Source organism: Rhinolophus hipposideros, assembly GCF_964194185.1.
Source record: "Rhinolophus hipposideros genome assembly, chromosome: 7".
Lineage (NCBI taxonomy): Eukaryota > Metazoa > Chordata > Mammalia > Chiroptera > Rhinolophidae > Rhinolophus > Rhinolophus hipposideros.
The window spans coordinates 95104293-95681008 of NC_138053.1; the positions used below are offsets into that span (position 1 = coordinate 95104293).

The 576716-nt window shown below is 41.6% G+C and overlaps 1 protein-coding gene across 3 annotated transcripts; it reads left to right on the forward strand.

Moving 5' to 3' along the window:
- Positions 1 to 46761: 46761 nt before the first annotated feature.
- Positions 46762 to 474279, forward strand: SEMA5A (semaphorin 5A). 3 transcript variants are annotated; one of them, XM_081053770.1, is made up of 25 exons: positions 47419 to 47436; positions 74696 to 74787; positions 151796 to 151890; positions 198059 to 198255; positions 243148 to 243247; positions 258270 to 258315; positions 323003 to 323065; positions 333661 to 333759; positions 335367 to 335580; positions 353726 to 354011; positions 358577 to 358712; positions 365985 to 366189; positions 385626 to 385833; positions 400294 to 400411; positions 409207 to 409388; positions 413838 to 413981; positions 423473 to 423490; positions 423721 to 423868; positions 453234 to 453459; positions 456678 to 456896; positions 462883 to 463053; positions 464195 to 464350; positions 465723 to 465770; positions 470136 to 470347; positions 472778 to 474279. In XM_081053770.1, the coding sequence occupies exons 4-25, from the start codon at positions 198135 to 198137 to the stop codon at positions 472895 to 472897; spliced, it is 3240 nt and encodes a 1079-aa protein (XP_080909896.1). In that variant the 5' UTR covers positions 47419 to 47436; positions 74696 to 74787; positions 151796 to 151890; positions 198059 to 198134; the 3' UTR covers positions 472898 to 474279. The 3 variants fall into 3 exon arrangements, with proteins under 3 accessions (XP_080909895.1, XP_080909897.1, XP_080909896.1); XM_081053769.1 differs by lacking the exons at positions 47419 to 47436; positions 74696 to 74787 and adding an exon at positions 46762 to 47183; XM_081053771.1 differs by lacking the exons at positions 47419 to 47436; positions 74696 to 74787; positions 423473 to 423490 and adding an exon at positions 46762 to 47183.
- The last annotated feature ends 102437 nt before the right edge of the window (positions 474280 to 576716 follow it).

Consider the following 576716-nt stretch of genomic DNA (forward strand, 5'->3'; position numbering starts at 1 on the left):
AAAAAAAGTTCCAGGATTCATTTGTTCTGTTACTGACTGAATCTTTTTTCATGAATGTCCATTTGGTGTATATGCATTCAGCATCTGAAAGCTAAAGTTAGCAGTTGTTAGAAGAAAGCACAATAGCATATGGTATCCCTATTAGAGAAATTGCTCATCTGCTCACAGACTCTTCCTGACCACACCAGGCCTCTTTACTAAGAAAATACTCTAAACTTCTCCAGCTTTGGTGTAATAAAAACCCACCAAATGTTTGTATTTATTTGTCTGGTGTCCTGTGCAGCAGAAAAATGTAGGCTGCTTAAAAAACATGCCCTAGTTACTTTTGGATTCTCCCACAGTGTACATATTAGTCCAAAAGTTGTATTCCATCTTGTTTTGGTCACCTCTTGGATTATTAAATCGAATGTCTTATTGTACCTTCACCTTTTGATGCCAGCTGCTACAAGGCGCTGCAGTTCAATCAAGCATGGAAAATAAAGGTGAACATTGTTCCATTCTTCATTCTGCACTTGACACAGGCTGGAACGTCGCAGGAGGAATGAAAAATAAGAATCGATGCCACAAAGAATCTGTGGTCAGGCAGACGGCTGGATGAGGTGGTTCATACCAGAGCAGGGAAGACAAACATTTTCACAGAACAGAACTTTGAAAGGAAGAGAGGACAGCATGCTCTGTTAGCCGTCCCAGGGACAGGAGCATCAGTGTGGAAAATAGAAAACCATGGAAAAATCAATTGATCTGGCACGGAATAAATAACAGGACAGCGACTGCAACCACGTTTGAGAGGAGGAAAGTACAGAGGAAATATGGTATATTTTTTGTAACTACACATCTTCTTACTCTCATAAGCATCTAGTTATAGGAGGAAGAAAACATGACCTATTTCTCCATCTACTTTCAGAATCCAACACCTTTTCAGGCTATACGTTGGGCAAAGGAAAAATGAAACCAGAGTAAGCCCAGAGGGAGGCACGTTGCCCATCCTGACAGAGCTGTACAGATACTGGTGTTGCCCATCCTCACCACCAGGAGCTGTTTTCCAGGCAAAGATACTCTGCCTACAGAGACGCTTTAAGCTCCAAGTTGAGAACTTCCTGGAGTGTCCTAGTTTTGAGGTCTGTAGCTCCGTTCAGCTCTTTTTGACTGTCCAGCACCTGCGCTCCCGTCCTGTGACTGGTACGTGCTTACTCTGATAGATGCTGATGTCCTTCCAGGCCCAGTGCCCTCAGCTGCTGTGAGCATTGGCTGCTAAGGAGTCACTGGTGTCCCCCCACTTTCCAGAGCTTCCACTGCCTGGAAATTGTATTGATGCCTAGAGTAGCTACAACAAAGTATACAGGGCTGGGTGGCTTATATAATGGAAAGTTATTTCTGGATGTTGGAATTCCAAGATCAAAGTGTCGGCAGGGTTGGTTTCTTCTGAGGCCTCTCTCTGTGGCATGCTGATGGCTGCTTCCTCCTGTGTCCTTGCAGGGTTTTCCTTCTGCTTCTGTCTGTGTTGCAATCTCTTCTTGATGTAAGGACATCAGTCAATCGGGTTAGCGCCCAACCATATGACCTCATTGGAGTTGAATCACCTCTTCAAAGTCCGTCTTTACATACAGTCACATTCTGAGGTTTGGCGCCCAACCATATGACCTCATTGGAGTTGAATCACCTCTTCAAAGTCCGTCTTTACATACAGTCACATTCTGAGGTTTGGGGGGTTAGGGTTTCCACACGTGAATTTGGAAGGAGCATTACTCAGCCCATAACAGACCGGAAGCCTGGTCTTTTTATTTTTTGTAATAACCCCCCCCCAAACTTTCTAAAGCCAAATATCGTCTGGTCATTTACAGCCTCTGAGCATTTGACACCCCCACTCCCCAACCCCAAGACAGTTAGCTGGTCCCTAAACCTGCAGCCACAAAAACTGCACTACTGAAACTCTATGCCCTTTCCCACGGAAAGGGGTGTTCTCCCAATGTCGACCTAAGCTGTGGCCAGGGAGGAACGTCATGCAGAAAAGGAAGCTCTTCCTAAGAAACAGGACAAGAGTCAGGGACAGAGCAGACAGGAGAGACCCACAGAGTTCAGAGAACCAGCTTGTCCCAGAGCCGCTGCACCAATAGGGCAGGGTGTGGTGACACCAACAGGTGCCCCCTGTGCCACTCACCTGTATTCTGAATGTGAGTTGAAGAAGAATAAAAGGTAGAGACTCTAGCCCAGACCAGTAGAGTTCCTTCCCACCAGTCTCCCATTCCTCTCCAGCAGTCCTTAGGGAACTGAAGATAATATCCAAGCTTTGCGGTTCTGTGGCGGGGGTAGGCTGAATATGACCCCCAAAGATGCCCATGTCCCGACCTCCAGCACTTATGATTATGTTACTTTACGTGGAAAAGAGACTTCACAGACATGAGCAAGGATTTTAAGTCTGAGTCGTTATCTTGGGTTATCTGGGTGGGTCTGGTGCAATCCCCAGATGCTTACAAGGAGGGGAGGGTCAGAGTCAGAGAAGTGACAATGCAAGCAGAGGTCAGAGAGAACATGCCATCCTGCTGGCTTTGAAGATGGAGGAAGGGGCCACAAGCCACGTAGTGCAGGTGGCTTCTGGAGGGAAACAGATTCTCCTCTCACAGCCTCCAAAGGAACATGGCCAAAACCTCGATGTCAGTCCAGTGTGACTGATTTTGGCTTTTGACCTCCAAGCTGTGAGATAATCGACTTGGATTAAGTCACTAAGTTTGTGATAATTTGTTGCAGTATCAATGAAAAAGTTAAATATATATATATATATATATAATAGAGATAAGGTTTCATTACAGTGCTGTATTTCAAGAAGCATCCCATTATTTAATTTCTAATATGTATGTCATATTAGAAACATAAAATATCTTAAATTCAAATCTAGAACTAAACTGGCAAGAATTAGAATGATGGGGAAATCTGTAATATTAGTCGTAATTGGTTCTTCCCCTGTCCTAGCATTGCAGAAGTATCCTTGAGGACCTGAGTGGTCCAGGAAATGCACAAAAGAGCTCCTGACTTCAGGCTATGATGAGAACAGCTGACACGCTCACCATCTAAACCCATAGTCCAAGCTAGCAGTTCAGGGTTCAGCAAAGTTTTTCAGCAAAGAGCCTGGTAGAAAATATTCTAGACTTTGTGCTCTCTGCCACCACTCTCTGCTCTTGTAGTGTGAAAGCTGCCACAGACAGCACAGGAACCAATGGACATGGCTACGTGCCAACAAAGCTCAATTCAGCAAAAGCAGGCTGCAGGCTGGAGGAATCACTGGCCACAGTTTGCTGGCTTCCCATTGGCCACCCAATGGTAGGCAAACCTGCTGTTCAAAACCTCCACTGCCCTGGGATGAATTTGGTGACTTGGATCTTTTATGCTGCCTCAGAGGTCACAGCTCCTAGGGGTAAGTCTTCCACCTTAATAGGTGACCACCAAGTGGTCTGCTCCCTGGACTCCAGGTCTCCCCAGCAGGGCTCTCCGTCACCACCCCTCCCCCATCCCCAGCGGCCCCCACTCAGTGGGTGGGTCCACTCTGCTCTTCCTCCCCCTTCTTGACACCTCTTCTGCAAGAATCAAGCTCTTTTCCCCCAAGACCTCTTTTCGCCTTTGAGAAAAGAGAAGGAAATAAGCTTCTCCTTTCATAACCACAGGAAAATAATGGTCTCCCTCACGTTATCCTGCACCTCCGTATTATCTACTGTCTGTGGGATCTACGGGTAGACTTAATTTATTGCTCAGTAAACTGTAGGTAGTTTTCATCCTATATGAATGTTCAGTCATTTGCGGTCAGTTCTTTCATTGCCTTCAAAAGACATGTTAAAGAACCCCAGAGACAGCACTGAAGATACACATCTGCATGGCATGCATGAAATTGGAAACTAGAGTCCAAATACTCACGGCCAGAGCTCGGAGGCTGGGTGACCAGCTTTCCTTGCATCAAGGCCCACTGACAAGGTTTATTCCTGTCAGGGTGCACCAGTCGTGCTGCCCTTGACCTTTCCCTGGTCCTCTGTCCTCCTCTGCAGGTCGTCTGTCTGGTGTTAGGATTCCCCGCAGTCCCTGGTCTGGCAACCATTGCATTTGTAGATGTGAACAAACAAAACGGACTGTCCTGGTTTTAGCCACCTGCCTTTCTTTAGTATGAAAACAAAACAGAACAAACGGAAACCAGCTCTTAGGTTCTAGTGAATGAATACACATCTATTCTTTGGTTTCCCACTTTATCAACCGATAGCCTATCTTTAGCATTGGGACCCATGTTTCCAATTGCTGTGTATCGGGCTTTAATTATAATGAAGAATGTGTTTCATGGGCTTATCTTGAGCAAAATAGTGCACTAATGGCAATTAAGAAATGGCAAAGTATGCTGTTTTCTTCCCCTCTTGTTCTCTAGCTACTCACCTGCTTCTCTCATCCATCCACACCTGCTGAAGGAGAGCCCTTTCGTACTGAAATGCTCGCTTACCGCCCTGGCAAGAGCTGAGGAACCACCAGGAGGGAAAAAGGCGTCTGGAAGTCACAGGTATGCTTGTCATCAGATCATGTTTCTTGACCATCTGGATGGGGAAAGCACTGGGCAAGGCAGGTACCAGCTGAGTGAACAGAAAAGCTGCAGAGACACAGTGGGGGCCAGTGAATCTGCTGCTTAAGAGAACAAGGTAATAATTGCTTCTTGTCCGAGTTTTCTACCATTTTTCTACAGGAAACAGTCCAAGTAAGATATTAGCAGAAAAAGATTTTTCTCACATTACATATGAAAATCTATTTCAATGAAATTACCTGGAGAATTTGAAAATGCAGATGTCTGAAAGTAGGAAGATAGACTAGCTCGTATTCTTTTCCAGTCTTCCAATATCATAGGAATTTCCTTTGAATGAATCAGAACAGGACAGTATGAGAGAGTCAGACTGACGTTGCTGATTAACTTTTGTCAGCTATTCCTTTAAATTAAGGGGAAGAATATTTGATGAGAACAAATAAGCATTGACTGTCCTGTAGAAAACATCAGAAATAAGTTTCAAGCTTATTCTTGTTAAGCAATAAATCATCCATTTCTCTTCTTCCAGTAATTGAGAAATTGGCACCCTGCAGTTTAATGGATGTTGTACCAACAATAACTGAGCAGAAAACTGGAATCAGGACAGCAGACACTGGGTGACAGTATTCACCCCTCACGTGGCATGTACCTGGTCCCCAACTAAGGCAAGACAATATCTGAGGGATCCGACGGAAAGTGCAAAAGTAGCCTTTGTCTCCAAAAGGATTATTTCCCCCTTAAGCTTATGTTTTATTTTATTCATCATGTAGTTGTGGCAAGTAGGATAACTGTTTTCACTGTGTGGGAACAGGCCAGCTGAGTGGGGCTGCTCAGGTGAGAGAGAGAAGACCTGCAGGGGACTCAGAAAAGCAGAAACAGCAGGAGTGTCTGGGAGTGATGGTCCTGGTGCACGCTCACCTTTTCAAGAGGCATTTGTCATTGTGGGGACTTTTTTTTTTTTTTGCCAACGACAAGTCAAAAATAGTTTGTTCTTTGTTGCAGTGCAGATACTGATAGAATTTTAATGCTCCTTGAGAAAAATGAAGACTTGGGAGACTGATATTTAATAAATCAGATTATTTAAAATATAGCTCAGTTTTGTGTATTTGCTAAATCAGGGAGATGGGGGACAAAGGGAGAAGAACAAAACGGAAGATGAGAGGAAGAGGGAAGACAGTGCTCAAAGAAGAACAGTGGGAATTAAGTGGAAGGAGAAGAGAAAAAGACACATCTTAGCTCCTTCAGGCTGCTGTAACAGAACACCACAGACTGTGTGGCTCTAACAACACACATTTATTTCTCACAGTTCTGGAGCCTGGAAGTCCAAGATCAAGGTACTGGCGGATTCAGTGTCTGGTTCCTAGATGGCTCACTTCTTTCGGGGTCCTTTGAGGACATGGCAGAAGTAGCAAGCGAGGTCTCTGGGGCTTCTTTCATCAGGGCTCTCATCCCATTCAATAGGGCCCCACCCTCATGATCTGATCATCTCCCTGAGGCCCCATTTCCTAATACCATCACCTTGGGGGTTAGGTTTCAACATATGAATTGGGGGCAGGGGAACACAAACTTTCAGTCTAGAGCAAGGCACAGAGGCAATGGAGAGAAGGAAGGAGACACTAAATGTAGAGACACTGGCAGCAGCAAGAGAAGAAAGGTCAGAAAAAGTGGGGGGCAGCATGAGACAAGACATAGAGGGAGGTTAGTGGAAATTGCAGTGTGAGGTCCCCCTTGTTTGGAGTAGGTTATGGTCTGTTGTCATTAAGCATGATGACACTGACTGTCGTGATGAGTTAGTCATCCTGCACGCGGGTCTGGGATGCCTGTTCTTTGCCAGGTGGTGTCCTGCGTGCTGGTGCATGGCAGCCAGCTCATGACCTGTGAGGTGAGACACGTCGTACGTTTGCCACGAGGACGCACGGTTTGTGTTCATTATGAAGTTCTGGAACTTATATTGTCAGTAAGGATCATTTTATCACAGATTTCTTTTTGTCTTGGCGTTCTTAGGGTTTATGATTAAGGGTTTAAAGTTATAGTTTGGAGCATTAGAAACGTCTAATTTTTTGGTAAAGATTAAGAGTCTTCTTTTATAATTGGAAGCAGCAGCTGGATGGGTTTGCGATGTGATAAGGGTTTTGTGGGAGGGGTGGGCTAGGAGAAGGACCAAATCATTTCAGGAACTTAAAGGTTACACTTCGAAAGACACTCATTTCATTGTCTTGGCCCTTTCTTTTTCTGAAATGAAATCCAGATGCCTTCTTTGTCCACCTGAGTCTCAGAAAGCAGAGTTCTTGGTACTCTTTTGCAGGGAATTAAAAGAACCTTCAGGTTAAATAAAGGAGTAAAACTCAGTTCTTACTTTCACAGCTGCTCTTATCAAAATGGCAAGCTTCTTGGTTCTGAAGGAGACAGCCATGGGGTACTATCCCATATCTGATGGATGAGATGGCAAATGACTTCAGCTAGACAAGGGGCTGCTCAACGGTCAATAAACACAGGTTTTTCTTTAGATCAAACTGTGCTCTGGACGTGTCGCTCTGGGGCTGACGAAGGTGATGGTACCATCTAAAGTGATGGTACCATGGGGAGTAGGATGGTGTCATCCCAGAGGTACCTAGATGGAGCATGGGGCAGAACTTGGGCAGCGAGCAGGATGTCCAAAGGAAACTCCCTATGATGTCCTGTCTCTGTGTTCTAGAAATTATTTCGATAAGAAAAGCATTTCATAAAATCATTTGGCAACAGATACTCATTTTCCATGGGAAGTGAGATTTCTTTGAACTATTAGGCATGTCCAATTTTCATCAGTAAAATTCTGGAACTAAATAAACATGATAATTGCACAACAATGTGAGTGTACTTAATGCCACTGAACTGTACACTTAAAAAGGGTTAAAATGGTCAATTTTATGTTATCTGTATTTTACCAAAAAAAATTTTTAATTGGTTGATTTTATTTTGAAACAAATTTCAGCCATAATTAGGCATCAATATAATAAAAATAATACCTTTTATTTTAAATCCATGGAAGGAATGAAATGAAATTTCATCAAATTTCAAACAATTTGCTAAAAAGCTCATATTTTAGTATGATTTCATAATAAAGAAATTTCACAATGGAAACTAATTCCTAGCAGAACCATAGCTTCTGAATTCTTCTTCTGATGCAAGAATATTAAAAGTGGGAGAAAAACAAAGGGACAAAAATTACTAAGAAAAATCCAGACCTAACCATTATATCAGGAACTAAGAAGCAAGTAACTGGCCTCCTAGGAGATAAATTGCACCATTTGGCATATAAGCACTTTGTTTAGGAAACACTACCTTCAGAGGGAATGGTATCTGGGAGGGAAAACATCCTTCTAATCTTATCAGTACTAGCTCTGCACCTGGAGTTTGGAGCCAGCGTCCTCTCTCTTCATTAGAAGCTCAGCTTCAAAGCCCGAAAGGACTCTGAGAAGCGGAGCTGTTTACAATCATTTCTCTCCCTTTGCAAGCAGAGCTGTGTGGGTATGGAGAGGCAGCTCTATCAGATCCTCAGGCAAAATGAGGGCTTCTACAATGTGCAGACGTTTACTCTTATGGTTAAATAATTCACCCGATAAAATTAACAACTTCTATTGACCCCCTACCATCGCAACTATAAAATTCATTTCTACGTTGTTTTCTTTTAAACTTTATAGAACTGCAGGGACCATGCATATGCTCAGTAGACTTTTCCTGTAAAAAATAGGTTGATTTTATTATATAATAAGCCCAGTAAATGTTTCCAAATTTGATTGCAGGATGGGGGATGGGGGAATCCAGAAATTAATTCAATGATACCACATTTACCAGGATCTTTAGACTCTCCTTAGACCATGAAATGCGAAGTCAGCTCCTTGTAATGCTTAACCTAAGATGCTCTACTGTTAAAGAAATAATTTCCTTTTGTCTCCTGTCTAGAAAGAATGAGGAAAAAACTATTTACATGTTATCAACTCATCACTTAATGGCTATTGACTGTTTTCCCCTGTTATCTTTAAGATAATAAATACAGAATCCCTCACATCTCTTCGTAAAGAGATTATTCCCAACAATTTGATCATGTTGTCATTTTTCTTTAGGTGTTCTTTAAGGTCCCCATTAGCCAAACAGAACCAAACAGAACCAAGTTACTTTTGATCACCTGGGAGCCCCTCTGAACCTGCAGAGTTAATACGTATATCATTGTTGGGATGCAAAGTTATTTGGCGGGACTATTGGTGTCATCTATTGAGAACCAGGGTTGATTCCGCCAACCTAGCTGACTGGGTGTGTGTCCTCCCCCTCATTACTAAAAGTGCCCCTCTCTCAAAACTATACCTAGGAAGAAAATGTATGTGATTGTTGTCAGTATCTCATGTTCCCCACTCCTCCTAGAGTGCCCCTCTGGGAGATTGCACCAGTGCCCACGCTTACTCAGTGCCACTCGCTGCAGAGGGCAGTGTGTCCTTGAGCAGGACCACATGACTTGCCTTTGCCAGTGAAATACAAGTGGTCTGGATAGAAGTTCTAACAGCCAGCACCTGCTCCCTTTTTCCTCATCTGGGATGATGGAGGGAGGGAACCCCTGGATGCCTCGGTCCCTGAATAATTAAAATGATCAGGGTCTGCAACGGACAACGTGAGCAAGAAACCAACTTCATCATGTAACCACTGAGCTTTTTATAGGATGTTTCTACTGCGTTACCCAATCTGTCCTGTCTGATACCTCACAGTCACAACTAGAAATATTGATGACTTTGTCTCTTTGGATTCCATGGAACAATAATGACCATCAGCGACTTTCAAGTTCAGTTGGTATCAGGAACTATTCCTGACCTACTGATTCAGTTGAAAGAGGAGCTGGAGTGTCTCGGGTCAGCTCAGTTGGCAATCTTCCATAGATGAGCAGCTCAAGTTCAGACATGAAAATGGAGCAGTAAATTTTGAGGGAAACAAACAGTGATGACAAGGTTTGGTAGATCTCTGGTTTGATGAGACAATAAAGACATTGCAGATATAAAACAGAGTAGGGCAGAGGACATCCAGAATGAAGTCTTATGTGGAGCAGCTAGAGTGGCAGCAAGAAGTTATAGCGCAGGAATGCTATTCTAGAACTCATGGCGATTTAATGTGGGACTAAATTAGTCAGGGTTCTCCAGAGAAACAGAACCAATAGGATATGTATATATAGGTATATATAGGTGTATATATGTATATGTAAGTATAATATTTACTGTGAGGAATTAGCTCATGTGATTGTGGAGGCTGGAAAGTCCCAGAATCCTTCCTCTGCAAACTGGCACTCATGAAAGCTGGTGGCATAAGTCCAGTCCAAGTCTTAAGGCCTGAGAACCAGGACTGGTGGCAGTGCTCAGATTGAGGGCAGAAGACCCAGGTCTCAATTCAAGCTATCAGGCGGAGAAAGAGAATTCTCTTTCTTTACCTTTTTGTTCTATTCAAACCCTCAACAGATGGGATCCAATCTGCTTTACTCCAGTCAACCGAGTCAGGTGCTAAGCTCTTCCAGAAACACCCTCAGGGACACAATAGGAATAAGGTCTAACTAAATATCTGGGCACCCTGTGACCCAGTCAGGTTGATGTATAAAATTAACCATCAGAGGCATGAGAACTCTTTCCCAAGGAGGTGTCAAGGAAATTGGGTGTGTGTGCATCTTGATACATACTGAGATTCTTAATCTACAGCGTCCACCCAGAAATGTACACAAATCATAAGGACACAGCTCAGTGAATTTTCACAGAGAACACACCAGGTAAGCAGTACTCAGAAGATACGATATTACCAGGACTGCCTGTCATGTGTCCCTCCTCCTGCTGAAGAATAGTTCTTTTTCTCATTTCTAAAACAGATTGCCTTTATCTGCTATGTCTGGTTTCTTTTTCTGAAGGTTGTGTTGGTTACATCCATCCATGTGTGGGTGTATAGTTCATTCCTTATCGTAGCTGCATAGCATGCTTTGTATGGATATATACTGTAATTTATTTATGGGCATTTGAGTAGGTTCCTATTACAAGTAGTGCTGCTGTTAACATTTTGATACATGTCTTTTGATGAACATACATGTACAATCCTATTGGGTACATGCCTTGCAGTACAATTGCTGGATCACAGGGTATATATTATGTTCAGTTGTGCCCGAGACATTTTCCAAATTAGTTATACTCCCACCAGCAATACACGAGGTTCTTGCCTATTCCATAGCCTTTCTAACCCTGGGTGGTTTTTATCTTTCTCACTTTAGTCATTCTAGTAGATGTGTGATGATATCTTACCGTGGTTTTAATTCACATTTCCCTATTGCCTCTTGGGCATCTTTTCATATATTTATTTGCCATTTGGAGTATTCTTTTTTAAGTGCCTGCTTGATTCTTTTACACTTTTGGCCATTGGGTTGTCTGCCTTCTTTCTTGAGGATTCCTTAATGTTCTTTACTCTAGATACAAGTCCTACTTCAGATGCATAATTTGCAAAACTAACTCTCACTCCATGGGTTTCCCTTGCAATCTGTTCATGGAGTCTTGACATACAAAAGTTTTTAACATTAAGGTGGCTCCAATTGATCACGTTTCCCTCTATGATTAGCATTTTGTGGGCTTTGTTTAGAAATCTGGGCATATTCCACTGTCATAAATATGTTTTCCTATATTTTCTTCTGAAATATTTATTACTATTTGCATTTAGATCTGCATTCCATCTGTAACTGCTTTTTGTGTTCAGTGTGATGTCGAGCTCAAGAATCATTTTTTCCATATAGATATCCATTTGGTCCAGCAAAATCAGTCAAAAGTCCATCTTTTCCTCCTGCCTAACTGAGTCACTTTGGGTCAAATATCAGGTGACTGCATATGTGTGGGTCTAGTGTCCAGACTTTCTGTTCTGATGCACGGATCTATTCATCTAACTATGCACTGTATTAATTGTCATAGTTTTATAATCATGGCACATATTGCATTTAAAAGTTATTTTCTTAACACAAATTCACCAGAAAGAAGCAATGGTTCAAAGGATATGGATCATATTTTGGGAGCTCTTAGCATATATAATCAAATGCCCTCAAAAGATTACACATCCTCTAATACTGTAGGTAGTTATTATTCTACTTGTTTGCCCTCATTTTGCCAACTTTTGGTTCTAGCATTTCAAAAAATTGCACCAAATATAGCCATCACCAGTGATGTTGACAACTACCATTTAGTCTGTTATACACCAGGCACTGTGTTAGCGATTCTCTCAAGAGATCTGCAGCTTGGTTTTATGTTCCCCATTTCCCATATTAAAAAAACTGAGGATCTGGATGGTCACCTGACTCATTCAAAGCTGCCCAGGCAGTAAGTGTCAGAGATGCATTTTCAGTCTCTATCTGCCTCTCTCCAGAGCCCTTCTTTTCCCCACTGTATTGTTGGATTCATTTGCAATTCTTTAAGGACAAAGTAGGTGAAAGTCTTTCTCAGTGGGGCCTCAGTGTCCCAGTACCTCCCATTGCTCTGATTCTTGTGCCCTTCTCAGGAGGAATGACAATTTGTGGGGCTTCTAACTGTCTGGGGAGCCTGCATATGTTATCCTCCCACCACCTCCTGCCAGGAGAGAGGGATTGTAATGATGCCCTTTGTGCCTGACACCCATTTATTAGAGGCCAGTGGTCTAAGGGAACTAGTTAAGGACAGATTCAGAAAATTTATTGGTGATTAAATTGCCATTCTTCATGTGTAGGTGAAGAGAAAGACGTGTGGGTAGCCATTTTGCAGGGGAAATTGAGAAAATGCTGAGGGGCAGCTGTTGGATGAGCGTGGGGGTTGCAAAGGCTTCTGGAAGTCCAGGGCTCTAGGCCAGTGCTGCCTAAACCTGGTGGGAATCCTTACAGACAGTAGTCACGTGGGGAAGACCAGCAGGCCCACCTTGGAGGTCAAGGGAGTCTTGCCCACCCTTTGAAGAAGGGTGCTCAAAACTCTGCTTGCCCACCCTGCTTCAAAGTAGAAGCAGGCTCCTTTGGAGCCTGTGAGGCCAATTCTGCACCTACACATTCTCTTTGTCTCACACACAAGCACCCACAGATCTCTCCCTGTTGTTCCCCTACACACTGACATTTGAGATCTTTGCCAATATTCTAAAAGGAGTTTTGGCTCTAGCTCCTTCCACGGCCTCTGACATATGTGCCTTGTTCTGAGCTGAGCTGGGTGAAGGCAGGAGATGGCAGGAAGTAGGTAGAACAAGACCAGCAGAGGCCATGTGCCCACTTTTGCCAGTGGCTTTGTTATGTAATTACCATGTATTTTGTCTGTTTTCCCCAGAAACATGAATGTCATCTGTAGAAGAGGAGTATGGTGAGAAGCTAAAAATATGGAAAACATGGTGTGTAGATCTGGGAAGAACAGTTCTTGGAGCAGACTTCAAGGGGCTCTTCTTCATTTAAACGGAGAATCATGTAGCCCTGAGCACCATGTTCATTAGCCCTGAAACCCTTGACCTCCTCCAGCCAAGGGACAGGAAAGGAAGCAAAGTCACCTAAGTGGCCCTATTGTCACTAGGACAGCTCAGCTTCTGGGTTCCGTAGACCTTACACTCACACCTGGAGATGAACAAGGACAAAGACTGTTGTTCAGAAGGACAGGAAGCCCAGCAACCTTCTGAGTCCCACAGGCCGTCCTGGAGCTCCCAAGCATGGAGAGATCCTTTACACTCATAACAAGGAGGGAGAACTGGGCCACGGCGTACCTGGACTCTTACCTGTGTCCCCTCTTAGAGTCCTGTGTCCTTAGCACCAGCCGCCGTTACCATACCATGTTCTTTAAATGCCCACGAGATAAGATGTTCCTCCAAACGAGCAGAAAGTAAAAAACCAAGAGTGGGACAAAGTGGCTCAGTCCTGCCACTAGTCTAGGACTTGCCTCCTGCCTCCTTGGAGACAACTGCTAAACACAAAGGAAGTAACTTTTTGTAGAATTCACGATGTTCAAACCTAGTTACGTTCTGACCCATTAAGTTCTTTCACCCTCGTAATCCTAGGAGGCAGACATCATTTCCATTTTACAGATGAGGAAACTGAGGCTCAGAGAGGTGAAGTCGTTTGCTGAGATTGTCCAAAGAGTGAAAGCTGAAGACAAGATTTATTCTAGGTCTGTTTGGCTTTAGAGTCAGTGATCTAAAGTGAAGCCAGTTTTGGTCTCAAATGTCATTATAGTCCTCCAGACTTAGATTTTTTTTATTGGTTCTGTAGACAGTCTATGGTTTGCTTCACAGGAAGCAATAAGGTTCTGTGTAGGGCAGTTATCACACTGGCCCTTCACATATTGCCATCTTTGAAGACTTTTAAAAATATTTTAAAAGGTTGGTTTTCCCATCATCAAAATGTAGATAGTCTCATAGTTTCTAATTGAACCAAAATATTCTTAGCAGACTGGGTAATTTTGACATGAGTCATTTCATCTCTGAACTTTATGGTAATAGAGCAATTGACAGTCTCACCTCATGGTTAAATGTGGCAGAAGATCCATTCAGAACGAGAAGAAAAAAATGACGCATTCAGCACATTTGTGTAGCAGATGAAAATGCCTGCTCTGTGCCAGCAATCAATAATCCCAGGTGTTCTTCATTCGCAGCTCAGCCCAGATCTGAGACTTGGAAATTGAACTTCCCAGAGCTTTGGTTGAACTCTCTCAGTTTTGTTTAATTCCACACGGTGTCCTAAGAAACCCGCTTCCCCAGGCCTTGGCTGCAAGTGGGTTATAAATGGGTTTCTTATAATGTAAGTACATCCGAATCCAAACACTTCCTTGAAGTTTTGAAGCTGCTGAGTCTGCAGTTGCTCAGATGTCTGGAGTAAGGAAGGCATGCCAAGCAAAGGACAGTCCAAGTGGACCGGCTGCACGTGACTGGGCTGGACAGAATTACCTCCATGGGGAAATGAGGATGCAGTCCTCAGAAGGTGAGGACCCCAGGGGTTTTCACAGCAAGTTTCCCAATTAATGCCGCCCATCTCTCAGGAGTACATATCAGATGGCAGGAGCCAAGCTTTGTAGAAAGTAGATACAAAACCAAAGACTTTAAGTAACTAGCCTGTGGCCACACAAATCAATGCTGGAAGCTGAGAATAGAAACCAGTCTTCTGACCTCCAACCCGTGACTCTATCCATCATCCCTGTCTCCGTGGAACTAAAATATACCCTTTTCTCTGAAAACAAATGGAACCAGCATGACCCAATGAAATTGAGTGTCGTTATTGTGGTTGTCATAGCAACCAGATTTAGAATTCAAAATACAGACTTTGATTTTGTGTTACTGGGAGAGGGTACTGGGGAGATAGTGGTAACCCCCTCTCCAAACAAAGTTTAATTTTTCTATGACTTGAATCCTAATGCTAGTACAAAAAGTTTTAGTAAGTTGAGTTTTAGAGCTTCCAGACGGGTAAACATAATTTTCTCTCACAGATTTTCTTTTTTTTCTTTTTTGCTGTTTTTCTTTTTTCAGCAAAATGAGAATTCTATTTTAATTCTATGGTTATGTTTATAGTGTTTAAGATTCTTTAGTAAGTTGAAGATTTAATATGTAATTAGCACATTTTATAGGATTTTAAATAATTTCTAGCCAGGATGTAACTCTGTGTACCATCATAATTTCTTTTGTATCTAGGGTTATATGATTGCTTTGAACAGGAAAGTTGTTCTCCAGAAGTGGTCCCTAATGAAAGTGCTTTACATGGTAAGAGGTTATAATTATATGCAGCACAAATTCCTAGTTGCTTCTCAGCATTCCCCTTTTTTTGAGTATTAAGAACCCCCATATTTTCTAATCCCTTTGCCATCCTGAATGACTGCTTGCTCACATCCATCAAAGGTAAATGTGGCCATGCATTTTGGCCAAGGAAATGGAAGTCGAGTGTTTTCTGTAAACTCCCAGGAAGTGCCTCTAACGGGAGGAGGGTCACCTTGTTCCTTCCCAGGCCACGGCTGTGATGGTGGGAGCTCTGGCACTTCGCTTGGGTTCTGAGGTCATGGGACACATTCTGGGAATAGCAGAGGTGTCAGCTGGACAGATACTGTATCCTGAAGATTTTGGGGAATGGGACCATGTGTGCCCTCACTGACTGCCTCTGGACAGCTTTTCTGTTTTATGTAAACCACTGCCAATCTGGCCTTTCTGTACCATACAGAGGATATAACATATAAAGCAGTATTACTGCTGTTGATTGGATTATTCTGTTAAAATCTGATCTTTCACAGCTAAAGGAAGGAAGTAAGCCATCTGGTCTTTTACACGCCTTCTTCCTTCCCATGCACGTCCCAAATAGTTCCCCGCAAGAGAGCCTACCTCAGAACATTTATTCACCGCACTGGTAAGAGGAATTTGAAGCCATCTCTGCAGAAAGCAAATAGTCTTTGATGACAAAGATGTATTCCTAATAAGCTGGCTGTCCAGGAAGTGTGGAGATAACCAGCTACTTCATCAAGACGCCATCTTCAGCCAGTGAAACATTCTTGTGCTTCGTCCCCCAGCACTGTGATACAATTAATTTATGATCAGTGCTGCCCTCGGGTTTAAAACAAGCACAGAATGGGGCTGCCTAAGTACATGGGTGGGGCTGATGTACTCCTGGTCTGCTCACAGTCACCCAGGTCCAGCCTGCACGCCTGGAGCAGTGCGGGGGAGGCCAGTGCTAACTACTTATGTTAACTAGTTATGGTCCCTTGTCGTTAGAAGACAGTGACCTTTAGTAGATAACAAGTTCCAAAAGGAACTGAGTTTTTGAGTCACTTTTTCAGGGAGACTGTCTCACACACGTGTTATTTCCTGGACCAAGTAGGAGAAACTGAGGCCCCAGCTGTGACCTGACCACGGGACAGAGGTGGAGGCGATTGTCCAGGAGTGGACAGTTATGATGAGCCTACCCAGACCCTCTCTGAGCCAGGGTCACACAGAAACACTCAGTACCAGCACAGACACACTGCTGTCCACCACGCACGGATACTCAGATCTGCAGGAAACCCCAGGATGATTTCCACTGTCAACACAGTTTACCTTCAAGATGGGAACATCTAAAGGCAAGTAGCCCTTTAGGTGTTTTTCTTTGCACAATAAAAGCAAGCAGTATGTAGGCAAATGCTTGTATTTCTTTTGAAACTGAAAAACGTCCGTTATTTCAGAAACTATTTTAGGACCAAAAAAAAAATAAATTATCAGAAATATGAGCTAAATACATGACCTCTGCATGAACCTAAATATGCATTTATACACAGTGCTCTAGATGTTAACCATTCAAATGGCAAAACGTGTGTTCATGTGTGAAGCTGTGTTATACATATAAATATTCACCTTATTTGTTTACATTAATTTTATGAATACAAAACCATAAACTTAAAAGCTCAGCCCCTAACAATTTAAATAGCAAGGGATGGGTGGGTATGATTCAGTGATCATTCTGCCTGATTTTTAAATCTGAGAGATTATTCCCACTCATTCAACTTTATCATAATTGTGCCCTAAGGGTTTGGTGTGGAGAGATTAGTACCTCTTTTCCTTGAAATCCTTGAATGTTGATTTAATTGAATCTTTTCTCTCTTCTGCATATTTTACAAGATTTAACAAATGGAATGCAGGTTCTCTTCAAAAGCATGTGCTCGCAAAATAAGGAGACCAATTATGTGTTGCAGGTCCAAAATCTCTGGAAATGTTGCCAAGTTGCACATTGTCCCAGTGTACGATGTCACAATCCAGTGCATTGCAAATTGGTTCTACTTGCTCACACGCATCTCTGGGGAGTCCACTCACACATCATTTTAAATGTGCTTGGTTGTTTTTGCTGACTTATAAATGTTCAGAAGAAAAAAGAACCTGCCTTCTGTAGAAGACAGGGTTATAAAATGGACAACTTCTCACCAGGAGGGAAAGTTTCTGAACCCGTTTCAAAGAGGAGGACAAAAGGTCAATGACAAGTTCAGGTTGAAGGGTTCTGCTGACACAAACACAAGAAAAGCAGACTTAAGGAGGACACAAAGGAGCCTTCGAGTTGGGCATTCGGACTTGGCATCAGAGGCAATTGGAGCATTGAGAAGGTCTGTGGCAGCCCAGAAGGGAGGAAAAAAAAATATAAAAACGATTTTGGTCACTTGTATCTGAAAAGCATTAATTGGGCATCCTTTGTTAGTTAGTAAAGCTTACGTTTTTTTTTACTTGGTGCTCTCATTGGACTGCACTGCTTTTAATAAGAGCAACTACTTTAATGAGTACAAGATTTATTTTCTTAGTAAAGGGGATTGCGAGCTTCTTCACAGGTGAGCTGGGGAAATCAAATGAGCAGTTTATTCGTTCAATGATTCTGTGTATTTCTATATCTGTATGTTTGACTTTGGAGTGATTTCCATGAGTAGTCAATCATCTTTGCACCACCTTGAGTAACGAATACAGTATTTTGATGCTTATTGGTTTGTGAAATGTGAGTTGATGTTGATGTTGGAATGATGTTGGATTGTGAAATATCAAATTTTGTAGGGTGAAAAAGCACAGGTTCACATAACCTCCTCTCACTTGAGAAATGCCTACTGCTGGGTGAAGCAGTTCAGGTGACGGCTTTCCAAAATATAAAACTGTATTTGTAATGCTCCAAAGCTCACATGCCTGGGTTCAAATCCAGGCACTGCAATTTATTAGCTGTGTGACTTTGGGACACTTACGTTATCTCTATGGGCCTCTGTTTCTTCATCTAAAGAAGGGGGGATAATTATAGACATATGAGGTCGGATAATTAAGTTTGCGAACTTGTTGCAATGATGTTGCTAAACTTTTTTGATATCAGAGGGATTATTCATTATGAATTTGTACTGACTGGGCAAACAGTTAACCAAGGTTACTAGTATTTGGAAGTGCTGAAAAGGCTGCCTGAAAAAGTTAGACAACCTGAACTTTTCGCCAACATTTCATGGCTCTTACATCATGACAATGCACCAGCTCACACGGCACTGTCTGTGAGAGAATTTTTAGCCAGTAAACAAATAACTGTATTGGAACACCCTCCCTACTGACCCTCCCTATTCACCTGATCTGGCCCCCAATGACTTGTTTATCCGAAGATAAAGGAAATATTGGAAGGGAGACATTTTGATGACATTCAGGACATCAAGTGTAATACGACGACAGCTCTGATGGCCATTCCAGAAAAAGAGTTCCAAAATTCTTTTGAAGCGTGGACTAGGCACTGGTGTTGGTGCATAGCTTCCCAAGGGGAGGACTTCGAAGGTGACTGTAGTGATATTCAGCAATGAGATATGTAGCACTTTTTGTAGGATGAGTTTGTGAACTTAATTGTCTGACCTCATATATCATATAGTAAAGCTGAGACACTGGAACACTTGGGAATGGCAACTTTCTACCTTGTAGATATATTTGGGTGCAAAGCCCAGTGCTTGGCACTGCCAGAAGGATAGGGGAGAAGAAAATGTCCTTACTTTGGGGGAGCTTATAACTTAGTGTGGCAATAAGGAAAGATACAAAAATTATGAGGAAAGGTGCCTCTGAGTGTGTAATTATGGCTATCTGGTTCAGATAGGTGTTATTAGTGATAGCTTTCTGAAGAATAGAAGGTTTCAGCTGGGTTGTACACTACGGGGAAGATTTAAATTCCTGTCAGTTGTACATATCCACAATCCCCAAATTCAGAATGCTCCACAAACCATTCTAACTCCAACTCGTGTGACTACAAAAATGACCTAACACACTTTTTAGTGAAAACTTGACATTAACTGATGTGAGGCTATTTATCATCTTTATTATCCCGCATTGTGACTATTTCTAGATTTCTCTGCAGAAATATTAATGTGTTAGATTCTTGGGTGCTGCTCTTCTCCACTGGTGGCATATACCAGTTATCTTATTGCGTTGCAATGAGCAACCCCAAAAATTATGACTTAAAACAACGATCACCATTTAATATCACCCATGATTCCATGGGTTGATGGGCTCAGCTTGGCAGTTCTTCTGCTCCACCTGATGTCAGCTATGGGCTGCCATCCTCTGGAGGGTTCCCGGGGCTAGAACTCCTGATATGGGTCACTCACTTGGCTGGCAGTGGGGGCTGAGAGAGGCCTTCGGCTCAGATGTCTCAGATAACCTGCACAACCTTCTCCATGTGACTCATTTGGGCTTCTTGAACATGGTGGTTGGATTTTGAGAGGGTGAAGTCCAAGAAGATTGAAGAAAAGCTACAGATTTCCTAAGACCCAGGTTCAAAGTTTACAGTGTCACTTACATTGCCTGCTGGCGGCCCAAACAAGTCAAATGCCAGCCCAGATTCAAGGACAAAGGAAACTGAATACCTCTCAGTTGGAGAAGTGGCAAAGAATTTGTAGACATTGCTGACCCAAGACAGGGTGTTCTGTACTCCATGGTGTAAGGACCGTATGACGTTTGTAAAGTGTGTTATGTCTCCCGCCCCAGGAACTTCACAGGAGAGGCAGAATATCTGTGTGTCTCCCCACTGCTGTCAGGTCAGTCTGGTGCATGTTGGTGTGGAAATACACCAGCACCATGACTGGCATCTTCAGATAGTTTTCCTCAAAGAATGCTGTGAGAATGTTCCCCTTCCCACGTGTTTAGGTTGCCATCCAAAATCTCTTATCATACATGTAAATAATTGCAAGGCTACAACTTCAAGAATCCTGTTAAACATTGAAGATTTACAGTACAGCCTTAATATTTTCTCTTTTAAACATATCCAATGAATCTAAATTCTAAAGTGATTTGATTCCAACATCAACTCTTTTTACACTACATGAACAAACTCTTCTTTTACAGGAGGGGTTTTACATCATTTCTTTTGCTCATGAAATTTGCATTTCCATTATACTGTTCTACAATGTAAATATGGATATGTATTTAAATTTAATTTTCTAAAATATCACATGATATCTTAAATACTCTGCTCTACATTTTGAATAATTACTTCTGGATTTAGTTATCATTACAATAATTACCATTGCATAATGGAACAAAAATGAAAATGTCTCACAAATTTTGAAAATTATAAGAGCAAAGATAACATTATATTGAAAAAATGCATCTTTAGAGAGACGGGTAATTTTTTTCTTTTTACTTTCAATTTTATTCTTTATTTTTTTCTTTTGGTTATATGTCTCTACATGAATATTACTTATTGCTAAAGTAAACAAAGGCTCAACATCAATTTTATTGCTATTTTTTCAGTTTTATAAGTTCAAGTGCTTAGAAAATTCATCCATATAAACAGATGGAAATGGAAGAAAACTGTTAGAACCATGTCACTCAATTCTTTGAACTCTTCCAAGCTATACTCCAGAAATCATACTATAATCTGTCACCAAAAATTGCTTTTAATGTTCTTTCAGATCACAATTCAATTAAGTTCTCCTTCAATTTAGTTGAAAACAAACAGGATAAAAACCCCACAAAAAAAAACAAAACAAACAAACAAACAAAAAACTAGAAACCAAACTGACTTATTGTAGTCATTAATCTTTCCCCGTTTCTCAAAGTGTGCCTCTCTGAGACAGACACCATGGGAAGACCAAGGGACAGTGACAGGTATGCTTTTGTTCAATAATTGCCCCCCACACCACAAAAGGCTAAAGAAGTGATGGATGAGTGGAAGTTGCAAGAAGGAATTAGGGGGAGGGAGGTGAAGAGTGTTGTCTCTGAGTCTGTGAGTCATTGCTTCACACCAGAAAAAACAGTTAAATGTTCTCACTTTAATACATGGAGCATTTCTGGGTGAATGGCTCCCTGGTTGACCAGTAAGCCACAGCGTTTTGAAGAGATGAATAACTAGGTCCACATGTTGGAGGGAGGGGTACTGAATCAGTTATTACAATTGATGTCCTTTTGGAAAAATCTTTGACAAATTTACATTAAAAATTAATCATGGGTAATTAAATATTTTACACTGGTAGAAATAAAAATGAGACTTCATGTCTGGCATCTAGTAGGAGGCTAATGATTATTTCCAAATAAATGAATGAATAATTGGAAACTATCTGGATTTTTTTCCTGGGCAATAAGTTTATGAGGTCATTAAATTTAATTTTTTATGGTGTCCGAGACAAGGAGTGTACAATTAGCACCATACCATGTTTTTCCTCAACCCCAAATCATGAGTGTAGATGGAAACTGTGCAAGTGAGCCTAGTAGTAATTAGATGAATTTTCATTTGCAGGTGTTACACAACAATGCTTTGAGAACTAGAATGCTAATTGTTTGTATAGAAAGATGGAGTCAGATGGTTAATAATTCAGTGCTGTATGTAGAAGTTACCATTTGAATTTTGAAATAGAATTAACATACTATTGGCAAAAAAGGAAGGCTAGTGTCTTTAAATATATGGGAAACAATTTTTAAAACTTCCTAGCCCACAAGGTGATGATGGCAGAGAACTGGCTGTGAACCCAAAATGGTGCTTCTTTTTCCACAATGTGGAGGTGTTGGGGTAGATAGTTGCTCAATTCTGGACAGCATTTTCCAGCTCAGGTTTATATCTAGGTCTAGCCTTGAACCAGCTCTCTCCAGCAAGATATGAGTGGAAGGGATGAATATCACTTCTTAGCTGGGGGATTTAAGAGGCAGATGAGCCTTCCCACTGTCTTCTTGCCCTTTTGCTGGTTAGAAACAGAATACTCTGAGGTGTCAATCATGGCATCTGTGAGGTGCCACATGATGGAAGTGTTAGGCTCTTTGGGTCACAAGTTAAAGGAAAACTGTCTACTGACCAGGAATTTCTCATTGGACTGTTACACGGACAAGAAAAACAATTTCATTATATTAAACAACCCAAATGTTGGGTTTATTTGTTATAGCAGCTAGCATTGTCCTAATGAAACAGAAGCATAGGTTGAAAACATATAGAGTTCAAAAACCACTTAAATAAATTAATGCATGGTAGGTTTATAGTGTATATTTGAGGGAATATGAGTGTTTAAAGAAGCCTAAGGTATATGTGTGCTTAAGTTTTTCCTATTTAGGAGATTCGTGCCTCTTTCAGTGTCAGGACTCTACTCAAACATGTTACCTTTCCAAACACTGCAGTTAAAAATGCCTGAAACTGGCACAAGAAAACTATGAATTTTATCACATTATGAATAATTCTCTAGACAATCTTGTCACTCCAGCATGTATTCAAACAAGAAAAAGCCCAATAAACAGCAGCGTTTCATGCTGTTAAAACGATTAAGAGTCACCAGATTAAGAGTAGCAGCAAAGTCCAAAGCCCATAAGAGTGATGGCATTGAATGAGATGAGGTACAGCCGTTTGGCTGTGCCATCTGTTCATTGCACTTGAGTGGTGCTGCTGCTGGCACATGTGTCGGCATCACAATTGGCAGTGGAAGAGTCTGACTGGACGGAGCCCGCCACCCATCCGTCTTCATTCAGCCTCCCTTCCCGAAGGCCGCGGTTATTGATGCTCTAACAAGCACACTGACAGACCCTATCCCACTTCTGTTCAGGGCCCACCAATCACAGGAGCTCGGCAGCTTTCCCTGAAATTCATACAAATGACTTTGAATCTGTGTTTTAATGCTAATGTTTGTTTAAAAGAGGCACCTGTTGAAGTCTTCATATTTTTATTTGTAGGTAAAAAGAGAGGACACAGAAGTGTTCTAGTCTGTCACATCCCCGCTACAACTAACTTATAGAAAACAGGAGAGACACCTAATAACACTTCCATCAGTTGAAGGTAAACATCCCACTCTAAATTCACAGACGTTCAGCTAACAAAACTTTAAAATTTTGCTTCATCTTTGAAGAAGTCAGCTTTGATTACTCCCAGAGAAAATCACATGCAGCACACATTACAGTTATGTAGAGTGCAAGCAAGTTATAATTACTAGGATTCTCCTGAATTCAAAAGCATTAAGAATTTTTATAACATGATGATTGTAGTCAAACACTTGCAGGGCAGCCAATGTCTTCACTTCGGTCCAAGTTTCAGTCTGTAATCCAGATGTTTTGTTTACATGCCACCAGTTCTTCATCTTTCAGATTCTTTAAACTTTAATTGACAAAATCTTTTGGCCATATTGACCTGATGCTTCCTGGGCTCAGTGTTACTGTTCTCCTTATGTGAATAATTAAGTAAACAAAGAGTAGGATAATTCCAGAACCTCTCCATCAGTTTTCACTACATTTTGATGCAGAAACAACCCCCAAATCTCTGGTTTATTTCCACTCACATTTGATGTCATCTGTGGGTTTGCTTCATGTATCTTCATTCTAGGACCAAAGAGAAAGGAGCAGCTCCTGTTGGGGACTTGCCATGGGCATGGCTGAAGGAAAAGAACAAGAGGAGTGTCACAAACACCCCCTCCCCAACGGAAAAACAAACAAACAAACAAACTGCTCTGATGTAGCCTACATCCCGTAACTCACCTGTCAGCCAAAGCAAGTCACAAGGTCAAGTGGGGGTGGGGAGGATAATCCTCTTACTGTAAGTAGGAGCCAGTAGTTGACAACAATAACACAAGCTATCGCAGTGCACTGTCTTGGTCACAAATGTTCACTTACGCCGTCTGCAAGCATCGTGTGGTGGGAAGTACCCCCTAAGTCCCCTTCAGTCAAATTCCAGGATTTCATATAGTCTCTCCATCCGCTCAGCATCTGATTCCTCTTGATCTAGTGACTTTTGAACCATAACCAACAAACAACAAAATGTTATCTTTGCAGAGACATGGCACAGTCATCACTCCCACTTGTAAAGGTGATGAAGGGGAGGCACACATCAGTCACCTTAGGCCCGCTGACAAAACTTGCTGAGTCTCCTCACCCTGGGGTACAGTAGGGTGTTTTACTTTTTTTGAATCCTTCATAGGATTTACTGATGCTCTGTGTTGTAAATTTAGTATGGCTCTTCTTTAAGCTGTTGAAATGCAGGTGGCTTCTTTAGCAAGTGTCCCAACTGGTTTTTAAAACTCCTTAGTTTGGGGTGTTTCCCCAGGAGCAGCTGGGTAGTGCGTGCTGATTTTCTTCTCTTGCTAATGTTACAACTGATACAGAAGCCCACAGACTGACATATTATGTAAGGCACAAATATCTAATTATGTAACCTTAAATGTCCAAGGGGAAAATTCATGATCATTTCTGGGTAATGATGCTTTTTGTTTTAATAAGTTTCAGCCTCAAGGGTAGAAATGAGAACTCTCTGGTGTGTCTCCCTTTTCCATTTTGTATAGAGATTGTCCCTCATCCGTAGAGAAGGCTACAGAACCAGGGCTCATAGTCTAGAGCAGGGGATGAAAACCTGAGGGCTTTCCTCCCAGGCAGAACAAGTCCAAACTCCAGAACCAGGACCAGCAAATAAAGAGATCAACTTTTACATGGAGCACTGGAAAGTGGAAGGTTGGGTCAGATGAACTTACTTTATTATCTCGTCCTCTTTTTTGTCCGACTTCTTTTTACTTTCTTCTCTTGCCCTAACAGGTAACTGTGAGAAGGCCTGTATGTCAGAATTTTCGTTCAGAACCCAAATAATGAAGAAACACCATGGGTTGAGTTCCATGGGAGCATTACTTTGTGGGGTCACGAAGAGCCGAGATACCACAAAAAGTGAGTATTCCAAAAGGCACTCTTTATTTGGCTTGCCCCCTATTTCTGAAGCTTAAGAAACCTGGACACCGCAAGAAAGATGAAGTGACATGGGACTGATTTTATCCATATACCTGAAATGGGATCTAAAGTCCATTGGACTCGGAGGGTCAGGCCTGGGGCTCAGGGTCCTGGGAAAGTGATAAAATCTGCCTTGATGCCTCCCTCCTACCTGGACCTTCCTGGACCCCTGGGCATTTCTCCTGTAATAGCCTCCGTCTTTCCCAACCCACTGCCCCACCCCCACCATTCCACAAGCACCTGGGTCCCTCCAGACAATCTATGAATCTCAGACTCCCTGGAGGAGCAAATCCTCTTAGAGCCAATCACTCTCTGCTGTAACAATCAGAGTGAGAGCAACATGACACTCTTCAGTTAATAGGACACAGTGGCGTCTGATGATGGCTTCTGTGAAATCAACTTTGAAATGTTGCTTATTCTTCTGCTCAGTGATCCTCTAACTTTCGCTGTTTTCCGTTTTATACTTTACAGGCGACGTTTCCACCACTCCTTGCTTTGTGAGTTGTTCTGCAGTCTGGGGCCAGAAGCAGTAAAATGCTCAAGCAAACTTAGCATCAAAGAGTGTCCTGCCCTTGCAATGTTTGCATTTTAAAGAGGACCACAGGAGAGGAAGGAGCTGGTTCCACGGGTGGAATTTAGACTCACACTCAAGAGGAGACAGATGTTCTGCAGTCGGGGACCTTCCCAGGGAGCCCTGACATCAGGGCTGATTTCTTATACATGATCCATTCATCGAGGAACAAATATTGAGCACTCAATATGGGTTTGACACTTTTAAGGACAAAACAGATGAAAACCCCTTACGGAGCTTACTTTCTAGTGACAGTGTTATTTTAGTTATTAAAGTATATAGTTTGTTATAAAGTGATAGGTGCCCTGGGGTGGAGGGCATAGAGCTCAGTAAGGGGAACTAGGTGTATGGGGAGAGAGGATGAAATTTTAAATGGGACCACCAGGGAGGCATCAGTAAGAAGGTGACATGTGAATAAAGACTTGAAGAAGGGTTAGTGTGGAATGAAATGTCTGACTGCAGTTTTGATGTGTGACTGCTGATAGCTTTCAATCCCCACCATTCCCCTCCTTTTCCCTTTCTGCCCCACATGTGGGTGCCTAGGGGGGACATAATGGTGCCTAGGGGACATAGACCACATAAGCCCTGGACCCGTGCTGGAATGGCTGTGCAACCCCGGCCGTCACACGGCGCCCTGTGCTCAGACTCTCCACACTTGGTTTATTTAATGCTCTGCTGCCGACGTCTTAAAATGCCTCATGAGTTTTGAAAGAGTGGCGCCATGTGTGGACAGGTCTGTGATAATGGGGGCAGGCCTTTCCTTTCGCCAGTATCTGAAGCAGAGCTGCCAGGGGTTTGGATGTCAGATTCCAAGCTGGCCTCCCAGGGTGTGGACAAAAGTCTCCCTTTTCTACTTTGGGGACAATCGTTTGCGACACCGTCATAGACTCCCGGCCAGTTGTAAGGAAACCGTCAGAGGGGCCCCAGCGGTGCTTTACTCGGTTTCTTCTAAGGCTAGCATCGTGCATCGAAAGTCTCTTTCTTCAATCTCTAAAGATGGAGCATCTTTTCTGTAACAACTTGCATTTAAATATTTAGTTAAGGAGTCCTTTTTTTACTGTTCTTTCTGTCTGCAAATGTTAGGATTCCAGCCATTACCCACGACCCTTGGCAGCAAAACTTTAAAAAATTGTCTCCACTCCTCCATTTCTTCTCTCTCCTTCTCACAGACTTTTGCCCCTCCATTCCCAAGAGCCACTCTCATCGATGATGAAATCCAGTGGACGAGCCTCCATTCAGCTGAGCTCTCAGCAGCATCGGTGGACTTAATTTCTGCCTCTTCCTAGACCTGCTTCTTTCTCCTGGCTTCCAGGATACTGAGCCCTCCCCGTTTGCCTCCTTTCTTCCCTGGGCACTCCTGAATCCATTGCTGGTTCCTCTCACCTCCCCCCATTCTGAGCCCCGGGACTTATCTGCACTCTGTTCTTCCCCATTCTTCCTCTCACCCCGTCTAATCCTCTCTGGACTGAAGACCCCAAGCCCTTCTTTTGAGTTTCGGATGTGAACGAGTATGTATCCCAACTGCCCACCTGAGGACTACTTTCTATCTCACTCTTATTTCAAGAGAATTAAATTTCATGAACCAACATTAAAAGCAGTATAATATTATTAAGAGAATGAAGATTACATGAAATAGTAATTGTCTGACCCATTTCTAATCATTGCCCAAGAGCTGTTAACATGTTTCTGCTCTTGCTTCTAGGTTACCTTTCATTTTCTTCTAGTCTGAGGACTCCAAGAATAATTTGAGGTGCGTAGCTCTGCTACTCCAATGTGAAGTATGTATTTTTACATTGGATTTTCTGGTTTTACATTATTTCCAGTCATCTATAGCTGTTAACATTTTGAATTAAAATTTATTTTTTTACATACCTTGCAAATCTAATCACTTTATAAAATATTGTGAAAGCCGATTTTTTTCTTTTTGGGCTTAGACTTCTAAAGTGAATGCAGAAAAATACTTTTCCTTTTCATATATATAGAGCCTATTTCAATATCAGTACTCTAGCCTGACTCTCTAAATTGATGATTTAGATTAATAGGAAAATATTATTCTAAAAATACCTAAGTAAAAGGCAACCAATTTACGTTTGTGCGAAAATGTCACTCAGAGCCCATGTAGCTTGGCCGCACTACTGCCTACTTGGGGCAAACAGTTAACTAGAATTTCTCATCAATCAGAAAAAAGATTTTTCCACTAAACGGGGAAGAGATGTAATTGAAGTAGGTCAAACCAGTTGAAAGTGCTTTCTCTGGAAGTAAAATATTGTTAAATATTGGCTCTTTCATCTGGTTTAACATAAGATGTACAGAAAACTCAGTATGAAGAGTGATGAAATTGCTAACAAAACAACTCAGAAAGAGATGATTCAGAACAAGGGAAATAACAAAACAAAAAATAATGAGAAATGCAGTTGTGGAACAACTCGGCACAGCTGGCTGGGAGGGCCCAGCCTGGTCACAGAAATGTCCACCCATTGAACATCTTGTGTCCTTCAGGGAAAAGGGAGTGAAAGCTCTAGAGCCACAAAACCCAGGTAACAAAGATGATATAACTGTAACAGTGGCTTTTGTTGACCTTTTCACTGTACATAAAGATAACCATGTTCATTGTGAAAAATTTAGAAAATAGAGAAATTCTTAAAGGAAGAAGTGATAATTGCACATCTGTGTACCTATTTCCTGTTGTATTTTTAATGAATGCATGTAAAATTACAAAATTAGGACTATGTACTTTACAGGTTGTCTTACAACCTGTCATTTTCATCGATATCATAACATAATTATGTTATAAACAACATTCATAAGAATGTCGTAAACAGTTTTCCATGTCTTGAAATAGGCTTTGAGAAGACAGTGAGATTCAGTGGTTCCATAATAGCTATGTAATAGATGGAATGAAATTGATTTGATTATTCTTCTATTGTGAGATATTTATGTTGCCTCTATTTTTTTACTGTATATGAGTGCTACAGTGACAATCTCTGTCCCCAACTTTTGTAAATCTGTATTATTTCTTTAAGTTAACTTGGAGTGAAATGGTGTGTTCATTTTAAAAGATCTTGCTAAGTATTTCCCTTCAGAACATGAATACAAATTTACCTGCCCATCAGTCAGACAAATAAGAGGGCAAAATACATATTTGATAATCTTTGTCAATTTAGTACATGAAAATGATATCTCATTGTTTTATTTTTTAATTTTTTTAAAATTTTATTGTTATGTTTGATATCTATTTTATTGCTCCTTTTATGAATTATCCTCCATTCATCTTTTATATTTGGGGTGTTCCTTTTCTTAAGCACTCTATATATTTGGCATCACCCAATGGTCCATGTCTTGGTAGCATAATGTCACCTTAGCTTTAGGGACCCGATCAGTTATGGGAGCTCAGTAGCCACCAGGCAGATTGCCAGGATCAGATCACTACGAAGCATCTGCTCCGTGCTATTTCTGGGAGACCCCAGAGGAGTTCTTCCATGTGCTAATAAGCCCAGCTAGTGAGCTGCCATCACTGTCTGCTCTCTGACCTCCTCTGTCCTTCCTCTGGCTCCCACTGGTCCATGTCTGCCATGAGAAGGCCATATAGGGGAGACACACATACAGCTTCCACCAGTGGTCCGGAATACTCTCGGGAATTAACAGAGAAACTGTCTTCTCCAGGGTGAGACATCAGTCATGCCAATCCTGTCAACCCTGTGGATGCCTGTCCTTCTAATGCAGGCACTTGCCAGGCTTCAGAGAGGGGTGAGTACGCTGAGTGAGAAGGGGAGGTAGGCTGCTGTCTGTACCTAGGAGCGTGTGTGATCCAGGTCAAATAGCCAACTCTGCCCTGTTGGTCAGGCACACTGAACTTTTGTCTGTGACAAATGCTGCAAATCTTTTCTTTCTGTCTGTTGTTTCCATTACAGTTTGTCAGGGTAAAGTATGTAACTTGGTTTGCTTCCACATGAATGGAATAAGGCGTTGACTTCTCTTTATGGAAACATGGTCCACTAGGTGTTCTGAAGCCCCTCTCACTGCAGAGCACCTGGAAAGGGGGAAAAAATAAACTAAATTTCTTTAAAATATATAGCTGAGCTCATAAGAAAGTAAGGAAACTCCCAAGGGCTAAAAATGGAGAGAATAAAAATTTTCTTCATGGCTTTGCATGAATTGGGGGAGAAGATAAGTGGGGGCGTGTCTATCTTAGTAACCAATCACCAAAGGCTTTGAATTTTATGGTCACAGGAAATAAGACATTGAAACCTGGAAGACGATGTGAGGAAATTGCTCCTTCACCCCAGCCCCTACCCCCAAAGCCAGCACTATTGGTTGGTTACATCCTTATTGAGAGGGTATGTGAAACACCCGTGCACCAGCAGAGACAGTAAAGCTCTCTGCTCCTGGATCATGGTGGGAAAAACTCTCCCCTTAAACATGATAACCGCCAGCTTCCTCTCATGAGGGTTTAGAGTTTGACATTACTACACTTAAGATCTCCAAAGGAAAAAAAATAATGCCAACAGAAAATAGCCCTAGCCTGGCATCACTCCTGGGATGCCCAAAACCTTCTCAAAGGGACATATTTTAATCCAGGACACTCAGAGTTTTCACATATGAAGCCACACGGAGCACCAACTTACAACCTACACTTTAAAGTCACAAAAGAACCACCTATCGTGTACATGAGTCAGCAAATAGAAACAGTGGATTCAGAGATTAGAGGAATAGGCTACTGACTATAAAATTTGCAGACTTGAGATGACTCACGCCACAGAAGGAAACACAAAATAAGGTCCACATTTTTACAAAGACCATGCACTTTCTACCAATGAAAATTATGTCTGTTGAAAATAAAAGCTTACTGGGCACGTTAAAGTAAGGAATGAAACCAGAGGTAGCCAAATGTGAACTTTGAGCAGTAGCGTAAGGAGTTATTCACTGGATTTAATATCATTTCAGTGGTAAGGAGAGCCTGGGCTGACATAATCCAGTGTGGATATCCATTGTTTGGGAGCAGAGGGAAGATCAAATGACAGTACAGGTCAGGTCGGCCTAAAGTTTTGGATGAGGAATTCCTATAATTTCCTTGCAGTGTCACCAGTATTCTAGATAAGGGAGATTCAGAGGTGAACAGTAAAGTGACAGTGCAATTACGTCTATAAACTAATTATAGGTTATTTTCTAAATATTTATGCTTAACAGTAAACATATTCCACAGAGTGTCCCTCACTGCTCAGATCCCACCATTATCGACTTCCCCTCCTTCTACAGTGATAAAAACCCTGAGTTTTGTCTGGGCACCAAGCCATGCTGAAAAATGAGTTTATTCTTGAGATTAAATTGTGAATAATGGGACTGAACAGAAATGATGTGTGAAATCGCCCCGTTGTGCCTTAATAGGCCAGGACATATGATCCCTCTCCTGCCTCTTTACTGGAGGACATGGTGGTCAGAAATGCTGGGCCATGAAGGAAGGATGGCATAGCCACAGGGGAGAGGAAACCGGGGAGCCTGACCACCTCACAGTGCAGAGGCAGCCCTTCAAATTTATGTGCGAAAGAACTATTCTGCTTCAGTCACCATACACGTTGGTCGCTGTCATGCTCGCCTGAATTATAGAACAGAATTCGGCACCTGGAAGAGCAGTGTTGCTTTCGTTAGAAAACTAGAACTGATGTCATTGGCCTAGAAGAGACATTTTCCCAGGGCACAGCAAGGACTCAGATCCTGGTGGCGGGGAAGCTGGTGAACCTTGTGTGGTGACAAAACGTTCAGTGACGCTGTCATTGGCAGTATCTTGGGAGGCTGAACAGACGCCACCACGAGCATTCAGAAAAGTGGTCAGGAAATTCAGCTGCTACTGAACACACGAAGAGGTGAATTTAAACTACGGAACCAAATATGGAAGGGCCACAGTTCTGCTCAGTGAATGGCAGAGCTACGGAGAGAAGGAACCGGGCTCCTGAAGGATTTCTGAAGTATTATATCATGACAGCTCTGGCTTCTCCTTTCACCTGAAACCTCCAGTGTTTAGGCCCTCGTTGTTTTGGGTCTCTGTCTTATACAGCCCAATTAAATCCTTATTACTCCACGTGGTAAGGTTCAGTCATTCTTGCTTAATTTTTTCATGGTCTTTGTACATACAATGTTTTCTTAACAGATCCAAGTTAATTATGAATTATCTCAAAATAGTGGACTAAACTAAAATTTATACCCAAATACTTGTAACTGTTACTGTCTCTCTCTGTCTCTCTCTGTCTCTCTCTCTGTCTCTCTCTCTCTCTCTCTGTCTCTCTCTCTCTCTGTCTCTCTCTCTCTCTCTCTCTCTCTCTCTCTCTCTCTCTTTCTCTCTCTCTCACACACACACACACACACACACACACTTTTGAAGGTGAAGCCGTGAAGGATAAATTAGATCCCCTTTCTTGTAAGGAGCTAAGGGCATAGGGGCGCATAGGTGCAGGACGGCTGGTTTACATGCCGGGAGGCTGGGCATGAGGCATAGCTCTCTCCCTTCAGGCTCTGTAAATCCAGGAAGGACACATTATCACTCCAGCCCCAGAGTCTTCATCTGTGTGATGAGCTTTAAGAATCGTGATCTTGAAAAAATCCCTTCTGGCTCTCAAATCTTGCACTGACATTAAGAAAGTAATATTAATTTTGCAGTTTCATAATCTGCAATTATGCGTTCTCGTCTTCAGCTCCATCTGCTTGCCGACCTCAGGAACGTGAGCCATTCAACTTGGAAGAAAAATGCTTAGAAGTCAAGTTTGCCTTTTCATTATAAAATAAAAGTGCCGAGAGTGTTTTGTCCGTTCAAATTAACATTTGGACACAGGCAAGTCGTGATATGTAGGTACCAAACACAGCGAGGGGTTCTTCACTCTCCTGCTGAGCTCAGTTTTTCTCAGAATTGGGGGCAAAAAAAAGGGGAAATTCACACTTTGAAAACAAATGAGTTTCTCTTTTTAAAAATTCAAATAGTTTGGAGGACATTTTTAATTCCCACTCATTTGTTTAAATTAAGGGAACCCTGGGGCCCGGAGGCTCGTGTGATCCGGTCAGAGCACTGAGATTTGTAAGTAGCGTGTTCCTTGCTTTATATCTGCTCTTTACCCCGAGCGAGTAATCAGTGCAGGCAGGTGTCCTTTGCTCGAGTTATTTCTAGACGTGTCTAGTCAGCCTGATCCCAACCTTTTAACTGTAAGGTCTGTTATTGCCTCGATTGGAAATGCCTTCTGTGAACCTCTAACCTGCAACTCCTTTTGTCCCCAATCTCTAAGGAACAATATCTTGATAGGCCAGGGCCTCTTCTTAAGGAGAATCAAAGAAGGGGCAGGCTTCATTTAATGTGACTTGGACAAAACTCAGGACTGTCTTAATGTGTCAACTGGGAAAAACAAGCTACTGGATAATACAAATGATTTCCCCACACTAAATAATGTCATTTGCTGAGTTACAGCAATTTACCCAAATCCTTAGTATGTTTGTCACATTTAAAAATGTTGTCATATTTAAAAATTGCTGACATAGCCTTACAGTCAGTCATTTGTTTTATTTTCATTCTACAAGCAAACATGTTTGGGCCCTTCCTAACAGAAGCCATGTGCCAGACAACTGTTAATGCCAAAAAGATAAAACGTGGTTCGTGTGCGAAGAGCTGACTTTCTAGAAAACAAAATTTCTGAGAATAAAGTCTGCAAGGGGAAGGAAATGATAGGGGTTTAGTCATGGGAATGGCAAGATTTTATATTGATGCTGATTTGCTTCCAGAAGATAACGTGCAGGCTGTGCGTGTCGGTATGGCTCCAGGCAGTGGTTCTCCCAGTGTGGTCCCAGGACCCACTGCGTCAGCAGCACCTGCAGGCAGGCTTCATGCACTGTCCCGTCCAGGGTTGCACCCACGATCTGCCGAATCAGAAACTCAGAGGCCGTCGGACACCAGTGTGATTTTCAGATTCCCTCCCAGTGATTTTGAAAATGCTCAACTTGGAGCCCCATTGATCTACAGCAGATGTCGACAGTCTGGGGACCAAGTGGGGCCTGCTGCCTGCTTTTATAAACAGTGTTATTGGTACACAACTCGTTTCTGTCATGTCTAGAGTGACAATGGAGATGATGGCTCACAAAGCCGAACTCTCTACGCTTTGGCCTTTATAGGGAACGTTCACCAAATCCTGGGCTGGTACAGAGCGGTGGTGATGGGCCATGCCGGTGGTGGTGCCCTGAATCCCATCTGCGCCTTCTGGTTGTTTCATCGTTGGGGAAATGACTAACCTCTCTGTGCTCAGTGTTCTCGTCTTTGAAGTGGTGATAATAACAGTTCCCAGCATTCAGAGTGCTTGTGAGGGGTCGACAGGTTAAAATAGTTTAAACCTCTGAGGCCACAGCCTGGCAAGCAGGAAATACCCAGTACATGTCAGTGATCGAAGGCAACACCTCAAAGACACATTAGCAGACACTTCACTGAGGATTGTCCGACCTCAGACATTTGTGACTTCATCGATGGAGTCACCACATATATAGGTGAAACACGTGCCATGCACCACACGGGGCTCTGAACAATGAAGTAGAAGACAGTCCAGCCTCCTCAGAGAGCGTGGCAGTGTTTATCTTGGTGGAGGCTGGAAGGTGTGGCACACTTATCTGGGAACGAGGCACTACAGGCCATTTCCTCACCACCCGCCCGAGGTCCTGAGATGATTCCCTGGTGTGAGTTGGAATGATATCTCCCGAGAGTAGGGAAAGGTGAAATAAATATTTCATGCTGCATGATTAAAAATCATGTTTGTGCTTGTTGAGCTGGGAAGTTAGGGTAGAAGGAAAATAAGCAGTGGTCACAATGGTCTATGCTCCTTATTCAGTGGAGAGTCCTTTCTCAGTTCACTTCCCACAGAAAGCTCCTGCCACTCATGCAGAAAGCTGTAAAATCTGATCCTAGCAGAAGACAAAAGGTCTGCGTGCCAGTGCATGTGTCTGCCTTTGTGTGTGAGGCAAAGAGTGACCCCATCACATGACAATTCCTAAAGTAATAAACTTGGCAACAAATACTTTTCAGAGGATATTATTGATAACCAAAACCTTTCATACAAAATCAACTGATAAAAGTTGATATTTTAGTGAATCTTTGACCGAGATAAGCAAATATTAGGACTCTTCTCTGATTACATTAAAACTCTAAACAGGAAAACATGTCTCTCGGTAGAGTTCTGTATGGAATGAGTTGCCAAATAGGACACTCAGAGGAGCAAAAACCTTACAGACAGGAAAACACTCACCATGCTGCTCAAGCCTTTGTTCTCTCGGATCACATCTTTCTCAGGATTGTCAGAACCATTCATGCTTTGCAGACAGATGAGCTTTTGTGCTGACAGTAATCTGAGGTCAATGGTTGGTAACGAGGCTATGTATCAGACTCATCTGGGGAACTTTTTCAAAGTCACAGGTCTGGACTCCGCCCCTAGAGACTGATTCTGTAGGTGTAGGGTCAGCCTGGGCTTGTTTATGTTGACAAAACTCCCCAGATAGTTCTGATTAGTCACACTGGCTAAGGGTCATGGTGACCAGTCCATCCAAAGGAGGCACTGGAGATTAATATCAAATTTCATTGTAGAGTTATTCAAATTTACTGTATTGAATCTTGTATTAGAAGATTGGTACAGTAGAACGAGTATAGAGTTCGGAGTCGGACACTTCTGGATTCCTCTGGTTATTACATATGCCTGTTGCTTTCTAGAGGCACATTCTCTCTGAACTACATTTTCAAGCTCTGTAAAATGAATGGTGCAGTGCCTTCCTGCTACTCTCTGTTGTCTCCTGAATGTCCTGTGTCACACCGCCTCATTCACTGGAGATTCCTCTTGGTCATTTCAACCTCTGCACTGGTCACACGTCTAAGATGCTGGCTTTCTGTCCCATGACACATCTGTCCCCCTTGCCTTCAGCACTTCTCCATGTGGTCCCCCATTGTCGTGGACAGACATACCTTGGACCACTGCACATCGTCAGTCTACCCCTCTGCTATGACAACTTCTCCTGTTCCTTTTCTCCAGGCTCCCATTGCAATGATTCCCTGACCTCCTCTTGCCCTCCAGTCCATTGAAACCATCATTGTTTTTGTCCCCATGTGTTTTTAATTTGCTTCCATTGCATGACCATTCTTAAGGCATTTCGTTGCAAACATGTTCAGCTTTCCTGCCTCACTCTTTTTCTGTTACCTGGTGAAACCATCTCCTGGTTGGACCCAATCATTGGCCTTGTCCACACGAGAGCCTGAGCTGCTGAACTTTGCTGGAGAAAATCTCACTCCGTGTGTGGATGGAGTTCATTTCAGGAGGATGAGCACAAGCCTCAACTAGTCATTCATTCAATGCACCATCAAGATGACAGTAAGTTTGTTTTCCTGATTGCCGAGATGTTGATTTCATAGCTTAGCTTCTCTTCTCTAAGGTTCATGACCTCTCCCTACTCCCCACACAAACCTGACCTCAAATAGTTGGCTCTCCTTGTCCACGGGTTCCCCATCCACAGATTCAACCAACCGCAGATAGAAAATAATTGAAAAACAATGTTCCTCTGTTGCTGCCGTGTACTGTGTAGGTTGTGTCTGTACTGAACACGTACAGACTTTTTTTTTTGGTCATTATTCCTAAACAATACAGTATAACAACTGTTTACATAACATTTACATTGTAGTAGGTATGATAAGTAATCTAGGGATGATTTAAAGTCCAGGAGGATGTGTGTAGGTTCTATGCAAATATGATGCCATATTATGTAAGGAACTTGAGTATCTGCAGATTTTGATAGTGGGGGCAGGGATGTCCTGGAACCAATCCCTTCCGGTACTAAGGGAAGACTGCACTTCATTAGGAAAACAAACCGAAGTTCTTAGAGGGGCGGGTCTTTATCTGCTTCAACAAAACTTCCATTCCCGCCTGTGCTTGGTCTCCCTTGGTCCTCTCTACCATGACAGTGTTAAGACAAACCCTGCTCTCTCCAGACACAAATCCTATTGCCTCTTATCTCGCCAAGACTTTTGTTCCTGGGATTACCTTGTGTGTGTGTGTGTGTGTGTGTGTGTGTGTGTGTGTGTGTGTGTGTTTGTTTTTTTACTACATAGTCAATTTCTCTCTGTCCATGAAGGTATTTCAATGAGTGTATAAATATACCTCGAACGACCCACTTTAAAAACTAGCCCTCTGTGCTCACATCCCTCAAGCTGCTACCAGGTTCTTCCTCTTCAGGACAAAACTGCTCTAATGAGCTTCCTCTGCCTACTGTCTGAACGTCCTTCCCATTAAGCTTCTTTATTGAATTAAGAAATTTTGTGAGCATACAGAAAAGGAGAGTAATCTAATGAACACTCACCAAACCACCTCTGTCCAATCTTAACATTTTTGTTTTTTCGCTGTTTGCTTCATATCTTAAGGTTTAAAAATGGAAAACAGAATAATAGATAAAGTTATCTTTTCACAATCTCTGCTCCCCCTCCCTGAGATTCAACACCCTGAATTTAGTGTTTATCATTTTCTGTGCTATTTAACTGCTGTGGATGTATTTATACATTATATAGGTATGATTTTTTGGGTTTAGTACTTTATGTAAACTGGCAGTATACTGCATATCCTCTGCAACTTTGCCAACTGGGCCGTATGGAATATACATTTTCAACTTTATAAGAGTGGCCAAAACATGTCTTCCCAAGGGATTGCACCAATTTACACCTCTAGAGTTCCCCTTGACAATATTTGATGACAGTCGGTATCGCCAGACTTTCTTATTATTGCCAATCTGATTGGTATGATATGGTGCCGTATTGTTTTAATTAAATTTCCATGATTATTAGGGAGGTTGTATTCGCTTCTTATGTTTATTGGCCACTGAGGTTCCTGTTTCATTTGCACAGTATTCTTTTGCTTCCTCCTCCTCCACTGGATTGGTGGGAGTTTGAAAATATATTCTGCCTCTCATCTTTTCTCAATTGTATGCACTGAAAATTCTCCGAGGCTATGGCTTGGTTTTAAGTTGTATTTCATCATATGGAAGTTCTAAACTTTAATGTTGTTTGCTGTATTGATTTTTTTTTTTTCTCTTTATGGCTGGTCTTTTATCTTGTTTTGAAAACTGTTCCCTATCCAGAGGTCATATAGATAGCTTCTTATATGTTTTCCTTAATGTTTTCTCACTTTAGCTTTAATCTACTTTGAAGTTATTTCTATGAATGGCTTGAGGGAGGCATCTAATTCCCTGTTTTTCCATCAGGGTTGTCAGTTGTCTTAGAACCGCTTGTTGAGTCCCCCCTCTCCCCAGTGAGTCCCTTTGTCACATGTCACAGTTGGCATGGATGTGGGTCTCTTTATGGGCCCTCTCTTACGTTGTCCTATTTGTCAGTCCTTGTGCCAGGCTCAGTGTCTCGATTTCTTTAGCTTTATGAACAATATTGGTGCCTCACGACTCCCACTTGTTCACCTTGTTTGTTTTCTACAGAAATTCCTTAACCACTTTGAGACCTGTAATCTTGCCTTGCTTATAACTTTCATGATCTTCAGTTCCATAAGCCAGTGAGATTTTCATTGTATCCACATTGTATTTAAGGATGAATTTGGGGAGCATGGAGTTTTTGAATGACTATTTCATGTTCAAGATATTATGTATCGAATCATTCCTAAGTAAATGTAGGATAGCATCAGTTTATTCAGTCCTTCTTTAGGATCTTTACATTTAGTTTTATAAGTTTTCCACAGAGGTCTAACATATCTTTGCCAAAATTATTCTTAGGTAACATATTGATTTTTTTGTTAATGCTATCTTTTCTAAATTATATTTACTCATATTTGCTGCTGGTTTATGGGAACACAATTGATTTGTGTATTGCAGTTCTATGTAGCAGCCTTACAGAACTTTTTCTTTATTCTAATTATTTATCTGTAGATGTTCTTAAGTAGTTTTACTGGAGACAATTATATTGTCTGTAATTAAAAGTTTGTTTCTTCCTTTTGTGGGGGTTGGAGCCAGTCTCCCCAGAATGTGACCCACTGGCATGCAGGTTAATTTGAGCTGAAAACAATGAAAGCCCAACAAACTCAGAAAGAGTTGTTTCTTTTCTTTTCTTTTTTTCCCACCTCCCCCTTACCTGCCTAATGGAACTCAGGAAAACCTGCTTCAGGAAGGAAAACAGCACAGTCATCTTAGCATATGTGAATTAAGCTCAGCAGACAGAGAGGATCCAAGCAAATATCTCTAACTGGTGATCCCCCTCTGCCCATTGTTTCTGGGTGACCCTGCATGAATTTGTTTACCAAACGTTTGCTTTCTTGTTTGTCAATTGTCTACCTCCCTCTCCTTAGTTTGAAATGACATACCTTATTTTGCCTCATGGTCTTTGGAATTTTCATGCTTATTTGAATTCCCCCATGGGGATGCATTAAAATTTGATTTTTTTCCTGTTAAACCACTGTATGTCATTTGAATTATTTGACCAGCCAAAAAGAACTAAAGGATTAAGGGGAAAGTTCCCCTGCCCAGACACTTATCAACCAACTATTTCAGTGTTGAATAGAAGTGTTGATGTTGGATGCTTGTCTAGATTGTCACTTTCATCTGAATATCTCCAGCTTTTCTTAATTAAATGTAAAGTTCCTTGACTGATTTTGTAGTCTACCAGAATAGGTAAATTCCTTCTATTACTAGTCTAATAGCTAAGAGAATTTTTCAAAATGATAAATGTTAATTTTTTTCAAAGCATGTTATGTAGCTGCTGAAATGATCATATGGCTTTTCTTTATTCTGTTGATGAGGTGATTTATATTAATATGTTTTCTAGTGCTAACACATCCTTGAAGTTTTGGAAGTTTGACTTATGACTTCTCTGTTCACTAGGATAACTTTCATAAAATAGGGATTACTTGTACCTTGAATATTTGGTAGAATCTTTCTTGAAAACCATCCAGGCCTGTTTATCTGTTTTACTTGTTAAGTTCTTATTGATGCTGCTTCTTTAATGAATGTTTGAATTCCTATTCCGTCTTTAGTTTTCTAAAGCTAAAATTTTCTAAGAAATTATGTATCTTTTCAGAGGTTGGTCTATTTTATTAAACTTATATATTATGTTTTTAAACAGCTTTGGTATTGCTGATTCTTTTTATTGTACATTTATAATCTTTCAGTAATCTGTGTTATTAACTATTATTTCCCTTTGCTCTTTTTCTGACTTTTTGAGTTGGACTTTTAGCTTGTCAGTTTCAGTCCTTTCCTAATAAGCCTTTCTCTGTAAATACTACTGTAGCTACATAAGTTTTTATGTTGGATTTTCATACAAAATATGAAATTTTCTGATTTCCATTGTCTTCTGTGTCCCACGTGTTATTAGAAATATAGCTTACAATGGACAAATATGAAGTATTTTAAATGATTAACCTGAAAACTAAATGTATGACACTGATTATTCACAATTCATCGGGGCTACTTTGTGGCTCCAGACGTGCTTAATTTTTGTAAATCTTGTATGAGCACTTGATAAGTCCATTAAAATAATCTTGCTAATTGTTTTTCTCAGGATATCTAAATTCATACTATTTTTTTTCCTGTGGAATTAATTAGTGAGAGAAATGTGCTCCACCAATCATTGTGGATTTGTGAATTTTCCTTGTAATTTTGCAGATTTTTACTTTTTATATTTTAAAACCATTTTGTTAGTTGCATACACATTTGTATTTCATAAAGAACTGAATCTTTTTTAGATAGTGAATATTTTTACTGAAAAAGATTTTACCTTCAAAATTTATATTTCTGATATGCATATTTGTAAACTATTTTGACTGATACTTGCCTGGTATATTTTTTCTCATTCTGTTATTGTGCTTTAGGATATAACTGGATTTTATATGTTTACTGCAATTCTACTTCTTCTCTTTGTACAATTTTTTTCTTTCCATCTGTCTTCTTTTTCTTTCCAGCCCTCTACTGGACTGATTGAGTTATCATTATTTTCTTCTCTACTGTTTTAGAAGATTGTATCTATTGCTTTTTTTTTTCTGCAATTACATTACCATCTTTGTTACTTCAACAATGTTGGAGTTAAATTCTAACGATATTTTCACTCTTCCGTGGAATCTCACTCCCTTTCCCCATTTTCTTATTAATTACAATTCATCCCTCAAATGTCAGCTCAAATGCCACCTCTAATGTTATCTGTCTTGACTCCCCAGACTAAATCAGACACCTTAAATGTGTCTTTCATAGCATTTATTAGGGCTCATGATGACATACTTGTGGGATCAGTCCTTGATACCTACCTTCCCCAAGAGACTGTAATTCCAAAAGGGCAGAGGCGGCTTTGCATTGTTCTCAGTCTCTTCTTAAAGTGCAGCCCAGTGCCTGTGCAACAAACTTGCTTGAAGGCAGAAAGCAGAGTGGGAGGGAGGACTGCATGGGTGGTAATGTCAAGAGATGCAGAAGCAGGGCTGCGAGATCTGGAAAAGCCTATACCTTTTGTCCTTTAGGAATCACATTCTCTTTCTAAGCCCAGAACAGAAACCATGATGGACAAAACCAAAGGGAAAGTTATTTCTTTCTCCTGTTATGAAGTCTGGGGATTGCAATCCATGGCTGAGATGGGGGTTCCATAGAGTCACCAGGAATTCAGGTTCCTTTTCTCAGCTCTCCTGTCCTTGGCTCATGGCTTATATCCTCCAGGTTACCTTACAGTCCAGGATGGTGGCTGGAATTTCAACTGTCACAGTCAAGTTCCAGGCAGGAATCCGGAAGTGGGAGGGAAGGCCAAGAAAGACGATACCCAGTTAGTTTTTGCCCCATTTTATGAAGCCTTTCTTGGAATCCCACCAACTTACATCTTATTGGTCACAACTAAGTCCTATGGTCTCACAGCAAGAAAGTTGCCTTTTTTTTTTTTAAGCCAGGCAGATTGCAATTCAAATAAAATAAGGTCTGTGTTTTTAAGGATGAATGGGGGTGTTGTTTGGGGACAATCACTGTGGGATAGTGCTATAGACTGAGGGCGCAGGGAGACTGGTTGACCAGTGAGAGGTGCTGGTATTTTGGGTGAGAGAAGTTGACACTCTGAATTAAGGCGCCAACAATGGGAATGGAAAGGAAGGTCTGAAATGAGAGTTGACAGAAGGGTGACAGGATCCCTGACAGCTCATCTTCCCACTTACTTGCTTCAGTAGAAACTTTGCCTACTGGTCAATTTCACTTAGTAGATATTCTCTTTATTGAACGCAAGGTCATTATGAATTAATCTCCCTGGTAAATGATGGAATAAACCAAGGCAGAGTAATTTGTATTTCTAAATCTACGTAGGATGAACATAATTTTTGAAAATTGTTTTCCAAATGTACTTATTTCCCCCCAAATCTATATTTCCAAAGACACAGGAATATGGAGGAAATTGATTAATGAGTGTCAAGCATATCTTTTTTAAAAGTACAGCCATTCTTCTCTTAGAGAGACTCAAGACATATACAAGTCTCCATGTCAGAAAATAACATTCCAGGAAACCATATGGATGCTTTATCTCCATGCCACAAACCATCTGCACTTCCTCTAGGTATTCCAAAAATCTTTTAAACTTAGCCTTTTTTCCTCTCCCCATACCTATAAAAAAGCAACTCTAGGTGTTTTGAGCACAACAATTTAATTTTAAGGAAATGGGTTGCTAGAAAATTGTACCTAGAAATTTAACCATAAAGACAAGTCAAAATACTTCCAGATTTCTAGACTACTTGGGTCTTCTGGATACCTAGATGAAGTAAAATACAATGTCTTTTATTAATAGCCCTTACCGAAAGTGAGTGAATCACTAAGCTTTTCTAAGGAAAAAAGAAATGACACTTGTGAAACGTATGCTTTGTTTGTTGGCTCTCTGAGTTCTTGCTGAGGCTCCTTGTGAATGGACTTTAAACAGGTTGCTCCCTTCAATGTAGCCCTGAGTGGGCAAAGGTGGTTTTCACCTGTGGAATGAGTTCAAGAGCGCTCAGAGGTGAGCAGAGCTCACCTGGGTTGGGTGGGGGCAAGGTCGCTCTGTATCAACCTCCATGGAACAACTGGCAGTGGCAAAACACGTTCCTATGCCAGATGAGGGAGGCACGAAGCAGGTGCAGGACGGACGTGGGTGGAGCTCAGACTTCAGAGGCGGGAACGTGAAGGAGTACCCAGTGTATAGGCTGGCAGAGAGCAGGCGAGCAGGTGCCCTTGTGGCTAACCTGATCCTTCTGTTTAAGGTCTAGGATGCTGTACTTTGTCCCGTCCCCATTGATGCTTCTTTTCAGATGTGCCATAACTACTTGCTTTCTATTCTGTCTTAGTTTCTGGGCTGTTCTTTCTGAGTAAAACTGGTCTGCTTACCTCTGCCATGGGAATGAGCATTTCTAAGGGTAAAAGGACCCTAAAGAGTTTCTGGTGAAGCTCAGGTCTTGATGAGGGGCTGATGGCTCCCTGAAGTCTCCCCACTTGGTGATTCTGCTTCTGTCCAAACTTTGGGGAGCATCACAGCGTTACCTGTAGCCATATCATGGGTCTTTCAAATATTTAAAGCATATGGACAAAAAGCAGCACTAGGCAATCTTCGTGAGGCATGAAACTGCCTATCGCTTTACCAATGTTTAGCCATTTTAAGAAAAAAAAACTAATGGGGCTGATCCGAAGACCTAGCAGTTCTTTCAATTCTTAAATGCCACAATCTAAAAGAAGAACAAGGAGTAAAAGAGGAACACTTGAGGATGAGGACTGTAATGTGGCCCCTGGCTCATTTGTAGGAAATCCAGCTAAGATGTACGCTTCCAGACGCCATGATTTCTGGACTGAGGTTTTCCCTGACGTGAGTGCAATCTCACACATCGTAAAGGTCACAGATATCAAGGTTTCCCTTCAACGTCACTCCTGATCCAGCAGCATCTTCATCTCCTCCAGGTGACATTCTCTTCGGATCCCTCCCTGCTGCTCCCTCTGAGGTGGCAGTTTAGCAGACATGGCTGGTATTCAAGCACGAGGGAGGGAAATAAAGACAACACAAAATGGATTCAATATTTCAGAGACATAAGAGAACCTTCATATTGCCCCATAGAAATTGAGGTGAATCAGGAAATGGATGGCGTTTTTCAAGTCACATGAATCAGCGCCCCAGAATTCATCACTTTCACCAATGCTTGGTTTCCTCATTCATTTACATTAGGAGCATAGCTAACCTAAAACACTGTAGGGAGAGCTGTCGGTTTTAAAAGAAAACTAAACAGTTTTGTTTTGAAATTAGCACGTCTAGTTCTACAATGTGAAGAGAAGCAGCTTAATGTACCGTGTTTCCCCGAAAATAAGACCTAGCTGGACAATCAGCTCTAATGAGTCTTTTGGAGCAAAAATTAGTATACAACCCAATCTTATTTTACTATAAGAGCAGGTCTTTAATATAAAATAAAATAAAATAAAATAAAATAATATAATATAATTATAATACTGGGTCTTATTTTACTATAATATAAACCAGGGTCTTATATATAAATAATATAATGTAGTATAATATAATATAATTAATATAATATAATATCAGGTCTTATATGAATTTTTGCTCCAAAAGACGCATTAGAGCTGATTGTCCGGCTAGGTCTTATTTTCGGGAAAACACGGTAGGAAGTTCTTCCATGAGTAAAAACTGACCCAGAAATTTCATTTGGAAAAAGGAAACACCTGTGGTTTCTTTAAAATAATCTTATCGTAGAGAGCCTCCTTCTGTGCTGGGCCCTGGGTGAGTGTTTACTTCTATCGCCTGCCTTCTTTCTCTTTCAATTCTTACAAAGGACTCACCTGGGTTTGTTTAAGCTCCAGCTGAAGAGACTCCAGCTCAGAAAAGTTAAGGAACTTTCCCTAGGTCACAAGGCGGAATCACAACCTCAGTTTTGGGTCATTTCACTTTAAGGATTCACTCTAAATGATTGATCCATTTCTTGTCACTCCTCATTATTAATTTGTTTATAATTCATTATCTTAAATATACGTATTTTAACAATGCTTGGGTGTAGCCTGTAAACTGCCTGTAAAATTGACCTCCCTCCCCCACGTACACATAGAGTTAACGTAATTTATCCAGTGAATCGTTATTTTATCAGCCTTCCTGCTTACCTCTCTATATGCCAAGATTTTTTTTTTAAGTGTACATGCCTTTAACTGTAATGTTGAAAGGTAAGGACAAAGATTAACTGAACACGTCTGGATCCTAATTTCTGTCTCCCTTTGCTCTGGTGGCCGGAGGCTCCAAAGGTCCACCTACCCACCCAAGAACTGCAAGGTCAAGTGTAAGGTAGAGCCTTGCCTCCCCTCCCCTCATAGGAGGAGAGGCTAGACCTTGGTCGGCCTCCTCCTACCAGGGCACTCCCAGGCCTGTGTGCCACGTAGGCAAGAGAATCGGAAAGTTAGGAATAGAGCTAGTGCCCCTGGTGCCAAGCACAGAACAGAGAAGCGTTAAGATGTTCAGTAAGGTCTCGGGAGCCAGGCAGCTGCAGAGCCCCCCGCCCCCCTTTGCTCCTCCCCTTGGAAGAATGCTCCTCCAAAAAGGCACTCAGCCACTAACATTTCCTCCCAGATGTCTTAAAGGAAATCCCAGTGAGGCCTCTAGTCCCCAGGCAGCTCATCCCCAGTGTGAGAGAGACATTGGAAACTTGGGGCTGGGTTTGGCTTCTATGGAAACCTTCAGAATGGCTTTCATTTAATTCTCTTATTAAAAAACAAAATTCTACAAAGACAGATCAATGTCAATTTGTATTTCTATTGTCCTCCTGGATCTGCAGGCTATGACACTTTCCAGCCAGTGATGGGTTCTTTGTTTCACAGATAAGCTCCATGGCACAGTTTTGGGCACACTGGGCCATTCCAGCACGGGGTATCCCAACAACCAGACACTGGCTCTGGAGCCTTGAGTGACTGTGAGCCATAGCAGCGTCCTATGTCACTAGCTAAGAGAGGGCAGTGGTGAGGCGTTCCTGCGTTTCCTTATGCAAGGGGAACTTCAAAGCCACCCTCTGAAGCCAAGATGGAGAAAAAAAGGGCCCAGAGAGACTGTCCCTACCCTCATCCAGAAGGAAACGGTGACTCGCCACCCTTCGGAGCTCTGAACTGACATTTTGCTGAAGCATCAAATTCTAGGAGTCTTGAAAGGTACTTTGCTTTCCAAGTATGAATCTTCACCAGAGTACTTGCTCGGTAAAGCCGGAAGATTCTGCAAACGTGCAACAAGTAACATTTGGCCCAGAATTGGACAAGTTGACTTTGTTCACCCAGGAACTGGGAACTCATCTCTGAGCGCTCAGCATGACTACTCGGGGATCCCCTGACCCACCTCCCTGGTTCGGCTGCCTTGTTCATTTCTCTGCTTGAACTCCGCTGAAGTCGACCCAAACAAGGAGGACACCCCACCCGCGGCAACTGAGTCCTGAAGGAGTTTCCATCTCAGCCCGTAATAGGATGTCACACAAAAAGAAAAAAAAAAAATCACAAACTCGGGAGTCCGGGGGAGGACTCGGAGGCCCCTGCCCAACCCCACCACACGCCGTATTCGGCCCGGGGACCCGCACGTACCTGGAGCCCAGGCCGGCAGAGTGGACGCGCCACGTCTAGGTCTCCACCCGCACCGCCTCCGGCGCTTTATACCTCGTCCCCCCCAACTCCCCAAGCAGCCACGTCTGAGCGGCGGGACAGGGGCGGGGAGCCACCGAAGGTCTGTGCGAGGGGCGGGGGATATGGGAGCCCTGGAAAGTCCAGGGTCAGGAGCTCTAGCGCCAGGGAGGGCGGAGTGGGGTTCCTGGGGGACAGGGGGTCGCCCTGAATGCAGAGGGGGTCCCGTCCCGGGAAGGGGCGGTGTCGGGGGAGGGGCCCGCGGAGGTCAAGCGCGGGGTGGAGCGCTCGGGTTTCACCCGGCCTGGGAGGGGGAGGAGGAGACGCGGCGGCGGGGGCGGGGCGGGGGCGGGGCGGGGGCGGGGCGAGGCAGCCCCGCGCTCCCAGCTCGCGCACCCAGCGCGGCTCTACTCGCCGGGAAGGCGGCGCCGGCGGCAGCTGTTCTCACTGCACCGGCTCCCGCGCGCTGCCCTTCCTTGGCGGGTGGGCTCCGCAGTCCTCCGCCGGTCGCTGCCCCTTTCCGGGGCCGCCCCCAGTCTCCGTCCCCTTTCCGCGGATCCTTGTAGCTCATCCCGGGGGCTCCCCTGCGGAGCTGGCTCGGGCACCCAACTTTGCCTCCTCGCCCATCGTCCCCTCTGGGAGCGAACCTGCCTCCCCCCGGCCAGGCCTGGCCGCACGCCGGAGGACGGCCACCCCAGCCCGGTGTGCAGCAAGTGGGGGGCGATTGCTGCCTCGACTTCCCTTGCGGGCGCTGGAGAGAACCCTCAGACCGCTCCGGGGCCACAGGCGCTGGGTGACTGGCACAAGGAGAGTGCATCGCACCTGGTGAGCCACCCCTGCCCCACCGAGGCCGCAGCCCCCACAGTGCCGCGTTGCTGGCGGGGACCTGGGGGCGGCAGTGGGGGGCGGGTGGGTCCTGTCCGTCCTGGGCAGGGTGGATGTGCAGGCCTGGGCGGGGGACGGCGGGTGGTGGCGTGTACAGGATCGGGACTGCCACCACTGCGGGGGCTCCAAGCTGGGCTAGCGCGCGGGTTGGAAGTTTGTGTCCCGGCCTTTGCCGAGGTCTGAGCGTGCAGAGGTAAGGGGCCAAAGCGACCGGATGGGCGACCGGGCGGGGGCGAGGCGGGAACCCTACCCGCCACCTCGCAAAGGTGCTCGGTGGAGGTCTGTGCCGGCACCCGGCGCGCGTGCAGGCTCATCGTTGGGAGCAAGGGGCAGGTCCGGATAGCTGGGACTTCGCGGTCGCATAGCCGCTGCTCCGCAGCCCCGCAGCCGCGACAGGTTTTCCTATTGGAGTTGCAAAGGTTTTGGGGCGCGCGTGAGAAACCGGGGGCAGTGGGACTTGGGCTCAACTCCGTCAGGCGCTTTGGTTAATGAGGAACCCTGAGGTCGGGGGCCGCCCCGAAGGTCGCTGCCTGGGATGCAGAGGCCTGGGGAACGGCCGACTCAGTGGGCTGCCGGCTGGCTAGTCCCTTTCCGCGGGCATCCCTCCGCCGCTCCACGGATTTCGTATCCCCCGGTTCAGGGTTTCCGGGCCGGAGACAGATCCGGGCCCCGGAGGGAACTGGTTCTCCTAAGATGTGCGGGCGAGCCACCGAGGAGGAATGATGTGGTTCGGTCGCTGCCCGCGGCGCCGGGTGCCGGGCCCAGCGCGGTCAGAGCCGATTCCCCGGGCTTGGGCGGGAAGCGCTTTCGCCTCCTCGCCTCTGCTGGTTCTGCACCTGGACGCGGCTGCTCCGAGTTGGGATTTAACTTTCCTGCGCCCGCGGCGTCCCGGGGATCCCCGGCAGGGGGCGCTGAGAGCGAGCGCTGGAAGAGGGACAGACGGTGCGAAGAGCCGCGACTCAGTCCTGGGGGAGCGGGTGCGAGTCCCATCCAGCAAATAGCAGGACCAGGCAGATCGCGCCATAATTTCACAGGGTGGAGGACGGGGGCAGCTGTCTGTGACTAGGAGGGGCTGTCAGCATTGCTGGAAGAAGGAACAGGGAAGGTGGTTGCCACACACAGCCCTCTACATAGAAAGGTTCCTTGCAAGGACAGACATGTCCCCGCAAACTCTTCCTGTCTGTGCCTCTGTCTTCCTCCCTGTGACGATTGCCTTCGCTCAGAAAGAAGTGGAAGTTGAGTGAAGGCAATGCGCGTTATGTTCAATACTGACAAAATTCTGCTCCTCCAGGGCACATTAGTTCAAACACTGAGAGTTACAGATGATTGTTGCAGCTTGTTATTAAGGAAAACAATCGTATGTCACCGTTAGGTTCTCCAGAAGAGCTCTGTCCTCATGGCCAAGTTTGGGAGCAGCAGATGTGTTATTAATTATAGTTAGTCTTTTTTTTCTAAGCAGACACAGAAAGACAAGAACAGAGTTTACTAGGGAAGATTTTTAATACCTAATTAGGATGGCTAAATTAATTACTAATTAATGCCAGTTTCATTATTGAAGAGAGGGCAAAGTTTATCATGTACTATCTTGAGTGAACCGTTCACAATTTCAGTTCAAGCAGAGAACACCTTAAGTTGTGTATCACTTATAAAATAACTTCTCTTGTCTATGCCTGTGTTTACACCAAAGGAAACATGAATCTTTTTACCCCAAAGATTTTTATCCATGTTTTAATGAAAAAGCAGTTTGAAATGTAACTGTTTGGGCCACTTGAAACACAGATATCCTTACGTTCCTTTCGTGTAGAAACTTTGCAAGGAAATAACCGATCCTCCAGGGTGCTGCACAGTCACACATCATTTGCATACTCAAGGAACCAAGGGACAATGAACTAGTACCTGCTTTTACAGGCTTTTAGCCTGTACACACTTTTCTTAACGGGGAGAAGATGGACGATGATAATTATTTTGTGCCTTTTACGAATTGTACTAACATATTTGATGGTTTTAATGGCAAACAGCTGTGAGATCCCTGCTGAGAGCAAAGACTTTAGTCTCCTGGGTGGTAAAGCTTGTCTCCGTCCAAAAAAAGTTTTTGAGATGTTCAGAATTTGGTAATAATAAGCCTGTGTTCTTCACTGCCATTTCCTTTTAGAATTACTTCTTCACTGTGTCTGGATAGATCAAAACATAGACACATACAGTGCAGTGGCTGTGGGACCCTAATGAATACATGCGCACAGAGGGAAACTTTGGCATGAGCTTTAGAGGGTTCACGGACCCCTCTGAAACCCCATCCATAGCTTTGCAACAAGAAATGTTGCATAGAGTCACTTTAGACTCTTGATCAGGGACAGATGTTAAAACCAACCACCTTTTCTCTGTACTGTATGAAATTGCTCAGAAATGCCCGTGATGTTAGAGAGAGCTGCTTAACTGGACCATTACATAGTTTTTATTAACTTGGTGATTATTTTTAATGATTCCATATGTCTTTCTTTCTTTTTTTTTTTTGGTTATAAAATCATTGAAATTGAGGCTTTGCTTCTGCTACACCTAAATGTCCAGCCAAAGGGATATAGGCATTCTGTCACATAAACAAGTAATCAGGAACTCTAGAGTTAACTAAGATTAGAAACTAATCCCTAAGAGGTTTGGATTACAAATCATATAGTTTGCAGGATTGAACAAGTCAAGTAGTTTATAATATGTCCCAGTCAAGGAATCCATTTTTGAGGTAGTTTGTATACAAGCGTTTGAGAAAAGTAGTTCCACATCCTGCAGTCACTCCTCCATAATTCTTGATTCTAAAATTATACTAAATTTGTATTTAAAAATGCTTCTGAAATTGTTGCTATAGTTACTCAGACAAAATACTTAGGGTATAATTTTAACACCGAGATGACACATTTTTAGTGTTAAATAATTTTTAGATGTACATTACGGTGTCTGACAAATTGCACTACATCAGAATGCAAAGTGTGTGATGTGGGACCTTGTACATTTCTGCCCACCTACATCGATTTGCAAATTTAGACAGAGATAGTGAACCATTTTCTTGAGTCCGAAGGTGAGTATCCATAAATACTTTAAGTTGTTTATGCTGTTTTCATATACCGATGTTGACAACACAGAAATTTTCCCATATGTTCCCAGCAAACTTTTAAAATTGAGACGCAGACGTTTTGTTGAAAATTACTGGTTTTTCTCACTGTGCATGCTGCCTTGTAGAAATGATCTGTAGAAATGATCGGCAGGAGGTCATCTGCTGTCTCTTATTCCTGATTTGTTGGTAGCATCATAAAGGTAAATGCAACAGGTGAGGAGGAGCTCACTGGGAAACAGTTTGAAGAAGCAGCTTTTCATATACTTGATCAATACATCACTTATTTCTTGGTTGTATTTATCAGGTCCTGGTTATCTGATACATGAAATCAATTTCTAATAGCATGTGAAGGAGAAAAAAAATGAAAGTAAGTTAGAACATACTTAGCAAAACTTTTCACTTCCAGTGAGCCTACCCTAAACTTGTTCTGATTCAGAATTTAAGCCAAACAGAACAAAGCCAATGAAAACTTGATCCCAGAGAAGGTAGTGTATAAGAAATGATTTATTGTAATGTACTAGTATTGACATAATTACTTTCTGCCATCTAAAGGTTCTAGACCCAAGGAAACCTGGCTCTGAGTTTCATAGAGTATTTTGAAGCCAGGCCACTTCAAAGACAAGTTGTATTTCACCTGGGGCATGACATTCAAAATGGGATTAACACAGCAGTGGGTTCAAGAAAACAAGAATTTTCCCCTTCTTTTTTTTTTTTGTTCAAGATTAATGGTTGTTTGACAGGAACAAAGATGTACGCACTATGTTTTCCTTTCCTAAGTTTTAAAATATATTGGCAGTACTGTTAAACTTGGAAAAAATAAAAGCATTCTATTCTTTATTCTTACCCCGCCCGCCTTCCCCCACATATACTAGAATTGGTGTCCTGCTTAATAGTGAAAAACGCTAATTTTAAGAGACTAAATTTTTTTAGGGGATGAATTTCTTTTACTTCTGGAAGGCCATGAACTCACTAATCATATCTTTCCATATTTCCTTCATTATCTGTCACTGTATCTCTGTGGAATTGGCTAACTCGAGTTCATGTAGAATGATGAGAAAGTATACATTGGAACAATTTTATTTTATGTTGCATTTCTGTGTACATTTGAGAGTAGATCACATTACTGCAATGGGTAATTCAATTACAGATATGTATGATAAGTAAGCAGGAGAGTGATGCTATCAGAAACCAACCCTACTGGGCAAACAACACTGGATTGCTGAGATGTGAAATTAAAGAAGTTCTAGGCAAGTGACAATCATTATTGAGCAAGGACAAATTGTTCACAGGAAATAGAACCTCTTTTCAGTCAGTTCAGATTCACCCAACATTTGACAACGATATATGATGTGCCTATGTAAAGAAAAGGAGTCCCCCCCCAAAAAAAAAAAGTAAAGAAAAATTCTGCTAAGTTTCCTGTAAAATTATAAAAAGGCTAGTGCTTGGCTAAAACTTCTCAGAAGAGGTGCGTTCTTACAAACTGAGTCCAGATAAAGTTCCACACAAAGAACTGACCTTTCTGTAAGAAAAACTGGAGAGGTGACACATCTCAGTGAGGGCTTCCCAAGCTGTCCTCCGCCAGCCACTGAGGGAAGTGGCTGCCTGCTGCCAGGACTTCTCAAGGACGCCATGAAAAGAGAACACATTGGAGGCCAGGGCCATTTATGGTTGGATAGCCTGCAACCGATGGATTTTGGAATCACAACTGGCTTCTGTGATTATGTACAGAACGGAGATTTAGGTCTGCCGTAAAACATTATCAATTGTAAAGCTGAGAACATTGTGGCTGGTAGCATACCGCAAAAAAAGTTGCTTGGATGTCCCACTTCCTTTCTTCAGCAGATAATCTAATTCAGCCATTGTTCATGCCAGTTGACACACAAGGATGAACTAAGTGAGGATTTGCTTTTAGACATCTGTCATGTAAATCCCCGTGTGCTCTAGCTGTGGGCTTGGCTTTAAGAGAGTTCTAGAAAGCGGGGTAGAATAACTACCAGAAGCCCACGGTTTAATCCAGCTGCTTGCCTAACTGGGCAGGGAGTCTGGAGAGGCCTCCACCTTGAATGGCAACGGACAGGTCCCCAGGGGACAGGCCCGCCTACTGAGCTGGAGAGATGTCAGCGGTGGTGGATGGATTCCTGGCCAGAATCAGGAAGCTGGAGAGGCGTGGTGTGGGCAACAGCAGTTAACAGGCGCATAACTGTCCCTGTGACTCACGGGTCGGAGAAAGGTCCTCCGAGTGCCCTGCCCGCGTATGTGGGTGAAGTATGTGAGAGGAGATGGTGGGACGTCAGTGGTGGCTCAGTCAGAATTCACATCTGCATGGGGTCTGTGAATCCTCACAGAGACAGGTCCTCAAGAAGATAAAGGGGGGTGGTTGTGGTAAAGATATGCAGCAGGGCAGGATGTCTCTACAGTAGTTAGGATGTGTGGTTACCAGTATAGGGCCTCAGGAATGAGGATGCAGAACACGTCACTAGCACTAAGTTATGACGTGGAGAACGGGCGAGGGACTGTGTCTGAAACAAGACTTTTGGGGCTAACTGTGGGAGATAAACACTATTCTTTCCAAGAAGAAAATGTTTGTTTCAAGTACCCCAAACACATTCATCAGCCTAGTCTTGAAATACAAATGCCTTTGTAAGCCAAGGGCTGTACACGTCACGTACCCCAATACAGGGCTCTTTGCACAGGAAGTAAATGATTCCTAAAGGCATTGATGACTTTGCTTGACTTAGACATCGGCATAAAATACTTCATGTGTATTAAACCGTTGTGTGCATATAAAAACATAGAAGAATTGAAACTCAGGGACGTTATTTACTTATTTAAAATAGCACAGCCGCCTCCCACTCCCCCACTCCCTTCCCCCATGCACACCAATTCCCAGGAATGCGTTGTATCCTTTGTAATGTTGACGCATTACAGAGATTTTAGAAATTCTAGAGTATTTTAGAAATATGGCATGGTTTCTTATTTTATTTTGGAGATTAGGCCCATAAGCCTGTCACTTAGTTGAATTTATAGATTTAATAAGCTGAAACAGATGAGTGGATAAACAAAATGTGGTAAAGCCATACAATGGAACACGATTCAGCAATAAAATGAGCGCCTGATCTAGGCTGCAATATGTGTGGACTTCAAAACATCACGCTTAGTGAAAGAAGCCAGTCACAAACAGTCACGTATCCTATGGTTCCATTTATATGACATGTCTTGGAAAAGTAAACCCAGAAAGACAGAAAGCAGATTCGTGGTAGCCTGGGGCTGGGGGTGGGCACTGGGCACTGCAAGTGGGCAGGAGGCTGTTTGGGATGGTGGAAATGTTCTAACACTGGAGTTTGGAGACGATTGCACAACCCCCCGTTTTCAAAAAATCATTGAATTGGATACTTACAGTGAGTCATTTTTATGGGATGTAACTTACACCTTAATAAAGTTGTTAAAAAAGTTAATCTGGGCCATAACCTCTAACGTTTGAGTGCGTCCAACTGCCAATGGCCTAACCAAAGAAAGCCTCCTGCCTTTGCAGAGAACTAGTCTGGGTTTCTAGGACTTTCCCAAAGCCTGGTGCTAGGGCACCAGATGCCAAGATGAGCAGTGTTTCTTTGGCACAGAGGCACCTCCTGGGAAGTGTGTCAGAGCTGTGATCTCTATAAGGGAAACAGGCAAACCCGGGTTGCTTCCAGATGAGGCCACATCACCGGATTTAATCAATTCATTAAACGAATCAGCCAGCCTAGCCACACAGTGTTTGGCCCACCCTGATTCCCAGTTATTTCTTAGAGTATACTTCTCTTCTGCCACTTTGACTCTTCCAGATGCAGAGCTCGGGGGGGATGTCTTTGATAACACAGAATCTCCTGGTCTCCTCAGAGCCGAGGGGTCTGGAACTCCCAGAGAACCACTCTGCTCACATGTGATGGGTGCCGCTTTCCTGTGATGGGGAGAGGTTCAAGTTATCTGCATCTAGGCCCTTGTATACTTTCTTAGCAGGGCATTGGCTTCAGCAGGTGTGGCGGGTAACTTGTCACAGCCAGACCCAGTGGCATAATGCAGATTTTGAAATGCCCAGAGCCTCACTGCTTAAAGGGGAGTGTGCTCTTTTTCTGCCTGAGATGAGGGAGAGTCATAGAATTGCTTCTAGCTCTTTCTATGTACTTTGGCATGTTTTGCAGTTAAAGTACAAGCTGAAATTAGGCTGTGGGTAGTGATACATATGAATTGCCTGTAATTGCCTTGCTCTTTGACTGCTGTCTCTGGGTGGAAGCAAGTGCCTTTAGTTCTCCCCTTGTGTTTATTGCAACTTCCATCTGTTTAGTGTGTGAAAAATCCTCTCTGCCTCCTGCCTCCGGGCTTTCTCGGCTCTCTCTCAGGCACCTTGCTCTCCCCACACCAGTTGGTTTCCACATGGTGACTTTCCGTGGGAGTGTTTATTTTGGCGCAGACAGTCTGAGCTCCAGATACCCCGCACGGCTCTCAGAAGCTCGCTGGACTGGCCAGCCTTCAGTGCTCCTGAGCCTCTCTCCATTAGTAATAAAGTATTTTGTCGCAGCCCTGTGATGTTTCGGACAAGAGTTTTTGACAACGTCTAATTTCTTCAGCCCTCGTAGTTGTATGCAAAAATGTAGACTGACAGTGTTTTAAATTCTTTTAAATTTTATTGACCCCTCAACCAACATAATTGCAGAATAGCTTATTCTGAATTTGCCTCCTCCCAAACTTGTGGTGTAACTTAGACACAAATTAAGAGTAAAATTTATAAAATGACCATGTTTTTCTATCATCAGTCCTAAATTATTACTCACCCTTGGTCAGTGGTCAGGAGTTATTTATGAGATTGCATTTTAATAGTTCCATTAATATTTCCTTCTGCATATTACATGACAAAGGAGAGGGTGACATTTTTATTTTTAATTTTATTTTTGATGGTTTTAATAGGTCAATAAAATAGTGTTTAGATCAGTATTATGTGTGTGTGTGTGTGTGTGTGTGTATGTGTGTGATTTGTTTGTTTTCTTTCAATGAGTCAATGTTCTCCAGATTTCAAGGAGAGCTAGTTAGGCATTCCACTAAATTGATTGACTGGTTACACGATTAGAGAAATTTCCATGATGCCAGGACATCTATTCAGTTTTGAAACCCAAGGAATGAGAAAGTAATGCACTTTCTGTTGTGGTAAGACCTCCTTTAGAGTAATTGTTGATTTGTATTGGATCTGATAGTTGGAGTTGATGATAAGTGAGTAACACGTAAGTGTTATATACTCAATAATTGAACAGATTGCCCTCAGTGGGGAAAATGTATTATTAGACTATTACTTTTGATGATTTTTACTTTTTCCTAACCAGTTCCTTTTCTGGGAAAGATCCAATGTTAACAGCATACGCGTATATTGATTTTGGACCCCCTAAAATGTATAGGATCCTAACCTTCTTTGGGTAGGCTGCAACACTAGGAAGAACCTGGAATGTTGACTTCAGAGCCTAGGAGTTAATATGTGCAGCCCCTTCTTATTAGCTGCTGTCTCCTCACCTCGTATCCTTCTGAAATTAAAAATTGGAGGATATTTGGCAACATGTCAGCAAAGGAAAACTCCTTTAAAGTTTAAGCTAGGAATCAAAGGTAGGCATTTTGTTTCTTTAAGTTTAGTATTTCTGGACTGTAACTATAGAAGAAAGATCATGTTTATAGGGGGCCAGTGCCCAGACATGAAACTTTTGCCCAAGGTAAGGTGGCCAGATGTCCAATGTGGAAAGAATACTGGACTTTGGATCCCTGTCCTTTCTGATAAGGCTGCTCCTCAAATATCCTTTGATGACTCCCCGCCCCCCCCATATCTGAGGGATTCTCCGTTTCTCCCTCCTTATCATTATCCTTCTCTGGTCAATTTTGCTGCTAATCCAGCAGTCTTTTAATTATGTTCCTCCTTCACCAGAAAGTTTTGAGTTAAGCCGATCTCAAAACGTCTTCTAGTTGACCTTTTATTACTAATGAGACCCAGCTCAGTCCCTTTCTTCTCCCTTCTCTTTTTCAATGTGCACCCCACGCCCTCATGTAAAATGGGACTTGCTTGGTTTCATATCTCTATCTGATACTCTCTGGCGTCTCCAGTATCTGGCTCTGTGCTCTGGAGATTCAGAGTTGCCTCTGATATGATAGGGACTCTATAGCCCTGTGCTTTTGCCCAGAGACTTGTTCCTGGGCTGCTTCATGTTGGCTCATGTAGACCAGACCTCTTCTAGTCAGTTCTGAGTAGGACAGAAATGTGATGGCTGTTGAGTTACATCCCAGCATTTGCTTCACATTTGATGGTGTTCTCGAGCTGGGAAAAGCACGCATCTGCTTATCAGGTAACTCTGAATAGTTTGTGGCAAAGCGTTCAGAACCCCCGTCATTCCTCAGTCTTGCCTCAAGATAGAAAAGAGCCAAAGTCTTGCAGCTATGCCTCTCAAGGCCTTCGGTTCTCTCCACCTTTGAATCACTCTCACTTCCTTGGTCCCTCGTTACACCACAAAGGTGGTGCTGGGCCAGTGGGCATACCTGAACCCAGGGGCTGGAATTGAAAGTATTTTCATTCAACTTATCCAGCCTTGTTTTGTTTTGTTTTTTTTACAATGCACATCTTAAACAAGTGTTTTCCTACAGCTTTCTATACTGAAAAATGCTGCCCTTGAATGTAAATTGTGTAGTGGTCAAGGGGGTGCAGGGGGGCGGTGGAGCTCTGCAAGCCCACGCAGGGCATGGTGACTGTCATGGCTTTCCAAGCAGACTCCACAATCAGAGCTGGAGCCAAATTTACTCTGTCTGCCAGCCGTGATGGAATTCTTTGGTCCTATCACCAGTTTGTGAAAAGAAATCCTTTAGGAAACTGCAGGCTGGCAAGTAAAAATTGCAAAGATTCATTCACTCGAAAGCTTACACCTGCTAATATTGTTTAACTTTGAACAGTATTTTCTCCAAGCCCATCTGCTGGGTTTCCATCTCATGGAGGCTTATCTTGGTACGGACAGAAGCCCTTGAAGATTCGCAGTGGGAATCTTAGGGAACACATCCCAGAGATGATATCCGAAGGGCTGTCTGGATGTCCCACACTTCACTTATCCCTGATCCAAGAATCTGTATCATAAGGGTCACATCTCTAGTAGAACTTCATGGAGTCAGTGTAAGTGTTGGGACTTTGGTTCTCAAGGCTATAAACTACAGTTAGGACAAGAGAGGGGAGAAGTCAGTCTTCACAGTGGTCAGACCCCTATCAATTAAAGTACTTAGAACACATTTTTTAGAAGAGTATCTACCAATGAATAAATTGTGTATTGAGGGAGGCTCAAGGAAATTATGCTTTGAACTTGGCTCATGGCTGGGGAAGATGGACTTGATCAACATGGGGAGGAAAGCAGGGAGAATAATGTACCTTAAGTTTTGGGTTGGAAAGAAGGGTATTTCCCAATGTCTACATGGTGTTGAAAAGGGACTTCTTTTCTCATACAATGGAAATTATAACAATTTAGAAGTACATGTGATTGTTTTGGTTGGTGGAAGCGAGTTGTATAGGTTTTGGAGTTGGTGAAAAAGAACACTGATAAACATTCTTCATTTCATCTTGTGACCCTGAATTCCTTCATCATCTTTCAGAAAAATCTGTTTTTTCCTTCAAATTTTTGCTCTTTTCTCTCAAGGGGTGGGAGAATCACAATGCCATCTCAGCCTGTGAGTATATGAGTGGGTTAGGGAAGAAACTCAGTCAGGTGCAGACCTTGTTTCATAATTCTCCAGTGACACCCACATACCATCCAGATCCTTTTCGTCTCTCAGAATGCCCGGCTCCAATGGTGGGTTGGTTTAGGGTCAACATGAAGGAGGGGGAGAAGAAAGGAAAGGATCCCCCTCCCTGATTAATGGAGACCCCCCTGAGCTCCAGAGAATGCTGATTCCATATCTCTCTTTGCTTTTAATGAAGTCCAACTCTGGCTTCTTTTGTCCTGTGTCTAAGACAGTGATCATTATTTGCAAAAGCAACCACAGTTCTGACCTTTCCCACACGTGAGCTTGTGATCTGCAGAAGAGTGTTACCACAAAGCCTGTGATACAATTTGGAGTGGGAACACAGCCCCAGTGGACTGGCACCCTGGCCAACCTGCCCCTTGGCGTGGCCCGTAAAATGCGGCTACATGTTCACCCCCAACAACCAGTAATCAAGAGTCTTAATTAGTGGTGGTAACACTTGAATTGTAATGCTGTTTTGGATTTGCCACTAAGTGCCTTTCAATAGCCTTTTGATTTTTTGTTTTCAAATTAAATGTGTATGTTCCCCAAAGAACAACAGGCTTTGGGGCCCATATTAACTGCCTTGAGTTTGTGGGAGATGGCACCAAGTGGGAAGAATCAGGGTTGTGATTGGAGGCTTGGCAAAGTCATCCCTAAGATGCCTGGATCAGGAGCAATGAGTGAATGGCTCAGGTTGGGGACTGAGGTGGGAAGCCTGCAGGGCCATGTGGCCTTGGTGGGCTCCTCTTTAATTGCACTTTTGAGTGAACACAGGGTGGGCTACCAGGCTTATTGAAGCCTGCAGGGTAAACTTAATGAAAACAAATCAAATGCACGTTGGAGAAGGCTGCTTGCCTGAGCGTGTGTGGCATTGCTCTTGTTGATCTTTGTTCCTCTTCAGAGAAAGGCTCCCGCGTTTTTGAAACCTGGCTGATGTGATAAATTTTGACTTCTGCCAGTTAGCCATATTGCCTGATCATGCATGGCAACCCAAATATGTCACAGTTTATGTCAGATATGTAAAAAGCCCCTACGAAGGGGGCCATCAGTGCCAGCCAAATTCATCTCTTGTGTCTTTCCTATGTGTGAGAAGAACAAGATTTTGTAGATGTATTTCTGTAAAAGAGTTCGGACATTACACTTCTGAGGATTGGTAGAGAGCTAAAGGAATTCATTCATGTAAAGACATAATTGGAAGTACATATGAAACTCATAAATATACGTGTCTGAAATGTTTGGTTTCTCTGAGCAATTGGGAGGTTGTCAGCTGTTTTCTTTTCCCATATTATCTTCCAGATGATTAATTAAATTTATTTAATTAAATGCTCTGTATTTAAATGGAGTGGAGGCCCAGGGAGTCTTCTGAAATAATATTGTTTCCTATTGATCTATGGAATACCACATGGCTTGCTTATACTTAGAGAAAAGACATTCAATTCTATATTAATTATCTTTTAAAAAATTATTTGCTATTATTTCTAAAGTGGAAAGTCTATTTAAAAAAGTGTTACGGACAATCTCAAAAATCCCATGCCATTGAAATTCTATTCCTTTTCTGCATTCCAGAGAAGCAAGCCAGTTTTGCAATTACCGTGTTTCCCCAAAAATAAGCCCTAATAGGAAAATAAGCTCTAGCGTGAGTTTTCAGGATGACATCCCCTGAACATAAGCCCTCATGTGTCTTTTGGAGCAAAAATTAATATAAGACCCGGTCTTATTTTCGGGGACACACAATAGAAAGACGTTCGGTTGCTGCTATAGTAAGTTGAAATGTTTGGAGGGGTAGCTGTGCTATTTTTAACGAGTTCAAATGTACCCAGTGGTGGCCGATTTCCAGTACTCCAAAATTAGTTCTGGGAACTTGGACAGAACAGTGTCAAGACCTCACACAATCGGCAAGCTCAACGTCTTTGAATTGTCAACCTCAATCTAACGCCAGGATGGATGGCTTTGGCCAAACCATACATCATTCTTTGGAGAAACAAGAGGATAACCTCTCACTGTGAACAAAGAGGTCAGAAGCTGTGAATTAGGTGTGAGGCAAAGTGGGTGCTGAATAAAATTGGAAGCAGTTCCAGGCAACTGGAAGATGACAATCTCTTGCTGATGAGGACATTTAAATACTTAACGGACATTTTTAGTTCATTGGTAGGGCCATAAAGGAGAACAGCTGAGATTTTTTTTTTCTCCCTTCTGTTTTGTTTCCATGAAAAGAAGTTCCAAGGAGAAGGTTGGCTGGACCCCAGGTCAAAAAAGCCGTCGTTATCACAGTGGCCTTTTATCTGTGGAAAAAAGGAGAAATACAGTTCCCTCCTGAAAAGATCTCTCCTTACACATTTAGCCCCTGTCATCCTAGAGACAAATAACCAATTTGCTTTGAAAGAATTATATTGACATTTCCCCACATCTAGAGAAACACTTCAATATTAAACATACACCTAGCATGCAGTTGTCCTTTGCAGTATTTATTGATTACAGGTTTTCTCTAAGGTGTTTTGTTTGCTTATAAAGTAATCCATAGTTTACAAGAGGATGGGCTAATTTTTGATAGCTTTATTTTATTAAAAATAGAAAATCCTGTCAAATCCTGTCTGTTATCTTAATTCAAATTGACCTGGCAGACAGGAGGTGGATTTGATTCAGAGGAAGTGAAATGCGCTTGGTTGAATTATAGCATCTTGTTTGTTGACTGTTGACTGCTTCCTAATTGATACAACTATTCCACAGAATTCCAGAATTTGGAAGACACTGTTGAGGCTGACCAGTACATCTTTGTCTCCAAGCACACAGCCTTTTCTAAACCCGCAGAGAGAGATGGTGATCATTATGTTATTAATGAGAGGCTTACGAAGGGCCTCTATTATAACAAGGGATGTTGGTTTTTACCATCGTTCAGCTCCAGGGTGGCCCTAGGGTGAAGAATAGCATTCAGTTAACCAAGAAGTGTTTGCCAGAATGTTCCTCTGCCAGACCCCAGGCGCAGCCCTGGGAATACAATGTGTAGAGGAAAGAGATCGTTTCTGCTCTCTTGATGCTCATTTTCCCACTGGCTGTCCCTTGTGTGGAAGCCATTTTTCTCCAGTGTTCCTCCAGAGCCTGAATTGATGCTTCAGGTGCAAACACTGAGGAGTTGCTAGACCCTGGAGCCAGGGTGGCCATGATGGCAGGTGGCAGAAAGAGTGGGCATGGGAGCAATTGGAAGACTTCAGGAGTCTCCATGCCCTGGCAGAGCTGCCTCACCTGCTGGGACTAAAGGGAGAGGTGGAGGCGTGGAAGGCGTGTCCCACTGGCATGGATACACGGTTGGTACCCCGGCCCAGGGCTCTGGGGGGGCCCTCCACTCATCGTGCACAGTGGCATGGTCAGAGCACGTGTAGCCAGGATATGGCGATCTTCAGAGTGGGTTCCTCCAACACAGATAGGGCCTGAGAATCAGAAATGGCTTCGAGCTTACGAAGCAAAAGATAGAACAATTCAAGGGTTCTGTTTCAGGGTCTTGGAGAAGTTTGCAGTCCCTCGTGTCTCCGTGGGATTGTGCAGAGCCCTTCCCATCAGGGAGCTGGATGCCGAGAGCTCTGTACAATGAGCTCACTCTGTCTCATCTCATGGCCCCAAATGAACAATGTTTTTTGATGATTTGTAGGGATGAAAATCACATAATCCACCTTCGTTGCAGGACAGTTTTTTCCATTGTCCAATGTGCTGTGCAGTCAAAATAGAGACAAAACCGACCTTTCTCGACACCGAAGAGCCTCAGGATGTGAACAGGAGAACTGGCGCAGAGGCAGATAACTAAGTGGTTTAAGACGCCTTCCCGCCAGCCTCCTCTGCCCAGTGCCAGTGCTCCATATCCTAATAGGACAGTCTGGGTTTTTTGTGGATACTCCTTTGTAGAGTAATTCCAGCATGTTGGCTAAGATTCCTAGTCCGAGTGTGTGCTTTTGCAGAAGGAATATTTCTCTCTTTTATCAGCTCCTCTGTGGACCCTAAATGCTGCTTTTACCTGCGTTGAGCCATCATCAGTTGAGTACCTAACATCTGACTGCCAACGACTATCTGAATATCGCAGGTTGTGTGCAAATGCGATCGATTTGTCATTTCTCATTACATAGTTGGTTTTATTAAAACTTAAATTCCTTGGGGTGACATTGGTTAATAAGATTATACAGGTTTCAAGTGTACAGTTCTATAATACGTCATCTTCATACTGCATTGTGTGCTCACCCTCGTAGCCTAGTCTCCCTCCATCACCATGTACTCGACCCCCTTTACCCTTCCCCTGGTAACCACCATACTGTTGTCTGTGAATATGAGTTTGTTTGTCTTGTTTGTTCCTTTCTTGCTTTCTGTTTTATATCCCACATATGAGTGGAATCATACGGTTCCTGTCCCTTCCTGTCTGACTTATTTCACTGAGCATGATACTCTCAAGGTCCATCCATGTCATCGCTCATCACGTAGTTGTTTGTGAACCAGAAGAGGTAACTCGCTTCCCTTCTATTTACTTCCTTTCATGTAAACCAGAAAGAGAAGCACCTGGTGTGGGGGATACATTTTGACAAATATTTTTGAAAGAAGAGAATATTATAAAGAAGGCTATTTATTTATTTATGTTGGCAGGGTTTGTTTGAGACTCATGGAGTTTGTACATTATGCGTGTTGTTTCCTTCTGGAAGTCTCATTTGGGTAAATGTGTTTATGTTATAATTACCTATCAAGTTCTATGCGGCTGTGAGAGCCTCTACACATAAAAACTGGCTGTTAGTCTAAATGGGAAAGCTGAACTGCCTGTTGTTACCTGCAGCCTTGTGAGAACATGGATTTTATTTTGTTTTATTTTTAACATGGGGTCTCTTCATGGTAGATCCCTGTGTAGCTAAGAACTGCCGACTTTGCTAGTGACACACGGCTGGCTCTGGGAACAGTCACTTCCAGGAAAGCTAGAGGAGACAGAGATCCAGACGGCGAGGGGAGGTGGTGAGGAAAGGGCTCCTGGTAACAGATGCCCCGAGCATCTTCCCAGCTATTGCCTTGACGTCCCCTCCTCTTCTGTGGTTCCACACGCCGTGGAGCCTTCGGGATACTATATTGAGTCTGTCTGAATGTGACACCTTTAGGGTTTCGTGGTGCTTAAGTTTCAGATAACTCTTCCAAAGGCTCCAGGCCCCATGCTCGGAGGGAGCGGATAAGCGGGGAGAATCTGGGTACTGAAGCAGCCATACCTCAGCTTGCCAAAAAGAATTTTACTTCGCAAATTCCCCACCTACTTGCTCAAGAGCTCTAAACAGACTGAATGAATAATTGAAAGCTAACTTCACAGTTACTTTCAAATATACCCATGGAATTTTATAAGGATTGACAGACATACCAAGAGGAGGCCAGTGTTCGAAAGCAAGTTACTCATTTATAATGTGAAAAAAATATGTATTTAATTCTGGCTCCAGTTCAGTGAATGTCCTCATGACGCTGGCGGAGGCCTTTAGGTCATGTGTGAAGTATTCCTGGCATAAAGAGCTTGCATGTTTTATTTTGTTTTAATTGAAGTTTATTAGTGGTAATTTTAGTTCAGTAGCTTGCCATGAAATATGTCCTGAGGCCATTGGGAGGAAGATTGCGCAGCACAGACAGGGGACAAGCGAGCTTGCAGCGGCCCAGGCAGAGGCAGGCTGCTGCCGGAGCTGGCCAAGTGGCATCCTGACCTCTTGGAAAGGTGCTGACAAGCCTGGCAGCCAGAGAGAAGGCGGTGAGGATTTTAGCTTCAGGACCACGGGGTGGAAACGATGTGATGCAAAGCTGGCATACGGAGGTGGGCCGCTCTTCTCGCCCAGGGCCTGGCTGCCATCCTTACGCGGTTCCTCAGACTGGTGTAGCCGACAGCTGGTCGTGCTTTCAAAGCTGGAAGGGAACCTTGTGGTGATAGCCAGAACCATTTGGGTACAATAGGCTGGAAACTCAGAAAAGGCTGCCCTTCTGCCTGTCCCTGTGGATTTTCCAGAAGTACCAAGGCCTGGAAATATAATTGCCGTCTATTACGAACTACCTAATGGCAACAAAAGCAGAAATAAACAGGTGGGACTACATCAAACTAAAGAGCTTCTGCACAGGCAAGGAAGCCATCCACAAAATGAAAAGGCTTTTCTTTTTGGAATGGGAGAAAATATATTTGCAAAGCATATACCTGATAAGGGGTTAATACCCAAAGTATATAAAGAACTCATGCAGCTCAGTAGCAAAAAGCAAAAGAAAAAACCTCCCACAAATAATCCAATTAAAAACGTCTGAATAGACACTTTTCGAAAGAAGACATACAGATGGCCAACAGATACATGAACACGTGGTCAACATCGCTAATTGTCAGGGAAATGCACATCAAAACCATAATGAGATATCACCTCATGCTTGTTGCAATGGCTATCATCAAAAAGTGTTGGTGAGGATGTGGACAAAAAGGAACACTTGTGCACTGTTGGTGGGATTGTAAACTGGTGCAGTCACTACGGAGTTTCCTCAAAAAATGAAAAATAGAACTACCTTATGATTCAGCAATTTCACTTTGGGATGTTTATGTGAAGGAATCAAAAACATTAACTTGAAAAGATACCTGCCCAGGCATGTTCATAGCAGTATTATTTACAGTAGCCGAGATACAGAAGCAATGGAGTGCCCATTGATGGATAGATTAAGATATATATATATATATTCCACACACAGTGGAATATTATTCATTCATAAAAAAGAAGGAAATGCCACCATTCATGAGAACACAGATGGACGTTGAGGGCATTGTGCTAAGTGAGGATCGGTCATTTCCAGAGGTGGGCAAAATGGGGGAAGCTGGTCAAAAGGTACAAACTTCCAGTGCAAAAACTAAAAAAAAAAGAAAAAAAAAGAGGACTAACTAACTAATCTGATGATAGAGGCTTGCCGGACCTCTGGAGGTGGGTCCTCCTAAAATGTCCCGGGGAGACCTGGCTCCCAGGTTACGTTTTCTACCTGAGAATGCAGGCAAACGATGTAGTTCTCTTATTTTCAGCTCAGGGCTGTAGATCCTTTCACTCTTCTCAGAAGGAAATGCGTTACGTGGAGGATTTCATTTGCGTCCTTGATTTATTGCTTTGTAGGTCCTAATCCCATAACTCAGTGGCTGAAGACAAGCCTTTGACATCGCCTCTCACTGTTCTTCTGGTGGGCTGGGGTCAGCTGGGTGGTTCTCCTTGGCCCCGCAGGCATTGCAGACCCGTGGTGGCTGGGGCTAGCGTCATCGGAGGCTTCGCACAGCTGAGTGTTCCAGATGGCTTCACTTACACGCCTGGCACCTGAGTGTCCTGCTCTATGACCTCCCTCTTCTTCCATGTACAAGGCATGGACTTCAAGAGGCAGGAAACACAAATTTCCCGGCCATTTAAAGACTGTTCCCAGAACTGGCCCAGTGTCTCTTCTGCTGTCGGCAGTCCCTGGGCTTGCTCAGATCCATGGGGCCAGAGAAATGCAGTGCTTACTGGTGGGCATGTGCCAAGGCTCACTGCCCAGGCACGTGTGGGAAGGGAGACTGTTGAGGCCATCTGTGGAAAAGGACCATCTGCCACACCATTCGTCATGTTCAGTGCACAGGAACCGACAGAATAAATGTGTAATCACTCGCTTCAGTCAATCATAGTTGACTTCACTTCTGGAAAGAGGATTTGGAAGCTAACGCGTGGGTACTCAGCAAATACAACATGCAAATGTCAAACTTACCAATTACACAATGGGTGATCCTTTTCTCTCAAGCAGATTTGTTTTTTCCACGAGGAAGATTGGTTGTAGGATTTCTTTGTATATCAAGGTCTTCTAGAACTTTTCAATATGATTATGAGACGGTATACATGTATTGGTTATGGGAGTGGGTTTTGGATGCAGGTGGCCGGGTTTGTCACTCACTTACGAGCTGTGAAAACTTGAGGATTGTTCTCAGTTTCTCTGCCTCACTTTTCTCAGTCCTAAAATGGTCAGAGTAGTTCCTACCTTGTCAGGGTTTTGTGAACATGAGCGACTGTTAATACATGTAAATTGCCTGCTCCATAGATAGCACCCTAACTGTTGGCAAGTATTAGTGTGGTGATTCAATGAATCGACTTACTCTTGATGAGCTGAGCTGCTGTGGGTTAACATCTGCCACTACTCCAAAGCACATCCCACAATGCATTTGTTGCAGCTCTCAATTAGGTCTGTCACCTGCACAGGGGGGACCCACTCAGCCTTGGAAGGGAGGTGGGGGGGAGTGAAATTTTCTAGAAATAAAAACAGGGCTGAGCACTGTTGCTTGACTCTGCATGGAAGCAGATATCTCTTGACATTAGGCAAAAATAAAGGGCAGTTTGGTGTTTTCTTATCTGCTTGTCCTGGCAGATCTTATTTGGTGACCCCCCTCCAGGCTCCGGGAGGTACAGTCAGAGGGACTGCATCAAAAGCTTGCTAGGCCTCTGCTTCTGGCTGACTTCCTCCCATGGGGGCCCTGCAGAGGATGGAGGGGAGGGCTTGTACCCTGAGGGGTCTCTGAGGGCTGGCTGCATCATTCCACCCCAAGCCTCAGCACCTATCACTGCTCTTCCACACAGTCTCGTCTTGGGCTCTTGGAAAATGCTCCCTCCTCCCAGCCCAGCAGGCCTAGAGGTGGCAGCTGAGGCATTGCAACTAGCCCTGGCCCTGACTTTGTGTTTCCCTTCCCTTTATTAGTATTCCCTGTGCTACACTCTCCACCAGCTATCCACAATACCCTGTGGAATGTGCCCCCTGTCTGTCCGGGACCCTGGCTGGATACCCCGTCCCAGGCCGATTACCAGTAACATCCATTTTCAGGTGGTTTTGTTATAACTGCTCCTGCCAGCAAGCAGAAGCCTGTGAGAAGTTAAAAACGGCTTTGCCTTTACTAATGCCAGGAAAGAACTTCCTAGATAGATGCATTCTTGTCGCAGTTGCTGATGCCCCTGAATGGTAGGCAGCCGTCCAATTATTTGACAAGTCACCTAGAACTCAGTCAGGGTGAAGCAGATCATGTGACCAGAATATGATCATGTGCTGAGAACAGGACCAGAATCATGGCTGTCTGCTTGCTCACACCTAACCAGCGACCAGGTAGGATGGAACCAGGGTCCTGAACCTGCAGCTAGAATCAGAGCCGCCCCCGGGCACCTGGGACCTTCAGGTGATGATGGCTCTCTGGGAAGAAATCACCTCTGGAGCTTAACTAAGGCCAGATAGTATTTCCATTAGAAAATTGGGAGCTTCTGTGTTTGAGGCCAGTCTCTAAGTTAGGTCATTCTCGTTTTGCAAGCTGACACCTTCATTGGGCAGTAGACAGCTGATTCATGTAATTAAAGGTGCCTGAATATGCTGTGAATTAGTTTTAAAAAAATCGGTAAACTACATTACCCTGGGACAGTCTCATAATGTGGGCTAAGATACATTTCACTTTTGATGTATAAAGACACAAATTTCTGTTTACATGCTGGTTTATACTCATTCATCCCACTTGGCTTTCTAGCTGTCATGCGGGGAGTCACGCGGGTTCTCTGGTATCGCTCCCCACATAAGAACGCAGGACATGGTGAGGCCAAAAAGGAACACCCATGGAGCCATAGATAGGGGAGTCACACCACTATATTCTTGCTGGCGGCTGGGTTGGAGACACAGGAGGCAGGAGCCACACTATCCACAACCCGCCATCCACTTTTCTCTGCCAAACAATCTCACTTGCTAGCAATCCGCTTCTCTACAATCTGTAATCCACACTCCGCCGCTTGCTAGCTCAGCCCCCATCTGCTTGCTAGCCCCCATTCCTTTCTGCTAGCGTAGCCACAGCAGTTATATTAGTGGCCAATGGCTCACTGGTTACAGCTGACGGCCAACTAGCCACAGCTGATGGCCATTCAATCACAGTTGATGGCCATTCACTACCTGAGCCAGCACCTTTCCACGTGAGGCCGAGAGCCTGGAAACTGCACTCCTGGCTCTGTCCCCACACTAGCTTAGTCCTAAACTTCAGTGTTTGTGATCACCAGTTTTTGCTGTGCTTTTGGATGATTGATGTGAATGGAAAAGAGGAGAATGCTCCTTACTCAGGCAAATTCCCCTCTTCCTTTTAGTATTTATATATCCTTGGGAAGCGTTTGGTAGCAAGAACTTTACAACTCAATGTACAATACAATTTTATAGCAGGTCTAATTTGGAATGAAGTGTGTGGCTTATCAATTAGAAGAAATGCTCATTTTGGTACTTTTAGTATATGTGCTGCCGAAGCGAGCACATTTTGGTACTTTTCTACTTGACAACCCCCAATAAGTTTCCAGTTGTCTGAAACTTCCCCTAATTCTTTAAAGTATAATTGTAACTGCTGCAATAATTATTCGTAATGATCTAACCCTACAAAGGGCCACATAGATGTTCCAAATAATAGTTTTTGCTCTAGATTCAATTATTTCACATGTAAGACTTAATCTTCCTAATAAAACATTTCTACTATACTGGTTTCCCACCCCTCTATTGATTTATGCTTAAACTGAAAAAAGCGTTTCTCAGACTTGAAGGACTGCTGTTCAAGGAAATATGACCTCTCTGAAAAACCTTACCAGACTCTTCTCGTTCTAGTTCCACTTGACCCAGGGATCTCAGTAGTGACAGTGTCTGGAAACAAGTGGGGGCATTTTTGGGTGCCCAGTGATTGGGGTGCTCCTGGCATTTGGGGCCTAAGGGCCAGCACAGCCAGTATCATCTGTTACCATGTCGAGAAGAGTCCTGTCCCTTCCAGCTCAGAATCCAGTTCTTTCTCAAGTCCCAGCTGAAGTCTGGGCTCTCAGGGAGTGCATTGCACTGACCTCGCCTGCTCCTGAAATTCTGTTGCCTTTGCTGTCACTGCCAATCGTTGGATGTAAATATTAGGTTGAACCAAGGGTAGACAAAGGTTTCTTGTGAAGAGCCAAATGGTAAATATTTTAAGCTTTGAGGTCCATATGGTTTCTGTCATGACTACTCAGTGTGCTGTTATGAAAACAGCCATTGGCAGAATGCAAAGGAGTGGACATGGCTGTGTTCCAATAAAACTTTATTTACAAAAACAGGCAGAGGGCCAGATTTGGCTCACAAGCTGTAGTTTTCCACCCCTGGCTTAAACCATATGAAACAGCTATTTTTGTAGTTTAAAAATGGCCAACTCTTGGCAATCTTATGTGATTTAAGCTAATACATTGTGTAATGTGTTGTAAATCTCATTATAATCCGGATGTGTGTCTCGTTTCTACCCCAGATACCTCTGAATCTGTCTCATTCTCCTCATTTTCTATCTGTGTCTTTTTTTGCCCCTTGGTTTTAGCTTCCCATGATGTCAGTCAAAGCCTCGGATATTGTGGGCATCCAATAAGTATATGTTTAGTGTATGAGTGAAGTACAGAGCCCTAAACTCAAAATTCCTTCACCGAAAGAAAACTTAGAGTTTATTAGATATTAAACACTTTTAAATATTTACTAAAAAGTATTTATATGTACATATGTATAAAGTATTTATATATACATAGACATATGTATATCATTACCTTAATAGTGGTTGAGAAGTCACTAAGTCCTTCTGCTGTGACCAAGGGGATTTTCATTATTGTGGTTGTTGATACCATGTGTATTTGTTTCCAAGCCACATACTTGGTGGCTTAAAACAGTAGACATTTATTCTCTCAGTCTGGAGGGCAGAAGTCTGACATCAAGGTGTGGGCAGGGCTGGTTCCTTCTGGAGCCCCTGAGGGAGAATCTGTTCCCGGCCTCCCTCCCAGCTTCCTCTGGTTGCCCGAAGTCCTTGGTGTTCCCTGATTTGCAGACAGGCTCTAGACTAACTCAGCTGATGTGGCATCATCCCTCAGTGTGTCCTTGTGTCTCCATATAAGGACACCAGCCATTGGGTTAGGGCCCACGCTAATTCAGTATGACCTCATCTTAATTTAACTATTACATCTGTACAAAACTTAAGTATTTCCAAATAACATCACAGTCTGAAGTTCTGGTGGACATACATTTTGGGGGACACTATTCCATTATTTAACCCAGTACCCCATCTATGGGGCAATGATGCAGAGTTCCTGGGGCTGCAGATGGCACCCTGCTGACATCCTGACAGAAGCTGTGACAGGTCTCCAGACACCTTTCTGCCCCTGGGCATGGTCCTGGGTTACTTGCTTTGGACCTAGAATGGAGAATTAAATTTTTGAGTGCTTAATAGACATTTGCTCATGTGATTACCTGTGCGTTTCCTCTTCCGGAGCAACTGCTGACAAAACGATGTTCACCCAGGACTTAGTATTATGTGGTATTTGATGGCTGTTAATTGATAAGCCCCTGTTGAAACACTGAGTCATGTCACCTTTCCTTTGGTCCCTCTATATCTTTTTATACATTTGTATGATGATTTAGAGGCACTTAACTTAGGCTGTATTTAATGGTTTTGATTTCTGAGCTTCATGAACAATTTCACACAATATAAAGTGGTCATGATGACAGTAAGATGTGAAACAATATGCTGTGACGTTTTCTCACTTTATAAATATTTACAATTCCTGCATTTGTATGGGATTCAGAGCATGACTAGGTTTGTCATTTTAAAAATGGAAACCACCTTCTTTTAAGACAGATGATAGTACAGGAGCTTGCATTTCTAACGGGACTACGATAAGGCTCTGGAAAAGGGCACAACATTTATTCAAAGAGTTGAAATCGCGCACCATGGCTCGTGTATTTATTAAGTTTTACTGAAATCATATTGTTCTTTGTGGGAGCTCAGTTTGGTGATTACGCTGTTCTCTTCGGTAGGTTCCATTTTTCAATTTCATTTTTCTCTTGATTGGAATATCTCATTCCCATTTTATCTAAATAAAGAAATTTCTTCAGCTTATAATAGATTGTAAACACTTTGATTAGCTATGTAAATCAAATAACCTTTATCACTTACTAATTGCTTTATCTTGTGAAATTGCTTATATCTGTATCTTAAGCTCAAAATAGGCATGCTCATATTGGTTTGGAAATGAAAAATATTACCTCTGAGAAACAGTTTAATGAGCAGCTGGCATCCATCCTAACGGTGTAAAAGTTGTGTGAACTCAATTTCAGTGGACCAATTTGATCAAGAACTGTGAAAGAAGTCTCACAACTAAAACATAAAAGGGAGGAGCTGAATTATATATGTAAAGCTTATTGTTGGAGACTAAATTTAGGAAATTTCACTTCCTGTTAAATATTAATTCCACAGTTATTCTGAGCCTGGAAGGCTTGGTTTAACTTTCCAGATTAAAATCTTTCATTTGGGAAGTCCAGGAATTAAACGGTTCAGGAGAGCTAGGTAGCCTTCGAGACTCATCTCCTGCTGTTTGCACACAGCCCATTATCTTGCTCGTTTTCTTTCTTGTGCATAGAACCTGGCTGCACCAGAGGTGTGAGATGTTTTATTACATAAGCCCAATCTTGTTTTCCTTCCTGCAAGTGGTCAGCATGCTTTGTGGAATAATCCATGGAGGTAGGAATGGGGTTAGCCTGGGAAGGTGACCAAGGAAGAAGTGAGGGCTGTTGAGAAGAGTCAGTCTGTGTACAGAGAGGCCACCTGAGCACATGTTCTGGAGCCCAAGACGGTTTTGGTCCTTAGGGAAGTGAAGGAGCCTCTCAGGGTGCCCTCACCCCTAGAGAAGGAGGAGGAGGGGCCTGGGAACAGGTGTGGGAGCAGCCCTACCTGACCATCTCCTTGGACACCTGTGACCCTGTGTGGATATCCAGCAGGCGCTCTTACCTCGACCTTATCCCTCGAAGATGCGAGGCCCCTCTGTGGGGATGGTGACAACCACAGTGACACCAGGCACACAGGGGCACACATTGTGGGGAAGGGAAGGAAGTACTTGGGTTATACAGCTCTCTCCCTGAAGCCTAGAAGGGCTGCTGAGAAGAAGGGAGGGTTTCTTTGTTATTTGTGCCCCTGATGAAAGAGTTAGGACCAGTGCCAGGGAAAACCTAATAATTTAGAGTCATAAAGAAATGGAATGGGCTGGCTTTGGGGGTTCCAATAGATTTGATAAACCACTTAGCAGGAATATGCTGAGAGGCGTGAAATCCTGAATAACCTCCAAGCTGTGACATAATCTATTATTATTTCTTGTTTTAGTTTGTATTCTAAAATCACTTCTAGACAAAAGAACTTGGCATAGTTTTAACAAAATAAACTTAAAAATATTTTTTCAGGGTGGTTTTAGATTTACAGAAAAGTTGCCAAGACAGCACCGAGCGTTCCCATACCACCCTTTCTTAACGTCTTCCCATAGCATGGTGCGTGCGTCACAATAAAACCCCACATTGATGCATTATTATTAATGAAAGTCCGTGCTTTATTTGGACTCCCTCAGTTTTTCCCTCATGTTCTTTCTTTGTTCTGAGACCCCGTCCAGAACGCCACATTCCATTTAGTTGTCATGTCTCCTTGGGCTCCTTGTGGCTGGGGCAGTTTCTCAGACTTTCCTTGTTTTTGATGACTGACAGTTTTGAGAAGTACTGGTCAAGGGATTTGTGGACTGTCTCTCAGTCTGGGTATGTGTGATGTACTTTTCATGACTAGTCTGTAGTTGAAGGTTTTGGGGAACAGGGCCACAGAGGTGAAGAGGTGACGTCCCATCCTTAGCACATCCTATCGAGGGCACATGCCGTCAACAGGACTCATCACTGATGATGTGGACCTTGATCACCTGGCTGAGATAGAAGAAAGTATGGAATAACATATAAATCCAGAGTCTCCAGAGGGTCCCAAGGCCCTAAGCAAGGCCTACTCTGCGTCCGCCCCCTACCCCCTTCACTGCCCAAGCCCCTCTGGCTCTCCTTCCCTCAGTGCTTGTTCCAGAGTCCTCTCCTTCCAGAGGTCATCTCGGCGCCCTCAGTTACCTCTTCCCCACCCACTTCACTGCCCTTTGTCCTGCCCTGTCCTGCACGACCGGCAACCTGTGTGTATTTGTCCTGTGGACGCCTCCTCCCTAGAGGAGAGGCCCCGGGGGGTTGGGTGGAGAGCCATCTGTGTTCACTCTACACTCAGCCCCTAAACAGTGCCTGGCACATAACGGGTCCTCAGAAAACATTGAATGAATGAATGAATTGCAAGAAAAGGGTCATAGCATTTAGACCACAGCCCTCTACATTGGAGGTTAGTTTGGGGGTGAAGAAAGACAGATGCTATTCCATGGTGATGGGCTTTACTCAGGTCCCCTTCGTGGGAGCCCATATCGCTTGGCTATTTTCTTTTATCTTCTCACAAACTTACATTCTGAGAGTTGTGGTGTGCTGTGGCACTCCTTTTTTCTCCAGCGCTTTTCCTTATAAAGGTTTGAACTTTTGGTTACTGTTTACGTTATGACAATATTTGTAGAAGCACGTTGTCTAGGAGGATTAAAATGGGTTTCAATCAGGGAAATGCATCAGTTTCCATTGAAACATACTGAGATCTCAAAAGGAAGGGGTAATGTAATGATGTAATAGATGATGATTTAGAGTGTAATGATGGGAGAGAATGCACTGAAACCCAATCAGCTTCATAGGCCTGTAAAACCTGCCCGTGCAGGTCCTAGCGCGGGCTTAGCTGTCTTAGCCCCAGCTCGTCTCAGCAGTTAATTGTTTGCCTTTTGTGATAGTTTGTAGTTCTGGCTTGCTAGTTCTTGGCTTCTGTACACGCATGGCGATTGGAAACATATCTAAGGGATTTTTCATTCTAAGACATAGAGCGCTCAGTGGCAAACCCCTAAAAAGCTTCTTTCAGCATTAATTATGTGGTTAGAGAAAATAAATGAGCAAATTAGAGCATTAGCACCAAATTAAAACGATGCTGGAATGGTTACAGTAGCTAGTTAGGTTGGTTTTGCATTTTGGTGATGAAAAAGCTTTTTCTCACTTTGTAAACCCAGAGTTAAACAATGGAAAGTTCAGGGGCCTTGTCCACTTTTAATGCTACATAAAAAACAGTATTAAATGTAAAACTTTTTTTTCATCAATCCATCAACAATGTGCTATGCACCAAGTAGAATGTAAACATTTAATTTTGAAAATGTTTTAGAATTCCCTTTAGATTTCAGTTGAAAGTGGGGCACTCACTTAAAAAAAGCCACAAGGGGGGGACTCCACAAACAATGTCAGCTTTTGTTTGTATGCTGTCAGTGCATAATAACATGGGTGATGATTAGCAGCAGCATGTTTTATAGAGAAAAAAGGAAAGCTAAACGCACACATATAAAATATGGCAAAAACTCACATTAATGTGCTTGGAGGAAGGGGGCTCAGAATTGAATTTATGACTTCATAATATGCCAGAGTTATTAATTTAATGCTAAGAGTATTTCAAGGGGTAGGTGCCCCAAATGAGCGTTCATTTATCGAGCTCAAAGCATGTTTTCTGTTCTGATGTGGAATAAAAAAAAAAAATAGTAGGTGAAAGATAAACATGTCATTCTGGGCTATAAAAGTATCATTGAGACTCATACATAAAAAAATAAAAATGTTTTGCTCCTTTCTCTGTGCGTCAGTATCTTCTCTCTCTTTTTCATAGAATGGTCACTTTCTCCTGTGGGTATCCATCAGGCGTGAGGCACTGCACAAGCTGATCTGAGCAGGGAAAGTGTGGGAGAGAGCACCAAACTGGTAAACAGAAGCTACAGAAATACAGGGGGGAGGCTTGTGGCTGTGCGGCTGGATGGGCATTTCCTGGCAGTGGGTAGCTTGGCAGTAGTCACGTTTTCCTCCTTTATTATTTCTCTGTAAATGTGTAAGATTCAATTGATCTTTACACTGGAAATGGATACAGGACCAACACAGGAAACGCAGGCAGTCCTTGAGATCATTCATCTTTCTTAGGTGAAAATGAGATATTTTAGAAGTTATCTGAATTTCTTAAGCCTTAAAAATTGGTTGAGTTGCCACTCTACTGATCTCCAAGAGTTACGTCACTTCCAAAAGAAAAGGTCTTTCACCTCAGCAATTAGCTGACCCAGGGAAGGGCCCATTTTGTCTTCAGAATGCACGAAAATCTAGATTTAAATTGTGTCACACCTAAATAACCCAATTGTAAAAACATATAATTTAGCAATTCCACAGCACATCGAATATCCATGATGGTGTCTGAGTAAAATGCGTGTCACTGTCTTCTGCAAATTCAGGTATTTCTGGGAAACGTTTTGGTGGATTTGCCTGTAATTACTATTTTGCTCCAAAAGATACATTAGAGCTGATTGTCCAGATAGGTCTTATTTTCAGGGAAACATGGTAGAGTTGCTCTGCCCTTTGTAAATTGCAAGTCGTTTTTGAAGTTTTTATCTGGTTGCCATAGTTACTGCTTATGTTTCTTTTTCATGCGATGATGCAAATCGTTGCTTCTTTTGACCTTTCTCACCTGTTGCAACCATAAACCATGACCAGAAAAGAGAAAACTCCTTTGTGTGAGTTTGCTTTTTTTGTGTTCTAAGGATGCAAATTTGAGTTGCTATGGTTACAGGCAACCAGATTGGAGAGAGTTAGCTGATTGGTAAGGTTCAGCCCCAAGATTCTTTTGTGACATTTCCTTCATAACTAGCTAGGACTATAATCTTTGTAAACTTTAATGATGCACAAAAACTGACTATTCCACAGACAATTACATTAAAATACCTTCTATTAGCCCAGTGATTCCAAGTCATCACTAGCTTCATTAATTATAGAATGTAATTAATATTCAATGGTTTGACCATGTGTACCATAAGAAGTGATTTTTTTGGTCTGATTGCAGTCAGGTGTTTAGTCACAGCTTCCCATACCAAAAGGTACCTACAGAGCACCTGGGGATTCTGTGAAATGCAGACCTGAGCCAGAGGAGCCAGGCAGCGCCCCAGATTCTGCAGCTTCTGCATCCTCCCCAGTGACATGAACACTGATGCCACTGGCCTTGGACCCCACTCTGAGGGGTCAGGATTATGCCACACAAAGCTTTTTCTCTGGCATTGACATTAGGGCACAGGCTGGGCAAAATTTAAACGGAGTCTCACTGTTCTGCATCTTAAAAAAAACAATGTGATTATTATCAGGCATCATAGAATTTAATTTCCGTTGGTGTTTGATTATTTGAGGGGTGGTAACAATGATGGGCTTTTATGTCCCCTCCACCTTGATTTGGGTTGTGTTTTTTTTTATTGAAAAAGAACGCACTATACTTTTTCTTGACTAAAATGTCACGTATGTTCCTGTGTTCATGTAGCTGAGAAGAAAGTGGTACTGAGGATGTGGTATGATGATGGAGTGAATTCTGTGTTCACATTGACAGTGTTTTCTACTTTCCTCCAAAGAAGCTGCTGGTTGAATACTGGGATTTCATAGAACTGAGAGATTCTTTTCAGGTCCTTATTCTGCCCCCTTTGGGATATGATGCAAGTTCAGAGTCTATCGGGTGTGTTGTTAGGTAAAGGTGTCTGCTCATCCATGGTCAGGAAATGCGTCCCAGGGCCTCCTGTCTCAGGTCCCATGACGTGTCACTCCAGAGTGCCTCCAGGACTGCCTGCAGTCACTGCTTCTCCAGTTGTCTGGCCAGGGCAGCCTAGGCTTGGTCCCACACAACTGCCGCTGGAACCCCTCCCGTGTCTGAGGCTCCAAGATGTTTTGAGGAGACAGGGTCTTCTGGAATGGCCAACCATTTAATAAACGGAAGGCATATGAACCATCGTGCCTCTTCGTACTTGTCCCCTTGGGTAGGATGATAAAGGATTCTTGTGTTCATATTAACATGGAGACAGTTTTCTAAATTTTAAAAATGTGTCTAATGTGGAGTCACCTACACAACTGAGTGTGGGACCGATGGCTGGGAGAGAGTAGAAATGAGGGACAGGAGGAAGCGCATCGTCCTGGAGATTCTAAGCCTGCCGCTACGCCAAAGTGCTTCAAGGCCCCGTCCAATTTCTGTGTCATTAGCAAGACAGCTCGTGCTGTTCATGGGCAAATCAGTGTGTGTGTGTGCGTGCGTGCGTGTGTGTGTGAGAGCTTCTGTCTGTGTGTGGTGTGTGAGGGTGTATGTGTATGTGTGTACACCTATGTGAGTTTGTGCATACATGTGCACATGTGTGCTGTGCATGGGTGTGTATGCATGCGTGTGGTATGAGCATGTTTTGTGTAGTGGATCAGTATCTGTGTGTAGGTGTGGTGTTTTGTATGCATATGTTTGTATATGTGTGTAGTGCCTACATGTGTGTTTGGTGTGTATATGTGTGTGCGCCTGTGTATATGACATGTTTGTGTGCTCATGTATGTGTTGTGTGTGTATGTGAGTATATGCATGTGTGTATGTGGTGTGTGTGTGGTGTGAGTGTGGTGTGTGTTTATGAGTGCTGTGTGTAGATATATGAGTGGTGTGTGCACATGTGAGTGATGTGTATGTGTGTGTGAGTGATTATATGAGTGGGGGGTGTGTGTGCGCATGTGAGTGACATGACGGGTGTGAGAGTGTGGGACACAAGTGTGTGGGAGAGTGTGTGTGATGCATATAAGTGGGGTGTGTGCACGTGTGTGTGACGTATATGAGTGGGGTGTGTGCACGTGTGTGTGACGTATATGAGTGGGGTGTGTGCACGTGTGTGTGACGTATATGAGTGGGGTGTGTGCACGTGTGTGTGACGTATATGAGTGGGGTGTGTGCACGTGTGTGTGACGTATATGAGTGGGGTGTGTGCACGTGTGTGTGACGTATATGAGTGGGGTGTGTGCACGTGTGTGTGACGTATATGAGTGGGGTGTGTGCACGTGTGTGTGACGTATATGAGTGGGGTGTGTGCACGTGTGTGTGACGTATATGAGTGGGGTGTACAGTCGAGCCCAGGCTCGCACCCTCTGCTGTGCATTGCAGGTTGTCTCACGCACAGCGTGTGTTCAGGAGATTGTTCGGTGACATTGCATTGCATGCCTGACGACTAGGTTTGACAGACTAACAAGAGACCGCCTTCATGTGATTCACAAGTCTCAGGCAACCAGAGTTAAGAAAGGAGCAGCTGGCTTCACACGACAATAGAATTCCTGTTGCTGGTTCCTCTGCGAAGGGCCACTCAGGTGGCACCTGATGGACAAGTGACATTTCCTGACTCTTCTTCACAATGGAACACAGCTGGAGTTTAAAATACTTTTTGGGGAGAGATTAACAGATTAAAATCCCATGATTAATTTATTTTCAGATTTTTACACTGCCATTAAAATACTTCTTCTCCTCACTGTCTTTTACTGTCGCGTTAGCTGCTAGTCACTCTGGCCCGGCCCGGAGTGAGGAAACCTACCTCGTTTTGTTAGAGCTGAAATCGCCTCTGTGTATGTAGTTCCCAGACGATCTGGGATTAATTGGGCACCCTGCACACACTCCCGCTTTCTGCTCAGCCCCTTATTGTCACAACAATATTTGGCATACCTCCTTCCCGCTTATTTCATCGATCTTCATGAAACTTTCCACACACTCTGTCACACAAGCTGCCCTGTATCAACTTTTAAAAAAAGTTTCTGTCAAATTTGTCTCTTGCATCATGGGTTTTGAAAATTGTATCTCGCATGTATGATGCATACTGCATGTGTCTTCACATGCCCTGTGATAACATGTGACTTTTAGATGTCCATCCTTTGGAATTTGGGGGCAGGGAGGAAGCACTCCATTTTGTGGGTGTGTGGGAGGAAGAAGAGGCATCCTGCAGCCTGGTGGCTGTCGTCCCCTGGCTGGGGCTCCAACTGTATGGCCAGGGGGACCTGTGCAGGGACCGGCCTGGCAGGGAGAAGTGGTGTGCCCCTCTTGATCTGTAGGAGGCCTGCCCTACTGGGGCTCGTGGGTTCTAGGGGAGCCCTCATCCCTGAACTGGAAAAGGCTGATGTGAGAGAGAACTTAAGGAGGAAACAGTCCATTTTTCTCCCATTTGTGCCCTGGAACAAGAGTTGCAGAGACCCACTGAAGTTCCCCAGGGTGAATATACACCGTCATGTCGTTTGCTGCTTACACCCCGTTGTGTTGCCATTTAGAGATGAAACTCTCTCATTGCTGTGCCCTTTTAGAGATGACAAGGCTAGAGTTTCCTAAATGAACCATAGGACTAGCAACCTGTAAGTCGTCACTGCTGACATTAAAAATAACGTGTTTTCCTGAAGAGTGTCTCAACCATATTTTAAACATTGAATAAGCTTTTTAATGTTTTTATGATATTTCACATTTTAAAAAGAACCCCATTATAAATATATGTGTGTAGGTGAATGTAATTCAAAATATAATTTTCAAAAAAGAACATTTTGAAGTTTTTTCTTTTCATTTTTAAAGCTAAAATCTTGCATTGAGACATTTATAGTTTTGTGTTTTAATCTTGTGTAATAGGGAAACATATGAATCTGTGTATTTATCCATAATTTTCCTTAAAAACGAATCTGTTGGGGCTGGCCTGGTGGCTCAGGCGGTTAGAGCTCCGTGCTCCTAACTCCGAAGGCTGCCTGTTCGATTCCCACATGGGCCAGTGGGCTCTCAACCACAAGGTTGCCAGTTCAATTCCTCGAGTCCTGCAAGGAATGGTGGGCAGTGCCCCTTGCAACTAACAACGGCAACTGGACCTGGAGCTGAGCTGCGCCCTCCACAACTAAGATTGAAAGGACAAATGACTTGGGAAAAAAGTCCTGGAAGCACACACGGTTCCCAATAAAGTCCTGTTCCCCTTCCCCAATAAAAAATCTTAAAAAAAGAAAGAAAGATTTAAAAAAACAACAACAAAAAACAAGCAAAAAAACGAATCTGTTGCCTTTTCTGTTTTTTCAGGTCTTTCTTTACATAGTACTTATATTTTTATTCCATTACTTATATTTACACATTACTTATATTTTATTCCATTACTTATATTTTATTCCATTACTTACTTAAACTTCTGGATTTTTTTTATGTGCCAATGCTAAATGTGCTAAATGAAGAAGTGGTTAGGGTCATGGTTAAAAGCCATGGATTCTGGATACCAGTTGTCTGGACCTTGCTCCGCTACTTAATAGCTGTGTGATGTTGGGCAAATGAGTTAATCTCTCTGTGCTCAGTTTATTTACCTATAAAATGCAGATGATAGTGCTGATGTTTTAGGGATTTTTTTTAATGATTCAATGAATGAGTATATGAGTTAATCTAGGAAAGCACACAGAACTGCGCCTGGTGCATACCATATACATATATATATGTGTATTATTGTTGTTATGGTCATCCACATTATTCTTCTCATTAAACATTAGAGACCATAATGTTACATAAAACATTTGGGGCGAGGAGACTAATTTGTTTGTTTGTTTGTTTTGAGCAGCAGTTATATTCTAGTCACAGTGATGTGTACTGTACTTATTTAATCTCAGTTAGTTGTCCCCTAACCCAGTGACAATTACTTCGTGACTTAGCTAGCATGCAAGAGAGAGCCAGCAGCATGGAGTGGAGCCTGCCTCTGATACCGTTGTCCCAGGAAACTGCAGGATAGGCTGGGTACTCTCAGCACAATGCCTGTCCTCTGCCCTCTGGAGCTGACCATGACATTGAAGAGATGGAGTGCTAGTTCCAGAAACAATTGAGGACCATGGCTACAGGACAACATATCACCAAGTACAAGCAGAGCAACCCCAGGAGCAGGGACATTTGCGATAACAGAACAGAGGCAACCAGAAGGAATGTGGCTGGCGGAGGTGATGGAGAGGGAGGAGCGAGTTTGTGCAGTGGGCACAGGCATTCAGATGATGGTCAGCAGCTGGGGGGAGAGGGCACAGCCTGTCCCCACCCCTGAGCTGTGGGAGGGAGCAGCCCCAGACCCTCTGTGTCCTCTCGCTGTGACTTTGATTTTCCTGTAGGAACGAGCTGGGGGCTATGGACTGGTGCCCACAGACCCTGTAGACACACCAGAGGGGTTGCTTCATTTGACCTTTGCTGAGATAATTTAAAATGAAATGTGGGAAATTTTATTTCTGCTGACCTGTTAATTAAAAAAAAGTTGATTAGCTTAGCAATACCTTGAAGCTAACCAAGGTCTGAGTGCAAATATCCAATTTCTTGGCTTTGCTCCCCAAATATCCCATGGTCACAGTCAAATGATTGTGTTTTACTCCTACAGCTCAAGACTGTAATGTCCTTGGTTAATTACTTGAGCAGCTTTTAATTTTTTTAAACATGAAATAGAAAAATGACTTAATAGTACCAATTTCTAGTTGGGTTTTGGCTGCTGTTACAGAACTATGATTTGAGTGTGGGAGGAAAACCTCCTGAGGAATCTGACAGAATGAAGGACTCATAGGACCCCATCCTGTAATTTTCCCCCAAGAGTTTCATGAGGCGTAGGGTGAAGGTTGAAGTCGGAGTAGGATGTGAGCTAACAAAGGTTTCAGAAAGCTGTCCTGAAGACATCTTAGAAAGCATGCAGTCATTTGTGAAGGTGACTAGGAAATAGTTTGGAGTGGCTGCGATTCAGAGGTAAACGTAGACTGCTGTGGTGGCCAAGAGTGGCCCCCAAAAATGTCCCACCATCATCCTTGCAATCTGTGACTGTCACCTTGTGTGGCAAAAGGAAGGTGGCAGATGGGGCTGGCTGAAGGGTCTTGAGGTGGCAGATGATCGTGGATGATCCATGTGGGTTCTGAGTGTAATCACAAGGGTCCTTTTAAAAGGGGCCGGTGAATATTTGCCAGTCATAGAGAGGAGAGGGGATGTGAAGATGGAGCAGAGATTTGAAGATGGTGTGCTGCGGCCCTGGAAGATGGAAGAGCTGACGCGGGCCACGAGACGCGAGAATACACCTCCAGAAGCTGGGAAAGGCCAGGAAACGGATTCTCTCCTATCGCCTTCTGAGGAGCCACAGCCCTGCCCAGGTCTTAGTTTCATCTCAGGAAAACTCATTTCAGATTTCTGACCTTCAGACAGGCCTTCAAGGAATATGTTTGAGGTTTATGTTGTTTGTTTGTTTGAGTTGTTTTAAGACACCAAGTTTATGATAATTTGTTCACCGCAGTAATTTGTTTACATAGGACACGAATCTGTCACTCTACTATTTAACTAGGAAGCTTTTGGCTTAAGGGCATTGAGTTTTAAAAAGAAACTTGAGATTCAAATGTATCATGCGCCTATTTCAAATCAATGGAGAATTCCAATGCAAAAATTCAAAAGTTGACTGGGGTATAGATTGTTTGGAAAATGCAGGGAAATACAGAATCAGTGATTCTTCAGTTTCTTGGCACTGTATGGCTCAGATCTGCATTGTACCATCTGTTTTGTGCGAGGAGCTGCTACTCCCACAATAGAGTACAAAGATGGTGAATTCTGCTGGGGACATAACCTCCTTGTTCCTCTCCTCTCTCTGCCTGCTTCCCTCACCACAAAGATGTTCCCAGTAGCTGAAGTTTTCTGGACGACTAGCCCTTAGGCTGTACATAGTTTTGATTTGATTTAATTAACACGTTCTAGGAAGAAGAAATATTTTATTTTTAAAGAAATGTGATGGAACCTAGAGGATCTGACACCTTGGATGAAGAATTTTCTCTGGATTATTCTTTTTTTTTTTTTTTTACCCTGTAAAGATAGTAAGGTTCTCCAGTTTAATGTTATATTGTGTGTCCCCTAAAATAAGACCGGGTCTTATATTAAGGTTTGCACCAAAAGACGCATTAGGGCTTATGTTCAGGGGATGCCGTCCGGAAGAACCACTCTTCTGGACAGTTCTCACTCAGTTAGGTCTTATTTTCGGGGAAACACGCTAGGAATGAGTCATTAAAGTCCTTAAATTTACTAAAATTTAATTTAACACATGTACCTGTGCTCTTTTTTTTTTTTTTTAAGTTCTTGAGATGGGAGATTTATTTTCCTAAAATATTTTAGTGGGAAAATTCACATTGACGACATTGAACGTACTTTAATTTTCATTTTGCATATTTTTCTTTTGCGTCTCATTTTGATGCAATAAGACAAAAAGAACATTTTTACAACTTGAACTTGGTTGGCTTCATTTTATTCTTTGTTTTCACTAATGCTTTCCTTGCTTTGGCACGAAACACTATTTGGTTCACAACACTCTAGGAAAACTGCCTCATTACTGAAAAATTTTGACAACTTCAGGAAGAACATGTAGGGGGACATATTTGTTCAGGTTAAGTTTATATGACTTTTGAAAACAGATTACAGTCATCTGCAACTAAACCAGATCGTTTCGTTGTGTGTGGAACAGAAAGAGATGGGGTCGAAGGCTCCCTTTAATTTAGAATGCCTTAAAAGGAAAAGCAGAATGCATCGCAGGGCTCCTGCTGGCATGAGACCAGCCTCTTCTTGGGGTCTTTCTAGAGTACTGCACACAGTGCAACAGAACTGAACATGAATGTTGACTTCTAAATCTACTGTGTGTGCACTGAGATTGCTCAGTTATTATTCATACCTAATCTAAAAAAAAAGAAAAGGAAAGGAAAAGAGAAAAAGCCACTGGATTATGAATTAGAAGACCAGAATTTCTACTTTAGGGTTCACCACCTGCTACCCACATCCCTCTAGATGAGTCCCTTCAGGGCACCGAGCCTCCATTTCTTCATTTGCAAAATAGCAATACCTGCTTTGCTGCCCACACAGGGTTCTTTGGAGCATTTAAGTTAGGTATGTGGAAACACTTTGTAAAATAGATTTTCATATAAAAAGACAGGCTTAATTATGAGGTGTTTTGATTATTACTGAAGTCGGAGAAAAACAAAGTTTTTGCTCACATGTTTATATTTTGGGTGGCATTGAGGAGAATCAGTTCTGCTCGCACACTGGGGAAAAAGCCAGGAGGATTGGGGCTATCTGAACTCCTCTTCTATGGACCATAGTCGTGACTTCCTCTAACTTTTGGTGCCAGGAGCCAAGACTAACAAATGCCCGCCCCTTCACTCATCCTCAAACTGTAAAGGATGTTTCCAGATTCTTCACCTTTAATCCCTAGCTCAGAGGACAAGATGTGTATGCAAAGAAGAACCAATAGGAAGAGAAATCACATTTTGGCTGAAGATGGTATTGTTTGCATTTTTGTTGCATGCTATTACTTGTCACAATTTCCCCTCAAATCATTTGATTCCTAGTTGTTAACAGGATGATTTAGCTTTGCTTTCAGATTATACCTGGGGCCCCGGTACACATCAGACTGTAATGTATTCACGTTAGATGGCGTCTTCTGAGATAGCCAGGTGTTCTCGGGTTCTTTCATTGGAGCTGTTATCTCAGTACATCATAGGCACTTTCCCTTGGGTTCTGAGTAGTGTGGAATGGTGTTGCACTGGTAATGACAGCACCGGATAGTTTTCACGCTTGTGATCGCCTCCTGAATTAGCAAGGTAAAAACATTAGACTCTGTTGTGAAATGAATGATCTCTGACTTGGTGTAAACTGACAACAGGACATACTCTGCTTTTGCCTCACAGTGAATAATGGAGATAGGAGTAACTTCATCGTATGACCACATCAGGAAATCTCTGGAATGTGGTACACTTTCGACTAGCTGTAGAAGGAGTGTGTTGCACAGTGGGAAATGCATCTGTAAAATTCATCACCTCAAGAGCTAAAGAGTCTATTATAATTAGTCATTGTACATGAATTTCGTAAGGGTTTGGATGACCTCGTGAAATGAAGAGCCATTAATGGCTACTGAGACATTCAGAAGATTTCTAACTCTTAAGATTGAGACCAGGAGAGACAGTATTTGATACTCATGCTCACAGAATGTAGACTGAAACTTGAATGACTTAAGAAAACAGCAACTTCTAATTATGTGTCTGTTGGAACTGACTGGGGATTCAGCTTATTGCGTAAATTTTGTGTGTGCGTGGAATGGTTGTCAGAAAAGTTAAACTTGTTTAACTCAGTTCCTTGAATTGACATGTGAAATTATATTTTACAGCACTCTTTCCTGAGGGATTAGGAACATCATTTTAGATTGAAATCTTAGTTGGGAGGTAAATGGAAGGAATTTGAATATATATTAATACATGCATAATGTTATAAACTTTGCATTAACTTGGGAGAAGAGTGAATTAAAATCTTTAAAAATAACATGCAGTTTTATTTATTTCAGCCATTAGCATTACATGGAACAAGATTAACAAAGAATTTATAAAAATTACTCCATAACCCAGAGATGAGACTTCTTTGCAACTAAAATTATTAATATTTTGTAATGGTGTATAAATGAGCACTTACAAGGGATGTGAAAAATCAAGTTTCTAAAACATGCTGTTTACCTCCCAGTAGTTTGTGCTGACCCATCCAGAAATAAAACATCACCTGCAACTCATATGAAGTTGCCATTTTGTAGGACAAAATCTGTCGTATTTGGAGAATTTGTGTGTTCAAATTCCCATTCTTCTAATCAAGCAACAAACATTTGCTGTAGTATTACTATCTGCCACAGTGCTTGGCATCTTGCAAATCCTCGATGAAGGAATGAATGAGATAGTGAGTGAAGACTGAATGAGTGAATGAGTGTGAGTTTTGGTCTCGGCATTGTGCCAGCAACCATGGGGGCTAAATGGCATGGCTTCTATTCACAAGACTTCTTTTTTTAAAGTTCTTTCCAGATTCCATGGAATTTATTTTTCCTGTTATCCTGGTCCCTCAGATGTTACGTCCCCAAGAGTCCTTCCTTGGATATCCTATCTGAAGTAACTCATTGCTGTCCCCACAGGAAACCTGCTGCTTCTTTCGCTGCCTTATTTCCTTCCTTCCTCTTATCACTATTTGAAGTAATATGCTTTCTAGTTTACATATTGTTTCGCATCTTCAGTGAGGTCCATGATTGGAGGCATCTTGTCTTACTGAATAATGTATCTCCAGTTCCTAGAAGAGTGAGTGGCACGTGGTAGTTCTCAGTACATATTTCTTAAATGACTGAATGAATCATTTGAAAAGAAACTGTCTAGTGAGAGCCTCTGATTTGCCCATAGTCTTACCTAGAAACAAAGCTTTAAGGTGAAATTCTGAGACTTGCTGAAGAATTTAGAACATTAGAATGATAAAACCTTGAGCCCCTGTGGAAGGGCTGACACCACAGTCCTGCTCTACAAGGATCCTGGGCTCTACAACCGATACGCATTCATTCAACAATTTCCTGCAGAATGTCTGCTAAGTGTGAGGCAGTAGACACTTAGTGGACCATGGAAGAAATGTCTTCTCGAGTCCTGTGCCCCTGTGTGCTGTCTCATGTCTTCAACCCCCATGGTCACCTGTCTTTCCCTGTTAGTAATGCAGTTCTGCTGAGTGGCAGTGGGCTTCTCCTTGCACCCACGGGATGCCCTCTGCTTGGCCAGAATTGGATCATGGTTGCAGATTACTTGGCTTCTCTTTTCTTCTTGAGGGATTGATTTCATTGCCAACCACTCTACTTTCACTGTTGGACCCAAAAAGGTCCTGATAAGCCTCCTCTAGGGTTGCCAGTGAGACTCTCTCTTGAACTTTTGTCCTTCATTGTAATTCACTTTTTAATCGTCATGTAGTTTTAAGCTCTCACTGTGTACCAAGTACACGGCGAAGGACAAGACAGATGTGGCTGTAGCATCTCTTGTACCAAAGAAAATGGGAAATCTTTTCTTTCTTTTCTTAGAAAATGGGAAATCTTAAAAGTAACTTCAGTGAAGTGAGAGGAGAGTTAAGGAAGGGAAAATAGAAAAGGTTCCCGAGTATATGGCAAGACGGAGGTGGCAGTTGGGGGGTTCAGGAAAGGCCTTACAAAGGAGGGCCATTATGTGGGCACCCACAGAAGGGAGAGGGTCTGGGTGGGGTGGCAGAAAGGATGTTCAGGCAGAGGGAGCTGCATGTTGAAGTCCACAGTGCGTGAGAAAGTTCCCTTACGATGAGCTGGTAACGTTCTGGCTAGCCAGCATCCATCCCACAGTAAGTGGCATGCTTCCATAGGAATGGAAAAAGCCATCCTTTCTGCAGCATTGAGAATGGATTGGAAGAAGGCAAGACTGGATGCTGGAAATCCAGTGGAGGAGCCTCTTCCAAAGCCCAAGGCTAATATGATGGTGGTTTTTATTAGAAAGGCAATGGTGGAGTGAGAGGAAAATAGGTCCATTTCACAGGAATTTAGGAGGCTCCATGTACAGGATTTGCTGATTGCTGGACTTGGTAAGAGAAGGGGGCTTCATGATGAAGAGTGAGATGACACTCCTTGGTTTCTTGCTTGATCTTTAGAAGAAAGGATTCTCCATTTTATCCATTCCAAGGTGAGATGCTGGAGAAGGTGGATTAGTTGCTGTTGGTGGGGTTTGGGGGATAAATTCACATTTTTGGATCTTAAGACTTGACCCACTCACCGTGACTCATCTCTGTCCAGTTGCTACTATAGCCTTATTGTCATGTTCTAGAAACGCTTCCCCACACTGCCTTTCTGAAGTTCCCCTTTGTGCTGGAAGAACAGCTTTCCACGGTGGACACTACTCAGATGGAACCTGACTCCTGCCTGGGTCACCATATGGCAGTTAATAGGAGGCTGTTTGCTTCCCTCCCAGACCAACTGAGAATTTATATCATAGGCTTTAGAGGTGCTGCATCAGGTATGGAAGCCAAGAAATAAGGAAAGACCTCAGGAATCCATCCTGAAAGAAGTAATAAGCACCGGTAACCATATTATGTAAAAGGCATAGGAAAGTGTGTTTGACGAGAAAGCCTGTTTATTCCTGAAGAAGGTGATTAAGGCATGTGTGGGAAACACTGGATGATGGCATTTGGATAAACTGTTAATGAGAAGTCCTACTGGGCCAGATGGCATTTCCTTTCTCTCAGGAACTAGTTAGCATGCAAATATGCACCAAATATTCCAGGATGGTTTGAACCTGGAAGTGACTTGCGGATAATAGAGCAGAGACCAGCTGGCTACTTGAGAGTGATGGTGAAAGCTCCGTGGCTCCCTCGTCTAAAGCACGTGCTCCTTTATTATAGCCATAAACATAATTAGAGCTAATTGTGATGGAACACAGCCATATAATTCATTAAAATTATTTCCTTTCCAGTACAGTAATACCTATGCTACCTCACGATTTCATCCCATTTCTCACAAGAATAGACATTGTTCTATAAGGAGTTGACACCCATTTCATTATTGGTTGTAGCAAACTTAAGATCAGCTTTACCAAATACTCAGTAATTGTTGAATTTTAGAGGTTATCTTGGCACAAGCTCATGCTTCAGAGTAGTGACAGGGAAGGGCTTCCTGTAAGGAAGGTGGTGATGGTGGCACAGCGTGTGGAGTGGGTGGAGTGACTTCAGTGTGGCTTGTGTTCCAGGATGTCATAACTGGGATCTGCTGTTCTGGAATCTCCCTGTTGGCCTCGGGTTACAAAGACTTTGTTTTGATGGGTTTTGTCCCCTTCTCAACATTTCTACTTGCCATCTTCGCCCACCATTAGTGAGGGCACAACAAAGCCACACAGAGTACTCACCTGTCAGCCTCTTTTCCCTTGGTGTGATGCTGCAGAGACCTGGGGCCTTTCCTTTCACCCCTGCCCCATGGGGATGCATGGTGTCTTAATTAAATATGGCCTCCTCCTTAAAAGGGATTCTTGGCAGTCATCTCTCCAAAATCCAGACCATGTAAGACTCTCTGATGATAGTTATTTGCAGCCCAAACCAAAAGTTTTCAAAAAGTGACCCTTTATATTCATGTTGGGTTTAAAACAATAATTTGGGAGTTGAGCAACAGAGCTGTTAAACAGCTTGTTGAGATCTTGATTATGTATGAATATATTTGCAGTTAAATGTAGTATGAGCCAGTTAAGAAGTCAGGCAATTTTAGCAACTTCTAACCAGTGGTTTGAAGTTGAAACAGTAGGTGTTACCTGCTAAAAGGGTGTCCCCATTACAGCTAATATAAAATTAAACTTTTACAATGATATTGGACCTTGTCTAATGCCAAGTCAATCTTTAAATGATTATAAAAGGAAGCCTGAATTATCTGGTCTCTTCTAGCCTTCGATCTGTCTATAGCCAGTCATGTACACTATTCTGGTTGGATGTGTTCATTTGGGGGCCACACCTCAAGACTCTTCTTCCCGGCGTCCTCAGACCTCAGAGACTAGTGTTATTTGTGTGGGCATGGGCTCTCTGACTGCTGGCTTTCCAAAAGAGGGTGATTAAGTAATTCTCCTCCCAGTGTTTTAGGGAAGTCAAATGGACTAGTCGAAGTTTAACAGCCTTCACTGTGTAATCAGAAAGAGTTTGGACAATCTGTGGACCAACCCCCAAGGGGGATACGAGGCTGCAACCCATCCAGCAGACTATTTCCTGTTCCCCCAAACAGTGAGGCTGTGCCAGAGATCTCCCACTGGTAATTAGTGAAAATAACTGATGAAGTGAGGTCATAATTTGAAAGCTTGAGTCATAGACATGTGAAGTATAATTTAAAGAAATTATACTAAACCAATTTCTCCATCGGATAAACCAAGCCCAGTGAGTTCTCTATTGAAAGCTCGATGCTTTCGTCTTCTGTGAACTAATAAAATGAGTGATAGTCCCAGAAGAGGGGGAGGAAATTGGGTATTCCATTCTTAGTCCCCCCACACCATGTGAAACTGCTTAATTGTTATTATACTAATACCAGATGTTCTTAGAACACTTTCCCCCAACAAATTATTTTTTTTCCTGCCCAAATAAAACATAAATAGGGAAGCTAAATTAGACTTTTAATTTTTTAGCATTCTGAACTTGGTTGCAGTTTTTGGTTAGGAGAAATTACTAGGTGATGGATTTTGATTTCACTCGAAAATGCAGTTATAGGAATGTTAAAGATGATTGGACACCAAGCATCGGGGATTAGGAAAACAATGCTGTCATTATTTGGGCATCTGTCATATGCCAAGCATAGTGCAAAATAATCAAGAAAATGTGCTCTCCGGAGGAAAGCTTTGTGACCCGGGCTGAGTAAGGGTTCAGTGTTCCAGTGTCCCTTTGAAAAAATATACAGGAAATCAAAGAATGGGAGTGAATCTGTTGATCCCTGATGTGTCCCTTCCCATTTTGGCTTCTCTTTCCTTCTCCTCACCTCTATCTGCCCCCAATTAGAACCATGTGGGAAGGGTATTTAATTATTGAGTGGCCTCTGCTTTCTCAGACAGCTTGGCTCTGATGGATTTCTAAGACTTAACTTGTTCCTCTCCTTGAAGTTGAGGGCTGCAGTGCCAGGGGCCTCCCGCCAGGACCTGGCTCTCTGGTTTCGCTGGGAGCGTGCCAAGTGACAAGCTCAGCACGTGTTTCCTCGTGCGGGAGGAGGCTGGCTGACACTTGAAGAACCCCTTGGAAACTCTATAAGCTTGAGATGCAGGATGTTTAGAGATAACTCACGGCTGAAAGGGAGTCCAGACCAGCTCTCTGCTATTTCTGGCATGAGGTTTTGCTGGGATACTATCAATCTCAGGCTTGCCCTGGTATAGATGTCTCAGTTACTTCAAATCACATGTGCTCGGGAACGTGGTTGGCACAGCCACGCATGCTTACCTGGAGCCAGATGGTGCCTCTGATATGTACATATATCATGGGAACAAGTCCTCAAACATGAGGACAACTTGGTCCATGTTGTAGGTAGGTGACTGCTCCTTCTTTTATTTAAATTCCAGCTATGCACGGAAATTGTTCCTGTCTTCCATTTTAGCTGCTACAGAGCAGTAAACTTCACCCTCCAGAAAAAATTAGCCATGTTGAATATAGAGATATATTACTTTTCCTCAATTTATAACTCAGACCCTTCAGACGCTTCCACAATATTGTCATTTTTATTTAAAAAATGATATTTAGAGACAGAGAGTGAGAGTTTACTCAACAGTTCTCATGGTTAGATATTTGTCTATTTTGGTTTCTGTGGTAGGTTTGATCATTTAAAATATTGTCCTTATGCTGTGGATTCCTGGTCATGGCATTGTACACCAGAGGCTGGACATTAATGAATGCCAACTATAATTTTATGTGTATAATGTGATGGCTTGGTGTGAGGTCGGGGTGGTGGTGGATTGGGGGGGGTTCATGGTGTGAGGGATGTAAAAATAAAATAAAATAAAATAAAACTATAAAAAAAAATATTGTCCCTACGGCATGAAAAAGAAATGTAGATATCTGAATTCTATCATGTGTTTAGTAATTACAGTCGAACAATCTAGAAATTGAACAAGTTACGTTTTCTATAGGTAGATTAACAGACAGTTTTAAGTTTCCCATTTTGTTACAGTTTGGACAATATTTAGCTGCATGCACCTGAAAACTCTACGGCAAATTAGCCAAGTAAGACCTGTGTTTTTTGTCATGTCTCAAACTGTATGTCCAGAGCTGGTAGGGTGCTGTTGGGGTAACCTTTGGGACCAAGGCTCCTTCTGTCTTTCCCTCAGCCATGGTTGGTGTGTGGCTTTTGTTTGGTGCTCAGGACTTAGAGGGCAAGGGAAGGAGGGCTGCTTCACCTCCAGGTGAGAGGCTGCGTTCCAGCAGGAAGGGGGAGGGCAGCGGGCTGTGGAAGGGGCACGCCAGCCAGGCCTCCCTGCTCTTGAGGAGCTTCCCAAAGTTCCACCCCAGGCCTCCTGCTTATCTCCCACTGGCCTGAAACTATCAAGGGTTAACCTGATGGTAAAGGAGGGGGAGATGGACGCAGGGAAAGCAGAAGGGCACATGGCTGCTCTGAGTTCAGTGGAGTTCAGGGACCGTGACTGCATAGGGGAGAAGGAGAGAAGGGATATTGAATAGGCCATCCGTGTCTGCTTCATGTTTCTGAACTCTTCCAATTACTGCCTTAGATTTTGGATGCTTTCCTTAATATTTTTTTCTTATTCTGCACATAGAAAAACTCCTAGAAGAATGTGTGTCTATATTTATGTATGTGTAGGTAATAATAGAGCATTTTATATAAACAGATACATGCACACACAGACTCATACACACACATGTGTAGTCATGTACTGCACAATGATGTTTTGGTCAACTGGCTGCCTATATAGTGCTGGTCTGATAAAATTAAAATGGAGCTGAAAAATTCCTGTTGCCTAGTGATGTCATAGCTCTCCTAACATCATAGCACTATGCATTAGTCACGCGTGTGTGGTGACCCTGGTGTAAACAAACCTACTGCACTGCCAATCGTATAAAAGGATAGCACATACAATTATGTACAATACATGATACTTGACAGTGGTAAGAAATGGCTATGTGTTTGGCTTATGTATTTCCCACACTATGCTTTTTATCATTATCTTCAAGTGTACTGGCCTCATACATACCATGTTTACTGTATCTCTCAATTGCATCATCTTGTGTGCTTTATTTAACCTCGTGTTGTTCTGCACAGTAACGTGCTCTACAGGCTTGTAGCCCAGGAGTAGTAGGCTGTACCATATAGCCCAGGTATGCAGTGTGCTGCACCATGTGTGTGTGCGTGCCCTCTATGATGTTCTCACAACAAGGAAATCGCCTCATGACACATGTCTTAGAACATGCGTATATCCCCATCGTGAAGCAGTGCATGACTACATTTCGACATTTGTCTTAAAAATAAAACAATTTATTGGCAATTTAGGTTATTATGTTTTATCTCAGGTGTCAATGTTTTAAAATGTAAATATACATGGATTTTATTTTTCTATGTTAAAATTTTAATAACAGGTTATAGTGTAAATTGTGTTAGCAGCCATTTCAACAGTTACATGAAACTGCTAATGTATTTTGTGAATTAAGCATGTTTCAACTGAAGAAAAACTGTCTCATTTGGAATGTTGCTAATTAATTTTTTTCCCCGTGGTCTTTGAATTAAATAATTATAACTATCAGGAAAATTAGTGTAAGAAATTCTAGCCTCACATAGTGGCCATTAAATAATCCATGTTAGGTTTCTGGGTTTTTGTTCCCATAAAGACAGGAATAATTAATATGTTCACTAGGGGATTAATTTAATTTGATCTTTAGTGAACAGTTTAGCTTCTGAAGATGTTGGGAAAAGATTCTTATGGCGTAAAGGCCCAGCTTAGAAGGGGTGTGTTGACAAATGCCAAAACAGGCGAGGGGAGACTCAAGAGGGAGGAAGAATACTTGGAACTGGATCGAAAACATTTTTGTCTTTTGAAACAAATAGCGTGGACATAGACAGGCACAGACCACAACTGGAAACTCTGTCGTAAGGTTGCCAGAGTTCACAAATATTTTAGAGTAAGTATATCCTAAATGTTGCTTGGGCTATAATTATACTCAGGTACTCTTTGTTACCTGCAGTGCACATTTAACTGGGCCTCCTGGATTTCCTTTGGTGCCCTATCCTGAGGCCACCTCTGTGGAGACCAGCATGCTCCCTCAGCCTGGATCAGCAATCCCGATGGTGGGGGCGTGATGTTTGGATTAGTGGCGATGAAATGAGTGCTCTTGGTTGTATAGCCAGGCACGCTTTGATTAAAAATGCATACATCAAGAGCTAGCATGATTAAAACCTTTGGAAGCCTTGGTGTTTTGCCAGCTAGCTCTTTACACGTCTTATGAGCAGAAGTTTCCCTGTCATTTGGAAAGAATATCGCTTTAGAGGCCTCATGGAGAAGATGTCTGCCCAACCGTCACCATCAATATGTGATGAATTTACAAATGATTGAATCTGAACCATGTGTTGCATTTATTAATACATTATAATAACACAAAACGAGTTGAGGATTAATCAAAACTTTATAAACTGGTGCTAAATTGACTTAGTGATTTGCATCTGGGTCTGTGTGGTCGGCTTGTTGACAATAACTTATTAAAAAAATTGCCTTGTAATTTCTTCTTAATTGCATATGTTGTGCTGCAGGGTGATACAGAAAATATTAAAATATGAGTAACAGATGGATGTTAGCTAATGGAGCTTCATATCCCATATATTTTCTCATTATTGTTTTCTATTTATTTATGTATCTATTTCTGTAAAATAATATTTTTTCCAGGAGAGCTCTAACTTCAGCCCTTTTTCTAACTTTTCCTATACTTTCTTATCTCAGTTTCTTGTTACCTTACTGTGTGATGGCAGAGTCTCTGCTCTGGAATACATTTGGAGTTTGGTTTTTGTCATTAGTAGATGGACATTGATATACCTAACCAGGCTGAAACACTTTGAAGGTAATGATAGCATTCGTATTTTGATGATGGTCGTTTTGTTATGTATCTGCTATGGCTGTTGTTTTCTTATCCTTATTTAAGATAACAGAAAAATGAAATACTAAAGAATCAAAGTGTCCATTTCTGGACCCTGAGAAAAGATGTCAATTGTCAAATTTCATTCTCTTACATGAGCTTATTTGTGGAGCCTACTGTGTGTAGGGCATTGGCTGATATTCAGAGATATAGGAGGTGTTTGTCTGATTTCAAATAGCCTGGAGTTTAATGGGGGGAGGAGAGAACATATATCCAAATAATCAGATCAATGAGGCATGCTGCATGTTCCACAAGAAGCAAGGTTTCTTTGTGCCATTACTAATAGTGCCATTCTTGTGATTTTGTAGTGCTTTCGTTACCAAACACAGTCATCATTTTTATCCATTCCTTGTTTTTGCTTTTGTTTTGCATTTGACAACTTTTTAATATGGAAAAGTTGACTCAGGTGGGGATAGAAAGAGGATAAAGAAACGACACTAAACTATTGAATATTTTCCCTTAAAATATATATATTTTTTCAATTGCCCCATAGAAGTCTGTGAAGTTTTAAGAGTGGTAACACTGATTCTTGTGAAAAGTCTCCTGGGGTTTGGGGTAGGGGTGGAGACAGTCATCCATTTTTATGACCAACTGCTCCACCAGGTGGCACCACAAAAGCACGAGCATCCTTTTGGTCCAAAGGAGCGACTCGGACGCCTGGGACCTTCCTCGCTGATATTTACACCTACTGCTTGGCGTTTACTCATTTGGTTGTGACATTATCATAATTGTGTCATGCATATGTTTTCATTACATTCCTCTTAGCCTGCAGTAACTAATATGTCTGTTTGATAGAGTCAGTTCTTTAGTTGTTAATCATACACACAAAACAAATACACAAAGTAAATACAGAACAAAAACACATGCTAATTCTGCTAAACCCAACCCAGCCCAAACCATGCTAAACGTTGCCTTTTATGTTCATGGTTCAAGTTCAACTCCAGCTATCCAGTCTTGAGTCATAATGGCCCCCAGCATGACTGGTTTATTGGGTCAGAGTTGGTTACTGTGTTACTTGGATGACATACCCGTTTCCCATGGGAAACGGGTAGCTACAGAGAATTTGTGCCGCTAGTTTTGGGATCTGAGGTTCATCTACTGCTCCACGCTGTTTTGTTCCCTGGTGCCATGTTGTGGGCTGGGAAATAGACCCTGGGGCCCCCACACCTCTGTAGTGGCCGTGCGTCTACAACAAGTACCTTCCGTGTTAGAATCCATGTAGTAGTCTGGGAGAGGTGAAGAGTAACTGCAACTTTGTCTTTAAATACATCATAACCTCCTGAAATCTGTGTTAGGTTTTTAAAATTTATTTTTGAACTAAAATAAAATATGACAAAGTTTGGTGTAATTTTCTCAAAAGAGCTGGGTGCATGGTGAATGAGTCATTTCCTTCTTGGTGGCATTGCTATATTTTTGTCTTTCTGTGTTCATTTATGATCATGATGTTCTGAAATACACTGTCACAATTGTGCTGTGATTCTAGAAACCTGTTTTTTGTGCTATAGGCAACAGACTCATCCTTGTGTGTAGGCCCAGAATTAGTGCTCGGTGGGCAGTGATTGCACCCCGTATCAGGAAACCGTTTCTCAATTCTAGATGAATGGATAAGGTGTTTCATCAGGGTTAATTTCGTAGTCAGCATTGCAGTATGCGTTGGTTGATAGCAGGTTGTTTAGGAACACCTGATTCTGTTTTGGTGTGTCTACCATCTACCAGGTTCTGGAGAGAAATAAGGGTACAGGAGCCAAGGCCAGGTACAGGAGTACCTAATTACCAGGTGGGCCTTGGCTCCAATCCCAACTTGGTCTCCATTCTCCAATCCCCATCCCCTTCATTTCCTCTCCTTCTACTCATAACTTCTATCTGAAGCAAAGATAAGCATTTGTTTCTTGATCAGGAGCTCGCTCCCACAGCAGGGCAAGCTGCTTCTTTTCCCCATTTCCTTGCAAACCTCTGCCTGAATCTTGACCTGACCCCTTCACTATCGAGGAAAGGCCAATCCAGGAAAAAAAAAATCACCCCACCTACATAGAAGAGCAACTATGCGAGCAGAAAGGAGGACAAGCCAGCAGCTCCCCAGTGCCCAGGACTTCTCTGGCTTCGGGGCTCACACCTGGCTTCTCAGGCCAGCATGAGCTCAGGCAGGCTGCTGGGGCGTACCTTGGTTCCAGAGAGAGAGACGAAGGAGCCCATGTGCCACCCAGAGTAGGTGGCCTGCAAAGTTCCAAGATTCTGCCCCCATGTCTCCTTCTCCATCACCTTGCCTCTTTGACTTAATAAAAACAAAAGCACTTTCCTAGAACACAGCGAGGCATCTATGCTCTAGAACACACCTATTTAATGCTTTGAACTTGAGCATTCTTGGCAGATTAGAAAGGGTGGCTTGGCGGAGCCATGAGTGTCCCCAGCCAGCATCCCTTACCTTTGTCCAATGTCTGTCCTTCCAGAGTGAGATGTCAGGGCGGAGGGTTCCATGACTGCCCATTGCACATATAAGGTGGTCATGACTCTCAGATGACAGTAGAATGCTGAAAAAATGGTTCTCTCCAACTAGGTTACACATCGAGGTTTTTAATAACATTAGAAAAATGTGTTTAGGCAATGGGAACATTGGAGGCACAGAGTTATTTTCAGTTACTCAATAATTTAAAAATCAGCTATTATTTTTCAGTTGAGGAGACTGAAGAGGCAGTTCAATGACCATTACTGTCTACTTCCGTTTGGAAGTTCAACATACTCCATGGCTTATAAGTCCAATGACCTGCGTTAGGGGTGTTGTCCCTTGGTTTTCATTCAGGTAACTTGGATGGTACCTAGGTATCCACTGCGGTGCCCAGTTTTGCATGCATTGTATCCCCAACACTCAGTGCATAATTGAACAGCTTTGAATCCAGTGACATGTATCTGCCTCTGAGAGCTAGCCGAGAGTCAAACCACAGTCTACCACATGATGAGGCAAGAGGCATTGCTGGGGAAGCATGACGTTTTAGCGAGAAATGAGTGCAGGTGAATCAGCCCAGTGGTTAAGAGCAGCAGCTTCCCAGATGGCTCACGGCTGAGCCACTGCTCATCACTTACTTTCCGTGTGACGTTGGGTGGGATACTGACTTCTCTGGCTCTTGTTCGTCTTCTGTAAAATGAGGACAACAGCACTTCTTCATAGGGCTGTTTTGAAGATGAACCATTACCATCAGTCGCTTGCTTAGATCCCTGGGGTCTTGAAGTGCTGGCTAAAAATCAGCAAGCACAGTCTGTAGACATTTGTTTCCAGAGTATTCTATGACACTCAGCCTCAAGTCTCAGCTAGCGAGGTGTGCCTGGTTATTGAGATGCACTGAAAGGTAATTGATTTCTGAGCTCTGGCTGTCTCCTTTATCACTGCCTCTAGAACAGTCTCTATTCCTAAGTATCTGTGTCCAAACATGGTCGACTCTGTATTTGAAAATATCATGGAAAGGCAGCAAGCACAAAAAATATGCAGGGATATTTTTGTTTTAAATAAAAAGATACTTGAGCATAATGGTTTTTGAGGCAGTGTGAAGAGTGGTGATGTTTTTCTTGAGAAATCAGTAATGTTAAATATATACAGGTCAGTTACCATTGGGAGGTCCGTTTTTCTCCATCGAGTATGAAAGCTGATTGTCTCCACATTGTTGTGGCTTCACAAATTCCCGGTGTGTCAAAGAAAACTGCTATTTGCCTTTAAGTCTCTAGGACACGGAGCTAAAGGGGAAAAGACAAATGCTACCACGTGATACTCTCTTTAATAAGGCATTGCGTTTGGAAGACGATACCAGATTAACTAATTTAAAAGACAAATATTGGATTCGTATGCCAGGCTATTTTAGGCCATTTTATTCATGCGTATTAAAGCACAAATGAAGTGATTATCTCAAACGGACTGGTCAAAATATTGTCCTTCCTAGTAGCAGGTTGCAGGATATGCATAGTTTTATGGGCTTTAAAAATATTTTTATGGACTGATCTGTGAATTATGGAAATATGTACCTAAAAATAAAAAAATTGAAGGATCAAGGCCATCCTGACAACCCAGCCTTCTTTAGGTAAATTACCGAATACCCCAGGATAATGGTTTTAGGTTGAGTCCTGTCTGGCAGGCTGGTTTATTGAGGAACAGAGCGCATGTATGAGATGCAGCAACTCTGAATTTCAGCAACTCTGAATTTTGACCCTGTTTTTCAGCTCTGAAAAATGCATCCAATAATATTTCTTTTGGCTGTGTTCGCTGTAACATCCAGTCAGGGCAGCTGCTTCAAAACAAGTTTCATGGCTTTTGTAGACCATCTGGGTAGAAGTTTCTTATGCTTCCTTATGAAATAAACATCTGTGATTATCTTTAAGCCTCCTCTAAAAGGCATTGTATGAGGATATGCAATTATCCATTTTTCGTTAATTGATCTTACTTTTGCAGAAATGAATGCACGGCACGCTGGGCACACAACAGCTGACCTTGGAGGGTGTGGACAAGGAACCAGAGGAGCTCATTCATGAGCTAACGAATGAATATTCAGTATGTCAGGGGCAAACAGACTCTGGGAGGAGCAATGAAGGTGGCTAAATGAACAGTCCCTCGTCTCCTGTCTGTTCTCCAACATGAACAATACGTTAGAAAATATCATCCTCCTGATTGTCCTCTCATTGACAGGAAAAGTGACACAGAGTTTGTGAAAGATGGTTTAATTGAAGTGTCTGAATTGAATGAATGTATTTTTGGTGGAAAAATGGCACTTGTATTATTTAGGTTGAGGGTAACCATATTTTACGCTTGTCTCTATTGGATGTATCAGGGAAGGTATTGGGGCCTGTTAAGCAAATCTGATGGCAAAAGTCTTTCTTTGCCTTTAAAATTGTAGAAGGATACAGGAGTAGAGCTAGTGTGGTCTCCACATGTAGTTTACAACAAACACAGCGACAGATTTGTTTTCTTTAGGTGAAGGTATCTTGGAAATAATCTTTTACATATTCTTTACTTTCTTCTCCCCCCAACTTCTCTTTACCAAATTTGATATGGTATAAAACTTGGGTATAAAACTATGGTATAAAATTTGAATTTTTCCCGGATGTGGGTTATACGGTCTGAGAAGGCAGGAAGTGACACATTTCCCACTGCATCAGGCTGAACTGTCCCAACTTGGGGTCATGCAATGTGCAGGGCCGTCTCTTTCTCTATCCTTATAATTACTGTGCGGTGAGCACTTGCTCTCACCTCCTTATGTGTCTCTTCTAAAGGCATTCCTGTAGGTGTGACTCTTGGAGGAACTGTGCTGGCATTATTTTTGTTAAGGAAGGAAACGCTAGAGATGAAACCCCAGCTACTCTCTCGGACTGCTGTTTGTTGAAACCACTCTGCTGCTAGAATCTCTGAGAATGCCCCAGCCATTCATGTAGACAGTCGTAAGATGGGAGGAAGAGTCTGTTAAATGGCTTCTCAGGTTTTCACATGAACTCTCTCCCTGCAAAGTGGATCGGCTTCCTGTGGTACCAAAAGAAAACAGTGCTTTTAGACTGTTTTAGACTGTTTGACACACTTGTAGAAAGTACATTTAAAACCAGGTTTGCAGGTCTAACATGTTGGATTGAAAACCAGGAATGTTTTGTGGACACACACAGTTTTTCATTTTTAAGTAGCAACGACAGTGTGCTGAGTTCCGACTGAACACTGTCGAGAATGAAAGCCAGCGTTTCTTGTCCACTAGTGGTTTACCGTTGTGGCAACTGCATTTCTCTTTATCGATACAAAATGTTGCTGTGCCCGTAGAAGAGACATGTTAATTCTTTTTCATCTCAATTTCTTCTCCACTCTAAGTCATCATACATTCCTTATGCAGTTGAGTGTTTGTGTCCTCCTAAAATTCATTTGTTGAATGACCTAAATCCCTAATGGTGATGGTGTTAGTAGGTTGGTGCAAAAGTAATTGCAGTTGAGAAGTTTAAAAATAATTGCAAAAACTGCAATTTCTTTTGCACCAACCTACTAGAAGGTGGAGCCTTTGGGATGTGATTTGGTCGTGAAGGTGAAACCCTCATGAATGGAAGTGGGGCTCTTATTAAATGGATCCCACAAAACTCTGTGGCCCCTTCCACTATATGAGGACACACGAAGAAGTCTGGAATCAGAAGAGGTTCCCTCATCTGACCAGGCTGCCATGCTGATTGTGGACTTCTAAGCCTCCAGAGTGATGAGCCTCCAGAGAATTCTGGGTTTTGTTTGTTTGTTTTTTTTAATAAGCCACTCAGTTTGTGGTATTAGGTTGGTGCAAAGGTAATTGTGGTTTTTGCAATTATTTTTAACCTTTTAAACCACAGTTACTTTTGCACCAACCTAATATTTTGTTATAGAAGCCAGAGTGGACCAAGACTCCTTAGTAACCATTGTATGTTTCAAACAAGTTAGAAAGTCCAGTGGCTGGATAACTGATTCCGGTTAGAACCTAAATGCTTTCATCAGTCGGGCAACCCACATGGATATGAGGCCACTATGCTAATTTTTTACTTAGTTTCTACGAAACTGAATATGGCGGATGAGGAATGCACTCACTAGCTCCCTGTCAAAAACTGAAGGGTTTTGGGTTTTACCCTAATTGCAAGTTAATGGTCAGCTTGCCACAATTTCATGGATGCTGGCAGAAGACATGAGACTCCCAGGTTAGAGACAAAGGACTTTAGTAACCACATCACACTGTGTTTGCACTGATTTCCCATTGCTGCCATCCCCGAACCCCCCAAGCCCCATGGAGTGAATTACTGTACATGCAGTGGACGTTCATAGCTGAGGAACTCCAAGTTTGAGAAACTCAAATCTTTTATACTGACTGCATGTAAACTCAACCAACGCTGGTCCCATAAGGAGACATGTTTGTTACATAGAACAGCAAATAAATCTGTCCTCTGTCCTTGGAATGAAACATTGGCTCTGCCTTCAATACTGTTTGCTATACAGACATCCTTGGAAAGGTTTTCCAGAACAAATGTTCCCTGCAGCTACACAGGTTACAAGTGCAGAATTGTTTACCAACACTCACCTGTACCCATTGATGGCTCTTCTGGGAAACTTAAAGGTTTGTAACTTGATTCATTTTTGCCTTCCACCAACTGAGTATTTCTGACCTTTAAAAGTTACTTCTTTCTTTGTTCTCACAAAACTGACCACTGTCGTCTTGCCCTAATACTGCATGTATTTCCTTTTTATTCACACCAGTTGATGTGTTTTTCGGCTTTCCTTGTTAGACCTTGAACTCCCAGAGGGCACTCATTTCAGTGTCTAATACCATGCTTGCTGCTTAGTAGGCTCATGCAAATAAGTGTTTGTTGGACAAATTGATGAATGAATGTGTTCTCCATTCTTGTTAACAGAAAGAAAAATTTGGAATATCCACTGTTTAATTATATTATTGATTCAAAGGATAAATAAAATAAAGCAGGTGTATTAATATAAAATTATTCTAAAACACTTGCAAATATATTTCAACTGCAAACCTTAGCTTGACCTGTTAAGGTTTAAGAAATGGTTAGGTTTTGCTCCTTTTAAAACTCCTTCCATATTGGTGATGTCGGATTGTCCCACCCACTGTAAGGAGAATTGCGCACCCTAAGACGATTGCCCTCCTGATCCTGATGGTGCTGGAGGGGAGGTGTCGGCGGTGAAGGAGATGCCAGCACGCAACCTGTTTAAGAGGACTGAGTTTGCCGCACACTGCCAAGGCCCTCTGATGCCCACTTCCACAGTCCGTTACAGAGCTGTGGTCCAGAGCTGAGCAGGACGATGACGAGGTTCTCTCTCTGATTCATAGGAGACGTGCTTCTGCACTTTACAGTTTACATGCATTTCTTTTACTCTGAGAATGAATTCTCCGTGCAAACCATAAGTACTCAGAAGATTCTTTACAACGTGAATTCATGTTGTAGCTTTTGAACTGGGAAGATGGGAATTTTTACTAAGAAATGGTTATTACATTTTAATTATCAACTAACAAGTCACATATCCTCTGTGCATTAACTGAAGCGCAGAGATAGGTTCAGAAATACAAACCAAGAAAATTAGATTCAAATTTGTTCCCTGGTTCTGATAAGTAGAGTTTAAGTAAAAAGGACAAATTGCTAAACTGGAAGAATTGTAGATAAACTTCAAATAGACTGATTTATCATTTACCTATTACTGTCCATTTTTTAAAAAATTAAAATTTATTGGGGTGACAATGGTTAGTAAAATTACAACAAAAACTCATAGACACAGACAATAGTTTAGTGGTTACCAGAGGGTAAGGGGGGTGGGGGGTGGGAGATGAGGATAAAAGGGATCAAATATATGGTGATGGAAGGAGACCTGACTCTGGGTGGTGAGCACACAATGGGATTTATAGATGACGTAATACAGAATTGTACACTGTTACTGTCCATTTTTGCATGTGAAAAATATTAGTTTGCTTTGTCAAGAGCCACTTAAACATTGTAGGAATAGCCTTTGAACATCCTGGCTTGGCTGGTCCCCTCTCCTGACCTCATAGGGACACTTCCTAGTCAGTGGCTCATCTCACAGAAGTGACATGGGTGGGTTGGTTACTCAACCACTCAAACTCCCTCACTGTAGACTCAGTTGTGTTCCCTCATATTCCAGCATTTTCTACCGGGCCAGACACTTAGTAGGGAGTCAACACTACAGATTTAATTAATGAACAGAGATTCTATTTTTAGCACCATTATTAGTACGAATGGAGGCCTGCGTCTTGTTTTGAGATGTGGTGACGTTAAGGGCAGTAGAGCTGTCTGCCTGTAAGGATCAGCTTGTCCCACCTGGACCATTTCCAGTTTCGGCTCATTTACTTGCTCTCCTGTGAGAAAGCTTTGCAGGTTCCTCTTGAATTTGCTTTTGTGTGATGATGTTCAGAAACCCCTGTCCCTGACCATGTGTACCTGCTGACTCCTCATATTGACGGTTTAATCCCTGAGTCTGAGTTATTTATCATCAAGTAGGGACCCCAGTGTACTCCAGGTATGACCGAAGGTATGGCAGCTCCATGGCTTAGAAGGAACACAGCTTTTTGTTTTACCTCAAGTCATGGCAGCCTCAGACAGAATAAAGAAAGAATTTAAACACTTTGAAATATCCTAGAACTCCTTTGGTTTCGAAGTAGGTTTATGCACGTATGTATAAATAATGCTCTTTGCTGAAATTCCTAGTTTTAACTTCAGAATGAATAGTTTAATATATATATATACTAAGTTCACTAGAATTTTTAAAGTAAAAATGGCAAAGGATGTGTTTATTATTTCTTAGATAGAAACTAACATTTTCACCAGATACTTTGGATAGCATAGATTTTTTGTATGTGGATTGATGTCATGAATATATGCTGGGCTATAGGACAAACTGTTTTGGAAATGTGTCTTACATAATGTCTCAGTTTGACCCATGGTATATATTAATCACTAGCTACAAACAGGGAGATGCCATATAATGTAAAAAAAGGACAATAATGATCTCACACAAGGTTAAAAGTTAGGAGGATCAAGGAAATGTTGCAAACTCTAAAATGCTATACAAATATTAGGTTGCTGAGGAGCCATGGGAGAAGGGGAATTAGCGGACTCATGAAAGACCTGGTAGTTGGCAAGTCAGGGGTTGGGAGCAAGGTGTGTTGGAAAGCATCCAGGTGAGTCTAAAGAGTGGCGGGTTGGAGAGTGACTGGCCTAGTGGATCAATATGTCTCCTGCATAGATTTTGTTCTGGTCAGGTGTCTAGTCTTTGTAAACTTACTTGGAGAGCAGAAAGATGATATTTATTATAGGTGATATTTATGATATTTATTATAGAAGAATAATATTGCTTTATTATTATTATAATGAAGTAATTCCTCCATTAAAGACCTTGCTAAGTTCAGATTGAAGATTGTACTGCTTTCAAGTTCTATGTCTATTGTCCTGAGTTTGAGAGTTAAAAGATGAACTTCATTGCACCTCTTTTATGTCCCTCTCTGCCTCCATAAGTAAGCACTTTGAGGTCAGGCTTTATGTGTTGAATTTAAAAAAAAAATTACTGTTATTCCTTTAACACCTGGCTAATTATGCAAAAGGAAAGAGCTCTGTGGATAGTTGCTGATTTAATTTTGTTTTGTTAAAAGGGAATCATTAAACTCAGTCTTTATGGAGAACATCTAGAAGGACAGATTCAGACAAGAATATGGCCCACTCATATTTTTAAAAAAATGTATTTTTTTAATTTAAAAATAAACACACTATTTAGCACATGCTAGAAATAGATCTACTTGTTAAGAGTATGGTAACCCTACATCTGTTGTGTTGAATCTAGACACCTTGAGAGATAAAAACAGCTGATTTGTTGATCAGTTCTGAGCTGTTGCTAGGGTGTGTGTGTCTCTTCACCAGGTGCTGGCGTCTTACTGACATTGCATCAAAGCCATCGTCTAGTTAGCATGTTTCATATTTGTTTCCCAGGAGTGACAGACTACTAGCATAAGAATAGTTCCTTGCAAAGACATAGCACGCATTTCTAAGAAGAAAATACACAACATTAACTTTGCGTATTTGTATTCAGGAGGAAAATAACTTTAATCTCATTATCAAGGGCTGTCAGGCCCTAATTACATTTTTCTCTCCTTCCCTGGACCTATGATTTTCAGTTAGTTCTGTTTTATAAATAGAGAGACTATACCGACATTCTCCCTATAGAAATGACTAAATTAATCGTTAATTATGAATGTTACCAGAGCATCGTTCTTGAGGAGTCTTACAGTAATCAAGCTAGGCATGTGTGGGCAAGATAGAGGGAAGCCATTTGGGAAAAAATATATGAATTTAGGATTTTGTAACTTTTTGTATAAACATTAATATGGTTGATGACAGTATACTTTTACATATATTAATAATTATATATCATATATTTAATGTATAACATATAATATATAGCATATAAGTATATGTATTATGTATTATTATATATATATGTGAATATTGAATATATATGTATATATATATTCAATAGACTTCTTTGTAGAGCAGTTTTAGGTTCACAGAAAAAGTGTGTGGAAAGTACAGAGCCTTTCCCTCTGGCCCCCTGCATGCCACAACCTCCTCTGCTGTCAGCATCCCAGCAGAGGGACACGTCTGTTAGGACTGATGAACCTCCATGTCCCATCATTATCACCCACAGTCCAACGTTACATTCGGTTCAGTCTCAGTGTCGTACGTTCTCTGGCTTTCACAGACGTACTATGACGTGAATCCCTCGTTATCGTATCACGCAGAGTAGTTGCACTGCCCTAAAATTCCTCTGTGCTCCACCTGTTTATTCTTCCCTATTCCCTGGCAAGCACTGGTCTTTTCCCTGTCTCCATAGATTGACCATCTTCGGAATGTCATAGAGTTGGAATCATACAGCATGTAGTCTTTTCCGATTGGCTTCTTTCACTTAGTGACATGCATTTAAGGTTCCTCTCTGTCTTCCAGACTTGATAACTCATTTCCTTTTAGCATTGAATAATATTCTGTTGTCTGAATGTAGCAGTCACCGACTGAAAGGCATCTTGGTTACTTCCATGTTTTGGCAATTATGCCTTTAAAGGAAGTCTCTTTTATGCTATTTTCTCATCAATAAAGCTTTCCATGAAAATGAAAAGCAAATGGAATGAGGGTGTTGCAGACATCAAGGAGATGGTAAGGAGCTTGGGAGTTGGGGAGATCTGCTGGTGTCCTGTTCCCATGTGTTAACTTCTAACCCAGAAAGCACTGGGTGTAGGGTCTGGTTTCCTCGTTCACATAGTTAATAGGGTCTCTCTCAGGAATGCCCAAGAGTCCAGTAGTGTAATGGTTAGACACTCTGATGTTATGCAGATGTGCCTTTGAATTCCCATGTCAGCACCTCCCATTTATTTGTGTGACGTTTAGCAAATTTGTTAATCTTCCTGAACCTCCAGTTTCTCTTCTAAAAAGGCATCGATAATGGCTTCATGGTAATGTCAGCACAAATCCTGGCAGAAAAAGTGGTCAATAGGCAATAATTGCTATTATTATTGCTCTTATCACGATCACTGAACTTACAACTTTCCAACTTATATTTTCTTATTATGTTTGTTTTTTCTCTATAAAAAGATGAGCTCCATGAGAGCAGATATGTTTACTTGTTACTGATGGATCCTCAGTGCCTAGAAAAGTGTCTGACGACTTAATAAAAGGCTGTTGAAGGAATGAATGAGTTTTCCAAATGAATCAGTGGACCTTTTAGAAGCTGCCGTGTGTCTTTTTTCTGTATTCCAGGAAGACTGACCACAGATTTGACAAGGAGGAGCATACATGGTAGCAAGTAGTGTTTACCCATAAATTGAGGGGCACTGCTACTGACAAATCAGTTACTTTTGTTTGTGGTTCCTTCTCTCAATAAATATGCTGAATAAGAATTTCTACTTACGATTGTAGAGCTATCCAGTTTATCTATCAGAAATTAGGGCACTGTGACCCTTTCTGATAGGTAAAATGGCAGTGGCAAAAAAAAATTCTTCATCTTTTATTATTTCTGTGTTTATTTTTTCATTTTAACATGTTTGCAGTTTAAATGTGATGTGATTAAAGTAAAACATTAAAGTTGACGGTAGAAATCTGAACCTGACTTGAATCAGAGACTTTGCCAATGCTTATTGCCTGTTGATAAACTTTAACTTCCTGAGACATTTTACCTGCATTTCCACCTATTCAAGTCTTTGAATTACATGTGCGATGTAGGCATATGAGTATAAAAGAACTTCAAAGCCCTGACTTACTAGGGGTCGAGTGGCTGCTATGGACAGAGAGCTGTGATGCTAGATAGGCCCCAGCTCTCCGGTGGGGGAAACTGAGGTAAGGGGATATGTGATACGAGTATGACTCTTTCTGTCCAACTCTGAACCAAATGACGTCATAAGCCAAGTGCTGGCCATGTTCCAGGGACACCTACGGAGGACAGCCTGTCACTGGTTTGGGACAGGAGACTCTTGGTTTCTCTCTTTTGGATCTCCCCCTTGTTTCTGAAAAATCTGGCTTTGAAGCCACTCGGTGAGGCTGGACAAGAATGAATGGAGCTTTTGCCTTAACCTCTTTACCTAGAAGGGGCCATAGTGGAGAGGCAAGTGCTGTGCCACAGTGGGGACAACGTAAGCTTTGGCGTTAGACCAACTGCCACTTAACCAGTTCTGAGAGAGAAGTTGGAAAAAAGCAGTTAGGTTTAAGCCTTGGGCAAAATGTGGGGTGATCGTCAAGGTCACTGTCCCCTTGCGTGGCATAGCAGCCACAGGCCCCCAGTGAGTAGGCTCATCCCAAGGAGCTGCCAGAGAGCGGAACACAGGCTCCTGCGAGGTTGGGATTAGGAGTGAGTGTCAGAGCTGTGCAGGCCACTTATTTTAAGAGCTGCACGTTACGCTCCTGTGTGAGTACAGTAACTCGATACCCCCCGAGGGAGGAATACATTTATCCACTTTAACGAATGCTTTTGAAATAAAATACTGATGACCAAGGCATCATTTCACTGTAAAATTATTTTAACAGGGTGTGTTTTTTTTTCTGATGCAGAGAAATTAATGATGGATCAGATGACAGAAGAAAATGATCTTTTTTCCTATCTTATTCATTCTTAAAAATCTGACTTAAAAAGTCTCTAAAAGCTGCGATGTAAGGATGTAAGGATGTAAGGATGTAAGGATGGGGTGATACCAAAGAAACCTTGTGTCAATTTAAATAAGATGTATTATGCTCGCCTTTGGTTCACTTCTCTGCTGTGTGAGGCCTTCGGTCCATTCACAGTGGGCCTTTTCCATGCTGGCTGATTGCAGACGGTGCTCTTTTTCAGTAACTGAGCAGAAGAAAGTTGACAGTCCTATGTGTTAAGTGCATGTATTTTGAAGAAATTTGCTCCGACTTCTTCCATGTTCGATCATCTTATTCATGCTTTAAAGGGACTCAGTTGTTTAGGAGAAAATGAGATTCATTCCCTGAATTGGTCCCTTCCATATTTATAAATGTCTCTGTATTTACATTACATAGTCTGCGTTGGTTGGCTCACTCATGTATCTTTTCTGTGATTACACCACAGGAAGAAAAACACCAGCCATATGTACGAGGGTGAGATGGTGCCAACGAAAAATCAACATCACACAACTGAAAATTGGAAATCTCGAGTGGTGCTTGAAGGCAGTGTATTTATAGCAAATACTCAGTTGGGTAACCTGCTAGATAGCAATTTGCACTTGGAATCATAATGGAGGATGATGTTAGAAATACCATATCTATGGGTTCATGGAGTTGTAATAGCCATTCCCACTCGGGGCTGCCCTTCTCCTCCTCCAAGCTGATTCAAGAACACTCTGTTTCTTAAGTGTTAAATACCTACTTCACTGTTTAATTCTACTTGAGTTATTTTGACTGTGCTATTTAAAGAGTGGTTTTTCTCAAAATTTCTGATACTCAAAATGAATATTATGAAGCAGGCATATTTGCAACGTAATCCACAATATCTAGTGCATTCCATCTAATTGTGGCCAAGTCCTCTGACCACCCCGGGTCTCTTCCCAATGGTGGCTTCTCCATTACCTTACGCTTCTCTCCTGACAGAGGCTTGTCTCCTAGGAAGGACTACAAAGGTATATGCTTTATGGAAAGGCTGATGTTTTGTCCCCTTTTGCGCAATTTTCATTAGAATTAAAGAAACCCTTGTATCCCGGGCCAAGCACAGCATTTAGTAAGTGTCGATAGACAAGTTTTATGAAAAAGCTAATATTTTGTTCTTTTTTGACCAGTTTCCATTAGAACCAAAGGAACCCACTGTTAGCTTAGATCTGCATTCAAACCTCGTTTTTCTTCTAGTTGGGCCAATGCTGCCTAAGGCCACCTTTTGGATGTCCAAAGGACACCTGGATGAGTCTGTTGCCTGCCTTTCTGGACTTCAGGAAAGCCAGGGAGAAACGGTGTGTGAACCCCGCCCAAAGTTTCTGGTTGTTCAAAGAGAGCTGACTGTCCTGAACATGTTAAGCACTTTCTCTCTGGAGCTACATGCAACACAAATAACCACCAGAAACCATACTAAGCACACAAACCGACTAGCCACCATTTCAACAGATGCTGTGTGAACGAGTCTGTGGGCTTAAGATGCAGAGGAACACAGGCGGGTAGTTCATACTGAAACTTACTGACCTCAGAAGGAACTTCATAGATTTCTACATAGTCTCCTTTCCACAGTTTTTTAACCTGGTGGTAGATGTCAAATAAAACTGAACGTCTCTCTGTTTACAGAAAAGACCCCCAACTGGGCAAATTTTATTCGAGATTATAACAAGTGATTGTAAGTAAACGCTTGTGATCTGAGGACACACGCAATAGAGGGCACAGGCCACATCAATATAGGAATTGATTAACCTGAGGACAGTGTCTTATGCAGGTGTGTGTGGCCAGCATGCGCCTCAGCAGAAGCTGGTATTCAATAGATACAGGTTTGAGATTAGTCACTGATTTCCCTGACCTGAGGGCAGTTGTGGGGACAGAGTCCAAGAGAGCAGTTTCCAGGCTCTCAGCCTCACGTGGAAAGGTGATGGCGTGGGTAGTAGATGGCCGTCAGCTGTAATCAGCTGGCCATCCGCTGTGGCTGGGTGGCCTTCATCTGTTACCGGTTAGCCATTAGCTGCTAATACAACTGCCGTGGCTACGCTAGGGGTTGGTTGGTTGGCAGAGAAGTGGACGGCAGATTGCGGATCATGTTGATCCTACTTGCTGTGTCTCGCCCAGCCACCTGCGAGACTGGGGTGCAGGAAGACCCCTCGTTGGGGTACTGGCGGATGTTTGCTTTTGTGTCTCGACCAGCCACCATCGAAACTATAGTAGTATGACTATCCTATCTATGGCTCCGTGGGTGTTTCTTTTTGGCCTCACCATATAGAGCGGGACCAGAGTTCCTGCATTACAGCAGTAATAAAAAATATGGTCACAGACCAATAGCAGAATATAGTGACATTAGAATATGACAGGACACAGTGGCCTTTCATAACAAACTTACCTGTGAAAGGCCGCATATTTGGTGTCTAGAGTCATTTTCTACGTGCCACTAACACATCATGCAAGATGCAGGATGCCCAATGGTATGGTCCTTGAGTGTGGTTATTCCAACTTCTGCTCAGTTCACGTGCAGATGGAGAAGCCCATGGAGACAGATTTTGCCTGCCTAAGGAAGGAGGAAAGAGTGGGTGATTCAAGCCAAGGTGAGGATGGAGAATCCACACAGATGAGCATTTGCAGTGTTCCCTGCAGAACCAACGTAGAACATAGACTATCACAGGCTCTCAGAGAAATACGGGGAGTAACCAGTTTCCTCCCATTAAAGGTGGGAACAAGATAAGGGTGCTGGGTACCCAGTGTGATTTAATGCTGTACTGCAAGTTTTATGCAATGCAATTGGATGAAAAAAGAGATAAGAAAATATGAATGTTGAGTTGGAAAATATAAAATTATTCCACATCTTGGCCCCCCAAAACACAAGATAATCAGTTACAAGCATTATACGAAATAAAAATTCAGTCAGGTTACAATGTTCGAAATAAATATGCAAAAGCCAAGAATTTTCTATTTACTGGCAATAATTGATTAACGTATAAGAGGATAATGTGATCCCGTTCATGATGGCAGCAAAAATACAAAATATCTAAGAATTAACTTAAAAGAATGTGTACGGCCCATATAGCTCTTCAGTACCTCTTTATATGGATGCTGGTTTTCCTAAGGTTCTAGGTTGTTAGGTCATCAGGAGAGCTTGCAATCTCCAAACTATGGTTGTAACTGTGCTTTATTTTCTTGGGGTTCACTGACTGAGGCCGATCGGATTGTGTATATAGTAGGTTCACATTTTCTGGTGCCTGCCTCCTGTGTCAACAGTCATTCAAGGTCACCTCCCTGCCTCTTTGGCCCAAGTACTGACCCTGGTGGTTCCATCCCTAAAGCAGACAGTCCTGCTGCTTGAACTGGGGCAGGGGTGACTGGTGCCATTGTTTATTTGTTCTGAATGGGGTTCCCCAGTTAATCCCCATGGCGCCTGTTTCTCTTGCTCATTGCATCTGTTGCTTCTGAACTTGGAGCAGCCCTAGAGGCACTACTGTGTTTCCTCGGAATCTTTTTAGTTCTTATTTGAGACTGCGATTTCCTCTTTTTGGGTGAGCTGATTTTCTGTCTGTCTTTTAGAGATTTCCTCAAGGTTTCTGGCCCATGTGGCACTCTCTCCTTGTCTTCTAGTCCTTTCACTAACATTTTTCTTTTAAATGCACAAATCCTCTCTGTCATTTCCAGGATCCAAGGATGGGAAAGGAGGCAGGGACATGTGCTCAGATGGCCCTTTTGGCCCCACCCAGGGACAGAACTTTGAACTACACAAGAGCTCACACAGGACCCGCCGGTAGGGTTACCACGAAAGATCCAAGATACCTATTTCAATCTGAACTTCAGATAAATAGTAATTGTGTTAGCGTACATCTGTCCTGTACTTATTCTAAAACACTGTATCCACTGTTTATCTGACATGTACATTTAACACAGAAAACTATGTGTTGTTTATCTACAATTCAAATTCAATCGCAAATCCTGTGATTTTATTTGCTAAATTTGGCCACCCCACCCATGGGTGTCTGGTGAATAGAAGCCACACCCACTGTACAGGTGCATGTGTGATGGAGGGTGGGGCAGAGGAGAGAATGAGCCACCCTTTAGGGACCCTTACCCATGGGTCTTTCTAGAGCCCCAACACTGCCGATGCGTTAGATATGATCCACCTTGGTAACTGGAGCAAATGAAATGCTCGTTGAACCGAGACTGACCTACCTCGTGTTGGTCAGGTGCTTTCTTAATGCCATCATCGCTGTCTTAGTCTGTTCGGGCTACTATAACGAAATACCATACACTGGGTGTCTTTTAAACAACAGAAATCTGTTCCTCGCAGTATCAGAGGCTGGGAAGTCCAAGATCAAGGTGGCAGCAGATCCAGTGTCTGATAAAGTCCCAAGTTTTGGTTCAGAGACAACATCTATTCACTGTGGCAGGGGCAAGCTTTCTTGGGCTCTTTTTATAAGGACACTAATCCCATTCCTGAGGGTTCCACCCATATGACCTAATCCCCTTCCAAAGGCCCTACTTCTTAATACCATCCCCTTGGGGACTAGGCTTCAAGATATGAATTGGGGGGCAGCGGAGACACAAATATTCAGACCGTAGCAGTAATTAAGTATATGGGTGATCCAAGTAATACTTTGAATTAATGAATTTCTAACAATAAATATATTAATGATAAATAACACTTCAAATGTGATAGCATAAAGTCTATTGAGTTATTTCTAGTACTTTGCTTGAAATGTGAAATAACTCTTCAAAAGTTTTATCAAAACGTGCTCTTTAATTACAGCTCTTCTAGTGTTTCCATTTCGTATCATTAACTTCAAAGATGTTGAATGTTGGCTGTGACAGCTCACTAACTAGCTATTTGCGTACAGCCTCCTGATGACATGCTAAAGAAGAACCAGTGTGTTAAAACAGAGATCACGTGAGGAATTTTCCTGACTGTGGGAGGCCAATGAAATGATGTCAGTGACTAATTATTGTTGACATATCTGTGAAATGATTGTAAGAACCTATAAACATAGCTTTCATTTTCATGTAACAGGATCAGGCTTTGCCTTAATCTTTGCAAAGAAGTTCTTTATAAAATTGCCTATGTTTTAATGGTTTCAAATGGGGAATCTGTTTTATTTTCCTCTGAAAGATTTGTGGATATCAACAGTTCATTTCTCATTTCTTTATTATCCTCAGGTGACAGAATTTTGATTTTGTACTTCCTGGGACCCCTGCATTGCAGAATATAATTCTGTGAATAAAACTTAGCTCCCAGGAATGGTCACGTTTAGAGTCATATTACTTCCTGTTTATGCACATGTTGGCCAAACATCAGACCAAAAGAAAGAAGTAATCAACCATGACATTATCTATATCTTTAATAGGTTTTTCATTCTTTGTGTAATCCCTCACAGCTGCTTTTTCCCTCTTCCCACTTAAGTCTTAGAATATATTTTTTATAAAGAGCACTCATTTTGTAACTTAAGCTTTTCAATCTTTGAATCTGATTTGCTTTTTTCTTCTGAACCTTTTGATATATAAGAATGTAATTTAAGGTCTTGCTGCGTACATACCAGCACAAGGGGAAACCAGAAAACAAAAGAAATAGCACTCAAGATTTTTTATTGCAGTATTGTTAGTTACCTTTATTTGTGTGGTTAGTAATGTACTCTCCTGAACCTCTCCATTCTTTTTGTCACGCTGTACATGTTTTTGGTACATAATATTGAGTCTGAGGATAATATGTACTTTTTTAATGCACTCAGAGCTTTGGTCAGGCTTTTGTCACGGATGGTATTTTGTTGTACTCTCTTTCATTTACTTCCTCCTACTAGCTCTGCAGTCTGACATGTCACTCTTTCAAACATGACTAGAAGCCAGAGCCTTGGTTGCCAGGTAGTTTTTGAATAGGAGCAGAAACCTTTGCCTGACTGAGAAAGTCAGGAAAAGAGAGAGAGAGAGAGAGAGAGAGAGAGAGAGAGAGAGAGAGAGAGAGAGAGAGAGAGAGAGAGAGAGAAGATCGGTTGGGAAGGGAAAGAGGAGGAGGAAGGGGAGAGGGACAGAAGAAAAGGATAGATTGAGAGACAGATGAAGAGAGAGGCTGGGTAATAGAGATGGAGAAGATATGGAAGGAACCCAGAAGAAAGAGAACATAGTGAGAGAGAAGGAGTGACAGAGGGCGAGGTGGAGAAGGGCCAAGAAATCTCAGAATGTGATGGTGAAAATCCTTTGTCACTCACTGCCATAAACAGCAAATCTCTTCATAATGAACATGCTTCTGAATCCAAATACGTGTCATGGTCATTTCAGGCAGTGTTTAATACAGTTGGGTCACAACAGGAAAAAAAGTGAATAGTCCTTTGAGGTTTGGATTTAATGAATTTTTAAATTCCTAAGAATTTTATAAAGGCAAACGGAGAGAGATAAAGTGAAGAAGCGTCATTTAATTTCCTAGAATAAATTATCAGTAAATCCCAGTTGTGTCAAGATTGAAGCCCCTACAGAGCCAATCCACAAACCTGGGAAGTGGTTCTTGGGCCCCCGCCAGGTGCCTTTTCACTCCCACTTCCTTGGCCAGTGGTGTGCGGTGCTGGAGTTGGTCCTCCCACCTCCTGAGAACCAGCTGTGTACATCTGTTCCCATCTCCACGTTCAATCTGGCCACAGTGGGAGCATTTGCACCATGGAAATTGGCAAACATTACAAATCAGGGCTCTTGGAAAGCCACTTAGTAAACATTGACCAGCACACCACTGGGCGCTCCTCCTGCCCTTCCCATGACTGGTATCTATGTCGCTTGTTTTTGGATGCCCACAGGGACTATTTCCCCTCCTGCCTCCCTCCCACCCAGAATGCTGACCTCCAGGGACACCCACCTAGGTAATGCCTGTGCTCTTGATTTTTTTCCCTTTCCTTAATTAAAATGTGTTTACTGTGAGTTCCATTCCTGTAAGCTGCTGCTCTGCATTAGAGGGCTTCCCATCCCCCCATATAAGGCCCCTGCACTTGTGTTCAACCAATAGGATGTTTTTCCTCCGTGTCACATGGAAAGATACCTGGGTCTTCCGGGGGTCAGACACCTCCATAACCTAAACGGAGGGAATGTCAGAGCCTGTTCAGACTGTAGGTCACAGCACTGTCATCTGCACCCCTGTGTGCACCACTGGCTTTGGTGAACACAACCAAAACCACGTTAAAAGATAAAAGTGTCAGCATTGCCAAATATAATTTTTGGGATCAGTGAAATTTCATGGGGAGCAGAGATTCTCTATGCTTTGTTTACTGAGCCATCAGTTCAATTTCAGTGAAATGAAAGTGGTTTGGAAATGTGACATCTATTTTGTGCCTCTGTGGCATGGGACTGACCTCGAGTCTCCAGGGAGGCTGACATACATGTGTCTGTGCCTTAGAAATCTTTCTGGGGGGTGGGGCTGTGCTCTTTATTCACATAGGAAGACAAGTCAATGGTAAGGACATCTTATTGGAACTTTGTCGGTGGCCTCCACTGATCACCTCTGTATAAGAATGACCTCTGTGGCATCTGAGAGCTTGTGGGCACGTCTGCTGGCACCTCCAAACCAATGAGTGAAACCAAAAAATGCAAAAGGAGAGAAAGGGAAAAGGAAGCAAAATGTACACTAGAAATGAAAGTGCTAAGGTTGTAAGCAATTAAAAAATGAAAAAGAAATCTTTAAATCTTTAAAGGGTAAGCAGAAATCTCTAGACTTTCCGAAGGTTTGCCCCAGAGAACAGAACAATGTAGCTTTGGGTAGTCATTTTAGGGGTGATATTTCTCCTCCCAATTTGGCCGTCATAGTTGTAGGGCTCAAAAATGACTGTGGACTGTCACCCCAAGGGGGACAGGGACACATTCCACATTGTGACCTAGACCAAAATACCCTGCCTCCCGCCAAAAAAAGACCCACTTCAGAGACCCATAGTTCTTAGACCCTAAACTGTGGAGCAAAGTGTGAACAGGAACCATACTGCATTTATGACAGCAGATGTGTATTTTGTCGCACGTTTTCCAGTCTCTCAGTGGTTATGACAGCACGGTTCACTAATGGTAATAAACTGGCTACCCACCTGTACATGGATCTAAATTTTACCTGCTATGATTCATCCTGTCTTGCCCTGGATTGAGTTTAGAAAGTTTGAAAGGAGTGGAGCAGTGGGGGCTGAGGCCCACACGTCTAATTTACACACTGCCCTGCGTCCCTCTCTTCCGTGTCAGGAGGGTGAGTTATGAGTCTGCTGCTCTCAGGAGCTGGGGCTGCTTCTCCCTCCTCTGCAGGACGGGGCACCACTCACACCACACTCTTCCCGCTGCGAGGCAATGAGAGCAGATTTGCGCCGTGTAATTTTCCTGATTAATTGAAGAATGCACGTGGCTTATGCATACTCACAGAAGTGGGTTTGCCACCAAAACCGACTCTAATTGGCTGAATAAATAACCCTAAGATTTTGTTGCCTGCAGCCTTTGCTTTTTTGAATTATTAACGCTGTGTCCGCTCCAGATCAGCAGCCGCTAATGACTGATCTGCTCAGGCCGTGAATGTCCTCAGATCCTGTTCTGAATGGCCTGGATGGCATATGGCTAACTTATAGCTTACACTGTTAGCTCAGCCTCGGATTCAGGAACATAGTGAAAATTAAGCCGTCTTTGGCATTGTATTTTTCTAACAAGCAATAATATACTTGGTTGCTTTTCTGTAGCCTCAGCCAGGGGTTCTTAACCAGGAGTGATTCTGCACCCTTCCTCAAGGGACACTTGGCAATGTCTAGAGACAGCTGCAATCGTCACAAGTTGGGGTGTGTGCTAGTGGTGTCTGGAGGGTAGAGGCCAGGAGGCTGCTAAATATCTTACAGGGCCCAGGATGCCCCTCAGCAGAGAAGTAGCTGGCCCCACATATCTGCAGTGCTGAGGATAAGAAACTCTGGTTTAATTAGATTCTAAGGGAGAAAACAAAATGAGCATTTAGGCTAGCGTTTCCTGGGCGGGCATTTTGTCCATTCTTTCACTGAAGCGGTGTTTTATGAGCATGGGTTATGTAGGCACCGTGCTGGCAACGGGGTAATGACATGAGCGAGCGTGAAGGTCACCACCCGGCAACCTTCTGTGAAGGTGGGGCTAGTGGGGATCTGGCCGTCACCAGGATGACCCCAGCCTGAGATGCCCCTTGGGACGCCTAGGCCATAGTCAGGACTTACGTGGAAACAGAGCAGATGCTGCTTTCGTTTTGTATGCCTGGTGTGAAGTGAGAAACGATGCTGAAGGGGGACCTTCCATGGGAAAGGGCTGCCTCGTCTGGCCAGTAATAACCACTTCCATTTTCGTACTTTATTTGCGGTCCTACACGATCAGTGTTGTTACAGGTGAGGAAACCGAGGCTCAGCAATGGTGACCGACCGCCTGTCGGGTACTCCCAGCTGACAAACTGCAGAACCCGCACCCATCCCACCCCTTCTGCTCTGTGTCTTCCCTTTGCACCCCTGGGACGAGAAGCAGCTCTGCTACTTTCTAATGACAAGAAGTTTTTTTTACTTCTAAAAGTTGTGATATGGTGTCTTATTAATGTTGTGATAAAGAGTAATGGAGATTTATTATAGCTGCAATGAGACGTACGCATTTAAAAATAATAAGGCATATTGTCCTGAAGCTTGGGTGAGGTTAGGGATGAGTTAGGCCCATTCAGCTCGAGGCAGAACGCGGCTGTTGGCGCTTCCTGGACTGGAATCCTGACTCCATACAGCCTGCAGCTCAGAAGGCTGTTCCTCCTTCCACATCCCTCCCAGGTGCTTAGCGACTCGGCATCGAGGCATCGGATCCTCATCAGCAGTTAGACAAGAAATGCAAACAGCAGCTAATCGTATGGAAAGCCGTTCAGCCTCACACATAACTAAGGAAATTTAAACTATCAGATAGGAGTTCCATTTTTTTTTCCTTAATCTTTATTAAGGAAAAAAAAAATGGAACCCCCCCCCCCCAATGTCTGCAAGGGTTGGTGTGACTTTAATGGCCAGTTGGCGGTTTAGGAAGTGTCTGTCACATTAAGTAACCTGGCAATTCCACATCTATGAACTTATCCTGTGTTTGTTCCCACTGAATTGTGCAATGGTAGAAAACGTTCTGACTTATTTTTTAATAGTGGAAAAATGTCCACAAGAAGAGACCTGGTTAAACAACAAAATAAGGAGTAATGCACGGTCTCCATAAAGTGTGGGGCATATCTGTTTTTGCAAACCTGGAAACGTATCTGTGGTATATAGAGAGACTGAAGTTGATTATAAACAGCACGGGCAGGCCCTTTGTGTGTGTAATGGGTCACAAGTACATGGAAAATGTTTGAAAGAATATACGCCAAACTGTTTTTATCAGTTACCTCCATAACATGAATTAGACTAGGGGAAAGAAGGAAGGTTTTCTTTTCATTTTATATAATTCTATACTTTTAGAGCTCACCACTGTATATTAGTTTAAAATGGAACACCTTTTAATTGAAAACACATTTATTGAACACCTGTTAATTGCTAGCTGTTCTGCTGGGGACTAATAACGCAAATATGAATGAGACATTTCTCCTGCTACAGAGTAGTTTGCAGTCTAACTTGAAAAATACCGTTTCCCCTAAAATAAGACCTAGCCAGACAATCAGCTCTAATACGTCTTTTGGAGCAAAAATAAATATAAGACCCAATATTATTATATTATATTATATTATATTATATTATATTATATTATATTATATTATATTATATTATATTATATTATATTATATTATATTATATTATATTATATTATATTATATTATATTATTATATTAATTATATTATAATATTATATTACATTATATTATATTATATTAATTATATTATATTAATTATATTAAAGACCCGGTCTTATATTATAGTAAAATAAGACCAGGTCTTATATTAATTTTTGCTTCAAATGATGCGTTAGAGCTGATTGTCCAGCTAGGTCTCATTTTTGGGGAAACACGGTACCTACTGGCCATATTAACCCCATTTTCTTTTGTTGGGTCCTCAGTTACATTGTTGCTCTGATAATTAGGTTACAACAGAAATAAAGTCATTTGGCAACTGTGCTGGTGGATTTTTTTTGCATATTTCTAAAATAATTTTTTGATGATTATGAAATAGAAAAAAATGTTATTTTAAAAGCTGCACTTTTTATCAAAACTTATTGTGTCGCAGTCTGAGATGCTCATGAGTTCTGCCTACCATGCTGTAGGCACCAGGTGTATGTTAGTGAGTAAGAAGTACATGGTATAGTTGAGGAAACAGAAAACAGATAAGGGGCAAAGACTTGAATATGTCATCAAAATTGAGATGAGGGCTGTGGAGGATGGACGTGGTGACGATTTGACAGGGCTGTCCACTTGAGCCTGTCTGAGATGACATTTAACAGTAGACGTGAAGATGTGACGAATGAGAGAAGCAGCCATACTGGATGTGGGAGCGGTATATGAGAGTCCCGAGACAGGAAAAGGCTGGCCATATTTAAGAATCCAGTGGCTCATGAGACGTGGCCGGAGGGGGCCGGTGTGGTTAGACTGGAGGCAGGACAGGAAGACAGGGCTGCGTGGCAGGAGGCAGATGGCTGTATGTTCTGTAGCATCACCACTGTGCGGAGTGAACTAGCCTTTTGTGCCCTGATGATGGAAATGATTCCAAGATGCTAGGCAAACCTAGTGAACTTAGCAGTAGAAGAAGATTAATTCCATACCACCTTGTACATGGTGGGTATTCCTCTTTAATTACTTAGTAAATGGATACATCTTTAAAACTCATTTAGCCTCTTCCAGATGAAATACAAGAATGTCCTAAAAAATAAAGTAAAAGAAAGAGGAAGGCGCTTGTCAGACGTGCCTATTTACTCCTTTGTCTTCTCCAAGCCAGATTCCTGTTTTCTGGTGGAAGGACTATCCTTGCCTTTGATTCATGTCTGTCACAGCTGGCATCCCTGTGTGTCTGGCTTCTCCCTCTGAAACCCTTCAACCTGCAGACATTTTGGCTTAAACGTGCCTTCAGGCTCAGCCGCACTTCGCATGCCGTGTTCAGACTTGGCCTCAGACAGGTGTGCGTGAGGTGCTCTGACTCAGAAACAAGTCATTTCTCCCCACAGACAAATCTGATCGTCAGGATTCCACCCGGAGGCACTGAACTCTTCACCTGAGAGAGCTTCTTTCTCTCAACGTCCACAGCTTTTATCAGCACCTCTCTGATCACTCTCTCTACCGTTTTTCCAGTATTGAAACTTTCGTATAATGTACCATAATGTACCATAAAACTGCTACTTGCAAATGTATTTTTTAAGTTCTTTTTATAAAATTGTTATTTTAAATCCTTCACCTGATTAGGTGATCTGCTAGTTCTTTTCCTGCTGACTTGTATCATTCATGTTAACTGTGGGAGAGGACAGAAAAAAAAATGAACAACTTAAAATATGGAGCAAAGAAATGGCCAGTAGTAAGGAAATTATTTAGTAAATAATGCTGTATACAAAACAGGAATATTTTGCAGTTGTTAAAAATCCTGCTTTTAAAGGATTTCACTTTATATGCATGAGGATGTATCTTATACATATCCGATTCAATAAACAAAATAATTATGAATAGATAAAAGACCAGAAAGAAATGCACCAAAATGATAATGGCAGTTAGCTCTTGGTGGTCAAATTGTGAATGGTTCTTTTCTTTATTATTTTATACTTTTATATATTTCTACAACGGATATATGCAAATTGTGCAATGAAGAGAAACAGGCCTCTGAAAACATTAAGCACATATCTGGAAGTGATAAAACATTACTGTGATGCGCTTTTCTTTGGCTGTTTCCACCTCACCTCCCAACTCTTGTATCGTCCTCAGGAGCTGCTGTTTTAGTTCCTTTGACTGTTGCCCCCGACTGAGCTAAGGATTATTTCTGTGCATATAGACCAGTACAGGGAAAAATATGATGCAGCCTCACTGGGACTCACTCTGCTCTTTGAACACAGGGCAGGAGCTGCTCATTTGTTGTCTTATTCGCGCAGCACACAATTGATTTCCTAAGCCACGTAATGTTATCAGGGGGTGCCAAAAAAGAACAAAAATCAAAACCCAAAAGCTTCCCAAGCACTGTATAATGCCTTTTCTATGTCCCAAAGTGTCAAGAGGCAGATAGAAAAGAAACAAAAGCAGAAACAAAAACCACGTACTGCCAAGCTTTTGGAGAAAAATTGCAAGAAAAATTTCCCCAAGGAAAGATGCCTTTAGAAAACATGACTGGCTGTACGTATTTTGAGAGACAAAAGCAGTGTGTCGATTGCCTGTTTTATAAATTAGAAAAGTAGAGTTCTGTTTTTAATAATTTGCTTTATAGATCTCGTACTGCAAAAGCATCCCCTCATTCTACTGAGAGTACCAGGTTGTTGCTTTTCTACTGTTCTGTGTTCCTTCTTCAGGTGTCGTTGGAAATAAAGATATAGCACAGAGCATTTAATTTTGAGTAAATGAGTTTGCTTGTAACTGTCATTCAGCGAGGGGGGTAATGGATCTTGTTAAAGGGAATACATACAGACTTACGGGTTAAGAGAACTCTATTCAGCATAATACACATGACTTATGAAACTTAGTTATGCGGCATGGTTTGGATATTTATAAAAAAAATCTCTCTTGCATAGTCTCATCAAACCAGAACCTGGTTGCTTTGGCAACGGTCTTTTTGAATTTTCCAACGCTATGGCTAGTTCTAAATCCGGCACTGTGTCATTTCCTGTCTCTCTGGTGGTTATGGATTGGTGGGGAGAAGCCACACCATTCTGCCTGACTCAGTCAATGACACAGAAACCTCGGGAAGGGGGGTATGCACGCAGGGCAGGGGGCAGATCTGATCCATCTTTGAGCAGCTTCCTCTGATGAGGTTTCTCTCCAGTGCCCCTTTGGGCAGTGCCACAGGGAGAACCACAGGAGGGGTCCTGCAGGAACTGAGAAATCAGCCCCGTTGCTTTCAGACCCATCACTTGTTCATCTGGGCCCCCACATCACCCTTTGTGTGGACTTAGGGGTATGATCTATGGATGTGAGGGAATTGGCTCCTTCTGATTCCTACATTAAACTCAGCCTCACGAAGGCCCAGACCTTCTCCTGGGGACAAAGCAGTGGAGTCCGTTTCCACGGGGTCCTGAACCAAGTTAGTGCCTCTAACTTCCCAGTGCTCTGGAAAAGTTTTTCTCCTTTCTAATTGAGAAAGTCCTCCTCATAATAATGGTTACTACTGCTTTGGTGAAATGCTAGGATGCTCAACTGAACAAGACTGAGAATTACTCATAGTAATGTCAGTATCCATCTGATGGACCAGGCTATGTAACAAGTTGCCTCCAAATCGCCGTACTTTAAACAACAAATGTCTGTTTCTCATTCATGCTCCCTGTGCGTCTGGGGTTGGTGGAGGCTCTGCGTGATACTTCCTCGGGGGTGGAGGGTGGGGTGGGGGAGGGGGTTGACTTCTGGGGCATTGCTGGTCATTGAGCACTGACTTGTGATGGTTTCAGAGGGACACGGATCCCTCCCGCTTACATCTCGCTGACCTGAGAAAGCACACAGCCATGACCAATTTCAAATGTGGGGAAGTGTGATTCTACCAGGAATACAGGTGAACAGCACTCAATACCTGTAATTCGTTTTCTTGTTCTTTATGTGCCGGGCATTGTCACCCTAAACTTGGCTTGTGTGGTGTTAGCTCCCTTCATGTAGGTTCTGTCATGACCCTTACTTGACACACAGCCTCATGGAGGATGAGTAAGTTCTCAGGCTGCACAGAGCGTTGGCAAGAGTTGGTTGTAGAGTCTAGCCGTGTCTGTTTCCCCAGAGCCAAAGCTTGTATGATTGCATGAGATGGCTGCAGAATTCTTCTGAGGCAAACACTGCATAGAATGTCCTAACTGTGCCTGCCTGGGAAATGCAGCCCAGCGCAGTCCCATGAAATCATGTGGATGGACTTGATTGTATGTGCAAGTTGGAGGTTTTTCTATCTTCTTCTGAGTCAGATACCTAAGCTGCATCTTCATTACCTTGTGGAAACAGTGGGCATTCCCCTACCATGTCCATCTTTCTAGCTGCCGTTTCCAGACATTGGGACAGCCCCTGCAGGTCCTTTCTCCTTGAACTCAGTCATCTTCATTTCACATATGAGTTGTGATCAACATTCCCAAAGTTAGACACACAGTAAGTTGCAGAGTCAGGACTAAACTCCACAGTTGTCTGACTCAAAGCTTGCCGTCTAATCCATCTGCGTATTAGGGATTTCAATAAAAGTACTGCAAATCCCCAAGGTTCTACAAAATGCTCCTTCAGTTTAAGCCTGTTGGGGCTGCTTTGGATCTAGGACTGAAAACCTTTCGGCCATTGGTAACTTGGAAGAAGAGGAGGGACAATAGGCACGAACTACCAGGACCTGCTAGCCACCCTGCTCAGGGTCCGCAGCACTTGTAGGGGTCCCACTTATATCTCATTGGGATGACGCAGACAGCCGAGGACTGGCATCCTTGCTTTATCACTTCAAACAAGTTGGAGAATGTCTGAGTCTCATTTTTCTCACATATAAAATGGGACACCTTCCTAGCAATGGCCTTATACGTGAGGTGTTTTGTAAATTGCTTATTGAGTACTGGTGGCTTTTGGGGGGATGGATAAATCTTAGCCTTCTCCATTCTCTGGCAGCCTTCCCTAGCCACCTCCAATAAGCATTCCATCTAACTAAAATCTGTGTTTTCTATAAACGTGGCTTGGGGCCAAATGCCCTAGCCATGATTTGCAACCCAGTGCCACTCTTAAGTCCCACCAGTATAGAAATTTTGGAGAGGTCAGAAAATCAACCTCTTAAAACAGGTGATATTGGAAATTGATACAGCATTCTGGAGAACAGTGTGGTCGTATATATAAAAAGATTTAAGTACGTATGAATTCATTAACTCCATGATTTATCATCTACAAATTTGTCCTAAGGAAATAATCAGAAGAGTCATGAGAAATGTTTATGTGGTGTTATGATAGCAGTAATTGGAAACCACCAAAATATCCAGTAGTTGGGGATTTGCTAAATAAATGGATACTATTATGCCATTTGATGGATTCCTTTAGCCACTTGAAACATCTTTTTTTTTTTTTAATATTCAAGGATTTTGGTAAAACTGGGTAGAGGAAACCCAGTTTTACATAACATAAATGAATTTACATACACGAAAATTTATAGGTAGAAAATACCCCCGCGTGTTACCAGACATCATAATCCATCACCAAGAGATCACTCATATTGTTACATTCTTTTTACTGTTTAGTGTTTTCCAAAATTTATTATAATAAATATATATTCAGAAAATATTACATTATTTCAAGGAAAATAAAGAAAACACCAAGGAAAGTTTAGTACTGATAGGTAAACTTTTTAAGTTGCCATGGAAAGCAGTAGAATGTAGGGGTTGCCGTCAGGGAGGAGGATTGGATGAGATTTGTTCAAATCGTACAGTCTTCATTCCAGTAATGGAAGAGTCTGCCAGCATCTCAAGTCAGACATTTCCAATTTGGCAGGATTACTGTCATTTACTGTTATTAAAGCTACAACGAAAAACAACGTCTACTTCTTTTATTGTAAATAAAATCTAATCACAAGTTCCCTTTGGAGTAATGACAGACTCCTAGCTGACCCTCCCTGAATTTTGAGTAGCAGCCTGAGTCAGCAGAGCAAAGGGCAGCCTGAGGTTCCGATTCTCGCCTTGGTCATTACGGAGATGTGAGCAACCCCCCACTTCCTATAGCCCTGAATAGAGCTTCTTACCTCTCTCTGTGCCCCATAAATGGCAATAATCATACTGATTTGCTTACCAAGCTCACTAGGGTGTTGTAAGGGTTAGTTGGACTTTGTCAGTAAAAGGACTTTGACGTTTTAGTGCCCTGAATAGTGTTATCACTAAAACAAAACAAAACAAAACAAAACAAAACAAAACAAAATGAAAAACCCTGTAAAACTTTCATATGCAGTGTTCCCTTATTTGTAGCACTTAGGGATTCTTCACAAGAAACTGGCCTCCCAGAGGCATGATGCCAGACCCATGCTGGGCCAGGACAGGCTCCGGCCTGCCTGCACCACTCCACCCACCCTGGCTGCCACCTCTGGGCACGGACCTGTGTTACCTGCCTTGGCTTGATTCAGGCTTAGGGGCTCCTTGGGGCTTACTTATCAAATTCTGTCAAGGAAGAAAGCCATCCATGCTTAGTCAGTGCTGGGAAACAAAGAACCTTTTCCTACATATGCCCACTTGCTTAGCTGGGGACATCTGCAACATAGCGTGGCCAAGCTTGGACTCATCCAGCCAGTGCTCTAAAGCTCCCCCTGTGGGCGTGGAAAGTGCCAGAAGTCATAATCCTGGAAGAAGTCAGTGCTCATCCAGTCTCAGAACTGTTCATGCAACTCATGTCCCGATCCTTGCGACTGGGTCCTTTTGTTTAAAGGGCTCATGAGATGAAAAAGGACTGAAAATTTGTGTCTGGGGAAGAGACTTGATTTGGGCAGCCACTGATGAGGACACCTTCGCCTGTGGTCATTTGGTGCTCACTAAGAATAATGAAACTCATCTCCGTATCATGACTGCCAAACCTCACTCTCCTTTTCCCTCACATCTGCCTACTCCTGTGATAAATCTGAGACACTTGGATCTGAAAACAGTCTCCTTCTTGGCAGTAACTTTGATGAGTATTTTACAAATGCTCATTGGGAGTGGTTGCCAATTATTTAATGCTGAGTAGGAAGAGGAGGGATGAGTCAAATCAGCCAACAACCCAGGTGAAACCAATCCCAGATCATTAACTCTGAAATATTTGCGATAGATGTTGAAAATAATAAGTTTATAGTAACATAAGAGCAGATTGCATTCATTTAATGACTCTGGTAATTGGATTTCCTTATCTTTGTCTATAAATATATTTACCTAGTTTCCCAAGCTAGAAATCTCAAAATCATTCTAAATTCTACCCTGTTTTTTCATACCCCTTCTCTAACAGTGAGCCACAAAATTCTATCTCATAGATAACTGCCCTCCCCCCCCCCCAATATTCTACTCTTTCTTTTCTATTCTCTTCAGTCACATTGATAGATTGAGGCATAATTCATTCACTGGCCTCCTGATTCCTCTTACTCCTTCTATTTAATCCTTGCTTCCAAATGATCTCCACGCTGGTAACCAGATCGCCCCCGTATACAGCCACTCAGATCCTTGCTTTTAGACCTCATTGGCTTCCCGTTGCCCCTGAGATAAAGTAAGAAACAGACTTTCCTTATGTGCAAATCACTTCAATAATGTTAAAGATTCCACCCTAGGAGTTAAACAGGTAAGGAAGACTTTATTCAAGACAACTGTAATAGAGGAGAGAGATTGAACTGAATTCCACTGAAACTAAAAGTGAGAGAGTTTTAAGCACTGGAGAGCTAATGGAAAAAATACTGAAGAATGTTAGTGGGCAAGTTGGTCAATGTGGTTAGGATATTTGCGTTTGCTAATTGGTATTTATCGAAGTTAGGCTCCTTCCCTCCCACGGAGACTGGGAGGTAGGGTCCTATTTTTCTTTCTTTTTTTATTAAGTTTGTTGGGGTGACAATGGTTAGTAAAATTACGTGATTTCATTTTAAAAGGATGGCTCCCAGGTCCTTGAGAAAAACAATCCCGAGTTGTAAAACCGGCGAGAGGCTGGGCAAAGATTTATATCTCAAAAGGACAGAGAAAGGATTTAAAATGGTCAATTTTCTAAAGTAAATGCTCGAAGAAGATAGAGGCCATGGACCCAGAGTCAGGGAGAAATGGGTGTAAAGCGTAATCAGGCTGAGGGGAAAGTAAGGCCTTTTTGGTTAATGGCCTGGTATCATTTTAACTTGTAACTTCATCTCTGAATTCCCCTCGAGGCTTCTCTCCATGTAATTCACTCGGAACTTCTCAGTGATGTTGTTCTGTTCCCACCTTCTCTACTTCAATGACTTGCGCGTGCTTTGAGAACCTGTTCACATATCACCTTGGCACTCCAGGCAGTGACTAGGTGTTTTGCCCAAGGACCCAAAGTGGTGTAAAGTAATAAATATCTACATGGCACTCAGCCCAATTGGCTATAATCGAGTATATTAAGCCTATCTTGGCACATTGTGGGTAACTGAAACACTTCTTTTTTGATGAATAAATTTCTCCCCACTATTTCAAGATTGATCCATGGAGACTTTGGGGAGCATCCTTAGATTTTTAACTTTGGAGAAAATCACTATGTTCTACATACGATTCTGGTTTTAATCTGAAGATGAATGAAATTCACAAATAAGCAGAAAATGTTATAGGAATCATCCGGTAAGTTGTTAAAATTGTGACTCTGTGGCCCCCTACCTAGAGGTTCTGGTGAGGGCCTGAGACCCTGCATTTTGACATTTCCTTAGTTATCCTGTTGGGGAGTCAGAACGCAGAACTGAATAAAAGACCACATGTCACACAACCTTCGAGTGAGTTCCAGATGATGGAACCGGGACTCCTGAAACTAACAAGGCAGCGAAACGTTCTTGGGGAATACAAGTAAACACGTGCGCACCCCCCCTCCCCCACCACGTTTACGCCACACAGACGGGTCGCAGTTAGCCTCTGGTCATGGGTGGCTGCACACCAGTGGGTAGGACTTATTTTCAATGAAGCCTGAGCCCATTAGTCCTGATGATCTTTTTCCAGGGCCAAGACCACCACGCAGCAAGCATTCATTTGTGGGTACTTGTGGCACTTCCCCACCTTTTCTCCTGATTGCCACTCAGCACTGGTGGTGATAGTTCACAGGCTTCAATGCCAGGGCCAACTGAGGCTGGCAGCGGTGGCAACGAGCCCTTGGACCCAGTCCCCCAAGTTGAGGCTGTAGAGATAGATTGGAGAGTTCAATGTAAACTCCAATTTGACTAAAAACTAAAACTTAAAAAAAAAATTGGTTTTGAAAAATATAGTGAATACTAAACTTTTAAACATATGAAGTTATAAAAATTATTTTTAAAATGATAGAAAAGGACTGCATTAGTATAGTATAGCAAATACTTCAAAGAGTAGAAAAGTGTAAACTGGAACCCTGTCTCTGGAGGCAAGAATAATTCACAGTGTCTTATGTATCTTTCCAGAAATTTTCTAAGGAGATGGAAACATATGTAAGTATGCAAACTCTATAAAAAATGGGGGCTTAGATATCATCCTGGCCCCTGCTTTGTTTTCATGTAACTACTACAGAGATAGGTCAGGGACAGCAAACAGATTGTACTTTCAACATCTGCGTTTTGCAGGTGATACCGTGATAAATCTAGCACAGTGATTCAAACAGGGCCGATTCTGCTCCCTGGGAAACCTTTGACGATGGCTAAGGACACTTGTTTTCCCCAAACTGGGGACAGGGCTGAGTGTTGCTGGCATCTAGAGCATACAGGACACTCCCCGCCGCCCCCTCCACAGAGAAGTGGCCCCCAGTGTCAGTCCCGCCAATGCTGAGAAAACATCACTGCGATAGCATCACTAATTTTAAAGGGCTTGGATGGGTTCTGCCTTCAGAGTGCAGCTTATCAACCAGGAGCACCAACATAAAACAAAGTCACAACATGTACAAGTGAGGACACTTTGGGAGTGGGGACACTGCTTTTTCAAAGCATCTCCAGTGTGACCCGTCCTGGGTCACCTCCGGGGCATCCCAGGGTCAGCCTCAAGGGCTGCTGGGAAGGAAAAGGGGGTAGACTCTGGAGGGCAGGGGCCAGTGTTGTCTCTGTCCACAGACTTTGGGGACGAGTCATGCATAGGGAGCCTGGTCACGTGCTGCTGGGGAAGAGGGAGGGGTGGCCCTGGGCAGGCCCCTTAGGTGTCTGGCACACCAGGCCTCATTCCTGGTCCCTCGTTCCTCAGGACCTCATCGAGTCACCGCCGGCCACCTGGGACTTTGCGGGGCTGTTGGGGCAGAGGGACGGTATGAGGTGTGACCTCATGACACCCGACCTGATGTCTGTGTGGCTCCGTTCCCCGTCAATGTGCCCAAAGCACCTCTTCACTTCTGCAAGATGACCATTTTTTCAAAGAGAGCTGTGTGTGGAACATGTGCCAGTCTGGGCTTGCATGTCACATCTGCTGGTTTAGAGCGCCTTTGGTGGTCTCTGTGTCTGCCACCTGAATATTAAATATACCTTGTCATTTCCTATCACATAGCTCCTGTGGAGGAGAGCAGGCTGTTTTGGGACAGAGGAAGCGCACTGACAGCCGAGACCTTGGCAGCTCAGGGCACCTGCCAAACCTATAATTTCGCAGGCAAAATGAGAGCATCCATTTTTAGCCCCAGAGGGTTTGTTTTTAAAATTTTTTTTCCTTATGGTTTAGATTCTGGCTGCTTTATTTTTGTAGCAGCTCCACTGTGTTTACTTCGTGCCTGGATAACAGATCCTTTCTTTATAGAATGTTTGCAACTGACTAAGTTTAGGAAAATAAAACAAAACAAACTTACTAGGAAAATCGTGTTTAATTATTAATACAATTGTCCCAACCTCCTGTGCTTCCCCAGAGAGGCTATGACAACCTTTACTATTTAAACAGTACTGGTTTACGTGTGGTTTTGTTTTCTTCTGGATCTAAAGCAACTCTTTCAAACACAACATACCATCAAACCTCTCCCTTTCCCTTCAAGGGTTTCAATGAACTTTTAATTATCAGAAGCCTTGCTTCACACGTGCTGTCCTTTCTCTGCTTTTTTCAGGGCTTCCCTTTCCCAAATAAGATTTTCTTGCTTAAAATAAATGAGGAGAGTTCCCGACAATATGAGTCTTCATGAGAGCTCAGGTATAAGATTTGTCTTTATTTTGGGGAGACTTACAAACATTTAGTTCAGGCTTGGGGTGAAGATGCTGGTAGCACCAGACTGAGGGGAGAGTCTGGTGGTCCAAGTTGGTGATAGCAGGCTCCACTATTTAAGCCAAGATTGGGTGTAGCAATGTGTCCTTTGTAACAATGGAAATACATAGAGGCTTGATAAAGAAGTGGTTTTTTAAAATCATTTATGATGTTATAGCCCCAGTATCTGTTTATACAGGGGGACATGTAGGGGAATTTTATAGAAGAACATTTAGGGAAATGATAAAGACATTTGTGTTTTTTTAAATTTTATGGTGTCACAGTCCCAGTATCTCTTCCATGTTTGATTTCCTGGTTAGAAAGGCTAATGAAGATACTATAGGATGGAGTAGAAGTCCCTTATTAGGGACCCTGGATGGCAAATGCAAAGCATTTGGGGAGTGTGTGTATGTGTAGTTGTGTGTGGGAGCACACCACATGGTTTCGACCACAGTCTGTGAAGGCCTGTACCACCACTGTCCCCTGTGTATGTAGTTGTGTAGTAAGTATTTCCAATCACACCACTTTCTGCAAGTGCATATTTCAGGGAAGGGAGATGGCCAGGTGTCATAGAATGGTATTGCAGTGATGTTTCTGAGCAGGTATTCATGACTCTGCTGTGAAAACCAGGGGACTCTGGATGTTTACTTGGCAGAGAATTATTCTCCAGACCTTTCTCCTGTTGGATCCAACATTACTTGGCAGCAAAGTCTTGTTTTTTTTGGTGTCCAATGAAAGATCTTGCTTTACCTGGGCCACTACTACTAAGGTGCTAAGCTGAGGTATTCCTGTAGCTGATGGCTGCAACTATAGACATTTGCATTTGGTGTCAGCTAAGTGCCCTTGGTTATTATATTTGCTCTGTCCTAAGTGATACCCTTTGACGCTCGTACACTCTGGAGAAGAAGTGAGTATTCTCTATATGAACCTTGTGGAGAGGGTAACTAAGTCTGAGACAATATCTAGGATTCAGCCTTCCCATCCTCAACTTCCTGCTTTGCCCAAAATGGTTCTCTATCTGGTTCTCTCATAAGAGCTTTTAAATATCATTTCTGTGCTAGGAAATCTCTACGCTAAATGCATGGCTATAGATGGGAGAAGCCCATGACCAAGGAATGATGTAAACTACAGTGAGACTGTCTGTATTTAGTTTTGTTAGCCATCTTTGGGGTTGGGTCCAAAGAGAAGCCATGTGCCACTTGTTCAGCATGGCTGAGGGAGATATAAGGCAGCAAAGGGAAGGAATAATCGTCAGCTTACTCTGTAGATGAACAGCAAAATAGATAATAGAGTAACCAACCAAATTTAAGTCTTAAAGCAACAAATAAGCTAACATTTTCCAAAACATGACCAAGGCTTATCAGTTCTTATCAGTAGAGGAGTACATGGCTTTAATATAATATTTATTTACTTTTGATTGTATTGTACACTTTCAATGACAAGAGAAGAATGACTTTTTTGAAACAAGGAATTCCATCATTTCTTGGAGCTGGAAAATATAAACTTGGAACATTTGGTTCTGTTTCCAATTGATAAACATGTCAAGATGAGGAAAACGTCTTCCCCTTTTCTCCCCCTCCCCTGAAAATGAAGATGTGATGGAAACTATTTCTCTTTGAGTAAGCAGCAAACTTTTCCTACTTGGGTGTCTAGCACACCATATTGTGTTTCATGAAGTTTTAGAATCTCTAACAGAATACAGATGAAATCATGTGTTTAAACATACCAATCACATTTAAATTAACTCATGAACATTAAAAAAAAATTTAATACTTCTTGCGATGGACTGAATGTTTGTGCCCCACCCCACCCCCATTCATATGTTGAGGCCCTAACTCCCAATATGATGACATTTGGGGCCTGTGGGAGATAATCAGACTTAGATGAGGTCATGAGCGTGGGACCCTCATGGTGGGATTAGTGCCCTTAGAAGAAGAGACACCAGAGAGCTTGCCTCTTCTCTCTCCACCATGTGAAGACACAGTGAGAAAGTGGCCACCTGCAGCTCAGGAGGAGAACTCTCACCAGGAACGGAGTCCGCTAACACTTTGATCTTGGAATCCTAACCTCCATAACTATGAGCAGTAAATTCCTGTGGATTACGCCACCCAATCTGTGGTACTTTGTTATGCCAGCATGAACTGACTAATATACTCATGTGGACTGTTTCACATTTGGAGTATATTTAATCTCTATGATGTATTGAAATAGAGATATTTGCTTAAATATAAACTGCCTTGCTCTGTGAAAATATAAAGGTCTACACTCATGGTTTTATTAACATGTACTCCTATGAATTCGTTGACAATTGCTCTAACCCATGAACTGCTAACATTAACACAATTTAGCGCTAGCTTGCACATGCCTGCCCAAATAACCAGATCCTTCACTTATACTATTGCAAACAGCAAAATCAGTATCTCTTAGTGTGTGCTCTTGGGGCATTTTATGTGACCATTGGAATTTTGAAAATAAGCTTTGACAGTATTTGATAATTGAACTGTGCATGGTTAGAAACTAATGATCACATTGATGTTTTGATCTTACGTGACTTTATTTCTCTTATTTTGTCAAGGACTTACTATCTTTAAAACTGCCTCAGAGTAGTGCATGGAAAATGAGAACCAGCTATCTACAATATTTGTTTTTATGCTATAGGTGAAAATAATCTTGTTAAAATCAGACATTAAAAAAACATATAAATTTACAGTTGATGATGAGTTGAATAAACTATAGTATAAACTTATTTTAAATGAAATTATATGTGTCACTGTATATTGAACAGCTTGAGTTTCAGTGCTCTGCATCAGTTACTATCAATATAAAAAATATGAAAACACACTGAGTGACTTACCACATTTGTGATCTCACTGTTTTTGTGGGTTTGGAGTCTGGCTATAGCTTAGCTGAGTTCTCTGTAATGTTTCAGTCAATAGCAACTAATGGGGGCTGAGGTCTCATCTGAAGGTTTCACTGGAGAAGGGTCTGCTTCTAGGTTCCATTGAGTTGTTGGCAGAATTTGTTTCCTTGTTGTTGCAGGACTGAGGGTTTCATTTTCTTGCTGGAAAGTTCCTTTAGTTCCTAGCAACTGCCCGTAGTTCCTTGTCATGTGGAATTCTCCAGCATTGTATATTAGCTATTAATCTTATGCACTATATGTAGCATATAACCACAGTTTATTTATTTATTGCTATGGCATTAATGAAAATCTTCCTGTTCCATATTTTATCTTGTGAAAACAGGTCAAATCAAGGGCTGAGTCTTCTAAGACTACAAGAATCAGTTTTTCATCCTACATAGCTTTCCTTCTCCTAAGTGAAGGTGAAAGTAGGCTGTGAGGCTTTAAAGGATGTCACTGTTAATACAAATCTGACTGTAAAATTTATACATCTCGGGGGCTCCCTTCCCGAGCTTCTCAGCTTTTTATACCTGTCTGTTAGCTGTCATTGGGTCCCTCAAATATTGAAGCTTACACATGTCCCACAGAGTTGACACTGCCATCCACGACAGTTCAGGGCTTCCTGTGACATATTTCACAGCAAACTTGGCTTTAAACACAAAGAGCTGGCCATTTGCAAAAGCCTTCCCCTGTTAATCCCAGAGCTTCCGCTTGCAGGCACGTCATGCAGCTCCAGAGCAGTTTGCAGCTGCCTTCCGTGGTTTGATGGGCAACCCGACATAGGCTGCCTGAATTTACAAGCTGGACCACACGTGGATGCGTGCCTGCCACGAACAGGTTTATTATTTATGTGCTCACATAGTAGAGCAGCTTAAAATTTGATGAAAGTGCCTCGTTGGCAAATGCTCTTCTTAGTTTCAGACAGTTACTTCAGGTTTAGACTTTCTACATTATCCTGAAACATTGAGAAAGACTACGAGACTGGTCAGATCCATTTTTAGAAGGTAGCAGGCTTGGAGATTTAGAACAAAATTGCTGTCGCTAGGGAAAAAAATGGGACCCATCTGTCATCAGCTCTTTGGACCCTTATACTTTGCAACACATCACTGCTCTTCCCCATTGTCAAATAAAAGCAGAAATGCTGATTTGTAGAGAATACCTCTTTTTTTTCCCTTTTGTACTTAATGTCAGAAGCTTTTCCCGTGACCCTTTTAAAACATGCGGTCCCTATATGCTACCAAGGGCAACAAAGTGATGTTTTTTAGCTTTTTTTCCTGGAAAAATTGTGAGGAGGAAAACAATGTCATGATAGATACAGAATGAGTCTGCATTTGCAAAGTACAGGGAAAGAAACCAAATTTCCAGACAACTAGATTTTCTAGACCTGAAACAGGCATTACAGAAAATAGTCTAACACACTAACTTCATTTTATAGATGAAGCAACGTGGCCTACAAAGGTGAAGTTACAGACTCAGGCTGGCAGCAGAGAACACCACTTGTGGTAATAACATTGCACACCAATGTTGAGCCAGAAACTGGGCTGCATAGTTTTGAAACCTCATTACATTCCTGTGACCTGGTGGCTGATATCATCTTGCTTATTTCCTAGCAGAAGAAACTCAGGAAGGTTAAAACCAAAACAAAACATCTCCATTCTACACAGGTAGGAAGAAGTGATAGGATTGGAACTCAGTCACGGTTTCTACCCTGGGGAGCCCTTATAGACATTTCCTTAAAGAAGACGGAGCACATTGCTGATTTGCCCACGTACGGACTGGCGTTGCAGAAGGGTGACAGGTTCTCCTGTTTCTTTTCACTGATTTGTGAAAGTCGGGGCCCCATGTTGTACTTTGAGGAACTGAACTTGGAAGCGGAAGGTTTTTAGCACAAACAGGGAGACCAGTTTGTGCTGGTCAGTTGGGCTGACTTGCTAGGATTGATTTGGAAATTTTAGGGAGAATAAATATTAAAAGTCTAGAAACTTTCTGGGCTCTAGGGGCTTTGGGGTACATTTGGGACTAAGGAGGTTTTCATGGGGAGATAAAAGGCGAGTTCAGTTCTTTTGTAGAACAGTCTGAGTCTCTCCTCTTTTCGGAGACAGGCCTCTCTGTTGTCATTTAAACACCTCATTGAAAGGCAGTTTCCAAATGGTTTTTAAAATGATGTCTGGCAAGGTCCAATGCTTCTTGAAATCCCCCCAGCGCTGGGTTTTCCCTTTGCTTTGAATCACAATGTTTATTTTTAAAAGTTTTCGTGGTTCGACCCTTCAGCCTTTGTTGTTGCAGCTGGGCCGACTTAGATCTCCCTTCTCTCCTCCAGCCCTTTTGTGGTTTGGGGTAGAGTTCTGACGCCTTAGGGACAGGGGGCCAATGCCACACACACATGCTTTTTGTTAGCACCCCAAGTCACAGGTGCCTCTAATTGTGCTCTGCCTGCTCAACAGAATGTTCCTCTTTTCTCCGGGTCCTCTCACCTCTCTGTGTTCTTGAATTCCCTGGGAAGTTAGAGTTTTGGACTTTCTCGTTTCATTATGTTTTGGTTTCTGCTTCCAATCACCTCTACGTCTTCCACAGGCCAATCCTGGTTCTCACCTGTAGCCAGAGCCTGATGCCTCTCTTTACAGAAGCAATTACTTGCAACCAGTTGCATAAGAGAGATTAAACATCCCAGGAAGGCAACTGTGTGACCCTGACACTTTTCCCTCCCTGGCTGGGCTGGGGACAGAGCAGTTCTTTCTCAAGCTGGGTAGCAAAGAACTCCCATCCTGATGAAAGATGAAGCTGGTGAGTGGAAATTCTGCAGGGAACCCAGAAAGATTTACTTTAATTAGAATTTATGCGCCTATCGAAGTGCTGGAGCTGCTGGGTCCTCGGAAACAATGAGCCGGCTCCTGCCGTAATTGGCAGACAGAGACTGATGCCCTGTGAGCACCTTTCTGCGCTGTCCTCCAGCTTTTTTGATCACAGTCTCCCCTCAGTGCTGTGTGCATCTGAGGCTGTCCAGATAATGTGTCCCCTGCTGACCCACTCTCCTTTCCAGAGGGGTCCTCTGTTAGTTTTAGTCAAACAGCAGCCATTTCTCTGCTTTTCAGTTCAGAATTTTAGTGGTGTGTAAGCCTTTCTTTCATGTTTTGACTGGATCTCTTTAAAGCCCTCAGTTAACTTATATACACGCGTCCTTATTTTAACATCCAGTGTTCAGAGAGATCAGGGACTTTTTAGAGCCAGGTTTGGGCAGAAAAGCCAGATGGAATAGTCATTTCTTTTTTCTTTTAATTCTCATATTTTCTTATTACGGGATTGCTCGATCCCTAGTTGAAACCTTTTTCCCATTCTGGCCCATTCATGTTGGCGCACTGCTTCCCAGTCTTGATGCTTTTTTTAGAAATTACTGACCGTATGCTAACTAACCAGGAAACTCTGGGAGAGGTGTGGTTAGTATGCAATAATCATAGCTTCAGGGTGTAGACAAGAGAAAGGGCTGTCTGGTGCTGGGGAAATAAAAATTCTGGTGCTTGACTCATATCCATAACCTCTGAGTTTGATTTATCACTCTTATAGATTATTCTGACTTTCTTTACGAGTACATTTGTGGCGCTTGCCAACTTATCTTTTTGTGATCATGATAGAAACTATTCTTGAACTTGAGAAACAGTATGCATTGCCGAATCAGTATGTTTTCTTAATCTGAGGATGTGTGAACTATTATTATTTTTGCTCACTTTCATAGACAAGTAACAGTGCAAAGGGGTGGACGTGGAGAAAGAGGCTCAATGTATCTATATTTTTTTCATTATAAAGGAAGGAAAATGGCTTCAAAGGAAGGCAATTCCATTTCAAAGGGGAGAAGTTGCTGGAGGAGAATTGCTGTGAGGCCGTCTGGAAGCAAGAAAGTTAGGGCTTTGGACCTTTTTATTCTATGGCATTTCTGGATGGTTTTGCTTGTTTTGTCTTTTAATGTCTTCATGTACTCAAAGTGACTCAGTTAAATTTCCCAGTTCCTGGCCTGGGAAAAATGGTACTCGCCATTCTGTACCACTTTAGCTTTTCCTCCCTTATACGCTCTGTAGAGAGAAAACACTTTCCTGTTCAATGCTTAACAGATGAGAATCTGTCAGAGGGGCCACGTGTGACGTGATTTGGTATTTGGAGGTCCAAGTTAATAGCCTGGGTTGTCAGGAATATATTATCTCAAGTGTAATGAGATACAATCAGCTCTTTAGACTGTAATCATCCCTTAAATCGTGGGAGCAAGCATCATTAGCCAATGCAGAAGATGGGGATCTGGTTCACGTTACAGAAGGAGAGCGCTCAGGAGCCCTGCCAGCCAAAGCCAGCGCCTGTGTTCGGCAAGCGACCTTGCCTCTGGCCTGTCATCCCTGATGCCCGGTAATTGTTCAGATTTTTGTTTCCGAGGGGTTTAATTTTCAGTCCAAGATGACTTCAGAAAGTTCTTTGCCCACGGTGGTGAATGCCAGACAGTCAGGCACCAGGGCCCCTGCAGCTCGCAGCCAGCATGGTGGGTTACGTGCCTCTCCAAAGCAAGAGGGCCCATGCTTTGCTTTCCAGGAATGGTTAGGCAGCTTGTGTCTTCCGAGTGTCTATTGCCGGACTCCCAGTCTCCCTCCATCAAGGTGGTTACTTCTCTGAGTAATATGCACTCCACTCGTACAGTCTCATAGCCTATCTGCACGCCAGCCAGGTTCTGACATGCCTGTGTAGAGCTGGGGACACTGTTATGGCACGTGGGACAGCAGGTATTCTAGCTGTTGCTCATATCCTCCAGCACTTACAGTCTATCCTCATTATTCATGGTACTCACACTTTAGAAAGTCACCTGTGAACATTGAGTCAGCTACTACTGAACCATTGCTCCCAGGGGACATCGAGGGTCAAAGCTCCTGGGAGCGCCTGGTCACAACGTCTTTACCAACCCGCCAATAAAGAGCCTTGTGCTATGCGCGCTTCTGTGTGAAGACACCTTGTTTAACACAGAGTTGATTCATGAGCTTTGAACTCACCTCCAACAGCACATTTTGGGGTGACAGATAAATTTTAGCGAATAGGCGAGTTTGCAGATATGGAATCCGTGAATAATGAGGATCAACTGTATTTCCTTTCTCTTTCATGAATACCAGTTACCACATGCAAGAAGAATGTAAAATGTGTGCAGTTACTGGAGCCCTTTTGTGCTCTGAATCCCATAGGTGCAAAGGAGCGGCTTACGCTTGCCCTCAGTGGTTGCGGCCTCCCTGGAGGAAGAGTTCACGGGCTTCTTCCTGGGTGATGGATTAGACCCCTTGGGTAGCTTCGCGGCCTGTCCTTCTGATGTCATCATGGTACCTGCCCTTCAGCGTTTCTGTGCTTATCTGGAGAATAGTGATGTTGGAGGTTTTGTAATAGATGGTATATTGACCAACAAGCAGGGTGAGGAAACTAGGCACGTTTACGTAACATGATGTGAACCACAGGTAAGGACAGTGGTTATTTTACAGGTTAGCACTGCCCCTCCTGTTTTTCCTTTAACATTTTGCTTAGGAGAGTGTGGCTGGAAGGTATAAGGAAGTTTGGTCTGCTTTGGGTTAAAGGATGTGGCCTTATGTGTGGGAGCCTGGCATGCGTGATTTCTTTAACAAGGCTGTGAAACTTCCTTCTGAAACGCAGTACCAGCCCCCATGCCCCGGTGGGAGCCATTGGGCAGGCTTGAAATAACCTGGGTGGAATGCATCCTGCTTGCAAGAGTGTGGGTTTCCAAGCGTGACGGAACACTCGTGGAGATGGATGGTAGTGTCTCCCCTCACTGCCGCCTCCTGCTGACAAGCCAAGGAGGGCTCTGGGCCTCCTGCACAGCCTCTCGCTCTGGGAAGCATGTGGCTCCTTGACAGCCAGATGTCTGTCAAAGCAAATTGGGATTGAGGAGAAGGGGGCTCCCTCTGGTGATTTCAGTCAGAATGAAGATGTCTTCTGTGCAGTGACAGTTTCTGGAGTGTCTGTCCTTGAGGGAGGAAAGCTCATGTCGTTGGAACTTCTCTGCCCGTCCTTTCTGTAAAAGTCTGCTGTAGTGTCAGGAGCCCCAGGAGCGCCCGTGTTGAGCTGCAGGGCTGACAAATGGAAAAAAGCCGGTGCAAAAAGGTGAAGGAAAGGGTTGAAGGGAAGAGTCTGTTTCTACTGACAGTTTATCATTTGACACCACATGGATGAGGTGCAGGACTAATACCATTCAGTTATTCAGATTTTTGTCCTAATTATTCTCTTCTGCTAGAGGTTCAGCGGAAACTGTCATTGTTACTTGGTGTTCATACCTTGTCGGGTAGATGTGCCTTGTCTGTGAAGGGGAGTTTCCATCTTCCATCCTTGGCTGAGTGAAGAAAGAGGATGGGAAAGTTGACGGTCTCCCAAGGTTCACAGCGGAGGGAAGTCGTAGAACCTGGGCTATTTCTGACCCTCCCCTTTCTCATTTCAGGACGGTTATGACCAATTTCCATCTTTTTAGTTTTGTTGAAAGACCCCTATGTGCCCCAGAATATGAAAATAGGGAAAACCTAATTCAAGGGGCACGAGCAGTTTATCTCTATGAAGGAATGGCCATAAACACCATTCTATGGCATCAAGTTATGGTTTTCCTTAGTAGTCTTTGAGAAAAGCTGCTGTCACCAGAATTTCATGCCACTCTTCTGACGTATAGCTCCTTTACGTTATTTAGGAAGGAGCATAATTTGAGAAACTGTCAGTAAATAATGGACAGCCATAGCCCCTCTTCCCAGTGCAGTTCAAGGCCCTTGAAGAAGGAAGTGGCCAGCAGGGTGAGATGTTTTGTTCCAGGTATAATAAAGGGCCTTATCACCTTCCCCGGCAGCGCTATCAGCACTCCATTTGAATGAGGGGTTTTCCTTGTGGTTTAATGTCCCGGGTAGCTCACAGTGAATGCTGCATTGAGAAGGACAGTCTGTCATTAGATGATGGTTTCTCTGATGGGATGTGTGAGGAGCGAGAGACATTTCACATTAGCACTCTGCTGACTGCTGGATGTCTGCTGGTCCAAGAGAGGGGACATGGTTGAGAAGCTGACCATGACAGGAGCATCTTAATTTAATACTTCAGTCTATATAGTTTGAGAAAAAAGTCTGCAAGCAAGGACAGGGCTGTGTACTGCTGTCATTTGAGTTTATTTTCTGCGTTACTGTTTTATCCTTTTCACTAGAGTTATACAGGCCTTTCGTTGACGTCCTGGATACCGTTATTAGGCTCATTGCTCCTGTGGAGCAGTGCCATTTCTGCATGCCTAAAAAGTGGTTGGTGAGAAATATAAGTGCAAACCAAACGGCTAAAAAATCCTAATAATTATTGAGATTAAAATGCACATTTTGGAGTCAGGCAGAAAGTACCACCAAGAACATAATGATTTTCTGGTGCTAAAGGACTTAAAATGCTTCTAAGTTTTAACTTGGTAAATCTCATCATAAATTCACGTTCACTTTGGCCAGAAGACTTACACGTTTTCTCAAGCCACATGTGAAGGAGCGCCTTTAAACTTGTCTTCTCTCTGCAGTTAACTGGGGAGAAGGGACACAGGAGTGAATGGGGAGGGGTGTGGGTGAGCAGGCGGCCTGCCCATGGTCAAGTGCTTTAAGAACACTGCACGTGCAAAGGTGCCTGCAACCCATCGTTGCAGAGACAACAAAGGCCAGGAGGCAGAACTGTTTTTGTTTGAACTGATGATGGCAGAATCACTCCAGGTCAACGGAACATCATTAATTCAGAAGTTGGAGTCACTTTTACTTACCCATTGACCTGCTATCTATGAAAACCAGGTTGAATAGGGAATTATTAGTGTAGGCATGACATCTGCAGAGAGAATGCATTGTGAAGGAACAGTGTTTTCCTGACCCCTTGGCCACTGGTTTGGCCTTGTTCTCCTCTCTCGCCTCTGTTCACAAGAGCCGTCGTGTCTCCTTGGGGACATCTGAGCATGGCGGGAGATTCTCAGCGGGCAGTGGTTGCAGCTTCCCCAGAGAGTCTAGTCTCTGGAGGGATCCTGGGATCTGCCGGTCAGCTTAAGAGGCAAGAAGGGGGAGATAAAAGTATGTTATCCCAGGGGCGTCTGCAGTAAGTTTAGATTTCACAAGAATATGAGGAGGATGGGCCCAAACCTGCCTGTACAGCATCAAAAAGTCTCTTCTGAGACCTGAAAATCTTCTAAAGAGATGTGGAAGGAGAATTTTATTTTGAGTGAAAATGGGATCAAGGCACGCCTGCAGCCTCTGGCCAGGAAGGTGAGATGTTTCCCTCCTCAGGACTTTCTCTCCCGCATGGCACAGGCGCCATCCAGCAGCTCCCGCCCGGGTACCCGCTGGGGGCCTGGCACGTTGCAGACCCCCAGGAGGACTGGGTACCTCGCAGCTTCAAGGGGACTGATTGTGACTGATGTCAGACTGGATGATGTGAGGTCCTATTGGCAACTGTTTCTAGCAGCTGGCTGTATGGCTGTGCCCCTGTTCTGTTGACATTTACACAGAGCCTGCAGTGTGTGAAAGGAGGGAAACCTCTCCTCAGCCTGGCCTCGCGGATGTGAAGTTGGTAGGATGGTTGACTGCTCTTGACAAAGGAAGGCCAGCAAATTAACAACAGAGAAAACCAGAGGGGGTCTGGGTGTCCTGATCACAGAGGAAAGGTGACCGGGGGACGGCATAGGGAGACCCCAAGGACACCTGCGGATTTAAGAGCCAGCAGAAATGCAGGACCAGTCTTAGGTGAATGGCTGGAGCAATGAGGTCAAGCCAATAAAACAATCTTAAGGGGCAAGAAATACAGAGTTCTGGATTCAGAGTCACAAATAAACTCCATACGTAGCACAGGGAAGGGATGACTGCCTCAGCAGCTTATAAAAATCAAAGAAAAAAAAAACAAACCCAAAGCGGAACACCATTGGTTAGGTTAATACTGTTTGTCCAGCCAAGTGGGGGTTTGTCTTCCTGACAGTTTAGAAAAAGGAAACACAAACCCATCCCACTGGTGGGGGCGGGACAACCACTCACGCAGGATTTACCCAATGTCAGGCTCCGTCCAACACACTTTCCCTGCGTTATCACATTTGCCGGCAGAGCTTGTCAGTGGGAAAGAATGAAACACACTTTGTAAAACATGGTCCATTTCAAACTGGTCTTGTTTTCTTTCCAGTTAGTTCCGCAGAGTGGCTTTTATTGAATGTGGTGGTGAGCAATGGACTGTGGCTCCTTTAACAATCGGGAAGCTTAGAAATTTCCCGATTATCCGACACTCTTCTTCCAGGTGGGAGGTTTTAGGTCCATGGTGTCGCTCCTCAAGGAGGGGAAGAGGGATGCAGGTAGAGTCGGGCTTCCGGGATGAAATTTTGAAGGGTGTGTGTTGCAAAGAAAATGAAATAAGGCTCTTTGGCTCATACACAGGAGGGCCTGCTTCTCCAGTAGGTTTGCATCTGGACACACTCGGCCTTCTGGTTCTGTTTAGCAAGTCCGATTTGATCAGACGTCTGCTTGATGGAGGCTGCAGGATGGGCTGGCTGGCTTCATGACTAATCCAAGGCAGCTGCCATGGTTGTTTTTAAACATTAGGGAAGCTGTGCTGGTTCTTCACGGGAGGAAGTTTCAGTACAGTCTGTGCCGAGATGGATGACATGACTCATTGCCTAATATATATAAAAAGGATCCTTTTATTCCCCCGCACATGTAAATACTCTAAGCACAGCATTGTTTACAGGAAGGTAAGACGCCATCTGGTTCAACGCGTAGTAGCCTATTTCTTATTTTTATCACTGATTTATATTAAGAGGATGACAAGTAGAACAGAATTAAATTTTTGGTTATGCAATGCAGTCAGGGATTCATCTAGTGCTAAGGATTCTGCAGCCTCAAAAGCATGCGACAGTTGCTTCAAGGGAATGACTCGCCCGCCTGTGTGCCGAGACACAAAAATGAGGCGTCTGCCTTCTTCAGGCCTGGTGCCCGCCTTTGACAATGGAAGACCCAGCAGGTCATTGGGACTGATTTCAGCAGGATTTAAAATTCTTTTATTTTTCATGTCTTCAGAGAGATGAATGTGCTGAAATAACTTCAGAGTATTTACTGGGTTTAAACCCAAAAAACACCACCGTAGTTTGACGTCTAAGTCAAACACAATTTGCTCGGCCCAGATCACTGCAGACCACGTCAAACAGCAGCATTAGCGTCTAGGCACATAAAATAAGTGAAGCCATGGAAAACCCAGCACTCACAAAAGCCCCACATGCATACTGGATTGGCCTGTGTGTTTTTGCACTAATCGGATTGCTCCTAACACCTTAAAGGAGAACATTTTTTATTTCTCTCTCCAAAATTGGACAGAGAACATCCTTTGTAGCGAGCAACTTCTAAAGAAATGCTACCTGTTCTTATTTTAGGAAAATAATTTTCTGAGTGATTTGACCCATTGTTATTTCTCTAATAATTCATCATGAGTTTTACAGTCAACCGTCTTTCCAGCAATAAATAAGCCCCTTTTCTCCTTCATGTTGTTGCAGCCAACCTTCATCTGCTTTAGTTCAGCTTCATTCTAGGGAGGTGCTGATGCCAATTTTGGATTTAATTTGTAGCAGATATTTCCTTCTTCCTATGGAATTACCAAAGAGCTGATACTATGTAAGAGCCCAACCTTGCAGTTGCTTTCACAAAAATTTAGTAACAATAGTTTTATGATTTTTTTTTTTAACCGTTAAATCTTGATCGTAGAGTCTTGAGTTCAGGTGTAGAGGTCAATCTTGAATCACTTTTGTGTGGGAAAACTACTGGGTAAGTCTTGTTGGATGTGCTGCTTTGAAAAGTAGGAATTGAGATACCAGATTTTCAGAACGCCTCAGATACTTCTCTTTCTGGGAACCGAGAATGTCATCTACAAAGGATGGATCAATTTAGCTGTCAGAAGGAAAGCTGAGGGGCCAATTGCCCATGCAAATTGACCACTTGTTCAAAGGCTTCAACATTGCCTACATTGAAAGCGAGCCTGCCCTTTGAAAATTTGGCGCGTGGTGGCAGAAATAAGAAAGTAGTTGCTCTTCGGAGACCCTGGTGTCCTCAGAGAGCTGGTTTCAGAAATTGCTCACTTTGAGCACTTGCTTGGTTTTGGCAACTTGTTTGCTGAAATAAAGAAGTCATTTTTCTCTGTACCTATGGGTCAGTTTTTGTTTGCTTATTTTGTCCTTTAGATTCTACATATACGTGAGATCCTATGGTATTTGTCTTTCCCTGTACTATTATTTCACTGAGCATGATACTGTCTAGGTCCATGCATGTTGTCGCAAATGGTAAGATTTCAGGGGTTGGGGGCAGAGAAAAAAGGTGAAGGGATTAAGAAATACAAATTGGTACTTACAAAACAGTCATGGGAATGTAAAGTACATCATAGACAATATAGTCAATAATATGGTCATAACTATGTATGGTGTCAGATGGGTAATATATTTATGGGGGTTATCACTCTGTGAGGTATATCAGTGTCTAAACATTGTTGTTTGTACACCTGAAACTAATAAAAAGAAAAAAAAAGAAGTCATTTTTGCCCCCCTCCTTCTTTCCCTCTGCTCCCATACCTCTTAGCACCTCAGAACACATCTCATTGTCTGATGTAGGAATAAAGGACAAGGAAGTATTTGATATTTGACTCCAGCTTTATTCCAGTTACTGAGGCAATATAGCAGTTCCAGGTCAGCACTTCCTGCCAGCTTTGAATACTCCAGAAAAGGTGATCGGCAAGAAGACCGACTGGAAAACAGTTGGGTTCCTTTCTTCCCAAATGTTGTTAGGACTGGCCATCACAGAGACTGAACATTCCCGCCTTCCCTTTCTGTAGGTCTCAGCCGAGTTTAACATTTCTAGAACATCACGTCAGTGACAACTAACTGGTGGAGAGAGATCTCATGTCTGGATGCAGAGGCTCCAAGCAGGAAGCCTTTTCTCTTCCTTGTGCATGGTTTTGTTTGCACATAACTTTCCAAAGGGCTTGCTCTTCTGTTTAGGGAGGTAGGATTTGCCTCTGCCTGGTGTCCGAGCCTTCTGACCCAAGCGTGAGGTTTTGTGTCCCCATATGAGGACACACTGTCTATGAAAACTCTGCCATCCCTGGGCTGACTTCCACGGATTGCTACTTCTTCCCTAAGATAAGCCAGAGATTCAGACAAGGGAAGTTGTGACATCTGACAGTTGACTTTTTAAATGTACACAAGCTAATTATCAAAGAGACTCTTTATTCAATGGTCTGAATCAATATGTGAGATTATTTGTATAGAAAATAATTAGCTGGTTATTAATGGGATCATTTCTGATTTGAGGGAAAGCTATGTATGCTAACGGGTGAATTCCTTCCACGTGCCTATGGCATTATGCATGTCATTCTTCCCGACATCCTGTCCTCAACATCATACATTGAGTACATATATGTTTTGCTTTACTTTCCATGTCAGTGTATATGACCAACAAGACACTCCTCCAGGAGAAAGTGTCCCGTTGGCCATATACACTGATATGGAAAGTAAGGCAAAACATACATGTACTTTTTGGTGCATGTATTTGCTTTTTGGGGTATGATATTATGGTATAGTTACAACTCTCAAGAACTGACTTGAATCTTTTTCCATCGTACATTTGTCGTGTTGTACTAACTTCCTAAAGCCCCAGCTGTTTGCTCTGATGTTTCCCTATGGAAACACTGCTTGATTCAGATGCTGTTTGCACATGTGGAATTTGGCCAGGGTACAGCACAGAATCCACACATGGGCCAGTGCTGGCAAACTGAGGGACGAAGGAATGCCTTTTAAAACAGAAAGCATCCTAAGACGTGGGTCTCAATGTCACATTCTTCTAACTCTGCTCTCAGCATTTATACATCATAATGTCAAATAATGTTCAAAGTTTAGATGGGGACACTGAACAAATCAGCAGACCTATATTTAAAAAAACCACGGTATGTATTAAATTTGAATCCTGACTTGTCTTGACTATAAAGTGGTCAGCCATCTTATATTTGGGGAGAACCTGCTCCGTGGGCCAGCCTCTCACCCAGTGGCATCAGTGGGAGGGGAGGGCCAGGTGCCAGCTGGAATGGCACATAACAGGCTTCTGCCTTTACCCTACACTTTCTTCATTGCCTCAAGCTTCCTGCTCAGTTTGCTTTTCCACTTCACACTGTTTTCTTGAATGCCGGAACTTTTTGCTCAGAAATGTGGGAACAGCTAGGAGCAGATGTTCCTGTAGTTTCTGTCCTTAAAAGTTTGCACCTTTCCAGAGCACCCAAATATTTCTGCAGCTGCTGCTTGTGTATTTCTCTCCCCCTCCTCCTTTTCTCATGTGGCCTTCCTCCCTTTCCATTGTGCCCCGTCCTCTGTACTGTTTTTGCCTTGATGCCTCTTTCTCTGTTCCTGTTGCCAGCACTTGCTTTTTTTTTCTGATCGGCTGGGGGTTTCTGATGATACCCTATCTCCTTCCCCCTCTCCCCGCAACTCACCAGCCCATAGGAGCCTGCCTTTCTTTTAGGCGGCAACTTTCTTTACCCTGAATGTCCACTGTGAGTTCTCTAAACACTGTCCAGTGGGACACGTGTATTTGAAGGGAACAATGGAGATAGAGGTGACATCATGCAGGAAGAGCAAAGTTAGGGACAGTGTCAGAAAGGGGAGCGGTGTGTCCACAGAGAGTGAACAGTTTGCCTTCACCCTGTGCACCTGAGTGGTGGAGTCTCCAGACCTTGCTCCTCAGCTGATCTGGTAACATCGGACCAACGAGTGAGCAACAACAATGTCCTGTGCTTATGCATTTTAATTCCTAGTGAGCAAATTCTGATGCTCGTTGTTTACAGTATTGTCTTAAATTCAAAGACATCCATTCCTCTTGTAGTACATACACCATTTCTAGACTGCTTTTATGTTTTGCAAAAATGGGCAATGACTTACAGTTTTAAAATATATATGTATTTTAAAATCTAAAGTTCTCCTGTGGCAGCTTCTTGCCCCTGGTTCTCCCTCCTTGTTTGTCCACTGCTGAGCTGCCATATTGATTCTCCTAAACACCACCCTGGTCCTGACCTTCCACTGAGCCTCCAGTGGCTCCCTCTTCCTTGGGGTGAAGTCTCCTCCCTTTCTTATGTTAACGTTCTCTAATTGTCTGCTGTTTTCTAGACCAGCTCCTTGGAGCCTTATCCTGCTCGGCCCAGCAGGGGCCTGTGTGCCAGGCTGCCCTGCTGGTCCACTCCTGATGTCGCCCGCCTTCCCCACACCCGCCACTTGGAACCAATTCTCCCATGTGCTTCCATGTTTTCTTCCACAAACTTAAGCATGAGACTGGCTTTCCGTCTGTGATCCTCGCTGCCCTTCAGTCCTTTCCTTTCCTTTTCAGCAGAGTTGCTTTGCTTCACCTGACACCATTCAGTCTGCACCTCTACAAATTCTTGCCTCAGCTGGCCCCAAGGCTGAGGTTTCCATCAAATCGCCCTGCCCCAAGGGTGGTAATCACCATTCATGCTCTAGCTAAGCATTGCTCTGGCCAAAATGGCTCTTCTTTTCATCCTGGGATTCTCAGGTCTCCCTGCCCCACCTCACTCAATACCCTTCATCAACTCTTAATATCCCACCCATCCCTCAAAGCCCAGATCACATTTCTCTTCTTCCAGGAAGCTTTCCTTGACTCTTCCTCCTGGAACTAACCTCTCTTTTCTCCAGTTCATAGTTTTACTGAATTGTGTAGCACAAATCAGTCAGTGCCTGGTGTGAGCTACCAAGAACATAATCGATTCTTGCTTTGACTAATACCTGCCTATCACTCATGGCCAAGGGGGTTTGCTTGGTGGTTAACTGAGCACTTGACTGGTGATGACATGGCTCTCAGACCCCGTCGTCACTGGTAAAATTCTTGTAAGTTGGGAAACCCTAGCCCATCAGTTTATAAGTTTCCCGAGCCTGCACCTGGTGGGGTTTCTTTCCACTCCTCCACTAAACGTCTTTGTGATGCCAGGTGGTCTCGTCCATTTTCATTTTATTTCTTGTGATCTTACTGTGGCATGGTTTCTGAATTGAGCTCTTAAGACTGTCCTGAAATTTTAATTTCTCTCATGTATCCATAGGAATAATGACTACCACTCCCCCGACCTTTGATCTCTAGAAAAATGTTTAAATCTACAGTTTTTTCTTATTCTAAGTCAAATGGGCTGGAGGAAGGTTGCATATTTTAGCAGAAAGTTGTGAGTTGCTGAGCACTTAATAAGTTATAATTGATGTTTAAATTTTATTTATGCATTTCAGTTTAGAGACATTTTAAGAGCCTGTGAAGATGATTATAGGGTACCACTTCCGGGAAAGGTTTATTGTTTGTAAATCTCAAAGCCTTGCAGGGCTAGTTCTGCACAGGTGTCCCCTAGGCTGGGTTTTTGGGGGTGAGGCTCTAATTGAGAGCCTTGATGGCACAGGACTTCTCAGGTTGTTTCTACTAAAGTTAACACTCAGCTGAAAGCAAACAAGAATGAGGATAACATGGCATTGAGTCAAATGGAGACATTTATATGTTAAAACATAAGCAGTTTCTTATTCAACAGGCAAGTATCCACCTTAAAATATTCCACCCTCCAGTCTGACATGAGCCTCTGGGGCTTTGTCCTTCCTTTACCTACTCAGTTTTCTAGAAAATATGCCAGTGATTTATATCAGGTCTGACAATTAAGTTTGCATACTTGTTGCAACAGTGTTGCTAACCTTTTTTTAATATCAGAGGGATTATTCATTATGAATTTGTACCAACTGGACAAACAGTTATCCAAATTTACTATTCGGAAGTGCTGAAAAGGCTGCGTGAAAAAGTTAGACGACCTGAATTTTTTACCAACAATTCACGGCTCTTGCATCACGACAATGCACCAGCTCACACGGCACTGTCTGTGAGGGATTTTTTTAGCCAGAAAACAAATAATTGTATTGGAACACGCTCCCTGCTCATCTGATCTGGCCCCCAATGACTTCTTTCTTTACCCAAAGATAAAGTCAATGTTGAAAGGAAGACATTTTGATGACATTCAGGACATCAAGGGTAATACGACGACAGCTCTGATGGCCATTCCAGAAAAAGAGTTCCAAAATTGCTTTGAAGGTTGGAATAGGCACTGGCATCAGTGCATAGCTTCCCAAGGGGAGGACTTCGAAGGTGACCTTAGGGATATTCAGCAATGAATATCACTTTTCTAGGATGAGTTCATGAACTTAATTGTCCTACCTCGTATATCAGCTAATGTATGACTTCGCTAGGGACAATGGGAGAGCTCCACTGCAGACCTGAAGGGGCCATTATCTGTGACTTCAGCTTAACTCCTATACAAGGGCACTGCTTTGTTGCTGTGGTTTCTGCTCACACATGTGGGGGTCACGTGGAGTGATGTATCTGCATCTGGAGTGTGGAACTTCTACCCAGCAAGGTTCGCCTCTTTTGGCCTCAAAGATCCTGATACTGTTTACGGCCCTTGTGCTCCAGGGTGGTGACATGTCTTTCTAATCGTTGATATAAACACTGACACAGTAAAACCTTTCAGGGTACACACACCCGTCCTACTGCTGGTACTGGTTTTTGGTTTAGACTTCAGATTGTAGAGGAAGTTGTGTTGGCCCCTGAGCCACGTGAGTTCTAGGTTGGGCATTCTGTCACTTGAGTGTTGACTTTTCACAAGGAAGGGTCTCGATTCAGCAGGGATGGTCTCTTCTTGCAGTATGTGTTTTCTGGTGGCATCAACCATTTTGAATTCTTTCATCCTTTTTGGTCTCTGTCCCCTTGGCTGTTTGAAAGGATGGCTGTCCTCTACAGGCTTGACTCTTGGATGTCCTAGCTGAGGGGCACAGCAGCTAACTTATGACCTCACTGGTGGAGGCTGGGAGAGCTCAGCCTTCATTAATTACCAGCCCTGTTTTTAATTTAATCGTGACACGTGGGAGCTGATAGAAATCACCAGGTATTCATAGCAGCCACCAGTGGACCTGTCCAACCTTATTACTTCAATTTTGATTAGGATGTAAACAAATACAAGGAAATTTTAGTACTAATGTTGAAGCAGATTTTAGGGCTCCAGAGGAGACTTGGTGTATTCAAATATGCTGTTTAATAAAGAAGTCTCAGCTAACATATTTGTTGCCACACCCAAAGGAGATATTATGCTATTGTGAGAAAGAATTGGCCGCTCCTAGGAATTTTTCCTGGGCTGAGTATGCCTCCTTACCTTGGGGAGAGCTCCCTTACTCCTCTTTTGGCCTCAAAGATTTGCATCTGTGCCTCCTCCTTTCCAAAGGATGATGTCACGAACCTTCAAAGACTCTGCTGGGACCGCATTGGGATTCGAGATGCTGCAATGTATCAGTGCACCTGGGCTGTGGGCGCCTTTTTGGGCAATTCTGAATGTGTTGCTTTGGATCACCTCCTCGCTTCCCATAAATTAACCAAAGGCACTTCCAGGAGGAAGGAGCCTCTCAAAGAGACAGTGTCACCTAGCCACTGCCCACTGGCCTCTGAATCTTAGGACTTCCAAATTGAATTTTAACAAATGTAAAATCCTACAAATTTCCAGATGCTGTAATTCAGTTTATTTTCTGCAGGCAGATGGCTTTTAGATAATTACTGAAGGAGACGGTGTGGGAATCATTGCATAGAAGAATAGCCAGAATGTTCCAGAATGTTCTGGGAAGTTCTCCCCCCCCTTCTTGTCACCATTCTCAGCTGTTGCCTAAGTGTATGTGTTGGGATAGGCAACATCAGTATGTTCCAAGTTTATGGCAGCCAGAAGCTGCAGAGCACAGAGAATAGAAAGAAAGTCCATAAACTAGGACAACACAAAAAGCATGAGCCCTGCAGGGCAGTATTTGAAGTAACAGGCATCCTTAAGTAATAATGGACATATCTCCTTTGTGAATAAGAACTGAAAAATAACCCATTTCTTTAATTGCTGGCATACATGGTTCTAGGGAGGCTGGTGTTTTGTGGTAGGCTTTCTGTCACATTACAATATCAAGTTTTCAGGATTTTCATATGTTAAATCAGATGAGGAGATTGTGTGGCTTTACTTGGTTTTAGTAAAGCAAATCTTTTTTTTTTTTTTGGTTTATAATTCTTTTTCCCCATAAAATGTCATATTATACATCAAAGAAATTAATATGTAAATGAAAATACATACTCAGGTTTGTGGTAGAGTTTATTCTATACCTTTTGCCTTTATCTCCTATTTTAAAAATGCTTTACTTAAGGTACTTGTGGGGACAGAGTCCCAAAGAGCCGTTTCCAGGCTCTCGACCTCACGTGGACAGGTGCTGGCTCAGGTTGTAGATGGCCATCAGCTGTGACTAAGCTGGCCATCAGCTGTAACCAGTTAGCCATTAGCCACAAATATGACTGCTGTGACTACGTTAGGGGGTTGGTTGGTTGGCAGAGAAGCGGATTGTGCATTGTGTGGAGCCTGGTTCCTGTATCTCCAACTCAGCTGTCAGCGAGACTATAGTGGTATGAATCCTCCATCCATGGCTCCGTGGGTGTTCCTTTTTGGCTTTGCCATATCCTGCGTTCTTATGCGGGGAGAGGGACCAGAGACCCTGCATGACAGTACTGTATTCCCAAAAAGGCATAAAAGAGCCGTCCTAAAATGGGTAAATTCATACAAGCAATCTGACTTTGATGTTCAAGCTGCCTAATTAAGGTGATTTAAATGGGTTTGAAATGATGGTCCTTTCTGTTGTTTCCTGAGATTTGTTTTCATATGTTAACCCCATTCGAATTTTTATTTCTCTTTTTCTGAAGAAAGAAATCCTTGGGTGCATGTGATATTAAGCCAGGACTATTCCATTTGCGATTTCCAAGCTGTCCTGTGTCACTTTAAGTTTTACATTGCCAAAGCGGCTTACTCTGGTTGTGCAGGACGCTACTGGGACTTTCTAGAATTGATAAGCAATGACCACAGCATCATTTAAACTGGGTTAATAGGATCTTTTCTTTTCTTTTCTGCAGTGTTGGTGTATGGGAGTTAGGCTTGAGTGTGCAGATGGCTACTGCTCCTTTGCGTGATACATGATCGAAGAAACACTCCACCCTTTTCCTCCTTGGTAAGTCAGACATCTAAGTGGGAAGTGAAGACACCAACAATTTTATAGATTCACATACTGTGATAGCTTATGAGCTTCTCTTATCTCTGCTGTTAAAAATGGCAGTGAATGGGCAAACCGTCAGAAAGACAAATCTTTACAGCAAAACAATGTTGGGCTAACCCCTCTGTGAAATCACACAGGAATCCCCAGACGGCGCATTGACACAGCATTTCTAGCCCAAAGTGACTATCCAGCTGGCTTCAGTTTGTTTTGCACCTTCATACACACTACTTCTTATTAGGGCAAGCACGCAGTTTTTTTGGGCCATCCAAAAATTATGTTACACAAAAGTGTTCTGGCATCATATCTCCCTCTTTTGTTACAAGCAAACACAGATGTTTATAAGAGTCAAGTTTGAACAAGATTAACATACTTAAATCATGGAATAACATGGGGTCACCCTTTGCCTCATATATCAAATGAGGTAAATTATTTTTTTTTGGATTGTACTTTTTTTTGTTTTACAAAAGAATAATGTGACACCTTCAGGCCTATTTGACTCTGCTCTACTGGTTACCAAAAAGATGGGCGAAGAAAAACCAATTAATCTGTGTTTCTTTAAGGAGTTTAGGGAGGGAACTACTTCATTCATTCATGCATTTATTCATGCCTGCATTCATGCATTCATAGAAATAAATAATTGTAGAAAGCTCACGAACCTGATGTAGTAGGACTTTTGGAGATAGGCCTTTCTCAAGAGCCACTGGATCCTACACACTTGTTTCAGGAGTAATGGAAAAATGTTCTTCACTTTAATAACAATGATATAAAAAATAAAATTATGATTATGAAAGAAATGGAAAGGTATATATGGTACCTTATTAACTGGTAAAAAGAAATTGCAGAATAATATATTTAATATAATTCCATTTATCTTAGAAACACACACACACACACACAAACACACGAACACATGAGCTCTACACAAAAGTCATGTGTGTTATAACATCTAGCAGAACATATGTCAATACGTGCCAAATTGTAAATAGCTCATCTCTGCAATTGAAGATGTTGGCACGTCATGAGCCGTATAGTCACTGTCTAAAATTTTCCATTTTAAAATTTGCAATTTGAAAGCATGAATTAAAAAATGGATTAAAGTAGTGAATAGCGAATGCTCATTGTGGAAAATATGTACAAGAAGGGGAAAATTCACCCAGAATGTCAGCAAAGGCATTGCAAAGGCAACTGCTGTTAGCGTTTAACATAATGAACTGCCAGCGTTTCAGCTGGTGCTGCTGTGCTGACAGGAATTCTGTTTTGTGGTATTTGTTGTTCACTTGTACATATATTATGGACACAGGTTCATCACTTGCTTATACATGCTGAGCAGTTGTGTTTTAGGATAAAGATTTAGCCTGTCATTTTTAGTGACGTCAGAAGTACTAAAGCTGTGGGCTCCACCCCTTCTTCCTGTCCTATTGTCCAGTCAGCCTGATGGACTGTCTCCGTGAGGTGATGTGGAAAAGTGCGTGCAGATCTGATCTGTTGTGTCATATGCATTTCACTGCGCGTTAGCGAAGTTCACTGACAGGATGGCCTGCTCCCATTATCCACATTAGGATGCATTGGCATTCCCATTGTGGAACTGGGGAAACCTTGCTTTGTTTCCTCTATTCTCCTCCGTATGGGGTTTGGGCCTTTTACCCTCATTTGTTTAGCTGAGCGTCTGCCAAGTATGTTGTTGTCCTGAAGGTTGCTGACTCCTGTAAATATTTGTGAATCACAGATGTGTGGGGAAGTTCAGAACCCTTTTTATTCCTTCTTTTTAAGTGGGGCTGGGAATGGCGTACGTGCACTGTTCATTCTCAGATGCCCTTTAGAGGGGCAGTTGTGTGTGAGGTTAAAAACTTGGATTTGAAGATTTACAGTGTATAGGAGGAAACGGCCCTTTTGATTAAGCTGTGCATAAGAGCTTTATTTGGCAGAACTTTCGTAAGGGTATAAAAATGACCTTGGGTTTTTTGGGTTTCATGGGACTTGGGGTTTTCCGACATTGTGGTTTCCAGATCAGAATACTGGAGAGGTTTCTAGCTGCAGGGCTACAAACCTAATCAGTTCATGTTTTATCTGCTGGAGCTTTTCATGTGGTTTTCATGCGTGTTTGTGTCTCTTTGAGCCTTCCAGGCCAGAAAGGGATCAGAGTATTTTTGCTTCATTTGCTTTTGCTTAAAGCTTGGACAGTAACCACTGTTGGTTAAACCAAAGCAGAAAAAGCAAAGGTTGGAAAGATGGTCAGGAGATTCTGGGAAGTAAATACCACCGTATTTTCATCTGACCATATCTAAGAATAGTGAACAAATCTTACATTTCCAGTGTGGAGGAATTAGGTGGCATGTAAGTTATTTACCATAGGTCAGATTATTCTGGTTGTAACTGTCCTAATTACAGCTTAGAGGCCATATACCTTTGAGACCTGTTCCTCCTCCTTCCATAGCAAGCTACCTTCTTGCTATAGTGATGGCTTGAAGACGAGGTACTTGCCCAAGCTGGCCATCACATATCCCATCTGGTGGCCACCCTGGTTCATTCTAGTTGAGGATATGTCTCCAGCTTGGACACTGATATCCTATTCCTTCTCTTCTACCCAACGATGATACCTCACAATTAAGTTGCACTTCCTCTGTGTCTCCACACTCCCATACATGTCCCCCAAGTGACAATTTAAAGTTGAATTCCTTGTAGTATTTCTTGTGTGTGCATAGTCTTTCCTCTTCAGAATATGAGGCTGTTGACTTGATTGAGTTCGTCTTCCCGGTAATAACAGTCTGGCACGTGGTAAGAGCTGGGTGTGTGTGTACTAGGTACTGCAGTGATTTCTACTGAGATTTTGTAAAACATAGGTTCTCTAATGTCCCTTAAAAGGGTGATAAAAATGTGCTCCTCTAGCCTTCTGATTGTGCTACATTTGATTTAAGATGTTTATTTTATGATTTTTCCCCCAATAATGACATAATTATATTTGCTGTATCCATTATAGACTGTCCCCATATTGTCCAGGTGAGCACAGTCCCTCTACTGCTTTCCTGGGTAGTTGTGCCTGTCGTCTGTACGATTGAATGTCATTTCTGGTGTATCAGACAGGAAAGAGTGCGATCTTTGCCCACCCAGTCTCTGTCTCCCTGCTGGCTGGCTGTAAGTTGTGCAGAGAACTGCAGAGGAAGGCAAGATTTATCAAGTGGCACATAGACCAAGACCCATGCACCCTCCTCTCCACTGCAGGATCAGATGTCAGCTCCTTCCTGGCATTTAACATTTCTTAAGTGGAGCATTTGGACCTACTGTCATGTCAGAGCGGAATTTCGTCAGTCATCTTCCAGGAATACATATTATGAAACGTAAAACTAGCAGAGAGTAGCATGACCGTCAGGTCGTGAGACTGAGTCAAGCTCAGAACCCTGAAGTCGTAGTTCCTGTAAATTAGTTATCTTGTATGTACATGTTCGAAAAGCAGCATTGATGTGTCTTCAGGGAGTCCCTGCTGTGCTGGGAGCACAATCCTGGGGCACTTGGCTATGCAGGTACAGATAGAGCTAGATAGACACACTCGTAGGAAGGTGTAAATGTAGCTAATGATAGATATAGATGATAGATATTGATATTGATAATGATAGATATTGATAGCTATATATAGATAGATAGAAATGTAGATAAAAATAGAGAGATAAAGCTATAGATAATATAGATATGATGTAGCTATTGACAGGTATAGATAGATATATAGATATAGATATATATGGGTAGAGGTAGAGATAGACATACTCATAGGGAGATATAAATGGAGGTAATGATAGATACAGATATAGATGATATGAATATAGATATGATATTGCTAGGTATATATAGATAGACATAAATATAGATAGCGATGAGAGATAAAAATATGGATAAAGATGATATAGATATAGATGATATTCATTGGTATATATAGATAGATATAGATAGATATATTGGTATATATAGAAATATGGATAGAAATAGATAAAGATATAGCTATAGATGATATAGGTATAGATATGATATAGATGTTGATAGTTATAGACAGATGCAAATACAGAGATGGAGATGAAGATAAACATCGATATAGATGCACTCATAGTTACGGATATGGATATAGACACAGACAGACATAAATGCAGATGCTGATACAGATATACAGACGTAGGCGTACAGACATACAGGTGTATAGATATAGACCTGGATGATGTACACATAGACACAGAGAGCACTATTTTGGGGACTTACGAAGGTCACTAGAGCAGATTTACAGTCAATGAAATAAATGTCTAACACAGTGTGCTAAAGCCCAGCGTTGTGGCTTAATGATGAATTTCTGGTAAATTATTTGTCAGCTGCTGAGGATCCACATGACAGGAAAAGATCACAGCTCTGCCACACCTTTAAAATACGTGATCTTTCACTGACTTGGTGCTATAAGCCCATGTGAGCACGTGTGTCCACACACACACCCTCACACACACGCACACGGTTTTCAGTGAGGTGTGGACAGTTGCCCACATTTCTCATCAGCCATTTCTGAACACATACCTGAGTCGTGCTGATGACTATTCATGGCTGTGAGCGGCAGGTAGGAGGCATCCAGAGACGGGTCACATAGTAGATGCTATCCACAGGCCAGTCACATAGTAGGCGCCAAGCAGGATGGAACAACCCCATGAAGCATGTGCACGAAAACTTTCTGTATCAGTGCTCATTCTAAATGTTATCACTGAACAGAGCATCTTTTTAGTAGGCAGATCCAGTTCTTTTCTGCCAAGTAACTATGACTTTTCTCTATTTTTCTGGAATTTCCTCCTTAATTCAAGTTGATGTTTAGTTATATGCTAACTTGATCATTCTACTGCCATATTTTCTATGGAGCTGATTACATTTCTTTTTATAACTTTCTATTATATGTACTGTGTCATGCTCTTTTAAGATTATTTCATAATCCAGGTGTAGAAAAGGTCTGTGTGAAGGTCTTAGAAGTTTCTTCTGGAATGTCATCATAATAGCAATAATGAAAAAGAGAAACACGATGGTCTAGCTTTGTTCTGTGATTATAATGTGAAGTGTCTTGTATAAATTCTAACTTTGACTCTTATTTTCTTGTTCAAGTTCTGTCTTTATGGCAGAGCGTTTCCAAAGCAACTTTTGTTTTTTTAAGCAAATACTAAATGGTCAGATACACCTACTACTAAGATTACTAACTACGGGCACATATATAAATTCTAACTTTGACTCTTATTTTCTTGTTCAAGTTCTGTCTTTATGGCAGAGCGTTTCCAAAGCAACTTTTGTTTTTTTAAGCAAATACTAAATGGTCAGATACACCTACTACTAAGATTACTAACTACGGGCACATGGTTGTGAAGACATTATTGATTTGGAGTAGCTTCTTCTTTTTCTTAATGTCGGCCAGTTCCCCATGCCTAGTGTAGAGTGGACATCTCCTGGGTCACCGCCACCTGCCCGCATTAGTCACCCTTGTTTGGATCTGAAGGAGGACTGGGACCAGTTCACCAGTGGTGGTCACTTAACATGTCGCAGTGACAATGGAGATTTAATAAAGATCTTCCAACATTTCATTTTACAAAACGTTTTATAAATGTAAGATGCCATTCTGGTAATAATAACCTGGTAATAATTCCTAATAGTAGCTCAAATGATTTGAACACTCCCTGTGTCCCAGGCACTGGTGTAACTGTTTTACTTGTGTAATTGCATCTTCTCCACAACCATACAAAGCTGGTTCTACTACCGTATTTCCCTGAAAATAGATCTAGCTGAACACTCAGCTCTAATGAGTCTTTTGCAGCAAAAGTTAATATAAGACCTGGTCTTATTTTACTATAATATAAGACTGGGTATAATGTAGTATAATGTAATATAATATAATATAATATAAAATAACAATATAATACCAGGTCTTATATTAATTTTTGCTCCAAAAGACTCATTAGAGCTGATTGCCCAGCGAGGGCTTATTTTGGGAAACATGGTATTATTCCCAGTTTAGACGTGAGTAAAGCAAGGCATGGAGAGGTTAAGAAACTTGCCAAAGTCACTGAGGTCACCTGGAGGGCCAAGCCCAGTGGATAACATACAACTTCTTAATCCATTGTGTGTTTTATCCCCTTTGTTTTCTAAGGTCACCAAGGGAGCTCCCATGGCAGAATATTATCAAAAGAATTATAAAGCAATAGAACCCATCTACTCAAATGTTATTGCAAAATAAAGCAGCTATAGGTTTCTGTAAATAGAGTGTTGGTTTTATTTCACTGAGCTAGCAAATATTTTGAGGGTTGCAACCCACTTTCACTGTAATTTCCTTGCTTAAAACACCAGATTGATGGTTCATTCAAACAAAAATCCCTCATGGACAAACATCTGTATAAACAAATGGTGCCTCTGAAGCATCATTTTCTGTACATGGAGGTCATCACCGACTAGCGGGCATCACAGTTCATGTCTGATTGGAAACCATGTTCCTATTACTGACGAAGCACACCACTTTTCTTGAAAATTGCAAGGAACAGTGACTAGGAGAAATATCCTCTATCCACCATCCCATCTCCCCCAACAGGTATTTCTTGAACACCTACCGTGTTGAGACTTTAGTAATTGGAGGTAGGCTGGCAAACAAGACAGGCTCCCGGTTCTCATGGAGCATACATTTTAGGTGGGAGAACTAGACCATAACAGTAATCACATCACGGGAAATAAGAAAAAGTATCATGTAAGTGCTATGCCAAGAATTCAGGTAGGGTCATGTGACAGAGAGGATAGTGAGTACAGTGGGAAAGGGGACAGTGGTATGAAGTGAGACCGCAGTTGTGGGCAAGAATGGAAGCGTGTAGGGCTTTGAACTTGGGTGTTCATTATGGGTGTTGGGAAGCTTTTGGAGAAGCAGTGGTGGGACAGGATTTGTTTGCAGTTTTAAATTGTCACTCGAGTTGTCATGGTTACCATTGGGGAAATGGATTGTAGGGTAGCAAGATGGGAAGCAGGAAGAGAAGTTCGTCATAGGTGACTGGACTTGGTGGAGATGAAGAAAACTGGATATATTTGGAATATTTTTGGCAGAGTCAGTGGTATTCTGATGGCCTGGGCATTGTGGGAGAGACAAAGCAAATTCAAGAAAAAAATTTTAAATTTTGGACTTGAGAAAATTGGTGGCAGGTGGACCATTCACCAAGACAGAAGTCCTGGGGAGATGCAGGTTTTGGAGGGAAAAACGAGAATTCTCCTAGGGTCATGTCAGTTTTGAGTTGCCAGCTTTCATTTCTCATCTAGGCAGGTGGGTAGCCAGTTACAGATGTGAGTGTGGGCTACGTGGGAGTGACTGGAACCAGAGGTAGGTATTTGGGAGTCGTCACCATGTTGACAGTAGTTACAGCCCAGGGCCTCTCTTGTAGGATTGACTATAGGGAGCAATAGCGTGACTCAGACAGAACTTCGGCCCTGTGATGTTTGAGGAGGGTGTTGCGAGAGCCCTCCATAATATTTAACTTTATGCTATAGTGCTTAGACACTTCAGAAGTTATCTTAAAAGTGACAAAAAGTCCCAAAGGTAATTCTACCCTTGAGAGACTTTGTTCAACATCTTAGCAGCAAAATTCCCCACTGTTGTAAGATGCCATTCTGGTTATAAGGAATAAGGTCAGATTCTTACAATGAAGTGTGTGATGAGAGTTCTTTGCAGCCTTTAGTTAGCTTCTTTTCTTCCCATTGGCAATTTAGGCTCCTGTTGTTCTCAAAAGCAACTCTTCCCAGTTGAGTGTTAGGAGGCACTGGGCAAATAAGGCATGAGTTTCAATGATCTAACCCGTTTTCCTTGTTACCAGAATGCTACTTTCTGACATAAACATTTGCCCTAGTGTTTTCTTGTCCTGCTCTGTACTCTTACAATGACAATTATTTATGTATTCTTTTCCAGGGACCTTGGGCTGGTGAACATGTAGCATTTGAGAGGCCTGCTGAGTATTTTTGCCAGTGTATTATTTCACGTTCTCAGTGCAGTTCTGGCAGCAGTCAGCGTACTTGCTGACTGAATGAATCTGTGGTCATTTGCTATGTGCTGGGTAAGACAGTCTGTGACACACTTAATAATAACACAGCGCATAGTGATACAGGCCAGAGGGTCACTCAGCATTTGATTCCCTGCAAGGAGTTTAGTGAGCGCCACTTGCATTGTGACACCTTTTGTACAAGTATCAAAGCTGTGAAGTTCAGGATGTCACCAGAGTTTTATCAGTGGCTTGGACCTTTGATTTTCTATCAGAGTAACGTGTTTGGCCTATTAATGTAGAGTTGAAGGTTTACATTTCTCAGTTAGTTGGCAGTTAGTTAGGCAGTTAGTTAGCTGCCTATTAAGATTTCCTGAGGCAGGGGTGGCCAGTTAGCTCAGTTGGTTAGAGCGTGATGCTAAAAAAAAAAAAAAAAAAAAAAAAAAAAAAAAAAAAAAATTCCTGAGGCAGATGGATTCTATTGTAAAGTAGGATATAGGGCTGTATGCTGAGAAGTAAATGGGTTTCAGCATCCAGAATCCACACAGAGGCCTTTGCAAAAGGGACGTGTATAATTTGTAAAGCACAGTGATGGAGCACTTGTTAAAATAGATGAACTGAACTAAAGAATAAGTTATTTTTTCAGTGGATTATTTCATTGGTAGAATGCCAATATAGACACTAGTTTATAAATAATCTAAAAGATCTCATTTAAAAAAAATCACTTTATTGAGGTCTGATTGACATGAAAAACTATACATATTTGATGCATAGTTCTTGATGAGTCTGGGGATAAGAAATGTACCTTGAAACCGCCAACACCACCATCAAAGACGTGGACGTATCCATCACCCCCGTTTCCTCTTGCCTTCATGATAATTATTATTTGTGTTTGCTAATAATATTTAACCTAAGATCTGCCCTCATAGAAAATATAAGTATTCAATACAGTATTGTTATTAGCTACAGGAACTATGGTGTATAGTAGATCCCATTTTTAAAATCCGTGGTATTTTCAGAGATTCAGCATCACCTCCCAAGAATGCCATTTTGAGCAAGTCATTTGGGGTCACTCACCTAAGTGGCGATCAGCCTGAATTTATCGTTATGTGACCCCCCTGCTCTGCTGCACAGGTGTTCAGATCTCAGGTGACACCTGTATGCCGGTGTCTCTGCAGCTCACTAAGGGCAGTAAAATGTAAAGGTGGGATGTACCTCAACTGATCAGGGCTTTTAACCATTGCATGCAAGTGGTCTGTGAGACTCAGAGAATATACCACCCATGATTATAATATGATTTAACAGTGGTTCCAGATGTTCAGATGGAGTCAGTGAGGTCAAAGGGGATTCCATTATCATTTTCAAAGACTAGTATTATTCCCGCATTTCTGGGCTTAGAAACACTATAAAACATCTTCTTTAGTGTTGATACCAACAATAATCTGATACAGTTCAACTAGATAAAAAAGCCAGCAACACCGAAAGATCTTGGTAGGATCAGGTAGAACAATGAATATTTTTCCCTGCCTCTTTACCACCTACTGCAAAGGCCTATGACTTTATTACTTGCAAAATTCTGGAAGATGTTACCTGGATAACAGAAACTCTCGAGGAAAATGGAAGGAACCCATTTTCTGGTGGACTGCATCCTACTGCATCTTTACCTCTCAAGGGGACACAGACACTGATGCCACATATCATTTTTAAAGAAACAGAGAGTTGTCAGCTCTTCCCTCCAAAACCAGTCCATTCATATGTACAACTGCAAGATTCTTGATTGTCCTGATGTTGGAGACAGTTCCCGATCTGAGCGTATCACACAGCGTCTCAGCAGGTGTTCTGGTCATGGAACCCATCCTAGGGACAGTACAGAGTAGCATTTGTGGCTGAAAACTCCCCAAACAAACACTGCCCAGATTTAAGAATTATGGACAGTGACACCTTAGTAACGCCCACCTCCAGGGGTAGGACCAGTCACGTTACTGAGTTTATGTGCGATCCCATTGGTCTCAGCCAGGGAAGCGTAAAAACGCCATTTGTGTCAATGGTGAAGAATGCATTTTTGGAATTGTAGGTTTATTATACTGGATTCTTTCCAAGTTTATATTTTAGTGAATTTTTTCGTCTTAATTTGAGTAGTTGCAGACTGATTTTTCTGTTGATTCCGTTCTCTTTTTTGGCATCGTAAGGGCTAGAATGTAATTTGATTGTTATTAAAAATGAAAGCCCTCAACACTAAATGATATAAATAATCTTAACAAGTACTAGATAAGGACAGCAGTTGCAATGCCTGTGATAGACATAAGGTTAATATCTCCAATATACAAAAAGCTATATACATTGATTAAAAGTTCAGTATATGAGAAAATGGATAAAGAGATGAATAGGCAATTCAGATAAGAGTAAATTTGGATCTCCAGTAAGAAGATGAAATGATATTCCATCTACTACTATTAGGATAATGCAAATGAAATATTATTCTTCTGACTGGCAAAAAGAAAACACTTAAATTGCTGGTAAGGATTCTGATAAAAGGGGATCTTACCCATTCCTGATGAATACGGATATTGTTTACATTTTGACAAAATAGTCTACAATCCCTGTTAAAAAATGTATAAACTTTGACCCAGCAGTAACACTTCTGAGAATCTAGATTATACAATTAAAAACACCAACATACATATATAAAGGTATGAATATTGGGTTTTATGGTAGCATTGCTTTCACTGTCTCCCGAAAACCCTCAAAAAATTACTTCACATGTTGAGTATGTATTAATAGATTATACATTATGTATCAATAGATTATAGATTATGTTTTAATTAGGGTACAATTCAGGCATTTAAAGATAACTTTAAATCACACCTGGCTACCTTGGAGAGATTTTCATACTTATTTTTGTGTTTCCCTGAAAATAAGACCTAGCTGGACCCATCAGCTCTAATGCATCTTTTGGAGCAAAAATTAATATAAGACCCAGTATATATTATATTATATTATATTATATTATACACTTGGTCTAATATTATATTAAAATAAGACCCGGTCTTATATTAATTTTTGCTCCAAAAGACACATTAGAGCTGATGGTCTGGCTAGGTCTTATTTTTGGGAAAACACGGTATTCAGTGAAAAGAATAGATCCCATTTTTTAAAGCAGAAAGACCCTAGTCCCTCCAGTCTGTATACCTGTGTTTGTTTGTGACTCCATGAACATGGAGAAAGATCTAGAAGGGTGGTTACTAGAATGCTAACAATGGTTATGTGGGTAGGGGGAGAAGCAACTTCTAAGAAAGGACCCTGCAATAGTCATTGAACTTGCAAAGTAGGAAGATTTGGGTATCTGCTGGCCATGAACTCTAACCTTATTGCTCTGGGCATAGCAGAGTTCCAGTTGTAAGTAAGGTCATCAGAACATTTCTATTCCTTTAAAGGGCTTAAAATAACTCCTGTAAGTAATATAGGCTCTTCCCTAGCCCCAGTCTTAGGTCTGGGATCCTTTCTGGCTGTCTTCTGATAACATCCATTTTCCTTTCAAATATTCCCTTTTTAGAAAGTAAACATTCATCAGCAGTGTTTTAGAAATCCTAAATCTGCTGTTAGGTATTTGATGTGAGATATTAAATATTTCCCCTTCTCTCCAGCACATGAATAACTCAGAGCATGTGAAAAATGCTTCCCATGTCTCATTTTCCTCTTCTATGTGCAAATACCATTATTCTCTTGGTGGTTATGGGCAGTGACAAATATTATAATTAAGGTGAATTATAATGATAAATGCCTAACTTTTTATTCAAGAGGTGTTGTATAAACAGAAAGATTGAATATAATACAGCCCCTTAGCACCACTCTATTAGCCAAAGTTGCTGCTATTACTTAAAAGGAAGAAAATTGGCTGGAGGGTGGGGGATGAAACATAAAAATCTTGCATGGTGACATACACATGAGTCAGGGACAAAGGCAGGGGTTTCTGTGAGTGCTGGCCAACTCTCTGGACCATTGTTTGAAGAGCCCCAGTGCAGTGTGCATGGTTTAAGATGGAGTGCCATGTATGCATTTGTACCAGCAAATGACACAAAGGAGAAATGGAGTAGTGGAGCTATTGATCAAATGCCCTTCCATCGTTTGAATGGCATCCGGAACCAATATGGCTACCAAGGGCCTCCCAGAGTACATCCTGAAGCCAGCAGTTTGGTTGCAGATGTACTCAGAGGATTTTCAGGGTGCACATCAAGTGTCTACTGAAGTCATAATTTTTTCTCTATGTAACACAACAGAAAACAAAAGTTGTTCTCAATTTGCCTTTCTGAAAACTTGATTTGCTTTTGCTGGTTATGTGTTGATTTAATTGAACTTTTCTATGTCCTATCATACACTGATTTTGGAGGAAAATGAAATGCTCCCTAGACGAATAAATAGAAGTGATTTGAGTGTCATTTATAAACATTTAAGTGCACTGTGTTCTTGTGTATGCATGCATACTAGCCTCAGGAGCAAGACAAAGCCTCCCATTTTAATTTCTGCCGTCAGGACACTAGCAGGCCCCTTATGGACTCCATTGGTTTGCACATCATCAGAAGAGATGGCCCCTTTGTGTTTAGGATACTGGGCAGGTAGGTAGTCAGCCAAGGACTGCCATCGCCTTGCCCAGTTTAATCGTCCTCAACTCAGAGATGCAGCTTCTCTTCCCTGCTCATGACTGTGAATGTGATTTTGCACCTCCTTTCTTCAGTCTCTGCCCCACTTCCTGCCAACACATATTCTATTTGACCTTTGCTTTGTCCTAAACGGTTACATACCTGTTACCCTCAGGAGCCTCTCTTAGCACCGATAGGTGTCTGGGCACTTTCTGCCCCAGTGCCCCTCTTCATCAACATCGGGAGCATGTGTAGACAAGTGTATTACTCTTTGGCTTATAGATATTGGAGTTACCATTCTTAAAGGTCTCCTATCTCAGTGTGTCCTCAGTATTTGTCATCTATGCAGGGCAGTTTCCAAGGATCAAGAATACTCCTGAATTGTGAGCAGATGGCAAACGAATTGATTGCAGTCATGGGAAGAGGGTCTCATAATTACATACTGGAACTAAATGCTGCTGCCAGTGAGTCAAAGAACATGGGAAATGGAGTGTGTGCCTTTGCTCCATTTTGCCTGTAGGAGGTGTTATGGACTGAATGCTTCGGCCACCTGAAGTTCATATGTTGAATTTCTAAACCCTGATGTGACGGTGTTAGGAGGTGGGTATTTAGGAAGGGGATTAGATCAGGAGGTGTAGCCCTCATGAATGGGATTAGCGCCTCTATAGGAGAGACGTGAGATATGTCCCTGCCCTCACTTCCCCTCCACCCCCTGCTTCCTCTTCCCTCCCGTCCTCCCCTCTCCTCCCTTTCCCTCCCCTCCCCTCTTCTCCCATCCTCCCCTCCCCTCGCCTCCCCTCCTCTTCTCCCTTCTCTTCCCCTCCCCTCCCATCCTCTTCTCCCCTCCCTTCCTCTTGTCCCCTCCCTTCCCCTCCCCTCCTCTCCTCTTCTCCCCTCCCCTCCCCTTCCTTCCTCTTCTCCGAGCCCCTCCCCTCCCATCCTTTTCTCCTCTCCCTTTCCCTCCTCTCTCCTCCCATCCCCTCCCCTCCCCTCTGCTCCTCTACTCTGCCATTTGAGGACATACCATGAAAACAGCAGTCTGTGGACCACGAGGCAAGCTCCCACCAGACACCAAATCTGCTGGCACCTTGATCTATGACTTCCCAGCCTCTAGAACTGTGAAAATAAATGATTATTGTTTAAACCACCCAATCCATGGAAATTTGTAATAGCAGCCCAAGCTAAGGCAAGAAGGCTTTAATAAATGTTAAAATGAAGTTGTCAATCAGAATGCCTAATAGACAAAAGTTGTATGGATCCCAGGATTTGTGGCAATAAAGATACGGTAGAGAAGTGGAGGAAAAATGTCTCAAGAGAGAAGAATGCAGTTATAGAATCAGTTGAGTGGAATCTTCATGATCATTCTTGTTCCCCTTAACTTTGAAAACTAAATAAAAGTCGGAGTCAGTCCCTACTTTGCAAATTATAGGCAGTGCCGAGGAATAACTGGGATCAAATGATATGGGAAGTTGAGAAAAAAAATGCACGAACTGGGAATCCCACTTAAGGCTTAAATAAATGTAGATTTATGTGAGAAATTTTTAAAAAAATGTCTTATCAAAGCAGACGATATACATATGCAGAAATGTTAAATACATTCTCTATGTACAACCCTGTGGGATAGCATATTTAATTAGAAGTTGCAGCTTATAATGTTAAAAAAATACTCTTTGAAAAACAATTGTCTGTGAATTGTGTCCAACTGGTTTTATTTATTCTAGTGAAACTTCTTATGGGTAAAATGTAAAAGCAGCAGCATGTTAAAATAATACAACAGAGAGTTGAAATGCTTGCTATAAATCGCCTCTCTTATTTTTTCACATGGCAAAATAAAGAGAGAATCTGTATGGGATATAAAAGATAATTAGAAAGTTGTCCAGTGACTACCAGCCTTCCTATTTTAGCAGCTGAGAACAGTTTCAGGGGCAGGGCACTTACAGCTGAGTGTGCCCTCAGGATTTCTGAACTATGGATGACAGTTGTCACAGGCAGGTGATAAGGAACATTCCTATTGGGTGGCCGGAATTGAGAGCAAATGGCCAGGCTTTCACTGGAATCATGGGCACAGGTCTGATCATTCCGTCTGGTCTTACCAATTCTCCTGCTCCTCATAGGGCATAATGCTACCAAAATTACATTGTTTTTTAAGTCTAAAGCAGAGCTTCTCACCCTTTGCACCTGGGGTTGGATGGTTTCTTCTCGTGGGGGCTTTCCTGGGCTTTACAGGTGTTTATCAGCACCCCCAACATTTCCTCCCTATATGCCCGTGGTGTCCTCCAGCTGTGACAGCCAAAATTGTCTCCAGACATTGCCAAATGTTCCCAGGCAGAGGGAGTCAAATCACCCTTGGTTTTGACCTCTTGTTCTGAACAGTCCCCTACGTTAAAAGCAGGACAGATAGAAGTCTTGAAGGTGCTGAGTGTTGTGTAGCCACACGTCTCCGCAGGTGAGGCCGTGGACTTGATGTGCTGCAGGTTTCATGCTGCCTCTGAAAGTACGCTCGGCCTTATGCTGGTGGCTTCTCTGCAGTCCACCCGTGAGAGAGCCCCGCGAGGGGGGTGGGGCAGTGAGTGGCTGCTGCTGTCCTTCCAGAGCCGGCTCTGGGAGGTTCACCTCCACCCGGATCTCCACCTGGGAAGTGTGGGACCTGCCTTTTGATGAGGAGTGGCTTTGGGTTTCATCCTGTAGTGAGCTCGGTGATCAGAAATGGGTGAGAGTAGACAAACACTGCAGTTGGTTAACCTCTCTCTTCCTTGACCTGCCACATTTCAAATTCTCACCGCTTTTTTTTTCTCATTTATTTTACTCATGGATTTTAGATTGAAAGAGTGGAACAAATAAAATCCCACCCCCTAGCTGAAAGCTGAAGAGTAAATTTTTCTAAGAAAAGAACACTGGAGAGTTAATTGATGACCTGATGACCCATTACTGTCATTTCGTTTACCTTCCTTATTTTGACCGACAGCTCTCCAAAATAACACAAGGAGTAGAGTGCAGTGTGTACTTGGAACAACAATGTGAAAAACTTTTTGGTGTTATCCCTGAAGCCCATAGAGTTTATTGAGCTGAGTGAGTGCCAGTTTGAGTTGCCTTTGAGGGACACAATTTAAAAAATTATTATTATTTTGCTGCTCAGCTTTCTCAGCTGTGTTCCAAAGCAGAAAGTCGTCTAACAATGGAAGATTTTACAGCCTGTGTCTTTGAGCTAAGTCAGAGATCTGATGGCAGCTCCCGGTGCTAGAGAACAGTATGTGAATTTGGCAAACTCTTTGAAGTAGAGTGAGGCCATAAACCAGGAGTGAATTATAACGATGCAGACAGTAGTCATTTTGGTTTGATAGGTGTTCAGCAGGGATTTTATTACATATATTTTCCATTTTATTTAAAGGAAAATTCCACCCAATTTGCTTCGACCAACCATCTGGAAGCCCTTTTTCTCTTTATTGCCTTTTGACACCTTGCCAACTGAAAGAAAAAAAGGTAGAGGATGAAAAAAAAATTACAAAAATACTGTTTTTGGTGCAATTTGATGTTAAAGAAAATACTAATTTTTCATTTTTCAACATACATATTAAGTTAAATCAAGTTCCTGTAAGTTTTCATTGGTAATTGTCTGTCCTCTGGTATGTGTGACAAAGTATGTACATTCCTGTCCTTCCTCGTGCTATTTTTTGACATCTCTGAGGCCCAGCACATCGTACAGAGGTCTGTATTCAGTGGTCATCGTCACTTTATTAGGTAGAACTCCATCTTACAATTGAGGAGCCCTGGACGTGGAGCAGTCACATTCCTATGGTTGGTACAGCTTCTTCTATACTGGCTAGAGTTGTTTCTTTTCCATTCTGTACGGAAATTTTGCTTAAAGAAAGACGTTTCCTGAAAGCTGCTTCTTAAAAGTATCCATTCATTGGAAGCACTTACCGGACGAATCAAGTAGTGGTTCATTTAGCATATGAAAAATGCAAATCTCTGATTCATTTGGATTGAATGTCTTATCTGTTTAAAGAACCATCCTGTTTCATCGTGACCAGATCTCTGCCTATGTTTGGATCAAGAGCCTTGGGTGGCCATGCGTCACACAAAATTGAGACCCATCCATGAAACGGTGTAATATTTATTGAACAACCACCTGGGAAATGGAGTAATATTTACAGCAGACTTGCTATATGTCAGGCACTGCACTAGGTGTTCGGTTGAATGTTGTGTCAATCATGACAGAAACCCTGCAAGGTGAGGGGTTTTGTTCCCATTGAATTGACAAAGCCAAGACACCGGCGTTCCGACGTTCCTTGACTTTCCCAAGGTGGAGTTGAGAAGCTGGGATTCGCGCCAAGGTCTCAAAAGCTCATGCCTTGATTCTGGGAAACATTTTTCTCTTGGTTGTGAATGATACCTGTGCTTGATGTTTTCTTTGAATGAGTAGACCTGGTAGGTTTTGCCCAGGTTTTTGGAACAATTTGTTGCATTTGTGTAAAGATTTCTAGTAAAGAATGGTACCAGTATTTTTATCTTATGAGTATTAGGCAGCAAAAGCATCAATCAAGCCAGTGACATATAAACATTTGAAAAGGGACCTGTTTCCATCTGAATATTTATGCAGGATCCATGATCTTAGAGCACTGAATGTAGATCTCTTCTAAAATCTAATCAGAGAGAATTTTATGCTTATTTAAAGAGAGTATATGGGATAGGCCTCAGCTGAAAGAGCTAGAGAAAAACTATCATCTTAGAGGAAAGTAATTTTTTTTTACTCATAGTGAATTGCTAGATCTTGAACACAGCTGAGCAGTGTTTTCCATATCTTATGCTTCATTTATTGTAAATGAAATTAATTTTTGTGATGGTATCCTTTAAAGTCTCATATATTATTACAATGAAATATGATGATTGTAATGTCTATTTATGCATGTAATATGTGTTTTCCTAAAATAATTACATAATGCATTTTCATTTCACAAGGACGAAAGAGTTGGGTATCCTTTTAGCTCTCTTCCAGTTAAACAAGAAAGACAGTAGGTGATAATTTTGAATCAGATCCTACTAGATAGAAAACATGTTAGGAAGTGTTTTCTCCTAACTTTTTAGATGAGTTTTACTTGCTTTATAGAGATTTTACATACCTTGCTTTAAGTTCAGTGAAATTCATTTAAAGGGGAAGTAATTAACTTTGCAAATGCTAGGCTGTTGGGAAACTCAGAGTACAGGAATGTTTCAGAAACATGTAAGTTATTATGGCTATGTAATGACTTTTAGTAAGCGTATAAAGTTGTTGTTGTCCAGGTATAACAAAAACATTGTGAAATAATATCTGCTATCATTTACTTCCCTGTTTGGTAACTAAGTATATTCAACAGGGTGAAAACCTGTGGTGATTTCAAGCATTCATTCTTAACCTTTATTCAAACCTCCCCATTTCCACCCTCCTTTAGCCACACACTCCAGCATGCCTTATCACTCTTTCCAGTTCATACTATTTTAAGGCTTACACTTCTTCCTCTATAAAGTCCCACTGAATCTATTGGCAGGGTTTTGCCTCAATATATCAACTTATACCAGCCCATTTCTGTGAGTTCTAGCTCCATCCTGCCCGATCTTCTGAGCATGCCATTTAAGCCTTGGATACTCTGCCTAAACTTTGTAAATCTTGTCTAAGGCTTCAGAAGCCAGGTGAGTTCCTTCTTATTCTTCTTAGCCTGACTTTTTTATTTCTAGTTAGTCCCATCTATAGTATATTTGCTATCATAGGTGGTACATGTTTAAGTAATGCCCCTTCTCCTTCCATTGAGTACTACCCTGATGATTTGGGAAAAGATTTTGCCCTCTGTTCTGTCATTGTATAATTTTATTTCCCATTCTCCTGGGATCAAGCCTTTCATTCCCTAAGTCACCTTCACTCTGACTCCTGGGAACCCAATACCTGGCCATCTGACCTTGTGACCCCTACTTGGGAATGAAGATTCTGTTTACCACCTGCCAACAATTATTCCACATACATTTCATGTGGTGGGTCCTCTGGAAATGGTGGGCATTGGTGAATGGAACAGCAAACATTGCTGATCGATGGATATACGAATGCTGTGTTTTGGTCACGAAGTCTTGTTGCACAAGAAAATAATATCAACAGGGACTGTTCAGTATAGAAAAAAATTGTTAAGTAGCAGAAATATCATAATAAAATCAGTTCGTAGTTCTTTGTTTTATATGACACTCTTGATCTGAAACTCTAAGAAAATTATTAGTCAATCAGAATAGCCATTTCAAAGATAAGTCATTGAGGTACAGGGTAATCTAAGAAGTGCTAGACTATATTTTGTTCCCATAGATATCATTCTCTAGGGCTTAATTAGAGTAAGCAGAAGGGAAAGGTAAAGGGAAGGGTGCCTGGAATCCATGACCAAGCTGGATTTCCAAGGTGGATTTCCCACCCATCATTTACCGGGACAGGACATTACCTCCTTGACGGAGACAGTCTTTCATTCTAGGGAACACCTTGCATAGATTTAGTTAAGAGCCTCTGTCGCATTCTAAAAGAAAGTTCTACTACTCACAGTCATAATATTATTTAGCTTTAAGTAGCCTCAGTTTATCATCTTCTAAGTCATAATTTCATTTCTAATCATGATTGCATATTTAATGTAAGTTTTTCGGTTTGCTGGGCACAAGGTGAACATTATTTCTTCCTTCTTCTAGCCCTTCCTTGTGGGCAATTCACCAGCACACTTTAATTTTTTGGGCCGGGGATGAGCCGGCTTTCTGGCATTGGATGAGATGTGGTGATGCAATGACTTGACCATCAGTCTGTGGGTGACTTAAGAGAACTGCCCAGCCTGCTCTCGTTGGGAGTGGTATACGTGTGCCTTTATCAGTGTGCTGCTGGGGACACACTTTGGCTTCCACTTGATTGGATATGCTGTGGAGCTGCATGGCCCTTGAAGTGGTTGAAGTCAGAGGACACCCACAGTATAGATAAGGCAGAGTTCACATGTGTAAGAAAGACTCGTCTCTTAGTTGCTGTGGCCCAGTGGCTGAGCTAAGTGTCTAATTAAGAAGATTTATTAAACTCTGGAGCTCCACAAGATAATCAGCAGAAAATCAGAAAACATGCTGGAAACATGCCGTTTTATTTCTTGCTTTTCATTGTGCAGCCATCTGACCCTATTTCTTTTGCACTAGCGTCATATGCACAAAGGTTGAGAATAATTTTTGGAGTGGTGCTGTAAGCTATTTTATTTATGGTTACACAGTGTACATAGTTTTCCAAATTATCACAGGATGAAATGAGAAATGCCTTTGTGTAAAAAGAAGTCCAGATGGAAATTGTCATTGGCTATAACTCAAGAATAAATATAGTCAGTAGGTACTGAATGCTCTGTTGTGGAAATGTAGGCAGCTTGTATGCCTTTTTGCTTTACTTGGAAACTGTATTATGTACTTATTTATAATATGTGAAAAGAATAGCCTGGATGTTTTTCAAGATTAAAGACCACTGAAATGGAAATCCCAATCCTGGGGAAATTGACTGCTGACTGCTCAGGGAAATCAGACATTAAAACTGCCCCAGGAAAATGGAACAAAATGCTTTAAAAATGTGAACAAAGAAAGGTCTTTCCCTTTGGAGCCCATGTAATGTCAAAGAAAATCTATCAGTTATCTATATAATGTTTTAAATAAGATCTTAGTATTTCTTTGGAGGAGCTGCTTTTTCTCCTTCTTCTTCTCCTCCTCTTCTTCCTTCTCCTCCCCCTCCTTAATTTTTCACTTTCTTAATAAGAAGACCTACAAGATCATCTTAGGATTTCTTTTGTCCTATTATAGGTGTAGGTGAATGCTTATCTGTTATTTACACACTTGTATTTAGTAAAAACAATGAAAGATGCTGGGAAATAAAACATTAACTTTTAATTGGCAGTTTCTATAAAAGAAAAATTCTCACGATAAAACAAAAGCTAAGAGTTTTCTCTTTTGTAATCATTATTTTCAGAGGAATATACGTACCCGATTTTATTAAGACAAAAAATATGTGGATATAAATAGAAAAACAAAACAAAACAACAACCCTGAGTAAAAGATATAGTATCATACTTCATCTCAATATGAAACCAGAGAGCAGAAGGAGGTCTTACTCATTTGTTAAAACCCATAGTTTTTCCAGAAGTCTTTTTCTCTACCTGGAGACGTTGGTTTGAGTAGCTGCCTGAATGATCAGTAGGAACTATCAGGTAATGACATAGCTGCCCAACTAATTCCTCCATCTGAGGCACTTCCACTAGACCAGGTGCATTTAATCATTTCTCAACGCCTCCTCAGGGAGGGAAGTATACTTTTCCATAGGGAGAAACTTAGTCATGGAAAGGTTTAAGATCTGAATATCTGAAGGTCAACCCCTAAAACAATTACGGAGCTGCTGCCGAGGAGCCACTGTGTCTCCTCCACACACAGGTAAAGACCCTTTTCCAGGTGTGGCCCAGGAGGGAGAGCCTGGGGCCAGGGGTGCACGCCGGACACAAATGGGCAGACAGAGGGATGTGGGGTTTTAGTTCTTGCTTAACCATAAACACAGATCTCTAAAGTGTTTGTTTTGCAGTTTCTTTCTGGCCAGTTGGGCCGGTAACTTGGCTGCCCACGTTTGCCTGAAAAGAGTTTTGGACTCCATAGATGAGAGGTACAGCCTGAATACACAATTTTACACTAGGATATTTGACCCTGAAGATGTAGAGAGTGAGGCATGTTTGGAATGGTTACCTTTTGGCTTTTCTGGTGAATTCTGTTCATGTGCTTTTAACCATGTTTCTAAACTGATAGATATTAAACTGTACTTTACATAGAATGCTTATTTGGCAATCAGCCAGGCTGTCGAGGATCATTTAAGAGTGACCGATTGGCATCAGGACTCCTGGGCTCTACTTTCAACTGTGCTGTCAATAGTGGTTCTCGGACAAATGACTTCCCCTCTTGGGGACTCAGTATCCATGTCTGTGAAAAGAGAAGTAAAAATGAAGTAAAACCAGTGGTTTTTTAACTGTGTTTAAAGTGGCCCAGTTTTCCCCATAGTGCTTTTAGAGGAAAGGGAGTCCGAGGTCATGGCTTTTGAAAAAGGTTGAAAAAGTTTGAAAAGACCAAGTGTTTCTGGTACTCTGTGTGTCTCTGTGACATTTATTTAAAAATATAACTTAAACATAAAATTTGCCTTGGAATCGTTTTAATTTCGAGTAGCTGCAGAATGGAGTGGTTTGGAGACCCTGAGAGACTGCTGCCTGGGTTCACATCTGAGCTCTGTCATTTACTATAATGGGCACATTTTTAAACATCCCCTTGCTTCAGTTTCCTCACCTGTAAAAAGAGGATAATAGCTTTGGGTGATCATGATGCGTCCATGTAGGTTTATCAGTTGTAATAAGGGACCCACTCTGATGGGGGAAGTTGATGGGGGGTCGGCTGTGCATGTGTGGGGGCCGGAGGTATGTGGGGATCTGGGTGTCTGTCCCTTAATATTGTTGTGAATCTAAAGCTGCTCTAAAAAGTAAAGTCTGTTAATAAGAAAGAGGATAATAATAATAGTAACTGTCTCATTGGGTTGTTATAACGGTAAAAGAGTTAATAATTGTAAAATATTTCAAACAGCACTTGGCACCTTTTTGTACTATATGAGTTAAATACATGTGTGCTCGTTCATTAGAAAACTTGTTTTGCAACACATCATTTCAATAATTTATGAGCAATTTCAGTATTTTCTGCATGTTTAACGAGTTTCCAGCTTGACTTAGTAAGCAATTGTGTAGAGTGGACGTCTCAGGCCAAGAAAACAACTTGAGCAAGTTATGGAAATGTAGAAGTTCCAGAAGCAGAAGGGTCTAGTGTAGGTGGGTTTTTCTGTCCAAGGAGGGGTAGACTGTGCTGGAGCCCAATGGAGTTACAGGATTCATTGTTGTAGAGGTGAGACTTACAGCTGATGATAGTGTTCATGTTGATGGGGTGGGGGTGGAGGTGGTGATGGAGGTGGATGATGGAGGTGATGGTGATGGTGGTAGACTAGGTGGTATTGATGGTGGTGATAATGGTGATGGTGATGATGGTAGTGCTGTTGGTGATGGAGGTGGTGGTGATGGTTTAGGCAAAACAGGAGACTCTTCTCTTTACCCCTGAATAACGATTGTGTTGTCTCCATCCAGAACTTAAAGGCATCTGGCAAACTGCTGTGCAAATTGATAATTAATGGCCCAGTTAACTCTCAGAACTGGAGGAAAGGAAGCCACTGAGTAGTAATTGGAGAAGAGAAATGGGGGTAGGTGGGGACTGAGGAAGTTTCCTTCCTTCTGTTCTAGTGATTGACCCCTATGAAGGTCATATAGCATCTTCCACAGGTGCACACCTGGCTTGCAATTTTGTTAACATCTGCAAAGCAAAACAAAAGTAGCCAGGTAGCTGACGGATCAAAGTGTACTTCCCCAGGACATTCGGACTTCCTGTTGAGGGTTTTGAAATGGATTAGGGGAAGGCTTTGCTTACAAATTCTGACACTGTTCATTTCATTTACTAAATTCTGCTGTCCTTGTTGCTGTGGTAATTAAAGCACATTTATCTGATTTCCATTCTATAACTGATTTTTGAGACCCACGTTTCTTTGTGGTGAAGTTGTGTGTTGGAGTGATTTGGTATAGTTTTGATTAGTATGTGTAGGATTTTCTAGCTACAGGACCACACTGGCATAGTAAGTAGACAAGAAAATTGAACTTTGGAAAAGGAATTTGAAAGATTCCCTTTTTATGTGCAGTTTTTTTGTTAAGTCATAACTTGACAATTTGTTTGAGATTTTAACTTTGTATATGGCAGTAATTCTTAGTGGGAGGAAGGGTGATTTACCCACCCTCTCCCCTGTCAATATCTATGGGTATTTTGATTGTCAATCAAGACGGTTGTCTTGTGCTACTGGGCTTTCACAGGTAGAGGTAAGCAATACTGCTGAACTCTATCCAGTGCTCAGACAGACCCCACAACAAAGACTTAAGCCATCTAAAATGCCAGTAATACCTAGATTAAGAAACTCTGGGATATAGTGTTTATTCTCTGAGAAATTGGAGAGGACATATTCATCATTCTAGAATCTCTTCTTTTCCGTTTTCTAAATTCCATAACAGTAACCGTCTAACATTTACCTAAAAACCTGTTTGAAATCTATGTGCCACAAAAAACCTACTTGCATTGGGCTAATTTTATATCTTTCCAGTACGTTCTCTTGAAGCAAACGTTTTCAATTTAAATGTTAACCCTACACATATCTTACGCTTTCCCACACAGTATCTTTTTGAGTTCTTATAAATCAACTTTATGTATATATTTATTCTTCTTAGATTTGGTTTCAAGCTCCTGAATACTGTGTAAAATTTCATTGAATTATTTTAAAAATGTAGTTTAGTGCTCTACATGCTTTGCATATTCAATACATATTTAATGGTAAGATTTGATGCTTGGCTCATTTGTATAAGCCAAAATATAATTTTGTTAATATCCATAATTCTTTCATTAAAGAGAAAAAAAAAGTGTTTTTTCCCGTTTTTTCTCCTGAACCATTCAAATCTTACTGGATTTGAATACTTAAATGAAGGTACTTTGTTTCATGTTTGAGAAAATATTGTTAGTCTTGTACTTTTCTGGGCTTTAATTATTGCACTTATTATTTTTAAATAAATCTAAGATAGAGTCTTTATGAGACTGTTCCAACTAGCCAGCCTTTTAAAAGCCCGTGCTATACTCTCATTTTTATGACATTTTAAATAGGTTTCCGTGACTTTCCTAAACTAAACAGTGAGTATGCAGTTGCCATTAGGAAAATGTTTCTGTTTGCACCAATTCTGCCATTGGGCACGTGGAGCCCTTTGAGATTGAGCTAATTTGTTGGTGACATTTCAACCATGTTCTGTTTATCTAATTTCTAAATTAATTTCTTTCTTCCATGTCCACGTCCCTGAGGACGTAAGGCAAGAAACATGTATTAGCATCATCATGGGGAATTAGAAACCCAAAGTCCTTTTCTTCCTGGTAGATAAAGAGAGGTCCCTTCTATTCATCATTTTTGGTCATTTCTGCTGGCCTTTGGCTTCTCACAGGAGTGTAGTAAGATCCAGACTGCCTGTTTAAGGCAGCTGACTTGGTGCCCTCTGGTACAGACATTGTTGACCGATACACATCTTCATGTGGTCAATTCAATCACAAGGAGTCATAAGTGATATGAGGAGAATCTAGCATATTTGAGGTTCCCCTTTTAAAAGGTCATGAAAACTAATTCGTGATTATTAACCATCTGCAGGGCACCAGGCACCTTGGTGACTTCTTGCAGGTATCCGCTCATTCACTCCTTGAGATCACCCAGCAAGGTGTGTGTGTGTGTGAATTATCTTTATTTCACCCACAGAGAAACAGCACCTCACAGAATCGAAGTACCTTAGCCAAGGTTCTTATTTCTGTGTTTGACTCAGGTCTGCTCAACTCCAAATATGGTATTCTTCTCACTCTGTGTGTCCATCAGCTCTTGCTGGCTTTTATTAGAAATTATTCAGTTCAGTGAGGGTGAAAGGAATTGACCCAGTCCCGGAAGGGATGCTGTCCTGGGCCTTCAGAAACCTGACTTTAAATATTGCTTAAAATTACGAAGGTGCCAAGTTTGACAAGCCCTGAGTTTGAGAGAATTTAGGGCAGCTGGGTGATAAGGAAGGTTTTTATGGGAGCACGCACGACAGTCCCCATTGTGGATTCCTGTGGAGTTTTAGATCTCTGGGGAGTCCATTTTTCTGTGAAGCCATTTCTAAGTGTTATTTGGGTTCTCAGAAGGGACAGAAATGCTATAACCAGCAGGGTGTTTTGAACACCCTGTTTGGTTTCCTGACGTGTACGAACACAGTCTCAGAGGACAATCCTGGAACTGGCTGCTTGGGCCTGTTGTTTCTTGGTGGGATAAGATAATGAATACGTTGCCTAACATTCTGTAACTCTAGAAGTTGCTTCCAAACCGCATGGCTCCTTATTAAACTGGGTGAGAGGACGATGCTTGCAGAGCTGGTTACTGTAGAGTCACCCTTTCTTTGGGTGGCTGGATAATCCGTTCTGGAGTCTAGTACCTGTGCAAAAGGAGGGACACAGCAAAACAGCTCATCACTTGTTGGTTTATGGTCGTACTGCCAGTAACCTCCTACCTGAGTTAACCTTTGGAGGTCACCCGTGACGGTGCCTCCGGAAGGTCTCAGTGTTTGTTCATTCATTTGTGGCCGTTTTCTTCCTGCGATCTCAAGAACTCACTACCAGAGGTTAGTCTAACCATAGTTTCCACTCCTAGCAAGGGAAAATTATTTGTCTTCAAATTATGTGCCAGTGGGACCCTCGTCATTGCAAATATGCATTTCAAAATAGTTTGATTAAGTAAGGAATCTAGTGACATAGTGTTAGGGACTTTGGACTGTTACCAAGTCTTATGAATGATTTACCTTGGTTCAAAGATTTATTGCAGGTATTAGAAAGTTAGGGGCGTGCAAGCTGCAATTTGAGTCCTGTTTGTGTCTTTCATGTGCGCTCGCACATGCGTGCACACACACACACACACAGAGTGGAGAGTGCTAGTTGAAACCCCTTGACATTATGACTTTGATTAGGAAACAATTCATCGGTGGGTTTTGCTTAGTTTAACCTCACAGCAGGTAGCTAATGAAAGCCTGTATCACCACAGTTTAGGGAAATAAGACAGCCCTGGATTTTATAGATGGGAAAATTAATACAGGAATCCTATGTGTGTCTTCTAAAGATGGTTCACAGTAGGATGCCGAGCCTGGCTTTGAACTTGGATATAATAAATACCATGTAGGTTTATAACTGTACCTTTACTGTGTTTCTGAGCAGTTCCAGTGGCAGAAGAGAGCTGTCTGTGTGTGTACTGTTTCTGTTTCTCTTTTCTCTGATTCTCTTTTTCTATTTTATTAAGTTGTTTATGTCTAATGCTTAGACCTCGGAGCACTGACAAGGAATACTCAGCAAAGAGGATGAGCTCATTTTTCACCAGAGTATGAGATGCCTTAAAATGAGGGGTTGTGATTTTCATTACAATGTGACAGCAGGTATGTGTTAGTCATTGCATGCTAGTCAGTGTGAGACGGTGCATGTGAAGAATTTAATATTATAATCTTCACAGCCATCCACGCGAAAGTATAATTCATATCTTCATTTCGTAATGAGGCAGTGGAGCCTTGGAGAGTTTAAGTAACTGGCCCAAAGTCACCCAGCCAGCAAGGCTGGGAGCCCAATAGAAGAGCCAGACTTCTTGACCCCTCCTATTCTGCTCATTTGTCTCACAAACATTGGCTGTGTCTGCGTAACATTTAAGGCCTCAGCTCTCTATGGTGATGAAAAGGTGTACTAACTCTAATAATGGGTGTCTTGTGTTGTATTGGGGAATTAAGTTCCTGAATAATTATATCATTTTGTAAATGGAATGATAAAGTCTACAGGCAGTGGGTTTGGGGTGCAAGGTGGAAGGAAGAATTAATTCTTCCTTGGGGAAGGAGAGTGGGTAAATAATTCAGCTTTTGCAGATGCATTTGAGGGGCCAACGCAAGAGAGGAGTAACTGGAAAATTCTACTTTGGCAAAGACATTCTACACACAAAGAGCAGAAGGGTGTGCGGCCCTGAATACACTGGTGTCCCAAGAATGCTGAAGCTTGCGGGGTGCCGGGTGGGAGGGAAGGCAGGAGTGGGGAGCGAGGTCGTGTTGCGTCTCTCTGGTTTAGCTCACAGACTGTGCGCAGGATCAAGGGCAGAGGGTCAGGACAGAGGTGTGTAAGCCATGTTGATGGGGGAGAAACGGATCAGAGTGAGGGATGATAATTCACCCAGGACACTGGCTGGGCAGGGAGCAAAGGGCACTCAACGGGTTCCATTTGGTGGCCACTATGCACGTCTGGTGAGACGTTGGGAGCACTAAAAGCACGAAACGATGTGGTCCCCATGAAGACCTTGACAAGGAGGTGGTACTACTACCTTAGAGAAGGGAAGAAAGCTGGCAGGGGTTCCTGAGATCTTCTGGTGTCCCCAAGCAAGAAGGGAATGGGAGTGAAACTCACACCTGTCTAATCCAGAAATCGCCCCAAAGAAACTGAGTGTTTACAATGGATTTATCATTGATAGTCCTTGGCTGTGAGCAAAGTCACCTTAGTTATTAATTGCAAGAATATGTGGATGTTTTGTGGATCATACTTTGTGAAAAATGTGGACCAACAGGATAGGGTTTAGACACCGGAGTCCAGTGTGTGTGTGTAGAGTTAATAGTTTTAAACATACGGTTACAGCAAATAAGCGCATGATTTTTTGTGCCATCTACTAGTACAGATGACTGGCTCCCCCTTCACATGTGGGGTCTGTGTGGCCTGGGACAGGCTTGCGTTGGGTTCACCAGTGTGCGGAGACAGTGTGCTGGCCTGCTCAGCGACACTGGTATGGGGGGAATGGTGACAGCCAGGAGAAGAGGCAGCTGTTCCTTATGACCATGTTGTTCTGAGCTCGTGACCCTGGGCCAATTCTCATCCCTGAAATTCCTTAGTAAAACTCCCATGGGATGAGAAGCTTGCCTGGAAAATCCCCATAGGATGAGAATCTTGCTCAGTGGTCAAGGAATTAATTTGCCAAGAGACACTTGCCCAAGATTTATGGGCATGTGATTTGGGGAAAACATAACTATTTTGTGATCCAAAACGCTAATTTTAATAGTTCGCAGCACACTGTGACCGCACTCTGTGGGAACTGTAGCGGATATGGGGAGACTGATATTTAAGAGCTGAGAAGTGGTCCCCGAGGGACCGCTGATTCCAAGTCAATTACACAAGTGTTGTGTGATGGAGGCTTCGCGTCGGGGGGTGGAACCTGTCTGTGGTCCCTGAGACAGTTTGGAGAGGCCAGAAACATTCTCGTGGGCTACCATATGGCATTAGATCTTTCGTCTTCTGAGAACTCAGAGCTGTGAGCAGTACAATAGCAGAGCATTTGTCATGTGCACGTAGCTGAAGTAATGTGTCCAAATGTTTGGACACCGCTGTCACCGAGATGGCCCAGCCACCCTCATGGCCACTGGTTCTTCCGCGGGCTCTTCTCTTCGGAGAGTCAGCGATGCTGGAAAAAGCCTTTCCTTTAGCTCTCTGCCCTAATTGCTTTAATGCTGGAAAAAGCCCCGGGAAAAGGATGGACATTTCTATAAAGTGTGTCGGGGTGAAGAAGTGTGTGCATACTTTTAGGGATTGTCGGAGGGTATGTGTGGCACGCATGTTGGAGACGGCAGTCAGTTCATGGGTTTGGAGCCAGGTGTCCACCAAAACAATTATTAAGTAGGTAGTAGAACATAGGTGATATGAACTATGAGGTAATTTATAATGATAGAGAATATAAGTTATAAAGTCATTTGTAATTCTAAATAGTGGAAGATACTTAAAATTATTGTACTCAGTTGCTTCATTAATACCAATGGGGCAACAAGCTATCTGGATAATTAGTGCACTTCAGCCTAAAAATCTGCTTTAGTTGGGCTTAAAACTGTTGAATAGGAATGTCAACTTCAGATTGGTTTTTGTATGGCTCTTTCCCTTTTTTGATATACCTGTGGCTCACCCAGCCCTGTCCCCTCTTACCGCCCCCAATTTGTCATGCTAACGGAAACCCAGCCTATGAAAAGCTCAATATATGAAGAGCTCTCTCCTTCCTTATGGGCTCCCACAGTCACTGCTACCCCAAACAAAACTGCTGAAACCCCTCCTCCCCCAAACAGAAACAATCCCCCACAGTCCGTCCTGGGAATCTACCAGACTCCAACCATCTTTCTCACCCTCTAGCTTCTGTTCCGGAGCCATCATCACAAGAACCTGGTAGCCTGAGTTGGAATTTGGATTTTTTGTTTTTTTGTAATAGTTTACTTGATATATAATTCATATTCTGTAAAATTCACTCTTTTAAAGTTTACAGCCCTTTTCATATATTCAGAGTTGTGCAGCTACCACCATCTAATTTTAGAATATTTTCATTACCCCCAGACGAAAACTTGTACCCATCAGCAAAAACTCCCTATCTCCCCCATGCCCAGCAACCACTAATCCGTATTGTCTCAATGGGTTTGTCTGTTCTAGACATTTCACATACGTGGAATCAGAAAATATGTGGCATTTTATTTGTGGCTCTTTCATTTAGCGTGGTTTTCAAGTCCATCCATTTTGTGATCTTCATCCGTGTTGTAGTAGCATGTATCAGCATTTTATTCCTTTTCTTCCTGAAAATACTCCATTGTAGGATATGCCACATTTCTTTATCCATTCACTATTCATTAGTTGGTGGACATTGGAATTGTTTTCCCTTTTTTGGAGTATTATGAACAGTGCTGCTGTCACCATTCATGTACAAGTTTTTGAGTGGCTATATATATATATATATATATATATATATATATATATATATATATATATATATATGGTATATATCTAACAGTGGAGTTGCTTGGTGAATGAAATTAGTTTTCCCAGAGAACTATGTATTTTAGTACCATGTTACATTCAAAATGTAGCATAGACTTTACAAAATTTGAAAATGTGGTGTTGATACAATACGGTTGCAAAATTGTCCACCTCTGTAAAGCAATCAGTCTTTATACCACTGGGGGTACAGGATCGTACAGTGGTGTTTGAGCCAACATGTGTGACTTCAAGTCCTGGCACTGCTGCTTTCTAGGTTAACGATGACCTGGGGCTAAAAGGCTGACTTCTCTGAATCATAGTTTCTGGTCGAGATTAAACTCAGATCTGTGATTCTCAAGCTCTTATACTTTCTGTTCAAAGTTTTTCAAGTCATTGCATGCAGAAAATGGTAGCATTTGCGTGGGTAAATTTGGTGAGTGAAGGAGACTTGTCACCTGGAGTCTGAAGGGGTTGGTCCCTGGTACACCTGAATTGCAGTTCTTCAGTATCCTAAGCCATGCTGGATATGGCTCTCTTCTACCACAACTTGCCTGCTAGGAAATGGTTTTCTCAACATGCCTGCGCTCTTGACCCTTCCTATAACCGCTCTTGTTCTAATCTGTGAGAATCACCGTTAACCACTGGAGAAAAATATTGGACAGTAAACTAGGTTTTTGAAGGGTTGCGATCGCACTATATTTTATCTTTCATATGGGGTGTAGAGGAAGCTCAAAAGATAAATGAAGGGTCTAGTGATGGTAATTTTGAACACTTTAACTCTGACTCCCATTGGGAAGTTATGGATGACCACCACCAATGCCCGTCATTGGATCCAGTGTTTGATGCCACACCATTGTCATAGTTTTTCTGGGCTTTGGAACATCATATAGCATTTCTTGATTTGTCTTTTTCTGTGCTCACTTCAGTCAGCAGGTCTTCGGCCAATATGCAGCTTAGGTAAAAAAATCTCGTTTCCTACTATAAGTAAAATCTTTAGCCGTGTGGAGTTTCCTCTAGAGAACTTGGGTATATCATCTTGTTCTATTTTATTTTTATCTGGAGATGAGAGCACTGGTCAGCTCTTCTCTCAGCAGAGAACCACTCAGGTGCTCTTGAGTCAAGGAGGAGCCTTTTGCTGGCGACCTAGCTCAGGCAGGATAAAAGAATTCTGGTTCCTTTAGAATAATCACCAGTTGTCTTTGACCCCATCATGCCTTGTCTCCCAGGCATGGTCCAGCTTGAGCACACGTAACCAAGGTGCCGAGACTGGACGTACTAGATAGAGCTGCTTCTGTGCTCTGCTGATGGAAATGAGTCACAGACGGGGACAAGTTATCCTCCTTCTGCTTGGTAGTATTTCTTAGCAAAAGAATACATTAACAAATTTTGTCTGATGATATAATCAACATGTGCCCATTTGCTGGAAACTTGCAGAACAGCCCTTCGAAGTATTAAAAGTGGGCAGAATCCCGTATCTCAGAACATTCTAATGATTCAGTGTATTTTCCTCCAGATGTAAATTATAACAGTGAAGAACCACATTGTCATGTCTAACGGTACTGAGCCCTTGCAGCAGGCCTGCATTGTTCTATGTGTTTCTCGTCGATTGCATCATCAAATCCTCACAACCTTATGAAGCAGGAACAAAGGTTATTCCCACTTAAAGGAGGAAATACAGGACAAACAACCAGCAAATCCCTTGCTGGGGTTTGCTTCCACTTTACAGTCAGACCCAGAGCCCAGAAGCTCAGTGTTTGTATGTTTGTATTTCAATATGAGAATGTTTACGTGTGTGCATACACATCAGCATACACTGTGGGCGTGGGCGTGTGTGTGTGTGTGTGTGTGTGTGTGTGTGTGCGTTTGTTCATAGGCCACGCACAGAGTTTAATTTCCTGCCGATACACTTCATAATATTTTTTATTTCTGATGTCCTTAAAATTTCACTTAAAAATAGTGCCCTGTCTTCCTGATATACTTAATTTGTATGGAAGCATTTCCGACCCCTTAAATAGATCCTTGCAAATCCTGGCTTGTAACACATAATAATCAGACTAGCAGGAAATACAGTTCCATGTAAATCTTTGTTAACACCTCTGTTAATCCTTCAGAGAATGAGCTAGAGATGAAAATAAAAGGCAAAGTATAGGAATACTTTTAAGCCCCTTCAAATGTGCGTGTGTGTGTGTGTGTGTGTGTGTGTGTGAAATCACAAAGTATGTTTTATTAAGCAGCCATAGCTGCCACGAACTGCCTCGTGGTTGCATTTTAAAAATGGCACTCATGAAACGGAACTCCACAAGGTGGAAACAAATTTTGTTTTGGACTTCTCAGACAGGTAGCTTTTTCCCACAACTTGCCAATTTTCGTGATCCATGAGATCAGTCACTACACTCGATAGGTCTGTCTGTGGTCCACGGCAAGGAGGTGCCTTCAGATGGTGAGTGTTGTGCTCTGGATACATCGGACTTTCCAGAATGAGGCATCTGTGAGTTGAAAGGCAGACGACCTCCAATCTCATCTCCGTGGTCAATGAGCTGCTTCTTGTGCTACTGTGGTTGTAATCAGAGAGAACTGCAGGAATTTTCCAGAACAGTGAGATTAAGCATAACACCTGCCTCTTACATATCATGTTAGAGAAAGTACATCACTTTCATTTATGCACTCAACCGGGAACACAGTCTATTGCTTATCGACAGAACAAGCATGTGTGCCAACTTTTCCTCTAATCGTTTTACAGGTGTGTGCTATTTACCAAGCTAACATGACAACTTTGAGGACAAAAACTCAATATGGCCATGTCAGGATGGAAAATATTTGTCAATGCCTGTGTGTGCCTGCGCGTTTCTTCTCAGTATAACCAGAGAGCTTTGCATAACACAGTTTATCTGTCAAGGCTTATAAAACCCACTTCATTTCCTTAGGTAAGAGTGAAGATTCCTCCCCCCACCACGGGTAAAATGAATTTAGTAAGTAACGGAGTGGGAGAGAGGCTCCAGTTTCAGAACCGTCCATTACTGACTCAGTTTATACCCAAATGGCATGGGTTCTCCTCCTAATTCTACTACATGAGAGCAAACAGGACTTTTCTGTTCTATTTGGAGAATACTTACGGGAAGTTGGCCTCTGCTCCAAGTCGTCCACGACTGTACCTTCTAACCACCCCTTCTTTAAACCTGTCCTGCTTTTTGCACTGCCCTGCAGCAACTGTCTCTCCATTATTTCCGACTCCCTCATGCTCAGTAAATCAAACCTGAACTGATTCTAAATATGTACCATAGGGCTCTAGTCTCATTAGTTAATCCATAAAACTAATCTCACCTCACTCCTTTGCTTTAATCATCAATATTTTTATTCACATTAAATTATAAAATAAATGCATGCTTATTGAAAATTCAAACAATATAGAAGAGCATAAAATACCCCCGCTGCCTCAGAGTAATCAGTTTTCTTTCACCTACAAACATATAAACAGAGAAATCATTTGGTTTATTTTAGTCAAAAATTGGACCTTTCTCTCTCTTCCTTTTTTCTTTATATCTCTATAGATAAATAAATAACATTTACACTGTATTATTTTTTTCCACTCAACATCATTACTGGATTTTTATGGTGGTGTATAGAATCTTACTTAAACTACATTGGTTTTACAAAATGCATAATATTTAATAGTATGGATGAGCCATAATTTATTTGATCTCATTACTTATATTAAAAATGTTGGTCCTTTCAAGCAGGTAAATGTGTTTGCTACCCTAATTCTCGGTAAATTCTACCCCAAGATTTCATTCCATTTCTCTGCCGAAAGTGTCATCTTTTAATTTCCAGTCCATTTATATGATTCCCACACTCCAAACCTTTCACAACATTTTCCGATATTTGCCTGATGCTTCTTTGCACTATTTGTTAGTGGTTGATTGACCCATCTATTCAACAAATATTAGGTACTTCCTATGTGCAAGGAGTTGTGATGGGTTGTGAGGTGTTGCAGTGACAAGTGGGGCTCAGCCTCTCCTGTGTGGCCCTGCAGGAACGCCAGGTCAGGAGACAGAAGAAGCCATATTCCATGGCAGAGTGACCTGAGGGCCCAGAGATAAATCGCAGGAGTCTGGATGGAGGGTCCTTTCTTCTCGTTGGGAAAGTGGTTCCAGGGATGGGAGAGCTGGTGTTTGATCTGGACCACAGACGAGGCATAGGTTCTGATGCATTCATGGAGGAGTGTGTTCTAAGCAGAAGGGCGGAAGTGGAGCAGCAAGTGGTCTAATAGATCTGGGTGGTTTGATCCTGGAAGTCCAAGAAATAGAGAACTACATCTGTTCATTCAACATTCATGCATTTTCACATTAGCACTACTGGGAAGTTTGTTTACATGTCCTTGCCTTTATTTATATATATATATATATATATATATATATATATATATATATATATATATATATATATATATAGTTTTAACAAAGTCAAAGTCTTGTTTAGTTTTGCTTCTTTTTTTTTCAGTGAATATTGATTTACTATAGTATATATAATTCTTGGCTTTTTTTCTCTCAATATTATGTTTCTAATATTCATTTACATTGTATGTAGCTGGAGTCCATTCATATTCACTGTGAATAATACGCTATACAAGTTTCCATTCTCTCAGTGGACACTGAGAGATTTCTAGGTTTTTGCTAGTATGAACACGGCTGCTATGAAGGTTCTTTTACAGGTTTCGTGGGCAGATGGAATTTTCCTAAGGCTGGGGCAACCCACCGTCACAACTCTTATTAAACGGTAAACTACTTTATTATCTCTTTGTAGGAAGACACTAATTTGGTTGCTAGAAAATTTTTTTCCAACAAGATTAAAAAAACCTTTAAAAAATAGTCCTAATTTGTTTATATGTATTCATTTTCTTTGTAGTGCTTCTTCACTGCTAGGGCGTACCCTACATCCTTTCAAATTAACTCCTAAATTGTAAGCCATGGTGTTTATCTCCATATTACAGATGATGGAACCCGAGCCATCAGGTTAATAATGTTGGAGCTAGCATTGGCTCCCAGGCCGTCCGGGTCCAGAGTCGGTTGTCTCCTAAAGCAGTTGGTGGGGAGGGCAGACCACTGGGATACAGTCGTGGAGGGACACCAGAGAGAGTTAACCTTTCGCATGGCAAAGTCAGGCGCTCAGACATCATGCAGCTGTGTTGAACCCCTTCACTCTGGAAGAACAGCATCTCAAACTGATGCTACGTGACCTTCCTTTTTCTGGACTTATATTTAGGAATTGTCGCTTTTGTGTTTTCATTCACATATCCCCCATGGCAGAGCTTTTGCTATTTTGAAATACAGAAGTAAAACCCTTGGGGATTACCTTTCAACTGTGGAGAACTTTATTGTGATGTCCTGAATGACCTTTCCACGTTCCAGGCTAACGCGCGTAAGAATAAACTACCATATGTTCGCAGCACATCTGCATTTCCCAGCATCGCATTACGTGCTAATCATCGGATGCTTTTGTGGCGGCTCATTGAAGGTCTTTATTGACTTGTTCTTCTGAAATCTCACCTAAGAGACTGATTCCTTTTGAGCACATTTGTCGTTTTCCACAGAGACTCCTAAACACCCTGAGCACTAGTCAGCGGCACTGGCAGAAAGCATCTAGGTTTTCACAGTGCTTTTCCCTTCACTTAGTCAAAAACTACCTTTATTTCTTCTCCGCTAGTACCTAGTCAGTCAGTCGATAATATTTGTGTGTGTGTGATACTCTCTTCTAGGCTCTGGGGATGCCCAGGGAACAAAACCAAGGCTAGCTCTCCAGTTGCTTATACCCTAGTGGGTTAAACAGGCCCTAAACAAATACATTAACTGTGCAATTTCAAGTGACATGAAGAAGAGACAAATTACAGATTCTGGGGGAGAGGAAGAGGCAGGTGCTTTAGCAGGTCTTGCTGGGGAGGCCTTTCTGAGGAGGTACCATTTGAGGGAAACCTGAGGAATGAGAAGGAGGCACTTTGGAAGGACGTAGAGAAGGGACCTCTGGACCTCTGGACCCCTGGGCCAGCATTGATCTCTGAAAGGTAATGATCTTCTTGGGTAAAAATACTACAGAGAAGGTCCTTGGATGTGTGTAAATCTTGCCCAATGAGGTCTCTGGTTCCAGAATTGATGAAGGATGCTATAGCTGATTATTTACTGAAATTTACATCCCCAAGGAAACATGTATTCAGGCCCGACATGACGTCAGTTGATAGAAACAGAGCGTTTGCTTGATTCTTCGACTGGGTGATCCATATGTCTAGCAGGGCTCCCAATCCCTAGTCAACTGACAATTACTGCAGAAGTGAGGTATAAACAGGGATGGTGTCTTCAGTACAGCAACACGACCCTGAGGCTGGGGGCCAGGGCCTTGCCTATTCAAATTGTTAGTTCTTCCATTTATCTGTAGGGCCTCCTTGCGCCTTGCCTCCATATCTGTAAAACAGGAAGGAATTAAAATGCTTATTTTACAGGTTTGCTTCAGGAAAATAAGAGATGTATTAATACTATACAGAATCATATACCCTGCTTTGCAGTTTCTTATATGTTATTATTCTCTGACAAGTGGAATCTTTGATTTTGACGTGATATGTCTCAGTATTTTTTTTCTTCTGATGAGAACTTTTAAGATTCACTCTCAGCAACTTTCAAGTATGTAAACAGTATTATTAGATATAGTTAATTTTTTATTTTAGCAGGGATTTCTTATTCTTGTTTTTAATAAACTGACCCAAAAGTAGTAATTAGTGCTTTTGAGAACTTTTTTTTCTTTTTTCCCAAGACCAAAGATTGTGACAGATTTAAATGAACTCAAATATACTGATTTTGCCATGTCTGGTCCATTGGACCTAATAGATGTCTTCAGATATCATACGCAAGGGTGATTCCCAAATAAAATCTGAAAACACCAAATCAGGGGCCTTTTCATTAAATATTCTAGTTTCCCCAAGTGTATTAGCAGTCTTTTATCTGTAAATTCACCTGATCATATTTCAAGGTATTTGCATTTTCATTTTAGAGAATGAATCTGATGAATTTATTCTGGTATGATTGATAACATTCTCCTTTATTTGTCCTTTGACTTTTCAAGTACTTCTAGTGAATTACAACATGCCAGAGTAACTTCTCTGAACCCTTCTCAACCATTCAGAAGATATGGTGATATCTTCTGCGTGCTTTCATGTTTCCAGGCCCAGAACACTTCCTCTTTTTAGCTGGTCTGCCTATAGTAATCCCTTCATCTTTTCGACCATTAACTGGGAAATTATGACATTTAGAAAGGACATTTCTCAAAACCATTGGAATGCTTGTATTTGGACCAGATGTTAAGAGAATTTTAATGGAGGAATAAAATATCTGTGACAATGGATAGCAGAGTGATAGAAGGAAAAGGAACATGGATAGCATTTTATTAGAAGCATAAATATTGGTAGGAAGTTAGAGAGGTGTAGTGGGCTTCCCATATTTTCCTCCATCATCTCCTTTCTCGAGTGGTGATTGTTTGTCTACACTATGTCCTGTATTGTGTAGGGGTTGAGATTCTCACAACTGTGGTTGAGAATGGGGCAGATACACAGACAGTTACAGTTCAAGGTTGTAACAACTATGGTAGGAGTGAGTATGATGTATAGTGGGGCCAGGTGGGAATGAGGGAAAATGAAAAAAAAAATCAGAGAGGGCTCCTCAGAGATGAAGCTTAAGGATTGGGCAGGGAAACCTGTGTTAGCTGAAAAACAGCTAACATTGCAGAAGTGAGAAATAGAGGGGCTTGGTCAGGGTGGGGAGGAGGGCATGATTCTAGATATGAGTGAGGGAAGAGTTGTCAGAACACAGTGACAAAATGACAGAGAAGCTTTGGGAAGGTGTAGGAGGGGGAAATGGTGAGTGAGTCCTCAGCTTATGAGTTGGATGGCTGAGTAAACGAGAGTAAATAGACACAAAGAAGACAGGTGATGAAGACAGGTATTGAGGTCACCTTTGGATGAGGTTCTTCTGGCTTATTTATGTGAAGATGTCTTTTTTGATTCATGGGTCTGGATTATGTACAAAGATCTTGAAGAAAGTGACAGATTTGGAAGTCACCAGTTTTCAGAAAGTATGTAATATCATGTGAGTTTGAAGAAGATAAGCTATTGAGAGGTGTAGACTGAGAAGAAATGAACCTTCAGAAGAAACTGGGGTGTACCTTTATGAGCAGAGTCTTGGCTGCAGCAGGGAGATTCAGGTGATAAGGAAACCAGGGAAGAGAGGGCTTCTGGAGACATTGAAGAGAAAAGGGTTAATGGGCACAAATGCCATGGAGATGTCCCCCTGGATATGGGAATCTGGAGGTGACCAGTGATGTTGACAAGCGTAGTAACAATAGAAGAATGTGTCCTCTTCTTCCAGCTACCATTGTGTGCTTTTGGATGCTGGCAAAGACACTGCACCTTCTGTTTCACAAGAGAGAAAGTGGCATTCCAAGTCCTGCTTATCTTAACTAAAAACAAATGGGAGCTATGAATAATAATTTTCACACCATGAGAGTCATTTATAATTTGATTACCTTATTGTATCCATATGAGTTTCCTGCCCTGAGGAAATGTCTCTGGATAAGTCTCTTAGAGATTGTCCATTGTTGCCTTAACGACCCACTATTTAAGTTTTCTTTCTTTCTTAGAAAGGACTGTTATTCGTTTAGCTAACACAGAAGTAGATTGAATGAACTTTCACTTGGTTTTAAAACCTGCTGACAGATAAAATTAATATTGCCTTTGTGTAAATAATAATTTTATCTAATGGACTTCATTTATTTTTATGGTTCCTCTAGGCGATCTGGAGCTAAACAAGGGGGAAAAGGCAAAAAGTGTAATAACAATTCCCTTTGAAGAGAGATATAAAATAAGGTCACTGGAGCCAAACCATTATTGAAATGTATAAAATAGTTTAATGTTTGCTTTTTCCCATTTTATACCATGAGGTCATTTTATGTAGCTATAAAGTTCCATCTCATCTCTTTTAGGTATGATGAAAATCTATGTGTAACAAAGCCTACCTCTTATTTAGTTACTAGAAGGTGGCAGCCAGGGGTCCTTCTGTAGTTAAGGGTGGTCAGTGTTTTCATTAACATATTCCTAAAAATATTTCACTAATTAATCGATGTTAAGCCTCTTTTGGCTGAATCTTTATAGTCAAGGCACATGGGTTAATATCATATAAAAACATCCAATTTTTACAAAAAAGTATGTAATAATTGAAGGTGCGTCATTATGTCTGGTAAAGATCCTCATATCCCTTGTAGAATCAACATCATAACGAGAAAACTTTAATTTCACTTTATTTCCCAAAGAATAAAAGGTTCAGTTATTATGCTTGAAAAAAGTTTACAAGGTTCTATTTCCTTGAACACTGTGTATTAACTAAGTTTATTGTTTTATTGATTTTTCATTGAATCCCCTTTCCTGCTCAGCACCTAGAATATGTGATAACCATTGCAAGGGATGAACATAGATTCATTCAGTACCTTGCTTCTAGCCCCGAGCACATCAGACTGATTGGCCTGAATTGTTTCTTCCTGTTTCTTTGAACCCCCTTAACTTGACCCCCTTCAGAAGGCACAGCTTCTGTCTTCGTCATCCATTCAGAGGGAATTCTTCATTCTTCTGACTTTGCTAAGACTTTGTTGCTACTTCTATTTGATATTTATTGAAAGATAGATTTTTGCTTGCTCCACTACTCTTCACTGTGACCTTGAAGTACCCTCACCGTGTTGTCTCCATCTTCACCCCCATGTGTTGGAGTGCTGTCTCTTGCCCAATGTCAACAGGTGACATTGTTCAATATGGCTGGTTGGTTAATTAGCGATGCCCCCTAGACACTGCTTGATTCCATGCCAAGGGTTCATCCCATAAGAGTAACTCTGGAGATCTTGTGGCCGTAGTGTGTGGATTGAGCAGCGTGAGCAGGACGACTGAGTAACGCATGCAGAGAACTTGGGGCAGCCTCATCCGATTGATGTGGCCGCCCCTACACACTTGATCTTAGGGTAACTTGTGAGATGCCTTTAGCTTGGGCCTTCTTATCTCAGCCTGAAAGTGAAGAGAGAGACTAGATGATTTCGACCTCCCAGTTCACCTTTCATGTTCAGTGAGTCCTTGACTCATTTCCTCTCTGCTATTTGCCAGGGGAATGAATAAACCACCTGGCAGTGGTGCTTGCTCAGTGGCAAGGGGTGGGTGAATTCTAAATACTCAACCGAGCATTGGCTCCGTGATTTCTGATTCATTCAGACAGCCTATTCAGCATGCGGGAACGCATAAACACGGGACTGTAACCGCGTGTTCAACCCATACATTGCTTGTAATAAAAAGATGTCAAAACATAGGAGCACAAAAGGTTGTACGCCAATACGTGCAACCTTGGATGAGGAAGCAGACACCGTGATTGGTACATCGGGCTTCCTGGGCAGGAGCTGCCACCATGGGCTGCAGGGGGTGGCCCCGTGTGTGCAGAAGCTGTAGGTCAGCCGGAACCTTGCTTAGTGGGCAGACTCGGGGCAGGTGTGGGGCCCACGGCATCAGCTGTGTACACATGCGTGTGCAAGGCTTACTCTGGGGGTCTGGCGAGGCCAGAGGGGTTGGAAGGGCACCTTCGCAATGGGAGTAGTGGTGGTAGCATTGGGAGGAGACCGGCTGTGAAGGAACAGTGTTTTCTTTGGCACACAATAGAGGAATCCTGAGTTTTCGAATAGGGCTTGGCTGTTTACCTGGCAGCAGCTGACGATTGTGCAACAGACACTGTATTGGGCTGTGCCAGGGTGTGTGGGGGTGAGACCAGGTGGTTTGTTCAGGTGGTGTAATGATTCTCCAGTGGCTCGGCTGCTGTCCTTTTGGGCTGGGACTTCCGTGTGGCCTAGCAGTTCATGGGATCCCCTGGATTGGGGCCAGGAGATGGGGAGAGCAAGGGCACATGCAAACGTTTCAGAAGAGCAGGGCTTCCCTCTTCTCGTACAACCTCTGGCCGTTGTATGCCCGATGGTTCAGTCTGCGGTAGCTTGGCATAATTCAGAGGCACACGTGCACCAGTCTTCTCCACTTGGCCTTGGCCCTTTGACACTTAGGGTGCTGCTGCAGGCAGCTGTGGGCACGGCTTCCCGCGTCCTCTCCGAGTCAGCTCACCCGACTCTGTTGACTCCACCATAGAAGTCCTTCAAGCCATCAGATAGGGGACAGACCCGGGCCCCAGAGGGTTTTTATGGACTCTGAGATGTGCCAACAGATTGGGCCACTTCCAACTTTGTAGTAGGTCTAAGAAGAAACCCAGCCTCCTCTGAAAATAAATACATTAAGCTTCTTTGGGATATGTTTTTATTAATAACTGGTGAGACTTTGTTCCCTAAGCAAAACTTCTTATGTAAACGTTCATTGTTTTGATTTCTTTTTTTTATCTGACGGCATTTTTTAAACTAAGAGGAACACTTATTTTCTGTTCTCCAAAGCCCATTCATGTGTGGTGTGGGTGTGAATGGGAAATGTTATTTATTGCACACACACTTATATATACAGAATTTTGCTTATTTAGATGGAGCTTATAGAGAAATCCTCCCACATCAAGAAACTAAAAGGAAGGCTACATGGGTTTTGAAGTAGATGCAACAAAAATGTTTCTATTTTGTTGCCCAAATTGGTCTGCTGTAATAAATCTTCCTATTGACAAAATCATTTGTTTAGTATTAACTCACCTAATATATTTTTAATTTTCCAGTGATGGTAGGATGAAATTAGAACAACTTTTATTGAAATTCATCCTTTGAAATTTTCTTCATATTTCCCAATGTAGCAAATATTATTAACCTGACTTTCCTTTTTATTGAAATTTTGCTGACATGGCTTAATACAAATTCAGTTGGGTGATTTATATAAGTGTATTTTAAAATCATCTTTCAAGTGATAATAGCTTACTTGAACTTACTTAATTTCTAAAGAGGGAGAGGCATTTTGATAGACAAAAATCAGAGCTTCTCAACCAGGGGCGAGTGGCAATGTCTGGAGACAATTTTGATTGACACAATGTGGGGGGCGGTGCTTCTGGCTGCTAGTGGGTAGAGGTCAGGGATGGTGCTAAATGCACCGAACAGAACAAAGAATTATCTGGCTCTAAATGTCAGAGTGCTGAGCACTAAAATCTCTGATATAAATACCCTCCTCCCCCCATCACTCAGAGGCCAGAGCTGCATGATTCAGTGGAAGATGGAATTACAGAGTCCAGGATGGAGGGACCTTTTATTTAGAGCAAAAGCTTCTTCAAGTAAGAGACATTAAAGGAGTTCACCTTGCATGGCAGGATGCTCTGAAAAACTCCCTCTCTAAATGAAGACTGTGGAGGCCCTTCCCTAGCACCTTACCAGGAAGACCATTTATAGTACCTTTATTTTCAGAAGAAAGGTAACATGTTATAGTCTGAAAATTACAAACTTCTAAAAATCACCTGTTCTCATTAAATGTGCTTCCCTTCGTTTTCCATGGCAAACATGTAATTGCATCTCACCACCATTGAACTGTGTGTCCCATTTTAGCTGTTCTTACACTTGACACAGCAACTCCTCCTTCTCTAACCATCACTTTCCAGATCCCAGGGAAGGACCATTTCAGGCACTTGAGTTTTTCTCTTCCTTTCTTTCAGAAGGCCAAGATGTCAGAGCTGAGATGAGAGTTCATGGCTATTGTAAACTTGGACAGTTCCGATCGGCAGTTGACCTGTGTAACTCGTTTCATAGGTAAAAAATAAGACATGGATAATGTGCCTCCATTATCCATTACAGAGCACTGTGCCTGAGCCGGAGTTGTGGACCCATTGGACAGGTGCCCCCGGCTCTGTATTCCTTCCTCCACCTTCATGCTCAGCATCTCTCGCTCCGACAGAAATCACATGGGCCTCATCATGGTTTGCAGCCCTGACTCTTGTTTCTCGGCTCAACTTGAGTGTTTCCATCAATGGGAGCATTTTTTTTTTTTTTTATGGTTTTCTAACAGCTTGGATTATAGTTATTTTACAAGGCTACCTTACTTTAAAGCGTGTTAGTCTTTTAAATTATTCATAATTTTTAAAGTCTCAGAGCTCCCAGCACAGTAATTATAGAGACTGTGAAATTTCATATACCCTTAAATTTATGTTTCTTCATCTTGAAATCACACCATAGATTCATGGCACCCTCCTTTTGGAGATGAGGCACCCTTCCTTCCTTCCTTCCTTCCTTCCTTCCTTCCTTCCTTCCTTCCTTCCTTCCTTCCTTCCTTCCTTCCTTCCTTCCTTCCTTTTATAACCACTTTCTTCACCCAGATCCTAATAGCTTCCCACCTTTGCTTTTTCTGGATCTTCTATCTGATAATCTCTCCCTCTTAAATCTCCAACCTCTTATCCACTCACCACTTCTCAGAAAAGCAGCCGCGTTTAATGATGTTTTCTCTACCCTAAAAATGTCCTAACTGTGATCTCTCTGTGCTTCTCTGATTTCACTGAATTTTCTTTGGTTACCTAGCGTTCAAGGGAGCCATCTACGTTCTAGCCCACTTTCACTCCATCCATTCCCTTCCTATATGGCTTTTGTCTCTTGTTCTGCTGAAACTACCCCCCCCCCCCAAAGTGATCGATGACTGTCTGTTGATTAAAACCGTTGGCCTTCACTCTACCTCATTGGGATGCAGACCAGGCCTCTTTTTAAAATGTGTTAGTTTTATATTTCAGCGGAGTTTGATCTCCAGTTTTCCCTTGATGCTCTGTTTCTGTTTTCCTTCTCTCATCTTTGTGTGGTGACTTTTTAAATTGCAGCTTCTAAACAAACAAACAGTTCTCTTTAGTCCCCACCCCCATTCCCCTCGTGGCTTCCCCTGGTGATGATTCTTTACCTTATCCATGATTTTAACCCTTCCAAACATTATATGAAGTCTCTGAATTTTTTTGTGTGGAGTATCCAGCCTGGATTCTCTATAGTCTGCTGCATTTCCTTAAATATTCTCTCAGCATCTTAAACCCATATGCACAAAGCTAAATGACCATGTTCTTCTTTAAACAAAACTCTGCTCTTGATTATCATATGGAAATGCATGACATTACCATCCTCACAGTCACTCGTATTCTCTGTCTATCAATCATGCTCCTTGCTATTAGGTTGGTGCAAAGGTAATTGTGGTTTTTACTATTTTACCTTTTAAACCATGATTACTGTTGCACCAACTTAATATCTATTCCTCCAAGCTTTGCATATTAGAACAACAATCATTTTCTCACATTTCACAAGTTGGGGGTTGGGATTTTGGACAGGGATCAACTAGGTGATTCCTATACTCTCATAAGATTTACTGAAGTCACTCAGTGACTTGCAGCTTTCCTCACATATCAGGTGCCTTGGTGAGGATGGCTGGGAAGCTGGGCTCAGTGGGAAATGTCTCTAGGCACTATATATGGTCTCTCTAGAATGGCAGTCTCAGGGTAGTTGAACTTCTGACCTGGTGTCTCAGTGCCCAGATAACATGTTATAAGAGTTAAGAAGTGAAGATTACCAGTCTTTTAGAGTCTGGGCTTAGAAACTAGCATACTACCACTTCTGTTGTATTTAATTGAGCCATATAGTCACAGAGTCAACCCAGATTCAAGAGAGGGGTCATAGACCTACCTTTCAATGGGAGGAAGTTCAGAGAATCTGTGGCCCTCTTTAATATGCCATACATTCCCTAACCCATCCCATTGAGTGTTTGCAGTGTTTACCTGAATTTTTAGTTACATTGACACAACTTGAACACAAGTCACAGCTTCATTTATTTCTCTTCTTATTAACTTCTCCACCTCTGTGCTCTTCTCTACCCAATTTCCTATGTACACTGTTGTAGGAATAATTTTATTACTATTTCTTCTAATGTAATATTACTATGCTATGGTAGCTTGTGGCCTAAAAATAGAGACCTCAGACCTTAGTATAGTTTGCTTTTCAAATCTTAACCCAACCTACTCTCTAAGCTGCCTCCTCCTACACCCCTTTATATCTCCTGGCGTCTGGGTCAAATATAGTAAACCGTTCCCAAAACACATCGCCTATTCCTTCCTCTGGCCCCTCCAGTGTGTCTTTTCATCCTCTTCCCTTGGCATGGAATATACTTCCAGAAATCATCATCTGTTGAAATCCTTTTTAACCTTCAGTATTCAGCTCAAAGGTGAACCCCTCCCTGGACACATCCTTGATCCCTCTAAATAGCAGCAGTGCTCTCAACTCCCACAGCATTCCTGATTTTCTTTTTTTATGGTTTTCTAATAGCTTGGATTATAGTTAGTTTTATAAGCCTACCTTATTTTAAAGCATATTAGTCTTTTACATTTTTCATAATCTTTAAAGTCTCAGAGCTCCCAGCACAGTAATTTCATTTCACCTAGTAGGTGCTCAATAAAGATTTTATTTGATTCACACTTGGTCTCTAGCCAGCAACTTTGCAGGTAGGTGATCTAATGCTCTATAAATTTCAAAGGATAAATTCACCGAATGTGGGTGATTTTTAAAAGTTGGGTAGCATAATATTAATCAGCTAGTTAGTAAAAGAAAATGGCCATAGCCTTATTAACAGGATACTTTGTATATTAAACAGGAAGGGCAGCAGTTCTTAGGGTTTCCACATATAGATTTGTGTTTGTAAGAGGAGACGATGTTCTAAGGGAAGGCCAGTAATGACCACCGCTATCAAACTGCTTTCCTTAGGAATGACTACGGTGCGTTGGCGGAGCTTAAATTTGAACCTTTCTCCTTTTATAATAAATGGGTTATCTCATAAAATTATTGGGAGAAAAAGAGGTCCTTCTTGAGATATACATATACTCACACATATCTGACACAAGATCTAGAATAAGTTCTACTTGTCTAAATCCTCTAAACTCTTTTTATTTTTTTTTAAGGTACTGATGGAGCTTTACCAAAAGGCCACCGTCGGAAAACCTGAACTCGTGTTCATGCAGTCGGTCTCTTTGTGTGTTGTAGGCACTTTCCCCACATGACGGGAAGACGAGCTTCTGGTTAGAAGACACGTGCCCAGATTCAAAGGCTTCTGCCCACCATGAAGGGCACCTGCGTCATTGCATGGCTGTTCTCAAGCCTGGGATGGTGGAGACTCGCCCAGCCAGAAACAGATACATCTCAGTGCCAGAGAGCGGAGCACCCGGTCATTTCCTATAAAGGTAAGGGACAAGCGTGCCCTGATGGCCAAGCCACCACTTAAATGCACTTTCCATACTCAGTGACAGAGGACAGCAGTGCTTTTTGGCTCTATTATTCTGTGACTCTTGTTTTAGACATTATTTAAAATAGGAACAACAATGCAAAATTCTCCATTGCAAGAATTTCATTTCCAGAAATTCATCACTAGCTTAAGAAGACTTCAAAACCAGGGTTCTCAGGGTTTCAAAATCCCACTATTGAGACCACCTTTATTTAACAAGTGCTGTAAGCATTCAGTTGTTTGAACCAGGGGATAAAAATGTGACCTACAGAAATAACACCAAACTCAAGGAAAACAAAAAATTCCTCACTTCAGCATTTCCGAACAAAGTTTTATTTTTGGCATAAAGTGTATGCTTTTGTCTTTACCTGGCATTACATGGCAGACAGAATTTGTTTAATGTCTCCAGTATCTCTGTGGATTTATAGGATTAATTTATTAGTATGTATAGCTACTCATTTATTCTTTCATTTATCAAAATTCATTCAAGGTTCTTATTACTCTGGGCTCTCAGCATTCAGGAAGAAAAATAAATTAGTTTTTGTCCCTGTCCTCAAGGAACTAGCAGTTATATTATCAAGCTAAGTATAATTAATCAGACATCGTATTTCAATAATACATCCAATAAATAGTTTTATGTTTTGTTATTTTTAAACTTTGTCTTGAAAAATTTCAAATAGATACAGAAATAGAAAGACTAGTCAGAGGAATACCCAGCCCTTGTATTTATTAATTCATGGCCCACATTTTGTCTTTCAAATCCCCACCCACGCTCTACCGCACACCCACCAAATTATTTTGAAGCAAATTTAAGAAATCATATAATTTTATCTAAAATATTTAAATTCATGACTGTAAAAGAATGCGAATTCGCAAAAATTATCACAGAAATAAACCAAACAACGATAATTCCATAAAAATCATCATTCAGTGAGTATTGTGAGATCCTCGACATCTCATGAATCCTTCCGTATTGTTTTTAGCAATTGGATTGAAACAGGATCTGAATGAGGTCAAATACTGCAAATGATTGGTGCAGCTCTTGAGTGTCTTTTAATCTTTTACTGTTTTTTTTGTTTGCTTGTTTTTCTTTTGGTTGTTGTTGCTCTCCTTGCAAATTAATTACTAAAAACAAAACAAAACAAAAAAAACCTGAGCTCTTTGTCTTGTAGATTTCCCCACAGTCTGGATTTTGCCAAATGTATCCCATTTGTGCTGTTCTGCCTCAAATATTTCTGTAAATATGTAGTAACATCAAAGGGTACAAGTAAGATGTTATGTTTGCTTTTTATTTTTGTCTTATTTTCATTATTAGAATCATTATTAATACATAGATTTCAGTATTTGATATATATCAAGCAATTACAGTTTTTAGTCTTGTAGGGTGAAATCGTCACATTTCAAGCCTATGGGAGTCTTTTGAAGTTGGCTCCTGAGTTCTTTTGACACAACCCACGTTGCCCGTGATAGCTTGCTTACTCTCTGGGACAAGGTGTTCCTGACCCCTTTTACCCATTTCCTTCTGTACAGCTGAGTATCAGCCATGTGGGGCTTATTAGAGCGTGGTGGTGCTCAGTTAGTTGTTTTCAGTGTATGTAGCTGAGGGAAACATTTTAAAAAGTGCACCGTAAGTTCCTCTGGGTACTTCTGTCTCATCTCCAGGATGCTGCGGGTTTCGGAACCTCTTCCATCTCACATCTACTTCTTTCTCTCCTGTGCACAGAAGCCCAAGTGTCTGCAGACCAATGTACTTTGCCTTTTCCTGAAATACACACTCCGTTGTTTAGGAATAAGAGTTTCGTGCCACTCTTGTCATTTTTGATGACTGAAAACCTGCAAGAGGATTTTCTTCTCTTCTTTTAATTGTCAGGATATAAATTTCAGTGGGACATTAAAGCAAAATTAGTGCCTTGAAATAATTTCCATTTGTATGGTTATCCCAACTCAAAACCTAGTTAGTTTTGTTTAATTTTGCTTTTAATTTTTAGAGATTTAAAAAATTTACATTATTATGTAGTGTTCAAAGTCCAATTAACAAAACAAGAGGACCTTAGCTTTGCTCCCTCTTTTCTTCACCCTGTTTACTCTCTCTGCATTTAGCTAACCTTTTACTTCTGGTTTATAATTCTTTTTAGGTACAAACAAAGATACACACACATGCGCACACACACACACTCTGATCCTCTTTCTTAGATAAAAAGTTGCATATACACAGACTTGTCTCTGTAGTATTTTTTGACATAATGACATCATGATATATCCCGGAGGCGACTCCCTGGCAGAGTCTGGATTGACTCCACTCCTTTTTGTAGCCACATGACTCTCCACTATGTGATAAATGTAGTCTACTCAGCAGTTCCCTATTGAGAGATGTTGTTTTCTGTCGTTTGTGATCACGGATGGTGTTACAGGGAGTAGCACGTCCTGCAAACATCTTTAAATATCTTTGCAAAGGTACCTCTGGGAGAGATTCCTAGTGTTGGGATTGCTAGGTTGAAGGACAAATGCAGGTGTGGTTTTGTGAGATGTTGTCCAGTTTCCACTTGTGAAGGTTCTCCATTTTGCATTCTCCTTGTCCTTTATATAAGTATCTGTTTCCCACCAGCCTTTCCAGCAGAGTATCCCATTAACCTTTGGGTTTTGGGCCAATCTCATAGTTCATAAATGGCATCTCAGCTTTTTATTTTTACCCTATCTTTTTTTTTTTTTAATTAGTTTCAGGTGTACAAAACAATATACTAGTTAGACACTTACACCTCTCACAAAGTGATAATCCCCAATCTACTACCCCTCTGACATTGTATAGGGTTGTTAAAATTCCATCTCATGGACGGTGTAGATGCCTGACCACTGTGCTACACACCTGAAGCTGAAGCTGAAGAATATTGTATGTCAACTGTAATTTAATATATATATATATATATATATATATATATATATAGTCACAGGATGTAGAGTACAACATAGGGAATAGAGTCAATGGAATTGCATCACCTTATTTTTAATTTGCATGTTTTTAACTTCCGGTGAATGTGCAACAAACATTTAGTGGGTGCCTATCAGGTACCAGGGTCTGTGCTAAATATTGAGGAAATAGAGGCAAGTAACACAGTCTCTGCTAAGAGTTTAGACTATCTTTCTAAACCAGAAGGGCCTTACATTCCATTCCATTTAGGGTCCTCCTGGGTGTCATGGCTGAGTGCTGTGGGACCCAGGACAGGGGCATCCGAACCAGACCGGACAACCTACGCTGTAGAGTGTGGATGTGAAAGGTTTCTAGGATGAGGCAAGACCAGAGCTGAGTCCCAGATGGTTGTAAAAAGGTGGTTATGAATCGCACAAAGGAAAAGGTATTCCAAGGAGAGGAGAAGAACTGGTACAGAGCCCCAAAGTGAGGGAGGGGAACATAGCAGGTCCTGGCATGTGCCATGTACAGTGAGTCCTGAAATCTTAGGTTCAGTTTTGGAAGGAGGGAGATGAGGCTAAAGTGGTTAATGGGGACTCAGTACATGCTATTGAAAGCCATTTTAAGTCCCCTGTCTGGACAGGCTCAGCTTGGAGGATGGCAAAACGGTGTCAGGGAGAACCCATTCCGAGACTGCTGCTGTGATCAAAAGGAGCGGTGATGAGAAACTGAGCTGAGGGAGCGGTGGCAGGAATGTAAAATTGGGTAGAGTCTAGAAATTTGAAGAAGGTAGTGTTGATGATTAAAAGGATAAATGACAGGAGGGAGAAGGAGGCACTCAGTATGCTCCCCAAGTTCTTGGCTGTTTATTCCATATGGAAGAAAGGGAAGCAGATGTGAGGGATGTGATGATTTTAGATGGAGAAAGCTGAGTTCCCCAACCATCAGATGGAATTACCTAGTTGAGAGCAAGGCATCATGGGAACCAAGAAAGAAGGACTTTTTAAGAGGGAGGTGACTATCTTATGATGCAGAAAATTCAAGGCTGATGTGAGCCAGAAAGTAGAGTGACACACTCATCCTGGTCTGCCCGGGACTCTCCTGAGTTTAGCATGAAAATACAATCTTCCGGGAAAACTAGGACAGAATGTCACCCTCCTAGAAATCCTGTAAGCAATGGTGAATTTGTTTCCTGCTGCTGATGTAGCAAAAAAAACACCAACTGGGTGGCTTGACACAACAGAGATATCTTCTTTTACAGTTCTGTAAGCTGTAAATCGAAAATCAAGGTGTCGACCGGGCCATGCTCACTCCGATGGGTCTAGGGAAGAATCCCCCTGCTTCTTCTTAGCTTCTGGTGGACATTAGCAATCATTGGCATTTCTTGGTGTGGAGACATGCCACTCCTATAACTGAGTCTGTGGCCACATGGTCTTCTCTGTGTGTCTGTGTCTTTTTGTCTTCTCTTCTTATAAGGACACCAGTCATATTGCATATGACATTTAGAACCCAGCATAACCCATGTTAACCAACTATATCTGCAAAGTCCTCATTTCCAAATAAGGAAGGTCACATTCATGCTTATCTAAGGTTAGGATTTCAAGGTATGTTTGGGGGGAACATAATTCCCTAACAAGTAGCATTGATCAGAACAGGTTTTGGGCAGTGCAGGAGGAGGAAACTAGATGGTGATGAGCAGAGGGATAATCTTGGGAAGATATACAGATATAAAAGGAGAAAATTATTGTCTCAGCCAGCTGGGACATGAGGACAGAGGATGGCTTTGAGAGAGCATTACTTAATCATCCTTAAATGGTGATGGGAAGAAACCACGTGAAGGAAGAGACTAAAGAGAGAAGAGAGAGGGGGCAATCAATTGGTCAAGCAAAGTCCTAGACTATAGGAGGAGGTAGGGTACTGGGCACAGGCGGGGGATTAGCTTACAGGAAGCAGACTCCAGTGAGCCTGGAGGGAGGGAGGCCAGGGCACCCAGGATGCAGGAAAGTTAGTGGGTGGGGGTGGCTGGAAGGAGAGGGAGCTCCTGAGGACCTCCATCTCAGCGGAGAAGGAGTATGCAGGCTAACAGCCAAGCATATGGGGCTTTAGGAAGGAAGTGCTCCTCTGAAGAAGGGATGAGACTGTTGACCAAAAAAACACATAAAAGATTCCCTGTGCTTGTTTGCCGCCCAGTAGTCCTTGAAATGGCTCATGTTACAGCTGAGTAGGTGGCCACTGCTATGCTACATGACCATTTTGTCCAGCACACAACTCTACAGGACCTTTTGAAGAAGTAGGATGAAACCCTGATGAGGGAGAAATAAAGCAAGGATTGGATAATCTTGACTTTCAAAGTCTTGATTTTCCTATGCATTTATAATTTCTTGCTTTCGTGTGCGGCTTTGGAGGGGCCCACACAAAAGGCTGTGAATGTCTTCTTACAACCAAGCACGTTTTACTGAAGCCTTTTTTGTTTGTTTGTTTTAACATTTTATTGATTTTTAAATTTTTTTTTAAATATCATTAAATTTGTTAGAGTACCGTGGGTTAGTAACGTTATATAAGTTTCAGGTGCACAATTCTATAATACTTCTGTACATTGCATTGTGTTCTCACCACCCAGAGTCTAGTCTCATTCTGTCACCATGTATTTGACCCTCTTTACCCTCTTCACTCCCCATCCCTACCCCTTGTTGAAGTCTTGGTTCGGTTTACCTGACCAGCCAGATGATGCTGGCAGGATCCTTTTTGCCCAATCTCGGTAAAGTTCTGCCACTGCGGGTTCCCTGGTCTAGTGGAGCCCGTTGCTCAATATGCGCTAACAGCTCGCTGTGTTTGTAAGGTTACTCCCTTGCGTGCATGCTCTCGAACATTTATCCATGGTTAAGCGGGGGCTGCTAACACTCCCTGACCCATCACAGACACACCGTTCACACCTACATCTTTGTCGTTTGCTTAAAAGTCTGTTCCAGTAAAGACGGGAAAAAGTAGTGACCCTTCAAGACAGCATGTTTCTTAGCATGCTCACTGAGCCTCATAACCATCTCTGAAATGAGTTCTAAATGTTTAATGTCCATTTAGGCGGTAGTGCCATATTCCGCTTTTGTTTGTTTATCGATTAAGGTTTACTCAGCTATTTAGAGAGTGTGTTCCAGTTGTAGGAATCGGTTTCTGGGGAGTGGTTTTACATTATACACAGAGGAAGAACACTGGCGGGGTGAGTCATGCCCCACGCAGGCTTTCTTTGCCATGGAGCCCTAATATGACTCCTTTGGAGGCCTTTCTTCGGTGTCGTAGCTGTCAGCACTTGGTGTAATGCCCCCAGTTACCCCTGCCTGCAGAATCACGCAGGACACGATTAATTCCACTCCCAAGTTCCTCAGATCTTTATCTCCGCCTCCTTGGTGTTCCCGCTGAGTGTCTTCCTCCTTCTGGATTCAGGGACTGGCCTGAGACTTGTTTGGGAACTTGTGGAAAAGAGCTACACGAATGCTTGACAGAGGATTAGCAACAGACGTTGGAAAGGGTATCTGAAGGCATCAAAATGTGTATTCCAGCCTGGGCCATCGCTGGGGCAGGCCTGGGGGTGGCACTTGTCCCTTGAATTTCAACAGCTACCTTTATCCCCACGTGGAGTCTTAGGCGATTGAAAGACCATGACTGAAAGGGTCCAACATAGGATTTTAAGCTTGGGTTCTAGTCCTATGCCATAGTATGAATGGTCATTTTTCATGGAGCTTGTGTTTTTCTTTTGAATCGTATAATTATATTTCATTGCAATCGTGCCCATGATGAAGGCATTAAATTGTTAAGTGTTGACAGTAAAACTATGTAACATGTTTGGCAGTTCTCTGTTGGCTCTTCTTCACGTTAGTTTACAGGCTTCACCCACCTGAGAGCTTGTCTTCCTCCAGTTTGTAAGGGGGCCACACACACATTACCTGTTGCCCAGTTAACTGCCAACCTGCCCATTGTCCTGCCTCTTGCCATTCTTCTCTTCACTTTCTCACAGTCCCTGGGAGCCCTGCCATTGCTTGGCCTGCCACTTGCTCCCGTTGAGGCTGGAAAAGACGTAACTCAGGCAGTCTCAGTTACCTCGAAGGCACAGTGAAGTATATACAGCCTTTTAGAAAACCAGGATGAGGATGTTGGAAAGGAGCCCACGGACTCATTTCTGTGCCATAGCTCAGTACGTGTTCCATGGTCCCATGCGGCTCCCATGGCTCCATATGTGTCCTATGGCACATGAATGTCCCACGGCCCCATGCAGGTTCCATGGTGCTCCATTTTTTCTCTGGGTTTGGGCTGTCTGGTGTCTAATGCCCCCAATAGTCATGCAGTGTGATGGTCTGGGCTGGATTTTTCCTTTTCTCTCGAATCTAGAACTCTCATCACCACAGGAAGGGCTGCAGTAGATTTCTGGAGTCCCTGTGAGATTTCAGAGTCTTTGAGTATGTAAACCTTGATTAAAACGGTTTCTAGTATCTCTCTATTCATCTTGTCTCAGATCTGCCATTTAACCTTTATAAATCACACATGTGGAAGACCGCATGACAGTGGCCTACTTTCTCCAAGGAAGAATTAGGACATTTATTTCAATTAAGAATAGATTGCATGAAATTGATTTTAATACTTAATTTTAATATTTTCATGTGAATCTGATTAAAGTGCAGCAAGACACGCTAATTATTGAAAACTGTGTTAAACTCAATGCTTTTCTCTGTATAAACTAAAATTTACATACACCAAAGGTGCTTCTCTTTGGTTTCATGATCGGATATGAGTTATTTTCATGTGAGTTTACTTGGGGAGGAAAAATATTGTTTGGGTTCTTAAAAAGTTCGTTGTTCCATAAATAATTTGACTTTTGTCATAATGCATATGATTGAGTGATATTATTTCATATAATTAATGTCAAAATCCCATGGGCAAAATATTGAAATCTATTTGCAAACGTAGCAACTAAGGTGCACTGCCTGTTTTTACATTTAAAACTACATTGTAGGGGATGGGGAAAGAAAGAAGAACTAAAAAGAAAACCAAAAAAGAAAAAAAAAACGATATTTGGGGATACATTTTTGATTTTAAAGTCTGTTGCTGGTTTGCTATCTGAAGAAAATGGAATATTAAAAAAATATACCACTTTTCAACTCTGTAATGTAGGTATAATGTTTATCCATGAATGCATAGAGGTCTTAGAAGAAAATGCAGTAGAAATGACGATGCATTTTTCATTGAGTGAGCTGGTTCCAATACCTGCATTGTACTTTTATGCTATTATTGGTCTTTGGTGAGAGCTGAAACAGTCCCTGCTGTATGTTTTTTATAAACGATGATTAGGTTCTCAAAGTGACTTATTGAGTTTTGAGAATTAACAACTTTTGTATTACTTTTGTGTTCTAGGCCACTAATGAAATAATTTATGAGAGTGAACATCTATATTTTATCTTAAGATAAAATTTTCATTTTTTGATTGATTTGTCTTGGTGGGGAAATAGTTTTTATTATTTTAAGACTGCAAATGGAATACTTGATAAGAGTAGTTTAGTGTGATTGCATTAAAACCAGGAATGTGATTTTTGTAAAATTATTGCCAGGATTCAGATTTAAATCATTCATCTCCTTTGGCCTAAAATGGTATATTATCATGTTTTATTTATCTTTAAGCATATTATAGTCTTTTTAAGCATTAAATGGGAAATTCATCCATCTTTCACACTGAAGGTAGATAACAATCTTGTCCTTATTTTATGTATGAAGGAAGAATTGGAGACTAAATGTACGGTGAATAAAGTTTTGATTAGGCAGTATTTTTCTTGGATTTCTGACCTCTTGTCTTCTAATATAAAGGCACATAAGCAAGTATAGTTGCATCTGAGAGAGAAAGCATTAGGTCAACTCCAGCAGACAGCAGAGCTGAAAGTTTTCTGTTACCAACGTGACAAAGAAGACAGACACCAGTGAGTTTTCTAAATCGTAGTTAGTGTGTCTATTAATTTAATCAACATCTTAACTTTTAATTTTCCAGAAGCTTTTAATATTGAGTGAAAAAGGCCAGAGGAGTTCTGTTTAATTTCTTTTTTGCTTTTCTAGTTCACTCGTGTGACTTGAGGGTGGATTTCCGAGAGCCTAGTGATGCTGAGTGATACAGGAAGCATTTTCTTTTTCTTTCTTTCTTTCTTTCTTTCTTTCTTTCTTTCTTTCTTTCTTTCTTTCTTTCTTTCTTTCTTTCTTTCTTTCTTTCTTTCTCTCTCTCTCTCTCTCTCTCTCTCTCTCTCTCTTTCTTTCCTTCTTTCTTTCCTTCTTTTTTTCCTTCTTTCCTTCTTTCCTTCTTTCCCTCTTTCCCTCTTTCCCTCTTTCCCTCTTTCCCTCCTTCCCTCCTTCCCTCCTTCCCTCCTTCCCTCCTTCCCTCCTTCCCCTCCTTCCCTCCTTCCCTCCTTCCCTCCTTCCTTCCTTCCTTCCTTCCTTCCTTCCTTCCTTCCTTCCTTCCTTCCTTTCTTTCTTTCTTTTAATTAAAATTTATTGGGGTGACAATGTTAGTAAAGTTATATAGGATTCAAGTGTACAATTCTGTAATATGTCATCTATATCTCACCTTGTGTGTTCATTCATAATCCAGAGCTCAGTATCAGCATCATGTGCTAGCACGCCAGAATGATCCTCCAATCCATAGTGTGACAGGTTGCAGGAAAGCAATTTGAGCATTCCCACCTTGAAAGCACCTCTGGGCACACGTGAAACAGACTACACACCCTATTAACTGAAATCAATGAGGCCAGACCCTGACGCCAGGAGTGGCTAACAGTGCGCTCCTGGCAGCTCTCAGGAGGTCACTAAAAATTGTCATTCTCATTTGTAGTTTTGATTTTCATGCCACTGTATTTCCTGGCTCCAGCACACAGTGTTTTTAATTCCGCTTGTTTGAAGATAAAAGCAGAGGTCCAGTTCATTAATAATTCAACCAAAATTTACTGAGTGCCCATTATGTGCTAGGAATGGTTTCCGTCCCCGGGGTTACCCTGATAAGCAAAACAGGTAGAAATCTCGGCTTGTGCTGAGTTTGCATCCTCTGAGGGGAGACAGACAGTAATTAGATGATGTGATAGGGAGCAGGTTGCAGAGAGGTAGGGGCTCAGGAAAACTACTAAGCAGGGAACGGGTCAAATGGGGGAGGGCTCTTGCAGTTTTCATCAAGGTAACCAGGTGTTTGCCTGTCAGCCGCACACTTGCCCCTTCTTATTCTCTGTGCAACTGGTCAGGGAATCAGAAGAACTTCTCAGGCCTCGGTGCCAGCTGTGTTCCTGTTAGGATGTGTGAATGGCAGGAATCAGCAGTTGCTGAGGTTGCTGGAGGATGAGAGATGATCCCGCTCGGGCCTCCAACAGCCAGGCTGAGGAGTGTGGGGAGGAGCTTCCCCACACTTCCCAGCCAGGAGCAGGCAGTGCTTTTTGGCAACTGCCACTGGAGTCACAGCTGCTGGCGAAGAGCCCAGCGCAGGGACAGGCTATGGGCTGCAGCCCAGCTTGTTATTAATAGCAGCTGCTCGCGTCTGTATGTCCTGGTTCTTCCTTTTGGCGCTCCCAGGCCCCGTGCTTCATTCCTTTGCTTTATCAGTTCTTACAATACCTTTACAACCAATTCCCTCTATTATGTTTTCTCTACTTGAGCTACCTAAGGTGATGTCTGTTTTCTTGCTGGATTGTGACTGACACAGAAGGACCCATTGACTGGAGACTTAAAGGAGGCCAGGGGGCAAGCCATGTGGATAACCGAGGAAAGAGTGTCCCAGGCAGAGGAAAAAGAAAGTGCAAAGGCCCCTGGAGGCGGGGCCATGCTCCGCAGGCTGGAGTAACAGCAAGGAGGCCAAGATGACCAGAATGGAATGAACCTCAGGAGAGAGTAACGGAGATGAAAGGGGCGAGGGGCCAGTAATGGAGATGAAAGGGTCAGAAAGGGGCCAGGTCCTACAGGGCCTTTAAGAGTTTTGACTTTTATTCTACATGAGGTGGGAAGCCACTGGAAGAATCTGAGTAGAGGAACCACATGATCTAATATAACTTAAAAGGGTCGCCCTGGCTTAGGACAACTGGGTGAGTGGGATGCAGGGAAGGGAGACCATTTTGGGGCTGGTGACGAATCTGATGTGGGGGTGGCGGCTTGGATGAGGGTTTTCCCAGTGGACACAGGGACCAGTGGCCATATTCTGCATATGGCTTAATTTGGAAGTCAAGTCCAAAGCGTTTTCTTTCAGATTGTATATGTGCTGTGAGAGGAAGAGACAGGCAAGAGTGACACTCAGGCTTTTGATTTGAGCAATTGGAAGAGTGGAGGTGCTATTTACTGAGATGAAGAAGACCATTTGGGAGGGGTATCAGGAGCTCCATTTTGGACACGTGAAGTGTAAATGTTTCTTTGGCATCCAAGTGGGAATGTTGAATAGTCAGTTACATAGACAAGTCAGAGTTCTTGGCTGGAGGTAGGCATTTGGGAGTTATTAGCATATGGATATCATTTAAAGCCTTAGACTGGGTGAAGTTTCTAAGGGAAAAAGTGTAGATAGAAAAAAGAGGCCAACTGAGTGAGCCCTGGAGCCATTCAGTACATAGAGTTTGGAGAGATGAGAGAGCAAATCAGATGGACAAGGGGCAGTCGGAGATAATCCTGAAAGCCAAGTGAAGAACATGTCCCTTTCACGGTGGCCTGGCAGGCTAAGAATTAGAGCTGGGCTCTGAACACTGGAAAACAGGTGGCTGACGGGAATGTGCTGGCAGGAGATGGGTACCAGGGCACTGAAGGGCCCCAGAGTCTCAATGCCAAGCTGGGGTCCACTGCAGCAGCAGAATAATTTGGCACATGACTATCTGTCAGATACTTCAGGTTATCGTGGCACATGCCACGTATTTGAATATAAATGTCCCTTGAAGGGTGGCCAAGGGAAAAATTGCCCTAGTAATCTTTGAGAAACAGTATTGTATGGGGTTTCTCCCTACAAAAGGAGAAGCCTCAGAAGTTGGTCTGGTGCCCGTAATTGAGGTCATTATTAGCCAGCTGTTGAGTAGAAAGAGCAATATGGTCAGGAAACAAGGTGTTAGGTTTGTGTCCTGTGACTTAATAATTGTGTGAACGTGGGCAAGTTGCCTAATAATTCTGTGCCTCCATTAACACTTAGAACATGGGGATGATAATGCTACCTTTGTAGGATTATTGGGTAGGGGAAATAGTGTGTGTGTGTGTGTGTGTGTGTGTGTGTTTATGTGAAAGTACAAAGTATTCCAGTGCCAGATGCCATTATATCCAACCTTACAAATAACCGACTTTGAGCATTAATGTAGTTCATAACCCTTCTAACTATTAGCAAATTTTGAACACTCTATGAGGCACAATATTTTGAGGAACTAGCAGTGAATACACATGTGAATATTTGGTCTTCATGATTTTTATCTGGGTTTTAATGTCAATCACTGTCTAATGCAAAGATATGTTGAGAACTTCTCATTTAGTGGTTAAAGGGAAAAATCTCACATCATGGCATGGATGGTTCAAGCCACATGTAAGCATTTCCTAAAATTAAAAGCAAGACAAACAACCAAACCAAAAAAAAAAAAAAAAACTACAATAAACCATGATTCATTCAAATTTAGAAATTATTCGGATGCTTTTATTTCGTAATTCCAAAGGATCAGCCCTACTAAAACAATCACATCTACAAAAATAAAGCTCTAGCATGGAAATAATAAATCTTCCATTTCACAGTGGGGATACAAAATCTTTGATGCTAAGTCCATGGATCAAGATATAAATTTGAAACCCAAATCAATTAGTTTTGGGACTATAAATACAAACTAAAGTAGAATTCTGCTTTCATCATAGAGTTTTTCATCATAACATTTAGCACAGATTTGGGAAGTTGTATACAGATTGTCAGAAAGCTTCTATCAGGTATATCTTGTTTGTCTCTTATTTGACCAAGGTGATTTTTATATTTATGTTGAAAAATTACATAGGAGACTTTATCATCTAGTTATCATCTAGTTATGATGGAAACAAGGGACTTGATTTACCCTCTTGCTTTAAACAAGAGAACCCGACAAAATATTAGAAACTACAATTTTCAGGCAGTGGACAACAGGCACAGGGCAGAGCAGGATTGTAATTCCTTAGAGAAAGGAAATAAATGAGTATTCTGATTGGCTCAATTCACTGGCACCAGTGTCTAAGACATAGCCCAGTGATAGAGACTCCAAGCATAAACCAGCATAAATCAAGTCTCAGTACATTTAAAAGGATTTCTGCATCATGTATGATCTGTGAGCATATCAGAATAAAACTGAAAATCCATAACAGGATGACATATGGAAAATTATGTTGGACTTGATATAATTCTAAATGATTCATAGGTCAAAGAACAAATGAAAACGGAAATTCTAAAATATTTCCATTGGAATGGCCGTAAAAGTACAACTTAATCCTAATTTGTGGTGTACACCCAAAAGCAGAGTTTAAGCAAAGATCTATAGCATTATTTGCTTATATTCGGGATGGAGAAGACCTGTTACCATTTATTTTGGGATCTTCCTCAGGGAAATTGGGAAACAAATCAAATTAAATCTATGATACACAGAAGGAAGAAAAAAGAATGAAGATGATAAATCAGTTAAGTGGAAGAAAACTGTAATGATCAGTGAAACTAAAGCTTAGTTCTTTAACACAACCGATGATATCGATAAACTTCTAACCACATTGATAAAGACCAAGAGAGGACATTTATAAACATTAGGACTGAATGAAGAGCCATCACTATAGAACCTACAGAAATAAAAAGGATAGTAATAGAAAACAATGAACAAGTTTATGCCAATAAATTTGACCAGCTAGGTGATATGGACCAATTCTTTGAAGCTACAGTCTCTTCAAGATCTCTGAAGAAGAGACAGGTAACCTGACTAATTCTATATCTATTCAAGGAATTAAATTTGTAGTTTAAAATCTTTCAAAAAAGAAAACTTCAAATTCAGAGGTCTTCAATGGTGAATTTTAACAAATATTTAAGGAAAAAAATACTAATTCCACTCACTTAGTGTAGAAGACGATGGAACACCTCTCAGCTTATTTAAGAAGTTGTCATTACTCTTTTACCATAGCCAGACAAAACATTCCAAAATATAAAACTACAGACCAATAACTCTCACAAATGTAGACACAAAAATTCTTAATAAAATTTTATCAGTTGAATCTAGAAATGTATAAAAAGTTTTACATGGTATCCAATTGGTTTTTATCCCCAAAATGTAACATTGCATGGGTAAAGGGAAAAATTTCAAAGGTTTAACATTTGAAAATCAGTGTAAATCAACATATTAACTAAAGTTAAAAAAATATATTTCAATACATAAACAAAAGTCATGGGGCAGCTGGATAGCTCAGTTGGTTAGAGCGCGAGCTCTGAGTAGCAGGGTTGCCGGTTCTGTTCCCACATGGGCCAGTGAGCTGCGCCTGCTAGATTGAAGACAACTTGAGCTGAGCTGCCAGTTGCACCCCCGGCAGATTGAACAGGGCACCTTGAGCTGAGCTGCCGTTGAGCTGCGGAGGTGCAGCTGGATGACTCAGCTCGTTAGAGCACGTGTTCTTTAACGACAAGGTTGCTGGTTCCACTCCCCATGGGTGTTCTTTAACGACAAGGTTGCTGGTTCCACTCCCCATGGGTGTTCTTTAACGACAAGGTTGCTGGTTCCACTCCCACATGGGATAGTGGGCTGCGCCCCCCCACAACTAGATTGAAATCAATGACTGGACTTGGAGCTGAGCTGCGCCCTCCACAACTAAGCTTGAAGGACAACAACTTGACTTGGAGTTGATGGGTCCTGGGAAAAACACACTGTTCCTCAGTAAAGACCTGGAATATTCCCCTTCCCCAATAAAATTTTTTTTTAAAAGTCATTTGATAAAACTCAGCACACATTCATAAGAACTAGGAGCAAAAAGTATTGCCACAAGATGACAAAAGTCACCTTAAAAAATCTACATCTAACATGATACTTAATGGTTAAAGGCTGAATGCTTTCTACACAAGGATGTTTACTCTTACCACTTTCAGTGCTTTTAGTTTCATACTAGCCATTGTGAAAGGTAATAATAGATAAATAAATAACATATTGTAATAAAAGTAATATAATAAACAAATAGATGACATGCAGATTGGGAAGGAAGAATTAAAGCTGTCTTCTTTGTAAACATCCTAATTAAATTTTTAAAAAGAACTACTAGAACTAACAAGTGGACATCGCATGATTTCAAGATATATAGTGAATACAAAAAATTCAGTTGAATTGTAATACACTATCAACTAGTAGTTAGAAATTGAAATTATATTATTTACAGAAGCATTATAAATAAAAATTAGGATATGTTTAACAAAATATGTGCATAAGCTGAATATTGAAAACCACAAAACGTTACTAAGAAAATTAAAAAGACCTAAACAAAGGGAGATAAATATTCATAAATCAGATTCAGTTTTAATGTGTCAACTTGTACTGTATAGTACTTCAGCTATACCATGTGCATTGCAATCTATAGATTCATACAAATCCAATCAAAATCTTAACTACTTTTATTACATAAATTGAAAAACTGTTGTTAAAATTCATATGGAAATCAAAGTATTTAGAAAAGCTGAAAATATTTTGAAAGGAAAAGCAATGTTGGAATACTTACAGTACCTGAATTAAGGATAATGTTGTGTTTCCACAAGGATGAACAGAAAGTGATGTAACAGAAAGCAGGGACCAGAACTAGACCCACACATATAGTGCCAATTAATTATAAACAGGGGGACATGGTAAACCAATGAGGAAATGATAATCTTCTCAACACATGGTATTGGAAAATTGCAATGTCTATGCAAAACTTAACTGAAATGGATCATAGACCTAAAGAACAGACTGAAAATTATAAAATCTATAGAAGAAAACCTATGCAAAACATTTCTGAGACTTTGGATTAGGCAAATATTTCTTAGGATACAAAAAGTCACATAAAAGAAAATTTGATAAATTGGACTACAACAAAATTGAAAACATTTCCTCTTCAAAGACACCATTGAGTAAATGGAAACGCAAGCCAGTGACATCTGTAAATATTTACGAAACATATATATACTAAAGTTCTCGTGTTTGGCATATATAAATAAACTTACAACTTAATAAGAAAGTAAATAATTCAAATTTAAAAAAATGGAGTAGAACTTAGACAATTTGCAAAATGCTAATGACAACCATGGTAAGATACCGTGTTTCCCCAAAAATAAGACCGGGTTTTACATTAAGGTTTGCTCCAAAAGACTCATTAGGGCTTATGTTCAGAGTATGTCATCCTGAAAAATCATGCTAGGGCTTATTTTCTGGTTAGGTCTTATTTTTGGGGAAACACAGTACTTCTACATATCCAGCAGAGGACTAAAATAAAAAAAAAAAATCTGAGAATACTAAACATTGATGAGAACATGAAGGAACTGGACCTCTTATGCTTTGTACTTGATAATTCAAGATGGTGGAGCCTCTTTGGGAAACATACAGTTTCTTCAATAATTAAATATACACTTACCCTAAGTCCCAGCAAACCCACTCATAGGTATTTGTCCAAGAGTAACGAAATGTTGAGTAATGTTTGTAGAACAATTCGTAATCAAAGGTTCATGGCATCTTCATTCTTTCTAGCCTAAAACGGGAAACACAAAAGTCCATCAGTGGGAGTGGACAAATTAATTATGTAAAATAGAAAACCATGGACAATGAAAAGAAATAAACTACTTATACAGACCAAAAAATAAAAAGGGTGAATGTCCAAAGTTTTTTGCTGAAAGATTCCAGATGCAAAAGACTAGAGCCACTGTATTATTCCATTATGTGAAATTCTATAGAAGACAAACCTACAGGTACAGAATACCTATCAGTGATTGTCTAAATACAGGGCAAAGGAAAGAATTCACTGCAAAGGTTTGGAAGAAAACATGTAAGTTGATACAAGTATTTTATATCATGACTGACGTGGTGGAGACAAGGTTTATATGTTTGTTAAAAGTCATTGAATTTAAGTTGGTAAATGTTATTGTGTCTAAATTATACCTCAGTAAAGCCAGTTTTAAAAATTATATAGGCCCCAACTCTAATGGAGAAGCATGGACTTGTTAAGAATGTAGGATCCAGTAATCAAACTGCTTTAAGAAGTAGCCTGAGTTTGTCAAAACACAGGGCTTGCCACATTTCCTTGGCACTAAGGCCAAGCATTCTGTGAGAACTTTACAATGAAAAAGGTAATTATGAATAATGTTTTATGCAACATTTAATAAAATGTTTAACCATGTGCTCATTTATGAGAAAAGCTCCCTAAAGTCCAATCTACTCAGGTCTATAATGAAAACCCACCACACAAACTGTTTACTCAGTAAAGTTTTCTCCCCGAAGTTATTTTAAAAGATAAAAACCCTAATAATTCAGGTTAACTTGATGTAACAAAGGTAATTTGTATAGAAAGTTTCTTCTTTAAACACTGCCTCTGCCTCAGGGTGATCTTAGTTGGAAAATATTCTGACACATATGTGCTTTAAGAAGATGCCATCACATCTGAGAAATGCTGACTTGTAGGTTACGTTAGATTTAAGAGATAATAGTACTTCTTGGAATTTGAAGTTATCAAAACCATAGAGAGGAAATGAGAGAGTAGTTTTGGTTGTAATGCATGCAACTCTCCTTTTTCTTTTCAGGGCTGATTCTCTGTAGGTGGTCTTTCACTTCCTCACTCCTACAATTAGAAGTGGGGCAATCAGAGGAGCCATTAGTACAGAACAGCACTGTGCGATAGAACTTCCTGTGGAAGTTCCTATGAGGATGGATATCCTTATATCCAGTGCTGGCAAACATGGTAGCCATTAGCCATGTGTAGCTGTTGAGGACAAAAATGTTGCTAGTGCAACAAAATAATGAAATTTTTTTTTTCTCTCTAAAAAGAGAGACGAGACTATAATGAAATTTTTTAAATTTAATTTCACTTAGTTAAAATCAAACTATCAATAGTCATCTATTGGTGGTGACTCCCAGATTCGAAAGCACAAGCATAGATCTTTGGCTTGTAGTACTGCGTATATAATAAATATCGACATAGGCTATTGTTCCTGCATATCCACGCAAAGGCTGTTATATCTGGGCATTGCATTGGAATCAGTCTTTTCACAAGCATCATAGTTCATGTTTTAAGAAACTGAGCTAGGAAAAAGAAAACTGTGTAATCGATGTACTTCTGCTATTAATTACTTCTCTGATGTAAAGAAGATCTCTTATTTTCTTTCTTTTTGATTTCAATTTCTTTAAGTAGAAAATGAGTATATTGAGGTGTCGTATGAAAGGTTTTAGCACAGTGATGAGTCTGTTGCGCCTTAAACTAGGATAATAAGGTAGCCCAAGGGACAGTTGGACATTCTGTATCTCTTCCAGAAAATTCCCTGCTCTGTAAGTCCGCAAATAATAACACAATAAGATTCTGTATTATAAGAGCAAAATATAAATTGAGGTTCTTTTGATGTGGACTATAATTTTTATCACAAATGTTCATTTAGTAGGATAAATTAATATAGTTCATATGAAGAAAGTTTGACCTTTCATTTTCATGATTTCCACAATTAATTAACATATAAAGCATTTAGAATCACGTTCCACTTTAGACTTTTCACTTTTTTTCTTGCTACCTAGAAGGAAACAATTCAGAGATGAAATATTAATATACATTTTAAATCATCAGTGCAATGAAGTTTAGAAACTGTTACTCTGAAAGCTCACTGGTTATTAAGCGTTACAAAAATCAATGAGAAATGTCTTGGCTGCAAGTAAGTAACAGATATTCGACCTAATGGTGATTTAGAGCATAAGGAAATTTATGGTCCCCTAACTAGAAATAAAGGGTTAGTCTCTCCAGGACTGGTTCAGAAGTGTCAGCAAGAGCCAAGCTCTGTCATTTCGCTCTATCATCCTCGTAGAGTTGGCTTTTTGCTCTACCATCCCCATGGAGTTGGCCTTTTGCTCTATCATCCTCATGGAGTTGGCTTTTTTGCCTTTGGTTTTTATTTCATGTTTGGAAGATTGCTGGCAGCATTCGAAGGCAGGCAGTGGTGGGAGGATGGACGATAACCAACTTCTTTACTCATCTGTTTCATATCAGAAGCCAATAACAAAGGCAAAATCTTTCATGTGTGGAATTGTTTACATGCAAGTGGCCAGAGTTATGTCACATGCTGGCCTGTAGGTAGAAGGGAAGATAAGGGTCTGGCAAACGGGAATGGAGAAAATCACAATTTAACCCCTGAGTCCTGTAGGCCAAGGAGTAGAGTGAGATGAGGAACCCATTTTGGGTGCAATACTTAAGAGGCACCAAACAATTTAGTGATCAAGGTCAATAATATATTAATGCAATATTTAAAAAGAGTCAACATTAATGACCAAAAAAAATCCATGATGAAGAGACTATTTTGATTTTAAATACAATCAGTACAGTCTCCTGCCAAGCCCTATTGGAGTTCTAATGTGTTCATTTAAGATGTAGAGAGTTTGTTCATCCTGGATTCTTTTCCCCCCACATTAATTTAGACCTTAAAAAATACTACATTCAAGTATCATATTGGTAGGTGAGTGTTTTGGTCCCCATTTAAATTGGACACTGTAGGTGAGGACCCCACTCACCTTACTCTTACTTTAGACCTGCTGTTTAACCAAATTAGGCTCAGTTAGCAAGAAAGAGTCAGGGGGCAGCTAACTTTGTCTCCACAGCTGTGTAATTGGTTCTGGGGTTTCTACCCCCATGAATATTCATAAATGTGTATCCTTACATCTGCTCCATGGCATGTGTCTATCGCTCCTTTTATTTTCTAAAACTCTGGTTGATAAACAGTGTCTGTGCTATCTTGGGTTTCTTTGTGAACAACGGATATTTAAAATACTCTCTTTGAAAAACTCAGCAGACACTCTCTTGACAAGAAACAGAAAACTTACCCCTAGCAGATTGCTCCCAACCATGCAGAAGAGCAAGAATTTCCCAGTTTTGTATTTTCTCATTTTAAAAGAAATATTCTTGAGTGATTTGAAATTTAAAACATGATTCATGAAAAGGTTAAGAGACTACAAAGATCTCTTGATGCCTTTTCGTGTCTCTTGAAACGGACAATGAGAATTGGACTCTGAGAATGACTGAGTATATTCTCAAAAACTTGTGTCATAAAATGGTGGAGATTAAAATTATGAAATATGAAAGCTGGCACAAAAGAATTAACCCTTCCTATAATCATAATCTCGCTCTATCTTTGGTCTGATTAAGTACCAGTTGATGTTGATTGGCTGTTTATTTGAGACCTCTTAAGCTTTTTTTTCCCTCCTCAAGGGGCATGACAAAAGCAATCCTTCTCTCAATGGGAAAGCTTTAAAATTCTATCAGGTTGTTTTTGTGAATATAAGTAACTCTGCTGATGAAAAAATCATATGAAAAAATTTCATCTAGGCCTGTGACTAATACAGATATGTAGTGGGAATTTCATGCAAGGCTATAAAATAAATTTGTATTAAGGGGCCAAATGTATTATTCACACCATTTATAAGGTATAAATTCTTCGATCTCAAAGGTGTCTGCACAAAATAGTTCAGTGTCTTTTCTGATTTAATGCAGCTTTTCTAAGCTCTTGAGGGCAATGTTTGGAATGGGGGGTGGGGAAGGAAAGAACATATGGAAATAATAAATTTACATAGTTGTTTGTTAAAGATGCCTGCGATGAGAAAATGTAATGTACGCAGCAGTGAAAGTGAGAAGCTTACCGTGAACTTTGCATGTGTTTGTCATTACTGTTCTTCGTTAAGGCTCCCCTTCCTCCTGAGCCAAACCTGAGCTCCCAGATTTTCGTTTTTTCTTTAAGCCACCAATGAAATGCTGTTTCTCTCAGCTGTATCCTGCCTCACACTCTGCTTGCTTCCATATATCCCATTTTTTCTGGCCACTTGAGATGCCTTTTTATTTTATTTTGATTCAGTCACCCATTGCATGAATTAAAACCTGTTTTTGTTGCAACTGAGCAGCTGACCCTTTGCAGGCTGTATCTCTTGGCCACCACCGGTGTAGCTGTTGCTGGGCAGGAGGTGTGGGGGTACAATTGGATAATATTCTGTCTGTAGTTCAATTTGTAATTCTCAAATGCTCTGGGATTCCTTGGCCTCCAGACCTATGTGAAGCTTCAGTTGATATCACCAAGAATTTCACACTCCAAGTGAAGCAAAATGTATCTCCCAAAGGGTGTGTAATTCTATTATGCACCAACAGCTCTTGTGTGAGTTCAAGCCAAGCAAAAACATTTGCTGGTTGCTGGAGCTACTTTTCAGCCCTACCATGTGACCTTCTAGAACCTCTCTCACTCCAGCACTTTGCTTTGACCTACTCCTGCCCTTCCGCGTAACTGTGACCTCCCTTTTCTACTGTGGTAGGTGGGGGTAGCAGCCGGAACTGTTTTTAAGGGCAGATCCAGCACAAGTCCAAATATGCCTCCCTGCTGTGTTTGCTTTTATCATCTGTGGGACGTTCCAGACCAGTGTTCGTGGAGGGGATAGCAACCATCTTCAGATGGACTAAAACAGAAAAGATTAGATCAGTGCTTTGCAAGGACTTCCTGTGTGCTATATTTGTTCATCGTAGATTAGAAGGACTTATGCCTTTTATAGTCTGAGACCAAATTCTTCTGGCCACAGAACCACACAAAGCACTTATCCGAAGAACCAAATGTGATTATAAGATCTCATGAAAAATTCTGCTCTAATGAAATGGACTGCAGAGTCCTGGGGTCTTTAATTAGTGGGTTTTTCTAACCATATTAAAAGACGTAAAAGTTCAAAACAAAAAATGAGATGCATTCATAACTATCATGCCTACAGGGCCAGGCCATCCTGACCTGAGAAATCCTGCTGAGGACTCCCTCGGGGCCAGGTGAGGTGCCGGATAGTTTCCAGCAGGCCGTCATTTCTCCTCTAAGCATTTTCAGATGGTTTTGCACCTAAAAATTAAGATTTGAGTTGGAGACTAAAGAGTTTCTGCTTTAACCTCAGTAACCACTGAAATTGTCTCACATTTGGTATTTCTCTAGCATGGGGGCCTAGTAAAGGAATTAGGATGTGTGTGGGCTGGGTCCCAAAACCCTGGGGCAAGTAGATTAACTGTGTGTTCACTTGGGTTTTTATGTTCTCTTTTCTGGGATATAATTAGCAGTTAAATTAGATTTACTTTAGTAGTTTAAATTCTATTTTGAAAAGGCAGATGTAAAATAGAAAGTAGGGATTTAATACTCTATACCTTTTCCCCGAAGATTCAAAACATTAATATTTATCAACATGAAAATGTTGGGAGAGCATTCAACTAATTCTCTGTTCATGTGAGGTTAGAGTCCTAGTTACTGGGGAAATGATGTGAAAACAGAAAGAAGACAGTCTTTATAAAATATTTCCAGCAAAACAGCAGACTGAGTTGAGGGGAGAAATCCCTCATCCTCTTACAACGGCTTTAAAAAATTCAGAGTTGTCCCAAAAGCAAGAAAGGGAAATCTCAGGGCAGAGATGTGAAAAAGAGGAATCAAATCTGGAATCCTCAATAGGAATCCAAGTTGAAAGGCCTTAGGGGCTAGGGTTTTAAAACATGCCTTGGGATGGAAAAAGTGGGCAGTGAGGGTCCTGATGGACAGGGAGAGCATAAGCTCAACTTTCTATATAAAAGTACAAGCCAGGATCAGCCATCCTACCTGAGAAGTGCAAGTGCAAGAGAACCTTATATTATCCCCATAGAGGGAAGGAAGCTGGCTATGGGTGGAAGCAGACTCATGAAAGAGAAATTGGAATATCAAGCCTGCTCTATGGGCTCCAATGTGGGGACCCAAATATATGCTGTTCTTGCAAGAGTGGAGCCCCAAGCCAAGAAATTGACACATAAACCCCAAATCGTAAACTCTGAGAGGGCCCTCTAGCCTTCCACTCACTAGCAATGCCTCCATAGTTCCTGGATTGTGGGAATAACTCTTACTGCAGATGAACTCAGAGTTCAAGAATAAACACCAAAGAGACGATGGATGGATCTAAGTAAGACCCAACAGACACCATCAGTGCAGAACTTACGACCCTCAGCCCATATAATAGACCGACTCCCAACAGATTTTTAAATAAGAGATACCCAAGTAGAATCAGATAGCCAGAACAAGAGGCCATGGCATAGATGTGGCAGAGAAGAGATGCAGTAAAGAAGACTATTATGAGTTGGGAAAAAAAAAAATCTGAGAAAAGCTGTGCAAATGTAGTACCTAGAGAGGAATAGATAAATCCATATTTGAATTCACAGTAAGGAATTCATTTAAGTATTTATCTAGAACTCATAACATATAAGAAATATATGAGTCTTACGAGTACGTTACAAAAAATAGAGGTCATAATGGTCTAATTTTGATCATTTGCCTGTCTTTCCCTCTAAATAGAGCCATATATTCTCTTATTTTCAACGAGGAAAATACGTGATCCCACACAGACTTGGGCTTTTAGAGGGTGAGATTTCTGCTCTATTTGCTGTTGTACCCCAAGCAAGAACTTCATGGATGTTGGTGGAGGAGAATGGTTTCCTATTTAATCCTCTGCTTTCCAAGAACTCTCTTTCTCCAACAGGATGAAGAAAATAGAAAATTAGGCATTTAAAAGATTAATCACAGACTGGTAAAACTACAAAATAAAAAGTATTCATCATTTGTGGTTCTTTTAGCTCTTAGAATTCTAGTTTTCTTGCATGAATAATGTAAATAATAATATCTGCCTTCAAGGCTTTTTCAAAGACTGAGGAATGTATATCTAATATAATGGCCTTGGTGCTTGGCTTAGTTCTTAGAATATTGTGGAAAATCAATACATACCAATACTGGTGTTATTGTTTTCATTGCAGTTTTATTATTTTCGACATCATCTGAAATAAAATTCCTCAAGAGTGTATACTAAAGCTTCGTTACTTTTGGTAGCTATTGTCTTGCTATAAAAAGCAAGGTATAGGGTATAATAAAAATGTGTTTGTTTTAGGGGAATACTCTTAAGATAGTTCACCTTTCCTGGGTCTCTATCTGTTAATCTAACCTCACTTTACAGTAGCTTTTATTTTCTTAATATATGCATTTTGAAAACATCTTTACTGACCTCTAGGTTTTTAAAATTTGTCTGTTTTGGAATATATTCAATTTGTCAAATTTCTTAAGATCTTACTTGCTGTAGTCTCTCAGAGTTGCTAAACAGAATCAAAAGCCCATCTCTGTGGATAATGCACTGTACATCATCTCTAGAGGTGTGTGCCCATACGTGATGCTAATCTCTGATTAATCTCCACTGAGTACAGATGAGATATGGTGATCCTCAACAGGTGAATGGTGATTCATATGGTGACTAGTTCATTGAACTGTCCAAAGGGCTTAGAGGCCTCTGTTGAGAGATGAGGTCATAGTTGAAATTTCTGTTTATCTAGAATTTAAAAACTAAACAAACACAGTCTCTCATTATTCTTCTGTCAGATGAGGACAACAACAATCATAGAATCTGTTATCACGACCTTAGGACAATCAACGGTGAAGTGTTTTAAAGGAATAATTTTTCAGGTCATTGCAGCCTTAGATTCCAGATAATTCTACCTCTTCTGCCCCTCTGGTTTTGATGAAACTGGGTGGACATTTTGCCCTCAAAGCAAAACTTTTTTTTTTGGTTTTGTTTATTTATTCCTCACCTCTAAGAAAATGGTTCTTTGAGTTATGCTAATATGGCTTCTTCACTGCTGAACAAGCCAAGATGCAGTGATGCCAAACGTAAGTTGGCTTGATGAAAGTTTGAATCTTTTTAAAGAAAAGGGCAAAACTGGGTGTATAGGAATAATAATAGACATAAAAGTTATATTGTGTCCTCCATACCAGAAAGGACTTATTTTAGATTCCAAGGATGTTACATTGTCACGGAGTCAGCTTCCATCTAACATGCTGGGAATTCCCTTCCCTGGCCTCTGTATTACAAAAGGCACCTACAGGACAAAAGCAACGCTGTGAATCATATAGGTTATGAAAAAAGCAAAGTATAACAGTCTTGAATTCCAGCAATGCCGCACAAAGTAAAATCACAACCCATCAATAAACATTGACTGAGTCCCTTACAGGCAGCATGTTTTCTAATTTTTCTAAGAATCTATAAAGTGGCTGTGTCCCCCGCCTTTTATGTAGCCCAGGAAACAAACTAAGAGAGTGATGTCACTGGCCCACAATCCATAGTGAATGTGGAGCAGAGCAAGGACTAGAATCCTGGTCTGTTGGAGTGCGATGGCCAGTCTCGTAATGCTACGGTGCTCAGCTGTGGTGGGGAAGAGGTTGTAGCATTGTAGCATGCTGTTCCTACCCGATGTGCAGGTCCTGTGTGTGTGTGTGTGTGTGTGTGTGTGTGAGCGCGTGTGTGAGCGCGTGTGTGTGTTTTGGGTGCTGGGGTGCTGGGGGTCCTTCAGACGAGAAGCATGCTGCACCCTGGTTAACAGGTATGTGCTCCCTGTCCTCACATTAACAGAAACTTCCTGGAGCTCTGCTGGCTGCCATATTTACAAGAGGGCTCTGAGCCAATGCTTTGCTCCTTGAATCAGATTGTTCTGAAGTAAAAATGTCTCATGTACCTCAGTACCCCATATCAGAGAGTTCTTGATTCCAGGTGTATTTATTACACTGCAGACTAACCGAGCACCCCAATCCTAGTTGAAAGAACTCTAACGTCCACAGCTTTCTTTTCCTTTCCAGTTTCTTTGCTTTCACCACAGAGTGGACACTTAAGGACTGAAGTTCATTCATTCATTACCTTCGTGTTCAACCTTTGTTCATTCAGTTATTCATTGAACCAGCATTTGTTCATTCATTCACTAAATACATTTTTATTATTGAGTGAATGCCTCCTTTGTGTCAGGCTCTGCGCCAGGCACTGGGAATATAGGAAGTGGGAAGACAGCTGTGCAAATAGGCAACTGGAGCTCTGGGTCATAGGGTCTGGTAGGGCAAAGCTTGTGCAATGCATGCACATGGGAGGGGTCCTTCATCTTTCCTAGAGGAGCTGTCATCGCAGCTGGTGTATGAAGGACAGATAACAGAGCACCAGGTGAGGAAAGGAGGGGAGCAGAGCTCTGGAGAGATCCACGACCCAAACTTTTTGATCCAGTTGGACCCCAGAGTGCATGCTGGATGGCAGAGAGAATGGGATTAGAGAAGAGAAGGACCCAGATCGGTGTGGTTTTGTGACGTTTCATCTAAGGATGCTGTTGAGGACTCCCGCAGGGGACACTGGAGGGCCCATCACCAAAGGAGAGGCTGTTGGCATAGCCAGGTGAGCAGTGCTGCAGGTGACAGACAGTGGTGGCCTAAACCAACGTCCTGGCTGTGGGGACAGAGGGAAGCTTGTTAAAGAAGAAGCAACAGGGTTTGGTGAATGGATTGGGGGAGGGTGTCCTGCAGCTTGTTCCAGGATGATGCCCTGCCTTCAGTCTAGGAAACTGAAACCCGACAGTCCCTTCTGTTTTAGTTGACTTTCAGCACCAGAAAAAGTGTTCTCACAGTTACTATCCAAGTCATGTTAGTCAAACAGCCTTAGTTGAAAAAGTGAGATTAGAAATTTATCTGTAAATATTCATCAATATCATCCTATATAACATGGAGATAAATAACTTCACTTATGTATTTTAAAACATGGAAGATCCAAATGCTCCCTCACTTTCCTCCGGGCATCAGATTAGTCCTCTGGTCCCCTTTAGTCCAAGCCACTCACACAGTCAGGAGAAAGACTCTCCTGGGCCTTGTCATCTTGACATCACCAATTCATGGTGGCTTCTTGGGTAACAGTCCCTCCTACCTGCTCTCATTAGCCTAATTCTTTTAACAGTCTCCACATTTGACAAGAAGCTTTCATTTATCCTCACAGTTTATAAGGATATTGTCAGGCATTGCTGTCTCTGGGCATCTTTAATGTAGTAGTGTTTATGTTTGGGGAAGAATAAAAATAGCAATGTTTATAACTTTCATAACTGGTGGGGAGAAAACAGAACTAATGCAAGCTGGCATCATCGGCTTGGTGGGTCCTGTTTGTGCAAATAATGCTTGCTAATTATAGCTCTTCCAGCATTATTATACTGACCATATGTAATTACCTTGACTTTTCATTCTCTGCTTAGAAAAGTAGAATGTGTTGCAGTTTCCCCTTACCTCTCCCCAAGCCAGGATCACACATTCTTTAGTGGGTGAAGTCCAGCATTCGTCTTTTCTTCAGTAGTGCTAAAATCTCTGTGCGGCATTACGTTGGATAGGTCTAGTTCATCAAAAATAGAATTATAATTATGGAAAGTCAGTTAAAAGGAGGGTGAATTGTAAAACGAAATGAGATTTTTAATGGCTTGTCGACACTTATAATTAATGAGATGGAGCTGGGGCCACATGTGTGACCTGTAGGTAGAAATCAGACAAAGCCCTGTGTAAACTGGCCCAGAAAAGAGAATGATTTTTCAGAAGAAAAGGACTCTGTACGTCTTGCGAGTTTCTGCCTCCTCCTCATTCAGGCCTTTTTCTCGAAGATGGGCTCACTGGTGGGGTCCGCAGGCCACTCGGTGGTCATGTCATAGGGTGCATAAGAGCTTTTTTGGAGGAAACAAAGCCCCACCACGGAGGCCCCGGAAGAAGGCAGTTGTGTAGCTGACAGTGACTCCTGTATTTGAGGCTACTTGTTATCTTGCTCCTAATAGGAAGCTGCTTTTCATGACAGTGTTAATTCGTGGGTCTGATCCACTTTAATATCTGTTGTACACAGTGAATTTCTTTGAACACTGGTTGCAAACAAAGAGGGAATGATACAGAAGCATTCTGGCTTTAAAGCCTGATACCATCCAACTGCCCGACTTCCTCGTACACCAAGTGGGTTCCTGAGGCTACAGAAATTGTTTTTGTCTGATTAGGCACAGGTCCCTTTGAACTCTGTGGGGGTTCTTTTCCACTGACACTTTCTTGTAACCGTGTGCAGTGTGGTTTTTTTTGTTGTCTGATTTTGGAATCCAAAGAGTCTACACATCAGCCCACCCCAAATCCTTCATGCTTTTGTTAAAGCATTAAAAAAAAAAAAGTAGTTACTGTAACATCTGTTACATTCCATACCCTGAGGCACAGACAGGCAGAGCTAAACTTCCTGCACACACACACACACACACACACACACACAGAGACACACCTCTTTTCCTGCTCATGCACATAAAATGGGTTGACTGGAAGGCAGAAGTATATCAGAACAAATATCTAGTCCATGGTGCACAAAGGATATTAGTTACCCATCTAATTACCACCAACGGAGCCTCTGTTTTTCCAGGGAGCCCACAGAAAGGAAATGCATCTTCAGTGAGGCTGGGGCTTAACTGGGGCTAGACACCATCCCTTCTGGGGAAAGAATGGGGGTGATGGGGGAGGTTAGAATTTATATCTATGACACTAGAAACAGTATTCGATTAGGAGACACTTAAAAAGCACAGATAAGGATAAATGGCTCAGGATTGAGTCAAATTGATTGTAAGATAAATACCATCATGGCGGTTAGCTCTGAAATTCTACAGTCAACTATAGGAGTTGCAGATGACTGAAGAGGAATAACATGACCTACTAAGAAAGGGGATGGAATTTCTTCATTTGTTCTTACATGCTTTTATTTGTTCCTTTGCACAAGGCTTTTTGCTGACTTCCAGTGTGGGGATCCATTTCCTTCCTGTTCTAACCTGCTTCCTTTAATACCTTAATTGGAACTATATTAAAATACCACCAATATGTTGATGGCTATCACATTTTTATCTTTCGTTCAACCACTCCTGAGCCCCAGCACTGCCTTGCACATAACTCCTCCTCTCTCCGTGGGGATTTCCCGTGGGGATCTCCACCTAGACATCCATGTAAGAACTGGTGGCTTGTTTTCCAAACCCCAAGCCTCTTTTTCCTTTAATCTCTCCTATCTCAGGAATGGCTTTGGAGATTGAGTTGCTCTAGTGGAAAACTTTGGTATCATTCTTCATTTCATTTCCTTATTTCCCCAATCAGTTCATTCAAACACCTCCTAACGCTGCCCTGTCCTCCTTCTCCCTGGACTGCTTGCTGCATTCTATGTCCCGTGCGGTTCATTCTGCACAGAACGCCCATAGGAACTTTTAAAGATACGAATTAGCATATACTGCCCCTTCCCCCACCACACACCTTGGCAAGGAATTGTGTCAAGAATCGGGGTTGGCAAAAACTGTAGCCCACAGCCAAATGGGGCCTGCCTCCTGTTCTTGTGAAATTCTCTTGTTGGAATGTAGCACACCCACTCCTTTACATTTGTCTAGTGACAACAGTAGAGTGGAGTCGTTGTGACAGAGACCGCATGGGCTGCCAAGCCTAAAATACTATCTGGCCCTTTACAGCAGGACTTTTCCAATCTCTCCCACAGAATAAATTCTAACGGCCTTCACCTCGACCAGCAAGGCTGAAGGTGAACTGGCCCGGCTTCCCTTTCTACTCTCCCCACCTCCTCTCTCCCACACTGCCTGCCTTGTTTCTGAGCCCACGTTCATCCCCACCCCAGTGAAGGGCCTCTATCCTGAATGCCTTCTCCCAGTGTGGCTTCTTATCACTCAGGTCTCAGCTTAAGGTCGCTTCAGCAGGGTGGCATTCCATTGAAACTATAACGTTGCTCTAAGCCACACTCTAAACAGTTGTCCTGTTTTATTTACATTATGGCATTTGTTACTTATTTTATTGGTTCTGCCCTTCTCACTAGAATATACCTCTAATGAGAAGAGCTTTATCTATTTATGTTCCTGCAGTATCTCTAGTTCCAAACACAGGGCGAGGCACAGAGTCCATAAGTGTGTTATGTGAACAGAGGCCGCATGTGCAAGGTGGTGGATGGCCCCATGAGGAAATATTCATGGCATCAAGCAAGGGATTAGAGCTGACCATGATGGATGCCATGAAAATTGGGGACAGAGCAGGAAGGTTCCCTGAAGTCGTTTGGGGAAACATCAGGAAATGAGTATACGGACTTGTCAAATAAAATTGAAAACAAGATTAGAAATAGGATGGTGACACTGAATTCACAGTTCTCTGCAAGGAACTCATAAATACAGCTCCTGCTTTGTCCACACAGTGGCTTTGTTGCATGCTGGGAATGACAGCAGCTGTTAGCCAGCCAGGTCAGGTTAGTCCCTGGAAATGAACACAACCACAGCTTTACCGAAATAAACCAAAGTGGGCAAAACAAAAGAAAAGGCAGCATTTATTTTCCATATCTCCTCTGACCCTATCCCACTTGTGAACCCGTCTTTATTGAGGTCGGTGATTTGAAGGTATGGAGAACAGAACTCTCTTAGGAATGCCAGGCCGAGGCAGAAATCTACCTCTGCTGGAAAGAAAAGCCCTCAGGCCATAAATGGCAGCTTTTGTTTCATGTTTAAACCATATGCTTTTTTTTTTTTTTCAGTCTAACATCTTAAGTGTTTGACTTGGGAGCTACTGGTACCCTAAGTAAGTCTGTAAATTTCATGAAACCCTAGATGACATGAGCTAATAGGCCGTGCTAGGAATTCTGGAAGGTTTGTTTTCTTCTCTTGGAGGAAAGGGAAGTATAGTAATTAGCTGGGGTTTCAAGATGATTTTGTGTGACCGTGCACAGAACACTCAACTTTTGTCCATGAGTTGGGTAATGATTTTCTGTATGCTTTTTTCATTTCAGTTGAAAGATACTTGGCCGTTTAAAACTAATGGAGTAAAATATTCTGGAAATGCTGTTACTTATTGATGCTCTGTGCTGTATGGTAAATCCTATACAGTCAGGAGTCAGGGGCTCTGTCTTGACTAGACTGCATTGCTGCCTGGCTGAGTGGCTTTCCGTAGGTCCCTTTGCTCTTCTGGACTCCAGATTCCATCGATAAAATGAAGCATTTCCATGGGTGTGTCCAGAGTTTCCTTCCTACTTTAAGATTATGGATTATGTTTTTCTCCATTACTAAAGAGTTATACTTAGTATGTTTAATTATCTGTGATACCTGCTTACTGAGCTCTCATGCTATGATATTCTAGAGCAGAGGTTGGCGCACTATTTCTTGCTATAAAGTGCCAGATAGTAAATATTCTAGGCCTTGGCAGTTAGACAATCTGTATTAAACTATGCGGATGTAGCAGAAGTGCAGCCAGAGGTATAAATAAATAAATGGGCAATGCTGTGCTCCTTAAAACTTTATTTAATCAGTTTAACAACAACAACAAAAATATTTACAAAACACATGTGATGGCCCGAGTTCGGCCCAGGACCATCATTTGTGGAACCTCGTTCTAGAACCTAGGTACTAAAAATTATACTCTGTAAATATTAAAGATGGCTTCTTTTAATAAATGCACAGCATTATCTGGATGTAATCTCATTCCCATATAAACACTCAGAAGAATGATGGGATATAGTTCACAAGAGCTACTTAAACGTAAACACCAATGAAGATATATTCCACAGCAATGTCTAGTGGACCAGGAGGGATGGAGAATGGCTAGTGAGGGTCTGCAAGGAAGGAGGCAGATGGATCCTGGGGCTGCACTGTGCCGCGTGGCTTTCCATATTATATTCATTGCATATTCATTCAAGGACAGTTACACTAAATATTAGAACACAGATACCAACACACTTGCATGCTACCCTTCATTTGTTTGAGAGCAGGAGGGAAGCAGGAGTGAAGACCATTCAGAAAGGATGCGATTATGCTAGCAATGTGGGGAGGTGAGAATGAGTTCAGTGAAGGGTGGGTTGTGTCCTAAGGTGTGTGCATTGTGGAAAGACAGAAGAGAAGAGCGGTTGAGTCTGAGTGGGACTGACATTCAGGCAAAGGCTGTGTGCTGTGGCCCATGGAAATGTCCAGACAAGGAAAGTCAGTGCAAGCAGAGCACAGCATTGCCACTTGAGATTGGACTGCCTCCCAAAGGCTCGTGGTGACTCCTTGTGTCTGGAAGTTCACAGGGAAATCATGAACTAAGAGGGTGCCTTCATCCGTGTGTGGGAATTTCACAAGAGACGTGGGACACTCATGACTCTGGCTCTGACTTTTCCTCCTTCCAACTCTCCTTAAGGATTTATCCAAAGCAGATTGCATTTTGCCTCTCTTCATTGAATATCAGGCAGTTATTCACTAGAACAATAAATAATATAATAGAACGTCTGTTCACTTTTGTTAATCTATTGGCATCTTGTTGGTTTCTGTGGAAGACTACGTGGTAAAATTTCCTAAAGTGGAGAAATTTCCTATGCTGTTTTGGAAAACAAACAAGCAAGCAAACAAACAAACAAAATGGGATGGCTGGGGGCTATAAAATATGTGAAGAAAGATCACAATGAAATATACTAATTGTATTATGAATGGCATTTACCTGCTTTCCAGCCATATGTCCATTGCAACTCATATAAAGGATTTGGCGAGCTTGATCCTAAGAAAGAATTTTCCCTGTGGATAAGCTGTAGTCTGGCCACGTAACAGGTCCTGATGATGTTCAAGGGAACTGAGATCTCTTCTCAGATAAACAGGTTGATAATCTCCTGATAAAGTGAGACTGTTTTCTTTGTATTTCTGACTCATCCACACCAACATACCTGTATTTGAATGGCTTCCAGCAGTAGTTATATGGGTTTTATTATTTGCTGATTGCCATCACAAGGGGGATAACCTCTGAGTTAGGGGCCCCCCAAACCGCCACCAGGTTCGCTGCTTTCACTAGCAAGACTCACATAGCTCAGAAAAGTTGTCACACTCATAGTTGTGGCTTATTACAGAAAAAGGATGCAGGTTAAAAGTAGCAAACACACAGGGTGCACAGAGCAAAGTCCAAGAGAGACCAAGTGCAGGCTTCTATTGGTTCTCTCCCAGTGGGATTGTCTGGACAGCATTCAGTTCTCTTAATGATGATGTGTGAGAGAATGAATGGAGTATTGCCAACCAGAGAATCTTCTTTGAGTCTTGTGTCCCGAGTTGTGTTCTGTTTTTTTTTTTTTTTTTTTTTTTTTTTTTTTGCTCAATAGGCAGGGAAACACCCCTGTGGCTGACCTTAGTTATTCAGTCCCTAGTCCTTATGGCGGTCAAAAGGCCCCACCATCAGTTACACTGCTAGTACAGAGGACCAGGCATGATCAAGGCCCCCAGGCATGCAACGGCACTCTGCTCAGGCAGAATATTCCAGGGTCTCAGAGATGATCTCCTAGGAGGCTATCCAGGATCCAACTTTTCTTTGGAATTTGTAGGGTTCTAACACCCAGACCTTCTGAGTCGACTGGTTACTGGGCAGTCTCTCACTTGACTAATAGATTTCTGACAAAGACTGTTATCTTTTCAGTTAGTGTTGAATGCTTGCTCATGGCTTTCCTGAATTTGGCAGGGCTTTTACACCCTTAGCAGGTAGACAGTGATTTACATGACATCGGATGTCGTTCTGAGAGGAAGGTATAATTGATGACAGATATTCTGCCTGGTACTCGGGCTGTTGTCAAAAGACACAAGACAACCATCCTCTTGGAGAAATTGTGTGATAGGTGAAACCACTCTTTACTGCCTAGAGTGGTGAGAACTGGTATCCTCCGATGCTGTCGGTATTCTGCTGAACTCTGCAGAGGATTCATTTCCATAGTCTCTCGACTCAAGCTCTTGTTTTCTTATTTTCCATCTATTTTATAGTTTGTTAAGAAAAAAATGAGGCAACTGGTGGTGGCCTCACAGTCCCACAGATAAAAATTTCTGCATCTGAGATTCAAATCCAAGTCAGCCGAACTCCAAGGACCGTGTTACTTTCACTAATGGTTGGGTGGATGGAGGGCAGTTTTATTGCAATGAGTTTTATTGGATCAGTTGCAGTGTTATAGCGATTGGTTCTGAGAAGGCCCAGAGGTAATTTTTTTTCAATAATGCATGTAATAGAACAACACCTGTATATTGCCAAGGAGTCCTGGTCTCAGTACCTTAGATAAGCCCTGCCCAGTGGGGTAGTCACCAGCTATGTTGGCTGCTGAACACTTGAGATGTGGATGGTCCATACTGAGATGTGTGCAAAGTACACATTAGATTTCAAGGACCTAGAACATACACAGGGAATGAAGCTATCTCAGTCTTTTTTATTTCGATAACATGTGAAATGATATCCTGGATATATTGGCTTCAATAAACCAAACTGTTGAAAATTGATTGTACTGCTTAACATGCTTTAATGTAGCTACTGGAAAATTCGGCATTACATGTGTAGGGCACATTATATTTTTATTGGACAACATTTATCATCCCACTTTCCTTGGGACCAGCTAGCATTTCTCTTCTTCAGGTGAGCTCTGTTGTGTGTATGTCTCACCTTTTTAGTTAAATGATAAATATCTCGAAGGCAGAGGTTTGTCTTACCTAACTTTGCTTCCTAGCCAGTACTACAGTGGGTTCTCCCATGTAGCAGGTACTTAAAAGCATTAGTTGGCTACAGAAATGAATTACTGTGCTGCCCCACTGTTCTTGGTGCATATCAACCTAGTGCTTAAACCTGAAGCTTCTAGAATAATCTGGATCTGTCTTGGAAAACATTCTGTTTCTGATGCATAGACAGAAGGAGTACTTTTTTGCAAAAAGACCACCTTGGGAGTTATTAGAATGTCTCCAAGCAAGGAGATGAGAACCTCCGATTTTCCACTAGCAAGGAGACAGAGAAGAAACCCAGTGCGTATTGTGCGAAAGAGCTGCAGGAAATGATTTATTTTCTTAAACTGAGGTAGCCTGGCAATTCCTGAATATGTGGCAGAACTAAGTGTAGGAACATTTGAAAACCAAGAGCCCTAAGGTTCTGAGAAATTCCTGAAACTCTGTGGCAAGTGGCTTTATTTGTATTCGTCACACTTCTGGTCAACACTGCTTACCCAGCAATACATGGTCACTCCTGGAATAATCTAAGTGCCTAATGAGCAGAAAATGTTCATTTTATACTTTTAGTCATAGTAACCTCATTTGTAATTCTAAAGTTGTAAATCTAAAGGAAATTACTTTTTAATGTCCTCTGGCACAACATTAAGATTTTGCAATTAGATTTTATAGCCTGCAGTCATATGCTGCAGGTCACAAGGCAAATTTGAGACCCTCTGCATTAGGAAAGTTTCCTGCAGGTGACGAAGGATACCTACAAGCCACACAGAGTTTAAGGCAGAGCAGCCCAGGCACCACCTTCACGGCCTGGAGGACAAACCTGGTCACAGTCCAGGAGTGTGAGGGTCTTGCCTAGTTTACACATGATTTTACATTATGTTAAATTAAAAAAAAATCTGTCTTGATGGATGGATGAGTAGAAATTGCTTCTTGTGTGAGTTATCCAGCAATAAAAACCTGTCACTGATTAGCTTGGTTCTTATCCTGCAGTTATGAGGAATAATTACTCCAGATGGCTTAATGACATAGGAAGTTTCCATGATCTTAAAGGTTATAGACAAAAGGGAAGGCAACGTCAGCCCACCAGGTGGATTTTGAACCCAGCTTACTCACAACTTTCCAGAAGCTCCTCTTACACCGTGCCAGGTGTGTCTCAGGTAACCTTTGGATAACTCAAAATTTCTTTGGCTAGAGTAACCTGGACCCCACCTAAGACTGACCTTTAGATCCTGAGATTGAACTAGTATTTCTGGTATGGCCAGAAAATCGCACCGGCAAGTGAAACCTTGGGGAAACTGGAAATCACAAATCTCACCCTTGACTCAGAATGAGAGTACGAGGTGTGACAATTAAGTTCGCGAACTTGTTGCAATGATGTTGCTAACCTTTTTGATATCAGAGGGATTATTCATTATGAATTTGTACCAACTGAACAAACAGCTAACCATGTTTACTATTTGGAAGTGTTGAAAAGGCTGTGTGAAAAAGACGACCTGAACTTCTTGCCGACAATTCATGGCTCTTGCATCACGACAAGGCACCAGCTCACACGGCACTGTCTGTGAGGGAGTTTTTAGTCAGTAAACAAATAACTATATTGGAACACTTTCCCTACTCACTTGATCTGGCCCCCAACGTCTTCTTTCTTTACCCAAAGATAAAGGAACTATTAAAGGAAGACATGTTGATGACATTCAGGACATCAAGGGTGATACGATGACAGCTCTGATGGCCATTCCAGAAAAAGAGTTCCAAAATTGCTTTGAAGGGTGGACTAGGCACTGGCATTGCTGCATAGCTTCCCAAGGGGAGTACATCGAAGGTGACCATAGTGGTGTTCAGCAATGATGTATGTGGCACTTTTTCTAGGATTAGTTCGCGAACTTAATTGTCTGACCTAGTACATTTCAACTGGTCATGAGATAGTAGTTGATTCCAGTGAAATATTGTTTCCTCAGATTTCTCTTAAATTATATGCCAAGAGAAAACATCAAACACATTTATTTAGTTCTGTATTATCCTGCAGTAATCTAACTTTGAGAAATGATATGTCCAGAAGTCATACAAACGGCCTTTGGAGGAGTGTAGTGTGCCCCGAGCTGGTCCTGGGCCCCCCTTTATCTAACAGCTGCCTCCCCCATGCAGGTTTGCTGTTTCTGCTCTTACTGGAATAGTGTATGCATTCTTTCCTATAATTTACCTGATTTGTGGCTATTATTTGATGTTTATTTACATTGTGAATATATATTATACCATGCATTTCAGGCTGTAAACATAGCTTAAAATGAGACTTGTGGTTTTCAAATTGTGTTTAAGTTAAGAAGACCCAAATTAGAGGTGCTTCAAGGAATGTGAACCATCACAGCTTTTGGATTTCTTCGAAATCTAGCAGGCAGGTTGCCCAAGGTGAAGTAGTGAACTTTAGAACAACCCGATTCCAGAGCACAGATATTTTGCCAAATTTGCAGTTGGTGGGTTTTTCCTATAGTGAACATCTGAAGAATGGATGAGGTGTATTATATGTCATTACAAAGAAACCACAAAGAGACTTGATAGAACACCTGACTCGTGGAGCAGATACACAAGTAAAGACAAAAAGAATATGAGAAAGCACTGATAGCTTGTTAAAATACCATGTTTTATGTGTCATGTTTACAAATAAAAATGTAAATAAAGGATGCTCTAGGCTTTCTTTCTTTTTTTTTAATTAAAGTTTATTGAGGTGACAATTGTTAGTAAAGTTACATAGATTTCAGTTGTACAATTCTGTAATACATCCTCTATGTCTCACATTGTGTGTTCACCACCCAGAGTCAATTCTCCTTCCATCACCATATATTTGACCCTGTTTACACTCTTCTAGAACCCTTTTCCCCTTACCCTCTGGTAACTACTAAACTATTGTCTATGTCTATGAGTTTTTGTTTTTTCATTTGCTTTTCTTGTTCTTTTGTTGTTTTCAGTTTTATATACCACATATCAGTGAAATCATATGGTTTTCTACTTTTTCTGTTTGACTTATTTTGCTTAGCATTATAATCTCAAGATTCATCCATGTGGTCGCAAGTGGTACTATGTCATCTTTTCTTATGGCCGAATAGTATTCCATTGTGTATATTCTTGATATGTTGGATCCTCTTTGTTTTTGCTGATATAAAAATGTTTGAATTTCTCTAATTGGTTATTGAAGAGTTCTGTTTTATTTTACAGAAAAAGTCATATCAATGGAACATTTTAATCATTGCCTGTAGCAAGATTTCAAGACCACTTTTTCTTCTCTACTGTAGTCTTGAGTGTATATTGTATACACACACACATACACACACACTTTTATATAGTATATATATATACATATATAATTTATGTATAATATCTCTTTATGTACACTTATGCAAATACATGTATACAAGCATATATGTGTGTGTATATATATATATGAATGATCATACTGATGCCTGTATTTATACATAACTATGTAAAACTATATATATACACATATACTTGTATCTAGTATAGATATATGTTCTCATATGATTTTATATACTTATTTATGTATCTGTCCGTGTAATTATGTTTGAAGAAACATATGTGTACACACATACACCTGCATATGCACATATATATGAATATATTATACCTAACTCTACATATAGGTATGTTAGTCCTTTAAAATAACCACAATTTAGAAAGCTGTATGTGCTCAGATAAGTCTGGCAGAGACCACCCCCTGGCATTCCCACTTGGATGTTCTAATGCTGTGATGGGGAAGAACCCAGACTGCTGGAGAAGTCGTGGGACTCAGGACTTTCCACTTTGCCACTCATTGGTGTGTGACTTTGGGAGGTCATGTGACTTCTCTGTCCTTAGCTTTATCAACTATAAAATTGGGGAAGGGGGGGTCAATTTCCTCCCCCCTTCTCCCTCGCCAGTGTCATGTCCCGCTGTAACTACTTGGATTCTACCAAGTCCTAGGTAGGAATTAGAGAGAAAATAATTGAGACCTATACATTTGGAGAAACAAAATTGGCCTGATATTTTTCAATCCTTTCTCCAAAGCTAAAGTAAGGCAAGGTGTATTTGCCTATCTCTAAGTAAACCAATGTAACTAGGACCTGCCTTGGACAAAAACGCCGGAGACAAATTTTCCACTGTTGTGATTGTTTTCCTCTGGATGCCTTGTTGCCCGTGGTGGACCCTGGTTTCTTTCTGATTTTCTATAGGACCTTCCCTTTCTCCAGGTTGCCCTCTTGGGCTGGCTATGCTTGTCACCACCTGAAAATTACCACGGAATCCCTTTTTTCCAATTTTGCTCTCTTTTCGTGGGTGGCAACTACTGTTTCCAATAAATTGATCCATGCTGATGTTACTGTGTGCTAAGGATTAATGTACATGATACATTCCTTGGAAAATTGATTTTAAATTTGGACCTCCTGGGAGTATTTCCTTCATCCTATCCTGCCATTAAATTCCAACCTACCCCTTTACCGCTTATGTTATATTGGGCAAGATGTTTAACTTGTCAAAATCTCTGGATGTTTAACTTTTATTTTTTATTTCTGTAACAAACATTATAGATCTAGCTTCACAGGATTGTGAACATTAAATGAAATAAATTGTTAACATGTAAAAATATGTCACAGAGTTCCTAAAACCAAGTAAACACTGAAAATATAGACAGTAACAGCAGTGTAAATAAGAGACATCAGTAATTTGGATATATCTTTTTTCCACAAGCATAAATTTCCTCCCTGATGAAGTGTTTTGCCTTGGCTCAGCAAACACATGAGGCTTTGGGACTGTTCGTGTAAGAAACGTCCAAACCTATAGAGAATTTTTATAAGAGTTTATTGGAGCCAAACTGATGATAATTGCCAGGAAGCAAGATCTCAAATACTCCAGAGAATGACAGTTTTGCAGCTTCTTTTATGTATTTGAAATTAAGGAGGGAACGTAAGGAAGATGACATGGGGGTGGGAGAAAGGAAGGCGGGAATTGGATTACAGGACAGTTAACAATTTTCTGTGCTCTCTTGAGGGTGGTTATTTCAAAGGGGTGTGAACCTAGGTGCACAGAAACAATGGACAGGGCTGCTTAAAGCGAAGATAAACCTTTCACTAAAGAAATATAGGCCTGGGGTTGACTACCCACCATGACTTGCCCAGTTAGGGGTTTATGACCAGGTCACCCGTGAGGGTACTTTTTGTAGAAGCCCTTTTTCCTCCACAGGACTTGAATCTGTTATTATCACTTACAGAATTTCAGCCATGGCTCAGGTAGTCGAAAGCCTGATGTATCTTATTTTTGGGGGATGAAACATGGCTGGGGGTGCTGTCGACCTGCTGTCTAAAGTGCCCTGACTTGCTCTGAGTGACTGTTGGAAGAAGAGGCCTGGAAAAGCAGATGGAAATGGAAAAAGAAAGAAAAATGGTAGCAATCAAGAAACAGGGCAGTAAATCAGCACAGTCCTGCCACACTGTTCTTCTTATGGCTTTTTAAAATTCTACTCCTTTGTTTTCCAATCATATTTTTAGCTCAGAGTGCATTGGTCGAATGGTTTATGTAATGCAATGAAGCCGAAAATGAAGTCTGAAGCAAGGAGATTTAAAGAGCCATAGGTATCTTTGACGTAGAATGATTCTTTTCACAACTCAGGCAAGGGGCAGGCAAGGAGAACTTCCAGAATGCCTAGCCAAGAGAATTCCTCACCGTGCTCTGCCAGCAGAGGTGCCCTTCCGGAGGAGGTGAGAACCCAGCTCATGCATTTTCAGAACAGTGTCTTGTCCCCCATATCACAGCTAGTGGCTTAGACTGCTTAGAAACCCAGCCATTCACTCTGTTTGTGTCATCCCCCCTTCTCATTCCAGAATGTTCTTCACTCCAGTAAAGCAGAGCAGTGACTGGTATTGACATTTTCTTCCCCCTTACTTACATAAAGACCCTTGGATCATAAAACCTAACTAGTGAAAATAGTGAATGCTTTTTCCTATAGATCTTAACTAACTTGTAAATCATGGTTATATACAATAACAACAGCAAAACCAGTAAATGTTCTATTTACAGGTTGACATAGTAACTGGTTTTGGGAGACCCAGCCTTCTGCGATTGTATTTCACTGTTTTCAAGCCCGTAGTTCAAACCCAAGTGGGTGGTAACTTTTACTTAACAGTATAGATCAATGAGAATAAATTCACTTTCAAAGTGAAGAGGTCGTAGATTTTTCTTTCTTCCTGTTACTTTCAAAATGTGTCACATAGAAAGGTGCATTTTTGACTCACTGCCATTTAAAAGTGTAGTGTAGTGGCTGAAAACACCAACTCCAAAATATGGAGTGGCTCTTACGAGCTGTTGACTTCAGCAAGACTTGGTTTCCTCACCTGTAATAGGGTGGGTGTGAGAAATACAGGAGCTAACATGTGTAAAGTATGTAGAGCGACATCTATCAGATGGCATATACTGTTTAAACATGAGCTATTTTTGTTAGCTGCTTTACCAATAATCATGCTATTGTCATTATTATTTGCATGTACAATATTAGATGGAGATTGAACCAAAGCATAATTGTAAAGAGTGAGCCTTGGTTTGCACTTATATTTCTGTGGATTTATATTGTACCTGTGCTCTAGTGTCTTTCCATTCACCTTTACCCACCATCCCTGGCCCCTCCCACTTTAAACTGTTACTTAGTTTATGATATGGGTTTCAAGTTCCCCAAAGAAGTTTCACCACCCTGCTTTCTCCCATCCTTAATTGACTGAAGTTTGAAAGAATAAATTCAGGCTACTCAGAGCCACCCTTATTCTGCCTGGGAGGTTTCCCTGCCCATCATATGCCCACAAGTCAGCTTGGTCTCCGGCCGTCAGTGCTGCAGTCTTCAGCCGGTGGAGAAGCCATCAATCTGGGTTTGGGAAGACAGGTTTTAGACAAGAGCTATTCTTTATCAGCAGAATTCCCTCTGATCCTTGCTTATCAGGCTTTGAAGGTTTTCTTGGCTTACAGCCATGATTACCTTGGATATCTTTAGAGTGTTTGCTTTTTTTTTTTTTTTTAACAGTAACTTTGACTCCTTTTTCTTTGTTTTGTTTGGGGAGGTGGCAATGGACTTCAATCGGTTAAGCTAGTCTCTAGTGCATATGCCAATTATTTGGACAAAATTTATCAATACTAAAAATAATTATTTCTTGAAGCTCTACACTGGGTTCTTTTAAAAATTGAATTAGTACACTTTTGGTAGACTATTTACAAAACAATTGTGGATGCTTGTGTGGTAATAAGAGAAGGCAAATGTGAATCATGGCAGCTAATTCTGCAATAAAAAAAATCATTGCCAGAGGCTATATTTCCACAATCATGTTTGTGCAATGAATGCATTAGCTAGGATGATTAATATCTAACATTAAAAAATATCTACAAAGTATTCAGTTCAAATGTGCGGGTTTTATGTTATGGTTTAACTTCCAAACAGTGGTCGTGTTGGCTGCCATATTTAAGTTCCATTTCATCACACGGTTCTTTCAGCAAGAACAGAACAGAGAGGTAGGAGGAAAAGATGAACCCATTATTTAGAAGACATGAACATGTATTAAGAATGTCAATGTTTTTGAAAAATGTATCTCTGAAACTCACCACATTCTGTGTGCCCTCCCCTGATCGCCATACTCTCCCTGATCTTTCTTTGGCCTCTGGTGAGCTTGTTTCTCTTCTCCTGCCCACCTGCCCAGCTAGTCTCTCTTCTCCTAACTCTGTACTCCCCTAGCTCTTCTGATGAATCTGTAACAGCTCATTTTCTGATTCCTTAGAAAGCAGCTCAGTAAATTCTTCATGCTGCTACTGAACTTTGTTATTGTGGTGAATTCTACTGACACCTTGTTGAACTATCCTTGTGTTTCTGCATTCAACCTATTCTATGAGAGAGAGAGAGAGAGAGAGAGAGAGAGAGAGAGAGAGAGAGAGAGGCTAATACAGCTATCTCCTTAGGACTATTTTCAGCCATGTTCTTAAATGCGGTGGCCCGTGATTTTTCTTTCTTATAATGTCCTTGTGTAGCCTTAGTATCAAGATTATCAAGATCACAATAAGCTCAGCACTGCAGAGAGAAGAGGAGCTTTACCTCTTTGTCTAATGTCTGACATAATATGTTTAAAACTGGGATTATATGTTTCTTAAGAAGTTGATAAAATTTACATGTAAAACTGAGCCTGCAGCCCTGTATGACACACTGGGCTTGGGAGTTCATTATGTATTTTGTTTGGGTGTTTGAAACTGTAGTAACAAAAGAGTACAAAGAAACTATATTTTTAGAGGCTTTCTTTTTTAATGAGGGGAGCATGCATATTCTTATAGGCAGATGGGAAGGGATTTTATAACATCTGGGATATTCGAGGGGAAAAAGAGGTAATTTAAGGACGGGATTAAAGACAAGGGAAGAAATGGGATTGAAGCCAAGCTGGAGCGTCTGGTCATCAAAGAGCCCAGAGCATCATGCTTCTGATTTTATAGGGAAAGTTGAAAGCACAGGTATTGCTGTGGGCATATTTTCCGTTAGAGACAGGGGTTGGTGCAGGAACTTTCTGCCATCCTGGTGTCCAGTAAGCTAGGAAGCCAGGAGATGCACAGAGGTGAAATAGGCCAACCTTTTGGATGAATGCACAGGAAAATCAAAACAAAGGGGAATAGGCAGATTGTTCAACTGTGATCTAGTGTTAACCATAAAAATACAGTTTTAATGGGGAAACGTGTCAGAAATTTAAATAAAGAAAATTGCACAATATTGATGGAACCGTATGCTGTTAACTCATTCCCCCCTCGCATCCCCACCTGTCTCCTTGTATTACCTGAGGGTGTTTAAGAAGTGGTGTAACCACTTTTCCATTGCTCAGTGTAGGATATCTCTTCATCCTGGCTCCTGTTTGTCACTCTCTTCCAATTCCCCTAAATGAAAAGAAAGGTAAATGCATGAGAAGCAAGTTTTACCTAAGCCCTTTCCTTTCGTTTTACCTAAGCCCCCAGTCATCTTTCTATGTATGAATATTTTCTGTCACTCTATAAACATCTGTCCACACCTGTATTTATAGATTCAGTGTTTAAAGAAGGGGTTAGGGCCAGTTCCTTAACTGAATTATAAACTCCTGGAAGCACCATTTATTAATAAATTTTTGTAGTTCCAGTGCCTGTACATACTTTATTATAAGTAAGTATTTTGTTTCAATCGACTTGCCTATAAAATGAAGAAATTTATATAAAATACTAAAAAGACTCAAGATACCGTACACATTAAAACTGGAAAAACCAAATAGTCTCTATGTAAGTCAACGTGGCTTCCTGTAAGCAGAATAGAGCTTTCAGTCTATGTCATTTCTCCCCCAATAACTGAAAGTAGAGAAATGCCATGTTTATTATATAACGCTATTGCTTGAAAATAATCCATCTCATTTGCATGAATGAAGGCGTTTCTACAGAACACGTTATGGGGCATGGGTGCATTTCCATGTTAGATGTTTCTAGCATCTGCTTTTGTGAAAAGAGATTACTTCTGTACTGCACACTTTTTCTTGGAACCCAGAAGTTTGTTGATTTCACAGTTATGTGCCTGTTTAGTCAGTGTGCTGTCATTAAAAACACTAAATCCAAGGAAAAAGGCAATCAGATAACAAGATTAGTTATCAGGAATAATGATAAGGTGTGGCACAATGGCAGGGAGTCCCTCTGTATTTTTTCAGTGTCAGAAATGAGCTAAGGAAAGTTGCAAAAATGGCTCATGAAGCGGCACTCTAGGCTGGAGGTTGTTTAATAGGATTTAATAGTTCTTGTAAAAACCTGCCTCTAAAGAGTGGCTGTTTCCTGATTTCCCTTAGGGAAAAAAAAAAATACAAATGAGGCCTGGAAGTAACTGTGGATTTCTCATCTAGAGAGGACTAATGTGTTTAACAAGTCTAATCCTGGGGCCAAAATAGAAACCCAAAGGACAGGGACATAGAACGGCCACTTTGAAAGAAGGCAAATGGTGCTCTCGTGTTTGTCCTTGTTCCTAAGGAGGGCTTTGGTGACATCTCCCAAGTTTTCATCGTTTCCCAGTCAAGTTGCATGGGAAATGGTCTTGTCTGTATTTAGTGGTCCTCGGATGAGCCGTGTAAATGCCGTGTTATTTTCTGCCCAGCCCAGCGCTGACAGGAAATTGCTCATCTGGCTTGTCCATCACAACCGAGCACTGATCCCTTGCTCGCTCTTTCCTGGGTCGCTATGTTCCGTGCATTACGCATTCTCAGTGTGGATTATGTGACATCTGATGGAAACCTCCAGTGGCCCCTGAAAGATCACATCAGGGGACTTTCAAGTCCTCTCTGAAATGTAATGTGTGCTACCTGAAGTCCCCAGAGGAAAAGTCATTCATTTTTATCTTTTTATTTATTTATTTTTCCTATTTAGAAATTGGCCCCTGGTTACGCGAGTTCAGAGCGAAGAATGCTGTGGATTTCTCGCAGTTAACATTTGACCCAGGACAGAAAGAACTTGTTGTAGGAGCAAGGTGAGAGATCTTCCGTTTTGCCACTGCAGATACATGCGGACTTCATTGTACATCTGTGCAGTCACACATGAGCGGCTCTGCCAGAGTTAACGAGTGCTGACTAACATTTCTTCCAAGAATGAAATACAATATGAGTGTCATAAATATGAGTGTCATTCTACTAATGGTAGAATGACTACTGCTTTTTACAGCAAGCATTTATTGGGCCCTTCCCATGTGCCAGGAGCTGTTCTAACATGTATTCATTCACTTTCTCCTCCCAGGCAAACTGAGAGGTAGGTATCGTCAACATCTCTATTTTAGACATAAGGAAACTGAGGCAGGAAGTGGATAAATATGTTTCCCCAGGGAATATGTATTATGTGTAATATAAGATGGACCCAGGTTTCAGACCCGGGCAATTTGACTGAAGAAACCGTTCTTAATTTCTCACTAGATTCTTCAGTAAACCTCTAGAGATCAAGAGACCATACGTCCATTCTGGCCCATGTTACCTTTCTTTGTGAGCTCCATTAGGCTATTTACCAGTATATTGAGAATTCAAGGAAGTTGTTATTATTTATGCCTCTTAAAGTTCACTTGCTCCTGTATCCAGGTCAACATTTGACATCCCAGTTTGAAAATGAGGCCACCGGTACGCAATCAGCACAGATCTTGAATTGCTCTTCTCATACCTACCATGACTTCCTTAGAGAACATACATAATCCCTGCCTTCAAATCACCTATCCTTCCATTTTAAGGATGATATATAAGCAACACTTTTTATTCATGTCTTAGGAAAAATGACATTGAACTTGAAGAAAGAGGCCATTTGTAGATTTGAACTCTTCTGGCATCCAACGAAAGCACTTTAAGCAGTGAAGTGCTCATGTGTCTTGCCCAAATTTACTAGATTATAAAATATACCTTTCATAGCAAGAGAGATTGTACAGTTTCCACGTAGATCTGAGTGAAGCTAAATCTGGCTTACATTCTGGGCCTTCTAGACAAACATCGAACAGTTTCTCAGATCATTGCTTTTGCTCTCAGATCTTAAGGAGCCCTCTGCATCTACCCAACACGTGAGGATGTTGAGATATGTGGTCGTAACTTTAAATGAATAGACAGAAGTTGGTTTAGTTCCTAGCACTGAACTTGTCACCTGCATCTCTTTTGATGTTTGTTCATAGACAGCGAGTGTGGACTGGATGGGCTTACTGGTGTGCTTTTGCTTACTTCAGGAATACTTGAGGATTTCTGATGCTGCCTTCCATCAAATTCCATCCCTGGGAGCTTGCTGTATGTTGCAGGAATTTTTAACTGCTTTACTGTAAGCCAGGGAACAAGGGAGTGGCAGTCTCTGAACCCCAAAGCCAACCCTTAGGGAAAATGAGCGCTTTCCCTTAAGTAAAGCAGGAACAGCGCCCCCTGCTGGGACAGCCGGTGCAACCATGACCCCAACTGGTGTAGCTGTGTCTAGCTTCCCTCATTCAATTCTAAGGAACTTTGTGGTGAGCTTGACTCAAAAGACTCTGCATTGTTTCTGGAGGTTGCACTGGCAGCCCTGCACAGGTATATACACTCTGCCACTGGCTGGCATTTGGTTAGTGACACACATGCTCCTACTGGATGTAAGAAGCCACCGAGCAAAATGAGACTTAGAAGAGACATGTCATGGTCCTGTCCTGGCTGGAGACAGCACCTGGCGAGTGTCCCCAGGGAACACCCGTCCCTGAAGGTCTCCATCCCAGTGGCCCCGGAGGTCCTATCTGTGTTTCTGGAAATCTCCATCTGCCTCATCTCACCACAGCGCCAGCCTAGACACACCGAGAGGGATTGCACTAGCCACTGAGTCAGCTTGGCGTGTGTTGTGGTGATCTGGAGAAATAGAATCTCCAGATTTAGCACATGAAAGTCCAGGATGTGTTGGTAAAATTGGAATTTCAGATAAGAAACACTGGGAGTGTGTATTTTCTATTCTAGAACAGTGCGTGGTACACTGTAGACACTCGATAAACAAAAGAAAGGAGTAGACTGCACTTGCTTAGCTGCGTGACCTGGAGCCCATTTCAGAGTCTAATTTTCTCATCTTAAAAATTGATATAATTGTTTCTAGTCCTTTCAGCTGTTGTGAGGATTAAGTGAAACAATCCATGAAAAGTGATTGTCCCAGTAACGGGCACCCAGGAAGCACAGCGGTAGGGAGCTCTGCGGATATCCATGGGTTTTGGCTTACATGTGCATGTATATTTCTGGCAGATACCACTGAGTGAGAATAGGAATTTTACCTAGGAAACCTGGTGGGATGAGGCTCAGAATGTTTGAAAAGGAGTGTGAGCCAGTTATAAAACTTTAAAAATAACCCAGTACTCTTGATTCCTGTTTGGGAGGGCTTGATCTAGAAAAAGCAGTTTAGATAGCAAGTATATATTTTAGAAATCTGTAATGGTTTAAAGATATGAGCGGTGGAAAAATGTATTGAGAGTCTTTTTGTTTTTTTTTTCTTTCATATCAGCACTAGGCTTTGTAAAGCCATTTACTGGATGGTTTTACTTCATATCAGCGATACTTTACGTTCCTGAAATTGAATTCAGTTCAAGATTTTTTACAAAAAGAAGTTCATTGTGCTACAAAAGAAAAACCTGTCTTTAGGCTATTTGTGTTACGTAGTTACAGAAAGTCTTGGGTCTGAATTCATACAATTTCTGGAAGGAGCCCTAAATTTCCCAGTTGCATGGAGCACATTATCTTTCATAATATTTTAAAAGCACTGATGTTCATATCCTGTTTTAACCAAACCTCCTTAAAAATTAATAATGTCGCTGTTTTCAATGACGAGATTCAGGCATTTTTATTCTAGAAAACGTGGAAAATACAGTAAAGCATAACGACAACAACAACAAAAAATCCAAACAAACAACAAAAAACAACAACACAATTTCAGAAATAATCCTAGTTAACCCTTTCAGTTATTTCCCTGCGTTATTTGATTTCTGTTGGTTTTTACTATTGGGATAAAATTTTATCAATGATTTTTATACTTCTCTGTCAAAAAATCTGCTAAATGCAGTTCCCATGATATATAGATATCAAGAAAAATTCCAGAACGAATTCCATAATTCCAAAGCTATCTTGTGCTTTAGAGGGTTTTGTATAGATAATTATAAAAGTAATGATAGTAATAATAGACCACAAAGTTGACACAAGTATAAGTTTCCTGCATTTAGGATTGTAACAACAGATGTAAGAGATGGTGATTATATTTTTTATTCTCCAAATGAATCTGTTGTTCTTTAGTGATTCAGGTTCATTGTAAGGACGACAAGTGATTCTGTGCTGAATTTAAATGTTATTTCAAATGGCAATTCACTTGGTCCGCACACAGTGCAGTGTTTGGCAGTAATCAGGAAGTTTATAAATTGACCATATTTGTATAAAGCACCAAGCCACACAGCAATAAGGAAAAAGAGCTTCTCATGAAGGAGAATGGGAGTTTATTTCAGCTTCTTTTATTTGTTTGTTTTTTGATCTTTCTGTTATTTTCTTTCCATAACTTGATTTCTGATCATCTTACTCTTCTCTAACAAACGTCATAGTCATGTAAACATATAAATTGAAGGGCATAGTCCTGCAACCTGTGATATTTCAGTAAGAACACTCACCTGTAAGCTCTCACACAACACCTGGAGTCAGGAAGCCCAACCACCTGCTTGTCAGGTGGTGAGATTGAAGCCCGTACACCCAATGCTTGGGTCAGGTACCCATCCTAATTGATGACAAATATACCAATTTATGTCCTTGGAGATTTTTAATTTTAATTCTATTTAAAAGGCATCACAAAATGGCAACATTATAAAGATATCAAAAGAAAGGGTAACGGGGATGCCTGAGTCTCCTTGCAACACCTGACGTGATGTGAGTACAGACCACTGTGCAGCATGCATGGAACTTGCCATTATCGTCAATGGACTATTTCCATTTATTGGAAGATATTTCTGTATATATGTTTGTACTATAAATGGTATAGATTTTTTAAATTAATGTTTATTGGGGTGACAGTGGTGAGTAAAGTTACATACGTTTCAAGTATACAATTCTGTAATACATCATGTATATATCACATTGTATGTTCACCACCCAGAGTCAGTTCTCCTTCCATCACCATATATTTGACCCTGTTTACACTCTTCTAGAACCCTTTCCCCCTTACCCTCTGGTAACCCTTAAACTATAGTCTGTGTCTAGGAATTTTTGTTTTTTCATTTGCTTGTCTTGTTCTTTTTTTTGCTTTCAGTTTTATATACCACAAATCAGTGAAATCATATGGGTTTTGACTTTTCCTGTCTGACTTATTTCACTTAGCATAATAATCTCAAGATCCATCCATGTTGTCACAAATGGCACGATTTTATCTTTTCCTATGGCCGAGTAGATTTCTAATCAGCATGTTTACTACTGAAACCCGAATGCTTTCAAGGCAGAAGTTGGTCTTGCTAACAGTCACAACAAACTGGTCTTGAAAAATTGTAGTGTATTATTTTGAACCATTTGTTTTGCTCATGGCTTGAATCTACAAAACTAAAGATAAAAAGGAAAGATAAATTACTTCTGTTGTGCTGGGTCTGAATTTGCTTTAAGCATTCAAAGCATATATTCCCAGAAGATCACATGGACTGAAGGGGCACTCTTTTATTTAATTGGAATGAGTTCCTGTTTTCAGAATGATTTTGCCCCTGGTTCTAAACAAAGGGAGCTAAATTTCAGATTCATATAACAGTCATTTAAAAAAATTAACTAATATCATTCTCTCCCTTTGGTGGTTATAGTTCCTATTTTTATTTTAAAGTTTTACCTTAGAATTAATCTGTTGGAAGCAGCATGTAATTAAAAGGAAACTGGAGATTTTTATGCAATTTCTGCTTCTAGTAGCCACAACCTCTATTTTCCCAAGGCTATTATTTTAGTCAAGTTTACACATTAAAGGTAACTCCTGCTGACTGGAATGAACTTAGCAATTAGGAACACATCCAAAAAGCAATAGACCCCCATCGTGCGAAGAAATCCCAGGTAATGATGATGTTTATATTTTATTTACATTAATTACGACTTGTAAAAGCAGCTGGTAATGAAAAGAAGGGTGATGCTTTTCATTCCTGCTCTTCATTTTCACCCTTGCCCCACCTAGAATTTTTTTAAACCTATATTTTATGGTTTGAGTATTTTCTTTCTCTATCCTTTCCTTCTCATTGTTGGCACTGGATTCACGGGTGTGCCTTTTTCTCTTAAGATTCTCTGCTTTCTTTCTCTTCCTTCTGCTGGTTCTCCCCTTTCTTCCAAAAGGCCTAGTGATCAATTAACCTAATCTGTGTTAAAAACCTCGCTCTTTGTCTACTGGCTTTGTTAAATTTTGTCCAATATTTGTCAAACGTTAGTGTACCTAAGTATCACCAAGGGCAGTCATTCAAAACTCAGCTTTCTCTGCCCCCTACTGCCAAGCCTGCTGATCCAGTTGTTTGTAGGCTGGTCCTGGAGTATGAGCTTTTAACAAACAGGTGGTCTACACACACACTTGTGGGAAAGACTTCTGACCAGTGTTTCCTTTCACTGTTCAAAAACAAAATAATCTGCGTACTTTCATCCATGCTGGAGCTGATGTGCAGATAAGCCTAGCAGCATAGTTATTTATTTAGTTATATGCTACATATAGTCTTCCATTTTCCCAAATTCAATGAATGAGCCAACAAGGAGTGTGATAAAAATGAATCAGCCTCTTTGAGTATGTGTATGTGTGTGATACAATATTTGAGTGTTGAGAGATTTTCTCCTTGCCAGCCACACCTTGGGTTTGTCAGAATTTATTATTTCATGGAGTTATTCTTTCATGCCTCTTCATTCATCAAATATTCATTGAGCTGATTTTATGTCAGGAAGTACCTTAGGCATTGGGGAAACAGAGATGAAGACTTTATAGCATTGTGCAAAGGTTGGCAAGCTAAAGTCTGAGTTTGCCTCCAGTTTTTGTAACTAAAGATTTATTGGAATACAGCCCACCCATCATTTGTATATTACCTGTGGCCGCTTTAGAACTTTGGCCGCAGAAATTAGTATTTGCCAGTGAGGCCACAAAGATGGATTCTTTGCTCTCTGGCCCTTAAAGAAAAATTCTGCTGTCTCCTGGCTTAGTGGATGTGGGAGAAAACAGGCAATTCAGTTCTGCCAGGAAGACCTGAGTAAAGGGCCCTGGAAACACCAAGCATAAAGGAGCATGATGGTCCTTGGGGGTGAAAAGGGTGCACTGAGAAGGTGCTTTGCCAGTTGGTCTTTGGAGATGCATAAAAGGTCTAGCAGGTGGGATAGGCCCTTTCCGTCACAAGGATCACACCGTGGGGAAAGTCAGAAGTCCCAGATGTGGCTTCACTGGACCTGTTGGTGATTTTAAGAGGGACGTTATTATAGGTGAGGCCCAAGCTTAGGTGGGGTCAGATTATAAAGGAGTTTGGATTTAATCTTCTAGACCTGTGATTCCAACTCAGGCAGTCATGAGAGTCACCTGAGTGGTCTTCCAAGAATGCAGGTGCCCAGGTCTGTCTTCGGATTATTTGAATTAGAATTTCTGGAAGTCATGTTGGAATCTTGGTTTACTCCAGCTCCCAATGATCTGCTGGCCTGGCAAATTAGAGAGCCTCTCCCAAAGTCATTAGTTGCTCAGGAGATGTTTAAGGCTATTTACATGCTCAGGTTTGCATTATGGATGTATTTCTGCCATGTTGTGAGTGGAAAGTGCTAGAGTTTGGAGAATTTGGATATAGGGACAGCAGTTGGGGGCTGTGAATCAGGTGATAGTTTAGAAAAGTAAAACTTAGCCAGTGATAGTGGAAATGTAGAGAACTCATATTTGAGACCTATTTCAGACTTGGCTTTGATGGTGATTGACAGCGAATAGAGCAGGGTGGCTGAGAGCAAGGGTCACTTGTGAGATTTGGGAACAAGATTTGGGAGCGTGGCTTGTTGTGATGGCATTAGCTGGGGTTGAGCATATGGGGACTGAGCTTTAATTCTTTGATTATTTGAGAATACATGAAAAAGAATCTCAGATTTTTCTTATTCTGAAGAGAACCCAGAAAAATAGTTGCATATGGAGATAATTTGAACAGTGACTATTACCTAGGAAAACACAGGTTAAAGGCATCATAAGATAATTCAGTTGGTATGCTTTCAAGTGAAAAAATGGTCTCTATTAACTGAAAAATGGAAAGGAACAAATCAAATACCCAATGGACACACAAAAGCAAAAGTCGCGAGTTAAATTTAGAGCAGTAATCCTCAAAGCATTTAGAAATTTGCAAGTAACATTTAAAGCATAGTAAAATTTAAAATTATCAGGGTGATTAACAATATTGATGAATAACCCTCCCTTTAAATAAGCTTATGGGAAACAGTTTTTCTGATTCTGTGTCTCTGAAGTTTGCTAACAGCATTGGTCGTAATTGTAGCTGCCACTAAAAATCCATCTTAGTTATTTCCTTCTACTTGCCAAATACCAAGAGGCTATCCGTCTACTTCTGTGACTTTTAATCTTGGTCTTCAAACATTCCATAGTGCTATTAAGACTGTTTGATCTTGGTTTGATGTATTCTTTGAAACATTTCTAATAACCAGGACTTATAAGGAGTTTGAAATAGCTTTGGGGGAATGAACTAAAGAATGAAATAAGCCAATACAATTCTGGGAGCATGAGTACTGAATATATGCGACAACAACAACAATAATAGAATAACAATTATTTAAAAGTTTTATAGCCCCGATGCACATATTTATAGTCTCTCAGGAAGGTAGGAAAAATTCTGGCTGAGGAATTATAATAATATGAAATTACACATTTGTCACCATATTTAAAAATATATTATCAAAGGAAAACATATACAGCATTCTAAAGCTGTGATCTAAATTTGATCTAACTATTTAAATACACAGCTACGTTCAGTTTGGTAGTTTTAAAATTTAACTAAACTCCCAAAACTGGTGGGAAAAGTACGCGAAAGAGCTATGTTTGGAATGGTTATAACCACAGAAAAAATAAAGGCTTCTAGAATTAGTTTGGAGCCAACCAACATAACAAAGGTCTTAGGAATAACAATTATAGATAGGTTGGTGAAATATGTAAGTTGGTTACATGATGAAATTAAATCGTCATGTTCTTTAAAGCTGTAGTTATGGTTGATATGGTAAATATTTACAGTTACATAATTAATTTTTATAAAAACATTTTGTGCTTTAAAGGATATAAATTACTACTTTTCCTTAGCTACCAAGTCCCAAACTTACATTTTAACCTTAAAGTCTATCAGTGCCATTGAAAATTTGGGTTCCATGTAGCATGTCAGTATTTCAAGCTCTGTGCCGGTTGGGTATCAACAGCAGTTAGCATGGAATCTGGAAATACAGAGAAATCATGCAGAGGATGGAGCTGGCATGGGTACAGGTGAGGCGAGTTGTTCAGCTGATGTCAGCTCTCAGATTTGCCCAAATGGTGACAGTTTTTGTGCAGTGTGTGTTTTGTCTTCAGATTGTTTCATGATCTACCATGGTCTAAACTTTGACACAAGTTTCCATCACTATGTTTAAAACATTTTCCAGTAGATTTACTTGCTTTTCTGTCTCTGTTTTGTCTTTGTGCAAAATGTATGTCTGTCTTTCTTAATTATTCAGTCTTCTGCGTCTTGGTTATAAGAAAGCCTCTCACCTATCTGTTCAGGAAGAACTTGGAATTTTTTCTTTGATTTTATAGCTATATTCATCAGAGACCAATTGAGTTATTCTAAGAGAATGTCATTTTAAAGCACTTGTGCCTTTCATAATTAATGGAGGTCAGAGTTAAGTTTTATAGTGTCTCTAGATAAAATGAGTCATTTAGTTAATATGCTTATGATGGCTCAACCTTTAATGCCGCCTGAAGTTTATGACTTTCCATGAAGACACAAATGAACTTCGTCTATTAAGGCCCACACTGCTCCCTCAGAGAATATATTGTTGTGCTTAGTGATTTGTTGCTAATAGGCCACTGGGGGATGTGATGGGACACAAGAGTGAGTTATTCAGTTCTACAGTCAATAAGAAATAAACTCCATTGACGAGGGAGCAAATGCACTCAGCTGTCTAGTGGGAAAGGATGAATGGCCTTTGAAATTGTCAGTCTCTGTCTGCCAAATTTAATGGCTTTGTGATTTGAATTATTCAGTCTATGGGATCCATGTATTGCTCTTATATTAGCACTCCTAAAAGTAATATGGTTATTACATCTGAATGTGTACCATTGCTTTTTATTCTAAGTCTTTGAATAACAAGTATGTCCATAGCAAGGGAAGGAAAAGCTCATATTGTATTCACTATGGCTGTTAAAGTGAACGTGGTAAACTCTTGCTCTGTACTTCTGTAACGAGAGGGGGGAATGGAAATAGAGAGCCTCTCCCCTAAGCTGTACAATTAATCCACTCCGAGAATCTGATCTCTTAACCTTGTGCACCACCGACTTTCTCCCTGAAGGATGGCAGTGTCCCTTCTTACTACCTATTTACATCTAGAGGTGTTATGAAGATTAATGAGGCCACTTAAATGCTTTGGGTTGCTCAAAGCATTGCCCTCCTAGAGAAACTGACGCTGTATGAAACATTTGGTTAGCATTCCCTGTTGGCTGGGAGCCAGAAGCATTACTCCTTCATGATGCGAAGGTTGGTGGCCTTTCTCGTGAACCTCACGTATATTGTTTTCCCTCATCTGTGTGCTCACAATAGCAAGATAAAGAGGTTGCCTCTTCTTTAATGCTCTGGAGAACAGCCACTTGTAGGGGACCATAGATCTTACTTTAGTGTGTGAGTGGCCCAACATCTGGGAATATCAAGTTTTTATTCCATTTAGAAGATTTTCTTTCTTTTCGTAACCTTTAACTTTGTAGGTCATTGACCTAAACTGTAATGGATCAAGCTGTCTGGGGAGATTTCAGGTCCCTCATCTTGCTAGCTGGGTCGGAATTTTTCCAATAGCAAAAATGCACTTGGAGTTGTACTTGGAGCCAAATAGTTTGAGGAAAGAGGTTTGAGAATAGTCGAGTCCATATTGTGTTTTGTCAGATTCTAAGGTTCCAGGGAGGAGATTAGGGAATTCCACGAATGTTTCATTTATATTTCATCTTTTAAAATATTTTTTTTAAATCGTTGAAAATCATGACAGATAAAGTGAATACTGACATGAGTAATATTACCTATTTCTAATATGGAAAGGTCCAGCAAGGCATTAAATTGCCTCCTAGGGGTTTGTGTAGAACAGTTATATATTAAACAAATATTTTAAAGCATCTACCAACTCTTTGTTTCCATAATCAAACAAATAAAAAAAACAACAACAAAAGGTAACCAACCGACCAACATGAAAAGAGACCTTAAATATACATTGAATCTATACACCTTATAGATGTAATACCAATTTCAAAATTTTCTCATCAGTGTAATCAACTGATTTATGATGAACAAGTATTATACGTAAGTACCTATTGAATACATTTTTACTAATAAAGAATTATCTTGCTTTCTATATACTGCATTTTCATTTAAGATGATTTTGATAAATGGTACTGATTTGCCAAAAGTAAAAACACTTGAAAAGTGCATTTCAAGAATTGATTGAAATATGTCAGGATAACAAGTCTTTCTTTAGATGACTATGTGTCCATCTAACTCTATTGGTCATTCATAGATCTAAAAAGGGTCACAGTCTTAAGGGAATTTGTGATATTTAAACATACTGACAGATTATATAGTTGAGCTCTCTTATTTCTTAAATGAAGAAACTTGTGCACTCTTAAAAGAAGCATGGGTAAACAGTTTCAGGAAGACTTTATGAGAAATAAGGATGGAGAAAGGAGGCACCATTTAATCAGCCAGACCAGTAGGATTAACTTGTTCTCTTAATGGGGAGACATATGTCACAGTCGGATCTCAGTCTCAGGGGTGACATTCAATTACCTAGAATTGAAAGCTTGTCAGTGGCCATGCTAAGACTTGAGTCATCTCTGAATGATTTGTAAATATACCTGTGGCTGAACAATGAAGATATGAAATAATTGAATTGTAAGAACTATTACTGAATGTATCTCTGTCTGTCTCCCCCGTGTGTGTGTGTGTGTGTGTGTGTGTGTGTATGTGTGTGTGTGTGTAGTGTGTGTTTGTTGCCAGTGAAATTAGGAAGGAGACATTGGATGACTGATTGGTGAAACCGTCTGTGACAACAGGACAAGGAACATCAAGGTGTGTGTGTGTGTGGGGGGGTCTTAATTCTAGGACTTTCTCTGCATCATAATAATCCTGGATAAATCACACCACACCTATTAATTTGAAGAAATTTCCCCATCTACTATTTGAGGGGGTATAGACAACACCCCCATGTCTCTATAGACAACCTAGCTCTGGAATTCTTGTGTTCTGATTGTTTTTAGGTCAAAAATTTGAAGATGGGTTAAAAAAAATCACTAACTTGCACTTTGTAACCCCAAAAAATACCAAAGGGAAAGTTCAGCTCTTTGGTGCTTCTCTTCATTAGGATGGTGGTGGGGATGGTACCTCATAATGACTGTGACATTTTTCCAAGGCAGCCTCCTTCTCTTCTCTACCTTTCTGTTCACGTCTAGCATACCGAGTTATCAGTGATGAAATAGTTGTGAGGGTACCATAGTTCTCAGGTGTCCGGAGAAGGAGGTTAAAACCCACTGGGAATGGCTGAGGGTAGGGAGGGTTACATTTACACACTTTTGGGACCTGCAGTTGGAAAAAGGATGGTCAGCAGAGTTAGATTTGCTTGGGTAATGTAGATTGAGCTGTGGCATGTTTGTCATCATGAATCAATGTTTTCCTGTCTTAGTCCATTCAGGCTGCTGTAACAAAATGCCACAGACTGGGTGGCTTACAAACAACAGGGATATATTCCTCAGAGTTCTGGAAGCTGGGAGTCCATGGTCAGGGTGGCAGCATGGCTCAGTTCTGGTGGAGCTCTCCACCGAGCTGCACATGGCCAACTTCTAGCTCTGTGTCCTCACATGGTGGGAGGGGCCAGGGATCTCTGGAGCCTCATTTATGGGGCAATGTCCTATTCATGTCGGCCCCACCTTCATGAATAAAACGCCTCCCACGGGCCCTAACTTCACTTTTGGGGGTTAGAATTTTATCATGGATTTTGGGAAGACAAACATTCAGCCTATAGCACTTCCCTGATGGAAAACACAAAAACTGGACCCAGGAGTTTCAGAGAAGGATCCATGTTCCTTCCCCAACTCTCTCCCCAAGTAGGGAGAGGACTGTGAACTTTTCTCTCCAGGTGTCCTGCCCAGAGCTCTGCAGAGCATCGCGGACACCACCATCCTCTTTCCTTAATAGTGTGAAGGCACTTCCAGCTCTTTCTTTGCGTATGAGAGCTGCCTTTCTAGAACATTCCCACACTATAGTGTGGGCATGCACATGTGGACTGGGCAGGAGAGGGTGTGTCTGTGGGCTGGGAGATGGTCTTGCAATATCATCAAAGCTTTCAGGTAATTCATTGAATAAAAATATGAAGGGTTTCTTTTCTGGGGAATATTTACAGAAAAAGTATTTCTTGAAAGAACCAGTGAGTTGAAAAGAGTGTAATGACTGGCTTCCAGAACCATGACAAGACAGACTTCTCTAAAAATCTTTTAAATGTCTTCTCAATGTCTTTTCATAAACTATCTGGAAATAGCTACTGTTATTTGAGTTTTTACAATAGGGTCAGACACCATTCTACATGTTTTTCCTTGGACTGAAACCTCCTGAACCACCCCAAGAGGCAGACATGATTGTTAGCTCCATCCTGCAGATGAGAAGACTGAGATACATGGCATGTGGAAGCTCCCTTCCTGACGTTGTGTGGTGGCAGAGCTTTGGTATTTGCACAAATATTATGATCCACCAACAATACTGTCTCCCATAGCAGAGGGAACTTTTACAGCCAGAAAGCCACTGAGGAAACCAGCCTAAGGACCAGGATTGGGAGCCATGGGCTCAGAAGTGATGACTAACTTATGGCGACCCATTGACTCTGGTGCCACATGTATGCCCCGCATCTGAAAGACTTATCTCTGTGTGTGTCTAGATTTCTAACTTCTCTTAGAGAAGTCCTGCTGGTCTCTGTTTCACATCAGGTGAGATCTTGGCAACTCTTCAAATGCAAGCCAACCTCCAGGGCACTTCCCTTGGCAGCTGGACTGTGCTCTTTCAGACATGCACTGAGGTTATGTGAACCCCTTCCCCTGCAGGAAGAAGCTTCTGTTGGAAGCCTTGCCTCCACATGGTGCCCAGCTAAATAAAGCTGGACTCTGCTGCTTTATTTGCTCTCTGAGGGCACCCTTCCTCTGGTTCTTCGTAGATGGCTATGACTCCACTGTAATAAAGGAGGGGATGTTTGCCCCAGATGGCTTTGTGATGGAGGCGGGCTGTGCCAGCCGTGCTTCTGATATAATGCTTGGCTGGCATTATTTCAGAGGTAAAATTGGAGGGACAGAAAGTGTGGCAAAGAGGCCATTGTAGTGGTTGGAGGAGGCAGTTTTCACTAAGTGAAGGATGGCAGTGACCCCATGGCGGGGGACAAATTGTGAAGTACCTGAGTGCCCAGGGGATGATGCCTGGGACACATGAGGCCATCCCAAAGGGGAACTTAGTCCCTCTTCGTCCTCCAGCGGTGTGTCCACACATGCCATGGGATATCAGCCTCCACAGTTTTGTGACCCCTTTTCCTAGCCACACCGTAGGCACGTTTCGTGGTCCACTCTAGGCTACGCCCTTGGCCTGACTTGGCTGTCACTTGTTACTTCTACTGGGACAGCGTGTCTACTTCTGACATCTACATACCTCTCCAGATAGTGAAAGTAATCTACTTTTGTTTCTTACAAAAGTGTTGGGAAAATTTTATTATTCTTTTAGTTTCATAGCTATAACCTTGAACTAGCCCGTGTGTGTGTGTGTGTGTGTGTGTGTGTGTGTGTGTGTGTGTGTGTAACCTTGAACTCAGCGTCAGAGTCCCCTTCCCACAATCATGTGTTCCTAGGATCTCTTTTCCATTAGTATATGCCAATTTCTCCCCGTCTTTATTGTCTATACCTGGGCTGACCATCCCCTCCGTTCACCCCTGGAATGCTGCTCCTGTACCAGTTTCTTATCTATATGGAGTCAAGGAGGCATTTGTTCGTGATTCGAGTTAGAGACCAAAGCATTTCACCCAAGCAAGGCCAATCCGTTGTTTCTAAAAGCCACAATAATGTGGTGAAAAACCCAGTGCCACTGATACGTATAGATTTTTCTCCCGTGCTCTGTTGATCTCGATTGCGGTTTTCTCTGCGCTTTCCCTTTGGTGTTGAAATCTGATCATTTCCTTCTTACTGATTTCTGGTTTCCCACTTGACCAGCCAGAGCTGACTTTAACTCTTTGAGTTCCTGCTTCTAAACTTACTACACACTGAATCCATCTTACAAGGCAGAGCACTGTAATATGAAGACCATTGTTGAATTCAAAACCTGGACGTGTCTTAATTATAAAACATGGTGAATGTAGGTGATCTGTAAGAATGAAGAGTCATGAAGAATGGTTTTCTGTCATCTTACTTAATTCATTTCTGGAACCGAATACCCATGTCCTTTTCTCCATTTCATGTAGATCAAGAGAGCCAATTAATAATGTAGACTCACGTCTCTCTCTCTCTCTCTCTCTCTCTCTCTCTCTCTCTCTCTCTCTCTCTCTCTCTCTCGCACACACACGTTCCTTAATGTCTCACCTATCTCAAATGTGTGTCCGTTGACATATTGAATGCCTCTTTGAGCTCTGAGGTCCAAGGACAGCTGTGCGATACACATTCTTAGCAGGAAGATTCTTTGGAAGCCCCAAATCATTAAATTGTTTGTTTCCCTTTGTTCTTATGATTTTTATGAACCATAATATTTTTGGGATCTATTAAAAATAAAACTTCTCTCTTTTTCTATTTTGTAGAAACTACCTCTTCAGGTTGCAGCTTGAGGATTTGTCTCTGATCCAGGTAGGCACAATTTATTTTTCTCAACCTTTCATTTCCCATCCCAAGTAGCTGACTGTGTGAGAGGATGAAGACAGATGCCTGTAAAGGTATTAATGAAGACCAAGCAGGGACCTTCCTTAGGTCAGGCCCCAGGGTGACATGAGTCGTCACCTGCTTTAATTCGCAGCTGGCCCTTTTCACCTATGGTGTGGCCCCCCTTACTTTCATGGGCATCATCTGATTTTCTTTTCTTCAAATGATTGATAATTCAAAGGACACTTCCTCGGTTTCTGTGAGTATCCTTTTATTCTCCAGTTAGAATAATCATTGATTATTTAGTTCGGTGCATTCAGCCATCATATTTTTATAAAACTCAACTCCCTTAGAAAAACACCCCTATTTCCTCTTTATCATTCATAATTAAACAAATATGAATATATTTGTTAAAAACCACATGTAGCAAAAAAATAAGTAATGATAGATTAAAAATGCAATTTACCTCCGCTTGTGTTTATCGTTTGGAGAAGGAGACTGAAATGTTTATGTCTGAATAAAGTATTTGTTTTAGTGGCAGATTTAAACCTCAAAGGCCCACTTTTGTCCTCAAGTCTTTTGAAAGGGTCTTCTTAGAGAAGGAGAGGCTTATGGCATAAATATCTCCTTCCCTGTGGTTCTGGAACTCTCTGATGAGCAAGTCCTGGGGCTGTGTGTAGTCTGGAAGAAGTTCTTCAACCAGCTTTCATGTCACCCACCTGTACTAGAGTTCTAAGAAGTGATTGGAGAGAAAAAAAAAGTTTATATTATTTTCTTCTTTTTGCGATGGTATTTATGAACATTCAGAGTCATTAGAGTTAGGGCTTAATATTAGACCTTTTATTCACTAGGGCCTTAACATAAGCCAGTCCCACAAAGCAAAGCTAATATTGGTAAAAAGCAAGGTCTTTGAAAATGGCAGACCTGGTGGTCTAGTTCCATGACTCCCATTTCATGGTTATCTGTGAAATAGTCACAAAACACTACCTTCCCCATCCTGTCATTGCAAAAATTAAATCAGTTAAGGCGTGCACAAAAGATAAGGCGCAGTGCTTTCTCAACAAATGTTAATTGCTTATGTTTTTTAAAAATGATGACAATAAATAATAAATTATCATCATAATCATTTCATCCTGCTGGGCAGTGAATTAATTATTTTTCCTCTGCAGTTTAGTATGTAACTAAAATCTTTAAATGAGTTGATTGGTTGGTAAATGATAATGTATTAATAAGAAATCAGAATGATCAGTTGCTTAGCCAAAGTTCCATTTTAAAGCTCTGGTTTCTAATAATCTTTTATTTAAAAAAATATAGACCTTTCAATAGATAGGAATTATATATTATGCTTATATTCATTTTCCTGGTATAATATATTATCTGGCATGTTGTGTGTGTTAAAAGAGTAGACTGTGGAGATATGTATGTATGCGAACATATTCATTGATTTCCTAGTTTCCTAGCTCTCTTTGCTTAGAGGATTTAGAAAGTAGCAGTGTACACTTTAATATACAGTACTTGGTGTCTAAATTTACTTCTCCACTAAAAGGAACGGAGGTCGCTGTTTTGGATAAGTGGCTGATTTTAGGGCCTTGGTAGCAAACGTCCTGATAATCCTGGAAGACTTTGTTATTTCAGAAATTAAGGAAGTATTCAAAGAATGAGGGCATGTCAGAAGGACCGAAGAGCCAGCTTGAGGTGGGCTTGCTGAATAAATCTGGGATAATTTAATTATTAAAATAAATAACAATGGTATCAGATTATAAGACATTGAATAATCTGAGTTCATGAGCATATACTAATATAAAAATAAATGAATGAAAGAACAAATAAGGCAGAAGTGACTGATCTTTTTAATGTAAAACGCCAACTAATAAATATTGAAGGATGATTTAATTAGAAAATCATCATTTGGCAACCACGACACTAAAAATTTCAGGCAAAAATGACCAATGAATGCTAAAACTTATGGGTAAGAGTTTGATGATGACCAAGATAGTTACGTAGCACCAAAGTATTTACCTAGACTATACTTATTAATTACAAGAGGCAAACTTGCAACTTGGTAGTGAAAAGACCTGGCCAATCCCTCCATCGCCAGCTACTCGAAGGTACCTGCACCAGGATTGGGACAGAGTTTAAGCATCCACTGAGAATGCAGCAAGACTTCTGTGATATTCTAGCCAAACAGTATAACCAATTTTATCATAAGGAATCATCGCACAAACCAAAACTGAGAGGCATTCTACGAAAAACCTGCCTGTACTTTGCAAAATTCATCAAGTCATAAAAGGCATAGAAAGAATGAACATCTATTCCATCATAAAGAAGAAAAAAGTGGATCTGACAATCAAACGAAACACTTGATCCTGCATCTTGGAATAGGGGGAAAAATGGTTTGTGCTATAAAGAGCACTATTGGCAGAACTGGCAAAATTTTAAGGTGTGTAGTAGATAAAATAGTAGAAATGCATTAATATCAATTTTGTGACTTCAATAACTGTAATGTGGTTATGTAGGGAAATGTCCTTGTTCTTCAAAAAAAACCTACTAAGATATGTAGGGATAAAGGGCTTCATTTCTACAACCTATTCTGAAATGATTTAGAAAATTATAATATGTGCATATGTATATATGTGTGTGTATATGTGTATACACACACATATACTACATATATACACACTCATGCAGAAAGAATAAGGCAAGTGTGATAAAATTCTAATGGGGGAAATCTAAGAGTCTAGGTGAAGGGTTTTGTCGAGTCCATTGTGCTTTTCTTGCTACTTTTCTTGATCTTATTTCCAAATAAAGTGATGCAAAAAATCGGGAGATTTATTTGCCATTAGCACGTGTAAGATATTATGGTTCGTGCAAGGATACTGTGCTTTTCCCATTGTCATGACTGCCTGTGGTAGAAACCAAGGGGAGGTTATGGATAGAATTGAACTATTATTGAAGTATGAAAACCCACCGGCATCACCACCCGGTAAGAGTACAGTCTGTGCATTGGGCCATGCCAGAAGACAGGCACTTTCTCAATGGTGGCCTTGACAACTCAGGCCTAAAAAGATTGGTGCAAACTGTGTACTTCCCCTTCTCACATTCTGTGGTTCTGTGTACTGCTCAGTAGCCTACTGTTTACTCAGTGTGGAGAAAGCGCGTAATTCTTCTTGACGGTTTTCTCTTACTTGTCTGCAGTAAAGCTGTCTTGTCAATTTCTGTGAATATTTTATTTCAATGTAAATGACTCTCTCCAGGGATGACAAAAAGAATAGGCACACTGTTAAAGAAAGGGCTATCCTGCTGTTAAGAGCGCTGTCCGTGAGAAACAACATGAGTCTCATAGGTAATTAAAGATTATTTGGTGATGTTCACATTGAAAGAGATACAAAGAAACAGGGGAAATTATTTTAAATAATGTATTTAACTTAGCTCATATAGAGAACATCATTTCAACATATACTCATTACATTACAAGGAATTGAGATGTCACATCCTTTTTGTTTCATATTAAGTCTTCAAAGTCTGGTGTGTATTTGCCCTGGGAGCATACTTATTTCATTCGGGCTAGCCAGCTTCCAAACGCTTAGTGTGGCTAGTGAAACCCAGCTGGGCAGTGTTATCCTTCTAGGTCATGAGTGACAGAAGCGTTTGTGACTTGTATGCCTTCAGTTATGTTATACATAGAAATGTTCTTTTCTACCAGGGAGCATCTGGATTGATTTGGATATCTCAGGCTAATAATTTTCTCCTTCTCTTTTCTCTCCAAAGATAGAAAATTGTTTAAACATGGGAAAATGGGGAAACTTGAGACCAGGGAGGACAAGCAAATTGCAAAAGAGTGGAGAGAGTCAGAAATGAGCATCAGAGATTAGCCTTATATGACGCGAGGCCAGCTGTGTCTGATCTCACCCCTCTGCCTGACAGCAGCGTCCACTTCCCGGTGGCAGCTGGCATTGCTCGTGTCTGTCCCTACCACTCACATCACCCCGGACGCTCCCAGCTTGTCTGTAATGTAAGGCTGCTGGTAGCTTCCCAAGCTGGACTCTATTTCCCAACTTCAAGCTTTTGCTCTTGCTGTCCTGTCTCTCGGAAACACTTTTCCCCTAAACTCTTCTCAATTTAGAGAAAGATCGCCAATCCTGAGTCCCATGTTAGCCGTGACTTCTTTGTAACCCACCCTGAGTCTGTCTGGGCTGATGGTGCTCTGAGGCATTTCACAGCTTCAGAGCCTTTATTTATGACTAGCACCTATCGCCTCATATTAAAAGTCACTCTGTGTGCTGTGAAGACCGTTTTATTTCTCTTTGTCTCCTCAGTATTAGATTAGAGTAGGTTGTTAGATTAGGTTACGTGGCAGGAGGCAGAAATTGTCTGTGAAAGTTTCCATCCCTTGATGTTTAGTAACATGTTCACTCTTTCTTTACCTTTTTTAACTGACCACTAGTGGAGTATAGGTAAACTTCACTTTTTGTCCCTAAATTCTAGAGAGAGTCATCCAACCCAGAGACTGGAGCAGGAAGAAAATGCTTGCTGATGGAGGCGTCCTGTAACACAGCTGTGCTCACCCGTGCCCGAAGGGGAATCCTAGGACAGTACAGGGAATGCCAGACTGAACCATTTCTTTCTTACATCCTTTGATAATGTTTTAGGATCAATAATGAGAAAGCAGATGTTAACCAAAGTTTCATTAAAAAAAAATCGTTGTAGTGATTTTCACAGTATTCTGGACACCCCTCTACCCTGTCAGTGACCCCCAAATTCAACGTGTGGCTTTGCGCAGAGCAGAAACATCGTGAATACCCGTTAAAACACCCTCTCCCTCTCCTCTTCCTCAGGTCAAGGTGGTCTCCACATGGTGACTCGGTGATCCCAATTTCTGTCTTTTATTGAGAGCAGAAGAGGGGTTTCAAGCTGTCATTCTTGCCAGAGTAGTGAGGGATGGATGGGAGATGAGCTGACGGCGTGCCACATAGAAGTCAGCACACTGGCCCTCCAAAGATGGTCACGCCTTATGGCTCAGCGTGGGGAGTCATGCTGAAATCCACTTGATGAGAAAAATGAGCTTTTGTGGGGTCGCTTCAGAATGTGAAACTCACTGCAAGTCTGATACTGACAAGAGTCTGGAACTGGAGACAACAGAACCCACTTCAGAGGTGTCGTCCTCTGTTTCTTCCTAGTAGAGACATCACCAGTGGAATTTCTAAAGCAGTAAAGATCTGAGTAAGGGTTGGGTTGGGACACTGTTCCTCTGCTACCCTGAGTGAACTTTGTCCACTTGAGGTAAATCTCTTGTCATCACCACAAAAATATTCACATATAAGTATACCACAAGGCTGTATTTGGAATGTGTTACATTTTTTAAACAGATATACCTTAGCCTATGAAGTCAAAGACCAAGAATTGCTATTAATTTAAAGAAATAAAACCTGGTTTTCATCAACGACTAGAGAATCAAATATTAATGTGGTATCATTTCTGAGGCTTCTTTCCACTCTGAGGCTGTGATAAAATTCCTCGCAGCTCACCACGTGCTGAAATTGACCCTTCACATCTTGACAGCCAATCATTTTCGGGCATCGTGATAGAAGATGGGGCAGTTTACCATCATGCGTCTCTCCTATTTCTTGCCATAATAACAGATTCAACTCTTCAGCATCACTTTTCTTCTTGCCTTGATCACAGCGGTTATTTTTCAAGAACAAAGCTTTTTGAAAAATATAAGAATGCAGCTGGCCTCAAGACTAATTCACAACATTTGCCCATCTGGGATCGTACCCTGGATGGCTTGAAGTAGATGCTCCTAAGAAGGCAAATGGACTGCAGTTCATTTAACCTCACTATCTTTCTAACGTTGTTTTGGGAAATAGCTCAAAATCCATTTTTATATTGTTTTTTTTACTGAGGGAAAGAAATTCACAGCCTGTTTCTTGCTTACAACTGCTGGAGTAAGCAGAAAAATGGAAATCTGTGTTCCAATTTGCCACCTGCCTCTCTATGATTTCTAAATTGAAAACTATTAAATCTCTTGACTACCTGGTCAATATCAGTAGCAAATTCTCTGGAAAGTTAAGATAGATGTTAACTTTATTTCCTGTGCATTTGAGTTTGGGGAACTGGGTTTCGATTTGTAAGCAAGTTTCTCAACTGGACACTATTTAACCCCCAGGAACATCTGGTTGTCACCACTGGTGGGGAGGGTTGCTACTGGCATCTGGTGGGTGGACTGCAGCCCGTCTGCACTCAGCAAAGAGTTTTTTGGCTCTAAGTAGGAATGCTGCCAAGGTTCGATTGCTACTTTAGATTTCACATACTTTGAGGAAGCCACTTCTTTGAGGAAGCCACTTTTCTAGTTGGTGATTTTAACACTACTTGATTAAATCTATAAGACCTTTGATGTTCTTAGAGAATTTTCCTCTTTAGATTTCTTCATATATTTAACCAAACACATGTATAAATCCTTAGTGGCTATTTCTAAAGAAGCTGCTGGGATTCTTGAGTTTAAATTGCTTTCTTTTATTAATATGAAATTAAGTTTAAAATAAATTGAATCAATTTATACTACTAATACTCTCTTTAATGGGTTATAACAATATGATATAACTATTCTCTGCTGGAATTCTTCTGTATAATTTAAAGAAGGACATATTAATTAATAATTTAAAATAACTATTCAAATGAGATAGTCACATGAATTCATTTTTCAAATTAAATCTTATATTGAACAAGGAGAGACTGGTCTCCCCTGTAGTCCGCAAAAATCATGAATCTAAATTTTATTTATTTTCTGCCTTTCTTTATCAAATACATTCTTAAAATCATAATGTTGCAGAAGTGGAAGGGATCTTAGAAATAATGATTATTAAAAACTTTCAGGGGTCTGCAAACTAAGGCTTGCAGATCAAAGTTAAAATTTTATTGGAACACAGAAGCATTTCCTCAATTTCTTGAGATCTTGCTTCCAGGCATATCCTCGGTTTAGCTCAGATAAATTTTAATGAAAATTAAAAAAAAATGTTTTGGAACACAGCCACACTCTCATTTGCATATTTTCTGCCAGTGGTCATAGTTAATAAAGTTTATTGGAACACAGACTCATCCATTCCTTTATGTACTGTCTGTGGCTGCTGCATTAGTGAGCTGACCAATTGTAACAGAGACTGACTGACAAAGTCTGAAATATTTGCTATCTCACCCTTTAAGAAAAAGTTTTTCATCTATTGTGGTACCTAGTAGATAGCACATTCTTAGTGACTGTTTCCTGAGCAGATGAGGGAACACAGTAGAATGCATTGTAATTCTTTGGTTTTGTTTTTGCTTTTTTTCAGACATTGTTGGGCGGATGTGTTTATTTGGACTCCCTGTGCAATGATTTCATGGTCTCTTAGTAGACAGTGACTGGGAATTGATGGGTTGGGAATCTAAGATAATGTAAGCATTTGTCCCTAGAGTCTAGTCTCTCATAGCCGTTCCCTTGGTGAAAATTCCCTGTCAAGAACTATTTTATCTACCCATTTATTCAAACACATTTACCTTCCTCTTCTCGTAACTTCCTGTAGGATTTATAGTTGCTTACGTATATTTTATCTAGATGAGGACTAGATATTACTAGTTTTAGACAGCATTAATTGAGTTCAGATAACTGCTGTTAACAGCGTCCTTTGCTCTGTCTCTGAACATGCACACAGAAGTCTCCTTCCTCACTTGTGTGACAGTCCAGCGTGGAGACTCTGGGGCTGTGTTCCATGCTGCCATCCAAGAGCTCAGGATGTCAGCTTAATGATTCCTCCATCTTCAGACCACATCTCAAGTGACAGCATGGAGGAAAGAGGAGAGGATCACGCAGAGATCTCTTTGGGCCATGCCAGGAAGTGGCACACTTCCCTTCTGCACAATTTCTAGTGACCACAACTTAATCTTATGGTCTCAACCAAGTGTAAGGGCACTGGGAAATGTAGTTTGTGTACCCAAGAAGAGGCAGGAAACTTGGACGTTTAGGTATGGGCAGCATTAGACTTTTCTCCCTGACAGTGCCGGGGAAAACAAGACTAGCCCCTAGAGGCGCATCTAACTGTTCCCTGTTCTCTTCCCTCGCCAGGCCGGCCAGTCTAACTTTCTACTGCACACCAACACATTTATTCATGCATCTAACATTTCCGTAAATAACAAAGCAGGGATACTTTGAACAAACCACTTAACCTCTTAGGACCTCAATTTTCTCTGTGCTGCGTTTTAGAGGGGAGACTCAGGAATTATCCCTGCGGTCCATTTTGTCATGAAAATCTTAATGTATGCCATCCTTCCACTTACTCTTTCTTCTGCCACTGCTTAAATGTCTCCTGGATTCCTCCTCCTTTAATGAAAACTATCCCTATATTTTGAAACTTGGCGTTATGTTTATTTGATATAACTTTAATGACCTGATTTGTCATAAAATAATGATGACATCAACAACAATAATAGCAGGCAGCATTGGCTGTACCCTTACTCTGTCCTCAGCTCTTCACATTTTTGTTTTCTCGGCAGCACTAAGGACTAGGTGTTATTTTCAGTATTTTATTGATGATGAGTTGAAGCTTGGAGAGTTTATGTGATTTACCCAAGATCACCCTGCTGGTACGTGGTAGAGCTCGGCTTTGGACCTGGGTATGTTGGGTGCCAGAGATGAGTGTCTTAATCACTAACTGCCCACTTTATTATTCTCATTGGTACTGACTGCCATGCCACCTGTGGGTAACGACTGGCTTACAGCGAATGTAATTGTTCATTTATAATGGGATTTATATCTGGGCTTAGGTCAGGTTTCCTGTGAGTCTGAGACAGGGTTCATGTGCTTGGGCTGTATTGCGGGTGTGTTCTCAGCAGGTGGGGAGTGAGGGATACAGACAGCAGAGGAAGGAACTAGGTAAGGGTTTTTGCTTGGAACTGGAGTCTGTCATCAGCCTAATCCCAAGGGCACTCTGGAGCATGAATAGACTCAGTTGGTCCCCTTTTGGGCAAGGGGGTGGTTTATACCCAATTCCCCGTTATCCTTCAGTTATTAGCTACCGATTTTAGGGTTTGGGCATTGTGGTAACATACTCTCCTGACAAGGGAGCTCTCATCAGCCAAGAGCAATTCTCCAGAGAAGGGGACAGCCTTGAGCTGGCATCAACCAACCCTGAGAGCAGCCAGAGGAAGGTGCCCTGTTCTGGAAGGGGCCCTGGGGAGGGCACCAGAGCGCACGCTAAGTGTATTAGTCGGTATTTTTAGGGATCTGCTTTAGGCTTGTCCTGATGTTCTAGACCCTGATTGCACACACATGGGTCCCCACCACTGTAGAAGTGAAATGTCTTTATGCCTTTGAAAAACACTGTAATACTGACTTGATTATTGAATGCAGTCTGTTGCATTGTACATGCCTTAGTTTTTAATAATTCTCTCTATCCATTTCTGAATTTATGCTTCATTTGCAGCATCAAAAATGAAATCGAAGATGCATGAATATTTTTCTTAGGCATGTGTATCATTTGGTTTCATGAAACAAAGTCAGGAAATTTCTCTAAGACAATAGCAAACACAGTCTGACAATCACAGGCTGCTAGATAAATGGAAGGGTCCATTTCATTTATCTAAAATGCATTTCTACCTCTATTTCAGAAGTTGCCTGAGAATCTGACATAAATGTTGAATGATGGGTATGCTTAGAATTCTCCGCCCTGCTTCCATTTTCCTTATTTGTGTGCCTCTTCCAAAATGCTGACCCAAATAGATAAGCCAATGTACCAGGAAAATCCTTCGTTTCAAATACAGTTACTGGGTTTCTTGTTTGGCTAGGAGATTATGTATTCTGGAAGCTGAAGTCGCCCAATTACCTAGGGGCCGAGTGAAAATGAATGGCATGGGAGAAATATAAATGAAAAAATGTGAGTCACGCTGGTCTACCATTCTCTGGAGTGAATGAACTTACATTCTTGATTTGGTGACTCTTTAACATATAAAGCATTTGTCACCTTAATTTATTCAGTAACTGTCATGGAGTTGGATAGAGGCACCATGGATATAGCTGTGATGGGCACGTCCCTTGTTTCATGTATGTCCATCAAACTCTTCTTTGCCGTGTTCTCATAGCTAACGTTTAGAGTCTGTATATTACTTCTTTATTAGGTCACAGTGTTTAATCTGTTTGCATCAGTTCTTACTGGCCTGGGGGCTAGCCTCTTTCAAGGGATAGGATATGAGCTCTGCTATGATTTTACCAGAGTTGATTGAACAGTTTAGTTCTTGAAGTTCAACCCCATTTTCAATTTTTGGGTATACTCAATTATTGTTTATATATTCTCTAGAAGGTACACAGGCAAGCTGCCCGATCAGATATGCACTGTTAGAAGTAGTCTATTTATTAAAAAAATAGCTATGACTATATATGAGATTGTGTTAATATTTCCATCCAAAACCTCTCAAAGTTTTTGTTGTGAAATGTTTATTCATCATTTGAATAAGGAAGCATTGAGATCAAAAGTCGTCTTAAAGGATAGCCATCATTTTCTGGTTCAAGAGGATGGAGAGAACCCACATACTGATCTTCCATCCATCAAAAACGTAACACTTAAATGGCAATAACGATATGTAGAAGGAAAAAACACCACAAACACTAGAAATGGAGTCATATATAACCCCAAATTTGAAGGTTTTTTTTGAAGGATCTGAACCATTATTTGAAAGTTTGGAAATATACAAGAACAGAGAAAAGCAAAATCAAAACCATGGTGGTAAAAGCCAGATAGCAACAAAAACTAATTACTTCAGATGAAACAGTAATAGTCCAAGGAGTACAATATGACATAAGGGAATTCCAAATAGTCATCTCAGTGAGATTCAAGAAAATATGGTAGGTCTTCAGTAAACACTGGAGGATCGAACACTCATGATTACCTCAGTTTTTTTTCTGACACACCATTTTGAGTACCGAAGGCCATTTTTAAATGTCATAAGCCCACAAGAACAAAGAAAATGGGAGAGAAGATAACACCATTTGGGGTTTAGCTAGACGCTGAGCCTCCAGTAGATGGCTGCTGCTCAAAGAAGGAGACAAGCAGAGATCTTGGTAGTCACACAGAAGTGTTGTCACAAATTAAAGACTTAATGGATCTCAAACACATGCTCAATCTTCCCGCTGAAGATGTTTGCCAAACTTTGGTCATGCATGGCTCATGCAGCTAAAGATCTGAGCTAAACAGAGTGGAATGGCTCTCCCACAGTCTTAAAAGACCGAGGACCTAGATGCTCAAGTTCCTGACAGAAAACCCTGGAAGACATGCCCTAGAAACAAAGAAAAACGAGAAGTGTATTGAATCTCTCCAGAATGCACCCCAACCCCTGCTCAGCCCAGTCCCTGCCTTCACCTCCCCCTACCCCAAATCTGCGGTGGAACTAGCATGATTTGGCATCTCTACAGTTCTGTTATCCACCATTGCCAGCATGCAGTGACATGTTCTAGACATGTGAAAAGGCAAAACCTTGTAACAGATAAATTAGCTAAGAATAGGCAATAGAATTAAACCCATAGATGATCCATAGTAAACTGGAAAACAGCCTGGTGAGAAATATCTAAACTGATGTACAGAGAGAGATTATGGGAAAAATGTTAAAAGTAAGAGATATATATGAAACATTCAAAACTCTATCTCACATATCATTTGAGTCTCAAAAGGAGAAGGGAGAGAACAAAGTGGTAGCTATATTCATAATAATTATTGCCGAGACCTTTCAAAAATGATTAAAGACATTAGTCATCTGACTAAGAAGTTCAGCAAACCCCCAAAATAATAAATAATATAAAACCACATCTATACACATTATAGCCAAACTTCTGGAAACCAGTGACAAAGAGAAGCATCTTAAAAATAAACCAGAGTGGAGAATAAAATACATATAACCTTCAGTGGAGTAAAGATAAGATTTACAGGTAATTTTCCAACAACTACAGAAACCAGGAGGCAATAGAAGAAGCAGTTCAATACCTAGGGCTTCTTCCTCTTTTTGTACTGCAATACAGCTGCTCCTTATACTGAAGAAGACAGAGGTTTAATTTTGGAAGATGGAAACCTGGAAGCCCATTGGACCAGGGTTCCCAGAAATAGCTTAGAACTCTCATTTATAAAAAAAAAAAAAAAAAAAAGAGAAATTAAGTATAAGTCTATGTAGTGAGATCCCAGCTCCTCTCCTCCGGTGTGTAGTATTCATGCTTACATATATTTTATATGGACTTTTCGAATCTACTCCTGTTGTCCATCGTCCATCTAGAATCTTGAGGGAATCTTGAGGATACTGACATTGCTAGCGACTCCACTACAAAGGCTCACATCTAGAGCAGCGGACATTGACTAGTAGTCTACAAAACAATTCATGTACCCAGCTCTGGTTTTCTTTATAGTTCTCATTATGAAAAACAGATAGGGAAGCAAATTGAATGAGGAACTTGGAGGAAATAGAGATAAGAAGTTATTAATATTTTCTGAAGCAAGACAAGATATTGTATCCATGAAACAAGGAAAAATAAATATTCAGTTTGTAAAAGGGCCTTCATAGGTTATTTTTAAAATACGTGATTGTAAAAATGACAGCGTCATTGAAAATTAGGAAATAAATATGTTTGAGTCTCCAAGAAAGTTAATAAAGACTAAGAGATGGAAAATGAAGGAATGTATGTGAACAGTATGTGATTAATACACTAGGCTTGAAATAGAGTTTTCAACCCAAGAGGGTGGGAGGAAAATATGCCCACGATGAGGAAGATGGGGGATAATTATGGAATAGTTGTGCTGCAGGTTGTTCAGCAGGCTGGAGTAGATGAAAGTTTCAGAAGATATCATTGTAGGAAGATAACAATAATGGGATACCTGAGGTGCTTGAATGTTTTTGGAGAAAAAGCAGACTCACGATTGGGCATTGAGGGACAAATTAGCAATAAGTACATAGAAAAAGAAACAAGAGTCTTGCTATAGACTTAATGTTTGTATCCCCCCCAAATTTACATATTGGAACTTTACCCACAATGGGATGGTGTTTGGAGGTGAGGTCTTCAGGAGGTGAATGGGTCCTGAGGGTGAAGCCCCTATGAATAGGATTAGCACTCTTATAAAAGAGACCCCAAAGAGATGCCTTACCCCTTCTACCACGTGAGGTTACAATGAAATGACTAGTTCCTATGAACCAGGAAGTGGACCTGCACTAGACACTGAATCTGCCGGCACCTTGATCTTGGACTTCTCAGCCTCCAGGATCGTGAGCAATAAATATCTGTTCTTTATAAGCCACCCAGTTCATGGCATTTTGTTATAGTAGCCTGAACAGACCAAGACAAGATCATTTTTAACTCCGAGAAAAACAAAATTGTTTTGAGAAACATATCTTACTTCATGGCACATCTGTGAATAGCATCGACATAGTCATAAATATGTAAACAGAATACCCAACCAGAATTATGATAAATCAATATTGAAAAATTGAGAATTTCAATTTTATATGTTGGGATGGGAGAATGTATATGTTTTAATCGGGGAGAGGGATAGGTTGAAAGAGGAGCCAGTATATGATATTTTTTAACCGAAAAAAAATCAAGAAACAGTAGTAAAACCATATGATTTAGAGATACAGAGATAAATACCAAAATTGACCAGTTGAAGAGTTGAAAGTTCTTACTTTGAACAAACAGTATATGGGCCACAACATAGGTTTACTGCAGTCTTTCGTGTTAAGTCCTGTAGTTTTCTTTATAAATTAAGTGCTTGTTTAACTTAAAAAAATTATATAAAGATGATATTGTATTCATAAAGCACGGGAAGGCTACCATGGAAAAGAAAAGCACAGTTTCAAGGAAGAATCCATTAAATAAAGGTAGATGTCTTACATATACAATTCATTAGATTATGCAAAAGGAAATTAGAAATTTCCATCAAAATGCCTTTAAGAAGAAAGTGATTTCTATTTTTTTTAAAAATCCAACTCAAGGCTAACAACTGGAAAGTGGTTAATTATATGAAGATTATTTTTTATCAAAAGTAGAAATGCAATTAGAAATTCTTTGGGAAAACAAAGATGAATAATAAGTATATAAGTAAATGGTTCTCCAACTATGAAACAAACAGGATAATTTTGAGTATAAGAAAGTGAAAGCAACAAAGGGCCACAGTCTTTATTTGTGTGAATTTCTTAGGATTTATTATAGTTTTGATATAATTAATTTTCAATGATGTTTATTTTATTTTCCACAATTGATTTTCCTCTTACAAATGTGATATTTTGTTGGGTAAATGCTCCTCTTTTCCCTTTTGTATTTCTTTAAGAATCATGCTAAACCAAGCTTAGATTTCAAAATATTTTGAAACAGATTTATTAAACTTTGTAATTGTCAAGGACTTCTTTTGATTTGTTTATTCTGATTCTTTTTAAATAGCTGATCTAAGTTTTGCTACCTGGAAATATAACCTTGTTCTATCTATAAAGAAATATGTGATAAAAAGTCACCAATGTTAATGACCTTATTTTCTACACGATTAGAACTTCTTTTTTAATTTAGTGGGACCTTTTAGGAATATTTTCAGGGTTTATATATCTGGTTAAGAAATGAGAATTTCAGTCATTCCTTCAATATGACCTCCCATTCTTTTTCATTTTTCTATTTAAGTTAAATCTAGTATTTGAAATAAGTAAAATAGCCAGTGGTCCTCTCAATGTGGTGGGTGTCCTGGATTTTCCTTTTTACACTTTATTGTAATTTTCTAAACTGTCTGCCATATATATGAATTATATAATTATTATCAGCAAAGGCTAATCAATTTCAATAGATTGATAGAGATAAAAAGACAAAACATTGCAAACCTGGTTTCAGAACTTCTTGCTCTGTAATAATTAGAGTTTGTTGAGGGTCCCCTTCTCTTCTCCTCAGCTGGGGCCTTGAGGGAATCAGAGAAGAAATGCTGGCAGAATGAATACATTTCCTTCTTTTTACCATTAACACAGCTCCGTGCTAGTATTTGAACTTCAGACTTGTCAAGTTGAGAGCAGCTGATTCTGTCTAACTTCTAAGGCGTGGCTTTGTCCAGATGTGGCTGATATTAATGTCATGGCTGCTCTGATGCCTCTGGTCTGGGATCCACTTTGACGCTCTTTGCAAATCTGCTCCAAAACAGTCTCTCTCCCCCACATCAGTTTCTTAGTTCCCCCTTGAAGGTAGAGCAGGTATGAGAACAGTTTGTCTTGTGTGGCAATTCAAATGTGTGCTGACTTCCTTGTAGCTGGAGGACCAGCGGCTGCAGGGTTAACTAAGAGGCCATGCTTTTGCCTATAAGGGCTGCCATTACTGTCTTGCATGCTTATATTCCCTTTGGGATGACCAGGACCCTATTCTCTCTGCAGTAGTGCCTGTGACATGATGTAGTAGGTTGAAAATTGGCACTCGCCCAAACGATATCCATGTCCTAACTCCTTGGGACCTGTGAATGTCACCTCATATGGCCAAAATGTGGTGAAGTTAAGAATCTTGAGATGGGGAGGTTATCTTGGTTTATATGGGTGGGTCCAAAATGTAGTCACAAGTTTCCTTATAAGAGGGGTCCAGGGGAACTTCGGCACCTACCTATAGAGGAGAAATCCATGTGAAGGTAGAGCTGAGAGAGACTTGAAGAGGCCACCTTGGAGACTGGGGTGATGCCGCCATAAGCCAAGGAATGCAGAGGTGAGGAAGACATCTCCCCTGGAACCTCTGGAGGGGGCATGTCTTTGCTGACACCTTGATTTTGGTCCAGTGATGATTGATTTCTGACTTCCGGCCTCCAGAACTATTAGAGAATACAATTCAATTGATTTAAGCCACCAAGTTTATGGCAATTTTATTATAGCAGCCACAGGAAACTAATACACGTGACCTCTATTTTGTGTGTCTTGCAGGCAGGCCATGACCCAGGAAGCCTAATGAGGTATGGCATCTCCTTGGTTGAGGGTTCTATAAATGACCCAAGTACAGCTAATTAGTAGTCTTTAAGGACTTTGAAATAGAGAGAAACAGGGCTCTCTCTTTTCTTTGCAATGATGAACTAGAAGGATGATGTCAACTGTAGGCTATTGGAGCCATCCTGTTACTATGTGGTATCTGCCTCACAAAAGGACCAACAGAGGCCATTATAGCTAGGAATCAGCACTGTTGAATTTTTATGGCATGCTTTGAAACTCAAGGCTAGTGTATGCTTCAGTCCGGTTTTCTCATCATGTATTTTCCAGTTACAAAATATTTTAAAACTTGTTTTTCTCTTAAACTAGTTGGAGTTGAGTTTTTATGCCTTGTCATAGAGACAGTCCTAAGGGCTTGGTTCAAATAATTGTACTTCTGTATGCCACTACATTCAAAACTTCTCAAAACATATCTGAATGCCGGTGTGTACTTACTTTGAGAGTCCAGACGCTTATGAATTTGCTGCCTGCAATTTGTCTACCCTGTGAGAGAAGAGGCTACCTTCAGAGTGTTGTGTCTGATACATATACCAACTGTGATTTTCTTCTGCTTAAAAGAAACGTTCCCATTGCTTGAGGGAGTCAATGAGGTCATAAGAAATACACATGGATTGTAAATACAGACCTCAAAAAATTCATTTGGAAGTCCCATTTCAACCAGGCAGTTCTGTCCATTAGAAAGAATACAAGTTAAGTCTGAACATATTATCCTTTGGGTTGTTGTATTGTGTCCTAGGGCTGCTGTAACAAATAACCACAGATTTTGTGGCTTAAGACAAGAGAAATGTACTAATGTTGCAGTCCTGGTGTCCTCTCCTCTTCCAACTTCTGGTGGCTCCTGGCACTGCTTCGGTGGTCAGTGCATACCTCCAGTCCCTGCCTCGGCTTCGTATGGCCTCCCTGTGTGTCAGAGCGTCTCAAATCTCCCTCCCCTTCTTCTTATAAGGACACTCATCATTGGATTTAGGGCCCATTGCATAATCTAAGATGATCTCATCTTGAGATCCTTAATTCGATTTGCAAAGATCTTTTCTCCGAATAAGGTCCTATTCACAGGTTCTGGGAAGATAGATTTTTTTGGCAGGCCACCGTTCCACCCAATGCGGGTCATATTCAGGGGCTCTTTAGAAGAAAACCTTCCTGAGTTTATGCGTCTTTGTTTTGAGTAGATCCTACCTTTTCATGGTGCCGTGAGGCTTCTCCTTGTGTTATGGCTGCACACTTTTTTGAAATGACTATTCCTCCTTTTTCTCCACCTCAGGGTTTCTTAACCTCAGCACCAGTGACAGCTCGGCCAGATAATTCTTTACTCCGGGCGGCTGTCCAGTGCATCGTAGGACGTAGCATGGAGGCAGACACTCTGACCTCTCTATTCACTCGATGTCAGCAGCACCTCACCCCCCAGATGTGACAACCAAAACGTCTCCAGATATTTCCAAATGTCCTGTGGGGAGCAAAATCATCCCCAGTTGAGAAACATGGCTCTATCCCCACATCACACAATGATGGTGATAAATATTTTCTGACAGAACAGCCAAGAGATAAGAGAAGACAGACAAATATAAATTCTGCCTTTCCCAAAGTGGAAGGAATGGATTTTCTCTGGCAAAACAGATGGGCTGTGGCACATGGAAGGAGCTGTAATTTGCCCATTTTCTGGAGTGCTCGTGCCTTAGACGTATGAGGAGGTTGATGATGTCACAGCTTTGCTTGTTCTAGTGCCCGTCTCAGTCATATTCTGGAACATGATTTCCTGACGGACCACACAGGTGATCCCAGCTGGGCTGGCCTGCTATACCAGCAGGGGCTCCACTGTCCCCCCAAATCCCTGAGGCCAGTGTGGGAGCTCAGTGGAAATGCCTTTGGAAGGGAGGGGGTGGGGGAGAGGGTGAAATTGCAGTTTCTGTCTCATCACTTTTGGAGGTCGTTTCGGTACTGTAATAGTGTCTCTAGGTGACAGTAATGGCGACTTCTGGTTCTCCTCTGAGCAGGGCCCCTGGAGGGTTTCCAGAGCTCCCTTCCTGTTGTATTTCATCTGCATTAGGACATCCATGAGCCAGCACCATAACGAAAGAAGGAAGTGTGAAGCGTTGCTCTTGTCTGTACAACTCATAGTAATCACTGCCAAGTTGTTCTTGTAAATCTTCTTGGGCTTTTTGTGGTTTTAGTTAGGAAGGCAGACAAAGTTGCTACACATTTATGGCCTTCTTCCCCAAAACCTGTTCAAATGATAGGTGTTAATAAGTGACAAAACTCTGTGTAAGATTATGTCTAAAAAGGATGCGTGAAGCTGACCCAGCTCACTGGTGGGGCTCTTCTGTCCAGGCTTCCCCATCATGCCCTCCCTCCCCACTCCACCAGTCAGTGCCCAACCCATAACAGGAAGCTGATAAAAATACAAGTCAAATCTGAGGAGTTCCCCAGGACAAGATGGGCATTGATTAGTCATTCCCCACTTGTCTGCTTCCTGAGGGTTTGCCTGAATTCAAACCTCCAGCTGAATTCAAACCTCCCACCTGTATCTCTACTTGCTATTTCTCCTGCTCAGCTCCTACTGCCGTCTGTCTAGACTTTCTCCCAGATCAACTCCTGGCAGCGATTATTTTAATCGTCCCCCTCTGGGTCAGGCTGTTTCTTCATCAACTCTTCTGCCCCTGATTTAATTTGCTTCTCTCCATCCCAACAGGATTTAACCAGATGGGCATGTAGTCTCCCAGGGCCTGTTCAGCTCTGAGAGTCTGAGAGCTGCATGCCCAGTTGTTATGGGCGTCCCCTTCTTCTGAACAGCAAAGCTCACCACGAGTGTTTAATTAATATTGAGGGTGCAGCAAATCTAGCTCACTCTGTGCCTTCAATGGCCAGTTGGCTCTGGGCTTGGTTCCTGAAGCCTGTCCAAATGACTAACCAGAGTGGTCCAGACTCCTAACTAACAGCTCCATGAGGGAGGTATTCACTTAGGCTAATGGCTTCTATTCAACAGTGGACAGAGCTGAAGGCTGTCAGTCCATTACTGAAATATTACAATAATGATTGGAAATCATACAACAATAGGGCCCGTTTAAAGTGTCTCACCATCACCATCCATTGTTACTAAAGATGTCGCTCTGGGCATTGAAAGCTACGGAAATATCAGCTCTTGTCAGTCTTGGAAAAGAACATTTATCACAAATATTTTCCTTACACACAGTGTGATATATAGATGATGTATTACAGAATTGTACACCTGAAACCAATGTAACTTTACTAACTATTGTCAGCCCAATAAACTTTAATTAAAAAAAAGAAAAAGCTGGAAAAGGCAAGAAACCAATTCTTCTCTAGAGCTTCCAGAAGGAATGAAGGCTTGTCAGCACCTTAATGCTGGCCCAGTAAGAATTTATATCTCCATAACTGTCAGATAATAAATGTGTATTATGGAAAAGAAAACAACAAATATTTTCCTTTAACCTCTTGTCGAAAATTCTATGCCAAAGAGAGGACAGACCTCATATTTCATATTCTTAGAAAAATACAATCATTATAACACTAGAAAATTAAATTATGGGAATTTTTTTATTTATATGTTTTTATTTATTTAAGAAAGAAGTGTTCAAAAACTTTAAAAAGAGATTCAATTGTCATGGTTTTATTCTAACCATCAGTATTAGTGTCCTAGGACTGTGTGACTGAAGAACCCAAACTGAATGGTTATAAACAACAGAAGTTGTTGTCTCACTGGTCGGGAGGCCAGAAATTGGAAATTAGGTGTGGGCAGGGCTGTGGGGGAGGGTCCTCCCTGCCTCTTCCTGCTTCATGCGCCAGGTGTTTACCCATAATCATTCACCTTCCCTGGCTTGCAGACAGGTCACGCAAGTCAGACGGCCTTCTCCCTGTGTCTTCACAAGTCTTCCCTTTGTGCTTGTCCATCTCCATGTACAAACTCCCCCTTTTTATAAGGACACCAGTCCCACTGGATTAGAGCCTGTTTAGGAGCTCGTTTGAACTTGATTAGCTCTGTAAAGACCTTATTTACAAGTGGGTTTGTATTCTGAGGTCTGGAGGGTTAGGACATTAATATATCTTTTTAGAGGGACACAATTCAACCTATAACACCATCAATACAATTTGTAATGAACATTGACATTGACATTTTGGTCACCTAAGTTAATAACTATATATTCTTCAATTCTGCCTGTGTGTGTGTGTGTGTGTGTGTGTGTGTGTACACGTACCATGTAAGTATATTTCCCCCCTTTGTGGAATATTTTTGCTGATGGTATGGAATTTAGAAAAAAGTATATTTTGTTTTTTGTTTTTTTTCAGGTGAAATTTGTCACTTTCAAAATTCAGCTATTACATTTTCTAAAGTAACCTTGTTTTTTCACCCTTTCCCGCTCATAATGGAGTATTCGTGGGGATGCTGGTTCTCTTCTCTGGACTTCAGCTGCATCCTTGGGCTTTCTCGAGCGTGTGTTTATGCTGTGTTCTCTTCCAGAGGGAGACCCTCAAGCTTCTGCCATCACTCGATTCTAGCTCCCCGAGGAAGGGCAGGGCCTTTACGTATTTTTTGAGCCACACGTTTTAGAACATGATGTCTTACACCTAGAAAATACTCTGTCTTTCTCTCCTTTCCTTGCACAGTGTTGTTACTGTCCATGCTAATCCTGAAATTTAAATATATAAACTATTACAGAGGTGTTATTTCATAAGCTAATCCTGAAATTCAAAAATCCTAAGGTATTATATCTGGACGAGGTTACTTTTTGTATGATGTTTTACATTTATATTTGGTCCAAGTCTTTCTAAAATGTAGATTTCCTTTTGTAGTTTTAGAAAAGCACATAGCTAAAGTAACCTTGAGCATGAAAGTTATAAAATGAAAAACATATTTAGGCATTCATTATAAGTTCTGACCAAGCACATAATAATACGATGCCTTTTAGCAACTGAATATAAAATGGAATTACATGTAAAAATGTGTTCACTGAGTCAGAAAAGAATTTGTAATTTATTTACCATGGTAAATAGATATTTTACATTGATGGCTTTTTTATTAGCCTTACATGTATGAATAACCGTATAGTTCTAATAACAGATGATTGTTTTTCCCAAGGAAATTATAATTAAATTCGCCCTTATCATTTTGAAGCATTGTTGAGGTAAATATATATAATCTTAAACTCATTGCTCATGGTCAAGGATACAGGAAGGGTTTCTACAAAAAAGAAGATGTATGAACCGGGAGCAGTAAACTTTAGAAGAGAGTATCCGCTTGAAGTAAATTGGAAAGGAGGGGCAGGGGAGTGATTCAATTTGAACAATTTGAACCCTCTACTATCCATGGCATATATGCAATAAGTAAATTGCTGGTCACATTATTTAATGTCTTCCTGTACAGCATTGTTATCTTTTTATAAATTTCGATTACTTTTTTCACTCTTTTTAAGTCAAATTTTAGTCCCCAAATTATTAGTTCTTTTCCCCCCTATAGCATTCAAAGTGAGAGTGAATTCTGTCAGAAAAGGCACATTAATTGTTAAGAAATACATTTGAGAAAAGTGCAATTCTTTTTTAAAAAGAATATAGACACTTTTCTATTTTTGTGGAAAATGTGTATTTCATAATTATAGTGTATGTCACATTGTATGTGTGCAGCATGATGCTAAGAGGGCTCTGTATAAATAAATCACATTTAGCTATTTAAAAACAAAACTGTTTTATTAGTTTTTGATAAATTTCAGTTTGTCACAGCTGTGTAAATATAGCCAATATATTTAAAGATTCATAGGTCAACCTCTAAGACATGATAAGCTTATAAACCAATGTGTAGGTAGCATATTAATTGTATACTTTATACACTAATAACCTTTTCTTCACCTTCTAAAATAACTGATGTTTTCTAGACTTTTCTCTTTTCCTTATGTGGGGTTCAAGCCTCTGTTTCCTTGCCCCATTACACACCCTTTTTAAATTAACATGGTAGTTAGTTATCACTCATCAAATTAAAATACCCTTTAGATGATACGTGATCATCTGTTCGCTTCACAGGTGGATTGGAGTTTTTATTTGGCAAATAGAAGCTATATTTTCTGCTCATTCTGCCTAGAATCAAAGGGAGCCATGTGTGATATTTGGATGAATTCAGTGATTTCCAGCCAGATGTTGCAGCTATGTGCAGTGGAATTCTCTGAAGATAGGTAGCAATATAAAGAGGATATTTTATTCCGAGTCTTCCTGATGTAATGGTGACCATAGCCAGTCTTGGGGCATTGGCTATATATCCATCCATTTGCTAAGAGCTCAGGATGCACTGAATATCAGGGCTCCTATCTGATCGGCATCATCCCTACCCTGATTCTGCGTATGAGGAAAACTTGTCAGTGTCACACATCTCTAACCTTGGTGGACTCCACATTAAATCTCAGACCTCTGGGCTGCAGCACCCATACTCTTAACCTTCTTCCATAAATCTGAAAAGCAGGATAGTGGGAGGGTGGAGGGGGCAATGACACCTCCTCCTGCCCCTTCCTCATCACCAGCCCTCTACACGTAAACCCCACATACCACCAGAACCATTTTAAAATTCTACCAGGCCAAAGATCCAGACCCTCACTGTGAATTATTTGGTCTCTCATCTTTCTCTTTTTTCACTTAATTCTGAAAAAAATGGAGTTTACAAACCAGAAATCCCCAAAGGGAAGTTTATTTAGATGTACTCCCTTTTCCAGTAGAATGACTCTTACAAATGGTGGTCAGATTAAGAGGCTTACTGACTTTTTTACATAGTGATTCCAGAATCTGTTGGGTCATCAGATTCACTTGAATAGACTTTTGAAAATGGAAATCCCCAAATCCTTTCCCTAAAGCCTACTGAATATGGGTTTGGCGTCATGGGGATCTCAGCTTTGAACTTGAACCCTGGGAAGCTAAAACACTGGTAGTACTTACTGGTAGTACTTAGTGGGAATGGACCCAGGCGTGGGTTGTGAAAATAGTGCATTTGATCCCAGAAGTGCTAGGGAGCAGCAGGGAGAGGGGCCTCCGAGGGGTTGGATGTTTGGGTGGATTGAGGGGATGGACAGCGGGAAGTTGTGCTTTGACACTATTGACCGTTGGTGATGGTCAAGTTTCCAGCTGGCTGTCCAGTGGGTATTTGCAAAAGCAGTTTAAATACCTTGGCAGGGAAAAAGAAGGAGGGAGGGAAGGAGGACTCAAACAGAGCAGGTGAAAGTGAAATTGTGGGAGACAATGAATGAGTGAGTGAGTGAATGAATGAATGAATGAATGAATAAATGAATTTTGGGACGAGGTAGGTCTGGGAATGGCACTAATTTGTTGGCTCATTAGGAAACCACTTCTGCACTCTCAATGTAAAGGAAGAGTGAGTTGCCTGACTTGTGGGCAAAGTGTTTAGGAGCCCACGGTACCTGGACACAGTAGATGACAGGGGCAGCGTTTGGAGTTCTGAGAGGTTAGGCAGGTGGGCTGGTTAGTGGTTGTGGGAGGAGCTTTATGTCAAGGTATCTGGACAGCACCAGGTATTTGGATATTCTAAGCAGGGCGTTTGGCACCGATAGCTTTGGACACGAAGCAGGCATATTGCCCACCGTTGTGCGAGCAGCGGCCAAATTCAGGAGAGTGTGGGTGGAACTGAGTCTCAGGGTCCATTTCAAGGGGTCTGGCAGGACTATGATGTTTGAGGCCCAGGCCAGGACCCATGGCCCCAGGGGACCTGAGCACAACTTCGCTGGTGTCGCTGGAGATATCATGGGCCCGTGACCCCCACAGTGATGCAGGTTGTGTGTGCTGAGACCTACACCCCAGGCTTCGGGCCGGCATACACGTCCATGTCTCAAACCCCAAGTGGCTGCAGTGTAGCTGAGCTGGATGGTGATTGTGTGTGACAGTCCCTGCATCATAGATGTGTGGCGCGGAGCCCAAAGGCCATCTGGCCATGTTTCACAGGCAAATAGACAGGATTTGGGGATAATCCACTCCCGTGTGTGATGTGAGTTCTGTTCCCAATTTCATGTCTTATCTCCCCACTCCCTTCAATTATACTAGTGTGATTAATAAAAAGCCAGCACTTTTCAAACCACATTCACTTCTGTGGGTTGAGGTACTAAACCGGTATAAGACAGAGAGGTTGATATATATGTAATTGTGATATTACAGATAAAGGGACTGATTGCTCTTTATTCTTTTCTCTTTGTTAGTATACAATGAACACAGTTGCCAACATTAATTGTTTAATTTACTTATTTACTGATTTTTGCAAAAAATACCAACATCCCCTCCACTTACATCTGGATATCAATTACTAATTTGGGTGAACAGTTTCTCATCTCCAAATACTGGGTGTAGTAGGGCTAACCCAGGAATATAGCAGGTCAATAATTGATCTCAAAAAACCTAAATTTTGGAGGAGGAAGACAAGAAAGAAAAGTGGGGAAAAATGGAAATTAGATGAATAAATAATACTGGAGGAGCAGGCATAACAGAAAAATCACATAAATGCACACTGTGACAAGCAGATCAGAGCAGTGTGGAATTTAATGACATGATTACACTTATCACTGTTATTGCTAAAAAGCAGCAATTACCGATTGTCCATACAATGAACTAAACCCGCTGGAAATGTGGCAGCTACCCTTTCCAAAATTCAAGTGTGTGCTCCTCCGGTGATAACTTTCTCTTGAAATTTGAAATTAGAGAAAGTTTGCTTTTCATATGCCCTGGAAAGAGAGGTGGAAAGGATGGCTTCATCCACCCTTAAGACGTAAAAGATGAAGTTTCATGAAGACATGTCTGCAGAAGGAAGCCATTACCCGGAGTGCTCTGAGTCTTTCATTTCAAGTTTCCCAGAAATAGAAATTATGAGGAAATCATATTGACAGATAGGTATCAGGTGCGGACTGCACTGCATTCTGCCAGGAAGCGAGGGGGCCTGAGTGCTCACTGGAACCTTATGTTCTCGTTGACAAGACAAGACTCATGCTCCTGAAAAATTAATAGTGATAGTTAGTGGCAGTGCTGTCCCAGGCACTCTGTGATTAATCACCAGTGTGTGACAGGGACAGTGCTGCAGGAGCTCAAATCAGGGAGAGAGGGTGGCCCCTGACAGGCACCGGACAAGGACGGTCAGAACCGAGAGGGCACAGCTCTGATCACCTTCCACACCAAGTTCGTCAGCCTCGGCGCTGCTGATGCTTTGGGCCGGATAATTCCTTGCGATGCGGGTGCAGTCTGGGCACTGTGCGATGTTCAGCAGCATCCTTGACTCTACCCGCCGATACCAGTGGTCCCTCCCCCTGCGCCCAGTTATGACAACCAAAGATGTCCCCAGACATTTGCATATGGTCCCATATGCATAGAATCACAGGTCTACACCAACAGCAATGGCTTCGCCGTTCAATTACCTGTATGATAGAAACAATTGATTACATTTTGTATTTCTTAGGAATTTCAAACAAATATTATTTTCTGTGTTAGTGTCCATTTCATAAAGCACCATGACAACTGATTTTTAAACTTACAAGGAATTCTAGAGTAGTTAATCTTCCTATAAATTCAGCGTTTAGTCATCTATGTACAACTTTTGTATTCGTAAGTAGAGACCGTGAAGACGCGGGATCTGGGACACCCTCTCGGGTGCCCTGGGCCTCAGCTTACTGTGTGTGGTCTGGGACAGGTTCCTTAATCTCACCGCGCCTCAGCACCCTCTTGGGTTAACGCCTTCCTCCAGGTTAGCGCAGGTAACACTGTCAGTGCAGCCTAGCATACCCTACAGTAATGAATGTCTCTATTCTTTTATTGTTACAATTACGAACTTCACAAATCAGGTATATATGTAACTACTGTCGTTTAAGATCAACACAATAAATGGGCTGGGGGACTCAATTTGTTTACAAATGTGGGGCAGTAGGCATTTGCTAAGGGGAAAAGGGGCTTAAACATTGTCATACATTAAAAAAATCATAATGTCTGGCATCTTCTAAATGCCACTGATGTCCCACGCCAGTGATGGCTCTGCCCAGCTGGGCACAGAGAGGGTGGGTGGGCTGGTGAGTTGGGGGACAAAAGATAGCCTGTTGCTAGTGCTGCAGCCTGAGCCCCGCAGCTGGTAGGAGAGTGGGCTTGGCACATGCGCACCTGTGATGAGCAGGGAAGTGTGTCTGCTGGACGTCAAGACTGTGACAGAGTAATTACTCCTTGCTTCTGTGATCGATTGCTGCCCAACAAAGTACTGCCAAACAGCTGTTTTATTTTGCTCACGATTTTGTGGATCAGGAAGGGATTCCAAAAAAACTTTGACTGGGGAGTTCAATTCTGATCATGGTGGCATCAGATGAGGCAGCTGGGACTGGAGATTCCATATTCAAGCTGGTTCATCAACTGCTACGTCTCCACATCATTGTCCCACTGCTCCCTGGGGTAGCTGTCCATCCATTTGTCAGCCTCTCTCTCTCTCTCTGTCTCTCTCTCTCACCCCACACACCCCTTCCCATTTAACTCCATGCTCCCTCCACTTATCATTTTATCCTCCAGCGCTTCTGCTGGTCTCAGGATAGTTTTCTTCCGAGGCACTTGGGCTGCAAGAGGCAGCAAGCTAAGCTGAAGGCCAGTGAGCGCTGAGCCTGGAACTGATAGGACAGGGTCACTGCTGTCATATTCTGTCGGTCAAAGCAGTCACAGGCCTGCTGGGTGAAGTGGTGAGCTAGACTCCAGTTCTGGACGGGAATGGGCAGGTGACACTGCAGCAGGGCCTGTGCCGAGGATATTTGGGGGCTGCCTGTGGAGCACACAGGTGGCTGCACCCTTAGAGTTGTGTAGTAGGACTTGACTTAAGCCTTTGTTCTGTGACTCCACTGCCCATGCATTCTGTCCCCAGTGATCAAGTGTCTTTGTTTCTAACAAACATCTAGAGGGGAGTTTCATGCAGAGTCTAGAGTCAAAAGCAGTGATTGCCCAAGTGGATGGGAAGAAGACACTAGAATTTCCATTTCTATTGTTTTTATTAAACAGGTAGCAGTGTTGGTTTTACTAATATTAATATGCAAGTTGATGCTTTCTCAATAGGTCAAGCTGCTGACACGTATCAGAGTCAAGTTCTGGGGTGTCCTGAGTGGATTAGGGACAAATCGGAAAGATTTGGGTTTGCAAGGGCCATAAAGTATATTTTTGCACTTTGTTTTCTAATATGGTAGGATCTTTATAATGTTCTGTGGTGACGTGGGGTGGGGGCAACCATTATGCTTTGTTCCACAGAGAGGTTCTCTAGGTATCACTAGGCAACGTATTTAAAGAGTTGTATATTAGTTTAACATATTAGAGTTCTGTTAAACTTAATATACGGCTATGTGTGTGTGCGTATACACACATATAGGACTGTGTGTTTTTCTTCATCCTTTTTAAGAGACAAGTGAGACAAATTTGCTGAACTTCCTGTGAGTTTTAATGATATGATGAATAGTAGGTACTTTCAGAAAAAATAATTTTTATTTCAAGAATGAGTGAGACAGAGTCTGCTTTTCAAAAAGAAATCATACAATGGAAAAGTAAGTTTTTTATCCCGACAGTTCAAAATGTTTGTAAATTTGTTGTTGAAATTGACATACAGGTGTCACTATGATGATCTTCTGTACTTTAGATAGGAACATTTAGAAGGTTCTTTTAAATGAAGTTTACCTATACTTTTCATCTGGCTATGCAGTTTTCAACTGGAGGGTTTCAGTGTGTTTCCTGCTCATTTTAAACTTATGAGTTTCCAAGCACAGGATTTTGACATCACTTAGGATGGAAATGTACCAGGCAAATTTCAACTAAACGCTATCATCTCATTGGAAGATAGGTTCGGAAAAAAATCGTATACCAAAATTGAGAACAGTCAATGATGCCATTTATATATAAACGGATTTATATATCTGTTTGAGGTGTCTACTTTAGTTATAACAGTTTTAAACTAAAAATCAAAATAAACTGAATGGACATTCTAAACAGTTTTAAAACACTTTCTCCCTATATCGTAAATGATTAAACCAAGATTTAAAAATAACTTGTTCAATTAGAATATAAAATAAGATTTCTTTTAAAACATCTTTCAGTTTATGCCATTCTTTTAAAATATGTGCATCGTAATTAAAATACACATATATCCGTGCACAGTTGCGTGTGGATGTGACCTGTAAATGGAAATGCGTATGTCGCCAACGAGTAAATGCCCAGTCTTACTGACCAGGATGTATCAGGGGGACGTTTTGAGAAATGCCAGTAGAGATCTGTTGAAGATGTTTTATGGTCATTACAATACTCATCTCCGGTAAGCATGAAAATTTGATTAAAATAGTACTGCAGCTAGTGTTCTCTTTCCAGAGAAAAGCCATTTCATTTAAAATTATTATTATTTTTTTGGAGAACAAGGCCTTTGTTTGGAGTGTATGATGGATGGCAGATTCTATTGCCTACCATTTATTTTGATTCATCATTTCTGCTGTTTTCTAATATCATAGGATATGAATCAGATCTATCTAATTGCAACTTGTGGATTAGCCACTGCCAGGTTAATTAGTATCTTATGAAGACTACCTTTTGATTCCAGCTACTTCATCATACAACCAGTTATTGGTAAATTTGTTTTTAGTAAATTTTATTTTTGTTTAATGTTGAAAAAAAGAAATTCATCCTAGATAAATTTTATTCATGAGAGTGCACTGCTGGAAATAGAAACACCGCTGAAAATGGTTTCACCTTTATTTTCTCCTGTTCCATCCCCCTGAAAGCACACCTACCTGTGCTGGGCATCTTCTGCTGCCCTTCTCCATACACTGTCCCCTTCTCCATACACTGTCCCCTGCTCCGTACACTGTCCCTTGCTTTGTACACTGTCCCCTTCTCCATACACTGTCCCCTTCTCCGTACGCTGTACCCTTCTCCGTACTCTGTTCCCTGCTCCGTACACTGTCCCTTGCTCCATACACTGTCCCCTTCTCTATACACTGTCCCCTTCTCTACACACTGTCCCCTGCTCCATACACCGTGCCCTGCTCCATACACCGTCCCCTTTCTTGTACACTGGTTCCTGCTATGGAATGTGTCATACTTTCATGCCTTCAGACGTCCAGTTGTATGGGCCAGTGGACAAGGCACATTGAATTTCTAGAGAGAGAAGAGGGAGGTGAAAGTTATGATTCCCTTCACTTGCCCCATAAGGTGCCCGTGGACTCCCTGTGACCCTTGACCAAAGGTCAGCACAAAGACTCAGAGCACAGAGCTCTGTACCGCCTGGCTCTGTCTGTATGGGCCCAGTCTTTTCCCTTTGTCCATCTCGACCCCTGGCAGCCACTAGGGACTCCTGTGTTTCCGTCCACCCCCCCTCCATCTTTGCTTATAGTTCTCTCAGGTCTTCCTCAGATTATCCTGTGTGATAGGATGGTGTCACGTAGGCCCTGTAGGGCTCTTGATTAGCGAGGAATCCTCTAAATGTGCTTCTAGGTTTTGGAAGTATTTTTAATTCTGTTTTAGAACACAACATGTATGGCGTATGTTTTTTTTTAAATTTGTCAATGGTTTTAAACAGAGACAGATTTTAAGAATCCACATTTTTTATTGAGTTTAGTTGAATATGATGCCATTTTATTGTTTTAAATTAGGGGTTGAGGAAAAGGGATTTTCAAAGTGCTTTGCCTTGTTTGACTAGAGCACGCGTTGGCAAGATTTTTCTGTGAAGGACCAGATAGCAAATTTAGAAGCTTTGCAGGCCACGTGATCTCTGGTGCAGCATCTCAGCTGTCACTGTGGTGTCAAACCAGCCATGGGCTCTACTTAAATGAATAGAGATGGCTGTGTTCCTGTAAAATCTTATTTATAATAATAACGGTGGGCAGATTGGCCTGCTAGCTCTGGTTTTTCAATTCCTGTGTCAGAGTGACACAAATTAGAGAATGTGTATCATTTCTTTCAAAAGTATAGACTTTTAAAAGGTATATAAATTATAAATCCAAGGGATGAAATTATAACATTTTTGATATTAATTATTATTTAAATTCTATTTAGGGAGAACTTCTAAGTATACTCTTCTAATTACAGTATACAAAGTAATACTTGGCTGTAAGAATTATATATGTATGAAAAAACTTGAGTAAGTATCTAGTTGGTTTGAATTGAATAATATTTAGTGTGTCGTGTGAGGCCTAAAAATAGTATTTGGTAACTTTGTTGATTTTAAAACTATGTAACAGATATTTAACTAACACATTAGCAAGCGTTGACGCACATGGTATTTTTCAGATCATATTGGTATCTAAGTTAATGTAAAAATGAATGTCCATATCCGTTTTATACATGGGAGTGCGTGTGTATTTGTGCATGTACACACATTTTCCTGCGTCTGTATGAAATAGAGGCAGACGAGGGAATAGGAAGTGGGTCAGTGGAGCCATGCGTTCCTGGTCTTCTGCCCTGCTGGCCATTCCAAAATGTGTGCCCTTTATTTTGTTGTTGGGGTGCACGTAGAACACCAGTGGGCTGCCATCAGTTGTGATGGTTCTGACTGCAACGAAAAAAGAGGACTACATTCAAAGGTCAAAGGGTCCAAGGTCAGTATGTGTGCCAGGGTTCAGGAGGGGCCTGGCCCAAGACCAATCTCAGGAGACTCTCATGTGTCTTTCTCTGCTGACTGCCTTTATTTCAGGTATTTGCTCATATAAATTTGCTGTTAGTCAGTCTTAATTTGTGTGTGTGTATGCGTGTGTGTGTATGCGTGTGTGTTTTTAAGAGAGAGAAGGAGATAGAATGTGAACATCTGAATAAATGATTGAATGAAAACAAATGACTAAGGAATATCCTATTAGGACTGGAGTGGGTTCATTGTCCATCCCTGGTCCAATCAGCTGTGACCAGGAAGCAGATGGCAATAAAGCCATGTCTTCTGCTGCCGCCCCCAAATCTCCCTTGATGGGGTACTTCCCTGGCAGTAATGATGGTAAGTTCAGGAGAGGACCACAGACGTCTACTCTGCTGCCCAAAGCAGTACCTGAGAATTCAAAATCAGGCAGCAAAAATCACTGAACCTTATTATTATGTTGGAGTGGGAGATAAAGAGAAGGATGGGGTGAGTGCCAGATTCTATGGAAAATGAAACTATCAATAAAATAGTAGGAAAAAATGTTCTGTAATATATGTTTTTGAACCAGTTCTTTAAGCGTTGTAACAATTTGAAAATTTGACTTTATGTTGGGACAATCAGATGAAGGAGAGTAACCCACCTACACTTAACACATAGGTGCATTTTCAAATACAGTCTCATGAGAAATCTCTTTGTAACTTCTTTTTATTATAATGTTACAGAAGGAATTGTAGCACCTTAATTTACGATCTGCATTTGATCAGGATGGTGGGACAGACTCCTAGTATTCCTGGAAACTTTATACAAAGAGACAAATATCAGTCAGTGTAGCTCTTTCAAAGATTTGCCTCAGAGCTCCTACCTCCTGCCTCAGTTTTCTGGAAAGCATCCATATGTTTTGACAGCATTTCTTCTGTTCCCTGTGAAGCAGCCCCCCAGCAGAACACCTGGTCGAGAGTCATAGGGTGCCACCTCCATGGGTGACAGGGTCATTCTGAGATACTGGGCGCGTGTACTTCACCTGAGCCCCTGAGAGCAGCCCTCCATGCTCAGAGGGCACCACTGCCCACCCAGGGCCGATGGTTAGACAGAGTGATGGATCAAGCCTCCAGAATCAGCTGTTGTGGAAACTTGTGAGCTGATGTTTAAATTTAGTTTAGAGAAGAACGAAGCATGGCTGGTTTTGAGTCTTATGACTCCTGGTCTTAACAGGACCACTGTGGTTTGAATTAAAGGATGTGTTTAATTTGCACATTAATATGTTAAGAGACTAAGTAAGGAGTCCCTTCTTACTCCCATGCTTCTTTGGGGAGTCAAGAGCTCTGGGCATGTTTGGCCTTCAGGCTGACTCCCAGAGGCCACTGTCTTGGCTGTTTCAAGATGCAGAATCCAACACCTTCCCATGGAGTTAGGTAAGCTGTGTCATGAAATGCAAACATTTTGGGGGCAGGAACATTTTCTAAGAAGAAGTGTTGGAAATCCTTCCTAGAGTAGAAGGCATCCTAGACAGCGGTTTGAAGAAGAAAGGGACTGTGCAATGATGCGGAAATGCTTCTAATTAAAGGGAGGGGATTTGAGAAGTGTCGGAGGCGTGAGGAATTTAGCACACCACTGCAGATGTTTCTTTCTCCCTTCCTCTCCTTTGGTGTTATTATTAGAATGGAAGGATTTGTGAGTTGCCTTGCTGGGCTAGCTGCCCCAGACTGGTAGAGTTTATGTGCCTGGCCAAGAGGTGCCCTCTTCCTGTGCTGTCATCACGTTTCCTGTCCTGGGGCCTCTGGGAGGACTGATCCTGGACAAGAACTTTAATTGAAGCAATGTGTTGTGCGTTGGCACAAGGACAGCAATTTATTAAAGTGTATCCATTTTGTGCTGGTAGGCAGGCTTCTTCCAGCTGAAATGTGCAAGGGCGAATAAGAAAGCTGGTCCTCATTTTTCAGAAAAGCATCCCAGGTCCTCACTAGCCCACGATCGGGAGCCCGTTCCATTTGTGCTTTTCTAAAAACTTTACCCTAAGAGAGTTCTTGAGTTAGAAAATAAAGGGAAAATAATTCCATCACTGATGACTATTAAAAATAATTGATAAATAATGTTGAGTTTGAATTGGCCCAATCTGTCATAAAAAAGGACTGGAAATAATTATGTTCTCCTCTTTCCTTATTCGCTGGCTCACTGTTAACTCCCACATGGCTGCTTTCTCTACATAATTCATTCAGGATGTGTCTACGTTGATACTTTTCAGGCAAGCAAATCTGGGTTTGAGTTTACATTATGAAAATGAAGGTCTTTTGCTTTCCCCTTGTCACTATCACTTTCTTTCAGAATTCTGTATTAGCTACTGTTTTATAGTCTACTGGAAATTATTGCATTGTTAGACATTCATTACAATGTGCTTTCATTCAGAATTGGGATGTTCGATCAGGAAAACACATCGGCACAGACAAAATCATTATATACACATTTTTAGTAAAACCATCGATCATGCACGTTGCGGTGTCTAGTACATAATGCTGTGCACCCCACATTCTGTGTTAGGTTCTGTGACTATGGAAATGAGGTTGAAGTTTGAATAGTCTGAGACCGGTAAGAAACAGCTGGGGATACGACTTGGGCTCGGTCACTGGAGAAAGAAAGGGGGCATGCCTGAGGTTATACGTGTTCTATGTAACAGTGAGCATAGTCGGGCTGTGCATACAGCTCCCTACCTTGCTGCTGTTGGGGCTCTTGGTGGAAGTTTAGGTGCTTTGGGGCAAGCTGGCAGAGCACCTAGTTTTTCCAGCTAAGTAGGATGGTAGATAGAATTCTAATGTGGTTCTCAGGATTCTGCCCCCTGGTGGACATGCCCTGTGTAGTCATCTCCCCTGAGTGTGGGCAGGACTAGGAATATGGTGGAATTCATGTCCATGATGAGGTTACCTTATATGGTGAAGGTAGAAGGATTTTGCAGATGTAATTAAGCATATTAACCAGTGGAGCATAAGTTAATCCAAGTGGAGGTTATTTTGGGTGGACTTGACCTAACCATGTGAGCCCCTAGAAGGGACTGCAAGCATTGGCAGAAGCTCTGTTGTTGACCTTGAAGAAGCAATCTTCCATGGTGTGGAGAGGGCCACGTGGCAGCATTGTTGGGCATCCTCTAGGAGCAGAGGACCTCGGTCCTCAAACCACAGGAACTGAATTTCCCCACAATCTTGGAGTTCAAGTGGATCCTGGGCTCCTAAGCACCAGATTTCAGTCACAGTGGAGCCCTGGACTCAGGCTGATGGGACCCTAACCAGAGGCCCCAGCAGGACTCCAACCCACCAAGAACTGTGAGATAATAAATGGGTATTGCTTTAAGCATCTATGTTTATGGCAGCTTGTTAGAATGCACTAGAAAACTAAAACAAGGAGTGCATTCGTTTCCTATTGCTGCTGTAACAAATTCCCTCGTGCTTAGTGGCTTAAAACAATGTAACTTCATTACCTTACTGTTCAGGATGTAAGAAGTTCAAAATGGGTCTCACTGGGCTAGACTCAAGGTGTTGGCAGGTCTCTGTTCCTTCTGGAGACGCTAGGGGACAATCTGCTTCCTTGCCATTTCCAGCTCCTAGAGGTTGTCGACACTCATGGCTCATGGCCAACCTCCATCAGCAAGGAGAGCAGTCATGTTGCTCCAACCTCTGTTTGCTTCGTCATGTCTCCCTCTCGGCTCTGACACTCCTCTCTCCCTCTTCTATTTACAAGGACTCTTGATTACGTTGGACTCACTGGATAATCCAGGATAACCTCCCATGTCAAGGTCAACTGATTGGCAACCGTAATTCCATCTGCAACTGTAAATTGCTCCCTTGCCAAGTAACAATATATTCGCAGGTTTCAAAAGTTAGCATGTGGATATCTTTATTCTGCCTACTGGTATGAATTCAGGTTTTATGTTGTGGAATGGGAAGGCCCATGTGTGACAGGATGGAAGGTGTATTTTAGAAAGAGCATTCTGATAACATAGAAGGGCTCAGTTGGGGATCTCTTTCTCCATCTGGGCAGATGGGATGCCGGAAAGTGGGTAATGTCTCAGTGTACCTACGGCACTCGAGATTTCCCTGTTTCTTATATTCTACAAATGGTGCTAAATTAATTAAGTGGATTTAGCTATAAGTAAATGCTGTGTGTTATTGATTTTTCTTAAATCCACTTCACAAGGGGAGGGCAGTGTGTCTTTTTGTATGTGTGTATTACTTTGATTGAAATGTGTGGGAACAGTGCAATTACTGCTTTTCCAGTTACTGCCTTTAGAAGGTTCTGGGTCAGCCTCACTTACATTATCGAAAACTCCAGGGACAAATACGTAGCCAGCATGCTCACAAGCGGCACTGCTTGTTTCAGTGTTGGCTTCTTGTCTTTCCAATGTTAGCTTCCTCTTTATTTTCCTTACCCTTTTTTCTTTCTTTCTGTTTTTCACTTTCCATGATAGTCATGCGTCACTTAACAATGGGGAAATGTTCTGAGAAATGCATCGTAGATGATCTTGTCATTCTGCAAACATCATAGATTGTACTTACACAACCCTAGATGGTCTAGCCTGCTACACACCTAGGATATATGCTGGGGCCTATTACTACAGGCTGCCAACCTGTACAGCATGTTACTGTGCTGAATACTGTAGGCAGTTGTAGCACAGTGGTATTTGTGTATCTAAACACAGAAAAGGTCGAGTGAAATATGGTATAACAGATGAAGAGTGGCCCACGGTACCGGGCACGTCCCATGAATGGAGCCTGCAGGACTGCAGGTTGCACTGGGCGTGTCAGGGAGTGAGTGTGAAGGCTCAGAACATGGAGCCCTCATGTGGATGGATGATTGTCCACTACTGGAGACTTTGGAAACTAAACTCATAAAAATAGATTTTTCTTTCCTCAGGAATAAATTAGTTTATTTGACCATAACTGTTTTACTTTATAAGCTTTTCGATTCTTTTTTTTTAGCTTTTTGACACTTCTGTAATAACACTTACCTTAAAACAACAACCCCTTGTACCGCTGTACAAAACTGTTTTCTAAGACAAACACACACATTAGGCTTGGCCGACACAAGGCAGGGTCACCAATCGCACTGTTTCCCACCCCCACACTTTGCCCCACTGGAAGGCCTCAGGGGCAGTGACACGCATGGAGCTGCCATCTCTTGTATAACACTGCCTTCTCCTGATACACCTCCTGAAGGACCTGCCTGAGGCTCTTCTTGAGGGGGTGTCACTCTTTTCCAAACTATGTCCCTGGTGGCTTGTTTGGTTTGTTTCTTTTTTTCATCATAGATTTGCTTTTAAACAGGTAATAAACATTCCTCTCTGTTAGTGATGGACGTCACTAGGAGACAGACATTTTTAAGCTCCGTTATAATCTGATGGGACAAATGTCATGTATCTGGTCCTTCGTTGACCGAAAGTCATTACGCAGCACAAGACTGTCTTTGTCATTTTATTGTATTCGTGATTTTTAAAGGTGTTTTTGACATTAATCTGCATGCTCCAGAGTGAACCTTGCTTGACGTGAATTGGATGATGCTCTTGTGTTAAAATGGGAAGGAAATGAGACGTGAGCCAGCCATCTATCAGTTTATGTAAGGGGCCCATGTATTCCTGAGAAGTTAAGTGACCTGACAAATGTCAAACAGCTGTCTTTTCCCCTGTTGGGGACAGCAGTATATCTTGAACCTGTTCAATCAGGTTTCATGGCTATATTTGTCTTACCCTATTTAGGGACCTGGAAGTCTGTGAAAATCCAGATATTTCTCAGTTTTGTCCATTAGTTTGTCAATCAATAAATCAATAGAAAATCAATCCTATCATATGGATATGGGATTTACTTTCCATGTAAACTAGAGTTTCGCAACTTTGGCACAGTTGACGTTTTGGGCTAGATAATTCTTCATTGTGGGACCGTCCTGTACATTCATTCTGGGACATGTAGCAGCCTCCCTGGCTTCCACCCACTAGATGCCAGTAGCACTCTCCCTGGCCCAGGCTGTGACAGCCAAAAATGTCTCCAGATATTGCCAACTGTCCTTGGAGGGGCATCATCCCCCATTAGGGACCAGTGGTATAAACATATCTGAGAACAGTAGGGAAACATATTTCCAATAGGAGCTATTGTCTGGATTGAATCAGGTATTTGAATGAGCAGAAGAATACTCTAATTCCAGCAGAGAAGAATTCCGTGCTAGAGGGAAAATGGAAATTGTCTTCTTTAGAAATAAATATACCATTATCTAAGTACAGCACATGTCTATTGCTTTTGTATTGTTTAATCTTTCCAGGTCCACCAAGATCATTAAGTATTACAAATTAAATTTTGATAGTCCATCTTAATTCAGAATAGTAATATATTTAGTTTTCTCTACTAACAAAGTGAGGGTGATAATGGTACCTACCTCCTAGGGTCATTGTGAGGATTCCATGAGGCTTAGAAAGTGGCTTTTATTACATCTAGAAGTTCTCCATTCATGTTAACTAATATTATCAACGAAGAATCAGGTTAGGCTAATGAGTAAATTATTTAGCTTATAGAGACACAGACACACATACACATATGATTACTTATTTATTTTTTAAAACCTCACATTTCTTAGCATCTTCTTACCAACCAGAGGTTCCAGGTAAAACAGAGTTTCATCACCTGTCCTGGAGAAACCTCGCACATATCTGTGTATTTCTGTATATATCCGTGTATATCGATGTATATCCATGTATCTGCGACTGGACTAGGTCCAGGCTGATGTTTGTTGATAGCCACCCCGGGGCAGGTCTCAGGCCGCCTGAGAAGGTGGCCTGGAGTGAGCGCTGCATTTCTGACCAGCCACGGCTTTCACGCAGACTTCACTGTGTTCACGCTTTCTTTTCTGGCGGGAGTCCAGAAGTTATTGTGTTTGGGGAACGGGATCTCCGAGACCACCCTGGTGTGAAGAGTCCTCTGGGAGGAGTCACAGGACCAGTGTATGGGCACGCTCATGGCTGCGGTCCCTGATAGAGAAGGATACGGAACTAAATCAGCAGAAGGGGGAGGCACACGAGGAAAGTTAGAAGACTGGGGTGCAAGCTTCTTTATCTAATGCGAGCCTGTCGGGAGATCCCTGTCTCAGGACTCTGTGCTGACTCTTTCCTGTACAGTTATTTATTGGACGGGGACTGGAGTTCATCGTCATCTGGAATTTAATAATACTCATGCCTGAGTCAGAAAAGACTCTTAGAACTCATCCTTAGGTTTTGCCCATGAAGGTTTCTTACATTTTAATACTATAGAAGTAGAAGGAACAGAGTATAAGCTGAGAAATCTTACACAAATTTCTAGAAACTGTAATATCACCCTTTATCGAACAAAATCTTACATTCTATAGTTTATGCCTTTTTTGCTAATGTTACAAGAATTATAATTAAAATGTTTCTGTTCTGTTTTTAATGGTCACAAGAGTATTTTCAGGAACATTATGTCCTTGAAACTCTGTATTACCACTTTTTGGTAATTAGGGTACTTATTATCTTTTCCCTGTTTCCCGATGAGCAAACTAACTCAGACAGGTTAGGCAATTTGCTCAAGGTTGCATAGCTAATAAAAACAAAGCCAGACACAAATACCGTTTTTGTATTCCTTGATGAATTCCACAGCTATCTCTAGTGTCTTGTTATTGAATCAGAATAGAGTCACACCTCTAATGCAACAGGTTATTTTAATTAATATCATTTTTTTATTGTTTCTATGCCTATAGGAGACAGTATTAAACTTTCCCTCACATACTATCTACTGGCTATTTCCTCTCCTCCATCTGCCATTAAGGTGTCTGTGATTGGGGGTGGGGATTCAATTTGCGGTAATTTGTCACAGGTGGGGACTTGGGGTGATTCAGTGTGATACCAAATCAGAGGCACGAGACTCTCAGCTCTCCATCCAATAGTTTTTCCCTCTGTACAGTCCCCTCCCCATATGACCTTCTGTCATGTCCCCAAGGGATGCATTTCTGGTACTTTCTGTAGTCTAAAGATCTGATCTTTAACCTAGAGAAAAAAATGTGTTTCTGCTTAGCATCGCAAGAGATAATTGTATGATGCATGTGTCGTATGCCTTACTAGCTTATTCATCATGAAATTGTCACCATTTCTAAAACAAATTGAAATATACCTACTTCAAAAATAAATTAGTATGTTTAAAACAGAGATTAATATAATTTATCCCCTAATTATTAAGTAATTACAAATCAAACAGTTGGTGCTGATTATCTGGATCCAAGGCAGCATTTTAAAAATGCATGATAAATTACAGCAATCTGTTGAAGTGTTGAAGGTGATTATTTATAAAGTGTGATGTAAATGAAATTTGCCACAGAGGGAAGAAATAAATTCTATATTAACATCCAATTATCTCTTTCTCTCACTTCTGGATTCAGTGTGTCCTACTGTTTACATCAACTCCTACTGCCTGGGGACAAAAGTATTTATGAAGGTGGCAGTTTTAGTTCCAGCATCACTAAGGATTTTTATATTCTGGATCAGTGTTATCACATTACCACTGACCAACAGATGAACTTTATTGCAAAAATCATAAAAAAATAATCTTTACATTCCTTCCTGGAGGGTGCCATGGTCTCATGTTCTGTGTTTTGTTTCAACGAATGGGTGCTCTTGTCACTGCTTGTGCAATCACCCTTCCGGTCTGAATTACTAACTGAATACATTCTCCACACACAGAACATGTTTTTCGGGTTCATTCTCTAGGTTTCTAACCTCAGATTGTCTCAGTATTTTTTTTATCCATGATTCAGATTAGGACTTAAAGGATATTCTGAAAATCTTTGTTGGTAGCCCCAAGTGACTAAGTTGATTGACTGTTTTCGGGTCCATTGGCTCTTAACAGGCAAAATCTACCAATATAATATTTTCAAGGGCAAACAATTGGAGCTAAATCTACCAATAATAAAAGTCAGCAAGAGTCAACTACATTAATCAGGAATGAGAAATAGAATAGGTAAATCAAAGAACACAAATCAGCAGATTTTAGGTGGCTCTATAAAAAGTAATCATATTTTTCCTTAATCAGTGTACAATTTTATGATACAGAATGCAATGCCCTAGCTTTTTCTAAGTCATTCTAGTATGTCCCAAGTATTGTACATGTTTTTGGCTGCCACACTTTTGAAACAACTTTTTATTATGGGTAATTCCAAGCACAGACAAAGGTCAAGAGAATAAATAGTATTCTGAAACTCTGTGTACTCAGCAGTCAGATTGAAATGTATCGGCATTTTTACAAGTCTACTTTCATCTATTATCTTACCTACTTCCCCCATGCACACACCAGCACCAGATTATTCTGAAGCAAATCTCAGACAACATGACATTTCATCTTTCAATATTTTAGTTGAATTCTATACTTTTGAGTTATATTCAATCAGAAAGAAGAGAGAGGAAACGGCCCGGAAGAGTCAGAGAAATCCGATACCCTATTATCTGGGAAATGAGAAAAGGACCCCGGGCACACTGGCCTCGAGAAGAGAAGACCCAGGAGAACGATTTAGGGGTCCATAAACAAAAGGAACAATAACATGGAGGAATTTATGTGCCTCCAAGGCATAGAACCAGAACTAATGGGTAAAAGCTACGGGGTGATAGATGTCAGCTCAGTTTAAGAAAAAACTTCCTAAAGTCAAGTGGGCTAAAGATTCAATAGACTGTCACAAGAAATTGATGTCTTCAGCCAACTGGGTTTATCAAGCGGACCAAGCAACATCTTGGCAGAGTGATACAGAGAGGCAGGTAGAAGGGGTTTAGGTTAGATTTGATGTCAGGTGGCTCTCTCCAAATCCACGAACCTATGAGGTATGCTTGGATTTTTAGCCCAGTGTCTTCTTCATTTATATGAAATAAGTGAGAATATATTTTTTCGGACTATGACAGACACGTAAGAGCTTCATTCTGCTGTTTGTAGAGTGGACACATGGGACCGTGGAAAGATCGCAGTGTTCTGAGCCAGTAACCCAGCGAGCCCTCCCCCCCTTGATTCTGCCACTTTCTAGCTGGACAGAGCTCAGTGAGGTATTTACCCCTCAGCCTGAACCTCAGGCTTCTACTCTGTACTCTGTCAAATAGGATTTTTAAGGCATTTTCATAGAATTAAGTCGGGGGTCATAATTAGAGCCTCTGTCCTCTATTCTGTACTCAGTTAGGTACTTGGTATTAGGTGTTTGAACTTATTGTTTAAATGTCCAGAACTTCACAAAACTTCCAGGTTAATATTGTTTTGATATGGTTGAATTTGTATTAATTTGTTCAGGACTCTGAACTGTGGCTACCGTGATGGGATTTTTCCAGAAGGAGGCTAGAGTTTGGCCGGCATTTTGCACTGGATCAAATTGTCTTCAATACTCTAGGAGAAAAGAGGATATTCTTAATTTAACCATGCTGCTTCCTCCCATCGAAAGAGAATAGTTGCAATCATTTCATTGCTATAACTTTCCTACATTTTTTCCCATATAGGTGGTTAGAAGTTGTTTCAGAGATAAAATATTGTTTCCTAGGACTGTCTGAAGGAACCTGATAATAGTTTCCTGTGTAGACTAACATTACACTATAACAATAATGGCTTATTCAGCCAAGCATTACATCATTATATTGATAGAAACTTGGTAAGTGTGTAACCCCGTTTATGGAACCATAGCCCTCTAGAAATTGTCACAAATAACTGGATACCTCCCCAAATCATATGTTCCTGTTCATCCTCTTTATATATTAATAGTATTTACAAGTAGAGGGTTGCCCGCAGATTCTATTTATAGAATACCTGGAAAGGACAGAAACCCTCTTGTGCTTTTGAGATGTTCCCTGGCTAATTCTGCCATCTCACGTTATCGAAACATCAAAACGAAACACAAGACTGGACAAGACTGTTCTCTCTTTGGAAACATCAGCCTGTGTTCAGAGACTTGAGCCCCCCATGTTATCCTGAAATGCCCTCAGGCCAGATGCAGAGCCAGCAACATTTGGGGTGTGTAGTGTGGAATGGAGCACTGACACCCTTTGTTCATGAACAGATTGAAAAATGTGAGATAAAGGGATTTTATTGTGATGGTGGGAGCAAATGTGGGAGAGGCTGAGAAGGAGGGGGTGCCGGGGGTGGGGTGGGGGGGCAAGGAATGTTAAAACTTTAGCAATTCCTGTCTGGTCTTCCTCCGCAGAACATTGCCCTTCTCCTTCCAGCATTTTTCAGATGCCGGGCCCTCAGCATGAAAACAAGGCGCGGCGGCTGAGTGCCTGACATTCCCCTGGAGCGAGCCAGTGAGCGTGGTGGGGAGCTGGCTAATGCTTGCCGCTGCTGTATGTCCCAGACACTCAGTGTGGGTAGAAACCAGTCCTGTGATGGCGTGAAAGGAAGCTGAGGGCGCAGCTCCCTGGAACTTGGTTTAGTATAACCCAGGAGGTGATGCCTGTGTTAACTGCCATCTGCTAACCCAGTGGATGGGGAAGAGAACCTCTGCCTGGGGGGATGGGCATGGCTGCATACAAGACACCCAGCACTGGGCAATGGAGAGGACACCGATTTATTAGTCACATATACTCACAGCCAGGGAAGGAGGACACCGCACGCCACGGCACACAGGGCCACTCCAGGAACAGAGGGAACAAGTAGGGCTGCAGGAAGCAGGCTGTGTATTTGTAGTATCAAGAGGGTGGGGTGCCCCTTGGTTCCCACAAGGGGATGTGATGGTCTTGTTTGAATAATTGCGCGGCTGGCAGAGCATTGAAACCGACACCCAGTGATGAACAGGAACAATACCTGGGTCTGTGACAAGGAGGGTTGTTTGGCTCAGGGACCTTATTCCTGGGGACAGAGTAGGGAGGGGAACGTGCAGTGAAGCCATCTGAGACCCTTCCATATTCTCCCAGATAGCGAGGCAGTGCATAATAATGGGCCATGATTGTAGGCTTCTCACCACCATGTCTGGAAAAGAAAGAAAAGAAAAACCTGTGCTCATTTGCGGTGACAACAGACCACTAACTCATTGTTTCAGCCACTCAGCTCACATATTAATACTTTTCCCTAACGTTCTATTCCTAAATATTAAAGTGCCTGCATATTATAGTGAAGAATCCCCAGAGTAAGATTAGAGGAGATTTCAAATCAAAGGCAATCCTTCTCCATCTTTTTGGAACTCAAAATAAGGGATACAAGATTGCTCAGTAGGTAAAGGATTCTTGGCCGCCCTTGCCGCACCCCCCAACCTCAAGCAGCAAGTGCCTAAGATAGTGATGGAAATACTTTGTTGTTATTGTTCTTGACACGAATAGTCATTATTGAAGGAAGAGAGTTTTCTTTGTCCTCAACTAGGATGTACAAAATTGTGAAACTGGAGAGGGGCTTCCTGTTTTATGCTTCTATTTTCAGTCTCCAGGGTCCACTGAGGAAACACTGACTATGTACCCACATATTTACAGGGAGGATGTAAACATGAGGATATCACGCTCCCACCAGCCTGGAATCTCAAAGCTAAGAACCGAAGAAGGGTGTTTTCTACTCAAGTGTTTCATTTGACAGCAGTTTTGACTTCATTTCCTTATAAAATGGTTCCTTGAATGTGTGGCCGTATTTAAATTCTAAGTACTTGGCAGATCATTCTGGGATTTGCTTTGAACATTGTTGAAACAAAATGTGTTCTTTACTTGGAGGCCAGGTGCCTCAAAGCTTTCCTGTTTATCACTGCCACCCCCTTTGCTTCTAATACACTCATTTCCCTCTTCTTCCTGGCTCTCTTTCCCTTCTTCCTTCCCTCCTTTACTGCCCCTGGGTCTTTTCTATCGTCTTTAATCCTGCTGCCCAAGTTCCATTCCTTTTGGCTTATGGAAATGTTGGGTAAATGTAGAGTATTCTTAAATAGGAAATAATAGACCTACACTAAAACTAAAGTGATCTGTTTTCACGGTCTGTTTTCTTCTCTTCCAGTCTTACAACATAGTCCCCCAAAATAGACTTGAATTGGAGTTGGTTTACATCTTTTATTGCGGGCCCATATTTCCTAAAAAGAAACTAGGCACATAGCCATCATTTGAGAGTTTCCAATCCTAAAATTAGTTTAAAGACAACAACAAAAATAGATTCACAAGCTAAATTCACTTCTTATCCATTTCTGCAGGGGAAATAGAGAGAGATGAAGCGAGTGTCTGGAATGAGAAAAGATAAGTCCGTGAGGCCCTTGAGGTTGGTTTCTGCAGGGAGAAATGCTCAAGTAAAAGAGGAAGAACCAGGCCAAGAGAGACATCGCTTAGAGCAGCTCCTGTGAAAAATCCAAGTGTAGCCAAAAATAACAACTTGATATTTACCCTGTAATCTCGTGAGGAGGAATAGCATAGCTCACAGGCAGCAAAGACCAGGGTCTCTTTAGTTTTGCAAGAACCCAAATTCAAGTCATACTGTGTTTCCCCCAAAATAAGACCTAGCTGGACAATCCGCTCTAATGCATGTTTTGGAGCAAAAGTTAATATAAGACCCAGTCTTACTTTACTGTAAGACCGGGTATAATATAATATAATATAATATAAAATAATATAATATAATATTAATATAATATAATAATACTGGGTCTTATTTTACTATAGTATAAGACTGGGTCTGATATGATATGATATGATATGATATGATATGATATGATATGATAGAAGACCGGGTCTTATATTAATTTTTGCTCCAAAAAGTGCATTAGAGATGAATGTCCAGCTAGGTCTTATTTTCGGGGAAACATGGTAGATAAAGGTTCAATGGAAGGATGAAACTGTGTGGATGACTTCAGTGCGTCTGAGGAAGAGTAAAAAAGCACGGGGTGGTTTTATTCCTGTCATTGTTCAATCTGTTTCTACTCGCAACACCTCTGACATCACGTGAAGGTGTTTTTCCCACACCCGATTCTGCAATTCTCTGGACACCACCCAAGTGTCCTATAATTCAGCTCAGTTTTGACACTAACTTTCTGGAACACCTCAGGCCTCACAGCTTAGGACTCAGTCCCATAAGACTGATCCCCACTTCAGACACCCCACTTCAGTCACAAGTCCAGACTGTCACCTGTATTTCTGACCAAGTGGCTCCATATATCGGGACTTCCCACCACCCCCTCCTCAGGTTCAGTAATTCTCTAGAACAGCTCACAAAACGAAAGGAAACACTTATGTTTCCTAGTTTACTGTAAAGGATACAACTCAGGGACAACCAAGTGGAAGAGATAGGTGACAGGGAGTGTGTGCGTGCGGACGGCCCATTTGTGCCCTCTCGGGTCCACCACCCTCCAAAAACCGCCATATGTTCACCAGCCTGGAAGCTCTCTGAACACTGTCTTTTAGGTGTTTTTATGGAGGTTTTATTACATCAGCACGATTGATTACATCACTGGCTATTGATGATTGAACTCAATCTCCAACTCCTCTTCCCTTCCCGAGGGTCCAGAGGGGAGGCGATAAGTGCCAACACTCTACTCCCTGGTTTCTTGCTCTGGCAGCCAGCCCCCATCCTAAAGCTGTCCCTGGGCCCATCAAGAGTCACCTTATTGGCATAAACTCAAGTGTGCTTGAAAGGAGCTCCTCATAAATAACAAAAGGAAATTCCAAGGGTTTTAGAGCTCTATGTAAGGAACTGGGGGTGGGGTGGGGACAAAGACCAAGTATATATTTCTCATTGTGTCACACACATTGATAACAAATTTTCAAGGTTCCTTAATGCACAGCAGTATTTGTTCCAGCTTTCTCCAAATATTGCAATAAGCAATTTAATATTCTGAACAGATTTTTTTCTTTTGGCAGACATCTGTATCTTTTTTTTTCTTTTCTACTGACTGAATTGATTTAGCTTTTCAAATCATTTGGAATTCCTCAGGCATTTATTTGAAATTTTATTTTCAGATATCCCCAAAGCAAAGAACAATTTTTCATCAACACATGTGGAAATATTTGGTACTATGAGCCCTTAAAGAATATTAGAAGCAAACTTTTTGCTCAGTTGCTGTTTGCATTTCTTCTTCCTTCCATGGTAGCTTTGCAGTGGTCCCCTTGTCCGTGGTTTCACTTTCCACGGTTTATTTCCTGTAGCCAAGCATGGTCTGAAAATAGAAAATGGAAAGTTCCAGAATTAACAATTCATAAGTTTTAAATTGTGTGCCATTCTGAGTAGTGTGATGACATCGCTGCCCATCCCACTCTGTCCTGCTTGGGACTAAATCACCCTTTGCCCATCGTCTCCATGCTGTATGTGTTACCTGCTTCTTCGTCACTCAGTAGCCATCTCAATTATCAGTGCTTGTGTTCAAGTGACCCTTATGTAGACTAACGCTACGTCACAATGCCTGTCATTCATTTTACTTCATCTCATCACGTAGGCTTGTATCATCTCACATCGTAAGAAGGGTCACTACAGGACAATAGGATATATTAAGAGAGAGAGAGACCACATTCACATACTTTTATTACAATATATTATAATTGTTCTATTTTATTATTAATTATTGTTAATCTCTTACTGTGTCTAATTTATAAATTAAACTTTATCATAGGTATGTATAGATAGGAAAAGACACAGTAGATGTAGGGTTCAGTACGACCTGCAGTTTCAGGCATCCTCTGGGGGTCTTGAAATGTGTCCCCCAGGAGTAAAGGGGGACTACTCTTATTTCCAAGTTAAAAAGATGCTTGCAGGATTAGAATGGGATTACAGCCGATTTTTCTTTAAATAATTAAAGTCGTTGAATAATGATTCGATGATGCCAACTTTGCAGGCTTACTCTACTCAGGCTCTGTATTAAATCCATTTGTAAATTCTTCTTAGAACTCATCTTGACCCTTTGAGGTTGTTGCTGTTTATGATAGCCATTAACCAATGAGGAATAATGAAGAAGAGACAAATGAAAAGATTCAAGTAAATCACATAGCCCGGCTGCAACCCAGTTCTCCATACCCTTAGATAGGCCCCAGGGTGGTTGGAGCAGGGCTTCGTTGTCTTTTACAAATGAGCAGAGAGGGACCTGTGATGTTAATGATTTGGTCTTTGAACCTGCAAGTGGAGAAGACAGATTGACAGACACAGACGGACCTGCTGTGTCTCCCTTCCTCCTTGATCAGCAGCATGCCTGCTGGGCTATTCGTCTTCATTAGGTAACACAACACCATGCCTGAGACTGAGTAAGATTGATCAATACATTTTTAATCCAATAGTCAGGATTTTTATTGGGTCGTGAAATTTTGGCTCAATGAGCCTTCTAATTTAAGAACTAAAATGAATTCATAGAGTTAAGTCCCAAACTACCATTTTGAGAACCTATTTGAAGGGCAGAGGGTAAGAATTGTAACTTCTTTAGAGATTCTTTCCAAATCAGCATGGGTATTTCTGTTTTATCTTAGCAACATGACATCTGACAGTTCTCTTCTCTGCTACCTAGTTTTCAGTGTTCCGTCCAAATGCATCTTCAGCTGGTCCAGACCTCTGGGTTTTTGCTTTGGGTTGCTGGAGCTGGTCATAGGGTACATTGATGGCTCCCTGACCCACCCTGACCTTTTGGTGGATTTCTTTTCCCTCCTGGGGCCTCAGTTGCTGTGTGCAGAGCTGTTTAGAGGCTGCCTCACTCTGCTCCTCATACAACCTCTTCTGGAGCTTTGCTGAGACTTCCATCGATGCCCCTTGATGCTGCCACTGGAAACCGTGTGGATGTCTTCTGAGTACCAGCGTGCATTGCTGATGGTTCTAGTGCCCCGTTCTGAGCCACCAGTGATGCCTTAAGACTAAAATGGGGTAGGAAGTGGCCAGGGGCTTCATTTATTCTAAAGATTGTCCACTAACTTCATCTATTGCAAGTACAAATTATAATCTATTTTTAGAGCCAATTTTTAGAGTCCCAGTCCCTAATATAAACCTCACATTTTGTGTTGGAGCTGACTGTTTTGATGGATACTTTCAGGTATGACACAGAAGCTTTTATTTCATTTGATTTACTTTCAGTGAAATTTAATTTGATATGAACTAGACAGTTCTATTATATGAAATTTTATATATATGAGATACATACACATATGTACATTATATATATATTATATATATGATATATATGATATATATATATGATATATGTATGATCATATATTATATATATGATATATTTATATATGTATATAAAGGAAGGTAAAGATGTTTCGAGTTGACAGATCACTGTGGTCAAGAAGCAGAGGGCTGGATGTAGTAAGGGAAATGGGGACAAAATCTCATGAGATTTTGTGTGAACAGGCTGAGGACTCCAGATTTTATTTTAAGTACAACAGCAAGCCATTGGAGGGTATTAAACATGATCTAATTTTCACATTAAAAAGTTACTTTGGGTTGAAGTGTAGAGAAAGGGTTATAATGGGGCAAGGTTGGATGAGGAATGCATATTAGGAGATTGCTGCCATAGTTTAGGCAAGAGAAACTTCTAAGGAAATGGATGGATTTGTGGTTTTCCTTGTTTGTTCCAGTCAGCAGGATTTGGTGGTAGATGGGATATTGACAGTGATAGGAATCAAGAATGGTTCGTATATTTTTTACCTGAGCAACTGGGTGGCTGGTGATAGGAGCAAAGTTGGGGAGAAGAAAGTTGAGAGTCACTGAGGGAAATCATGTGTGGTGATTTGGATCAAGTTTCAAGATGCCTTTTGGGTATTCTAACTGATATACCAGTGTCCAGGGAAGAGTGAGAAGAATGAATAATTCCTGTCAATGAACACGAATGGGGGTACAGGGTATTGATGGTTTTACCATCATGCGGCCAGGTGCTACTCCCCAAGGAGGAAGAGATGAGAAGAAAGAGGCATGTCCCAGGCAGATATGTGTGTGTGGGGGGAAGGGGACATGCCATCATTTGGAGGAAACACAAGAGAGGAGTAATTAGTGAAGGAGAGTGAAAGGGAGCAGCTGGTGGGTGAGGAAGAAAACCTGGGTAGCATGGGTTGTAGACCGTGTGAAGCAAGTGGTTCTAGAAGGAAGGAGCAGTGTCTCCAATGCTTTTGAAAAGTCTGTATCCAAATGCGTAGATAGTCAAATGCTATGCTGGACATTTTGCTCTGTTCTCTAGGAGAACAAACTATACTGAGTTTTCTGGATCTTCATGTTACCGTGCTCACGCCACGTGTCTTTGTGTTACAGTAAGCCATCTCTCAGTCTGAACAAGGGTATTTCAAATAAGGATCTTGGGTTTGTCTCCCTTATACCTGGAATGTGGCCAGCACCTGGGTGTGGACTCTCCATGTTAACCAGCCATGTGGCATGCAGATTTATGATTCCATGAAGCTATTGTGACTTCCTGTTCCATTCTCTTCCCCAAAAAAGAACAAAACAAAGGCCAAAACAAAACATCTAAGCCACGCTTTGTTCCCAAGCAAGCACAATATAAAGATCAAGATACACAATATTTTGTTTTTGCCTCCAATCCAGCTGCTTTCCTGAACTTTCTCATGCCATCATTATCATTTGAAGGGAGTACTGCAAACTGACCTTGGAACAAACTCAAGACTTCTTTCCAGAGCACACCAGGCCTTTGATAGTTCCCGTCTCAGTTAATGGTGACTAAACCTATACCCACCCATTCTGCCCGTTGCTGCAACTCATTCCGCCTTCCTAGGGCTTCTTGAACTTGGCTTCTTTGCTTTCTCCTCTATGGGCTTAAATTATATAACATCCCTTCATGAATTCTTGTCCGTTCTCTCATTTGTTCAATCCTTTTCCCTCAGTCATCTCTCTAAACTGCATATCTGATCCAACTGGAATCTTAGATCTTTCACTTGCTTTCTTACCTTGGGTAGTTGTTTGGAATGCTCTGTGCCTCAGTTTCCCCTGCATCGGTCCTATGGTTAATGTCTTAATACAGGTAAGCTATTATATCATCTTACTACTTAGATCCCTTAAATGGAGACATTTCTGTTTTCTAACCATATCATGTAAAAGGCTTTGTGGTGGAAACTTTTATTTCTTTGCACTTTCAAAGCCTGCGGATGCCCCCTATTTCTCACGGCTTTGGCAGACAAATTTCCTTCAGGTCCCTGAATGTGAGATGCCTTTTCACCTCTCACAGACCTCACACATGCTGGTGACTGTTTCCAGGACACATCTGCCCTTTTCATTTACCAGCAGAATCTCCATTTCCTTCCATCTCTGCTCAGATGGAAGCTTGGCCGAGTTGGTTTGTGTGACTCTCCATCTTCTCCATCCAATATGTTCCTTTCTCGATCCTCTCATAGGTGATGCCTTTATTGCTCACGTTGTATTTTAACTTGTTTACTTTTCCATCACCTTTACTAGGCTAAGAATTTCTAAACTGCAGAAGGCTATAGAAAGGATCTTATTATATCCTAAACTTGTCATATAATAGGTGCTCACTAAATAGGAGTTGAGTAATCCAAGTTAAACTGGATTACCTAGAAATATGGCTAGAGAGTTGTCATCACCTTTTTTGGGATGTTTCCTTGGCATAAAACCGATTAAAGTGTCACAGAGAGGTGACATAGGGTTTCTATCCATATTTCTTGTATCATGAATTTGTTTGTATTAAACACAGACAAGCCTCAATGACAGTCCTTCGTGGGGTTAAGCATCAGAGGAAAAGCTTTGTCATCTGAGGACTATTATGCAATAATAATTATATCACTGATGTAGTGGCAATATAGAAGCTATTTCCTAATTTAAGAGTTTCTTTCTCCTGTGACTCTTCATTATTTAAAAGAAAAGAACAAATTGGGAGAGGTGGTCTCGGGATGAAATCTTTTTGAAACGCCCAGGGTTAGATGTGTAGGAAAGGCGAGATTCTGAGATTTTGTAGACTATATTTGGAGTTTCTGCATCCATTTTAAAAATAGATTCAAGTAAAATTAGATAATTAACAATTATGTGTTGGTCAAATCACCCAAATTTTATATTAGTATGAACACTAATAATCTAACTAATTATGAATGACATTTGTCAAAACACCAGAGAAGGTAAACTAATCAAAATGGTTGTAAATTGACTGATAAGGTCTTTGAATGTGCAAAGAAAAATAATGATTGCACTGGGGCAGACATAGTTCTCATAACCAGAAATCATTTCTAAATTAAAAAGCAATTAAATCTTTTATAGCTGCTATTTGAATGTATGGGTATGTGGCTTGATTTTCAGAGCTACAATAATCCTAAGAAAATAATCAAGAGACCTAATTATCTACCATCATAATCCATTAAATCAGTTGGCCTTGTGTGAGAGCACATACAGACTTGTGTGGGGAAAAAAAAAAGTTGTCTTGTTTGGAAAAACAAAGGAGAAAAAGCAGCTCCTCTTAATTATCCAGCCTCACCAGACCTGTAGGCCTTAGGAAATGCTAACTCTTAGCATTACTTATTTCAGAGATAGCAGAGCTCTTGTAGGGTTTGATTGTCCTAGAAAATCCTAAATTTAAAGCTCGGTGCTCTTCTGCAGTCTGTCTGATGGCTTTGGGAGAGATGTGTGGCTTTCACCTACACAGTGGTATGGTTATCAGCCTTGAGACCATGTAGGAAATGTCTGAAAGGCTAGATTCTCCAGTAAGAAGACAGCAGGGGAAATCATAAGACCATCTGGGGACAAGGAAGAGTGATGTTCTGGGGGAGATCAGATAGGCTGGCTCCTGACCAGTGTAAGCAACCAGAGTGCACGAGGCCCCAGGGTTCCTAATCTGTGTCACCTCTTCAATGGCCCTTCACACCCCTCAGGGTTCTCTGGGCTGTGCTGTGGGAAAAAGGGTTGGAAAGGGTTGGCCTCCATATTCCAGGTGGGGAAGTAGGGATATGGACTCTTAGAATCTCAGATTGGAACTTCAAGTGTGTTTTCTTGTCTGTGCCTTCATAATGGGGGTTGTGTCATATCCAGGACCCAGGCTGTGTGGCCTAGGTGCTTATCAGCTTGTATGACATCTCTTTGGGACAGTTTATTCTTTATTCCATCAAATCCAACATACAAGCTCACTTTGGGAATATAACCAGTTCGAGTGACCTGCCTGTCATTTAATAATCTTTACCCAACTGTAATGTGTCAGAAGATGGGATTGTATACCCACTCACCCATACATACTTGCTCTTTTTCTTGCCTTTGATATTATTTTAAGCGGGTTTGGATAATTCCACAGAATTGCAGAGTGATAGACTATTCTCGATTAAATTTACTTTTGTGCTTTCCATGAACTTTCAGAGCTCAAACGGGGTGTGGAGAAGGGTGCTAGCCAACACTTTCAAATGAATGAATACGTGTGGAATCAACATTGCAGCCTTTACAGTTTTGTCAGAATCTCCGTAATGATGAAGTGAAGAGGCATCTCTTCAGCCAAACCATTTTATTTCCCATTTCCTCACCAAGGGTCTTTCCCCCATTTTATTAGAAAGAGAAAGCAATGTATTTTATTTCCTCAGACAAGTTCAAAGCAAGCAAACGCCATCTTTCAGTAGGATTCTGCTGAGGCAGGAAGGATGTAGGAGTCTGGGAGCTCCTGATGTCCCAGAAGGGGCCATAACACACGGGCTAAAATCATAGGTGCTGAACTCAGACAGCCCTGGTTCAAGTCCCAGGTCATCCACTTAATAGTTGGATGAACTTTCATGAGTTATTTACATTTCTACTCAGTACCAGTCACACTTGCAACATTGGGTCAACTCGAGATTGACGAGTGCTGTCTGAAGTATGTTTATCTGTTGGGTCTGGTGGAACTCACTGTGCGATCCAAAAGGTGGGTAGTGGCGATCACAGTCAAAGTCAAAACTGGAAAAATCAAAGTCAGATCCAAAGTGCTCCCCCCAAACCACATCACATTTCCTCTGTTGATGTTGAGAATTACAGTTGAGACCCAAGAATTCCTAAAACTCTCGCATGAACTCTGAATGTGGCTGGTTTGAAGGCAGAATAAATATTAGCTTTTTAAATAGCATGTTTCTTTCCAGAATTTTCTGCATATGTGAAAATTCTAAGAGAAATGTTAAGATATGAAAAATTTAATTCTTCTATTCTGTTTTTCTTATTTTTTTCCCACTTATAAACTTCAGCTTCTTTAGCTTTGTTAAATGTCCTGTAAGTCAAGGGTTATGAGTTTTCCCTCGTTTCCATTTCTGTTTGTGTCTTATTTCTTTTATGTCATCTCATTTGCTTGACTCAGGGCATAGAATTCCAAACAAATAAGTCGTTATCATATGATTTTGTAAAAGAAACTCCTGTACCAAACTACTGTGAATTCTTATACAGTTAGCACGTGATTAATATGGTTTATTGTGTTTCTTTCTTTTTCTTCGGTTCGTTTTGAGAAACCAGAATTTATTACCAATTCACTGAAATATGTTTGATTCAAACGTGTGATGATAAAAAAATCCTATGAATTCTTTTTGTCCACTATTTTGCTATTTTGGAAGTGAATTTATTGTCTTATCATGTTTTTATTTGAACAGTCCTGTAAAGGTAGTTCTACGTTTCTAAGATGATTTGCTCATGGGGATGGGAAGAAGGCAGTCTAGAATCATACATGCCCTCAGTTCAAACCCAGCCATAGGAGTGGTGGGAATGATTTCATATCGAGCTACCAGTGCCCACCTAGTTGTCAGGTCAGATGTGTGGGCCGCTCCCTCTCACAGTGGGCAGTGCTCTTCCCACCAGTAAGTAGCTGGCCACCCATCATTTCTATCATCCGATCATCTGCTTATTTCAGGCTCTCAGTATCTGCTGGTTGCCTGCAGGAGTCTCTACACCAGTTTCCCTGTCATCTACCATTCTCCATTCCAGGCCTAATCATGCCCCCAGTGACTAATCTCAGTGACTAATCTCACCATGCCAACATCTTATCCATGTTTTTAGTTCATGAACAAAGTCTGAACTTCTTAGCTCATGCTGTGGGTCCTGAGCTGCATGCCAACCTCTCAAGCCACATCCTGTTCCGTTCCCTACGCCAGTGACTTCCAGTTCCTCACCCTGATATGCGTTCCTCCATTCCAGATGTTTGTGGCTGATTCCTTTGCTTTTCATGAACACGCATCCCTCCATTGATGGACCGGTTCCTTCACAGTGCAGCTCAAGTCTTGCTGCCCTGGGAAACATTTGTTGATTCATCCCTGGCCACGTGTGGGCCTGGCGTTCCCCTTCAATACTCCCCAACCATAGTGCGTACCCCTCTAAGAGCTATTTGATGTCAGGGACTGTGTCTTTTATGTTTATAGGGACCAACTCATGTGTTTGGCAGAAAATGGAGGAAAATTCATCCACCTGATCACATCAAAATCGTGTGTGTGTGTGTGTGTGTGTGTGTGTGTGTGTGTTTCACGTGTACATATGCCTAGATTGGTTTTCTATGGCTGCCGTAACAAATTACCTCAGATTTAGTGACTTAAAGCAAACAGAAAATTATTCTCTCTCAGTTCTCGAAGCCAGGAGTCCAAAATTATTCTTATGGAGCTAAAATCAGCGAGTTGCCTGAGCCACCTGCCCTCCCTCCGCTTCTAGTGGAGATTCTGTTGTTTGTCCCTTGTGGAGTCTAGTGGCTGAGGCGTTCCTGGACTTGTGGCTGCGTCACTCCAGCCTCTTTCCCCATGGTCACAGCACCTCCCCTGTGTGTGTGTCAAATCTCCACCTGCCTCCCTTTATAAGGAAACATTTAATTATATTTAGGGCCCTCCTGTATAATCCAGGTTAATTTTCCCATCTCAAAATCCATACTTTAATCATGGACATCTACAAAGTCCTTTTTTGTCATATAAGTAATATTCACAGGTACCAGTGAGTAAGATGTGCATAATTTTGTGGGGGTTCATTTTTCAGCCTGCCACAATGTCCCATCCCTGGGCGTACACGTGCTTGTGTTTCTGGATGGATATTACTCAGAACCATGGAGCCAAATTAATATACTTCCAAATCAAATTTCTTCATAGGAATTGGGGTAAAGTTGCAAGATTTGGCAATTGTCAACTCTAGCTAACTGCATATCCAAAGAGCCGCTCAGAATAGATGGAAGAGTGTGGGAGAAACTGAGTGACTTTCCCCACAATTTATTGTAAACTATAACAAAAAAATCCATTTTCAATCAAAATATCTTAGAATATATATATATATATATATATATATATATATATATATATATATATATATATATGGTGATATATGTATATATATCACCAGCTCTTACTTAAAACACGTTTGGTCTTGTTTACTAGATAGAGCTCTATTTCATCACAGAGTTTAGTAGTAATGACAATATTTTAGGACTTACCCCTGGCATGTAAATAAACTGATTATACCATAGAAGAGAGGAAAATGTTTGAAGAAATAGATGGCAAAGCTGCAAATTGCTATTTAATGCTAAATTATTTATTTACCTTAATAGGGTCAACCAAATATTCCTAAAATAATGAGAATGTTAAATTAACTGAGCAATGAATATATTGATGATGTTCGCTAAGTGCTCACTTAACATTGTGCTATTATAAATAATGCTTCTTGAACAGAAGTATATCATCCTGTTACACATTTTATTTAAAACAAGAAGAATATAACTGCCCAAATGTACACCAGGAAACAAATTTTAATGTTCATTTCTCTCAGCTGCAAGCAAAAATTTATGGAAATGATGCTGATAAGGCTCATAAAAAGGGTTTTCAGTATATCTTGCAATCTGAAAAATAGCTCAATAAGTTGTGAAGCTGGAAGTAAAGTCAATCTTTGTAGTGAGAAGATGCATCTCAGGAAGTAAGTGTTTATACCATGGGTAATAAATAAATTCTGAGGGGTCCAGTGAGTATAAAACAATCCCTCGCTAAGCATCCATAATCTGGCGTTTATAAATGCCCCCGTGAATCCAGCACGCATTCTAACCCAGAACTGCTGAGAAAAGTAATCAGGTATGAAGTGTTGTTTGTTTTCATGATGCTAGTTTCAGAAAACTAGAAACTATTGATGGAAAAACTGAAAACAAAACCCATATATTTCCATCTACCTTGGCTATTAAGCTGAAAGTGTGTATAGAAGGTCTTCATTAGGATTTAGCGAGAACATAGAATATAAGGACCAAGACTGATGGCTCCAGTAGAGGTGACCTTACACTTCATGCAAGAGAAATCTAACACACAGACTCACCAATGGGATAGGACTCTTGGAAACATAAAAGTATCAGTGCAGTGGAATTCTAAGTCAGACGGAGAATTACAGGGTTTCTGCCTCTTCATTTGAACTCATACTGTGGTTGCTGAAGTTCCTTTATGCATGTGTTTCATGTTGCCTCATGATAAACACCTTGGTCCTTCATATAACTTGTGAGGTGCAGTCCCTTTGGAATCCTTTAACTACCATGTTTCCCTGAAAATAAGACCTCGCTGGACAATCAGCTCAAATGCATCTTTTGGAGCAAAAATTAATGTAAGACCTGGTATTATGTTGTATCATATCATATCATATCATATCATATCATATCAAAGACCCGGTCTTATAATAAAATAAGACCGGGTCTTATATTAATTTCTGCTCCAAAAGACACATTAGAGCTGATTGTCCGGCTAGGTCTTATTTTCGGGGAAACAGCTATATTCCAGGAAGAAGTTTCATCGTATGGCTGGGAAACTCATTCCTGTATGAGGGCCAGACTTGTGTCTCTTCGTTTTCCCAGTGATTCTAGAATGTGATTGCCAATAGTCTGGTTCTGGTGCTCTGTGTAAGAAAGCATGGGTCAAAGCCATATTCACATTTAGCGTATGAAGTCATTTCCAAGAAAACCTTCGTTATACCAAGTGCCTCATCTGTAGAGCTGGCCAAGGTCCTACAAAGCATCCTATGTCAATATGCTTCTCATTTTTTTTTTTTTTTTTTTTTTTGGCGCGAGGCCTCATAGCAATGTCCCCTAAAGTCTTCAGAGTCAAAATATGCTGATACTTTTCATGATTTTCTAAAATCAACTTATTCCTTCCAGGGTACCTTTTTGCATGTGCAGAATAAAGGTTACATCAGTTAAAATGTCTAATTTTAATTTGGGATGTATTCATTTAGCTTCTAGCAAATGCCATTATTTTTGTTGAACATTACAGATACTATGATGTTTGAATGGTGTTACCTATGTGATTGCATGTTTTAACAATGAAAATATATGGCATTCTATTAGAAGCAATTGTTTTCCCACACAACACATTTGAGAAATAATAAATTAGACAAGTCCTTGAGAAGTCAGCCCATTCTGATGTCAACACTTTTATTCCAGGCTTGATTTGACTTTGAATTGAGTTCCTTATATACTAATACTTTAGAGCATTTATGTTAAAAATAGTCATTCTTCTAGTAACTGAGTTTTTTTTCACTATATTTAGGCTAGCAGATTGGACAGTTTGCCATTTTTCAAACCAATCCACTTGGATCCACAAAAGTGATTTCTTTGAATCCAACAGCAATAACTGTTCTTGCTAGCCTTACCTTCCCGCATCACTTTCATGGATGTCAGCATTTTTGAAGTACACCAGTTGCTTGATGCCTGAGTGTCTAACAATAATCATTTAAAATATTATACCAGATATTATAATGTTCTTTAATGGTGGGTTCCTTTCTGATGCTTTTTTTTTTTTTTTTTTTATCATCCCAGTGGGGCACTTCCATTTTCAGGGGCAGGGTTATTAGGACTCATCCTTCTTTTCTTTGTTCTTCTCCAACCTGTGGTTCATTCCAGGCATTTTAACTTGCTTATCAGAGGCACTTGGTAACTTAACACAGTGACTTCTCAAGTATGTTTCCTGGAACCTCAGGATTTTAGAGGTGCTCAGGGATTTTACATGTTATTATATTTTAATTCTGTTATTTAAAAATCGTTTATACCAATGTTGACCATCCACCACATTCTAAAGCATTGGAAACCCTCAGTGAGTTAACTTTTATTGTAATACGACCTGGATTGCTTGCTTTATTCTAGAGCATGGAATAAAGTCTGCAGTCATTTCAGATTATCGTCCAAATTCACTGAGGTTCACAGGTGGCCTTATTTATTACCACCTGATTTGTATAAATCAGGATTATTTCAAAAATACATGATCAAAACAAAATACAGAAATAATGGAATACTGAGAGCAAAATAACTCAGCAGTCACGTGGCCTCACGTTTTTCAAAGGATTTAATGCTAGAATCTTACACTTACAGCATGAGTTTAGTAAATGCCACTATTACCTGCTTTTATATGAGATTACACCTAAGGATGTACTTAAAGAAATGAGTCTACTGCTGAAAAAGTGTAGAAATCTCCGCTCTAGTCCTTCTTGCCCCCATTTAGAGCAGCTACCTTCGTGCCCCTCATCCCACTGTTGGGACAAAGTGAAGTGTTTGGGAGAGGGAGCCTTGAGGGGTCTCTATCATCGCAGCGCAGCCCATAGTGGGCTTGCGGAGCCACTCCGTCTCCATGTGCCCATTTTACATGAGGTGTCCTCTGGGGACACGCTGGAGCCACTTCCGAGGCTGTGGGTGGAGAGCATTCCGTGTTCGTTCATTTGTTCGACGGTCTGTTGAGTTCTGGTTGTGTGTGAGGCACTGTGCTCGGTGCTGGGACACATTAGTGAATAAGACGGCAAGATGCTGCTCAATCGTAACTCGCCTACCAGTGGGGATTGAGGAGGCAGGTGTAGTGGGGCAGGCATCATTGCATAGGCCCCAGTGGGAGACAGCAGGTGAGCAGAGCCGTGCGGGAGGCACAGGTGTTAGCTAGGTGCACATCTAGAGAAGAAGGTTCCAGGCTGTGGGACTGGCCCGTGCACAGGCTGTGTGCGACCTGGAAGCAGGGTCTGGGGACCCCTCCGAGGAGCCCTGTCTCCTGGAGCGGAGTGTGGGGATGGCGGTCCTAGGAAACAGACACAGAGAGAAAAGAAGTGGCTGGATATGGCAGAACATTCCAGGTGGCTTAGGCTGGTACTCCAGGTTACTGAGGGGCCCATGGAGGGCTGTGACAGAGGAGGGATGGTGTTGCAACCTTCGTTCTGAAGGGACAACGTTGTGGCTGTTTCCAGAACAGACTGTCTTATATTCAAGATGGGTAAAGTCACAAAATCAACGCCAGATTCTTCTATCATACCTTGGCCATACAGTTGCTGACTCTATAGTTCATTAGATGAATCATGACACCTTTAAAATCAATACTAGGGCCGTGAATTGGGTCCTGAGGCTTTAAAAATGAATATACTCTATGACAGGGAAATCGATACTTTCTATGATTAATTAATATTTACGGAATGCCAACAGCTCTGAACTTAGAAGTGCACAATTTTCTGTGATATATATGTGTATGTGTGTGTGTGTGTGTGTATGAATGTGTGTGTGTGTTTGTGTGTGTGTATTTTAATTATGGGAAAGAAAAAAAGAGAAACCATGAGAACAAGCAATGAGGCGCACTTACTTTGAAAAGTTCAGTGATTGGAGAGTGGTTCAGAGCTTTGAAACCAAGATATAGAGTTTGATTCTTGGTGCCCCCACTTTCTATTCTTAGTGGCTTTTGCTGAGTTAACAAGTGTCCTCATCCAGTGTTATAGTATGGTTCTCCCCCATCATGGTAGAGACTTAAATGGGATCAATGTACTCATACAATAGCACCTAGCACCGTGCTTCGCACAGCACAGAACTTCAATACGTTGTTATCGATAATTTGCCTCAGGCTTGGCAGCTAATTTGTGGCAGAATGATGCCCCTTTTTGTGTAGTATTATTATCAATCTCAAACTCTTACTTTTATGTCACACGGTCTGTACTGGGTTGAATAAATAATGTCTCCCCCAAATTTATCTTAACCTGGGTTCTCAGAATGTGACCTGATTTGGAAATAGGGTCTTCACAGATGCAATTAGTTAAGATGACGTCATACTGGATTAGGGTGGGCTTTCATCTAAAGACCAGTGTCCTTATAGGAAGAGGGACATTTGGACAGAAACATGCTGAGAGAATACCATATGACAATAGAGCATATTGGGTGATTCTTAACCAAGGAATGCCAAGGTTTGCTGGCCACCACCAAAGGTAAGAGAGGCAGGAAACAGATTCCCCCTTGGAGATTCCAGAAGGAACCAAACATGTGGACAAATTGATTTGTGACTTCTAGCCTATGGGAACTGAGAAAGAATAAGTTTCTATTGTTTAAAGCTACCCCATTTGTGGTATTTTTTGTTACAACAGCTCTAGGAATCTAATACACTATTTACTCAGTTAAAAAACATCCCTCGATTTAAAAAGCCCAATTAAAAAAACAAAAGGTCCAACGATCATTTAACAAGCTGGGAGCTCTACTCTATAGTTATCAAAGTAGGTTTGATTTGGTACTATTGTGTGGAAGAAAATCTTGAGCTTTAAAGTAAGGTTTTTAAAAATGATAATATATTTTTATGGGACTCTTTAAGATTGATATGTATCTCTGATCTCATAGGCCATCAGTGTAGTGAGAATCAAAAAACAGTTGTTAGGTGATATAATTAAAGTCCCCTTCCAATTCTCTGATTCAGAGACTACCAAGGAGAATAAAGTGGGCTTGCTTATACTTGACACAGACATAAATGCAAATTTATGGCAAATTAATATCAAAAGTGAATATATACACTTAATAGCCACTAAGAAGTAAAGGCAGAGAGAAGTGTTGGGCAGATCCTCCCAAAGTGACTATTTACCCCTTTGTGTTTCAACGCACACCTTTCCGTTTTAAGTGCCACTTGTTTTGAACCTGTCACATGTGGCCTCTAACGGTAATTAGTGATGATATCTAAGCCCAAGGATAATTAGGTGGACACTTTAGTCAGGTCGCATAAAGATCACAATTAATTCAGGTTCCAACTCACTTGCGTTTTGCTTCCGTTTTAAACAAAGACATGGCCTCACATTCCCTGGCAATTTGTTTGTAATCACTGTGGCCATTTAACATTCTCCAGCGTCTCACAGAAATACATGACATAAGAAAATGAATGCAAACATATTAAAAAAAAATAAAAGCCCTCAGGTAGTTGTTAATTTTTGGCACCGTGTAATTAAACTAGCTTTTTTAATGTAATCTTTTGCCAGTATCTAATTAGCAAAGCCATCTGCTGAAAGAGTAGTGGCCCATCTGCCTAAGAATGTTGTTCTCTTCATTTTCATGAACAGAATCTGCCTTTGCTGGTCCCTGTCTAATTAACTTCTCTCGCCTTGGAATGCGATAACGCACAGAGTTGTTCATATACTTCTGAGAACTGTGGGTTTATATGTATATCACACATACTTAGAAGGAGCCAATCATTTTTTCCCACACTTGATTTACTCCTGAGATCTCTACTCAGTTTGTGATCACCTGAGTACGTGTGTGTGCATGCCACTGAGTTGTGTGCTGTGTCCTAAGGTGCCTCCTTACATCCCCAGGGATTCTGCAGATAGAAAAGGACTCTGTAAGCCTACCCTGTTTCCTTTCAGGCTGTCTGTAGCACTGTCACTTCCTGCAAGTGGAGGGTGTGGGCGGTTCCCGGGTAGCAGTGGATCAGAGAGGAGCGTGCCTACTGTAACAATGGAAATGACCACTGTCGCACTCACATTTAGCATGATCTTGTCTAGACTGATAGAAGACACTTATATTTTATTAAAAACTAATATCCAGTGTGTGCAAATGTTCCCTATGTGCCTGTTTCCTTTCCATCTGGCATTATGTAGCACAGTATCTTGCACTTGGTAGGTATTTACCGAATATTTATTACATGAAACAGAATGAATGGATGTGTATACAGCAAAACCTTTGTAAATAGTTGAAGAGCACAGATGTTATTGGTATGTATTTACAGATAAAAAAAAATTTAAAAAAAGGACCGCAAACAGAAACCTTCATGTCTTTGAAAATGTAGGTGTTTCAAACCCATTGCCTACTGTGTATAGCCTTTGGATATTCAAGTAATGGCAGTATTGCTGTTACATGTCTGCTGCTGGAAAATATAATGAAGTCTAGATGCAGAATGGAATAGAGAATTAAGATTTCTTTTCCCTACTGAGCTGTCGTGCAATGAAAAAAGACAAAGATGACAAAATTAAAGATTGAAAACCCAGAGACTTGGGAAATTAGATCCTGAGTGTTGCGCTGAAATCTGAAAGGTAGAATGCCTTCTCATTTATTTTCATTGTCATAAAGGTAGGTTTGGGCAGGTAGAAAAGTGTCTTAGAAGGAAGTCAATCAGAGTGATGGCTTCACAAATCAGTAGTGGGATTTTTTTCCTAAATTATGATACATGAAAGAATAACAAAGAATCTCCACTGAGAATAGAGCAAGAAGGCGTGAGTGAAAGTTTAATAGATTAGAACAAATCTTGTGGAATGAAGAACGATATGACCAAGTCAAACTATAATCTAATTTTATACAGATAATGAGTAACTTTGAGAAATAAGGCCTGGTTCAGGAGAGTTCCATTGATATTCGTATTTCTGTCCAGTGAGCATTTCCCACCCCCGACTCTCGCCACAGTGGTCAAATGGGTAAAGTCTAGTTCATTGAGGGAATGGAAAGACATTATGGGGTGAATCTGGAACACCCAATTTTAGGCCAGTCTGGAAAAGACCCATTTTGCCCTTCTATTCTTTTCAAATTCTATGATATCCGATAATATGTGGTCACCCTACAACAGGTAGTTCAGTTTCATCCTTAATATAATTTCCCTGATCTTGTCCTTTATTCAGGTAGAAAGTGAATCAACAGAATAGCTGTGCAATCGTGGTCTTTAATTAATTCTGGATTTGAACATTGTTGGAAAGCTGCTGATACTGTAATAAAAATGCCTCAGAAAAGTGACTTTTTGGTACCTTAAGTAATTGTCTTCAGAAAAATCTGTGAGACTTGTCCTGTTTTCTATTGGTCTGGTAAACTTGTGTGAGGAGTTGCTCCTTCTTGGTAAACTGGATAAAGTAATGAAATAGTTTTGAAAACTCTCTCATCCTTTTCCCCATCACTTCCCCTTTCCAGTTCTTGACCAGTGTTTATCTTGAAAATGCAAAGGCTACTTGGGTATTAGGTAGTCACGGGAAGCTGTTTGTTTGCCATTTCGCAGACCGATCTGAACAATTTTGATGGCATTTCATAAATGTTGTTCTCTTAACCCTGGGGCTAACCCTGTTCCTCACAGCTCTTAATGTTTACTGAAGATGGTATTGCTATTTAACTTTCCACACAATTGCTAGACCAGTGAGGGCCACTACAAATCCCTCTTTAGCTAATGCGTTTCACTGTGTAGGTTTCCTGGCAATTATAGAACAATGATCCCTCTGATATATCAAACACTAAATCCTCTGGTAATATATAAAGTCCAAGTTATATTGCTAAAAGAATATATCATAGTGGATCGATTCTGTTTTGAGTTTAAGTAAGGTCAAAGGCATGGTATATTTAAATAAAAACAGAGCAAGCTTTTCTGAAGACATCTAAGAAAGGAAAGGTCCACTCAGATCAACAGCAATGCATTTATTTGACCTGTGCTTTATGGGGCTGGATAGTTATCTAACTGTATGTGAAACACTTACCTTTTCTCTGGAAGTGCCATCACTTTTCATGAAAGCATTTGTCATCGTACCGGGGGATTCAAGTCATTTGTTTGTATGAAATGTTGATTAACTGTTACTTTATTGTTGCCATTAAACATTATGAACAGGAAAACAACACAGAAAGAATTAACAAATTCTCTTATCAGATGTTGACACTGACAAAAATCTCTAAGTCTGCACAAGGGAAAACAGTGGTAGTATTGTTTCTGTTTGAAAGACACTGAAGTGTTCTCTCTAGAATACTTTTCTTATGGACTCATATTTGCCAAGTAAGAGAAGTTATACAAGATGCAGTGTTTTATGTTTTAATCTCTGTTATGTAACATTCCTTGGAGGAGAGTAGATATTAGATAATGATGTTAACATGATTTTGTTATTCTCGTAAGTTTAGGAGAATTAGAAAGACTAAATCTTTCTAGAACAAAGAGTGAAACCATTATTCCTCTTCATAATATTTGACATTGGTTTATTTTGGGGGGCTTCCTTGAGTTTATTATTTAACATTAGTCCAAATGAACAACAGAAAAGTTGCCCCTTGCTTACATTTTTTTTCTGATAATGATTTAACCACTTCTTTACAAATCCCGACTTCTTCAGAAATCCAACTCTAATAGTAAGATAGAACATAATTGTAATAATAGGTGTACAAAATGGAGAAAACACGTTCCCCCCCCCATAAAAGTCTGCACTGCATATAGTAATGGAAAAGATGAATGACTCAGATGTTTAAATTTGTTCAGAAAAGAATTCACAATCTCAGCACATAGATCATTAATGTTTCCAATCATCATTTCTTCCTGTGAAGTAAGTGCTGTATGTTACCCTAAGTAATCACAGGCTCTATTTGTGAGCGGTGTCAGGTGGGACGGACGCATGTCAAATTGATTAGCAGGAGTTAGATTTGGAAAGTCTGAGAAAAAGATATTTAAAATTTGTGGCTCTAAATATTTAGTCAGAGCTAGCTGAGAGCAGCATGAAAATTACTGGTGTTGGGGGGGATAATAGATGTGCTTTTTACATGAGCTATTTATTTTATTGATTCGTCATCATTTATATATGGTTCTTGGGAGTAATGATATGCAAAATCACTCTTGCTTCATTATCTATGAATATTGATAGATGACATCCTATTAAACTAAAATATAAATGTCTGAATGACAATTTGATCGTTTTGTTTCAAGGCTTCCCTTTGAAGCCTGCTGTGGGTCCTTTCTGTGATTTCATGAAAATGGCAGTTTCTGTAATCAGTGTGCTGGCCACCAACTCACTGCATGTGTGTCTCTGACAGTGACTAAATTCACACATCCCACGATCACTGTTTAAACATAATAATTAGGGGGTGAGTCCTTTAAAACGCTTCAGTTTTAAAGCCAAGCATAAAACCACGTGACTGAATTTCGTGCATTTGGGGTCAACTCTTTATTAGTTTGAGAATGTTGGTGTCTTGTGCGCCCACAGCTCCTCATCTTGTTACCGGCGTCTTTATTATTATTTTTCTTTTATTCAGTCAAAGCTATAACAGTTGCTGTCATTTTGGTGTTTCCCACAGGCTGTGGAGTGGGAGTGTGACGAAGCGACCAAGAAGGCCTGTTACAGTAAGGGCAAATCAAAGGTAAGGAGGACGTGGCTATGGGTGGTCAGTGCCATTTGGAAGGGCGGTACATAAAACATTTGAATGTGAAGGCTATTCCTGATGATGATGCCATGTAAAAAGAGCAAGTTTCAAAATATATGTTCAGTAAATTCTCAAGGTTTTAACATTAAATTAAGATCGGCAACTGTCACTTTCCCAAAAAGATTTCTCACATAAGATGCGATCAGATTGGCACTCTCAATCATTAGACTCAGCTGTGAAATTAATTGGTTATGCTATCACTTAGAAAAATACGGGCCCAGATTTTTGAACCAGTATTTCAGTTTCCCCTGATCATGCCTGAGAGCTAACTCCGGAAAGTAACTCTATGAAAAATAAAAGTTTTATCTCAAACATGATCTGAGAGTTCTTTATATTTTCTCTTAACATGTCTTTAAAACATGAACTTGCTTTTCATAAGAAAATCTATACCCCCAACTTCCCAAGGAAAGTGCGGATTGCAGCTAAAGCTGGAAACACATTTCCTGAGCAACTGTGCACATTGCAGGAGCATCTCCACCTCGCTGGCTCGGTGAGAGGCGTCTGGAGATTGTGTCTTCTAAGGAATCTTATGTCCCTGAGAAGATACTGGACCGTGTTGAGGACACTCGTCTGCCGCTGCTTCTTAGGCTCATTGTGTGGCGTTCTGTTAGTGATTGTCTTCCTTGAACGGAGTGTGGGCTCTCCAACGTGAATCACACTTTGGGTTGCAGAAGAAAGCATATCCACAAAGAGCAGCAAAGAGGGTTCACTATGCCACGTGTGGTCCCAGGGCCGAGAGCTGGTGGGAAATAACCGCAAACAGAGAGAGGCTGACAAAAGGGCCTGATGCCATCTGTGTTGGTAAAAGACTCTTAGGCACTTGATTTTATCCAGTTGCATTGCTTGTTTCTGTCTTTTAAGTAAGCAGTTTTGAGGGTCAGACACGGAGGGAGGTCTCTGCAAGCTTGGTCACTGGGATTCCCCAAACTGAATAAAGAACTAGGAAGATGGAAGAGAAGGAAGAAAAGGCAATCTTACCAGGGGAACACTTCAAGGCAAAGAAAAAAGAAGAAGGCAGACATTGACGAAGGCTATTTACTGAAATATCTTTACCTTCAGAAAATGCCTCTGAGATAAATCATCGGAGACACAAGAAGATTTAAAAGTAGCACCACGTTACAAAGAATCAGAATATTATCTCTTAAAATGCCCCCAAAATGAATAAATTAGTACATAATACATTTATTTACCTCTGTAACCTTATTGCATTTGTATAGATTATGTATAAAACTTGTGGAAAGGCACTTTCTAGATGACTCTTTCTTCTTCCTGTGATGTGTACACGTCTTAATACGCAGATATCTTACTGCACTTTTGCTCCTCAGGCCCGTAGCACAGAGGGTTCTTCCAATTAAGCTACCTCCTGAGGGGATGAAATGGGGGGATCAGAGTTATCGGGGACTGGGGTGGAAAAAAACGGCTTTCTTTCTATTAGCAAGATTCACTCACTGGTGGGAAGCACTAGCCTTTCTTTCCCTGCGTTTAATGCCAACATTGTCCCCTGTGCCTGGTGACAGGTACGCTTTCCCTTTCCTGGGGCCCCATCTTAACCGCTCCCCACCTCAGACCCTATCTCCGTCACTCATGTCCCATGACTTGTGTGTCCCCTCTCCTGAGGGACTCCTGTCTGATCCAGTCCCCCCCACCCCCCACCCGTGACATAGGTTCTCAGTAGCTATTCGTACTTGCCCAGTCCTGCGGCATTTCAGTTACCCAGCCCACTCCCCTGAACCATGAGCAGAGCCAGTTGGTTTCTTGTGGGCCCAGGACACAGCCGTGGTGGGTGTTTAAGTCACTGTACGAATGAGTGAACCCCATGTGAGGCCCCACCTGCATGGTGAGCTTCAGTCCAGGGTTTCTCGCCTTCAGTACTGTTGATGCTTGTGGCCGGTCACACTTTGCTGTGGGGTCAGTGCTGCTCCTTGTCACATGCTTGGCAGCATTCCGGGCCTCTACCTACTAGATGCTTGTAGTTCCTCCCACCCAGTCGTGACAACCCAGAATGACCAAACATGGCTGCAGACGTGGCCAGACATTCCCCTGGTTGAGATTCCTGGCTTGAATTCCCCAAATGGTACATGCTTTGGCCCCTTTGCTTTTGTCTGTTTTGAATTTTGTTCTCCTTAAGAGTGCTGTCATATTTCATCTAGATCACATTTATTTCACACTTTTAAAAATTAATGATTAATCCTCTTCCCCCCTGTGGACTTCAATCTCCTTATATGTTAAAGGAAAGCTCGATTACTCAAGCTAGTCAGGTTCTTCTACTAGTAGTCTAAGTCAATAATTTTAAACGAATCAGTGTGGTAGCATATTACTAGTAGATTTTTACGATTTGGGGTGAAACGTAGCTTCTGCCATGAGTTTTGGCCCGTGTTTTGCCTTAAGCAGTGATCACTCGTTGTTTGGTGTTTAACAATCAACCAAGTAAAAATCAGAAAACACACAGCAAAGGCTATTTTTCATGACCATTAAGTAACATGATCGATTCACAGACAGGACCAATTGGGACTATACTTAATTGAGTTTTCCCAGGACACGGAGAGAAAAATGAGTAACACCAACATTGTCAAATAAAATCATGTCGTTAGGTTCCTCATGTCACTGGTCTTAATGGGTTAAGAACAATGGCACATCTCGGTAATTATACATTGATTCAAACAGAGTTTGCGAATGGGACTTTTTTAAGACGAATATCTTAAGCCAGATGAAGATAGATTTCAAATGCCACTACTCTGAGAGAGCGCGCTCCCACGTTCTTTTCAGTTGCATGGAGTTTGCTGGTAAACTCACATACATTTTGAGCTACCAGTGCTCGGTTGAAACACAATCCAGTTTTGCTGCAGAACCCTGGCTATGGAAGTTCATGTGCACAAAACGATGGGATTGATTTAGAAAGGCGTCAGCCTGGACAGCGCTGCAGGCCTGGCCTGGTCCCTGGGCGGCGAGTGGAGAGGGGCGACTGACACCCTCCGTTCTCCTCCATTAGCTAGCTCCCTTTCCCTGTTTAGCTTCTCTGTTGCTTTCTTAAAACGGCACCTGACACAGAAACCGTCAGATGACAGGCCGAGCCCAGCCAGTGCTGCCTATCCAACCAGTGCGAACTCCTGGTTTCAGAATTCAGATACCCCAAATTGTCCTGTTCTGTCTGCTCCAGGGGCCAGAACAGAAAGCATTCTGACAGTCAGTTTGACTAAAAATGGCACATCTATTTGGGGGAGTGGAAGTCAGACTTTTCTTTGTAGCCATGAGTTTAGAAATGAGAATTTGACTGTTTCATATTTTAGTTGGTGCGGTCATAGTATGAAAATTGACAGAATTACAAAGTTTCCCTTCTCCCTGAAATGAACAAGAATAATGCAAAATGTGACATCTCAAAAATGAGAAAAATGCCAGCCATTTTGACTGAAGTAATTTTGTTCCTACGCTAAGAAAAGTAGCCCCTGCCGCTCCACATAATACATTTTACTGCAGAGCTGGAATGTGAAGTGTGGACAAGGGGCTGGGCCTGCAGCGGTGGCATGGCCTGTGCCCACTCACGTCTCTGATGGGGACATTTCTCAGCTGGCTGCAGAGCAGGGGAGAAGAAAGATGACACCTTTCTTATGTTCCTGGTAATGCTGGGACTGACGCAGACATCATTTCATGTGTAGTCCATTAAAATGACAAAGTTGGGACTCAGGGTCAAGAACATGTAGCCAAATCTTTGGTTGGGACCTGAAGAAGAGAAGGGAAGCACCAAGCCTGCTCATTCTTCATGAAGATTGGGTTCTGTTTTATTTACAACATTTTCAGTTCACTTTGGAGAAAGGGGGTGGCTTTGCCTGCAATGGCCTAAACATTCCATGTATTGAAAGGGGTGGGGAATCTGTGTGTACGAATTCTAAAACTTTTTATAATAAAATCTGTTGTATTTTAGTTTTTTTGAAATACTATTACAGAAATCTGCTTTGAGAACTATTTAAATGTCTTTTACACAAATATTATTTTAAACATAAATAGTCGATTCTCTGGTGACCTAACAAGGGTTCCTTGTTTGTTCGGGGTTATTATGTCTGAGCCAAAGCCCTTCCCACCATGATCTTTAGGAACTTTACAAAGGAAACACAACTGATTATTAAAGGAATGAAAGAGCTGCTTTGTGCACTTTCTAATTTTCAAGAGTTTCTTGCTCATGATCTCATTTCGGAACTTTTAACACCAAGTTCCTAGAATTATTTTGCTAGTTAGTGGGAGAGTTTTGATTAGAATCCAGGGCTCTGTGTATTGTTCCCCCTGCTGTATCCTGTGGTCCGGCTCCGGAGTGGTCAAATTGTGCGAGTAAAGAAGGAAACGCCACGTTAGTGAGAGAAGAAAAGCGACAGCATCCTGCCTAGGAACCCAGTGGTGCAGGGAGTGAAACATGACGTCTGCACCCAGATTGCCAATATCGGAGAGCTATGAGTTAATCAATACCTGTAGCAAACTACACACCTGCCTTTGTCCTATAGGACTGCTTCAAAATTGAGGATTCTTTGGATTAGATATTAACAGCCTGTGTACTTTACATATACCAAGTTTTGTTATTTTTAAATTGAGGTTCCCAAACAAGTTTCCCATGGAGTCAGCTCAGTTGAAAATAGTCACATTATGTAAATATATATAAATTATATTTTAATGTATTAGTATACTATGTATTAGATAACATCATTAAATATATATTCATATACAAGGTCTGCCAGTTAAGTTTGTGAACTTGTTGCAAAGATGTTGCTAACATTTTTTGATATCAGAGGGATTATTCATTATGAATTTTCACCAACTGTATAAACAGTTAATCAAGTTGACTATTTGAAAGTGCTGAAAAGGCTGCGTGAAAACATTAGATGAAAATGACCTGAACTTTTCGCCAATAATTCATGGCTCTTGCATCACGACAATGCACCAGCTCACAGCACTGTCTGTGAGGGAGTGTTCAGCCAGTAAACAAATAACTGTATTGGAACACCCTCCCTACTCACCTGATCTGGCCCTCAATGACTTCTTTCTTTACTCAAAAATAAAGGGAATATTGAAAGGAAGACATTTTGATGACATTCAGGACATCAAGTGTAATACGATGACAGCTCTGCTGGCCATTCCACAAAAAGAGTTCCAAAATTGCTTTGAAGGGTGGACTAGGTGCTGGCGTTGGTGCAGAGCTTCCCAAGGGGAGAACCTTTAAGGTGACCGTAGTGATATTCAGCAGTGAGGTGTGTAGCACTTTTTCTAAGATGAGTTCGCGAACTCAATTGTCCTACCTCATACATATGGGAATATTCCCATCTATATGTTTATAGGCATATGCATCTATGTCTCTATATTTATATGTATAAATATAGATGTAATAGTATGTCTATATATTTTTATATGCTTCTGTAATATGTATGCACGTATATACATATGAAAACATATGCCATGTGCATATATATAAATAAATAAATAAATATATATATGTATATATATGTGTGTATATATATACATATATATGTATATATATGTGTGTGTGTGTGTGTGTATATACATACATACATATATATATATATATATATATATATATATATATATATATATATATATATATATATATAAAATGAGAGTCATCCATCTACATTCTGATAATACCACTCAGGTAAAATGGCCCAGGTGTGCCTGGCCTGTGCCATATATGTGTGTGTGTGTGTACAAAATCTGATTGGAGCATATGGTTTTTCAAAATCCACCTGGTAATCATGACTCTGGTGGTGTTCGTTCCATCTAGAAGTCACATGCAATTATTCTCAGTTGCTCCTCAGGTGTTCTCTTTGGATGCTCACAAAGCTAATGCAGCCTTCAGAGGCAGATGCACTGCTTTCAGTGGGAGTGCTGTGATTAACATAAAGGCTGGCAGGATCCCCGCTCTCCTCCCTCCACGCTCCTCCCTAAAATGGATGGGTTTGGAGATAAGCTGGGTGTTGCTGAGGCCTCTTTGCCATGGTTTTTTCTACGGTGACAGTCTTCAAGCAGCACATAGTTGTCTGAAGAGAAAATGATGAAATGCTGTAAGACAAAACCAGATCATTCATTATGAAAATGTTCCTAAAACACGTGTTCTCTCTTCCGGGGCCAGACCTTACATCCTTGAGACCCAGTGAGCATTCACTGGCCTCCTCTAAAATCTCTCAGTGAGTCAGCAGCTATGTACCTGGGCGAGCAATTTACATAAGAATCACCCGGAAGTCAGGACAGGTTGACCAGCCTGCCGAGCGCAGGCACACCTGGATCGTTTTCATGTCTAAGTGGTCTTGTCAGATGTAGATAGATGACTTGCATCATCAACAACACAAGCCACGTGGTGGCAGGCTGCCAGCGGCCTTGGAAATGACCACTATGGCTTCTGGGAAAGCCCGAATTCATTAAATCCTCTTAAACCACTTTCAAGGTATAGAAATGATATAAAGGGAAAAAAAAATTCTTAGATGAGAAAAAGAAACTCAAAGACATTCAGATAAGCGCTTACTTCTAAGAGAAACCTATAACAGAATCTCCTAAAGGGATTTCTACTTTGTGCCTGTATTTTAAAACAGGTGATTCCAAGCACTCCTTGTGGCAAGTTCAGCTACCCCCCAGAAAGGTCATGTTTGTACCATAGTCTTACGAAGCAATTTACCAGGAGATTCTCTACAGTAGAATTTGGGTCTTAGGATCACCTCTAGGAGGGGACTGATTATTACAAAACTTTTCACGCAGATCCTTTCCTTTCATTCTTTTTTTGGGGGAGGGCAAGGGGAACAGGACTTTATTGGGGAACAGTGTGTACTTGCAGGATTTTTTTCCAAGTCAAGTTGTCCTTTCAATCTTTGTTGTGGAGGGTGCAGCTCAGCTCCAGGTCTAGTTGCCGTTGCTAGTTGCAGGGGGCACAGCCCACCATCCCTTGCGGGAGTCAAACTGGCAACCTTGTGGTTGAGAGCCCACTGGCCCATGTGGGAATCGAACCAGCAGCCTTTCGGAGTTAAGAACATGGAGCTCTAACCACCTGAGCCACCCGGCCGGCCCTCCTTTTATTCTTAATTTTGACTCTTTCATTCCTAAATTTATCTTCTGCTCAAAAGCTAAGTACCTCCACTTTCTTCCATTTCTGTGTTTTTCAGTTGTTTTGTTTGAACTTACCCCAATTTCTCTTCAGAAAAACAAAACAAAACAAAACACAAACAAAAAAACAAAAGTTATTATTTAAAACATTTCTTTGCTTAGGATTTACATCCATTCAGCTTCTAGAATCAGTTGAAGCCATTTGTAAATTAAACCTGAGAAGACTTCTAAGGGAGTCAGAATAGGAAGGGTCTGAGATGAGCAGAGCCAAACTGTGGGACAAATGAATTCAACTCTTGAGAATTCAGGAGAAACACAAAAATTCCACTTGCTCACAGGTTTCTCTTGCAGGACACAGTGAGTTGGCACATCTTGACCTAGCCTGGCTGCTGACATGCAGAACTTCCTCCACCCCTCCTCTACTCTGTTCCACCCGACCTTGCATACTGGACTCATCTAGAATATTACCCTCCTTGGGTCCCATTTGTCATAAGCAACTCTGGGTTCCATAGGGTTCGTGCTCCCCCATCCTTTTGAAAAGGACTACACGATCCTCCATGTCTGATTGTCCTAGCTCCTCACATTTACCCCTTCCCTTCCTACATACTCACCGAGGTGGGGGAAGCCCATCCGTGTCATAAGGGCACGTGACCCTTCTCAGGTAACAGAGGCACCTGGGGTATTCTCACGGGGGCCAGATGACCAGAACATGCTTTTCTAAATGTGATAATTGAAATAATATTGCTCCTTCCTTCATTTACTGTTTTCCAAGATTGAAAAATAAAAATGACCAGCTGGATTTGTCCCTCCTCCCTGGCACACTTCTGAATCCTGGTTGTCACATGCTGGTTGTCATCTTTCTAGTTTTCTCAGGTTTGTGATCCACCTTCAGGAATGTTTCAGCCCTACAGGTCTCTTTTCCCTTGGTTTTTCTTTTTGGGAGATTAAGATAAACAATCCCTCAGTGGTCTTCATCGGGTTTCCTTCCCATAATTGATTAGAGGCCCTTCCTTTTTTCCAGGTCTGTAGAATTCAGCCTTGGGATCACCTCTTATCAACCGGAATGATTTCCTTGGAATAACTTATCCTTGACCAAGTTCATGGTTAGGGACTCAGGGACTAGGTGAGGACTGGCTCTAACTCTATTGTCTTGTGTCAGCCTCTTGCTTAAAACAAAACAAACAGAAAGCTCTTTACATCTTGACTCATTCTTGAAAGACTTCTGGAAGCAGCAACAGAAAACATAATCTCCACCTCTGCCCACTGTGTGTAATTTTCCATCTCATTCTTTATCCTCGTGTCATTTTTGTGTCTGTTTTATCTGCTCACAGCAGCAAGCACTCTGGGCCCCGTGTTCTCCAAGGTGTGGGTTTGGACTCGCCCCCAGATGTGCTTAGGCTTTGTGTTTTCATCCTCACCTCGATCCTGTTTTTGCAAACTCTGTCCCTCTGCTCCCTGAGGTGGTGGCCTCGCTGCACCCCTCTTGTGATCCTCCTGTGATCCCCCTCTGTTCCCAGAGCCTGGGAAGGGATAACAATGTAGTACTACAAAGGCTTCGTTAGTAACAGTTCTTTCTCTCTAGAACTCTCCTGCCCGCTCCCCAGTTATAAAAAAGAAACAGAACAAAATAAAACACAGCTCCCCATCTGGAGCACCTTTCTCACCCAATTTACTATCTACCATTTACACTCATTTCTTAATTCATCTGATAGTTAATGTAGTTCTTTCATTCTGCATTTTGGTTTTCTCCTCAGTTTAAGTGTCTTCAGATTAGCAGCCAGTGAAAATTTGTCACTATTATCGCTAGTAATCGTATTAGGAGAATTATCTACCCTTGACATTTTACTTTACATTTAGAAAGCAAATTCTAATAGCTTAGCTCTTTCTATCTTCACACTCAGGCCATGCAGCAGACTGAGCTATGACAAATCAACATTTCATGGAGACTGGGCTTCCCTGTGGCTGGAAGAGCATTGCTGGGCCATTAAGTCCAAATCTCCCTGACTTTGGGCACTGTGTGGTTCAAACCAATGTGCTGTCATGTGCCTCTTCTGGGCCCAGGTGGTTGTTTAGTCCCCACATCCCGTTGGTTTTACCCTTTCACACCTCCTACCTGGCCCAGGCCTGGAATGACGGGGAACTGAATTGTGGGTGTGGTTTTCTTATGTGTCTCCTGAACAGCAGTCTCCTTGCTTCCACATTGAACCCCCAGTGGTGCTATAATAACAAACATCACATCAGGTCAGAACTTCGTTCAGTACAAGCAGAATGGATTCCTTACTGTTTAGGATTCAATGCAAACTCACTAGCTGGGCACACCTGGCCCATGACTGGCTCCCCAGCTGTCTGTGTGACCTCTTCTGTACACAATGAAAGCACCGTGCTTTGTCTAGCCTGGGTACCTTGGCACAGTCCATTCCCCTGGCCGGGAATGTCTGTTCCCTCCTTTGCTGAGTAAAATCTTTCAAGTGTCAGATGGAACATCCTCCCGGAAGCCTCACTAAGTTCTACTCTTCCTTTGAAATTTATTTTAGGTATCACTTTCTCTCGGAAGCCTTCCTACACCCTTTCTCTTCTCCTCCCCTCTGGAGTTGGTAATATGCTCCTCTGTGGACAGCTCGCTCCAAAGGAGTTGTTATGGCCCCATATTTTGACTTTTCTGCTAGACTAGACGGTGAACTCCAGCGCAGAGTATTTAATCACTAAATTATACACATGGGCTCAAAGCCCATGTGCTACTTACTATAACCTTGCCCCTGATTTTCTGTGAATGCTTTGCAACTACAAGAAATATTTAACTCTGGGTCATCCCTCTGCTTGGGCCTTCCTCCCATATGTTTCAGACATCCTTTCTTTGTTAGTTATATTTTTACTTGTCCATCAAAGAATCAGAAATGTTAATAGATTCTTGCTATGTATGTAATGCAGTTTCGGAACTTTATGTAAAACTTTTTACTGTTTGTAGTATATAAAGTTTCTTGTGTGACCTTCTCATTTGGAGAAACATTCACACTTGCAAGGCTTTTTTTTTTTTTTTCTTTTTGAGCTCTGGGAAGTTATCTAAGACACAGTTTCATGAGCATAGTTTCCTTTTATTTATTTTCCTAGTACATGTCAAAGGCAATTTAGGGTGTGCCCTGTTATCAGATACAATTCAAAATGAAGACACATTCATCAAAAGAATATGTATGCTTTGAGGTTTCAATTGAACTCATATTTATCTTCATAAACATCCTCTTAAACAAGAGAAAGTCAGGTTATTTAACAGTTTTGCTGTTACTTTTTGGTCAATGTCAAAGAGTCGTTTTGTGTTTGTTTTATAGTGGTCAATTAAATTAAATTTATTAGCCAGATAAAATGTATTCAGATTCACCATTCCCCTTGTGCTCAGACCTTGTTAACATCTTTCTTGTGTTTTGTTTTGTTTTGTTTTGTTTTTTCAGGAAGAATGTCAAAACTACATCCGAGTGCTTTTGGTGGGTGGTGACCGGTTATTTACCTGTGGGACCAACGCTTTCACACCTATCTGCACCAACCGCACGGTACGGCTTCATGTCGAGTCTTGATGACATTTTATACCAGGAAAATCCAAACATTCTATTAAAATACTAGTGTTAAATGTATTTATATTCTCCAGGGAGTTGCTTTTTAACTTATAGAAAAAACGTCTTTTGTAAGTTGAATAAATATTTGATGTATTGATTTTGTCCTCATCACAACTCTCAATCATATAAAGAACTGGAAATAACCATTGTTTATATAATTAAATTTCAATAGGTTTCTAAACTATTTCTACCAGCTTTTTCCCCACCGTGACCCTAAACATTAATTGTAAATATGTATTTTTTCTTATTCTGCTGTACTATAGAAATACCTTTAAGTATTAAAGTGGCCTAAAACCACAATCCAAATGAACAAAGATATCACACATTGGAAAGAAGGTTGTCGGAAAATTAAAGCAAACAAACAAGCACCTGGAACCCTAGACAAAGCAAAGTTATAGCCAAAAACTTTCTTTCTATGAAGCTGTCACATTGACAGGGATTTTCAGGCAGCACAACAGCAGGGTCATCAAAACACACATGTAGCCTTCCTAATTAGGGACATTTCCTTTGATCTTCCTCAGGGACCACAATGAGGATCTATCATCATGTTAGTTTTCTGGTTGCACAACTTCCCTCAAAAGCTGACTGTGTCATCTGCTTTTACCACTCATTATTTTCAAATTAATGTTCAGTTATTGGAAATAAAGGGAGGAGGAGAAGGATGCTAAGAAGTGATACTCACAGAGAGATTCCCAGGTACTACACCCTGTTCTAACAGCTGGACGTCAGCTCAGTCATTTAGTCGTCACATCTGCCCAATGCAGTGTTTATCCTTTGGGTCCCCATTTTATAAAAGAGTCTGGGGCACAAAGAGTTCAAGTAACTTGCCTGGGGCTGTAAGTGTGCTGGTAGAGCAGGCAGTGAATCTCAGTGCTCCCACCTGGCCCCTCTGCTCCGTGCCTCTTAGGTAAGAGTGAAGAAACGCATGGGACAAAGATTCCCCCACCACCTAGAGACCTTTCCTCCTTCAGTGATTGGTCGGGGATCCAGCATTTGAGAGGCTGGATTCCCACCAGACGATGGCAAGACATGGAGTTGTCTCTCTGAAAATTGAAAAATAAAGTTTTGGAAATTTTGGCTACATAATGCTATAAATATCCACTTGTCTGTGAACACAGTTCTGGGCTGGTCATAGTATGCTGATTCACTTATATTGATAAAATTGTACATAATTCGGTACTGTGGTTTATACTTTTATAAATATTGGGCTTGGTTTCTTGGTTAAAGTGGCGAGATCTGCTCTGTCCCGTGCATGGTAGGCAGGAGTCACATGCAACCATTTTACTTCCTATTTTGTAAGCATTCCGCGGCATGAGGTTCTGTAACTCTAAGGGATGGTGAGGGAGCTGGATCCGTGGATTCTCTAACCATGACCACAGCATGCACTTTCATCCAAGTCAGAGTGTGGGATTGTCTTGTCTCCTCACAAACCCCAAAGAGCTTGTTGCACATGCTTCGTTTGCGTCCAGGCGGCATTATCCATTAACACTGTTAAAGAGCTTTCCTGGGGATAACTGGTTTCTCTCTCTCACCCTCATCCACAGCTCAGTAACCTGACCGAGATCCATGATCAGATCAGCGGTATGGCTCGCTGTCCCTACAGTCCCCAGCACAATTCCACAGCTCTCCTCACAGCCGGTGGGGAGCTATACGCTGCGACGGCCATGGACTTCCCAGGACGCGATCCCGCCATTTACCGAAGTCTGGGCATCTTACCTCCACTCCGCACGGCCCAGTACAACTCCAAGTGGCTCAATGGTGAGTCCTCCAGTCTCTCCCCTTGTCCCTCCTGTTTTCTGTGGTGCTCACAAGCAAACCACCACAGGTTCCAAAGGACAGCCAATTTTTCTTTTTCTAGAGAAATCAAAATGTAATGGTTTTCGTACTTTGTGTGGAGGGGCATTATGTGGCTCCTGGGTAAAAGGAAGGGAAGTGATATTCCCAACACTGTAGACCGCGGTAATAGGGTTCCTGTTGGCGTTCATTGAACTTAAGCTGTTTTTTAATATTATTGTTTGAAATTTAGAAAATTTGATGTGGCAAAGATATCTGTAGACTCATGTGCTTTTTTTTCTTTATTATATATTTTTTTTTTTAAAAAAAGGAAATTACTAGCATTTTGTGAAATTTTCAGACACTGTAAAGAAAGTATGTGGCTATTGGTAGCTCCAAATAGCTTGACCAATTTAAAAAAAGGTACCACGTCCTGTAAGTGGCAGGTTGTGGTGGCGTCTTCAGAGCTGCTTCCATCGCTGCTCATGCTAGAGGGACCCATATCCTGTACTCTCTGCCTTCCACCATCTGTCCTGTCACATTGGTCCTCAGGCTGGCTCTGCTCCTGGGTGCAAATTCCCTGCTGCAGTTTCAGGTCCTGCGTCCAGATGTGACGATATCCAGTGGCAGAAGAGCCACATTTCTTGTCTTTCTTTTGTCTGTCTGTCTGTCCATTTGTTTGTTTGTTTAAGAAATCAGCAACCCCCAGGAGACTGCCCTTCAGTCTTGGGCTAGAACTTGCTCACCTGCTCACTAAACAGTGAGAAGGTGGTGCCAACCACCCGAATTGAGATTTGCTGTGTACTGTGTCCTGAGGTCTGGCAGCTGGAATTCAGCCCTCTGCACGTGTACATGTTCCTGTGCGAAGGTGGCCACATGCGCGTGCACGCGTGCGCACACACACACACAGACACAGTGTTATGGAGAGATTAGATGTGCCATATGTAGTCCACTCCCTTAAGCGTTTATTTGAGAGTTTGCACAAAATGAAATCATCAAGTTGCCATTAGAATATTTACTATCTGAGCTTTCAAGTTCTACAAAGATTTACTGGCCTTTTGCCAAGTACAAGCTAATTATATGGAGCAGAGCTTCCCCACCTCAGCACTATTGACATTTTGGACTAGATAATTATTTCGGGAGTCTGTGTGTGGTGGGGGGGGGCAGATTTGTCCTGGATCTCATGGATGGTCAGCAGCATCTCTGTCCTATGCCCACGAGATAGTTCACCTCCTCCCATATGGACAACAAACACGATTTCCAAAAGTTTCCTCTGATTGAGAAGCACTGGTTTACACCTATTGCTTATGCATATTTGTGTGTGTGTGTGTGTGTGTGTGTGTGTGTCACACAAGTGTTTGGTCGAATAACATAGTCAAACCAAACATCACAGTTTACCTTTTAAAGACTCCCTCATAGAGGAGAAAATGTCCTCATCAAGTTTCTCCAGGAAGTTGAAGGACTGTGCTTCCAAAGGGCAACATGAGCTGTTTTCCTAAACAGGAGCAGTAGTTAGATTCTCTCCATGAACATCATTTCTGGTGAACTGGATAGAGCTAGACGCATCGACTCTCTGAGCAGGGTCTCCCTTCATTCCTGAAGCTTTCACCTGTGTAGCTCAAGTTCTTCTTTCTATTTATTTGTTGATTTTTACTAGCCAAGCAAAGTTTCCAGTTAAAAATAAAAATCTCCCCCACCACAAAAGCATTGCAATTAGAGTTTGCCGAAAGCAAAGTAAAAAAGTAATTAGGAGCACAGTCTCTTTCTTTCCCTAAAAGTGATACCCTTAAGAATATCCTGAAAAAATAATTCAGGTCATTGCATGAGTTATAAACACCGGCTGTTTCTGTATACGTGACTCCGATACCCACGGACTGATGAGATGGCCAGATTCTGCTAACGCTCTGGGGGGAATCCTTTCCATTTGAGAGTCAGGGGACATAACAAGGGCAGTAGAAGAGCTCACTCTGTGCTTATCCCAGTCACAGTGGGCACGCCGTCGTTATTTGTTGAACACAGAGAGTTTTTGATTGCTGAAATGTGCTGCTGTTTATGTATGTCATCTAACAACTGCAGAAATGAAACAGAGTCCCAATAAACATGGTGGAGCTACCACTCAGCTCACAGTGTCATCATAACCCTATGGACTAATGGCCCTGCTTCTCTCTGACAGCAGCACTCCCCCACCCCCACCCACTTCCCGGGCCACACGGAGACCCTCACTCCTGGGGCACAGAGCCTGACTGAGGGTTCCCAGTCCTGGCATGCTCACTGTTTCTGTCCTCTCCTGGCTTCTATTGGCGCTCTTTCTTCTTCTGTGGAACACTGAGATACAATTTCTACTCCTAATTGGCCCTGGTTTCCTGCTCTGATTGATCCTTCATCCAGGACCGATTCTGGCCTCTGTCCCCCATTTAGCTCCGCTGTGTCCCCCACTGAGACCTGCTGCAGGGACATCTATTCTCACTGATCTAATTGCAGTCCACACGTTGTGCCCCATCTGCTCTTTGACCAGACGCTCTGTCTCAGTTCTTTCCACTGTGTTCTGAAATCATTTTTTCCATAGATTGCTGCTATATTCATTATCCCTTCTTTTTTGCCATAGCCTTAAATTTCTTCCTCTCTAATGATGATCACTCTCTTTTAATAAAAATGCTCATATTTCTTCTTTCTTAAATGAGACAAGAACAAATAAAGAAACCCAACAAGCTAAAAACAAACACCTTTAGCTTTGCAGTGTCCAGGGAGGCTCTTGTTTCCCTTTGTGATTTTAGAAACCCATTAAATGATGCCATGATGTTCTTCTGCATTTTTAACAGATTGAGAGGCAAGGCACGGTAGCCAACAAGTGGAGATTTGTTCGGAAAAGAGCTTAGTGGGGAATAGGAAGGAGGCTGTGTGCAGTGCGGTGGTGAGGGGGGTCCCTCTTGATCCCCACTGCTTCTCTCTGTGTTTAAGATGGCCTCAGTTCTCATCCGAAATGCTACATCAGGCCCTCTCCTATCTGTTGTCCACAAACTAGCCAGGGTGACCCTTCAGCACTGAAAAACAGATCATGTTAAGCCCAGGCTTAACACCCGTTAATGCCTTCTGTCTTCTGAGAAGAGAAACTACCCGCTCTCTTCCATGGCTTTGCTCTGGGATATCAGGGACCTCATCTCTTCCATTCCCAGCCAAGCTGTTCCCCATGACCCATGCCCTTTCCTGCTCTGAGGCTGCCATCTCCAGGCTGCCCTCTCCACCTGAGACATTCTCCCCCACCCACTTTATTTTTAAAGGTTAGACAACAATTTATTTATTTATTTATTTATTTATTTATTTATTTTTATTTATTTATTTTTTTTATTTTATAGACAACAATTTATTGACAGCCTCCCTGCCCCACCCTGAAAGTCCCCAGGTCACTTTTTCCGCTTATAGAACTTGGGTGCCAGCCCCAGAAAGATGGCCCTGGGCAGAGCTGTAGCATGATGTTCCATGAGACCCATAAGGTGGCTGTAAGTGTCCTGTCCATACAGCATGAACACAGACAGCCGAATCAGGTCCTCCTATGGCATTTTCATCCGGCCCCCTTCTCAGCTTCCTGCCCGCAATTCTCCTACAGGATCTTCTGCTGCTCCAGAGAGGCGTGTGGGAAACACTGGGCCATCAGCCAGCTGCCTTTTTGTCCCGGATATGAGTGCCCATCTTGCCCATCACACTGAGGTCCCCGAAGAGGTCAAGGTGGCCGTCCTCAATCTGAAAGAATTCTGACATTCGCATGCTCCTTTCCGACGGTGCCCTCCATATACATGGCAATAGCTACAGGGAGGTAGAAGGAACAGGAAGCTGTCATGCACGTGACAATCGACGTGGACCTCTTTTCAGCGAGTCTGCCAAGATGCACGTTTCCCTGAGGGGCTGTGAGGAGGTCTAGGCTTTCAAGTCCGTATCTCCTCTACAGAGAAGCCTTCCCTTATCATCCTGTCTGAGCAGCCTCCATCCCATCACCCTTTGGTTTCCTTCCTAGCAGGAATTCCTATTTGTCATCATTTTATGGATTATCTATTTGGTTATTGATTTCTGCTCTCCCTTTAGAAAACGAGTCCGCCAACAGACTGCACTTGTCTCATTCATTCCTGCGTATGCACAGAGCCTGCCACTGCTCAGCAATGTTTAATAAGTGTGTAAAAATGGTTACGTAAGGAGGAATGACTGCATGGTCTGCCTGCATATCCCAGGCAACTTCCTTATCTACAAGCAGATTGATTTTTCTACAATACTGATCTGATTGTATTCTTTTTCTTCAAGTCTTTAGACTGTGTACAAGGGAGTGACAACCACAGGAGCCAGTTAGTAAATGGAAATGAGAGAAAGAGGGCAGGTGTACACCGGGGGTGGTGGGAACTGTGGTCCGAAGCAGCACCCAGGCTTACTCGCAAGGGCAGGGCGGCCAGTACCTTTGTACCACCTCATTCCCTAGGCAGTGCCCAGCCACGGTGGCCAGGTCATCTGATTTTTCTAAAGAAGTCAGAAATCTGGATTTCCTTTTGAAATCTCTGCCTTTTATAATACTGGTAACTAGCTCTCCTTAAAGACTGTGGGAACCAGCAGAGTAGGCACAACATACCCTCTTGAATTCAATCCCGGCCCCCAGTTTTTCAGGTAAGCCTGAGTGCCTTCACCAGCCTTAGCAGTTGCTTCATTATTTGACCCCACCTTTTACTGCCAGCCTCTTCTCCCTCCCTCTGTGTCCTCTGCCTAGAATCCCCTCACTGCCCCCTACTCTGTTCTCCTGGCTCATTTTCTCATATCATCCAAGGATCCTATGCTCCACCAACAAGCCTTCCTTGACCTCTCCACATCCTTCATCTTCTAGGAGCCCAGGCACCCTGTTCGTCTTCCCTGTGCCCTCCCTCATTCACATTTACTTTTACTCCCTCATTCGCATTTCTTCTCCTCACTATGTCATACGCTGCACCCCTGTGCTTAGGGACTGTGCTCCATCTGGTTTCACATGTGGCATCAGCTCCTAGGTATAGGGTGGAGGCTTTGGCAGCAGAAAGATGTGAGGGTGAATCAACACTCAGCCTTTGGGGTGTTCATTTGTCTCCCAATTCTCAGTTTCCTTATCTGCAAAGTGGAGATAACTAGTCACCTGACCTGGCTGTTGTGTGAATGAATTGAGATAATGAAGAGATGATGAATATTAGTGTCTCGCACATAGCTACCATATTGCCCCGAAAATAAGCCCTCGTATGATTTTCCAGGAGGTCATCCCCTGAACATAAGCCCTAATGTACTTTTTGGAGCAAAATTACTATAAGACCTGGTCTTATTTTCAGGGAAACACGGTAGTATTCAATAAATGGTAGTGATTACTGTGAAGTCCCATAGTCTGATAGGAAGGATACGTGACGCGTGGTCGGCAGTGACTAAACGTCTGTCGACTGAGTGAATAGGTGAACGGTTGCACTCTGGTCCCTGAATGCCAGCCACCTAGCAGCCTACACTTTCTTCCTCTGTCCTGATGCTGAGACGCCTCCTCCGTGCTTTCCTGCTGTGCCACCTGCCGCCCCTCTGAGGCTGGCCTCTCCTGACCTTCCCGTCCTGCTGATACCACATCTAGGTCCTCCGGGGCACCTTCAGGACCTGCCCATCGCTGCCCGCCCATGGTCCCTCCACGTGTTCACGAGACTCAGGGCCACGGGAGGCTACCACTCCACTGACAGCTGCTCACATATCATGATAAATAGAACTCACATCTTTGTTCTGGGCATTGTCCAGTTTTTCCAACAGTGTTGTGTCCAGGAAAGAGAATTATCTCAGCAGGAGAGGTCAAGAGGAAACCACCTACTAACCTTGGGCAACAGAGTTTGGGGGCTTACATTCAGTGCTTGTGATTGTGTGTAGACAACTTGCTTATACACAGACACAGCCCTTGTCCATAATTCTATTACTTAACTTAGACATTGTGTGAACTCCCAACGTGGCCGTCACTGATGTTTCTTGTGTGCCTGTACCAGCACCAAACTAGGCATGTTCCTGCCCAACCTCCTCCTGCCAGCCACCGAGCAGCTCTCCCTGGCCAAGCCACTCCTTCAGTGGCGTTTTGGACAGTGCCTATGTTTGTTTCCTATGGTTATCAGAACAAAGCGCCACAAACTGCAGGACTTAAAATAACAGCAATTTATTGTCTCAGTTCCGGAAGCCAGAGTCCAAAGTCAAGGTGTTGGTAGGATTGGTTCCTTCTCGGGGGCTCAGAGGGAAGGAGACTCTTCTAGCTTCTGGTGGCTGTGGGTGTTGCTCAGCTTGTGGCAGTGTCACGCCAGTCTCTGCCTCTGTCTTTACATGGTTTCCTCCCTGTGTGTCTCTACGTCCTCACGTGGCCATCTTCACATAAGGACACCAGGCATATTAGATTAGGGACCCACATTACTCCAATGACCTCATATTAACTAATTATATCTGCAGTGATCCCATTTCCACATTTACAGGTACTTGGGGTTTGGATGTCAACATACATTTTAGGTGGATACAATTCAACCCATAACAGCGTGCTAACCAAGAAATGCTTGAACGTCCAAATCATAAATTGCAGTATTGTATTTTTGGAGTAAATTTCTTAGACTTTGCATTCCACGTGGTCTCCATTGCAGCTTCTCAATTCTGCTGTCTTAGCATGAAAATAGCCATCTAGAAAGCCCAGATGGACATGTGGTTGTGCATGCATTAAACTATTTGTAGCCAACAGGTAGGATTCGGCCTGTGGGCTGTAGTTTGCTGGCCCCTGTTCTGTCTGGAAAGCTCTTTCCTTGGATAATCCATGTGGCCAGCTGCTTCAGCTCATTCCAGTCTGCGCAAATGCTGCTTCTCAACAGGACCTCACCTGAAATCACACCCTCTCCCACCTAGCCTTCTTGGTCCCCTTTACCACATTCAGGTCTTAGCCTTAGCTGTTATGAGGTTTCAGTACCTCCTCCTTTCCTCCATTGGAATGAAAGTTCCCCGGTGGGTGGGTTTATCTCCTTTGTTCACTGGTGCTTCTCGCATGCTTTCAAGAGCTCTGGGCACGTAGTAAGCACCCAATCCATATTTTTTGAATAAATGAGTTAATAGATGAGTAGTTGATACCTTTGTTTTCCCCACGAGTGTATGAATTCCCTGAGGGCATGGATTATGTGTAAGCAATCTTTGTGCTCAGCGTCTGCCTTACTGCCTGAAACAGTAAGGCTGAGGTTCCATCAACATTTGTTGAAAGGGTAGGACGTAAGTACACTTCATAAATAGCAGAAATATGAATGATGTTAAACAAAGGGAATGGGTTGTATTAGTGGTAACCCAGAATTTAAAAAACAAACCAAAAAAAAATGGATTTATATGTTTGAAACTGACTCAGTTCCAAACATTTAAAAAAATGTTCTTTTTGCCATCTCATTTGGACTCCAATTTTCAACTATTATTTATTCAGTCAGTGACCAAGGGCAATGTGATTGATTGGATAATTTTCTGAAGGAATTTGAAACATTGAGTTATGTGTTTGGTAATGAATACAAGTTTTAAAATCGGATTTTTCCCCTGTGCCAAAATCACTCTTAAAATAAATGTATGTGTTTAGAGAAACACCTTAACAACTTTAATGCATTAAAATACAAATTGCTAATAACCCTTATTAAATGATTACAGTAAGGCAGGATAATAAATGTTTAATGACCAATGCCTAAAATAGAGAAGCTATAAAACTTGACTTCAAGGAATTTGCAATGAAATTGGGGAATCAATAAACCCATGTAAAAGGGGGAAAATGTCATTTCCAAGCTAATAGTGGGCAAATTAAGTTTGGAGTTTCTGAGCGAACTGCATGCTTACACATCGAATAAAACCTCGGTAGGGACTTGGAAAAATGAATTCATAAATTAACCTTAATAACACAGCGTGGACATCTACATGGGCTCAATCTCATTAACACTCAGTAACCTGCTTATTTTCTCCTCTGGAGGAAATGTTTGCGAGTCTGCTGGGCTGTCCTGCTGAACTCCACAGGTTCCTCCATTCTCTGATATTCCAGCCATGACCTCACGTGGAGGGAAAGGCACTTGAAATCTACAAGCATTCTCATTTTAGTAGTATCACTTTTTATTAGGTTGGTGCAAAAGTAATTGCTGTTTTGAACCATGAATTTTAAATCATTATAACTAGTCTCAAACACATCTCTATTAATCAAAATAGGAACCATTACAATCAACACATTTCTGCCAATGAGAAATAAGTTTGTTTATTCTTGTAGCATAAAAATTTGTGCTTTGGCATTCGATGAACTCTTGGAAAGCATTTTCTGCACCCTGCTGGTTGTGGAAGCGTTTTCCCTGCAAAAAGTTGTCGAGATGCTTGAAGAAGTGGTAGTCGTTGGCGAGAGGTCAGGTAAATATGGCGAATGAGGCAAAACTTCGTAGCCCAATTCGTTCGACTTCCGAAGCGTTGGTTGTGCAACGTGCGCCCGGCATTGTCATGGAGAAGAATTGGGCCCTCTCTGTTGACCAATGCCGGCTGCAGGTGATGCAGTTTTTGGGCATCTCATCGACTCGCTGAGCGTACTTCTCAGATGTAATGGTTTCACCAGGATTCAGAAAGCTGTAATGGATCAGACTGGCAGCAGACCACCAAACAGTGACCATGACCTTTCTTTGGTACAAGTTTGGCTTTGGGAAGTGCTTTGGAGATTCTTCTCAGGCCAACCACTGAGCTGGTTGTCTCCTGTTATCTTATAAAATCTACTTTTTATCGCACATCACAATCTGATCAAGAAATGGTTCATTGTTGTTGCGTAGAATAAAAGAAGACGACACTTCAAAATGACGCTTTTTTTGATTTGCGGTCAGCTCATGAGGCACCCACTTGTCGAGCTTTCTCACCTTTCCAACTTGCTTCAAATGCGAATTACCATAGGATGGTCGGCGGCGTTGAGTTCTTCAGCAACTTCTCTGGAGGTTGTAAGAGGATCAGCTTCGATGATTGCTCTCAACTGGTCGTTGTCGACTTCCGATGGCCGGCCACTATGCTCCTCATCTTCAAGGCTCTCATCTCCTTTGCAGAACCTCTTGAACCACCACTGCACTGTACGTTCCTTAGCAGTTCCTGGGCCTAATGTGTTGTTGATGTTGCGAGTTGTCTCTGCTGCTTTATGACCCATTTTGAACTCAAATAAGAAAATCACTCAAATTTGCTTTTTGTCTAACATCTTTTCCATAGTCTAAAATACATATAAAATAAACAGGAAATAATAAGTCATTAGCAAAAATACATAAAGCGAGAAATGTGCATTAAAACAATGCATAACGTAAGCACAATTATTTAAGAATGTACTCCAATATCAAACGGCAAATGTTAAGAATGCAAAAACTGCAATTACATTTGCACCAACCTAATACGAGCTATTACATTTTTAGTTGAGAAAATGCTTTTTGTAACAATCTCAAATTCTTTTGGTGTGAAATACTTTAGTGATGTCACCCACGCATTAAATAGAGTCTTCAAGGTCTTTAAGATACAATGATTAACCTACTAATGAGTGAAGACAATAATTTACTTGGAGAGAGAAAATTCCCTCTCTGCTCAACTCCAGGAGAAATTGTTTCTGCTTATCATGCTCCTCTCTGGGAACAGATGATGCCCAGGCATTCCGGGCTCGGCCAGGCTGGGGTGGCTTTGTTGGGCTCCATCCCGGGGACAGTGAGTGGCAGCATCTAACAGCACTGTCTCTGAAGGTGCGGATTGGCTGTGCTAGGCGCTGCCTGGACTAATGACATTTGTTAAGGGAGGAAATTCATAAATGCAAGCAGAGTTCACAGACCAAGCATAATAGAGACCAGTGGGGCCTGAGAATCCACATCTGAGTAAAGTGTTTATCAAGGAAAAGAAGCTCGTAAAACAAAAACAAAAATCAAGATTGCATAGTCAGCAGCCTAGTTCTGCATTTAACCAAACAAGCACCCAGGGAGATGCTTAGAAAGCGGTGTCATTTTGAAAACTGTGGGCTGACACCTGACTCATGGTGGCTGATGAGACCTGGGCTTACAGCATGCTGAGCAAAGTTATGTGACATGTGACCCAGCATGAGGAGCCGTCCTTCTCTCACTTCCAAGCTCCATCCAACCTATCAGAGGGCACTGGGTAGGTTGTCTGTCTTGTGTGAGATAGATGGAAATTGTGTTGTAAGCCAAACCTGATTTTTTTTTCATAGGATCAGAAAAGATTTTACACCAGTGGCCCCCATGCGTGTCATCTGCCTGTGTGTGCACCTGTTGGAGTCTCTGTTACCTCCAGATATTACTCCAGGTGCAAGGGAGGGTCACATGGCTCTTTAGAACTTGCCAGGTGGATGGGAGTCCCTATATATAGGCCATCCATAGTCCTCTGCACAACCTTCCAAGGCAGATGACATGGTCCTTATTTTACAGATGAGCAAGCTGAGGTCAGTGGGATCAGCCCCCTGAACCAGGGCCACACGGCGATAAGCAGCTGACCTAGGATCTGAACACAGGTCCCACTGCAGAGCTGACATCCTGCCCCCTCCACATGCTTCCAGCATCCCCCTGGTTTAGGCAGCATGTTAGGAAACAGCAGCATCCTAACCTGCCTCCATCTTTCCCTGGAGCTGTTTTTATACCAGAGAAGAGGGATATGGGGATTTTGAAAATGGTACAGAGTGTTTTCTTATAAAAGCTTGCAAGAGGAGATGGGATGAACTGAGATTATTAAACCTAAAGCAGAAGAGCCTGTGGGGTAATGTAATGCAGCCCTTTATGGACACAGAAGTTCGGCAGGTGACACAAGGTGAAACGTGTGATTTGGTAGAATCTTCCAGGAGAATGGAAAGGCTGCCTGAGGCTTTGTGCTTAGACTGCAAAGAGAGAGCAGAATGGACAAGGATATCTCTTGTCGCTTGGAGCTCGAACATTTAGACGTGTAGCCCATGAATGAAGCTCCTGTAGACAGACAGAGAGGGAGAATTTTAGGTGAGTGTGTTGGGCTCCAAGATACATGCTAATGCAGAGGTGGCAATTCTTGGTTAGGGAGAGATAGCACAGGTCTCTGGTACGAGTCGCTCCTCCTCGAATCAGCAAATGCATGTGAATAACACATTACAGTAGGGCTTGAAGAAGGAAGGAATCGAGTTTGCTGGAACCCTATTCCTAGTCCCACTGAGCGTGTTTCGACAACAGCTTTCTTTCTGCCAGGTGCTCAGTGAGAGAAGGACCTGGGATCCAAGGCTCACTTTGCTGTGTCACCATTAGTGGTCCCTGACATAGGCCACCCCTCCCCCTTTTACCTGACCCACATGCACAGGAATTTGGATCATAAGCTTTTCTCTAAAACTCTTCAGTGTCTCCTATGGCAGTGGGAATCTGCCGCCTCTCTGTGGGTGGCTGGCCTGGCCTTCTTTCTACTTCCTGTCTTCACGATCCCTTCTGTGCCAACACAAGTGTCATTCCATTCCCAGCCACCCTTAGGGCCCTCTCTCCAGCTGTGCTCTCTCCTAGTGGCTCATTCCCAAACTCCTATCTGCCCTTTCCTCTCCCCTCCTTTCTGATTCTCAAGTTCATCTCCCTGCCCTTGGCCCTCCTTATCATCATCAGACTGATTCCTGTCAGTCGGTGTCTTGTTTCTCTCCTCATACTGTCCTTGGAGGCATGGCTTGTACCTGTCATTCCATCATGGAATACCCAGCAGTGAAATACCCACCATGGACTGCCCTCCCCGCAGTGAGTGGTCAGGAAGTCCCCGATGATGGAGGTGCCTTCTGGCTGCCACTGAAGGTCCCTCTGGAGCGGGGCCCCTGCAGCTGGTGTGGTTCCAGATCTGCTGAAAGGAACACAGACCCTAATTCGATATACAGAATGAAAGCTAATGACTCAACTTGTTCAGTGAATACCAACCTTGATGTGTTTACCAGTGTGGTTCTATTAATTTATATATTTATTATTTATGCATGTTATTTTATAATTTAAACAGTGATCTATATTTTGATGAATACCAATCAAGTGTTAGTCACTTGGCATGTGTTGCCTTTGATTCTCGAGTGATGTCTCGTACTGGGTACTGTACCCACCATCCTGAAAAGGAGGAAACAGAATCCACGTTGTTAAATAGCTTGTGAAGTTCATACAGCCAGTAGGTGGAAGTATTGAGCCATATATACATACACCTCAGTGCTATATGTACCTATGTGCCACACACAAATGTTTATCTGTCATCTATCTATGTATCTATCTATCTATCTATCTATCTATCTATCTATCTATCTATCTATCTATCTATCTATCTTTCACTAGAAATCTTAGACAATGAACTTTAGTACATCAATGGCTTTTAAACCACACTGTATTTAATTTAGTTACCCACTCATAATAAATACCTAGATGAGGGGTGGCTGGTTGGCTCAGTTGGTTAGAGTGCAAGCTCTGAACAACAGGGTTGCTGATTCGATTCCCACATGGGCCAGTGAGCTGCGCCCTCCACAGCTAGATTGAAAACAATGACTTGATTTGGAACTGCTGGGTCCTGGAAAAACACACTGTTCCCCAATATTCCCCAATAAAAAAAATGTTAAAAAGAATTTGAAAATAAATAAATACCTAGATGTATAGATTGACTTTGGAAGCCTCGCAGCACAATTTCATGTAGCTGTGACAAGGTGAACAATGTGTACAGTAAAAGAGAGTGTGAAATTGAGGAATATGTATGGAAACAGAGTTGGAACTGACTGACACCAACAGATTAGGGAACCAAACATCTCTGGCTAACCATGTGTCATATCTAAAAATTGCTTCCATTGACTCTTTCTTCTCTTTGTGGCATAGCTTGCTGTTTTAAAAATGCAGCACGGCTGTGTTTATGCTCCTCAAATGCCGATCACCGTTAAGCCTAACATGTGCATGTGTGGTTATTCATGACAATCGTGTGAAGTTCTATTAAATATAAACTATTAGAAGAGAAATCGAGAGTAAATCATGACATAATAATTATGGCCACCATGCATTCAGATTTTACTATGTACTTGTCTCTTTAATCCTTCCAGCACAGTAGGTGTTTGATGCCCCGAGGCATCGCCCAGGATGAAGGAACAGTCCAGATGTCAGCAGTCCACCCCCAGGTTTCAGGCTGGGCTGGGCAGAGCCACAGCCCCCGTGCCCCATGCCAGGCATTGTCCAGCCTGCCTTTGGCAAGCATGTCGAACAAGATGGCCTTTGTTTGCAAAAGAATTAATGATAGACTTTGATTCTAGTTAGTTTTTTGTAGAGTAGGAAAACTGGAGTTCCTTTTTGCCTTTACTGCCCACTCTCATCGGCGTAGACCAATGTGTCTACAGCAAGAGCCTATCGGTGGCTGTGTCCACCGCGCACTGGGACCATCTGAACATGGTGGATGCAGGGGGCGCTGCAATGGGCAGCGCACAGGCCAGAAGGGGGCGTTTGGCTGTTTAGCATCTGGCTTTCCATGGTCCCAGTCTTCTCCAGCGTGTGCTGCTTCTGTTCTCATTACTGGTGTTCACTTACATTGTGGGTCTCCTCTCAGTATCCCTCCCATCTGCTTCATCACTGTGATGTCAGACAAGGTGTAACGTCGAAGTGCTAACGTCACGAGACAAGAGTCTTCTTATCCCCTGATACACTGTGGGCAGCACTGTGATCCACAACTCAGTGTGTGTTACAAGCATGACAAAGCTGCTGCTTCGTGCATATACTTTAATAGGCTGACATATCCTCACGTCTGTTTTTACTCCGAATGAGCAGCACACCTTCTTCTGATCCTTCGTAGCTCTAACAATAATCATGAAGAGAGCTCCCCGCACATCTCTTTTCCATGCGCTTGCTCATTGTAGACAAGAAGGCAATGCCTGATTTATAACTTGTTCAATTCACTCAGGAGGGACAGATACTGCTTTGTGGTGAGTTGCATTTTAATCGGAGACAGAACTTGAATAGTGGAAAGGAAACAATATGCATCTTATTATCCTGCCTGGTGAGAATCAAACATCCCCTCCCTCCAGATTTATATCTATAAATGCAAGAGATATTTGGCTGGCTGTTTGACAATTATTCCTGCTTTTCTCGCCGTCTTTGGAAAAGGAACAGGATGCTGGTTTCAAAGGGCTCTGCTTTCTAAGGCCCGGAGCTTCCTGGCTGTGCCACAGGTCACGGGGTCAGGGATCCATCAGCATCCTGAAAGACCACGGCAAAGCGGCGGGATGTGCTTCCAAATGCAGTTTAGCGCCCTGGCTAACGCGACAGCAGTGTGTGGTGAGCTAGAGGACAACATACACTGCACACCGAGCACGTGTTCCCCCTTGTTTTCCCAGTGGGGAAATGTATTTGAGCATTTCTTTGAAAAATGCTCCTAGTCTCCCTGTCAAACAATTGGCTTAGGGTGGTTTGGAGAGATATTGGGGGTTCTCTGTGGAAAGAGGAAGCTGTGGACCAATGTGTGTGACATTGCTCCGTGTCCCCTTTTCATGTGGCATCTGTATTTGATTGTTCAGTGACGTGGACAATGGACATGAAGTAGACGCCCTGACAGTCACCCGCTGGCGCTCTGGGGCCATGGCAGGCCCATTTGAAACACCATCTCGGGGGCTGAAGCAATCATTTCCCAACAATATTTTTGTTTTGTAAGCTCTTGGGTTGGCTTCTTCCTCCTGCTTTGTCTTCTTTCTGTGTCGTTCCTGATGTCTCTAACAGCTGCAGTTTCATCTGGGCATTTGTCTTCCTCTCTAGTCGGTTCTAAAACCCTCTTCCTCTCACTTCTGAGTAAACCTGCTCACCACTTTGGTTCCTAAAGCATTGTCCAGAATTCCTCATCCTATTCTTTACTATTCTTAGCAGAATCGTTTGTTCTCCTGCAGCCCCTTATGTTTTTCAGTGTCATGTGATGGCAAGTGTATGGGCTCTGAGGCTGGACTGTCTGGGTTGGGGATATACACCCCATCCCCTGCCCCCATTGCTAGTTGTGTGAACTTGGACAGGTTAGTAAACCTGTGGGCTTTCGTGTTTGCATCTGTGAAATGGAGGATTGACACAGCACCTGCCCCTATGGTTTCTGTGAGTTTCGTGAGCACAGAACCAGGTACAGCGGCACTCTACAGGCATTTTTAAATTATAGATCCAACCTCGAGCTGGAAGAAACCATGACAGGTCTTTTTACCTTTGTAGCTTCTCATTTTCCTGCTCAAGACTTCCTACATACCTGAGATATTTACCATGTGGTTTTCATGCTGTTTGTCCCCAACTTAGTAGTAGAAGTAAGCAGCTGGGAGGGTGTTTGGTGAATCTGGTGGACTCTGCCTCACACCGCATCCACGTGTGCTGGGAACCCCAGTCCAGGGCAAGATGCTCCCAGTCCAGTGCTTCTCTCTTTGTTTTCTCCATTTAATGTAAGGTATTTTGTTGTTGTTATTGCTGCCGATGATGGTTGTTTTGTTTGTTTTCAGTACAGTGATCAAACTGTAGCCTGGTTATATGAATTTAGGTGCAGGGCTTACTCTGACATGTTTGAGCCTTCTCTTTAGAATTAGACATACAGGTGAATATTTTCTTCAGAAAGAAAATATAATATAGTCTTGTACTTGTTTCATATTTAGGCTTTTGGGGCATGCTACAGGAAGCATTTCTCTTTTGGAGCCTCATGGTGAACATAGATTTAAAAATCCCCCCAATATTTTGCCTCATATTCCCAAAACCACAAGTCAGAGATATGCAGCCTACTGTTCTGCGAGCCTCTCTCCAGGATATTAAAGCATCCTGTACCAGTAAACATACCTACTTTTCATCTCAGAGGTTTTAATGTAATCCAGGGTTTGGTTTTATAAATGCCCATTTCAGGTTAAAGCAAAGTGATCTAACTAGTATGTTTGGCAGTTTTTAAATTAAATCATTTCTTACTGAATTCTCTTTGTATTACTCAATGTTCTTAAATGACTTAAGAACAATATAATGGACTGAAGAGAAAAGCACATTGCATGTACAGTTTACAATATTTGTTACATTTTTAGAATGTGAAGTTGAATTAAACTGAAACATTTTGTAACGACATTGACTATATGTGTTGATTAAAAACTAGCAAGTCTGTCTGGACCAAATAGGAGAATACTCAAAGCCACCTTCATGTTAGGCTCTGCATCAATGTCTACATTTCAGCTCTTAGGTCGGTCTGTTGAGTGTCTCACTCAACATTAGTGGGTCATCTTGTAGCCAAACATATTTTTAGTTGTCCTGCCAATAGCATGTCTACTGGTGCGATCTGATTGGACTTGGCAAAGTACAAGGCCACTTGAATTGCCTCCAAAACTAATTGTCCCTGAAATGTGTCTTTGTACATATACTTGTTGTGTATGTCTTTCCATTAATTTTGAACACCAAAAGCTATTGCCACATTATCCTAATTGCACCATAAAATTCAGGTACTTGGGATAGAATGAAACTCTTTTAGCAATAGAGAAAAGAGTAAGAATCAAACCTGGTCAGTAGAGTTTTTAAAAATAAATATTAGGGCAACATTAGGGTGTCTGAAAGGGCATGGACTCTATTATTGATGGGCTCAAACAGGAAGTTACAAAGAGAACACTTCCAATGATGTATGTAAAATTCAGCCGCCTGTCTATATAATTCTTAAATTCCTGACGAGTTTGGTGACTAAGTAAAGGTTTTACCGTACTTTTGTCATTTCTAAATCTGTATTTTTAAGCTAATTTGAGACCAAAAACCTGCAGGTCACTAGCTCAATCTCAATATATTACTTCCTTTCTCTACGTGGATTCCCCAGCAACCCAGAAAAAAGACAATAAGGGTTAATCCTCAGTGATGTGGTCACCATAGTAACGGAAATTGCTAAAGCTAATTCAGGACACTGATCTCACAGTTTCAATTTTGTTTCAGTTTCACAAATGAAAAACATTTTAAAGTCCTTAATGAAAGCACATAAATTATGTAAGTCATACATAAGTATGTAAGTAAAATCAAAGAATTTTGTTCTCCCATACACAAATGATATGCTAGACTCTCCTATGTTCTGAACCACATTTCATCCTTTTAATCTTATTCTCTCTCTCTCTCTCTCTCTCTCTCTCTCTCTCTCTCTCTCTCTCTCTCTCTTTCGGTTACGTAGGACTATATGAATAAAGTAATAGATACTGCCTTAAAATTTTTATACTGTGAATATTTGCCCACTTTTGATGATGTTGATGTCCTGTTAACTTGATGTTGCATTAAGTCCAGACTCTCACCTGTGGAATTATGCTGGCGATTTCCTGCCGTTTGGAGCTTGTGTGCCGAGTTCCACCCAGTAGCACAAATCATTCCATGCTCATAGGGCCTTCCATTCACCCTATAAGATGTCTGCGCAAAACCAAGTCTCCTATCATACGGATGTTGAGATTCTTCTTCTTCTTCTTCTTCTTTTTTTCTTAATTAAAATTTATTGGGGCAACAATGGTTAGTAAAATTACATAGGTTTCAAGTGTACAATTCTGTAATACATCATCTATATATCACATTGTGTGTTCACTACTAGAGTCAGTTCTTCTTTCATCACAAAATAGTATTTTAATTTTAATTAATTAAAATTAAGTAAAATAAAAATTTCAGTTTTTTAGCACACTAGGCATATTTTAAGTGCTCAAAAACCATGTGTAATTAGTGGATACCATGTTAGAAAATGCAGATCTGGTATGTTATTCCCTCACAGTTCTCTTTCAGTTTTTTTTTTTTTTTAATTTATTGGGGTGACAATTGTTAATGAAATTACATAATTTCAGGTGTAAAATTCTGTATTACATCATCTATAAATCCCATTGTGTGTTCACCACCCAGAGTCAGTTCTCCTTCCATCACCATATATTTGATCCCCCTTACCCTCATGTCCCTCCCTTCACCCCCCCTTACCCTCTGGTAACCACTAAACTATTGTCTGTGTCTATGAGTTTTCCTTTCTCATTTGTTTGTCTTGTTCTTTTGTTCTTTTTGGTTTATATACCATATATCAGTGAAATCATATAGGAACATTTGTGACAACAGGGATGGATCTTGAGAGTATAATGCTAAGAGAAATAAGTCAGACAGAAAAAGCAGAGACTCTTCTTTTTTCCTGTTGTTTCCAGAACCAAACTTCGTGTCATCTTATGACATTGGGAATTTCACCTACTTCTTTTTCCGAGAAAATGCGGTAGAGCATGACTGTGGGAAAACCGTCTTCTCCAGAGCTGCCCGGGTCTGCAAAAATGACATTGGAGGGCGTTTCCTGCTGGAGGACACCTGGACCACGTTCATGAAAGCCCGTCTGAACTGCTCCCGCCCCGGTGAAGTCCCCTTTTACTACAATGAACTTCAGGGCACGTTCTTTTTGCCCGAGCTGGATTTGATCTACGGCATCTTCACCACCAATGTGTATGTAACTAGAAATAATTGCTTTCCCTGCTCTTCTACTCATTCTCAATGAGTCTACTGGTTTTGGAACTTTGTGGTTTAAAAGTTGCTATAAAAGAAATCTTTCTTATTTTACTGCGCTAACAGCAATTTTTTTTTCTTTTTTTCTTTTTTCTGTCTTTTTCTTTTTCTTTTCTTTCTTTTTTTTTTTGAGTATGATTAAATGTTATGCAAAGATCTATGATTTCTGAGGCTGGTATTAGGAAAAGAAAGCTAATCAAAAGATTTCAATCATCAAATTATTCTACCATAAATTTTTCCTTCCTGATTGGCCAGGGTGTTCTGAAATGCTGGGACATATTAGATGCAGTTTTTTCTACACGCATGTTATACATTTGTACGTAATGAAAGCAGTGTTGTCTGGAAAGTCTGATCTTTGAGATAATGTAACTCTTGCCTGAACCCCTGCTCATAAATGAAACGCACATTCTCACTTTCCCACAGCTGCATTGTAAGCCATTGTGCTGCAGGATGGCTAAGTTAGCAGGCATTTCTAAAATGATGGTTATGCTTTTAAAATACTTTTGAAAAAATAATAGCATATTTTTTTTCTCTTGAGGGGAGATACTCCTAGCTTCAGAAATGACAGTATTGGACTACGTAAAGCGTATGAAGTTTTCTGATCTTTCACTCATGCGAATCTGGTGGAGTGTAGATGACTCCACTCACTTTCCATTCTTAGCTGGTGTGCTGCGCTAAGACTCAACAAGATCACACCCCGGCCCCAGGAGTCACAAATGACATTGAGACTCTGAGACTCTGAGCTCCACTTTCCTCAACATTATCAGTGGTAATGGTAATTCTGCAGGATGGGTTCTGATTTGAGTCACCTTTGAAATCTCTAATCTGGGGACCTAACAATTTGGACAAAAGCCCAATATTTGTATCCCCAGTAAAGGGTCTGAATCAGGGTAGGTTGGAGGTGCTGACAATTGAAGTAGGATGACCCACCGTCCTGGTTTGTCTGGGATTGTCCCAGTTTTAGCCTGGGGGACAGCCCTGCATTTAGGGAAACTTCTTAGTCCTGGGTGAGTTCGGAGACCCAGTCACCCTGCTTCTCATCTTTTTGACTTTCGTTCTCATCTCTTCCGCCTCAGAAGCCCGCCCACGGGTTGCATTTCTAGAGTCTCTTTATCTGCATCTTACTTCCCTGTTGACATTTTCCTCCTGATCTTTGCACTTCTGAGTACACGTGTTAATGTTTGCTTGATAGTAATATTTACTCCATGAAGAGCCTTCTTACTGACATCGAGTTAGAAAAATAAGACTAAAACGGATGGCTTCCCACCTGCCCCCACCCCACCATGGCCATCTTTATTATAAATCTGGTTTTCAACCCCAGAAGTTATTTTCTGCACTTGATAAGTTTCTTTTCAAAAAATCAATGTAAAGTTTCGGAATTTGATTTGCTTTCCAAAACCTTGTTTACGAAATAGTGTAGGCTGCACAAGATGAATGTTCCCTAGATCAGTTGACATCAATTTTACACCCAATGGGAGCTTGGCTTACTTAGCTGTTTATTCCCCCGGTCTGGGCAAAAATGAACAATTTAAAAAGTTATATAACTACTGTGTCTGGACCATGCCAAGATGGTTAATGGTCAACTTAGATACTTGCAAAAATAAGTTGCAGACGATTCCAGACTGTTTGTTTTGTGACATAGACACCCGTCATCCAACATGTGGCATATGTACTAACAGAGGCAGCATCCCTGAATCTACTTCCCTTTCTCTCTTGAGTCTGTCTTCTCCCTGGATCTGGGAAACAACAGATGGACATATATCCATCTCTGATCCCACAGTATGTTCCACCTCTCACCCTCTCCTGTCTCAGCCTTGATCTTACCCTGTCAACAGATGACCATATTCTTGACAAGACTTGTTCTAAACTGAACGGAAATGACGGTCAGAGGTAGCCAGTTATTTCCTGTCTCTGAATGAGATGCCCATAAAATCCTGTGGCTAGCTTCCTGGTGCTTTTGCTCAGAATTGTGGGTTGCCTCTGTGTATTTGTCCGGGTCTGTCAGCACTAGGAAATGGCAGTAAGGTTACTGTTCTAACGTTGCCTGTCCCTGGGACTGTGTAGTTTTCTCAACACTGTGGCCACCAGTGGGGCTGCAGGACCTGGGATTCTACTGCAAAGAGTCTCTGAAGGTTTAGCCTTTGTTTTGTGGGATATGTAAAAATGGTGGCTCACAGATAGTAAATAGTGGGGCTGGGGATGGGGAAGGGTGAAGGTTTTGATTTCTCTTCCCTCCTCAGGGTATGAAGAGTTAGGAGAATGTCTCTCTTTTTCTTCCTGTGACTCCAGTAGACTAAGGAAGCAAACTTTAAGTCCCGCTGTTTTGGGTTCACCAAGGGGTCCTACTTCCACTTTTACCTGCCAGGGCTCTGAACAAGTTCAGAGGTAAAATGCAGCATTGAATGAAGGCTCTGGTATGACCGCAATTACTGATAGAGGCCTGGTGGCGACATGCATCGTGGTAGGTCTGTTGAGCCAATGGGTTTCTGAGCACCAACCCCAGCTTTAAGCAGACTCAGCAAGAGGGTCATGATAGTCTAGGCCTGGGCTGGCCTCATCTGCCTGCTGGGATGGGGGGGACGAGGAGGGTATATAACTCTGGTAGGCAGGGCCATCCCAGGAGGAGGGCGAGGAAGGACCATCATGGAGTCACCTGTGCCCTTTCTCCACACACCTCTCAGATCACAACAAGTGAAAGGGCAGAGGGAGGGCAGAAGGTTGCGTGTGTGTGTGTCAGTGGCACCCTACTCACCAGAAGTAAGGAGTAACTGTCCCTCCACACCTATCAGAGATGCTCGCACTGGCTGCCTCTGGGCGTCCCGGGACTCCAGGCTGAGAGCAGACACTGGCCCAGCCTGGTTCCGAGGGAGTGAATGCAGTGAACTGAGAAGTGGGGTGCAGCAGGAAGGGGAAGGCACCCAGTGACGGGGTCATGGGCGTGAACACGGGGACCTCTGCAAAGCCCCTGCTTTACTTCCCCTCAGGCTGTGACTTGGACTAAGTGACCTCCCTGTGCCCCTGGTTTTTGTCTGTAAAATCTGGCTGGTCTTAGTGTATAGGTTCCCTGTGAGAAGTAAGAGGACCCCTCCCAAGGGCCTAGCAGAGGGCTTGGGGGCATTATTATTACTAATCCCCCCCCCACACAACTGTCACCACCAGGCCCAAAGTGGCCTCGGTAGAATCCCTCCTGTGTGTCTGGCCTTTTTGCTCTGCATAGTAGTTTTCTTCTTCTTTCTAACGTCTAGTCACACGTTCAGAAGCTAATGCTTCCTTGTGCTTTTTGACTTCTCACATTCTTCTTTTCTGAGGGTAATGTAAGAAAGAATAAAGAAAAAAGCAGTATGAATAGGTTCATATTTAGTTTCTATCACTTTATTCACCAGCAGCGGAGGCAGGCATACTTCCTGCCATTTTCTCCTCTGTGCTGGAACTTTGAGAGAAACACAGGTCCCTGCCCTCAAGGCTCCTACCTTCCCATGGAGGCGGTTTTAATACCGTCCACACAGAGCTCTAAGAAAAGATTCAAAATCCTGGTCTTTGGAGCGGGACTGCCTGGGGTTCAAGTTCAACTTCCCCAGTTAGTAGCTGGGTGACTTTCGGCAGGTGTCTTGACCTCTCTGGGCCCCATTTTCCTTATTAGTGACTGTCCCTTACCTTAGGGAGATTAAGTGAATTGGAATTTGTAAAGCCTGTAGAAGGATGTGTGGCACCCAGTCAGTGTTTGTCAGATAAACTGAGTGTAATGCAGATATTTCTGTTTTAGAGTTCCTGTGATTCAGGGAAAACAATGGATGAACGGACTTATATTGACTAAGAGCAACAACGTGAAAATTGAAAACCAGAGCTGTGCTCAGAAAGCAGATTTATTTAATGACAAAAAGCGTTTCGCCCTTTGCGCACTTAGTAAAAGGGCACACATTTCTGAGGGCGCATCACTTGGAGCTTGAATTCCAAACTATAGTGTCAAGATTTCCTGTCAGTGCCATCTCAGATTTTTCTGACTTTTTGCAAAATGCTTTCACTTGATTTTTTTTTAAAGGTTTCCAGATAAGCACACATATCTGGGGATTAAAAATTAAGCAACAGCCTGCCCCACTGCCCCCTGAAGGAGCCCGGTAAGCGGGCGGGAAGGGAGCTGTGCTAGGCTGAGCAGTGAGAAGCGCCAGCACCTGGACGAGAAAGGCTTTTCCTCCAGAATTTCAACGTGTAACAAACAGCTCTTCCAAATCCTGTGTCACTCCAGCTGTGGCTGAGTGAATTAATCCCCTGCGGGAGGGTTACAAGTGTCATAGCCGCTAAACGTCCTTGTTTCTGTACTGAAGCGTTTGTTCCTCCCCTAAGAAACCATTCCCTGCTCACACTTCCTCCCTGGCGTGTTCAGGAGCCTGTGATCTTGGGTTTCTATAGAAGGTGCAGGCTCTGGGTGGTGCGCAGGGGCTGTGGGGAGGACGGCGGGCGATGCCGGGCCTTCTGACCCTCCCTCTTCCTCTTCCTTGGCTCCTCAGAAACAGCATCGCGGCCTCTGCTGTGTGCGTCTTCAACCTGAGCGCCATCTCGCAGGCTTTCAACGGCCCCTTCAAGTACCAGGAGAACTCCCGCTCCGCCTGGCTGCCATATCCCAACCCCAACCCCAACTTCCAGGTAATTTCAGGGGGCAAAGGGGAACTCCGTCAGTCATGCCCCCAGAACGATGTGGACACCTCATGAGTCAGGCTGGGACCCCTCCCACCTAGGGCCTGACACCTGCACGGGCAGCTGTGAGCTCCCCCGAGCCCTCGTGGGACAGTCCCACACTCAGCTTGGCTCCTGTGAATAAACTCAGGCCTTTTGTCAGCTGAGGGGCCTGGATCAGAAAGGGCCTTTTGTCATGTGTGACGCCTGAGGCCAGACTGAGAAAGGCTAGTACAATGCAGCGGTTTGGGCATCCAAGCTTCAATTATTGCTAATGATGGTGGACTCCGTGTCCCCAAAAGCTCTAATCCCTAATGAATGATGCCGTGATGAATGGGGCCCAGGGCACAGAGCAGTGGAGACGCACAAACAGAATCAGAGCTCTAATTGGCGAATGTAGCGAGAGTTCCTATCGGTGTAAATGGGGTGCGATGGGCAGCTGTAGGGGAAGGAGAGCAGATGGAGGCCGTTCATTCATAAAACACAAAACTATAGATGTATGAGCTACACAGGGCTCTGTATGTCATTTACTCCCGTCTCCCAATGTGCAGGGCAAAGTGAGACACAGTGAGATTCAGCGACTTCCTCCTGTTTGGTTGGTCAGCAGGTGTAGGAGTCTGCCTGGCCGCCACAACACAGTGCCCCAGGCCAGAGGACTTAAAAGAAATTTGTTTTCTCCCAGTTCTGGAGGCCAGAAGTCCATGATCAAGGTGCCGGCTGCTTCTGTTTCTGGTGAGGGCTCCCCGCCTGACTGCCTTCATGCTGTGTACTTATGTGGCCGTTCCTTGGTGCACCTGTGGGACCAGCGCCCCACACTTGTGACCTCATTTAAGCTTAATAACTTCCTTAGAGACTCCACCTCCAAATACAGCCACATCGAGGGTTAGGGCTTCAATGTAAGACTTTGGGGGAGATGCAAGCATTGAGTCCATGACAGCAGACTTCCCTCGAGGGCCTGTCTTCCGACAAGAACGTTTGTGGGATCACCGTTCTCCTCGTGGGTGTGAGGTTCAGCACCGCACAGTTCCAAACAGTGCTCAGCGGCTCATGCATCACGTTACATGCTGGCAACAGTGCTATGGTCCGTAACGACTTCTCCCCCACCCAGACAAGGGCGTTCGGCTTTCGGGCAGATAATCTGGCCAAGGACGCTGGGATCAGTGGCTCAGTGGGGATCCCAACACCTGTCCGCAGGTGCAAAGCCCCAACCTCTTCTGACTAAAGGGCCCTGACTACTTAGTTACCTGAACTAATCAGTGCCAGACCGAGGTCCTGCATCCAGGCTTCCAAATTCTGGTTAGTTTGTCATCCGTACCCATAAAACCTTTGGCTTTTGAGAAAACTGTGGGTATGGAAAGGTTCAATTCTTTTACCCTGTACTTGGACTTTGGCAGAGACCCTTCAAATCTAATTGTTTTGAAAGAGTTGTTTGTGTTTTTTAAAGAGCATGGGATTGGGATTAAGACGGGTGGTTTACACTTCCTCTGTTACCATGTACTGCTTTGTAGAGGGCACATTATTTAGCAACTCCCATCTCATACTTTCATCAGTACCGTGAGGAAGGAGGGATACACATGCCCAGGACTGTTTTAGAAATAAATTTTGGTAATGTCAATGAATGTGCATTGTTTAACGTACATGACGGAGTTCTCTGAGGGACCATTTACTGGTGCTGTCTGGGTGTCTCACGTTGTAAATGCTGTATGGACTTCGTCTTGTTTCCTCCTCTCAGCAAGTCTGTAATGTGGGCATTCTTAGCCACACGGGATAAATCAGGAAGCCGAGTGATCAGATTTACATTTATGATCCCAGACTTGCTCATAAGGAAGTCCAGTACTGGAGAGAGAAAGCCCTCTTCTGAGTCAGGCGAACTAACCGTTTGGTGGGAACCACACATGCGGTCGTCACTTTTCCTGATGACATATATGGTTTACCGTTTACATATTTATGAACTGAACAGTGACTCGACCCGTCCATCGAGTCTCTGAACCTAAATCCCACCTTTGTTCCCAGAGGATGGGGTGAACGTGACCATGTAAAAAGGTGCTTCACAAAATCGTGCAGGTGAAATATACCATTCCCTTTTAAGAAAGTCCAGTGTAAAATCCCGAAGTTTAAAAAAAAAAAAAAAAAACAAAGATGCTCCCTAAATGTAGAGTGTACTTTTAACGTCCTGATGTTCCTACGGCAAAATTCTTCACAATGAACAGTGATTAAAAAACTCTGTGATGCCTGCCCACCTCCAGGCGGTGCATAACTTCTTGCTCCTCAGTCTGGATATATTTGTAGCACACAGCAAATCCCCTCATTTCCTAAGGCCACAGGCATCTGGTTTTGTAATGCCAGTGTCCCACGGAAGGGCTTACGCTCATTGATGAGGTGGGAGTAGGTCTGTGCAGTGTAATAAATGAAGCGTGTAGAAATGTGGCTTTGACTTCAGTCAGGCTCGCATAGCTGAGCTTGCCTGCCTTCCATGGGTAGAATGTAAGATTTGCGAGGAACTGGAGTTAGAGACTGGTGATTCTTTGTTCAACTCCTAGCACAAAGATGTAGCGAGTGTTTCCTTTTGGCTTACCAGATTTGATAACCATGCTAGCATATAGCATCCTTCCTGACATTCATGGGACCATTTAGGCTGGCATAGAGTGGGAATGCCGCTCTTAGTCTGAACTGAGGATCCCTCCACTAGTCGTGTATGAAAGGTGTATGTTTGCAATAACCAACAGTGAGAAGTGATTAGATTGTTTTAGTCTTGTTTGTGTACTGACATTCAGGATTTTATGCAGCACTCATACACTAGAAGTAGCTAATTAATGAAAGGAGCAGAGACATGATTGAGGCTCATGTCAATGAGGAAGAAGAATGCATTAGGAGGACAGTACATAATCTTTCAAGATTTAATATGGACATCTCAACTGAAAATGATAACAAAACAACTGCCGTGTATCAGCTGCCATCTAGAAACCACTGTATATGGTGTTATAGGACCGGACCCTGCTAGAAGTGGCAGCAGACACTGTCATCTGAACCCTCGGCCTCACTAAGAAAACCATCAGAACTAACAGAAAATACCATCCAGACCCAGGAACATAGCTGGGATGGGACACACTATGCAATTATTTTTTAGTTTTGATTACCATCCATCCAAAATAATGGAGCCAAAATGGACAAGAGACCCTCAACAGTGGTCAAGCAGATGAGGAGGACTTTGCTGGAGAATCAGATAAAGGGACTTAGCCCTGTCATCAGGACACTTTGATATGTAATGCATGTTTGCAGCAAGACGAGACGAAGGGTACCCTGAAAATCGGCACCCGTAGCATGAGGTTACGTGATTGTGGGCTTGTAAGCTAGGATGCAGAGTATGGATCTGTTGCCCTTGGAAAAAAATAACAAAAACTGCAAGTATTATTGTACTTAAAATTAGTAGAACTGTTTTCCTTACTCTGTTCAGAGGTGTTAACAGACAACCATTGTGGGTTGTAAGCCACATGAGGACAATAACTGTATTTTTACTACTTTTATTGTTTTCCGCTTGTACAGGGTCCCCAGAGTGTCACACAGACACTGGGAGAGCCCAGTATATAAGGCGCAACTACAGAATTTGCAGCTCATTAGAGAGCTAGGTGGGTTACTTAGGATCTAATAAATATATACTGTAAATTCAAATAGCTTTCAAAATATTTGAAAAAGAATCCTTGGGTGACATATTTATTATAGGCTAGAAGAAGAGTCTAAGACTTTGTAGAGTGTAGTTCCAAACCAGTTTTTGGCTCATGGTTTTGGCCAATTCCAGTGTGTGGGAGTTTTTCGGGTACCTCCAAGCAATATTCCAACACCATCTGGGTGCCCTACAATTCAACTCCATTCTGACACCACTTACCTGCAGATAGAATTAGATCCCACAGGTTAAAGCCTCCCCCTCCCCTTAGATGACAATCTCAAGTCCAGGTTTTCAACCTTGCTTGTGACCAATCTACTATAGACGTTATACATCAGAGGTTCCCACCATCCCCTCCTTGGGTTCTATTAATTTCCTCCAGCAGCTCACGGAACTCAAAGAAACATTTTACTTATTAGATTACCGATTTGTTATCTAAGGACATATCTCAGGAACAGCTTGATAAAAGAGATACGTAGGACAGGGTGAGGGGAAAGAGCTGTATGCTCTCTCCAAGCACATCACTCTCCCAGCTCTTCTGTGTGTTCTCCAACCCAGAAGCTTTCTGAAACTCTCTGAACCTCATCAGTTTGGGATTTTATGGAGGTTTCATTCCCTAGTTTTGATTGATTAAATCATTGGCCATTGGTGATGAAAATCAAACTCCAGCCCCTCTCCCCTCCTCAGAGGGCAGTGGGATTAAAAGTTCCAACCCTCTAATCACATGGTTGGATCCTCTGGCAACCCGCCCCCCATCCTTAGGTGCTTTGCAAAACTCATCTCATAAACGCAACAAAAGACTCCTTTTTCCCTGTCATCACTTAGGAAATTCCAAGATTTTTAGGAGCTCTGTGCCAGAAACTGGGAAGAAGACCAAAGGTGTTTTTCTTATTATAAATCACAGTATCACAGGTTTATGACTTAAATAAGACAAGGGGTCCAGGAGTAAACACGTGTCGTTAGTGGTCCTGCTATGCAGCTCCAGCCCACTGAGGCCTCCCGGTCTTCCAGCTCTCCAGATTCCTCAAGAACAGCGAGAGGTTCTCAGCTTTATGTCTCCAGATTTTTATGCCAATTAAACAAAACAACTGTGTGTACAAAACAAAAGTTGTGTGCAAAATCTCACCCAGCAGGCAGATAGCTGCTTGCCACCTGTACTATGTGCTGCCATTGATTCCAGGAAAACAGCCAAACGCCCAGTCATTCTCAGAACTAGAATTCACGTGTGTAGACTTCAGACCAGTCCTGTAGCCCTCTCTTTCACTTTGCAACACATTGGTTAACAGACAATGACCCAGTCCTCCAAGTATTACGATTAAGTTGAATAATTATGTCAAATCTCCTACATAGCCCCCTGTCCCAACACCAACTGCTAGAGTATTCACCTGTTGGTTCCTTCCTTCCTTTATTTATTCATTCATTTTCCCCTGGCCACCGTGGCTCAAAGGACCCTAGAATTACTGTCCTGATATTCGATGAATGCACTGACCATTTGCCAAGGTCAAATGGCTTCTCTGTGCCAGGCACGCTGTCTCCTGCCTTGTCATTTACAAGCCTCTGCAATTAATTTACAAATGCTCTCCACTGGTTATCTCAGTCAGTCTCACACAGCCCTGGGAAGTGAGCAGAGTAAGTGGTTTTTTCTCATCACTTTATAGGCAGTGATGTTACTGGTCCAAAAGTTTCGTGTGCCCAACACTTCAAAGGGCCAATACTCAAAATATCAGAGTCTGGAATAAAGAAAGGTTTATTGATGGAGAAGGCACCCAGTCAAGAAGATTGGGACCTTTGAGGTTCCTCAAATCCATTTTAAGAGAGAATTTGGGCTTCTTTTATGTGCAAGGAAGGGAGAAGGGGAAGGGGCAAAAGATGATTGACAGTCACATACTTCTGGGACCAACAGGGATCCAAGGAAGAGCTCTAAATCTTGAAATCTCTTTGTTCCAGGCCAGTTGACTCATGCTGATTTGAGTCTGGTCTTGAAGCTCCTGCAAATCTTTGATGAACAGTCTTTATTTTTTACATATTTCATCACCTCTTTGGGAGAGACACCTCCTAACAATGGGCTATTCCTCTAAAAACTCAAGCTTCAAGCAGAATTTTCTCTAATAATTAGCATATCTATAGCAGAAGTTATTAGTTTGAATGCCATGGGAAAAATACAGGCTGGAATTAAGATAGAGTGAGAGAGAGCCAGCATTCCACTCTGTTGCAGAGAGAGAGGCTGACAAGCAGTGCCTCCCCTGAGACCACGTGGCTCCTGGGTGACCGAGCTGAGCCCTTCACCAGACCACATGTCATGTGGTCCCATTGCCAGAAAGATAGGCTGCCCCTGCAAGGATGTGACATTTACCTAGCATTGGACAAGACTCGAAATCCATTTCAGCTCAAGATTCTCTAATTGTACAATCGGCCTATCATTTCATGGCATGTAGGGCATTTCATCAAGTGCTGCAAAAATACCATCTGTTTTAAAAAAGCAATTTCCATCTTACACTTTAGACCACTCACCTGTTAGAAAACCAAGTATTAGAAATGATGTGTTATAAATGGTAGTTTCGGTTTGTATGGACAGGGAAATTCTTTTCCATCAAACCTACTTACATGAAGTTCTGCTGAGGATCAGCCTTTATTGGTCCCAGGATTTAAAGTTTATAAAAGAAATGGTGGTAATTTTCTGGTTCTGTGCTCTGCCCTAGGAAAGCTTTGCAATCTTTCCTACCCTCTTTTAATCTCATCCTTGCCAAAAACCAACCTTCATCACACCTCCTAGCCTCTTCATAACACAGCTCACAATTCAGTTCCCAGCAAATTCCAGATTTTTTGTCCTGTATATCTCAGATTCATATTAATATATTTCCCCAATCTAAAAATCTTTCTTTCCTTCCTTCTTTCCTTCCTTCTTCCTTCTACTTTCATCCTTAAATTTTCCCCCCCATGTCCTTCCCTCTCTCCCTTTATCTCCTTTTCCCCTCTTCTTGCAAAGTCACCATGTTATTTTTCCCATTACTAAGTTCTAAAGAATTTCTTTGTTTCTTCTACTTGGAATATGAGCACAAAACAATAAGGCCAGCATATTGTTTTTGCAGCCCATGAGAATGATACTGGAACAATATTATATAATTTGCAGAATAAAATGGCCTCATTCTATCTCCATGGAATCCATATCTTGCTTATAGACCCACTGCTCCAGTAGGAAAACTAATAAATCTATATGATATATTTGATTGCTGCATCTTCAGTCTGGATACCTGACTTATCAGATGGACATAATAATATGCATTTAGACAGACAGCTCCCCAGGGACTCAACAGATGCTGAGGAGTTTTTATGCATTCTCTATTCAAGTTAAAGTCGGCAAGGACTTGCACTGTATGTTTTTCACTTCTGATCACCCATTTATGATGGAGTTGGGAAATGCCCCAAATATAAGTTCAGATGTAAATTGGGAGGGGCTCCACGGATGCGGCCTTTGAGGGGAGAAAAGCAGCAGGCAGGTGTGCACATGGCAGCGCTCCAGGTGACAGGCCAGTGTCCAGCTGGGGGGGCTGGCTCCAGTCATGGCCTGCTTTCCCTTACAGTGCGGCACGGTGGACCAGGGCCTGTACGTGCACCTGACGGAGCGGAACCTGCAGGACGCGCAGAAGTTCATTCTGATGCATGAGGTGGTGCAGCCGGTGACTGCGGTGCCGGCCTTTATGGAGGACAACAGCCGCTTCACCCACGTGGCCGTGGACGTGGTGCAGGCCAGGGACGTGCTCGTCCACACCGTCTACTTGGCCACAGGTAGGAGCTGGCCCCTCTCTGCAGCATTTTCTACCATCGCCTGACTTCCTGTTTTGAATTCTAAATGTGCAATTTCAGTGTCAAGCTTTGGATCTGTGTGCTTTCCTCACAAGCAGCAAAACACGATGCTCCCTTATTTCCCGTTCTCATCCTCTGTGCTTCCTGTGGGAAATCTCCGTTTCACTCCCATTTTTAAGTACATTCGTCATAATTTTGATTGGAAAGACAATGTCTGATTTCCTAACTATTGTTTTTAAACTTCTCATAAAATAAGTCTTTTCTTGGCATATTTAATTTGGATTATTTAAGACAATAAAATTTGTTAGAAGACATTGCTGGGTGAAATAAGAATATGATCCTAGACACTCCCATCCTAATGGAGACAGCACATAATACGCCAACCGCTATGCAGAGAATTGCGAGGCGATGACCAGCTTGTGACGTGGGTGTGAATAGCATGATGTGGGGACGAGAGCCAGGGAAACTCCTGTACTTGGCCGAGGCCGATGAAGGTTGGCTTCTCCCAGGAGTTAATATTTAAGCGGGGAGCTGATGGAGAAAGTGAGAAGGAAGTACTGGCCTTGCTTCAGGAGGGAACGGGGAAGGTAAGAGATGCAGGAGTGGTCAGCTGTGGACGGTGCCCCCATGGGGTCAGGTAAAGTCAGGACAGAGATGTGACCATCATATCTCCAAAGGGGCCCACTGGTGCCTCTGCAGATCAGTCTGAGGGAGGACCAGGGAGGACAGGGCGGGACAATGGAGGAAGTTCGATGGAAAGAGCTACTGTGAGTAAGGCTTCCAGAAGCTTTTCGAAGGCTGGTGGGGGATTGATGTGGCAGCCTGAGCAGAAGGGAGGTCAAGTGTGTTGTTTGTTTTAAGAGACGATACAGAATGACCATTCCATGGCAGTGTCTGTTGCTCACTGGAGTGTAGGAAGGAACCATGTGTCTTCTTCTGCCATTTTTATCCTGAATTTTTCACAGGATGCCTGGCACTGGGTATGTTGTAGAATGAATGAATGGACTTTTCCAGAAGGTTTTCTACTGTTTCTTCATAAATGTTCTGGTTGATGCCACAGAGAGCAGAGCATGGGATTCTAGGAGGCCATTGAGTTCCTCGTCAATATGTGAAGGGGGTGAGGAAGTGGAGACGGGCTGGTCCTGAGCAGGCCTGTGTATATCAGTGCAAGGCAGCCTGAGCCTTGACCTGAGAATTCTGACCTGTTCCACAGCCAAGGCCTATATGGAGGTGATGTTTGCTTCCACTGTGATTCCAATGGTCCTCTCCTTCTACTTTAGTTTTGACGAGTAGCTCAGCTCAGGCTTCCGTAACAAAATACCGTGGACAGGGTGGCTTACACAACGGAAATTCATTTCTCAGTTCTGAAGGCTGAAAGTCCAAGATCAAGGTGCCATTCAATTTGTTTCCTGGTAAGAACTGACTTCCTGGTTTACAGATGGTCATCTTCTTGCTGTGTCCTTGCATGGTAGAGACAGAGATGATCTCTCTCCTGTCTCTCCTTAGAAGGGCACGAATCCCATTTATGAGGGCTCCACCCTCATGACCTAATTACCTCGCTAAGATCCCACCTCCAAATACCATTGCTTTGAACATTAGGACTTCAACATGAATTTTGAGGGGACACAAATGATGTTTGAACAGAATCTAAATCAAATCAAAGCAGACCAACTTAGATAAATTATAGGTCTGAGATGAAATTACAGTCAACATCCATGGCTTTTTAAACAGTACAGCCTTCAAAAAACGTGCTTGCCCAAGTCTGTTTTGATTGGTCTCCCTCTGCCTATCCCCTAGCTCAAGCCCTTCCCACAGTATAGCGAGGGAACTCACTCAGGCTGCCTGATCCCGCCTCTAGGTTTGCATTTCTGATTCCAATAGCAACATACCATGTGCCATTCCACAAATCTGTCTTACAGAGATGCACGTTTTTGTTCCACAAACCTGATTTTTTGCTTTTGTTTATGCTACTGCCTATTTACAAATTGAATCATGTCATACATGAAGATGTGGCTAACCCAAGTCACAGGTTGAGATATGGGGGAAGGTGCCATGCAGAGAACTCTTCTGGACTTCCCATGGCTCACTGGTCAGGGTGTTGGTTAAGCTCATGGGGAGGAGGAGTTTGCAGTGGGTGAGATCCCTTCCAGCAGGGAAACGACTGTGGATACGTGATGCCCTAAAGAGAGGCCTGCTCCAAACCACAGTCAGTTATTCAGGGCGAAACACTAAGAGTTCTACTGGTGGCTGGAAATACCACAGATGGTATTTAACTTTATTTAGACTGACTGGATAATTCCAACTAACTACAGGAATTTTATGCCTCAACCAAGTTCTGGTACTTCTCAATTATCTCTGATGACACTGATTAATACATTTAGGAGGAGAGCTCTTTTTTTGCAGGTTTCAATTCCATTGTGTCTATAATTGAATGAATATCTTCATTGCCGAGCTCTGATGCTTCTCCCATATTCTCTCTCTTGCTCTTATTTAGGCACCACGTCCTGTAGATATGAACCCTTTGCTACCTCTGCTCATCATTTATTTTTCCATAACTATCTATTCCCTTAATTCAAACCCTTATTATTTCTAGAATACTATTTTAGACTGTTGTTTGTTCAAATTTAGCATGGATAAAACTCACCTGGAAGACACTTGGAAATACAGGTTCCCAAGCCCCACCCCGTGAGATTCTGATTCAGTGCAGAGTTGGTATTTCTGAGAGGCTCTCAGGGAACATAAAACTGTGCATTTCTGGACCGTATTTAAGTAAAGCTATTGTAGATGAAATAATGGTTTTCTTGACCTAGAATCTCTCTCTAAGGGATGCACTTTGCTGCTCTCTCTGGTTAGGCACTGACAATCATTGTGATTGGCTCCCGGTTGTTTGTGATACAGATGCAAAATCTGTTACCCAACATGAGCTTATCAGACATGTTTACTCTTTATTTCAGTAGTTGCTGGTATGATTTTTCTAACTGGTAGGAAAAAGAGCTGTGACTTGATTTGAAAGAAAATGCTTTAAGATGCAGCAAGCTAATTCGAAATGATTAAATATGTATTAGGCTAAAAAAATGTGGTCATAAATTATCTCTAATGAAATTTGGTGGTCTGGGCAGAGACAGGCAAAGGTATCAGGAATGATATCCCTGAAATAAAGGAAGAAATGAATCGGCAAATTTGAAAGCACACCATGTTTGAACAATATTGATTCAGAATAAATGAGCATTAAGTGTAACCAGGTTAAGTTTTTGAATTCCAAGGATAAAGAAAGAATTATTTAGGCATTCAGGAGAAAAAATACCTACAGATGAAAAAAAAAAAGGTAGGTGGTCTCAGAATACTCTGTAGCTGCATAACTCTGTGAAGCATGGTCTAAAATATTCTAAGAAAAAGAAAATGTAAATCAACAATATTATATTCAATAAAGAATCAAGAGAATAGGCAGTTATTCCCCAAAATGAAAATATTTCAATAGTATACCTGGGGTCTTTTTTACAAACACAAAACAAGACTAATTACTGGGTAGATTCAGCCAAACAAATGATAGAGAAGCTTTGAGAAAGAAAGTGGGATAAAGTGGAACACTTAATACCAGACTTCAAGTAAAACAATTTTATATATATATATGTGTGTATGTATATATACATATACACACACACACATATATACACACATATATGTGTGTGTATATATATATATATATATATATATATATATATATATATACCTATGTATACATACATATAAAATTGTTATATATATACATATATATAATTGTTTCTTACATACATATATGGAAAATTAACTGTGATTCAAGAGTTCTAGTCTAGGCTAATCGTCCTTCAAAAATAAAGGCACGTAGAAAATGTAGGGATACAACATCTGTGATTCTTACTTTAAAAACAGAAAACCTTGATCTCTATCCAGAGGAGTAAATCAGAACCAAAACTTCAAGAAGGAAGTCATGGAAAAAGGATGGGTGGGGAACTGAGAATTCATTTTAATTTCAGATAAAGACACACTGAGGTGTCTAGGGCATGACAGCAGGTAAGAGTTCGGACAGTTAGCAGAGTGATAATGGTTCACAACATAGAGCAGCTCTGTGAATTGGGCGTGTCTTAAGCGCCTCCTCAGACTCCCTTGGCCATCTGCTGTCCTGGACCCTCAGCCATTTGCTCTGTCTCAGCTGCCACCATGGCTGGTTGATTCCTTGGCAGGACCATAAGGTTCTTCCAACCGATGCTGTCCAGTTGGCCAGGCTCCTCCTGCCACCACTGGAGCGGGACCTGGCTTCTGAAGCAGATGCTGAAGGCACTAGGAGATACAACCCATAAGTGCAAGGGGATTCCCAGTGGGAGGTAGGCATGGGATGGTACCCACTAAGAGATCGCCTTTCTCCTTTTCCCTCCAATGGGCCGTTCAGAGAAAGCTTTTCCAGGTAGCCAAGCAGATGTCCCTTGGTCCTCAACATAAAGGAAGTGGCCCTCTGGTAACACCTCACATGGCATCACTCTCCATCTTACCCGTTCCCTTTCTTCCTCACTCACACCGTCCTGGGTTTGTACACTAATAATGCATTAGGCCTCAATCCTTGCTTCACGCTCTACTTCCCAGGCGATTGCAGAAGGAGAGATTTGAGTAGGCCCTTTAAATGTGCATGGCTATGAACCGAGTCAGGGATAGATGGCGTATGCTCTATAGACCACGTTAAGAAACTAAGATTTTAATTCAAGTGTAATAATAATAATAACAACAACTGATCTGAAAATTGTGTAAAGAAAGTAACATGAAATGATAAATGTTTTTAAAGATCACTGTCCATTATTCCTGCAGAATGAATGGGAGGGTAGCAGCGGGGGGTAGAAACAGAGTAAACATCAGAGTCAAATGTCTTTCTACACCGTTGGTGTGATTTTGCTGCCCGATTTGTCAATTACATAAAATTAATAGGCATTGTGGTAACATGTCACTGTATCGTAATTGTGTAATGAAGATGATCAAGGCTATTTCAGTCATAAAGGAGGTCCAGGAGGAGATGCGTGTGGCAGGTGTGGCCAGCAGACAGGTGGGGGTGTAGACTAAGTCACATATGCCCATCTTGGTGATATCTCCCCCAAGGTGGCACAAATTAGTTCTTGAGGGACAAAAGAAATTTTATGTTTATGTATAAAATATAGACATACATGCATTACATAAACAAATACGTAATCATTAGTATTACAATCTCATGAGCTGGAGGACTGTTGCAGAAAAAAATGTGAAACTCTCTGCTGTAGTGATAATGAAAAAAGTTTGAGAATCACTTCCCTTCATTTTTATAGAGAAACATTGACAGGTTCAGTATATATTCTGGAGGTATGTAAGGGGAGGGAATGGGTACGATCCAGAATCACTCTTGATTTGTTTTTGGTTTGTGCTGACAGCCTTTTCTGAGAAGGGAGAAACTGAGGTTTTTGTGTCAGATTCCTGGGGGAGTATTCAGCAGTGAACACAACAGACAGACTGCCTGCCCTCAAGAAGCTTGAGAGAGAGAGAACAACAAAAAAAAATTAAATGTTGTGGGTGGGACATAAAGCAGGAAGAAGGAATAGAAGGAAGCTAGGGAGGGTTTCCATGTTAAGAAATCTTTTCTAAGGGTAACAAATGAGATCCATTGTGTTTAATGATTTTCCAAAAACATCAGGTAAAGACTGAAATTCACTTTTAAGAATGTTAGTTCTTTGGAATGTCCCACTTTGACCATCTTCAGTGGAGATTAGACCCCGTGGATGTGGCTTTTATGTTTCAACTACCGATGGGACTCTTACTGAGAGGGAAAACTGATGGAACAGAAGAAGGGGTCACCAAATAGGTGAGGTCCTGAGAGTCACGAGGGGTCAGGGTCAGCGGAACCAGAGGGAAGAGGAAGGAGATGCCTCATTGGTGCAGTTGGGAGCCCGGAACTGACGCCTGTCATCTCCCATTGAGCTTTGTCAGGAGCAAAGTACAACCAATGGTTCCACCCTGTCCTGTCTTTCTTCTCTTCCCGATAGAGCACAGAGTTCTTATTGTGACTTGCTACTAAAATCCAGGAATTGGTAATGCTTCTAAAGTGAGCTTATAGAAAAAGCAAATAAACAATCTCCTATATAGTCCAGAAGTTTCTTCTGTAAGAGTAACAGTTGGCAACTAGCTCAACAAAAGCTCAAACCCCATCCCTGACTTTTTTATAGCCCTACGTGTAGTTTCTTCCAGCACTTAATTCTCAAGCCTTTTGGCTCCCTTTCTAAAGAGAGGAAGAAGAGGCAGCTGAGTGAGGGTCTAGCCGCAGCATTCCCTTGGACTAAGTATGTAAGACTTGAGAAACCCTAGGGAGATCCTTTTGGGCACCAAAAATTAAATAATTCATTTACTGTTGCCATTTCTAACAATTATCTCCCTCAGGATTTATAATCAATTTGCAGTTTGTCACAAGTAAGCATCAAATTCTGAAACTACTACACTGGAAAGATTGTTTATAGTCACTCCAAATTCTGCCCTTCTCATTGGAAATTGGAAATCCATAACCCAGCGTGGCGTTGTTCTGTATGTGCCCATTTATGTAAAGGGTTCCCAAAGGCTGAAAGGGAACCTTGTGTAGTTTAAGTGCATATTTGATAAAATTTAATGAGTTTTGAGAATAATTGCAGTGAATAATAGCAACGTAGGAAAATCCCAGTTACCTGGTGTATGGATTAAATTGTGTCCCCACCAAAAGATATATTGAAGCCCTCACTTGCCAGTATCTCACAATGTGACCTGATTTGGAAATAGGGTTTCTCCAGATGTCATTAGTTAAATCATACTAGAGTAATGTAAACTCTTAATCTGATATGACTCGTGTCCTTATAAGAGGAGAAAGACACATAGAGGGAGAATGAATGACATGTGACAGCAGGCAGACATTGCAAAGCCATTGCCAGAAGCTGGAACAGACAAAGAAGGATACTACGCAGAGTCTCACGGAAGCATGCATGCCCTGCCACCTTAATTTCTAGCGTCCAGAACTGTGAGATAATAAATTTCTGTTGCTCTAGGCCATCCAGAACATAGTAGTCAACATGAGCAGCCCTCGGCTACTAATTCAGCTGGGGCATACTTTTCCACTTGGCATCTGGTCTTTCAGCCAAGTGTGAAGCATAGCCTGGCTTCCTCCGCCTCCCCTGACATTTCTGTGTCTTGAACTCAATGAACAAAATTAGTTCTTTAGTATTAGTTGATGTCAGGCCCAATTAAAATGAAAAGTCTACTGTTGAAAACAATTTAATACATGCCAAACCACTTGAAATGGCATAAACACAACTAATTGTTCTGTTTTAAAACTAAATATGGGAACATAAATTCTTGTATTTTAATGTGTTTCATTTTAAATGAGTTCTCTGAATAATTTTAGTAGCTCATGCCTAGTTCTCCAACCACAGAATAATATGAAGTTATAAGCTATGAATTAGTGAATATCCCAATTTACTTTAAATATGAAGCTGTTGATTTCTAGTTTTATGGAGCAGCTGATTTTACTCTTTTCTTCTTGCTTTCTCTCTTCCTGCCTTTTTTGTTTTAGAGTTATGTAAATCTTCCTACCTTCTTGTTTCATGTTTCACATGATCAGGATTGATTGAAAGTTGCCCTAGGTAGTAAAGCAGTGTGGAGAAAATAAATGCAAACTGTTTCTCTATAAGGTACCCATCTTTTCATATGAATTTTGCCTAATGCAGTTTTGACACAACTATTTTAGGTTTCATGACAGTTACTGGAATTAAGCACAATAGTCTACAATTCCCAAACTGGCTGTCCTCCTGCTTATTAAAAAAACCTAGTTAGTATATTATTGTTCCTGTGTGAAGTGATGATGTCATAATTCCAAAGAGGTTTGAGTAATGTCCACCCAGTGCCCCAGGTTTTGTTGTATGTGAAATCCAGATCTCTCGTCCTGTAAAGGAACATTCAAATCACTTTCAACATGACAACTTCTTCAAGCGAGTCTGATGGAGAGGACCAGTTACTAGAGCGTGTAACTGAGGAACTTGCATAAGAAGTTTTAGCAGATATTTTCATCACAGATAATTCAGTTATGAAAAGACCTACTTGATGATGAATCTGCAGGTGTTATTACAAAAAGATTTTTCTTGTTGACCTTAAGAACATAGGTCTTCATAGGTAATAAAACTTCCAATTAAATGGCTTCTCCATTCTCATCCATTTCACTGATTGTGGTGAATACATTAAATGTACTTTACAATTATTACTAGCACTTGTTAACTGCTCCTCTTCATCCAAAATGCTCATGTCTTCAAAGATATTTTATCTATATCATCTATCTATAGATAAGATATATATATATATTTACTTTAGGGGCCACTGTGGTAGATCTGAGTCTACAAATTGAATATAACTGAAAGTGTTTCCTGTGTGTTTCCAATACAGAGTCTGATGATTATTATTTATAAAAAAAATTAAAGAGTGAAAGTGCTAACAGTGTTTAAGCTTGGATGGTTAAGTTCTGTATGGTTTTTCTATTTCTTCCATGATGAGCATGTAATCAACTAAGTAGTAAAATAAATTACTTTTAAAGAAATAAGTCTAACTTCTATCACTGTAAGACAGACCATCAGTTTTATTAGTACTGAATGTGGCAACCTGCAAGGTTGAATTTATCTGATTTACCTTCATGCAAACTCAAATATAATATGAGATGTCCTGGGGCATTTATAGATACCAGAGCTCAAACTCAAATTATACTCGAAAACCTAATAAATCCCAAATGCTGGATGATTAGATGGGACATGCAGCCCTCTGTAGTCTTTTCCTTTCTTCCATGCTTAATTTTAAAGTTCTATTAGGATACTTAGGTTGGGTATTAAAATAAAAACCCACACAATCCTTAGAACTTGTGAGACAGAGAGGGTCATTTAAGATCACCTGGCAGATGGCACAGATATGCCTCTCCTAGAGGAATTCAGTGACCAGGGAGGGTGCTCATGGGAGCAGGAAGAATGAAGACAAGCCTCAGGGGAATCTCAGTATCTAGCTTCACATGGGAATGCCACTGACGTTCACTCTAGTTATGAATAAAGATGAAAAACTGAAGGCTACAAAAGCTTAACTCTGTTTCAAATTATTAAAGCATTTGGAGATTGAAACAATGTACAGAAGGGCAGTTCTTGTTACCTATTTTTAGTCTAACTCTTGAACTCCAACTGAATATAAGGAAACTGATTAAATATGGCTTTTTGTTGTTCTTTTTGTTGTTCTTTTGTTTTTGTTTTGTTTTACTGGAGGAATTAAATGAGTTGAGAGAAAGGAAAATTTACTCAAGAAAGATTTCTTTCTTTAACTCGCAATATGTGTTAAGCATTACTAACATGTGAGGCTAAATATTGAGAGCTGTCAACAATTAGTAAAATTCCCTTAGGGGATCCTGAGTTAAGACTAGTAGAAGTTGGTTTTCACATCCCAGAACAAACAGGAGGTTTTAGAGCCTCCAGTTTTATGTATTTGTACCAATACAGCGTTGCACAGACACATATACACTGGACTGTTTCCCAACAATCACTTTCTGGCTCCAACCCAATGCACTACCCTTCCAGGGAACATTTAATCGTACATGTCCACAAGCCACAGTCCCTAATTTTCCCTGCTTTGGTTAGGACACCCTCCCTCCCTCACATGCTCTCCTTTCCTTCTGTGCTGGCAAATGCCTGCTCATCCTTGAAGGTCTATCATTGAAAAGTGTAGGCTTCTTAATCCAGTCATCTACCGATGGGCATTTCGGTTGTTTCCATATCTTGGCTATTGTGTAAAGTGCTGCAATAAACATAGGAGTGCATACAGATTTTTGAATTGCAGTTTTGGATTTCTCCGGGTAGATGCCTAGGAGTGGAATTACTGGATCATAGGGTAGTTCCATTTTCAGATTCCTGAGATACCTCCATACTGTTTTCCATAGTGGCTGCACTAATCAGCCATAAAGAAGAAAGAAATCTTATCATTTGCAACAACATGGATGGATCTAGAGAACATTATGTTAAGTGAAATAAGTCAGAAAGAGAAAGACAAGTACCATATGATCTCACTTATATGCGGAATCTAAAGAAAAGAATATGTGAATGAACTAATCAGAAACAGTTTTGGGGACACAAAGAAAAAACCAAGAGTTGTTAGGTGTGTGGGGGGGTGGGGATAAGGGGAAAGGTGAAGGGATTAGGAAGCAGCTGGTAACCACAAGATGGCCTCAGGGTTTTTTGAAAATTAATTTGGGGAACTTATTCAATAATGTTGTAAAGATTTAGTTGGGTATCCGATGGACATGCATCCTATTTGGGAGACCACCTCAGGGATAATGTGGATACCTAATCATGGCATTGTACACCAGAAGCTAAACATTAATGAATGCCAACTATAATTATATATATATAATGTGATGGCTCGGTGTGAGGTCGGAGGGATAATGGATGGGGGGAGGGGGGTTCACAGTGTGAGGGATATAAATGATGAACGTCTGTCTAAGTATTACCTTGTCTTGTACACCTGAAACTAATAAATTAAAAAAAAAAAAGAAAGAAAAGTGTAGGCGTGTAGGCTTATCCTTCCCCATCCTTTGCACGTGAGCGCTCAAGCATTTCTTCCCTTGGATCCCGGAGACACAGGGATGGGGGAACACTAATCTAGACTCCTAGACTAGGAGGGTCTGATATGCTCTACCCACCCCTGCCAGACAGAGGAGAGGGGAGGGAGCTGTCTCATGGGAGGTTGGGAGATGGTTGCCTGGTGGAGAGGTTATGGATGGGTCTTCCTGGGAGCAGGCACAAGTTATGCAAAAACTGCAGATATAGAAAGACATGCATGTTCTGAAAGGTGAAAAATTTAACTTAGCCGGACTTGTGAGTGTAGAGACAGGAGATGAAGTTGAAAAGTAGGATGGGTCAGACTGCAGTTTTCACCCTCACGACTGAGTTCAGGATTTCGTGCATGGGCAGATTTGGGCCAAAGGGGAGACACAGCTCAGTTCTGGATATGCAGAGGTCCAGTTGCATGTGTACGTCCCCCATAGCAGCGAGTGACTTCACAGTTAACTAGAAATCCTTTGAAGCTAAAGAGAGGTTTGGGTTGGGACTGGAGACCTCAGATCAAGTTGAAGCTGTAAGAATGAACAAGATGATGCCTGAAAAAAGTGTGAAAACTCTAGCTACCGAACAGCTTGAAACATTAGCCACTGGTTCATCATTAGTATAATGTAGCAATTCAGAAAAATGACACAATAATTTTCTTATCCCATTGAGTAAAGAGCTCTCTTTTTTCTTTTAAATTAATGTTACAAAAGTACAAAAGTGCTTAGTATAGATTTTTCTCAGCCATCCCAATCCACACCTAATGGAATCAGAGGCAGTATAAATTTCACCCCTGGGGGTGAGAGGGTAATTTAGATGCTGTATTCCTGTCAGACTGTCAGAGAAAGGCTGCCAACTCTGCCAATTGGGTGGCTGTTTTGTAATTGAGGTACAATAAATCTACGGCGAGTAATTTTCTTCTGGAAACTTGAATTGCCTCCTTAGCAGAATGATGAGAGTTAGATTTAAGCAGTGGGGTTAGAGGAGAGCTTTAGAAAAGATACCCAGGGGACTCTATTAATTGTGCTCTCGTTTTAAATGTAATATGGTTTTTATTCACAGGAAACTTCAGTAGTCAGTAGTAAATTTCCTGCAGACACCAGCTTATGATTTAGAGGACTGAGAGGTGCTTTTGAGGTTTTGTTCAGCAAGGCAGTGGAGACTTGTAACACAGCGTGTCCTTTCCTGCTTTATGTGTGGGAGGACTGACAGGCAGGGAGCTTGCTCATTTTGGACAAACCTTCAGTAGGGCTCCGAATCCATAAGCTAAAAGTAGCAAGAAAATAATAATAGCAAGTTTCGACATAACGCACCCTGTGTGCCAGGCCCCACCCAAGCCCTCTGCATGAATGAGCTCCCTGTGTGGCCCAGGACCTGTGAGCTGGGCCCCACGGTGAAGGAGACACAGAGATGTGACACACACTGGACCATGTGCTCTGCTTGAGCACCTACTGTGTGCAGGCACTGTTCTAGATTACAGTGAGACCTCAGTGCACGAGGCAGGCTATGTCCCCCAGTGCCTGACTCCTTGAGCTTATATGCCGAGGGTGAGGATGCAGGACTATGGTTTAAAATGATACTTTGGCATAAAAGAATATTGCATATAACTTACAACTAGGATGTTTAAACTGGCTGACATATTCTTGGGGAAGGAAATAAGCCATTAGTTGAATCTGATAAACCAAGTTAATTAAAATCTTTTCAGGCATACACTAGCCAAGAAGACCTATTTTCTTCTTTTAATTCCCTTTCACTATAGAAATGTAATGCTGAGCTCCCCGTGCCAAGACCAATTTAATGCATTTGCTCAATTACAAGTTAAAAGAAAGAACTTTCGTAACGTATTAGCTGCCTGCTACTTTCGGGTAAAGACCCGGCGGAATTGATGAACTTTGTGTAATGGTCTGTTGCTATGGCAACGTGCTGCCCAGTGAGTGGAAGAGGGCATTACATCATTACCTCAGGATAATGGTTGGAACAGCAATTGATGCAAATACAAAAGGTTTTTCTCTTGCTGCAATACCTCTGGGTTCATGAGACAAACCTTAAAAATGGCTCTCGGATGCAGTGTTGGGGGATCAGAGTCAAACGCACAATCAGAAATACAGTAATTCAGCTTGTCACGTTAGCAGCCCAGGGTCTGCACTGGCTCACCAGCCCTGTCACAGGTAACCCTGGTCAAAACGGCCACTTGCCCCTTTCCCAGTTTTAATTTCTTGTACTGGATTTAGCACACAGAAAGCTGAATAATAAATCTTCCCTTAAAACACAATACACCTTAGAGAAGTGATAAAAGAAAAAGGGTGTCAAGGGAACAGATTTAACTGTCCTATGCTTTGCAATAACCCCTGCATCTTTATGCCACATTTTCCTGAACTAGCCCTGTTTGTTTCTTGGTATGACTTTTTTTCTTCTTACAAAACAAAAACATTATAGATGATAGATAGATAGATAGATAGATAGATAGATAGATAGATAGATAGATAGATAGATAGATATACATACACATACACACACACATATGTTACACACAGACCAGGGTGCCAAAAAACGTATACACATTTTAAGAGAGTTATCTATGCTCAAGCAGTCGTTCACCATAATCAGAGGTATCTGGAGGCTGACGGTAACCACTCTGAGCACCTCTTGTAATTGCAGAAGTCAAACGTGACTTGTATTCATCTTTTGTTATCGGTATATATTGAGTGTTACAATTTTAATACAGTTTTCCTTTCTTAAAATTTGTGTATACATTTTTTTTAATTGTACCTTACAGGAAATGCATATATTTTTTTCTGTGTTTTGGATGTGCTTCAGGCTGCTATTCTTAGAAGAATTAATTTCTCTACATCTTTTTTTCTTTGCTCAGGGTTCTCAAGGTCATCAGAATTGGAGTCACTATACTCACAGAGTATAATGACTTTCATTTTGTTACTTGTTTCAGTGTTTAAACTTTCATGAATTGCAGATGGCAATTCCAATTATATACAAGTTTGAAAAAACAAAAATTATTTTATACATAGCAGAAGTGAACGTTTTATTGAGCTGACCATGTTTCTGTTTCCTCTTTCTGTTCCTCCTTCCTTTCTTCCTTCCTGCCTTCCTTTCTTTCCTACAAAAGGATTTTTTCATAAACTCTTGAATTTTGGTGAACTAAAATTCTACAGATCCTCCAAAAACAAATTAATTATGATCAGCGACCTTTTCCTCAGATACTTGACCATTCATTCTTGAGCACTCATTAGCTCTCTCTTCTTTTCTCCCAAAGATCACCATATGAATGACTGTATAATGTTTATCAAAATGCATCAATTTTCCACATTGTTACACGTCCACTATCATCTCCTGCTTCTTTTATAACCCAGGACCATCTGTATAAGACATTAAGTGAAATAAATGTCAATATGTGAATAATACTAGTCTGTTAATGTGAATCTTATGTTGTAATCATACAAGGTAAAAAAAAAATTAAGACACACATGTAATACTTTTGCATTAGAATTTGAGTCATAATATCTTAGGGAAAATAACCTGCAGTCTGCTTTTGAGACTGGATGACAAAATCCATTTTTCTGTTTCTTAATCTTGAGTTGGACCCTGTGCTAGTTTGCTCGGGCTGCCATAACAAAGATAACGAAAAATTACCGACAAGGTGGATTCAACAACAGAAATTTATTTCTTACAGTTCTAGAGGCTGGAAGTCCAAGGTCAATTTGTGGGCAGGTTTGGTTTCTTCTGAGGTCTGTCTCGACTCACAGATGCCTCTCTTCTCGATGCGTCCTCACATTTGGGTACACATGTGTCTCGTAATTCCCTCTTCTTATAAGGACACCAGTCATATTGGATCAGGACCCATGCATATGACCTCACTTGAACTCAATTACCTCTTTGCAGGTCCCATCTCCAAATCCAGCACATTCTGAGGTCCTGGGGGTTAGGACTTCAACATACGGATTTTTTTTGGGGGGGCACAGTTCAGCCCTTAAGTCCTTGTCTTATTATAAAGCATATTTTCATACCAAATGAGATTATTATACTTAACCATCTTTATCAAGATGCAAAACAGAATCTTGTTAAAACTACTAAATCCATGTCAGTTAGCAAATGAACATTGAACATTAGAAAAATGGCAGCTGTTTTCCCCAGAGTCAAACATAGGTTTTATTTTCAACCACTAATAACTGAATTATGTACATTAGACACTACATTATATGGAGCTTACATTGCATATACAGAGCAATAAGTGGTTTCAGGGTCTTATTTTAATTGTCAGCTTTTTTATTTGCACAAATCTTGTGTCACCTTAAACCTTTTCAAAACTGGAACTGAAATAGAAAGTATTTTGTTTTTATCAGATTATTCTCTCATTTGCTTCCTGAGCTTATGGAAATGAAAGCCCCAGGCGTGATAGAAAAGTCAGATCTACCCTGGCATGGCCCCACTTGTACATTAATTATCTGTGCTTTGAATTCTTTAAGATAAGCACCTGTCTATAAATCATGGCTTAATCTTTGCCTCAACCATTAAATACACTGTTTTATCAGCCCACCTGATCTTTGAGGAAATCCTCAGCCATACAATTACCGATGCCCATTATGGTGACTACATATTACCCTGTACATACTTTCAAAACAAAAACGCCAGTGAAGATTTAGAAACCAGCACTTGACGGATATGAAGAGGACCTAAATTCTGGCCCAGTGGTCTGATCTTTGTAACTCGACCTTTCAGGGCTTTGCTTTCCTCACCTGTAACATTTAAAATATTGTTGTAGGTCCCTTCCAACCCTAATATCCCGTGACGGTTCAGAATTGCAGGTTAGAAAACAAAACGATCTTAGATGATTTGCGTTGAGAGGTGACCATACCAACAGGGTCACTCATTGTCCCCAAGAACTTACCTTGTTAGATTCATAAAATAGACTGAATTAGGAAAATGAGGATGTTCTGTTGTTCTTGGTGTATATCCACCTGTGCTTCTTCATGTTAGCTTCATTTGGGGATGAATATCTCAGTTTTTATTCTTGTTTTGCATTAGCTTTAACATGATGCTTCAGGCTGTGGGTGATGAAAGCTCACATCACCTCCACCTTTCTGTTTGGGAGATCAGTCAGGGTCATTAGTTTTCTCAGCAAAGTGATACAGAAGCTACACTGCAAGAGGAGGGGGCTAGGTTATGCGTTTTACGTGCCATTAGTCAGTCATCTCCGACTCCCGGCGACCCTGGGGATGAGTGACGTCCACCATGTCCTGTCCTCACAGCCCTGCTCGGCTCCTGCAGACTCCCGCCCGTATCTTCTCTTCCGGCGTCAGCCCATCTGATACTTTCTTCCTCTTTTCTGCTGCCTGCTGTTTTTCCCAGCATTACTGTGTTTTCCAAAGAACCCTGCCTTCTCGTAATGTGCCTGGAGTCGGACCAAATAGGACCGTTGCAGTGTTGTGATTTTTGTCTCCAGTGATGTTTCAGGCTGAATTTGCTCTGGGACCCACTTGTCTGTTCCTGGCGGCCCAGGGGACCCGCAGAGCTCTCCTCCCACACCACGTTTCAAATGATTCCATTTTTTTCCCTATCAGCCTTCTTTGCTGTCAAGACAGACTATGGAGAGACAGATGGTATCCTATGGTCAAAAGTGTCAGACAAAGGTGCATAGGTTCTGAAATGATCTGACAATAATTGCATTCACTCTCACAGGACATCTGTCACTTGCCTGTGGGCAGGTGAGGAGTTAGGGACCAGCTTCCAGTCCCAGGGCTGCACTCACTGGCTGGGTTATTGCGAGCCCTCAGTTAACTTTTGAAGACCTGCAACCTCTTACCTGCAATAGAAAGCCCAGGGCAGGGAGTGCCAAATATTTGTGGAGGAAGAACATTTCTTCAGAGGAAATCATATGGCAACGTGCAATGTGAAATGCAGCCCAATGAAGCTGGTCATGTTGTGGGTTGTGACGTTGTTGTCTGCTTTGGGGGTCCCGTGGGCACCTGGCTCTCCAGGGCTGCACTGAGACACCTCTGCATATCTCCAAGCTGTCCAATCCCGTGGCCACAACCTCATGTGGCTACTGGACCCTGGAATGTGGCTAGTCTGAATTAAACCCAGATTTTCACGGTGAGAGAGGAGCTAGGAGGTTATGAGGGTTCAGGCCAGGTGCAGCCTGTGGATAACTCAGTACTGGTACCAGGTTGGCACCTCACACATAGGGTCCGAGGCAGGAGAGGGGCGTGGTCACAGGCTCAGTGAGGAGAGTAGAGGGAGTATTCTGGGAACATCCAGGTGAGAGAGGTGTTCTACTAAGGTAACTGTGGGCACAGAGCGAGAATAATGTGCAGGCTGAGGAAGAAAAGACTTCCAGGAAACAGAGCTTCCTACAAGGCTGTGGGGGAGGTGAATTCCAGATGTGCTGGCCCTGGTGCCAAGGGGCGGGGGAGCCTCAGGAGGCTGCCCTTGTGACCAGATGCTTCAGGCGTCAAGGACCCAGCCGAGGCATGGGTGGCAAGTCTACAAGGAGTACCCTTCTCTGAGACGTTAAGCCCTGCAGTGTTGTCGGAACCCAGTCAGCTGGAAAAGCAGATGCAGGTGTGCAGAAAACACGCTGAAAAGTTATGATCAATGATAGTTATTTCTTTTGAATCAAATTATTAAAGATCTTTCAAAATGTGGGGCTTTTATCTGCAATTGCTTAAGAATTTGAAATGCCTGTGAGCTTATTGACATTCGAACTATTATTTGGGCAGGTTCCTCACGTAAAAATCCATCAAAAAGAAATAATCAACAGCAAGGAGTCTTTGTTACACTGTTGGGTAGGATTTAGTTCTGTAACCATGGTTCCCATGCAAATAGTGTAACAATAGACAGGCAGTGAAGATTCTCCAGCTGGGCTCCCATCTCCTTTGCCCCCGCTCCACCCCCACCCTGCACTGCTATAAAATGTTTCACCCCAGGAGTCTCTTACTTAAGCTCTCATAGGAGCCTTTGTGGGTGGTGGTGGTCCCTTTCTATCCTCTGGGTCAGACAATGTCTCTTGTTGTCATAATGTCCCAAAGGGCAGCCAAAAGCTCTGGGCCTGTCACTCTTTCTGAAGTGACAGTCTGTCACCTCCATCTGCTGGTGAGGACCTCTTCTTAGGGTATTGTGGCTGAGACATCTGCGCTAAAGTCACCTTCCCCGAAACTTCCATCTTGTGACCCGTCATTACGTTGGTGCTGTGTGTTTATTGATGTTTGGCGCAATGCTGGGCAGGTAGAGCTGGAAATCTCTGAAGTTGAATTTCCCACCAGCTGGAACTGTGGTCTCCAAGTTAAAATAAAGCTGACTTACACAATAAACTCATACAACTTTTCTTGCACACGTAAATCTATGAAATGTGCATTTGTTAAAATGTCTGCTGCCCTGATCCCAGGCTGCTCCCCCCTCTCTCGTGCTCACACACAGTTCCAGGTAGCACGTTTTTAAACATTGCACCATGAGCATAATTCTGTTTATGCTTGAACTTTCTCAAAAGCAACATGTTTAACCAGCTAGCTTAAAATAAAAGTAAGCAATGGTTTACTAATACTGCATACATTATTACACAGTCAGTTCATGATAAATACAGATGTTTCAGGTATATATATTTTAATAAATCGAGGATAATATGTGTCTGTATATGTATCTTTAAATGTCTTCAGATTCTAAGGGTTTTCACAGAAACAGAAAACTGAAAAGAAGTTTCTGTCCAGAGTCTTCTGAGATTAATGGTCAATGGGCGGCCAGACAGCCAAAGGTTCGTAATTTACTTCTGGCTTTAGATAACACTTCACCCTCATTTTCTGCGTGTGCAGAATGAGAGCTAGAATGTTGGGAACTCAGGACCCCCGTGAGTTTTATTCAGTCAGTACCTTTGGGATGACGTGTGTAATTGATGATGGCTCTGAGAGGTGTCTTTCAGGCTGGGTTTCAGGCCCTGGATGTGTGGGCTGCCAGCAGGGGCCTTGCCACAGCACACAGGGACAGCAGAGCTTCACATCTGTGTCTGACCCATGGCATAGATCGTGCCAGGCCCCTCCCTGGCCGAAAGGACTCTTCTTTCGTGCCCTCATGGCCAATCTGGGACGTCTACCTGGTTCAGGAGACACTCATGTGCGGGCATTGCTTCTAGCCAAGGGTATACAAAGGTGTGCAGAAACACACAGTGAGCAGAAAACCTGGACATGGGAGGCGACCAGGTCAGGAATGGATGTTTACAGGAAAGAAGAATTTGGGGAGTTGAAACCAAGGAAAGCATCCCCGGGCAGAACGTCAGAGAAAAGGAAGAAGGAGGTGATCAGACAGGGGAGGATGAGAGGCCAAGGAGGATATGTTTCCCGGGCAGGAAGGAAAGAGTGCAGCATCGTGGCAGTTGCCTGAGGCCTGGGGTCTGCCCTGCTGGGCGGCAGTGTCAGCCCCTCTTGCTGACACTAGGAAACCCAGACTGTCTCTTGTGAGTTCCTCTCACCTGATGTTCCCCACGGGAAGGTGCAAAGTGCTCCTTGGAGCCACAGGATGCTCAGCTGAGCTCTGGCCTCCAGACTTGCAGCAGGACGCGGCGTAGTGGTTCTCTTCCGACGGCACCTTAGCTCTGCTGACAGCTGTGAACAGGACTGGTGCCTGGGCCCACCTCCAGCTCTGCCAGTTGAATAGGTTTGGGGTGGGGCCCAGGCATCAGTATTTGTAAAAGCTCCTCAGAAGATTCTCTCCGCAGCCAGGCTGGAGAACCATGGGTGCCTTGTGACTCCCTTTCCCACTTGTTTCTCTCCTTTCCCACTGCCTTTGCAGATTACGGCACCATTAAGAAAGTGCGGGCGCCGCTGACTGAGACCTCAGGCAGCTGTTTGCTGGAAGAGGTGGAGCTCTTCCCCCAGAGGCGGGGGGAGCCCATCAGGAGCCTGCAAATTCTTCACAGCCAGAGCGTCCTGTTCGTGGGCCTGCGGGAACATGTGGCCAAGATTCTGCTGAAGAGGTGCCATTTCCACCGCACGCGCAGGTAGGACTGTTCTGGGATCTGTCCTGGGCACTGGTGTCCCTTATAGATATGCCACCAGCGCGTGGGCACAGGAGCTGGAACTCACTGAGGTCGATGACAGCAGGACCGTGATGGTGTGAGTCCCGCAGCCCAGGATGCGGAGTTTTGATGCAAACTGATTTCCTGTGATGAGAATAACCCACCAGTATCCATAGAGAAGAAGCTATGTTTTAAACTCTGTGAGCAGCTGTCGGGGTTATAGAAAATTACTCAGTGCATTATGGCGCTCAGTGATAACACTGATAGTTGGTGTTCCTGCGTTAATCTGGCAAATGATTTTTGTTCATTTGTGTGGTGTATGTGTGTCTGTGCATAAATTTGGATACATATCAGACAGAGAATGATATGAAGTGTGCACAACCTTAGCACAAAGCCAATCCCCCAGAAGAAGCAACGGGGCACCCCGTTTCTGGGCTGTCCTGGATCACACGGTTCACTGGGGGAGGAAAAGGGAAGGGGATTCTTGCAGCCACGAGGGAAGCTGAGTGCCATCACACCTTTTCTCACCACCCAGGCTAGTCTGCGCCTCTGCCCTGGGGTGTCGACTATTGACCATAATGGTGTTTGAAGTTCAGTTTGGCAAAACGCAGGCCCAGGTGCTTGGGAAACTGGCAGGTCCTGTACGCGCCACAGACATTCATGTTGGGGTGTTGCATACTCGTACATGACCTGGTCCCCGAAGATTGCCTCTGGGGAATGCACCATCTCCAATGTTCTTGGGTGTCAGTGCTCTTACTGATTCCATCCCCCAGTGCAGTGCGTCAGTGCAGACTCGGTGTAGAAATGGATGCTTGAATATATTGCCCACAAACACCATACACAGATCGCTGTTGCTCAGACAACGCGGCCCAAAGGCTTCAGCTTTGGGCTCTGAGGCTGAGAGCCACATTACAGACCTGCGTGTGCTGTTTCTTACCGTGGAAACAGAAGTATTGGAAACCTCCCTTTCTCATCTAACACATGTGAGTTGCAGTGGGATCGAATGGACTAATGTGTACAATTTAAAGAACTCTGTAAAGTGGGTAATCTTATGCAGAAGGAAAGTTTGGTGGATAATACAAATTATTACAATATCCCTTTCTGAATGATGCTAGAAAATGAAGTCTACACTATCAGGCCTCCTTTGCTATCAGAGTGTTAAGAAGTAACATTAGGGACCGCCAGCTAATAAATGCTATTGTGAACATTTATACCGAATAGTGATATTTATGAACAACTATCTTTTATAGCTCCTTTTATCCTAACTTTAACCAATGGCTGCTTAAAATCTGTCCATATTTGTGTTCCCTGCAGGAGTAACTTAGGGCAGGAATCTTTCTGCCCAGTGGGTGACAGGGAGGGTTGGGATCTTGCCAACAGACCCATCACAATTGAGAATACAGTTAGAAGGGCACCAGTCTTATAACTCCATCCCAGTGAGCTTCAAGTTCAAACAGTGACTGCTTTGGGGGTGTGACACAGGCTAACGTGCAGGAAGACACAGGTACATGTCAGGGGCTTCTAGTGACAGAATGAGCGTTGGTGGCTTGCCAAGCATGAGGCCATCCATTCTTTCATGGTGCTTTTCCTTCCCTAAACCGGGGTTACAGGAGCTCAGCAACTTGGAGATTAGGAAGCTAAGTTTTGCATCAGATCAGAGAAGCCAAGTGTCATCGTGCCCACTCTTGGCTCTTCTACAGCTGCACGTCAAGCCTGGTCATGAATTCACAGGAGCCTGCTGCCATCAGGCACAGCGGCCGACAGGAGCTCACAGTCCCTTCTTTCTGTCAGGGAGAATAAGGCCACTTGTCTGTCCACATCAGGCTCCTGCAGGGAGAAGATTTGACAGGTACACTCAGAGCTGAATCTCGCTGCTGTTTACTTGTTCACTCGCTCAGAGAGATTATGGCTTCACTGTAAAGGGCTAGATGGTGGCTTCTGTGTGCCTACACTCAGCTGGGGTAGTGGTTTTTTTACCTTTAAATATTCCAGTTGAGAAAAGAAATTCTAAAGATTTAACTCAAGAGTTTCACTGGATTCTTTCTGATATGTTTCTCTATCATCCTCTATCTACGGAAAGACAGAAAGCCTACCCTAGTTAAACTTAACTGGAGAAAATAATCCATTTTTAAGAAACAAATATCTACATGACCAGATTTTTTTTTTTTGGATGAATTATGGTGAAACATAGTATATTTTTTTCTTTGACAAATACGATTTTAACTTTTCAGAAATATGCCTAAAGAAGTACAATGAATAGAAACAGAATACCAATTGAGTAACAAGTGGCTACTAATGTCTTCGTTAAATATACTTTTTGTACTAGAATGTAAGTAATTTTATTTGTTTCTAGTAAATCAGTTTTATGAATGAATTGAAATGTTTAAGAAGAGAAATAGAACTTAACTAAGTTACCTGTCTCTTTCCAAGTCATATTCACATTTGCCATTTTTTAAATGTTTTTCAAAGGCAACGCACAGTTGGATATCTATTAAAATGTTTATAAGTGTTAATAATTGAAACCATTTCACAAGTTTCTTTTATGTATCTGGCAGTGTGCTTGATTTTATCACCACTTAATCATAGACCCTGAGAGTAAAGTCTCATATTAGCTCCATTTTTCAAATGTTGGTTTAGGTTTTTGGTGACCTGGCCAAGCCCACGTAGCTCAAGTGACATGAAGCCCAGGTTCAGAGCTGGGACTTTCTGCCACCAAGGCCCAGGGTTTATCTGCTTCTCTGTGTTGCCCCTGGTACAGTGAGGATATAACATTCGTGGTACAATGAGGATGTCATGCTGGTGGTCAGATTTTACAGGGACGACGTGTTTGATGGCACTTTGCATGTGTGTTACGGAGAGCCTGAGCTGGTTAGAACCAGGACAGGCCAAACGCAAGTCTACTGGCAACCAGTCGAGGCTTCTTCCCATTAGTTTCTTCTTGACTGTGCTAGATCCAGCTGACCAGAAGGAGCTCTTCTAGAACGAGTCTCCATTCTGCACTTGTTCTAGATTCAGGAGCCTCAGGGGAGGCTGAAACCCCGCATGCCCACCCCGTCTGTGCTATGCATGCCTTGCAACGTGGAACAAACAAGCAGCATGATGCTGTAACCCCACACAGCTGTCCTCAGGAAGTTATTTTGAGAGAACATTTTACAAGTACAGTTTAGTCAAGTTTGACCTCAAAAAATAGTAAAAGTTTTCATTTTAGCTTTTTTTTTTTTTTTTTTTGCAAAACCGCTTAATAAAGAGCATGGGGAATTATGTAAACAATCCAGCTCATCAATCAGAATGGGCGGCTCCCTCTGAGGGTGTGGAGAGCGACAGGAACTTTTCCTTCTCTTGTGTCCCGTTGTACTCGAGGACTTATTTACACATATATGTACTAGTTTCATAAAGTGATTTAACATTTACTGAATTTAGAGGAACCTGGGGATCAGGACAGGCCTGGGTATGGGTACAGCATATGACAATGGGAGGTACGTAACCTGATGCCACCCTGTGGGCACCCCCCCATCTGCACCTGCTGCACATTTGGGATTCCTCTCTTGCAGCGTGAGGTCTTTAAAGTGGGAAAAATCTTCCTGGGGGTGCACAGCATGGAGCCGCTAAGAACCTCTGCCTGCATCCCCACCTGGTGGAAATACCAAGGTAAACTCAGAACCTGTACTTGCAGGAACATGGCCTCTGGCAGGAAGTTGGAAGAGTCCATTTTCGCTGCCTCAGGAAGGAAAGAATGGTTCCAGGACTTGGGCTGTAATAGTCATGTCCAAAAATCAGACTGTATTCCCTCTCCTCTCTGCGTGGGGAAATACTGCAGACTTCCAACTGGTCTGACAGGCTGCAGCTCCCAGAATTTATGGAAAGGGGGAGTGATGGTGGGAGTGCTTTTGATACAGACTCTTAAGTCATCTTAAGGATTGTGCGTTAATTAGATCAGTGGGTGGGCAAACTGTCTCTGCAAAGAACCAGGCAGAAGACATGTGGACCTCATGGGCGGTATGGCTTGGGCTGCTACCACGCCAACTGTCCTCATAGCCTGGAAGCAGCCGCAGATCAGAAGGACCAGGCATGCTTGTGTGCCGGTCAGGCTCATAGAATCGTCGCACCAAACAGCACAAGTCACTTTTGGATCCAGACAGTTTATTACTTTCATAGACAACAAAAGCAGGAGCAGAAGAGGTATCAGCTACCCGTGGGCCTTTTCCCGCAGGACAACACCAAAAGAAAAGGGGCCAGGTGACAATACAGCATGAGAACCAGTGTGCCAGTTGCCCAGGAGCCAACTGGTGCTGCCGCTTAGGGCCACAGCCTGCAGCTGTACCCCGGTGGGGCAGGCAGGGCTGAAACGCTTGTACCCAGAGGCGACGGAAAGCCTCATGACAGCCTCCCTGGAACAGAGGCAGGTGGCAGGGAAGCAGGTTGCACACACAACTCCTCATCCTACCCCATGTGCCAGGATCCAGGGGGATCCCAGGGCATTCTGCCAGAACTTAGGTCAGCTGTGGTGAAGCCTTGCCCTATGCGGGGACGTGAAAAGCCAGCAGAGTGCCAGGGCACAGCATTCCCGTACACTGCGTTTCAGTAAAACTTCAGGTGGCAGGCTGTCACTTGCTGGCTTCTAAATGAGAACATCATCATCTACGCCTTTTGAACGAATGCATGTGTCTGAAGACATGATATACATTGATTTATAAAATTAGGGGTTATGTTACATAAATCAGTTATGAAATTACCTAAATTAACTCATGCCCTAATATTTTCTGAATAGCATGGTAGTTTCTACCCTTCAGACACTTAACTCATATAGTCTTTATTTTTTATTTGACACCCACCACGGTTATGATAAACCTGTCAGATTGTAGAGTGAACATTGTATAGATGAGGGATGGATCTGAATCAGAGAGAGAGTATCCAAAGACCCATAGGTTATAGAACAGAAATAAGTTCTGCCTCCTGCATGCCAGGGCAGGTTCAGTCAGCCTCCAGGGGCAGAGCTCAGGAAGGCTGGCCACTGTCTGCCTTTCCAGTTTCATTGCTGCCTCCTACAGGTGCCTGGCCTCAGACAGGCCAGGTAAATATTTATCAAACTAATACACGAGTCTGCCTCTTCCCTCTCTGCTATTTCACTTTAAAACCCAAAAAGAAAACCTAAATTCTTGTGAAACAGTTAAACTCTCTTTACAGAGAAGTGTAGTGATATAAAGCGTTAGCCAAAGGATTGAAAACCCTTGGGCCTTAGCTGTTTGTTTTGTTTTATTTTTTTCTTTATATATAAACTAATTGGGGAGAAAAGCACAGCTGAGAACTGGAAGAATCATAGCCTACATATAAAACAGAAGAACATGCCTTTTACATTTTGTTTTCTAAAACTGGAGGGAAAGATGAAACGAGTGAGGAAAAGACGAGGGCTCTATTTGTGGGTGGGTATCTAGCCACAGTGTCACTTAGTTAAAGAAATCAACACCACATTCAGAAAATTAGTATGGAAATTAGGGCATTTGTTCCGTGAAAGGACAAAGTTTTCAAAGGTGGAGCTAATTAGTTGGCACCTTTATTAATTAAATGTTCTCGGAAGACAGCATCTATCTGATGAGAGAAAGACACAACTTAAAGGGAGACATTGTAGGATCCGCCCCCAGGCCCCACACCAGGACAACTTTGGCCGTGCGATAGTGAATCACATAAATAATCAGAAAGCCGTTTTGACAAGTACCCAGTTTGCAAACTAAATATTCTCCCTTCGAAGGAATTTCATATTTTCCACATCTCAGTGTCTTGAGTCTTTGTTTGTGTTGGCTTCAGCGTAGTCTCTAAAGGCTGCGCATTTTCCTTAGTTAATTCATTCCTGGTACATTTATTGAGCTTCACATATGCCAAGCGCCAAGACAGGCCCTGAGTGGAAGATGATGGATGAGGCAGTGCTGGCCCTGTCTTCATGGCGCTCAGAATCTAATGAGAAATTCTGGCATAAATAAAATCTCCTGAATATCTATTGTGGATTCGAGCCAAAGAGGCTTAGAGTTGCCTTAGACTTTGTCCCCAAATCGATTTGTCATTACAGCCTGATCCGGGACAGTAGGACCTAAGCCCCCAACCTCATGTCTTTGTCCACTTACTTATTAAGTTATATCTGAACCACAACCAGTGTTCCAGTGTTAAGTTTCCAACAGTAAGGTAATTAATCACCAAGTTATGATATCCTTATTCAATGGATTATTCACCCAGTGGGTTATTCTGAAGCCATCAGACCATGGCTATGAACATATGTGTGACATGATAGCCGCTGAAAAAAGGAAGCCATTCTGTATATGTCATTATTACAACTATTTAAAAAAATAGAGGGAAGCAAAGACAAAGTACATTCATCAACATGCTAATTAGGAATGACTGTGAAGAGCACATTGTAAGAGGGGGGTCAAGGGGGGTTTGGGCTGGAACATGGTATCTTCCAGCAAAGTCACAAGTTAACACCCCCAGGTCCTGGACAAGGACCAGACAAAATGTGCAGAAGGTGAAACATGAGTATGTATGAACCTGACTAGTAACTTAAGAAACAGAAGTCATTTTTCCTTAATAATCAGGGAGAAATGGTGTCGTGGAGCCTGAAGCTTATACCATTTGGAAGGAGTTCTCATGAAGGACAAGAATAGGAAATTATCAATACGCAATGACCAGGGCCAATTGGCCAATTGGCCCTTAAAGGGCGTCGTGAAATAAAGAACTAAAAATGTCAGGGAGTAAAAGCTTCTTTAACTCCACGGTGAGTCCACCTTTGGTGGTGATATAAACATAGTTTGATTGATGTAGACAATGAAAGCGAAGAAAATAAATACACGAGCGCCGCCTTGTATGCCATCGGATGCCCCTGCCTTTCCCAGGGCCCAATTTCTTCCCCTACAAACACGGTATGAGTACTTTTTTTTTTTTCTTTTCTTCTTTGGCCAAATATTTTCATGTAACCGTGTTATTGTTACAATGGAGAATCCTTTTCTAAGAACAAGAAAGTGCACTAAAGACATTTCATAGGTCAAACCCAGTAGTATAGGTGTTAGCTTTCTTTAGCTATTACATTAGCCAGACAGGAGTTTGGGGTTCAGTTTTTTGTTCAGTTTCCTAAAAGAGTGTGTTTCTGTTCCCTAAATGGCCATCTGGGTTCCAAACAGTCAATCAGATAAAGTTTGAAAATCAATATAATTACCAACCTTTTGTAATTCCGTGGAGAAACACAACCATGCAAGGCTTCATTATTTAATGTCTACTTGTCAGGCCTCCCACTGTTGAGTTCCCAAATTTAAAACTATGTGAAGAACTCCACGGGAAAGCTTGGGCTGCAGCCATCGTCAGCCCCAGGTCCTTGCACTGACTTATCCTGAGCAGTAGTACTTGGCTTTTACACACAGAGCTTCCCCTAAGATTTTATTTGCAGCATAGTCCAATGAATTAATAAGTTTTAGGAAAATAACCATTTCCATGTGTCTGCAAAATAGCTTGCCCGTGGAAAAATCATGAGCTTTGGGTTCAGCTGGATCCTGGATTAGCCTTCTGCTGGGTGTGTGGTTATGAGCGAGGTATTCAGTGCGTTACTGGGGACAAAACGACAGAGACTAAGTAGTGAGTCTGGCACTTACTAAGAATTCAGTGCAAGATGGTCCCTTTCGTTTCCTGCCTGTGTGTTGTAGTCGGTTCATGTAGGTCCTACTCGGCCAGCATGGCTAGTGAATGGTCATTGTTCAGTCTCGGCCGTCCTTTGGAGGCAGGGTTTCAGAACTTTCCTTTGTTCTACTAGGAAGTCAAAATCAAACACAAAAGAAATAGAAAAATAAAGGAAAAGAAATCAAAATGCTCTTGGATGTGTGCTTTGCTTTCTTTACCCAGATGAATTTCACACTTGAAGGCAAACTGGCCTGATAAGAAATTGCTTTTCTGCCTTTAAACAACTTCACTTTGTCTGAGAGGAACGGAGCCCATCGGGGTGTTTCCACTCCCGCATTAAATTGTTTAACCGACTCTGGTCTGTCTGGGCAAGTGCATTTTCTGGCAGTTGGTGAGACTCTACCATGACCACATTCTCTGTGCAGTTGAGTGATCTCAACATGACCTCATCCAATGGGCAGGAGCGTGTCTCAGTGGGTATTCAGTAACCTCCTGTCTCTAGTAAACATGTATCCATCTATCTGTACAAGAGATTCAGGCACTGATGGAGGTGGGGCAGGGCCAGGTGTGAGATCCAAGAGCGCACCTTTGCTGCCGTCAGCAGGTTGGGGAGGGCATCAGAGACCCCCAACTCAAGGTAGATACCACCCATGCCATAAGTGTGCTGCTGAGATGGGTGGCGGTTCTTCCCTTGGGATGGTCTGTGCTGGTACCAGGATCCCTGGGCCTCTCAGCCTTATCTACTCAGTCACGGGCCAATTGTTAAGTTGGGTGAATTAGAAGGAGTCAGAATAATATAAATTTGTTCTCTGGACATACTGGCCTTTAAGTTTTTGTGTAAAAATTAAGAAATATTGCTTGACATCTTGTGTAGTCTTCAGATATAACTGTTGACCCTTCAAACTCTGCTGTGAATTCTGATTCTTCCCATTAAATCTTTCACAGAACGGTTTCCTGTAAAGAAACATGAGATGGACAAAGATGTAATTGTGTCTTTATTTTTTCCTTGATTGGTGGGCAGGAGAGGAGACTGGGAGAGTGGACTTTGGAGATACCTGTAATTACCTGTATTTTATAGAACAGAGAACATAGACCACCCACAGTGTGAGCTTTTCTCTGAAGGAAGTTACCCATGATTCTTTCCCTCGTGGGCACATGACACAGCCTTTCCTGGTCATTACTCCAACGTCCATGAGCTGTGAAGGGTTCCTGTTGGGCACTGATGCTCTCTATGCCCCTTTGTCCTAGTTTTGGTCCCTGCACGCAAAACTGGCCATAGCTGAGGCTGCCTTCCTTGGAGAGTTTCATCCTGGGGACACACTTGGCCTTTCCAGGAAGACTATGTTTGTTCTAGAGAAAAGTTCAGGAATGATTGAGGCCCATGGGAAGGTCAAGATAAACAATCCCAGATTCTGTGCGTGATGAGTGGGTAAAGCGGGACTATCAAATAAATACTGATACTTGACATCTGCTGGCACAGTATTTGGAGGAGCTTTAAAGTCTGCAGCACTTACAAGGAAACCCTAAGTCTTAACATGGCTCGAGTGCTCAGCGGTTCTTCTCCTCAAGTTTCGACCAAAGACCAGCCTCCATTTATTCGGTTCTTCATACTGAGTTCTCTCCCCCTTGAGCACCTTCCCCATGCTGATCTCACTGACAGAATGCTCTCGTTTTCTGATATACAGCCAATGGCTGGCTTCTAATCATCTCATTGGTCCTAGTTTAAATGCCACTCCCCACATATTCCCTGACTTCAGATCCGCCCATCTAAATGGTGGTTCCCCCTTTTGGTTTACCCTTGGCAACCGGTTGTTGCTATTTATTGGTGTAATTGCTTAATTTTTCTTCCCTTTTCTAAAAGGAAAGTTCTTTGGGTTCAGTGACTGTGTCTGCTTTGTTCACTCCAGTATTTCCACGACCTTCAGAGTCTGCTTCATTCATGACAAATGCTTTTAAATGTGTGCTGAATGAATTGATGATGGAAACACTTTAACGTCCCATGCTTAATGAATGCATTTTGTTAATATGGCAAAAATTCTTAATATCAAAAATAAACTGGTGTAATGACAATTAGTGTGACAGAAACAAACTAGATAAAGTTATCCACACTTAGACAATGTAATATGCGAGGGAATCGTATTCAGTAATTAGCTCCCAATTTCCAGAAATACAGTGAAAAGATTTTAATGAATATATCTATTTTTCCCATTACTCAAATTAGCAAATAGCATAAAGGCCAACTTTAAAATGTCAAGGAAGAGTTTAGACCAATATTAATGTCATATTCCCGTAAAGAGGGAAGTAGTTTTTCCTGCTTCTAGAATGAAGGCCTGCCTCTAAATGTGCATTTAGGTCGACAGCATACTCAGAATAAACGTGTTTTCAAATTTAACCTTCAGATTCTGACCAATATATTTTCTAAATTAAGATATTTTCAAATATCAGGGCAATATGTCAAGTGAAAATAGCCTAAGGTTATTAACAAAAATAAGGGGAAAACTATTTTAAAAGGTTCATCATACAAAGAAAAACATTTTCAAAGTGGAATAAAGAATAGCCATTTCATGGTGGCTGCGTTACCAGGAAGTCTGTGATTTTACACATGGTCTCTTTAAAAAAAGCACCTCCCAAAAATAATAAGTTATGATGACTTGTTTTCCTTAAAGTATGATTTAGAATAAAGGTAAAGCTCATCAGAATTTTGCCTGTGGTATGAAAGAAATATTTTAAGTGTGGAAAACATATTTATATATAAACAGTATTTTTAATGAATGGGCATTTGTGTCTGTAGAGAAGTTTTAATATTTTAAGGGGTAAGTGGAATGTTAAGACCTGCAGAACCATCAGCATTATCAGGAGAAAGAGATGTTTTTACAAGCAGCTTTTCATTTAAAACGGCTTAAAATATCCCATGTAACCCTGTGGCATTGTTTGAGTTCTCCAGGTTGCTTTGCAAGGGGAAGCCTAGGGCAAAGTTAGTGAATTGGAGGAATTTTCCCCTTTTTGCAATTTTAATTTAGTCTAATGTTGCTTTAATAAGAACCATGAACAGGAATTCAGGCCCTTTGAATAATTTCTCTACATGTAGCTTTACCCTGTTGCCCACCAACGTGAAAATGGGATCAGACACAGAAAATTGTTGTGTGTGCTGTATACTGTGACATTCTGTCAATCAGGCGTCAGTTAGACTGGGACCCTGGGTCAGAACTGGCTGTCACAGCCTGGTGAGGTGGTAGCAGAAAGCAGAAGGGTTCTTGGCTCTCACCCTTCGCCCAGAAGATCTGTCAGGTCACAGTTGCAGGAAGCTTCCTCTGGGTATCTTCCTACAGAGCAACGTCTGCACAGGTAAAGTTACTCAGGAGACTTACCTGACTGTGGGCCTAGTCACATTATGTGAAATTTTAGGTCATAGACATAAAAATGTTCACTTTCCCTGGTCTCACACGGTTATTAGGTTGTTCTCACCCTTCTTATCCCCTGAAGAAAAACAAAAACAAAAGAAGTTGCTACTCTATCAGTTATGTTTCTTAATATGACGAGTTCTTAAAATTGAAAAAATTTGGCACATGTTCCATATACAGGTGAAATTCCATTCAATGCAACTGATTCCTGGAATGACTTTTCATTTAAAAGAGTAAATTGTTAGAAATGATATTCCCAAACCTCGGGAACAAGAGGTTTTACAAAAATGATGCTCACACTTTCTGGTATAAACTTGTGTTTCAAAAAGGTGTTGTCTGAATTCAACACAAAATAGGAGAGGAAACCAAACACAGCTTCCTTGTTCTTACTCCTATGCTGCGAATCTGTGTTGGTGAGAAGTTGGAGAAATTTTGATTAAAAATATATATTGTTTGTTTCTTTGTTTATAATATTTTGGAGGGGAGGAAAGGAGAGTTACTAAAATACATTTCAGAGGGATCAAAGATAAGGAGGCAAATGAAATGATACCTTGGAACAATCAAAAGGAATCGTGGGTAAATGTTTTTATGATTTTGAAGTGGAGAAACTCGTTCGATATATGGCACAAAATCCAGATGCTATGAAGAAAAAAGATTCATAAAATTTACTGCAGAAAATTTTTAAACATTTGTATTTCAAGAAAAAAATAGTGACAAATGGGAAAAGTAGTTTAAATGTTATTGACAGACTGAGCTTTTTAACACAGACATTTTTGCTTCTCATAAACACATAAAAAGTATTGAAACTAATGACCCAATTAAAAAGAAACAAAAGCAGGAATTGGTTATAAATAGATGTCTACACAAATACAAATACAAATAATAAGTACACGAACATACTAAATCTTAATCTCACAACCAAATAAAACAGATGACTAGAAAATTGTTTTACATCTATCAGAAAAGGCTATGTTTTTTTAAAAAAAAAACAACAAAAAAACAGTACATACAGAGTGAAGCAGGGAGAGAAGAAAGAGGCACCGCTCATGTTGTCGAGTGGTACAAAATTATTAATACCCACAACTTTGAACTCATCAATAGAAGTTTGTCATGTGGAAATATGTACAAAGATGTGCATTACAGCCATACTTTCAAGGATTTAAATAAATGTTGGTTCATCAAGGTAACAGAATACTATACAGGTATAAGGAATAAGGTAGACCTGTATTTACTGATGAGAAGTGCCATGATACATAATTATGTGTAAAAAGCAAAACATGAGGCTGTGTGTACAGTCCCCTTTACATGTATTAATGCAATTGCACAGGTAAACTACATATATATATATATATATATATATATATATATATGTATATATGTGTATAAGATATATATATATATATATATATATATATATATATATATATATATATATATATATAAGATCTAGCCACGTATGCATACTTGTATAGAGTCAATATCTCCAAAATATTTAGGCGTGAATAGTGCCGACTTCTGGGATATAAAGGTTTTTACTTTACCCTCATTTGATTTATTTTTATTTTTTATTTTTGCATGAAAGTATATGTGTGTTAAAGTAATTAAACTAGAGGCTATTGGACTGAGGTGACTCTAATGCCTCGGTAGCCTGCTAAGCAAATCAAAACCTAAGCCAGAGTCACTGCATTGAAATCTGGGCAAATGAAACAACTGATAGCAAACAGCCAATAAGGCTACAGATTACGCCACCGCCAATCACATCACTTCTTTGCTTTGCTCCCATGTCTTCCATAAAGTTCCTCCATTAGCTCCTATCTGTGGAACTTCCTAACCACTTTGGATTTGGCACTGACTTTCAAATGGATACATGCTCAAGCAAATTTGAAAATTTGAACGTGCCTCAGTTTACCTTGTAACATGTGCATGATCATTTACCAAAAAGTTCTAATGATGTCATGGTGATAGGTAATTGTTTTGCACCCCTTCCCACCTCAGCCTAGTCCTGCTACGAGAAGCACCAATTTTAACCATGTCTGTTCATTTTGAACTTTTGGGGTTAATAAGTAATAATTGCATAGTAACTTAATCAATAATTTTATACCTCTGTTTCTTGATTTATTGTCTTTAGACATATCTTCCCCATCTGTAGAGCTTTGCCTTTCCCTGCTTTGGTTTCTTCATTTTAAAGGGGGAATAAATGTAGTAGCTAATTAACATAATATATATTTATATTGCTTTTTATATTTATATTTACATTATTCTAGGAGGTTTAAATGAGCTAATAGAGGTCAGGTTCTTAGAAGAGTGCTTTACACATGCTTAACATACTTGACATGTTAATTAGCATTATTTGGTATCATTAATATTACTTATCCTACCTCGCGGGCCCCATGTTTGATTAATTGGTAAGTATAGCATATTCTCCCTCCCAACTCTAAGAAGACATTAGCTCATTAGACATCTCACCTGTTTCTTCACATCTATTTCCTGCATATCTGACCTCTGGGCCTTTCAGAGAGAGAATTCCCAGGTGTCCTATGCCCTGCTTGCCTGTGAGGTGATTGTCCTATCATTTTGGTTCCAGCACTGTCACCTCTGTCTGCTTCCTCCCTCCCCACATCTACCTTCTATTGTATTTATGACAGGGACCAAAATCTTCATTTAATAATGCCCAGGTGGTATCTGGACTCCATACTGAGACAAAGCTATAATAAAATATCCACTATCCACAGTATTGCTGATATAATATGTGGAATGTTGTAGACGGAGCTATATTAAACTACTATTAAATTGAAAATTTCAATACATTTTTAAGCTACGGTATTCAAAAGGAAGGCTTCCTTATTTTATGAAATTTGAACTCACCGTGTTGTAGGATTTGGGGTGTATTTGTTTGTCCTTCAGCCAATTTCATAAATGTGTCTTTGTTTTTTCATCAATAAAGTGAAAATAATACCTGCCTCATTAGAGATTTTTGGGTGTCTAAATGATATAATAATTTGATCTATCTCAGTAGGTGTTCAACAGATATTTGTTATTAAGGGGTTGATGATGATCGCAATGGTGGCGGTAGTTTTGAGCATTGTAAAATTCTGACTTTAGCTCTTTTGGTGGCACCAAAAGGCTCGTGTTGGTACAGGTAGTCATTTAGTCATCTGCCCTCTATCTTAGAAAAAAACTACTGTAGCTATTTCAATGCCAATTAATTATTTACTTTTAAATGGATATTTACCAGTGTGGACAGATAGCTACTTTCTCCCATTTGCAGACTGAAACTTTATTATAACCAGTTCCCATGTCGACTCATAAGGGCCAGGCTCACCTTTGCTTGCAACTGGTTTAGTAGGTGAAGCTGCCTCTCTGTTGACCCTTTGGCATGTGTTTCCAGCGCCTGCATTGGGGCCCAGGACCCTTACTGTGGCTGGGACATGGTGATGAAGAAATGCACGAGCCTAGAGGAGAGCCTGAGCATGACGCAATGGGAGCAGACCATCTCCACCTGTCCTGTAAGTGTCCGCGTTCTCAGTCGTCTGAACACTCTGTCCACAGGGACCCCGCTGACCATCGGGCCTAACCCACACTGTAATGGTGTCCACACATTTTCATCTTACGTCCTTTCCTGTACATAGTCTGTGCTCTCTTATTCAGCATTTAGCTTTCCGGAGAGCCACACAGGATGCTGGCATAAGCTTTTTGTCTGTTTTGAAGGAAGTCTCTTAAGAGAACACAATGCTGGTTTGAAAATGGGATGTACTGTCTCTGTTTTATTCTTGGATTTTTCTCTCCAGAGTTTGGTACAGACTCTTTTACCCTTTGTAGAGTTAATAAAATAGGAACATCCGCACCCATCAGTTTCCCTTGGGAGCCTTAATTCCAGAAGCTGAGATAAGTGGAGCTTTTAAAGAAATGAACTAAAGGATATTACTGCCATTGAGCCCCATGGCGGGCAGTCTTGGAGATCCTTCTCAGGGTCACGGCAAGGTCTGGGAGAAACGGCCTGATGTACATTCCCACAGTGAATTCTGCAGAAGGAAGAAAAACTTGCTCGCATTTAGAGTCACACTCTGAATGCAAGAAAACAGATCCCATGTGTTCGTTTGCCAGTTTGTTTGTTTAGGTCCTCGCTTAACCGCGACCAGCTTCTCTTTTATTCCCTTTGTCTTTAGAACCCTTAATCCACTAACCTCACATTGTTTTTTCTCTTCTCAGAGAATATGAGCAAAGCTATTAACCCCTACACATTTGTAAATGTATTAAGCCACCTTGCTGCCTCTGACTGTCAGTTCTGGCATACCTGTGCGAGACAGGGATGAGAGGGGAAGTGGCACATTCCCATACTTGAAATCCTTGCTGTTTCTCAGATCTAGAATTGCCCGAGGCATGGGTCCCTGCTAGCTCCATGACTAAATCCCGTGTTCATGAAGACTGTGCTTCCATTTGTAAGTGGGAAAATCAGGAAGTGACAAGAGGAAGGCCAGGCCTATTACAACCAGTGTCCTTCCCCCAGACGACCCCAGGTTGAAACCATTCACTGCAGAGGTGAACATACAACCCCATCCAGGCGCCAGGGCCAGGAAAGTTTTACAAGGTCATTAGCTGCTGATCCTCGGGGTTACTGAGCTTCAGATCTCGGATTTGGGAAGCCGACTTTCCTGCAGTGTCTCCTTGAAATCAATTTTAAACACGCCGGTGTTTAAGTTTCTTCTCATTCTGAACACCACTCTAAAAGGTGTCACCTTACATTCTTTGCAGCTGGAGAAAACGTGCAATCTCTGAACGGTAGCCCAATGTACTGGCCATACTCCAGAAGTATCAGCACGTCTTCTTGTAGCTGTTTGACCTCGCACTTTTAGTGGTAAAAAGGGCAGAAGAATTCACTAGCAGTTGTTCTTATGTAATAAGGCCATTGATCTAGGGCCATGGTTGTTTTAGTGAGTATCTGAGACATACTTAATTATGTTATGGGAAGTGCATGCTCACCCCTCATCCACTTGGTTTGTAACAAACTTATGTCTAGTATATTTCCACAGTCAAAAAATGGAGATAATCAGAAGTGACCAGAGGAGGTTACTAAAGTTGCCACTGCTGCTGAGAGGACCGTTTCTGTTAGAAACACATGAAGGTCGGAGAGCAGCATGAAGCTGGTCTCATGGAGCTGTCCCTCCGCTATCTCTGCTTAAAAGTATGGCTGAGAGGTGGTGTCTGGTTCACTGTTTGTGAAACACACATAACTAGGTCTTCTTTTTCTTCTGGTACTTTTATGATTTCATTATATAAAACCATCCCTATCCTCTAACCCTGTGTTATGTGTCATCTCCAGGTACACTTTAATGAATTAACAATATGGAAAGCACCCGACAACAGAGAATTATGTCACTGTAATCCAAAGAGGAAATAAAACCATATTTTTCTGATATATGTAGGCTGCCATGTAGAAAATGGAAAATCCCACCTTTCCCAATTACTATTTTAATTATTATCCCTTTCTAAAAATGTCTTAGAAAGAAATGAACTAGATGAAAATTATTAGCATTTATGTAGAGCAGTCTTAATTTAGAGAGGTGTTTTTAAACGCTTTTCAAAATGTAATTTGCTGCTATGCTTTTTTAAAATTTTTGACTGAAATGGAAGAAAGGCTTAATTTTATTGGCCAAAACGTCTATATTTCATCATTTCTGATATACCATGTTCATGACATATACTACAGTTTTATAAGAAAAAAAAGTTGTCATGGATTGCAAGATGCCAATATATTTATATAATCCTTATCAGTTAAATACATTTATTTTGTAATATACGTATGTTTATCCATCAGAAATTAAGCTTTAGAAGCTGTGGGATTTTTGAATGAGACCAAAGTGTCTTATATCCAATGTAAAAGCCCAGTTCAATAATGACAAGCGGTCCTCTTACGAGGAGCTCAGTAGGGTTAGAGCGGTGTTGAGTATGCTGTGGGTGATATCACATTGTCTTGTGGGAACCTACCTTGTAAATCTCCACGAACCTTGGACAAATGATGGAGTAGAACTGCATTCCTCAAAGTAAGTGGTCCAATCAAACCCCACGCAGAGGCTTAGATCCTCTGTTTTCAAGAGTTTAAGTTGGTGATGGGACCCCCCAGATCCTTCCCAGACACTTAACAACTTAAAGACCTATTTGAAAGGGGCCTGTTTGAAAATATGTATGGATTCCTGTGTCCAGGAGACAGGGCAGTGATTGACATAGTGATTAACATTCTGGTTGTTTCTATAGTTTTAATTGAAAGCATTGTTCTCAGGTTAAGAGATTTGAAATACTTCAGCAAGTTCTAAATTGATATAGGCCAATTTAGTGGTTCGGATTATATAGTGTATGTCCCATATAACTTCTCATGTTGCTTAACGAGGCTCCCATAGTCTTAAGAATCTACCTGGGCTTTATTTATGCATGAATACCATTCACATCCTTTGCAGGTACATGGTTCCCAACATACCATATTATATGATGAGTCCCTGTTCCAAAATATGTCATGCAATAACTAGCAAAATATATAGACCAAAGAAGCACATAAGGTTCTTGTAATAACAGGATTCTTCCTAGGCTGTTGTGAAGTTGGCATCTTTAGAGTGAAAGGGTTGTCTGGCAGTAGCTGAGCCCAGAGATCTCCATTTAGATGGCAACACAATAGACCCAAGCCTAAAGCGTTTCCACAAGGTTCTAAAGCGATCCGGGGAAAGAAATCAGGATTTAGATCCAGTACATTATCACTAATCTAAGGCCAGCTTCGTTCCCAGCTGTCACATCTCCCCAAAGCAGCGGCTGATAGATATGTGGACCCAATGTGTGACCCAGTGGTAACCCTGCAACCTATGCTCAGAGAGCAAGTGAGATATGCTTTCTGAATTCTGTAACGATATCCACTACATATATTTTAACAAATCAAGCACAGTTATTGGCCCCACATGTTTCCTGTTGATTTGCACAGAACTTTAAAAATAGGCCTGAGATTCTGAGATAATCATTGCATTCACTCCGCGTTTACTATGTCTTGATTTTCAGACTAAATAGTTTATGTACATTACCTTCTATAACGAGTGTTGCATAAGACTTGATAAAAAAGAAATCTATTGTAAAGTAGGCAAAAAGGAACTAAGGGTAATTGTGTGTCTACACCATGTGTTCAGTGCTGCACTAGACAGTTTTCAGTGGATTATCTCATTCAATGCTCGTGAGAGCCCCCAAAGATGGACATTGTGGCTTCCAGTTGATAAATAAAAGAACGAGGGCTCAGAGGCTATAAATAAAGATCGCCTCTATTCACTTATCCTTTCAGAGGCCACGCAGCACTCCAGCTGTTTACTTCAATGGGGCTATGTTTCCTTTGCATAACTCATTTATAGAGATAGACTTAGGAATGATATCAAATTGATGTTATAGCACAAGGCAAGCCTTTTCAAGGAGCATATCCAGTATCCTGTTTTGTTATAACCTGTGACAAAAGATACATGAAACTTTGAAAATAAAGGCAGATCTTTTAACTTCTGAAAATTATCCAAATAGAAAATGTAAGACTTCGATGGAGTCATAAGAGAGTGATGGCTGCAGTACAGTGGGGACCTAAAGATATGCTCCGGGTACCCCTGTATTCATCATGGGAATGAATGAATTGAATGTGAGTGAACCGAAATGGGGTTGTGGATTATGCTTGTTAACAGAAGTTGGATCTTCCTTAGCTAGCTCTTGGAAGTCCGTTATTTCCCAGGTGAGGGGAACTTTGGTGTTACAGAATTGGGGGTGAAAGTATATGAAACTCATTTCCATGATATTCTCACCAAAGAAGGACCTAAGAACTGCATTACAGAATAAAGTGGCTGAGATCATAGGCTCTGGACTCAGCTTGTTTAGAATGATCTTGAGTCTTTTACAACCAGCGTAACTTTGAGCAAATTGAGCCTCATCTGAGCTTGTTTTGCTCTCTGTAAAATGGGATGTAGGCAGTAGGGATGTTGGAAAGATTCAAGGAGTTAATTTGTGCACAGTGTCTGGCACTAACTACCTAGGGTATATGGTTTGCTATGGCTTCATACTTAATATTTAATAAGAAAAATCACATGCCCCAAATAGAAAGTTGCTGGGCAGAAACCCAGAAGATAGCACAACTATAGAAAATGTATTCCAGATAGCTTCATTTCTGAGTCTGTTCAAGGAAAGCTAAGAAAATTTAAACCTATTTCCTCATATGGAAAAGTAAAGCAGAAGAACCTACCCCATTATTCATGGATCTGTTTCTGAGGCAGAAATATAATATACTCAGGGTCAAAACGAGCATGTGATCAAGTGCAATGCAGAGAGCCCTTGCCCAGCTGCCCATGTAGTTTTCTAAACACTAGAAGTTCTTCTTGCTCTGAAATTTAATGGAACCAACAGCAATGTCCCTGAGTTGAAAATACTGCCCCTCAAAGTCTGCAGACACCCCACCCATGGGCTCAAAATGAAGTCCACATCCTTACCTTGCGGAATCCCAGCACTGTATACCCTCACTAGTGATTAGCACAGTACAGTTCCTTTCCTTCCCAGTGTTTTATTACCATAACGGTTTTTTTTTTTACCTTATTTCTCTCCATTCTTTCATGAACCATCACTTAGTTCAAATCCTTCTTCTCTTTCCCGCTGTCACTCTAACCAGTTTAATCTTTCGCCCACCCATGTATTTGGAAAGAGAACATTTACAGCATCTCTGTGCCTAAGACCCCCTTATTTTGGGCCAGGTTCTAAAAGGGGGGTAGGAAGATGACTCTTGCAGTGATTTTCACCTGGAGGCGACCCCAGGGACATTTAGGAATGTCTGGACCAATTTTGGTTGTCACATCCTGGGGCGGTGGGGTACGGGCAGCTAGAGGGTGGAGGCCAGGCATGTCAGTTACCATCCTACAATGCACAGGGCATCCCCACAACAAAGAATCATCCAGCCCAAATGTCGGTAGTTCTGAGATTGAGAAACCCTGGTCTCCTGGAAAGGAAAAGCAGACCAGCATTTCCAAGCACATCTTCCGAATCGCTAGCTGTGCAATCTTTGGCGATTTTATAAAAATTTCCTTAAATCGTAGTTTACTTTTTCTCTAAAACTAGAACATAAAGATTTTGTCCAATAGGGCTGCACTTACCTAACAGAAACTGAATTTCCTTTGAATAGAGCCTTAAAAATGACTATCTTTATCCTGCCATGATAGGGAGTCCACAGTCTCAGGCCTGATTCTGTCCCGGTTCGGGGAGGTGCTGGGTGAGTAGGTGTGTTATTTCGGGCTTCCTCCTGTTGCCCCCAGGAGCAGGAATCCTCACATAACAGAATCCAAAGCAGGGAAAAAGAGACCGTGCAGAGAGTATCTTTCTTTTATCTGGAGGAAAATAATGTCTAGAAGCCTCTTGCAGTCTCTCCTTGAGTCCTATTGGGCAGAATCAGGTCACATGATCATCCTAAGACCCAGCACTGGCCTGGTGCATGGGGTGGCCCTGACTGGATTTGACCAGTCGGGATTTGTCCCCTGTCCTGGGTTTGTCCTATGTAAGGGCGTGGCTCGTGGTGCCAATGCAGCCCTGGCATGGATGCCTGCTCCCCTGGGAGTGGTGAGTACTCACTCCCATGATGAATGAATGCAAAGCCCCTTCATTCAAAGTATTTCCTTATCAAAGCCTTCCATACTGACTGGGGTTATTGCTGTTGGCCCTTTGGGATGCAAAAATTTCAGGTCCCCTGCAGGGAGACTCTCAGGTCCCCTGCAGGGCAGATTTATTTTCAGGGAGGAAATGCATTGGAACAGGCACCTCAGAGCTGTCAGGAATCAGGGCTGTGACTCCAGCTCCTCCTCTCCATGTCTGCCTGTCTGTCTGCCTATTTCTTTCTCATGCTGGGGGTTTCTCCTTGTACCTTCCATGTACTCATTGCTTTCCTATCGCCTTACTGATAAATTCAGCTGGCTCAGCTGACAGTTTGACTCATGACCTTGCAGTTCCCTTTCCACAAGTCACTGACTTATTTTTTCCATTTGCCAGTTTCTATATTTCCATTATAAAATATCTTCTTTGAATAGTCTGAATGATTTCTGTTTCTATCCTCATTCATTTGTCACCATCGCATTCTGTTTCCTTCTGGCTCCACAAATCCTCATTTTCCTAGATTCAGATTTTCTCATGACTTCTAAAGAGATCCCGTAAACCTTTGTAATTCCGATGAGGAAACAGAGGCCAAATGGTCTTTGAGAGAATCTTCTTTGACCCCAATCCTCTATTCTGTCCCCAAGTAACCTGTCCTTTCAAAAGCCCTAATCAATATCAGGGGGATTCCTAAACCTTCAAAAATCACGACAGCATCCCTGATCTGTTACCCCTCATGCCCTCACAGAGGAAGCCGCCAGTGGGAGAGCCTCTCAGGGTAGGGACGTGGGTGGCTGTGCTGGTCAGTTCCTTTCCCCATCCCCATCCACTGTCTGCACCACGTCCAGATTTTTTCCTTGTTTTCTTGGGATCAGTCAGTGGGAGGCATGGGCAGGAGGAGGGAGGCTGGGGTATTTCTTCCTTGCCTTCCTTCGGCCTGGCTGCAGCGCTGGCCAGGGCTTCGCACGCCTGTGACAGGCCCTGTCAGGTAGCGCCTCTCCAAGCTCTGACCAACATGCAGCCCTGAGCCAGTCTTCCCCTCTTCCCAATAGGCCTAGCGTAGTCACAGCTCCCTGTGTCCTCGGCACCTGGTGGCTTCAGCGTCCCCTCATGCTGCCCTTACTCCGCCCTCACTTCTGCCCAGCCGGCTTCCACTGCATTCTCTTCAAAATTGTGTCAACTGTGGCTTCTGTTTCCTGCCAGGGTCAGCCGAGCTGCAACTACTTAAGACTTATATCTTCATCTCCGGGACCCCACCTCTGTCACGAAGCCGTGTTATTGTAAGCTTTGTAACTTGTGGGGCTCATTTTCCCTGACACGCCAGTGACATTCCAGAGGCTTCTGGCTCTTTCTAGACTCAACTGGAGTCTAGTCCACAGAGAAGCAAGCCTGTAGAGAAAGAGGAAGTTTTTTTAATGTAAACTATTAGGGTCAACATTATGTGTTAAACTACATGGATATTGATATTCTCAGTAAATATATAATTTTGGTTGTTTTTTTTTTTTTTTTTAAGTTATTTTCTTTTAAAAATCCACTTACTTTTAAGCCCTTCAGGTTTTGCACCATTTCCCATGAGCCGGACATGCATGTGAGTGTGTGAGTGTGTGTGTGTGTGTGTGTGTGTGTGTGTGTGTGTTTGGGGTATCAGGAGGGACAGCCCACATGTCATATACAGAGCAGCCCCATGGTACCCACGTGACACAATCCAGTTCTATACTTTGAAATCCCTTCTTCCCACAGTTCACTTGTTCAGTAGGGAGAACTATGTACCCTGTGCAAATCCAGCCAGTGAGCCAAACCTGTCAATCATTTGAACAAAAGTTCTGAAATGTTCTCAATGTGAAAATGCCACAAACATCGAAGCTTCCACTGTTCTTCGTATGCTCCCATGAGAATTTTTCTCGCTGATTCTCCCTTCCCGCCAAACACCTACATGCCAGGAGCAGGCGTGGGAGGCTGTGAGTCTGTGGGCTGTTAAGAACGAGGTCTTATCATCTGTGGGTGTTGTCTGAGCTAGAGAATCGTTTGCATGCCATGAGGGAAGCACAGGGGTCCGTACTTGGGTTTGGGAAACCAAAATGGAACTCAGCATCATTTCCTCATGGCCCATGCAGTGCTTTTACTTCTCATGGGCCCTTAGCTAGACTCTGCTCACCGTGCCAGCCATTTGACAAGTAAATTAAATGTGGTTACTTTAAGATGACGTGTGAGCCAGGCCAGGTCTTAAATGACTACTATTTGACAAATCTTTCATTTTTTTAAGGTACATAAAAATGCAACAGAATTGTACACCTGTGATTTTTCACTCCAATTCTTCTTGTTCCGTGGGTTTCTCACTTTAATGGCCAATTCTGCCATGATGTGATCATCAAGCTGTTAGCACCCTCCACTCCCCTTCTCTCCTTCTCCTTCTTTCTCCTTCTTTCCTCCTCCTCCTTCTTCATCTCTTCTACCTGCTTTTTTCCTCCTCCCCCCGCCACCTCCTCCATCATTATCTCCACTGGTGACGTCTGCGGCTTTATTTTGAAACCCTTTGCTGTCCATCCCTTTTTACTGTAACATAAAATATTCTAAATGCATTCCAATTGTCTTGTGAGAGACCTTACATGTTTTTCTCTAAGTTTACAGCCTTACCCCTTTTCTGACACCCTTCCTTATATCTGCTTCCTAGACGAGGAACCTCACTGTGGATGGGCACTTCAGTGCGTGGTCCCCGTGGACGCCCTGCACGCACACGGATGGCAGTGCCGTGGGAACCTGCCTGTGTCGCAGTCGCTCCTGTGACAGCCCAGCCCCCCAGTGTGGCGGCTGGCAGTGTGAGGGCCCCCGCATGGAGATCGCCAACTGTTCCAGGTGTGTAGCTCCCAACACTCGGCTGTCCCTTTGTGTGTAAACTCAGACTGTGGAGGAGGTTGGCAAAGCATTCTTCATATCTTCATATATACCTTCCCTTTTCAAGAGAAAGGCAGAAAGAGACATGGACACCTACCACTGCAAAACACGTGCTCTATGAAACTGTAAAGTAGATTACAGATCACAACCTACTCATATTCCTAGGTTCCTCGTTAGATTAGGAAAAACATTGCTAATGTCAGCAGTACTACTGTGTTTCCCCGAAAATAAGACCTAGATGAACCATCAGCTCTAATGCGTCTTTTGGAGAAAAATTAATATAAGACCTGGTCTTATTTTAATGTAATATAATACCGGGTCTTTATAATATAATATAATGTAATGTAATAATGTAATGTAATGTAATATATAATATAATATAATATAATATATGATAGATGATATAATATATAATATAATATAATACTGGTTCTTATATTAATTTTTGCTCCAAAAGACACAGCAGAGCTGATGGTCCAACTATGTCTTATTTTCAGGGAAACACGATATTGGCTTGTTTGAGAGAAACATCCCTGTCAATTACAGTCTCTTTCTGGAATGTGTGGCCTCATAGTCCCTTACTAGTAGAACTCAGTTATTTGTTGTGCTCTGGCATGATCCACTTGGCTCTTCACAGCTATCTCTCCCTTTTGTCAGTGTCAGGGACCCCCAATGGTTAGAAGTGAACACTATGGGTCCCTCCTTTCTGACCTTGCCATTAGGTGGTTCCTAAGAGTGAAAGAAAGTCTCAGATCAAATTTAGGCTGACACACAAGATGGTACTGTGTTTCCCCGAAAATAAGACCTAGCCGAATCATCAGCTCTAATGTATCTTTTGGAGCAAAAATTAATATAAGACCTGCTCTTATTTTAATAAACATAAGACCGAATCTTTAACATAACATAACATAACATAACATAACATAACATAACATAACATAACATAACAAAGCCTGTTCTCAGAAATGATGGCATCCCAGCTCCCTGTCCCTCAGGCATGCCGAAATGCACACACGTGAGAGGTTCACATAAAGCAGATGTGAAGCTTCTGGTAGCCGATCAGCCAACCTCTAGTCAGACCAGGGAAAGGCATCCTCTCTTGTCAGAGTGGACACTTCACGAAGGCCAGCCCCAGCCTTATACCCCCAGCCTTATTCCCAACGTGTGCAAGGACAGAGAGACACACACAGTGTATCAGCTCATCCACTCTTGGACGCATTAATGCATGTATCCAAAATGATCCCTAGTAGCCCATATGCTAATAAGTGACCTGCTCATGCAGATTCAGAAGCAATATGCGTTGTTCGAAGCAGCTTCTTGTGGTGCGAGCACCAACGTCAGATAGTTGGGGTTGTCTGAGAAGCTAACTACCTACCTCCAGTGTTGATTTCCCTGGGTCTGTAAAGGACAGATCTTGGGTCGTAACTGAAGCTGTCATGTCCACAAACATCCATTGCACTGTTATGGGACAGCTCTCACTGGCAATGTTTGTACTTGGACAGTTGGGTTTCCTGGCACAGTTGTCTTCATAGCAAATTGCTCACCTTCCCCTTAAAAGAATGTTGATAAACTTGATGCCCCTCCAATACCTGAAAATTGGCATCTAATTGGTTTCACCAAAAGTTTCAATATTTGCAAAGGTAGCATTTCGGTTACATCGCTATTGAAATGTGGAATCTAATGGAATCTAAACACCATAGTCATTTGCTAGCTACCTACACGTTTAAGATTGATGATTAGATGCTAATATTCAGAAATCTTATGTTGCTCCTTCTCTTTAATTTCCTATTTCTATTCTATTCCTTATAGAATCTTATCCTAATATGTTATGTTTTTTATGTTTGAAAGTCTTATAATAGTCACCCTATTATACTTTTATGCAACTACCACAAAAACAGATTATATAAATGAAATTAAAAAAAGCTTATTTCTAATAACCATTAGGCTTTATATCTTAAAATTAGCACATGATTAATCTAAACAGCATTACCATTACCCATTTTTGACAAATGATGATTTAACGTAAAAAATGAGATTTTATTGAAAATCCATTTCTTAAGGCAATTGTTTTTAATTCCCAATTACTGTTTCTACTGTTTCTACTGTTTCTACGCTTTCTACTGTTACTACATATATGCAACTTCTTGCCTGAGTCGGGCAGGGCTTAGCATCAATTCCATTCTTATGTTTTATTTTTCTACTTCTAAGTGCTGACAAGTATTACTCCCATCAGAAGATAGAAATGTAAGATCACAGCACTTTCACTCGCTTCTCTGAATTCTTTCAAAGTTATCTCCCAAAAGTGCGGTAATATAACATCAAAGATTGTTTTTAACACCCGATGTCAGTTGATACCTGTTTATGCTGGCCTTCAATTTTGTTGGAAGCAAAACATTGGAAACCATCTAATCTGTAAATTGAATTTTTTGCTTGGTCAGTACTGTCAAGTACTTTCTCAATTTGTGCAAAGTACATCAAAGAGCCTTTGAGAAGACTGATCAAACAACTCTAAATTCAACCTGTTATCCTTTATGTATGGGCACCTGTTCAATCCAATACACTCAGAAAGTGTTGGAAAATTCCAAATATTCCTAGTTGAATACATTTTTCAAGTATAATATTTTTGATTATATGCTTTATTTCTTGACATCATTTAAATATATGTTCTCAGTGCCTTAGAGCAGCAGGTTAAAGACATTCAATTTATGAAAAGAAATCCACAATATAAAGAAATCAGCTAAACCAGACTGTACCGTCAAAGCAGGGCCAACTCAGACTTACTGTCGCTCAGAAAAAATCTGTTCTTTTTTTCTTCATAATTAAACATTTGTGCGTCCTCATGACACCACGTCACTTCTGAATTCTAATTCTTAGTGAGGAGGGAGGGAGGAAGAGAGAGAGATTAAGAAATGTAACTAGCTAATAGAAAGGTAGTCGGTCAAGGGACTGCCTGGAACCTTGAAGGAGTTTGTCATTTAAATGCATTAAGTCTCCACGGCCTTCCATCTTTTTACTCATGTCGTCCTTTACGGAACTTTCTCTGGGAGCAAAACCAGTGTCCATCCTGGAATGGCCAAGAGTACCACTCAGACAGGAGACTTGTGTTTAGGAAGGAAATTGGAAGATGCCCCAGCATCATCCTCTTTGAGGGCAGGAAGGCAGGCATCTGGGCTGAGGGAAGATTGATGGTCCTGCAGGTCCAACAAAGAACCCCGCTGACCATGCGAGAGCTGGAACCACCCGATGGTTGTTAGAGCCTCCCAGCTGAGGGTCATAGCCACCAACGCTCAGCAGCTGGAGAAAGGGGTCTCCATCCTCAGAGCCCATCGTGTGGCATTCACTGCTGCTGTGAGCTTTGGCAGCGACTGGGAGATAGAAAAAGCCACATCCTTCATCAAAGCTCCATCTGCTCTGTAGTCTGCTGAGCTCCCAACACCCCACTCAGTCAACATTCAGTGCTGGGTGACCAGGAGACCCCTGGGTAGGGTTCCTGTGTTCTCTGTGTACTGTTTTGTTGTTTGATTTTCTTTTACAGCTCTCTGCACTGTATGCAGTTATTTCCTCCTCAGTTTGCTCCTCTGTCCTCTAAACCTATAGCTCCGTGACCACAGTATTATTTTATACTTTCAAAGCAGTATTTTATAGTTTATAAAAGTGGTTCATTTTATTTTTATTTTACATTTTTATGTATCTACCTTATTTAATATACATATATAAAATAACATAAATAAATACAGATATGCACAATTTGTGCTCCTTATTTGTACTTTGTATCTTTGTCACATTGCAAGAAAATAGCCAAGAATCTGAATTTAAATAGCCCTCCTTCATCTTTAGTAAAGTTTGTTTTAAAGCGCTGGGCATTAAGGTGCTCTGTCATTATGAATGCTAGCAAGGGAATGACTAATTTTCATTGATATGGATAGATTTTAAAAGTAATTATTATGTATAGCTGTCGATGATTATTTCGTTCAAGGTGAACTTTTCATAGATTATAACTGATAGCAGGACAAGTCAAATAAAAGCATAAACTCTACGGGCTCAGGGATTCATCTCTTGTTGCTTTTCAATGAACCTCATTTTTTTTTTTTAGATTTACACTTTCATAAGTAAAGTTTCTTAATAGTTTCTAATATAATCCATTTTGAATTATTTATAGTGTACTTAAAAAAACTTTACTCTCAAATTTCCTACCTTGACTCTAAAATCAGATACCTGGGAGAAAAATCTCACAGTAATTGAGAGTCCCATGACACAGTACATCGGTCCCATGGCCCCGGTTCCTTTTTCCTTCACAGCCCATAATCCGATGGCCCAGGTGGGGGAACACTTGAATTTGGAAGTGGGTGAAGACAGGGGCCGGCCTGTGAGCCACTTTGACTCAGTGACCCAACTGCTTTGTCTCCCCAGGAATGGCGGCTGGACCCCCTGGACCTCCTGGTCTCCCTGCAGCACCACCTGTGGGATCGGCTTCCAGGTGCGACAGCGATCCTGCAGCAACCCCACGCCCCGCCACGGAGGCCGGGTGTGTGTGGGACAGAACCGCGAGGAACGGTACGTCCCGCTGAGCCCCAGCGTTGCCCTCCTCAGCTTCAGGTCATTCCAGCGTGGTGGGTTCCCCTGAGGTTTTAGTGTGGGATCTAGCTTAGCTTCTCTGCGGTGTCTCTTTCTGTTGAGCTGTATTGTCCCCTCCTTGTCCTGACATCCTTTAATTATGGCCAAAGACTTGTGTCGACAGCATGGGTGGCACCATAATCCCTGCAGGTTGTCTCAGCTGAGCCATTTCCGAAGGAATGGAGATCCAGGGACAGTGGGCAGCTCTGTGCTGGGCTCCGGGAGACTCGGCAAGTGAGTCTGTGAGAGAACAATTGTTCTTGTTAGAATTCAACTAGACCAGTTTCAAAACCTACAGTTTCCTGTCGGCCCTAAGGCCGTCCTGGGTCCATGTGGTATTGGTCAGATGAAGTCGTTTTCATCAGAACTAAACTGAGCAGCTGGAGTGTAGGCGAGAACATATTCAAGGTTTGGTTTATATTTATTACTAGTACACACTCGTCAGTTAACAGGTAGCCTCAGTGAAGCTACGGAATCACCCAGAGTGGGGCATTTTTTCCATGTGTATTTTAAGCTTTTAGCATATCAGGAGGTCATTTTCATTCAGTCTTGTACTTAACGCTTTGTTGCTTTTTATAGAATCGGACATTTGATTTGGCCTTCATAAAATCTACAGTTCTGATAGTGGACTCTTTTTCACAAATTTAAAGTACATTCCCGTTTATGATCATTGGGAGAATATCCAAGTAGGTTAATTTTGCATCACTTTCTGGATTCTTATTCTGCCAAACCCACATAAACTTATTGTACTGATCCATGTAAAACAAAATGGCTTTCAGTGCCTTTTAATTAAAATGTAGTAAGGCTTGTATTTGTTGATATAGGTTCACTGGGAGCCTCATAAAACCACTGTAAGCAGTTATTTCCTATGTGATTAGTATTTACATAGACAAAATCAACAGGCTTACTATATACAGAATTCTCTACTAGTTATGTATTACACCTCAAAGCAACTGGAGATAATCATTCTTTTCTTTCTTCACTGTGTTCCTAAATTACCAATTAAGATTTCACTCCTTTTGACTCAAAGGGAAATGAAAGATGATTCTTACAAAGCAGGGTTGGTCATTTCTGAGTAGTTCCCCCAAGATATTCTTGTGCAAGTCTGGCATTTCCGATCCAACACCAGTTGATAAGTGGGAAAGCCAATTATAGGAGAGCAGTCTCCCTACTATTTCCAAGCCTTGTGATATCTAAAATTGGTTGGAACTTTGACAGTGTGATACATTGTCACATAATACAGTCCATTCAGGCAAAGCCACCTTGATCTGTGTGAAGCCATCCTTAGAATCACAGCCCCTCCACAGACCTAACACCTGTTGTCACCTTTCCTGGACTGAACACACGGGAAAAGCTGTTTAACTCTGTGGCTAATATATACGTATGTTCCATATCCAATTGCGGTTGTTCTTAAAGCTTTGTTTTCAGGCAAAGATCAGGATGGCTAGTGTGTTTGGAGGACTTATATTTAAAATGTCCGTTTTTACAGAGATGAATATTTGGTCAATGGAGGAAATTGGGTTTAAGTAATAAAGGAATGGAGGGTAGGAATAGAGACTATGTAAGATTTTTAGAGAAGTGAAGCCTCCCTATTGAACAGCCTTTCATAGGGGTTATCAAGGAGTTAATGAAAACTAGAAAACCAACATGGTGCCCCTTCTTGGTCTTCACCAGGAAAGTTCTTAGATTTCTTTGTCGTGTTCTCTCCACATAAGTAATATAAAGGAATAACATCCTTTGCAAATGTTGGAGAACTAAACTCAAGATTAAAGGAAATCTTTTGTACCTCCCTGGGAAGGTGCAAAATACCAAGGAATAAGGATACACAATCATTAAACACAATCACCTCATGCATATTTAAACACCAACAACCCTAAAGAAGTCCTGAGTGGCTACAAGTGAATAAATTGATTTTTCCAAAAGTTGTCCTTAAATTAAGGCCAGGATTATAGTTTAGTGACTTTTGATTTGAGACAAAATCTCCAATAGGTGGAATACTTCGATGGCAGTGTTATTGTAACTAAAATCTCAAAATTATGCATATCACTTTTTTATGCAGTAATAAAGAACATATCTAATTTATATTTTACATGTACTCTAAAAAGTTTGGCCGCTTTGTTTTTCTGTTCTAAAACACCCTGGAAAAATAATTTTCTTGACAATCAGGAACTGAGTAGAAGCAGTGAATCCCAAAGGGGCCACCGTGGACCTCTGTGTGAATATTATCAAAACACAAACCTCATTATCTGCATTAGTTTTCTCCTGCTGTGTGCCAATAGTTCCACAAGCTCAGTGGTCTAAAATCACACACATTTATTGTCTCACAGTGTCAGGGGATTGGGAGCTCCCAATAGGACTTACCTGTGTTCTCTGCCTGGCCAGAACTGCAATCCCACCTGAGGCTCAGCTGAAGAAGGATGTACTTCCTAGATCATGTGGCTGGTGTCAGCATGCAGTTCCTTGTGGGGACCTCAGTTTCTCACTAGTTAGCCAGAGATTGCCCTGAATTTATTGCCAAGCGAACCTTCCCATCATGGTCACTTGCTTCTTCAAACTAGCAAGGAAGATTGTCTCCTTGCAGATGGGCGTTGCATTCTTACATAATGCCATCATAAGGTGACATGCCACCTGACCTTGCCATATTCTGTTAGAAGTAAGTCGCAGGCCCTGTCTACACTCAAGAGGGTGACACTATACCAGGTGTGGCTACCAGGGGGCAGGGATCATTGGGGTCACCTTAGAGTATCTGCCATAATCAGTTGATTATCTGTTCCTGAGTCGTTCACATTCCTTCCACATGCAAGATGCATTTCATCAACTCCCAACGTCCCCACAAGTTTTATGCCATGAATTCATCTCCCCAAATTCCAGAACCATATGTAAATCAGCCCCAAATGTGAATGAGGCCCTCAGGATGTAGTTCCTCTCACTCTGTCAACCTCTAAAAGGAGAGACACGGTATCTGCCAGCAACACACCCAACGTGCAATGGTGGGACCAGCAAAGGGCAACAGCCACAGACATTTCTGTTGAAAGTGGGGAAAATGGAAAGTACACAGGAATCGCTGCTCCTCAGAAATTCTGAAACCTAGCCAGACAGGTGCTGGGAGGTGCTCCAGGAAGTTTCAAGGCCTGGCCATAATTCTCCGTGGTTTTTGGCTCTGCCTTCTAGGCGCTCAGTTCTGCTTCCTGAACCTTCCTTCCTTCCGCCTAAAAGGTAACATGTGCTTGCCTGCTGCTGGGTGCTTTCATCAGCCTGCTTCCTGCTGGTAGAATTTTGGATTCCCAACAGCCACATTTCATTGGTACTTTCTCTGTACCTTTCAGTACAAGCTGGTATTTTTGCTGAAATAAACTCTGTGGGTCTTGCTGGATTTCCGTGTCGTTTGCTTCACTGAACAAAAGTACACCCACAGATCATTTTGAGCTGGTCCTTCTCTACCTGGGGATGGTGTCCAGATGTTTGAGGGGCAACACCCTGTAGCTCGCCTGTGATTGAGAGAGTCTGGGAGACACACCCTTGCTCTTGATCTTTTGTGAGAGGACCCTTTGTGTGACTGAACACTATTCTGATCCTTTGATCCTTCTGAGATGTTTAACAAAAGATTGTACAGCCACATCCTCAGCCTTTTACTCTATGCCGATCACTCCTGCCAATGCTCAGAAGCTATTTCTTTAGCATCTTTTGCCATCAGGAGAGGCTCAGAATTTCTAATACTGTTCAGTCCTGGTTCCTTCTGTTTAATCTTTCTTCCCCCAATTTTTTTTTCTTTCTCCTGCATTTAACAATAAGCAGCAAGAAGAAACCGCTCCAATACTTTACCTGGAAATTTCCTTAAGTATATAACTAGTTCACACTTCCACGTTCAACTTCCCATAATACTTCAGCAATAATTTTAGAAGCTCTCTGCCTTGACTATAACAAGGCTCTTTCTTCCACTTTCCAGTAAGATGCTCTTATTTCCTTTTTAACTGTGATAAAATACATATAACACAAAATGTTCCATTTAACCATTTTTATGTGCACAACTGAGTGGCATTAATTGCATTCACACTATTGTGCAACCACAGCTATCGTCTATTTCCAAACATTTTTCATCACCCCAAACTGAACCTGTGTAGCCATTAAGCAACAACGCTCCATTTCCCCTTCCTTCCAGCCCCTGGTCACCTCTAAGCTATATTCTGTCTCTATGGATTTTCCTATTCTAGACATTTTGTATAAGTAGAAGCATGCAATATTTGCCCTATTGTGTCTGGCTTATTTCACTTAGCATGTTGTGTTCAAGGTTCATCCATGTTGTAGTCAGTGTCAGAACTTCTTTCCCTTTTTTAAGGCTGAATAATATTCAACTGTATGACTGTACCATGTTGTAGTTAGCCATTAACCCATCAATGGACGTTTGGGTTATTTCCACCTTTTGTCTATTGTGAATAATGCTGCAGCGCACACAGGTATATGGGTATCTGTGCAAGTTCCCATTTCATTTCTTCTGTGTATATACCTAAGAGTAGAATTGCTTGGTCATATGTTAATTCTATGTTTACAGTTCTGAGGAATTGCCAAACTGATTTCCACAGCGGCGGCACCATTGTACATTCCTACCAGCAACATATAAGGATTACAATTTCTCCACGGCCTTACCAACAATACGTGCTACTTTAAGTTTTTGTAGACATAATAGGTGGTGTGTCACTGTGGTTTTGATTCACATTTCTCTACATACTAATGATGTTGAACATCCTTTCATGTTCTTATGGGCCATCTGTAGTCTTGTTTGGAAATATCTAGTCAAGTCCTTTGCCCGTTTTCTAATTGGGTGGATTTTTTTGTTGCTGAGCTTGTCCTTTATCCTTCTTCCTTCTAAATCCTCGCTGGCAGCATCCTCAAAATCTACATTTATGCTAACAGTCTGTTAGGTTTTCTCTACCCTGCTCAAAATTCTACTTGCTTCTACCCTGGTCCCCAAACCACTTCCCCATTTTTAGGTGTTTCTGACAGTAGTGCCACATGTGTAGGTACCAAAATCTGTTTTACTGGTTATTATGTAGTAATATTACCACCAGCTCAGCTGCCTAAAGCCCCACGTGGTTCTTGGCTCACAGTTCCAGTGGGTTCGTGCCTGGACACATTGTATCTTCTGTGTCCTGCGTTTCAGGATCTCACAAGGCCAGGTATAGACCATGGCTGTGGCTTTACCTGAAGCTCGACTGGAGAAGAGTCTGCTTTTCAAATCCTGTGGCCGTTGGCAACATTCAGTTCCCCTCAGTTCCTTGGTACCTGGGCCTTCCCGACCTGGCTGCTTGCTTCCTCAGAACCAGCCAAGGAGAGTTTTCTTGAAAGGGCATCGCCCTCTTTATGTAACATAATCATGGGCGTGATATCCTGCAATCTTTGCCACATTCTGTCAGGAGCGAGTCACGAGTCCCCCCAGCATGAATGGGAGGGGACCACACAGTGTTAGTTCTAGGAAGTGGGGATCGTGGGGACCACATTAGAGTTAAAAGTCAAAGGAATGAATGTGTTTTTTTTTTTTTTAATACGATTATTGTTTGCCTTGGTGGGTGTGTTTACTTAGTTCTGAGGTGAGCCAAAACTGTGCTTTTTACAAGTCTTTCCTCTCCCCGAATGGGTTTTCTTAGCTTTCATTTGGGGTGAAAATTAATATTATTCTAAACTCAATGTATGTCCAATTTCTCTGGTGCCACAAAAGATTCCATCATTTCAGTATGGCTCAGCAAAGGGACAATCACTTAGAAAGAAGCAAGGAGGAAATAGTTCTGACAGGACTCTGATTGGTGCAGGCTGGCAGAATGCAGTGAAAAGCTATCACGGACCTAACCGGAACAGAACACAATTTACAGCAGAAAGAAATAGGAAAAGAAATGTGAGACAGTGTTGAGAATCTAGTCTATACGGGATTATGAAAAGCAATTCTTTTCACACAGATGAGGTTTATGGAAAAATGGATAATTTATGGAGACATATTGCTGGGTCACTAATTATCTTTTAAATGCAAAATGAGAGTGAGCAGTCATGGGCAAAATTAACATCTTAATTTTTAATGCCTCATGAAATGCATCTGTGATTTTCCATGCTTTAAGATACTAGAGATCCAAGAGAGCCCATCAAATTTCAAAAATGTTTAGCATGTTATTTGGTCAAAACCAGCTGCATATAGAGGACTGGAGCAAAAAGATCCAACAGCTGGCCTATTGTGTAGGTATCTTACCCATAAATTGATACAAATCTTGTAACAAGCAGAGTCACCATAGTAACTTACTTCCAGCTTCCATTTGTATTTGTGACCATGAAAGAGTAGTTCAACAAGAGTGCTTCCCTTAGGATCGCTTGTTGGTGGAGTGGGAGAATAAGGGGGCCAAAGGGACCCTACTTCCCTGAAATTGTAGAGAATCAGTTAGGGGCTTGCAGGAGCTCTGCCTCTGAGCAGACTCTCTCCTGCTGGATTTGTGAGTGAAAATCGAGACGTAAAGGGACAAAGCTAGCCCAGCAATTTCTGGTTCCCTTCTGACCTCCCTTACAAAGGGTGACATGTACATATCCTGATGAGGCTTTTCCCCCAGGACTACTATAGATGGAGAAAGAGAAAGAAAGGGAAGGCAGGTCGGGGGCAACTTTAAAAGCAGACACCTATGAAACTGATGAAAGTTCGGGGTTTCATACCACTTCAGCTTCTCCTGCAATACATTTTTAGCTACCATAACATACGGGGCATTTTCAGAGCTGGACTAATTCAGGCAAATGGGAGAAAGTTGTGTGCACCATGATTTATTTTGCTGTGGGGAAATGGTAGCTCGGTTACTGTGCTTCTCATTAAAAGTCAAGGGTCTTGTATTTCCTTTGTTCTCTCTACTCTTTTATTGTTTGTTTGTTTGTGTTTTCGAAAGCAAAAATTAGGGCCAAGGCTTTCCAGGAGGTCCATGCCTTTTAAATGTTAGTGGGTCAGCTTTTAAACAGGAGACAGTCTTCTACTCCTTCTTCTGCCCACAGTGAAAGAAGCTACCAAACCCCATGCATATCGCTTCCTCTCCTTCTACCGCAGTCAAGCTTTTCTAGCTTGGAATATTTCTCCCTTGGATTGCTTCAATCCAGGTTCTCCTGACCAGTATTTGCCCCATTAGCTCTTTCTGCTGGTGGCCTCACCTGTCTACATGTGGAGATTTTGAATTAAATGCTGCGAGTTCTGATGTTCTGAGTTTTCTTGACTTGCTCCTTCCAAATGTGTTCTCCAAACAAATGGCAGTTTCCTCTTGAAACAGTCCATGCACCAACACAACTGTTAGTAGTCAGCCAGCAGTCGCGATGTTTTATTTATTGTAACTCTAAACGTGTGCACGTTTCCTAAAGTCACATTCCTTTAATCTATTGTATCCACAATTTTGTTTTGGCTCTTTTATCTAGAGGTCATACTCTCTTAAATTAGAAGGTCTCTCCTTTACTTTCCTACACAGAAGAATGGCCTTAGCCCTGAGCCCTGAGACTCGGGGCCCTGGGAGATTGTATATGACTTCTTAAGAAGGAAACCTCATGTTTCTTTTTGCTTCAAAAATGGAAAAGATGAAGAAGAGTGATAACTATTCAGTTTCATGGGCTACTTTATGTGAACATTTAGAGAAATGAAACCATTTGTCTGATTGATTCTTGACTTTCTAGAGGCTTTCTCATGCCAGGACATTTCAACCCTGCCTCCGGAAGTAAGGGTGTTTCCCAGTTTCAATTGAGAGGCTGACTTTGGACTTTGTTTATTTGTTTGTTTGTTTGTTTTTCTAAACATTCACACAATTGCCATATCTTACTCCCACGATGCCAAACCCCATAAATATCTCTTATTCTCCCCCACCATCATCATGTTTATCTAGCTTGGAATCTCTCCCTTGGATTGCTGCAATCCAGGTTCTCCTGGCTGATATTTACCTTATCAACTTTTCCTGCTGGTGGCCTCACCCATCTCCATACTCAAGCATGGAGAGCTCCTTAAATCTCACAGGCTCGGGTCCGCCAGTGAGATGAGCCACCAACCCCTGGAGACCAGTGTCCACCCTTTGACTCGGACGATGCTATTTTGTCTCTGGAGCTCTGTGGGATTTCCTTGATTTCTTGTAAATAAAGTTCAAGTTCTTCCACCCTATCCATAAAGATAGATCATTCCACTTCCCGTCACCTTTTTCTGTTCTCTTTTCCTCAGTCCCCTGTCTTACTTCATTCTTCCCATCTCTACCTTCCAGTTTTTTTCAGAATGTCAGCCAATGCTCCATCTGCCTCATTCTATTGACCCCCTTCAGCTTGGCCTGGCTTTTTATTTTTCGTTGCTGTTCCTGAAGCCTTCACTATTCCATGGATTTTTCCTAGTTTGGAAAAAAACCACTGAACCTTACCAGCATTTGCTTTCAGGAAACTAGGTTCCCCAAATTACTTTTCCTGATTTCTGGAAAGCGGCTGCCATTTGCCCCTGTTTTCTGCTCATTAAAGATTGTGCTTTCTCCGCTGTACATCCTGGGCTTGTGCCCACCTCAGGTTGTAAGTACCTGTGACAGGAAGCACTCTCTCTAGCGTCCTTTGCACGCGCCCTGCAGGAGTAAGTGCTTGTTAGTAATCATGACATTAAAGGTGACTGATGGAGCTTCCTGCATGGGCCCTCCGGCCTCCTGCTTTTGAAGGCAGATGGCCTGGGGTGGCGAGACAGGGAAACCTTGCGTTCCAGGGTTCTCTAGCAGCTACATTTGTGCTTAGTAGATGGAGGGCTGGGTGTCAATAGCCCTTACGTTGTCAGATGTATCACGCTAAATTTGGCCAAGTTCAGAGCAGCGTCTTCCTCCCTATGAGCTCTAACCCATAAAATGCCAGGCTCTTTCCTGTTTTTGTTTGTTTGTTTATTTGTTCCCCTCACTTCGTTTCATTTGCAGTACTAAAGACTGAGGGAGACTTGATCCATCTACAGCTAAAGAAGGGCTTGTATATTTGGCTAAACATTGCCAGAATGAATGTATATTTAGAAGTATATTCAATTGCTAAAAAATAGGACTAGTAGTTGTAACTGGTAATTCAACTCTATTTAGCTAACTGGTGGTCTTTTAAATTAAGGTTGTTGGGCATCATTCTGGGAGTCTACAGATAAATTTGAAAGTGCACTAACCTCAGCAAGTGATTGCATGAGGCTTCATGCTAAATTCAGGCTTTAACTTTTTTGTAACTTCTTATAGTAATAGGATTCTGAGCCTTATTTGATTCATGAGTGAGAAATGCAATCCAGATACACTTTTGCTGACGTTGTATTCAGAACCTACTTTATCTTTCAATGTTTATGTTTAGCAGAGAAATGCCCTACCGAGGTATTTTCTATGTGTCCTCATTTTGGGGTGTCTATTTGAAGGGTTTCCTTTTGTTTGTTTCTCCTTTAATTGGCTGCACAGGAAGACCCATCCTGCAGTGTGAGTTTAGCACAACCGTCATTGTCCCGCGCATCCCATTGTCTGTGCACACGCGGCATGGCCAGCGCCACCTCTGCCTCCTTCCCTGTGCAACCACTTCAACTGCAAAACCCCGGTCCACGCGGAGCATGCCCATGTGTGCGACATCTGGTGCAGGGACGGAGCGTGGAGGGTCTGCGGCCGCTCCTCGCACTAAGCCGTCCCCTGTCCTCTTGCTTCCCCCATTACAGATACTGCAATGAGCATCTGCTGTGCCCCCCGCACATGTTCTGGACAGGCTGGGGCCCTTGGGAACGGTGCACGGCCCAGTGCGGGGGCGGCATTCAAGCTCGTCGCAGGACCTGTGAGAATGGGCCCGACTGCGCGGGCTGCAGTATGGTGAGTACAGCTCGCGGCCTGCAGCTGGGAGAGCAGAGCCAGCACACGCTGCATGTTCTCCTACCCACATGCCCTGAACACACAAGATGCACTGCAAACACTAAGTGCCTGGTACATACTAAGTGTTATGCACTTAACATACTATGCACTTAACATACTATGCACTTAACATACTAAGTGTGATGCACTTAACATACTAAGTGTTATGTACATACTAAGTGTTATGCACACACCAGGTGCTCTGCACGCACTAGGTGTTCTGCACACACTAGGTGCTTGGCACTGACTAGGTGCCTAGCAAACACTAAATGCTGTGAATCACATACGTTTCTCTGGTTAATGACAATGCTTGGAGGAAAGACTGGAAATTCAGAGTATCCTGGAAGCTTCTTGAATTAAATAGTCACCCATGGGGTATGCTGCCCCAGAGTTCTTCAGTTCCCATTTCTGAGCTGTCATGACATTTCAAATCATGACAAAAACTTCAGCCTGCTTAAAATTCTGGTCACAGTATTTGATTTGGGGAAATGGGATAAGGTCTCTATACTGAGCCTACACTAATGTATGGAACACAGATGAACCTGAGACACTGAGTAGTGAGAAACTTTATGGGGTCACTGTCAGGTCCACTGGTGCCAATTGAGAGGGAATAAAAGATAACTCAAGAGTTTTGTTTGTCTTCCACCTTAGCAGCTCATCTTTTCGTTATCACTTTGAAGCCCCAAATAATATTTCTCTAGTGCAAGCTCCTTCCCAAAGGCCGGTTGTTGCTCTTCCTGCACCATCGGTCAGGAACCCTGAGCCTAAAAGCCTCCTGGGCTGGCACCTCATTCACCTTCCCCTGGTGCTGGCACCGCAGAGTGTGTGCAGCGATGGGAGCGTGTTTGGGGGAGAAGTTCAGCAAGGTCTAGCTTGGCATTTTTCCTCACTGTTCGTTTCAGTTGGTCTTTGCAGCATTTTGGTCCCCTGGTTGATGAGACTGAGCTATGTTTTTGTGCTGCTGTAAGGCTGGTTTTTGTGAGACGTAAAAACCACATACCCCCCAACGGCCTTGAGGAATTTGGAGAGAGGAAGAGGGCTATGAGATGCTTTGTCAGATGTTACTCCGACCCAAGGAGACCTCTGTTACCGGGATTTGCGATTACATTTTTCCCCTTTGCACTGGCTGATACTGCAATAGCTTTAATAGAAGCTGTTAGTGATTAAAAAGGGACTCTTTCCAGGTCAGCCTGAACTAAATTTGAACCCTGAAAAATATCAATGTCCAATTTGCAATGATATATTTATTGATATTTCGGGTGCTGAAATCTAAAATTATTTCTTAAAATGTATGGGTAAATCTGTGAGCATTCCCTTGTTCTAGGAAAACAATTCAAATTTGGTAGCTTTATGTTTTGCTGAATATATAATTTCCTATTTCCGGTGGGTGGGCATCTGCAACATGAGAGCTCCATGCCTGAATCGGACAGGGTTTGTCTTGTCCGCTGGGATGGATGGCCCAAGTTGTTGTTACACTTTAGTTTCTAAAACCTTATAATATGAAAAACTCGGAAAACGTTTCCAATCATTCATTTTTTTCATTGCAAATTGACTTCAATAATTACGTTTAAAAACAGTTTAATGAAAGAAAGAAGTTTATATTAAGGAAAGTTTAGCATATCTCTGATGTAGTCACTGGAATGTATGTGTATGGGTGCACGTATGTGGTGGGGGAATACATGTAAATGTATTTTTACATGTAAGTAATGTAAAACTCGAATGTCTTCCTAAAATGTTAATGTACGTATTACTTTATGTCCACGTTCTCAGAAGTATGGTTTATGAAACAAATAAAACATTAGGTTTCAAATCCAGAAAAATGTTATGCAAGTCTCCAATGAACCTAATGTCAGTTCTTAGGTATTTTAGTTGTTTTTCTTCTTTCCCACCACAATTAATCTCCTGACCATGTGCTTCCAAGAAGATGATATGGTGGCAGATTGGAGCCATCTAACTCTTTCATTGTAGGAGGATAACCTTTATTTTCCTCCCCGTGACTTTTCCCGTTTCTGTCTCTTCTACTGCAGAAATGCCAACCCATGCTCTTTGCATGACCTAAGCGGGATGAAGGTGGGGCTTGGTTCTTTTGGATTTCTTAGAAAATGTATCCTACCAGTAAAATTCCTAAGAAGTTTATTAAAAATAATCACTGTTTAAAGGAATGTGTTGATCTTCATATTCCAGCTGCAGTTTATGATATAAATCTTCGGCCACAAAGCATGTTTTGATGGAGGTGTATTATCAAGATAGTAGCTATAAAGTATAGGTAATTTATTTTGGAGTCAAGAAGTTCAAGACACACCTTGCCTGTGTCTGGCTGGATGAGCAGTCAGTGCATGTCTCCAAATCTCAGTCTCCTCCGCTAAGAAGGGGTGACAGTCCCTCCCTCCTACCACTGCTGTCAAGTGTCAAATTTGGTGATGTCCTTGAGGTTCTAGCTGAAGGTCTCACCTCTCCAGCCCTTCACTGTGAGTTCTCCTTGCTGCACTCGTTTCTTTAATTGTTATCCCTGGGCTTCAACTGCTTCTCTGAGCTCACGCTTATTAAAACTGACAGTATGCTAATGAAATGTTATATACGTAGTAAAGGACATGTTTGTGGAAAGCATAAGAACTTTTCCTGAGTACTACAGCAGGCTATCGAGAAAGAGGTGATTCCAAGTTCAAGTATGACCAGTATATGAAAGACTTGAGCATCTTTTCTTGCTCCACCATTTTGAAATGGATATTTCACATAAAGGTCTCCCATGTTTCACCTGTGAAATTCATATGTCCTGTTTTTGAATACGTTTCCAAGTCTCTATTTAAATCTCAGTGGGAGTGGTTCAGTTTAGACAGTTAAGGACCCTCATTGAGAACTATTAGGTTTTTCCCTATGAAACCCTGCTCTGAAAGTTCCAAATATCTCTCCAAGATCCTGATTTTGGTTCTTTTGTTAAATATGCAGACTTGAGCATGCTGTGTCATAAGGTAGTTTCATTTTTCATTTTTTAAGGAACCTTCATACTGTTTCCATAGTGGCTACACCTGTTTGCATTCCCACCAACAGCATTCAAGGGGTGCAATTTCTCCACATCTAAAAGAGTTGAAATTAGGACCTTGAAGAGCTGTCCCCACTCTCATGTTCATTGCAGCACTATTCACAGTAGACATGATGTGGAAATGACCTAATGACCATCAACAGATGAGTGGATAAAGGAAATGTGGTGTATCCGTACAATGGAAAACTATTCAGCCTTTAAAAAGAAGGAAATTCTGTATCACGTGACAACATGGGTAAACCTTGAAGGATACTATGCTAAGTGAAATTAGCCAGTCACAAAAAAGACAAATTCTGTGTGATTCCACTTATTAGAGCAATCCAAAATAGTAAAATTCATAGAATCAAAGAGTGGAATGCTGGTTACCAGAGTCTGGGTGGAGAGGGAAATGGGGAAATTAAGTTTCAGTTAAGCAAGGTGAACAAGTTCTGACTTAAAAATTTAAGAGGGTAGATCTCATGTTAAATGTTCTTACTACCAAAACAAAGTTACAGAAAAACAATAGTTGCAGATGTTGAAGGCTTGGGGGCTGTGGAGCCTTGGGTTGTGTGGGGGTTGATTGACCGACATAGAGGAGGACCTGGTCTTGTGCAGACACTTAATTGTGTGACCCTGAGGCCCGCCCACTGTCCTCCGGGCCTCTATCTTCCTCCATGAAGTGTGGGGTCAAGCCTGCTGGGGCCCTGAAATCGCTGATTCTGTGATCCTGGGGTCCCTTCTCTGGACCCTGGTGGCACATGTGTCCAGCTGGCTGGCTGAGGAATCTTTACTGGGACACACCCTTCCTTTGTGTCTGAGACCTCTGGTGAGGTGGAATGGCACGCCAGGACACTTCATGGACAGGTGTTTCCTCCCCATTGTCAAGGAAGCTTACCTAGAACCCCAGGGGCATCTGGGATTCCTCGCCGTTCCTGCCCAGATCCCGCATGGTCCCTTCACACATGTGGCCTCATGGAGCGGGTGGGGAGAGCATGGAGGGCAGGTGAGATGGGTGGGGCCCACGTCCCGGCACTGCCTCTGAGTCATCAAGACACTTGAGGTGCCGTTCCCCATTTGCAGTTTGCACCCCCAAATGAAATATGAGGCACTGATACCTGGCTGTGTAGGAGATTACATATAAAGTATGATATTTGCAGTATAACGCAGCCCAGTGACAAACCTAAAACAGGCGTTCATAACATAGAAGTTATCTTCACTGTCATTACTGGCACCAGTGCATGGTAGCAGGGGGGAAAGTTCCATTCTTGAATTATACAGCAATAACAACTGATTTTTTTATATGTTACTATATTTTAAATTACTTTTAAATTAATATAGAAACATTATCAATATTTTAGATTAATGTATTAAATATAAATATTATTTTATATTAATTGTATTTCGCTTATTGATGTTTCATTTTTAACTTGTTTAGATAATGTCTAGTAAGCATAGTGATAATGGTTAGATCAAGTCTCACAAATCCTAACACTGCATAATGTCAAATTAAATAGTAAATGAAATTACAACTAAGCATACCTTACTTATCATTTAGGCATGTTTTCGTGTGTTACCATGTTTGGGTTTCAACTGAAATCCTGTGTTACATAATAAAATAATTAACTTTTATTTAGTGCCAACTGCATGCCATACACTGCACGAAGAGCAATGAAAATGTGTTATGCTTATTCTCCCTGTATCCCTGCTCGGCACCTTTCATTAATACTTCTACTTGGAGATGGGGAAACTCAACTTGAGAAAGATGAATGGATTTGGCCCGTAGTCAGTTGCTAGTAGGTGACTAGGTCAGCATTTGAGAACTAGTTCTCTGGGTATGAATTGAATTTAGTGACACAACTCCATTCGCGTAGTTTTTTGGTGTACTGTTGAGTAATAAATGATGGGTCTTTACTTTTCTTTATGCTTATTTAGTACAAAGTGTTTCTCAAAAGAAAGAGAAGCTTTTTTGGCTTTTCATTTTTTTGGCTTCTCTCATTCATTAGCACCCTTCGTTTTCATAATATTGTGATCACGTTCTTTCAGCCAACCATGAGAGTACCATTAGGAGATTGTTATGAGCATGGAAATTAATTGAAGATAAACTCACAACACAAATCTTAATTCTGTTTTGGCTGAAAATTACAACACGTTGAAGGAAAAAAATGATAGAAAATGTCATGTCGTATAAATAGAATTGCTTTTCAAATTAATGTCACTGAAGATTTCCTCAAAGGCTTAGCTGATGTGTAAAAGAATAGCGCTGAAGGAGGTGTCAGATACAGCAAAGAGAATTCCAAAACAGAAACAGACATAGTATTGCTGGCACTATATTTATTGCTGAAATATCACACATAGTGTAAAACACTTGATCGAAAGCTATCATTTACAATATCAGCAGAAAGCATATCTACTTCCTACAAAAGAACCGGACCACATCCAGCCCTGAAAAGTCCAAAAGAAAGACATCAAAGTCAATCCACATGGTCAAAGCGATTCTGTGAAGGTTCATCAGAGTTGATAGAACACACTGAAAATTGTTTATATCAAATTATGGCACTATGGATAAATTTAGGAGCAAGTGAAAACTGGCAATAGGAAGCATAAACAGGTGAAAATAATGACAGTATTACAAAATACTTCATTTTTGTGTACCTCTTTGGAGTTGGCAAAATGCGTTGGAAGTGTCATCTCATGCATTCCTGATTCTCCAAATGAGAAAATCACGGCCTAGAGAAACTAGTTATGTACCTAAAACCCTGCAGCCAGCAGAGCAAGACCCCATATCGAGGCTTTGTCATCCTAAGGTCCTAAAAAGGTCTAGGATTCTGTGGCTTCCTCAGAAGATAATGAGTCAAGAACTGTGAGATCACCCAGCAGGAGCTCATTTCCCACACTCATAAAACTGGATGGATGCCAAGAAACCTTATTAGAAAGACTCATTTCCTTCCATCCTTAATTGATAAAGTTATCTCTAGTGTCCCCTTTATTTTTTTTAGTACTAAAATGTCTTCAAGCGATTCACAACCTCCTTGCAATGGCACTTCCTTCTATTCAGCTGGCACCTCCTTTCTGCATAAAATATGGAGGAAATTTAAACTGAGAAAGACTAAAGCTTTTCAACCTGAACAAGTACTTTTGACGTTGGCTGCTTGCTAGTTTATAGTTGTTAGTTTCCTTTGTTTTCATATTTAGTGTTTCCTCCTTTCTGAACAGCAGTTTTCTCGAGATCTGTGGTCCTGCCATGGAGAATGGCAGGCAGAGAGGAAGTTCTCTCCATGTTTGATGACTTTTGTTTGCTTTTCTTCCGTTTGTACAATGTAAGCCCAGCATATGCGAAACTGCAGGTATTGAACAGTGCCAGTTTGCACTAAAGTATGTGTTAAAGTGTTATTATCTCACTTTGGGCCAAGACGCGCGTCCCTGGTTATTTGCTCCCCCTAGCACCATCAGGAAAGCTGTCACCAATGCTGGCCTCTGGCCTGGTCTCCTTGCATGAGCTACTCCTTGAGGTGTGTACTTTCTCCTTCCCTTCCTGTTTGTAGAGTCTGCCTCTCAAATGCAGCTTCACAACTAATATTAAAAGGCATACTGTTCCTTGATTGCTGTACCTATTGGAGATAACCTGAAATGTTCACGTGCTCTATGACCATGAAAGCTCAACAGTCCTCCTTGACCTTCATGAAGGTCAGCGTATGAACTCTTCCACTGTGCTCATAAAATGCATACACTCAGATTTCCAAATATTCTTCATTCACAAGGGAAATGATCGATTTCCCTCTCTGAAACTCGATATTAGAACTTTATAAGCATGAGGATGCAAAATTTGCTTTCTTTTGTTATGAGATTTCTCAGTAAAGAGCTTGCAGATATGAAAGATGGTCACATTTTGTTAAAAGAGGCTTTTAGTATTCAGAAAAAGTTAATATCAGGACACAAAATCAAGTGGTACAGCGGATGGCTACAAAAGTGTAAGTTTTCTGAAATTTAGCACTGGAAGTTTGGCAATCAAGTTTAAAAGAATGATGCGTGATGCAGAGGAAGAGAAAAGAAAAAATGATGGATTATAGGAATTAATCTATCAAAAGTCTGCCCCTAGAACATATAAATTATCATCTGTAATCTCTGGAAATGGCAGTTGGTATGGAGACCTGGAGTATTTCACAAAAAAATGTTTTATTTATAATGTTGGAAGAGTCTGTTGCACAGATTTCCTTGGCTTTACAAAAAATCAGACTTGTTTCTGTCTATAAAAATTCAAATACAGTGATTGCAAAGTTAATTGAAAAGGGGAGCTTTCATGAATGGATGTTTTCTGCTGGAAAAGTGACTTAAGTGAGAAACACGCAAAGATTTTTCTTTACAGTTCACCAGTAAATTCCATAATAAAGATTTTCCTGTACCTGACACTAAAATACCTAAAATGTACTAATGGAAACACAATAATAGTATTCACAGTCATAACAATTTTCACTAAGTCTACGAGTTTAAAAATCTTTTGTAGGTCTACATGAATACACAGTACCCACAAAACAAACCACATTTTTAAAGGCATAACACATACTCAGCCCTAGGAAACTCGGGTCTCTCTTTTAAATGATGATAGATTTTTGACTGCTACAGAATGATTTCTTAAAATGACTTTCTAAATTTAAAGCTTTAGCAGCCATTCCTCTAAACACAATCAGGGAATATTCTTTTCCAAATGCTTCTTCTGTCTTTGACTGTAGCCCTGCTGACACTTTTGGGTGAATCATGGATTATCTAACCATAGAGAACGCTCTTTGGGTCGTTGAGTCGATTTGTTGTCACCGCTAACTTGGGCACTTATTTTGGTCAATTTCTGTAGTCACCTTGTCTGCTTGTAGTTACACTGCGCACTGGCCACTGCAATTAAACAGAACACTATCTGAGTTTTAAAACGTGATTCAGTTGTTCAGCCAAATGGACTTTTAAATTATGTGCCCGATGCTGTCCTTCTCACGGGAAGATAGGGACTTCCTGTCCTAGTGTGCAGTTTGCAGGGTCACGATTGGGCTCTTGTGTGGATTTGCACCTTTGGGGTACTTCCATCTTTTCCCCCCACCCAATTTTTAAAAATCATATTTCAGACCAGTACCTCACTGCACAGTCTGGGGTTGTATTTCCAGGAGGCATTTTCATGACGTGGGCCGTGACTGCATGAGAACGTTCTACCCACCTGGACATCCCAACCTGAGACCTGTGGGTCCACACTGGCTTAACGATGCTCAACCACCTGATAGAAAAGGTGGAGAGAAGCAGGGATCTGACCCCTTATAGGTTCCACCTCTAGAGATGCCAACATATTGCCCCAGCCGACTTATTCCTAAAACCCTCTCTAAAATCAAGTAAAGAAACACACAAACAGAACCTTGGGAGACACCCTCTGAGGAAGGCCTTGTCATCTACTTAATTGTCTTTGCCTCTTGTGGTGTCTTCCTTTTGCTTTACTCAGGTTTGCCAGATCTGCATACCTTACAGTCTTAAAAGATCTTTGCCTCAAGTCACACTGATGTCACTAGAATCTGAGTGTCTTAATTTTTTACCCAGGTCCTTCCATCATTATTTTCTAAATGTTAAGCTTCTAGCCAATGATGGGTTCTGGGGACCACAGGATGAATAAGAGAATCATGGTCCCTGCTTAGAACTTAGGTAGGAACCCACCGTTGTGAAGCTTAACCCAAAATGGTCTGTTTACCAGTTTCTTCGTTACCAATTTTTATGTGTGGGCGCTGCTGTTCACAACGTGTGTTAATGCCGAGTTCCACTGAGCAAGGATGGAGTGTGTTGGAGAAGTATTTCACATGAACAGAAGTGAAGCCAGAGGAGTTCCCAGTGAGTTTGGATCACAGTATACTTGTCGTTTGTTTTGGTTCATGACAGACAGTTCTTTCTTTTGGAGAAGTAATGTAAGTGTTTAATTATATCAGTGATGTCATTTAATTGGTGTTTTGCTTAGGATTTGTATTTCACATTGTATTATTTCATCTGAGTGCCTCTGATGGCATTATCGAACATATATAATTTCTGTTGTTGAAACAATTCACATACATAATAATTTTCAAAGCAACGTGCAGTTAAGTAAAGAAGGAAGCAACAGATGTTGGAGCATGAAAACATGATTTTAAGCCATTGACTATTCTTCACAGATGCCAGTTTCTTTCTTCCCAAGTGCTATCCCTTTAGTAATCCTAGAATTTTCTAAGAATTAGAGACTAGGTCAGACCCCTTCTGTGTGAAGACCAGAGAGAACATAAGAAGCTACCACTACATTTAGATACTCTAATTTCTAAACAGAAACACGAGGTTACATTTAGAAGGCTTCAACATTTGTCAGAAAAAATGAAAGCCTAATTATTTTGCTCAGTAGTCCGACGATGTGTCACAGAGCAGACATTCTTAGAACACTTGTCTCTTCATTTCACTCCACGTAATATTTTTTCCAAGATCTGTTTGACTTGCAGAATCTCATGAGGTTCTGGTTTGAAAGAAATAGTTGCAATAAAGACATGTGAAGATAGAATTGGCTCATCCCCTGTCACATTCTTGCATTATTTTATAAGCCATGTTGTGTGAGAAAGGAACACCCCACACACTCGTTTTTGGCATCTTCTTTCGTGATGTGAACCATTTTCCACATCTGTTCCAGTCTATCCTCGTCCCATGAAATTGCCCAGTTTGAGACTATTGGAATGCAGTCTTCCAATGAACTCTAGTGTCACTGTGTGAGAGAAAGAAATGGCTGAAAGAAGGAAGCTGTGGAATCCACCGTATAAGGTGATTCAGGCTCCTTATATGAAACCAGAAGCACGTGAACCATAGCCTCTCAAAAGAGAGAGAGGGAGACGAAGATAGAGGGGAAAACAGATGGAATTCAGCCTCAAGAGGTGCCCTCTGATATTCTCCAGGCACTTTTCCTTATGAAGCCAATTTAATTGATTTCTTTCTGTTATCCTCTTGCAATTGTTGGTAGCTTTTAGCGATAAGGCCCTGACATCTAACAGTGAACGGAAGGAAAGGAACTGTGCCTGTTACATGAGTCTCCTTTGAGAATTGATTTCTCTAACGCATGGTGTGATATCCTACGATATTGTTAATTTCTAAATAGTTTCACATATGGAAGAAGAGAACATTCTTAGTAACTTCAGTTACTGATTCACGTCTGTCATCCTCCTCTTTGTAGAATTTTCAGATATTTTCTTCTGTGTATCTAGCCAACTGAAAGTGTTGACTATCTACTGTGTGTACAAAACTGTGCTAGGCACTGTGAGAGATATAACAGGTCTATGCAATGAAACTCCAAAGCTTCAGGAGCTGGCTGTCTAGCCTAGGAGAAAACGTGTAAATCAAATGGCTACAATATGAGGAAGAAGTTGGAATGCCCATGGAACAATTAGGAGAAAAACAGTGAATCTGGCTGGATGGGTCAAGGGACGCACCAAGTGTGGCCAGGATTTGGCCAAGGTGAGATGGGAGTGGGACTTCACTGTGACAGGAACATGAGTGGAGCGTGTGGATCAAAGGATACGGATACGGTGTACACTCTGTGAGTGCTAAGCAGAATCGTGCGTGTGACTTGAGAATACGTTAAAGAAATGTGACAAGGCACAGACTTGGAAAGTACGTTGTTTCATTTCTAAAGGGTCTTGAGTACCCGGCTGTGGGGTGTATGGTTGTTCAGCTCTCATTAACTTGCTATTGCAGTGGCACAATTAGAGATACACTAATTTTCTTGGGGTAATATTTCCACAGTACAGCTCTATCCATGATTTCAGAACACGTAAGCTGCATCATATTTTCCATTATTTTCCCCTTCAGTGAAAAATAAATCATGTTTTTACTATCTAAACGAAGCTGTTGTAAATGGGTACGTGATACTACACGTGCAAATCTGCGTGTGTGTGGGTGTGCGTGGTCCTTATTCTAAAGCACGCTGCTTTCCCACATTCATTACGGCAACATTAGTGGGTACTCCCAAACCTTAAATTTAAGGTCAGTCTTGCCCAAACATAGGTTATATAAGCTTGGGGTTAGTTCTATTTCAAAGAGGATAGTTCCATCACACTACTGTGAGCTGAATTAATTTGTTTTTAAACTTATTTAAAAAAAAAGAATTTACTAAAAAAAAGAAGATATTTTAAGATTTTAAAGTCAGGGATAATATCTGTTGTATTCACGACTGTATCCTCAACACATAACAGTGTAGGACAGTAAATAAATGAACCTAATTATTAAATTATGTATTAATCTTTTTAAAGATGATGACGGTTTGGGGAAAGTAGTCATCTTTTCAAAGGAAGGGATCATTCTCATGATTATATTTTTCTTGTCTACTCTTTGGTTCTTTCTTACAGTCTCTTATAATGGAACATGCTTTGTGGTTAGTCTTCTTTCACAGAGATTCTTCACACTGCAATGAAACTACCTTTATTTCACATTTAATTTTTCTTCCCATGATATTTGTGTATGAACATTGTTCATATTCTTAAATTACTTCAAATTCTTTCTAATTGGTTTTGTAAGTCTGCTGCAAACGAATCCAATTTAGCACTGAAAACCAGTCTGCCTGCAGTAATAATGTATGAAGTTCATTAAAATTTCTTTTGATATTAGATTATACTTGGCCATGACCTTCAAAGACCTTATCAGGTCCCATAGCAAGATTTGAGTATATATAACTAAGGCAGAGCACTTAATTAGAAAAGAAAATCTGAATTTAATATTTTAAAGTGGCACAGATTCCAACATTTGAGCTCCCTTCTGCAAACAAGAATCCAAAGGGCCATGACCCTTTCCAGACTATGACCCTCCGTGTTAATCAAATGTTGTCTTATCCCGTTTGGTGCCCTTCCTGTACACTAACCCGAGTCTAGTCCAGCTCGGTTCCCTCAACAAACAAGTCTTCAACAAGTACAGTGCGCTCCCCAGCTTGCAGTGTGCGCTGGATGGAATGTGATTCTGATTACGTTGCTGTCCTGGACCTCAGGATGCTCTCAGCCTAGGAGGCGGAAGAATATGAGGACCAAATGGCATCAATTCCAGGTAGAAAGGGCCATATGCAAGCTTCAGATGTCCAGAGGATGGAAGAAGTCAGCTTGTGACTTTAAGCCCCCTGTATATGAGATGGGTTTCACTGGAAAAGCCCCAACTCCTAATTTTAGCGGAAGTCATTTGGGAGTTTACTGGGTTACTGAGACCCAGGGAGACCCGTGGTCAGTGGGAATTTGGATATAAAGTGTGTTCCCAGCAGTTTGCTTACACAAAAATTGGCCGGCACTGGAACTGGCTGAGGTTTGGTGCTTCCCTTGGAGTGCATGTGGGGTGGCGTGCCTCTGGCCCGAGGGCTGTGAGGATGTCCCCCTAGGTACATTGAGGAATCCTCATTGTTTACTCTGCAGGATAGGGATTTGCCTGTGGACCTCCAGTGCACCTGTTTCCCCATGCACTGGGAATGTCATTGACACCAAGGGGTCATTTAGCCGGCTCATTCATTCCCCTGGAGATGGAAACATTTGGACCATTGGGATTGATATTTCATCTTGTAAACCATAATTCCTGAGGCTATTAGGGAAATGTAATTCCCCATGAAGGGATTTGGCAAGTTTCTTTTTGGGTGCATGTATCTTGTGTGACTTTCTCAGGGCCTCTCAAGCTCTCTCACTGTTTTGTCATCCTTGGCGCTCAAAGATCAAATTATTCTTAGATGTGTTTCACGAGTCATGGCATAATGAGAGGAGTCTTTCCACAGAAAACCCTATTTCATCCTGCTACAAATTGTTCACTTTTAAAGTTCTGGCATTTAACTTCTCTACCTTTTACCTGAATCTTTGCAAAAAAAAAAAAAAATGTAGTTAGTGGAAGTTACAACTTTTTCCCAGTAGACACTGCCTCTTGTTCCTTAGCAGGATTTGCAACTTCCTTTCTGTTGCATTTATGCTCATATTTACATGGGGAGGGGGACTCTGAGTAGGTGCCATGAGTTTACTATAAACTTACAGGGTTTTGCCTCATTTGAAAAGCAATCTGAACTACCAGCACAAGTACTCAAGTTAAAAATGGTTACTCCAGATAAATATTTATAACAGGTCTAGTATCACAAAAGAAAATTTTATGGTCCTATCTCTTTGCTGATATTTTATTTATACTTAAGCGATGACAGATAATGTGCTTGGCATGGTTTTCAATGGCAAACTGTGTCCTCCTGACTGGCAGGTTTCCATGAAATCACTGGTGAGCTTGGAGTTAGAGAAATCTGGGGACGCTTTTCCACTAGACGGGGGAGGTGCTCCAGCGACTTGTGGACACTTTGCGGAGAACACCATGGGATTCCAGAATCCCAGGGGCAGGTGTCCAGTGTGTGGCTCACACTGCATCCTCAGCACCTTCTCAGTGGCTGGCACAAAGGAGCTGCTCAGTGAACTACGTGAAATACACTGGCAGCATTCAAGCTAGGGGAGAATTGTTACGAATTCAGACCAGCTGCAGAGATCAAACATTCTCTCAAAAGTCCCCAAACAGTCAGCATCATATTTGTAAGAACACATGCAGAGAAGGGTCAGTGGTTCAACTTTTTAAGTTTTATTTGTATCTCTCTCCCTCACTGAAACAGCTGGGTGCCACCTCTTTGCACAGGGAATGGGCATAGGAAATAAGAACTAACTAGTGCTGGCTCCTGGAGAGGACAGCAGGGGTGCTGAGCAGTAGATGGACAGGGACATGTGTGTTAAAGCAAGGACTTCTGTAGCAAGTTCTCCCAAGCCAATATGCCCAGTGCTTGAGTTGCTTAGTGAATGGCACTGGCTATGAGGACTAAAAATGGGTGAGCTCCAGGATATCTGCTAACCCCTACGGTGCCTTTGTGTGCATTTGAACAAGTTTCCCCTTCTGAGGGTCACAGCACCCCAGGCTGGGGCCTTGGCAGGCAGCCAGCGTGTTTTTATGCAAACAGTGGTGCCCCTTCCTCCAAGTACAGGCAGTCCTGTGCCAAGTCTTGTGGTTTAGGAGAAGCTGCAAGCTGAATGGCAGCCCTCACACACCCTGGCTGCCAGAATCTTTTGTGTAGTACACATACTGTGCAGCCATGTGCGACATAAATTCTTCAGGCTTTACATACAGATATAAATTGTGCTCAAAAATTTTCATTTCACTTTATTCATGTGTTCATATGAATGATAGGACATTTGTGATGAGCAAGGGCGAGAATCTTGTAAATACATTTTAGGGTCCTAAAATTAAGAGAAAGAATGTTGTAGTCATTTCAATAGACACAGAATAAATGTTTGATAGAAACTCAAATCTCATTCATTGGTTTAACAAAGTCAACAAATGAATGGATGGAAGCATCTTTACCCTTATGAAGGATGCCTAATAAAGTGTCACAGCACCCCTTACTGTACTTAAACTGCTGAAAGGTTAGAAGCTTTCGCATTAAAATCAAGAAAAAGGCACGGTGGTGTCCTCCCAGCACCACTGATGTCCCATGCTGTGCCGGAGGTTACAGCCAATTGGAAACAACAAGGAAAGGAAATGAGTTGTGAGGTCACGGATGGGAAAAACTTATCCCAAGGATTCCTTCCAGCTCTCTTAACGGTGTCTCAAAGGTCAGAGACTATTAGCTAATGACTGGTCATTAGATGTAGGGCAAATGGCGCCATGCTGAACCCCTCCCTGCTGCTGGCACTGGGGCGGCTGCTCAACTAGATGGGCCCCCGCCCCGCTTGGACCATAACCGCCTGATCTTTATCTGCTTGTACATTGTTTGTCTACTGATTGGACAATTGTTCAGTATTTATAAAGATTTTGAACTCCATTGAGGAAAAGTGATAAAAAAATCACACAAAGGCTGTGGCTCGTTTTCTGATACGTGGACCCCATCAGATCCATGTCTGACTGAGAACATGCCGTGCGGTCCGATGCTGGCAGAGTGCCTGGTGTGTGATAACTAGCAAGTGTCCTGTGCCAGGCTAGAATTAGAAAAAATGACAAGTAGGCAGCCGCTATCTTCACAAATCTCACAGTCCATCAGGGAGACCCCTGTGCAGACAGGTCATTGTGGAACTCCGTCCCCCCTCTGTTACTTTCCAGGGTACAGTGGTAGCAGGAAGGAAGGAGTAGTAGTTCTAGGTAAATTTAGGAGCAGAGCATAGGTATCATAATACAGAAAGGCAGCAGAAGCAAAGCCCTAGAGGCCTGAAATCACAGCATATGTCTGTGGGTCTTCTATACAGGGACGCGTGGCTAGGGTACAGACCATGGATGGGTACAGGTCATGGGTGGGTACAGGCCATGGGTTGACGGGGTTGAGACAAAGCCTTTGATCTGGTTTTCTGAGTACCTGGAAAGCTGAGTACTTTTAGTTTCACTCTGCCAGTAACCTGAGCCACAGAAATGCGGTTAGAAACACAAATTAGTCCGGTGTTTTCCTAAATGGGCACCATGACCCACCATTCCAATCTCTTACCCTGGAGCCTCCTTGAGCACCAGTCCAATTATAATTTTTGTAGAATTGCATACGCTTCATATGTAATTATGTATTGTATCTAATATGTGCTTAGGCTTCCAGCTGCTGGTATTGTTCTGCCTGCCCCTGTGAGCCCTGTTTGAATAAACCTCGCTGGCAGTCCCCTGACCTGACTGCCATGTTCTGTCTGAATGTGAGTTAGAATATCTCATGGTCTAGAAAGCCAGAGAAGCTTGTAATAGGGAGGAACAGACCGACAGAAGAAAACTACGTTTATTTTCTGTCACACTGTAAGAGAAAACGTAGATGTCTACAGTCACCCTAACATATCACTTTTGTATTCTCTATATTAACATTTGTAAGAAAATAAAGCAATTTAGAGATAATTTAGTCATATTGTGGAAGCATTTTTATTTAACCACCTTATGGAATCTTTTGCCTAAACGAATAGAAATGGAAGCAGAAAGCAGTCAATCCTCTTACTTACATTCTGCAATGTTTCTTAGAAGAGAAAAATGAATTGTAAAGTCACGCACAGTACACAATTGTAAACATTTCAACTAAGGCATTTTCTCGAGGCCTGAAAAATGGCTGTGAATGAGAAACACCCCTACCTTGTTAAAGAAGCAACATTCTAGAACGTGAGGTTTGTAGTTGCCTTTGTTGGCTTAGATCATCTTAATATGTGAATTCCCAAATAAGTGACCTCCATCATGTTTTTATGTTTTCATGTGTAAAAATGTGTTTATATTGTAAAACTAGGGGGAAAGAAAATTTGCATGGCTAAAGCTAAGGAATGAATATACAACATCCATCAGGATAATATCACATATCTGTGACTAGAAATATGGATTTGAAAGAAGTTTACCCACTTCATTATTTCATCGCCATTTTTTTTAATTTTAGGAACTTGTAGCAGAATGATTTTCTAATTGTATTTAAGTAGATGAACATTCATAACGCAGATCAGTCTTTACCAGTGATTTGGACAGTTATCTTATAGGCAACTTCTAGATAAATAAATTTATATTATTACCATATGTTTAGTATATTAAGGTCTAGAAAAGGTTAAGCTTAACTTATGAGTTTGATTTCAACATCTTGAACGTTTTAATTCCACCACAAACCTCATGGTTTTATGGGAACGCAACCATGCTAATGCTGGTATAGGAAGCAAGTGAGTGACGGGGCTTTTTCTGTCACCGTTGTGACAAAGATGTTGATGGCTTCCTGATGTCTGATTAGTCTCTTTGATAGTTGCTGTAATAAGCTTCAGCATCTATTCCAGACCACCACATAGATGGAAGTGGAGAGAGAACCGTGAGAAGTGGGGGCATAGAAAGCAGCAGAGTTCTAGTCTCAAACTTAGGTTAAAAGGAAAACAAAATCCAAGCAGATGCAAGAAATACATTTACACTGTGGGAAAAGAAAAGTTCTAATGCATCCATAGTATTATCAGTAATAGGTGAGTTTAATTATAACCCCAAGATATTCATGAGCCCTAAAATGAAGTTCTGAGAGAGGTTATAAATCTTAGAAATAAACCCATCAGGAGCAGTCATAGACAAATTATTGTGTTATGATGTTTTCACTTCATTTAGACAGAATATTTACTTTCGTGAAAGCGTGTTTGGGAAGGATCATATGAAAGCCATTATATATTTATATTAGTGCATTGAGATGGTGATTCTACCAAGAAAGGACAAAGCCTATTTCTCAGGTTGGCAAGGCATCTCTTTTGTTGGGAGATTAGAGGGCTTCTGGTTCATGGTTCTCCCAGCTTTGGGAGGCAAGCCAACAGAATAATGATGGCAGACAAGGAGCCTCACCCAGGCCTTAGGCCTGGATATTACCCTTGCCGTCAGTTATGACCACATGTCATAAGCAGGCCACCTTCATACTTTACTCTTTTCAGTAGGATTACTGCAAGGGCCCTGTGCATACATCTGGAATGGTGATAGGATTGGGGCACAAGTACTTTTAACTTTATTAAGAAAAAAAAATGAGGATAAATACTCAAGTGTTTTGACAACTTATATTTCAACCAGTGGGTCTTTTATTTTCTGTGACCCAAACTTTAAACTTTCCTTACGGTGGCTAAGGTTGCACTAGGGATTTTGTTTCCTTTTCTCATAACAATCCCATTCTACTATTAGGGCATGAATAACTTAGCCAGAATTGGTTGCTGTGTGTCCCACCTCTGGTGCTGTGATTGATGGGGATGGCATACCTTGCTGTGAAACTGGTCGGTCAGACACAGGATCCCAGGCGAAGTGGCTTATGGGATTGACCACAGTGTTAATGAATGTGTTCTCCTGTTATTTACGATCAAGTGCCTCTTGCCTCTTCAGTCCCATGAGACGTAGTTGGTGTGGGGCTTACGGCACATGTTTATTTTCATCATTAATATCTAAGATCTCCTGAATACATAGTTTAGTGTCTTGTACATGTTACAGAGGCCCCAACAGTGATAACTGGAAGGTAGATAAATGGATGAGTGGATGGATGGATGGATGGATGGATGGATGGATGGATGGATGGATGGATGGATGAACGGATGGATGGGTGGATAGATGGATGGGTAACATGATATTTCTATTTTCATAATTGTTTTTGGAAAATGTCATTTGGGCAAAATTACTTTAACTTTAATTTCAAAAATACAAATGTTTAAGTTAAGATATTTAGGTCATTACTCAGAATTTCTGGGAGGAAACTTTCATGAGGTGACAGGAATCTAACTAAACAATTTGAATTATAAAAAGAAAGTTGTTTAAATATTATTTTTTAGGAGAGACATAATTAATTTCCCACAGTAAACTGGCCAAAAGAATTTTAAAAATGCAGTTCCTTGTGATTTAAATTACAGTGAAAAGATGTTGCTAAAACCTACATGTTTTTCACTTCTTACATCCATTAAATAATGGGATCCCATCTTAGAGAGCCAAAAATATCACCCAAGAGTTCCAAATATTTCCCGACTAGTGAAATGAAATGACAGAAAGACAATGACCTTAGCAGTGAATGTTCCAAATACACCATTCATGATATAGGCTTTTAAAATAGATAAATGTTCTTACTACTATCTTTTAGGGCATGCAATAACTAATTATGTAGGGACCATGAACTGATAAAAAAATAACTAATTATGTAGGGACCATGAACTGATAAAAAGTTAGCTTCATATAAACTCAGATAAGAGCAAGTTTAGAAGATAATTTTCCACTTGGATCATATTACAGAGGGAGGAAATGATAGACTGTGGAAACTTTGGATGCAAGTTAAATTTAAACTTATTTTACCACGTAGATATAAATCCATTCCCCTGTGTGTAACCCTGCCTGGATAATTATGGGTTATTATGGCCATCTGCATTTTCTTGGAGAGAGAATAATTTCTCAGGATTTCTAGTGACCAACTTTGGACAACTCGTAATATTTTCTTGTTCTGTACCCCATCTTTGTTTCCAGGCCTCTGTGCAGACCAACAATGCCCCCAAGCTCTCTGATAACCACTGTAAATGCATAATCCAGTTTAACATGCCCGAATCATCATGATGTGTTTCTCTCTGTGCCCATTTTATAGATGAGAAAGCTGAGGCACTAGGTTAAGGAATTGAAGGGAGTGGCCCCCTGGACAGACCTGGTGGGCTCCCTTGGTTCCCACACAGGGTCACAAACTTAGAAGTGAGCAGGGAGTTTCACCGTTAGAACTGGTTGACCCACTTATGGATAAATTCACAGGAGAAATGACTTGAGGAAAAAGACTGAGGAAGTGCCAGCTTCCTGTGCGTCGTCCACTCACTGGAAAGCCAGCTGCCAACAGCTTTGAAGGAGGTATATTTTAGATGGCTCCCCACTAGAGCATGGAGTCAAATTGGTCAAGGATTGTATGAACATAAGACTCCATCCTCAATCTTCAAGGCCTCAACAGGTTTGGTAGAAGAGGAGAATCGTCCCCACAACCTCAGTGCCACGGGAATACACCCTCATTTTCAGTTTGAATCAGTGAAGTCCATTGTAGAATCAGTCAGACAACTCCCAAATTGCTCTGACCTTTTGGGAACTTGCTTCCAGATAGCACGCTACCCAAAAGGGTTTCCTAAAGGGCATTGTGCTCAGTTACTCAGCTCTGGTTCCTCAAGAAGGTCTGAGGACACAGGGCTCCGAGAGCAGCTCGGATCATGCTTGGTTTGAAGAAACCCGTTTACGTTCGTTGAGCCCAGGGCTCCTCAGTCTTTCCTGACAAAGCTGCTTTTACCCGTAGCACCCATGCGCTTCCCACAGAGACACACTTTAGGAAAAGCTCTTTTGGGGAATGAATAGAGCATCATTGAAATTCCGTCTATGCCCTTAAAGCAAAAGGCCTTTACCCGACATGTCTCACTCAAACACAGTGGACTGCAACCTACAGCTATAATGGAATTGGTGAAGTTGAAATTCAAAGTGATGGTCAACACATGTATATTTTGTCACTATTCTGTAAAGCTGAACTAAAATAATGAATCCTGCATGATACCAGGTGGCTTTAATCAAACATGAATTGTAACAACTCAACTTGGTAATTACGGTAATTAACCGGTGGGACCCTTGTCAACACCTTGAATTTCCTATGTGGTATCAATATTTCCTTTGTATTATTAATATCAAATAATGACCATTTAAAAAAAATAACCAAAACTTTCTCCTCGGAAAGAATTGGAGGAATATCATAGCAGGAATATAATTAGTTTCTTGTGAAAGAAAAATCCTTGCCCCTGGGAGACCAGCTTAAGAGGCAAAGGAGGCAGAGATAAGAGAACTCAACTTCATTTGAATCACCTCATAAGTGGAATCCTTGCAGTATTGGAGAAAAGCAGAGTCACAGAATAGATTCACTTTATATATGCAAACAAATAAATATATAGTATTTATATAAGTCTGTGTGTAAATCACTGGTTTTTGCAGAATCTAGTTCCTTGCAATTTGGGGACTGCAGCCCCTGTTTTCTTTCTGGCTTTTGGCTGGAGGTCACCGTGAGCTCCTAGAGGTTGTCCTTAGGTCGGAGCCACGTGGCCCCCTCCCAGTATGTCAGCTAACTTCTTCAAAGCCAGCAAGGGAATCTCTCTCTAGTCCACCACAAGGAAGTCTTGGATTGCAGAAACTAATTCAGAGAGTCGCTATCTCGTCATCTTCCCAAGAGCCACCCACACTCCTACAACACCGAGAGAAGATTAGACAGGATGTACACACACTCACGCAGATAGACACACACAGAACCAACATCATTTTCTACTAAGAAACAGACAACTATTTGTTGCGACTTTTGTCCTTATAAGAACCTAGGACAACTACCCCCATGTATTACTTCAAAAGTAATGCCCTATGAGTTGTCCTGCCAATAGAACAATCTCAGTTTGGTTTATGGTTTTTACTCTAGTTCTTGCAAAATTCCTCATAAGAACTCTTAAAATATATACAAATTATTATATTCTTCGGAAGCAAGTGTATTACCATGCAACATTTTTCCCTCAAAAAAAATGAGGAATGTTCTCTTTCCATCACCATAGACTCTGGGTGGTGAACACACAGTGCAATATATAGACGATGTATTACAGAATTGTGTACCTGAAACCTATGTGACTTTACAAACCATTGTCACCCCAACAAACTTTAATTAAAAACAATGGAGAAATGGAAGTAAAGAGTGGACTCCCTCTCTCAGGCTCACCCATTTCAATCATTGGTTTGAGAAGGAAACGTTTTCCCTAATGATAGTTTTTCACATCCAACTGAAAGTACGTTCTCCTCTCATTACAAGGTATTTGCCCGGAGGAAAAAAAAGGAAAAAAAAAAAAAAAAACGTCTAAATCCTTGATGTCTGTCCACAAGGACTAACAATTTAAAGGCATTATACTGAGAGAATTAAGTAAATAAGTGGATCTTCTTATTGGATTTAAGTTTGTAGAGTGTGCATGAATTACAGCCTCTGTAATAAAGATTTCAGTGACAGCACCAATTTTCTCATTCTTTTTAGGCTTTCTACAGGGTTATAAAAAAGGAATTCCCAAAATAATGTGCAAGGAGGACAGCCAGCTTCATTTCGTACATATACACACACGTATAGAATCTTACACACATTCACGTCTTTTCTTAGTAAGAAAGCGGAGGGCTACTGGCTTACTTTTCTGCACCTAAAAGCACCTAAAAGGCTGGCTGCTTGCTGAAAGTCATGCACCCACAAGAAAGCTCATGAGATATTCAGCTCAATCCGCTCTCCCTTAGAGCAGCCATGGCGCCAATCACCCAGCAGGGACGGAAGTTGCATCAACCCCAGGCTTTACCCTCCAGAAGCTCCCAGGCTGGGGAAACTCCTGTACAAACAAGTGGTTCATTAGAGTGGCGTAGAGAGAACCGTGGCTGCTCAGAGGAAAGCTGCTGAGAGGCAGGCAGCTGCAGCGTAGAACAGTGGGATTTTCTCAAAAACATTCATGGTTTCCCTTACAATATTGCTTTATATTTTAAAAAAAATGTATTTCTATTTTATTTCATTAAGTCTTTATGACTAGTCGTCGTCTTGGAAAGAAACTGGGAACATTCTTTCAAAGCTCTAAATCATCAGCCTCCCTTCAGAGGAACTAGTGCAGACCGTCATGCAGCATTTGGAAGAGCAAGTGTTCACTTTCCCTGAATGGGACTCAGGTGCATGCCCTGCACACTTACTGTGAGTCAGTGGACAAAAGCCAAACCGAGGCTGTGGATCTCTGCATGTTCTCAGTGAGATCTGAGGTCACCGTGTCGAACGCCTCGCTTGGCACTTGCTGGGATGTGTTCTGCTGAAGGCTGAATGTTTGTGTCCCCCCAAAATCCATGCATTGAAAACCTAGTGCCCGAGGCCGTGGTTTGAGGATGGGGGCCACTGAGCAGATGAGGTCTTGAAGGTGGAGCCCTGGCGAATGGGATTAGTGCCTCGGTAAAAGGGATGCCAGAGAACGCCCCTGCGCCTTCTGCCGTGGGAGGACACCAGGGCACGTCTGAGACCAGGAGTACACCCTCCCTCGGTCACTCTGTCTCCCGGACCTTGGGCTTCCAGCCTCCGGAACTGTGGGAAATACATTGCTGTTCATTCTATGCCACCCAGTCTGTGGAATTTTGTTACAGCAGCCTGAATGAACTGAGACATGTTTCCAGTGTTCGAAGATTTGCAGAGGGTTAGACAGTGAGTAGGAAGCTGGCCTTCTGGCTGAGTTCTTCCACCAAGCCATCCTGGGACTCACAACCTACCCCAAATCCCATGGAAGGTAACAGTAACTCCCTCGTGTTCAAAGGGCTGTACCAACGTGAAAATGCACTGCAGCCAAAGGGACTGATTCTGAGAGAAATAAGATTCTAAAAGTGTGTACTTTATACACGTGTAGAAATAAGCTACAACATGTCATTCCTACACTGGCCGAATGTGTGATAGGCATTTTTCAGGCGTGTGTGATGACAAGTAAAATTGGACCTGATGTACATGTTGTATTGATGAAGCGTCTATCTACAGATATTTAGTAGTTAGAGTCCTGAATAGTCAGGCACAAGTGCCCTAAAAAAACCTGTCATTTTACTATGTGCAGGTCTGGGTAAATAACAGCTGTTCTGCATATCATTTCCAAATCGGAAAGATTACCACCATTTATTAAAAAGAAACTTGTTTTTCTGTGTCCCTATAATATTAGTAGCTTTATGGAGTCATGATTGGCATGTAATAAACTGCACATATTTAAGTATGAAAGTCTTGACCAGTGTTTAGAGCCATGAAACCATCAGCACAGTCAAGAGAGTGAACACGCCCGTCAACCCAAAAGTGTCCCTGTTCCCTTTTGGAGCCCCTCCTTCATACACCTCTGGGTCCTCCCCAGTGGCAGGGAGCCACTACGCTGCTTTCTGACCCTACATCCGTTTTCATTTTCCATAATTTTATATGAATGGAATCATACAGTGTTACTTGTTTTTTGTTTTTATTTTTTTGCTAGCTTCTTTACTCTGCCTCATTATTTGATTCTTCTATGTTGTTATACGTATCAGCAGTTCATTTACTGTTGAGTATTTGGCTATAAGATGATTTTTTTAAATATTCACCTACTGATGGACATGTGGGTTGTTTCCAGGTTTTGGCTATTACACAGGAAGCTGTTAGGAATAGTCATGTCCAAATGGTTGTATGGGCACATACTTTCTTTTCTCTTGGGTAAACACCTAGGGGGGGAAACGGCTCGGTCTTATGATAAGTGTACGTTTAGGTTTTTAGGAAAATGTCAGGTAGTTTTGAAAGGGTTTGTGCCATTGTACGTTCCTACCAGCAGGGAAGAGTGCCCGTTGTTCACCAAGCTCACCAGCGTTTGGCGTTGACAGGTTTTTGGTTTCTTCTGTTTCATTTTAGCCTTTCTGATATCTAATAGGTGTGTGGTGATTTACTTGTGGTTTTAATTTGCTTTTTTTCTAAAAATGTTGAGCATTAACTTTACATATGTTTTATTGCCATCTATATATCTTTGATGAAATGTCTCTTCATAAGACTTGACAATTTTTATAGTTTTTCAATTGTTGAGGTTAATTTTAACTGCATCATGGATATGAGTCTTTTATCAAATATCTAAGTTACAAATATTCTCTCCCAGTATGTAGTTTGTCTTTCATTCTTTTAACAATGTCTCTCAAAGAGCAGAAATTCCTAATTTTGGTTAATTCAATGTATTTTTTTCTTTTCTTTTTTTCTTTTATGAGTGATGCTTTTGGCACTGTGCCTAGGAAATCTTTAGCAAACCTGAGTTACAGACACGTTCTCCTGTTTTCTTCTCGAAGGTTTATGGTATTAGATATTGGTCTATGATCTATTGAGTTTATTATCATTAATGAAGCTAGTGATTGATCAAACTTATAGATCAATGTTTTGGCAGATGGCTGTCCAATTGTTCCAGGACCATTTGCTGAAAATGCTCTGCTTTCTTCACAGTACTGGCTTTGCACCTTTATCAAAAATGAATAAACCATATACATACTGGTCTATTTCTGCGATTTCCATTCCATTCCTTTACTTAATTTTTCTATCTTGATGCTAACACCACAGCATTTTGATTTAGTTTTTTTCAAAGGAAAAATAAACAGCAAAACAGAGAACCCCACTTAACCATCTAAATTTGTTCCCCAAATTTATGCAAATTCCACTTGAATGGGGTTATAAGCAAATTGAGCAATATGATTATTTCACTCACCAAAAAAAAAAGTAATGTTACTGTACTTAAGACTGGTAATGTAAAATAAATATGACTAAGTCTTGCTTTTGACAAACTTGCAGTCTATTAGTGGAGGCAATCTATAACCAGACAGTTAAACTTCAGTAAAATACATGAAACAGTCCTCAGGTGACAGTGGCCTGAATTAGAAAAGAGGCAATTAGAGTCATGAGGAGAGAAAGAACACAGATGCCCTATCTATAGGACTTGACCCAGAAGTAAGGGAGAAGTGGCAGGTTGCCTCCCTGGTTTCTGGATTAAAGTTTTAAATGGATGATTTTATCACTGTTGACTAAGACAGAGAATACCTGGGGAACACATCTGGAGTACTATCTGAAATTACTTTGGTAACAATTCTTCTTTTTCTTTCTTTGTTTTCATTGACCATTTATTTTTTTTTGTACGTGCGTCAGCTTTATTTTTAAAAAATTTACTTCAGCTTTATTGACATATAATTGATAAATAACATTGTGTAAGTTTAAAGTGCACCACTTATTGATTTGATATATTTATAAATTGCAAAATTATTACCACCGTAGCAGTTAGTTACCAACTCTATCCTGTCAGTTACCATTTCTTTTTTGTAGTAAGAACGTTTAAGGTTTACTCTCTTAACAGCGTTCAAATATATGATGCAGTTTTATTAGCTATAATCACCATGCTGTACATTAGATCCTCATACTTGTTAATCTTATAACTGGAAGTTCATACCTACCACTCTACTTTGTGTTTCTATGAGTTTGTTTTTTTTTATCTATAGTTGGCATACAATATTATATTCAAGTGTTTGTCTGTTTTAGATTCCACTTATGAATACTATCAGCAGAATTTGTCTTTCTCTGTCTGACTTATTTCTCTTAGCATAATACCCTCAGAGTCCATCCAAGTTGTAACAAATGGCAGGATTTCATTATTTCTCATAGCTGAATAATATTCCATTGTATATAGTATATGTATATGAGGTCAGACAATTAAGTTTGAGAACTTATTGCAACAATGTTGCTAACCTTTTGATATCAGAGGGATTGTTCATTATGAATTTGTACCAACTGGACAAACAGTTAACCAAGTTTACTATTTGGAAATGCTGAAAAGGCTACGTGAAAAAGTTACACGACCTGAACTTTCCACCAACAATTCATGACTCCTGCATCACGACAATGCACCAGCTCTCACGGCACTGTCTGTGAGGGAGTTTTTAGCCAGTAAACAAATAACTGTATTGGAACACCCTCCTTACTCACCTGATCTGGCCCCCAATGACTTCTTTCTTTACCCAAAGATAAAGGAAATATTAAAGGGAGACATTTTGATGACATTCAGGCCATTAAATGTAATATGACGACTGTTTTGATGGCCATTCCAGAAAAAGAGTTCCAAAATTGCTTTGAAGAGTGGACTAGGCGCTGGCATTGGTGCATAGCTTCCCAAGGGGAGGACTTCGAAGGTGACCATAGTGATGTTTAGCAGTGAGGTATGTAGCACTTTTTCTAGGATGAGTTTAAGAACTTAATTGTCAGACCTTGTAGACGACGTCTTCTTTATCCATTCATCCATCCATGGGCACTTAGGTTATCTCCATATCTTGTGCATTGTAAGTAATGCTGCAGTGAACATGGGAGTGAAGAACTCTATGAGATCCCAATTTCAATTCCTTATATACCCAGAAGTGGAATTGATTTCAGTAACTATTCTTACTTAATATTTCTCGCCAGAATATTAAGAATCCTATGTGGCAAGTAATGGTAATTAGCTCCCTGAAATTGCTTTTAAAATAATTTTTTTCTTTACCATTACATGTAATGCTGTTCAAGTTCCATTCAAATGTGAGTACTTATAGTGATAGTTCATCAGTAAATTATAGTAAACAGATTCAGTTAAGTCATACAATTCTCATCATTGCGTTGAATTGCTTCATAATTCTGGTCATTAATATAAAACAGATTGGTCATATCGTTTCTCAGAATTTCATAATTTGATCATTGAAGTGAATGTGTCATAATGAAACCTCAAAAAACAGTTGAAAAAAGAGTGTCCTGTGTCTCATGTTAAAATGTGTGCTACGAGAAGAGAATGAACAAAAGAACAGACTTTGTTTATCAGGGGTTAGGTCTAGGGAGCCTGAATGGATTTCCTTCTCCCTTGTGCTATGCCCACCTCTGGGACATGTGGCCTCAGCCCTGCTGGGCATGTCACAGCACACAGAGGCCAACTCAGCCAATTGGGCCAGCTTTAAAATAGATGTGCCACTCGTTTATTTCAAAAACAAAACTTCATCGCCATAGAAAAGATGAAATTTCTAGTGTGAGGAAGCTAAGAATTATTGGGGATGTCCTCTATATTTGTGTGTTAAGTTGTGGGATAAGATTATTAATACTTACAGACCTAATCCATTTTTAAGCAGGAGTCCGTAAACAGTATATGCTTTAAGTCCGGGTCAGCAAGGAGTCCCTGGGCCCTTGCTCAGCCAGCCTGGCACAGACTGATGGAGGGGAGGACAGTGGCATAGGGCATTTTCAGTCGGGGGGTGACAGTGCTGACACACGGCATGCCTGGAAGTTCCCTGACAAGGCTGATTGCGTTCCTACCACGTGGCTTCCATTTTGAGTGAAAAGGAGAGAGCACACGTGTTCTGGCTAGCTCCTCTCATGATTGGATATATGGCATTCATCGGGGCTATTTTTTTTTTTTATCTCAGAGGCAGTATCCAAAAGACGCAGCTGTAATAAAAGATGCTACAAACAAAGGAAAATGCAGCCATGTCTCTTCCCGTGTGTATTGGTGTATTGGTGTGGAGATGAGCTGCACTGGTGTGGGCAGGGGAAAGGGAACTGTGAAAGGGCTTAGACCAGGGAGCAATGGCGCTCGCGTTTCACACTTTCTGTTAAAAGCCTATGATGTCACAACATGGGGGATTCCTGAGCAGTGTCCCTCGTGGAAAAATAAAAAAGGTGGATTCTGAGTAAAGAAAACTAGTTAGAATAACTAGAATAGTGACAAAGTAAAGATTTTAATAGACTTCTAGGTGAAGCCAGTGATGTGGACACACCTCGGTACTTTCTCTCCTATTGGAAACTCACTAATACAGTCTGAAAGGGATGTTTTTTTCAAACCAGAAACCCACAAAGACAGTTCTTACTTTGTCTGAGTACCTGACAGGGGTGAACTAGTAACAAGTACATAGAAACTAAACAATCCTTCAGCCCCTCTATGACTACCCCCCCAAAAAAAATAAAACAGGAGAGCCCTTGACCTGGATTGGAAAGGAACAAGCTAAGAAACAAATCAATCGTAGTTTACCAACCACACAACTCAGGGGTGATAGTATTCACTTCGTGCATAGTGCAAACCCTGGGTTTTGACCAAATGTGTAGTTTAACTCTGTTACCGTGATGGGAGATGGGAGATGGGAGATGGGAACTCCCCACCCCAGGGGGTGGGGTGGGGAGTTGAGAGCTAAATCCTCTTCCTCCATAGCACAGGTAGTGGACAATGCCCAATGGAAGACTCTAGTTGTTAGCTCTATGGGATAAAGATGAAAGTATTCAACTAACATTGATGTGGGCAGGATGGACGAGTTCTCTTTTTCACAATGAAGTATAGAGAGTAATTTAACTCTTATTTTATAGGTATGTTTAACATTGATAAAAATCATCTTAAAAGTGTGGCCACAATTGAGTGCGTTATGTATGGTGGGTTTTCTCTCTAATGAAACATCCTTTGTTCTCAAGTGATAGCATCACAATGTAGTACTGTCTCCAAGGTCAAACCCATTGTCCCTTATATTTGACCCTGCTTCGGGAAACATAGTGTTTAAAACTTTTGCCAAATAAATATTTTAGTGCTTTGGGAAGATCTTCATACTTGTACCCTTAAATTACACCCCTATTCCACCAACACACCGAGCCCCTTTTGTCATACCTTCTGATCTCTCTGCTCAGCTCCCAGGACCCTCCCACCTGTGCGTATAAGGGAGACACCTGTAGTGACAGAAGGGAGCAGAACCCGACAAATGTCACTGACGCAGTAACTAGGGAAATCTTGTGAAGACTTCTTATCAACTAAAAGTTACATATTGTGTTATCATTTAGGTATCGACCAGTCTAACACTTTCAATCTGCAATGGCAGAGCTTACAACATTCGTTGATCTCAAACTGAACACAGTATGGTCAAGAAAACAAGAACAAGTGATGGTGGCATCATTTTAACTTCAGTCTTCTAAGGAAGACAGCTAAATGTAACATCAGGGAGAATCAGCACTTTTGGTTACTTATTAAGTGAAAGGGAGGTGTTTTTATGGGATCACAATTTTTATCCACATACAGTTAGGTTTATTGTCTCACTGTCATTGTTGACACGTGGGAATCGATGAAGATGTCTTTCGGATTTGACTTGAACACTGAACATTCTCATAAACACCTAATTTAACAAAAATGTGTTTTCAACCTTGTAGAGCAGCTGGGGGTTGTCTCAGGACCTGAAATTTTGGAGGGGCCTACCTTTCACGATAGGAAGGCAGCCCCTGCCTCTACATATGCCTTATGATGGGCACACGCCACGACTTTTGTCTCCCAGGAGTACCAGCCGTGTAATACCAACCCGTGCCCGGAGCTGAAGAAGACCACGCCCTGGACACCCTGGACGCCCGTCAACATCTCTGACAATGGGGGCCACTACGAGCAGCGGTTTCGATACACGTGCAAAGCCCGCCTTCCCGACCCGAATTTGCTGGAAGTGGGGAGACAGAGAATCGAAATGCGGTATTGTTCCAGTGATGGCAGCAGCAGCTGCTCCACGGATGGTGAGTAGGGGCGCCATAGGGACGGACCCACTTCCATGGACAGGCCTGTGAGTTCATAGATCGAGGGGGCGTTTTTCCTTCTAGTGACTTCGAGTCCAGCAACCTTTGTAACAACATCCCTCTAGAGCAGAACTGGCTTTATAGCCCATTGATGGGGAAGACTCGTACTACATAGAAATTCAGTTATACTCATACATTGAGGTGGTCTGTGAATTCAACCCTCAAAATAACACTGTAGTTATAATAGGTCCACAAGAGTTTGTGGGAGATTTATTTAGTATCAGAAAAGACATTGCAGAAGAGTCAGTGACCTTCCATAGTTCTTCTGGCTCTAAAATATAAACAGCAATAAGCTTTTCTTTTATTCAGCTCAAACTGGACAAAGACAACAGAAGGGCATCTCTGTTTATATATAAAAGGATCTTTATGTTAAAAAGTGCAGCGTGTGAAAATCCTTTAATAGCCTGTGAAATTGCTTTGCCCCTTGTGATTCTATAAATCCTTTTAATGCCATATTAATAGTGTGGGGAAAGGTCTAGGACACACCACAAGCTCCACCCTCTGCCTGACCCTCGCAAAGACCTTCATTTGTGCTTCCTTTTTCATCTCCTCTATCATTCTCATCTAATTTAACAAAATCAGACCAGTTGTATGAAGAAACCAAGTGCTCACACATGTCCCCAGAGTGTGGGTTGATGAGAACAGCGATAGTAAGGTCTTCACCAGACCACCTCCGACCTTTCTCAGCACTTCTGTGTTGGCGGTCCTACCTTTTTCTCCCAACGTGATGAGTCACCATGTTGGACTGACACGGTGGCATAAATTCATGGAGGAGTGATTAATTTCCTCCGTGTTGCCTGAGGGAAGCTGTTCCATGGAGTGAGACTCCCAACTGCACACATGTCACAGGTCTCTATACCTCCTACTGGGAGCTGCGAAATGGCCGGGCAGCTTAACGCGTCCAGCCTGGATGCTGGGAAGACCAACAGTCCCCATCGAGAGCCACTCCCAATCATGTAGTTTTCGATGACATTCACTGTCTACTCAGTTAATGATATTAACTGTCTCCTCACCTCAAACCATCCTGCTCTCTATTGTTCAGCAACTTACAAGCTTGTTTGTTGTTTCTTGGGATAAAAAAAAGCTCTGCTTTAGTGACAAAATTTTGTATGAATAAGTCTATGATTTATAGAAAACAAACACCGCCTACTTAGAATATCAAGCAAAATGAGAATCGATCTTATTAATTCTATAAAATTCTGCCTTAAGGAGAGAAAGAGATAATGATGGAATACCAGAGATAGATAGCTGAAGATCTATTCGAAAGATCTATTAGGTTGGTACAAAAGTAATTATGGTTTAAAAGGTTAAAAATAATTGCAAAAAACACAATTACTTTTGAACCAACCTAATACATACCACAAAGGTTGTCCTTGTCGTCTCGAGTTAGGTTGTGAGATAAAATGCAGAATGCCCCATTAAATATGAATTTCAGATAGTTTTCGGAATTTTTTTTAGTATAAGTCTATTCCATGAATCTTTTCTAGGACAAGCATGTCCCGTGCAATATTTGGGATGTACTCATCCTAAATTAGGATTTGTTGTTAGTATGTAATTCAGATTTAACTGGATTGCCTTTTATTTGCTAAATCTGGCGACCCTATCTTTAATTCATTCACTTATTTCCTTATTTTAGAGCTGGCTGTGAACAATCTCATTTCTTATAACATCAAAGTAGAAACTGAGTAACGGTTTCTCTATATATTAACTTTATTCTCTTTTCTGAACATAGATGTTTTTTATTCCTTCCATTCTCAGATACATATAAAACAAATGCTAATATTTGTTTTAAATGTTATTAATATAAACTAAGGAAAGTTTTAATGTACACTTATAAAAGATATTCTATATTTCCTCCAAAAGTACATTATATGGGCATGGCTTTAAAAAGATTCCATCTTTCTCGTGTCTTAATACATTCTGATGACCATCCATATGTTTTTGGTATTGATATCATGAAAATGGGAATTGTTTGCCTCTGACCACACAAAATGAGGCTTAATTGTGCATTATTGTTCTTAATTGGTGAACTCCAGAGTACTGGCTCGTCACAGAAAGATATTCCTAATCCATGTTCTCTGAAGAACATCCTGCCTGGATGTCTGCGCCAGTTTTTAAGTAAAGTCACAAAGTTGCTTCACTTTGGGTAGGACTGTTGGCACATTTGCCTTGTCACACTTCCCCAGAACTTTTGTGCCTACTTTGAAACTTTTTTTGTTAAAACCTGTGTCACACTGCCTACATTTGAGAAAAATTATTGAATACTTTTCAATGTTAAAAGTGGGTAAGGATTTTCCCTAAAATGAACAGGAATTTTGCCTGTGGCTAATTAAATGACTTAACAAGTGCAAAGTGCTGGGAGCAGACTTGACACACACTCAGCACTCAGAGTCTGTTTCTACTGAGACAACTCCCCTCCCCCCGACCCCCCAGGACCCCAACTGCTGCTCCTTCTACATCTGCACTTGTTTCTGGAGACCCATGTCTTGCTGGTAAGTGCAATCTGACCTTCATGGGAGCTCTTGCCACATAGCAGGGTCATTCAGGACTGCTAGGTTCCGGGCCGTGGGCTCAACCCGCTTGCTTGGTTCTGGAGCAGACGCGGGTCTCCAGGGCCCGTGATTCAGACGCATTTATTCCACGGCTGTCACCAGCCGTATTTCACTTTGCGAAGGTGCACGGGTGAAAGAAGATGTTTAGAAAATGTCTGAATCGTGCTTCTGTTTTGTAGACCTCATCCCCAATGGCAAGCACATACCTACCTCATCATGTCTAAGGGCAGGTTGCTGTAGAATTCCCAAGGGAAGTGAGAAAGTTGTGTCTTCTTTGTAAAAAGTCTTTCAGAAAAATGCATGAACTACAAACGTAAGATCTCTAACCTGTGAGAGATTGCCGCCTTACTCTCAAGCTGAGTGCTTATTTGCACCCTGATTTACTAGTAACTGCAGAGCCAGAAGCCAGAGTTACAGGAGGTTATCACTCAATAACAAGGTGTTTTTGGGTTTTTTTCCTTTGGCTGTTGAAGGATAAAAAGTGTTCAACTGAATTTGAGGGTGCAGTTATAAAAATAAAGCAGGCAGTTGACACAGAATGAGTTAGTTTGGACTCCAGTGACCTGGACAACTAACAGAATCACAGGTTAGCCTTTACCTTGACAGGCCTTTCTGGTGACTTCCTGCGTGCTGGGAGATACTCTGCCCACACTGTCAATGGGGCGTGGTCAGCCTGGACGTCATGGTCACAATGCAGCCGCGACTGCAGCAGGGGCATCCGGAACCGGAAGCGGGTTTGCAACAACCCTGAGCCCAAGTACGGGGGCATGCCCTGCCTGGGCCCGTCCCTGGAGTACCAGGAATGCAACATTTTGCCCTGCCCAGGTGAGTGGATTGGGGAATCTGGAAAAATCTGAACAATCAGGGCTTTGGGAAACTTTCTGATCTAGAGCGGCTAAGCCATCTTCTCTGGCTTTGTTATAGCTAGCTAGCTATATATAGCTAGCTAGCTAGATAGATAGGTAGATAGATAGATAGATATAATAGATATAGGTACAGATACAGATACATCAGATACATAGATAGATATATCCATACACACACATACACATACCTTGGAGATACTGACAGTTTAGTTTCAGATCACTGCAATAAAGCCAATAGCACAATAAATCAGGTCACATGCGTTTTCGGGTTTCCCAGTGCATAAAAAAGTTATGTTTGCATTATATTGTAGTCTGTTAAATGAGTAATGGCAGTATGTCTTAAAAAAATGTATATACCTTAGTTTAAAAATACTTCATTCCTAAAAAATTGTTAACCATCATCTGAGCCTTCACCGAGTTGTAATGTTTTTGCTGGTAGAGGGTCTTGTCTTCAGTTGTAAGAAAACACAGTCTCTGCCAAACCCAATAAAATGAGGTATGCCTGTATCTACATACACACACATAGCATACAGATATCTAAATCCCAGATACTATATTCTAACTACATTGATTTAAAAACAAATATAACCTAGTTTGGATTATATTCATTATTTCTTCCGATTTAAAATAACCTGAAACACTCTGATGAGCCCGTCCGAGGATTGTGGGCCCTAGGCACCGTGCATGATGGACAAGTCAGCCTTGCTACCTTTGTCTGCAGAGAGGTGTCGTATCCTGGAAAGTGGAGGCTGGCCTCCTCCCATGCTCCAATGAGCCCAGCACTACAGAAACTGGCTTTTATTCACCAGACTATTCCTGCAGGGTCACAGTTATTAAGGGTGACCCACCAGGGTCCTGCCAAGCCAGACCCTTGTAACCTCAGTCACCAGGGGTTCACTCTCTTCTGAGTTCAGTCCTCTAAACACACATTCCTCTCCTGAAGGCCCATAGAAGCTGTATTATCTGGGTCTTCCTCCTGAGACCTGGCTTTTCATTCCATGGAATTCCCAAACAAGCACAGGGTTAATAAATGAGCTAAAAGAGCCCCCACACAGGGTCTTCTCTGTTACCACAGCCCCAGGGCTCTGTCCTCTGCATTCCTCCTGCCACAGGTCTGGGTTCAGCCCTGTCACCTTTATCACTTCTACCTGATGTTCTCACAGTCAGTGGATCTTAAACCTGATGCCTGTGGCCATCTCAAGTGCTGTCTACAGCTGTGTGTGCTGCATTTGATTTGGGTCAGAGTAAAAGCTCCAGGAGGGCAGAGAAGCTGGGATAGTCTCACTCACTCACTGCAGTGCCCTCAGCTCCCAGCATGGGCCTGGCACACACTAGAAATGCCTGCCAGTGATTGTTTGTTGAACCAACTGCAAAACAAGCAGCTGGTTATTGATCTTCCTTCACTCAATTTATCATCAAATGTTTTTGGATAGTCCACTGGGTGTTATCCTCAAGGTAAAGAAAGATGCAGTGATATGGTCCAAGTTAGAAGGAACCTAAGAGTTCAGTGAGAAAGCATCCTGTGAATGACAATCCACTATGGTCACAAGCTACGGGGCTGGTGACAAGATGCAGTGGTTATATCAGCCAAGGACCCACTGAGATGGAATCATGGCAGCTACACTGAGCAGGCTGCCTCTGAGCTGTGTCTTGATTGATAGATAAGTGTTGGACAAATAGACAAACAGGGATGGGGCATTGTGTGGGGGGGGTCATTCCAAATACCACATACACCATTTTTAAAGTCACAGAAGCATGAAAGCATAGCATCTTTTGTAGGAGGTACAAGCAACTTTCTGAGTTCTTCGCTCAAGGAACTGGCTTGCAGCAGTGCTCAGTGATCATTTGTTGGATGGATGGATGGACGGATGGATGGATGGATGGATGGATGGACGGATGAAAAAATAATGGATGAATGGATCAATGGATGATGGATGGGTCAATGGGTGGCGCCTGGGTAGGTAATGGATGGGTGGATGATGGATGGATGGATGGATGGATGGATGGATGGATGGATGGATGGAAAAATAATGGATGAATGGATCAATGGATGATGGATGGGTCAATGGGTGGTGCCTGGGTAGGTAATGGATGGGTGGATGATGGATGGATGGATGGATGGATGGATGGATGGATGGATGGATAAATAATGGATGAATGGATCAATGGATGATGGATGGGTCAATGGGTGGTGCCTGAATGGGTAATGGATGGGTGGATGATGGATGCCTGGATGGGTGATGAATGGGTAGATGATGGGTTCATGGGTGGGTGATGGATAGATGGAATCATAGATGAATGGATAGGTAGATGGTAGATGAATGAATGAGTGGATGGATGGATGGATGCCTGGATGGGTGATGAATGGGTAGATGATGGGTTCATGGGTGGGTGATGGATAGATGGAATCATAGATGAATAGATAGGTAGATGAATGAGTGGGTGGATGGGTGGATGGATGGGTACATGGATGATGGGTTGATGGGTGGGTCATGGATAAATGGAATGATAGATGAATGGATGGGTAGATGATAGATGAATGAGTGGATGAATGGATGGGTGCATGGATGATGGATGGATGGATGGGGGATGGATGGATGGATGGATGGATGGATGGATGGATGCCTGGGTAGGTTATGGATGGATAGATGGATGATGGGTTGATGGGTGGGTAATGGATAGATGGAATGATAGATGAATGGATGGGTGGATGGTGGATGAATGAGTGGATGGATGGATGGGCGCATGGATGATGGATGGATGGATGGATGGATGGATGGATGGATGGATGGATGGGTGATGCATAAATAAGTAGATGGATGATAGAGGATGGATGGATGAATAAACATGTACATTAAACTGAAAATGCACAGTTCACAGCTTTGTAGCTGAGCCTCCCAATAACGTCCCCACTCCTGCAGCTGCTCCCCTTCTCCTAGGCTGCTCTGCCCAAATTTCTCCAATCTCAGGAGACTCTTCACTCTGAACATGGAGCTTTCCCAGCCAAGCAATGCCGAGCGGCTGGGAAAGGTCACAGAGCCAGTGCTTTCCCACAGCCCCAGCACTGAGAGTGGAGGGTTCCTCCCCGGGGCTTGGAGGGAGCCCGCATGGCCACATCATTAGATTAAGGCCCTTGCTATAAACTGAGCAGGGAGGGCAACGTGGGAACGTCAGTTCCCCTCCTTGTACTCTCGCCTCCGCAGGCTCCAGTCATGAGTCCTCGTTGCCGTGGTTGGAATGTGCAGCCCCCTCCCGATGGTGGGGTGCTGCCCTGTCCTGGGGTGCAGGCCCAGTGCCTGTCTCAGAGTCACCCATTAATGTGACCTTGTGGCTGGTTTTATTTTAGTTGATTTGATGATCAGGCAGTATCGTGTGTATATAACCTTAATGTCTTAAAATAGCTCTGTCCTCATTTTTTTTCTGAAAGCCGAGATTACATAGAGGGTTGTGAAAATATTCAGAGTGTCCCCTGTCACTTTTCACTTAGGAGTAGATGGGTTTGAGGGACTGAGTTGGGCAAATCTCATTCCTCTCTCCCACCTCCTAGAAAATTCCTAACACGTGACAGCGTATAACTCGGCAAGGAGGGGTGGGAAACTCTCAGGGCTCTGGATGCAGAGCTGCTCAGCCACAAAAAGGTCCAGTTATAGGGCTATTTTTACCTCATTTCAGACACTCTCCTCCCTAAGAATTTATTTGTCTTTGGCCCTGTTGGGTCCAGATGGGCACTGTACTTTATAAAAAACAAGCCGCCTCATTATGAGTAAGTTTGAAAACAAGCCTAAGCAAATCAAAGGTGTATGTAAAATACCTTTTAAATTAATCAGTGAAGGATTTGATTTCCGCTTTAAATGTGTATTATAAACTATACTACAGTTCACACTGTAGTATAGTTTATAATATATTTGACCCTCTTTCATCTTCTATGGGTTGATCCAACTCGTTCCTTCACCTGCATAATATACCTTCAACATTGAGAAATATCTTGGTGTTTGTCCTTCACTCTTTTTATTCAATCCATTCAGAACTAAGGATTTAGTTTCATTCAGAACTAAGGATTTCACACCTTGGCCAACAGAGGTAGAGTGTGCAGGTGGTTCTTTTCACCAATATTCAAATTCATATGACAGTTCATTTTGTCTTTATTATGAAAGCAGTAAGTGTGGGCGAGAAGGGGCCTAACAGTGAGGCAGACTCTGAATCCAAGTGTGTATTAGTGCACAAGACAGCATTGCTAGCTCTAGGCATTGTGTTACACAGCACATTCATCTTGCATGACTAAGATTTCACACCTGAACAGCAGCTCCCGTTCCCCCCGCCCCAGCTCCTTCTGTTTTAGTGGCATATTCCTTTGAGTGTATATACCACATTTCCTTTACCCTTTTATCTGTCAATTGACATGGATGTTTCCATGTCTTGGCTGCTGTGAATAATACAATGGCCCTGGTGGCACAGATAACTTTCCAAGATCCTGATCTCAGTACTTTTGGGTAAGTACCCAGGAATGTGACTGCTGGATCATGTGGTAGTTCTAGCTTTAATTTTTTGAGAAACCATCATATTGTTACTCATAGCAGCTACACCATTTTACATTTTCATCAACAGGGCACGAGGGTTCCAATTTCTCCAGCCAACACTGTTATCCGTTGTTTTTTTGACGATAGCCATTCTGACAGGTGTACAGTGATGTCTAACTGTGGTTTTGATTTGCGTTCCTCTGTTGATTAATGATGTTGAGCACCTTTTCATGGACCTGCTGGCTGTGGAGCTCCAGGTTCCTCATGTGAGAGAGAAACCAAGGGTCTTCAGATCACACGGTTGGTTTTAAGTCTGGCCCCAGCACCAATCTAGATGAGGTATTAGACGCTTCTGAGCCCCAGACTGGGGGCCTCTTGTGTGCATTCAGACACCTGAACTCTGTGACTCCTGCTATTGTAAGGCACTGTGACTCATCTGTGCCTAAGTGAGGGCTGTGCAAGTATACCCTCAAATGTGTACTGCTGTGAGACCAAGCTTCTGCTCACTAATTAGAATCTAATGACATCTTGACAAAGTCCAGCTTTACTCTGGGACTCAGCAAAATAGGGCAGAGCTGGCTGGCAAGAGGGAGCGCCAGCCAGGAGCACATCATATCTGACAATGTCAGACTGAAGCAAGCGTGAGATCTCAGCTGTAGCAGTGTCAGCTCCTGCAGAAGGTTGCACTGGGACCCAGGCGGGTCAGCTGACTCCAGCATTCAGGTGGCCCATCCACAGGTACCAGGCGCCCAGCCTGGAGAAAACAGGAGACGTGCTTTGGGTTACGAGCAGGCATTGATTGGCAACAGTTAGTCCAGGTGCCAGTTCTGCCCAGTGTTCGAGTTACAGAAGTGGCTTCTATATCCAGCCTGCGGTCTGGTTGTAGGTATCAGGTCCTCTGCTCATTCCATCCCAGAAACTTGCCGTCAGCTCCGCCAGTGTGCACTTGGTGTGATGGTTCAGTGCACTCATCTGAGTGTCCTTCAAAGTCCTTCTCACAGGACCTGTGAGCTTCTCTCTATCCCACGGCCCTGGAACAAATTGGAATCCAGTGAGTAAGAAAGGCTGTGATGGGACATTCTGTCCTTGGCTGTAAGTCTCCTCTGGCCAGTTTGATTGTGTGGTTAGCAAAGGCAAGAAGTTAATTGCATCAGTCACGGCACTGCATGGTTTGTGGTCATTCCTGCGGATGTGATTTTGTTATGTTGCAATCCTGTCATTCTCATGCTTGCATACTATGTTCAGTGATACTTTCCTAGGGAATGAATCAGAGAAACTGAAACTATGTAGGGAGGAAGCAGCAGAAAGGGTGCCTGCACCAGGAGGAAGGCCCCAAAGACCCCTGTGAGTGTCGGCAGTGCACGGAGTGTTCCCGCCTGGCAGGTTCCATCTGTAGCCTCAACAAATAGACTTTGTGTCTCTTCGCAGTGGATGGCATGTGGTCTTGCTGGTCCCCCTGGTCAAAATGCTCGGCGACCTGTGGTGGTGGACACTACATGAGGACCCGCTCCTGCACAAACCCAGCCCCAGCCTACGGAGGCGACATCTGCCTGGGGCTGCACACCGAGGAGGCACTCTGCAACACGCAGCCCTGCCCCGGTAAGTGCGGCTGCTGGGCCTTGCTGCAGTGTGACTCGGGGACAAACATATACAATATACAATGGTGAGATTGATGGTTACCACATCACAGGTACCAAAAAGGAACAGACACATCAACCCCACACCTTCACCCTTGGAGTGACGTCATAACACATTGTTCCGCAATAAAATGATGCTCCCCACTTATAACAAAGCTTTCGTAAAACAGTTAACCTGGTGACGGGGATTGCAGGGAGAGCCCTCGTGAAGCTGCTACCAGGAACCGGGCTTGGGCCATGGGTCTGGGGTTTGTGCTCAAGGCCAGCTGGCACTGGGGCCCTGGCGAGGAGCTGCAGCAGCCTCCCCAGCCAAGAATTAGCTCCGTTTCCTGTCGTGTGGGGACCGTTGAAATGAAAATGAGATACTCTCTTCTGAGTCTAACATTAACATTGAAACACCCAAACTTGCTTTTTTTAACTTGCTCCTGTACATCTTTCTGGAAGGGTCCGTGTATGTTGAAAAGTGCCCAGAAAGCAAATTCTGACAGCCATTCTCACAAAAACTGGCACTTAACACATTACTAAGGGAAAATGTACCCTTCACATGGGTCAAGGCATAAGTTTTGATTTCCAAATTTCCCCTGAACTGCAAAGATGCTGCTTACATTTTAAAAGAGGGAAAGATGCAAACTGCATAGGAAAATATTCTTTTATGTTGATTAATGTTTTATATATCATATCAAGAGTTCTTTTTTTTAACCTGCTTGCTTAAAATGTAAGTGTCATTCCTCTCTCTTCACACATCTGTAGGCCCAGGTGAATTTCACACATCCTAGTGAATCTTTCTCTTGGGGTGACATGACCTTCCATAGCTCACCTTTGGCCTTAACCCTAGACTATGTACAGCAGTAAAATAATGTAGGTTTTGGCGAGTGTATTTTAAGCATTATTTCTGGTCAAAATACACGAGTTTTTCTATTCATGCTCATGTGTATTTTATTCACTGGACTGGTCAGAAGAGATGAGTACACCTTACTTGTTATATAAGCCCCATCAAACCTAATATGAAGAGTTGAAGTAATGCCTGGAACTTGACAGTGTTTCGAGGTTGATTGAACTCACTGAGTCCTGATGCTGCCTGTCACCCCGTCTGGTCACTGCAGAGAGCTGGTCGGAGTGGTCAGACTGGTCTCAGTGTGATGTGTCTGGAGTCCAGGTCCGCACCCGCCAATGCATCCTTCTCTTCCCTGTGGGCAGCCAGTGTTCTGGAAACACCACCGAGAGCCGGCCATGTAGTTTTGATTCCAATCTCATCCCAGGTAAGGGCAGTGGTGCTTATCAGTGTGAACAAAATCACTTCCCACATGCAGAGAGGAAATGATTCATAGGTAGGCGTTTTAACTGTTCTTTAGGTCCCATTTGGTGAAACAGATGATTTTATCAACTCTGTGATGTCAAGATGATTAAAGTATAGATTTATAGGTAACTAGAGGTTTAGACTTGAAGTTGGGCCATGAGTTTTAAATTTTTCTTAAGCACGGTATCTTCTACAATTTGTTGACTAGAATGCCTGCAGAAGATTTTGCTCAAAAAAATAAAAGTGGCTTATTTGGTTATTTTAATTATTAAGTTAAATGCCTTGGCAATGCTGTAAGTATTTTTACACAGGGAAAAAGGGCCATTTTTTAAAATATATTTGGTAAAGTGGAAACCTATCATCACTATCATCTTGGAGAAGAGGTAGCTGACCCTCTGGCCCCTGGCTTTTCCAGTGAAATTAATGCTTAGTTATTAGTGATAGCTGTTCATCTGTCACGTGCTCACTATCGACCCGGTGTACTCACTGACACAGCATTTACTATCTGCCCACTGTGTGGCTTAGAACTGTGATGGACCACTGCAACAATAGATCATAACTTGTTTTCCACCATTTATGGAAACAGTAATATTTTAGAGAAAAGTGTTAGCTTTAGCCCTCTGGGGCCCTCCAATCACATATGGTATGAAGCTGCAGTGCTTATTTTTATCCCCTTTGTAACCATAGATGGTTTTAATTTTTACTAGCTAATGAAAAATCAGTATCAGGGAGAATAATGTTTCTGGCCTTCTGAAATGGTGTTTTATCCTTGGGGGTTAAAACGTGTAGGTAGATCTCACCTCCCACTGGGGTCTCACTCCTGGGTTTCACGTGGGGCATGGCAGAGCAGGAATGGGCTCTGAGAAGGGGCTTTATTTGTTCTGGCCATTTCCTTTGAGCTCTGGTGCATTGGTCTCCTCTGCAGGGAATGTGACAACAAGGGCTTTGATGAAACAAAGGACCTGAGACAGGGCCACCACAGGCAAGCACTGTGGGCTTCCACAGCTGGCGGGATATTTTGTACCAGAAAATCAGCACGTTCTCTGGCCTTATTTTGAAGTTAGTGCCCTAGTTTCAGCCCCAGGAACCATGGCATTATCTTTCTGTGTTAATGAACCTCAGCCCTTTCCAATCAAGGGGACTTTGACCAAATACATGTCAGGTTGATTAAAACAAACAAAGAAACAAATATCATTTTCGTGAAAAAAATCAGGCTTTTGGAACTTTGACTCACATAAAACTCAAAATCATTAGACGTTTTGTAAATGAATCATTAACGTGATCATTCTTCCCAACACCCTTGATGCATTGTAATTGCATGTTTGTTTTTCCAGAAGTGTCTGTGGCGAGATCCAGTAGCGTAGAAGAGAAAAGGTGTGGAGGTAAGTTCTGCCTTTAACTGCTTTCTAATTGATTTCTAATATTTTCCAATCATTCCTCTTCCCACGTTTCATATGATGTTTGTGCTGTTGGCCAAGGGAAAACAAACTGGAGGGACTCCTGGATCCCAGACACCTTAGACTGGGGGAGCATGAACGCTAAGAGTCAATGTTCAACATCTGGGTCAGTGGTTCTCAAGTGGGGTCGCTAGAGCAGCAGCATTGGCATTGGCTGGGGACGGGACATAAATGCAGTTTCTTGGGCCCCACCTCCATCCACAGACTCAGAACCCCTTTGAGTGGGGCTCAGCACTCTGGTTTAACAAGCCCGTCAGGTGCTTCTGGTGAATGCTAAGCTTTATGAACCAGTGATCTTGATATCTTAATATTATATAGATACTACATCTATAATTTAAGTTTCTATGAACAAAGCCGTATTCAAGAATTTTGCTTAGATTTATAAAGCAAATTCATGGCAGCCAGCCTCAAATCTCCTGACTGCAGGAGTGACAAAATTATAAGGGGGCATAAAGTTATACCTATATCTCTAGAGGAAGTTTTCAAACTTCCCACAACCATTAAAGACAAAAATCAATGTCCTCTGCGTCAAGTCTATGATAAATTTGGACTTCCCTGTCTGTGTCTATCTTGTCTGGGCGAGAGGGGCTGACTGTCCATGCATCCAAACCCAGCCTCCGTCCACCTTTGGTAATTGAAGCCGAAATCCACACAAAGACAGTTAGTTGTGGTCATACGTGTAGCTTCATAGGCTGGTGACCTGTAAATAACCATCCCTCCCAAAATCCATCCGCCAAGGGACTCCCAGACGACTCAGCCCGACGGGCTTTGGTCTCTGCTGACATTCAGATGGAACCTGGGGCTTCTAGGCATGTTTTATGAATGCACTTATCGTTATTAACTGCACTGAATGAGAGTTCACTGTCTTTAATTCTTTCTGTTTAGTCAGCCATCTCATGACCCATTCACTCAGTGATCTTTGCTGAGCACTCACTCTGTGCCACTTTTGTGAGGGCCATTGAGCTTACAGTGGGGACTCAAATAGCCCAGCCCCTCAGGAACCAACAGTCATATCCTGGGAAAAGCAATACCTGGGTCAGCTCAGTGAGTTCCCAGACTGGCTGTCGCTACCTTGGGAACCAAGATGAGTGTACACCACTTCACATAAAATTAATCATAGCCAAAATATTGTTAGATCCATCACCATGTGCCAGACACTATATCAAATGACAGCAGGGTCCTATTTGATCCTCACAAAGAACACTCAGGTAGGTGCCAAAGTCCCTAGTTCTTTATGTGACATCCTTGGGGATAGGGAAGGGTTCTAGACGGCGGCACTTTCCAGGTTCTAGACGGGTCATATGGGGTATCTACTGTGTATTACACAACACCCTGCCAGGTCTGGGGGCCACATTCCGTAATCAGTCTCTTTAATGATTCTGTCGTGAAATGTGGGCCAAGTGAATATGCTAATGCTTCTCCTCGCAGTTCTGGTTAGTTCTGCAGCAAATGGGTCCGGTCAGGTCAGGCTTTGCTGCTAGGTAAGTGATGAAAAATCCATTGTCAGAGATTTTGCTTTTGGGAATTGTTAAAAAGGGGTATCAGCTGTAGATTTTTATTGGTATTATGTGAACGAGGATTGTGAGATTCAAAGAGGTGGGGTGCCTGGCTGCAGTTCACACAGGCTGTCAGCAGCAGAGTGGGTCAGATCCAGGCAGTGGGATCCCGGTGTGAGTGGTAAGCCCGGAGCACCACAGGAAAAGGGTCTGGGGGGATTGTCGGGGGGACTGGAATCACAGCTGCCCTGGTCAGATGACATTCTTAGACTGCACCCAGGGTCCAGGGATGTCTGCTGCCCTCAGAGGCAGCAGAGGTTCAGAGTGCAAAACAAATCAAATTTTGCATAAAAAATCAGCCCATTGAACCAACTATCCCAGCTTTACTGACCAAAACTTACAGCAAAAACACAAAACAAAACAAAACAAAAAACCTCCAAGCAAAGAGCCACACTAAGCAAATTCAAAAGAAATTTAATAGGCACTATTCTTTCCCTATGCAGACAAATGTGAGTCTGTTGAAATTTTTCAACTTAGAGAGCTATATTCAGTTGCATGAGACACAAGGACTATACAATCGTCATAAAGATGTCGGTGGTCCCACCCGTCCCCAGGCACCTGCAAGACTGATTCATTTGACTAATGACAAAGTATCTGCGTATGGAGAACGTCAGACATCTTCCACATGTTATAATAAAATACGTTATCAGTGCAGCAGAAAGGACTTCTGTCCCTACCTGGCATTGGCCCCGGGGAGTCCGAGCCCTAAAGTATTAAGAAGTGACAACCCGCGTGAAATCCCTCTTGGTACCTGGAGCAGCTTCAGTGTTAGAGTCAAGACCTGCAGTGGTCGCTGGTGGGACACCCTGGATGCTTTATCCAAGGGCCCAGCTTGGGAGCTATCCAGCCCTGGAGGCTGCAGACAAATCCAGGAGACATCAGATTTACAAAGTCCTTTCATTTTGTTAAGCCGTTGACCTAATAATCGAGACCCGAAGAACTGAGGTGCATGTTGGCAGTGGGTGATAACTGTGGAATGTTCTAGTAGTGGAGCCCTGCGCTGGGAATTTCCTGTCTGTTTGGAGTCTCAGTGGGTAGGAGCGTGTTGTGCTCACAGAGAACCTAGGAGGAGGCAGCCTCTTTGACTGTCCTTCCGCCTGGGAAAGGGGTGCACCTCCCAGGGCCCCTGGAACGCGGTGTCAAAGGGGCCCAGCTTAGAGGGAGGAGTCAGGGTTTAGGGACACCTGAGGGGTACTCAGCCTCTGTTGTGATCACAGGTGAGGCGAAGGCAGCTCCCTTGGGGAGGAGCCGGGTGGTTAGGGTGCAAACGCCCCAGGTCCTGTGTGCGTGGAGGGACCTGCAGGTCTCCTGTCCCCGAGAGCCCTGGGGCCTCGCTCTGCAGCCCTTCAGACTCACCTGGAGTTGATGGTGCCCAGCACTTACCTCCAATAGTTCCATTTGGGACAGTGTTGACGGATTGGTGTAGGGGCTAGAGCTGGGTGACACTGCGCTCTGTTGGAGCCAGTGGAGGGGACATCCGGGATAAGCCAGGTCGTCACGATGTGCTCTGTGCCGGGGGACACATAGGACCAGTAACCCACAGGCAACCTGTTACCCACACGGGGCCACCACAGCACAAAAAGGTCGGCTGTGCTCTGCTTTCCCTAACTGTCCCTGAGCAAGCACCCTCAGCACTGCACAGATGTGGTCTTCACCCCTGGGAAGGTTTGAAACTTTCATTGTAAAGTGTTTGACCACCACACCAGGGATATGTGTTCTTTGACTGTTGTTCCTCAGACATTATGACGGCCTCGCTTACCTTACCTTGATGTCACTCAAGCCAATCCTGTGTTAGAGACGTAAACCCACGTCTGCTCATTTTTTCAATGTTTTGTACTCGTAACTCAAGGAAAATAACTCAAGATGCTATCAAACGGAATAAAAATGTAGAAAGAGGGTTATTTCTTGACCATTAAAAGATCATATTTTATTCATTTGACACAAATCCTTTATTTCTTTGGAGTAAACCGTTTTTCTTTATAGGGTCTCCAAAATACAATGCAAGTGAAAAAAGTGAACCCAGGATAATATTTACACATGCACACATGCAGACACACACCTCGCACAGAAGTGTGCAGGGAACTTGGGAAAAGCACACCAGAAGCTGCTTCCAGCAGTTCCCTGTCGGAAAGAAAAAGGGCTTCTTATTCTTATATACCCTTTTGTACTTTCTAATGTTATACAATGTGTATATATTCATATTCAAAAAATATAATGAAAAACCTAAGAATTGTGTAAATAGAACTCATTTTTACATAAAATGCAGTAGTAAAGGGGAGGCGGACAGCGTCGGGCTTTCAGGGGATGAGTGTTGGAAGCAGTATGTGCTTTCTCCCATTGCGGGCTGTGCTACAGGCAGGCCTGCCCAGCCTGTAAGGAGCCTGGAATACAGTGTTTCCTAGAAACCCCATTGACTGCTTCACTAGAGCATGCCACACTAGAAATGGAAGAACACTGTTGTATAAGCCTTTAAATTAAAAACAAAACAAAACAAAACTTCTGCTAGTGCATTACTATCATCTCCAAAAGACTGGTTATAATGCATTAAAATATACCGTGTTTTCCGTGAAGTGTCTTGGTGGCCATGACCTTGCGAAGGATCGTACTATGACTTTTTAAATTTTGAACGGATATGGCCTTGCCGTCTCATCTTTCTCTTTGCACCAAGCCCACGGAGCGGTGGGATCGCGTGCTCCTTCCCTGTGTAGCATCACGTTTGGTGCTGTCTCCCCAGAATTCAACATGTTCCACATGGTCGCCGTGGGGCTCAGCAGCTCCATCCTCGGCTGCCTCCTTACGCTCCTTGTCTACACCTACTGCCAGCGGTACCAGCAGCAGTCCCACGATGCCACTGTCATCCATCCAGTCGCGCCTGCCCCTCTCAACACCAGCATAACTAACCACATCAACAAACTGGACAAGTATGACTCGATGGAGGCCATCAAGGTAAGGGAGGGGCAGCGACCACTGCAGCCACATGTGCAGCCAGATGTGCAGAGAAGGCAGGGGGGGCTGGGGCTGTTGGCAAAGCGCATGGTGGTGGTTCAGGTGACAAGCTGGGGACAAGGGAATGGACACCCCTTACGATGAACTGCCGTTTTAGTTTTGTGTTGCCTGTGAAAAGATGACACTTTGAATTGGGAATGTAGGTTAAAAATAGGACATGAAAACAGCAACAGATAAACTATTGGAAAATATTAGGTTATGGGCCAGTGTCCAGCTCTGCCTCCACTGTGCGTCCTGCATTCAAAGGGAGGTGATGTCCAAGAGAAGAGCTCCAGGCCGGGGACCAGTGCATGCTGGGCAGTGGTAATGAGGACCAGGGTTGCTTGCCAAGCAACACACAGGTCAATTTCAGGAAGCACCAGGATGGCACCCTTCGAAAATAGTTGTCATATTATTATAAAGACTATGTTCAAATAGTTTTCAAGCACAATGAGGGTTCTTCAGCTTTGGTGATGTAAAGATGCTATGTGACTGGTGTATTTTGTTAATTTTCCCCAATGGGTGATTAATTCAATGTTTGACCCAGAAATTTAGAGTAAATGACCATTCTTCTCGATCCCACAGAGAAGGGTTGGAGAGGGTATCAGCATTGAACCTGACAGATTTGGGTTCACAAATCACTTACCAGCCAGATAAAATTACTCATTAAGCCTCCATTTCCTCCTCAATAAGTTGAAAATAATGAGAATCAAATGAGATAATTTATATAAAGTGCCTTGAACAGTACCTGGCAAAGTAAATGTAGTTTTAATTTGAGGCATTGTGCATCATGGGTCAAATTACATTTTTTAAGAGTACAAATTACATTTTTGAGCCTCAGTTTCTTCATCTTTAAAATAGGTACTCCCTTATCATTGCTATGAGGTTTCAATGAACAAGGTACATCGGGCCCAGCACCCAGCAAACTGTAGCTGTTGTTCTTACTGTGTCTATACAGGAGGTCATGGGTGTAGCTGGAAAAAACATCAAGAGCTCTTGTTTACTGCACCTGACCTTCCCTACTGCGACGTGAATGAAGGAAATGCTCACGAGCTCAGTGACCTATATTTTGATATTCCTGTTAAGTTGGTAGTTCCCCTTAACATTCTTAGGACATAGTTTGATGTGTTCTCTCTGCTCTGATGGTTTCTTTTAAAATTTTATTTCCTTCCAATGGGAGAATATAGAAGATCTTTAGCTGTTATAACATCAGGTGGTTGAAAGGTCTTATGTCTCGAGAGCCACATTCCTCACTTGTTTCCTGCACCCCCCCACCCGACGTGAGGCATGCGTTCTCCACCATTTAGACAGAGACAGAATCAATGACTTAGCCATGGACCCTGCTTCACCAAGATACAGAGTCCAGCACCACTTTACACGGGTCAGGTGACAGCTGGGGAGTAAAGCACCAGGAATTAACGACACCCCTCACACTCTCTTAGAACTGAGCTTCCGAGTTTGAGGAGGAACACGGGCTCCTATGAGCAAGAACTTTCCAAACAACCCTCCAGAATCTAAGAACAGGGCTTCTCTAAACGTGATTCCAACACATCAGCTTATCTGTGGTCACTCTTAATACTTCTTGCATCTGAAGATAAGTTAGCTGGTATTCTGTTTGCACTTAAGTTCCAGTGCTCACTTAAGATAATCAGAAATATTACTGCAATGAGGGCAAAGTCTCTGGGGGCACTGACTGCTGCCTAGTCACTAATCAATCCTTCTAGAACTTTCTTCTGATACGTTGCCCAGAAAAGTTGCCTAGAGAGTTGGCCTCTGTCTACCATCCTTCATGTTTGTTTTGCTCCTCTCAGTATTTACCCTACATCTAGGATGTTCAGCTCTTTGAAAGTGCAGGTGCTTTAATCACTGGTAATTAGGAAGGACATCTGTGTCAGAAGTGCCTGCAGTAGTCAGTTTCTAATAAGTGCAGAAAAGGGAAAGAAAGTAACTCCTTTGAAATTTCATGCATTTACTTAAATAAGTTCTGTCCAAAGGTCTTAGTAATGTACTTATCTATGGTAATCAGACAGCTGCTTAAATATCTTCTCAGTTATATGTGATAACATTCAAAGTGTTTGTTAATTTGAATTCACTAGAGTTTTAGGCTTCCTTGAGGTTTAGATTTTAGGTTTTCTAACTCTTGGAAAATTCCTTCCTAAAATTCAAAAATAGACTGAAAAATGTCAAAAACTGCCAATTTTATTCTGGTTATGAGGCAAATCCTCAGTAAAGCAAGTAATGTGACGAGGCAGGTAAGTGAGGAAATACCTTTTCCAATAACAGAACCTTAGGAGAAAGCTCAAATTTAACATAATCATCTCCTAGTTCTGTTCTCTTTCTGGAATACTAAGTACTGCGCATCCTTAAATATTTTATTTTTGTTTTTTACAGGCATTTAACAAAAACAACTTGATCCTAGAGGAAAGAAACAAATACTTCAATCCGCATCTCACTGGGAAGACTTACTCAAATGCTTACTTTACGGATCTTAATAATTATGATGAGTACTAATAACACGTATATTTTTGGCTTCTTGTTATCCCCTCATTCCTCAAAGCCTGTGCTCCATGACTGCCCATGTTTCTGAGGCTTCAGAGATGAAGTTTGGATACATTTCAAGTGCATTTCAAGCCATGAGTGTCCCATTGCTGCCAAAAATAGACGTCCTTAAAAGCAACAAAAAGCTAAACATGACATCGTGAAATTCTGGTCTACAGTACTTGATCATTGTTCAATGAGCCATGGTGTAGAGTTGTGTTTTTTTGTTTTGTTTTTTTTTATGATGTTCAGTTCATTTTTCTAACAAGTCAATTGTTCTCTAGAGCTTTTTAATAAATAAACCACCTACATTGGAAGGAGTCTTTAGAAATAGGAACCTTTTCTTGCTCTTGAGCAAAAATCTTCATGATGTTTTAATTCAAGGAAATAGTTGCTTTTTATAAGACCCCAGCCCCGCCCCTACCCCCCCCCACACACACACACATACACACACCAGGAGTGCTTAGGTCCATAGTATTATTAAAATTAAAAATATCAATGTGGCAATATAGTGACTCACTGTGGATCTCCTATATTCCCAATCTGGATAATACTGTGGAATTCTTGGAAGCAACTTGTGTTTTTGAATATGGACTAATTCTTGCCTAAGGAAGCTCAGGAGTCGACCTGGCTTGCACCTGCAGAGGCGATGGTAGATGGTCTCCACCCTTGGTCTTGATGCAGTTATTGTGTTACCGCTGGGAGAGGTGAGCAGGAAGAACAGAGGCACAGATGCAACGGGGGGAAAGTGTTCTGCAGGATTGCTGTGAAACTAGCCTTATTCTGACTTTTGAATTTCATGGCATTCCAGGGAGCTCCTGGCCACATGGTTGGCCCAGAAGCGCACCTGTCTGATCCACAGTAACACCCTGAAGAGCCGGTGTGTACAATAACCACTTGTTTCGCATTTGGATAGACTCTACACCTCTCTCCCTACAAAAAATAATATTGAACATTCATGATGCCAATGAAGAAAGTATTTAAAGTACTGAATCTCTCTGACAGAACTAATGTATGGTGATCAGCCCCTACCAAGTGCATTAATGAGGTGTAAAGCTTGCTTTCTGCTACCTGTCGTACATAATGAACTGCTCCCCAAGTACCAAGCTGTCATCGCTGCCTCTGGGTCAGGTGAGGAGGAGATGTTTAGCTCTGGTGCCTTTGGTTTTTAATCTCAGTGTTGCCTTCCCATCCACTCACTCCCACGGCTCCCTGCATGGAGGTAATAGCATTTCAAGATAGACCTTGAGAAATCAGGGTACCTAGAAGTAAGGTTTTTAATGACCCTTGTGATTCTGAGCATTTATCATTTATAAACATTTCAGAGCATTAGAATTCTATTCATAGTGGTCCCCAGTAGGAAAAAAAAAGGCTAAATTACTCACCAACAACTAATACATAACATATGGCAGTTGGTTGAATAATTATTGAAAGTAGGAACAAGATTGAAAGTGTTCATCGGATGCCTCTGGGCATTGCGATAAATATCCCGGGTGGACATTGAAATGTGTTCTTATTGACCAATGAAACTTCAGATCTGTGAAAATATATAGTATGGGCATTGAGGGACACAAACTTATTAGCATACATGTGTTTTTACTCTGTCTAATTTAAAGAAACAATTTCACAAAGTGTTAGATAATCTTATGTTTAGGAATGTTGCGTTCAAAATATTCTCATATTCCCAAATTTGCAGAAATGACTCTATGAAAATTAAAATTAAATGGCATGTGGGCTCTGGAAGCCTGATGGATTTCCAGGGAATGGTGTTCCAGGTCTTTGCAGCAGGGAGTTCAGGTTGAGCACCGGCATTCCTTGTCTGCTGTGGAGGGTCACACTGTGTCCATGTGAAATCCACATTCAGGAGATGCAGTCTCATCAAATGGTTTCCAAGTTGTTCTTGGATTGCATTTTCACTGGATGCTCCAGCCTGTCTCATCACTTTCCCATAAGAAAAATGTACTTACTATGTAGCACATTTTAGCTGTTTTTTGAATCCCTTCCCCCAATATTTTCTAAGCTTAAAAGGTCATTCTATTTCCCCTAGGAAAGAGGATACTGATACTTCAAAAAATGTCACTTGGACATCATGAGAAATGCTTTCTAAATGATATCAAAGCTGGTCTTTAATCAGTCTTAGCCAATCAGTGGGGGAAATACCCTCCTCCCACAAGAGAATTTTCATGTTGTTGATTACATAAATCTTTGCAATTATCACTGCAAAGAAACCCCCTCTTTTTTGTTCCCTGACACTCTATTGAAAGGAAAATTACTCTGGCCTCCTCTCTCTTTCTGTCTGTCTCCTCTCTCTCTCACTCTTATCAGATCCCAGTTGGTTTAGAATAGCATTAGCTGTAATCTCAGTATTTTAATCAGCTATGCACTGACTTGGTTTTCCATCCCTGCATCTCTGTTGCTCACGTGTCTCTGCTTCATTCACGTCCACACCCCTCATTACTGAAAGAGCCCCCCCAGTGGGCTTTCCCAAGATGCCCACTCTTCACTGGGACGTTGTCCTTCACACAGCAGCTCTCCTTCAGGCCAGGATGTTTGGGACTCCTGCCAAAACGTTCTGGGAATACTTGTCACATTTTTCATTTTGGTGTGGTTTTTCATTCTCTTTTCTCTTTTACTACAAGAAGCACAATTAGAAATTAATACTTTTATGCTGCACCAAGAAATTTAATCCTACTAAAGGAATCTATGTTAAATGACATTAATAACAGGTTAATTTTTAGGGTTGTTTCTGGATACCATAGAAGTTTGGCCGGTTTTCATTAGGAAACTGGCTTTAGTCTCACATTTAAACTCTTTGGAAGTGGTTCCCAGTGTTGGTCAGCGTCCTTTCTCTAGACTAGACTAGTCACCCTCTATCGACCCTGCAGTGAGTGCACCAACATTTTACAGAAAGGACAACACAGAATTTCTAAAATTATTATTCTATACTCCTTTTCTTAAGAACTTGTGTTAAAGATGCATCATACATATTTTTGGAGCCAATGGATCAAAGTTTTATTCAATGGCCATATGTTACATTACCAAAATTTGCTACATGTTTTAAAAGCATCAGAAAGGGAGACCTGTTCTCTTTTGAAATTATGGTTTACTCTGCAAAGGGAATTAGAGCATCATCAAAACCAAATTCAGAGCCTGACCCAGTGTACCGTTCCCAGTGAAAGCTATCTCACATAATATTGTTGAAAGATCCTATTAGTTCAGCCATAAAAAGCAGTGAGGCTCCTTGCTCAGGACCAGGGCACAACCAATTCTCATTCAAGCAAGCATGTTTTACTTTGTTAGCACAACAGGGTAACTAGCCAAGGGCACTATCAGGCCTGAAAGGAGAAAAGGAGAGATAGACAACGGTTGTGTGGCATCTCTCACTAACAATTTTATTGGTCTAGGAATAAAATCCATTCCACCATATTTAGTCAGAAATATGAGTCTAGTGTTTCAAACATGATCCTGTTCTTTCTCAGCTTGTTGGCAATTTAATGCCAAATAGTCCAAACATTATATGATTGGAAGTCCAAATGGTAGTTCAAATGGTTCGCATGTTAAATAAATACACGCTGGAAACAAAATCTGGAGTTTGGAAAATCCAGACTCTTCTGTCATGTCACTAAGAAGAAAGCAAGCATTATTAGCCACCTCTGTAAGTCCAGATAGTTTAATTTCCTATAAAATGTTGCCAGTGCCTTGTTTAAGATGATGATTTATCATTTCATTTGGATGTTATCGGTTCCAATTCAAAGCAGAGGATTGATTGGCTCTTCTTTGAAGAAAATCCTTCTTGTAGGCCTCTCTGAACTCAGGAATAGAAAATGACTAAGAAGCACATCAATTTCAGATGTGATTTTCATCCCCACTGGGGCTGTGAAGTGGCAGTAGGTGCAGTGGTGAGTTCTGAATTAAGGTGAACTCAGCCTCACCTTCCAGAAACTGGCATCACTTTAATGTCACATCCTCCAGAAAACACCTTAGCATTTGCTCTGTGGTAGGAATGTCAGTGTGACGCCTGTAGAAGTTACATCTTTTTGTTACTGTGCCCCTTCAGGCAAGTCTACAGATAGAGGAAAATCAGACACGGTCTGGTGATGGCTGCCACAGATAAGGTGAATGGAACAAGAATGTTGCCTGCTTTTGTTTTCTATAATCAATGTGAAAACTGTTTCGCAAATTGACAAAGTTGTCACTCTTGATTTAGGTTAAGAAAGTTAGCAGTGTGTTCTCTGCTGAAATTGATTGTTTTTCCCCTATACCATGACTATTGGGCAAAATCAAACTTGAATTTCTACTCTTTGAAAGGAAGCACAGTATGAACCTTTAACGAAGCACCTATATTCACCTCCAACATTCTTACTGCCATCAGCTAAGAAAATGCACAAACTTGGTCCAATGTAGGATTCTTCAAAAGTGTGTAACAAAATGTACATTCTGCCACTTGACGTGACTTTCGAAAATGCTATGAAATGTAAAATGCCTCATTCTGTGTTAATTTGCTGTTGCTCTTTTATGATACAAAAATAAACGTACGTGGGATTGTTTCATTGTTCTCATTGAACCTTCTCCAAATCCAACTTCAGCCCTTTGTAAACTTGCAGAAAGTTACCGACCTTAAAATTAATTGATAAGAGGCCGCATATATTAATTATAGTGGAGCTTTTTCAGAATGAGCTAGCATTGCCTCCTCTTCATATGAGAGAGAATTGAGCTTTGGTTGTCCTAGTCAAATGCCTGTGGATTGTGTAGTACTTCCTTACAGGCCCATCGGGTGCACCACATGTTTTTTCAGTCCTTACATTCAATTTTCAAGGTTTTGTTCAAAACTTTGTTGTTAGAAATGTGAAATATGAATTACCAGTGGTCTTCACTTTCGTCGTTATTTTGTTCATTAATTCACTTCACTGGTTTTAAATGCTCCCTTGAGACCTGTCCAAGTGGTTTAATGACACCTGACAGACATAGTTTTCAAGCTCGGTTTAAGACACCAGGTGTGGCAGCCCAGGCAGGGAGCTCATTGCCTGCGGCACTGGGTCAATTGTGGAAGTTCAGAGAAGGAAGGGGTAGGCAGGGCTTACCCAGCCAATCAGCAGAGACCAACGCACACATGCTCCCAGCCTCAAGTCTGAAGAAAACAAGCATATTTATAAGGTAAACTGAGCTGTTGTGACAGAAGTGAAACTGCCGTGCTCGGTCACTGCTCTTGGTGAATTGACAATCTCGATATACCAAACCTCTTCAACCTTTTTGAAACAATAAACTCGTGAAGAATGATCCTAAGTACTGCTAACAGTGCCCCAATCTTCCTTTCATAGCAACCCCCTCCAGCTCTAACTGGGACAAGATAAAAGAATCTCAATTATGTACAGTATAAATTGTATTATATTTTTTGTACTTACGTTTTATGTAAATAGTTTGTCTCATTCAACTGTATGTGAGCATTGAAATAAATCCTACCATTTAGGAAACAAGTTAGTAGCATTTTTCTTTGCATAACCTCAAAATCCCCTGTGTCCCCAGGTGTGCTAAGGCACAGTCGCTACTTGAAGGAGAGTATTTCAGCAAAGTGAGACTGGATGACCTCCTGGGTAAGCCCCATAACACACGCCTGTTTGTTCTTCAGATCCCAAAGCCTCTTGAGTGGCAGGCAAGACAGGACCAACAAGCTTCTTGATTCTGTGAAGTAGTAAAGAATTTTTAGAAATGTCTATGGAATGTGTATGGCATGTCAATAGGAAATGTGTGACATGGAAAGCCAACTGGGTTTTTAATTTACAAGGAGTTGGTATCAGATATTGTTGACTATTGATCTGTTAAGCTTTATTACCCTCCCTTCAGTACACCATATTCCATTCTTCTTTGCATAAAACAAGTTTTTTCTAGAATGAACCACTGATTATCTGTTGGCATGAACACAGCTGGAAGATACCTGGCCTAGGAAAATTACACTATTGAGTGAGAACCATATTCAGTATTCACGACCCCGTTAATATCTTTCTCTCAATCTCTCTCTCTCTCTCTCTCTCTCTCTCTCTCTCTCTCTCTCTCTCTCTCTCTCTCCATATATATATGCATATATATATATATATATACATATATATATGCATATATATATATACATATATATACATACACACACATATATATGTACATATATATATATAGGGGGTGCCATAAAAATGTATATACATGACTTGTATTCATCTTTTGTTATCGATATATATTGAGTATTACAATTTTAATACAGTTTTTTCCTTTTCTAAAATGTGTATACATTTTTTGGCACCCTCTGCATATATAAACATGTGTATAATAAGTCCATTTAATATGGAGGCCAAAAATCAAAGTAAAATTACATAAAAATATAAACCAGTGAAGCCTGTTATAATGATTAAACTTTTTTAAACCATTGCTAATAAAATATTAATTTGTTAATTCTGTTTTTGTCCAGATGACCCAGGCTGACTACTCTCTTAAAAGACTTTTCACCTATTGAAAGAGTCCCAGAAGAATAACTTCCTACAGCTTCTTGGGGATGTCAGTTCCCCACACTGAGCAGGCTGACAATCAGGAGATTCTTAGCTCTGGTTGTATAGTAGTATATTTTTGGAGAGTTTATTTTTTAATAAAATAACACCCAAACCCCACCCCAGATGAATTCTATTTGGATTTTGAATATCTGTGTTCTATGAAATAGTACAATTTTAAAGTATTCTATGAAAAACCTCCATATTACCTGGTAGTTTAGAAAGTGAGTGGAATATAGAAGGGTTGTACCACAAGTTCCTTTCTTGTGATTGTTTTTTCCTGATCCTTTGTATTTATAGACATATTCTAATATTTACACGTCCTCGCACATTGCACATGGATCCAGCTCTTTTTTATAATATTCATAGGGTCTTAAAAATAAAATTGAAATATGACTTAAAATACCTTTCTGGGCCTGTTTGAAATATATAATGTAAATCTCTATTTAAAGTGTCTCCTTGAACCCAGCTTGTGAAGTAGAACAAAAATGACTGAATGTATTGACTGCACAACTGTAGATATTTAATGTAAGAAGAACTTGTCCTTAAAATAATATCCAAAACAGTATTATTTTTCTGGAATTGTACTTGGTTTATACATGGTTTATTTCTTTAAAGTGGTTTGTTTATCAAATCACACAGAAAATGAGGTCTAAAATGGCTTTTCTCTCATCAATCAGCTTGGCATATGTTTTCCTTGGAAGCATTTGAAGCTCTCACCTCACCCCAGTAATCACAGACAGAACCAGAACTGAAAGCAACAAGATCATATTTGATAAACATTTGATAGCTCTGGGTGGTGCAGAGCTCTTAAAACTAGCTACTAAAAGCCCAACAGAGGAAATAAAATAAATAACCCTTTGTAAAATGATGCCTCATACAATATGTAGGAACTGGAAGAGTTCACCCCCAGTTTGAAAAATTGTTAATATCTTGAAAATGAGTCTTAGCACACAGCACAGACAGAATTTTGCTAAACTATGTTTTTTCAATCCTAAGGTGTGTGGGCTTGACGTTATTGGGTATTTGTGATGGCCTTTTCCAGAGGGTCAGTTGTTCGTCACAGTGGTGGTTTCATGGGCCATCTTTCCCTAGAAAGTTAGAAGTAGTGAAGACATCCACACTTGAGTGCTGTGCCAATGCCTGTCCATGCTTTTCTTACTCTTCAGTTTCCTACCTCTCTTTCACCTCAGAATCATTATGTCACTTCCTTTTTCCTGCTAATAGATGCAGTTACAGGATCTTTGTGCCCACTTCTGAGACCATGCACCCCCTAGAGTCCCAGGGCTTACCGTTCCCTAAGAAAAGAATTTAGTGGTGGCAGCAATATGGCGCCAGGAAAATCATTCTCAGGAAGACCAAACATTCAGAGGGTAGATTCACATGCACACACTCACAGGTAAGCACGGCAGCTGGAAAGTCTCCATTCTGAATCTACAAGGTGCTCCTGTTTGCTGAAGGGACAAAGGGAACACACACTCACACAAGTGAACAGAACAACTGCAAGGAACTCCATTCTCAATTTGAACACATTTTCCATGTGTTACCAGTCATTTCAACTCAACTCATTGTGACGCATGCATTTTTTGGCACATACTCAGGTCCTATTTTTAAAGCCTCTGAAGCTTATGTATTGGAGGGCCTTTGAAAGAAAAGAAATACAAAATAGTTACACTATAAAATCAAGTATGAAAATAAATATTTAGATTCAGAAAAAAAATTACTACAAACTTCAAATTTAAAAATCCTGATAGAAACTACATACCTAATTCAAGAAAAATAACGGAACATGGTGTTAATGAACTGCCAGACACATATCTATAATACTTCCTCCCATGTTTCTTATTTGCATACACTTTAACTCATATGATAACATTTTTATAATATCTTTGTCTACTCTAATAAGAGAAAATAATTGTTAATCAAGATTGATTTATCTATCAATCACACCTTGTTATGTATAAAATTTTAGGATTTTTGTCAAGTTTTGGAATGCTTCTATCAACTCCATTTATGTATAAGCTGAGGGATTAGGATAAGTACCTACACAGACCAGCTTATGAATCTGTTTCCAATTTTTTCTCCTCTACTACTCACAGACTCCGAGGGCTGTGCACTGCAGGACAGCCCCTCTAATACTGCTTCACGGTCTCGCAAGGGTGACATGACTGAGAGGTTGAGTGCTCCCATGTCCACAATAAGATGTAGATTACAATAACATCACTCTACATGAAGGTGACTGCAAATCATATACACACATTGCTTTAAGCCCAAACCAAATGTCTTCTGCTCTTCAGTTTTCCCATAGAACTTCTGAGAAATGCCCCAGCCACTCCAACATCACCTACTCTAAACGGAAATGTGATGGAGAGGGAATCAGAAAGGAGTGTTCATTGCAATTGAATCATTGACTTGACTTCATTTCTAAAAAGTACAGGGCCTTATGCAGAGTGCAGGCCCCTAAAGCATGTGACGCTCCACGTCTGTACTGCTAGGAATGCTGTTTGTGCTGAATAATGGGAAGCAGAGTTGACTGAGACAGCTGTGCTTTGGGTTCCCTTTCCAAGGACCTGGAAACCCTAATGCCACAGAGGCAATATTGGGCTGGGATCTAACAGTGGCTCTGCCATTACTGACTGGTGACGTTGGGGCTCTTCACTTCTCTCTGCTCAGTTTCTCATCTGTAACTGTAGATAATAAAAGCATCTATATTGTAAGGTTATTTTGACATTTCATGGAGTTAATGCAAACAATGCATGTAACAAAAGTCCTAGCCATGTACAAAGTGCTCCACAAAAATGTTGCTATGATTACTTTTATTATAAATGAAAGATAATGTGAATAATATTTAAATAATTAGTATTGTATTAAACACTCCTTGTGGCAACTGAAATGCTGTAGAAGAAAAAAAATCCCCACAGCATTCGTAGAGGGAGCACGTGCTTTCAAACAAGTGACATCATAACAGACGTGTCCATGTCGAGGAAACCATGAGTCAAGTTGACCAGCTGCATATTTGGGGAATTGCTTAAGCAAGTCACAATGCTGTTATAGAGGTGCCAATAGGAAAGGAAATGTTTAGATTCTTGATTGTTTATTCTGTGGAATACAGAGCAACCTGTCAGAGCGAAGCTATTTTCTCTCTGCATGTTATGATGGGAGGATTTGCTCCAACATGTAATAGTCTTACAGCTCTCAGGAAGAAAAGCCTTCCGTACATCTAAGGTAATATTCTTACTATTAAGCTGTATTATTAAACAAAGAGTGTGACGTACTTTCCTTTTTTTCAAGAATTACGGAAAAGATAGATTTTCTGTGGTCAGTAGTCAAGATTACTAATTAACTTTGGGTTCTCTGATTTTGACATCATCAGAAAAATAAAAGAAGTTTTTTTTATAAAGAGTCGTGTTTGAGGGTTTTGGTTGTTCCTAATCTATTTTTCTTTTGTCAAAAGAGATGATGATGGAAATCCCTAAGGGGTAAAAAGGATGAAAATCCAAACTCTGAACTTCCCCGCAGAAAATAGAGACCAAGGTCATCGTGACACCATGCTCGGTAATGAGACAGGAAAAGCTGCCAATGGAAGCATGTTGTAGCCAGGATAGATGGTTCCTCGTTTGATCTTTCAGTTTAATTTTTTGCTGCTTCATATTCTTTAAAGCTTTATAAAAATTAGGATTGGGAAAACTTGTAAAATATACCAACATTCAGGTCCTGGAATTTCCCCCAAAGTGTCTTCCTGGTTGGAGGGAGCAGCAGGTAAGAGGTGATATATGAAAAAGGAAAGTCAGCTGGAAAGGAAAGGTGCAAGCATGATTCACAGTGGGACGCTAAGACCATGTGGTAGGGTTTTACTTGCACACACTAACGTAAGTACAAAGCAGCCTTTGCCAAATTCTGGTGTTTGAGAACAGTAGAAGGAGAAAATGTCTTAGAAGACAAAAATAAATGTAAACATGTATTTTTGGCTATTGTGATTCAGTCTAAAGGAGAGCCACCAACTAAAGAATCAGAAGTCTAGAAATTTGCGGCAAAAACACGTGGCAGCTCAATGTGTTGAGGACAGACCCAGCACGATGACCCAGCTTCAAGCAGCAGAGCCGGTTGCCAATCCAGGCCACAGCGTCCAATGGTAGGTCCTTTGACAAATGACCAGAAGCTGGGAGATGAGATTCCTTTAAAAAGAGGGTGATGTGCCCATCACCCCTGGTGGTGGGAGATAAGAATAGGAATGCAGGTAAAAGTCCCAATCTTATCCTGTGACTAGAAAGGGGGCCTGAAACAAAAACAAAAACATGGAAAGGGTAATACTTTTGAAATAACTTAGCTTGCATTTCTTCTCCCAGTTATCCCAGTGTTGTTATTTTCCTTACCACCTATCCCGTTTGAACCTAGACTGGCTATCAGTCCCATTGCTCCAGCCAAGGTGTGTGCAAGCAGAAAGAGTCCAGTGGAAGTTGGGTCTTCCTGGTGACCAGGGTGACAGAGGTCCCTGTATTCTCTCCTGATATGAAAGTAGAGGAGGCCTGAGTATTCTGGGCCTGAGGTGATGAGAAATGAGATGATCCCCAAGTAGGGGACAAGACAAGCCAGCACAGAGACTCTGAGAGCCCCTGCAGTAGGGACTGCTGTGGTGGGGCTGGGTCAGCAGGTAGAGGTGATGAAGGAGAGATGGGAATGGGGTACGTTAGCCTTGAACTCGTATCAGTGTCAGAACAGAGGCCACCACCCAGGTAAACAAGTGACTCTTGTATGTAACTATTCCTCGTGTGTATATGCTTTTGAAGGGTTTGAAGGAGAAGTCTTGGGGAGTCTCAGCCTTGGGTGAGGTGGGGTGGGTGCTGTTGTTAGCAGCAGGGGGTGGGAAGCAAGGAGAGCTGACACAGGGGTGGGTCTGACCTATCCTAACACCGAGAACCTTGGTGGGGTGAGGCTACCAGGCCCTGCTCTTGAAAGAGCTCTTTCTCACAAGAGAACTGTTAGTCTTGAGAGAAAGTAATATGGTAGTGAGGAGTGACACGGGCTGGGGAGAATGTTCTCTTCACTTCTGTGAGGGACTCTGAGCTCTCTGTCCCCTGAGACCTGGGTATCTTAGGAACAAGGGACAGCACCCTTGGCCAGAACACTGGCTTTCTCACAGGGGTGTGTTGAATGAAAGCAACTCCAAGTAGGTGAAGAGGAAGAAGTTACTGAGTGGGGGAGGGAAGTGGATGCAAGTGAGAACAGGGGCCACTTCTTGAGTGTGGTTGTGACACGGCCTGGGGCTCCTGGTGTCCTGGGAGGCATGGGGAAGCAGGTCTGGAGTACCTGAGGGGCAGAGGGGTGAGAAGTGGGGAGCCTGCTCATGTCCCTCGGCGGTGTGAGCACCTCTCTTCACCCCAGCAGCTGCCTACTGCTCTCAGGACGTGAACCAATCAGACAATGCTCACCTGTGGCCTGGATGTGAGCGTAAAGGTGCCTGAGTGAACTGGGCTCCCAGGGGAATGGCACACATCACCACGTGCAGTTTGTGGTGTGAATGGGGGTGAACTATCCTTGGGCAACAACACACTTCCCGTGTAGGGAGGGGACCGGAGAGGCCCTGGCTAAGGCCAGTGCTTGAGGGAAGTGACTGGGTTGCTAAAGGCAGGATGACACGTACTTTAAGGCATTTTAAGAGGTTTAACAATTGTCCATAGCAAGAAGTGATCATCGTTCATCACGCAATGCCCAAATTAAGTGCTTTTCTTCTTCTTCTTCTTCTCATTCATCCATGTTTTCTTATCTTCACAAAATGGAGGCCACTCACCAAATCATCTTTACTGGGGAGGGACCGGCACCCACTTGAATAAACACAGTTTTGCAAAAATCAACCCTTTCACAGAAGCCGGCTCTAAATAGAACCCACTCTTTTGGTGGGAACAACTTTATAGGAAGATGCCTTGCTGGAAATTCAAATCTCTATCTAATATTGTGTGAAAACAAGACTTTACGAAACTGAAGAGCCCTTATTATTAGTTTCCGGTCAGCAGCCCCACTCTGCTGAGTGGTCCTCTCGGGTGCAGGAGTTGTCATGTGGTGGGAGGGGCTAAGTGGCCCTGCACAGCTCAGGGGACAATGAAGGCGCCTGGCCTCCAGGTTGTGATGTGAATCAGTTGTGGGGTATCGGAGAGGAGGAAACTCTTGAGACATGGGAACAACTGACCACTCACTCAAAAAAGGCAGGAAGTGAGCAGAAGAGCGGCAGAGGTGGAAAATCAGTAGTGGTATCTTTTAGGCAACGCAGAGTATCAGTCAGTGAAAGGAAGTGTGAATGCTGGTGCGGAGCTGCAGTGAGCCTGGTAAAGAGAAGAGTTTGACAGGAACGGAGCATTTCTGTGGAGAGAGGTGACAGGAAAGGAGAGAAGCTAGAAAGATCAGGAGGAGCCCCCAATGACGGGCCTGGGGTACTTTTGTCAGAAAACAAAAAAACTCTTACTCTTGTGGACAAGTGGCTTTAATTTCTTTGCATTATAAGTTGTGGGGTTCCTTTCCTTTAAAACAATTATGTGAAACGCAAACATGCAGAAGAGCTAAGGGTGGAGCTTGGATGGCGGAGCGTGGGAAGGATCTGCTTTTCCTGATGTTGCTCCTGAGCGAGGGGCTGCTGGTACCAGTCTCAGCCTCCAAATCAAACTGCTGCTTCCGGAAGAATGAGAACCCTGGAAGACGTCACTGGGCAGTGACAGTCCTTTCATAGACCCAGAAGCAGTACACACAGTACAACTGGATGAAGCAGGTTTTGTAATCATAGAGCGAGAAAGAGGAGAGATAATGGGTATGTTGAGAGAATGAAAGGCACGGAGGGCAGAGGCTGGAGATTCTGATGAGGATGGATCCTCTATTGTTGGCAGTCAGCAAATGTCAAATTGCTAAACCTGGAGATCGGGGTGTAGGGATGAGCTCTTAGTGCTTAGAAAATAGCCAAGCGTCTTATTTACCTTAAAACCCATCACTGTTACCTTCGCAATTTAGTCAGGTTATTTCCTGGAAGCTTTTCAGAAAACAAGTTTCACCACTGTAATAAAATCAAAATGCTACCTAGGTAACAATAAACTGTATTGTTGAACCATATAAGAAGTTTGGGAGCTTAGGAAGTCATCCTTTGTGAAACAATGAGATGGTACCTAACCCAGGTGAAAATGCCTTTTGAATCTGTTTCTAGAAACCTGAGGGATGATAGTTCACCCACCTTGTCAAATTTAGTGTGGATAATGGAAAGGCAAAGATTAGATGTTTGGAAACAATGAAGAAGAAGGGATTTAAGAAAAAAAAATCAGGCATGCCTCCATCCTATATCCAGAGGGCCGTAACTGGGCATTACTGTTTACAGAATTTTTACAGCCTGAAGCCAAAAGCAAGTAAGCATATGTAACTCACAAATGGATTCATTAGAGAGAATATTGTCAATTTGTGTCTTGTTTCAGAAGACAGATGTATTTGCTACATTACATTGGATTCTCCATTTAATGATTTGATATGTTTTGAGGAGAAAAGCTATTTTTCTTGGTAAAGCTGGTCTGCATTGCTCTTCTTTTACCTGTAAGGTACTGTGACCAGGGAATACTAAGTCCCCTATTTCCATGCTGCCTACTCAGCACATACTCAAATTGTCTCTAAGGAAATAAAATACATTTACAAAAAAAGTTGCAATGCTTAAGGCTTTACCATCCAGAAAGTTCTACCATAAGTACCTAGTATCCCTTAAACTAAATATTTTGTTAAAGCAGAGGTTGCAAAAATTCAAACTGATATGGTAGACATCCTTGCAGAGAAGTGGGGGGTGCAAGGAACCAGGGATGCCTGCCAAGGATGGTATTATTTTGTGTTGGAGGAACTAGAACTGAACTTTCTGTGTAGGGTCAAGAACTGGGAAGTCAGACCCATCTCTGACATGAGATTCTCTTCTTAGCAATCCCATGCCTATGTGGGAACTAACTCTGAACTGTGGATGGAAAAGAGTAGCCTATGAGACAGAAGAACCCAGACAGAGCCTGTGTAATGTCCAAAAATCTAAAGAGAAATGAAGGTGTAAAGGTAGCCTACAGTGATAAAATCTGTTCGTACCCACCCTGACAAATTTAAAAGCTAATCTTGAAATTATCAAGGGAATCTAAATAACAGAATTGATCATCAGTCTATATAGGAATAAAATAAAATTCAATATTAAACAACACAATTTTGCCATTTTCGGCATCCATGAAGGAAATACCAAGCATTCAAAGAAGCAAGAAAACATGGCACAAATATTTGTATGGAAAATTTATAGCAGCTTTGTTCATAGTAGCAAAACAGTGAAAACAGCCCAATTGTTCAAAAAATAGGGAATGATAACCAAATTGTGTTATAGTATGCCAATAAATGGCTCAGTAATGGAAATAAATAAAATACCAATACACTAATACACTGACAGCGTAGATGAATCTCAAAACATTATACTAAGTAAAATGAGACAGACACACATACACAAAACACATCACATGATTCTCATTCCATTGATGTGAAATTCTCCAAAAGGCAAAATCATAGTGACAGAAAACAGATTTGGGGTTGCCTGGGGCTGGGGATTGAGGAAGCATTTTCTCCACAAGGGATCTAGAGGGAAATTTTGGAAGTGATTGAAATGACTGCTATGGTTATATTACTGTATATATTTATCAAGAATGATCAAAGTTTACCCTTTAATTTTATTTTGTGTTATTTATACATTTCAATAATGTTAATGCAAAACAATAGTCTAAAACTGATAGACTGTTGTGGATTGGGCAGAGACAAATGTAAAACTCTCTCCCTGTAAAGTCTCCATAACTGGGGGCAAAGTGTGTTTCCCCAAAACAGCTCCCACATAAGGGAAGAAAAGAATGTAAGGACATAAGGGAACATCCCTCCTTGAGAGAGATTCAGATACTGCCATCAGTTAATAATCATTTGGGTTATTTCTAGTTTGGGGCTATTTCAAATATACACAACTATGTACAAAGAAAAGAGAGATTTAAAAAATCCATCAAAATTCTAAATAAAACCCTGTAATTACTGAAAAAAATACTCAAAAGTAGGGTGAACTGTAAATTAAATATTACTGATGGGAAGACAGTATTTAGAAGGTAGAGCTGAGGAAACAAGGCAAAAATGAATCACGGATGTGAAGTACAAGAATAGAAATTAAGAGTCACGAGAAAAAGAATAAGAAGAATAATACACAGCGAAGGATGACAATGAGACTGGCCTGTTTTTAGAGATATTCACCTTTGTTTTGATTCATCTTTATTTTGTTTATAATTGTGTCTTTACCCAATCTGAACTTAAAGGAAAGACTTCAGAAATGGCCTTAGATAATGTATTTCTTTTTTAATGCCTCTTAAAGACATTTTCTGATTTATTCACAGCTAGATTATTTAAATCCTCCCCTGACATTTCCCACCATGCTATTTTTAGCCGCTTTCCCTATCTAAGGGCCTCAGAATGAAAGGAACTGATTGACACAGAAATGATGCTCCAGGACAATAATTATCTAACAAAATCCTGACTTCTGTCACTGATTTCTGTCTTCATGCAACAGGCAGAAACACTTTTTAAAGTTAGGAAATACTTTTAAAGCCCTCAACTCATCTCTAGACAAGGGTTTAAATTCATCTCCTATAGATCTAGAAATTTTAAGGGACAGTTATTCAATGTGATTTCTTTTCCTGTTTAAAATTTCCCACAAGCAGCAGAACACGGACGGAAATGCAGCACAGTAAGAAGGTCAGGAGGGGGAGCAGAAGGAATGGAAATGGTGTAGACAGGAACATAAAGAAGGCTACAGGAGTGTAGGTTTCAGAAGGCTAGAGTGGCAGTGAACTCTTTCCCTTGGGTCCCTTGTTAGAATCTTTGAGGGAGGCTCTCCTAGAGCCTTTGTTTTCTTTGGAGCCTTCTGCCTCTAATCAGAGAAAGCTGACCACATTAGGTTTCACATTGTGTATCTTTTCTAGAGTTCCTCTTAAATGTATCTCTTCTATATCAAAATATCGCCATAGTGACTATTGCAATTCCAAGTCTTTATTAATGAATTATTACCAGTCATCAGCATGGTCACAAGGATTCTTTTGAGAGGATGTGTAGGAAACAGGAGTTCCGTTCACAGAGGTTGTGGCTTTCATGCAGACAAGTTCCTGACAAACACAACTGAGGCTGCGCTCCGTCAACAGTCTCAGCTAATGAATGCCATCTTGGGTCCTTGAAGAATACAGGCTGGGAAGAAGCCATATGACACAGAGCCGGCCAACTGACGTCAACATATGTAGTTAGCAAAAGGGATCTTTGTTCATGATTTGAGAAGACACGGAATGTCCTCACATGGACCTGGTTGGTGGTGTGTGGGGAAGAGAAGACCCAGGCATTCCTCACCAGTCACCTTTGCACAGATTGGCTGCCACGCATGCAGATGTCCCAACATCAGCCCGTGGGATTCATGTCGGGGGCTTGTTTGGTCAACATCTCTATGTCCCCTTCTGGAACAACCCGTATACATTCAACAGACATACTATAGAACAAAATGGAAACACAGGAGACAAGACTTGATATAGCCAGAGAAACAAAAAGGGAAACTGAAGCAAGCAGTAGAAAACTAAGATTAATTATGACAGTATTTACCAAATGTTGCATCCTCCCCCAAGAAAGGTCAGAGTCCTTTATTTAGAGACCTATGTTTTAAACAAATGATAGAATAACAAAATAGGTTCAACAGTGCCAGCTCCATGGAATAAGCTGGATTTGCTGTGACTGTTTAGAGACCCAGGAGCAGCAGTTCACAAGGCCTATCCGGGGGTGGGGACCAAGGCTCCTTCTTAGTTTTCTTACTGTGTCTGGCTTTTTGGAATGACACTGAGAGTGACATTCTTCAAAGGAATCTGGTGGAACCTCCCCTTGTGAAAGGAAGAGGTTACCATGCAATCTCTTGAAAATGTATATGCACTGTGTTTCTTATTTGCTTCAGCAAGAAAGATAAATGTTTGTGAAACCCAATCTCTCCAACTGGGATTGGTGGATTTTAAAGCTGGGGTGGTTAGGAATTGGTGGACCTCCTGATGGGAAGTGGGTTAATGTTGAGTTGCTATTTAATCTCATTGTATTTCTTACCCTCCAGCCTTATTAATTCCCTGTTCACTGCAGTTCCCCCTGCCCGGCCAGACAGATTCTAAGCTCCTTACCCCAAATCCTCCGTATGACCTATCACTGTCTTGCTCAGATGTTCCCAGTGGTTCTCAGTTCCCATGGAGTAAATCTCTACGTCCAGCTCCACCTCCTGCCCATGTCACATGCATGCTGCCTTCCTGTCCCCTGTTTCTCTCAGGTGCCTGACACGTGGGGCACTGTGCTGTTTGTATGTAATGGGGCATCTCTTGCACTTTATCACATGTGTCCTTTTGCTCATGCTCTATCTTCCTTCTGGAATATTCAACACCCTCAAATCCATTTACGTAGCGCACACACTGGTTCCTTCTGACTCAACTCAGAAGCTTTCTCGGGTTACCGTTCTTGACAGGGACACGTGGAATAACCATTCTTGCCCCTGAGTTATAGGTATAGATTGTTGGCTGGAAGGAAGTGAAACCCTGTATTTCCCAGCTGCTGACTCTGACCTTGGGTCATTTGAGTTGTCATCTACATTGGTAAACTTGGGACAATATCCCTCTTGTGGAGAGGACCCACAGAGTTCATGTTGAAGGATGAACAGTGCAAACCAAGAAGCACCACGATACAGATGCGTCTCCTTCTGCCTTGTTTTGTGGTTATTTGTGTTGGGAATCCTCTCTCACAGATTGTCACTCTTCAGAAGGAAGGCTGAGGTGACCTCATAGAGAGTGTCTGGGACACCCAAGTGCCTTGTCATCTACTGCCTCAGTAATCGAATCATAGAAGAATATTACCCAAAATACCTGCATCTTATACCTAATAGCACTCATCTTTTACACGTGATAGGTTTACACATCTTTTACACATGATAGGTTTACACATGATAGGTTTAGGGATGTGTGTTTATAAAGAAAACTTAATTGCAAATTATAGGTTACAAAATTTTTTCAATCATTAGGAAGAGAGTGGTATCTGTAGCAAAATCAATGGCAACTCTTTCTATGTTTTAAAATGGCCAAGCACAGATCTGATTTTCCGTGGAACACACCATGCAATATACAGATGATGTATTCTAGAATTGTGCATTTGAAACCTATGTAATTTTATTAACTAATACCACCCCAGTAAATTTAATTAAAAAATAAAAAAAAATGACCAAGCATATAAATAACATATTTTGATAATGCTTCTTTGATTTCTATCACCTCATGATTTTTCTCCTGGATTTCAGTGTAATGCAATTTAAATAAATTGAAAGCCTCTCTCCTTTTAAAATTAAAAAACAAAACAAACAAACAAAACTCTGCCAAAAAATTTCATTCATAACTCTATTCCAATGATGACTTGATATCTTCGATGGTGCCATTTGGGGCACACCCCTCTCTTTTGTCTGATTTAAGAATAAGATCTCTGTGCATTGGCTTCTATAAACACTTTGGAGAAGAGTAGAAATCCGGGGATGCTGTACCCCTGTTTTCCCTCACAGTCCATACAACTGTTCACAATCATCTATGAGCTTCTCAGTCACAGGAGACTGCTAGCTGCAGCTGCTTGCATCTCATTTTAACTCTCTTCCCAGACAGGGGCACATCCTTTACAATCACAAAACTCTTCCACATCGGACAGAACTCAAGGTGACCGGTGTTTATCCCTAATGTTTTCAATGAACAAAGTACCAGAGCTTGTCTTGCCTTTGGAGCAAATCTAGTTCCAGCTCTCTCATGACACCATTGAGGAAACCAAGGCAGGAGTAGCAAAGTGACTTTCCAGGTCACAGACCTCTGTGTGGCAGAGTCAGGACTGGGGCCCCCATCTTCTTATGTTCAGTATTCTGGGCCGGGGTCTTCTGAGTGTGCATTTGTTCTAACACACATTGTAGCAGCTGTGTGAAGGTCTGTGAGGATGGCCTCCCTCCTACCAGTGTCACTCAGGTCCCTAAGATTCCCTCTCTCTGTTTAGCCAGGCAAAAGACATGGAGTGCCCCAAGTAGCATGACCCATGTGGGCACTCGCTGCCTTTATTCTTACCCTTGTTACCTACAAACCAGACTGAACTTTTGGCTGGATTAAGAGCTTGTGTGAGTACACATCTCTCCTAGGGCTGTGCCCAAGTTCGTGGAGTCTGCTGCCCTTAATGTGGGTTTGGAACATTACAGAGAACAAAGAGTGCTGGAATAAAGAGATGCCATCAATAAAAGCCAACAGGCTGGGCCAAGCACATTTTATCAACAAAGCAGAGAGCAGATCTGTAGGACACAACTGTGTCTTATGGCAAGTACAATGTCAGTTTTTTTCAATGTTCCGGAAGAATTTTATCTCCTAGACACAAGGGGACTGTTAGCAGTGCTCTTATTCCCCTTTTGAGGGTGAGGATGGGAATTTAAAAGCATAGTGAGGATCCCAGGACTAACCCTTTCACATCTAAGAAGTGCCTGTGGAGAGTCATCCAGGGGCAAATCTTTGTACTGGGGGCTGTTTGGGAGGCGAGATGACCACAGACTGTACCCCCTAGGAGTTCATAATTCATTTTGTGTTTACATTAGAGCCCAGGAAGACAGGGGTCTCTTCCAAGGGAGTGGTAAAAAGTGATGGCTTAATTTAGAGGAGGGGTAGACAGCTTCCCACTGGGTCATGCAGAAAGAAAGTGGGAAGACCTTTCTTTTTTACTTAAACTTATTGGGGTGACATTGGTTAATAAAATTATATATGTTTCAAGGGTATAATTCTATGATACATCATCTGTATATTGCATTGTGTGTTTATCACCCAAATTCAAATCTCCTTCCGTCACCATACAATTGGCCCCCTTTACTCTCTTCTACCTCTCTTCCCCCTCTGGTGACCATCATACTGTTGTCTATGTCTATGAGTTTTTGTTTGTTTTGTTTGTTTGTTGCTTTCAGTTTTATGTGATCTTTCACTTATGTAGAAGACCGTTTCTTCTTCATGTTTTTTGGTTTCAAGAAAGTGGTATGAGTAGCTTATGAAGAGGGACTAACTTGGCACCATGTGCATTCCTACGACTCAAATAGGGAACAAAGTTTCAAGTGTGCATTTCAGTTTGAAACACAGATTCTCATCACACTTCTAGAAAGTCATTGCTTCACTTAAATATGTGAGATTTGACAATTAAGTTTGTGAACTTGTTGCAATGATGTTCCTAACTTTTTTGATATCAGAGGGATTATTCATTATGAATTTGTACCAACTGGACAAACAATTAACCAAGTTTACTATTTGGAAGTGCTGAAAAGGCTGCATGAAAAAGTTAGATGACCTGAACTTTTTAACCAACAATTCATGGCTCTTGCATCACGACAATGCACCAGCTCACAGGGCACTGTCTGTGAGGGAGTTTTCAGCCAGTAAACAAATAACTGTATTGGAACACCCTCCCTACTCACCTGATCTGGCCCCCAATGACTTGTTTCTTTACTCAAAAATAAAGGAAATAATGAAAGAAAGATATTCTGATGACATTCAGGACATCAAGTGTAATACGATGACAGCTCTGATAGCCATTCCGAAAAAGAGTTCCAAATTTGCTTTGAAGGGTGGAATAGGAACTGGTGTCAGTGCATAGCTTCCCAAGGGGAGTACTTCGAAGGTGACCATAGTGATATTCAGCAATGAGGGATGCAGCACTTTTTCTAGGATGAGTTGATGAACTTAATTGTCCCACCTCGTAGACTCTTCTCACTTTATCTTGTGAAAGTCTTATATGAGACTCTGAATTAAAATATTTTGAAGTAAAAAAACATTTAATTCTTGAAAATAGGGAGTATATTTTAATAGATGTGAGATTTTTAAATTTTAAGATTTTAAATTTTAAGTAGGATTTTAACAATATCCTCAGTGGATATTGGCTTCTTTCATTTTCAACCATAAATAATCCTTTCCAAAAGCATCCTTGATGATCTCTGCCCCCTTCCCATCATAGATGCCATCATGTTAGATGCAAACACCAACTCCAGAATTTAAAAAACTGAAAGAACTAACTGAAGGAAGGCGAGGACACGAGGCAGCTTTAGCCTGTAGATTAGTTTCTTTCTAGTTAGCATCTATTTTTCTTTTGAGTCTGTTTTTAATAAATGGAAGAATTTTATCTTTTTTTTCATATCCTGCCCATCTAGTGTGTCTAATAAAAGACACAGCGGATCTTTCATGAAAGCTAGATGAAATGTTTAAAAACAAATAAGGGAATAAATAAATAGGAGAATTTTTGTCATTTCCACTTTTAATGATTGACCTTAGATGTGCTGGAATCCTGTTATAAGAGTTCCCAACTCCACATACTTTGAACTGTACACACATGCAGGTTGTTGGTTTGTGACAACCATCCCAATTCAGGACATCACAGATGCCTGGGGCTCAATTGAAGTGATGTAATTTGTAGTGAGCAGTATCTTGCCTTTTGATAAATGAGACGCCATGTGGTCATGATATTCTAAGTTTCCAGATTTTTATTTAATTAAAGAAAAGGAAAAATGAGAGTGTAAAACAAATATAAAAACATAGAAGTTTGCAGAAAATGTAAGCTGCCATGTCAAGAGGCTGGAACAGGAAAGTGGGTAACTTATGGGAAGAATGCATGTTTCTCCCCACAGGGAAGACAACATAATTAGTCACAAATAGACACTGTCAGGCATTAGAGAAAAATCTGTGCAGCACAAATTGGAGAATTAAGTGTCCAGGGCTTGTTAACACCTCAGGCATCATGACTCTCACTCTGTCTTCATCGCCCTGATTAGACATCTCAGGTGTTCAATCAGATCTTATTCAATGTCCCTGTTTCTGGTCAATTATGATACAGTGAAATTAAATGGGCCTTGCAGAACCCATAGGAACCATAATTCCACTAAAATTTACCCCTTGAAGTCTCCTCTGAAAGAGCCTGTGTCCGTGTGCTTATCTATGAAAATACTTATTTGACAGCTCAAGTGAGGACAACAAATTGATGTGATATGTGAAGTCAGGGGATTAGAAAGAAATCTGAGTTGAAAGAAAATACTGAAAAGATGCCGCCATGAAGAGCAGCTGGTGGTTAACCATGGTAATTGCAGTTTGGGTTGCCGTTTAGATAACTGTATCAGTGATACCAGCTTCAGGAAAAAGTGCATAATGACAAAAGGCTAAATGGCCCCGACACTATTAATTAATGCATAGAAATAAGACTGGCTGAACAACAAACTACAGTATGTCTTTATATGACTGTCAAAATTATATAAAAGCCGAGTTCCCTTTCCACAGGCCTTCTCATTCCTGGAGATTACTTAGACTTGGTCTTAGAACTACTCGTTTTGAAGACAAGACTTTATGTCTGGGTGGAAGTGGAACATTGGTGTGGTGAGGGCACACTGCCGAGTGCTAACACAGAAAGCGGAGTCAAATTAAACCTTGGCCTGGAGGAGAATATGGGAGCAGGTGCAGCCACTTCCGCTGCCCCTAATAGATACAATAAATCTTAATGAAAAAATATCCTGAGAACGTTGGAGATGAAAAATGCCTATAATTTATTTACATAATGTTAACTAGCTTATCCATGTTGACAAAAGACACTAAAGAAAACAGTCAGTAGAGCAGGGATGGTATGTAGCTACTTACATTACTCCCTAATGAAAAAAAAAAATGTCGAGCGATAAGTAATAAGTCATACATATCCTTTTTCTGAGCTCTGGAGATAAATTGTGAATGGTTACAAATGCTGTGTAACAAAGGCCCTAAAACTCAGCAAACATTTATTACGATTGTAGATTCCATGGGTCTGGAATTCAAAGAGGGCACAGCAGGGACAGCTGGTCTCTGCCCCACAGTATCCGGTCTCCAGAGGGAAGACGCAAAGGAGAGTGAGTGTCATTTGAAGATGCAGGCACTCACATGTGGGGTGCTTGATGCTGGCTCACAGCTGGTGACTGGCTTTCATGGGAAGTGTGTGCCTCCTGGGGTCTCCTTGGGGGCTCGCTTTGGCAGACTTACAACATGGCAGTTAGGTTTCAAGAGCATTTTCAGCTTCTGCTCTGAAGGAAAGAACTGAGATTTAGGTCTCACTTCACACAGGAAGTCAATTTCTGGTCTCTTACAGCAAATGGGCTGTGTTCAGTTGCTGTTTCTGCGAAGCAAGTCACATTTGAGCCTCCATTACTCCTAATTCTAGTGTTTTTTAGGCCTAAATATTTGGCTGCACTCTGTACATATATCCACATATATGTTACCTTATTTTTGAGTGTGTGGTATGTGTGTGTGTGTGTGTGTGTGTGTGTGTGTGTTTGTGTCCATTCTTTCCATAGTTTTGAGTGAAGGACAGAGTTCCTTGGCCATTTTCTGCTCTTTTGACTAGAAGTGTCATTTTCTCAAAAACAATGATTCACCTTTGGGATGTAGGGGCAGGATAAAAAACCGCTTTGTGAGGAGAACATGAAAAATATCCTCAAGGGGTGATTACATCTGTAAGGAAGTTTTTTCCTTCTGTTGTTGTACGAATACATGCGCAGATTAAAGACCTGGAAGATTTAGTAGTGTTTTATTGTTAAAATACTACTTTTGTGAAATAAATTGGAGCGTGAAATAATTAATGCCTTAAAGTGCTAGCTACCCCATTTTTAAGTTTGAATATGGGACATTGAAGAGCACAACAATGCAGATTTAGATATGAGCATCTTTGCAGCATATCAACGAGAAATAATCATAGCCTCGTGTATCATAAACGGTTATCCACACATTCATTAAAAATTAGTTTTTATTTTTTGATAACATAGATGTATTAAAACAGCCAAACCCACACACCCCAAAACACACACTCAGGTATCCGCTCCCTGTGGAACAAATGGACAACCACATGATTTTAGTGCATGCATTATATTTACAAGTTAGTTGAATTCACTTTTAATAGCTACAGCATAATTAGTGAAGGCCAAATGTCACGATTCAACTTTCAGCAAAGAGGAGACAAATGATTATGAAAAGCAATAAGAATCGTACACCATGTCAATATTTAAAATGTTTATTTTTAATTTTTTGGAAAATGATTTTCAGCTAGATCGTAATGAATTTTATCAAAAGAAACAAGTAAAAAATAACAACCCATCCTGTTTGATTGTTTTCTTTGTTCTCAGCCATGAACAAAACAGCAGGCGAATGGCAAGTAAAAGATGCCTGAAGAACTATAGAATAGACAACATTCCATGGAATGTAAGGTATCATTTCCAACTTCCTTCAGTGGGTCAGTTGTCACATGAATGAATGATGGACAGATATGACATTAAATGAGGGGACCCCATGCCTAGAAGCAGACCTACAGCAAAGGTTAAATAGGTGCCATCTTGTATTTCTAATGTGTAGTTTTATTTAACTTCTTATAGGTAAATAGAGACAGGAGTGGCTGAAAGGGTGCACAGGTCATTGCAGGCCCCATCCCCTGCTGCGTGCGAGGGGAGCACACCCAGCCATCCAGGAAAGTCTTCTGTCCTAACTGAGCAATGGCCTCGGATGAGGGGAATCAATCAGAAGGGATAGTTTGTATGGTCTGGAATGATATCCGGACACTGATGTAAGGGTCGTCTCAAAACAGACAAACAACAATCAAATTCATAGAGACAGTCCACAGACAACAAAGACTGGGAAATGCAGACACTGGTGAAATCTGGAGCAATATACCTTCAGACTTCCACAGTTGCTGAATATCAGGAGGTCGGGGAAAATCCTGTGAAGTGGGTGTCCTCACCTGAGCTGCTGACCTGATCGGTCAGCCTTCTGAGGCACTGATTTCAGCGCTCTGCTTGCATCAGGGCCCTAGCTGTCATTTCCCCTGACCTTTCAGGCTTGTCCCCATATGCTGGAGCAATTGGTTTGGGTCTCTTAAACAGTTTCTTCACAAGTTTGGTGAATTGCTGAGCAGAGTCCCTTACAATTGTGGAAGTGCATACAAATTGATTCTTTGGCGATTCATTCAGTATTTTTGTGTTGAATTTGACTATCTATGCCTAGAATTTCTGAAGGCTTTTCTTTTAGCCATTTCTTTCTTTTATGAAAAAAAATGTATAGTTTCTATGCTTTCACAATTTCACGGATCCTATATGCTTTTCTAAAAATAATTGCTGGAGACCCTGCTGTTTTTATAGCCATAGTTGTTGGAAGAGTCACAAACCAATGTCCGCATGGGGCTCACTGAGTGTCCTCAGGTGTCATATGCAGATGAAACCCCATTGCACACATTCCAGATGATGCCCCAAGTGTGACACTTTCCACCCTGAATATGGCTGTCTTCACCAGTATGGAAGTAATCTGCCAACTCAAAAACAATCTGTGTGACCAGATCTCTGACCCCTGACTAGCCATTATGCCCCCCACCATGGGAAAGAAGATCAAAGGAGAGTTTGGTTACCATTTCATCTAACACAAAAACCTTTTGATTTGAGAGATGCTGAGTGTCAGTAGAGGGAATCTGGTCAGGGAATAATGTCCTGGACTAAAAGAGAAGCTACGGGAGCTGGTGATACATGTGAGACAAAAAGAGGAATGTAAGCCTTACTTATAAATGCAGGTGTGGGAAGGAGGGTACAGGGAGCTTATTTCATCAGATTTAAAGTTCTAGGGCACAATGAAAATGATTTTGGAAAATTATTCAAGAAATAAAAGAAAACATCTCTTTTCAGATGTGTAAATTCACTTGTCCTCAATCTATACTCCTAAATTACTTTCTGAAGAAAAGGACTGGCTATTAGTGTATAGAATATGGGCTATATATATATCACATAACTAGGTGATTTTCTTGTCAACATGAAACATGGCCAATGAGTTCCAGAAATTATAAAAGTTTTTAAATGGATATTTTAAAGATAGAATAAATTGGTTGTATTTTAAAGTGACTGCATGAAAGGACATAGTGAGGAAGCTGAATTTGTCCTCATAGTCGAATGGGAAAGGAGAGGGTTTCACCATGAGCTGAGTTGGGGGGGGGTGCTTCTGTCAGGATAGTTTCTCCAGAGCAGTGGGTGACAGAATGTAGATGCCACCTGATTCATCATATCATGACTGCCATATGAAAGAGAGATGATGTGTATTACCACAGATTGAAACTCGGCTTGTTTTCCTGATGCAAAACTTTCACATAATCTGAGAATATCAGCTATTTTTCTAAGAATCCTAATTTGTTTTACATGGATAAAGAATGCCAAAATGAGGAGCTACAATGAAGAGAAAGTGAACAAATTTATTTTCAAACTAAAAAGAGTACGAATCCATTTTTCTAAATCCTGACTTCCGATCAGTTCTGCAGACGTTTGCAGGGACAATCCTTTGATGTGCCAGTGCATTTGTGCATATTTGGGATAGATGCTCTGACCTGTTCTTTTCCCCACACTGGAAATCACCCATGTATGCTGAAAGGGAAATGTGTACATCTGGTTGTCCATTTAGCAATTGGAGAAGAAGAGATAGTTGTCAAATGTAGGTGAAAGATCCTTCCCCAGATGGAACCCAACTCAAACTAGCCTAATGTAAATGAGAATTGAATGGCTCCCAGGGCAGATACTAGCTTCAGATATGGCTGAATCAAGTGGTTCCAACACTGTCAGTGGGTACTTCTGTCTCCTCGTCTCTCCCCTCCCCTGCTTTCTTAAAGAGGGTACACACACACACACACACACACACAACACACACACACACACACACACATTTACACATACTATTAGTTCTATTCCTCTAAAGAAACCTGACTCCTATGCTGCTGTAGACAAGTCACTCTCGGTCAGCTGGAAACTTGCGTGGCCTATGGTACACGTGTGAAATGGGTTAATAATCCCTGCTTCACAGGGGTTGAGGGAGACACTTCAGGTAAAGTACCCAACACAGCACCTCCGGCAGGATCAGTGAAAGTCTAAGTCAGGGCCCAGGACAGGGTGGAGGTATTTCTGTGTTTACAGTAGTCATCGTCTGGCCCCTGCGGTCATCAGTGCCCGTGGAGAAATCGGACGTTGTTCTGACCGCAGGACCTCAGGACAGTGGGCCTTCTGTGATGAGCCTCAGGGGCTCAGTGATGCTGGTTCTGGATCCCCGTGCAGAGTACTGAGCCTCAGCGTGGTATCTGCACGTCCTTCCCCCTCCTCATGGCAGCACTCCCGCCCCTTCCCTGCCATCCTGCCACCCAGTCTCTACCACGGTACCCGGTGAGCACAGGGCCAGCAGCCCAGGGAGAAGATGGGGGCCTTGCTCCAGGGCTCATCGGACCGTCTTGTGAGCACTTCCCCACACCAGCCAGCCATGGCCTGAGGGTTCTCCACAGCCTCACCTCTCCCTCCTCTCGGCACCATCAATGTATGAACCTTATGTCTTTTTTTTTTCCAAACAGGACTTTATTGGGGAACAGTGTGTATTTCCAGGACTTTTTCCAAGTCAAGTTGTTGTCCTTTCAGTCGTAATTGTTCAACCGTAGTTGAGGAGGGCACAGCACAGCTCCAGGTTCAGTCGCTGTCCTTAGCTGCAGGAGGCACAGCCCACCATCCCTTGCGGGAGTTGAACCAGCAACCTTGTGGTTGAAAACCCACGCTCCAACTGACTGAGCCATCCAGGAGCTCAGCAGCAGCTCAGCTCAAGGTGCCGTGTTCAATCTTAGTTGCAGGGGGCGCAGCCCACCATCCCTTGTGGGACTCGAGGAATCAAACTGGCAACCTTGTGGTTGAGAGCCCACTGGCCCATGTGGGAATCAAACCGGCATCGGCATTAGGAGCACGGAGCTCCAACCACCTGAGCCACCGGGCCAGGCCCGAACCTTATGTATCTTCAACTCATATCCAGTGTCAATTATCACGTCAGAAATGACTATATAACTATGTCCTAACCACAGACAGAACTGTAGAAGGCACTGTGATTAGTCATTGCTCAGGAAACCCCTATGTTGTTTGGGCAGCTAAAAACTCATTTTTTTAGGCTTTCTTCTAGCTAGTGGTGACCATGTGTCATAGTTAGAATTTGAGAAATAATTAGAATTTTCTCTTACAGAAAGGGTCAAGCTCATCTGGCACACTCTTTTGGCCCTTCCCCCTTTCCTTTTGCTGCCTGGAATACAGATGCGCTGCTTAGAGGCCCAGCAGCCATTCTGTGAGCATGAGTCATACACCTAGAATCACAGATCAGGATGGTTGGAGGAACATGGTTCCCAGGTTCAGTTTGGAGATACTCTTCCCAACTAGAATGTATACCTGTATCCTCCAGTTTTCTGTGGAGACAATGTATTTGGTTAAGTCTCTTCATTCAATTTTATATTACTTGCAGCTGAAGGAAATGCTATAAAAGATACAAAATAATCTGAGGAAAAGTAGAAGTCCAGACTTCTTAATAATCATCATGAAAGACGGCAACCAAATGTGACCACAGACACTTCTCAGAAGATAAAAGAGGAAGGAAACACAGAGCTAGACAGAGAGAAGGCAGTAGGTGTCTACTGATTTTCCTTTACACTCACCCTGATTGCACCTTTCATATTTCACACACAGCACACATGCACACACATGCACACTTACATGCACACATACACATGCACACACACAGGCTCACACACACAAATTCTGATGGATATTCAGCATATTTCCTATTGAGACAATAATCTCAACATGTTTCACTGGTTATTATTAACTTTGGTAAAAAGGAAAGAGATGTTAGAAGAAAATAGTAAATGATTCTTCCTATTCTCTTTTTAGGGAAATCAAAGAAGAAATTACATGCCAATATTAGAAAGAACTAGCATTCTTATAGTCATCTTTATTGTAAAATGGTTAGAGTGCGTGATTTTCTATTTTGTCCTCTTGAAGGAAAATTGTCAGCATCGGTGAACATTGAAAATTGAGGTATGAAATGGAGGCCATTTTTACCTGGATTATTCATGTTGGCAATTATCATCTTTGACAGTAACTGCATAACAAAATTTCTTCAATTTGATCTGCATAATCAGACTTCACGAGACGTCAATATGAATTGATCTGTATGAATATAAACCATTATAAATGTTTAATATCTTAACTCATCACCCAAATGTTTTATCAGTTTTCTTTGTGCTGAAATCACATAGCAACTAATCAGAGTGGATTCTTTCCATTCGAATGAGTTAAGCAATTTTTAACCATTCTGAAAAAATCACGAATCAGACATGAGTAATCTTTTACCATTCGGCCTCTCCTTTTTATGAACACATGCCTCCTTTCTAAAAATCGTATGTGAGGGCTGAGGAGGTAGAATGTATAGCTGCAAAGTGGGGGCACTTTGTGTCTCTCCTTTTGTCCTTGGAATCACAAACCCAAACCAATGTTGAAATCTGAAACAAATCACGGTGATAGCCTGTTTAGACACCCCTTTCCAGGGACTGCAGGTGGTATTTGCTTCACTAAAGTAAGCCATTTTGGGTGGCTCATAATCCCAAATATAAGCTTCGATTTCCCAGTTGCTCATACTGTTTTTACTGTTTGTTCGTTTGTTTGTTTTGCACTAGCTGATAAAGGACGGAGTGTCAGGGAGAAGGTGCTGCTGTGATTTTTGCTTCTGCAAGCTGCTGATTGCAGACTTATTCCTAAGAGGGGCTGTGCCCAGTGAAGCAGGTGGTCCCAGGAAACCCCTTCCTCTCCAGGAGTCTCAGAAACTCCATAGGTGGGGTCCCTGCCTCACCTAAGCTAAGGGGAGACCTAGCTGAAGTCTGCATTTATTTATCACCTGGAGAGAGGTCCCTGGGTTTGTCAGGCCAAGGCCACATGTGGCTGAGCAGAACCCGACCACAGACTCAGCTGGTAGGTGGAGACTTAGGGCTCAAGTGTGTCCTGGGGAAATCCTGGTACTTGGCGACAGGTCCAGCCTTGGGTCAGCTGGAGCTCCAGGTGATACAGGGAGGCAACCTGAGATTTGTCAGCCATGAGGCCGAGGGTCTGGGGGAGGCCCGGTTTGGATCTCTGATTACTGCCAATATCTGGGGGCCCAGAGACAAAGGGAAGGAGACTGCCCAGAGCTTTCTTTGGGTAACTAATTAATCAAACGTGCAGAGAACGTTGTATGCAGTCATGTGAGGAAAGTGGTAGCGGAAACACTCTCAGACTTTGAGGAGTATTCATGAGCCCTGGGGATGTTGTTAAAATTCTGTCCAGGGGTCCAGGTGGGCTAAGATTCAGCATTTCCCATAGGGTCAGTGCTGCTGTGTGACAACTAGGGCTGGAAATGCCAGGTCCTTGGGACATTTGGGATGGAGAAGAAATAGTGTCCATCTGGGCCATGGGAGGAAAGACAGACAGGATTTTCCCAGCCTGAGCTGAGAAGGCAATCCTCGTGGTGTAAACTTGTCTGGTAATAGGACATACTATAAGGTTTTTTCCTCCGATCCATCTGTAGTGTATACTACAGAGCAGGTTTCTCAGGCTCAGCTCTATTGACATTTGGGGCTGAAAAACGGGGGGGGGGGGCGGCTATTTGCAATATAGAATGGTTAGCAGCATCTGTGGCCTCTACCCAACAGCAACCAGCAGCAACGCCCCTCCCCCGCAGTTGTGATGACCACAGATGCCTACAGAAATCCAGATCTTCTGGAGGCAAAACCAGGCCTGGTTGTGTTACCGGGAAATGATGTTGAACACCATGGCTCTTCATCTCCGTGAAGGAATGCATTCAATCAAGAGACAGAAGTTTGTTCAGCATAGACAGCAGACGTTTATTAGTAAAAGAAAGTACACCCCGAGACGTGGAGAGGGTTGACCCAAGAGGGAAGCAGCTCCATCTTACATTGTGTGAAGGCTTTTATTTCTTTGGGTAGAATTGCCGCCCCCTCTCTCTTCTCCTCTCTCGTTCTCCCCCTGCGGTGCCTTGTCCTCTGGCATTTAGCAATATATTTCTTTGATTTATGGGGGATGTATAGACACACCTCTTTGATTTAGGGGTGTGTGTGAGCAGATTCTTGGTTTAGGGGGATGTGTAAACACATCCCTTAGGGGTATGTGTGAGCCTGGAGTCCTGCTGGGCAGATGCCAGGGGTCTTGACCCAGTTGGGAGCTGCAGGAAGCGGCTTTCTCACTGGGGCGAAATTTCTCCTTCCCCTGCTCATTTCTATCTATCTACTTACCCTATTAGTTGAGAATCACTGCTCAAGAGTTTACAACAGGAATCTGTAATTTCTACTTTTACAATTTCAAGGAATTTAGAATATTTTATCTACATTTGCTTTTCTTTTATATTTTGTGCTATTGTTGTATGTATTTTAATACTATAGGTATTTAAAACTCAAAACATCACAAGTGTTGTAGAAAATCAATATTCATTTAGGTTTTCCCCATGTAGTTGTCATTTTGCTTGCTTTTTATTTTTTAATATGAATATCTGGATTTCCCATAGGTCTCTGTTTTTTTATTTATTTTTATTTTATCATTTGGTCTTATCTCCTAGTGTGTTAGGTAATGTATTATTTAATGCCATATGTATTTTTAAAAAGTTGTAAACACGATTTATTGTCATCCTCATAAAGGGTCTATTTTTATTTCCGACAGGCAGGTAATTCATATTTAAGCACCTATTTCCCCTTAGATATTTATAAATTACAAATTCAGAACCCAGTGGTTCAGATGACAATCATAAATTGAATCTGATCATGGATTGACTGATTAGAGGCTGGAATTCATTATTCTTGAGGGTTACCCATTTCTGTTTGTTCTTACTCATAGGCTGTAGCCCTTCAGGGTTTCCACTGAATGCCTGGGTTAATAGCTTTGCTGGGATCTGAACTTCATTTTCAGCCTCTCTAATGCAAAGAGACTTCAGGAAGCCTTACTCAGCTTCCCCTCTTTTCAGCTTTATCTACTTGACTGGCTTCTGAGCCAGTGGGAACTAACCTTTCAATTCATGGCCCATGGGGAAAATAGCACTTCATGGGGAATTTCCTTTATCTCTGGTATCTTGGGTTTCACTGTTTTGGTAGTTCTGCAAAGCCTTCAAACTGAGATTTCCAAATATTTTGTCAGTGTTTCTTGTTTTTGGTGGGAGGGTTGGATTGCAACAAGCTTATCTACAAATATTAGAAGATTGAAAATCCACTGATAGCTTGTTGGAAACATAGCCAAGTCAACACAAAGAGGAGAGTTGGACACTTGGACTGGGAATCAGACATCTTGGCTTAAATCTGACACTGCCATTTCCAAGCTTTGAGCTTTTTAGAAAATCATACAACTTTCCTGTCTGATCTTCCTCATCTGTGAAATATAGCCAATAACAATTTTACCTCCCTCACAGCATTGCTACATGGATGAAATAAATATGAGAAATTAATACGAGGTTTACCTCAACTGTGTACAATTATGCAAGGGGCATTTATAACTTCGATTTATATCTTTAGTAGCTTTATGTCTTCAGTAGAAGACAAACTATACACCGTGTCTCTTTTGTGTTGTTCAGCAGAGGACAGAACTATGAGAGGAAAGAATTTTGGATTTATTTCCTAGGTAATTTTATATTATCTATAAAATCAAGGATACTGAACATGCCCTATTTTTATCTCCAGTATTTGAAGTAACATGAATTTTAAAGGCTGAAAGAGACGATAAAGACATTTGGCATCATCGATCCTTAGTGGGGTGGCCTAAGGTTCATTTGGTTCTGACTATTTCTTTTAATATGAAGATGCAAAGATTACTGCTCTCATTTCTCCATGGGGTCAGCATGATTTCTTTATGACTTCTACAGAAGTTTTCTGTGCCATAGCTTTGCCACCCTGGACAGACTTTTATCTGCTCTTTCTGTTACCTCATTTCATATACCTTACATTAATATTAAAGGATATAAACTCCAATGTCACATACCTTACCCTATTGTACTCACAATTTATACTCAACTTATAAATACCATCTCTGTGAAATCACAGTATTCCAAAAATCTATTAAAACATTTATGCCATAGATCCAAATAGTCTAGTGTTTATTTTTCTCCATTTATGGGAAGTGTTCCTCAATGCATATAACTGAAATGCATTTAAATCAAGAATTCAATTGTAAGTGTTCAATAATCATAATGCATGGATGAGACAACTGCTTGTCAATTTTGATTTGTAAACAATTCTGAGGCGCAGTATCTAACCACAATCCAGACCTTGATTGTATCTCACTAAACCAGGACTTCTGAATTTGGCTAAGTTACAAATCATTATATTCTTGATTTGAAAGACTTTCATTGCTGCCAACAAATGCATGCTATATAGAAGATAATTTCAACTAGGAAATAAATTTTCCTATAAGAGTACCCTCTTGCAACATCCAGAATAGATTTAGTTATTCTATAATAAATGTTGAAATGCATATTATAAATTGGCCAATTTTCTGTCCTATTTTCTACAGTTTCAAACTCCCTAAATTATTTCTTTTGTTCCTTTTCAGCAATGAAATAGAATCACTTCAGTAAAGACATGCACTTGTGCTGGCCAAGGAATGTTCTGGCAAAGGCTAACGCATGCCATATGGTGGAGGAGGCAGCACTTTACCAGGTGAATGGTTTGGCTGAGATGCACTTCATCAAAACCTTCCCCTCCAATGGGCCACCTGTCAATTAATTCTGAGCTACAGGAGCTGAGCATCCAAGTTCAAGAAAAGACAAGTGAGAAAGACCTTGACAGGGAGAAAAGAAGACCTCCTTTGCCTGTCGCAACAAAAGAGATACTCTCCCCAATCACAAGCTTTGTGGGTCCACAGAGTAAGTCTCCCCTGTGCCCTCTTTCATCTCACACCCAGGTGACTCCCTTTGACAGGGAGAGGCAGGGTCATCAAAAGGATCTGGTCTGAATCCAGCCCACCATGACTAGTGTGGTCTCACTGTGCGACTCTGGGAAAGCCACCATCCTTCCAATTTCTTCTTTCCTGGGAAGGGAGACAACAACCCCACTCAGAGCACTGTTGGGCAGGTTTAATGGGAACATGGAAGTGTCTGTGATTCCAGTTCTTCCCATTCCCTTCCTTGATCCTCTCCTGACTCTCTACTGCCTCTGGTGGGGAAAGGCTGGACTGCTCCCCCAAGAGAAAGGCTGGGGTCTTGGCAAACCCCAGGAAGGCGCTGCTGTGGGGTGCTCTCCGTGCTTTTCACTGCTTCAGAGAAAGAAGCCCTTGCGGCAAACATGGGAATGAATAGACAGCAAGCTTTTCACGCCCTTCTGCCACCCCTTCTCCTCGCACAGGTTTCCTGTGTATTCCGTGCCTGCTGTCCAGGGAGATGCAGAGGAAAGAGGCCCAGACACGTGTTCCCAGGGCACAGTCTGTGATGTCATTTCATCCTCACCATGAGATGTTAGAATGGTCCCATCACCCCCATGTCATACACAAGGTAACTGAGGTCTGGAGAATCAGACCGCTTTTCACCTCCGCAGAAGCTCCTGCTCTTCCTCTGCAGACCCACAGCTCAAAGTCAGCGGAAAGACAAACGGCCTGCTGTTCTGTGCGTCCTCGCCATCGCCTGCCTCACGGCCCCTGGTCACAGCAGGGGAACATGGCAGAACCACAGGACTGCAACACGCGTCCTAAAGAAAAATCCCTCTGGGCACAAGGAAACAGGAAGAAGAGGTAAAGACCCAGAACCACGTGCACCCTGTGCAAAGGCAGCACTATAACTGGACTAAGTGGCAACCCTTTACTCCGTGCAAACTTTGAGCAGTTAACACATTGAAAATCTGTCCCCAGGAAGGTTTTAATTTGAACACATTGTTGTAAGTTCAGCTTTCTGACAGACCTCTGTCACGTAGACCTCTATAATAAGTCAACGTTCTCACATATCTTTTGTGTAAATTATTTCAGTCGGAACTCTCAATACGTATACCGGGAAGTAAACGCAGCTCTTCTATTTCTGTTTTATTAAATAAAGACAATGAGGTTATCGAAGGGAAAGGACTTGTTCTGAGCTCAAGTGGCCAGTAAGTTTTCAAGCCAAATTTAGAGTCCAGGTTAATAGTTTTTCTACGAAAGCATGGCGTATAGACTAGGTAATGTCGTTAAGACGAAGCAGTTGATCTTGTAATTATAAGTTTCTCAATTTTCTAGAGGAATTATGTCACTAATGAAATATATAAACTGAAAGCAATCAACTTGTAGCACATAAAATATAGCGAGTACAATGTTTTGTTTCCAATCTCCGTTGTTTTGGATACCTATTTGCCATCAGTGGTGGACAGCTGAGGGACTTGCTTATACCAGGAGGTGCCATTTCCAGAGCTTTGCATCCTGCTTCCTTATTTGGGAGCGTTGGGGTAAATGATCTGTTGCTTCGCCCCTTGTGGAGAACCCTAGTCATTGCACAATGCAGGGCTCTGGCATTGGCGAGCTTGGGCCACCCGCAGGGCTCTGTTCTAAGCGTTTCAGATGTGTTCTGTTTATTCCTTTGTCTCGTCCACAGCAAACCTACGAGGCAGGCATGTCATCATCACATTTTAGCGTTAGGGGTACGAGACTCATCAAGATTAACGAAGGAACCTGCCCAAGTCACACCATTAGTAAGTGGAAGAGCTTAGTTTTAAACCAGGTGTTCTAGACCTCCAGCCCATCAGGTTGGCTGGCGTGCTACGGACCTCGCCCTCACAACGAGATGATGACAAGCTCTGGAGCCGGACGCAGTGGACGGCTGCAGGGGGTGGGAGGGGTCTTCAGAAGAAAGCCGGCTGAAAACTGAGTTGTCAGGGTCCAGAGAGGCCCAGAGAAGGGAGAAAGAAACCAGCGAGGGACGGAAGCACGGATGGAGGCGGTAACACACAGTGATCAGAAGATGGTACAGAGATGGTTCTGGAGAGAATGGAGGACTTCTCAGGAGAAAAGTTGAAGATGAGGTTAAAAGTTAAACTGAAGCCAAGCTGGGGAGAAACTTGAGTACTGGGCTGAGTGGATGTTAGTTTTTGAAGTCTGTGAGTAGATAAAAAGGCGAACGCAAACAGTAACTGCATACCTACTATGAGATAGGCGTGGTACCGGATATTATCAATATGATCTCCACAAATCTTGAAGTTGGCAGGTTGGTCCCCGTTTTATAGAAAAGGAAACTGAGGCTCGAAGATGATAATTAACTTTCCCCTAGTTCTTGCCAACAAGTGAGAGGCATGTATTTTGAGCTGTGTTGTTGCTTGACTTTTTGCATTGTTGGGAGTTAAGAGATTTCACCTGTGATTTTTGGAAGATGTGTGTTAATTCAAAAAGTTAATTGGACATGCAACCAAACAAGCACAGCAAATTGGGAAGCTGAACTTAAACACATTTTTCAAAGAATTTTGCTGTTACGCAGTTTGAAAGAGACCTATGAAAATGCCAAGTTATTTCATTTCCTCTTACTTCTGTCGGGGAGTTCCTCTGGCTGACTTCCAAATGCAATGAATTTTAAATCACAGCCACTGGCTGACTGTTAATAGTGTTTCCAGGGAAAGAACAGGAGACCAAAATTCTACTCTAGAATTAATTCAAAGTTGTCTGAAAACTTACCTTCCCATAATGAATCAGACCAAGCTGGAAACATGATAAATTTAATTATAATTGACTTTGTGTGGGTATTGCCATTCATTTGCTTATTCATCCAGTCTCTTGGAATATTTGTCTTACCTCCTTCAGTGTTAAGGCTGAAGAGGGCTAAGGCACAGACAAGGGAAATAACAAATTCACCTATAATTAAAAGGCATGGTCTCTCTGGAACCAGGTCTCTTATTTAGAACAAATTTCCTGGACTTAGTCCACTGGGTCCTTCTCTTTATTAGTGTACGTTAGAAACAACCTGATTCTCTCAGCTTGGAGGGCTTGTGAACATGTGGGGATGTTTTCGGCAGCCAGAAGGAGAAACCCACCCCTAACTGCTCACACAGAAGTCAGGAAGCCCCAGATTCACTCCCTGGAGGATGGAGGTGCTGCTGGCCTTGGTGCTGATGGGTGGTTCCCCTGAAGGCGGAGTCTGGGAGACCAGGGTTCCTCATTCATGCCTGCAGATGGAGATGGCTGCTCGTGGGCATTCCCCAGGAGAGTAACTGAACTTCTTCTGAAGCCGGTGGCCAACCTCTTCTGGTACTTCATTGGTCCAGATGGTACCACATTTTCACTCTAGATGCAAATATTGGCAATAGGTGTGGGCTGGACCTGATTGCATCGGATTATTAGGGACATGTCTGGAAATGGAGGTGAGTTATTAATTACTATTTCTAAAAATTCTGAACAAAGTAAGGTGCTATGGAAGGAATTGCTAAATGAGTGAATGATGAATGAATGGGTGGATAGAGTCAGCTTCTGATAAATCATGTAAATATAATGGCTACTTAAAAAAAAAATTAGAGTTCTGTTAAGGAGGAACAAATGAAGAAACAGATGCTGGATATGCAGTAAATTAAATGTACATACATGTGTGTACATGTGACTCAGTGAGTTATCCAAAAGGAAACTAGTGCGGTTTATTTAATCATTAGTGGTGGTGGTACTAAGGGGAGCTGGGGCTTCATCCAGAAATAATACAGCAACACCATTGCAGCTAGCAAAGAATAAATGCCTGCAGGCTACAGCTTAAGCATCACAAAGAAAGGCAGAGAAAACTGTTTTCAGCTCAGTGGTAATAAAACAATATACGGTACATAGCACTTTGTCGGCTTTCATATGCACACTTCTACACGTATTTAACTTCTGTACAACAAAAACACAGCACTGTGCTTCCATCTAAAAAGGCACACCTGTCCTTTGTGTAATTAAGTTCTCATTCCTTCATCAACATGAGGAGGCAAATACGTAGTTTTAACAGTCATTGTGTCCTTTTCTGGCTGTATTAATTAGTCCTCAAAGTCAGTTATGATATCATTAAATGTTCTGTTGCCCAAAAACTAAACTTACCTCCAATAAATTGTATATATATATATATATATATATATATATATATATATATATATATATAAAACTGTGTAGTAGATATCTCTGGATATTTTTTCTTCCAACTGATCATTTCACATTATCTTTCCCTCAGCATAACTAAGCTGATCAGGGTTCCTATCTAGTGCAGTGGTCATAACTTTCATTACTGTATAATATTGATACTCAAAAGTTCTACCACTTTGATTACTGTAGTTTTCCATGAATTTTCACTGGTGGTCGTGGAATTATTAAGCATTATCCCGTGAATCCTTATGGGTTCTAGGCATAGTCTTCCCTGCCTGCCACTCTGTAGTGCTGATCAAATTTCTCCTTGGTAATGAAGGTCATTATCCCCTTTTCCTCTGTTGGTTCAATGGCATAACAAGACCAAAATGTCCAGATTTCAATCTCATTTTCTAATTCCATGAGCCATTTTTCCATTACACTTTGGGAAATATGACCTCAAAACTAGAAGAGCTCTCAAAAAAACCAAACAATCTGGTTAAAAATGGGCAGGAGATCTAAAGAGACAGTTTCCCAAAGAAAACATACAGATGGCCCATAGGTACATAAAAAGATACTCAATATCACTACTCATCAGGAAAATGCAAATCAAAACCACAATGAGCTATCGCTTCACACCTGTCAGAATGGCTATCACCTAAAAGATAAAAGATAAGTGGTGAGGGTGTGGAGAAAAGGGAACCCTTGTGCACTGTTGGTGGGGACATAAATTGGTGTAAAAACAGTAAGAGGTTCCTAAAAAAATTAAAACATAACCACCATATGATCCCACAATCCCACTTCTGGGTATTTAACCTAAGAAAACAAAACCACTAACTAGAAAAGATGTATGCACCCACCATATTAATTGCAACATTATTTACAATAGCCAAGATATGGAAACAACCTAAGTGTTTATTGATGGAGGAATGGATAAAGATATTCTGGTATATTCATACAATGGAATATTATTCATCCATAAAAAATAATGAAATCTCTCCATCGGCAACAGCATGGATGGATCTGGAGGGCATTATGCTAAGTAAAATAAGTCAGATGGAGAAAGACACATACCATTTCCCCGAAAATAAGACCTAGCTGGACCATCAACTCTAATGCGTCTTTTGAGCAAAAAGTAATATAAGACCCGGTATTATTATATTACATTATATTATATGATATGATATGATATGATATTATATCATATCATATCATATTATACTATACTATATTATATTATACCCAGTCTTATAGTAAAATAAGACCGGGTCTTCTATTAAGTTTTGCTCCAAAAGACGCATTAGATCTGATGGTCCGGCTAGGTCTTATTTTTGGGGAAACATGGTACTTTATGATCTCTCTTATATATGCAATCTAAAAAAGTAAAACAAATGGAAAACAAGCCCATAGATAAAGAGAACAGTTTGGTGGTTGCTCGAGGTGGGAGAAGTGCGGGAAAAGGGGTCAAAAGGTAAAAAGAAACAAAAACAAAAAATGGTAGACCTCAATGAGTCTGGGACAGACAACCAAACGTTTTGAGTTGCTTATTTGGGATAATATTGAGAGGAGACATACTGACTTCCACTCCTTGATTCCCAGACTCAGGTATTCTGGGGGAAATGGTACCACATAGTGGTCTTTGATTCAGAGAATACATTGCAGCATGTAAGACAGACCACCAGTCTCTGTAGGGTATTGTGTTCAAACTGATGCTGTAACTGAGTCCCTAGGAAACCATCCTACCATTTAATTAGAGCGCCTGCTTCCAGGTGATGGGATATGTGCTAAGACCCATTCATTCCATGGACATAAGCCCACTGCTGTATTTACTGCTGGGCAGTGAGTTCCTGATGAGAAGCGTTTTGTGTGTGGAACCCCAGGCTGGTAGGTGAGGATTCCAGTCCATGGATGGTGGTGCTGCCAAGACCAACCCATATCCAGAATGTGTCTATTCCAGGGAGGACATTTGCATTATCAGGCATTTATACATACTTTTTATAAAGATGGAGCTCAGTACTCTTTAATCTGTTTTTCCTCTCTTAACATTGTATGCAAGGATGTCCCACGCAATCCACTGTTAAGTTTGCTTCTTCATTTTAAGTGGCTTCATAGCCTCCATATCAAGAATGTAAAATCGCTGTTTGTAGAAAGTTAGGTGGTTCCCAAGGATCCGTGTTACAAACAGGGCTGTGATGATTGTCTTTATAAGCATGTCTGAATAATTTCCTGTCAATGAACTTACGGGGTCAAAGTATTAAGGCTTTAGATATGATTGTTAAATTGCCTTATGGTAAGGTTATCCCAATGTATTAATGTATTTCCAAATACTGTCATTAAAACTAGGAGGGTAATCTTTTTTTTGTTTGTTTGTTTTTTTGCCATTTTTTGGAGTGGGACTCTTCTGGAATGGTGAGGGGTGCTAAGGACGTGCATGTATTTAATTAGAAAAAAGTGAAGCCCATCTGTACCAATGGCGTAAACCATCTCTCCACCAAGAGATCACAGGGACAGCTGTGGGGCAGTGACATGGTCCCGTGAAATAATGACGTCATCTGTATACCTGCAGTGATAAACTCCTCTGTGTTAGGGATGAAGCATCCATCCTTCTCCCCACAATTCCTCCAATTATTTCTGGAATTTCTAGAGGGTATGCTATGAGTCCTAACAAATACACAAGCCTGCCCTTTTGTCCTTTCTGGGTAAATTCTGGCTCATGAGGCCTTATTGCAAAGCCTGTTGGAGCCCTCCAGCCTCACAAGAACACTGAACACCCGCAGGTCTCAGAGCTGCTGGACATGGAGGTATGCGGGTGCTGTCAGAGGCTGAGAGAGAGAAGGCTGTCCACCCCTACACACACTCAGAGGTCACCCTGAAGGCCCGTGGCAGGACTGTGATTCTGTATCTGTGACTTTCCAGTGTTACCAGTGTCCTGTGCAGACCCGCTTGTAAAACAGGCTTGAGTGTTGACGTTCTCAGTCAACTGGTCGTCAGGAATTCCCCGAGAAGCCGTGGGATTGAACTGAGGAAACGAAGCAATGCCACAGAGTCTGCGAGGAAGGGAGGATTCTGAGCCACTTGCTCGTGGGACAAAACTATGGTGAAAATTTGTTACAGAAAACCGTAGTGACCCATTCATGAAAATGAGGTGGAATACTCTGCAGTCTTAAAAAAATAAAACCCACATCTCCAGGTCAATTAAAAGAGCTCAAGTAGCCTATATAAAACAGGTCTTCTCTCTGAAAAGGAAATATCCAAATAAACCCAGTTATTAAGATGAAAAATAGTATTCTTAGCAGTAGGAGGAAAGAAATACACATCTCTTCTAATACTTTAAACCGGTTCTTTCCTTCTGTGCCATCACACAGGGACTGCCCAAGCTGTGACCTGGCAGCACTGGAGAAAGGGTGGATTCTTTTTCAGGAAGAGGCAAAGGACTGTTATCGATTAAAGGACTGCTTGGAGATGACTAAAGCTATAATTCTTGTTTTATTTCATAGATTTCCCGGACAGGCCATGCCCTTTAGCTCCAGGTCGTAGGAAGTAGAAATGGTTCCCTGAATCTCCTCTTAAGTTAGAATTAACAGAACAACAACAACAAAAACAACAACAATTACCCTGATGAAAAGCAAGTTTAAGCACTGGATTTGGAAACAAATGTGACACTAGTTGAAATTGGAGTGGAAAATAAAACAATAAGCAGGGAGACAAACTAAAAAAAAACATGGAGGGGAGTTTGGTGCGGAAAATTTTTCTCTTTACTTCTTTTCAGAGGGTTTTATTTTTGTTGGAGAAACAAAAGCTCTGTCAAAAGCTTCGGTCAAGCTCTGTCCTTTATAATACAGACCATTCGGGGGCTAAATATGCTTGGTATCTCTAGTTCAAGAAGTCCTTGGCAGAATTCCAGTTTTATGTGTGCATGAAACAGTCAGTACTGATGGTTTTCAGGCAAGGAAAGTTCACATCCCCCTTGAATACTTTTCTTTTTTTTTTTTTTTTCATTTAGTATAATTGGTATATAGTATTATATTAGTTTCAGGTGTGCAATATAATGGTTCAACTTTTATATACCTTACAATGTGATCACCCACTAAGTCTAGTAATCCCCTGTCACTGTGCAAACAGATTACAATATTATTGACTAGTCCTCTTCACTTTTTTCACCCATTCCCCCACTTTCCTCCCCTCCAGCAACAATCATTTTGATCTCTGTTTCTATGAGTCTGTTTTTGCTTTGTTTTGTTTGTTTGTTTTGATTCCATATATAAATGGAACCATACGGTATTTATCTTTCTCTGACTTATTACACTTAGCATAATCCCCTCTAGGTCCATCTACGTTGTTGCAAATGGCAAGATTTTGTTCTTTTTTATGACTGAGTAATCCATTATATATATGTACCACCTCTTCTTTATCCATTCATCTACCTATGGAAACGTAGGTTGCTTCCAAATTTTGGCTGTTTTAAAAAATGCTGCGATTAACGTAGGAATTTATGTATCTTTTTGAATTGATGTTTTCCTTTTTTCTTTGGATAAATACCCAGAAATGGAATTGCTGAGTCACATGGTAGAAGGAATAGGTTTTGGGACCCATTCTGGTTTTCTTGCTCTCTTGTGGTTGATATAGAAATTGCATTTAAATTCTCTACTGTTAAGAGCCTCTTTTTTTCTAGATGGACTGGGATTCTCTCAACTATTGACTGTCCCTTATGTACATTGCTTTATCTTCAGATTTTTCTTTCAGTCTTGGCAAGAATATCCAGCTGGTTTTCCCATGAATCTGATTTATTTGTCCATCATTGTTTTTCTTCTTTTTTTCTGCTGTTTAATCTTCCCTACCATTGTATTTGTCGTGGGTTTCCCTCATCTTGATGAAGACAATCCAAGGACTCAATTTCAAGTACACAAAATTGTATTTAAGACTACTATTACCAATGTCATCGTTTTTCTGTAGGTTAAGTTACTGGGCAATTAACTCATCTAGAATCCTCAGCTTCAAATGCTGTAGGTGTGCCATTAATATGTCAATCACCTTGTTCCAGGATAGAAAGTAGTCTCTGTATTAAAATCTCATTCAGAGTCCATTAGCTCAGAGTTCCCTGTAGTCAGGCATGCTGTGCTGAATATTACCTTACTCCTCTGCAAGAAAAGGAGGCCAGGATAAAAAGCAATTAAAGAGCATTTTCTCCCAGTTCCTAATGACACCACATGAGTTTACCTGGCTTTGCTGGAAAAATATCTCAAATTCCAACATGGAAGCATAACATGAAATAGAACGGAAGTGCCTGATAGAGACAAAACCCAAAAGTTTTGTCTAAGAGTTACTAAGAGTTTATCATCTCCTCAGCAGTAGGCTAGGGCCTGAGAATACAATGGTAGTGAACAGGGCATCTTAAATTTTGAGGCATTCATATTCTAGAAGGAAAAACAGATATGTCTGTCATGACTTACAGTATGAAAATCTATAATAAGGATATTAATAAAGTGCTACAGTTATACACAGAAATGATGGATAAGAAGTCATCATAGGGGATATCTAATTTGAGTCTTTAAAAATAGCTTGATATTGGAAAGTTGTGCCAGAGGACAGTTTTTAGAGGTTCCTTAGATAAAACGAGGCATAGTGTGGTCAGAAAAGGTAAGATATTATGAGAGCCTGTGAGGCAGGACACACAGGGCAGCTGAGCAGGGCAGCATTCAAACACAGAGTTCGAATGTTGGTGATAGCATTTGGTTGGATACTCACAAACCATTTGAAGATTCCCCATATTATACTCTGCACTCAATGCATGGTGCATTTGAAGCAGAATGATGAAATTTCACCTGAAGATGTTTCTGGAAGTGGAAGAGCAGCAAACGTAGTTGCCTGGGAGGGAGGGGGCCAAGGCAGGGCCTTGCGCAGTGAGAAGCACAGGTGGAAGAAAACAAGAGAGATTTTAGAGGTGGAGGAATTTGGAAGAGGAGGAAGAAGAAGGGTTAAAGAAAGCTTTAAGCATTACAGGAATTTGGAAGAGGAGGAAGAAGAAGGGTTGATGAAAGCTTTAAGCATTACAGCTTGAACAGCAGACGGGAAGGTGGAGAAAGACTTCTGTAGGTAGAGAAGGTGGGTTTCACTTGGGACAAGAGTTTTAGGCCTGGAGGAAATCCAGGTGTGGGTTTGAGTCCAATCCTGTGCTATCGATTTTCAGTCCTCACCCTGATGCTGTCAGAAGCCACTGGGAGTTGCATGAGGACATCCAAGCAAAGGGGGAAAAGCAGAAGCCCAGAGTGTCAGAGACAGGGTTTGTGAGAAAGCCATTTAGTGAGGAGATGGCCAAAGAAGTGAAGCTTTAGCAAGAGTCCCAAACAAATCCAGAGAAGGCTCGCGCCAATGTGGAGGGAACTGAGGTGATCATGGAGCCAAAGTCTTCAATGTTGGATGGAGATGAAGAGGGGTGAGGACTGAAAGGAGTTTTTAAAGATGTATTTTATATTAGGGAATGAAAGGAAAATTTGAGTGTGGAAGAGATGCGGGAGCCAGGTTGCTGTGAACTGAGGCATTCATGGAAGGAAGGTGGAGCGTCACCTTTGCAATAGTGGCTTAGGTAGCTTGGGTGTGAATCCATAAGGAGGTGAAGCTGGATGGCACTCCAGGATCAGAAATTCTTGGAAAAGTGGATATGCCAGGGGAGAGAGAGAGAGAGAGAGAGAGAGAGAGAGAGAGAGAGAGAGAGAAAGAAAGAGAGAGACAGGGAGAGAGAGAGAGAGAGAGAGAGAGAGAGAGAGAGAGAGAGAGAGAGAGAGAGAATGAATTGCTTTTGAAATAGGAAGAAGATAACAACTCTGGTTCCCCCTAAGAAGGGAGATCAGAGTAAAGTGTAGGCCTGAGTAGATTCCCCAGTGGTGTGCCAGGAAGAGAACTTGGTAAGGAAGGCCTCTAGGCAATGCATATCCTGATGTGTCACAGGAAGTCCCTTAGCACCCGTGGTCAGTGGTTCGGCTTGGAGGCATTCAGAGTGAGTTATCATACATCATAAAAAGCCTTATATATTAGGCCTCTTTAAAGAACAATAAGGACCATTGGGGGACTCTGAAATTTCAAATGATTCTTATGATTTATTACAGAAAGAACATTCTAATGAATAGTGTGATGATTAATTTTATGTGTCAACTTGATTGGGTAAGGATGCCCAGAAAGCTGGTTATTTGTGGTGTGTGTCTGTTTCAGGAAGAGATTGGCATTTGCATCAGCAGACTGAGTGAAGAAACTCTTTCTCACAAGTGCGGGCAGGTCTCAGCTAATCCCTTGAGGGCCGGATAGAACGAAAAAGTGGAGGAAGGGTGAATTCTCTTTCTTGAGCTGGGACATCCATCTCCCCTGCTCGGAATCGAAGCCCCTGGTTCTCAGACCTTCAGACTCTCGGACATGCACCAGTGTCCTCCCCCCTACTGTTCAGGCCTTTGGCCTTGGACTCATTTAAACGACTGGCTGGTTGTCCAGCTTTCAGATGGCGTATTTTGGCCTATCTCAGCCTCCATAATCACATGAGCCAATTCTGATAAATCTCTTGTATATCTGTATATCCTGTTGGTTCTGTTTCTCTGGAGAGCCCTGACTAATACAGAGAGCAATCAGAAAGCAGAAATACCAAAGAGGTTCAGGTGATAGATAATAAAGACTCAAGCTAGGCAATAATGATGAAGAATGAGAGGAGATGGAATAAGAGACACTTGGGAGGAAGAATCCATAGAAATGGTGGGATGGATCACTTGGGGAGTATGGTGGTTCCAGGTTGACTTCCAGGTGTGTGGGAATGCAGACAGTGGAATAGATTTGGGGAGGAAAAGGAGAAACAGGTGTAATTCTGGACCTGCCAAGCTTGAGCAGCCTGTTAAACCTACAGGGGAGGTATGATGAGCAGCTGCCATGTGTACCTACAGCAGGTGTACTAATTAAGGTGACTCTAGCTGCCGTGACAAACAAAACACAGAACTCAAGAATGAATAGAAGGCTATTTCTCACTCATAAATTCCACAACTGGTGTCCCTGATTGACAGAAATGTCCCCTTCAAGCAGGGGTTCAGGAACCCAGCCTCCTTCCATCTTGTGCCTCCCTCATCTCAAACATGTGATTTCCAAGGTCTCCATGGCTGGTGATGGGGAGGAAAGAATGTGGATTATCCAATGGGAGAAGTTCCTGTGGACCAGTCCTGTAAGTCTCAGACATCAGTCACTTAGACACACGCCATTGGCTGAAGTACAGTTATATGGCCACATCTAAGTACAAAGGAGCCTTGGGAGTGCAGCAGCAGATAGAGAATGGATGCGTCAGTCTCCACAGATCAAGGCTCAACACATAGTGTCTGCTCAGTAAAGCTCAGTAAAGTGGGGTCTAGTCTGAAGTGGAATGTGTGGGAGTTCAGCATTGTGTGGAATTGGAGAGGAAATCCCAGAGGCAGGGTTCAGCATTACAAGAAAAGGGAGGTACCTGGGAACCAATAGTCTCAGAAGTAGCAATGGGATATTATTCAGCAACAAGATGTGTAAGTACCACGTGACTGCTCCTGTGTGAGTAAATCACACAAATGCAATGTAGAGAGAAAAGAACTAGATAAAAGAACACGTACTGCACGACACTATTTATATAACGTTCAAAATTAGATAAAACTAGTGTGAAATACCGTAAGCCCACAGAGCAGTTAGCTTTATTTGACTGGTGTAGGGGAGAAGAGGGTGTGGAGGGTGCTGGTCACATTCTTTATCTTTTTTTAAATTTATTGGGGTGACTTTGGTTAGTAAAATTATGTAGGTTTCAAGTGTACAATTCTATAAAACATCATCTGTGTATTGCATTGTGTGTTCACCACCCAGAGTCAGTTCTCCATATGAATTCACTCTTTGTGTTGATCTGGGTGCTGGTTTCATAGGATGTTCATTTTGTGAAAATTTATTATGTGCATCCTTATGACTTGTGCAGTTTTTGTATATTGAGTTTCAATAAAATGGCTACTTAAAAGTAAACTTTGCCCATGTTTTAAAATTTCCACTTACATCCTCTAATGAGGAAGTTAGCTAATCATATCCTAATTAAGAATTCCCCTATTTAGGAACTAGTGGCCTCCACTCCCTTATCTCAACATATACGTATGCACATCTTATTAAATTTTATTGCTCTTCCCTAAAAGTGGAAATTATTTTATCCCAAAGGTAAATCTTTCTAGCAGATTATTTTGGATAATCAAATAAATCTACTTATTTTTAGATAATTTGACGTCTGCAGCAAATTTGTGGGTTGGACCCATGAAGGTACCTTGCTGCATTAATAGTCTTGAAAACCACTTCAAACAGTACTTGAGTGTCTGTGGTGGAGACCGGGCTTTGTACCCCGAGCCCCATGCGTGTCTTCTGTAACATAGCTTGTTCGCTGACCCCTGTTATCTAAATGGGGCCACTCGCTTGTAGCAAATTGGTTGTGGGCAGATGTAATTTATGCTTTCTCTAGGCATGATCCTTAAAAGCTTCCATTACAGACCATCCACTCTCTCTTCCCCCATCAGCTGGGAGGTCATCAAGGTGACCTGGAGAGCCATGTGCTGCTCATGACCTAGTTTCCAGGGACATGATCCACTGAATGATCACATGAAGTTGAACACGTCCATTGTGCTTTAGAGGAGCAAGAAATAATTTTCTGTTATGTGGAGTCCCTGAGATTTCAGGTTCATCTGTTCCTCCCTAAACATTTGCTTGACTTACTTGATGAGGTGTGAATTGCTCACTGGGAATATTTTCTCTTCTCCTTGCGGGACCTACGGTTTACACTGCTAGGACTTCATGCTGTACACCAGCTAAATAGACTGTTCCCAAGTCAGTCATTGTCATCTACAATAACGTTCAGATCTGCCCACTTAGTTCAAAGTCCTTTATTATCTTGCCTTGTAGGAAGAACAGACAAACCCACTTGGACTGGATGGAGAGAGCCTGGCAGTGGTTCAGATTTCAGTCTCCCTTAATTTGCTGTTGCTTTGCATATCTCTTGGAATGAAGCAACATGTAAAGGTGAAAGATGGATAGAGATTGATTCTCAGAAAAGGAACCCCCTCTAAGTGGATCTATGATCCCTGGTGATTCTAGTAATTAAAACTGCCAGCACATACAACCTGCATGTGGGTTGCCTGCGTGAAGTGGTGTCATCTGCCATCAGAGAGTGTGTAGCTGTCACAAATAAAGGTCGACAAAGCTTGTTCACCGTCACATTGCTTGTGGGTTCAGCAGGTGGTTGTTATGCCTTTCCCCAGAACGCCAGGCCTGGGCGGTGCGGACCTCCTTTAATGAGGAAGGACTTTGTCTCTCTTTTCATTAAATGGATCCCACATGACCACTGAGCTGTATGATGTAACAAAGCCTGCTTGCTCCTTACCCTTATTTGTTTTAGAACTATTTAAAAGAGGAAAGATTCTTATAGGACAATAAAATACAAGGTAGGACAATTAAGTTCTTTAACTCGTCTTAGAAAAAATGCTACACACCTCATTGCTGAATATCACTATGGTCACCTTCCAAGTCCTCCCCTTGGGAAGCTATGCACTGATGCCAGTGCCTAGTCCATCCTTCAAAGGAATTTTGGAACTCTTTTTCTGGAATGGCCATCAGAGCTGTTGTCGTATTAGTCTTGATGTCCTAAATGTCATCAAAATGTCTTCCTTCCAATATTTCCTTTATCTTTGGGTAAAGAAAGAAGTCATTAGGGGCCAGATCAGGTGATTAGGGAGGCTGTTCCAATACAGTTATTTGTTTTCTGGCTAAAAACTCCCTTACAGACAGTGCTGTGTGAGCTGGTGCATTGTCGTGATGCAAGAGCCATGAACTGTTGGCAAAAAGTTCGTGTCGTCTAACTTTTTCATGCATACTTTCAGCACTTCCAAATAGTAAACTTGGTTAACTGTTTGTCCAGTTGGTACAAATTCATAATGAGTAATCCTTCTGAGATCAAAAAAGGTTAGCAACATCATTGCAACAAGTTTTTGGCCTTAATTGTCAGATCTCGTTTTTCCAAATTTAATTTTGTATTTTCTCTCAGCCAGCACATCCAGCAAGACAAATATGCTTCCAAATGCTCTCTTGTCCTCTTACTGAGGGAAACACCTATAGAATGAAGCACTCTAATCTTAAGTGTGCAGCTCAGTGAATTCTAAATATTTACACGGACAGGTGACTATAGGACATGTCCAGCCCCTGAAGGCTCCCAAGTGCCCCTTACTACGCAGTATCCTCTGAAGGTGACTACTGTTCTGACCTCGATCACTATAGGTAATGACCGGGCTTCCAAACCAGCTTCCAAAATTCATTCAAAATTCATCTCAACTTTGCCTCTATCTCTACTCATGGCTTTAGAAAAATAGTACTAAGTAGTTTTTTCTCACTATTCAAACGTCAGTCCTACTTTCTTTTATGGTTTCCTTTGGTTGTATATTCAATGAACATGCTTTTGCAATTTTTAAAGAAAAATATTTAGAATTAAGAAAATGTTAAAAAGAAGACTTCTTTCCCCCAAGGGCAGATATAAGAGGTTAGCAAAACAAGGCTAAGGACGTGAGCTCACTCTACAATTCCATGTCCACCTCTCATGCTTAGTGTCACTGGTGAGTCATAAGGGTGGTAATCCCTTATGATTCCCAGTCTGTCATGGACTAAACCCTGAATTCATAATTTCTGCAATCCAATGGCTAGAATGAAGCTACATGTGGGTTTATCCACCTTTTCATGACCCCTATTTAATACCTTTAGTTTTATCATAAGTCTTGAAACAAAGTAGTGTCTGTTGTCCAGTTGCTAGTGTAAGTTGTCTTTTTACAAACTTGGGTTAGTCTAATTTAGATGTACTTTATAATACATTTCAGAACTAGTTTGTCAAGTTTCTTTGGGAACCTCTGGAATTTGATTTCGATTTGCCTTGAATCCATAGGTTACTTCAAGGAGAATAGACATCTTGACAATACTGAGCTTTCCAATCTAGTGACAAAATACATTTTTTCATTTATGTAGTTCTTCATTAATTTCTCTCATATTTATCATTGGATAGGTCTTGAATATTTTCATTAAATTTGTCTTTCGTTGTTTAATGGTTTTGTTGTAATTGTGAATTATCTTGTTTTAATTTATTTTTACAAATGTTCATTTGTATATATGTGGATATAAAAAACTTGTTTTTGCATAAGGTGAATGTATTTTGTATACTGACTTTATATTCTGTGACCCTACAAACATCACTTATTAGTTTTGCTAACTTTTATGCAAAATCCTAAGGATCTTCAATGTTATGAGTTCATGTCATCTCTGAATGAAAACAGTTTTATTTCCTCCTTTCTATTTTATATTTTTAAAAATATCTTTTCCTAGAATTATTTCAAAAGTTGGGATCTCCAATATAATATTTAATATAACTGGTAGGAACAAACTTGAGATGAACGATTTATTTTTTCACAACTTTTATTATCTTAGGTATAGGTTTTCTATTTTTTATTTTTTGTAAGTGACCTGTATTAAGTTGTGATAATACCCCTCCAATTCTGGATTTCTGAGGGATTTTTAAAGTTGTGAATGGATGTTGAATTCTGACAATTATTTTTTCTGCCTGTAAGATGATCATATTGTCTTTCTCCTATATTTTCTAATTTAAATAACTGGTTTTTGATTGGAAAATCAACTTTACATTTGTGGGAATAACTTCATTTGGCCATGATATATTGTTTTTATATATTACTGTATTTGTTTTGCTAAACAATATTTTTAAAAAGATTTCATGTGCATGTTCTTGAAAGTCATTGTTTTACTTATAATACCTTTTTCTGGTTTTGGTAATGGTGCAATACTGACCTTATGAAAGGATTTGTAAAATGTTTTGTCCTTTTATTTTTTTAAATATTAGGTAATATTGGAATTTTTTTCTTAAATATTTTGTAGAATTCACCAGTATGACCATCTGGGACTGCTGTATCTTTGTAAAAAAGGTTTTTAGTTCTGAATTTATTTTATACAAAATAGAAACAGGACTTTTCAAATATTCCACTTCTTTTTGTGTCAATTTTATTTTTATCTTTTGAGCCATGTATCTACTTATTTAGTTTACTTATTTTTTTGGCATAAATTTGTTCTTAATATTACCTCACTTCCCTCTGATGTCTGCAGGACGTCTAATGATACTGCTTCTTATATTTCTGATGGTAATTGCTAGGGACTGAATTGTTTCTTCCCAAAATTCATGTGTTAAAGCCTTAACCCCAAAGTGACTATGTTTGGAAATAAGGCTTGGCCTGTATGTAGGTAGTTGAAATTAAAAGAAGTCATAAGAGTGGGGCCCTAATTCTTATAAGAATAGGATGAGAGACCAGAGATCTGGCTTTCTCTCTCTTTCTTTCTCTCTGCAAATGCACAGAGAAAAGGCCATGTGAGGACACAGCAAGAAGGTGGCTGCCTACAAGTCAGGAGGAGAGGCCTCTCCAGAAACCAGCCCTGGTGGAACTTTGATCTTGGATTTCTAACCTTCAGACCTGTGAGAAAATAGATTTATGTTGTTCACACCACCAAGGCAGTTGTATTTTTTACAGCAGCCTGAGTAAACTGCTGCTCAGTGGTAACAATTTATTTTTCTTTTCTTTTTTTTCTTTATTAGTGTATCCAGAGTTTTATAAATTTTATTCATATATCCCATGATCCAGCTTTTGGTTTTATTGTTTTTCTCTATTATGTTTTTTTTTCTATTTTAACTCTTTATTATTTCCTTCAGTATACTTTGGTTAAACTTGATCTTCTTTTTCTAGTTTCTTGAGGTGGAAACTTACTTCATTGATTGTAGACCTTCTACATTTAATGTACTTTCTGATATTGTTGAATTTATGTGCATCTTCTTACTGTGTGTTTTCTATTTCTACTGCATATCCGTGTTTCCTTTTTTGTTTTATTCCTGTCTTCTTTGAGAGTGATTAATTTTTAATATTCTATTTTATCTCTGTTTATAGAATTTGCTAAATCTATTTTATTTATTTTAATAATTGCGTTAGGGTTTAGAATTTATATGTTCACATTGTCATGTGCTGCTTCTAAATTGTATTTTATCATTTTAAGTACAAAGGCTAGATAATATGTGACATTGCAACAGAATGAATGGGGAAGCAAATATGATACTTCAGCTATCTTTTATTAAGTTTTTGCATTAAAGAGCTTTGCAAAAATATAAAACAATGTACCCTGCTCACTAGAATTTTTCCCTTTTGGAGATTGTACCTATTTTGGTTAAAAATATTATTTTTGTTATTATGGGATTGGCTTGTTATTAATATTTAAAACAAATTAATAAATAAACATTTTCATTAATCTCTATTAATAAAATGTCTTCATTTTAATTTCTAATATGGCAGATATTGGTAGGTATAACCTGTGTAAATAAACAAAGCTCACTGGGTTTCACAATAATTTTTAAGGCTGTAAAGTTGTCCTGAAATGAAAAAGCCTCAGAATTGCTTCTTAAACTGCTAATTATCTTTTAAATAAAAGTTTAAAAATCTCTTATTTGCTCATGGTTACCCTTTCCAGGGCTCGCCATTCCTTTATGGAGATAGTAATTTCCATATCGTATTATTTCCCTTCAACCTGAAGAAATTTCTTTATTTTATGTTGTAGAGAGGTCCGCTTGTGAAAAAAAAAAAAAGCCTCTGTCTTTGTTTGACTAAAACATATCTTCATTTTGCCTTCTGGATGGAAATTTAGCTAGATATAGATTTTTAAGTTGGCATTTCTCCCATAGCAATTCATGCTGTTGTTTATGTCATGCTCCTCTAGTCTCTCCTCACTGCTGCGAACATTTATTTGAGAAGGTCAATGTGAACTGCATGTTAAGAAAAGAAGGCAGCTGGAATCAGAGGTAGGTTTAAAAAGTATTAACTCTGCATTTCATTCAATGTGAGAATCTGCCCTTTTTACCAATTCATGTTCCATCAGGAGAAGCTAGGGTATTTCAAATTGATTTGCATTATTAAGTTTGTAATTTTCACCTCACCTCAGATCTTTAAAAACCTTTGTTCAACAGTCCAAAGGAATTTTTAGTTGAATTGAAAATCCTACCTTAGGTCAATGGCATTATGTGTTTTTGAGAAAAATATATAAAGAAGTTGGGTGACCTTTCTAGATCCCCCCCCCCCAGTATTTATTTTGCTAAAATGATATCAAAGAGCCTTACTACAATATGAGAATTCTTTACAGAATGTCACATTATTATTATTATATAGCTGGCATTTGAACACCGGTGCTTTCTTAGAAATTTTAAAAAGGACTGACTTCCTGTGATACTGACAACTTTGAACCTATACCAACAACAAATACAAATTCCAGGCCTTCCAGAAGGAAAAATACAAACCCATTGTTGGAAGAGAACTGGCATCTATCCATTACCAGCAAATACCAACCCCAAATTATGAGCAACCTTTAGTAAAACGTGTTCTTTTAAGATAAATGAATGTTTAATAAATTTTCATGTTGTTGTACATAGGAGCTGAAGACTCTCTCCTTCAGAGAAGGCAGTGCCTGGAAGGAGAGGGGAAACCATCGTGAAGAGAAAAACTATTTCAGTGAGTCTCCGTTCCATGTCAGCTCCGTCCGTGAGGAGCTAGTGACAACTGTCCTGCTGATGTGACTGTCCCCAGGGGGTTTGGGGCACAAACTATGCAGGTTTTCCCCACGTGCCCTTTGCTGTCTGCGCAGATGGGATCTGCAGAGAGTGCAGACACACGAGCCTTGCGGGGCTTCTCCCCATCCAAGCACCCCGCACTGCTGTAGGAATATTTTTCCTGTGAGTCCACAAATGATGTAGATGATGTTGGATCTGCCGACAGTTTTTGGGTGTGGGCCGGGATTGTGTCTCGTGAGACCAAAGAATGGAAATACGGACCCAGGAGAGGCAAAGAGTTTTAAAAAGAGGGTAGTTTATTGAAAGGGAAGAGTCAGAGCTCCCGAGAGGGAGGTGGTCCTGAAGGCGAGTGCTCCATGACTGAGGCAAAAGCTCTTACTTTTATACCTTTCCTTGCCTGTTTAGGGAAGGGGAGCTGTTTGAAGAAGGGAAATGTTTGAAGAAGGGAACTGGCGCCTTCTAATGAAATTCATCTACCAGGTTTGTTCTGCTTGCCCATCCGAAAGGAATCAGCAAAGTAACCCACTCTTATCTATCAGATCTGCTTCATTTATCAGGCCAAAATGAATTTTATGATTAACTTCAAGGCCTTTGTTACATTATGCCCTGGAGCAAAGGAGTGATTTCAAAACCTGGAGTTTAGGATATCGCTGTCTTTGTTTATTCCACCAGGGACCTCCCTGTCTACCTAGGGACACGCTAGCTAACCTGTATCAGCACCCTCCCGAACCCCTGCCTTCTCCCCAAGTGCCCTCACCTCCCTGATCCATCCAAACCCTACTCGGCCTCAGGGCCCAACCTCATGACCACGTCCTCCGTGAAACCCGGCCTTAGCTGCAGGTAGGATTTGGGCTCTTCTCTCTGCAGCGCAACAGACGCTGTTTGTAGGTCCATTTAAAGTGACCTGGGGCAGCCGTTTACCGGTCTGCACCATTCCTGAGCTGTGCACAGGGGTTATTTTCAGAGGCCAACAGCACGTGGTGCAGATAGAACAGAGGTTTACTGGGGAGAACTTGGGAGCCGAGAAGTAGAAGAGACGCCCTGAACTCTCCCTCTCCCACTCCTGAGTCTCCACACCCATGGGCACCCTGCCAGGTGCAGCTCCCTGTGCTCTGATGCTCTGCGTTGTATAGGGCCAGGGAACAGGGAACACCTAGTGACCATCACCAGGGACGCTGCCTGGATGGAGGAGCTCCTCGTGAGGAAGGGGGCGGGGGCTGGCCTCAGCCTGTTCTGCTGTTGAAATAACTATCAGCTCAGTTACCTCAATGCTGAGCTCCCCAAGAAAGGAGAACTCAAGCCTCAAGTGCCACCTACATTTGTCTTTTTGAAAACAGGCCTTGACCTTGGTTATTTTTATAACTTCAGTTCTAGCACACAGTCACACAATAAAGATCCGTGATGAACTGGGTGGACATCAGTGTCCACAATGTCATGGACACTCTGCAGCTGTGCACAGGAGAACCCTGCAAGCGGAGAATCATGCAAACTAAGGTTTGAGGTCAATTGAAAAGGCTTGACATGAATGTTCATCAGGACGCCCCAACAGATTCCTCTTTGAATAATCGCCCAATGGGCGAGCTCTACAACCAGCTATCCTTGGCACGAGGACTGTTTTGGATACTTCAACATTCCATGTCACCAGTACCCCTTCCTTGATTCCGCTGGCCTCTTTGAGCTGCACACTTCTGCCCCAAATGTAATAGTCTCAGTGATTGTCTTTTTGTTACTTGTTATGTTGTTCTTATTCCTGACAGCTTCCTGGGGAATATCCAGAACTGATGACTTTTGTTTCAATTTTACCATGCATTTCTGCAAAGCAAGTGCACACTGTGAAATGTGTTGAAAGAGAAAGATGATCTTCCAGCTACCAGACAAGTTACAGCCCTGCTTGGGCTCTGGCAGGTAACAGTATTTTAGCATCTTCAACACAGGAAAGAGAGCAGTTTGCTAAATGTGTTTGCTGCTGTCACTGCTGTTCTTCTAAAATTTGATGGCTGTTTGCTGTTTCATTGCCTGATTTTGGAATGCATGAGCCAAGCGCAGAGATGCTAGGAACTGCATTTTAAAATGACAGGAACACGGGCAAAGTACACTGGAGATTTCAAATTCAGATTAGTCCAGGATGGTGTCAGCCAGGAGGGAAGCCTAAATTCCCCCTTTACAACTAGTGAACTTTTCACTGCAGTATCTGAGGTTCAGCAAATACTTCACTAATGTTTAATTAGGAATAATTCCTCCTGTCTCCATCTCAGTTTACCGGTCTCTTTTGTATTTTCGCAGCCTCAGGTGAACTCCCTGTCAGAGAACGGACTTCTTCATTAGGAATGCGTCTTCATTTAGCACAACAACCAGCTGGGTTAAATGAACCTTCATATTTCCATTTTTCATGTGATTTTACGCAGATGGTCTCAGCTGAATGCCATCTACCAGGTTCATAGCCTCAAGCGTAAGTTAATAACAAATCTCAGGTATGGAATGTTAAACCCAATTTCATTAAATCTCAAAGGGGGTGAACTGGACTTCTATGAAGCTTCTCTGACAAGTTCTGTAGACTTTGATGTCCAAATCATTGACTACTACTTTGCAAAAAAAAAGCTCCCAGTGCTTCACTGATGGCTGTCACTTAGAGTCACAATCCTTGGAGAATGTAATTGTTAATTTTCAACCTCAGGATCAGAACTCTCTGGATTTCATTAACATCTGTAAGTCCCACTGGCTAAATCCCAGAAACTGACAAATGAAGTCATACACATGTTTTAAAGTTGTCACACGTGAGAAGTGGTCTCCTTTTTGATCAGTCACACAGATCGCTCCACCAGGATCACTGTGATTGACAGACATTTGACGGAGTCACTCTCGTTTGACACAAAGCTTGTACAACGCCCCCATGGAGGTTTCCGAAGGTAGAATGCATTGTGTCAGTCAGAAAACCTGGGTGGTGTTGCCATAACAAATAAGTCCTAAATCCCAGTGCTTTAAACAGTGAAGATTTGTTCTGGTTTATACAATGTGAGTTGCGAGGACCCTTTGCCCAGGACAATCATTCAGTGTCCACATCAACAACTGCTTTGCTCAGCACGGTTACCACAACAGGCACAGCAGGCAAATGAACGTGTGTTAAACCGTACCCTGGCTCTTAAAGCTTCACTCTACAGTCAGGTGTTTCCCTTCCATTCACATTTCAGTGGCCAAACCAAGTCCCATGCCCCTTTAAGGAGGGTCAGCCTTGTGCAGGAAGAGGGTGGACAAAACATCTATTTGCCAATGTCTCTGATGATGCTGCTGAAGTTCAGCTGTTGGTAAGAATGCAGGTTGAGAGGAAACCTGATGGTAACGCAGTTTACCTTCTTCAGTTTCCGAGGTGAGTGCTGGACAGGAAGACCTTCATGGATCGACCTTCAGATGCCTCAGGGCTCCTGGTGAAATCATTCGCACTTCAGGGTACTGTAGCTGCTTTAGGGGGTCTGCTTTCTGGCTGGGAGAAGTAAGGGTACTCCTGGGAAAAGGAAGGGTGCTAGGGCTCGATAGAACTTCCTACTGAACCCACACAACTCTGCACTTATCTAAAGTTCGCTGGAAACCTGGAGAGTATGTGTGAGCAGAATTACTTCGCTGTTATTTTTAAATCAGTGTTCATACCTGGTCTCAGAAGAGAAAAAGAACCTTCAACAATTGCCTGAGAACCAGCACCCACCTGGCATGACCATCAGGGACGTATAATTCTGCCTGAGCTTTTTTATCATTAATGTCCGGGCCTGATCTCAGAACAAGTAAACCAAATCTCTGTGAGGGAGAGGGGCCCAGGCATGGGGATCCTTCTTCCCAGTACAGATTTTTAACTATGTAAATTCCTGAACACCGGTCCCTGTGATGTCTACCCAGGGATCAACAGGACAATAGCGACAGTTAATCTTAATTGTCACAGATGCACCATGGGTGAGAGGAGGGTAATCTCCATGGTAACCAAGCCTTAAGCTCTGTGACTTCAGGGGTCACATGTATTAATGCTCTGGGCTCCTGAGCTCCTGCCAGAAAGGGAATGCTAGCCGTCTTCCTCTGCTGACAAACTAATGTGAAAGCCTTCCTTTTCAAAATGTTTTTTTTCTGGAATGTTATTTGACCTCTTGCAAACAAACAGCTTCAACTGCTCAGATGAGGCTCCTCCTGCAGAGGCTCCCTGAGTGTGCTAATGGCTGACAACGATCGATCACACTCAAAACAGAATTTCAAAAGCAAAATCAAAACACCGGGGATGATTTGCAATCTGATCAGTTACTACTGTAACCTCTTCTGAAACAATTCAGGGCAGAGCCGCTGTCCAGTCATGCCAGAAGAAGCCAGGCTGGTTGACCTCAGTGACCATCCCAGCCGCGTCATTACCTCTAACAAGTGAGTGGGTGGTGCCCAAGTCCAGACGAGTGAGTCAGAAGCAGGGACAGCGTCGTGTGTTTTCAGGGCTACCGAGAGCTAGATCAGGCTCCATGAAACAGCGGTCTCTAGAAATGCCAGGAAGGGATGAGCACCTGGACACCGGTGTCATGGGGAGAAGGACCTGTGGTAGGGAGAGCAGATGGCAGCGAGGTTCATGGCCACTGGCTGGGCTGGAAGTTACAGGTGAACTGGGGTCAGCGGCCAATGTCTGGGATAGGATGACCCTCCACCCACAGGTGTATGGTTTCTGTGCCTGACAGCAAGCTGGGGAGTCCTGATGACACGTTACCCCCACTGCAACATCTGTAATTATGGTGAGCTTCCAAACTTCAGACAGGCCGCCTAGTTCTCAGTCTAGTTCTGCTCCACTGTTCCAGCTGCCTGAATATTTCAGATGTTGCTTCCCTGCTTCCCTAATGCACACTGCAACTAGCAAGTTCCATTTGATCCCGATTTGATAACATCACTTCCCCCATCAGAAACCTGCATTGACCCTACTTCCTGTAACAACAACAACAACAACAACAACAACAACAACAAAAGCAGAAATACAGCTTCCTCCACCTGGAAGAGGCCAAGGGTCATGGGCAAGAAGTCAGCCAGCCATTGCATGGGGTCAACTTGAAGGCCCGACCTTGTTTCCTGCAGGTGAGGGAGGGGCCCATAGCTAACAAATGGGCCCCAGTGGCCCTGCCTCTTATTCCTGGCCAGACAGAAGGGCACAATTTGCTAACAAAGGAAAAAGATAAAGAAACTTCCATTTTACTTACAATGGTCAAAGAACCTGTCAATGCAGGTTCATCAGTTATGACAAATGTGCCCCTCTGGTGGGGACATTGATGTTGGGGGAGGCTGCGCATAGTGAGATCAGGGTTAGATGGGAAATCTCCATACTTCCTTCTTGGTTTTGCTGTGGACTTAAAACTTCTCTAAAAAACTCAATTTTATTTTAAAAAATTGGTGATCTCCCAACTCTGTCCTGGGCTTTTTTCCTCTACCACTTTACACTGTCTAGTCTGCCCATCTACTATGCTATTTACACCATCCACACGTGGTTATTAAATATGACTACACCTTCTAAAGAAGTTCCATATTTCCTTCTCCATGAACAGAACTCCTAGCTGATCTCTCTGGTTGGATGATTGTGCCAACCTTGTGAATTACACTCAGATGACCTTGCCTTTGCACCAGCTATTCATATGGGCTTCCTATTAGATCACATCTCATTTTAGGTGAGGAATACGTCCTACTTTTTGTTGCTCATTGCGATTAGAATGTGGTTTGTAAAATGAAAAGAACTAATGCTACAGAAGATATTAAAATGGCCTTAATTTATCGGTATGGGCAGATTTCATCTCTAGTACTGATTTCTAAAGTAATAGTTGGACGTGTGTTGCTTCACTGTCATTCAGTGGTTCCCCTGCCCAGCTTTGTGTCATTGTTTTCACTTCACATTTTCCACTCTCTCCTCTCCTTATGAGGTCACCAGCATCCTCATAATTGCATTGCCCTTTCTTCTACACTAACACCCTGGTGGAAAAGTTTTATTCAGCTTTTCATACAAACTGTAATTGACTGGCAAACCATTCTATATTCTGCCACTTAATGGATATTTCCAAGTAAGAGAAACTACAAAGCTGAAGCCCTTGATTTTAAAAATGGGACCCACACGTGTCAGGGGCCATGGCAAGCTACAAAATAAAGATGGGGAGTTTTCAAGTAGAATTAACTTTGCTTGAAGATGGGTTACAGAAAATATTATTTCTCTAAAAAAAAAAATGAATGTATAATGGTACATGGCATGAAATTCACATGGCATTTACAGGTGACCCATGAGAGTTCAAGTATAAATTTCAGTTTCTCCAAAGCGACACTACCACTCTGCTAGCTCAGTGGTCCCATTTCTCTCTCAGCCCTGAGATTTAGGTCAGGAGGAAGATTTTGAGAAGTACTGCCATAGCCAGAGAAATTGCTCTCTTGCAGAAACTGACTTGAAGCAAACTAAGGGCTGTATTTTAACAGGTGGGATGGAAGCTGAGACTCCGGGTGACACTGCGGTCACTCCACATCGTTAACAGCAGACGGAGCACTCAGGCAGATCACGGAAATATGCAAGAATCGCCCGGCCCTGTGCCCTGTGCTGTGCTGTGAAAGCACCAAGGAGAGAAAGATTTCATTTCTTCTAAACCCTCAGAGACATGCAGGACTGCTCTCCAGAAGCATTATATTTTAGGGTTCAAGACGTCTCCTCGCGGCTGACATAGTCTAAAGGTAAGCCTGCTTGGAAGACAGGTGTTCAAGGAGGAATCCTTGATTAATGACGGCAGCTTGGCAAGTCTGCAGCGTTACATTAATTGTCCCTTTGTCCCAAATGGAGATGAGACGCATTAAATAACATGCAACAGCTAAAAACTGAGGGAAAAAGTGGGAAGGACTGGTGTTTTTAATGCTGGCAAATGCCTACAGCATATGGGCAGGTGAGCACTCACTCACCTGAAGAAAGCTTCACTCATCTCCTGCAACTTCTTCCTGTTGTCTCATCTCCTGGCAAAGGAACCGAGAGAAGATTGGAAAAGTTGGCCAACCTTTCGCTGCTGCTTTTTGCAATACTCCAGCCCAAATACATTGGTTTCCTGTATCCCTCACCTTAAGACATGGTGCTGCTGTGGCAGCTGGTGAAAGTGTAGCCCTCTTCTGAGAAGGGGTTCGGGTAGCGAGGTCCTGACGATGGTGGGTTGGCACACTCGCTTCTAACAGTCTTCAGCTCAGGAATTCTTTTCCTTTTTTTAAACATAGAATATCCTGCCCAATTCTCTGACCATCAGGAAGCTGGCTGTCCTGACAACATGGCTGCCTAAGGAGAAGACAAGAGAAGGCATGGGTTTCTCTCTGCTCAGGACACAGGATTCCCTGGCTCCATTTCCCAACACGTGCTGAAGTGAATATAGACTTTACCATGAACACAGCATTTTGCTAGGAAGGCTTCAGTGGTCTCTACTGCCCCATGGCCACCTCTAGAAAGACATAGGAGTCTGGGCAGCAGGCACGTGTGGGAAGGGGCGCAGCATGCACAGGAGGGGTCCTTCCACTCTGCCTGGGTGCTGGGAACCACGGGAGATGCAGGAGGAGCAGACTCAAGTTTCAGAGCCGCCTTAATCCTTCTTCCCCAAAGCAGCCCTGCTGTGTAGTTACGGATAAGGGCAAGCAAGGATGGCAGGTGAAGTGGGCTGACAGGGCCTCCGCCCGCAGGAAAAGAGCAGGAGTTAGTCAATCCTGCACCTCTGCTGCCTGCTGGCTGCATACCTGTGCAGGTGACTGTTCGTGGAAGATGTGTCAGGAGGGAGGGGTTGTCCAGCCGGGTTGCTTCTAATAGCTGGTATGTCTGAACCCAGTAATAATGGCGTTTTTGGGGTTCCCAACAGTGGGAGAACTCCATCCTGCAGCCCACAAGGAAGTGAAGGGTCAAGGGCAGCCACAAAGCTCAGTGTGGCTGAGTAACCTGATGGCAGTTTCCTCAGTTAGCAGTTTACAACTAGGAGTAATTTACCATAGAGCCTTAGGATGTTCAAATCTTCCAAGAGATGTGCTTGTGAAGGGCCACAAAAGGTTCATGAAGTTGGGAAGGGACTTTATATAAGTGGTTAGGGATTGGAAGGAAATAAAAGGGAATAAATCAACTTTCAAATATTAAAATATAAAAAAACGCAACACCTAAAAATGTCATAAAGTTTTATAATTCAAATAGTGAGTTCATTTGTTGTACATGAAAATAGGAAACATATTCTTCTGCTTAGAGAAAGATGATGAAAAGACATAGAGGAATAAGAGTGAAAATCACACTGAACAGAAAACCATCTACTGAGCACTAGTGGTTGGCCCCCTAGAGACAGATTCTGGGACAAGGTAGGCAGACCTGGGAGGGGAGGAGAGACGGGAGACCCGAACAGGGGGAACCACTCAGAAATGTCCACAGTGACGTTTTTGCAAGAAAAGCAATTAAATATAGGCTTAACTTATTTGAAACTTCTCTCTTCTATGTGGATATTATATATCATGTAAATTATAAAGCTTATGCAAATATGATATGTATATCTACATATATATATCTGCTTAGGTTTAGAACTGGGCTAAGAATTAAATTACAAGTTATATAAAATAATAATACCAATGAGATGATAGCTATAAAAATATAGAATAAGTCAAAGATGTAATTAAATAAAATCTTATAATAAGTGTGATATTGAGCACTTGAAATGGGCTAAGCCCTCCACTTTTATGTAGAGACCAAAGATAAAATTAATCTCACATTTGCAAGGATATACACACAAGAATGTTAAATGCAGCCTTATTTGAATTACTTTTTACACTTGATCTTAGCCAAAAGGCCGAGAAGCGATGAAATAATTTTTAATTTAAAATTCCATTGATAGAGGGAACCAGAAAAATTTTTAAACAATGTCTAAAACAACAAAAAAATATATTTGTGAGACACTTAGGGAAATTTGAACGATGGGTGAATATTGTACTCGTACAGCATTAAAGAAACTCTATAATGCTGTTAATAGCAATAATAGTATTGCATTCTTATCTGTAAGACTCATATTGAAGAATTTATGGGTAAAATATAGCATGTCTGGGGTTTGCATGAAAATAGTCTAATGGACTAGGGATTATGGGAAGCAAGAGAGTACAAATAATGATTTCTAACTATATTAGAAACAGACAAAAATTGTCTGTGTAGGATACGTATGTATATGTAGGTATGGGTACGAGTGCGTCTATGTATATTTCAATGTTTAGGTTGAAATGTGTGCATGTAATTGGTGTGTACATGTGTGTATACACACATACACACACATGTATGTTATATACATTTATCTGTGTGAGTATCCTCACCAATATTTATAATACCGTATGTATGTATGCATGCATGTATCTGTCATCTGCAGGTTTTACTGAAGAAAAGAACATTTAATAACAGCAACAGTGTATTAAATTACCAGTATAGATATATTGCTAGTAGAGGAGTGAGTTCATGCAATCTCTGTAAGATATTATTTGACAGTAATTGAGTTTAAAGATCATCACTATCTTTAATTTAGATGTCCTACTCTATGCGTTTGTGATGTGAAATTAATTAGAACTCATGTCAATATTTATGCAAAATATTTTCATTAGACTCCTATTAATAGATTAAAGATAAAATAATTACTTACGCTTCATTAGAAAAAGGTTGACATAAATGATGTTATAATAGACACTGAATGCCCCCTTGATGGCACAAGAGAAGATTTGCATAAATGGAAAGACATTGTGCTGTTGAAGAGGATGATTCAATAATCTAAATATGTGTATTACTTTGAATTACTCTGTCATTAACAAAATTCAAAAATAATGGGATATACTGAAACTGACGGACAAGTTATTCTAAAATTGTAATGAATAAATGCATGTATATGGTACCTATCAGTGAGGATAAACTAATTTGCTAGAGTAACAAGTGACACCAACATCTCATTGATTAAAACAACAAATGTTTATTCGTGACTCAGGTCACTATAGAGCTTTGCATTGCACAGTTGGCATTTTCACAACAAATTCAGCCTGATGAGACTTCAACTTTCTGGAACACTGATGGATAAACATCAAGGCAGAGAAAAAAGATAATATGATGAAAGATACACTAACTCTTACAGCAGTGCTGAAAGTGTCACATGTCACTTTTACTAACAATTCATTGATCACAGCAAGTTGAACTGCCATGTGTGAGTTCATGAAATTGGGGAAATACAGTTCTACTGAGGAAGGACACTGATAATTGCTGCATCATTTTTATCTGCAAAAAGATGAATAGAATAAATAAGCCTCATAGACATCAAAATATATGTTAATTTATATCATTTAAAGCATTAAATGATATCATTAAAAAATAGTATCCTATCCTAGAAATACATACATATTGTCATACTTACCTATGTAAGTACATAGGTATAAATATAAAATATAAATATTTTATATATCAAAATATAAAATATTAAATGCATAACATATATAATATTATAATATATATTATATTATAAAAACATACATCATATATTTTTATATTTACATATAATTAGATATAGAAATATATGATATAAACATATTTTATATATTTTACTTATCCATTTTATATTTAAATATTATATATTGAATACTATTTTATATATAAATGTTCATACATAAAATTGTAATATTAAATATATACTATTAAAATATAAATATAGAAATTATCCAATCTGAAGAATAGAGACAATAGATTGAAAATGAATGAGCAGCCCCTCGGGGAATTGGAGATAATATCAAATGATCTAGAATCCATGTAATGGTCCCTCAGAAGAAGAAAAGTGTAAAATTGGACCTCCACCAAATTTAAAGATATAATAACAAAAGCCTTTAAAAAGTTGATGAAAAAAATATACTTATGCATGCAAGAATCTGAGGAAGACTCAAGTAAAATAAACATTAACAGTACCATACCTAGACACACCATACTCAACATTCTATACACCAAAGTTAAAGAAAAGAGAAAAAAAAAAAAGACACCTGAAAGCCGCCAAAGAAAAAAAGACACATTTATGTGCAGGCACGCGAGGATTGGAATGCCTGCTGATTTCATAGAAGATAACAGAAATACAGTTTTTAAGTGCTGGAAGTAAAACAATAAAAAATTATCAGCCAAAAATGAGGACGAAAAGAAGCTATCCTCACATTGACCAAAGCTGAGGCAATTGGCCACCCGCAGATCTGCACCACGGGGAAGTGGGAGTGGCTGTCCTTCCAAGTGGAGGAAAGGAGGCCGGATGGAAACTTGGACGTGGAGGTAGATGATGGGCACCTGACATGGAAATGGGTGATTAGTTAGAAAAGACTGTGTGTTCTTTCCTCTTGTATTTAATTAATAAAAATTGACTTGTAAAAGAACAAAAAAACACTATAAAGTAGGTTTTGGGACATATTTAGAGGTAAAAGATATGAAAAAAAAGAGCAGCAGTTAACAATCCTATAAAGTGGGTACTTCATTATCCTTACTTTAGAGGAAAAAAGAAAAAAGTGAACACCCTTAGTCAAATAGCTTACCTAAAACCACATAACGTGTTTCCCCGAAAATAAGACCTAGCCAGAACATCAGCTCTAATGCATCTTTTGGAGCAAAAATTAATACATAAATATAAGACACAGTCTTATTTTACTATAAGACGGAATATAATATAATAAATATAATATAATGTAATATAATATAATATAATATAATATAATACCAGGTCTTATATTAATCTTTGCTCCAAAAGACACATTAGAGCTGATGGTTTGATTAGGTCTTATTTTCGAGGAAACACAGTAGCAAGTAGAGTGGAGACCAGAATCGGACCTACCACCTTGCACTATTTGTTACTGTTATACCACTCAGTTATTAATGATTTGTAGCAACTGTGTAATTAAATTTTCACATTATGTTCATATGGTGAACATGGAATTGTCAAAATATTCAACGTTGCTGCATGCATTTAGTGTATTTCATTATATTTTATACAGCATTTTTTAAAAGGAGTGATATTTTTCTTGTTTCACTAAACGTTTTCAATCCTTAAGGACCCTTCAAAATTCACTAAGATTTCACTATAATATCTGTTCCAGCTTGAATTTCATCCTCAGAAACCACTCAAGTGAAAAAAATTCTATTAGCCGTGGAAGCCTTTGATGTGAAATATTAATCTACATTTGTAAATCATAGGCAGTGATTTCTCTCAATAATAACTTATTTTGACCAAAGGGACAGTAAAGGGAACATTTGCTCTCTTCTAAGTGTATAATCAGCTGTATGGCAATTGGTGACCATTTTATATTACAAGAAAAATAGAAAATGACCCTTCAAGTTATAATATCCACACCCAAAGAAAAGCTTAAAGGTATTCCAGAAACTTAAGTTCTTAGGCATTTTTTTTCCTTTTTAAAAATACTTTTGATCCTTTCATGTATCAAAATGTCTATGATGGATTCCTAATGAAACCCAGAGTTGAAGCATCAATGATTGCATGAGGCTGATAAATATTTATTAGTTTTTTCCTTTATCTGTGGTGTTTACCCTTTAATCAGGCTTAATTTATGATGGATAACTATTTGTGCAAAGTAGTGTCCTGCTCGGTAAAATATGGTGTGTGGCCTGGGGAAGCCTGCAGATAGGAGGGTTACCGGAGAGTGGGCCCTTCTCAGTGCGGTGTCCAGGTTCTTGGCATCTCAAGCAAAGAATTGAATGAGATACTGAGATAAAGTAGTGAAAAATCAGTTTATTAGAAGAGATAGTAAACTCCAAGGAAATAGGGGCGGACACAAGCAGTAGAATGGCTCAAGGCTCAAGGGCCCAAGGTGGCATTATTAGGAGAAAAAGTACACTCCAAAGGGTTTTGAGTCAGCCCCAAGCAAAGGCAAGGCTCAGGAGGATGAAAGAGCTCAGACTGGTGAGGACTTGGAGCTTTTATCCCTTTTTTTCTCTAGAAGGGGCTGTTCCTTTCTAGTCGTGGGACCACTTGATTGACACCTGTGATTGACAAAAGGCTATTACCTCATCTTTTGAGACTGTGCATGTTCTTTCCCAGAATTCAGTCTGTTATTATGATATTAATGAACTTCTGGGCGTATGCATTATATTATAATGTGGTATAATGAGGCCCACGTGAAATGAAGGTCGTTGTGGCCTGTACTGCACAGGTGTGAGTGACTGGTTTAATCTAGTTGGGTATTTTGTACCCATTTGTTCCTCATAGGGGTACATAATTACAATGAAAAGGAGAAGTTTTGGGTGGAGAGGGGAGGTCTTTTTGGTGGTTGAATACTATGGGTTACGCAAGAATGCAGGGACCCGATGTCTATCTCTAACTGCCTGCCTTGTTTTCCCTTTGAGAGACATGATCCCCATAAAATGTCTATGGTAAGTTGAGGGACAGGAGGTTTGTTCTTCTGTATCTGCTTCCTGCTGGGCAGGGGTGTAGAGCTGTCCCTACCTAGTCGGGTATTCACAGAACTCTCTCCCTATCTGGTCTTAGATGAGAGGAAGGAGTCTCAAGATCCGTCTGGAAGACCATATTGGCTTCCGTGGTTACGACTGGCAACCTTGCTGTGGTATTCTTTGTATCTCCAAGGCCCCTAAATGAGGAAAAATAGATTTTAATTAATAAATCCATTAGCTCTATAGAGCCTGTGGCCATTCAACCAGTCATTCAGGTGGCGTCAATTGTCCAGGAGCTGGGCCCAGAATGGGTTGGAAAGAACATTGGGCTTCAGTGATTACAATCAACAAGTATACTGGCCTGGGGGAATGTTAAAACCCATTCGGTCTCTGAGATGGAGTTATCCAAGAGTCAGGTTCAGAATGGCTTGGGGATGTTGGGAAGTCACAGGCTTTTAAATAGTTATCTGAAGCAGCAGGTGAGATTCATTCTGTGATTCAGGCTAGGAGCAATCTTTCGTCTAGGATTCAGAAACTGATTAGAAGAGTAATCAAAACCAGGGGCTAAAGAGTTAAGAAACTCGGGAAAAGGAAACTTAAAATTTCTATTGTGAGGGACCTTAAAACGTTTTAGTGAGGGGATTTAAAACTTTATGGTGAGGGGCTTAAAACTTTATAGTGAAGGGGCTCTCCCGTATCAGGAGGCTTTGCTTGGTCATAACTCCAGATAATTGAATGTTGTTAGTGGCTATTTATTAAGGAACATATGTCTCTCTGGAATCTTTGGTTATAATAGTTTATTTAGTGTCCAGGCTCAAAACTTCAATTCTCACACTATTTAGAAATCTAAATGCATAGGTGGAATCCCATCAAACAACCTGCCCATTTTAAAGTGTTTTATACAATTTATAATAAAGATTTCTACTCTCATGCCTTAACATTAATCTTGAAACATTGGAAAAACTATTAAATAAATTTGGTTTGGGGTTGAAACTCTGGCAATGACTGACTCTCAACACTTTCTTAAATATATTGGTGCCTGCTGTGAATTAATTGTCTGTATAGCAGATGTTGTCCTCACTTTACGTGTATTCCCCAACTCACAGGTTGAGATTAGAGCATAATATTTCTGATATGGTAACCATCAACACTTTCTCACTCGGATATCTCCAGTAAAAGAGAAAATCTAAGCCTATGCATTTTCAGTCACTTGCATTTTAAGGTCATTAATTTTTTAAATAAACGTTTAGTTTTACAATAGTTTCATATTTCAAAAAGGTTGCAGAGGTGGTTTGGGGAGTTTTGGGTACTCTACACTCTTTCCCCTATTCTTAACATCTTATGTTCTATAGTGTATTTCTTAGAGCTAATGACTCAACATTAATGCATTGTTATATTAACAAAACTCCCATACTTTATTTGGATTTTCTGTTTTTCCCTAGTGTCCTTTTTCTGTTTCAGTATCTCATCTAGGATACAACATCAGACTTATTCATAATTTCTTCTCTTAAAGCAAGTTCTTCCTACTGTTGAGTTGAATTGCATACCTTCCTCTCTGAGTTGCACACCTGCTCTGGTTTAATTCAGTGAAAGCACACTAGTGAGCAGCGTGCAAGGCTACCTCACTGTCTCGGTATAATGATTACAGTGGGTCGTCCTAACTAGATTGAGAAACAATGGCTTAAAAAACCAGCAGGGTAGGAGAGTACGGGCATGGGGGAGGAGCAAAAAAAAATAATTACAGTTGAGCAGAATCATAAAATCTTGGGCCGGCCCAGTGGCTCAGGTGGTTGGAGCTCCATGCTCCTACCGCCAAAGGCCACCAGTTTGGTTCCCACATGGGCCAGTGAGCTGCGCCCTCTACAGCTAAGATTGTGAACAACAGTTCTCCCTGGAGCTGGGCTGCCATGAGCAGCCTGAGGTTGGCGTGAGGTTGGCGTGAGGTTGGCGTGAGGTTGGCGTGAGGTTGGCGTGAGCTACCGTGAGCTGCAGCCAGCTGCTGTGAACTGCTTGTGAGCGGCCCACCGATGACTGGCGAACGACTGCCTCAGCCAGGGGAGTGCAGGGCTCCTAACACCAGCACGGGCCAGGGAGCTGTGTCCTACACAACTAGACTGAGAAATAACGGCTTGAACTGGAGTCAGGGGGGAGGGGGAAGAAAGAGGGGAAAAAGAAAAGAATCATAAAATCTTAGAGGCACATATGACTTTAGAAGTCCACCGATCATATATTTTGAAATATTTTAAATATATTCACATATTAAGAGTTAAAGGTATTTTTTCCCCCACCTGCGTTTAATGTGCTAGTTCTTACACTATATTTTAGAGCATCATGAGACAGAATGCCTCATCCTTCCAACCACAGGTCCCTCTAAATCTGCGATGTAGGTTGTGAAATTCTTTAATGTGTGCTATGGACATCTCCTGTTGTAATTGATTCATTCTAAAGAGGCTTCCAAAAAAAAAATAAATAAAAAAAAATAAAGAGGCTTCCAGACTCATCCTGGTGTCCTGCCTGCTCTCTCCAGAGGCATTGTACTTGTTAATGACCCTCTTTTATCTGGCAGAGTTGTTGTCCACACACATTCTACTGTCACCTCTTGAGCTTTGGTCCCCATGAGAACCTATGTTTCTGCTTAGCCCAAATAACATAGTCTCTAGTAGAGTATCTCTTTGTCATGCGGGGAGTCATCAGGCGGGGTCTCTGCTCCTGCTCCCCACATAAGAACACAGGACATGGTGAAGCCAAAAAGGAACACCCATGGAGCCATAAATAGGGGAGTCACACCACTATAGTCTGTCTGGCGGCTTGTTTGGGGCCAATCTCACTTGCTAGCAATCCGCTTCTCTGCAATCTGCAATCCACACTCCGCCGCTTGCTAGCTCAGCCACCATCTTTTTGCTAGACCCCCTTTTTCTGCTAGCGTAGCCACGGCAGTTATATTAGTGGCCAATGGTTCACTGGTTACAGCTGATGGCCATCCAATCACAGTTGACGGCCATTCACTACCTGAGCCAGCACCTTTCTATGTGAAGGCGAGAGCCTGGAAACTGCTTTGTGGGGCTCTGTCCCCACACTCTTTTAGTGACATTATTGGTTTTATTAGATATATTCAGGTTTACAGCTAAGATGCTATGACAAGCAGTTCACTGGCTCTCTCCGAAGTGGGTTATTCAAGCTTGGACAATTAATTTGGTTTTAAAACGTGAGCTCATTGTTCATTGCAATAATGAATGTTACATCTAGCCAACCAAATACATGTGGAAAGAGAAAGCAAAGAAGTCGTATGTGGAAGTAACAACCAACCAAAGGAGAAAAGTACGAGCTAGTTATTCAGATCTTCTTACATTAGGGGAGTCGGGCACCATCACTATTTGGCAGAAATGTCCTATAGTGGAGGACAGGGTAGGCTCGGGGCAAGGGGGGAGCAGGGGGGTGCTGACCAGGGGCTGTTGGCCTGGGGAGGATGGACATGGCTAACTAGAAGGTGGCGTCCCATGTGATTGGTTAAGGGAGCACATTTGGCTTCCTCTGATTGGTCCAAAGTTGGAAGCGAAGAGAAAATCAGGGGAGCTGTCAGTTATTAATCAAGTCCTGTCCCTTTGGGGCCGATTGTTACAGGGGTTATTGCTCAGCTTCCTGCATTGTCACTAGAGATGGTCTGACTCCCCACACGTCTGACTTAGAGAGAGCAGGCTGGCTGCCTGGGCAGGTTACGGAGATAAAGGGTTGGTTTCCTGGGCTGGTTGCTGCAGATTGTAGGTCAGAGTGTCATCTTTACATGTGCGTCATCTTTACATGTGCTCATTGTCTGCTTGTATATTGTCTCTCACATAATTGATTTCTAAAAATGTTTTGTACCCCTTCTTTTAAATTATGCCCAGGGCTGTGGGTCATGGAGGGTTGTCTGTCTCTCCAGCGATACCCCAGATGCTGAGGTGACCCACATGACATCACTCGCAATCTATGATTCTTTCAGGTTTGCGTCACATTGCAGTGTTTCATAAAAGATGTGGGTTACAGCTTAGATTGCAGTTGGCTTTGAAATTAAATGAAGTGTTGTGGTTGCTGGTACACAGATAAGTGTATGAAATATCAAATTGGAATGTATTTCTGCTCTGGGAATATTCAGCAAGTTGGAAAAAAGAAACACATATTGTAGTCAATTTTAAAGTAGGTCTTGCTATATGGTTGCTCTGGTACTTTGGGCTGAGTGCACATTTATTTCCTGTTTATAAATCTAATTAACACACAAACACGACGTCAGTCCCCCAACGGCTGTGAGAATGCAAGGCTGGCAGGACTGAGCACCAAATAAGCATACGAAAGTCACACAAAAGATGCATGAACTGTAGTACAAGGCAACACACAGGAGACAATGAGTATTTAACAATCAAGTTTCTCTGTTTTTAATGAGGAATGACTGTGGGGTCCTCCCTGCCCTAGCTGGCACAGGGGTGCAGAACCCCCCTTGGAATCATAGTAATTACAGTGGTACCTCAGGTTTCTAATGTAATCCGTTCCGGAAGACCACTTGAGTTCTGAAACGTTAGAAAACAGCTGACAGCTAGGCCTCAGGATCTTGCACTCAGCGAAGACGCGTGACATGTTCACTTCCGAGGCGTGTTTGAAAACCAAGGATTTACTTCTGGGTTTACGGCATTCGTAAACCAAAATATTCATCCACGGAGATGTTCGAAAACCAAGGTACTACTGTATTTGTTTGTTCTCTTCTCCTGCAATTGAACTGAACTCTTCAGAGGCAGAAAGCAGTTTTGTTGTTGTTTCTACTGTCACCTATCCTGTCCACACAGCTCTAAAGGTGAACTGATTCATGGAAGCTGCTAGTAAATGTTTGTTAAACAAATGGGTGCATGCAGAGATAATGAATGAATGAATGAATAACATTATTGCCTCTGTCTGGTTTTTTCAAAGTGCTAATAAAACAATTTACATTCCATAGCTATTTCACCCTCGGCACATTTAGAATAGATTCTGTACTTCATACTTTAGATATTCTTCTAATATTAAATTCATAGAATGCTATTGGTTAAAATACAATATCCAAACTGAAATATATTTCATGTTAGGGCTCACTGGGGAACTATAGCCATAAGTAATTTATCAGTGAGGATCTAAACAAGAAAAAGGAAACCATTTTGTGAGTTTAAAACGGATCATTTAAGCAACGTTGCTAATACATGTGAATGGAAATCTTGAGAATTCACGTGAGTCGGTGAGGCCACTCAGGTGGGCCACACAGAGGCTCACAGGCAGGAGGCTGTTATCTGCGCCTGGGGTTGGGGTCCCTCGGGGGCAGACGCATGCACAGACTTCCTTCTGGATACACAGAGGAAACTCAGCTACCAAAGACAGAGGCAGGAGATGAACTACCTGGTTTCTCCCTTCCCTCCTCCTTCCCATTTCCTGGTGGAGTTTCCTAGTGGATCCTGCTAGAACAAAGCTGTCGTGAGAGACTGGGAGATGCAGCTTGCAGGGATGGGTTCTGTGATGGAGAGAATGGTGGAGAATGGGGGAAGAATGGCAAGGACCAACAAGGCTAGACTCAGGCCTGGAGCGGGTATGGGGAGAAGTCAGTGGTGCAGAGCCCTGAAATCAGTGCCTCAGAAGGCTGACTGATCAGGTCAGCAGCTCAGGTGAGGACACCCACTTCACAGGACTTTCCCCGACCTCCTGATATTCAGCAGCTGTGGAAGTCTGAAGGTGGATCGCTCCAGATTTCAGCAGTGTCTGCATGTCCCGGTCTTTGTTGTCCGTGGACTGTCTCTTTGCATTGATTGTCTTTTGTCTGTTTTGAGATGACCCTTATATCAGTGTCCGGATATCATGCCAAACCATACAAACTATTCCTTCCGGTTGATTCCCCTCTTCCGAGGCCATTGCTCAGTTAGGACAGAAGACTCTTTCCTGGAGAGCTGGGTGTGCTCCCCTCGCACACAGCAGGGGATGGAGCCTGCAATGACTCACCTGTTCTTTCAGCCACCCTGGCACTGACAGTCTCTCACTTTACCATTTCACGCCTATTCATTATTTTTTTGGCTCTTTGCTCTTCTGCCCTGCTCTCATGTTAACTGCTTACTCTCTTTCTCCTGGATAGTGCCAGGCTCACAATTCTAATTGATGTTAAGCCTGTAACTCAGCCCAGCTCTTAAGCCCCACATCCATCTCAAAGTGTTTTGCAGATCAGCAAGGCCTCCCCCATTTTAGGAACTTCTCTGTAGAAAACAATAGTGGTCTTAAATAATTAATAAACCTTTATTAACAAAATCATCTTGGTTTCATAAGGGATACAAGAGACGTAGAGTATTTTTAGGGATAGATAATGAAACCAAGCTTTTGAAATTTATATTTAAATTGCCTCAGGATGTTTTCATAAAACCATTCTGTATGCAGTTTGGAAATGTGGATCTAAACTTTGGAAAAAACTCAAGGTTTTGAAAACTATTTTAAAGTTGTCAGTGGATAGGATTGTGTGTAAATAACATGGAAACTGAGGAGAAATTAGTCCTTATATCAGACTTCTGTTTAACAACAGGCAATGGGAGCGAGTGGAGGAGGAAGGGAAGGTGTAAAAGATTGGGAGCAGAACTGTGAGGAGGATGAGTCAGAAAAGATGTCAGAGAGAGGGTGATGATTATCAGAGGCCAAAGAGAGCCCCCAAACATATTTTAAAAGCCTACTTAGAAAATGTCTATTGAATGAAAACAAATTTCATTAGCTATGACAAATTACAAGCTACTTTTGACCTTACCAAGTGTATTTTCAGAAAATAAGGAATCAAGCTGATTTCAAGAAAGTTACAGAGTTTGCAACGTGACCAGTGGAGAGGAGGTAAGAGGTATCAGGTGCCCCAGATGGCTCTTTTTACCGTATTTCCCCGAAAATAAAACCCAGTCTTATATTTTTGCTCCAAAAAACGCATTAAAGTGTATTTTCAGGCGATGTCTTATTTTTTCATGTATAACAATCTACATTTATTCAAATACAGTCATGTCATCTTCTTCTGGAACATCATCATAAGGTACTAAATGTGTCCATCTGGCTGACGATTTTAACGGGCTTATTTTCGGGTTACGTCTTATTTTCGGGGAAACACGGTAGGAGTTTGGAAGTAAAGCAAAGGGTTGAGACAAGTCAACTGGACGAGAGTGAGAAACAATGAGAAAATTTAGGAAAGAGTTATTTTAGATGCGATGATGACTGAGCTTGCTTTCTGCTCAGGGAAGAGGCAACCAAAGAGAAGGGAGACACAAGAGACAGAGTCAGGCTTAATGGTGTAAGATAAGGAGAGAGCTTGACCATCATGGGGGCGATGACATTCTCATTATCTGCATGGAACAATATGGGGAAATTGCTGGGAGGCAAGATCTTTAAAACCTCCAGGAGTTCACTGCTCCCTGGTTTGTCATGTAGGGCTCTGGTCCCGCACCCCACACCAGAACGCAGGATATGGTGAGGCCAAAAAGGAACACCCACAGAGCCATAGATAGGGGAGTCATACTACTATAGTCTCAATGGTGGCTGGGTTGGAGACACAGGAAGCAAACATCCTCCAATACCCCAACAAGGGGTATTCCGACACCCCAATCTTGCTGGCAGCCAGGCGAGACACACAAAGTAGGAACTGCAGGATCCACAATCCACTGTCCACTTTTCTGTCAACCAACCAACCAACCAATGTGGCCATGGCAGTTACATCAGCGACTAATTGGCTAACTGGTTACAGCTGGTGGCCAACTAGTCACAGCTGATGGCCATCTACTACCTGAGCCAGCACCTTTCCATGTGAGGCTGAGAGCCTGGAAACTGTTCTCTGAGACTCTGTCCCCACATCGTTCTTCAAAGGTCTGAAGGAGACTAGCCATGAAGATTAAACAAATATTTAATGTATTGCTTTCTTCTTTGGTCCAGGAGTCCAATGTATTAGGTTGGTGCGAAAGTAATTGTGGTTTTTGTAATTATTTTTAACATTTTAAACTGCAATTACTTTTGCACCGAACTAATAGAAGCTTTGTACCTGATGGACTATTCTAGACTGGATGTTAGTTGCATGAACTTGGCTCTGAACTGGACAAGATAGCCCAAATACCCTGGAAAAAAAACACCCAATTGTCTTTAGTCTCTTTCAAGACCCTAAGCATGCCCCTCCTTTTGGTTCTTTTCAGTTTTTTTCACTTCAGTGGGAAGGAAAATGAGGGAAAATTTCTCATGGGAATGAGATTCTGTGGGGACAGAGTCCCAGAGAGCAGTTTCTAGGCTCTCGGCCTCACGTGGAAAGGTGCTGGCTTGGTTATTAGGTGGCCATAAGCTGTAATCAGATGGCCATCACTGTGGCTAGTAGGCTGCCAGCTGTGACCAGTTAACCATTAGCCACTAATACAACTACCCGTGGCTACGCTAGGGGTGGGTTTTTGGCAGAGAAACGGGTGGCAGATTGCAGCTAGCAAATTGATTGGTTGGTTGTTTGGTTAGTTGGTTGGTTGGTTGGTTGGTTGGTTGGTTGGCAGAGAAGCGGACGGTGGATTGCGAATTGTGTGGAGCCTGCTTCCTGTGTCTCCAACTGAGCCACCAGAGAGACTATAGTGGTATGACTCCCCTATCTATGGCTCCGTGGGTGTTCCTTTTTGGCCTCACCATGTCCTGTGTTCTGGTGTGGGGAGTGGGACTAGACACCCCGCATGACAGAGGTGCCTCAACTCTTATATAGCTGGTCAAAGTCTTGAATTATTTTCCTTTTTGTCTGGATTCTTTCCTGTGCCTCCTAAGTACTAGAGCCCCACACTTCATGTCCCCGGCCCAGCACTTGCTGTGGGGTGTAGGGCCTGCTTACGTTCCACATCCTCACTAAGGGCAATGAGCAAATGCGTCATGATAGACCTGAGCATTCAGTACTCGTTTCACAAAACTGACGAACTATGGGGCAGGCCATCTGTACTAACCTCCATGAAAAAGAAGATGTTTAAAAAGTCTATTATAACAGAGAGCATTTATTTATTTATTTTTAAATCATCTTTCTTTGCCAGCATTGCTTCTGAAACTCTGCCTTGACATCTGATGGCTTTTTCTAAGGGGATGGTGTCTCCTCATTGGTGCTCTTTGCTCACACCTGACTGCCAGGAGATGACGTGGCACAGCATGGACCCCCCCCCCCCCGACATGTGGGTTCTTGGGTGCACTGAACACCCAAGTGTACGCGAAAACGTTCACTTAAGTAACCATGGTGCAAAGACATAAATTCCTTTTCAGCTTAGACTCCATCTCGTAATTTTCTCATGGTGTTAATTCCTCAAACAGTGTTGCTCAGCTTCTATTGTAGTTCTGTGGATGAGGGCTGAAATCTGGGTTTCTAGGGGGAGTAAACAGTTACTTCTTTCTATTTGTGGCAGGAAAATAGAGTAGGCTTGGCTTCCAAATAATTCCACGTGGCTTTAATGGAAGCAGTAAATAGTTCTTAAATTTACTGTTTACCCCTCTATGCTTGGTACTTAGCCTCTTTCCAAGGGGACTCCGTATAATTGCCAAAGGCAGATGCTCTTGCATTACTGTAAAGTAACATTTAACTTGGGTTTCTTTTTTTTTAATTTATTGGGGTGACATTTGTTAGTAAAATTCCATAGATTTCAGGTGTACAATTCTGTATTACATCATCTATAAATCCCATTGTGTGTTCACTACCCAGAGTCAGTTCTCCTTCCATCACCATATATTTGATCAACTTGGGTTTCTTGAGGGTTTCTTCTCTCACCCCTTCTAGCTGTCTCTGTGTCCAATACAGGTAATGTTGGGAAATACGTGGTGTCAATGATCCAGGTGTAGCTGTTAGAAGTCACATAAGCCAAGGTTGTGTTTCTGTCTTCACATGTTTGGTGGTCATGGCTGTCCCATAAAACTTGTTTCCTCCTGACCCATGGGTACTGGCGAGTCAACTCCAGATTGGCAAAACACCTATAAATTGTAATCCAACATGAGATGTTTACAAGCCACTTGTTACTAGTTAGAACAGTTTACTAACATCCCTTTGTTTATTATACATTGAAGTAGATTGAGTAATATCCTTGGAATGCCACTTGCCACTCTTTCATGAGAGGGTAACATGGGGCTGCAGTGTTTGTAGCACATGCCCTCCTGGTGTCACAGAGCAGAAAGGGCTGTAATGTAATTGGTTAAAGGCTCCTCCAAACTTCCATTGAAGACTCATTATGCCCCAGAAGTTTTGTTCTGTGCCAAGGAGACAGAGATGACATTGCAGCCCCTGTGGCCTCTGAGTAGGAGGCCACTCTGAGCAGGAGTGCCCTGCTCAGAGGCACAAAGGGACAAGACAATGAAAACACAGTGTGACAGTCACCACGACAGTGCTGTGAGTAGAGTCTCACCTCTCCAGAGAGGGTCAGTGATGGTCCCATACAGGAAGTGAGACCTGAACTAGATGTTGGGAAACAAATAGGAATGAGCTAAACTGGGCTACGGAGAGAACAGACCCACAGGACAGTGTGTGCGTAGGAACCACATAACGCCCTAGCAATGGCCTGGGAAGGACAGAATTGCTGTACCCTGGAAATGGTAAAATTGAAAATATTCGGAATTCGTATCTCTAGCGTAAGAGACACACTTTCATTCAACAACCCCACGCTCGTCTCAGTAATCCAAACTCAGAAAGGCCAGAGCCACACACATTCACTCCTTTCTTCCAATCCTCTGCTTCTAGGAAGCTATGAAATACGATTTTATTTCCTTGGAAGCAAAGGAAGTCTCTGACTTTTAAAGGGTAATTCTGATGCATCTCTTAATTCCCATCAGGTAAATACTTGTTCGATTTATTTAGAACACTTTTGGTAAGTGGCCAGAATGAGAACTAGACCATCCAATTCCAACAGCTTTAAAATATGTATATAAAATATTATATATATATATATATATATATATATATATATATATATATATATATATATATATATATATATATTTGTCTTTGTATGTGTCCTGGTGTCTGAGAGACTTTTTCTGAAAAGCCTTTCTTATCTGAAGAGTTCAAGAACTCTTGATCTGAAGAGTTCAAGGTTGATCCCGAGGGGCAGCAGCAGAATCTCTGTCCATGACACTTACAGACTTATCACAGTTTGGTGTGCTGCCAGGGTAACAACTTGGGTAACAAATAACTTCGATGGTCTTTATATCGGCTGAGATTCAGATGTTAACAATTTAGTATCTCTTCACAATGTGGAACAGTTGATGATAAGTAATTCTTCCTGCTTTCTATTGCAAGTAGGAAACTAAAAATTAAAAAAAAAAAAAAAAAAAGGTTGTGGGGTGATAAAAATAAGCCAAAATATCTCAACGAATGCACACACTGTAAACCTGGTTTATTCCCCTGACTTTCCTTGGTAGCTTTCAAATAAATTGTCCACTTCGATTCTGGAAGAAGGTCTATAGAGAGGTCACAGTGCAATAGACAGCACATTGATCCACCATGCAATTCTGTGCTTTTTGATTCCAGCCAGGTCTTGCTGCTAACTCACTGGGCATCAGTACAAAACAAGTAATTTCCCTGCTTGTTTGGAAAATGGGGTATTTGGATCAGATACTATTTAGGGTTCTTTCTGTCCTAAAATTGTGTGCACTTAAGTCAATGCGTTGTGACTGATTGCTTATGTTTTTCCTCCAAATCTTCCCCTTTCAGATAAATGTTCAGAGATGTAATTACCATGGGAAAAATAATAATAGCAATGATAGTTTACTGGTTCTAACTATACACTCACTATTGTGCTAAGCATTTAAATATGCTGATTCATTTAATTCTCATGATAACAGGAGAAGGTGAGATGGACACTTATTGTGTCTATCTCAGAAACGACACAGTTGACGCATGGGGAGGCTCAGTAAATTGCCCAAAGCCACATTCAACAAATAGCATTTTCAACCCTGGCCTATCTCCAGAGCCCATGTGGCTGTTCTCTGTAGGTCCAGCTTCTGTAGCACAGGGAGGGAGCCATCGAGAGGAAAGTGGCCTGGCTGGCATAGCAGGTGAGAAGGGTCATTTGTTGCATCACTTCCTCCTGGCAGCTTTGGACTTCGAATAATGTTCCCATACATGCCAGGTCTCAAGAGGCCATGTGGGGTCAGCAATAATGGCAACTGTGGACACATTCTCTGCTTCCCCACACTCAAGTCTCTTCATGAAGAAGCACATATATGACCCCATGTGTCCTCCGAAACCACCCTTTCCACCTCTTCTCATTATCCTGCATCTCTTTGAAATTCTTCAAATCTCCCCTCCTCAGAGAGTGTATGAGTATCCAAGAGTGTGTATGGAATAACAAATGACCACAGACTCAGTGAATTAAAACACCACCAATTTATAACATTAGAAGTCCAAAATGGGTCCCTGGCCTAAAGATTTGGCAGGGCTCTGTGCCTTCTGGAGGCTTTAGAAGAGAAACTCTTCTGCCCTTTCCAGGTTCTAGATGCTGTCGGCATTCCTTTCTATTGTAAATTTAATAACTTCCCATTTTCCTGCTACCTCCAGCTTCCCACACACCAGCTGTGAGTACACCGACCAGGTTACCAGGTGCATCCACTTGAAAAGGCTGGTCCTGTGTCCCCTTTGGAGACCACACCTGAGTGACCATCTCATGAAAGAAAACCCGACGAAAAGGTGTCCTAGTCACTGTCAAGAAGGGATTTAAGAAGATGCTCCTTAACTGCTCGACATTGAGGTAAGAAACCTGCAAACCTGTAAAGAATATTTTAAGTGTTTTTTTGAGCCCAAACTGATGACAGTTTCTGGGAAGCACAATCTCAAATACTCCAGAGAATGACAGTTTTGCAGCTTCTTTTGTGCATTTGAAATTAGGAGGGAACGTAAGGAAGAGAACATGCAGGTGGGAGAAAAGAAGGTGGATTGGATTACAGGGGAGTTAACAAGATTCTGTGCTCTCTTGAGGGTGGTTATTTCAAAGGGGTGTGAACCTAGGTGCACAGAAACAATGGACCCGGCTTGTTTAAGGCAAATGTAAACATTTTCCTAAAAAAAAGTTACATGCCTGGGCGTGACGACCCACCATGAGCTGCCCCGTTAGGAATTTGAGATCAGATCTGCCTGTGAGGGTACTTTCTGTCCACAGTGGTCACTAACTGGCCATCCCAGCTGGGCCTTGCCCGCCGGGAAGCCTATTGTCCTGGTGGTGTCCTGTGTGCTGCCCTGGGTTTGTGTCACCTCTGTCAGGGACTGCCAAGGCTTCCTGACCTAAACAGTGGCTCTCACGCTCCTAGAACCCCCAGACTCAACCTCTGGCCAGCCCTGACTCAGCAAGAGGGGGAGAAAGTTGTCCTAGCACTTCCCACTAAGGGACAGCCCGGGGAGCTTCCTCCCTTTCTTGTTCCTTCCTTATGTTCCGTTTCTCATCATCCTCCCAAGTCCTAACCAGTGAGGGGGCACTCTCTTCCAGGGAAGTGTATCCCAGCACCTTGTCTCTGGGGCACACCTCACTGCTCTCCCCATTCCGCCGGACCCCATTGGGTGGATTCCATCCCCAGGAATGGGTGCTCAATGTTTAATTTAAAAACATGGGGGAGAGAGAGGAGCACTTTGATCCCACCCTCCCTAAGACACCATAAGTGGTTTCTCAGCTCATTTAAAATGCCACCTATTGGCATGTTAAGAGTCTCTTTCTCAATATTCAGTTGCCACAAAGCAAAGAATGTTAAGACAAAGCAGAGATCACTATTGTTCTTGTGGATGAAAAAGGGTCTCTATGGAAAGTAACTTCACCTGGGAATCTGAGCATTAATTCCTAACTGGGCAGGTCATGGTGGGTGGTCATGCCCCAGGCCTGTAACTTCTGTACTGAAAGGTTAAGCCAGCGCTGTCCTTATTCTTGTGCGTTTAGGTGGACACACCTTTGAAATGCCAGAAGTAATATTCTTTGAAGGCGTAAGACTCAATAAAGCTAAAAAATTAGTTTAAAAAAATCCTTTAAAAATTTTTAGCAAAGATTGTAAATGGTAATTTTTGTTTCAGTTTTTGATCATCTGAAATGCATTTCACTTTAATAGTAAAACGCATTGTTGTTGCATAGATAGTTCCAGAATGAGATTTAGTTCCTCTCAACACTTTAGCGACATAGTTCCCTGCTTTTTGGTTTCATTTTTGTGCCTGAGGTGTTATTCTTTGTATTATTTCATTAGGTGATCCTTGTATCTCTTTTTATCCTAAGAAGTTTCTCCATCTCTTTGTTTGTGTATATATTTCATTACAATACACAAAAGGTACACTTTCTGTATTTTAAATCCTTATTGGTCCATGTTGTGATTCCTGTATTGATAGATTCATGCATTCCATTCTTGTGAAAAATTCTCAGCCATTTTCTTTTTGAAAATTACTTCTCCACCGTTGTCTTCTTCCTTTCTGCGGCTCTGATGATTCATATGTTAGATTTTTCTAATATCCTCAATGGGTTTTAAGTGGCACAACATGCTCTTTATAAAGGTGGCACAACATGCTCCTCTAGAATGTGGGGACCTGACATTTATCCCATCCAGTAGTGAGATGGACATATGTTCCACACTTTTGAAATTGGATGGATCTCTGTGATGGTCTCAACCAACAGAATATAGCAGATGTGATGCTAGCCGACGTCTCAGGCTAGGTCATAACAGTGACACACTCTTTTGGAACACTTGTTGTTGGAGCTCAGCCTCCACGACATGGCGGAGTATGATCTTTCATGGGGTGCACAGATAAAACCCCATGTGTAGAGGTCAGATGTAGTTGTTTTGGTTGACAGAGCAAATTGGGTACAAGCTGATAACCATTATTATTATCCTTCGGCCATGTGAGTGAAGATGTCCTGGAATGATTTCAGCCACTAACTAAAATCAGCCCAGTTTGGAATCCCCCCAACTGAGGTCCCTGACATCATTGATCAGAAACAAACTGTCTCCGCTATGCCCTGAATAGCTGACTGACCTTCAGAATCCATGAAGATGATAAAATCATTGTTGCTTCAAGCTACTGAGTTTGGGCTGGGCTGTTAATGCTGCAATAGAATCCGGAATACTCTGTTTCATCTATTACTATGCCTTGCCTCACTGTATTTTGAATAATTTCTTTAATTCTGTGTTCAAAGACACTACTTATTTCTTCAGTCCATGCCTAATTGATATTAAATGCATCAATTGAGGTTTTATTACTAGTGATTACGTGTTTCATCTCCATATGCTTTATCTAGTTATTGTCCAAATCTGCCTTGCCATTTCTGATAGTACATCTCTGCTTATTATTTGATTCCACATTTAATTTTTAGATGTTTTATACATAGCGCTTTGTATTCTGTTTATAATTTTAATATCTGAAACCTTTGAAGAGAGTTTATTTACTTTGGATTATTTCTAGTGACTCATTCGGTGGCTTGTTTCTTTTTGCAATTGGTGATATAAAAGTTTCCCCCATTGATTAAACTTAATTACAGAAATGCTGAGGGCTTCCAAGGTATTAATTTATCTTAAGGAAAGTCTCATGTTTAGTTCTTGACCTTTTACAGGTACTAGATTTAGTTTCCTTATACCTGATTTAAGGTTTGCATTTTTCCCAGGGCAAGCTCAAGTTGAATATGTTTTTCCCTCAATTTTAATGTTCTTTTTGCTCTTTCAATATTTGCCTGACATCTAGAAGCTCCAGAATACATTTAAAGTGTTTCAATTCACCCAAGACCTAATTGCCTTGTTTTAGTGTGCCATATTGATAGGAGAAGTCCAAGGGAATCATTAAATATAGATATGGATTGTAGGTATAGTTTTACATAGATATGGTTAATACAAAACCTTTAAAAGTGAGTGTACTTTACCTTGATGTACATCTTTACATCAACAAGGAATGTGTAAAAGAATTCTTAAATGCAAATTCGAGTTCAATAGTTCGTTCATGTGGATTAGTAAAGAATAAGAGTTTTAATCAATAAGCAGGGCAAAAGGCTTAAAGTTTGAAAGTCCATAAATTAGAAATTTACTATCAGCTTTATTCTTTTATGATTTCTGATTCCTTCCTCATAAATTTCTAATTGTACTTTTAAGAGAAGTTGAATTGGATAATAAAAAATGGATTATAAAACTCATTTCAAATGTTTCTCTAGTTCATGGTTTAAAACAAATAATTACTTCCTCCTGCAGAAGCATTAGATAATTCTCTTTTAACTTATTTGTATACTTTATAGGTTAAAATTTATTTATGTACCTTAATATGTAAGAGATTTAACAATTCTTTAATTTAACATTTCAGTAACACAGGAACCTAGATGCATTAGTATGGCTGCTTTGGGATATGTTTAGTTTGTTATTATATAATATACTGCTCTGTTCATTACATGTAGTTCTGGAGTCCAGGCTGTTTTCTGCCTAAAATAATAAGGGATAAATTGTGGTAGTCATGGTGAGATTTTCTTTGCCCATTTCAGCCTTCCATAATCACTCACAAAGGAGAATTACTTTGCACTGGCATTAAAGATTATACACAGCTTCTGGGAAAAGCTGGGAGATGGAATTCAAGCTATAAAGACTAAATCTGCTCTTTCCAGAAATCACTACTGGAACTAGTTTGAGAAAGACACAAATCACAAGAGAGACAACAATAGCAAGAGGGGTTTGGAAGATGGAGAAAATGTCAGTAACAGACTTGGGATAGGCAGGTGTCCAGACTCTTCTGAGATCTGAAGGAGAAAGTGCACACTCTGAGAGGTGGGGATAAATGCTCGGAATCTCGGTTTAGCTATTTAACACGGCATGTTCTTCAAATGGCTTCCCACTGGCGCCACCAAGTATCTCAGAACGTGGGATCAGAGTGGCTAAAATAGGGAAGGTTGAAGGAAAGTCTTAGTAGCCTATTAGTAGCCTATTGAAATAGACCCTGGCGACTCTGGTGGGAGCCGTGTTCAGACAGCCCCAGAAAGACTGTCCCCAAGGGAACCCAGACTGCAGAGATGATCTGAGCCAATGCAGCACCTTATCAAGAAGCATTTTAAGGGTGAGTATAACAAAGAGAACAGCAAACAATGGCCCAAGAAGAAAAAATGTAATCATAGCATCCTCTTTGGCTCAGTAGCGAACAAAAACAATAAAGATTTAATAATGAAAATGTAGTAGACTGGGGTGTAAGTCAGTGAAAGCTTGGTTATAATAAGAGGAAGTTGGTAGATGGCATCTAAAAGTGATGAAGTGAGCTAGGAAGGCATGGGGTACAGGGCAGGCCAGTACCAGGCCCACGACCACACTGGAACCAGCTAAGCTACCCTGAGGTCCAGCCTCGACATGGCCAAGTCCATGTCAAAGGGCAAAGGTCAGAAAGACATAGCCCAAACCAGAGGCAGGATAAAGTCTGCAGGGTGCTGAGGGGTGAAGGGCATTGGTCCTTTTAACTCCATGTGCTTGTGAAGTGAATGATTTTCTTATAAGGAAACAAACAAACAAACAAAAAAAACCCATACCAGGATTCATCATTTTAAGAAGGAAAATAAATACTACTGGAGTCAAAGAACAGATGAGAGAGAGAGAGAACGAATATAAAAAAAAAAAAATGTACAGAAGAAATGCCATATTGATTTACTGCCAAAATTAAAAACAAATATAAAGAAATGAAATGTGTTTACATAAGGAAAGACTTATACTGTGGGCTGGTCCCATGAAGAGACTTATTTATCTGCGTGGATTAACATGGAAATTGATGTTTATTCAAAGAGGCTACGGAGGCCAGTGACTCAGTTGTCATACTCACTCCGCTCACCTGGGTGTAAGTACGAATAGAGAAAACTTATTTTTGTAAAAAAATCCAGACTGCAACCACACCAACTTGAGGGCAACTCAATGAAAACTTTTTCTGGTTACCCATAAACAAAAAGCATTTACATGTTATTTTTTTCCTCTCAGTGTGTTAAGAACCACATGAGTTTAAATATTAATAACTGAAAAGGAGCTAAATCCACCCCTATCCCCCACCCAACCTTTAAGCTTTCCAATTAAAATTTATTGTTGGCTTGAAAACAGCTAGAGACATTTTAGGCCAAAGGCTATTTTTTTTTCCTCCAAGATGTTATAAGTGGCCAAGAACAAGAGTTTAGCATGAAAGTAACTCCCCAAACACAACTAACCATATTCCATAGATCTTTCCTGCACTTTCGCAGCATAATGCTGACAGAAAATTAAACTAGAAAACAGTCAAAGGGAGAAAGTGGACCATTTGTATTATACGATGAGTTTTCTAATTCTAATCTAGAAGTTAAGATTTATTTGTGGATTCATCTAAATGCATGTGTAGCTCTATGTTGCAGAAATGACACATACATATTTCTGATAATAAATAATGAAATTCCAATCAACACAGAGTAAGACTCTCTCATGAGCACCGTTTCCAGCAGCTCAGGCTCCCTGCTTCTTCATGCTCTTCAATGATCTGATTTTTCTTTCAGTGCTATTATATCTGAAAGGGGCCTAGAATTATATTTCATTGCATAAATGTACAACACATTTTTTATTAATCAGTCTCTTATTAAGTTGTTTCCAATTTTTGCTGTGATGGAATGAATATGTTGCAATGAAATCGTTTTGGAGCAACTTTGGACACTTTTGCAAATAGGTGACTAGAAGTATAATTTTTTTTAAAGTTTATTGGGGTGACAATTGTTAGTAAAATTACATAGATTTCAGGTGTACAATTCTGTATTACATCACCTATAAATCCCATTGTGTGTTCACCACCCAGAGTCATTTCTCCTTCCATTACCATATATTTGATCCCCCTTACCCTCATCTCCCTCCCCCCACCCCCTTACCCTTTGGTAACCACTAAACTATTGTCTGTGTCTATGAGTTTTTACTTCCCTTTTGCTTGTTGTGTTCTTTTGTTGGTTTTGGTTTATATACCACATATCAGTGAAATCATATGGTTCTCTGCTTTTCCTGTCTGACTTATGTTGCTTAGCATTATACTCTCAAGATCCATCCATGTTGTCACAAATGTTCCTGTATCATGTTTCCTTACCGCCAAATAGTATTCCATTGTGTATATATACCACAACTTCTTTATCCATTCATCTATCGAAGGACATTTTGGTTGTTTCCATGTCTTGGCCACCGTAAACAAAGCTGCAATGAACATTGGAACACACGTGTCTTTATGTATAAATGTTTTCAGATTTTTTGGGTAGATACCCAGGAGAGGGATTGCGGGTCATATGGTAATTCTATTCATAATTTTTTGAGGAACCTCCACACTGCCTTCCATAGCGGCTGCACCAGTCTGCATTCCCACCAACAGTGTATGAGGGTTCCTTTTTCTCCACAGCCTCTCCAACACTTGTTACTATTTGTCTTGTTGATAGCCATTCTGACTAGGGTGAGGTGATATCTCATTGTTGTTTTCAGTTGCATTTCTCTGATGATTAGTGATGTTGAGCATTTTTTCATATGTTTATTTGCCATTCCTATGTCCTCTTTGGAGAAATGTCTCTTCAGGTCATCTGCCCATTTTTCAATTGGGTTGTTTGATTATTGTTGTTGAGTTGCATGAGTTCCTTGTATATTTTGATATTAGCCCCTTATCGGAGGCACTGTTTGCAAAAATCTTCTCCCATTCAGTTAGTTGCCTCTTTATTTTGTCGATGGTTTCTTTTGCTGTGCAGAAGGTTTTCAGTTTCATATAGTCCCATTTGTTTATTTTAGCTTTTACTTCCATTGCCTTTGGAGTCAAATTCATAAAATGCTCTTTGAACCCACGGTCCAAAAGTTTAGTACCTATGTTTTTCGTCTATGCAGTTTATTGTGTCAGGTCTTATGCTTAAGTCTTTGATCCATTTTGAATTAATTTTGGTACATGGTGACAGATAACAGTCCAGTTTCATTGTTTTGCACGTGACTATCCAATTCTCCCAGCACCATTTATTGAAGAGGTTGTCTTTTCTCCATTGTATGTTTTTTGCTTCTTTGTCAAAAATTATCCGTCCATATATATGTGGTTTTATTTCTGGGTTCTCTATTCTATTCCATTGGTCTATGTGTCTGTTTTTCTGCAAAATACCATGCTGTTTTGATTATTGTAGCCCTGTAGTACAAGCTGTAGTTTGGGAGTGTGATACCTCCAGCACTGTTCTTTTTTCTTAAGATTAGTTTGACTATTGGGGGTCCTTTGTGGTTTTAAACAAATCTGAAGATTTTTTGTTCTATTTCTTTAAAAAAATGCCATTGGGATTTTGATGGGGATTGCATTAAATCTGTATATTGCTTTGGGTAATATAGCCATTTTAACTATGTTGATTCTTCCAATCCATGAGCACGGAATGTCTTTCCATTTCTTCATGTCTTCTTCAATTTCTTTAAAAAATGTCTTATAGTTTTCAGCATATAGGTCCTTCACATTCTTAGTTAAGTTTATTCCTAAGTATTTTATTCTTTTTGCTGCAATTGCAAAAGGAATTGTTTTTTGTATTTTTTTTTCTGAGATTTCATTGTTAGTATATAGGAATGCAATGGACTTTGTACGTTGATTTGGTAGCCGGCAACTTAACTGTATTCATAGATTGTTTCTAACAGCTTTTTGGTAAAGTCTTTAGGGTTTTCTATACATAGCATCATGCCATCTGCAAAGAGTGACAATTTAACTTCTTCATTCCCAACTTGGATGCTTTTTATTTCTTTCTCTTGCCTGATTGCTCTGGCACGGACTTCCAACACTGTGTTGAAAAGCAGAGGTGATAGGGGACAGCCCTGTCGTGTTCCTGAACGTAGAGCAAAGGGCTTCAGTTTTTCCCCATTAATTATGAGATTAGCTGAGGGTTTGTCATATGTGGCCTTTATTATGTTAAGGTATTTTCCTTCTATACCTATTTTATTAAGTGTTTTAATCATAAATGGATGTTGTATCTTGTCGAATGCATTTTCTGCATCAATTGATATAATCATAAAATTTTTGTCGTTTATTTTGTTTATGTGAGGTATCACATTGATGGATTTGCGAATGTTGAACCATCCTTGTGTCCCAGGGATGAACCCCACTTGGTCATAATGAATAATCTTTCTGATGCATTGTTGTATTTGATTTGCTAGAATTTTGTTTAGGATTTTAGCATCTGTATTCATCAGAGATATTGGTCTGTAGTTTTCTTTTTTTGTGTTGTCCTTAGCAGGTTTTGGCATCAGGGTAATGTTGGCCTCATAAATGAGTTAGGGAGTACTGACTCTTCTTCAATTTTTTGGAAGAGTTTGAGCAGGATTGGTATTAGATCCTCTTTGAAGGTTTGGTAGAATTCACTGGTGAAGCCATCTGGTCCAGGACTTTTGATTTTGGGAAGGTTTTTAATGACTGATTCAATTTCGTTACTGGTGATCGGTCTGTTTAGATTTTCCAGTTCTTCACGGTTCAGCCTAGGAAGGCTATATGTTTCTAAGAACTTGTCCATTTCTTCTAGGTTATTGAATTTGGTGGCATATAGTCCTTCATAGTATTCTTGCATGATCCTTTGTATTTCTGTGGTGTCCGTGATAACTTCCCCTTTTTCATTTCTGATTTTGTTAATTAGTGTCTTCTCTCTTTTTATCTCAGTGAGTCTTGCCAAGGGTTTGTCAATTTTGTTAATCTTTTCAAAGAACCAGCTGTTTGTCACATTAATTTTTTCTATTGTCTTTTTGTTCTCTATTTCATTTAGTTCTGCTCTGATTTTTGTTATTTCCTTTCTTCTGCTGACCTTGAGTTTCATTTGTTCTTCTTTTTCTATTCTTTAAGGTGTAATATGAGGTTATTTATTTGGGATTTTTCTTGTTTCTTGAGATAGGCCTGTAATGATATAAATTTTCCTCTTACTGCTTTCGCGGCATCCCAAAAATTTTGGTAGGATGTATTTTCATTGTCATTTGTTTCTATGTATCTTTTGAGCTCTCCTCTAATTTCTTCTTTGACCCAGTCGTTCTTTAAAAGTATGTTGTTTAATCTCCATGTATTTGTGTTTTTTCCTGCTTTCTTTTTGCAGTTGATATCCAATTTCAAAGCTTTGTGACCACAGAATATGCTTGGTATGATTTGAATCTTCTTAAATTTGCTGAGGCTGATTTTGTGTCCCAATATATGGTCTATCCTTGAGAATGTTCCATGTACACTAGAAAAGAATGTATAGTCTGATGTTTTAGGATGAAATGCTCTATATATGTCAATTATGTCCATTTCCTCTAATGTGTCATTTAGGGCTGCTATTTCATTATTTATCTTCTGTTTGGATGATCTATCCATAGCTGTCAATGATGTATTTAAGTCCCCTAGTATAATTGTGTTTTGGTCAATTTCTCCCTTTAGTTCTGTTAGTAGTTGCTTGGTATATTTTGGTGCACCCTGATTGGGGGCATAAATATTGATGACTGTTATGTCTTCTTGTTGTATAGTCCCCTTTACCATTATGAAATGTCCACCTTTGTCTCTTGTTATCTTTTTCACCCCGAAGTACGTTTCATCGGAAATCATTATGGCTACACCTGATTTTCTCTGGGTACCGTTTGCTTGGAGTGTCAATTTCCACCCTTTCACTTTGAGTCTATGCTTGTCCTTGTAGCTGAGATGTGTCTCTTGTAGACAGCATATGGTTGGGTTTAGTTTTTTGATCCAGTCTGCTACTCTGTGCCTTTTTATTGGTGAGTTCAGTCCATTTACATTTAGGGTGATTATTGATACGTGAGGATTTCCTGTCATTCTATCTTTAGTTTTCTGGTGAGACTGTATCTCCATTGTTTCTTTGCCTTTTTGTTGTTGTCTATTATTTCTGTGTGGTGGTATTCTATGATGTTTCCCTCTGTTTCTTCTTTTATTACAGTATATATTTCAGTTCTGGATTTTTTTTGAGTGGTTACCCTTAAGTTTATGTAAAAGAAAGTTTGATATTTAGAGTATTCCATTTTCTTCAGCACGCTTACTTTCTTCATTCCCATATTCTGGTTCAGGCCTTTAATCTCTTTTCATGTTTTGGTTGCCACAAATTGTCCTGTTGGTCAAATAGCCTCCTTTAGTATTTCTTGTAGTGCAGATCGTGTGTTAGAAAATTCCCTCAGCTTCTGGATGTCTGGAAAGGTCTTTATTCCTCCTTCATATCTAAAGGATATCTTTGCTGGATATATTATTCTTGGCTCATAATTTCTCTCCTTCAATAGTTTGAATATTTGGTTCCACTCCCTCCTGGTTTGTAGAGTTTCTGCTGAAAGCTCTGATGATAATCTAATGGGCTTTCCTTTGTAGGTTACTATCTTCTTTTCCCTGGCTGCCTTGTGGATTCTTTCTTTGTTGTTGATTTTAGACAGCTTCAATACAATGTGCCTTGCAGATGGCCTGTTGGGATTGAGGTAATTAGGTGTTCTATTTGCTTCTTGGATTCGAGGATCCAGTTCTGTCCAGAAGTTTGGGAAGTTATCATCGACAATTTGTTTGAATATATTCTCTGTTTCCTTCTCTCTTTCTTCTCCTTCTGGTATGCCCATTATTCTTATATTGCTCTTTCTGATGGAGTCAGAAAGTACTTGTAGAGTTCTTTCATTTCTTTTAAGTCTCTTTCTTCTTCCATCTGTGTAATTTCCAGGTTTCTATCTTCGATGTCACTGATTCTTTCCTCCATCTGGTCAACTCAAATACCTAAGCTGGCTATTTCATTCTTAATTTCTTCTATTAAGTTCTTAATTTCTAGAAATTCTATTTGGTTCTTTTAAAAAATGTCAATCTCTTTCGTAAATTGCTCCTGTATTTCTTTGATTGAATTTTGATTTAATTAAACTGACTTTCTGTGTTTTCTTGCATCTCGTTGAGTTTTTTTCAGAACTGCAATCTTGAATTCTCTGTCATTTAAGTCACACATTTCTATATCTTTAAGTTCCTTTTCTGGAGACTTTTCACTTTCTTTCTGAGCTGTCTGGTTGTCTTAGTTATTCATGGCAATTACTGATTTATTATTTCTCTTCCTAGACATCTACAGGAGTGGCTTCTGCAACAGGTTGATAGGAAGAGGTCTTTCTTTTGTTTTCCAGTACTTGTTGGTAGAATGTTTTATTTTCTCTCCAACTGTAGCCTTTTTTCTCTCTATCACATGGTAGTGCTATGTTTTCTCTGCACTATTCCATCTTCTCACACAATGGGGAGATTCCCTGGGAGAGGGGTTTCTCCTCTGTTAATGGTTCGCCTGGGTCACAGGGTGCAGTGTCCGTGTTGGTATGCGAAGAGCTTTTGAAGTTCCAAAACTCTTCCTGCACCAGATTCAGAGCCTGTATGTTTCAGCAGTTATGTTTACTTCTGCAGGGATCCACCCAGATAGATGGGATCAAGGGTGGGGTGAGTTGTGAGAGGTGGCCCAGAGCATTGGCGGTGACCACCACCAGAGGCCGTCCTGCTTCCACAGCTCCCTCCCCTTTGCCGGAACTAGTTGGGCTGCGAATCTGTGTCTGTGGTCCACAGTTCTCAGAACAGCAAATATTCTGTTCTTTTGATCTTACACTGCTACTGTTGCGCTTTTAGCACTGGGCATGTGCGGGTGGGGAGAGCTCTGGGAGGGTAGGGAGGGGGCGGCTTGTCTCAGTGCCTAAGGCTTCCATTCTCTGCTTGGCAGTGAGGGCTTACACCACTGTTTTCAGCCCTCTTCCCTCAGTCTTTTCTCTGAAGTCTCTGTCGTGAGCTTTGGTTCAGCCGTGTTATATGCTGCCCCCTCAGCCCTGTGGGCCATAAGCGAAGCCCTAGCAGTCCGAGTTCTTCCCTCTCCCGCAGCTGCGGTAGTTCCGGGATGCAACGAGCTTGGAGCACTGAGTTGGGTCTGCATCCTATGCCCGCGAGGCTCTGTCTCCACACTTCTACCTTCCCTCCTCCCCCACTTGTGCTATTCGCCCACCTTTAGATGAATTCAGTAGTGGGCCTCTTCGTCTTGCCTGTCTGCTGTGCAGGGAGTCCTTTGTGGAGTTATAGTTCTTTGATTAGTTGTTAATTCCAGGGGAGATTTACAAAGGCTCAACTCATGCCACCATTTTGATGACATCTAGAAGTATATTTTTTGAGTCGAGGGGTAAACGCATTTTTATATTGGAATAATATTCATCTTGTAGTTTCCTTCCTACCTGCTGCCTCAACCTTGCCAACAGCCCCTCTGAACATGAGCATTATAGTGGTCTTAGTGGGGGTCAGATGAAAGGACAAAATGCAGTTTAGTCTGAAGTCACCAAATTCTGTCTCTAAAGAAAGTATATTTATAAAATTGAGGCAATTTCAGTATGGGTGAAGCCCAGGGTGAGCATGGGAAGCTGTGGTAGGGGTGAGGATACAAAAGATAACAGGGATGACCCTATCACAGCTTCTTTCATGCTACATCATAATACTGGGGTTTCCTCTGATGTCCAAAGGGATACTTTACAGGATTCTGTACTGAGAGGGATGTGATTAAACGTGTGCTTCAGAAACACCACCCTGGCAGTTGTGTGGAACAGTACTTGGGTGGGATAAGACAGATGGCAGCAAGGTGGCAGGAGTCTGTTGCCATGACAACTTATGAGGGATGGTGGGGAACAAGAAGAGGACAGACCTAAGAAATTGTAGGTGGAACACTTATAAGCACCATCACTTAGAGGAGAATACCTACCTTATGGATGCACAAAATACATGACAGAGTATAAATTGAAGTAGTTTTAAGCCTCTAAGCTTTGGAATGTTTCACCGCATAGCAGTGACACCTGAAATATTGGCCATGATGTTGCTGTACAATGGGACAGCACTCTTCCTGTTGTCATAGAGAGAAGAGTGCTTGTGTTAACAGTCCCACCAACAACCATGGGATGGGAAGAAAAGAGTCCCGCATGTGGAGATGGCTACTATAATCAAAGATGAAGGAAAAACAGGCTGGGGGCACAGAACAAATGTGTGTCACCCCCTAGTGAGACTGGGAAACAGAGAGAACTGAGGATCAAGTCTTATACCACACCAGAGCTTAGTTGACAGAGACAAAGAAAACACTAGAAGAAAGAAAGAGAACATACAATGGATGAGCTCAGAGATTACAAATCTTGAAAGAGAAGAAGTATCCGTTCCTTAAATTGCATATAGAAGTACATCCTCATCAGGACAGCGTCTGTGACTCATTTCCTTTTCTATGTATTACTCCACAATAAGACCATATTAAAGTGGCAAGGCAGAGATGCTGTCCACACATGAAGATGGCAGGGAGTTTGAATGGACTTTCAGTAGCTTGGTGGACTGAGTTGAATCGAAACTTGCTCTCCAAAGATGTGTGTCCATAAAGTCTGGGAACAGTGATAAGTACACAAAACATCATCAAGGACATCTTCAATATGAAACATATTATCCATGTTTCCAGACTTTATGGACACCTAGAAATATGCTAAATAAAATATGATAAAAATGACCGTAATTGATCACTTAGCTCCAAATCAAGGGACACCCTGTGGTCAAGAAGTATTGGGGAACTCAAGCTGAATCCCCGGCAGCCTGAGGAGATACAAGATCTAGACTCAGGAACAAGGGGGCATAGGATTTTAAATCCCCTGGGAAGGCAGGTTTTGTGGCCTTAAGCCCAGGAGAGGGACATAGGGCTGACTCCCTGGCAGAGATGGGGTCTTTACAATGCTGCCAGTCTGAGCAGGCAAGGAAAACCACCACCACCCACAAGTGGCAAGGGAGCTTGATCTCTTCCTGTGCCCCAGGATCAGAGCCCCTCCTCCCCCCTCTGAAAATCCTAGCTTCCGGAGGACAGCGTTGTTGACTCTTTGACTCACTTCCGAATCTAGCAACTAGAGCTGTGCCTCACTTTACGTGCTCAATACATCGTTGTTGAATCATGGGAAACTACATATGGAGTCCTTGCCACACAGGTGCGTGGGGTCTGAATTAACATTACCTGCGTGGGTCAAAACTCCCAGCCTGAGACTATACCAGAAAATGTGGCCCTAGATTGATGAAACCAGCAACTCTAGCAGAATCCAAGGTAAAACCCATCTGAATTGTTCACATCCATTGAGCGGGCCCAGGCACTCATTGGGAGCTTGGAGGTGGGCACAAGCTCCATGGCCCAGTTAGCTATTGCATCCCGGTCCTCCGACAGTCTTTGGCTGGGTCCCAGTGGTGCAGCCTTTTCTTATGTGAGACTGGAGTCCATGCCTGGTTATTATGCAATTGCCTCTTTACTAGTCATTTCACACACTCAGCTGCAGAGTGTGGTAATGCTTCTGTTACATTATGAGTGAAGAACGCCCTGCTGGGTTATGGGCATCAACCCAGCACTGTGCGAGCTATGTTTTTCTCTACAATTGGAAGACATGAGAGCAATGGATTTCCTCTCATGGCCCCTCTGGAAGGATGTGGCGTTTTCCTGGAAGGGCTTCTGCGAGAAGACCCAGCACTGGAGTGGGCAGTATGTGGCCCCTTGGTGGACAGGGCTGGCTTGATAGCCACCTCCTTTCCCCCACCTCCCCTTGGGCCTGGTGAGAATAAGTGCAGTTTGCCCTTCATGCCTTCGTATTTAGGTTGAGTTTCTAAGAATTCTAATTCCAATCAGGATGTGAAAGTTTCTTCTTTTAATGGGGAATTTTAGCTGAAGATGTCAAAAATATTCCTTTTTGGGGTTATCTTTTGATGGCTTTCAGTGATTGGGAGTGGCAGTTGGCAGACTGACTATTTGGATGTTTTTAATGGGTTTTCATCATGTGTGATTTATTTTTCATGCTGGTGTGAAGCCTCTGGTTATTCAACTTCTGCCGATTAACCCAGATAACATGTCAGTTCCATAAAAAGACAAATCATTGAGTATCAATTCCCCATTCATGTTCTCAACAGAAGCTGTGAAATACACTTTAGGAGCCTCAGCAAGCAGTTAGATCTTGTGGCATTTCGTTGTATTTTTTCTCTCTTTCTGAGCTGTCAGGCAGACGGTCACTCAGGCAGCACCTGCTGGGGAAGAAAAGCCAGGGCCTCCTGTGTCTGGGGAGACGCAGGTCTGTACCCACTGGGGAAGCTCTGGGGATGAGGGGACCCACAAGCTCCTGAGCAGACATTCAATGTCCAAGATGATGAAAGTGAAAGTCAATGATAACGCCTGCTTCACAGTTCTCTGATTTGAATGTTCTGCAGGAAACACTGCAGCTTGCAGCATTTCCATATTAAACAAAAGGCAAGTCACAAAAACAAACCATCACATTACCTAGCGTGGTATCTGTCCTCCACATGGTTTCTGAGCAAGGTCCTCAGACTCGTGAACGGAGCCTTTGGAAAGAAAAATATCTTCCAGCCACTGTTGCCGCTTCTTTTCCCTCCACCTCCACCCTGACAGTGACAGACAGAATAGGTCGGGGTCACTTCATTATTCTCTTTTCTTTTTATAAAAGTATCAACATTATTGCCTGTATAATATTTGTATAACACATATAAGCACAAATACAAAAATGAAAATAATGTCATCAATAACTCTACCATCTAGCAATAAGTCTTTTAATATTTTGGTTTATAAACTTTTATTTCTTCTGTCTCCATATATCATCTCAATTACTATCTTTTTTAAATTAAATTTATTGGGGTGACATTGGTTAGTAATATTATATAGGTTTCAAGAGTACAATTCTGTAATACATAATCTATATATTGCATCGTGTGTTCACCATCCAAAGTCAAATCTCCTTCCATCACCATGTATTTGACCCCCTTTAACCTCTCCTACCTCCCCGCTCTCCTCTTCTTAAGTGAACAAGTTTCCTTTCTATTGCTTCACAGAACAATTGTTTAAATAGAAAATAAAATGGCAACAATGGCGAATAGGGAAGTTTTCTTCGTATTTAAAATTTCCCAAGCATTAGCGACCTAGATAATCATTTCATAGGGAAAACAGACTGTGCTTATGGGAAAGGAATGTGTAGAAAATGCATTAAAGGACTTTTGGAAGCCCCTAAAGCAATAGCATGAACGTGATTTAATAGCAGCACAGACTATACTCCCAAGGCTAACAATCACTTCCCATCCCTGTACGGGCTCACCACCTGAAGACTCACAGGCGAAGAAATAGCCCCTGCGCCCCACCGCATCTCTAATACAACTCTTTTGCTTACAGATCAGGAAATAAAAACAAAAAAACAAACAAACAAACAAACACGTGAATTTCATAACTTACTTACAACAAACTTTTCCAGAAATGACGTACTTGAATCTATTCAAGGCAACTTCATATGATGGATACCGGAGGGTGACTTCTGATTCAATTCAATGTGTAGAAGCAAAAGTCTGGCTGAACCCCACAATATCTTAATATGTCACTTCCTGCTGTTCCTAACCACGTATGGAGTTTCCAGGAAGGACAAGGGACAGCCACTGTCTGAATGATGACATCAGGGCCATATGGACTCCAGGGGATCTGAGGATAACTGCAGGTCTTCATTGTTTTCTTCCCGACCCAGCCCCAGAACCTGAGGTTGCTGCCGCGGCACCTCCCTATAGGAGAACCACAGAGATCAGACCTCAGGTCTGAGGAGCTTCAGCTGAGAACGTTCAAATCCCACAGAATGCTTTGTTTTCTCATTTCCAATGGGAACTGACATTTGATTTAAAAGTCACATCAAGGAAAGTAACTGTTGAAGTCATAGAAAGTGGTATTTCCACACCCCATTTGTAGGATACTATGCTTAACAGAGGGATGAGTTTTTTTTTTTTTTTTTTTTAATTAATTTTATTGGGGTGACAATTGTTAGTAAATTTACATAGATTTCAGGTGTACAATTCTGTATTACATCGTCTATAAATCCCATTGTTTGTTCACCACCCAGAGTCAGTTCTCCTTCCATCACCATATATTTGATCCCCTTTACCCTCATCACCCACCCCCCACCCCCTTATCCTCTGGTAACCACTAAATTATTGTCTGTGTCTATGAGTTTTTGTTTCTCATTTGTTTGTCTTGTTCTTTTTGGTTTATATACCACATATCAGTGAAATCATAGGGTTCTCTGCTTTTTCTGTCTGACTTGTTTCACTTAGCATTATTCTCTCGAGATCCATCCATGTTGTCACAAATGTTCCTATATCATCTTTCCTTAACGCCGAATAGTATTCCATTGTGTATATGTACCACAACTTCTTTATCCATTCATCTATCGAAGGACATTTTGGTTGTTTCCATGTCTTGGCCACCGTAAACAAAGCTGCAATGAACATTGGCGTACACGTGTCTCTATAGAGAAATGCTTTTATATTTTTGGGGTAGATACCCAGGAGAGCGATTGCTGGGTCGTATGGTAATTCTATTCGTAATTTCTTGAGGAACCTCCATACTGCCTTCCATAGCGGCTGCACCAGTCTGCATTCCCACCAACAGTGTATGAGAGTTCCTTTTTCTCCACAGCCTCTCCAACACTTGTTACTATTTGTTTTGTTGATGAAAGCCATTCTGACTGGGGTGAGGTGATATCTCATTGTGGTTTTCATTTGCATTTCTCTGATGATTAGCGATGTTGAGCATTTTTTCATATGTCTATTTGCCATTTGTATATCCTCTTTGGAGAAATGTCTCTTCAGGTCCTCTGTCCATTTTTCAATTGGGTTGTTTGTTTTTTTGTTGTTGAGTTTCATGAGTTCCTTGTATATTTTGGATATTAGCCCCTTATCAGAGGAACTGTTTGCGAAAATCTTCTCCCATTCAGTTGGTTGCCTCATTATTTTGTCAATAGTTTCTTTTGCTGTGCAGAAGCTTTTCAGTTTCATATAATCCCATTTGTTTATTTTAGTTTTTACTTCCATTGCCTTTGGAGTCAAATTCATAAAATGCTCTTTGAACCCAAGGTCCATAAGTTTAGTACCTATGTTTTCTTCAATGCAGTTTATTGTGTCAGGTCTTATGCTTAAGTCTTTGATTCATTTTGAATTAATTTTGGTACATGGTGACAGATAGCAGTCCAGTTTCATTCTTTTGCACGTAGCTATCCAATTCTGCCAGCACCATTTATTGAAGAGGCTGTCTTTCGTCCATTGTATGTTTTTAGCTTCTTTGTCAAAAATTATCTGTCCATATTTATGTGGTTTTATTTCTGGGTTCTCAATTCTATTCCATTGGTCTATGTGTCTGTTTTTCCGCCAATACCAAGCTGTTTTGATTATTGTAGCCCTGTAGTACAAGGAAAAATCAGGGAGTGTGATACCTCCAGTATTGTTCTTTTTTTTTAATATTGCTTTGGCTATTCGGGGTCTTTTGTGGTTCCAAACAAATCTGATGATTTTTTGTTCTATTTCTTTAAAAAATGCCATTGGGATTTTAATGCGGATTGCATTAAATCTGTATATGGCTTTGGGTAATATGGCCATTTTAACTATGTTGATTCTTCCAATCCATGAGCACGGAATGTCTTTCCATTTCTTTGTGTCTTCTTCAATTTCTTTCAAAAATGTCTTATAGTTTTCAGCATATAAATCCTTCACATCCTTGGTTAAGTTTATTCCTAGGTATTTTATTCTTTTTGCTGCAATTGCAAAAGGAATTGTTTTTTCTATCTCTTTTTCTGAGATTTCATTGTTGGTATATAGGAAAGCAATGGACTTTTGTACGTTGATTTTGTAGCCAGCAAATTTACTATATTCATTGATTGTTTCTAATAGCTTTTTGGTGGAGTCTTTAGGGTTTTCTATGTATAGCATCATGTCATCTGCAAAGAGTGACAATTTAACTTCTTCATTCCCAATTTGGATGCCTTTTATTTCTTTCTCTTGCCTGATAGCTCTGGCGAGGACTTCCAACACTATGTTGAAAAGCAGAGGTGATAGGGGACAACCTTGTCGTGTTCCTGAACGTAGAGCAAAGGCCTTCAGCTTTTCACCATTAATTATGAGGTTAGCTGAGGGCTTGTCCTATATGGCCTTTATTATGTTGAGGTATTTTCCTTCTATACCAATTTTAGTAAGTGTTTTAATCATAAATGGATGTTGTATCTTATCAAATGCTTTTTCTGCATCAATTGATAGAATCATATGATTTTTGTCCTTTATTTTGTTTATGTGATGTATCACATTGATGGATTTGCGAATGTTGAACCATCCTTGTGCCCCGGGGATGAACCCCACTTGGTCGTGATGAATAATCTTTTTAATGCATTGTTGTATTCGATTTGCTAGAATTTTGTTTAGGATTTTAGCATCTGTATTCATCAGAGATATAGGTCTGTAGTTTTCTTTTTTTGTGTTGTCCTTACCAGGTTTTGGTATCAGGGTAATGTTGGCCTCATAAAATGAGTTAGGGAGTACTGACTCTTCTTCAATTTTTTGGAAGAGTTTGAGCAGGATTGGTATTAGATCCTCTTTGAAGGTTTGGTAGAATTCACTGGTGAAGCCATCTGGTCCAGGACTTTTGATTTTGGGAAGGTTTTTGATGACTGATTCAATTTCGTTACTGGTGATCGGCCTGTTAAATTTTCCAGTTCTTCATGATTCAGCCTTGGAAGGCTATATGTTTCTAAGAACTTGTCCATTTCTTCTAAGTTATTAAATTTGGTGGCATATAGTCCTTCATAGTATTCTTGGATAATTCTTTGTAGTTCTGTGGTATCCGTGATAACTTCCCCTTTTTCATTTCTGATTTTGTTAGTGTCTTCTCTCTTTTTATCTTAGTGAGTCTAGCCAAGGGTTTGTCGATTTTGTTAATCTTTTCAAAGAACCAGCTTTTTGTCACATTAATTTTTTCTATTGTCTTTTTGTTCTCTATTTCATTTAGTTCTGCTCTGATTTTTGTTATTTCCTTTCTTCTGCTGACTTTGGATTTCGCTTGTTCTTCTTTTTCTAGTTTTTTAAGGTGTAACATGAGGTTATTTATTTGGGATTTTTCTTGTTTCTTGAGATAGGCCTGTAATGATATAAATTTCCCTCATAAAACTGCTTTCGCGGCATCCCAAAAATTTTGGTAGGATGTATTTTCATTGTCATTTGTTTCTGTGTATCTTTTGAGCTCTCCTCTAATTTCTTCTTTGACCCAGTCGTTCTTTAAAAGTATGTTGTTTAATCTCCATGTATTTGTGTTTTTTCCTGCTTTCTTTTTGCAGTTGATATCCAATTTCAAAGCTTTGTGATCAGAGAATATGCTTGGTATGATTTCAATCTTCTTAAATTTGCTGAGGCTGATTTTGTGTCCCAATATATGGTCTATCCTTGAGAATGTTCCATGTACACTAGAAAAGAATGTATAGTCTGATGTTTTAGGATGAAGTGCTCTATATATGTCAATTATGTCCAATTCATCTAATGTGTCATTTAGGGCTGCGATTTCGTTATTTATCTTCTGTTTGGATGATCTATCCATAGCTGTCAATGATGTATTTAAGTCCCCTAGTATAATTGTGTTTTGGTCAATTTCTCGCTTTAGTTCTGTTAGTAGTTGCTTGGTATATTTTGGTGCTCCCTGATTGGGGGCATAAATATTGATGACTGTTATGTCTTCTTGTTGTATAGTCCCCTTTACCATTATGAAGTGTCCATCTTTGTCTCTTGTTTTCTTTTTCACCCTGAAGTCTGTTTCATCGGAAATCATTATGGCTACACCTGATTTTTTCTGGGTACCATTTGCTTGAAGTGTCAATTTCCACCCTTTCACTTTGAGTCTATGCTTGTCCTTGTAGCTGAGATGTGTCTCTTGTAGGCAGCATATGGTTGGGTTTAGTTTTTTGATCCAATCTGCTACTCTGTGTCTCTTTATTGGTGAGTTCAGTCCATTTACATTTAGGGTGATTATTGATATGTGAGGATTTCCTGTCATTCTGTCTTTAGTTTTCTGGTAAGGCTGTGTCTCCATTGTTTCTTTGCCTTTTTGTTGTTGTCTGTTATTTCTGTGTGGTGGTATTCTATGATGTTTCCCTCTGTTTCTTCTTTTATTACAGTATATATTTCAGATTTGAATGTTTTTTGAGTGGTTACCCTTGAGTTTATGTAAAAGAAAGTTTGATATTTAGAGTATTCCAGTTTCTTCAGTACGCTTACTTTCTCTATTCCCATATTCCAGTTCAGGCCTTTACGCTCCCCCTTTTTATGTTTCGGTTGCCACCAGTTGTCCCTGTTGATGGTGGTCTAATAGCCTCCTTTAGTATTTCTTGTAGTGCAGGTTGTGTATTAGAAAATTCCCTCAGCTTCTGGATGTCTGGAAAGGTCTTTATTCCTCCTTCATATCTAAAGGAGATCTTTGCTGAATATATTATTCTTGGCTCATGATTTCTCTCTTTCAATAGTTTGAATATTTGGTTCCATTCCCTCCTAGCTTGTAGAGTTTCTGCTGAAAAATCTGATGATAATCTAATGGGCTTTCCTTTGTAAGTTACCGTCTTCTTTTCCCTGGCTGCCTTGAGGATTCTTTCTTTATCATTGATTTTAGACAGCTTCAATACAATGTGCCTTGGTGAAGGCCTGTTGGGATTGAGGTAATTAGGTGTTCTATTTGCTTCTTGGATTCGAGGATCCAGTTCTGTCCACAAGTTTGGGAAGTTCTCATCGACAATTTGTTTGAATATATTCTCTGTTCCCTTCCCTCTTTCTTCTCCTTCTGGTATACCCATTATTCTTATATTGCTCTTTCTGATGGAGTCAGAAAGTTCTTGTAGAGTTCTTTCATTTCTTTTAAGTCTTAAGTCTCTTTCTTCTTCCGTCTGTGTAAATTCCAGGTTCCTATCTTCGATGTCACTGATTCTTTCCTCCATCTGGTCAACTCTACTACCTAAGCTGGATATTTTATTGTTAATTTCTTCTATTGAGTTCTTAATCTCCAGAAATTCTATTTGGTTCTTTTTCAAGATTTCAATCTCTTTTGTAAAATGCTCATGGTGTTCTTTGATTGTGTTTCTGAGTTCATTAAACTGCCTTTCTGTGTTTTCTTGCATCTCGTTCAGTTTTTTCAGAATTGCGATCTTGAATTCTCTGTCATTTAAATCACAAAGGTCCATATCTCTAAGTTCCTTTTCTGGAGACTTTTCACTTTCTTTCTGAGCTATCTTGTTGCCTTGGTTATTCATGGCAATCACTGATTTACTATTTCTCTTCCTAGACATCTACAGGAGTGTCTTCTGCAACAGGTTGATAGGTATGCGAAGAGCTTTTGGAGTTCCAAAGCTCTTTCTGCACCAGATTCAGAGCCCGTTTGTTTCAGCAGTTCTGTTTACTCCTGCAGGGATCCGCCCAGATAGGTGGGGCCAGGGGCGGGGTGAGTTGTGAGAGGTGGCCCAGAGCAATGGCGGCGACCACCACCAGAGGCCGTCCTGCTTCCACAGCTCCCTCCCCTTTGCCGGAACTAGTTGAGCTGCGAATCTGTGCCTGCGGTCCACAGTTCTCAGAGCAGCAAATATTCTGTCCTTTGATCCGACACTGCTACTTTATCGCTTCTAGCACCGGGCAGGTGGGGGCGGGGCGAGCTCTGGGAGGGTAGGGAGGGGGGCGGCTAGTCTCCGTGCCTAAGGCTTCCGTTCTCCGCTTGGCAGTGAGGGCTTAAACCACCAATTTCAGCCCTCTTCCCTCAGTCTTTGCTCCGAGGTCTGCCGTGAGCGAGCGTTGGGTTCAGCGGTTTTGTATGCTGCCCCCTCAGCCCTGTGGGCCGTAAGCGGAGCCCTAGCAGTCCGAGTCCTTCCCTCTCCCGCAACGGCGGTAGTTCCGGGAGCAGCGGGCTCCGAGCACTGAGCTAGGTCTGTGTCCTGTGCCCGCGCGGCTCCGTCTCCGCACTTCTCCTCTCCCTCCTCCCCCGCTCGCACGATTCACCCACCTGGAGGTGAATTCAGTAGTCGGCCTCTTCGTCTTGCCTGTCTGCTGTGCAAGGAGTCCTTTGTGGAGTTATTGTTGTCCGATTCATTGTAAATTCCAGGGGAGCGTTACAGAGGCTCACCTCACGCCGCCATTTTTTTTCGTCTCTAGGGATGAGTTCTTATTGCTTCATCTCTGAGCTGATATAGCAAATCAATCAAACCCAAGGAGGAGGTTGTTGGAACCTACTACAACCTGTAGCCAGTAAGTCAAAAGCAGGAGATAATCTGGACTTGTGACTGGGGTTTGAAGCTGGGGCAGAGTGTTAGGACAGAACTCATACTTAATCTGTGGGATCTGATGCGGTCTCCAGGTAGATTGTCTCAGAATTGAAATGTAGGACAACCAGGTGGTGCTGGGGAATTACTGGTATGGGGGGGATACCTAC

Coding starts and splice junctions, on each gene's coding strand:
- SEMA5A (XM_081053769.1), top strand. CDS start 198,135: ATGAAGGGCACCTGCGTCATTGCATGGCTGTTCTCAAGCCTGGGATGG. Junction 366,190..385,625: donor CACCGTCTACTTGGCCACAG/GTAGGAGCTGGC, acceptor CTGCCTTTGCAG/ATTACGGCACCATTAAGAAA. Junction 400,412..409,206: donor AGACCATCTCCACCTGTCCT/GTAAGTGTCCGC, acceptor TCTGCTTCCTAG/ACGAGGAACCTCACTGTGGA.